This window comes from Macaca thibetana, chromosome 10 (assembly GCF_024542745.1).
Source record: "Macaca thibetana thibetana isolate TM-01 chromosome 10, ASM2454274v1, whole genome shotgun sequence".
In the NCBI taxonomy this organism is placed as follows: Eukaryota; Metazoa; Chordata; class Mammalia; order Primates; family Cercopithecidae; genus Macaca; species Macaca thibetana.
Genome location: NC_065587.1, coordinates 1,904,449 through 2,478,678, shown reverse-complemented (window position 1 = coordinate 2,478,678; position 574,230 = coordinate 1,904,449). Strand labels below are relative to the sequence as shown.

The following is a 574,230-nucleotide window of genomic DNA, read 5'->3' as shown; positions in this document are numbered from 1 at the left end:
GTACCCAGGACCCAGGAATCCCTTTTCTGGGTATATATTCGAAGGAAAAGAAACCAGCACCTTACAGAAACACCTCAGCGCCCAGGTTCATTGCAGCAACGAGAGACGGAGACAATCGAAACACCGTCTGCGGACGGCTGCGTAAAGAAAACGTGCTATAGACACGGAGGAAAAGGTTCTCAGCCTTTGAAAAGGAGACACCGACATTTGCAATAACATGGGTGAACCTGGAGCACAACGTGTTAAATGAAGTAAGCCACACACACTCTCACATACTTACACTCTCACACTCAAACACACAGTCACACACTCACACACGCTTACACACACTGTCTCACACACACTCACATATTTACACTCTCACACTCACACAAACACACAGTCACACACACGCTTACACACACACACACACTCACATAGCCACACAGTCACACACACGCTCACAGACTTTCACACACACAGACTCACACTCACACACAGTCACATGCACACATACACTCACACTCCTATACACACTCACACACAGGCTTTCACACTCACATTCACACACTCACATACACACACATCTCACATGCACAAACACACCTACACTCACATGCTCAAACACATACACACCCACACTCCCTCACACTCACACATTCACACACACACATGCTCACAGACTTTCACACACAGAGACTCACACACACACTCAGTCACACACACACATACACTCACACTCCTATACACACTCACACACAGGCTTTCACACTCACATTCACACACTCACATACACACACATTTCACATGCACATACACTCACATGCTCACACAAACACATACACACCCACACTCCCTCACACACACTCTCACACACACACTCAGATAGTCACACAGTCACACACACACTCACAGAGGCTTCCACACACACAGACTCACACACACACTCACAGTCACACACACATACACTTCTATACACACGTTCTCACACACATTCACAATCACACTCACACACAGGCTTTCACATACACTCACATTCACACACCCACATACACATACAAACACATAGTCACAGAAACACACACTCACATGCTCACACAAACATACACACCCACACTCCCTTACACACACACACTCTCATAGTCATACACACACAGCCTTTCACATACACTCACACACACTCACACTCATACACACAGTCACATATACTCACGCATATTCACACACACACATAGACTCACATGCTCACAAAACACACACTCCCACACACACCCTCACACTCACACAGACTTTCACATACACTCATACACACACTTTTGCACTCACACACTAATATGGTTTGGCTTTGTGTCCCCACGCAAATCTCATCTTTAATTGCAATCCCCACGTGCCAAGAGGGGGCTCTGGTGGGAGGTGATTGGATCATGGAGGCAGACGTCCCCCTTGGCACTGTGTGACAATAGCAAGTGAGTTCTCACGAGATCTGATGGTTTGTAAGTGTAGCATTTCCCCTGTGCGCTCTCTCTCCTGCTGCCTTGTGAAGAAGATCTTTGCTTTCCCGTTGCCTTCCGCCATGATTGTAAGTTTCCTGAGGCCTCCCCAGCCATGCAGAACTGTGAGTCAATTAAACCTCCTTTCTTTATCAATTACCCAGTCTCAGGTAGTGTCTTTACAGCAGTATAGTATACACAGTGTAGTGACAGCAAACTAATACAGACACACACACACACACACACACACACGCATGTGTACTCAAACACTGCATACTGTCTCTTATAGAAAGACTCTTTCTTTAAAGTTGAATCCCTAAAAGTAGGGAAAGAACATAGTTCATTGCAGGCAGGATGGGGGTATTGGGAAGCGTGGGTCAAAGGCGACAAGGTTGCCCTGATTTGGGACAAGGAGATCTGGAGCCCTAATGTACAGCATGAAGACTGTGGTTAATAATATTGCATTGCATAGTGGACATTTTCTAAGACAGAAGACTTTAGATGCTTTTACTACAAACAAGAGGAGCAGTGTACAATGACAGATATACTAAACTGTGACCTGTAATAATCACTCCACTCTCTACATATCCTAACAGTATATTGGGTACCTTAAATCTATGGAACCAACACATGAGGTGGCTGAGGCACAGAGGCTGGATAACTTGCCCCAGGTCACACAGCTAAATGGCAAGCCCAGGACTTGTGCTCAGACATTTTGCCTCTAGGGGCCCAGCTTTCAGTCCCCCTCCTACACCCTCTCAGAGCCTGAGGGACCTGACCACCTGTTTAATAAAGACATGAGAAACTAATAACCAGGACGAATAACTTAATCGCAGGCTGAGTTAATTCCTCTATTTGTTAAGAACACATCTCAAGCAGAATATTTTTAGGCAGTCTGGCATTACAACGTGCTAACACTGAAAATGTATTAAACTCAGCCCTACTTACCGAAAATATCCCCTGTGTCCATATTGCCTCTTTCACTTACGGGAGGGAGCTGTCAGGAACAACAGGACTCGGAGTGGTTCTTAGCAGCGGAAGCTGAGCAGGGAGACACTCCTTGGTTGAGTCTCCAGGTAAGGGGTCAGGGGTCATCTTGGCCAGCTTGTGCCTGTCAAGGTTGATGCAATTTTCTGAGCTCTGGCTTTGAGAAATAATCCTAATCCTTTAAGTACCTAGGAGGGCACTCAGGTTTTAAAAAAAAATAGGATCAACAGAGACAGAAGAAAGGATGAAAGAAAATAACAGATTCCCAATTTTTTTTTTTTTTTTGGAACAAAATGAGAAAGTGGCACATGGAAAAACTTGCAAAAGAATCGAAACTAACTTTGCTTGGTCTGTTCCATTTGCTTTCTGTACTGAAAATACAAATATCAGTAATAACAATAATAATAAATAACAAACTTAGAGTTCAAAGTCCAGGAAGAGAGAAGAGTTCAAGGAAGGAAGGAACTGAACACCTGTCCAACACCCACATCTGCCCTTGCTTAGCACCTGCTGCGTGCCCCACTGTGTCTGCTGTCACTCTGACCTTCCCCTTCATCGTGTCTCTAGGAGGTGAGAGAGAGCTGGTACTGCACTTCACAGAGAAGGAACGTGCAAGTCAGGGAGACGGAATAACTCCCCGAGGTCACACCTCCCAGTCCACGCCATGCTGGAATCCAGTCACATGCAATTCTAAGTCGGGGTCTCTCCTACTCCAGGCCACCTTCTGGGATTCATTCAATAGGACTGAGGACCAGGGAGATAATACCCAGGCTTCTGAGGGGGTCAGGCTCAGCCAGGCAGAGGACACTGTGAGGCTAGCACTCTATCAGCACAGGTCCAGGTCCTAGGTAGCTTTGAAGCATCTCCAGGGAATACGGAACCCTGAGGGAAGTGGGCAGAGGAGGGGCTGATCAGGTTTGTGTATGAGGGTGACTCTGTCCACAGTGGGGGTGTGGGGGATCAGCAAGTAAGAGGGAGGAACTCCAGGCTACAGACCAAGTTAGAACACGGGAGCGTTGTGTGCTGGAGAGAGACTGGGGAAGGCCCCTCCTAGAGGTGGGGTCACAAAGGCCATGCCACCTCTGGACTCCACCCAGGAGAGCCCCCGTGTCTGCCCTGAGGGAGGCGAGGGTCTTCCCTAGGATGAGGGGTCTCTGGACCCTTTGACTTCCTCTCTTTCAAGCACAGCACGATCATGATTGAAGAGCTTCTCCTGATCTACTGCCAACAGGGAGGAAAGGCTCCTCCTTCATCGTGGAGACGGGGCTCTGGGAGCAGGCCAGCCAGGGAACGTCTCTGTAACTGGCTGTGTCTGCCAGGGGCTCCGGGGAGCAGGCTGGCCAAGGAACATGGCTGTTAATGTGCGTGCCTGTCTGTCAAGCTCAGCTGGCAACCTGCTGGGCCACGGAGCCCTCTCCATGAGATGAATGCAGAGATGGCGTCTGGACCTTGGGGGAGCTCTGAGATCACCTATGCACTCTTTGCTTGACACACAAAAGGAACTGAGGCATCAAACGCCGCTCTTGGTTCTCCTGGAAGCCAAACTCCTCCACAAGCATGAATGCAGGACTGCACAGAGGTGCAGGGTCACCCCTTCCCTGGCTGATGGCCAATGGGTCACCATGTGAGGGGCGAGGCCACCCAGCCCCACCAGCCCACCAGCTGACCTCAGACGAAGGAGCAGGTCCAGTCAACTCCAGCCAAGCAGGGCCCTGAGCAGCCCAACAGCCAGCCGACCCGTGGTCTTGAAACAGCAGGAAACACTTGTGGGTTTAAAGCACTGACACCAACAGCAGGTGCAGTCAATCAATCAACAGCCATTCATTTGCACCAGTGATGCCCTGAGCACGAGGCCACACCTGGGACTGCAGAGAATGCCAGGACATGGAACAGAAGCCCCTGCCCACCTGCCATGCACGGCCACCACCATCTCCCTGTCACCAGGTAATCCACGCCACTTCCTTCCTCGGGACCTTGGCAGTGGCTGTGCCCGCTCCCTGGGATGCCCGTACCTGCATCCTTTGTCTGAATAACTCCTGTTTATCCTCTAGTCTCAGCCTAAAGGTCTCCTCCTCCTCCCCAGCCACTGTGACTCCAGCTGGCTCGAGGTTCTCACCCTGTGCCATCCTTCCTTGCATGGTACCACCCATGTCCAGCTTTGAACATCCAACCTAAGGCTCTGCGCTTATGGTTTCTCAGGGCTGGGCAGCCCTGGCTGCTGGCTGAGGCATCTCGGTTCTCCATGTGCCTCCCGTCCCCAGAGGCTAGAGGCATTTCCTGCCATGGTGTTCTGAGGTCTGGAGCCACAGAGAGCCACGGCGAGGCGTCTCCAGGCCCAGCCTCGGGACTCACACCATCACTTCTCCCACACTCTGTGGTCGGAGGTCACAGGCAGCCCAGAGTCGGGTGAGAAGTGGACCCTTTGTGTTGAGGGTAGTGACAAAGAAGCTGTGGCCGTGTTCATTTTTCCTAGCATTGATCCTGGCTGTAAGGCATTCCATTTTGCAGCTTTTTTGCGTGTTGTTTGCGTCCAACACTGACGTTCCAGCACCGGAAAGGCGGGACCCTGATCCTGTTCATCACATTCCCCCAGCAGTGCCTGGCACAGAATGGACTTTAGATGGGTGATTGTCAGATGAATGAATGAATGAATGAATGAATGGCTAGAAGACAAGGTCCAGCCCTGCGCTTGAGGAGCTGCTGCCTCCCCAGCAGGATTCTGCTCCGTACCACGCCACCTGAGACCTGCCTGGATGCATGCCTGTGCCCACAAAACCTGCAGCATTGCACTTGCTCCCAAGGGGCACCCCAGCCCCTTCTCAGGGAGCAGCTGTCAGCGCAGTCCCCTGGCAGATTTGCCTCCAAGAGCCACGGTCCTGCTGAGCTTGGGTACCTGTTCATGTCCCAAATGGACACCCTTGACGGTCTGGGGAGTGGGTGCAGGCTGGTGTGATGGGGAAAGAACAAGGAAGTCAGAATGTGGTAAACCCAGGTGGTAATTCATTGGACAGAGAGAGAGAAAAAAAGAACAAGAAGCAGGAAGAAGAGGAAGAGGAGTAAAGAATGGGAGATAGAGGAAGAAAGGAAGGGAGGGGAGGAAGCCTGAGTGCTCAGGGTTTGGTGGGTGAGGAGCTGAGGGAAAGCCTAGCACAAGAGGTCACGAGCACAGCCAGACCACCCTCCTCTTCCAATCGTGGCCACAGGAAGGGCTGGGGGCCAGCCGGGCCAGCTCTCTAAGTGACACATGTCACAAGCTGAGGCTTCTCCAGGCAGGGGGGCCTCCTGGAGCCACAGTATCCAGACACCAGGGGCCTCTGGACAGAAATGTGTCACTGGGACGTTTCTGTGCTGTGACTCAACCATCCCTGTCCTGGAATCTCAATTCAAGTCACTCCAACGAGTGCGCAAACGGAACTCTGGGTCCTGCAGGGTTAAGTACATTATTCACAGTTACAGGACTCAGGAATCCACGTTGCTGCCTGGCAAGGAGATGGTTATGCCAACATTCCATATTCCATAAACCCTGGGGCCGTGAACCACTGCTATTTCAGAGCATGTGGAAAATTCTCCCGTGAGATAAATGCAGTTAACTGCATTTCTGTTTTTTTAATTTGTATGGGCTTACATTGGAATATTTTGCAAAGCAATGCACAGCAGTACATGTACGAGTCTGTCTATGTAGCTTTATACGTACAGCTATTTTGGGGTCAATGCCACTTTGAGAAGACCAGCCTATCCGTGGGTCTAATGAGCCTGTGAAATCCACACAGGGCCCTGATGCAGGACATGAGGGTTCACTTCCCCCAGGGCAGGCCCTGTCGGAGCTCTGGCCCCTGTCCCATCATATGTGTCAGCTCTTCCACACTTACTGGTGTTCTCCTTTCTGCATTTTTTGGATATTAGTCAATGTTTATTCAATTTATGCTACATTTTTCATTCCCAAGGGCTCTATCGACAATGGGAAGAAGGTCTAAAGAAAACATACTTCTTCAGTATCTCATGAGCTTGATGCTCATCAATGACCTGGTCAGGACTGGGTTAGGGTGAGGGAGGCAGGAGAGCAGGTAGGGAGTGTGCTGTGCATACAGGGGCTTGTCACTCTTGCATATGAGGAAGAGTGTAGGGAAGGTCCACAGAGCAAGGGACCTAGGTTCATATCTCACTGTTGCACCATGAATGACCTCCATTCCCAAGTGGGCTCCAGGGTCCAAAATAGTTGCATGTGCTCCAGCCATCACATTTGTGCTCCCACCAGCCAGGAGACCAAGGGGAGATCAAGTACACTTCCCTGTGAGAAGTTGCATGCACAACCTCATGCATTTCTTTAGCCAAAACATTGCCAGACAGATCATATCTAGCTGTAAAAAAAGGTTGAGAAAATATTTAATTTGGGCAGCTTTGTGCCCAGTTAAAACTCAGGGATACAGGTGTTGGGGGCAGTCAGCAGTCTCTTTCACAATCATAATATGCAACGAGGCCACAAATCCAGTCAACTTTGAAGGCACTAAGTTAAGTATGTGGTTCTTTTGTGAATATATTATTTAAGATAGATTTTATTTCTTACAGCAATTGTAGGTTCACAGAAAAATTGAGCAGAAGGTTAGACAGTTCCCTTACCCTCCTCTAGCCCTCTCCCTGACAAACCCAGCTTTCCTGTTATTGCCACCTTGCAATATGGTGCATTTGTTGTTATTGATGAACTATGATTGATCCATTATTATTAACCAAAGTCCATAGTTCACCTGAGGGTTCACTCTTTCTGCTGTGTGTTCTACGGGTTTTGCCAAATGCATAATGATGTGGATCTGCTATTACCGTACTGTACAGAAGAGTTCCACTGCCCTAAAACCCCCGTGCAGCCATATTCATCCCTCCCTCCCTCGTGCCAAACCCCTGGCAACCACTGGTCTTTCCCCCTCTCCATCATTCTGCCTTTTCCAGAAAGTCCTTTGAATGTAATAATACGGTCTGTAACCTTTTCCGATTGACTTCTTTCACTTAGTGATATGCATTTAAGGTTCCTCCTGGCTGTTTCATGACCTCACAGCTCCTTTCTTTTTAGTGTTGGGTAATATTCCATTGTCTGGAGGTGTCCCAGTTTACTCATCCATTCACCTACTGAGGGGCATCCCGGTTGCTTCCGCATTTCCGCGATTGTGCACAAAGCTGCGATCGACACGCATGTGCAGGATTTTGTGTGGACAGAAGTTTTCAACTCATTTGGGTAAACACCAAGGAGCGTAATTGCTGAACCATATGGTAAGTGTATGTTTAGTTTTATAAGAAATCACCAAACTGTCTTCCAAAGCTGCTCTACCATTTTGGGTTCCCTCCAGCAACGCATGGGAGTTTCTGGTGTCCTGAACCCTCGCCAGCATTTCGTGGAGTCAGTGTTCCGGGTTTTGGCCATTCTGATAGGTGTACAGGGTGTCTCGTGTTTTAGTTTACAACTCCCTGGAGCTGTATTCTTACCTGTGTCTGTCTTCTTCTATGAAGCGTCCATTCAAGTATTTTGCCTGCTTTTTCAAAAATGTTACGTTAAGTTCTGGGATACATGCGCAGAACGTGCAGGTTTGTTACATAGGTACACATGTGCCATGGAGGTTTGCTACACCTTTCAACCCCTCGCCTAGGTTTTAAGCCCTGTATGCATTAGGTATTTGTCCTAATGCTCTCTCTCCCCTTTTTCCCTACCCCCCGACAGGCCCCGGTGTGTGATGTTCCCCTCCCTGTGTCCGTGTGTTCTCAATGTTCAACTCCCATTTATGAATGAGAACATGTGGTGTTTGGTTTTCTGTTCCTGTGGTAGTTTGCTGAGAATGATGGTTTCCAGCTTCATCCACTTTTTCACTGGGTTGCTTTCCGTAGTTAAGTTGTAAGGGTTCTTTGTATATTTGGGATACAAGTCCTTTATCAGACATGTGTTTTGCAAACATTTCTCCCAGTCAGTGGCCTGTCTTTTTGTTCTCTTAACAGTGTCTTTCACAGAGCAGCAGTTTTTAATTTTAATGAAGCCCAACTTACCTTTCTTCCCCCCGCTTCATGAACCGTGCTTTCGGCATTGTGTCTAAAACCTCCTTGCTGAATCCAAGGTCACCTACGTTTTCTCCCACGTTATCTTCTAAAAGTTTTACCATTTTCATGTTACATCTAGGTCTATGATCCATTTGGCGTTAATTTTTGTGAAAGGTGTAAGGTCAGTGTCTACATTTATATATTTTTTTGCATGTGGATGCCCTTGTGAATATTTTTGCAATCATTAAATGTTAATTACAAGGACGACAGAGGCTGGAAAATATCAGGATGTAATGTTAAGCAGAAGGCAGTAGGCAGAGCGCCATCTCTGCCACAGTTTCAGGTGAAGGGGTTTCGTCTGGGTCGGTAAAAGGAGCAATGGAGTGGAAGGAGAGAAGGGAGGCGGCTCCATGGGGGGCGGAGCATGAGGGTCTGCAGTCACCTGCAGAGCCCGGGACCCACACTTGCACCATGGGAGGGGCTGAGGGAGCCGCACCCAGGCAGCAGCTGGACTGAGGAGATGCCGGCTAAGTAGCTGATGGATGAGGAAGGCCTGGGATCCCACAGATGCCTCTGCTCAGGGGAGGGTATTAGGCCGTTCTTATGCTGCTATAAAGAAATACCTGAGGCTGGGTCATTGATGAAGAAAAGAGCTTTAATTTGGCTCACAGTGCTGCAAGCTGTGGCATGGCACCGACATCTGCTCAGGTCCTGGTGAGGCCTCAGGGAGCCTCCAGTCACGACAGAAGGTGACGAGGGAGCAGGCATCTTCTGCCCCCAGAATGGGAGCAAGACAGAGCGGGAGGAGGTGCCGCGCTCTTCAACCGCCAGATCTCTTGTGAACTCAGAGTGAGAGCTCACTCATCGCCAAGGGGATGGTCAAACCATGGAGGGGGAATCCGGGCCGGTGATCCAGTCACCTCCCACCAGGCCCCGCCTCCAACACAGGAGTCACATTTCAGCCTGAGACTTAGAGGGACAAACATCCAACCTATGTCAGGGAAAGCACTCCTCGTGTGGGCAGAACCAGCAGAACCAAAGAAACAGCTGAAAACGAAGGTACTTACAGGAGGCTGGGCCAGGGGACACAGACTCTCTCCCTAACCGAGCTCTAGCCAGGCTGCGCTGAGCCTGCTGTTTACCGGGGCTCACCCTGGGCTCCTGCCTTTGTGCTTGCAGAGTTCAAAGTCAGCAAGAACCCTAAGTCAGTTTAGCCAGAAGCCCCCAGTTTCAATGTCTGAGCACCCTCAATGCCTGACCGAATTCCTCATCCCCCACCTTCCCCTGGGTGATGTCGGTCACCCTGGCCTGCCTCTAGCCAGAATCCTGTCAGGTCAGCTTAGCCAGCGTGACCCACCCTCTTAGCCGTCTTCCATCCACCAATCCCACCTGGATCCTTGCCTCTGAATCCCCACATTTCCTTGTGTTTGAAATGGAGCCCAATCTTTCTCCCCTGTTGCAAAACTTCACTGGAGGGGTCCCCATGAGTAGAGTCTGCTTTACGGTCTGGAACAAGCATCAGAAGGATTTTATTCTTAACATGGGAAGTGGATCAGAGGGCAGAGCCCCCATGGCTCTTCTCCTCAGCCGGCAGCCCACAGTCCCACTCTCAGTTCCAGAGGCACAGGCTCCCTGCATGGGAGCAGCAGGGGCTCCAGAGTGGGCAGGGGACCCTTCGGCAGGAGGTGCACGGAGGGCATGGGTTGGCCACCCAGGGTCTGGCAATGGCCACCTGCTCCCTGCACACGATGCTGGGAGCTGCTGCACAACCTCACAGGGCATCCTCATGCTCATCACCCTATAAACGATGCCATGAGGATCTGAACCGGGGCCGGAACTGACATCTCTGGACCTCCAAGCTCAGGTGTATCTCAAATTGTACAAAGCTAGGATGGCTGAGGCCCTGGAACCCTAAGGCCCAACACTATTTATCCAGCCCAAGCTGTGGCCCCAAACTCCTACTTGAAAACCCTGGCCCTGCTGAATGTGGGTCAGACCATGTTGGGCGGGAGGACTTTGTTTCTGAGGACCCAGCTGTCCAGAGTGGCCCAGACCCAAAGCCAAAAGGATGCCTCTCCCACCTCACTCTTGGGCCCTGCCTCCTCCCCAACTCTGAAGTGTGTCGCCAGCTGAGGTCCCGCATTTCTGGACAGTCCTTTGATCCCCTTTTCCTTCCACCACGAAGCAGCCTTTGTCCCGGGGTCCCAGGACAAAGCTTCGCAGCAGCCTGGATGGTGTTCTGACTGCAATCCTTCCCCAAGGGAGCTCCTAGTCAAGGGGCCTCCTGCATGAAACCCCCAAAGCCAGTAAGAAATGGAAGCTTCCTGAACATTGCTAACCTCCTGAGTATCCAGCATCCATGAAACCCAAACGAACTTGTTAAAAATAAAAAGGTGGTGATGATCATTTGCCATGGGTTTAATCCAATTTGAGGATTTACTTAAAATAAAACCTTGCGGAATGAAAACAGAAGTCAGTAGCATGCCTCCAGGGCTAGTGGGGGAGCACATTTGCCTAGCACCTGAGTCCTTGCCAGGTGCCAGACCCCGTTCCTGACAGCTGTGCTGGGCATGCACACACAGTCCACGGAGGGCAGAGACCCGGGCTGCCCTTATCGCATATGAGATGCTATGTGGGACTGGAAATGCCCCCTGCGCTCCTGTGCGGAATGCTTGCCCTGAGTTACATGAAACTACTAAGAGGGTCTTGATCTGGGTGTCATTAGAGGAACCCGGCCCACCTTGTCTGGAACACAGAGGGGAGGCATGGTTTTGGGGAAAATCCAGAGGTGGCAACTGCATGCTCTCAGCAGAGAGCATGAGTCACCATGAGAAGGGGCCAGGGAACTTGGCTCCCAGACACACACCAAGGGCTTCAATGTGGACAGCGGCAAGGTGCTGTCCCTGACCCTCCACCCGTCGCCCACTCAACCTGGCACCCCAGGGCTGCACTGGCCCTGAGTCGTCACCAAGGCCCACCTCCCGCCTGGTCCAGGACTCCCTTGGAGATGAGGGCAGACAAGTGGATGGCACCCACTGCTCCAAGGCTCCGGGGCCTCATGAAGCAGCCGTTCCTTTTGAATGGCTCCAGCAGCTGCAGTGTTCCTCCCTGTATTCCTCAGAACCTGTTGTCCTGAAGCTCCGTCTGTTACCACTGTGTCTGTTCCCTTCAGTCAGTCACACAGAACAAATCTATTCCCTTGTCCTCGGAAAAGGGGTCAGGTCCTTGGATGTTTGAAAATAGCTTCCGTGTCCTCTCCGACCCCTCCCCTGCCACCGCCGCAACCTAAGGAGAGGAGCCGCCACTTACAAGGCACCTACTGTTTGTCGAGGGTTTTATTTAGGTCAGGACGCGGTTATTCCCATTTAGAGATGAAGAAACTGGGGTTCGGCGAGGTTAACTGCTTGCCCGGGGTCACACAGGGAACAGGAGACGCTGGATGTAAACTCAGCCCCGTCTGGCTCTGAAGGCTGCTTTCTCCCCGGCCCTGCAGAGCGCCAGCCTCTCTTCTGTAAGCTGAATGCCCCCAGCCCACACCCCAGAGAGAAAAGGCCTCCAGTGCCTCCCCTGCCATCAGCCCTTCTCTGCAAAAGAGCACCCTGAATGCCCACTCCGGCCACAGAGGTGCCCCTCCCACCCTCCGGCAGATGAGCTCCTCTCTCCTTCCTTTTCTGTATCGATTGGATGTGTACTCAGGTCAGGCAGCAGAATGCGTGGCCAGCAGTGTCCTGAAGAGACAAAGCTATCTGGGACCCCAGGGTAGGCCGTTGGGGCTGGGCAGTGACTCACGACTGCCATTAAGAAACCAAGCTCTTTTTGTCTCTGTCCTACCGTCTACAGCAGGTGTGCCTCTTGCCTTGAGTTTGCAAGATGGCTGATCCTCTTCCAGGCATGACATCCTTCAGGAAGAAGGGGAATGACACAGGCTTCCTCTGAAGGCTGCTCTGTCTTCTGACTCCACAAGGGAAGCACTGCCCAGCACATCTCCTCCTGCGTCTCAGCCAGAACTAGGCCATGTGCCCTCCAAAGACCAATCTCTCTCCAGGAACAATGAAACGCATGTAGCTGTCTTTGATCCACATTCCTCCTCCCCTGGTGGGGGTGGGCCATGTCCCACCTGGATCCCACATCCCTAACTGCAACTGAAAGACGAGAACTCCATCAGCTGGGGGCGAGGGTAGGGTGTTGTGTGCAATAGGCTGACTACTAAGGAGGTCATGGAGGGTGGCAGCTTCACCCTCCAAAGTTTAATCACCCTGAAGTGCAAATACCTGAAAATATTTTTTGGAAGTATTTTATTCTAAGAGGGATCAGAAATTTTAGCAAGAAAGATTAATGATACAATATTGGAATTCCAGGCACTATCTGCCAGTAGGTCACAGTGATAGAGAAGGAGGCAGGTGGGGAGAGGTTAACAAAAGGGAGTCCAACAAATATGGAGGGATGCACGGATGAATGGAGGGAAGGGAGGATGCGTGGTGATGGGTGGATGAGTGTGTAGAGGGGAGGATGGTGGATGGATGCATGGATGGGTGGATGGATGCATGGATTGATGGATGATGGATGGATAGATGGCTGGATGGATGAATGGAGGAATGGATGGATGAATGGAAGGATGGATGGATGATGAATGAATGGATACATGGATAATGAATGATGGATGGATGGACAGATGATGGATGGATGGATGATGAATGAACGAATAGATAGATGATGGATGATGGATAGATGATGGATGGATGAATGGGTGAATGGATGATAGATGGATGAATGATAATGGATGGAGGAATGATGGATATATGATGATGGATGGATGGATGGATTATGAATGAATGGATAGATGGATAATGAACGATGGATGGATAGATAATGGATGGATGGATGGATAATGAATGGATAGATAGATGATGGATGATGGATAGATGATGGATGGATGAATGGGTGAGTGGATGATAGATGGATGAATGATAATGGATGGAGGAATTATGGATGTATGATGATGGATGGATGGATGGATGATGAATAAATGGATAGATGGATAATGAATGATGGATGGATAGATGATGGATGGATGGATGAATGGACAAATGGATGGATGACAAATGAATAGATAGATGGATGATGGATGATGGATGGATGAATGAGTGAATGGATGATAGATGGACGAATGATAATGAATGGAGGAGTGACAGATATATCATGATGGATGGATGGATGATGAATGAATGGATAGATGGATAATGAATGATGGATGGATGGATGGATGAATGATGAATGAATGGATAAGTGGATGATGGATGAATGAGTGAATGGATGATAGATGGATGAATGATAATGGATGGAGGAATGATGGATGATTGATGATGGATGGATGGATGGATGAATGATGAATGAATGGATAGATGGATGATGGATGGATGAATGGGTGAGTGGATGACAGATGGACGAATGATAATGAATGGAGGAGTGACAGATGTATCATGATGGATGGATGGATGGATGATGAATGAATGGATAAGTGGATGATGGATGAATGAGTGAATGGATGATAGATGGACGAATGATAGTGGATGGAGGAATGATGGATGATTGATGATGGATGGATGGATGGATGATGAATGAATGGATAGATGGATGATGGATGGATGAATGGGTGAGTGGATGATAGATGGATGAATGGTAACAGATGGAGAAGTGACGGGTGTATGATAGTGGAGGTATGTAGGAATGGATGACTATGCAGGAAGGCAAACTGTTTCAGCAGACTCATTTGGAAGATGCTTTATGGTTTTTGAAGTCCTACAAAATTGGCCTTGATAACCACCCAACCAGAGTGCTTGCTGTCTTTTAAACTCTCCTGGGCCTATCTGAACTGTAAGCGAGGCACAGCTCCAAGAGGGGAACAAAAGCTGGTAAGCACTGATCTCCACTGTCATGCGGAACCAGGTGGGTGGACAGCAGTGCTCTCTGGAGTGGCCTTTTCTTCCCGCTGCACTTGCCTTTGACTGGACAGATGAGGTGTTTTCACTTATAACAGGGTTTAGTCAACACCCTCATGCCATCCTTCTTGGCAAGCACCTGACAATATGGCTCAAAGAGAACCCCTAGAAAAGCAGGTCACGTCTGAAGGATGGCACCCTGTGTGTTCTGGGAAAAAGCCACACCTGCCTGGGGGTGGGGGGCCCCAGCCTGAAGATAACCTCTTTGGGCACCCTGTGCTCCCCAGGGCAGGAGTGTCTCCACCCTAGCTTAGCATCCTTTGCTTGCATCAAAGAATCTGGCATGGATGTGGGGGATCTCCGCTCACCACAGCTGCAGGCATTTGGAAAGGTCAAGGAACAGAACAATGAGGAATGGTGAGCACAGGTGGGCTTCAAGGCCAGCACAAAGAGGTTCCAAGTTTCTTGCAGCTCTCATGCAGAGGGAACAGGCCCATTTCCTTAAAATGGGGCCAATGTGCCCATCACAAACCCCACAAAGCCAGGAGCTGTGTGAGGAGGGTGGCAGCTGGGCTGAGCCAGGCCCACCTGCCCCAGGTCGGGGGATTCAATGGGGTCAGCACAGGGGGCTCCCAGCTCTCTGTGCGCTCACAGGGAAATGAGAGCCCAGAACTCTGCTCGTTAGGAATAGGTCTATTTATGGGCCATTTGTGCTGCTGCGGCTTTCCTCTCTAATTCTCCCTCAGATCTGAGCAACGTTTCTTTGGAAAATTCCAGTGCAGCTCAGCTGTACTGAGAACAGGGGAAGGATCAGAGGCGCACGTTGTAACGGCACCTGGTACTCAGAGCACTGTGTTCTGGGGAGAGGAGGTGGGAAAGGGGGCTTCCCTTGAACGAAGTGAAACCTGATCTCCCCGGGGAAGGCAGGAGTGGGCTCTTCATTAGCCCCTTTTTCTGGGGCTCTTTAAGCTTAAACTTCATAGAGCTCAGTGGACAGTTTGCAAATGTGGCTTTGTGTTTAGCATGGGAGGCTGCATCCTAGAGGCTGATAGGAGCCACCCTAGGCCACCTCTGGTCAGAGTGCAGCCAGGTCCCCACCTTGTGTCACCTGAACAGGCTTCCTAGCCTCTGTGAGCCGCTGTCCCTGTTTGTGAAAGGAACATGCAGAGGCCCACTCTGCAGAGAGCTGGAGGGGACCAGATACCACACGGAAGGCCAGCGCCACGTGGGCGCCCACTGATGGGTGACCAGGATGTTGTCCTAATGCAAAGTAAGGAACCAGAGGCTTTGAGATGTGACACACTTTGCCCTGACTCATGTATGCACACTTGCATGCACACACACCACACACACACCTGCAACTGCTCACACACAGAGCTGGTTAGTGACAGAGCTGGAACTCACCGTCTTCTCCACCCTACCACCCCATCCCAGATTGAAGTTGTCATGAACACTCAGGATGGAAAATCCCAGAATATCAACAAAATAAGAAGAGTATAGCCTCCAACTCCAGTTCCAAGGGCAGAGCAGAAGGGAAGGCTCTGGAATCCCTGTAGGTCCAAGAAGGGGATTTGCCTCCCCAGTGCAGGGTCAGTGAGATGAGCAGGGCCACCCGTGTCCCAGCCGAGGGAAGTATGAGAGAGCACTGAGTGAAAACAGACCATTCCATCACAGGACTGGATGTGAGAAAATTCAACATTTCTGATAAAAGACAGACCAAAACATCTCAGCTCAGGATGAAGTGAGAGAAGCTACTTGTTGACGCCTTGTGTAATAATGAACCTGGCCAGTCTCTGTCCACCACACCTCTCGCCCATTCCTGCCAGGTAACCTCTACATTCTTAACATTTCTTAATGGATAGAAGTGTCTCTGTTACTCATAGTGGGTCCTTGGACAACAGCTGAGTCCATGCCAACAACTTACGGGGACCCTAGAAAAGCTGTGCCCAGGAGATGACCCCGATGGGGCTGGTCCTACCAGGAAGAGCACTCATGCAATAGCACAGGTGTGGGTGGGGGGGCGGGGATTGCTCTGAGCCATGGGATATCAGCTGGTCTCTCACCTCCAGGAAGGCGATGGGGCTGGAGGTTGAGTTCCACTTCCGGGCTGTGGATTCAGTCAGTCACGCCTGTGCAATGGAACCCCAATGAAAACTCTGGACACCGAAGATCTGGAGATCATCTCTGGTGGGCTGTTCCCTGTGGGTGGTCGCACACCCATGTGCTGGGAGGGAAACCAGCCCCTGGGGCTGATGGAAGCCTCCCAGGCCTTGTTGTAGATAGCTCTCTCTGTAGCAGGCTATTATTTGTATCCTTTGGCTCTAATAAAAGTCATTGTAAATATAGTCATTGTAAAACTTTCCTGAGTTTTGTGAATTGTTTTAGTGATTTATTGAAACTGAAGAAGTTCCTGGGGACCCTTGACTTTGTAGCCGGCTGGTCAGAAGTGACAGTGGCCTGGTGACCCTGAATTTGCAGCTGGGGTCTCCTTGAGGAGGACAGTCCCCTTACCCCGTGGAGTATGGCTGACTCAAGGTAGTTTGTGTTCAAAGTCATTGCACAAATAAACAACACAAAACAATGTTGGAATGTTAAGATTAAAGTATCACCCAAGAGCTATTGGACAAAAGCAAACTAAAAACAGACTTGACAACTTTAATTTCTAACACTGTGTATCTCAATATAAATGGAATTAAATGGAATAAAATGCCAGTGTATGTTGTTAATATCTTAATTCTACAATGAAGATAAAGTATAATCCTGCATGGGCTGACCAAGGTAACATGAAAATACAAGTCCACAACGCCTGGAAATATCTGAAGAAAATGAAAGAAACAAAATAGATGCTTAATCAATGATTTTTGGGTTTCCTGGATACCTCACAATCTTATGGGTATAGAAATAAGAGCAGTGACAAAACTTAAAATAATTGAAAAGATTCAATTACTAAATAAAATAATACTGGAAAGAAACTCTTTATCATTTCCAATAATTCAAAGAAATCTGTCTTCATCTATGCTACACAAATCTCAACAAATTTTCAAAAGCAAAACTGCACAGGACACATTCTCTCACTGAAACCTGGATTTATAATAGGAGCAAACAGATATACACACATATACACACAGTCTGTGTATCAAGGGATGGGGTACAGGGGCTGCACTGAACCTACAGGGACCAATTCTTTGTCTCTCCATGAGGAAAAAAAAGAAGAAAGAAAGAGAAGGAGGGAGGAAAAGACAAAAGAAGGAAGTCAGGCAGGAAGGAAGGAAGGAAGGAAGGAAGGAAGGGAGGGAGGAAGGGAAGGAGGGAGGAAAGGAAGGAAAGAAGGGAGGGAGGGAGAGAAAGGAAGGGAGGAACAGAGGGAGGGAGAGAGAGGAAGGGAAGAAGGAAGGAAGGAAGGAAGGAGGGAAGGAGGGAAGGAAGGAAGGGAGGGAGGGAGGAAAGGAGGGAGGGAGGGAAGGAAGGAAAGAAGGGAAGGAGGGAAGGAAAGGAAGGGAAGGACGGAGGGAGTGAGAGAGAGAGGAAGGAAGGGAGGGAGGGAGGAAGGAAGGAAGGAAAGGAGGGAGGGAAGGAAGGAAAGAAGGGAAAGAGGGAGGGAAAGGAAGGGAGGGACAGAGGGAGTGAGAGAGAGAGGAAGGAAGGAAGGCAGGCAGGGAGGGAGGGAGGGAGGGAGGAAGGAAGGAAGGAAGGAAGGAAGGAAGGAAGGAAGGAAGGAAGGAAGGAAGGAAGGAAGGAAGTGAGTCATTCTATACCTGGCATTAGCACAAACATGAATCAAGGGTTACTCAGGGGCTAGTGACTGCCCTGCCCACTCCCATCTGGACCTCACTGCTGGCCGCTCCTCCTCCACACCCCTGCCCCATCCACCCCAGAGCACTTGCTGCTCCCTGTATGCCTGTGTGCTCCCTTCACCTCTGGGCATGGCCAGCACCTTCTGCGGGGCACGCCCTGACCATGTGTCTCTGCAGAATCCTATGTCACTCAGAAGCCACATGAGACTCCGCCTCCCTGGGGCCCTTCCTCCAGCCCCCAGTGTTGAGCAGCGACCCCTGGTCGCCCAGTGCTGTCCTGGCACCCGGACTGATGCCTTTTCTGCATCTCCCTGGGCTGCACTAGCACTAGCACTCCTTGCATGCACCCCTGTCCTGCCTACAGATAGAAAGATCCCCAGGGCAGGAGCCAGCCTTCATCATACCATCAACCCACCAGGAACAAGGCCCCTGTGCATGGGGCGCTTGCAGACAGTATTTTAAATACTTTCATATTCACACACATAAGCCCATTAATTAGAAACATAAAACATAAAGGAATCAAAATGTCAATCAAGGATCTGTTTCTTAGGACATTAAAAAGTACGCCAGGCATTAAAAAGTACATTAAAAAGTACGTACATAAAAAGAGCGTACATTAAAAAGTACGCTCACACCTGTAACCCCAACACTTTGGGAGGCCGAGGCAGGTGGATCACCTGAGGTCAGGTGTTCGAGGCCAGCCTGGCCAACGTGGTAAAACCCCGTCTTTACCGAAAGTACAAAAATTATTTAGGCATGGTGGCACACACCTATAATCCCAGATACTCAGGAGGCTGAGGCAGGAGGATTGCTTGAACGCAGGAGGTGGAGGTTATAGTGAGCCAAGATCACATCACTGCATTCCAGCCTGGGAGACAAGAGTGAGGCCCTGTCTCAAAAAAAAAAAAAAAAAAAAAAAAAAAAACCAGTAACTGCACAAAGCAAACAAAACCCAAACCCCTGTCCTGCCTAAGATAAAAAGAAAAAAAGCACAAGTAAAACCAGAGTCAGGTCTAAGAAGGCGGGGATGACAACCGACACAAACATTTTGAAATATGAGAGAGAGATTGTGGACAGTGCAATGCCAATCAACCTGAAATGTCCGTGAACCTGAGATTCACCTGTGGCCGTAGGGTTGCCAACATGGACTCTAGATGAAGAAAACCGGCAGAGTCCGGCAATCATTGAAGATGTTGAGTCGCCGAAGGAAATGCTTCCAAAAAGCCCTTTGATCAGATGGCTTTAGGATTCTTGCAAACATAAAAGGGGTGGCACAGCCCGAGAATTCCTATGGGTTACAAACTTCTCTAGAACGTAGCAGGGCAAGAGTCAGCTAGTCATCATATTTTTTAATCCCTGCACAACCTTGGCCAAGGAGCCCAGCAGGGAGAGTAAGAAGAAGGCCGGGCCCAGTGGCTCACGCCTGTAATCCCAGCACTTTGGGAGGCCCAGGCAGGGGGATCATGAGGTCGGATCGAGACCATCATGGCCAACACGGTGAAACCCCATGTCTACTAAACATACAAAAAATTAGCCGGGCGTGGTGGCGGCGCCTGTAGTCCCAGCTACTTGGGAGGCTGAGGCAGGAGAATGGCGGGAACCCGGGAGGCGGAGCTTGCAGTGAGCCGAGATCCGGCCGCTGCACTCCAGCCTGGGCGACAGAGCGGAAAAAAAAAAAAAGAGTTAAAGGCCTAACACTCATCACTAATGCACCACACACAGGTGAGCGTTTAGCCAGGCCTCAGACGAGGAAGTCAGCAATGGCAGGAGTCAGGCGGGGCACCTTCCTCCCTCACAGGACTGGAGTCAGGACAGAGGTTCCCTGAGCACTGGGATATGTCCATCCTGGCATGTGGCATCAGTTAGGGTTTTTCTCTTTAATTTTTTTTTTTTTTTTAATCAAAAGGCCATTTCCTCCGCCATTTCCGATGTAGCCTGCATACACCCCCAGTCAGCCGGACTTGCCCCACCCCAGATGTGTTGGGAGCTTCTCAGACAGCACTTCCTGCAGCTGCCCTTGGCTCTAGGTGGGACGTCTGGTAGGATCTACAGAATCTGGGAACGTGGGCTCGGGATAGAACTGGGGAAACTGGTGGGGGTCTCTTCCTCTATCATCCCTTCTGTCATATGATGTTAGATTTTGGAAAGGGGTAGATTTGAGTTTCATTTTAGACTTTCAACATTACAAAAGGAGAAAAAAATGTTCCCAACCCCCCCCCCACAAAGAAAGGAGAGAGAGAAAGAAAGAAAATGTCAAATTTGCACATGTGCTGCATTCTAAATTATCCAAGCACTTGCTCTAATTAGTATTCCAAGCTAGGCAAGACCAGAAAGTCAAAATCTCCATTTAAATGAAGATTTCCCCAGTCCCCGGCTGGGGCTTCCGTCTGCACCAGGGGGTTCCTGGTGCCTCCAGGGACTTAGAATTCAAGGCCCCAGGTGACCCTGGCTGGGCCCGTCTCCCTCTGCCTCTTGGGAAGGCAGGGGTGGAAGCCTCAGGGTGGGCTTGCTCTCTTTCGCGAGCTTAGATGCTCCGGTGACAGGGGCACCAGATTGTTCTGGCCACGTGGCTGAGATCATGCCTGCGCGTTGGTAACTGTGGAATTGATTTTGAACGCAGAGAATCTGGCATTCATTGAGGATTAGTTGATTGATTGCCATTCGTGCTCAGAAAAGGTTCTCTCTTTCTAAGGACTCCGGGGCCTGTGTGTTTACTCTCCCTCTCTATAGGAACCCGGACTACGGGGAGTCCCTGAGACACACCCATCCTCCCCAGAGCTGTTGACCTGGAGCTTCTGCAGACTTTGCTGATTTTACGTTGTATTTAAGGCCATGGTGGGTGGTGCTGGGGTTTGGTCTACAGCGGCTCACAGACTGCCCAGGCACAGAGGCCGATGCAGAAGTGTGGTCAGAAGCAGCCCAAAGGAATAACTGGTTTGGTAAACATTTGAGCCCAAAGGAATAACTGGTTTGGTAAACATTTGAGCCACCCCATCTGGCCCCGGGAGGCTCGAGCTCCAGCCCCGCCCATGGAGCCACCACCGCTGCACAGTGTGGAATCCCTCCAGGAGCCACTCAAGACCTCCTCCCGGAAGAGCCTCCATATCCAGACAACGTTCTCCCCTTGCAGGGAACTCGGCAGGGAGGTGCCTGTGGGGTACCAGCTGAACGAAGGTCATCTGTTTCTGTTGTCATCTTCCTCCCCTCCGTGAGTGACAGATAAATGACAAGAGTGGCAATGACAATAGCTGCCCCCCACTGCAGGCTTCCCGTGCGGAGGCCCTGCCTGTGTGATCTCCAGTCTTTCCAGCTTCTCAGCACGTGGGCTTCAGGACCCCCATTTTCCAAGCAGAAAAGCAAAACAGCCCTGGCCTTCAGCGCAGCTGAATGAGGAACTTGTCCAAGGTCACGCAATCCAGCCCAGAAGGTGTCAGGGATCAGACCACAAATCCCTGGAATTTCTGTTACCTCCCACAACTTCCAAAGCCAGTCTTAGATATTTTCTGGAACAGGGAAAACGGTAATAAATCTCTGCAGTGTAGCCTTTCGCATTCATGTGGGTCTTGCCCGGGCTGAGCTGCGGTTTGCTGACTGATGGCCCCACGTGGGGGGACCACGCCCTGTGCTGAGCGTCTGCCCGTCACTTCATCCTCAGGCAGGGATGAGAAAGAAAACTGCTGCCTTAGGGATGCGGAAACTGACTTGCAGCAAGATTCAGTATCTTCTCCAGATGTCACCCCCAATCCTTCCTGAGCCAGCCTCCAGTCCGCCCAAGGTCTTGGCCTCTACCTGGGCTCCCAGGAGCTGTGTGTCTACACTGGAACCACGCAAGCTATATGGGGTGTCAGGTCTTAGAGCCTGAGCAGGAGCCTGGGGTTCCATCTCCTCCACGGGACGTCTCCCCTTTTAGCTACACTGAGCAATATCGGATACAGGAAGATATTAGATGTTGGGTGTACTTTTTTCTTTTCTTTTGTTAATTGGCAAGGCTCACACATCTTTCTACCACCCGACTTACCTTTCCTATATCTCTCCCCAAACTCTGTCTCATTTTACCTGCACCGGCCCTTGTCCTTTTGCCCAGGGCCCACCTCACATGTCATCACCTCTCACTCACTCGTTCATCTGCTCATTCATTCCTTCAGCCAGCATGTGTGGACCACCGCCGAGCGCCAGGCTGTTAGCTCCTGATGAAGGACACTGAGATCAAACTGAACATCAACTGCAGGGCTGCAGCGGCCCAGGCTTGAAGGCGTCCCTGCCTGGGCATGCACAATGCACTTGGGATCTAAACTCAGCTTTCTTTGGAAAAGCTGGGAGCAAAGACAGCAAGTTCACAATATTCTGACTGGCTGCTGCCTCTTTTTCCATCAGCCACTGTTATTTCCCCTGCAGGACCCTGGGCCTCAAGCCCACCTGGCCACACAAGGACCCCCGCTTCTCTTTCCGGAGAGACTGAGGGTGGGCCCAGACCAAAGCTTTTCTATGCATTATTGGAGGAGCTTTAGGCATCATCGTAAATGCTTGCTGGCCACTACGCCCACATCCGTGAACACATCACTGCTAATCATTTGTTTCCACAAGATAAGAGAGTCAATCTTTAAGTTTCTTTCCAAGGCTGGAAGCAGGGCTATTTGTGATATAAATAGGAAGTTCTGTGCCTGCAGCAGGACCGAGTTTGAACTGCTCTGATAGGAAACAAACATTCATTTGGTTAAATATGTTTTCCAGGCCCCTGGCGCCTCCACCTGAAGAAATGGCTTAAGAGACAAGTCGCTCTTTAGCTCATCTAGAAATTCTCCAAAATATGGCCATTTACTAACAAATGTAGGATTTGGGGTGCTACAGGGCCTGCAAGGGAGGGTCTCACCTAAGATGCCAGCCTTATATTTCACTGATGCAACCCTTGGCTCATTATATTTGGAGGGCTTTCGATGCATGAGAGGCCCCCCACCTGGCCCCTCTGTATTGCACCCATCCAGGCTGCTGTTGGCCATCCCGAAGTCCCAGAACGCGGGATCAGCCTCCCGGGTCCCAGGAGCTAAGTGGTGTTGAAGAGCCGCTCTCTAAAGCACTCACTGGAAATAGGAACTGGAAATGACTTGGGGTCCCTTGTGAGGGCCTCCGCATTCCAGCATTTAGCATAAAGACAGTGGCAGCAGCACAGCACACTGCACTGAGGATGTCGTGGGGCAGCTTGGCTCTCTTGCCACTTACCTGGAAAGGCCTCCTGTCCACTGTGGCTTTGGCCCTCTATGTACCTCTTAGATTCTACAGGAAGACCTCCACTGGCCTTCCAGCCCTGGAGGGCTCTGACTGCATGGAATACCAAATGGAGACAAATCTGGGAGGAAGGAAAATAAGGCTGGAATCCCACAGACTCAGAGAAGAAGGGGCCCAAGTCCCCGGGAAGTACCACGGATCCAGGACACTCTGTAAACCCGGTGTTCACCACTCCTGGCCTGCGTGTCCCATGGGCTCTGTGGCGTGATGGGAGAGGCACAGCCCACCCTTGGAGATGGAAACATTTCTCCTGCTGACGAGGAGTCTGAGAACCGGGCCGCATCTGTAATTGTAAGGAAAGGGACCTCACCACGAACTGCTGCCCCCAGGAAGAACAGAAGTGTCAGATTCTGGATAGGCATATTGTTTTTTATTTCTACACATTAATTTTAATTGTTTTGAAATAATACACTTCAGTGCCAAATGCTTTAAAAGTACTTATCAGAACTGATGTAACTGTGAATTTGGCATTGTGTGCGTCCGACCCGCTGAACAAAAGCGTCTCTCTATTTAAACATGGTTGGCATCCAGAAAGGAAGGTGTAAGAGGAGCCCTCACTCTCTCAAAGGCAGCGCCCCCTACTGAGGTGCTCTTGAGGGGCTTCCAAGGAGAGGGGAAGGGGCTTCCAGGCCTGGATGTCCCAAGCAGTAGAAGACAGCAAGAAGGAGGGCGGACTTTGGGAACGGAAAATGGGGTTCTTCTGATGCGGTCCTGTCTGCTGTAGGGCAGCTCAGCTTCTGGAAGAATCCAGTGCCAAGGCCGTAGGGGGAGTTTTGGGTTCAGAGAGGGGCCAAGCAGCCTTTGAGGGGCCACAGACTCAGGACACCACAAGCCACATTGCAGTACGTTTTATTTATGTATTTATTTATTTACTTATTTATTTATGAGCTGAGGGATGGTGTCTTGGGTGTAACTCCTGAGGCCAGGACAGCAGGGGGATGCACCTGCTCACCAATTGCTCTCTCTCGGACAGCTCCTTCTGGGAACCCAGCCGCGGGACTGGGAAGAGCTCAGGCCACAGGAAGGGGACCCGGAAGTGCTCTGGTCTGCAGTCACAGCTGGCTCTGGACTTCTTGGCCCCCAGCATCCCCTCCACCCGTCACATCCTCCCAGCAGAGGTCCCGACATCAGGAAGCAGAGGCCATGATGACCTGCCGACCTGCAGAATCCAGATGCTAATAACAGACAGCAGTGCCTGTTTCACCCCAGCATATTCGCATTGGCTTGTCACATCGAGGTAGGTAACAGGCACGCCACCCACAGATCTTCCAGGTCTCCTCTCCTGCCTCCCTTCTTCTCTGCCTTGCTCCTGGGGCTCTGGCGGGAGTCAGGAGCAGGTCAGTTACATGACGCTGAGGAGGCTCCCTCCACGCTCCCCAGCATCCAGCGTTCCTGCTGGGCCTCCCGGGTGCGCATTTGTGATCCCCCACCTGATCTCCTTCTTCCAGCCTTCCTCCTTCCAATCCCCTTCCCCACTTCAATGATCAAAGTGATATCACTGCTATCACCGTCACTTTTCTAACACTTCACAATGAAAGAAGTACTTTCAAATGTAATAATTCATTAAATAAAGCAAACTTTAGGATAGAGATTCTTGTTCAATTTTTATAGAGACACCATGGCTCAAAAAGGCAACAAGACTTGATGGAAGTCACTTAGTATTCAAAAGATATATCACAAATCTGGCCCCTGGCTCTGGGCTATTTTCTCCACACCATTGCCCAGTGCTCACTGTGTTTATTCCAGATGCTTTACCATGGCACTCAGGCACCCACAAAGCCTACCACAGAGTCGGGCCCAAATAAACCTGCATCTCTGTTTCTCTTATAGATCAGGTTCCTTCTGGGAATCAGCAAGGCCACAAACAGAAAGAGAACATGAGAACCAGGGCTGTGTTTTGCCTATGGGAAAAGCATACCATATATTCATCTTATTTCCTCTTTTGCTTTGGTGACCAGGGAGCTCAGCACAGCCCCCAATACAGCTCCATTTTAATAACCATGCAGGACTCCAGGCTTTGCTGCCTGACCTTCACTTTCCCTGTACTTTGATTGTTTATTCTCTCGATATTATATTTCCCTATCCCAGCATCGTATTTATGTGGCACATACCTTATGGATTTTTGCTTATTCTGTCTACTGATAAATTCCCAGAGCCTAGGACTATGCCAGATGCAGAGTAGGTAGCTAGTGAATGAATGCATGAATGAACACGGGAATTGTTCTTCTTGGTATTGTAAGCACCTATAAAAGCCACATCAAAATAGCTAATTTATTAAATGCATTGCTACATAGTGGAATTTAGTCATTTCAAAATGGGAAAACCTGACTCTGAATGAAGCTATTTTGGCTTCCACCTGGCCAGAATCAGGAATGTAGTTGCGTCCAGGCCCAGTGGGACCTCCTTCCTGGCCTTTTGCCCCAAACCTGGCAGCAGCAGGTCTCATGCTTAGAGCGGCCACTGGTCCCTCCCTCCAGCGCTAGCCTTGGTTTTAGCTCCTGGAAAGGGCTAGAGGGGTTGGGGGAGAGTGAAAGAAGACAAAACTGCCTTGAGGCCCTGTCCAAATAAATTTTAAAATCTGAAGTTCTGATATGCCTGAAAAGGGAAAACAACGCGATCGTTTGCAAAAGTTAGGAAGGTCTACTTTAAAACACGGGATATCATTACTAGGATTAATAATATAACTCAGAATAACATCACTATCCCGAAGAAGTAACTGTCTTATACACCAAGAAGGACTAGCCGCACAAATCTCCATGCATAACAGCAACAAAACAAATCAAATATGGAGTCAACAACTAACAAGAAATATTCAGGACAGACACCGAAGAAGAGACGTGAAGAAAGATTTGAATAAATGGAAAGAAATATCGTGTTCCCAGAGGGGAGAGCTCAACTTTTTAAAGATGTCAAACCTTACTACATGAATTGATAAAAAATTAGAATTCCAATGAAAATCTCAGTAGAACTTTACAAAATGGATCTTTGATCTGAAATATTTTTCTTGAAAAATAAAATGATAGATAACCAAGAAACGTTGTCTCATCAAATAGTTTTACATTAATAAAATAGTACGCTACTTAGAGAGAGAGATTGAAAGAGATCGATGGAATCATAGACCACATAGTCTAGAAACAGGCCCAAGAATCATCTGGAATAATTTGACATATGATAAAAATGGTATTTTGTTATCAGTTGGTGACAAATGGATTATTCTCTAAACTGTATTGAGACCACTAAAGAAGTATTTATAAAATGATGTTAGTTACCGATCTCTATAGCAAAATAAATTCCAGATAGATTTAAAATGTACAGTTTATACAAAACATAAAATATTGGAAGCTCAAAAAGTTATCATTTTAAATGACCTCAGGATGGAAAAGCAGTTTACTAGGCAAAGACCAAAGGCAGAAGTCACAAGGAGAAAATACGGATGAATTTGACGATTCATGTTTTATTAAAATATGTTCCTCAAACTCAGAAGGAAAAATGATAAAGCCACTCCATCTGGAGAAAAATGGGTAAAAAACGCCAATAAGCCAATATCAAAATAAAAATATAAGCATGCAAAAATGTTCATCCTCTTTAGCACTCAAAGAAATGCAAATTACAAAGCCCTGGGAGCCTCTTGTCAGCAAGGGGGAGGAGGGAGCCTCGCACGCGCGATTCCCGGGCTGCAGCACGGCTGGACCAGAGGCTGTGATGTTCTGGCCCCAGGAGGGGCTCATGGGTGTTTGTGGGAGCTAAGAACATAAAGTACACTGATTTCTTTATTACGGCTACGAGATATTTAAGAATGTTAGCACAGGTCTTTGAATACCTTTTGTTCCTAAGAAAAGTTACTATTTATTCCTAATTACATGGAGAGGGAAGTCTTTGAAAAGGAACCTCTACTTTACTTTTTACATGGGCATCCTTGCATTATGATGCTGTCTGATTGTATGTTATAGAATTATATGTATCAGATATTAAGGGAAAATTAAATATAATGTTTACTGGCAGGAAAGACAATCATGAAAGTTCCTACAGCTTGACGCACAGATAAGGACTGTGCTGGCATTGCCAGCCTGAGCGGCCCCTGTCTCCCCTGGGGAGGGCAGGTGCACCATGTGGCCATGGGCAAGCCGCTCAGGACATGGGGTGGCAGTGCTCTCAGGCTTTGCTGACGGCCATCCCTGGACACATTGGTCACGCCGAACTTCCCCATGTGGGAATCAGGCTAAGGGCAGCTGCCCCCACTCAGTGACACCTTCGCAAGCACACAGCGCCACCAAGGACACGTTTTGTCAAAACAAAATGGGAACTTGGATCTGATGAGTGTTTTGGAACCACCTTCCAGCTCACAGAAAATATCCAGGATAGAGGAACACATTAAATGACACTCAAAAATAGCTAATAGACAAGTGCAGCATGTGGAAAACCCTACAGGAAAAATGTCCAAGTTTCGTCAACAAGACAGTGTCTAAAACAAAGGGGAGGCCCTGGTGTCGGGGTGAGTGGGGCGTGTTGGACCTCAGTGAGGACAGTGGGGAGGCCATGGGGGGTCCTCCCGGGACCAGCTGCCTCAGTATGCCTATTGCCCTCAGTTATCAGCTGACGCAGCCTGTGGGGAACCTGTCTTCGGTGTGAATGCAGGGATAAACTTCAGAGCAGGAACATGGCCCTTGACCATGCGGCCCCCAGTAGCCGGGGACCGAAGGACACTGGCTCACAGGCTCCACAGAATGTGGCTGACAGTCCTTGAATCTGGTGATGGGAAATACAGGTTAAGTATCCTTTTTCTGAAACGCTTGGGACCAGAACGGTTTCAGAGTTCTATTTTTTCTTTTTCTTTCTTTCTTTCTTTCTTTTTTTTTTTTTTTGGATTTTGGAATATTTGCATATGCATAACGAGATATCTTTGGGATAGGATCCAGGTCTAAACACAAAACTCACTTATGTTTCATATACACCTTACTCACATAGCCTGAAGCTAATTTCATGTAATATTTTTAACAATTTTGTGCATGAAACCAAGTTTTGACTGCCTTTGACTGCAACCCATCACACGAGGTGAAATTCCACTTGTGGCGTCATGCCGGCACTCAAAACATTTTGAATTCTGGAGCATTTTGGAGTTTGGATGTTCAGACGAGAGAAATCCACCCCGTACCAGAGCAGTTTGCTCTGCTTTTCTGAATGTTTGAAAGCTTTCAGAGCAACCTGTTAATGTGCGTGTGCTCTGCTTCAGGAATTCCGCCTCCTTATGCACAGGAGGAAATCAGACCCTTGAAAAAGGTGGAAATACACCCTTCACCCCAGAATTGGCCAAAGAACAAACTCTAGAGCCTGCCGTCCTGGGTTTGCACCCTGGCTCTGCTCCTGACGAGGCGTGTGACCTTGGGCAAGAGGCGTGTGACCTTGGGCAAGTTACTTCACCATCTTGAGCTTCAGTTCCCTCATCTGCTAAGTGGGGGTGATTGCTCATGTTACAGATAATGAAAAGTCAATCAGGGGCCGGCACGATGGCTCACACCTGTAATCCCAGCACTTTGAGAGTCAATGAGCATCAGGTGCTCAGTACAGGCGCTGGCCCTCAGGAAGGGCTAGGAATGGGCAGAGGTGCAGCTGGGCAGATCCTGCTGTCTCCCACTGGAGCACCAGGCATTCACTTGTGAAGGTAACACAGGAGGCGCCACTGCCCTGGGACGATGTTCCAGGGATATTACAAAGTTTAAGGAGACGTCTCCTAACAGAACCACTTTTCTTTAAAATCTGGGCAGGCAGGAGGCCGGGTGCAGTGTCTCATGCCTGTTGTCCCAGCACTTTGGAAGGCCAAGGTGGGCAGATTGCTTGAGTCCTGAAGTTCAAGACCAGCCTGGGCGACATAGCAAGACTTCATCTCTACAAAAATAAGAAATAACAAATATGGTATTGCATACCTGAGACTGGTTAATTTATAGAGGAAAGAGATTTAACGGACTCCAAGTTCTACATGGCGGGGGAGGCTGCCAATCATTCAAGGTGAGATTTGGGTGGGGACACAGAACCAAAACCGTGTCGGGTATGCACCATTCTCTCTCTGATGGGGCAAGGGTTTTCTTTCTGTGTCCTTGCATTTCCTCACTTGTCTACCATTAGCGTCTTTTTCTCCTGTATCTAAGAAGGATCTAGGTGCCCATGAGGGTTGAGGTCTGAAGCCCTTCAATGGCCAACAGACCAGAGATCCTGCAGGTGCAGCCACGAAGAGCCTGGGCAGCGACCCTCAGTGCTGAAGGAAGCATGCAGATAAATGGCTCCCGCTGGCCTGAGTCCAGGGTGCCCACAGTAATGCTGGCGTCTTGCCCAGGGCTGGCGACCCTCCATACCCCCACCATGGGGCACCATCGTCAAGAGCACACTATCGAGGCACTTACTGCTGCTGGGGCCTCACTCGGTCCGCACCAGTCCTGAGAACACGGTCAGCAGAGGCCCCTGCGTCCTCTTCCATACGTGAGCAAAGAGGCTTCAGAGACCAGCAGTGGGGACTTCAGAGTAAGTGGCAGAGTGGAAAGATGGGCAGAGCCAACCTGCCCCCTCCCCGCAGACTGGGCAGTCCCAGAGCCCCAGAGCTGGAGCAGGAACTTGGGGCCAGTCAGGGGCTGCGTAACAGGAAGGGGCCCAGGCATGCCCTGGGGGCAGAGATCTCGTGCAGGTGAACCCCTAGGGCGAACCAGATGGCCCAGGAGGGTTTGAACTCATGGGACACACCAGAAACCCACAGGACAGTGGTAGAGCCAAGGGGTGGCCATGAAGCTGTGCTGAGGGGGTGCTTTTCAGCTGGTTTTTGGAGCAGGAGGTACCAGACAGAGGGTGGGTGGGAGCAAAGCTAGAGTGACATAGTAGGACCTGGCTTGGTGAACTTGATCAGAAAGGCTAGAGATCTGCTTCTGACCCTGTGGTCCTGTCCACATGGCAGACTAAAAGGGGAAGGGGAACCCTGTCCTGTAAGCCGCTGGCTGGCCCGGAAGCTTCCAGGCCCTGGGAAGGCCTTGACAGGCCCACCCCCTCCCAGTGGATGAGAGGAGGAGACATGAGACAGCAGCCAGGGTATGCGAGGATACCCACACGCCATGGGAAAGGGGGACCCAGAGTGTGGGAGGCACAGGGCAGGCCCTGGAGTCTGCCTAGGCACCACCAGGAGAAACTGAGCCCCCAGCTCTGGGTCGGGCCTGGGCAGGGGCTGGAGCCGCTCTTCCCTTTGCAGCCTCTGCTCTGCAGAAGCAGGTGTGGGCTGACTCCTGGGGGCCTTGTGCTGCCAGTGGGGAGGTCCTCAGGGACACGCGCCTTGGTGTGCGGGGAAACAGAACGGGACTGTCTCTGTGACATCTCAGGTGCATTGCCATGTTGGGATAATGCCCACCTGGGAGGAAAGCTGGAGGCAGCCCTGCCCCCGGGCTTACAGGCCTGCAGGAGCTGGCAGGGGAGGTCCCAGATGCCCAGGGGTATGGGAGCCTCACCTGCTCTCTGCAGGGCACAGGCTCAGATATGAAGAGAGTCGGAGTGCACACACATGTGCATGGGCTCAAGCTTGAAGGAACAGGTAAAGTAAAGGGAGTTCACTGGAAGCTTAAAAAAGAATGAATCAAGGAAATCAAGTCTCATTTCTAATCCCCGCACAACTAATAATCAGGGAAATATCGCATTTCTGTTGTTGTAGAAACAGTCATTTAACAAAATATTTCATGAGTATGAAAATCACTTGCTGTGCGTCTCAGGAATCTAATCACTGTGATTAGGCCTAATGAGCATGAGTCACCTGCGCAGAAATAAATGGGTGGCCGATTTCCGGTGAGAAGTGCCTTTGGAACCAAGTCCCTACCTCAGGCTTAGTGCCCCCGTGTTCCTCGTGCAATGCAGATGGACGGACAGGTGAAACACAGATGGACGGACAGGTGAAATGCAGATGGAGAAATGCAACTCTTTTCAAAAATGGCGTGGCCAAGAATGGAAGCAGGCTGTCTCTGACAGGCCTTGGTGACGGAAGTCTCACTGTGTAGGGGCCAGAGTTCCCTGAAGACTCTTTCGGTTTCACAAGAAAGCCTCAGAAAAGCAGCCTGATCAGGCCATCACATGTCAAAGAGAAACAATAGCTACAGATGGCAGCAACTGCCTGAGACAATCGACCCAGCAGACAACAGACCCAGGGTACAACAGACCCAGGGTACAACCAACCCAGGAGACAATCGACCCAGGGTACCACAGACCCAGGAGACAACAGACCCGAGGTACAACCAACCCAGGATACAATCAACCCAGGGTACAACAGACCCAGGGTACAACCAACCCAGGAGACAATCGACCCAGGGTACCACAGACCCAGGATGCAATAGACTTGGGGTAGAACAGACCCAGGACACAAGAGACCCAGGAGACAACCAACCCAGGAGAGAAATGACCCAGGGTACCACAGACCCAGGAGACAACAGACCCGAGGTACAGACCCAGTGTACGGTAGAACCAGGACGCAATAGACCCAAGGTACAACAGACCCAGGAGACAACTGACCCAGGGTACAACACACCCAGGGTACAACCAACCCAGGAGACAATCGACCCAGGGTACCAGAGACCCAGGAGACAACAGACTTGGGGTACAGACCCAGTGTACAGCAGAACCAGGACGCGATAGACCCAAGGTACAACAGACCCAGGAGACAACTGACCCAGGGTACAACACACCCAGGGTACAACCAACCCAGGAGACAAACGACCCAGGGTACCACAGACCCAGGAGACAACAGACCCGAGGTACAGACCCAGTGTACAGCAGAACCAGGATGCAATAGACCCAAGGTACAACAGACCCAGGAGACGACCAACCCAGGATGCAATTGATCCAGGTGCCCTTAGATTTTCCAGGACCCAAAAATACAACCATGTAACATCAAACTGTTCTCCAGCCTCAGAGAAACAAGGCAGCAACCACAAGTCCAAAAATAGACCAAAGAGCTAAAGCCATTGAATGTCAGGAATAAGAGCTTCGGGGTCCGTTTTGGGTTCAAATCCTGAAGAACATTGCGAGGTGGACAAACAAGTTATTCATAATGTTGCCTGATCTTCAACATGTGAAAGATGGAGTGAGTCGCAGCCACTGCACCAGCCTCTGATATGAGTTATTATCAGTAAAGCCACCATCGAGCCCCTGTGTGGAACGGACAAACCCCACCGGCATTCCAGGACTCTGGTTTGGAATGGTGCTGAGGCAGATGGGATGGGAAAGATGTGAAGAGCAGGGGAGCGATTTCAGCCACCTGTAGGCGCTCCACATCCCTCAACTTGCCCGTAAGGGACCGCAGGAATGATTCGTAGCTGCTGGCGCTGGCAGCCCTTGCAGTCCAACAATGGAGAAGCTGGCACGCTTGGCTGGAAAGTCAGTGGACGCCCTTCTCAGTGCCTCTTGAATGTGTTTGAAATAGGGAAGAAATAAATAGCTGTCATGTTAGATCCACTCCCATCACAGTGGAAACGATCCATTTCTTACCAGAGAAACCTAATTAGGGGGCTGATAGGCTGCACATTCTGGGCGGGTGAACATTTGCTGTAATTCTTTCCAGGAGAAGGGACAGATGCCAGTGCAGCTTTTATTAAGAGACAAAAATACCAGCATCTTCAAGGAGTCGAGACCCCTCCTGCCTGTGCAGGTGTAGTCACCAAACCCAACCCAGGTCCTATTTATGTCACCTGGGAATGTTGTGTGGCTTTCCTTGTAGGCTCAGGACTCGGGAGCAGACGTGAGCACTCACTATACAACAGTGGAAGTAGCCATCAGCCCCTCACCTTCGGGACACCATTTGATCATTGATCATTTCCTTTATTTACGATTGTTTTTGTTAATTGAAAGACTATGACTGAGCATCTACCAGGGCTCATCTCAGGATCTGAGGAATACTTAACCCTAAACTGAGCACTGCTCGGGACCTGCCTAACAAATCTTAAAAGCAAAGACCAAAAGGAATCAATAGTTTCCAACTAACTTAACTGAACCTCAAGCAAATTTAAGAATATTTATAGAAACACAAATATATCCAGAACCTTAGAAGACTAATTTCAAGCTGGATGCAGTGGCTCATGCCTGTAATCCAGGCTACATACAGTCTATGTATAACACACTTTATGACATTCTGGAAAAGGCAAAGCTATGGAGGCAGTGAGAATACTTTTTAACTGCCGAGGTTAGTGGGGATGGAGGGATGAATAGGTGGAGCACTGGGGATTTGAGGGGCAATGAAAATACTCTATATGATACTATAATGGTGGGTGCATATCCCTGTGTATTTGTCAAAACCCATAAACCGCACTACATAAAGAGTGAAACCTGAACTATGGGTTCTAGGTAATCATGATGTGTCAATGTAGCTTCATCAGTGGTAACACAGTGGAATGGATGTACCATTCCAGTGGAGGATGTTGACATTGGGGGAGGCTGTGCATGTGTGGGGGCAGGGGATATATGGCAAATCTGTTCTTTCATCTTGATTTTGCTGTGAACCTAAAACCGCTCTGAAAAAGTAAAGTCTTTTTTTAAAAGTCAACCTAGAATTCTATAGTCAACAAAAGAATCTTTCAAAAATAAAAGCAAAGTACTTTTACCAGCACTCGAAAGCTGAAAGCACTCATTACAAGCAGACCTGCAGTGGAAAAGTGTTCAAGGAATTCCTTTAAGAACAAGGAAAATGCTGCGAGATGTAAAAAATAAATCTACACAAAGAAGAACAAGCAGAAATGGTAACTGCATAAGTAAGTATTTTTAAATTCATTCTTATTGTTTAGCTGTGTTTAAAGATAATTACTTAAACAAAAGCATGTAACACAGGGGTCATAGCATGTGTAAGCAAAATGTATGACAACCATAGCATAAAGGCAGGTAGAAGAGAAATTCAAGTATACTGTTATAAGGTTTTATACTATACATGATATAGCATATCATTTGAAAATAGACTGTGGTAAGTTATTGATATGTACTATAAACCCTGAAGCAACCACTAATATAGCAATAAAAGAGTTATATATAATAAGTCAACAAAGGAGATAGTCACCAGTATCCACAAATTATCTTTAAAAGGTAGGAGAAAATTAAAAATGGAAAAAGAAAAAAATGCCAAAATTAAAAACAGCAAGAGCATAGACTCGATCTAATAATATAATCACAATAAATGTAAATGGTCTAAACACTCTCATTAAAAAATACAGATTGCCAGATCTACATAAAAATGACTCAAATATACGTGGATGGCAAGGAACATACTGTAAATATGGAGACAAAAAAATAAAGCAAAAGAAAGAGAACAAGCTATGCCATTTACTTTAATCAGCTTTGGCTGCCACAGCAAAATATTCTAGACTGAGTGGCTCAAACAACAGAGATGTGTTTTCTGACAGTTCTGGAAGTTAGAAGTCCCAGATTAAGGTCCCGGACAATTTGATTCCTAGTTAGGGTTCTCTTGCAAATTATCTCTTTCTTCTGAATCCTCACATGGCCTTTCCTCTTCATATGTGTGGAGAGAGAGCATTCTGATATCTCTTACTCTTTACAAGGATACCAGCCTTATCAGATTAAGACTCCCACCCTTATTACCTCACTTAACCTTCATTACATCCTTGTAGATCTTATTTCCAAATGCAGTCACATTGTGGGTTAGAGCTTCAACCTATAAATTTGAGGGTGGAAAAAGATATAATTAAGGCCATAAAACTACCTAATATTGGACATAAGAAAGCTATAGTGGCTATATTAATACTACACAATGTACATTTTAAAGCAAAGAAAACTACAGGAATAAATAAGGCCATGCCATGAAGATAAAGCAGTCAATCAAGAGAACATAGCAATTCTAACATTTATGCACCTACCAAGGAGGTGAAAGATCTCTACAAGGAGAACTACAGAACTGTTGAAGGAAGTCAGAGTCAGATTTCCACAAATCTAAGGAAAAACATTCCATGCTTACAAATTGGAAGAATCAATATTATTTAAATGGCCATACTGCCCAAAGCAATTTACAGGGTCAATGCTATTTTTTTCAAACTATTAACATCATTTTTTCACAGGATTATTTAAAAAATGCTAAAATTTGTATGGAACCAAAAAAGAGCCTGAATAGCCAAAGCAATCCTAAACAAAAAGAACAAAGTTTGAAGCATCACACTACCTGACTTCAAACTATACTATAAGGATACAGCAACCCAAACAGCATGGCATTGGTACAAAAACAGACACATAGACCAACTGAAAAAAAATGTAGAACTCAGAAATTAAGCCACACATGTATAATCATCTGATCTTTAACAAAGCTGACAAAAACAAGGAGAAGGGAAAGAAATCCCTGTTCGATAAATGGTGCTGGGATAACTGGTTGGCCATATACAGAAGAATGAAAGTGAGCCCCTACATTTCACCATATGCAAATATTAACTCAAAATGGATTAAGATTTAAATATAAGAGCTTCAAACTATAGAAAATCCTAGAAAACTTAGAAAATAACTTTCTTGACATCAGCCTTAGCAAAGAATTTTTGCCTAACTCCCCAAAAGCAATTGCAACAAAAACAAAAATTAAGAAGTGGGACCTAATTAAATGAAAGAGCTTCTGCACAGCAAAGAAACTATTAACAGAGTAAATGGACAACCTACAGAATGGAAAAAATTGTTTGCAAACTGTGCATCCAACAAAAGTCTAATATACAGAATCTATAAGGAACTTAAACAAGTCAATACACAAAAAACACATAACCCTGTTAAAAATGGGCAAAGGACTTGAACAGGCACTTCTCAAAAGAAGATACACAAGCAGCCAACAAACATGAAAAAAATGTTTATCATAACAAATCATCAGAGAAATGCAAATCAAAATTATAATGAGATACCATCTCTCACCAGTCAGAATGGCTATTATTAAAAAGTCAAATAATAACAGATACTAATGAAGCTGCAGAGAAAAGGGAACTCTTATACATTGTTGGTGGGAAAGTAAATTAGTTCAGCCACTGTAGAAAGCAGTTTGGAGATACCTCAAAGAAATCTCAAAGTACTTAAAACAGAGCTACCATTCAACCCAGCAATCTCATTACTGTGTATGTACCCAAAAGAAAATAAAATCATTTTACCAAAAAGATGCATGTAGTCATAGGTTCATTACAGCACTATTCACAATAGCAAAGACTTGAAATCAACCTAGATGCTCATCAACAGTGGATTGGATAAAGAAAATGTGGTACATATACACCATGGAATAATACACAGTCATAAAAAAGAACAAAATCATGTCTTTGTAGTAACATGGATGAAGCTGGAGGCTGTAATCTTAAGAGAACTAAGATTCTCTTAAGGATAATCTTAAGAGAACTAAGAGTCTCTTAAGGATAATCTTAAGAGAACTAAGATTCTCTTAAGGATAATCTTAAGAGAATTAAGATTCTCTTAAGGAGAATCTTAAGGAACAGGAACAGAAAACCATGGCTGGGTGTGGTGGGCTCATGCCTGTAATCCCAGCACTTTGGGAAGCTGAGGTGGGTGGATCACCTGAGGTCAGGAGTTCGAGACTAGCCTGGCCAACATGGTGAAACCTTGTCTCTACTAAAAATACCGAAATTAGCTGGGCATGGTGGTGCACACCTGTAATCCCAGCTACTTGGGAGGCTGAGGCAGGAGAATCACTTGAACCTGTAAGGCAGAGTTTGCAGTGAGCCAAGATTGCACCATTGCACACCACCCTGGGTGACAGAACCAGACTCTGTCTCAAAAAAAAAAAAAAAAAAAAAAAAGGAAAGAAAGAAGAAAACCAAACACTGCTTGTCCTCACTTATACTCACTTATAAGTAGGAGCTAAACACTGAGTACACATGGACATAAGTGGGAAAAATAGACATCACAGACTACTAGTGGGGAAGGGAGGGAGGGGGACATGGGTTGAAAACCACCTATTGGGCTCTATGCTTACCACCTGGGTGAATGGATCTGTACCCCCAAACCTCACTACAATATACCCATGTAACAAACCTGAACGTGTACCTCCATATCTAGAATATCTAAAGTTGAAATTATACAAAATAGATATATAATAAAATAAGCAAATTGGAAAGCGAAAGAAGAAAGATCAAAAATACAAGAAGCAAAGGCTCAAAAAACCAAAAGGAAAAATAGAAAAACAGACAGTTACAGTTGGAGATTTCAATACCATTCTCTCCATAACTGACAGAACAAATAGACAAAAAATCAGTTAAGGATGTAGATGTGAACACCACCACGAGAACAACTTGACCTGGTGGATGCTTGCAGTACCTTCTATCCAACAACAACAGAACACACGTTTCTCTCACAAGCGTTTATAAGGATAGACCATATTCTGGGCCATAAAATAGGTCTTGATAAATTGAAAAGCATTCAACTCATACAAAGTTTGTCCTGTCACCATAATAAAACTAAATTAGAAATCTACAGCCAAAAGATATCTGGAAAATTCAAACATTTGGAAACTGAGTAACACATTCCTAAATAGCCTTTAGGTCAAGAAGGAATCAAAGTGGGGAATAAGAAAGTATTTTGAATTGAATAAAAATGAAAACCCAACATACAAACATCTGTTGGGTGCCTTTAAAGCAGTCCTTGGAAAGGCATATAAAATACTAAATGCCTATATTAGAGAAGAAGAAAGGTTTGACATGAACGACCTTAGCTTCCACCTTAAGAAACTGGGAGGAGACGGGCATGGTGACTCACACCTGTAATCCTAGCACTTTTGGAGGCCGAGGTGGGTGGACCCCTTGAAGTCAAGAGTTCAAGACCAGCCTGTCCAATATGGTGAAACCCCATCTCTACTAAAAATAAAAATAAAAATAAATTAGCCCAGCAGGGGTGGTGCACGCCTGTAATCCCAGCTAGTCAGGAGGCTGAAGCAGAAGAATGGCTTGAACCCAGGAGGCAGAGGTTGCAGTGAGCCAAGATCATGTCACTGCACTCCAGCCTGGGTGACAGAGCGAGACCTGTCTCAAAAAAAAAAAAAAAAAAAAAAAAAAGCAAGGAGGGGGGAAATTAAACCCAACATACGCAGAAGGAAGTAAATAACGAGTATCACAGCCTACATCATAGAAATAGGACACAGGAAAAGTATAACAATTAGTGACACTAAAAGATAGTCTTTGAGAAGATGAATAACATCAGTAGACCTCTAGGGAGATTGATCAGGAAAAACATAGCAGCGATGCCATCAAGGAAGAAAGGCGACATCACTAGAGACTCTACAGGAAGACGCATTATCCTGGATGGCACACCGTGCTAATCCCACGCATCTACGCAGTAAAGGACAAACTGACTCCCTTGCCCAGAGGAACACGGTGTCCCAGTGGAAGCTGTGGCAGAGAGTCACAGTGCTCCTACCTGGGTCCTCTTCCTGGGCACAGAGGAAAACCAGTCTTCCTTGTAGTCAGACGTAGGTCATACACTGAGTTCTGGTCCAGGGAATGCAGATAGAAAGGATGTAAAGCACCTCAAGCCCTGATCCTTATAAGCATCCTGCACAATTCCACAGTGCCCTCTTCCCTGCTCTACCGTTAGAAACACGGGATGGAAGGAAGTGTTATGGACTGAATGTTTGTGCCTCACAAAAGTCCTGGGTTGAAACTCTAACTCCCAATGTGTCTGTATTTGAAGACGGGGCATCTGAGAAGTAAGGCTAGGGCCCCGATCTTATGGATCCTTGTAAGGAGACACCACAGGGAGCCAGTGCCCATGTCCCCTCTCTCCTCACCATGGAAGGAGGCAGAGAGAAGGCGGCATCTGCCAACCAGGAAGAGGACCCTCCCCAGGAGTTGGACTGACCGGCACCCGGATCCTGAACTTTCCAGCCCTCAGAACGGTGAGAAAATGCATTTCTGTTCTTTAAGCCACCCTGCCTATGGTATCTTGCTATGACAGCCGGGTCTGACCACTGTGGAAAGTGTTAACGATGATTCAGAGAGGAGTGCCTGTGGGGGCACCCAACTGGAAATGGACTTTAACCTGCATCAGACAGAACTGCACTGGCCTGTGGAATGAGGAGAAATCAGCCTGTTTCGGTCAAGCTCCAGAGATGTGGGGATTGTTGTTTTGGCAGCGAGAGGCATTTCCCTGACTGATGGAGAAATTGGTACTTACCTTGGGTGTTTCCGTTAAATAAAGGGGGAGGCGAGATCAGTTTCAAGGTCAGGCCGCTGTCTGGGAGGAACGTGATGTACGAGTCCATTTTCACACTGCTGGTAAAGACATACCTGCGACTGGGTAATTTATAAAGAGAAAGAGGTTTAATGGACCCACAGTTCCATGTGACTGGGGAGGCCTCACAATTATGGCAGAAGGTGAGAGGCACGTCTTCCATGGGGGCAGGTGAGAGAGAAAGAGAGCTAAGGGAAAGGGGAAACCCCTGATAAAATCATCAGATCTCGTAAGACTTACTACCACGAGAACAGCATGGGCAAACAGCCCCCATGATTCAATGATCTCCCATCAGGTCCCTCCACAACACATAGGAATCATGCCAGCTACAATTCAAGATGAAATTTGGGTGGGGACACAGCGAAACCCTATATCTGATTATCAGAAACTACAAATATGTTAACGTGAACCAAGCAGAGGACACACATCTTGGAACTTTCACCTTCTCTCCACGTTCAGTCAGTTCACGTGCCCACCGAGTCCATATTTCCAGAGAAGGAGGTCAGAAAATCATGTGAATGGTGAATGCTGACAATTTGGCAGTATGTGGCAAGAGGCTGCAAGACAGAGGTGGCCTCAGGAAAGCAATCAATGAGAAGAGAGAGATCCCTGAAGTTCTGGGATTCGCAGAGTTTGAAAGCTGGACTGCCTACATCTAGAGGTAGAATTTTCAAAACCTGAGCTACAAATATCAAGCGAAAGTCGTTTTTTCTCTACAATGTAATTAAGTCAGTCAGGGAGAGGTGAGAGTAAGTGGCATCCAGAAACAAGTATACGAGTGAGATAAAATGACTCAGGCTGAAGATAAGATGAAGGTCGAGGCTTTCTCCCTTGTCGTCCCAAATACACCGTGAGCTTCACCACAGAGTGGAGATGGATGGAGTCTGGAAGACCCGGGAGCTGCCTGGAGGAGACCCAAGGAGTCTCCATGCTCACAGCAGGCGAATCTCCTTATTCCTCAGGAGAGAAAGAAACTGTTACTGTGCTAAGCCGCTGGGGTTTGGGAATTGTTTGTTAAAGCAACCAGCAAGTGTTACTCTAGAGAAGATGGAAGCAGAGGAGGGTGAGAGGCAGAAATGGGGGCCAGGAGTAGGCGCAGGATCCATGCAACAGCGCAGGGGATCAGGCTTGGGCGGCTGAAAAAGACTCCCTGGTGAAGAGATGAGGTATAAAGGAACGTCCAGGGACCACGTGCTGCATATCAGGAACCGTGTCCCTGGCAACAGTGGATCAACACGCTGCAGGCAAGGACCTGGGGGTGGACACGGAGCCGGCTGTGATGGGTTCTAAGTGCAGGCTTGCTGGTTGGGACTGAGTAATATAATACAGCTCATTGCCTTTCCATTGTACCAAGATAGAAATGATGAGCTGGGTCCACCTTCTGTCGTCACTCGAGCAGGTATAATCTGAAACAATACATAGAATTTTTAATATCATAGATTTTATTTTAGAATACATTTTTGGAAACATCGAAAAGATAGCACAGAATGTTTCTGTACTCCCTGCAGCCGAAAGCCCCTACTGTGAGCCAGATGAGTCCTGAGGGCTCTGGGCAGCTGAGAAGGTGGACAGTGCGGGGCTGTTTACAAGAGAGCTAGAGAACAATTGCAGAGATTACCCACGTTTAGAGTCAGGAGGAGAGGAGGGGAGGGACCAAGGAGACAAGCAGAGAGGGACTCTTAAAGCAGAGCCCACAATCAGAGGTCAGAAAGCTGGAAACACTCGGGCATAAGAAATAAAGAGCCAAGGATGAATTTTAGTAGCATTCAGGTTTGTAAATGTGGGCAGGAGGAACTAGCATCAGAGGAGGAAGCAGGTACAGACACCTGTTGGGCCAGGTTAAGGGGGTGACCAGGAAAAGAGGGGAGAAGGGACATTCCGAGGGCGGTTTTCGACCTATAATTCATTCATCTTCTCGTTCATTCATTCACTTGGTGTTTATGGGAAGCACGGCTGTTTCACACACATTCCGGGGTCACCATGTTTCTTTCACTCGACAAATATGGGGGGCTTTGCATGTCAGAATGAAGAATCTTTGATCTTCGTTTAATTGATAATGGGTCAAATTAAGGTTTCCAGGTAAAGGAGTGATAGAGCAAAATAAATCGCCCAGAAAGCAAGCTCCTGGCAACAAGGAACAATCACACAGCCGCCGTTCCTATGGTGTCTGCGCATCACGCCTGGCCTCGCCGTTAGGGAGGATTTAATAAGGGCTCGATGGATCCGTGGATTATCCAAGTCTTGGCATGAAAGGGTAGATGCAGGTTGGGAGTGTGGGAAGCGTGGACCAGATAAGAGGAGCCCCTCAGGATGCTGTGAGGTAACCCAGGAGTGCAGAAGATCGGCCTGGAGCAGGTGCCATGAGGATGCAGGAGAGGGGACCGCAGCCCAGGCTGCTTCTGTGCAGGACTCTCGGATGTTTCAAGGATGTGCTCCCCAGAGACACTGAGGGGTGGAGGAGGGATGACAGGAAGAGGAGGACACCAAAAGAGGGTGCAATTTCAGGAGAAATTTCACAGAATGCAGGTTCAGCCCAAGCCTTCGAGGGATTTCTGGACCACGCCTCAGAGATGTCCTGACTCAGCTGAGGAGCTGGGAGTTCCTACCCCACCCCAGCTAAGCACACCCGGGAGAGGGGCAGGATGCCAACTCCCAGACATCTCCAGCCCTTTGCCTGGGCAGCCGATGCAGTGCCAGGGGCCAGGGCAGTTCCCCAGAGAAGGGCTGAGGGTCCACCACAGCGACGGGGAGGAAAGAGCACCCGTGTTGGAGCAGAAAGGGGCTGGACGGGATCCAGGCAGAACCTGATAGTGTCGGCAACAATATGCATGCGCGGGACTGATGGACCGTGAAGGAGAGGCGTGGAAGGCAGAGCCAGGCTCTGGAGCCTGGAGCCTGGGAAATGATATTAATGAGCAGCGGAAGATGTGGCTGGAGAAAGAGGACATTCAGGGCAAGATAACAAGTCTGACTTGGGAGAAAACCACCCACCTCTGTCCTATAAATTAGGCATAAACGAGGTATTTATGGAATGCCTACTGGCTCCTGGCACCCAGAAAAGTGATGTTTTTTTTTTTTTGAGACGGAGTCTCACTCTGTTGCTCAAGCTAGAGTGCAGTGGCACGATCTCGGTTCACTGCAACCGCCACCTCCCAGGTTCAAGTGATTCTCCTGCCTCAGCCTCCCAAGTAGCTGGAATTACAGGTGCATGCCACAATGCCTGGCTAATTTATTTATTTCTTTTTATTTTTTTTTTGTATTGTTTCTAGAGACATGCTTTGGCCATGTTGGCCAGGCTGGTCTCGAACTCCTGATCTCAGGTGATCTGCCTGCCTTGGCCTCCCAAAGTGCTGGGATTACAGGCGTGACCCACCGTGCCTGGCCCGGAAAAGCGATTTCTATCACAACCCCATTTACTGTTCATGTCAATCCTGTTAGGGGAGGATGAAAAAATGGGACTTGAGTTTACATATTTTACCTAAGTTCAGAAAAGGCAGCAAACGATGAGGCTGAGATTCTAACCCAGGCCCAAGTAATTCCAAAGCAGGAGCTCTTAAACACGATGCAGTGTGAGTATTTATAGATTTTAAAATCAGTCAGCCCATCTGGCTTCCCCTTTCTGGGCCCGTGGTCTTCTGCGGCTTCCTCTCTGGGTGCTCACTTCTTCCTGGCATGGAAGGAGGCTTGGTCTTGACGTGGGGATTGGGCACGATGGACTCCTTTTTGTCGAAAAGCCCAGTGCTGCACTGGCTCCGGCACCAGACACCGGCCACCCTTTGGCTAGTTTACGAACTGTTTTACTGTGATCAATTCCATGGCCAAGTGTCCAAAGCCAGAAAGGTTTTTGTATCATAGTTTTGAAATATGAAATCAAAGAATGGCTGGAATATAATCATCAGAGTCCATGGCTAGCCCGCTCTCTCTTTCTCAGAGTAAGGGTTTCCGCTGGGCTCTGTCCTGGGGCAATGGGAAGCTCATCACGGGGCCTCTTGCTCCCATAGCATCCTGATTTTGTGTTGCTTTTATTCTGATTTTTTATTTTCCCCAAAAAAGTGAGTGTCCCCTCTTCAGATAGAATTTCAATAGAGGGATACAGAGGAGGTATTGGAGGAAGCTGGGCAATTCTCTTCTCTGTGATCTACCTCCCTGTTTAGCACAAATAATTTTAGCTTGCTGTGAAAACTTGGTCTTCTAACTCAATAAAGAACCTGTTTTCCATATTTAAAGTATTTTTATTTTCAGGCTTCAGGAAAAAAAGCTTTCTCTTGGCTATTTGGTATTTTTCCCACATTTCTGCTTCCACAGGGGCCAGCGTCAGCCGAAGCCGGCCTCAGCGTGGCAGCATCCCACAGAGGTGTGCACAGTCACACCTGATGCTTTCATGCACACTGCAGTGTCAGAACACATACTCCTCATCCCAGAGTACTGCCGGGCCACCAGGATTCCCCATGCCCCAGCCGGCCAGGCTCTCCTAACCTCCTCCAGGCTGCCTTAGTGGAGTCCACTCCTGGCTATGGGCCTGGCATCTGACTCCTGGTGCCAGGCTCTGTGCCCCTGGGGCTCTTTGATTGCAGGCAACAGGGTGTGGCTATGTAGCATCGGCAGGAGGCACCCCAGACAGCTCGGACAGGAGGGCTGTCCGGAGAGCCAGGTGTGGAGAGAGGCAGGGGCCAGGCAGCTCAGGAGTCCGGGAAGCAGAAAGTGCCTGATGAGAAGCCTCAGCAGCCCCCACACAGGGAGAAAAAAGTGACAGCCACCACTTTGCATCGTCACACTTCTGCACCCAGGATGAAAAGGCCTGAGGCAGTGGCTGCATTTGGAGAGGGCGAAGCATGATGATACATGCTCCAGAGAAGACAGGGGAAAGAGGAACCGATGTTACCAGGAGGAGAGGGGTCACACATTGTGTGACTGAAGAGCCACCGCTGTCACCACAGAGCCAGGCTAGGTCCATCTGCCGTGGCTGTGCCCATGTGTGAGCCCATGCCCAGTGGTGGATTCAATCCTGCTGCCCAAGTATATCAGCTCTTCTCTCTCTGCTTGCCTTTCCCAGCCCCTGTGCACACACACTCACACACACACGTGCGCACACACATGCATACACATGCAGTGCGTGCACACATGCACACACATGCACACACGTGCACACACACATGCACACACACATGCACACACACGTACATGCACACATGCATACACACGCAGTTCGCACACACACGTGCACACACACGCACAGTCCTTGTCCCCCCACACATAGTTTTCTCCAACTGCAATTACTGCGTGTATGCAATTTTACACCATAAACATTTTATGTGGTTATGTACTTTGCTTCCTAATTACGATTTTGAATGCCTCATAATATTCCTTCAAATGCTGAACCGTACTTCACTAGATCAGCTCTCTGCAGAGAAGTATTTGGTCCAGGTTTTCACCGTGTGGAGAACTCTGCGTTGAAAACGCCGCTTTCTAAGGCCTTGTCCTTCACAGATGAGCTCCTTGGGGCCAATTCCTCCGGCCGGGATTACTTGGCGGATGGTAGAGCCATGTTTATGCTCTTTGATGATACTCGTAAATATTAAATCCAATAGCCATGGTGTGCCAGGGACTTTTCCAGCACTGGTTCTTCCCAGGGAATGTCAGCTCCTCAGGGCAGGGCTGGGTGTTCTGCTCCTGGCTGTGTCCCCAACCCCTAGAACAGAACGACTCTTAGGGGGGCACCGGAAAGGTTTGTTGAATGAATACCGTAATGAATAGCAGCCTGCCGTTTCCAGCTGAGGACTCAGGCTCAGAAAGGCCTGAGGGGTCGTCTGACATCACGTGACTGTAAGTGCTGCAGCCAAGCCTGGCCCCCAAACATCTGTCTTCCCTCTGGGTGCACGTCGCCCTGCTTTCTGAAGACATGGGGGGTTAGGTCAGCTCACAGCCTCCTGTACAGCCTGACTGTAAGGAGCCTCCTCTATACTCCCGACACCTGTGATGAATGCCCATGCCCAGGCAGACCAGTACTTGGGGGACATTTGGGGAAGGAGGGAGGCCCAGGCAAACGTGTGGGGACCTGAGCTCATCCATCACCAGGAAAGTCAAGGGCACGAGGAAGCCCCAGTTCCCACTGGCTGGGTCCTGCGGGCTGCAGCTCCATCCCAAGGGACCTGGAACAGGGAGAAACAGTTCAGGGTGCATTCCAGAAGGATCCACAGGGCTCAGCATACAGTACTGGGAGTGGGGAGCAGCCAGGTGTATGGACACCTCCCCTTCTCCACCGTACTCTGGCTGCTGGACGTACAGAATCCGGAAGATGCAGCCCCTGGGATGTAGTTACACCAGCCTTCCCTGGCCAGACCCCTGGCTTCCAACCTGCCCCGGTCACGGCCGTGTTCACCCTTACAGGAGACAGCAGCCAACCCCAGAGCCCTTGGTAAGCCCCAGTTGTGGCCATTTTCACCCTTACAGGAGACAGCGGCCAACCCCAGAGACCTGGGTAAAGCAAAACAAGCCAATGAAACAGACATCTGAGTTTTCAGGACATCCATGTGTCATCAGCGTGTTCTCCCCCAACTCTCAAAGGAAGTGCCGACCACAGCTAATGAGGCCAATGACTGTAATCGGAAGGTGGAGTCATGCACAAACAGTGAGGAGCAGAGGCCACCACTGCAGGGCCCGAGGGGCAGCTCCCAGGCCCAGGCAGAGCTGGCAGGGAACGAGGCCCCATCACCATCACAGCATTCAGGGGAGATTGTGCAATGGAACTTGGACTCTGACCGAGAACGGGGCAGGGAATCCACATCTCGTCCTGGGGGGCACCATTTTCAGCTGGGATTTGGGGCAGAGGCCACTTTGCCTCCTGAGCCTGAGGGGAAAGGAGCCTCCAGGGCTACTCCTGTCCCAGATGAGAAAGCAGCAGGGAGGGGAAGGGCCCCATGCACTGGTGTGGGTGGGAGCCCAGGGCAGGTGGCAAGTCTCCTCCTTCCTTTCAGCAAACTTGCCCAGCAGCAAGTAAGACACCCACCACCAGGGTGGGAGTGGGGCTCCAAGAGCCGGAAGAACCGGCCTGAAGTCACACCATAGGAAAAGGCCCTGGTCTCAGATGGAGCTTCTGCTCCTGAAGTCCCCTGCCCACCGGGTGACACTTGCTGCAATCCGGGAAGCGTGTCTTCCGTGACTCTGTGCTGAGCACGGCCACGGTGCAGGGCCTGGGTTGGGCCTGTCTGCCACGCCTGCTCACACCTCGGCCCTGCGCTGGAGCCAAGGTCCTCAGGGAGGGAGGGGAAGCCCAAGACACCCCAAGCGTGTCGCTCGATACTCAGGTCTCAGAGGCCCTCACTTTCTCAGAGACAGGAACTGGGACCCGGAGAAGTCCCAGTGCCACTCTGAGTGATGTGGCCGTGCAGAACTGGGGGGAGAGCCCCACCAGCCATTTCCTGGGCTCCTGTCCGCACCCGTCAGAGCACAGCCCCTGTTGGGATAGGAATCTCTGGGGAAAAAGCGTGAGGCCTTGGACAAATGCTCCAGAAGGCACCCCCAAAATTGTGCGAAGCCGAGCCATATCCCCGATCCTGCTGTCACGGGCAACGCCTCCCTCCTTCCTTAAATTGGCCACCTCCCCGGCAGCTGTACAACTTCTTTGTTCTCCAGTGGGAGAGCACAAGTGCATGCTCAGACATGCACGCGTGTACAGGAACACACACCTGCACCCTCGCAGCACACACACATGCACACTCATACGCACACACATGTGCACATACACTCACACGTGCACACCCACATATGCACCCACAGCTCTGCTCCTGAGCCTCCTGCCTTTCCATGTCACCAGCTCACCTTCCCCTCGGACTGAGTTCCATCACACCCACCACTCCTTGCATGCATGGAAGTCTGAGCTCCAACCCAGAGCCTCCTTCTTTCTGCCTCCTTCTTTCTGCATTAGTGGTAGGTCTTGAACAGCCATGTGAAAGCCCACTGCAGAGGCACAACCTAGTGGTCCCTTGACTTTCTTGCCTGCAGTGACCTCCTCTGCTCTACCCTTGACTGCCATGCTCAAGGTCACAGCTTAGCTTTGCCATCCATCCCCTCAGCTCCACCCCATCAATCTCCCCTATAAAAAGTGCCCCACATTGCCAATGGCCTTGCTCACTGGTTCCCAGGAAAATTCCTCGTGGGTTTCCTGGAGAGCCATGGAGCAGATGGTTAACATAGGAAACCCTCTAGCTTCCCCTGGCTGCTCTCACCCTCTCAGTAGCTGAGACTCATGCTCTGAAGGTTAGTTCCATTCTGGACTCCCCCTAACCGCCTTCACTCCTCTGTCTTTCTTCAAGACAAAGACCCGTCCTTGGGTTTTCCAGTCATCCTATTGGAGCCAGGAAGCCTGACTGAGAACATCACACAAGCACACAATCAGTTCTCATCCTGGCAACGTGTCCACCGCCCTGGGCCACACCCCCACCCCATTCACTCTGGCCTCTTGAACCTCCCGCCCACTCCTCAGCCTTGGAGTTCAGCACCTCAGCTCACCCATACGCCCAGCAGGGGCCTCGCCTCTCCTTCACAAAACAAAGAGAAGCTTCCAGACATGGCTGCTTCTGCGTGCTGGTGTTCCAGACACCGGGCTGCTATTCATACCTGCACAATTTGTTCCTCAGAGCTGTTATCCCATCTCCTAGATGCATGCCTGAATCTGACTTCCTTCAAAGCATCTTTTCAGCCATGTGCGGTGGCTCATGCCTGTAATCCCAGCACTTTGGGAGGCCAAGGTCGGTGGATCACGAGGTCAGGGGATCGAGACCATCCTGGCTAACATGGTGAAAACCCATCTCTACTAAAAATACAAAAAGATTAGCCGAATGTGGTGGTACGCACCTGTAGCCCAGCTATTCGGGAGGCTGAGACAGGAGAATCGCTTGAACCCAGGAGGCGGAGGTTGCAGTGAGCCTAGATCGTGCCACTGCACTCCAGCCTGGGCGATAAAGCAAAACTCTGTCTCAAAACAAAAACAACAACAAAAAAAACTTTTCTTCACGTTGTATTTTGGAAATGTTCATGTGTGTACAAAAGGAGAGAGAATAGTAACATGAGCCCTCACTAACCACCACCCAGATTTGTTTTGTTTTGTTTTGTTTTGTTTTGTTTTGTTTTTTGTCTCAGTCTCCCAAGTAGCTGGGATTACAGGCACCTGTCACCACGCCTGGCTAATTTTTGTATTTTTAATAGACGGGGTTTCTCCATATTGGTCAGGCTGGTCTCAAACTTCTGACCTCACGTGATCCGCCTGCCTCAGCCTCCCAAAGTGCTGAGATTACAGGCATGAGCCATCACGCCTGGCCACCATCACCCATATTTAACGGTTTTAAACACATGATCGATATTGTTTCAGCTACAGCCACACTCACTAATACTCCAAAATGGATTATTTAAAAATAAATCCTAGACACAAAGTGATTTTATCCAGAAGTACTTTGGTGTGTATACCTCTAGAAAAGAAGGACTTTTTTTAGCCCAGCATCTATGCCATCTGTTCCGAACACCTTGATCATTTCTGAAAATCATCTACAGTCCTCTCCATATTTGATAGTTCTACCCTCTCTCACGCTCGTTATTTTACAGACAGTTGGTTCACCAAACCCAAACGAGGTCCACACATTTGGTTTCTATGCCTCTTAAGTTCTTTCCATCTGCAGAGGACATCTTCTGTGTGTGTGTATGTTTTTGTTTGTTTCTTAGTTTTTGTTGAAGAAAGTTCATTTGTCCTATAGACATTCCCACACACTCAAGGTTCTGCCAAATTTTATTGCTGTGGTGTTTCTAACATGTTCCTCTGTCCCTGTATTTTCTTTTTTTGTGTGTTTTGTTTTGAGATGGAGTCTCACTCTGTTGCCCAGGCTGAAGTGCAGTAGCACGATCTCAGCTCACAACAACCTCTGCCTCACAGGTTCAAGTGATTCTCCTTCCTCAGCCTCGCTAGTAGCTAGGATTACAGGCATGAGCCACTACACCCAGCTTTTAGTAGAGACAGGGTTTCACCTTGTTGGTCAGGCTGGTCTCGAACTCCTGACCTCAGGTGATCCACCCACCTCAGTCTCCCAAAGTCCTGGGATTACAGGTGTGAGCCACCTCACTTATGTTTTCTTTAAATTAGTAGTTGGATCATGCTCGGACTCTGATTTAAATTTTGGCAAGAAGGCCTCACCAAAGAACCGTTCGTGTCCTTTTGACTGTGTCCTATTCATCAGGAAGGGTATCAGAAATTAACGAGCCGTTGGCCTGATGTGCCCAGCACACAGTTCCCTCAGCCTCTCACTGGGTCATTTTAGCAGCTGTTGTTGAAAATTGTGTAGATGTGTCATTTCATTAAAGAGAGTGGGTATGTGTGAGAGAGACAGAGAGAGGAGGGAGGAAGAGACTGGCTGGGCTCTGTCTTCCCAGCAGGGTCATGGTCTCATTTTTTGGGATGTCATCCTCCTTTGCCCACAGTGTCCAGAGCCCAATAGTGGCTCCATGAACATGCCCTGAAGAAGGAACAAAGGCATCCGATAAAGGCTCAAGGAAAACCAAACACACAATGAACCCTCTCTAGGTCACAAATAGTCACTTAAAATGCCATCTGCAGTGTTTGGCCGTTTATTTACAAGCATTCAAATTCTGCCCCTTTGACAACATCCACAGGAAGCACATTTCATCTTTGTCCAGTGAGGAGAAACAGCGGTGAATATCCTCAAGAATCCAGTGTGAGGAGTCAAAACTGGGGGCAGGGAAGGGTGGCATTCACTGCTTCTGTGTCCTGAGAAAGCACAATTCCACCATTCAAGAGGGGCTTGGGCCTGCGGCCTCTGTGGGCACCTCTTTGAAACCTCATGTGGAGATACCGTTGAGAGACCCTAGCAGGAATTGATATCGGAAATAATTTGCATGGAATTCCCTTGGGATCAGAAAATAACCTCCAAGCCGGGCGTGGTGGCTCACGCCTGTAATCCCAGCACTTTGGGAGGCTGAGGTGGGTGGATCACTTGAGGTCAGGAGTTTGAGACCAGCCTGGCCAACATGGTGAAACCCCATCTCTACTAAAAATACAAATTAGCTGGGCGTGGTGGTGCATGCCTGTAATCCCAGCTACTCAGGAGGCTGAGGCAGGAGAATCACTTGAACCCGGGAGGTGGAGGTTGCGGTGAGGCAAGATTGCACAACTGCACTCCAGCCTGGATGACAGAGTGAGAGCCAGTAATTTTTTTTTTTTTTTTTTTTTTTTTTTTTGAGATAGGTTCTTGCTCTGTCGCCCAGGCTGGAAGGAAGTGGCACCATCTAGTCTCACTGCAAGCTCTGCCTCCAGAGTTCATGCCATTCTCCTGCCTCAGCCTCCCGAGTAGCTGGGACTACAGGCACCTGCCACCATGCCCAGCTAATTTTTTGTATTTTTAGTAGAGATGGGGTTTCACTGTGTTAGCCAGGATGGTCTCGATCTCCTGACCTCGTAATCCGCCTGCCTCGGCCTCCCAAAGTGCTGGGATTACAGGCGGGAGCCACTGCGCCCAACCAAGACCCAGTATTTTAAAAGAAGGGAAGGGAAGGGAAGGGAAGGGAAGAAGGGAAGGGAAGGGAAGGGAAGGGGAGGGGAGGGGAGGGGAGGGGAGGGGAGGGGAGGGGAGGGGAGGGGAGGGGAGGGGAGGGGGGGGAGGGGAGGGGAGGGGAGGGGAGGGTCCAGATTCACTGCCCCCTGGGCTTGGTGGTAGAAAGCGGTCGAGGCCCCATGCCTGGATGGCCTGAGGAAACTCAGCCCAAGTCCTTGGGTTGGGGAACACTTTTCCCTGTGCGCCCCATCACTGTGGAGTTCAGACTCCAATTCCACTCACCAGCTCTGCCCGTGCGACCTCTGTGGCATCTAATTTAACATTTTTAGAAATCCTTAAGACTATTTCTCCTTCTAATAAATGTGTCTCCTAGCTTGAAATATATACAGTCCAGGGTTATTGGTTTTTTTTTTTTTTTTTAGCATCTCACAATTAGCAATTCTTAATGAAATTAGTTTCTTAAATTATGTCAGCAATGCCAATTCTGATACAAAGTGCAAATGTTACTTTGGTTCACATTCATTGGCCTTACCCCCTCCAAATATAAACAAATCAATAAATAAACCCACAGAATTCAATTTTTTCTGGCAAGTTTATCTCACTATAACATCCCATTGAAATGATGGGGAAATGGAACAGTTTATCCCAATGAGGTGAATATTATGGTAGGACAGAAATTGACTTTGGAGAGATCCGTAGAGGACGAAATAGATCTCCAAGTCTCAGCGTCCTCAGGCCTCGGTGTCTGTGCTTGACCGCGTTTCCATTCTTGTCATTTCCAGGACAAGCCGGGCACATGCTCTGGGGAAGCTGGTTACCCTAATGACTATTGCCATTTCAGCTCCGGAAACCTGCTCGCTTCGCCCTCCAGGGGAAAGTCGTGTTCTACAAAAACCAAGCCACCGGCTCCAGCAAGGGAAAATGGAGAAGGAGGAGCACCTCCCGCACGTCCGCCTGTGTTTCCATCACACTCCGCATACCCTCGAGACAAGGAGGGTGTCTGAACGCCGACCTGGGCTCGGTCCTCTGGGAGGGCCACGTTCACAGACTGTGTTCCAGAGCCGGTGCACCGAGGGCAGAGACACGGGGTAGGGCCCTGGGGTGGGTCTGCAGCCCACGCAGCCTGACATGGGCATAAACCAGTCTTTGGAGGGGGTCCTCCCTCTGTCCTGCCCTGGCACTGACCCTATGCAGCAGCCTTCCGCTGTGAGCTGTGACCACGGCCACTCGTTGTCCAGGCCTGAGCACTGATGTCCGGAAGGCAGCCTTCTGCTGTGAGCTGTGACCAAGGCCACTCGTTGTCCAGGCCTGGGCACTGATGTCCGGAAGGCAGCCTTCTGCTGTGAGCCGTGACCATGGCCACTCGCGGTCCAGACCTGGGCACTGATGTCCGGAAGGCAGCCTTCTGCCGTGAGCCGTGACCACGGCCACTTGCTGTCCAGACCTGGGCACTGATGTCTGGAACATCTGAGGACAGGGAGCTTCTTTTCCTCACTGACCCCACGTGGGCCATGTGCTCAGCCCTGAACACACCGGAGGGGCCGAGGGGCACGTGCACCCCTGGACAGGTGTCATCATCGGCTCCGGCTGCCACAACTAAGTATCGCAGACTGGGTGGCTTAAGTAGCAGAACTTTAATTTTCCACTGTTCTGGAGGCCAGAAGTCTGAGATCAACATGTGGCCAGAATTTGTTCCTCCTAAGGCCTCTCTCTTAGGCCTGCAGACACCATCTTCTCCCTGTGTCCTCCTTGCCACCCTTCTGTGTGTGCCTGTGTCCTCATCTCCTCTTCTGTTGAGGACACCAGTGGGATTGGATCAGGGCCCACTCATATGACCTCATTTTCCTTAATCACCTCTTTAAAGACCCTCTCTCCAAACATTCGCATCCTGGGATACTGGAGGTTAGGGCTTCCACACAGGATTGCAGGGGACAGGATACAGACTGTGACACCAGGCAGCCAACGTGTGTCCCTGGAGGGCCTGGGTGGGGGGGAATCTGCACCCAGATGCACACCCCATGGAGCAGGGGCACTTCCGCACCAGAAACTTGGCACAGGTCCAGTGGCTGGGGATGGTGTCCTGGGTGGTAAGGGCATTTACCAAGACAGTCCCAAGTAAAGAAACGCAGATCGATTCGAGGAAAAGTGTGTTGCAAGGGTACAATGGACAGTGCAGCAGAGAAGGGGGCGTCTGCAAAGAGGCAGGGGCTGTGGGGTTTGACAGAGTCGTGCTGGAGGGGCTACCTACGGAGGAAGGTCCTTGTGGCAGTGAGTTGTTTGCAGTTAATGTGCCTCAGAACAATCACTGCCTCCCCAGCTGGAGGCCCCTCCTCATTGTTGCTGACTTACCAGGACTCCACAAAATATTCGAGTGTTTTTACCAGAATAAGGGTGACTGGACTGCAGGCAGGAGAGATGACAAGGAGGACCTGGGCTTGCTATGTCTAGGTTCCCAGAACTGAGAGAAGCAGACAGAGGACAACACAGACCCCTGCGTGAAGGGAGGTGGAGGGTGCTCCTCCCCCAGCCAGGCAGAGAGCCAATGGCCCCAAAACCACATGTAGCTCCACGGGTCCCCATCAGCCACAAACAGGCAACTCCAGATGGGATCAGATCGGGACTGAGCCGGTGCCTGTTGGGAAAGCGGAGCGTCAGGAAGGACTGAGCCCAGCCTTCACCAAAATGGTGTCCTGATAGCCCTGTGGAAATAGAGCATCCGTGCATGAGACGTGAGCTTTGGGGTAGCAAGGCCCAGGTAGGTTCCCTGCTCACCACGTAACAGCTCTGTGAGTACGGGAAGGGGCTCACCTCCCAGGCTTGGAAAGTTGTGCTGCTTGTTATGAGTATTATATATTGTAGCTAAATTTCCAGTTCCAGCAATAGGGCAAAATAAATAAACTAAAACAATTCTTCTTAAAACATAATTCACCTAGAAAAGCAAGATAAAGCATAATAAACACATGCTTTTAATTGAATGGCTCAGCTCAAAAAGGAAAAAGGCAATGAAGGGAAAGATGCAGGAGTGAGCCGAAGGGAGAGGAGAGGGTGGGAAAGGTGAGTGCGTCCTCTCGGCGTGGGCACCCTTAGCTACTGTGCAGGGCACTGGGGCCTCTGGTGAACCCGGGAGGGCTCTGCCTTCATGTTGGCCAGCAGAGGAGCCCCTGTGAGATATGAGTGCTGAAGTAACAGAGAGACAGATCTCCCTGACCCAGGCCCTCCAGGGACACACATTGCCTGCCTGGTGTCACAAGCTGTGTCCTACCCTACCCCTGCAATCCCACGTCGAATCCCTAACCAACTTTCCTGGCTCACTTCACCATTTCAGAAAGTTGAATTTCTATCCTGAACCACTTCCCCCATGACACTGCGGACACTCCTGAGCCTGGGCTGGACATGCTCGTGTGCTATGACGGGAGCAAAAACTGATGCAACAGACTGAAGAGCAGTTTAGGAGCCTCAGAAAAAGATGCTGAGGCCCAGGGAAGCAGTTTCTTGGAAACAACCTAAACCCCCAGCAACAGGTGTTTGCAGAATGCGTGTTATATTTGCATGAAGTAATACCATCAATGTTTAAAATGAATCAACTACATCTACATGAGTATCTATGTACAAGCATAAAACCCAACACGTGTTGAGCAAAAATGGGCAAATTGCAAAAGGGAAGATGACATAATTCCATTTACGGTAAACCGTAAAACAATGAAAATCAATATTACATATTGTTTATTATATACACATACATTATAGAAATATAAAGTGTGAATATGTAACACAGAAGTGAATTTTAAGAGGGAGGAAAAGGAGTTATATCCGATAAACAAAAAAAGATGGTGTTTAACTAAATTGTAATTTATTTTTTATTTTTAAAAATGCTTTGAAAGAAATAGGAAAGTGTCCCTAGCAGACCTGGATGCCTGTTGTTATATTATCTTCCTACACTTGGAATATGCTACTAAACATTAACATCACACGAGCTATTCACAGCATAATCACAAATGCCAAGTGCCTGGCCCAGAAAAAGCACTGGACAAGAGTTACTTCTCATCTCTGTCATTTGATGAGCTAATCAATCACCAACTCAGCCAAATATCATGTTGCAATTTCCTCTGTTTTTAATTTTGCTCTTGTCATGAAGGAATTTCACATTGTTAATCTTATTTATCAATTTTAAGAGGTGTGAAAGGATCCATGTCATTTGACCCCAAACAAGGAATTTTGAGATGGCATCCTAAGAAATCATTCAACGGAAGAGAAAAATTATACTCACAGCGATGTTCACTGTTGCGTTGTGTGTAATAGAAAATAATTTCTCAGGGGAACACAGCTCTGTTGTTACATTTTATAATTTTATTTAAAAAACAAGCAGTAAGGAAATTAGTAGGTGAACAAGAACAGTAAAATATCCAACTCTGAAAAATCTGCATCCAGGTGACCAGGTCAGGCCAAAAGCCTGGGAATGGAAACTGGCGAAAAGGATTTGCCACAGGGTAGACTTATGAGTGTGCAATTAACGTTCCTTTTTCAAAATTGTCATACAATACTTTTTGCCTATATAATAATTTTAAAATGACGTAACAAAAGGTTTTTATCAGTTAAAAATTGTTGCTGTTAAAATATGCCAACCCTTTACAAAACTATTTTAATACACTTTTTTTTAAATTTCCAATTTACAAACATGTTGCAAAGATCATTACAGAGCATTTCCATATACCCCACACATAGTTTCCTCTGTTATTAATCTTATAGTCACATGATGTAGTTGTCACAAGAATTGATGCAATAATTACTAACCAGTGATGAGCCAATATTGCCATTCAATGACCCAATCGTGATACAATATGTTTTTTGTTGTTGTTGTTTGTTTGTTTTGTTTTGTTTGTTTTGTTTTGTTTTGTTTTGAGACTGTGTCTCACTCTGTCGCCCGGGCTGGAGTGCAGTGGTATGATCTTGGCTCACTGCAACCTCTGCCCACTGAGTTCACGTGATTCTCCTGCCTCAGCCTCCTGCGTAGCTGGGATTACAGGTGTATGCCACCTAACCTGGCTAATTTTTTGTATTTTTAGTAGAGATGAGGTTTCACCATGTTGGCCAGGCTGGTATCGAATTCCTGACCTCAGGTGATCCACCCACCTCGGCTTCCCAAAGTACTGGGATTACAGGTGAGCCACCTCTCCCAGCCGATACCATATGATTAACTAAAGTTCCTACTATATTCAGATTTCCTTATTATTTTTTTTTTTACCTAATGCTCATTTTCTATTCCAGGACACCATCCGTAGTACCTCATTACATGTACTCATCATATCTCCTTGAGCACATCTTGTCTCTGACAGTTTCTCAGATTTTCTTTCTTTTTTGACAAACTTGACAGTTGGGAGACGTACTGATCAGGTGTTTCGTAGAATGTCTTCCACTGGGGTTTGTCTGATGTTTTTCTCGTGGTTTGACGGGGGTGGTGGGTTTGGAGAGGAGGACCACAGAAGTGACATTCTTCTTGTTACCTCAGATCCAGCACATTGACATCAGTAGGCGCTATCATCATTGGTGAGGAGCTAGAAGATCATCTGGCTGGAAGAGTGTCTGTCAGGTGTCTCCACTATACAACTATTCCTTTTCCCTCCTGTCCACAGCGGACTCTTTGGCAGGAAGTCCCTATGGGAAGCCCACACTTGGGTTGAGGAGCTTTCTCTACATCTTTTTGAGAGTGGAGTTTCTACGTAAATTATGTGGAGTCATTCTGCATGAGAGATTGGTCTCTTTCACCTTACTTGTCTATTAGTTTGCCTGTGTATGTATTTGTTTAATCATGTATTTCTGCCTGTATAGACTCATGGATATTTGTTTTACACTTGGACGTCATAGAACACTCCTTTGTTTCTTTTGTTGTTCTTGTTACTCTGGCTTTGGCCATTGGGAGCTCTTTCAGTTGGTTCTTGTTTCTCTTTAACATAGTCCCATCCTTGTTGGTTTGCTATGAGCGCTTCCTTACTTTATGGCACTACAATTTGCTCCTGGCTTATCTTGTATATTTCCTGCCCCAGTCTTGGAGTCAGACATTTCTCCTGGTTCTGTTTATTAGAGAAAGGCATGAGAAACCAAATTTCAGGAATCGGGTGCAGTCATTGCTGTGAGGGTACCATTGCTTCAAGGCCTTCTCATCTGAGGAGCAAAGGGATGCGCATGTGTGTTCTGACCCGAGTATGTGCATGAGTCCATAAATATTCTCTGTGTAACCATCTGTGTCTATACCGAGCTAAATGTGGATTCTTACTGATACCACCAACTCTCATCCATTGCCATGTGGATCACTAGAGCCTCTTCTCCCTGCTTCTCTGTACACCCCCACTCCAACATTGTAAACCTTAGCACCCATTTTCTGCCACTGTTTACTTGGTTTCTCAGTTTTCGTGCACCTGTAGAGTGGTATTAGAATTGCTAACCCATACCCTTGTGGGAAGTAACTTTATCGGTCAGAGTGCAGCACTTATGTACAGTGTCTTTTACCCTTAGTCTACAGACTCCATCCATTTCCAAAGTTACTTACGTAGCTCCTTCTCTATCCATTTCCAGTTGCTTAAGACAGCTCCTTCTTTCAGTAAGCTTCTTTCGCACATTGGTAATACAGTTGAATTCTTGTTGCTGTGTTCATTCCATCCTCACACCCCTTCACACTTAAAGTTATTTTTAAAAACAGGCTGGGTACAGTGGCTCATGCCTGTAATTCCAGCACTTTGGGAGGCCAAGGTGGGTGGATAATCGGAGGTCAGGAGTTTGAGACCAGCCTGGCCGACATGGTGAAACCCCATCTCTACTAAAATACAAAAATTAGCCTTGCGTGGTGGTGCATGCCTATGATCCCAGCTACTTGGGAGGCTGAGACATGAGAATCACTTGCACCAGGAGGTGGAGCTTGCAGTGAGCCAAGATTGCACTACTGCACTGCAGTCTGGGTGACAGAGTGAGATTCTCTCTCTCTCTCTCAAAAAAAAAAATTAATAATAATAATAATAATTTTTATTCATTAATATTCATTTCTTGTTCTGTGAAGACATGTAGGTTTTGATAAAAGCATGGTGTCATGTATTTGCTATTGCAATATCATGCAGAACAGTTCACCATCCTAAAGATGTACAATACTTCACCTCTTCAGTACTTCCTCCACAGAACCTCTGACAACTCCTGATCTCTTCACCATCTGTCTAGTTGTGTCTTTTCCATTAGTCATATAATTGAAATCACGTAGTCTGTTACCACTTCAGACTGACTTCTTCAACTGAGCAATATGCATTTAAGTTTCTTTCGTGTGTTTTTTGTGGCTTGATGGCTCATTTATTTTTATTGCTGAATACTATCTCATTGTACAATGTAACAGGATTTGTTATCTATTCACCTACCAAAGGATATCTTGGTCGCTCTCAGCTTTTGACAATTATGGAGAAAGTTGCTATAAACATTAATGTGAAGTTTTTTGTTTTTTGTTTTTTTGCATGTGAACATATGTCTTGAAATCAGTTAGGTAATATCTAAGAGGATGATTGCTAGATTGTATGTTAAGACCATATTTAACTTTGTAAGAAGTAGCCAACTTGTCTTTTAAAATGACTGGATCATTTTGCATTCCTTCCAACAAAACCTGAATGTTTCTCTTTCTCCACATCCTCACCAATATTTGGTATTATCAGTGTTTCGGATTTTAGCCATTCTATTAGGTGTGTGTGGTATCTTACTATTGCTTTAATTTTTAATTATTTAATAAAAAATGTTGGTGAGCATCTTTTTATATGATTATTTGCCATCTGTATGTGTTCTTTAATGAGATAGCTATTCAGGACTTTTGCCCATTTTTTAAATTGGAAACTTAGTTGGCATTTTACAATTTGTATTTTCTCATTGTTGAGTTTTACAAGTTACTTGTATAATTTAGATACAATCTATTTATCAGATATATGATTTGCAAATGTTTTCTTCTATTTAGTAATTTCTCTTTTCATTCTTTTACAGAGCAAAAGTATTTAATTTTAATGATCCAACTTAACAATTTTTTTTTCATAAACGATGCTTTTGGTGTTTTATCTAAAAATGTATCACCAAAGTTAAGGTCAAATATATTTTCACCTATGTTTTCTTCTAAAAATTTTATAATTTGCATTTTACATTTTTGTTTATTATCCATTTGAGTCAAATTTTGTGTAAGATTTGAAATTTGTACCTGGGTTCTTTTTTTCCCCATTAAATTGCCTTCAATGCCTTTGTCAAAAATCAGTTGACTGTATTTATATGGGTCTATGCATGGACTCTATATTCTGTCCACTGATCTATATTTTTCAAATCTGCTTTATTTCTGTAGCTTTATAATAATTCTTGAAACTGGGTAATGTGATTCTGCCAACTTTTTTTTTTCTTCAATATGATTTCGACTATTTTATGTTCTTTGCATTTCTAGGTACATTTTGGAATCAAATTTGTTGATTTCTACAAAATATATTGCTAGGACTTTGACTGGAATTGTGTTGAATCTATAGATCAATTTGAAGAGTATTGATATTGTGATGTTACTGACTATTCTGATTCACAAACGCAGAACATGCCTCGATTTAGTTTTTCTTCAATTTCTTTCATTGCTGTTTGATGCTTTTCCACATACAGATCCTGGACATATTTTGTTAGATTTATACCTAAGTACTTATTTTTATTGGTGTCATTATAAATTATTTTTAAAATGTTTCTGATTCGAAATGCTCAGTACTAATATGTAACGAAGCAATTGACTTTTGTAGATTGACTTTGTTTTACTATACTCACTTACTGATTCAAATAATTTTTTTCTACAGATTCTTTGAAGTTTTCTGCATAGATATAACATCAACAAATAGTAAAAGCAGATATCGTTCTTCCTTATAATATGAATATATTTTATTTTATGTACTTGCTTTATGGGAGGACTAGGACTTCAAGTGTGATGTGGAGTAGGAGTGATGAGAGGGGACATCCGGCCTTGTTCCCAGTCTTAGAGGGAGAGAGTTCAGTCTCTCACTCTGGAATGTGATGTTAGTTGTGAGGTTTTGATAAGCTTCCCTTAATAGGTATAGGAAGCTCCCTTCTATTCCTAGTTGGATAAGAGATTTTTATAAATAAGTGTTTAATTTCTCAATGCTTTTTTGGTATGTTGATATGATCATATGGTTTTATTTTATCTGTCTGTTAATATTAAAAGTTCCATTAAGCATTCCCTTTAAAAACTGGCAGAAGACAAGGGTGCCCTCTCTCACCACTCCTATTCAACACAGTATTGAAAGTCCTGGCCAGGGCACACAGGCAAGAGAAATAAAGCATATTCAAATAGAAAGAGAGGAAGTCAAACTGTCTCTGTTTGCAGATGACGTGATCCTATATCTAGAAAACCTCGTACTCTCAGCCCAAAAGCTTCTTAAGCTGATAAACAACTTCAGCAAAGCCTCAGGATACAAATTCAATGTTCAAAAACCACCAGCACTCCTATACACCACAACAGTCAAGCCAAGAACATACTCCCATTCATAATTGCCACAAAAGAATAAAATACCCAAAAATACAGCTAACTAAGGAAATGAAAGACCTCTACAAGAACTACAAACCACTGCTCAATTAAATCACAGATGACACAAACAAATGGAAAATCATTCCAAGCTCATGGATTGGAAGAATCACTATCATTAAAATGGCCATACCGCCTAAAGCAATTTATAGATTCAATGCTATTCCTATTAAACTACCACTGATATTCTTCACAGAACTAGAAAAAATTATTTTAAAATTCATGTAGAACTAAGAAAGAGGCTGAATAGCCAAGGCAATCCTAAGCAAAAAGAACAAAACTGGAGGCATCAGACTACCCAACTTCAAACTATACTACAAGCCTACTATAACTAAAACAGCATGGTACTGGTACAAAAACAGACACATAGACCAATGGAAAAGAATAGAGAACCCAGAAATAAGACCACACACCTACAACTATCTGATCTTCAACAAACCTGACAAAAACAAGCAATGGGGAAAGGATTTCCTATTCAATAAATGCTGCTGGGGTAACTGGTGAGCCATATGCAGAAGATTAAAAATGGACCCCTTCCTTACACCATATAAAAATTAACCCTTGATGGATTAAAGACTAAAATGTAAAACCCCAAACTATAAAAGCCTTGGAAGACAACCTAGGCAATACCATTTAGAACACAGGCATGGACAAAGATTTCATGGTGAAGACACCAATAACAATCACAACAAAAGCAAAAATTGACAAATGGAATCTAATTAAATAACAGAGCTTCTGCACAGCAAAATAAACCACCATTAAACAGACAACCTACAGAATGGGATAAAAATGTTGCAAATTGTGCATCTGAGAAAATTCTACTATCCAACATCTATAAGGAACCTAAACAAATTTACAAGAAGAAAAAGACAAAGTACCCCATTAAAAAGTGAACAAAGAACATGAACAGACACTATTCAAAAAAAGACATATTAATATATGCAGCCAATAATCATATGAAAAAAAGCTCAAATCACCTATCGTTAGAGAAATGCAAATCAAAACCACAATGAGATAGCATCTCACACCAGTCATAATGGCTGTTAATAAAAAGTCATAAAACAACATACACTGGTGAGGTTGTGGAGAAAAAGGAACGCTTTTACAGTGGTCATGGGAATTTAAATTAGTTCACCCATTGTGAAAGACAGTGTGGCAATTCCTCAGAGTCCTAAAGATGGAAATACCATTCAACCCAACAATCTCATGACTGGATATATACCCAAAGGAATATAAATCATTCTATTATAAAGACACATGCACGAATATATTCATTGCAGCACTATTCACAATAGCAAACACATGCAATCAACCTAAATGCCCATCAATGATAGATGGGTTAAATAAAATGTGATATATATTCACCATGGAATACTATGCAGCCATAAAAAAGAATGAGATCATTTTATTTGCAGGGACATGGATGCAACTGGAGGTCATTATTCTTAGCAAACTAATGCAGGAATGGAAAATCAAATACCACGTGTTCTCACTTATAAGTGAGAGCTCAATGATGAGAACTCATGGACACAAAGAGGGGAACAACAGACACTGGGGACTATAGGAGGATGGAGGGTGGGAGGAGAGAGAGGATCAGGAAAAATAACTGATGGATATTAGGCTTAGTACCTAGGTGATAAAATAATCTGTACAACAAACCCCCATGACACAAGTTTACCTACGTAACAAACCTGCACATGTACCCCTGAACTTAAAATAAAAGTTAAAATAAATAAATAAATAAGAATTCCCTGGTTTGATTTATGAGTGTTAACTAGTCTTGCATTCCTGAAACAAATTCTACTTGGTCATGAGGCTTTATGTTTTCTTATATATTACTGGATTTGGTTCGCTAATGTTAAAATATTTAGATACATGTTCATGACAAATATCGGTCTGTATTTTTCTGGAAAGAAAGCTCAGGTGAGCACATCTGAGCTGTGTCTCTCTGATGTCTCCAGCTCTCCAGATTTTGCCCTGTGACCTCCATTTTCTGATGAGTCGTGAAAAGTTGTTGATTTTAGATTGTTCAGGTTTTCTCGTAAGGAGGAATGACAAGTCTTGTAGGCTAAGGACTCACTTGTCACCCCAACATGTAAAAGCAGGGAGGAAGGAAATTATTCCAAGTGGACAGGGTCACAGTCGGGAACATCTTGTTTGTGCTGTGAGATGCTAGAAATGGATACAAAGGACCTGTTACAGAGCGAGGGGTTTTGCAAAGGTGAAGGCAAGTCAAGTGGGTGCTTCGGTCTTTCTTCATTTCACAAATGTCTTAGGCACCTTCCACACTGGCATCGTGCTGGTGGCTCAGCAGTGCTTCTCAGAAGCCTAATTAGTCTGCGGTGGTTGTTTGGATGAATCTTTTGATTCAACAGTCCCTTTAGGGAAGTGGTTTTTGTTTTTGTTTTAGATAGTGTTTCACTCTTGTTGCCCAGGCTGGAGTGCAATGGTGCGATCTCGGATCACTGCAACCTCCACCTCCCGGGTTCAAGTGGTTCTCCTGCCTCAGTCTCCCGAGTAGCTAGGACTACAGGCACCCGCCACCACTCACGGCTAAATTTTTTAAATTATTTTTTATTTTTGATAGAGATGGTGTTTCACCATCTTGGCCAGGCTGCTCTCGAACTCCTGACCTCAGGTGATCCACCCACCTTGGCATCCCAAAGTGCTGGCATTACAGGTGTGAACCACCAAGCCTGGCTGTTGTTTTGTTTTGCTTTGTTTTTAACTTTACAAGCGATTCATTCTGTGTGAGTATTTTTAAAATTAATTTCTGGTTTAATGCATTAGAATGACTGTTATTTTTGTGGCCTAACATATAATCTCTATTTTGCATATGTTTCACAGCAGCTTGAAAGGATAAAACAATAATTCGTGCAATACAATATTTGATAGAGGTGCTCTAATGTAACATTTTTAGTCAAACTATTCAAATTCATTAGGTCCTTAATGTATACATTGTCTATTTGATCAAAGCCTGGGAGACACATAATCTCCTATAAATGGATTTCTGCCCACTTATATCTACATTTCTAAAAGTATTTTTAGTATATTTAGATGTTGGCATTTAGCACAAAATATTCAAGACTGATACAGCCTTGTTGAACAATATCCTTTCTTTCCAAAAAACAATGTCTCTCTTTTTTCATTAAATGATGGTTGCTTTGCATTTGGCCTTTGTTGTAAATGACTATTTCAAGCCTTCCTTTCTTTTCCTTTGCTTTTCTCCACAAGCTTATCCTGGAGTTTCCTCCTGAACCTCCAGCTGTTGTGTGGTGGATGCATTTTGTGGTCCCTCAAACCGGGGCTTCCATTCTGGCCGAGCCACTTCAGAGACTCATGGTTGGAGGAACATCGCTTCACTCTCCAAGCTTGTTTCTTTACTTATAAGATGGGGGCAACAATAGCTATACATAAGATGGAATTAAATGAGCGAATGAATTTAGGGTCCATCTGTGAACAGTTACTGACTGAGTGATTCAGTAGTGAACAGCACACACACACAGTTTTCCAGGAATTGGAAACCCTGCAAGCCGGCTGAAAGACAAGGTGCCATGGATACAAACTAAGGGGTCTCAGAAGAGCTTCCAAGAGAGAAGTCCAATCAAACAGGCTTTGAGGAAATGTACCATGCTTCACACGGTAAATCATGATCCATACATGGTAACTTTTTCTTAATCAAAATTAACATTAAATTGCCATTTTGTTTTATGTATTCTTCTTAGAAATGGGCCTAACGGTTTACCCTAATATGCTGGTCTTTGTCACAGAATAGGAGAGTTTAACTTACTAATATTGATTGTCACAAAGTAATATTTTTGTCTTTCTTCTGTCATCAAAAGACAAAGGGCATATTAAGAAAAACATGAGCAACAACTATGGCAAAGTCTTAATACCCTCCATGTTTCAGGAGCATTTACCCACCACCAGGAGACTAGTGGTATGAACGGGTAAGTCACAGACGTTCTAAACATGTGAAAAACACTCAGCCTCGCAGGGATTTTAAAATGCAAATAGGAGCAATATGAAACTTTTTTCACCTTTCAAATTGGCAATTTAGCAAGATAATATGTGATGTTGGGAAGAGTGAAGTGAAATGGCTATATTTTTCCTTGCTGGTGGAAATAGAAACTTGAATTGCCTCTCAAAAGGAATGTGGTAATCGAAGAGATGCGAGTTAAGAATTTACACTCTTTAATGCCACCATCATGCTTCCAAAAACCATCCTCGGAGTAGCTCAGAGATGCAGGCAGAGACGTTCACACAAGGCTGTTCACTGCAGCTTTCACAGATGAGCTCTCAGCCACCTGGAGGAATCTGTCTGGGAGAAACAGCCCAGCACAGCACAGCCTTCCAAGGGGATATGTAGCTAAATATTAGGGACCTCCTTCTTCCTGCCAGACACCAGTTTATAAAAAGTGTATATAGATTTGCAAGTAAAAGATTCAGAATTCTGATGGAATGTGCTCAGGAGATTGTAGATTCCTGCTTTCTACTCAAGAATGCATCCAGTAATGATCAGATACGAATCATCCCCACTGTTTCCTGAACCAGTGAACACTTACAGAGGCCCACACAGAATTGAGGGCTTCCCAGTCCCCTCCCCATCTTGGGAGAGGAGGAGTTTCTTTCTCTAAGGCCAAGAGCTGTGGGCCATGATCTTGGCTCCTGCCCCGGGTGAAATCTTCATCCTTCCTGAAAATGATCATTGATTTCTCCTTTAGGACAATCAGAGGCAGTCTCAGTCCTGCCCTCATGTGAGGCCAGCAACTTCAATTAGCATCCCTGCTACCCACCACTGCCCAGAGTAGGACACTCCTCCTTTGTGGGCAGGGGTCCCAGTCCCAGCCCATTCCATTGGGCAGGACACTGATTTCTGCCAAATGGCCCCCAACATGTTCTCTGCCCACAGCCTTTTTCCTTCACTTCCATGAGGTCCCTGAAAGAGGCACAGGACTGACCTGCAAGCAGGAAGAGCAGTGGGGCAGGCCAGAGGTTGGCACCCAGGACCCAGCACCCAGCACCCAGCCCAGGCGAGGCTCCTCCACCCTGGTCGCAGTCCTGGCCAAGGCTTTGTGTGTCACTTAGGATTCTAAATTCAAACCTCAGCTTCCAGGCGGTTATGGTGGCACATCCGTCAAGGCTGGAGATCAGAACACAACGCGCCTAGTAGATTCTTAGCTCAGATAGCTGTTTACAGACATACACATGTGGGCCTCTTTTTCTTCTTTTTTTTTTTTCATCAGTCCCAAAAAGTCACAGCCCAGACCTGCAAGAGCGGCCCCCAGTAATGTGAGACATGGCATCCAAGCGTTCTTTATGACATCGTCTAAGATCAAAATATGTAAAAATTAAAGTCTGCTCCTATGTCTTTTTATAAACCCTTTCCAAGTTATCTAAAAGAATTTATTGTTTTTCATGCTCTATATTTCAGCAGGCAAGTTCTATTTAAATGAAGAAAGAAAGCACATTCCAGATCCTTTTGTTCATCCAGAGACTTCAGGTAAAAACTGAAGCATTTAAATTATGCATCCTGGCGGCCTTCTCTCACCGTCAGCATGTGAGTTGAGATTTTTTTTTGAGAAGTGACACATGAAATTCAAAATATATCTCAAGTCACAGCATGATGGTTTACCAGGTGAGTGGAGAGGAAGACCTCCCTCCCTTCTGCCATGGGGGCTGCCTGAGGAGGGCACCGGCCGGTCCTCCAGCGGTCAGGTCCCACAGGCTGGGAGCCTTCATGTCATCCCGAGGCCAGATGCCCAGACACGTGGAGGAATTGCGTGGACAAGGAAGGCCGGTGCTGATGGGCCTTGAATGCCAGGCTAAGCCGTTTGAATTCAATTTTGTGTCTAATTAGTTGGTTTGCTGTCTCTCAGGAAACTGCAAGGACTTTCACAAAATGCAGTTTGATATACAAATTCATTTTGTTATACAAATATATATATTTGTTATACAAATAAATATAAATATATATATGTTGCATTTTTAAAATATTGTTCTTATGTCCCTTAAACCGAAAGTGTAGGTTGGGACTCAAGCCAGGGAACCTTCGCACCTCACCTGGGTTTTTCTCTTCCCACTCTTGTGTTCTCAGGGCAGCAATTACACAACTATTTGATGAACTGATTAGGTGCGAATTCCAAGCTGATAGCTCTTCATCACTTAGCATTACAAAACTGTATCAAAGCCCCATGTATAAACGTGTTTTTGCACTTTTCTTCATCTTTTTTCATACTTTCTTGCCCCAAGAAAAACTTTTTATCACCTCCCTAAGGAATTTAATAGCTGTGAATTACAAACCCAACAGCTAGCATACCTGTCTTAACATTTACTAAGGTGCCAGAGTTGATTTTTTTCCTTCTGTAAATTCTACGTCAAATGCTTACAAAGTCTCAAGCACCAGAGTCAGTACGGAGGCTTCCAGTGAGAAGCTTTGTCTTGGGAGCAGCCAGGATATAGGAGACGCTTCCATTTTCAAACTGGGTTCATTTTGTGTGTCCACGGAGGTGTGCCCCCAAACCCCTAAAACCCACAAATGCAACGATGAAGCTGCGCTCTCTTCCACCCTCCAGAAACACCATTTGACTTACAACTTTGTGTCACCACTACTTGTAGAACTGAGCAAACAGGAAACACAGCCTTATCTTCACATACGCTCACACAGTCTGTAGCGAGCACACCGTACAGAAATCCGGGATTTTATCAGGGAAAGCTGGAGACAGGGCAGTTGCTTTGTTTTCTCATCACAGACACCTCTGGATTCACAGCTCATGTCGACTTAAATTCCAGCCTCATGAAGGTGTGGACATCCGAGCCCGGCACCCATCCTCTCATTCATCAGACAAACCTCCAGTCAGCACCTCTGACAGGCTTTCAGCAGCATCTCAGAATAAATGTTGAAAACCACAACTTCCTAACAAGTAGCAAGCAGGTTGGGCTCACTGCATTAATCTATTAGCAATTAGATGATTGCCCTCTGCAGTCTGTGCTGTTGTCTGGAGTTGAATAAAGTCAAGGCACATGTGTCGACGTGGTCATTGAAGCCCAGCCTGAGAACTGCTGTTCTTTCCTGTTTCCTGTCTGCAGATACCAGTTATAGCTAATGTAAGCTAACCAACGGTACGCTAATGTAACCAACGGTACGCTAATGTAACCAACGGTACGCTGATGTAACCAACGGTACGCTAATGTAACCAACGGTACGCTAATGTAACCAACGGTACGCTAATGTAACCAACGGTACGCTAATGTAACCAACGGTACGCTAATGTAACCAACGGTACGCTAATGTAACCAACGGGTACGCTAATGTAACCAACGGGTACGCTAATGTAACCAACGGTACGCTAATGTAACCAACGGGTAAGCTAATGTAACCAACGGGTAAGCTAATGTAACCAACGGGTAAGCTAATGTAACCAACGGGTAAGCTAATGTAACCAACGGGTATGCTAATGTAACCAACGGGTAAGCTAATGTAACCAACGGGTAAGCTAATGTAACCAACGGGTATGCTAATGTAACCAACGGGTAAGCTAATGTAACCAACAGGTAAGCTAATGTAACCAACGGGTATGCTAATGTAACCAACGGGTAAGCTAATGTAACCAACGGGTATGCTAATGTAACCAACAGGTAAGCTAATGAGCACGTCACCAGCCTTGGGACACTCAGCAGGATGATAGCAGAGATGAACTCCTTGAACTAGGACCAAGCAAAGGGCAGCTCCCTTCCCGACGGCTGGGCCAGAGGCAGCTGTTGTGACTCTGGGGAAAAGTTTGAACCACACCCCTGAAGAGCCCTCCACTCAGGACTGGGAAGGGCAAGCACGAGGGGCTGAAGGGGACTCCCTGTGGCCATGGCAGTGCCCTTGGGCAGCTGAGGCCCACAGCCTCCCTGGCTTCATCGCCTGTAGCCCCTCCTGTGGCTTCTAGTGGAATCTGCAGGGGAGGGGCGCTGAGGGAGGGTGGCCCACTCCATCAAGTTAATACACACCGCAGCCGGCAAAGGGCCACATCCATCATGCAGGCACAGACACAGAGCAGAGCCCCAGGAATCAATAATCAACGAGGCCGCAGAGGCTCACTGGGGGCCGGCTCTGGCCACAGACCATCATGCGCCATCCCATTTAATTCTCAGCAGCCAGGGAAGGGCCCTTGTGACCATGCCTTTGATGGTCAGCCCCTCCAGGGGTGGGAGGTGGGAGGCTGAGCATCTGCCCAAAGCAGCTTAGCTCACCCCAGCGGCTGGAGATGGGCCTGGCCTCCTGAGGCTGAGGCCTATTCCCCGTACTCTGCTTCCTGCCTCCCCCAAAGAAGGTGTCACTGCAGGAGGCTTGCAGCCCACCTTCGAGGGCAGAGCCCGGAAGCCCATCCTCCGGGGGACTGGAGCAGGACTCACTCCGGGCACCTATCCTCCTGGGCTTCTTTCCATTGTGCCATGTTCCCAACTCACTGAGGCCGGTGGTTCCTATCTCTGAGTTTCTCAGTGACCATGTGCAAATATTGGCCATGGTGACCGGGCTTACAAAGCCAACGTGTTTAACCTGGGCTGGCAAATCCGGCGGGGGAGAGGTACAAGTGTTGTTCAGTAAAGAAGGCCAAATAAGGATGGGGGAATTTGAGCTGATTTCCAATTGTAAATAGGCATCAAATCTAGGGGCCACACAAGGGAGAGGAGCTCCAAGACTGAGGTGGTTCTAGGGTGTGGGATCTGTGGCCAGTGATGTGTTACAGAGCAAACTGGGCCAACACGTTAAGTCCCCAACATGCCCCTGGGACACTAGGTTGGGTGTATTCATAGGTGCTATTTTTTAAACATTAGTACATGATGAGTTGAACAGAGTTAAAGTGACTTTTTAGATTGCAGAATGTCTTGGAGCTCTTGCAATACTAATGTGCACAGTCATCTCTAAGAAAGGGGCATTGCATGCTCTGATTCACAAACTTATTAGGCCAGAAACCCTGCTTTCTGGTGTCTCCTGTGGGATGTTTCTGGAAGATATCGAATGAGGTCTTCTCTCTCCATTGTGAAGCGACGTGGTGTCAGGGGAGACTCCTCGTTGGACAGTCCCGAGTCAAATCCTTTATCCTCACACAACAGACGATACGATCATGAACTCTGGATCACCAGGTCCTCCTCGGGGGAAAAACCATAGTATCTGTTTGGCAAGGTTGAGGTCAGACTTGAGGATGTGCACACAGCACGTGGTGGGTCCTCCAGGGACAGCACCGTCCTCCTGGGCTCACTGAGCAAGAGATGAAATGGTACAATTATCCTTTGGAAGGCAGGGTCCCTCTCCATCCCTATATTCTGGCTAAACACTTTTAACTCAATGCCTACTTCTGCTGTTTTTATTTTAAAAGGATTGGGAGCCAGGGGAGAAGTAAATTTACCCAGCAGATACTAGGAGTCCATTAGATGAAATGTTGATTGTTTGATAAACTCCTTGAATGAAGGTGAGGGCTGCCCTCTGCACTCACCAGCAAGCTCCCTGGGGACCAGGTAACCCCCTGCACACCAGGTCCCGAGGAATCTGGGCTCCAGACCTTGGTGCTGGGGGAACGGCCTCGCCAGCAGGTATCAACACGGAGGAGCAGAGATATTTCCATGGCGCTTCAGAAGATTCTTTTTTTTTTTTTTTTTTTTTTTTGCAGGAAATAAATCTTCAGAAGCGAGAATTATAATTGAGCCGAGTTCAGGATAGCCAAGTGTAATTTTAGCAACAAAAGTAGAGGGTTCCAGAAAAAGCATCTCAGGAACAGTCAAATTAAGCTGCAGGGAGATAATTGGATGGAAGGTTTGGTTAGGCAGCGCTTTGAGTGTTGAAAGGAAAAAAGAATCTTTGGGCAGGAGGAAGTGATGTCTTCTATTGTAAGGATGGGAAGGGATACAGAAGAGGCGCATACTGAAAGTTTGAGGCCTGGAGAACTTTTATTCGAAGTTGTAACAGTCTCAGCTGAAAATTATCCATGAAAATGTGATGCACTTAAACCTGCCTAGTGACAGGGTCTGTGCCTTCAAAGTTCTCATTTTGACATAACTATTCCTGCTCCCAGCTCAGACCCCAGAACTTGCCTAAGGGACAGGACCCCCTCCTTCCCTGCTGAGCAAACTCCCTCCTCCCAACAGCCGTGCTCCAGGGCCCCGCCATTTGTCCTCAGTCACCTGGATGGCCATAGGGAGGCCTTGAACTGACCAGAATGACTCCATCCCTTCACCTCATCCCGTCATACCCAACAGAGTGCCTGACATGCAGCAAACGTTCAAGAACCTTTAATAAATAAGGGGCATCATTCTCATCATCATAATATAATAAATAATAATTTTGTATTCTCAGGTTTTTGTCCAAGGAATTCAAAGAGACATTTTATTTCTCTTTACCTAGTTCTGCTGTTCTTATTTTAAGGTGGGTGGGGTTGGAGAAAGAAGAAAATATACGTACATAAACTGTAAGTCCATTCGGTAAAATACCTACTATTTAATAAACTCCTTGGAAGCCAGCTCGCATTCTGAACCCAAGGGTTTTGGTGTTCTATCTAGAGTGATGTCAACTAAACAAATGCTTGATCCATGGTGCATTCGCTTCCTAGGGCTGCCATTAAAACTTACCACAACCTGGGTAGTTCCAGAAGCCAGAAGTCCAAAATCCAGGTGTCAGCACGTTGGTTCCATCCAGAGGCTCTCAGAGGCTGTGTTCCAGGCCTCTCTCCCAGCTTTTAGTGGTGGCCGGCACTCCATGGCACCCCTTGGCTTGTAGATGGAGAACTCTGGTCTCCCTTGCCATATCTGTGTGACCTCCTCTTCTTTCTGTGTCTTCTCCCTTCTCTTCTTCTGTCTCTCAAAAGGACACTTGTCACTGGATTCAGGGCCTGCTTGGATAATCCAGGATGACCTCAACTCAAGATCTTTAACTTCTTAGCATCAGCATGGACCCCTTTCCAAATAAGGCCATATTCACAGGAGCAGCAGGTGGACAGATTTTGGGGGTCCACCATTCAATTCAAACCCATGGCTGAATTATTCACCAGTTAAACCATGATTCAACAAGACGATAAGAAGGAGGGTCCAGGTGAGCCTCATGTCACAGCTCCACACTCATTGTTGAGATGACAGCCCTCGGGGACTGGAAAGTCTGCATTATGGCATTTTACAGAGACACAGGATTTCATTATTTCGAGCTCCCTGGAGTAGATCCAACAAGGCCCAGAGACCGCTCCTCCTGACATGTGACCTGTCGTGGTTCATGGTGTCTTTCCGTGCTGAGAGGGGGTGTCACTGCAGCTGCAGAGGAAACTCTTGTGCGTGGACCCCAGGGACATGCCACAGGATGTTATCTGCTCTGTGATTGCCCCAGTGAAGCATCACTGTTGAAAAGTTTTCAGACCTGAATGCGAAGCAAGGATTCACTTTTCTTACTCGACTGGTGTGTTTTTCCTAGCGGAGAGGAAAGACACGTTGCTGGCTGAATTTGCTTTTTCCAGTAAGAAGCTCAGTGCTGGCTGGGCATGTTGGCTCATGCCTGTAATCCCAGCACTTTGGGAGGCCGAGGCAGGTGGATCACCTGAGGTCAGGAGTTCAAGACCAGCCTGGATAACCAGGTGTCAGCACATTGGTTCCATCCAGTCTCTACTAAAAATACAAAATACAAAAATTCAAAAATTAGCAGAGTGTGGTGGCACATGCCTGTAGTCCCAACTACTCGGGAGGCTGAGGCAGGAGAAACACTTGAACCCAGAGGCGGAGGTTTCAGTGAGCCAAGATCGCGCCACCACACTCCAGCCTGGGTGACAGAGCGAGACTCCATCTCAAAAGAAAAAAAAAAAAAAAAAAAAAAAGCAGCTTAATGCTGCATATGGGGCTCCCATTAAATGCTGATCCAGGATCCAAGGCCTAAATGTTTTATTTCCCATCTTCCCATGGTCTGACCTCTAATTCTGACATTTTTCCAGATCCTAACAAATGATTATTTTGTTATACTTTTTCTTCTAAATGATTCAGATATTTTTGTGGAATGAATGAAAGGTTGGCTGGATGGACCAATGCATGATTATGTGGATAGATGGATGGGTGAAGGGGTAGGTAGATGGAAGGTGGATAGATGGTTGAGTGGCTCATGGTGGGGTAGATGGGTGGATGATGGATGTATAGATAGAAGGGTTGATATGGGTGAATGGATTAGTGGATGAGTGGGTAGGTGGGTGAATGAGTGGATAGGTAAATGGATGTAGAGATGGATAGATGGATGGGTGCATTAGTGGATGGGTGAATGGATTGGTGGGTGAGTGGGTAGGTGGGTAAGTGAGTGGATGGGTAAATGGATGTAGAGATGGATAGATGGATGGGTGCATTAGTGGATGGGTGAATGGATTGGTGGGTGAGTGGGTAGGTGGGTAAGTGAGTGGATGGGTAAATGGATGTAGAGATGGATACGTGGATGGGTGGGTTAGTGGACGGGTGAATGGACTGGTGAATGAGCGGGTAGGTGGGTGAAGGAGTGGATGGGCAAATGGATGTAGAGATGGAGAGATGGATGAGTGGGTCAGTAGATGAGTAAATGAGTGGAAGGAGGGGTGGGCGATGGAGGGGGTAAAGGGGGTAGTAAGGTAGATGGCTGGATATTTGGATGTTTGGATGTTTGGATGGTTGGATGGATGGCTAGTTTCCAGGAAGAGGATACTTCAAAACCATATGGACATCTGATTCCATTTCAACGAGTATAAATATTCAAAATAGATTATAACTGTTGGTCAAGATTTATCAAACTTTTCAACTTACCATAATTCTTTGATTTATTTTACACAGTTCAAACAGGTAATTTTATTTTCATTTTTGTTTTACTGACATTAATTTTGTGGCAATCAATTACTTTGGTTTGAATTTTACAAGCATTCAACAACAATCAATGTGGTCATACACATTTTCACCAATTATACCAATGATAAACACTGTACATTTTCTTTTTAGGTGCATTCTTTCTACACAGTTTAAAATGTCCAAGTTAAATTTTGCATATTTAAAGTTTTCAAAAATGATAAGAATACATGTTACTGTGTGAAGTTTTATTGCCTGACAGATTTATTTTGTGTTACTTCTACCAGCAATATCATCATAAAATAAATGAAATATGCCTCTCTTATTTCTTTTATTTCTTCCTTTCTTCCTTTCTTTCTTTCTTTCTCTTTCTTTCTTTCTTTCTTTCTTTCTTTCTTTCTTTCTTGTTTTTGTTTGTTTGTTTGTTTGTTTGTTGTGACAGAATCTCACTCTGTTACCCAGGCTAGAGTGCAGTGGCTCAATCTTGGCTCACTGCAAACTCTGTCTCCCGGGCTCAAACGACTCTCCTGCCTCAGCCTCCCAAGTAGCTGGGATTACAGGTGTGCACCACCACGCCTGACTAATTTTTGTAGTTTTGGTAGAGACAGGGTTTCACCATGTTGGACAGGCTGGTCTTGAACTCCTGACCTCAAATGATCCATCCGCCTTGGCCTCCCAAAATGTTGGGATTACAAGCATGAGCCACCGTGCCCAGCATGTCTCTTATTTCAAAAGAAAGTTGTGAGAAATTTATCTCTAATTTCCAGAGTTACTCTTTGGTTCAGGATCTATTTACTTTCCTGCCAGTGTTTGGGGTTTTTTTTCTTACTTGTTTGTTTGTTGTTGTGTCTGAGGGAGTTTTGGAAGACCAAGAAGGGAACAGAGGAGTTGAACAGTGGTGTTGGCACAGCAGGGTCAGGCTGGCTGGGGCAAGGGTTCCTCTGGACTGACTCCCCTGGGGCTCATCTGTGCAAAGCCCCAGGGCTGATTGTGAAGGGAGGAGTGAGGTGCTTGTTCCTTAGAGGGACAGACAGCAAATGTGGTCAGCCTAGGGGACAACAAGGTCTTTGTCACCACTACTCAGCTCTACCTTTGTAGCTCCAAAGCAGCTGTAGATAGATGGGGATGGGCTGTGTGTCAATAAAACTTTATTTATAAAATCAGGCAGAGGGCCAGACTTGGCCCACAAGTCATGCTCTGCAGACCCCTGCTCTAGAGGGTCCTCGAGGGTCACCAGTGGAGCTCGTGAAATGAGGTCACATGTCCCAGTCACTTTCTGAAGAGGAAAGAAAGGGTCGACAGAATACATGCATGCATCCACACATGTAGTGGCATGTCTGTCTTCAGGGACCAAGAGACAGAAGCGAGGACCGCCAGGAAGGCCAGCATGCTCCTGCAACCTCACTGTCTTCTGCCCCTTGCTTCTTGCAGCCTTCATGATTATTAATGCCACGTGGACAGCCCTCACAGCAGAGATGCCACCTGGGGCTGCAGCCAGGGACGGCAGAGTGCCTGGGCACTTCAGTTGGAGTGGATAATGGAGCAAGTGAAAAGAATGAAAATTTATCTTCCTCTTATTTTTCAGTCCTGTCCGGGATTAAAAAGCACTCCGGTGTGGAGCCTCTGATTCATGGCTTGGCTATTCTTTGGTGGAGTTCCCTAAATATTTTGTAGCCAGCTTTGACTTGGAAATGCAGCCTTTGAAATATCTTTACTTGACCGAGAGGCCCCCAAGTGACATTAAAATAATGATTATCACATATTTTGCATTTCTTTGAAAAGCGTATTGGAATAATACCACGCGCATCGGTCTCACCAATGAAAGTGATTTAGGAGCGAGGCTCTGATTTGGAATGGATGGCGGTGGGGCCTCCCTCCACCTCCCATAAAAGGCCTGAGAAGAAGGAGGACTTCATCTTTACCACAGGGCTCTTCTGTCTGGAGGGAGCCTTATTTCTCCTTTATGCACTTTCGGGAACTCTGCTGTTTGCTGAATTTATGAAGTAGGGAGAAGAGGCCTCGGTGTGCCTGGAGCCATGTGACCGTTGGAGCTTCCCTCTGCTGCAGGACCAGGGCGCTTGACACTGACATCCTCCATTGCCAAGAGTGTCTCCAGACGGGACGTGAAGGCGGGCGATGGCTGGGGTCTTCCCGCACAATTGCAGTCCTCCATCCGCTCACAGACGCTTGACGCTTTCTTGACCACCTGGATACGGCAGTGACACTTCCAGGCAGGCGCTGTCGGAGCAAATAAGCAGGTCCAAATCCCCGCCCAGAGCTGCTGCCCATGCTGGGGGAGACACTCAGAACACAGACAGGCAGATAACCTGTGCCGAGGGACTGGAGGACAACCTGCGCCGAGGGACTGGAGGACAACCTGCGCCGAGGGACTGGAGGACAACCTGCGCCGAGGGACTGGAGGACGGGAAGGGCTTGCTGGAGAAGGTGTACAGCAAGACGGGGCGGGACCCCGGGGCAGGAATGCAGTTGTCAGCAGGACAGCCAAAGCATCCCTAGAAGGTGGCACTTGGACCAAACCAGAAGGGAGTGAGGGGTACAGGCAGGCTGGCCACAGAGGCGAGAGAGCAAGCACCAGGGTCCTGAGGCAGGATGGGGGGTGGTGGGGGCCCTGGAGTGGTAAGGATGAGGACAGAGAAGTGGCAGGCCCGTGAGCATTGCTGAGACCCCACAGGTCCTCAGGGAGAAGCAGGGGCCAGGGAAGGGCTTGGGTCTGACGAGCACAAGACCCAGCTCTCTTGGTTCCCTAGAGAAGCCGGAGAGAAGGAGAGAATCCCAAGCAGCCCCCGTTTCACCCACACGCCCACCCCCTCCAGCTGACTGCCCCTGTCAGACTGAACTTCTTCCAGCTTCCTGACTGTTCTCTCCACCAGGGCCCATGGGCTTCCCTCCTTTCACCCAGCGACTAGCTCTTCCACAGACCAGAGGAGTCTCAAAAGGGTGAGCTTGCTGGGCATGGACATCCACAGGCTGCACGCAGCGGGGACAGGAGATCAGCTCTTCCGGGCGCCCAGGCCTCCCTATGTGCACTCTGCCAGGCCCAGCTGCTCCTCCAGGATCGAGGAGGGCAAGATCCACTCTCATGGGCTGAGGACCAAGTGGGTCCCCAGGGGGCTCTCAGGGTCACTGAGGCTTGCTCAGATCCCGTCACCATATCCCCAACACCCCAAACGTGTGCCTCGGGCCAGAGACCCACTTGGACCAGCCCAGCAGGAGAGCAGAGGACATATGGCTGACGGCCTGGTTCTGGTCCAGTGGCGGGCAGCCTGGAGTGCCCGCTGAGGAGGCAGAGATGGCCCCGCGGGTCCCGGGGAGACAGTGCCACGCCGAGGGTCCCGGGGAGACAGTGCCACGCCGAGGGTCCCGGGGAGACACTGCCACGCCGAGGGTCCCGGGGAGACACTGCCACGCCGAGGGTCCCGGGGAGACAGTGCCACGCCGAGGGTCCCGGGGAGACACTGCCACGCCGAGGGTCCCGGGGAGACAGTGCCACGCCGAGGGTCCCGGGGAGACAGTGCCACGCCGAGGGTCCCGGGGAGACACTGCCACGCCGAGGGTCCCGGGGAGACACTGCCACGCCGAGGGTCCCGGGGAGACACTGCCACGCCGAGGGTCCCGGGGAGACAGTGCCACGCCGAGGGTCCCGGGGAGACACTGCCACGCCGAGGGTCCCGGGGAGACACTGCCACGCCGAGGGTCCCGGGGAGACACTGCCACGCCGAGGGTCCCGGGGAGACACTGCCACGCCGAGGGTCCCGGGGAGATAGTGCCACGCCGAGGGTCCCGGGGAGACACTGCCACGCCGAGGGTCCCGGGGAGATAGTGCCACGCCGAGAGGGACCCAGACGGGAGGGAGACACTGGGTGTGTTTTCTTCCGCATAGGCCCCGGGCCATCAGGGGTTCAGAGAGGTCAGCTCCTGGGCCGGCTCCTGGGAAGTGCCCAGGAGGGCTGAGGATGGCCCTGATCTGAGTGTCCCCTTGGCTCACCAGGTGGCCAAAGAAGCCCTGTAGACGCTCATCCTTGGAAGCCTTACTCTAGGCTTTGTCCACCCCGAGTCGATGTCTCTGATGACCAGCAGAGTAGCCGGAATGGATTCAGAATGGCTGTTCAGGGGAGCGTGTTGGCGTGCGAGTGCCACCTCGAAGTGGGTGGGAACCTGTTCATCATTGTGTCGCAAGCTCGACCTGCAGCGGCTGGAGCAGGGAGCAGCAGCCAGAGGCCTTGGTCCATTGCAGGCGCCCAGGAAGGACCATCCCTATTTCTCTGAGATTCCCAAGTCCTTCCAGCTGCACTTCGGCTGGGTCAGAGCCACCCTTCAGATGAGTCCTCAGTGGCAGTTCACCCCCAGGAAACGTGACCTTGAGTCATGAGGATGGCGTTGGACCTGTGACCAAGCCCAGGCTGTAATAGAGAAAGCTCAGCAGAGCCTTGGACCCCGTGATGGAGAAGGCAGAGCATAGACAGGATGCCTGGCATGCTCTGTCCCCAGGAACACAGGAAGGGGGACACCTGGCTCCTCATCAGGGACCTCCGGGAAGATGGCGTATTGGACCCATTCTGGCTGCTCTGCTGGTCAGCAGACACATCAGCTCAGGGGTGGATTGATTCCGCCTTCCTTACACACTTCCTGTCCCCAAGCGCTGCCCTCTGCTGTGTATCCCACTGCATGGCAGTGAGCACACCTGGGCAGGGCCTCCCTGGCCTTCTGGTGGCCCACCTGTTCCATGTACACCCGCTGCACAGGGTCTGGCTGAGTGCTGCTGCCTGCCCCTGGGGTGGGTCTGCTAGCGGTTGTAGACACAGGGGATCTGCTCTGCAGATCGAACAATCATTCCTTCCCTGCAGTCCTCCTCAAGAACAAGAGTTGGGGGCAAGCAGGGACTCCCCCTCTGAAGCCTCAGAACTCAGCTGCTTTCATCAAACCAACTCTTGCTGCAGGCCCAGCATGAGGCCATCTGTCCATGGTGGGTCCTCTGGCTTCCAGTTCTTGGCAGGCATGCTGTCCAGCCAGAACCCTCTTAAGAAACAGGTCAGTGTGCCTGAAACCCCTCCCGTGGTGGAGGGAGATGGAGGGACTTCAGTCCCAGTCTCACATCATCCCACTGCCTACCCTGAGGCATCATGGGCAGCCACCAGCATCTCTGCATGTGGCCTGGGACCCTGTGGCCATCTCCAAAGGGTGGGGGTCACAGTGTCGTGTGCATGCCTGCACCTCAATGCTGAGCACTTTTTGGAACTCTCATAACCCTGGATGGATTGCACGTGTGACCTTCCAGGCAGTGTCCCAAAGCTCTGTGTGTGCTGAGTCCCTTAACCTTACTACAGCCCAGTAACGGAGGGACCGTGTGACACCATCTGCAAAGCAGAGCACTGAGGCACAGGGGAGTGAAGTCCCCGGCCTGACGATGAAGAGGACGAGCAAGGATGTGAGCAGAGGCTGCTGAGGTCTGGTGCGCTTGGCCACAAGCCATGCTGGAAAAGCACTTGTGCTAGATGAGTGGATGCGAGCGGCCGGCAGGGGGAGGGTGCCCACGGGTTTAGGCTCGCCTGGTGAGGAGGCCACTCTGCTCCCTGCGGGTGGGCGGGAGGAGGATTTTAGACGCTCTATCCCTGCCGTGGTAAAACACCCCTGCCTGTCCTGCCTCTCCCCGCCAGGCCTTGCAGTGACTGCTCTCTATGCCTGAGACCTGCAGAGAGCGGGTCAATAGCGCTGGGAACAAAGGCCCCTATTGATGGGCAGAATGGATTTCTGTCAATCTCCAACCAAAACAATGGCTTTGCCAGTGGGGTTTCCATGGGCAGGAGCTGTTCTCTACAGAGAGCGTGAAGGGTTTGCAAATGCCAGACCTGAGGACCTGGAGCCCGAGAGTCACAGGAAAAGCCAGGATTGTGGGGTGTCACCTTCTAAGCCAGTGGCTCTCAGAGAGGGTCCTTGGACCAGCTGTCAGCATGACCCAGGAACCTTCTAGAAATGCACATTCTCCTATACCCGGCCTGGGGCCCACCCCAACTCCCCATTCCTGAGAGGAGATCAGGGCAAATGAAGAAAGCAGAGGATGCTGAGGCCCCAAAAGTCCACCCCGAGATGCCCCTCGTGGTCTGGAGAGAGTCCGTTTCTAGACCATTCGGCATATTTGGAGGCTCAGAGAGGGGAGGACGTGTTGGTCTTGTTAAACACGGGACGGTGACCCACACCCCACGTCACAGCCTGGAGGAAGTGAGGCCGAAATCAGTGTGTCCTGGGACCGACGGCTCCCAGCACCCTGGACCTAGCGAGCCTCAAGAACACAGAGGGCCTGCAGCCCTCAGCCTGCACACACGGGCCGGGTGTGCCCCTCACCACCTCCAGGGGACCAGCACGTGCACTGGCACTGTCTGGGAACTCCGGGTGTGGAATGCGGGTGCCCTGTAGGGTGTTGAATCCCAGGCAGGCTTTCCGGCTGCATTGCTGGGAAGAGGCACCAGGAAGGCACACGTGGCCTCGGCCAGGCTGCCCTGTGAAGCAGGATGAGTGGCCTGGGGCATGGTGTGTGGCCTGTTGACCTGCCCTGTGTGGACAGAGGCAGTGGGCAGCCAGGCCTGCGGGGCCCTGTGTTCCCTGTGCCCCTGTGCCTCTCGCCTATGATTCCGCCAGCCTGCCACGCCCCCTTCCTTCTCACCCACACCTCCACCCCTTCCCTGTTCCAGAGGGAAGTAGGGCTTTGGAAGGAGCTGCTGAGGAGATGAGACGCTGCAGCTACCTGGCCCCCCTCAGCATATTCCCCAGAAAGGAGCATTGGTTGAATGGGAGAAAGGCAAATAAGAGGAACAGGCCCAAATCCGTCATGCGGGGTAATGAGTTGGATTTATAGAAAAGGAAACAATATGATTCCACGTAATGGCTGTTGACAGAGATTTGGGCTGTTTGTTTTAGGATATTAAACTGACAAACAGTGAGGGTTGCTGGGCTCCTGTCTCCAATGCGCAGGTGCCTGTCAAAAGGTGTGCGTTTCTGGGCACCAATCAGGGGCGTGGAGATTTCCAGATAAGGAGAACATGCAGAAGGGCCTAGGAGGGCCCTCTGTGACAGAGACCGGCATTTCCAACACCTACAGAGAAGCCCCGCGCCACAGATGAGCTAATTCGTGAAGGAAGTGGGGTGGAAAAGCTGCCTCCGTTGTTCCCAGAGAGAACAGGCCGCATTTTTAAAAATTTAATTAAGGCCTTAGATCAGGTTTGCTTAATTAAATTGCTGCTGTGAGTAAGCAGTGTGATAGATGAGATCCCCTCGGTGACACTCAGTCAGTGTGAGGTGAAAAAGGGCCCTCTGGCAGCTTCCTGGGTGATCCTGATGCTTTAAATTCCACGCCAGCATCTCAGATGTGAAAAATGCTCTCATTCCATGCATTGTTTTGTTTTGTTTTGTTTTTTAATCTTTGAAGAATGTTCTCTTCATGAGTGCAAGGAAAGAGGAATAAAACATCGATAATTTCCGTGATCTCAGGACGTGTCTACACAGCCATCTAGCTGTGGATCCCGGCTGTCTACACAGCCATCTAGCTGTGGATCCCGGCTGTCTACACAGCCATCTAGCTGCGCATCCTGGCTGTCTACACTGTGATGCAGGGGCACTTGTCATTTCAGAAGGTTGCTAATGAAAAGTCACAAATTTCCCAGAGACCCCACAAAGGCTAGAAAAATGGGCCGTTTGCATGAGAAATCCTCCGCCAGCGATAATAACTTAGCAGGAGAGATTCCCTACGGTGGGAAGTGATTGTTTGGATGGTAATTTGCTTAGGGAAATTAAAAGGAGGAAGAGACCCTCAAGCTGGAGTCAGTCTTGAATGAAAACCAGGAGGACTGCATCTGGTTCTTTAAGGTAGGCATGAGAGTTCTTGGGAGAAACAGGAGGGAGGCAAGAGGGCTGGAAAGAGGGAAGGACGGAGGACGAGAGAGAGCGGCAGGTGGCAAAGACCTTGCAACCCAAAGGAGCAGAGAACCTGAGAGCCTCAGGTGCAGAGGAACCTCTGCTGGGGTCTGAGCCCTCATCTCTGGGGCCCTTGGGCCATGTGACTTTGGGAAGTCGATGGGCACATTTCTGGGGAACAGGCGGAGAACAGGAGAAGCCAGTATGAGCCACCTGAGAACTGGTGGGCAGAGAGATGCCTTCCTGAGGCACAGAACTAGGAGAGTCTGGCTGGCAAGGGCCGGCCAGGGAACTGCCCAAGTCCCCCTCCTCGAGGGCTTCCGCTGCTCTTCCAGGCCGGGCCTGGCACTCGATAGTTGTATACCAAGAGACCCCCAAGGTAAACTGAGGCCTCACTGAGCAGGAAGGACTTTCCTGTTAGGGCCATTCAAACGGGGTCAGCTTTAGAATGTGTGGAAAGGCTCAGGCACAAACGCTGTGTGGGCGCCGTCTGTTAGCAGTGCTGACGGGAGACCCATAACAGAGGAAAACCAAAGGAAAGGATGATTGATGCCATTCTCTGAACCCCAAGAAGATGGGGAGCAGTCTCTGAGTGAGAACAGTGTCCTCCACCTCTCATGGCCCTAACAAACACCTGTGGAAAGGAGCCGCGTTACCTCTTAGAGACCCTCTCACCTGAAACGCCTAGGCCAGGCTGCCAGCTCCAAGGCCTCACAATCTCAGGGACACTGGGACGCTCAATGTGTGGCTTGTCCAAGTAGCAGCGGGCTATGATCCTCCTGTCTGTGGGCAAATGGGCCATTCAAGAGTTTCGGGGAAATTTGCTATTTAGATGGATTAAACACTCACTCTGGAATAATACTTACATCAGAAAATCTCAGGCCAGGCGCAGTGGCTCACTTTGGGAGGCCGAGGCAGGCAGATCACCTGAGGTCGGGGGTTCAAGACATGCCTGGCCAACGTGGAGAAACCCCATCGCTACTAAAAATACAAAATTAGCCGGGCGTGGTGGCACATGCCTGTAATCCCAGCTACTCGGGAGGCTGAGGCAGGAGAATCGCTTGAACCCGGGAGGCGGAGGTTGCAGTGAGCTGAGACCGCGCCATTGCACTCCAGCCTGGGCAGCAAGAGTGAAACTCTGTTTCAGAAAAAAAATAATAATAATAATAGAAAAGAAGAAAAGAAAATTTTTACCTACAAAGCACAAGCTGGCATTTTCCACTTCTCAATGCACCCCCAGACGCCCACCTTCCCATCTTCCCTGCTGGGCATCCCTGCCCTTCTCCCTCTCTTGTTCAGGCCCCCCCCTGCCCCGTGCACACATAACCTCTCAAGAGCTCCTAGAATCACGCGTTTGAATTTTTTGGCAGAGGATTCAAGTGCGCGGCTCCACACTTTGGCCACAAATGTCTACCCACCAAACGAACTGGTTGGTGGGACACATGGATCTGTTTGACTAGATATGGCCCCAACATCCTCAGAAACCAGAGACCAGAGCCACCTTCCGAACTGTCACAGTGAAAAAGCAGTTTGAGGGAATCCACAGCTCGGGCAGGAAACTGGTGGAGAATGAACCTGAGCGAAGGGTTTCTTCCCGGAGGGTGGGAAGGCGGCCAGGGTCCGCTGAGGCTGGAAGCGCCCTCCCCATTTCCCAGCACGCCCAGTTTCAGGGTGATTTATGGTTGTGTTATTCATAAATCTGTTCGAAGATGTAAACAGGGAGATTGTGCCTCCGTAAGATATTAATAACTTAATGAGTCCGTGCTATTTGTTTATGTAATGGATAATAGGGTCTCTGCAGGGGCCAGATATAATATTACAATCTGGTAATTCAATGACTGCTATTCAACACATACACAAATAGTGTAAGTTTGGATCCCTAATGGCATCATTACCCGGCACAGGTCTCCTCAGTGGCTGTCAGGAAACGCTTCCTCTGACAACTTCCCTGGTGAAGCGGCAACTCCCAGGGCCAGGCCAGGCCACAGGGAGCAGAGCTGGCCTTGGGCCTCCCTGCCCATCCTCCCAGGACCTCTCTCAGCCAGGACTCTTGGGCGCCCACCAGCCCTCAGTGCCACCCCAACCCTGCTGTGCTCAGCCGCCATGGGCCCTGCCGGGATCCCCACCCCACCACTCTCATCTGATCATTTCTCCCCTGCTGCCAGGCACAGGCGGACCAGCACCTGGCCCACCCCCTCTTTCTCCAAACCCCACTCATCCTCAGGCATTCCTGCCTGCTCCCTGGGTCCCACCCTTTGGCTCCACCTCCAACTGTCCCCTAGCATTCGGGCATTGGAGTGAGGAGCTCCAGTACCTGCCACTGTGACCTGGCTTGGAGGGAGGGTCATTGAATAGGTGGTTGAGTTAAGATGAGTCATTAGGGAGGGTCCGGATCAAATAGGGAGGTGTCCTATAAGAAGAGGTGATTTTGACCCAGATAAGAGGGGAGCGGGAGGGGATGTGAATACTCAGGGAGAAGGCAGCCACCTACACACCAGGGGAGAGGCCTGGGGCATGTTCTCCCTCAGAAGGAGCCAACCCCGCCCACACCTTGATCTAGAACTCTGGCCTCCAGATCCACGAGGCAGTCCCTTGCCGCTGTTTAAGCTCCCTGTGCATGCATGGTACACGGCCCTTGGCCCCCTGGTCCCCAGTGGCTCACTCTTGGCTCCCTGAGCCCCTCACCAGGGGGGTTAACGGGAGGCTGCACTCAGAGAACTCATTCTCTGTGCAGCCCCAACCATGGAGACCAGGCTGGTGTTGGAACCGGGTACGGGGCCTCCCTTGGCACTGAGACCCTGGGCCTCGATGCACCCAGCCTGGCGCTATAGGACTCAGGGCTCTCCTTGGGGTCTGGCCATTGCATAAACCAAACCGGGCGGGGTGGGTGGGGAACCAGGTGGCTGTGGTCCTGGCCCCTCCCAGGAGGAGAGACAGATGGGCTGGAGGCTCTGATGTGAGGGGTGGGAGATGGTAAGGATCCCATCAGAGCGCTCTGCAGGCTGTCATGAGAATTAAGCAGCTTCAAGCCCAAGAAGTTCTGTGCCCGTGTGCGGGGTGAGTGGGGTAGAGGGTGCCTGTCCTGCAGGGGATCAGGCAGGTTAAGTTAAAAGACTCTGAGCCTTTTCCCTTTCCCGAGGGCAGAGGGGGTGGTCAGCAGTCTGTCCCCAGCCTTCTGCCCACCCTCCAGCCCTCACCACACCCCTTTCCGCCCTCTCTGCCACTGAGGGGCCACAGCTCAGCTGTGCTCTGGACCCCGTCCCCACCAGCCTCAAGGGCTTCTCTCTGTATCCAGAAAGAAGGATGACGGCTTCCTTCAATTACATTCATCTGAAGTTAAGAAAAGAAAAATAAAGGAAGAAAAATACCCAGTCACCATTACTCAGAATGACAAGGCTGCTTTTGATCAAGCTCTGAAAACGCGAGATCCTTTATTGAGAGATTCTTTCACTGCTCAGCTGCAGCGCACAGCCTGGGAGGGGCCTTGTCACTGGGGGCTGGTGACAGCCTCCTTGAGGTGGCGTCCGCCTCCCTGGCACGGTGTGCCCTCCTGCCAGGGCACGGAGGGTTTCTCATCTTGGCACTTCTGACTTTTGGGGCTGGACCATCTGCCATTTTGGGTGTCCTGATGCTCAGATCATCCCTGCCTCCACCTACCGGATGCCAGTCACCCAGCAGCACAGCTGCCCCAAGTCCTAACACCAAAAATGTCCCCAAACCCTGGCAGGTGTCGTTTGGAGCAACATCACCCCGCTAAGGCATCCTTCCCATCCCGGGCCCCGCCCTGTCTTCCAGCCTCATATCTCTCCATGACTCCCTCCTCTGGGCTGGGTCTGACCCCTGCACATACACCCCTCTTTTCTTCTCCAGGCTCAGTTTCCCCATCTGTAAAATGAGGGTGACGCTGGCCATCTTGCAGGACTAAGGTGGAGGTGGACTGAGGGTCTGACCGCCCCATCTGGACTGTAAGGAGAGGGTGCCTTGTAGGACTCTGCCCTTCTCATTACGAGACTTTGCACAGTGGTCCTACTGGGTGCCGGATACACGGAGAGGATGGAACGCCTCCGTCCTCAGGAATCTGAAGGCCCTGAAGCAGCATCACTTACTTGGTGATGAGTGTCGTGATTGTCTCCTGATGGGCTGGGAAGGACCCAATGGCAGGAAAAGGAAGACTGGCCACTGGGGAGAACTCTGGCTACAGCAGGACGGCCTGGGCTGAGCCGAGGTTGGCTGCTGTGTCTCTGGGGATCTCCTGTTCTTCGGTGAGGTTAGGCAGTCATGGGATGGGACCAGGACTTCTGTGAGTCCCCCGTGCCCATGGCTTCTCCAGCGCCACCGTCTGAGGACCGTCCTCCTGAGCCGATCTCCTTCTGCCTCTTTCCAGGGCTCCTCCTGGCTGCCTGCCTGCCTGGTAACGTCGGGGTTCATTTTCTTTGAAGATGGCTGTTGAGTTTTCTCTCCTGTTTATTTGTGAGCTGCAGTGTGAAACAGCTACTAATTCAGATTTTTACTGTGGATAAACAAATACAGAAAATTAACAGATGTGTTTTGCAGATGCACTCGGCAAAAATAACATCCGTCGTGGTGGCAGGCATGGAGGACGGAGCCATGAGGGGGCCCTGAGCGCCCGAACCGAACATCCACAGTGGGAAACGGGCTCACCTGAGACGCCAGAGAGGGTGGCAGAGTGTGACGTGGCCAGGTTAGCCTCCTGGACCAGGAGGCAGAGCTGGAGAGGGACACAGGGCAGGAACACATGGAGCCCAGAAGGGCGGGGAGCCGGAGCCCCGGGTTGGACCAGGTGGCCATGAGTTCATCCGGAATCCAGCGTGGCAGAGACCCCAGGCTGGAGGCAGGGGGAGACTCTGCAGAGGAAGTTGGACCGGAACATGTGGATTTCAAAGTACATCGGGAGGCCAAGGGCCTGCAGAGGTTTGGACCTCAGGAATGGAATGGGGACCAGACCTCTAAAGGCAGGACAGAGGCCTCGGGGATGCCCCAGCCACGACAAGCCAGGACGGAGCCCTCGGAGACACCCCAGCCACAACAGGTCTGTATCTGCATCCCAATTCAAGATGCAAAGAAACCTCCGAGCTTCTCGTGCCTCAGGAAAGGGGGTGAGCAGGGCAGGTCCCTGGAAAGGACTGTGGAGGAGATCGCGGCAGGTGCACCCCACAGCCCTGGTGCCTTTATCAACTCCTCCTCGTATGCTGGAGCTGATGTGAGGGTGTGAGTCTATTTCTGATTCTTGAAGTTTAAAGGGCTCTGCCCAGAGCCTCTTCCCTGGGAGGCCCTGAGCAGCAGTGGCCTTATTCTGCTCTCTTCCCCCAGCTCTGGCCAGCACCGGGTAGGAGAGGGGCCCTGTGCTGGGCTCTTCTGACAGCCAGCCACAGGATGTTGGAGGGGCCAGGGCCCAGGCTTGAACAGAGTACAAACCCACGTGCTACAGGCAACCCCACAGATCCACAGGGTCCTCACAGCAAGGGCAGAGCCAGGCCACGCTGCAGACACAAGCCCGGCTATATTCATAAGTTAGGGTTCTTCTGCTCATTTATTTGGTTGTTTGCATATGGACTTTTCATTTTGCTTGTATTTATTTATTTATTTATTTATTTATTTATTTATTTATTTATTTTTGAGACTGAGTCTCGCTCTGTCATCCGGGCTGGAGTGTAGTGGTGCAATCTTGACTTACTACAACTTCCACTGCCCAGGTTCAAGTAACTCTCCGGCCTTAGCCTCTTGAGTAGCTGGGATTACAGGCACCTGCCACCACACCTGATTAATTTTTGTATTTTTAGTAGAGACAGGGTTTCACCATGTTGGCCAGGCTGGTTTCAAACTCCTGACCTCAGGTGATCCACCCATCTTGGCCTCCCAAAGCCCTGGGATTACGGGCATGAGCCACTGCTGTATTCTTACTCTATTTATAAGCATTTGCCGTAGTCTCCTAATTGTAACAAGTAAGCATGTGGGACTTTTATCTTTCTCTCTTGCTGAAATTTTTTTTAAAAAGGCTTTTACCATTAGTTTCCCTTCTCTGGGTCATGGTTTCCATAAACATCAGGTCTCTGTCTTTCCCCCAAAATATCTGAACCCCTTTACTCCCCCACACAATGTATAACACACACACACAACTATGTACATGCACACTCACAAACATACACATACATGTACTCACACACATTCCCTTACGTGTGTGCATTTGCACAGGCATAAACACACATACAACACACACTGGCACCCATGCACGCAGACATACTGTCACTTGCCCGTGCACGCAGGCATACGGTCACACACACGTGCACACTCACACGCACACACTGGTTTATCCCCTGGAGCCTAGAAGCACTGAAGAAGCCATCAATGAGTGAACGGAGGGCCCTCTTCCTCTTCCTCTTCCCTTCCTCTTCCTCTTCCTCCGAATGCAGGTCTGGGCTTGGGGAGGAAACATTCTCCACGAATTGTATTTCTCTCATGTGAAAGGAGACATAGCCTCCTGGGGATACTTTAATTTGCCTTTTCTTTCAGAAGGGACTGTCATGCAGAGGGAGCTTTCTTCTAATCTAATTTTACCCCCAAATAAAATAAGACTCAAAGCATATGAGAACTAGGGAGAAAATGGCTTGGTTCAAGCCTGATATCCAGTGCCTATGGAAAGGGAGGGGCGGAGGGGACAGCAGGGATGGGGGATCACGCGCCTCGAGGCCTCTGTGCTGGCGGCCTTGACTCTTCCTGCCCATGCAGCCAGGAATGGGAGAGTGGCCAGGAGTGGGCAGCCACGTCCCTGTTCGGGGAGGCGTCCCTTGCTGGGCAGTTCCTCAAAGCCTGCCCCGGCTCCGATGCAGAGTCCATTTATCACAAACACAGGAGTGAATTCCGGCTGCGGCAGTCATCGCCCCTGGCTCTCCTTCTGGGTCTTGAGCTGCTGTGCCAAGACCTTGCCTGGGACAGTCAGAACCCTGGGCAGGTGATGCCTGCACCTTCTTTGGGCAAAGCTACATCCAGCTCTTACCCAACCCGGGCAAAAGCAGTCGGCTGGAGCCTGGGGTTCTGGTGGGCATCACAGGGGATGGCTTCGCCAGGGTCTGCACCAGCCGGGTGGACAGACCCATGGTGGTGACAGACCCCGTGTCGTGTGGCTGGGATGTGAGGGGTGTGTGCTGCACAATTGTGATTGTGGGGAGCGTGCACAGCTCTGGATCCTCCTATTTTCCTTAACATCATCCTCTGAACATTTGCAGTTAGAAATTCTTCAAAAGGCCGGGCGCGGTGGCTCAAACCTGTAATCCCAGCACTTTGGGAGGCCGAGACGGGCGGATCACGAGGTCAGGAGATCGAGACCATCCTGGTTAACACGGTGAAACCCCGTCTCTACTAAAAATACAAAAAACTAGCCGGGCGAGGTGGCGGGTGTCTGTAGTCCCAGCTACTTGGGAGGCTGAGGCAGGAGAATGGCATAAACCCGGGAGGCGGAGCTTGCAGTGAGCTGAGATCTGGCCACTGCACTTCAGCCTGGGCGACAGAGCGAGACTCCGTCTCAAAAAAAAAAAAAAAGAAATTCTTCAAAAACACCATGCTGGTAGCTGCTTAAGGCTGTATAGAGTACAGGTGATTCTGATTAGTGCCTCTTCATTCATCTGATGAAAATTCACTGTTTTCTTCCATGGACGTATGAGGTGGCAACAGTGAGGGGAAGGTAGATAGAAGAGAAGCCCACCCTCTTTTCCGGAACATCAATCCCAGAGGGAGGAGACGGAGAAGCAAGTGGACAAATAAGTGCACAAGGTCCTCCTTTGTCTGTGACCTGTTATGAAAAGATAACACAGAATAATGAGGCAGAGATAAACTAGAGGACTTTAGGCCAACAGCCATTATCTCCTGCTAAGTATTGATGGGTTAATACTTTGTAAAACGTCTCTGAGTGCATCTCAGATTATGTCCTCAAGATAAATTCCTAGATGCGATATTACTGGCATAGAAGTATGAGTATTTTATGGGTTGTTTGTTTGTTTGTTTGTTTTGAGATGGAGTCTTGCTCTGTCACCCAGGCTGGAGTGCAGTGGTGCGATCTCAGCTCACTGCAACCTCCACCTCCTGGGTTCAAGCAATTGTCGTGCCTCAGGCTCCCGAATAGCTGGGATTACAAGCGCCCGCCACCACACCCAGCTAATTTTTTGTATTTTTAGCAGAGACGGTGTTTCACCATGTTGACCAGGCTGGTCTTGAACTCCTGACCTCAGGTGATCCGTCCACCTCGGCCTCTCAAGGTGCTGGAATTACAGGCATGAACTACCATGCCCGGCCATGTGGTTCTTAACAGACATAGTTCAGGCGACTCTCACACCTGTCCATCCTCTGGTGATCACTTCCGGGAAGACACCAGCTCGTCTGAGCATCTACTTTCCTGTTTGACACTGTCCTGTGGACTCCCCTGCACTTTGTTTTACACACATGGACCCAAACCTCCCACCGCAGTCTCTGCAACAGGAATGTGACTCCACCCTCTCTGGGGACCCTCTGTCCTCCACGGGGTCAGGCAAGCTGGAAACACGGTCAGATGTTTCTAAGCCCACATTATCGTTGTTCAAATCTCCATCCGCTGGTAACACATAAAGGAGGCAGGCACCAACTCTCCACCAAGCTTGATTCTTAATAAAACAAAACCCACCTGGTCCGGGGGAGTCGTGATGGCAGGTGAGCCACTGTGTCCCTCACCTGTGCCATGGCAGGCATAGCTAATCAGTAAGAGCACCCCAGTCCACCGTCCTGAACAATAGTAACGTTGGAAATGAGGAATCCATGCGAGAAACCTCATCAAGTAATGGGATGAAAGCAAGAAACCACATTTCTGAAATAACCAGCCTGGCAATGCCCAGCATGGGGAAGATACGCTATGGTGGAAACCACATAATGGCACGCCCTGGCAGGCAGGACACCAGGACAACCACTGGGGAAATTGTTTCAGTGGACAGACCAGCAACAACCAAGCAATTCCAGATCCAAGGACCCCAGGCCAGGCCATGGAAGAAGACAGGAGGAATGCCTGAGGCCCCACTGTCCATGACAGCAAGGGTGTCAGCAACAACGCAACGCCCATTAACTGTCACCGGCACAAGGTGGCGGTCACGCCTGCATGGCTGCATTCTGCACTGGGGCGAGGGGCACGCCATGCCACACACAACCAGGATCACAGACAAGCAGGAAACATCACAGAGAGAGGAGAAGACCTCAAGTCACAGAAGAATAGAGTCAAGGCAGTCCCACCTGAATAAAGTTTTATAGCATGAATGTGTATTGTTTATAGATAAAAATCAACATGGCGAGACTAAAGACAAACAAAGGAATGGCAAGGATTCCATTGCCAGGATGGGGGCTGCCTTTGGCGGGGATGGGAACAGAGGGGGCGGCACTCAGGATCGTAGAGATGACGCCAAGTGCTTGTCCTCAGACTGTGTGGAGGGTTGGGTGTACTCACAGCACCCTGACTCCAACAGCCTACATCTGAGTCGACACATGCTCTTTTTTATCTATGAAATGTTTATTAAAAGCAATAAAAAATAAAAATAAGGGGGAAAAGAAGCTCTATCTGGGAAGAGCTGCATCATTCTCAGAGGAGGGCATGGAAAATTGTTCCTTGGCTTTGAGAAAGAAGAGACAGGAGACGATGAACAGAAGGACATAGCCCGGGCATGGTGGCTCATGCCTGTAATCCCAGTACTGTGGGAGGCTGAGGCGGGCAGATCACCTGAGGTCAGGAGCTCGAGACCAGCCTGGCCAACATGGCAAAACCCCATAACTACTAAAAATACAAAAATTAGCTGAGCATGGTGCCACATACCTGTAATCCCAGCTACTCAGGAGGCTGAGGCAGGAGAATCACTTGATCCTGGGAGGCAGAGGTTGCAGTGAGCCAAGATTGTGCCATTGCACACCAGCCTGGGTGGCAGAGCAAGGCTCTGTCTCAGATAAAGAAAGAAGAAAGAGAAAGAAAGAAAGAAAGAAAGAAAGAAAGAAAGAAAGAAAGAAAGAAAGAAAGAAAGAAAGAAAGAAAGAAAGAGAGAGAGAGAGAGAGGGAAGGAGGGAGGGAGGGAGGGAGGGAGGGAAAGAGAGAGAAAGAGAGAAAGAAGAAAGAAAGAAAAACAAGAAGAAAGAAAGAGAAAGAAAGAAAGAGAGAGAGAAAGAAAGAAAGAAAGAAGAAGAAAGAAAGAAAGAAAGAAAGAAAGAAAGAAAGAAAGAAAGAAAGAAAGAAAGAAAGAAAGAAAGAAAGAAAGAAAGAAAGAGAGAGAAAGAAAGCGGAACATGAAAGATAAAGTTGGGGTGTGGGAGAGAGGAGATGGGGGAAGAGAGAATGTTGGAGGCCGAGTCACAAGGTGGGGGGAAGGCATCTGAGTGCTGGAAACAGCTGAGGGAGCTTTAGAAGCAGGACTGTCTCATGGCGTCAGCTACCTGCGATGCGAGGATGTGAAGTCTTCCCTTCCTCAAAGCCTCTGTCAAGCTCACCATCCTCCTTAGCTCCTGTGTGGGTGCTTCTGTGGACAGTATAGGGGGCCGACTCCCCACCTAGGTCCACCTGTGCTGGACAGAGTTGGCTTACACTGCAAAGCCGTGCTGACACCAGAAATTACCAGGACAAGAGGCTCCAGGACACGGGAATTCCTACAGGCATGAGACCAGGGTTTATGAAACACACACATTTCTCAATTAAAGTCTGGGTGATAGAATAAGATGCCCACATTGGACAGTAAATGAAGGAGACTGTAAAAGCGCACGCCTCTGTGGCGCCCCCTAAGGGTCCGGCAGTCCACATCTTGATTTTTGGTAGGAAAATCCCTTTCAGCAGCGGAGGCCCCGGCGGACGAACAGTCAGTTGTCAGCCTTGGCCGCCTCCTCTGAGGTCACATCATCGCAGAGGCGAAGCGGGTGGAGGGTCCGTGTTTTGCTTCTCCTCCTAGGCTGGACGGAGCCCCGGGTCCCAGTTCTACTTGTGAACATACCGAGCTGGTGCTGAAATCACACGTAATCCCTCTGAAATCTGAGGAGCAGAAGTGAACATTCTGCTCCTCGAAGCAATGCTTTGATTTTGAAGACCTCCCTATTCCCCTTCTCCCCACCCCGGCCCCCAGCCCATCACCAGCCGCCTCCTGGGTGCCTGCAGGTTGAGACCCTCCACACCTGACCCCTCTCCCCTCCACCCTCGGGCTGTAGCTGACCTGGTCTTCTAGAAATCCAGGCTCCTCGGACAGCCCAGGCGATTCCCACGTGACAGCTGGGATCACCCTGCACACGGATGAGCTGTGTGGTCCCAGGGAAGTTACTTGGCCAGCCCCTCTGACCAAAATGTTCCCGTGGAGACTGGGGGCTTCGGTGGGGGTCTTCCCACCACAGGAAGCCCTGGGTGCAGGTTCTCCATGGCCCGGCCCACCCTAGGCTCACAATTTCTAGTTGCTGAGAGACTTGCATGAATAAAAGAAAAAACAGCAAAACGACATCTTGTTTTTTTTTCAAGATGGAGTTTTGCTCTTTTTGCCCAGGCTGGAGTGCAATGGCCCGATCTCGGCTCACTGTGCGATTCCGCCTCCCGGGTTCAAGCGATTCTCCTGCCCCAGCCTCTCGAGTAGCTGGGATTACAGACATGTGCCACCATGCCCAGCTAATTTTTTGTGTTTTTAGTAAAGACTGGATTTCACAATGTTGGCCAGGCTGGTGTCAAACTCCTGACCTCAAGCGATCCACCCGCCTCAGCCTCCCAAAGTGCTGGGATTACAGGAGTGAGTCACCGCACCTGGCCGCAAAATGACTTCTTATGCAAAGCTGAGACGCTGTCACTTACGGGTCTTGATTATTCATAGAACTAGAAAGTTCCATCTCATACATTCTTGTGGAGAGCATCCCTCCCAACTCCTCCTCTCCTCTCCATGCCAGGTCTGGCAACAAGAGCTTGGGGTCCCTGCTGGCTTCTTGCTGCCATGGCCCCAGCAACAGAATGGTCCTCTGCAGGGAGAGGCAGCCATTCAGGGCTGTGGGTGTCAAGGGGACACCTGCACCCACGAGAGGTACGGGGCCCCCTGCAGCAGGTCTCCCTCTATCTGCATCTGCCTGAAGGTGTGTTGAGGGTCTGGCTCTGCAGGTGAGTTGTTGCACCATGGACTGGGCCAAAAGGAGACCCCGCAGGTGCAGCCAGGCACAGAGGCCCCAACCCCAGGCTTCTGCCTCTCCGTCCCCCACCCCTGCCTGCTCACTTCAGCCATGAGCCTTGTCTGTGGGCCCAAGCCCCCTGCTGTGGGATGATGGCTCCACACCTGACCTGCAGCTGCCTCCTGGCTTTGAGAGCCTCCTGGTGTCTGCACAGACTTGTCCTGCTCATGGAGGCCTTCGGGACAGGACTATGTGCTCCAGAAGTTGGAAGGACAGCAGAGGACAAGCCAGGAGATGTCCTGGGCCCCGGGTGCTTCACATTCTGGGAAACTCCATGATAATATGCAAGACCATTGTTACTAGATTCGTATGTTTGGATTGTGTCAATGCCGTATCAATACTGAGACCTCGGGAGAAAGATGGCAGGGAAGGAGAGCTAGGAGTCTGAGTCCTGAGTCCTCATCCTGAGCCCTGAGCCCTGAACCCTAATCCTCTGCCCTGTGCCCTGAGTCCTCATCCTGAGCCTTGAGCCTAATCCTGTGCCCTGTGCCCTGAGCCCTCATCCTGAGCCCTGAGCCCTAATCCTGTGCCCTGTGCCGTGAGCCCTAATCCTGAGCCTTGAGCCCTGAGCCCTGAGCCCCAGCCCTGAGCCCTGAGCCCTAAGCCCTAACCCTGAGCCTTGAGCCCTGAGCCCTGAGCCCCAGCCCTGAGCCCTGAGCCCTAAGCCCTAACCCTGAGCCATGAGCCCTGAACCCTAACCCTGAGTGCTGAGCCCTGAGCCCAAACCCTGAGCCCTGAACTGTGCACCATGAGTCTGAAGCTCCAGTTTTTTTGTGCCTGGCCCACACAGACTTGGCTGGCAAGGCCCTGGAAGGGAAATTAACTAGTTTTTACTTGTATATAATCCTTAATAGTTACATTTTCTCTCTGTTCTTAATTATCATAACAACCCCATGGTCAGATGCAATGATCACCCCGTCTTACAGGTATGTAGGGGAGGATGGACTCAGCGTGGCCCCAGGACCTGCTCTGGGCTCTGGCCTAAAAGGGGTGAGGTTCAGGCTCCCATCCTTTCTCTGTCCTACTGCTGTGCCTTGAGCTGAGCCCAGCAGGACAGCTGCAGCAGGAGCTCCCGGGGATGACGCCGTGTCCTGTTTTCGAGTGAGTCTCCAACGGGCAGGGTGGCTGTGAGCTCCCAAGATGGCTCCAGGCCGGGCTGAGGATGAGGGGAGGGGCATCGCCACTGGTGCCCACTGTACCTGGAGCCTGGGGTGGGGCTCGGCTTAGAGTGATGAGTCCTGAGTGAATGGGTGAGCAAACAGGCTCAACACACATTACAAAACTTAACTGACTGTGTCTGTATCCAACCCAACCCATAGCACCTTTTTTTTTTTTTTTTTTTGAGATGGAGTTTCATTCTTGTTTCTCAGGCTGGAGTGCAATGGCACAATCTTGGCTCACTGCAGCTTCCACCTCCTGGGTTCAATCAGTTCTCCTGCATCAGCCTCCTAAGTAGCTGGGATTACAAGCCCCTGCTACCATGCCCGGCTAATTTTTGTATTTTTAGTAGCGACAGGGTTTCGCCATGTTGGTCCAGCTGGTCTCAAACTCCTGACTTCAGGTGCTTTGTCCACCTTGGCCTCCCAAAGTGCTGGGATTACAGGCATGAGTCACTGCACCCAGCCTATATCTCGATGGAGGAACTGTTAGATTTCTGTTTCCTCAGTACCTAGAGAAACACCCTATGGGACATTAATGAAGTAGCCAAGTGACGCTTGGAGGGAGGAAAAGTAAAATAGAAGGGAAGGGAAGGGAAGGGAAGGGAAGGGAAGGGAAGGGAAGGGAAGGGAAGGGAAGGGAAGGGAAGGGAATGGAGGCAGGGAGGGAGGGAGGGAAGGAGGGAAGGAAGGAAGGAAGGAAGGAAGGAAGGAAGGAAGGAAGGAAGGAAGGAAGGAAGGAAGGAAGGAGGGAGGGAGGGAGGGAGGGAGGGAGGGAGGGAGGGAGGGAGGGAGGAAGGAAGGAAGGAAAGAAGGAAAGAAGGAAGGAAGGAAGGAAGGAAGGAAGGAAGGAAGGAAGGAAGGAAGGAAGGAAGGAAGGAAAAAAAGGAGGGAGGGAAAGAAGGGAAAGGAGGGAAAGGAGGGAAGGGAGGGAAGGAAGGTGGCGTGGGGGTTCTGTCCCTGTCCTCAAGGGGCTCCTTGTCTGGTCAAGTGGGAGGATGTCCCTGGCTCTCTTCACCCTGCCTTTTTCCCTCCCTCTGGGGACTCTGGAGGCCTCTGCATGGACCTGACCCCAGCAGCCCCTCCGGTGTAGGGAGCAGTGGCTGTTGGTAGCACAGGCCTTATTTAAACTTTTTCCATGTAAATAACCAATAGTCATAAAAAGGAAAATTGCATTTGCTTTGAGTGGGCAGAAGATACATTTAAGTCAAAATGAGGAATATTCTCCAAGCGTGGCTTCAGCTCATGAATAACAACACTATATTCCTTTTTTTTTTCCAGGCTTTCTGCTCGACAGAGCTATTTGTCCTTGCATACCAATGCAACAAATTATATTATTTAATGAAAAATGCGCCAGCCCCAGCTTCTGAGGCAAAGTCTCTCTGTGTCAGCGACATTATCATTAATGCATCGGAACCCCCGGATCAACCCAGCCTCTGTTGATGGCCGTGCCGAGAGGGACAGCTCATGGAGCCCAGCGCCCAGCAGATGCCTCCCAGATGCTCGTGTGCTCACCGATGCAGACCTGGGGCTGCTTAAGGGAAACTCCTTGTGGCAGAAGCCGCCCCAGGGCCCCAGGTGACCAGCCTGGCATTGTTCTGGTAACAGCAGAAGTGAGGCTTTGATCAAAGCTTCTCTGGGATTCCCAGGCGCCCTTCGTTTCGGGGTTCTGCAGAGTGGGGCTCTCCCACTTCTTCCCGCAGTTGTTGGCTCACTCACGCAGGCAACCCCATGTCCTCGGCCAGCTCACGGCTGCAGCGCTCACATGCGCTTACCGATCTTCCTGCTGGAGGACACACCTGGGAGGGCAGAGCCGGGTCTTGTTCAGCTGCAAAACGCAAAGACGCGGGCCCACTCCATGCAGGACACTGAGTGCCTGCCGTGCACCCTGAACTGGCCTGGAGGAGGCACTCGGGGCACAGCCAGGCCAGGAGCCACTGGTCTGACTGCCCACCTGCCCAGGGAGTCAGTCCTGCCGCAGCTGGGAGGTCAGACAGCAGCACCTCGTCTGGAGGAGCTGATGGATTAGCATCTCCAGGCAATTCCAGCCCTGTGGTCAGTGCCGTGAGAGGCCACATTCGGGCCACGTTTCCTGAGCACCTGCTCTGTGCTGGGGTGGGGTAAGAGGTAGGAGGGAGGAGGCACAAGACACAGGCAGATGGTGGCCACCCATGGAGGCTCTGCTACCCCCGGCAGCCCCAAGCCGTCCTTCCTGGGACCCTCCAGACCTGACTGAAATGCAACTGCCTCTTCCAGGGAGCCCTCCAGGACTCCCACTGGCAGCGACGTTTTCTCTACCTTCTGCTGCTCCGCAAGCGGAAACCTCCTCTGCGAGGGGCAAGTCTATGGCACATTTTAACTCCTAGTTACTTGGCAGAGTTTTACTCCCGTGAAATAGATGTGAAAACTGAGACCCGGCAAATTCAAGCCCTCCTTGAGGACGACCGCTTGCACACGGCAGAACTGGGGCAGGACTGCACATCTTCTGTCTCTGGGCAAGCTGGTGTGAGAGGTCGGTTCACAAAACTTCTCTTTTCACACCTGCATGGCTCACGGCTGGGGGTGGGGGGGTGCCCAAGATTTGGGACTTCCAGTTTTATAGCCAGGAAAGTCCTTGGAAAACCCGGATGCATTGATTTTCTCTCTTTCCTCGTTCAGAATGACTTGAGGTATGAAGAATCCAGGAGGATGGAAGTTAAATTAAAATACACACAAATAAACAAGCAAGCTACCATCAAAAGGCATGCTCGCTGCTGCTGGAGCGAGGTCCACAGGCATGCCTAGCTCTGCAGCCCCGCTGGTCCCCCAGGGCTGAGCACGAAGAAGGCCTCCTCACTCACACCAGCCCAGCGGTGCCGGTGAGGAGGGGCTGGTCAGGAGGAGTCCTCACCTGCAGGCACCAGCTCCCAATGGTGTGAGTCACACTTGCCCAGCTTCCCCTCTGCCTAGGAAGGCACCCCACTGTAGCCCTGGCAAAAAGCTAGTGTGAGGGTTCAAGAGTGGCATTGTATGTGGCCCTTCATGGAAACCAAAGTGTGGGGAGAATGTTTCTTCCCAACCTCCCCTGACTTTGTGCTACCTTTTTCTTTTCTGGTTTTTTGTTTGTTTGTTTGTTTGTTTTTGAGATGGTGTCTTGCTCTGTCACCCAGGCTGGAGTGCAGTGGAGCGATCTCGGCTCACTGCAAGCTCCGCCTCCCAGGTTCACGCCATTCTCCTGGCTCAGCCTCCTGAGTAGCTGGGACTACAGGCGCCCACCATCGTGCCCGGCTATTTTTAAATTTTTTTTAGTAGAGACGGGGTTTCACCGTGTTAGCCAGGATGGTCTCGATCTCCTGACCTCGTGATCCGCCCACCTCGGCCTCCCAAAGTCCTGGGATTACAGGCATGAGCCACCGCACCCAGCCTTCGTACGGGACATTGGCCAACAATAGTTTTAGAAGATGCAAGTGCTGCCTGTCTCCCGACTTTGATGCCTCGTGGAACACTGCAGCCTGGATAGCTCCTGTTTGAAAATAGGCAGATCTGGAGTCCTTCACTCCTTCCTGCCAAGTGTGCCCAGATCAGAGCATGCTGACTGGCGGCCAGCGGTAGGCTCTGGCTGCAGAAGTGACAGGTAGGGAGGTGAGGCCCGCCGGGAGGCTCTGCTTCTCCCAGACCCCCCGCCCCTTCCAGGGATGGAGACCTTCTGTGCCTCTGACAGCCCAATTCTGACTCCTAAAAATTTACACCGTTCATCATAAATTTCCACAACTAATGCTTTTCCCTTAAATAAGCGTTGAAATTTATGGGTGATTATGGAAATCTCTCATCACATGTGAGTCAGAACCACGAAAACGGTGAAGCAGGAATTCTAATTTTTAATGAAAGAGCTGACCCAGGCTGAGTCATTAAAGATCAGACGCTGCCGTGTCTGTTTGTCTCAGGGTGCACCCGTTCCTTCTTACCCTGGTGAGGAGTGGTCTCGATTCTGTGATTCTGCCGGCAACTGTGAGCTCTGTGCTTCTCTGTGGAGCCCACTGCTGAGCCAGCTAAGGCACCAGGAGGCGCAGAACCAGGGGCCCTGGGTCACTGTCTCAGTATCTCATGCTGTCCTACCCTATGGAGGGGCTGTAGGAGACCTTGACACACATAGGCCTGTCCCTGGAGCACAGTAGATCTTCAACCCCCTTAGCTGAGCAACGTGCCTGCGCTGCAAGCCCAGAGCACTGCCCACAACACAGGGACAAGGAGAGCCATTCTATGCTCCCAGTCATTCCTTCCTCAGCTCAGCCCTCTCTACCCTGTTCCCGCCAGCCATCGAGACAGTGAGGTCTTCATAGCCAGAGAGCTCTGCCAAGCCCCCCACAGCAGAGCTTCCATACCAGACACACAGTGGGTGCAACACACACATCGGGAAACGACATGAGGGCAGGCCTTTCTCAGCCTTGGCTGGAACCCGGGTGCCACACTCACTGTTCCAAGAATCCACTTAACCTCTCTACACCTGTATTTCCTCACCAAGAGATTGAGGTCACGAGGCCAACACGGGGTCGTTTCTGGGATTTAATGAAACAATATGGATCAAGGCCCAGCCCACCATCAGTGCTGTCATGAGTGGCTTTCCCCTGCGTGTTCCGTGCTCCTGAACATCTGCTAGCCTTGCTTTCCGATGTGAGCAGGGAGTTTCTCTACCTGAATAATCCAACCGCTGGACCACTGCACACTGACGCTGAGAAAGTCAGCGTGTTCCGTAACCTCAGTACCACTGAACAGGAACTTAGACAGATACAGGGTACTCAGGAAGTGCTGCATGACCATGTAAAGAAATGGATGGGGACAAATCCACAGATTCCGTGAATAATATGGAGCTGAATTAAGTATACAGCAAAGCCCTCATTTTACGGGGTATTGAAAGCAAATATCTACAGAGATTGGATCACTCACCCAATATGGCCGAAAGAGACTGGCAGAGCCAGTGCTGGGCTGACCAGGGGAAGTCCCACAGGACTCCCAACATCTGAGACGGCCGAAATTATACAGGAAATGCACTTTTAAAGATAATCAAATCAGGGACACTTCAGTGAAGATTCAGCTCAGGCGGCAGGCTTCTTTTCTAACCCCAAACTCCATGGTCAGCAAGTAAACACCGCGTTTATTGGCATCCTCCATTCCCAGCTCTTCTACAGACACCATACAGCCAAGACAACTGTGTTTTGCCCTACAGCCTGCCTACAGCCTGCCTTCCCATGATGTTCTCTCTGCAGCCTGATGACAGCCTTCCTTCCCATGATGTTCTGCTTTACAGCCTGACAGCAACCTCCCTTCCCATGATGTGCTGCCCAATAGCCAACAAGCCTATCTTCCCATGATGCTCTGCTCTACAATCTGACAACAGCCCTTTCTCATGATGCTCTGCTCTACAGTCTGACAACAGTCTTCCTTCCCATGACGTTCTGCCCTACAGACTAACAAGAGCCTTCCTTCCAATGATGCTCTGCCCAAGAGCTAACAACAGCCTTCTTTCTCATGATGCTCTGCCCAACAGCTGACAACAGCCTCCCTTCCCATGATTCTCTGCTCAACAGCCAACAACAGTCTGCTTCCCGTGATGCTCTTCCCTAGAACCAGTAACAGCCTACCTTCCCATGATGCTCTGCACTAGAACAAACAAGATTTTGCCCTCCCATGATACTCTTCTTTAGAACCAACAACAGTCTGCCCTGCCATGATGCTCTTCCTTAGAACCAACAGCAATCTCCCCTCCCATGATGAAGGAAGCATCCCATGATGCTCCGCTCTACAATCTGACAACAGCCCCCTTTGCTTTGCTTTATAGCCTGACAACAGTCTTCTTCCCATGATAATCTGCCCCACAACCTGACAAGAGCCTCCCTTCCCATGATGCCCTGCCCAACAGCTGACAACAGTCTGCCTTCCCATGATGCTCTTCCCCAGAACCAACAACAGTCTGCCCTCCCATGATGCTCTGCCCCACAGCCAACAACAGCCTTCCTTCCCATGATGCTCTGCCCTACAACCGACAGAAGCCTTCCTTCCCATGATGCTCTGCCCTACAGCTGACAGCTACACCTCCCTTGGCACCAGGATTTACCCCCAGTCTGACAGCAGCCTTCCTTCCCAGCATGCCTTGCCCTGGCCTGGGCAGCGTTGTCCGAACCCACATGAGGGTGGTGTCAGTGCTGCCCACGTCCCAGCTGTGAGGTCAACCAGCCACAGAAGCAGCAGCTGTGGGGACAAGCTTCTGTGCGCAGCTCTGCCATTCACCAGCTGTGTCCTTCAGAAAGCCCTGGAGCTCTCTGGGCCTCAGGTGGCCTTTCGGAGTGTAGACAAGGCCAACAGCTCTGACCTCAGATGGCCATGGCAGGCAGGGTCCGTCAGTGACTAAGGATACTTGCAGCAGAGACATGGCGGGGGCACAAACCATCTTGGGACCCTGGGAAAGAAGAGAGGGTGGGCGGATTCCACAGTCTTATGGGGTCACAATGCACAGGGCTTGCTGGGTGACTGGGTGCAGAGGGTGACAGAGGAAACAGTGAAGGAGTCCTGGGTCCTGAAGTGGCAACTGTGGGGGTCGCTGTGTTCCATCCTGTGCTGCAGACCCAGGGCCGGGCCACAGAGCTCAGGAGAGGGGTGGGAAGAGGGTGCGGGGAGGAAGACGGGCCAGGTGCTCTGCCCACACACTGAGTCTGAGAAGCCGTCCAGGAGCAGAGGGCTGGAAGGTGCTGGGACCTGGGGGGCTCGTGGCTCAGGAGGGGGCTGAGCATCCTCAGCAGAGGGAAGCCCCGGGATGGGCAGGCCGAGGAGGAGGCAGGCCTGGAAAGAGCCCTCTGCCCTACTTTGACCGTGTGGCCGGGGAAAGGACCCCAGCGTTGCAGCTGTCCTCACCAGAGCTGCAGAAACTGCTTCGGAGGCCTTCTCATGGCAGAGAGGGAAGGCAGGGAGGAGCATGGGAAGAGCAGAGAGCAGGCCTGGCTTCAGAGGCCGGGCCCAGGCTCTGCTCTGTGGGTTGCTAACTCCGCCCCCAAGAAAGCCATCCTGGTCCTCCAGCCCTGGGGACAGAGACACTCACACGGGTGGCTGTGCTGCCATCACATCTGGGTGTCTTCACACATGAACATGACCGTGGAACTCTCTCCCCAGAGGCTTTCTTTCATTTCAAAAGCTCCTCTCGCTTGAGTGCTGGTCCTGGGCTGGGTGCCGGTGCCAAGCCACGCGTGTGTTTTCTTAATGCATGCACACAAGCTCTGAGGAAAGTCTCATTGTTCCTGTCCCACGTCACAGATGAGTAGACTGGGCTGGGGAGCTCAGGTGGGAAGTGGAGAAGCTAGGGTTCAGGCTCAGGTACCCTCACTCTCCCAGTGGGCCACTCTGCCTCTTCCCGGGGCCTACTCGCCCGTGGGTGTTTAGGGGGTGCCTGTGATGTGCGGTGCCTGGAACCTGGAGCTGGGGAAGCAGAGAAGAAGTCAGATCCTTCTCAGACAGGAAAGAGACAGGACTCCGCAGGGTGGAGAGGATTTTCTGGAGGACGAGGGAGGACTCCTTTCTTCCTGGGGCTGGAGGCAGATGGGCACCCGGAAGCCTGAAATTCAAGACTGAGAAGATGCTCCCCAGTGGGGGAACTTGCCTGGGTCAGCGGCTTTCCAGGACCAGAAGTCAGTGAGTGCAAAGGAGGAAGCAAGAAATGCTGGGTGCTCTTGGGGAATCACATTCACTGCCTTCCCTGTGACCTCCAAAGCAACACCCTCCCTCTGGGTGGATGGCGCTGCCCTGAGACTCATGGGAGGGGAGAGGGCTGGGTGGGGTGATTCTTCCTAGCAGGTGGCCTGGGGAGGGTGGCGAGGCTGACCAGTGCCCCTGCCTGCTGCTGCCTGTGACGATTTGCTCAACATTGTGTGATGAAATTTCATTATCCACCACGCTTATTTTTGTCTTCTCTATCTATTCTGGGAAGCGGATTCTTAGATCACCAATTAGAAATGTCACTTGAGCTTTTGAGAAAGGGGGGGGTAATTTGCAAAGTCTATAATTGAGAATAGTAATCAAATTCGTTGACAACTTCAATGATACTAAAATGGTAATTAATTGTACATTTTTGACGGAATATATAATATTTATCTATTTTTGAACTTTTTACTGATTAGCAACAAGCTCTGGTATATTGGTTCTTTTTAAATCTGATTTCTATAGTTAGCATCATCTTTTTGTTTTCTTTTATTTTTTTCCACTGAAAGTTTCCTATGAAAGAGAGAATCCACTTAAGAATAAACTTCAGGGCTGGGCACGGTGGCTCATGCGTGTAATCCCAGCACCTTGAGAAGCTGAGGCGTGTGGATCACCTGAGGTCAGGAGTTCGAGACCAGCCTGGCCAACATGGTGAAACCCCATCTCTACTAAATGCAAAGAAAATCATCTGAGCATGGTGGCACACGCCTGTAATCCCAGCTACTTGGGAGGCTGAGGCAGGAGAATCACTTGAACCTGAGAGACAGAGGTTGCAGTGAGCCGAGATCGTGCCACTGCACTCCAGCCTGGGCAACAAGAGTGAAATTCCGTCTCAAAAAAGCAAAAACAGAAACAAAAGAATAAACTTCCGGTTCAACTCATCCCTTAGTGCCTGCTTAGCGGGAACAGTGAAAACAGGGTCTCCTGGGCCTCGGGTGGGCAGGAAGCAGGTGTGGGAGGGGAGAGAGAAGGGCCAAAGGCCCTATGCGGTGAGACACACCAGGCACAGCCCTGCAGGAAGCTGAGTAAGGTACGGGGCACTCATGGGAGCATTGACCATCCAGGCTTGCTGGTGAGCACCTGGTGTTAGCACCAGAAGGCCTGGACCCTGGACCTGTGTTCAACCTGCTCGGGCTGCTCCATGCATGTAATTTACTTAACGCAGGCCACTTCCAGAATGACAAAACCACATCTGAGATGGACTATGAGTTGGCTCGGGCGGTAATGACAAAATACCACAGCCTGGGAGGCTTTGGCAATAGGAATTTGTTCTCTCCCAGTCCTGGAGGCTGGAAGCCCAAGATGAAGGTGTCACAGGACTCCTCCCCAGGCCCCGTGCCTGGGCTTTGCAGACGGCGTGTCCTCCCTGTGTCCTCACATGGGCATCCCTCTGTGGGTATCCCTTCCCTCATCTCCTCTTCTTATGAGGCCCCCAGTCTGTGGGATTAGGGCCCACCCCAAAGATTCCACTTTAACTGAATTGTCTCTGGAAAGGCCCCGTCTCCACATGAGGTCACAGGCTGAGGTCCTGAGGGTTGGGACTTACATGTGAAATTTGGGAGAGGAAGGTCGGCTGGAACAGATGACAGGCGGATGAGCAAACTCTTCCCCCAGGACGGCGGTGGGTGTCCACAGGAGGCTGCTGAGAGACTGTTCCTGATGAAGGCCAGGTCCCCGTGGGGCATCCCAAAGGGACTGAGGCCATGGAAGACACACGCCAGGGTGCAGCTCTGGGCATGGCTGCTGGGTCTTCCTTAGCTTCCTTTATCACAGGAACAACGCTGCGAAGGATAGGAGGAAAGAGGAGGATGCCACCAGTCACCTTTGCTTGTCGGGATGCCGACAACGGCCAGGACCGAGTGGAGGAAGTGGTGGCATCGGAAGCCGAGGCTGTTCTGGGATTTGCCACTGAGGTCACACAGGAGTGGTCCTGCGGGCCCCTGCCTGTCACCCCTCCTCACAGATGGGAGCTGGGGGTGCTGCTAGTGAGCGGTAGATGCAGCAGTTAAGTCCAGCCCCCTACAGTTAATGGTTCTGCTTGGGGAAATGGACGAGATTGGGCCCACAGCACATGATTCTGATGTGGCTTCGGGGACTACGAATGAGGTGCCAATAGGGTCAGCAGTGAGCCTGCCTCCTGGTCTCCTTTATCCAGGTGCCTGGCTTCCAGCGCCCACCCGAGCACCATGGGGACTGAGGCACCAGGAGCTGCAGTCTCTGCCCCCTCCCAGGGCACCGTCTATGCTAAATCTTGTCTTCAGCATTGTAAGTTGAGAATGTGCTCTCAATCTGCATTTTAATTATATCTTCAGATCTCGTCTTTTGCTTCCCAACAAGTCAATGGCACAAATTTTCTCTTTCTACCACGCAGTCCTCAATCTGTTGTCTTCATCAGCCCATAGATTACCCACAGCAGTTGAACTCTTCCTGCAAAGACATTGACAGAGGAATTGAAACAGAACAGTGAACAAAGTTTAAGAAATTTGGAATAACAGACTTTCTGCTGGAAAAAAATAAAATCTATTTGCGCTTATTGAGATACGCCGTTGCCTCAAGTAATGAGAACAACCTGTTCACTGCACCAAGAGCTGCCTTCTGGGGGCTTGGAGAATCCTCTCCATTCTGAGGGAAGATTCCAACAGTTACCCAAACCCCAGGACACTGAGACTCATTTCAGACCTCACCCTCTCCTGGGGCTGATGAGCCCCAGAGGAAGCATGGGAGATGGTGTGTGTAGCCCCCAGACTGCACCTGAGTCCTGCATTGAGGGCCTGTGCATTGGGACGGGGCAGAGCGGGGACTGAGGAGAGATGGGCTTCCTGGGAGCCCAAGAAGCACAGAGTCCAGAGCAGGCTGGCTTTCCAGGCGCCAAAGTCAGTGAATGCAAAGGAGGAAGCAAGAAGGGCTGGGTGTTCTCGGGGAACCACATTCGCTGCTCTCCCTGTGACCTCCAAAGCAGGACCCTCCCACAGGGTGGGTGGTGCTGCCATGAGACTCATGGGAGGGGAAGGGGCTGGGTGGGGCAACTCTTCCTAGCCGGTGGCCGGAGGAGGGTAGCGAGGCCAAAGCATCAAGCGCAATGAGGACAGAAGCTTAGGTGCCTCCTCCCTGTGTTTGCAAAGCACACAGCTGAGACCAGACTAGGCACCCTGAGATTGCAGGGCCACAGCTCTGGCAGTCCCCAGAGGCGGGCTGTGTAGTGCGGTTCTCAGCATTTAAAACACAGCATGCTGTGGCTGGCTCTGTGGAGGGTGAGACACCCCATGAGTTCTCCCGGAAACAGCTAGATAAGATGTGAGAGAACAGGGACTCTGAGAGCAGATGGGGCAAAGTCCAGGGACATTTGGATCCTTCCTGGTAATGTGGCCCATCCTCATAAGCCAGAGGGAGGTGGCGAGCTGTGCCTGCCAGCAACCAGCACACGTTCCTTCTCCTGCAGCCTCAAGAGCATCTCGCTGGCCTCTGATGAGCTCCCTGGTGCCTCCCACCCCTAGGACCTGCACCCCTTTATCATGTGAAATCGGGGCACCAGCAATATTTGTCACTACTGACCAAACGCAAGATGGGCCAGGCAGAAGGGGTGATGGATCCAGGCCAGGAAGTCAGGGCCTCATCCTGTAGCCGACAGGAGCCCCTGCTAAGCCCCTGCCTCCCCATGTCTCCCACGCAGAAAATAAGGGAGCCGGTCCCTTGGCTCTGAGCAGGGTGGGCCATCCAACAGCCATTCCTGCACCGCCACATCCCTAATCACCGCGGTCAGACCTCACGCCCCCGCCACCGCGCAACACGTCCCAAATCCAATTGATAAGATGTGAAACATCGCCTCCCCCACCTTCTGCGCACAACGGGTCAAAAGTAGGTGACGTTCATTGCATTACTTGGCATAAACATGATTTTAATAATTACCATGGGCCAGAACCCGCGCCTGCTCTTGAATAATGAGCACTGAATTCTATTATAGTTCAGGATTAAATATCTTCCAGCTCAGTTCCTGCAGCAGGCTGGTGAGGCGATGTCCGTGGCCCAGAGCATGCCTCCATGGTGTATACGGCCCAAGATGAAAAATCCCTGCTGCTATTCTGAGCCCCTAATAACATATCATTTTGCAGCCATATGCAGCCGCATCTGAATTTTTCTGTATTTTGTATTTTGTAATCAAGAGGACTTGCTGGAATTTGTTATAATTTTAGGTGGTTTTCTTGTTCACTGAAGATAATAATTATTCTCTACCTGAGGACACATATTAGTCTTATGACAACATCTTCACATTGGAAATGGTTTATTTATAGTTCTTATCTGCACCATCAATATCAGGCAGCTTTAATATCTGCACATCTTGCTGAGCTGTGCCCAGCATCCCAGTCCCAGAGCAGGACAGGAGCTTGGCGACCACTCCCAGAGCCCGTCTCCCAGAACCTCTTCCTCTTGCGAAAGAGGACTGTGAGGCCCTGGGAGGTTAATTGGCTCGCCCAAGGTTACCTGAATAATTTAAGGCCCTTTGGTAACACACATTAACTCTGCATTTCAAACACCTCCCCCTGCAAGTGTATTTCACTGGTCAGTTTGCTTCACTAACCCATATGTGAGGGAGACAGAGGAAGAGAAGTGCAGGTGGTAAGTCACAGGTGACCAGACACTTGTGTTAGGAAAATCCAGAGTTCCCCACGCCCCACGGAAGCAGCCAACAGAGAATCGCCTCCGTGGTGTGGGTTTAGAAAGCTGAGTTTAGAGATTTCTCCTGAGAAATTGTGTGGAAGGATAGTTATTTGAGATGTTCATGAAGTGAGAAATGCATGGACACACACACACACACACGCACACATGAGAGAAGGGGGAACTCCCTCCCATCCGACGTTGCCTCATGATGTTGATGCTACAGTCATAAAACCTTATTTTGCAGATTACAAAGCAATTTCAATAGAATATCTCATTTGATCCCTCCAAAACAAAACCATATGTGGTAGAGAGACAGGTAGCATGATTACCATTTTTCAAGAAAACAAAAGAGAGATGGAGATCCTGGGAGTTGAGAACTCACTCCCCACACTGGCTGGGGCCTGTGGGATGTGGGCACATCTCCTGGTCTTGGCTCCATTGTTCTTCCCTTGGTGCCTTGCCCTCTACCCCAGGAGGGTTTGCAGGGTCATCCCTGTCCAGGTGTCTAAAATCCCACCATCCGGAAGCAACCTGTATCTTGTCATTTATTCGGATGTTATCAATTCTATATATAAGTCTTTTTTTTTTTTTTTGAGATGGAGTCTCACTCTGTCACCCAGGGTGAAGTGCAGTGGCGCAATCTCGGCTCACTGCAAGCTCCACCTCCCAGATTCAAGCGATTCTCCTGCCTCAGCCTCCCAAGAAGCTGGTATTACAGATACGCCCCACCACGCCTGACTAATTGTTTGTATTTTCAGCAGAGACGGAGTTTCACCATGTTGACCAGGCTGCTCTCGAACTGCTAAGTGATCTGCCCATCTCCGCCTCCCAAAGTGCTGGGATTACAGGCGTGAGCCACCGCGCCCAGTCCGTCTGCACATAAGTCTTATGCTTTGCTGATTAAATGTACCCTTAGGTATTTTAGAAAGTTAATTCGTTACGATGAATAGATTTTCTGTCCATCTCCACTTGAAATTGGATAGTTCTGAAAGAATTGTTATTATTCTGTTGTGAATTGACCTGCTGCCCCAGCGACGTCACCACAGTCACGGGACCTTCAGCCTTTTGGTTTTCTGGAGATACAACCGTATCCTGGAACAGTGAGTGAGTCTTTTCAATGTTAATTATGTATCTAGTAACATTCCAACCAGATTCCTCGTGGATATTGTGGCAGACTGGACAAAGCATCTTCAATTGCACATAGAAGATAGAATGTCCAGGAATTGCTATTTGTTTAATTAAGTATAAATAGCTCCTTCTATCAAGACAATATAGACCAAAACAGATCAATGGAGCATAACAAAATACCCAAACTTGTCTCTGCCATGGCCACTTTTATGTGTCAACTTGGCTGGGCCGGAGTAGCCAGTTACTCAGCCCAACGCACACCTGCGTGTCGCTGTGGAGGTATTTTGTAGATGTGGCTCACACCTGCTACCGATGGGCTTTAGGTAAAGGAGAAGACCCTCAATCATGTGGGTGGAACTCAGTCAATCAGCTGAAGGCCTTCAAAGGAAAAACTGAGATTTTCTGGAGAAGAAATTCTGCCTCCAAACAGCAGTGCTGAGTCTCCCTGAGTCTCCAGCCCGCCAGCCTGTCCTATGTATTTTAGACTTACTAAACCCTGTGATCGCATGAGCCAATGCCTTAAAATAAACCTCTCTTTCCACACCTCAAATTTTCTGCATTGGTTCTCTAATCGGATTAGATTTCAAAGCCCTAATGACTCCATTCCAGGGGTGAAGCGTCTGTAACACGATGTGGCGATGGAGACACAGACTATCCCACAACCGCATGCTCCTCACCAAACGCCCAGAAGAGCCAAGGTTCTGGGTGGCCACTTATTTGGTGCCTCAGAACATTTTTGTCAAACTAAAGAGCATAAGGAGATTGGTTCTCCTAGTTGTGCTCAGCAAAGTAGGAAAAAAAAGAGATGAGCTCAGGGATTAGAATTCCCAGCACAAGCACCCCATAAGTGACCTAAAACTGTCTGGGTCTACCCCGAAGGAAGCCTTTCTCTCCTGTTGCTGCAGAGCTGAGATTTCTGAAAACCAAATCTAGAGTCTCATCCTACAAGTGGCTGAATTGCAATCAAAAGTGAATCCCACCTTTTTAGGGAGGGTGTTGGTTGGTGGACAGACCTGAATGCCCTCAGGACCCCCCACCCTCTTTGTTTCCAGGCCTGTAACTAGTCCCAGAAGAAGCTGAGAGGTCAGGGACTCATGCATGGGTGTGACCTCCTGTGAGAAGGTGCGTTACGTTTTTTTCTTTTTTTCTTTTTTTTTGAGACAGAGTCTTGCTCTGTAGCCCAGGCTGGAGTGCAGTGGAGAAATCTCTGCCCCCCGGGTTCAAGTGATTCTCGTGCCTCAGCTTCCCAAGTAGCTGGGACTACAGGTGCATGTCACCACACTCAGGTAATTGTTTGTATTTTTAGTAGAGACGGGGTTTCACCATGTTGGCCAGGCTGGTCTCTAAATCCTGACCTCAGGTGATCCTCCCGCCTCAGCCTCCCAAAGTGCTGGGATTACAGGAATGAGCCACTGTGTCTGGCTGCACTACAATTTTAAAAACCCACATTTTTCCAATTTATAGGGACAGGAATCTCAGCACTATATGTGGAAATGAACATTGAATATGTTGGATAATGGTGGAAGGAAAATACATTCAGGCTGAATTTGTTGATACAGGCTCTGTAAGCAGAAATTCTCAATTCAGTGCTGTAGCTCAGAGGTAGAGGGGAGTGGGTGGAGGGAAGGGGATGGAGGGGAGGGGGTGAAGGGGAGGGTCTCTGACCATGTGTCAGGCTGGTTGCCTGAAGCCTGAACCACAGCATGTGAGCCGGAAATGCTGGGCTGGAATTCGTTTACGGTAGAAGAAGGGATTCGAAGGTCTGGAGATGCTGGAGCATGAGAGTGGATATGTCAGTAAGATCCGCTCTCACCCTGGGAGGGCTCAGAGGCCATGCCTTTGCCTGTGGCCATGATAAATGAACGCATGCAGGATCCCAGCTTTGCTGAAGTGCCCGGTCATTGTTCTCTTCTGTAGGTCAGATATTATGGTGGGAAGCGCTGCCAGGGAACTGAGATCCAAAAATGCAGTGGGGGTCATTGACCCCTGGTGTGGCAGGGCCAGGGGCCAACATTTCATAGCCAGGGAACAAGGGGCCTGGTTGTAGTGATGGACGGCAGAGTCACTGCACCAATTAGAATAGTCTGACCTACAGAGACCCATTGTATTGGCTGGTGGACTACGGTGTCCATAAAACAGAAGTAGATGGGCAGGCCAGGCATGGCTCACACCTGTAATCCCAGCACTTTGGGAGGCTGAGGTGGGCAGATCACCTGAGGTCAGGAGGTCAAGACCAGCCCGGCCAACATGACGAAACCCCATCTCTACTAAAAATACAATAATTAGCTGGGCGTGTGGCGGGCTCCTGTAATTCTAATTACTTGGGAGGCTGAGGCAGGAGAATCGCTTGAACCCAGGAGCAGAGGTGGCAGTGAGCCGAGATTGCACAATTGCACTTCAGTCTGGGCAACAAGAGTGAAATTACATCTTTAAATAAATAAATAAAAACATACATAAGAATTAGATGGACAGTTTACTAAGTTTTTACTTGACCTGTATAAGTGGAAACGTTCCATCAAGTGAACAAAAATGTAATTTGAATCACTCAGCCACAGCCCCGCCATCAATTTCCAGTCTTGAGCCAGTTTACAAACACAAAATCCCTTGAATAAAGGGGAGGCCTGTTCCACTTTAGGAAGGACCCAGCTACGCTGCCAAAAATTTAGTCAATTTTTCTCCCATCCTTCCCCAGAGGATCTGTGGCCTTTTATTGGGGTAGATGTACATTGGAGAAAAGAAACTAATCAGAGCTTTGCGGGACTGCTGGACACTAGCTCCGAACTGACATTAATTCCGGGGACCTCAGAGGTCACTGTCACCCTCCAGTCTGAGTCGGGGCTTAGGGAAGTCAGGTGGTCAATGGAGTTTTTGCTCATGTTCATCTCACGGTGGGTCCAGTGGGTCCCTGAACCCATCCTGTGGTTATTTTCCTAGTTGCAGGTGCATCGTTGGAATAGACGCCCTCAACATCTGCAGGTTCTCCATGCGGGTTCCCTGACCTGCATTGTGAGGAATGCTACTGTGGGAAAGGCTGCAATGGAAGCCACAATAACAGCCTCTACCCAGGACAATAGTAAACCAAAAGCAATACTGCAAACTTGGAAGCACTGCAGACATTGGTGCCACCATCAAGGACTTGCAGGATGCAGGGGTGAGTCCCACTGCGTCTTCATTGCATTTTATTTGGCCTGTACAAAGGACAGCTGGATCCTGAAGAATAACACTGAATTCTCAAGTCACTTAACCAAGTGGGGACTCCACCTGTGGCTGTGTCCTAGATGTGGTTTTACTGCTTGAGCTAATGGACACACCCTCCGGTCCCTGGTATGCACACCCAACTTTGTGGCTTGGTGGCTCAGATAACACCAGGTCATGATGAGCAGCTCTGGTCACGTGGTGAAGGGTTCCATTTGTGCTAAGGCCCAGCAGCAAGCCAAGAGCTGTTTCTCAAAAGGACAGCAGTGACAGGGGATGGTGGGGCTTTGCTCCCGTATCCTAAAAGATCCTGCACTATGATTTACCTCTGGGGCCTGCCAAAGGCTCCACACACAATCCCTGTCCGCCACTGACACCTCCAGCAACATTGGATCTGGTGGGTCTTTTTTTTTTTTTTGAGATGGAGTCTTGCTCTGTCCCCCAGGCTGTAGTGCAGTGGCGCGATCTCGGCTCACTGCAAGCTCTGCCTCCCGGGTTCACGCCATTCTCCTGCCTCAGCCTCCTGAGTAGCTGGGACTACAGGCGCCTGCCACCAAGCCCGGTTAATTTTTTTGTATTTTTAGTAGACACGGGGTTTCACTGTGTTCGCCAGGATGGTCTCGATCTCCTGACCTTGTGATCCACCCGCCTCGGCCTCCCAAAGTGCTGGGATTACAGGCGTGAGCCACCGCGCCCGGCCTCTGCTAGGTCTTATGGCCCAAGTGGGCCCAATGTGGCAGAGGGCCTGATGTGTAAATGTCTTACCAGTAAGTCACAAGGAATTGCTACTCCTTGCTCACTAGGTCTAATCAGCACAAAGTCATCCATGGAATGAACTAGTGTGAGCTCTTGTAAAAGTGAAAGGTGATTGACATGCTAAGAACTCAATTCTGACATGAGCTGGAGAGTTGATGGACTACTGGGGTAGGACGGTGAAGGTGCCTGGCTGGCCTTGCCAGCTGAAAGCGAACTGCCTTATAATGGGGATGGAGAAGAAGACATTTGCCAGATCAATGTCTGCATACCAGGGCTCATGAACAAAGAGCCCATGGTGCCGGGGATGGAGGCTGTGCGTTGGCTCAGAAACATAGACTCCCACTCATCAAGCCCCAGTGGCTATGGCCACCACAGACTGTCCAACCTGCCAGCAGCAGAGACCAGCACGGGGCCCCAGTGTGGCACCATTCCCTGGGGTGATCAGCCAGCTACCTGGGGGCAGGTTGATTACGTTGGACGGCTTCCGCCCTGGACGGGGCAGCATTTTGTCCTTGCTGGAACAGGCACTCTGGGCGTGAGTTTGTCTTCCCTGCATTGAATCCTGCTGCAAAAATAACCATCCCTGGGCTCACAGCTGCCTCGTCCACCATTGTGGTGTCCACACGGCATTGCCGCTCACCAAGGAACTCACGTGACACAAATGAAGTGAGGCAATTGGCTCATGCTCATGGAATTCCCTGGTTGTATCCTGCTTTCTGTAACCCTGAAGCAGCAGAGACCAGTGCAGGGCCCGATGTGGCACCATTCCTGGGGTGATCAGCCAGCTGCACCACCACCTCGGTGCCGGCATCAGCTGCTTTTGACCACTGAGAAAACCAAGACCCGGAGGGGCTGGGACACACCCTGTTTCTTGTAGGTGGGAAGAGGTAGTGCCAGGAAGGGAACCGGGGACTGGCATCCCCCAGCCTCAGTGCTCCTTCTCAAGTGGAGAGAAGCACCCTGCAGAGCTGGCAGAGCGTCGCCACCACCTGCGGGCCAGGTCGCCTTTCCCAAGGGCCAAGAGCATGTCCTGGCTCCATCCCAGAACCAGACCTGAGCCATCCTAAGAAAGCCCTGCCCCGAGCGACACCTGCTGTGGGAAGGGCCCTGCAGCAGCAAGGAGGATGTGAGGCAGATTTGGGGTGGGGGAGGACTGCGGGAGGCCAGGTGGGGGAGGGGTGTCACCTTCCCCAGGGACCCAGGGAGCGCAGTGCCCAAGACACACACAGGCACCGCCTCTGAAAGCAAGTGATAGTATGGAATGAGACCACCACTTCTCCTCCCGTCCTTCCCAATTTCTCCCCCACCTCCCCTTTTCCCTAGTTTATAAGACAGGAGAAAATGGAGAAAACAAAACGTTAGAAAGAAACAGAAGATTAAATAGCCAGAGGACCTTGGCACCACCACCCGGCCCTGGTGGTTAAAATAATAATAATATTAACCCCTGACCAAAACTACTTGTGTTATCTGTGAATTCCAGACATTGTATGAAAAAAACTGTAAAACTTTTTGTTCTGTTAGCTGATGCGTGTAGCCCCCAGTCACATTCCCCACGCTTGCTCGATCTGTCACAACCCTTTCACGTGGACCCCCTAAAGTTGTAAGCCCTTAAAAGGGCCAATAATTTCTTTTTCAAGGAGTTTGGCTTTTAAGATGCAAGTCTGCCGACGCTCCTGGCCGAATAAGCTTCTTACTTCTTTAATCCGGTGTCTGAGGAGTTTTGTCTGCTGCTCGTCCTGCTACAATAGAATGACGGAATGGCCTTTTGAAGACTAGGTCACAGCAACAGCTTGGTGGACACCCATCTTGCACAGAGCTCACCAACTCCCCATTGCAGCCCCAGGCACTCCCGAAGCCTCTGCTCTTGCTTCCTGAGCCCTGGTCACTTGGGATAAACCTGGAAGTTTCTTCAAGGGCAGTTACAAGATGGAGAAGAAAGCCCAACCCAGAGGAGAGACGGTGGAGCATCCCCTCCCCACCGAGGCCACCCTGCAGCCCCCCACAGAGGAGTACAGTGAGAAGGTCACTTTGAAGAGAGTCTGGAAGGAAGCCCTCAGGCTGCACAGGTTTTTGTTTGTTTGTTTATTTGTTTTTTGAGACAGAGTCTCGCTTTGTCACGCAGGCTGGAGTGCAATAGTGTGATCCCAGCTCATTGCAACCTCTACCTCCCTGGTTTAAGTGATTCTCCTGTCTCAGCCTCCAGAGTAGCAGGGATTACAGGCACCCACCACCATGCCCAGCTAATTTTTGTATTTTTAGTAGAGATGGGGTTTCACCACGTTGACTAGGCTGGTCTCAAACTCCCAACCTCAGGTGATCTGCCCCCTCAGCCTCCCAAAGTGCTGGCATTACAGGCATGAGCCGCTGTGCCCAACCTAGGCTTTTGACATCTGGAAACAACGAGAAGAGCTTTGAGATGTGTTCAGGACCCTCCACGGGACAGGGAAGGATGCAGGCAGAGCCCAGCATCAGCTCATTTACTCTCAGCCTTGAGAACAAATGGACCTGCTCTGCCGCCTCCACCAAGGCTGGCTTCTCCGCTCCTGGAATAAACTCGCTGGTCCATGATGGATTATCCATCTAAATATACTACAGGATTTGATTTCTTATTTAAATTTTATTGAAGATTTTTGAATCCGAATTTAGAAATGAAATTAACATGTAATTTTTTCTTCCTTTACTATCATGACCAATCTTTGGTGTTAAGCTTTTCATCTTTTTGTGTGATCTAGAATAGTTTAAATATCACAGGAATTAAAGAATAACCAGAATACAGTTCAGAAATCATTAACTCAAGGAGTCATTTTTATTAGATAATTTTTAAAATCGTCCCAAGCTCCACTGTGACCAGAGTCTTCCAGGTAAAAATAACAGAACTTAGGGAACAAAATCAAGGTCAGAAGTGGCTGCATCAAGAAGGGCTGGGAGAGAGGGTTGAGTAGACGCTAGGATGGGGAATTTTCACTTCTCATTTTATAGACATATCTATGTCATTTTGTTAAAATTATTACAGATGTGAGACAAGACTACAAAGGAGACTAATAAACACCCTCTTGCCCACCACCAAGGTTTAGCAAATCAAAAAATGATTTACTTAAAAAATTCTCATAACAACTTTTTGTTGCGCCATGGAGAACACATCTGAAAGGCCCGCCTGAGTGTTCACACACAGAGCACGTCAGATCACGAGGCAGGACCTGATCATCCCCCAAGGCGCTCTGCCTTGCCCAAAGGGAAGCTCCAATCTTCCCTGTCATGGCAGGGATGCCTCCATGTGAATGGAACCAGAGTCTCTTTTTGCTGATGGGATGTTTGTGGGATTCCTCCAGAAATGACCCTGTGCATGACCTTGTGGACCCTCCACTCCCGTTGTGTGTGATTGCATCGTGTGTTGCATCTGGCGTACGCACCCATTCCCTGGATGAGCAGGCAGCAGGCTCCAACCGGGCACTACCAAGATAATTGCTTCCAGACTATTCCAGGCAGGAAGTAGCTCTTGGTAAACACACAGACCCATTTTATTGGGTTTATACCCAGGAAGGGAACCACATGGGCATGGAATGTGCTTGGTTTTGGTTGCAGGAGGTGCTGCCCAGGGGCTTCCCAAAGGGACGGTAGCACACACTGCACTGCAGCAGGGAAGAGGTGGATCCCAGCACTTCTGGAGGCCGAGGCCGGTAGATCACCTGAGGTCGTGAGTTTGAGACCAGTCTGGCCAACAGGGTGAAACCCTGTCTCTACAAAGAATACAAAATTAGCCATGTGTGACGGCGTAATGCCTGTGATCCCAGCTACTTAGGAGGCTGAGACAGGAGAATAGCTTGAACTTGGGAGGCGGAGGCTGCAGTGAGCCGAGATCACGCCGTTGCACTCCAGCCTGGGTGAGACAGAGCAAGACTTCGTCTCAAAAAAAAAAAAGGTGGAGCTGCTGAGCCCCTCTCCCCAGGCACCTCCCAGGCTTCTGAATACACAGCGGCAGCTCAGGGAAGAGGCACAGAGTGTGAGGGCCCTCAGACGTGCCTTTTTGTGAGGAGTTTAGTCAAACATGTGGCCCCACTTTCTGTTGCATTGTCTTTCTTTTTTTTTAAGAGATGGAATCACTGTCTGTTACCCAGGCTGGAGTACAGTGGTGCAATCTCGGCTCACTGCAGGCTCCGCCTCTTATCCTCCATGTGAACCAAGCACATTCCGTGCCCATGTGGTTCCCTTTCTGAGTATAAACCCAGTAGAATGGGTTTGTGTGTTTACCAAGAGCCACTGCCTGGAATATTCCAGAAGCACTTGTCTTGGTAGTGCCCAGTTGGAGCCTGTAGCCTGCTCATCCACAGAATGGGTGCGTACACCAGACACTACACCGGGTTCAAGCGATTCTCCCGCCTCAGCCTCCCGAGTTGCCGGAGTTACAGGCGCTGGCCACTGTGTTGCCTTGTCTTTCTTCCTTACCCATCTGAAGTTCATTACACACGTTGGCTACGAGTCCTGTGTTGCAAGCGTGCCTTGTCAGTATCCCCGCCCACCGACACCTGTCCTCTCCCTCTCTTAATGGCGTCTTCTAATAAATGGAGCATCCTCATTTTAATATAACTCAATGCATCCACTTCCCCAGGCCTTGTTTACGAAACCTGCCCCCACTAAGATCACGAAGATGCTCTCCTTTGCTTTCTTCTAAAAGCATTCTGGTTTTCACATTTAGCCCTATAATCCATCTGGAATTGATTTTTATGTAAGGTAAAAGGCAGGGATCAGGCTATGTCTTTTCCCACACAGATATTCAGCAGATCCCTCCCCACTTATTGAAGAGCCCCCCCTTTTCCTCCTGGACTGTAATCCTGGCTTTCTTTCAAATAATTTTTTTTTAAATGAAACTCAAGCTTATACACAAGTTTTGCCATTAATGTCCTCATTCTATTCTGGGATCTCATCCAGAGCCCTACATCAAATTTACTTGTCACAACTCTCTGGTTCCTCTGGTCTGCAACAGTTTCTACACGTCTCCTTGTTTTTCATGACCTTGACGGTCCCAAGGAGAATGGGCTACGCATCCTGTGAACTGTCCCAGAGCCTGAGTTTGCCTGTTGTTTCTTGGAAATCACATCACAGAAGGGAAATGCCTGTCTCAGCACACTGCCCCGGAGATGTAGGATTTCCACCTGCCGTCACTGGGGTACTGACCTTCATCATGTGGTTAAGGTGGCATCTGCCAGGATTCTCCACTGAGAAGTTCCTGTGGTTCCTTGTTGAGCCTATTCTTTGGAAACCAGTCATTGAGTCTGACCCTGCCACCCTGGAGAAGAGAGGAGCTTATTAATCTCTGCCTCCTGGATAACAAGGAGTAGCTACATAGAATCAGGATTCTATAACAAAGTTTAGTGTCTCCTCCTCCATTTGTTTACTTATTCGGCCATTTATTTATATTCATGTGGACTTATGCATATTAATTTTCTACACTGGCAAGTCTTTTCAAACATTCAGTATTAAAGGTAGGGTTGTTGCTTGCTTCTGATTGATATGGAGCAAAAGGGACCAGACTCGGCCTCTCACCAGAAGCAATAAAGCCAGAGAAAATACATGAAAAAATCATTTTCCAAACACTGGACATCGGGCAGGGAAGGACGGCAGAGCCTGAGAGGAGGGAAACCAGTGCAACGATCTCTGTGATTGCTTTAGCCATTGCCAAGAGTTTCCAGCCACAGTACCCGGAGGGGGATCCCCGTGGGGCCTGGCGGACCCCTGCGTTGCATGGACGGAGCTTAGAGTCCACAGAGGCCAGGGCAGCTGGAATGAGCTGGCCAGCGTGGACAGAGTTCCTGAAAGAGGAGGGCAGCACGGGGAGTGGGCCCTAGAGCTCTCCAGGCCCCCACACCCCAGTGTTCGCTGAATGTGGATCAGTACCTGTATGTGAGGAAGCTTCATCTATGTACTGCTCTGGCTACAAAGTCAGAGGAAGAACCACCCGAAAGAATGGCAGGAAACAATGCCCCAAGCTCGCCGGGATGGGAACATCGCCCGTTCTCACCAGGCATCAGGAAGAGCTCAGAGTTCCCGGAACATTGAGTAGATCCTTCAGAACGCTCACGCATGCCTCTGAATAGGGGAAGATTGGCCCTAGACTAAATGTGGCTCTCGTTCTGCCTAATCAATGAGGAAAGCACTTCCTGAAAGGATATAAAAAATTTAATGCCAAAGAAGATAAAATTCATAACATTTTCAAGTAACTTAATTGTATATCAGAACAAAGCTCAAAAATAATGTAGGAATATAAAAAATTTAATGCCAAAGAAGATAAAATTCATAACATCTGGTATCCAATCAAAAAAAAAAAAAAAAAAAACTACTAGGTAGCCCAAAATGAAGAGTGAAAAAAAAAAAAAAAAAAAAAAAAAAATCAGCTCATGCCTGTAATCCCAGCAATTTGAGAGGCCAAGGCGGGTGGATCACGAGGTCAGGAGATGGAGACCATCCTGGCTAACACGGCGAAACCCCGTCTCTACTAAAAATACAAAAAATTAGCCGGGCGAGGTGGGGGGCGCCTGTAGTCCCAGCTACTCGGGAGGCTGAGGCAGGAGAATGGCGTGAACCCGGGAGGTGGAGGTTGCAGTAAGCGGAGATCGCACCACTCACTCCAGCCTGGGTGACAGAACGAGACTCCATCTCAAAAAAAAAAAAATCAATAAAATCAACCCATGACCAGCACGGATGTTAAAATTAACCAAAAAGGACATGAATATAGTTATTTAAATTATAACCACAAGTTCAAAACACTAGAGCAAAGATTGGTCATGTTAAGTAGACGCTTGGAGGTTATTAAAAAGCACCAAACCAAACATGAAAACTCCAATGTATGTGATGAAAATACACTGAATGAGATTAATGGAAAATTAGACATTGTGAAAGAAAATATCGGTGAACATGAAGGCATAGCAATAGAAACTATTGAAAATGAAATGTATAGAGAAAAAACTAAAACAACAGCATATTAGTGAATGATAGAAACTTTTTTTTTTCCTTGAGACGGAGTCTTGCTCTGTCTCCCAGGCTGGAGTGCAGTGGCATGATCTTGGCTAACTGCAACCTCTGCCTACCGGGTTCCAACGATTCTCTTGCCTCAGCCTCCTGAGTAGCTGGGAATACAGGTGCCGGCCACCATGCCAAGCTAATTTTTTGTATTTTTAGTAGAAATGGAGTTTCACCATGTCGGGGAGGCTGGTCTGTCTCCTACTCCTGACCTCAAGTGATCCACCCACCTCGGCCTCCCAAAGTGTTGGGATTACAGGTATGAGCCACCATGCCCAGCTGAGAACCTTTTTGGTAGCCTAATATATTTGTCCTTAGAGTCCCCAGAGAGACAGGAAAAAAAGGAAAACATATTTGAAGAAATAATGGCTGACATTTTCATGAATTTCTGGAAAATTATAAGCCCACAAACACAAGATGCTTTTGAGCCCCAAGATTAAGAAATAAGAAAATTGTTCAAAACTACTGATAAAGAGAAAATTCTAAAGCAGCAAGATAAGTTATATTACATAAGAACACAGGTAAGTACGGCAACAGATTCATCATCGGAAACCATACGAGCAAGAAGTCAGTAGAGCAGTGTCTTTAAAGTAAAACAATGTCAGCTCTCAGTTCTATATCCAGTGAAAACGTCCTTCGAAAGTGAAGACAAAATAAAGACTTTTTTAGACAGACAAATGCTGAAAGAATTCATCATGGCCAAGAAATATATCACTAAAAAAGCTACTTAACTAGTAAATGAGTTTTGCAAAGTTGCAGAATACAAGATACGTGTACAAAATCAATTGTAGTTCTACATACTATCAATGAGCAATTAGAAATTAAACTTCAAAAACACCGTTTGCAAAGACATCAAAAATATAAAATACTTATGACTCACAATATGTAGGTTAATATGCAATTTCTATCAAAGTGCCGGAAGTATTTATTATATCTGATTCTAAAGTTTATACAGGAAACTAAAGGAACCAGAATAGCAAAAAAAAAAAAAAAAAAAAAAAAAGAAAAAAGAAAAAAGAAAAGAAGAATGAAATTAGGGAAATTGCACTACCCGGTGTTAAGACTTAAAGGCTTACTCCGTAGCTGCAGTCATGAAGATAGTGCTGTTTTTTATAACCATAGATAAATACAGCTGTGGAACAGAATACAGTTCATGGACAGACTTACTCTATGGACTGATTTAATGTCAAAGGTGCAAAGGAAATGCAATGGCGAAAGGGTGGTCTCTTATTTAACCCCGTAGAATGTAAAACCTTTTTTTTTGCAGCACTAAAAATGACAGAAACAATGACAAAGCACAAACAACTGAAAGGTCAGTGTTTTTCAGTACAAACATATGACAAACAAATGGCTGTCCTTAATTTACAATAACCTTGTACAAATCAAAAGTAAAAGATGAGCAACCCAAAAGAGCCCCAGGCCAAGAACTGAAACAGGCAGTCTTCAAAAAAAGGAAGATGAATGTGGCCGGGCGCGGTGGCTCACGCCTGTAACCCCAGCACTTTGGAAAGCCAAGGCAGGTGGATCATGAGGTCAGGAGATCGAGACCATCCTGGCTAACACGGTGAAACCCCGTCTCTACTAAAAATACAAAAAATTAGCCGGGTGTGGTGGGGGGCGCCTATAGTCCCAGCTGCTTGGGAGTCTGAGGTGGGAGAATGGCTTGAACCCGGGAGGTGGAGGTTGCAGTGAGCGGAGATTGCACCACTGCACTCCAGCCTGGGTGACAGAGGGAGACTCCTTCTAAAAAAAAATAAAATATAAAATAAAATAAAATAGAAAGACATCAGATACATGAAAAGGTGTTCAGTCTTATTTATGATTTATGGAATCAATCTTATTTATGATTACTGGAATTCAAATAAGAACAGCCAAACTTTTTTTTTTAAATGTTTTTTTTTTCTCACCCAGCGGATCCCCAGTGGTTTAAAAGCTGTGGGTGGAGGAGGGACAAGTACTCCCATACCCCTGGGGGAAGTGGAAGCTCATGCTGTGTCTGCAGTGGGTGAATGGTCAGCACAGACAGCCACCAGATCAAGAAAAACTAGTTGTCATCAAAGCCCACTCACTTAGAAACAATCTAAATAAAACCCGGAAGATCAGAGCAGATTATTTTAATATTTAATTTGTGTTTTATCGTTAACAATATGTAAAATCCATGAACAAAATTTTTATTCTATATTTTGTACTATAAATTTCTTAATGTAACTCATTGTCTGAAGAATCAAATGTTGACTGTGGGTTTTCAAGCGTGATTTTTCCAAATAAATGTTACGATGATAGAAATCTTTTCCACTATTTCAGGGTAGGAACGTAGTTTTATGCAACATTAAATGGCTTCATCAGGTTCCCCAAGGGCCTCTCTTGGCTCTGATATCACCACATCTGCTTTGTGTCTGTTGGCGAATTTGTTTTTTCTCCATAGTTAACTCTTTGAAGTCCTCACCTGTCAGTGACTTTGTAGAATTCAGGCAATCCTGTAGCATCACTGTCATCGACTTCATCAAAGTTCTGACTCCTTCGAGAAACTTGAAACACCAGGTCGTATTTGACCAACATCCTTATTTTTTATTTTTATTTTTTTGAGATGGAGTCTTGCTCTGTTGCCCAGGCTGGAGTGCAGTGGCACAATCTTGACTCACTGCAACCTCTGCCTCCCGGGTGCAGGTGATTCTACTCCCTCAGCCTCCTGAGTAACTGGGATTACAGGTGCCCCCGCACCACGCTCAGCTAAGTTTTTTGTATTTTTAGTAGAGACGGGTTTTCACCATGTTGGTCAGGCTGGTCTCAAACTCCTGACCTCATGATTCACCTGTCTCAGCCTCCCACAGTGCTGGGATTACAGGTGTGAGCCACTGTGCCCGGCCCACCATCCTCACTTCTTTACGTCAGTTGCCCGCTTTTCAAACTCTGGTATTTCATCTGTCCATTTGGCTTCCAATTTCAGTTATTACAATTTTCATTTCTATTGACTTAATTAAGTTTTCTTCCAACTGAGCTCTCATTTTTAAATTAATGTATTTATTTTAATTGATAGGTGTACATATTTTAGATGTACATATTTTGGGGGTACATGGGATAATTTGATCCATTCATATAATCGAATTAGGGCAATTTGAGTATCCATCACCTTAGATATTTTCTTTTCTGTATGTGAGGAACATTTGAATCATTCTCTTCTAGCTTTTTTGAAATGTACAGTGGATTAATCCTAACCATAGTCACCCTACTGATCTATGGAACACCAGGTCTTATCACTTCCATCTAAGCATTTTTTTGTATCCATTAATCAAACTCTCTTCATCCCCTGACCCATTTCCCTTCTCAGCCTCTGGTAACTGCGAAGCTACTCTCTGTCTTTACGGGTAAGCTCTCATTTCTAAGAGTTTTTTTTTTGTTTTTTTTTTTTTTGAGATGGAGTATTGTTCTGTTGTCCAGGCTGGAGTGCAATGGCATGACCTCGGCTCACTGCAACCTCTGACTTCTAGGTTCAAGCAATTCTCCTGTCTCAGCCTCCCACAGTGCTGGGATTACAGGTGCCTGCCACCGTGCCCAACTAATTTTGTATTTTAGTAGAGATGGGGTTTCACCATGTTGGTCAGGCTGGTCTCGAATTCCTGACCTCAAATGATCTACCCACCTCGGCCTCCCAAAGTGCTAGGATTACAGGCGTGAGACACCATGCCCGGCTGCTAATAGTATCTTGTTCCCTACGCATGTTTCGTATTTCCACTTAAACACATGAAATGTGCTTATTTAGAATCCGCATATCCCCACGTCTGGAGTCGCTGTAGGACGAAGGCAGTGCTGTTTCTGTTTCCTTATGTGGTGGTATTCCGCGCTCATGTGAGTTTATGGATTTTCAATGGATCATTCTCTGGACAGATTCTGAGCCTGGGTTGTGGGTGTCTAACTACATAAAATAGTGCCTTGCCTTCAGTGAGCCCCATGAACCTGGGCCTGATAGAAAAATGCATCCACTAGAGTGTTTTTGGACCATGCAGAAAATTCAAGCCCTAACCCTTCTCTGGACTTTCAAGGTCTGAATTTTCAAAGGAATAGACCCTGCTCCCTGCCCTCTACTCAGAGCCAGAGCTGAGTAACACAAATGTGCTTGCTGTCTCTTTTGCGGGGAAGATTTTTCTCTAAATTCCCCTTTTCCTGGCCATAGCTATTTGAGTCTTCCAACTGCACACAATAATCCTTATTTATCTCCTCACCTTGGGTCTCGTGCCATTGTTAGAAACCCAATCTCCATGTGACTGTGCCTGGCAACTGCCTTGATGGGCCACCAATGTCTCCAGAGTCTGCTTTTGTGCTTTCCCGTTACGTTTTATTTCTGAAGATTGTTCTTACTATTTTAGTTTGGTAAAGACTCGCATTTAAAAGCCTATATTTTGTACTCTATCCACCATTCTGAAGTATATTGTAGCAGGATGTTTTGTCTGATATGTAACTATCAAAAGAACCCTCTTTTAAATATTGTAAATGTCACCTTTTGATATTAATTTTCAATATACCTGAATATTATTTTTAAGAATAATATAAAATAATGTTTTTCATATTGATTAACTGTATACCATTATTACATTGATTATCTACCATTTTATTAAAAAAACAACTTCTTTTTTTTCTCATTGAGGTTATACCACCGCTGCCATACATTGATTTCACATATCTTGGGTCCATCCTGGGCTGTTTCTTTCTGTCGGTTCTGTCACAGTGCACTCTGTACATTGTCTTAATTCTATAGCTTTCTAGTATATATTGATATTTGGTGGGACATGCCTCTCTTCTTCTTTGTCTTCTTCACAAATAACTCAGCTGTTTTTTGCCCTTCTCTGTTATGTGATAATAAATGTCATGCTCCATGAAAAATACTATTGGAATTCTGCATGGACTTACATTAAATTTGTAGACTAATTTAAGGAAAATTGACTTGTTCACGCTACTGAGTTTGAATCCATAAATACACCAAGCCATCCAGCCAGAGCTATAAGCACAATCTTCCTTCAGTATCCATGGGGATGGGTTCCAGGACCTCCCACAGACACCAAAATCCCCAGATGCTCACGTTCCTGGTAGAAAATGGCATAGTATTTGCATATAACCTCCACACATCCTCTGCATGCTTTAAATCATCTCTCAATTACTTATAATGCTTAATACAATGTCAATGCTATGGAAATTGTTGTTAAACTGTAGTGTTTAGGGAATCACAAGAAGAAAAAAGTCCGTGTGTGATCAGTACAGACACAACCATCCACTTTTCGAAATATTTTTGATCTGCATCCACAGATGTGGAACCCACAGATATGGAGGGCCAACTGTATGTCTTAATCCTGCTTCTAGGGGCCTGGTACATCTTTGGCATCTTATAGAATTTTGTGAGAAAGGTAAATGGAAATTTGTTTCCTGTTGTATTTCTATTTATTTTAACATTTGGAATGCTACTGACATTTTTTTAAAAGTACACATCCAGAAACTTTCTTGGTAGTTTTGTTTCTTTGATGGTCCATGTATACAATTTTATCTTCTGCAAATAAATTGTCTTATTTTTATAATTTTTTGAATCAATTTTTTCTTGCCTTATTACATTGGCTTGAGTCCAGTGAAATTCGAAGAGGAACAGTTGGAGCTGGCTCCTAAGTCTCGTTCCTGGCTTCAAAAAGAATGTTTTTAAAATGTTACCCCGAACGACGGGCTTGTTCATATCCCTGGTAGATATCCATCCTCGGGATGAGAAGCCACTCTCCACTCCTGGTTGATGAGTAGTTTCTATCCCGAATGAATCTGGGACTTTTTTCAGCATGTTTTTCTGACTTTCTTTTAATGAAAGTAGGTCTTAATAAAGTAGGGTCAGTAGTTATCGTGGAAAAATTTAAGACACTAATATGTCTCTTTAAAAATCCTCCTAAAAATCCCTCCCTCCCTCCCTGACCTTATATATCTTTGATACTGGCAATACTCTTCAGAACTCCTGGCTCATTCTCCACCATCAGCTTAAATTTCTTTTTCTTTTTCTTTTTTCTTTTCTTTTTTTTTTTTTTTTTTTGAGACCGAATCTCACTCTGTCATCCAGGCTGGAGTGCAGTGGCATGATCCCAGCTCCCTGCAACCTCCGCCTCCCAGGTTCAAGCAATTCTCCTGCCTCAGTCTCCCGAGTTGCTGGGATCACAGGCACGCACCACCATGCCTGGCTAATTTTTGTATTTTCAGTAAAGACAGCGTTTCACCATATTGTCCAGGCTGGTCACAAACTCCTGATCCACCCACCTTGCCCTCCCAAAGTGCTGGGATTATAGCCATGAACCACTGTGCCCGGCCCATGAGCTTAAATTTCTAAGTGGTGATCTCACTTTAAAACGTAGAATTTACTATCTTTGTATCTATGCTAAAACGGAAACAGGCTCATTTCAGCATCTGGCTGTAAATTTATTGTATTTTGGATGATTTCCTTTGAACTCTCTTCCAATTCACTACTTCTCACTTTGACTGCATTCAGGCAGGCTAGACTTTCACACATATACGGCTTTTTTTATAAAATGTATTTCAATGACTCCTTTTTAATTCATGTTTAAGATCTCCAATTAGCTGCTTTTCATGAAAACAAATCATTGCATTTTGTCTGTTTTTTATTACTATTTATGCACTTGTAAATATAATTTCACCTCCAATTCTCTCTTGAAACACCTTCAGCTTATTTTGAAGTCTCTGTTTGTATGTAAAGACATGAATGATTTTACCTAGAGTCAATTTATGTTCCAAGAGTTGGTTTCCTTGGTTCTTTATTTCCTATCATTATATTCATTTATGCCTATCTCAGTTTGGACCTCCAAGCCAAATTTGAGTGGGAGAAGTTTGCGGGGTGTTCCTCCCTGCGTTTCTGTGTCTCTCTTTCTTTTCTCACCTCCTCGTGCCTCTGTCTGAGGATGGTGCCTCCACTGCACCCTCCACACGATCCTGACCTGGGTCTTCCATAGGATCTGCGTGGCTTCCTGCAGGGATACTGGAGCTGTCTCAGGTCCATCCACAGTGCCAGGAGGGGCTGGACTCAGATCCCACTCATGCAGTCTCCCTGGGCCTGCGGCTCACATCTAACTGTAGACCCTGGACTTATTTATTTATTTGCTTATTTATTTGAGACGGAGTTTTGCTCTTGTTGCTCAGGCTGGAGTGCAGTGGCGCGATCTCGACTCACTGCAACCTCCGCCTCCCAGGTTCAAGCGATTCTCCTGCCTCAGCCTCCAAAGTGGCTGGGACTATAGGCGCCTGCCACCGCATCCAGCTAACTTTTCCTATATTTTTAGTAGAGACGGGATTTCACCGTGTTGGCCAAGCTGTGCCTCGAACTGCTGACCTCAGGCGATCCACCTGCCTCGGCCTCCCAAAATGTTGGGATTACAGGCGTAAGCCACCGCCCCCAGCCACTCCTGGACTTCAGAGCAAGTTTCTACTCTGATTTCATGAGGTCTCCTCACCTCTCGGCTGCAGGGCCAGAGCCTGTCCCAACCTCCATTCTGACGTTTCTGGTCACTGTCTTTGGGCAGGATTCAACCCTGTGCACCTGCGCCCAACTCTGGACTCAGGAAACCAGCTATTCCTTGTTTTTTATCTGAACCAGGCATCATTTCCAGGAGTATGGAGCAAAGGGGGTTATTACAAGGTGAATTCTCTAACCTGTCTTCATAGAAAACCCTTGCAATTGCTTTTAAGTGATAGAATTTTAAATAACAAATACTTTCATCTTTTATTAAGAAATTCTCAAACAAATCCATATCATGAAGAATACTTATTTTGTAGAATTATGTATTAAAAATAATAGAAAATGAATACGCAATATGCAAGAATAATACACGCATATGGCAAGCCCTGAAAGAACTTGAAAAATTAAGACACTTAATTTGTAAGTGTTACAGGATTCTGGGTACATTTTTCTTTTGACTTCAACTACAATCAAGAGTATATAATCGTTTGGTAGACTGAAGAAATAGAAGAATGAAGTCATAATTGTATTTAATGATTTTCTTTTTTTGCAAGAAACAGGTCAAGTCTACAAGCAGTTGGGATGCCAATTAGAAAAATCTTAGCAGTTACAATGAAAAGTGAAAAAAAAAGTAAATTAAAAACATTAATATTGGAAAGAGAAAAAATATTCCTTCTGAATCATGCAGGTGAAAGTCCAGGAATTCTCCCAGAGGCCTGGAGGAGTTCGTCCTATGCCGTGGGGCAGGCCCAGCCCTGGGTTGTGTATAGTGGCTACGGAGGACTCAGCCGTAGAACCCCGAGGGACCAGGAGCCTGGGAGTGAGGGAACCAGGGTGGGGCTGTGTAGGAGTCAGTGGGACACCACCCTGGAAGAAGAAAGACCAGGCCAAGTCACAAAGGAAGAGCAGAAACAGCAGGGGGGTCTTCGGACAGTTGAGCCAGTTAGGGGACAACGTTACCTTTTACAGTAATATTAACGTGTCTTCTGTTTCTGCCAATGACCAACAAGTCCCAGGTCACAGAAGACCGTGGAGGGCGCAGCGGGAAGGGTGAGCACTGCCTGGATTCCACTGTGTACATTTTAGATAACATTCCCCCCTGAGGCCAGAGTCACACAGCAAGCTGGCTGGGACAAGCTTCTGACTGGGGGACCTGGCCTCGCCCCCTCTGCCTCCCACAGGCTGGTGGACCTGGCCTCGCCCCCTCTGCCTCCCACAGGCTGGGGGACCTGGCCTCACCCCCTATTCTTCCCACAGGCTGGTGGACCTGGCCTCGCCCCCTCTGCCTCCCACAGGCTGGGGGACCTGGCCTCACCCCCTATTCTTCCCACAGGCTGGTGGACCTGGCCTCGCCCCCTCTGCCTCCCACAGGCTGGGGGACCTGGCCTCACCCCTGTTCCTCCCACAGGCTGGTGGACCTGGCCTCGCCCCCTCTGCCTCCCGGGGGACCCCAGGCGATGAACTCCTAGGGAATATCTAACAGGCTGCAGCCTGGCACACACCTCTGAGGCTGCCAGAGCTCCTGCTCCTCCCTCGTGTGCCACGGCCTGGGGACGGGGCCTCCTGTGTTCCAGAGTGGAGGGAAGCTGGACCCTGGCCTCCCTCCATGTGGGTTCTGATCACACATGTGCCCAGGTGCTCTCCACTCTGGGCTGGAGGCTGACAGCCGCCTACCCCTCCACACCCTCCACGGAGAGAGTCAGTGCAGCTCCTGGCTCCAGAAACTTCCACTGGGCTTCTGTGGGTTTCCCCGCTTTACTGTAAGTCAGAGTTTCAGCAGGAGGACATCCCATTTATCAATGTCCTCTTCATCCATCAATGCTCTTTGCTGATTGATGTGTTGAAAGCAATTCATGTTACTTTCTTCTATCATGGACCCCAAATCCCCAACTCTGATATCTGGCAAGGCTATTCTTTAAAATCTTCTTTTTGTCCAACCGTGAAGTGCGGGTGGCTAAGCAAAGCATGGCAAGCCAATGGGACATTTTCGCTTTACCAGGAGGCTGCTGCATCTAGGCCAGGTCCAGGGCTGCCAAGACCCCACGTGCATGCCCTTCCCGCTTCATTCCTCTGGGATGCACCACCTGACACAGGCCCAGGGCAGCCCATGGCTCAGGCCCAACACCTTCTGACCTCCTCCAAACACAGGGCAGTTCACCCGCTTCCCAAACGTCTACGGAGAACTGCAGGAGGTGCCCATGCTTTGGTGATGCATTTTCACTCTTTGCAGCCCTGGGTACAGCCTTCAGTTACGTAGATGAGAGCTCAAGTTGTACCTGGAAAAGTGAGGTGATTTGCATGAGTGTCCACAGCTCATGGTGGAAATTGTATGGCCTGACAACAAACTCCAGGTCACAGAAGATCATGGAGGGCACCGAGGGAAGGGGTGGACACTGCCTGGGAAAAGGGACAGCTGAGATGGGAGCTGGGCACGGCTGCCCCACAGGACGGCACCAGTGAGCTGTCCACGTGGGCAGCGAAACTCCCGCCTCTGCCCTGGCCACAGTCTGGAAAAGACAGATGGAGAAACCTTTCTCATCAGATAAAAGGGGCTGAGTGGATGGAATGGTGGCCCCAAAAGATGTGTGTGCATCCTGACCCCAGAATCTGTGAAGGGACCTTACTTAATGAAAAGGTCTTCGGGTTTTGTCATTAGGTTAAGGATCTCGAGATGGTGTCATCCTGGACTCTTCAGTTGGCCCCTAAATCCAATGACAGGTGTCCAGCTAAGAGACAAAAAAGGAGAAGACACAAAGAAAAGGGGAGACAGCTATGTGGCCACAGAGGCAGAGACGGGACTGAGATGCCTAGAAGCCCAGGGTCTCCTGCAGCCACTGGAAGTCGGAAGAGGCAGGGAGAAGCCTCCTGAGAGCGCAGCCCTGTGGAAACCGCACATGGATTTCTGGCTTCTGGTCTCCAGAGCTGCGAGAGGATAAATTTCTGTTGCTTTGTGGTCACCTGTTTTGCCGCCTCTCTCAGGAGGGTGGGGCTGGGTGCCGCAGGCCCCAGGCAGCCGGGAGCACCTGACCCCTCCCCCAGGCAGGATGGAGAAGGACCCGGGGTGGCCAGAGTGTGGCCCTATGCGGACCTTGCCGCTGTGGGTTGCACGAGGCTCACCCCGATAACTGACTCAGCTCTGCTGACCTGCATCCGCCACTGGCCCCAGGAGTTGGACTGGGAGGAAAGAGAGCAAATTGGCCTCGAAGGTCCTGTCGGCCGTGGAATTCTGTGACCAAAGCCCCTGGGGTTGTGGGAAAATGGTCGAGTCAGATGCCCTGAATTTCCACTGGTTTCTCCCCACTGTGCCCTGAGTGGGGACTCACGAGCATAGGGAGGTCCAGACATAGAGCTCCTGGAGTCCAGGAAGGGCATGAGCACGGGGCACGTGGGGATCCTGGTTTCCACGAGACTGTGAAGGGGGATATCTCAGAGGGTCCTTTCATCTGGCCACCTGGTGACAGCAAACGGCAGTGCTGGTCCTTTCAAGGGAGGTAGCAGTGGGCAGGTCCATGCCGCCTGGCCATGGTGGCGTGTGGGGCCACCCGCAGTGGTGACAACCGGGTTCATCCCACTCCACACACCTTGTCACCAGGCCTCTAGGTTGACAACTACAATTGCGCAGATGGCCTTCTGGGGTGTCCTGGGCTGCCTCGCCCACGGAGCCGGGTTTGGGCCCGGAAGCAGCCACAGGAAAGGGGCTTGCGAGGGACCAGATCTGCTTTGACTGTAACAAAATGTGGCAGCCATGTCGGGCAGCAGCAAAGGAGCTGAGGACGGAGACTCAGCCCTGGCTCCCGGCCCAGGCCTGCCTGCGTTTCGCTGGGTCACCTTGAACGGGCTGCACTGTCTCACTTGGCCTCAGCCCCATCTGGAGAGTGAACAGGACAGGCTCCTGGTGCACAGCCTCTGGCTCAGCCTTGCAGTTCAGCGGGCCCTGGGCAGGCTGTGGCTGCTGAATGCAGGGTTACTTGGGACTACTAAGCCAGCGGCCACAGGGAGACCTCGGGCCAGCCCTGGAGAGGCCCTGGCCTGTGTTTCTAGACAAAGTTTGCAAAATTCCTTTAAAAAAAAAAGACTTTGATTAAGAAGCTGCTCTCTGGGGGCGTCCTCCAATGCCCCACGGAGGAATTAAGGTGTTTATCCTTATTCACAAAAGAAATGGATTGTAAGCAGAAGAATTCCCTACAATTTATTCACACAACAAAAAAATAATGAGCATTAGTAAATTCCTTTTTATTATAAGAGGAAAAAAAGATGCAAATGGTGATTTAATGAAGGATTTAGCTCTCAGTGCTACTTTCCACCATCACAAAAGGGACGTTTCTTATTATTCAGAAAGCACTTGGACTGAGAAGAGAAGGTTCCATAAACAGCCATTAGCATCTTAATTACATGATAATTCAAAAGACAGCTCCCCTGAAAAAACTTCGGCCCATGAATCTCTCAGCTTCAATGTCCAAGAAGGGAGACAGATTCTCCCGAGAACGTGGCCCAGGAACTCAGGGGGTCTTCCTGGTGTGGTGCCCAGGGGTTTGTCTGGCTGATGGATGGCGGCCTGATGGGACAGTGTGCCCAGCCCTGGAGTGGTCACTCACCCCAGTGAGAAGCTGCTGAGCTGTGTGCAGGCGGGCATGTCATCACGGCTGGTCGGAGGCCAGTTCACCACCCCGAGATCTCTGAGAGGCAGTGGGAGGCTCTGGTGGTGGAGAGAGAGGCTGCCTGGTTCATCCCCTGTCCTGGACATTTTGCTATGTTCTTGAGCAAATCTGAGACCAATGACCTTGTTGTGGCTAGGATCTTTCATCACTAGTTGGAGACATCACTCAAACCCACTTCTTCATAAAGGGAAATGTCTATGCACAGTTGTAAAAAATGCCGAGGAGCAGAAAATGGGTGCATCAAGGGTCAGGACTCAGTGACGTCATCTGCAGTCACTTCCACCTTAGGCTCTGTCCTCACACAGGCTCCCTGTTCCCAGTGCTTCTGGACAGCTCTGGGCTTGGGTCCCACATGTAGCAGGGCCAGTGGCCAAACTGTGCTCCTTTTCTAGCAATTTCTGCAAAAGCACTGGAAGTGGCTCATACTGGAGCCAGTCACTGGCCGGCCCATGTGAGCCCCTATGAGCTTTGACATCAGGGATGGACTAGCGTCACCTGACACGCACGGGCAAAGGAGTGGAGGAGCAGTTCCCCAAGGGAAAGTACAGCCTGGTCAGAGGTCAGGCGCCAGAACTGGACAGCAAGAGGGCAGGCGTGCCTGAGGAACAGGCTCCTCTAGGGACACCCAGAACCCTTGCTGTGAACTTTTCTTCAAGTGAAGAAGCTCTGCACAAGAACTCACACAAGCTCCGCTCCTGGTGGTTCTGTCCCTGACTTCCTTCCACATCTCTCTAACTGTCCTCCCCTGTGCTCGGGGCCTCCAGTCAGCTGGAGCGAAGCTCCACTTATCCTTCATGGACCACTGTCTCCCCACCCCCAAAAGTGATTTCACTCCCCTCTTCATGGAGAAAAATGAGGCTTGCACCCCTAAGTTCCACATCACCCTGCAGCTCCCCATGTATGTCCCCTGGTGCTGCCCTCCCCCAGGAGAAGGCCCCCTCATACGGCACCTGCGTCTCCTGCCTGGGGACCACACCCTTCCCTCCTTCTCCTTCCAGCATCTGTGATGCCAGGTCCTTCCTGGCTCCTCCCCCAAAGCTGGATGTGTCTACACTTCCTTAATTTGCATGGAAGCCCTCTGGCTGCCTTCTCGCACCAGCAGTATAATATATATATGTATTTTTTTCTGAGACGGAGTCTTGCTGTGTCACCCAGGCTAGAGCACAGTGGTGCCATCTTGGCTCACTTGGCTCACTGCAACCTCTGCCTCCTGGGTTCAAGTGATTCTCCTGCCTCAGCCTCCCGAGTAGCTGGGATTACAGGCATGCACCACCAAGCCCAGCTAATTTTTGTATTTTTAGTAGACATGGGGTTTCACCCTGTTGGCCAGGCTGGTCTCGAACTCCTGACCTCATGATCCGCCCGCCTTGGCCTCCCAAAGTGCTGGGATTATAGGCGTGAGCCACCGGGCCAGAGCCGTTTTTTTTTTTTTTTTTTTGAGACAGAGTCTTGCTCTGTTGCCCAGGCTGGAGTGCAGTGGTGTGATCTTGGCTCACTGCAACCTCTGTCTCCCTGGGTTCAGGTGATTCTCCTGCCTCAGCCTCCCCAACAGTATAATCTTTAAGCACATTTCAAAGGTTTCTGCGTGGCTCTGGCTATCGTCTGGCTACTCTGTCATGACCCTTCAATCCATGTCCGTGCCAACCAAAAACTCCACCGGGGCTGTGCCTTGAAAAGCCAGTGTCCGTGCCTGCCCTGGCTCAGAGGAGCTCCAGGTCGGCAACTCTTCTCCTGGGTCGGTCTCCTGCTGCTCCTTCCACCTCCTTCCACCCCTGATTCCAGACCTTCTGCCTGAGCTCCGGCCTGGCCCTCCTTCAGGACTGTGAGCCCACTGGCCCCACCTATAGCTGTGTTCAGGGGTACCTACCAAAGGCCCCTAGGTCCGGCTGGACTCACCCCTGCCTGACGGTGGAAGGATGGGCGCTTCCAGGGTCAGGTCCCACTGTCTCTCCCCTCACACCCTGAGCTCCAGTCTTGCCACGCGGTTTGGACTTCCTTTCACTGGACAGGTTGCACCTCCATCTCTTTGCCTTTATGTGAGTTGCTTCCTGCATCGCATGGGCCTTCCTAGCACCCCACCTGCCCCAGGAATGCCTGCCCATCCATCTGGAACCAGCTGGCATCTCCTGCTCTGAAGTGTTCTCCGAGCTGAGCAAGCAATGGCACCTGCACTTCAGACATTCCTTGTGGAGGCACATGTCACACCTATGAGGACTGTCCCCAGCACTGGGAAGACCCTGGGGACAGAACTATGCTGACGGTCTTCTCTCATCCAGGGCTCCAGCGCAGGGGATGGTTCTGCTCCATCCTTCGGATTCGGAGCAACTGAAAGAATGACTATCTTATCTCATATTTCCCAGGGTAAAACATTTTTTATTACACGAAATGCAAAAAAGAAGTACTTTTGCTTCGAGAAATGATGGAATGAAAGTGACTGAATATTCCCTCCCACCCAAAACTACCAAAAAAATGGGCCAAATGCCTGAAACAACGGTTTGAAAGACAGTGAACATCAGGCAATGAAGAACAGTGATTCCTCAAAGACGGAGAACAAACCAGGCCGCCCCACCTGGCTTCCCGGAAAAAGGTCCCAGGCTACGGTGCCGGGAGAAGGAAACCGGAAAAAGGTCCCAGGCTACGGTGCCGGGAGAAGGAAACCGGAAAAAGGTCCCAGGCTACGGTGCCGGGAGAAGGAAACCGGAAAAAGGTCCCAGGCTACGGTGCCGGGAGAAGGAAACCGGAAAAAGGTCCCAGGCTACGGTGCAGGGAGAAGGAAACCGGAAAAAGGTCCCAGGCTACGGTGCAGGGAGAACCAAACCAGGCAAGGCCTGCTGGACTCTGTTGAGGAGAGAAAGCTGGGAGTGTAATGAGGCAAAGATGGCTAGCATTCACCCACAGCGGACTCCATAAGTGAAATCTGTCCAGAGAGAGGACTGTGGAGTCCTGCATGGGACCCTCTTAAAGTATTCGGGTGAGAACTCCTCAGTGCATGCATGTGAAAAATCACCCCAGGCCAGAGAAAGAACCAGCCAGAGGAATTAGGTGTATTAGTCCCAGTTGTTCACACAGGGCCAGGAACAATGCCTGTTCCCATTAATGAGAAGATAAGGTATCAAGGTTCATGAGGCTGTGGGTAGAGCAACTACAATGTGGGGAATAATTAGCCCTACACCCCATAATCCTGCTCCCCCCTGAAAAATCTCAAAAAGACCCCAAAAGATAAAACTGCTTCCAAGTAAATTAACTGCAACCAAGAACATAACTCAAGAATATTTACATAAATTTTAAAATATCCAGCATTCGACAAGCAAAACTCACACTGTCTGAGGTCCAATCAAAAACCACCAAGAATGAATGCTATAAAGCAGGAAATTTCAGCACCCAAGAAGATCAATCAATCAATTGAGACCAACCCAGGACTGACACAGAAAAGGCATTTTTAAAGTTATGGAAACAGTAATCCATGTGTTCACAAAGCCAACTGGAGACATGGAACATATAAAAAGACATAAATTGAAATTTTAGAAATAAAAAGTATAAGGTCTGAATTGAAAACTATACTCTTGGGATTAATGGCAGATTATAAACTGCAAAAGTAAAGGTTAATGGAGTTAAAAGATAAAGCAATATAAACTACTCAAAAGGAGAGAGGGAAATAATCTTAAAAATAAACAGTGCATTGTTAAGCTGTAAGATAACTTCAGATGATGTGTAATGGGAGTCACTAGGGTGGAAACAGAAAAAAATAGAAGAAATAATGACTGAAATATTTCCAAATTTTGATGAAAATTATGAATGCACAGATACGAGAAACTCAAAGAATCCCAAATGCAGGAAACATGAAGAAAACTACACCAAGACACATTATAATCAATTTTCTAAAATCACTAATAAAGAGAAAAATCTGTCTGTGCTTGGCTTATTGCAATTAATTTCCTCTAAGTTCACCCATATTGTTTCAAATGACAGGATTTCTTTTCTTTTTAATGTCCGGATAGTATTCCATTGTGTGTATGCCACATTTTCCTTATCCATCCATCTATTGATGGACACAAGTTAATTCCTTATCTTGGCTCTTGTGAATAACGGAGCAATGAACATGGGAGTGCAGATCTCTCTCTCTCTCTCTTTTTTTTTTTTTTTTTTTTAGACGGAGTCTTGCTCTTCTTGCCCAGGCTGGAGTGCAACAGCACTATCTCGGCTCACTGCAACCTCCACCTCCTGGGTTCAAGTGATTCTCCTGCCTCAGGCTCCTGAGTAGCTGGGATTATAAGTGCCTGACACCACGCCCAGCTAATTTTTTGTATTTTTAGTAGAGACAGGGTTTCCCCACATTGGCCAGGCTGGTCTTGAACTCCTGACCTTGTGATCTGCCCACTTCAGCCTTCCAAAGTGCTGGGATTACAGGCATGAGCCACCACGCCTGGCCAGATATCTCTTTTATATGCTGACTTAATTTCTTTGGGGTATATATCCAGTAGTAGGATTGCTATCATTACTGTCATACGGTAGTTCTATTTTGAATTTTTTTGAGGAACTTCCATGCTTTTTTCTACAGTGGCTGTATTAATTTACATTCCTGCCAACAGTGTGCAAAGGTTCCTTTTTTTTACACATCCCTATCAACACTATTATCTTTCATCTTTTTTATAATAGTCATTTCAAGAGGTGTGAGTGTATTAGTCTGTTCTCACACTCCCATATACCTGGGACTGGGTAATTTACAAAGAAAAGAGGTTTAATTGTCTCATGATTCCACAGGCTCTATGAAAGCATGGCTGGGGAGGCCTCAGGAAATTTACAATCATGGTGGAAGGTGAACAGGGAGCAAGCACGTCTTGTGTGGTCACAGCAGGAGGAAGGGGGGTTGCTACACACTTTTGAACAAGACGACCTCATGAGAACTCACTCACTAGCATGAGAACAGCAAGGGAGAAATCTGCCCCCACGATCCAATCACCTCCCACCAGGTCCCTCTTCCAACATGGGGAAATACAATTTCACGTAAGATTTAGATGGGGACACAAATCCAAACCATAGCAGTGAGATAACATCTCCATGTGATTTTAATTTGCATTTCCCTGATGATTAGTGATTCTGGGCATTTCTTCATATGTCTGTTGGCCATTTGGGTGTCTTCTTTAAAGAAATGTTGATTCAGGTCCTTTGCCCATTTCTGAATTGGGTTACTTGTTTTCTTTTTACTGAGTTGTTTGAGGTTCTTATATATTTTGTATATTAACTCCTTATAAGATGTAAGGTTGTAAACATTTTCTCCCCATTTGTCAGTTGTCTCTTCATTCTGTTGTTTCTTTTCACATGATCTTGCTTATATGTGGAATTTTAAAAAGCTGACTGCTTAGAAATAGAAATTAGAATGGGGTAGTGGAGAGTTGGGGGGCAGAGGTGTTGGAGACATGATGATCAAATGGAGCGGTGAATACCAGGGGTGATTGAGGGTTAGAAGATAGAGGGGTTGGGAAGATGATGGTCAAAGAATACAAAATTAGTTAGTAAAAAATGAACAAGTTCAAGGTATCTATCGTACAACATGGTGACTATAGTTAAGAACAATATATTGTATTCTTGAAAAATGGTAACAGTAGATTTTAAGTGTTCTCATCACAAAAATGATAACTTGGTGAGGTAATGCACGTTATTAGCTCAGTTTAGTTATTCCGCATGTATAAACATTTGAAAACATTACGTTGTACAGGATAAATATATACAATTTTCGTCATCAAAAAAATTAGGAATCAGAAAAAGAAAAGAGCACACCTTAGAAGCAGCCAGATAAAAAGGATATTACATTCTGAGGAACAAAAACAAGAAAAACAGCAGATTTCTTGTTGAAAACGATGCAAGAGAGAAGACAGTGGCACAACATTGATAAAGTACTGAAACAAATCACCTGTCAACTTAGAATTCTATGCCTAGAAAAAATATCTTTCAAGGAAGGCAAAATAAACATTTTTGAGATATTCAGAAAATGAAGGAATTAATTACAAGCAGACCTGTTTTGCAAGACATGTTAAAAGAAGTCCTTCAAGTAGAAGGAAACTAATACAGGTAGAAAAATGAATCTCCTCCAAATAATAAGAACACAAAAAAGTGGAAACTATATGGATCACTGATACTACAAGTAAAGTGACAAAATAATATGCCTTCAAAATGGCACAGTAAAGCTAGATATGAGAAGCAAACACTAGTATAATAAAGCAAAGAGTTATAGCTGATAAGTCAAAAAGAAAACACAAAAGTCAATCATAAAAATATTCAATTAATACAAAGAAGACAGCATAAGCAGGAAAAGAAAGAAAAGAACAGGTTGCATAAACATACAATATCTGGCAATGTGGTAGACTTAAATCTAAGCAAAGAAATAATCGCATTAAATGTAAATTTAATTGTCTGAATATTCCATTAAGACGTGGAGATTCTGAGACTGGATGAAGAATCAAGACTCAACTTGTTTCCTCAAAACTCACCACAAAAAAAAGGACATAAATATTTTAAATGTAAACATACGGAAAAACATATGCTATATTATTGGTGTGAATATATCAATTTCAGACTAAGTAGACTTCTTACAGTGATCAATAGGATCATTTTACAATGACAGAAAAATCTGCTTCTCAAGAGGGCACGATATCCTTAAATGATCTTGCACTTAATAACATAATTTCAAAATATTTCAAGCAAAAACTGATTAACTGCAAAAAAAGTGGACAAATCCACAATTACAGTCAAATGTGTCAAAGACCCTTTCTCAATAATTGGCAGTCACTGGGGAAATAGATGATTTGAATGACACTATCAACTGACTTGATGGAATGGTGATTTAGAAAACTTCTCACCCAACAACAGTAGTGTTTTTATTCTTCCTAAGTGCATATGATGCATTTCCCATATAGACCGTATTCTGGGCATAAAACAAGTATCAGATTATTAGTTTAAAGAATTCAAGTCACACCAAGTATGTTATTTGCCAACATAAAATTAAGCTAGAAATAAATAACAGAAAATCTCTGGAAAATAAATGTTTAAAGACTACCACACTTCTAAATAATGTATGGGTCAAAATAAATCAAAGGAAAAATAAGAAAGTATTAAACTGAATGGAAATAAAAATACAACTAAAGTAGTAATGTGAGTGGAGAGATATGATGATCTCAGAAAAGACATTTAGAAATTTTCATATCCTTTCTGAGAAAAAAAACTCTCCAAAAACTAGGCATGAAAAGGAATTTCCTCAACCCTAAAGGGCAGCTGTGCAAAATCTTCAGCTAACATCATGTTTAATGGTGGAAGACTGAAAGTTTTATTGCTAAGATAAGAAATACGACAATGATATCTCTTCCCACTATTAATACCATCATTACACTTGTAGTGCTGGCCCATGCACTGAGGCAAGAAAATGAAATGAAAATCATCCGGATTAGAAAGAAAAAAATGAAACTCTTAATTCACAGATGTTGGAATTGTTTTTGTAGAAAATTTGATGGAATCAATAAAAAATGATAGATCTAATATCCGAGTTTATCAAGGTGGTAGGATACAAGAATATAAAAATCAAATGTAGGTCTATATAATAGGAACAATCAAAAATTAGAATAAAAATTATTTAGAATAATAGCAAAAATATTATTTAAAATACAGAAAATATGATAAATATAACAAAAGATGAGAAAGACCTGTACACTGAAAACTACAAAGTACTGCTGAGATCAAATAAATAAGACCTATGTAAATGGAGAGACACAGTGTCTATGGGTCAGAAGACTCAATATTGTAAAGATGCCAATTCTGCCTCAAAATTGATGTATATATTAAATTAAATCCCAGTTTTTTTTTTTTTTTTAAACAGTAAACAGCTGGGCACAGTAACTTGCACCTGAAATCCCAGTACTTCAGGAGGCTGAGGCGAGAGGCTCCCTTGAGGCCATGAGTTCAAGACCAGCCTGGGCAACAAAGCAAGACCCCATCTCTACAAAAAATTTTAAAAATTCGCTGGGTGTGTTGTCACACACCTGTAGTACCAGCTGCCATGCCTCAAAACAAAAAACAAAAAACAAAAACAAACAAACAAACAAAAACCTAAGAAACAAACCAAAAAACCGTAGGCTTATTCATGGGAATTGACAAACGGATTCTAAAATTCATATGAAAATGCAAATGATCTAGAAGCACCAACAAACCTCTTTACACAGAAGACAATGGAGTACTAACACTAACTGATTTCAAGACTTACTATAAAGCTCTAGTAATCAAGACAGTGTGCATAAAGTCATAAAGTTAGATAAATAGATCAATGGTACAGAATAGAGAGTCCAGAAATAGACACAAACAAATATTGGCAACTGATTATTGACAAAGAGGCAGAAGCAATTCAGTGGAGAAAGAATAATATTTCAAACAAATTATGCTAAGACAATTGAAAATCTACATGCAAAAAAATTAAACTTGTGTCTACAACTCACAACATTACAAACATTTGCTCAAAATGAGTCACAGATCTAACTGTAAACCCTAAAACTATGAGACTTACAAAAGTAAATATACCTTAAAATTTTATGTCCTTGGGCTAGGCATAGATTTCTTAAATACGACACTAAAAGATACAATCCATAGAAGAAGAAGTTGACAAACTGGAATTTATCAAAATTAAAAACTTATGCTCTTTAAATGACATTGTTAGGAGAATGAAATGACAAGCCATAGACTGGGAAAAATATTTGCAAATTATACGTCTCGTAAAGACTTGCATCTAGAATATATAAAGAAATCTCAGAAGTCAAGAAAATTGAAAACTGTGAGTACTTCACTCTAGAAGATGCATATAAACACATGAAATAATTCTTAATATTATTAGTCATTAGAGAAAACCAAATTAATGCCATATGAGATACTACTTCTTACCCCTTAGGACAACTATAATCAGAAAGACCAACTATGCCAGGACGTGGCCAAAATGCAGAGCAAGTGGAGCCCTCACAATGGCCGCGGCACATGTCACATGGTGCAGTCACATTGGAAAGGAGTTTGGCAGTTAATAAAAAGTTAAATGTATGCCTATCATCTGATCCAGCCATTCAGCTCCTTGCTATTTATCCACACACAAAAAGAAAGTATGTGCTCTTACAAATACTCATGCATGAATGTTCACAGCAGCTTTATTCCTAATAGTCTAAAGAGTAAACAACCCAAATGTCCATCACAGGTAAGTACACGGACACCTGGTACATCCACGTGATGGTACGGGATCGGCAATAGAAAGGAATGAACTATTTGTGATACATGTAGTCACGTGGATGAATCTCAAAATAATTATGCTGAGTCACCCAAGTCAGAAAAAAAAAAGGAGTATATACTGGATAATTCCGTTTTTTAGAATCTCACAGAAAATACTAACCTATGTGTAATGATAGAATCCAATTTCCTGGGATGGAGGACTGACAAAGGGCCAAAGGACGCCTGCAGGTGATGGCATGGATATATTCATTATCTTGATGGTGGTGATGTTTCCACTGGTATCTGCATATGTCAAAACTTACCAAATTGTCCATTTTAAATATATGCAGTTGTATGCCCATTACACCTCCTATGATGGCTAGTTTCATGAGTCAACTTGGCTAGGCCACAGTAACAAGTTGTTTGGTCAAACACCAGTCTAGATGTTAATGTGAAGGTATTTGTTAAATGTGCTTAACATTTAAATCAGTAGGCTTTGAGTAAAGCACATGACCCGCCATAATGTGGGTGGGCCTCGTCTAATCAGTTGAAGGCCTTAAAAGCAAACAGACTGAGATCACCCACAGGAGAGTAAATTCTGCTTATAGAATCCTTCAGACTTGAGCTGCAACATCAACTCTTTCCTAGGTCTTCAGCTGTTGGCCTGCCCTGCAAATTCCAGACCTGCCAGTCCCCACAATTCCATGAGCCAGATAGTCTCTCTCTCTCCTTACATATACAGTCATGTGCTGAATGATGATGTTCAGGTCAACAATGAACCTCATATATGAGGGCGGTCCCATAAGATTACAATACTGGCTGGGCGCCGTGGCTCACACTTGTAATCCCAGCACTTTGGGAGGCCAAGGCAGGTGGATCATCTGAAGTCAGGAGTTTGAGACCAGCCTGGCCAACATGGTGAAACCCCGTCTCAACCAAAAAACACAAAAATTATCCGGGTGTGGTGGCGGGTGCCTGTAGTCCCAACTACTCAGGAGACTGAGGCAGGGAGAACTGCTTGAACCCGGGAGGTGGAGGTTGCAGTGAGCTGAGACTGCACCAACAGGTTGTACTCCAACCTGGGCCAGAGGGCGAGACTCCATCTCAAAAAAAGAAAAAAAAAGATTACAATACCATATTTTTCTGTAGCTTTTCTATGTTTAGATAGATAAATATTATTGTCTTACAATCACCTACAGTACTCAGTACACATCGTACAGGTTTGTAACCTAGAAGCAACAGCCACAACCTACCATATTGCCTAGGTGTGTAGTAGGATGCACCACATTGGTCTGGGTTAAGCACCAACATCTATGATGTTCACACGACAGAGTCGCCGAACAACACATTTCTCAGAATATATTCCCATTGTTAAGTGACGCATCACTGTACACACACACACGTGCGCACACACACACACACCCTATTGGTTCTGTTTCCCTGAAGAACCCCTAACAATATACCTCCATGAAGCTGTTTAAAATACCAAGATACAAAAGATGAGAACCTCTGGCACATCCCCACTGACAACATACTTAAACCTCCAAGAGGAAACGTGGACACGTGACACATTCGACAAAGACAACTGAAAAAAATGATTTGTAACATGATTATAACCATATTGTTATATGATGACATTCTTGTTTTATTTTTTTCTGCTTTAAATTCCTCCAAAATTAAAGGAATATATCCCACAAATGAATTGAAATAGTTCTTAAGAATCAATAATAAAAGACAAAACCACTAGGAGAAAATTTGAAAAAGAATATAAACAGTTGATCTACAAAAGACTACATACTACTAAAATGACATACATAAAAATTGTTAATCCTTATTAGAGGAATGCAAATGAAAACAACAGTAAAATTTCTTCCTACGTGCAAAATCGTCCAAGATACTAGTGCCAGTGATAATATCTGGTGCTGACGTGAACAGACTGACGTGGATCCTCTCATGCGCTGTCCACAGGGATGCAAATTAATATTAATATTTTTGGAAATTCATTTGTCAATATACAGCGAGACCTCAAAATTACATCATTATTTGGACCTAACAATTCTAACTCTGTAATTTTTTTCTGTAAATAACCATAAATATACAAAGTGATTTCAGTAAAAGCGTGTTCATTTCTGAAGTGTTTTCCAAACACCAGAAATCGTCTGAATGTCCAAAAACCAAGGTTGATTGAATAAATGGCAGTATTTATGTGTTACAGAATTTCAGGCTGCCGGAAAACACAATGTTCTGGAAGAATATATAATTCCGCGAAATAATATTCACTATGTACTAAGAAAACTGTTTATGAAATATTTACAGGATGAACGTGTATGTGAAAAAGTGAAAAAGTTGTGAAAGATATTAACAAAATGCTAAATGTGGTGAACTCAGTGTGGCAGAATGGAGGAACATTCTATATTCCTTTGGTTTGTCTCTCCATTTTGTATTTTTTTAGTGAACGTGATTTGGTGATGAGAGGCCGTGGGCACAGTCCTCAGAGCAGGTTCTCTGAAGTAGACTACCTGGGTCCCAACCTCAGCTCCCAGGGCTGCCTAAAAATCCCAGGACAACTGCCTGCATGCCTCCTTACCCCAGGTTCATGTCCTTAAATCCAGGTATCGACTGCCTCCTAGGGCTGTTATGAAGATTAAGTGCGTGAGTATATGGGGGAACTTGGACTAGTGCCTGGCCCTTAGTATGGGATGTAGCAATACTACTTATTGTCATTATTAGACTGGATCAATAAAATGGATAATTATCGTTAAATCATGCATTCACATCATTTACCAACTTTCTGCAAAGCACTGTTTTCAGGGCTGAGAATTCAGCAGTGAGGTGGCCTCTGTCCTCACGGGGCACACAGTTTGTGCCTGCTGCGCCTTGCCCCTCCTCTTTGTGCATCTTTTGGCCTTTTGCACTTCTCTTTCCTGCGTGCTGCGGCTCTTCTCTTGGCCTGGAAGCTGCTGAGGAAGTGCCTGAGCTCCCTAGTGTTCAAGTCTTTTCACAGCAGCTGTCAGGGGCCATCTTAAGGGCCATCCCTGCTACTTCCCTGATCTGCCTGCCTTCTCCCCTCCCCTCCCCTTCCTCCTTCCCTCCCTGCCTCTGTCCCTCCCTCCTTCTCTTCCTTCTCCCTCCCTCCCTCCCTCCCTCCCTTCCTTCCTTCCTTCCAGACTAGACTGCAATTATGCAATCAGAGCTCACTGCAGTCTCGAACTCATAGGCTCAAGCGATCCTCCCATCTCAACCTCCGAATCCCTCCCCTCCCCTCCCCTCCTCTCCTCTCCCTTCCCCTCCCTCCCTCCCTCCCTCCCTCCCTCCCTCCCTTCCTTCCTTCCTGACAGGGTCTCCTCTATCACCTACATACACCAGAGTACAGTTACACAATCAGAGCTCACTGCAGCCTCGAACTCATGGGCTGAAGCCATCCTCCCACCTCAACCTCCTGAGTAACTGTGACTACAGGTGTGCACCACCATGCTGCCTAACTTTTTGATTTTTTGTAGAGATGGGGGTCTTGCTATGTTGCCCAGGCTGGTCTTGAACTCCTGGCCTCAAGCTACCCTCTCATCTTGGCCTGCCAAAGTGCTAGAATTATAGGCATGAACCACCGCACCCAGTCATTCCCCGGTTCTCCAGCCAGAAGCCTGGGGAGTCACCTAGGACATCTCTGCCATGCCCACCACTCAGGACTCCCCATAGCCTGTCAGTTCTACTTCCTGGATAGCTGCCAAGCCCCCCACATCCCTGCCTTGACAGCTGCTCCTGAGAATCCAGACACCCCGGCTCTCACCTGGATCTCCCCAGCCACTGCCAAGCTGGCTTAACTCTTTCTGCCAACCTGGGTCCTTCCCAGCTGTCAGAGTAACCTCCTGGTAAAATGCACGTGGGATATGTGTGGAAGGTGAAAGCCTGCGACTGTTTTCAGAGGGAGGCACGGATCCCCGGGAGAACAGGCACGGTAGCCCGCTACAGCCCCCACCTTTTGTGGCCTGCCGTTCAGAGACCTGTGTGCTTCCTTTAGGAGATAGCGCTGGCCTTGCATAAAATACATTTTTCTTCCACTGTATCAGTGGGGACATCCTGACATCTCACCCCATGAAAACATCCAGCTGCAAATTCAGGATCTCAGGGAGCCCTTGGTCAGCTGGGCACCTGCAACCTAATGGCAAATAGAAAACACCCTTATGGCAGAGGAGTGGAGAGAGAACAACCCACCCCCCGCCGACCACAGCAGAACGCAGCCAGCAGTGGGCTCACATGCCCAGCAGGACAGCGAGGCCGCCGCCTGACTGCAATACATGCCCGGGTCTGCACCCTGGTCAGCCGCCCCTCCTCTCTGGGTGACACCCCTTTCTATTGCCCTCCTCAGCCAACCTGGGTGCCCCGTCATACAGGACACCCCTTCCATGGGTCAGGCCTCTGAGGCAGTCCCAGCACTGGTGGCTTGATGTGGGGTGAGAGCCGAGGACTCCCTCAAGGGTTACACAATTGCCATCCCCTGTGCTTTTGGGTAGGAGTTAAGGTGATGGTGTGATTATTTAATAGACTTACTTAGGTTTCGAAATTTAAACTCCTGTCAGTTCTGGCTAGTAATCAAACCCAGTCCATCAACAACAACAGAAAAATCGTCAATCCGTAGCGTGTGTTGGGATCCAGAGTGGAGCTTTCTGTTCCCTAGCAACAGAATTCAGGCTGCGCTCACCCCCCATCCTCAATTTCCATCTTGGTCTCTCTCTCCAGGCCTCTGGGAACAAGGCCGGGATGGGGCTCGACCAGGCACCTGCCCTTGCCTTCGGACTGCCTGGGGGTGGTGTCTTTGTAATCATCTCAAGGTTGCTGTCCCAGGGAGACCCCATCTCTTCAATCTGATCTCAGACCCCACACCTTCCCCCCACCTCCCCACTCCTTGGGTCCCTCTACTTGTAACCTGGAGTGGAGAATTCACCTTTTCTAGCATCACCGTTTTCAGACTCTCCACCATTCTGGGCTCCAAGTCATAAGCACCAAGGGCTCCCCTTCCATTCCCTTTTTCTGGAAATATTCAGTATGCAATGAAACAGGCACTGCTCTCCCATAGCTCAAGGTTCCCCGCCATAGGCCTAATGTTGTGGCCACAAAAACCTCAGTGTCTGAGTTCCTGGATACAGCAGGCTGGGTACCACACTGCCACCCTTCTCCTCTGCCTGGGAGCCCTCCCCAGCCACCCCATTGTCACCACGGCCCCTGTCCTTTGGCAGGAAGGCTCCAATGTACCCTCCCAAAGTCAAGGTAGACTGCATCTCTCTTTAAACCATATTTTTTAAACAAAGAAAATTACTTTAAACCAAATTATTGGGTGGGCAACCAGCATTTCAAAAATGAATTAGGATGAAATAGAAAACATCAGAGTATTGTTGGGGTAAATATTGCTCCGGAAACTTTCACTCCAAGCATGTGTGTGCATGTGTGTTCAAGCATGTGTGCATGTCTGTGCATGTGTGTGCACTGTGTGTGTGCATGTGTGTTCACGTGCGTGTGTGTGTTCGTGTAAGTGCACATGTGCATATATGTGTACACGTGTGTGTGTGTGTTTGTCCTAAGGATGGGACCAAAAGGGCCTGGAAATCAGCCTCCTGGAAGCCTTCCCTGGCACACACCTTGCTGCACTCTAGAGCATGATTTTAGGGCAAATGCTCCTTCCTTCTGCTCCGAGGATGCTCTCCTCTCCCTCCCACTGTGACACTTGCCACATTGCACTGGAATTGTTTGTTTCCTTGTCTGTTTCTCAAACTGACTGCCACTTTCCGGGGGACAGAAAATCTAGGTCTTGGTGGCTTCACCAGTCCCAGTGCCTGGCACAAGTAGGTGCACAATAAAGAGGTTGAATGAAGGAATGTCTGGCACAGGAGTTCAGGATGGACAGGATGAACTGGAATCTGTAACATTTTAAAAGCCACATCCTTTTTAGGAGGAAAAAAGGCTTCAATGAAAGGAATGAAATTGTCGAGGTGGAGACCTGGGCATCGATGGTGGCTCCACGGAATCCCATTGAGGGAGACCCTCCCTGCCAGGGTGCCAGGCCTACCCAGCACATCCAGAGGCAAGGGGTGTGTCCCTCATGGCCACCCCAAAGTTGTCAGGAGCCCCAACTTCTGCAGAATCACCTCCCTGCCAGGAAAGAGAGCAAGGAGAAGCTGCAGGTGAGAGGATACTAAACAGCAAAGTCGGTGTTTTAATTAAACAGGACTGAAAATTGATGGGAGAAAACAAGCCTGGACACAATCATATTAACGCAAGAATCTCGTCAGAGCCCCTGGCAAGGACGCTTCAGTGCACATCAACCACTGGGGTGTGAGTGAGAGGACTTGCAGTGAGAGCCTGCCTTTCTTTGCTCAGTTTCTCCTAAAGTGTTTGTGTGTGTGGATGAGAAAGTGTGTGTGTGTGTGTGTGTGAGAGAGAGAGATTCAAGGAAAATACATGTGTGTGCGTGTGGTGCAGTGTGTGCGTGGGGCGTGAATGCTTACATGCATGAGTTGTGTGTGAGTGTAGGGCTGGGGACAGTCCACATCCCTTCACCTCCCTGGACCAGGCCTCAAGATGAAGGCATGATGCTGCTTCTCCCTGGTCGCTCCATCTGACTCGTAGGCCCTCTACTGGCTCCTCAGAAAAGGGTCTCCAGCTCCAAAAGAACCTCCTGGGGTGCTCCAGCCCCCGGCCCTATGCAGGATGGAGAAGATCTTGTGAGTTCCAGAGGAGGGGTTCTACCAGCCGTGTGCACGAACCTGCAGGAGGGGAGAGCTTGGGGGCACTGCTGTGGCAGGTACTGGCAGGGGCCAGAGCCTCTCCAGGCAGCAGGGCCATCTGGGCATCCCGAACTGGGGAGCCTATCTCCTGGGCTGTAGAGGGAGGTGCAGATGGGACATGACAAGGAGGGTTGGAGATGGGGAAAGTGTCCTTGTGTCCTTACAGGGCTCACTTTTCCCATCCTTAGCTTGTTGTAGGAGTGAACCTGTTTTGCAGATGATGATCATTGACTACGCAAGTAAAATAGATTGCAATCATTGTCATCCTGCTCAGAAAACCCACCTCGATAGGACCAGTCCCGGGACTGGGAGCCCAGAGACGCCACCGACAGCTGGTCCTGCAGGGACTCCAGGGAGATGAACCAGGAGGGCAAGCACGGGGCAGTGGCAGAGGTGCCCGAGTAGAGTGATCCTGGGGCAGAGGACGGAGGGAACTTGCGTGCCTGTGCCTGGCAGTGCCGCCCTGGGTGGAGGAGGAGCCCTCATGGGCGCTGGGCCTCCGATGAAGGGTGACTCTGTTGGGGTCTGAGGCTGTGCTCCTAGTGCACTCAGGGACCCCACTGCACAAGCCCGATTTGGGGTGACAGGGCACACCTAGGGAACAGGCCCAGACCACCCTCTCCTTGGAATAAACTCCGGATCCAAGTCCCAGAACCCACCTTAGGAGGCGTCTGCCGCCCCCGTCCCCTCCCCAGCCTTCCAGGCCCTGGCTGCAGTGGATGGGAACGCGGAAGGCCCGAGTGCAGGAACTTCACCTGGCCCGGCCGTCCTCCCCGCTGGGGGCCCAGGCTGCGGGCGCGCCAGGCCGTCTCTGTCGCCATCCAGAGGAGCGGCTTGGGCGCGGCGTACCCTCTGCCAGTCCCGGGTCGGCGGCGGGAGCACCCCGCGGCGGCGGGCGCGCGCCTGTCTCGCGGATGCCGGGGCGCGCGTAGCCGGGGCGCGCAGTGACGCCCAGAGCGGGGCCGGCGTCCCCCTGGCGGGCCGGCGCGGGGTCGGCGGGCGCGGGCGCGAGCGCAGGCGGCGCGGGCGCGGCGCGGGGCGCGGTGGGCCGGGGCCCGGGCGCGGCGGCGGCGGCGGCGGCGGAGGATGGCGCGCGCGGGGCCCGCACGTGGAGGCCGGCGCGGGGGGGCGCGGGCAGGGCCGGCTGCTGAGACGCGCTGCTGCCCCCCGCGCGGGCGCCGCGGCTTCAATGGCGCCATCGCCCAGGACCGGCAGCCGGCAAGATGCGACCGCCCTGCCCAGCATGTCCTCAACTTTCTGGGCGTTCATGATCCTGGCCAGTCTGCTCATCGCCTACTGCAGTGAGTACCGCGCGGCCCCGGCCCTGGCACGGCCCTCTGGGCCCCGGACCCCCTCCTCCGGCCCCTCAGGCGCCCCGCGGGCCTCCGGGAGTCGGCGCGGAGTTACGAGCGCGGGGCGCACGGTCCCCCGAGTCCCGGCCGGTCCAACGCTGCGCTGGGCGGGCAAGAGGGTCCACCCGGGTTCCGGGCGCTCGGGCACTTCGGGGTCGGACGCCCCGGCCCGAGCCTCCCTTCCCTGACTCCCCGGCAGGGCCCCGGCTCCAGGCCCCGGGTGGCGCGGCCCGTCCCTGCCCGGCGGTCGGAGCCCAGCCAGCGGCTTCCCGGCGGAGATGCGCGCTCAGGAGGCAGCTGCAGGTCGTGGAGGGCGGGCGGCGCTGCCGGGGTATCTGCGGAGCGCCCTCCCCGTGCCTCAGCCCGGGACAAGGGGGGACGCAGCGGCCGAGCCCGGAGAGAAGCTCTTCGGGCAGGAGCCCAGCTTGGGCTCAGAGGAGCGGCTGGAGCTTCCGCCTTCCCGGGAAACGGGCTCGTCAGGCGCCTTCTGGAAAGAGAAGCGAAGTGAGGGGTGGGATGGCCGGAGGGGGCTCGCCGCGGCCGCGGACGTTTCTCGGGTCGTGTCTGGGGCCCGAGCTGGTGACCGGCGGGGCCGGCGCGGGCGCGGGCGCGGGCTGGGGTGGTGCGGGCCGGTGGGCGCCCGGGTGTGAGCTGGGGGCTGGGGTGGGGGGTGACCGCCGCGGGTTCCCGGTTGCCTGGGGTGAAGGGGGGGGTGGCTTGTGCCCCTGCCGAGGCTCCAGGCGGGTGGAAGGAGGGGTGGTTGGAGTCCCGTGTGCAGACTCCAGCCTCGGCGCTGGGGAGGGTGCTCAGCATCCCGGGGCACGTTCGCGGCTGGTGGGGTAAGTGGGGGCTGCTCAGCGTCCCGGGCACAGGCTCTGGCCCCGGATGGCGCGGGCTGGTCGGCTTCAGCTCCGGGAGCTCAGGCTTCTCGTCTTCAGCAGGAGAAAAGGACGGGTGCTGGGGAGTACCTGTCATGGAGAATTGCCATGGGCGCGGGAGGTGATGGAAAAATATGGATTCTTTACCAAAAAAAAAAAAAAAAAGACCAGCACCAAACCTCCCTCCACAGACACCACGTCCTCCAGAGCCCCGGGCCTCCAAGCTCCCAGTCTGATCCGATCCTTCCGCTGTCGCCAAAATGAGAGCACAGTGGCCAGGGAGACCCAGGCAGCCGCGGGATCGGTCTCCGGAGTCCTGGGACAGCCCAGCTCGCCAGGATCGCGAGGGAAACCCGGGGCCCAGGGCAGGAATTGTCCTACTTGCTTCAGCGCGGTTATGCATTTCCCTAGAATTGCTGTGGCACCGAGCGGGGAGGGGTCGCCAAGCCTGGGGGTCTCAACCGGAGCTGCCCAGGCAGGCGAGGCCACCCTGGGTGCGCCGGAGCCCCTGGGAACTCACTGGCTGGCCGGCTGCAGGGAGGACAGGGAGGAGGGTCTGGGGGTTTGAGCGACATTTGTGCCTGTCCCCGAGTTTTCCGCGGCCGTCACGGTGCCTGCAGGGGTATGTGGGGGGATTCCCTAGGAGACCCCCAAGCAAGGCTTCCTAGGAGATGTAGAAAGGGTTAATGGCAGGTAAACTCTGCGCTGAAGAGGAGGCATTTGAATGCACTTCCTGGTGGCATCTCCAGAGAGGGAGAAGGGGCTCATTCAGCAGTGTTTGGAGAGGGGCTATAGTGCCCTGAGCCCACTACAGGTTGCCCATCCCTGGCTGGCTGCTAGAACCCAGGACAACACCTCACCCCCAACTCCCAGCAGCTCAGCAGGTGTGGAAAAGAATAACTGCTAATTGTTGCTAAGTACTTGACACCAGGGCCCTGTGGCTTCAACACTGCACTTCCCCAGCCCGTGAGGAGCGAGGTACACACGGTCTCAATACAGGCAGCGTCAGCCCTCTCCCACCCTGCGCTGCATCCTCAATCCTAAGGTGTCAGCACGTTGTTCATCCGGATGGCTCACACCTTCCTGAGACTGTCCTCTGCTCTGCCGAGTCGAGTCCTGGTGTCCTGGCGCAGACATCTGAGCCTGCTGCTTAGACACGCTGAGGAGGGGAGATCTGGTTTCCACACTCATCCCTCCTCCTTAGGAGGCCTCCTCAGCGTTCTGGAAACAGCCCTTAGCCAGGACAAGGACAGTTGGTAAGAAGGTATTACCAGAATAGCAGAAATAATTAATAACAGAAGCTTGGGTGAAGCACGTTGTTATGGCTGTTTCCATCTCCGTGTAATGGAATAATTGACAATAAGAGACACACCCCATTACACCAGAAATGTACTTGGAGAAATTAAAACATTTCACTAAAATACAAAATAGACATCATAATAATTGATAGCTTGGAAATGCAGTCCTAGAGAAAAAGAAAAATTCCCCCCCCCTTTTGTTTAGAACCGATAAAGCAAATTAAATGCAAATTAAACAGTTCCTATGATTTTCATTCTTTCTTCCAATATATCTGGGATGAAGAAGAATAGTTTGTATTCTTGTTTGTAAATTGTTTTTGTCATCAGGAAGGATTTTTATTTCTCAATATGTCTTTGTGTTATGAAGCAGATATATTTGTATCATATTAATTAGGGAAACTGATAAGTATCATACAGGGTTCAATTATCCTGCCTATTAAATCTGTGTGTTTCTCTGCAGCACACAAGGTGCTGGCTTCCTGGCGCAGCTAAGAGGAAACTGGATTCTTTCTTGGCCTGGTTTTCTGTTGGGGGGATTCTACTGTTCTTGGCCCAGGGAGAGTCCGGCCCTTCTTTCTTTCCCATGTGCTGGGATCCATATATAAGGAGATGGGCTCCACCGTCTGGCTGGAGAAAGACCTGCAGTCCACCAATTAGGCTAGTTGCTATAGTGACACAGCCTTGTCATTTTCTCCTCCTGGGGAAGAATTGCCAGGAGACGCAAACAGGGGAAGGGGCCCCCGATGGCTCACTTTAAAATGCATGCTCAGTGGTCTGAGACCATCACGGTGACAGCAGGCTTGGTTTCTTCCGCGGCCGGTGCTGCCCATGAGGGTTGGACGGTGGGTGATGAGTTGACTTGCGTGATGATGAGCTTTGACGGGGAAAGTTGAAGCTCTTCTCCTTTTGGTCTGAGGAAACCCCTCTGGGTGTGGCTTACAAAGAGCCGATATAGGTTGTTTTCCCCTTAGCGTATTTGGGGTAGAGAAGTCTGTGTGCCTAGATGTGCTTCTTGCCTAGACGTGGAATGGGACCTCTTCACCCAACTAGACCTGGTTGAGGGTGTTCTGTGCCCGCCACCGAAGATGTGATCTTTCCACGCTGGCATCTAGGATAGAACAGCAGCAAGGGAGAGAAGTGAATGATGACCTGAGGTAACTCCCTATGACACCTAAGCACTGACTCGGTCCTTGTGTGCAGTGTTGAAATCACAGCTGAAGGACACTCTGCACTAGCCTAGATTCCCTGTCACCTATTCAGCACGAGCAGGTGGATGGTGGGGACCCAAACTGTATTTCAGCATAGCAGGGAGAGTGAGGAAGAGAGACAGACTCACTATGTGCTGGACATGGAAATTTCCAAATAAATGCCGTCAACACTGAGCTGTACCTTCCCGTTAAATCTCATGTCCTCAGCTACAACTATGAGAAGAAATTACAAACAACTTTGGAACTGTTTTGAATCCATTAGAATCCTAACTGAGCGTAGGCACTCTGGTGTTGCATTTCCTTTATAAATACAATTTATTGTATATTTAGGAGCGATTAGAATATGTCACTTTCCTGCTGTTCAAATTTTGTTCTGGATTCTCGAAGAGGTAAAATGGAAAACACTGGAGGCTTAATGAAGTGGTGCCGTTCAGAAGTTTATTTCTCATCTTTTTTGAAAAAATTCTCACTGTGTTTTTATTTGATGGATTTGGAGCAAAAGAAGATGGGCTGTTTGTTTCTTTCAGCTCCATAAATATAAAGTATCAGTCTCTGGGATTTCTTTTAGCTGACATCCAGGCCCTAGGCTTAGTGAGGAAGAGGCAGGCTTACCCCCTCACAGGATTTTCCCATGCAGGGACCCCTGAGCGGCTCTAGACAGTACCCTGGAGAGCAGCATTGACTCCCGGGGATCCTGGCGGTGCCCCACGGTCCCCTCCCACCCTCCACCCCTGCTCTTTCACTGAGATAGGACCAGAAGGGGGGTCTACACTCTTCCACTGTCCACACAGATGTCACGCTCCCGCCTGCGCCCGTTCTGCTGGACCTCCCTGAGGCCAGAGGACACTCGGACCCAAGAAGGGGGCTCCACCTGATGAGCCTCTTCCACACCAGCCTCCCCAGCTAAGTTCTGCCCCAGAGTTCTGAGCTCAGGATCTGCCACTCGACATGCTCGGAATGAAATATGTAGATCAACTTTTGTGGCATGAAGCATTTTCAGGTGACTTTTATGGGCGTAATTATGGGAAAATGTTATGATAATGTGGCACTAGAAAAGGGAAGAAAAGCAAAACATTAAAATCCCCATTTCTTTATATAGCCTCGCATCTGCGCCGATTTAGAAGGGCTCATTTTTGCATTAAAACGTGGCGCTCTGGAGTTAATGACCTCTACAGATTGCCACCTGTCACCCAGAGCACTGTCAGCGATGGTCCAGCCCCAGCGTTCAGGGCAGAGATGGACAAGGAGGGCCAGAATCTTTTCAGGTGGCCAGAGTGAGCACCGGGGTGTGGAAAGCCCTATAGACTGATGACTGTTTGTTGGGGGAACTGTCCTTGAGGCTGTCTCAGGCGCCTGTGCAGGTTCAAGTGCAGGGGGGTGTAGCCTCTGGTGTGCCCTTTCTTAAATGCTGCCTTGCACATAGTCCTGGGGCTTCTCCATTGACAAGGGCCCCCTGATCTGCCCCCAGTGTCGATGGTTTCTGTGGAGGCCCTGGGTGGGCCTGGAGGCCTGGACAGCCCCACTGGAGCCCAGGAACAGCAGCTCCAGCCATCTCGCTCCTCCCTTCTGGACTTCTCCGCCCTGGAATGTGCTAAGACTCACGGTAGCAGCACAAGCTGCCTTGGTGCTGGGCTTTCCAGAAACGGGCCTGGCAGCTGGTAGCAGATCTGGGCGACTATTCTCGTCTCTCCTTCACCCTAGCGAATGTGGTAGAGGGCTCCCTGAGGCTTTGTAGCGTTTACTTATTTATTAAAATGGTTGGCAGGAATCGGGTATGGAATTACTTTGATCTCCAACTAGGCGAGCAGGACTCCTCTGGAATCCCCTGGTCCTCCTGGCTCCAGGGAGGCTGAGTTCCAGCTTTGAATGCCAGCGGCATCCTGCAGGACAGTGGGTCTGGGCCCAGTAGGGTGGCAGCCCCACAGTGAGTCTCCCTGGAAGAGGCATCCCTGTCCTTTGGCATGTCACCTACCACGGGGTGAACCTCCGCTTTGGAGGGGCCTGGCTCTGCAGGTCTCCTTCCAGCACTGCTTGAAGAAGGTAGGAGTGGTGGAACTGGCTGCAGGCTTGCGGGTGAAGCTGGAGACGTGGCTTCCAGGGTATTCATTTAATTAGTCTTGGGCGAGCTCCAGCCATGCGCCAAGCCCCGGGGACAGAGATGGTCACTCTTCTGGAGCTGGCATTCCAGAGGGGGGAGGACAGTCAGTTGACACAGAGGCCGAAGATGATGGGGGAGCAGCCTGGGCTAGGCCCCTGTGTTCTGGTGGGTTCTTCATGCTACCCTTCTGTGTCCCAACCCAGCTGCCACCTCAGAATGTCAGGGACCGCCCAGAGGTGTTGAGAGGCAGCCCAAGGTCTAGCTCTGGATCTGGTTTCCATCTGGGGAACCTCCTCCGTCCTTGTTCTCCCTTCCCTGGGCTCCCCGTGCCCCTGACCCTGCACCCAACTGGCTTCTCCATTCCTTGTCCCAAAGACATCTTGCCTGACCTCTCTCTGTCTGGGCCGCTGTCACTTGAGACCTTACACCTGCTCTCCCTCCTGAATGTAGCAGCATCATCCTCAGCGGCTTCTCCACCTCCAGGCCCCTGCCCTGCACCATAGCTTCCCTTGCAAGGACCCGGCTGCCTTCGACCCTCCTCCCCAGCTCTCACCCTCTCCCCTGGCTCACCACACTCAGGGCACCCAAAGCTGAGCCCCGCTGCCCAGGTGGGAGTCTCTGTCCCTCTGTCCAGCCCTGGAGTCCAATCCTGAGAGCAGCCTCTAGCCTACAGAGCCTTCTAGAAGCTTCCCAGGAAGTTGGCATGTGCTCATTCCTCTCCCACATACTCCGGGTCGGACATAGGTGTTCTGGTGCTTCTGCCGCCCGTGAAGGCCCGTCTTACTCCCTAAATGCTGTGGATGCAGGAAGGCGTGGTGAGCTAGGCCAGAAAGTGCCCACCTCATGTCTTAGAGGATCCCCTGCTCCCTGCGGCATCCCCTGGGCACGCGTCCCCATCCCCTCTCCAGTGCTGTGCATGTGTGTTTTGGTGGCTGCTGTTGGGGTCATTTTCTGCCTCGTCTTGGGCTCTGAGTTTGGGGCATGGCTGATGGCCTCGGGAGACTGACTGTGGGCTCTCTGGGCAGACGCTTCTTGGTCACAGCACCTGCTGGTCAGTGGGCTGTACGGTGAGGCAGCCACAGGGAACCTCCCAGCTTTCAGTGTGCTGAAGCTCCAGAAGGTCACGTGGACGTAGGAACCTGTCTATACAATAATGTCAACCCCGCAGGCAGAGGTGCCAGGGGAGTCGGGGATGCCTGGTCAGCTGTGGGGGACGGACGAGGGCACACTTGTGGTAGGTGATGTCTTCTGACATCACCCACCCCACCCAGAACTGGGCACAGAGGGGTCTGGCTCCACCCCTGCTGGAACTGCCTGCTTGTTTGGGGCGCTGTGTGGTCCTGGTTTGCAGGTGCACCGCAGGGAGGGTCGTGAAGGGCAGGTGGGGTGGTCCAGCCATCAGGGACCCTGGTTTCCTGGGGGTTAACAAGGCGTAGGCTGTGCCACCTGAAGGCACATGTGAGAATCTGTCTCACCCACAGCATCTTCATGCTTGGTTCAGGATCTCTGAATGAATATAGGAAAGAAAATACAGAGAAAGCAAGATCGCTAACACAGTAACAGGCTGCTGTGCTTGCATTTCATCCTTCAGAAACAGGCTTGGTACCCCCTCACCTCCCAGCCACCAGAGGAGGAGCGGCTGGACTGGAGGCCTCCTCCTTAGGGGGAGCGATGGGGCCGGTCCCACACAGGGACTGCAGGCCCGCCTGACTCCGGGTCTGGGCTTCCTCCCGGTGCCAGCTGCACTTCCCACGGGCTTGGGGGTCCCCAGCAGTGGCCCATCCATGGAAATCAGCCCTGCCAGGGACCGAGGCCCCTTTCCGCCCCCGCCTGCTGTGTTCCAGGCCGCGCCATTCTACCTTCAGGCATGCTCTGCTGCCTCGCTGCTGGTTTCTGGGCCAGCCCCTTGCCCGTTTCTACACTTGTAGACCATCTCTAGAAAAGATGGCATTTCCGCCTCAGCACAGTCAACATGCTTGAAAGATGAGACTGGAGTGTCCAGTGGCCAGGGGTCATCCGTCTGGGCCTAGGCCTGGGGGCGGGGCTGAGGGTAGGGGCGGGGCTGAAGGCAGGGGCCTGGCTGGAGGCCTGGAGGTGGGGCCGAAGAGAGGGGTGGGGCCCACCTGGAGGCGGGGCTGTGGGTAGGAGGGGCTGCAAGCCTAGGGGAGGGGCTGCAAGCCTAGGGGTGGGGCTGCAAGCCTGGGGGCGGGGCTGCAAGCCTGGGGGCGGGGCTGCAAGCCTGGGGGCGGGGCTGCAAGCCTGGGGGCGGGGCTGAAGGGGCAGAGGCTGGAGGGCTGCTGTCCTCTGGCAAACTAAGTCTCCTGGATTCCAAGCATATCTTTGGTTCTAACAGTTTGATTAATAATAATAATAATATGTGGAATACCTGGGAAGAGCTCAGAATTGGTAGGTATACTTAGTAGGACTTTTCTCGTTGCCAGAGTGGAAAACTCGTATCCTCTTTTTGGCCTCTTTTTCTGGACTCCTACAGTGACAGCTCCCCAATCCTTGCTCTCCTTAAAGTTGCACTTGTTCCAATTTTCCCCTAGTTCAGGGTTTCTCAGGGCAGCACTAGGGTCATTTGGGGCTGGGCCATGCTCTGTGGCAGGGGTCTGCCTGTACATGGAGGGGCTTTGAGGGTGCCCTGGCCACCCGCATTCGATGCCACTCCCAGTTGTGACGACCAGAGGTGTCTCTGGACCTTGCTGCCTGTCCCCCGGGATGCTCTAGCACGTCTGTACCTTGTCTGTGGCCCCAGCAAACGCACTTGCGCTGGTATTTCCTGGGGTGAACTCAATACCAGCAGGGTGGCGATCTTACAGTTTCTGGGTTTCTCCAGTTCTGCAGCTGGACGGGCCAGCGTGGGGGTCTGAGGAAGTTCAGCCCAAGTCCCCGTCCCGTGCGGGTCCCTTGCCTCCCGTGACTGTTTCTCTCTGCAGAGACAGCTCCTGCAGGCTCAGTGCAGCCCCTCCCAGACCGGCGGAGCTGCTGGAAAGGCTGTCTGCTGGGAGGGAGGTGTCTCTGCACGTTTCCACACACTTCTGTTTCCAGAGCTTGGAACCACCGCAGGGTTCACGAGTTGCTTGCAATCTCCTCTCTGTCTTAATTTCTCCGCATTTCACATGTAACCGTGCTGCCGATGGTGATGAAGCCATTTAGAGGCAATCAAACCCTCCCGCACCGACGGCAGCGCCCATCAGCCCTTCCCCTCATCTTCCTGCTTGTTTCATTACGCTCGCCTTTCCAGGAGGTGGCTGGGTCCCCAAGTGTGAATTTGGAGATTTCTGTGGTGTCTAGAGCCCTCATTTCCTAAATGGATTTCTCCCCCAGGAAGTTCTGCTCTGCTGGTGGGACCCTTGGTTGCCTAGAGCTTGCTTTGTGTCCGTCTCTGTGCCTCCCCCAGCCTAGCACCGATGTGCCCTTCTGTTCCAGCCAGCTCCCCTGACCCTGCTCCCTGGTTCCCGGTCCCTGACTGAGCTCAGGCTCCATAGGGCCCTCCGCAGGGAGGTGGCTCTGGGGTCAGCTGGCCTGTGCTGGTAGAGCACTCAGCTCCACTCTGCACTGGATGCTGCCTCCTGACAGGCAGGCTATTCTTGTCCTGTGGGCAGCCTCCTGCCTGGGGCGACCTCCGCCACCCCCAGCCTTTGTTGCTGAGTCAGGATTTTCTGTTTCCAAGGCCCTCTTCCTCCCCTCTTTTTAGGGCAATGTGGACCTTCCCTCCCAGGTCCCCGTGTCATGCATGTGGTGGGTGGGGGCATGGAGTGTGCTTCTGTTATGTGGTGCAAATGTGCATTCTGGTGTGTTAGACAGCACTCCCCACACACACACACACACAACCACAAGTCTGCCTGCAGCTCCACATCTGGTCAGCTGGAACCGCACCTCCCTTTGTATCCTCAGACTCTTTGTGTCTTAAACCAAAGCCACCTTCTGTTCCCTTCAAACTCAGCAATTCCCGGAGACCCCTTTGCTTGGTAAGATGAGGGGAGGTTAAGCCTTTTCCTTTTTGGGCCTCAGTTTTCCTGAAATCAGTGGTGCTCATTGTCTTCCAGACCCTCAGTTTTAGGATGACAATACCAGAGGTGACGCAGCAGGGTTGCACAGTTCTGTATCGGCGATCCCAGCCTGGGACTCCAAGGCCCCACAGTGCAGACGGCAGGCTCGCCTGGGCCCTGACCCCACTCCCCTGTCCCTGACCAACACCAGCTTAAAGTGATGCTTGTTTGCTTTTTGCTTCAGCTTCGTGGGCTGAGGGACCGATGGGATTTTGCTTGTAGTTCACACAATGAAGTTGAAACATTGCTCGACAAACACCTCTAGTGTGTTTTCAAACAGGGGACGGGTCACTTGGGCCACTGTGGTGCAAAGTGGGCTTGCACAGACTGGTGACCAGGTGTCCCTGAGCACACAGTGCGTGCTGGCCTCCTTGGGGTGAGCAGCCCCGATGCTGCTGAGGAGGGAGGGGGTGTGGAAGGCGCCAGGCCCGCAGGCGAGCTGTGCTGTCCGCCTCTTCTCGGCTGAGCTGGAGAGTAAACCCTGTGAAACACGCATACTTAGCAGGCCTGACTCGCGCTTCCCGTGACGACGTGGCTAATTGGGAAGTGAGTCACCAGTATCTAGCTCGTAGTAGCACTGGGGGACTGGCTGACATCGCACTGTGTCCCAGAACCCAGCCTGCCACCGCCGCCTCGGGCTCCTGGATGCACAGACAGGGCTGGGGGACTCAGGAGGTAGGGATGGGCCTGGCCCTGCTCAGGTAGGGACTGGTACTTGGTACATGTGCCGTTTGCCATGGAAGGAGCTAATGGGAGGAGCTGGGGCATGCTTGAGGTCCTGTCAGGGGCACGTCTTTGAAGGTCAGCCTCAAGGTCATCTCCCACTGACTGCCCAAGGCCCCTTCCATGGGCATGGCCACTGTATCACTGTCACCTCCAAACTGGCCAGCCAGGCCTTCCCAGGGCATCTGGCCCTGCCTCCCTTGTCACCCCCACCCTTCCTCCGCCACCAGACATTCTGAGCCACTGCCTCTCTTGGGCTGTGAGTGGCTTTGCCTCCACCCTGGTGAGCCCCCCCCTCCCCGCTGCCACAATACTGGCTCATGCTCCAAATCTGTGAGGAGCTGTGGCCTGAATGCAGGGATTGATTGGGGTGGGGCCTACTCTCCCAGGCACCGGGCGCCTTGGGTCAGCCCCCGAGGCCTTCAGTGTGCCCAGGTCTGGCTCCCCCACTTGCTCTGAGCAAACCCAAGGCCCGTTTGCCGTTTAGTTTTGGGGGCATTTTCCTGTCCTTGCGTCTGGGCAGAGACGGGCTCCAGCGCCTGGGTGGTGTGCTGCAAAGGCTCGCAGCATGAACTCACGTGACTGCCTCTGCTTCCCTCCTGGACGCCTTCCTGGTCCTGGCTCATCTCTCCAGGGGAAGGGGCAGTCGGGGTTGCCTGGGGAGAGGTAGTTGGGGGTGCCCGGGTAGAAGTAGCTGGGGGTGCCCAGGGAGAGGTGGAGGAGGGATGAGGACACAGGTGGGAAGGGCTTGGAAGGCTGAGTTCTGCTGACCTCTCAGGCCTCATGGGCCCCAGGGAATCTGATGGAATGCAGTAATGGGAACTGGGATGGAGATACAGCCCAGGAGGGTACCAGCATCTCCTTTCCTGTCCGCTGGAGGCCCCAAGGGTGTGGCAGAGTGAGGGCTGAGCCAGGCCGGTGAGTGTGGCTGCCCTTCTCAGCCCCTCTCTGTGCCCCGGAGGGTGCCTCTGTCCCCACTACACCCAGAGCTGCAGCCCAGCACCCAGGCTTACTGATGTCCCCAGCATGGTTTTCTGAAACAATGGGCAGAATGGAGGAGTTGCAGAGACGGGGTGTGTGTTCACTTCAGGGCACCCCATCCATTCCGCCCCATGCTGCCTGCCTGGTCTTCTGGTTTTGAACTTAAAGCTGGAGGGGCTGGCGATGCTGTCTGTGTGGGTTCTCCCAATGTCATTGCTGCCAGCCTGCGGCCCACCTGCTGTCTCTACCAGGATGGTTTTCACCTGATGTTTTAGAAAATAGATACCAGTTTTATGACAATGAACATCTCAGAATTTACTTATTTCTTTTTAAAAATCCACTGGATAACAAGAAGACTGAGGAGTCTCCCTGTCCTGGTTGACCTGCAAACAAATCGGCTTGGAGCTTTGTTGAGGCCAGTGGTCTGAGATTAACATACAATGGGATTGGACTGGGAGAGAACCTAGTTTGTTGTCATTTCAGTGTCTTGTGTGTATTTGGTTTTATTAAATGTTGAGGCGCTTGTTCTAAAGCATGCCTGGGGCCCAATGCCTTGGTGTTGCATTTCTGGGGGACCTGAGCCTTCCGGGAATGCTTTTGTGTTAGGCTTTTGCAGCAGTTACAGTGCTAATGGCTCCAAAACTTCTAACGTTTTGGACTGCTGCTCGGACTCGGGAGTGGCCTCTCTTTGGAATTTCTTTTTTCTTTTTTTTGAGATGGAGTCCGGCTCTGTCTCCCAGCCTGGAGTGCAGTGGCGTGATCTCGGCTCACTGCAACCTCTGCCTCCCAGGTTCCAGTGATTCTCCTGCCTCAGCCTCCTGAGTAGCTGAGACTACAGGCATGCGCCACCATACCTGGCTAATTTTTGTATTTTTAGTGGAGACGGGGTTTTGCTACGTTGGCCAGGCTGATTTCAAACTCTTGACCTCAGGTAATCCGCCTGCCTCGGCCTCCCAAAATGCTGGGATTACAGGCGTGAGCCACCATGCCTGGCCAAGAGTGGCCTCTATTTCGAAAAGACACTTTTGCTTTGCTTTCAAACGGCTTCTCTTCTGTAGCACTCCATTCCCTGATAGCACATCCCAGAATGTAGCTGAATACCACCCGTGGGTCGTATAGGATTCATGTTCACTCCCTGGTGCTAATTTACGCTTCTTGGCTCCTGCCCTGCAGAAGTGGAAGGATGTGGGTCCCAGAGCCATGCGGGACCTTCCCGTGCTCTTCTGTGCAGTCATCCGTGAGTCTTGTTGGCTCATTTTTGGGGTTCTGTAGCTGTGTCGGGAGGCAGCGGGAGGCTCCTCTGTGCTGCCTGTTTGAGGAGGGCTGTCCCACCACCAAGGCTCTGCCACGTGTGCGAGCTGGAGAAGGCAAGGGCTTCCAGAGAGAAGAGTTCTAGCTGCCCCTGGGAAGGACCTCGGGAGCACGGGTGGGGTGTGTGCATTTGCTGAACATGTGAGTTGTGAAAACTCTGTCTGGTGCCAGGTGCATGGGAAGCCACTGACTTGTGGGCCCCTGAGGGCAGATACATTTGTCCTGGTGTCCCTCTTGCTTTACCCCAAGCATATTGTGGACAGCCCTTGCCAGAGCAGATGTGGACTCATGAACTTGGAAAGGTTTCAGAACCCACAGCCTAGAGACGGGGGCTCCCCACATGGAGGAAACAGCAAAACATGTCACCAAAAGTGCCAGCGACAGTGGAAGCCGGTAGCCAAGGGCTTCCCAGTCTGTCTCGGCGCTTTCTGCTGTTTCCAGCCGTGGGCTGCCATCCAGGTACAAACAGAATCTTCAAAAAGACTATGCTTTAGTCAAAATTAGTGTTTCATTGATGAAAATAGATGTGCATTTGCTGAAGGTGGTCATGTTTTGATCTACTTTTGCTTCCATCATTTTCAGGTTCTCAGATGAAAAAGAAAGTGTTTTTGAACACGGGAGAAACTCTAAAAGCCCCAAGTGCCACTGTCCCCATGGTGATGTTAGATGATGCTCACACCCCCATCAGTTCCTCAGATGTCAGGTGGCTTTTGTCTGTCTCACTCTGGGAAGGAGCCCATCCTTCCCACCACGCACCAGCACCACGGGACCCCGAGTGTGGGGTGCCGAGCGAGCTCAGGATGGTCACCCAGGGCCACACACACACTCTCAGGCGGGCTCCATAAGCCAGGCTGGAACCCTGCTCTCTGTATCATGCCTAACCCGGGTTCAACCCCGGAACCCAACACCCAGTTGCTCACTCTTCATTTTTGGTATCAGCGATGGAGTGGGCACTTCTGAGAGACAACAGAGTGAGATTTGGCTCCACTGAGCTTTGGGGGGTGCGGTTGGACTAGAGGCCATCCAGGGGACACCCCCTCGGCCGGCAGAGTGGGCTGGGCCACTTTATCTTATGGCTCAGAGATAACCCAGGGTGGAGTCCTGGGGTTTGTTCTCCAGCACCGTATCTTAGGTTCATGTGCTTTCATGACATGGGGATCATTCTGTTTAGCAAACGTCCGTTCTTAATCCAGCCGCGGTCAGGGAGCCCTCCCCGTGGAGGGGCTGCCCTGCAGTAGAAAGACTTCTGGGGGCTGGGCAGAGGGGCCGCTGGTCTTGGAGAGGGAGTCCTCTGCTCTGGGTGGCTCACACCGTCCTCTGAAGGAGTCCAGTGACATTCTTTTTCTCCTGGGCAGTTGGGCTGCTGAGGGCGTGAGTCTGGGCACCTTGCTGGGTGACGTTTCCCACATGCTGGTCAGACTGGCTCAGCTTTATTGTTTGTGGGGAGGGACACAGAGCTTCACAGACTCCTGGGGGTGTGCGGAGGCCTGGAGAGGGGGCTTCCTATCTGGGGCTAACCTGACCCACTGCCGGCTTCGGCAGGACGTGGAAGGCACAAGGTGGTGCTTGGCAGAAAGTGAGTTGAGGTTGTTCCGGAGCTTATCAAAGCAAGTGGCTTTTCCCTGGGACGGCTCCCCGAATCCCAGACACCCTTGCAGGCGATTGTGTTAGGATCCTTGCCAGCCAGCAGCTGCCAGGGCAGGGTGGGGCAGAGGGGCTGCACGGGGCAGCTTTGTGGGGGCTCAGGGGCCTGTCACACACCCCACCCTGCCCTGAGCCTCCTCTGACCTCTGGGGTGTGGCTCTCCCGGCTCAGGGCCACTGTGGATGGGCACTGCTCCCTGCCTGCAGGCCACGCTGGAGCCCGGGACACTGTCTGGGTGAAGCGGGTCATTGTCTCCAGGCATTCGGGCACCCATCTCTCAGGAGGGACCTGCTGAATGGCCCTGTCTACCTGCCGCTTGCTGCGGGGCCTCCTGGGAGACACTTTGGGGACTTTCTCAGGTCAGAGGAGAAGCTTGTCTTAGTCCTATCTGCTCTTCACATGAAACTCTCATGACTCCATCTCCAGACAAGTCACAACTGCCATCATGGAGGGGTCACCCTGCATGGCCCCATGCTGGCTTAGCTGTTGGCCTTTGGTTTTGAACCGGTTGTGTCTGGAGTGCCCTGATGCTCAGGGGTCCATCATTTAAACAAAAGTCCATGGCCACTGCTGGGTGCAGGTAGGTGTCTTCACCTCAGAGGCAGGCTTCGTGAGCCCCGTTTTACAGAAGAAGATACAGAGGGTCTCAGAGGACCACAGTGGCTCCCTCTTACCTGAGTGTGCCAGGCCTGGGATTTGAACCTGTGGTCTCCTCTGCTCTGAATCTTGCCATTAAAAGGCCTATGCCCCAGCGGGGCTGTGGAGCTGCATGGCCAGTGGGGCACTGCCGCCAGCCTACTGCTTTGTCCACCTGTGGACAAAGGTTGTTGGGCAGTGGGGAGAACCATTGCCCAGCCTCTAGAGCTGCCCGCGTGCAGGGAGGGGTTGTTGGGTGTCGGGAAATGACTGGCTATGTGGTGGCCACACTATTGAGCTCCACATCACATGTGTGATGATCAAATCAGAGTACTCAGCATACCGATTGCCTCAACATTGATCATTTCTCTGTGTTGGGAACATTCAAAATCCTCTCTTCCAGGTTTCTTAACATCTGCAGTAAATTACTCCTAGCTGTGGTCGCCCTACTGTGTATAGAGTACCCCAATTCTCCTGTTTAGCTGTAACTTGGTGTCCACTAGCCAGCCTCTCCCTAGCCTCCTCCTCCCCTCCGCAGCCTCTCTACTTCATTCTCCTCTCTGCTTCTACGAGCTCAGTATTTTTTAGCTCTTACATATGAATGAGAACAGGAGGTATTGATCCTTCTGTGCCTAACTTGTTTCACTTAACACAATGCCCTCCAGGGTCGTACCTGTAGCTGCGAATGACAGGATCTCATCCTTCTTTATGGCTGAATACTATTCCAGGGTGTGTGGTGCACCCTTTCTCTATCCAGGCACCTGCTGATGGACACTTAGGCTGATTCTGCGTCTTGGCTCTTGTGAGTAGTCCTGCGGTAAACATGAGGCTGAGGCTGTCCTCATGTGCCGCTTTCCTTTCCTTTGGATAAATACCCAGTAGTGGGCTTGCTAGATGAGGGGGTAGGTGCTATTTTTAGATTTTTGAGACATCTCTGTACTGTTGTCCACAATGGCTCCACTGATTTACGTTCCCACCAACAGTGTATCCGGCTTCCCTCTTTCCCTTTTCTCTGAATCCTTGCCAGCATTTGTTTGTGCGCTTCCCTTTTGTCTTATTGATAATCATTATTCTAATGGGGTGAGTTGGTATCTCATTGTGGTTTCGATTTGCATCTCTCTGGTGATTAGTGATGTGGAGCCTTTTAACATCCATTTGGGGAAACGACACCCTCTTCAATAAATGGTGCCAGAAAACCGGATGTCCACATGCAAAACAATGAGACTGGAGGCGGGCTCGCGCGGCTCACACCTGTAATCCCAGCACTTTGGGAGGCCGAGGCGGGCAGATCACGAGGTCAGGAGATGGAGACCATCCTGGCTAACACGGTGAAACCTTGTCTCTACTAAAAATACAAAAAATTAGCCGTGCATGGTGGTGGGAGCCTGTAGTCCCAGCTACTCGGGAGGCTGAGGCAGGAGAATGGCGTGAACCCGGAGGCGGAGCTTGTAGTGAGCCGAGATCGCGCCACTGCACTCCAGCCTGGGCGACAGAGCGAGACCCTGTCTCAAGAAAACAGAAAAAGAAAAAAGAAAAAAAGAAAGACTGAAACTAGAGCCCTGTCTCTCACATTATAAAGAAAGCACTCAGAATGGATTAAAGACATAAATGGAATACCCGAAACTATGAAACTGCCAGCCGAGAACACGCCTGAAACGCTTCGGGACATGGGTCTGCACAAATGTTTTGTAGGGAAGACTCTTCAAAAGCACAGTCAACAAAAACAATAACAGCCAATTGGGATTGCACCAAACTCAAGAGCTTCTGCACAGCAAAGAGAACAGTCAGCATGGTGAAGAAGACGCCTGTGGAACAGGCGAGAATATTCGCAGGTTCTTCCTCCGAGGGACTAATATCCAGAGTATATTCACACAGGGAACTCAACTCAACAGCACAAAAAACCCCAGATAATCTCATTAAAAGTAGACAAAAGATATGAATAGATATTTCTCAAAAGAAGACATCCAGATGTTCACCGTGGCTCTTTTGTTGAGGTTCACTGTTCGTCGTTTTGGAAAACAGACTGGTTATTAGTGATTACAGCTGCGAGAAGGAAATGTGAGCACAAACCTTCATTCTGTGGTAATAAACTTCAGATCTGAGAGAAAAGAACAGGATGATGCTCACTGAACTGCTTGTGGGGCAATGCTGTATTCTGGGGTGGGGGAACCTGGCTGTGTCGTTGAGCAGAGAGCAGCCCCTGAGAAGTGTGGTTTGAAGGCCTCCTCCTCCACGACACTCCCCTGGCTTCCCTCCCCCATGCTCCCTGTGCTCTGAGCTCCCTGGCTTCAGGAGCAACATCAAGGAAGAGGTGGATTTGGACGTGTGTGGACCCTGAGGCCTGCGTTCCTGCTGTTTCCTGACCTTGCCCGGGCGGGCAGCCATGGCCATTGCAGGCATTTGATACCCTTCCTTCCGACACTCAAAAGCACCTGAGGACTTAAAGAAAAGGGTTTTCGTTGTTTGCAAAAGTCCATCTTTGGAGGATTTCTCACCCCTTCCTTGACATGAGGGAGGGAGGGGCTAGGCACCCCATGTGCCTGTCCCACATGGACATTGCTATCGTCTGTTATGGGGACATGCTCGCCTGGTGACTCCAAGCAGTTTTAGGGTCAACCAGGGCATTGCATGACCCGGAGCTGGTCTCTGCTGGGAAGTGGGGAGACTCAGGAAGCAGGGACAGCCCTGGAGCAGGCCGCTGGGGGTCCCAGACCCCAATGACTCCCCTGTTGTTTCTGCTTCATGCGTGGACAGGAGAGAGAAGCCCAGGCCCCGGTCACCGCCTGCCAGCAGAGAAGCCAACCAGCCTGGACTCCCACAGGAAAAGCCACCTTCACGGGGCTGACCTCTTTTGTCTCCTGCTCCTTGGCAAACTGGGTCAGGTGGCTGACGCTTCCCAGAGCTTCCTCCTCCTCCTCCTCCTCCTCCTCGCTGTCTCCTGGGGCTGTGCGTCTGCAGGGAGAGGCATGATGTGGCTCCCAGGGGGAGGGGAGGCTGCTTATAAGGACAGGAGCACATTCCTGTTGTTCGAAAATGTCCTTCAGTCAGCGCCACACGGCAGGTCTGCAGAAAGCCATTTCTCAATTTCCATTGCACAAGAGGCACTTGCCCAGGCCAAGACAAAACCCTGCGCTTTCTCCAACAGACAGAGGCGTCTGCTGTGCGAAGCCCCTTTCGTTCTGCCAGGCCCGCCCCTAAGCTCCTAGAAAGGCATTCTCCATTCTCACGGTTGTCACCCGGCCTGGCACGGACAGGCCCTGACACAGGCCCATCTCTCCAGGTATCGGAAATGAAGCATCACCTGCGGAACCTTAATAGATGGTGCTGACGGTTTCTTCCTGCGCTGGGAGAGCCACGGGGCAACTGCTGGAAGGGAGCCCGTTTGTGCCTGGTGCATCCCCTGAAGCTGAGGCTGATATCTGGTCTTGAGCTGTCAGGTGGGCTCTTGGACTTGGCTACAGATGAGGAACAGGGCTTGATGTGGGGAGAGGTGCACTCACTCTTCGCCGTTGCTAGGCTGAGGCTGGTGACCAAGGTTGGAGCCCTGGGGCACGGAGCTGCAGGGAGGGCCACCAGGAGCTGATGGCCACGGTTCAGGCGGGGATTTGGGGAAAGTGGCAAGGGGCTCCCGCCACCCCGATTCTGTGTGTGCCTGGCCCGGTGGACCAGGCTGCAAGGTGACTGAGCCCCTGCAGGGGCCTGGTGGGAGGAGGTGGAGGAGGCGCCCTGCTAACAGTGTGGCCGGCCCCTTTGCTGCCTCTCACTGCACGGCCACACTGCAGAAAGGAAAGGATCCTCTTCTCCTCCACTCAAGGAGAGGTGGAATTTTAAAGACAATAACTGGCCGGGAGCAGTGGCTCATACCTGTAATCCCAGCTCTTTGGGAGGCCACAGCGGGCGGATCACTTGAGGTCAGGAGTTCGAGACCAGCCTGGCCAACATGGTGAAACCCCGTCTCTACTAAAAATATAAAAAATTAGCCGGGTGCAGTGGTGGGCACCTGTCATCCCAGCTTCTCGGGAGGCTGAGGCAAGAGAATGGCTTGAACCTGGGAGGTGGAGGTTGCAGTGAGCTGAGATCACACCACTGGCTGAGACTGCACCACTGCACTCCAGCCTGGGTGATAGAGCGAGACTTTGCTCAAAAAAAGAGAGAGACTAACTGGTAAACAAGAGGAAAGTAACAACATTTGAAATAAGGATGGTACCAAACCTAGACTGGTTTGTGGTGGGGGGAGTGTGCTGTACACGTGTGATCACTCTGACACAGCCACTCTCAGTGCGTTTCTTCCCGGGCACAGGCCTGTTTATGTGCGGAGGGTTTCCTGGAGGAAGGAAAGGGTTGGGGACACTGTTACCTCAGAGGTGTCAACCCGCCCTGCACCATCTACAGGAAGTCCCCCACTCAGCATCGGTGATGAGAGCTAGAAACTGCAGCTCTCAGCAAAATGACAGACAGCAGATCCTGGAGTAACATGGCTTCCTTCAACCGTGTTTTCTTGTAACATTGAAGCGTTTTGTTACAGGCCGTTTTGCTTCAAGCCTCCGTTCCCAAGGCCCTCGGGTCCACAGGAAGGGAGGGCTACCGCATGTGCAGAGCTGCGTGCAGCTCCTTCCCCTCACTCAGAGGCCTTCTGTCACAGGCGGCCCTAAGAGCCCCCCATAGAAGGACAAACTGGCAATTACTGGGTGCCACCCCGTGCCGGCTTCTAACTGCAGTGTGGCTGGACCCATTTCAAGCTCCAGGACCCGGAGGTTTCCCAAGACCGAGGTCAGCCCAGTGCTCTGAGAGGGACATGGTTAAGAGAAGCTGAGCGCCTGGGCAGGCCTGTGTGGCCCCGGAGCCCACGTCTACCCTGTGGCTCTGACAGGGCCCTGGCCTTGGGCAGTCGGCAGGAGGAGGAGCCGTGCCTTGCTCTGCGCCAAGCAGGGAGTCCCAGTGTGGGCCACTTTGGTCTCCTCGGTGACTCACAGACTACCTCATCTGTCTGTCCACTCCCACAGTGCTGGTCCCCAGGGCTGAAGTCGGCAGCCCTGTCTGGGCGCTGTGGGGGCCAAGAAGAGGTGCTTGGCCTGGTGTCCTCAGCTTGGATGAGGGCTCTCAGCTACCCAGCGAGGCAGGAGGGAAGGGGGATGACCAGTCCTCAGAAGATCCTTCCTCCTGCCCTTCCCTTCCTTTCACTTCCTTCTGAGATCTCAGCCTCTGCAGGTCTCTCGGGGGTGCAGACTCCCCATCTTGGGGCCAAGCACTTCGAGGCTGTGAGAAAGAAGCTCAGTGCCTGGATGGAGGGCAAGGCTAGAGTCGGGGCCCTTGGCTGCACCCCAGGCCCGGCCACGGAGTTGCTGCTGCCTATACGAGCAGGCTCGGGATGAAATGAATGCAATGCTTCTCGGAAATTCCAGATTAGAAAATTTCCATCTCAGTTAGTGTCAAATCAGTTTTGAGAGGTGGGGGGAGGGGGCAGTAGGCATTGGAAGATTAAATGGCACCTCCTTGGCATCTCACGTTGGTGAGAAGGCCAATCGATTATTTTTATATTACAATCCCCAGGCATTGTCAAATGGATTAATAAATTCATTGAAAACCCGTTCCTTCTTCATAGATTTAATTTTGGTAGCCAGGGAATAACTCCGCCGTGAATTTTCAGTCTCAGCTCTCTCTGTCTGACAGCCAGCATGGGGTTAATTGAGGTGGCCGCGGCTCCTGGCCCTCCAGAACTTCGGCCGCATCTCCGAGGACATGGTCTTTGGTGTCCTGAGGAAACCGGGAACCGCCCTGCAGACCCTGCCCAGGTAGCTTATAATCCGGGCAGCGTGGAGAGCCTGGGGTTCAGCCCCCAACTCATGCCAGCCAGGCGACTCGTCCCTGTGGATACCCACCGCCCTAGACTACAGGGAACTCTGAAAATTGAGCACAAAACATGGCTCTGAGCTTCCTGGCAGAGAAGGCAAAAAGGGAAAAATCCACTGGTCATGTGACCTTCCTGTTCTACTCATGTCTGGCAGCATCTCGGAATGTTGAAGTGGTTCTAATGGGGCTGTCACTCTGGGCTGACACTGGGGTGGCGCTTGCACAGATCATCTCTAATCTCCAAACCGTGCAGGGTAAGCAGTGTCATCTCCATTTTGGGGGTGAAAACACAGAGGTCCAAAGTTGGACACGACACAGGCCTCCCAGCCAGCAAGTGGCTGAACCTCATTTAGGGCTTGGGCAGGCAGCGTCCCCTCAGCGGTGGGGAAGAACCTCAGTTAGGAATTATTCCCTGGAAAGGAGCAGAGACTCGGACAAGCAGGTGCAGAGCTGCGAATGCTGGAGCCCAGGGCTTGGGCAGGCAGCGTCCCCTCAGCGGTGGGCTTCTACATGCAGGCGGGTCACCCTGATCGCAGCTCTCTGTCCGTTGTCCTGTCTGACCCAGACCCCTGCAGGGGACCCTTCTCCTGCGCCACCTTAACTCCGCCCCTCTCCTTCAGTGCCTTGACCTCAGACCACAGGGACCTCAACTCCTCCATCCGCCTCGGCCTCCTTTCCCCTCCTCCAGTTCCTCTCCTGCCTTCCCACCTGCTCATCTGTTCTCCCTTGGGTCCTTCTTTCCTTAGGGACCTCTCTTTTCACGGTGACCCCTGACCTCCTAGTTGCCCAATTCCAAGGGCACCCCTGAGGCCTCATTGCACCCGGCCCTGCTGCATCCAATGCCCAGTGCAAGCAGGAGGCCCCTGGCTCCAGGTGGGACAGGGAGTGTGGAGGGCACACAGAGGAAGGGGCGGTGCAGGGACTTGGGAACAGTGGGCAAGGCCACTGAAGCCACAACTCAGAACAGGAGCTGGCATTGGCCAGGGGATGGGAATGTCTGTGAGCTCCTCCTCTCCAAGCCCACTGCTGGCTCCCCCAGGGGTCTGCAACAGTCTTCGTGGGCAGGTGTCCTTCCTCCAGGTGGGCTGAACTCAGACACCCCACCCTACCCAGGGAAAGGCAATCCAGGCAGCCAACCCTCCCCGCCCCAGCCTCACTCCCTGTGCCCTGGGCAGCCACCCTCCCCACCCCAGCCTCACTCCCTGTGCCCTGGGCAGCCCCTCTCCCCGCCCCAGCCTCACTCCCTGTGCCCCACCTTCACCGCCACTCAGCACCCGCTGGCCTTGACCTCACCCAGCGGCAGGTTGAGGAGAAACAGACTTGGTGGAATAGGGTCTCGGCGCAGCTTTCCGATTGGCCCGGCAACGCACTTGCCATTAACTTTATGGCACTACCCAAGGACTAATTAAACCAGATGGCGGCGAAACCCGCGTGGAGGCGCCGAGACATTTTTACATTTAAGTTGATCAAAATTAGGTGGAACGGCATATGCTCGCGGAGATTAGGAATTTTTTAACTACATATTAACGGCTTTTCTTAATACTCTTCCTGGTGATCTCAGCACAATCCACCCCCTTTGTGCCATTTAATTCCCGCGATTCCCATTCTCCTGTCACCGAGACCTCGGGGCCGCGTGGTTTTGGTGTAATTTAAGTGAGTGGAATATTCAGCGCAGACATCATCACCATCGTCTGTGACATTCGCTGCTGAACGAAATGGGGGCCCGCCCCCAACTCTCGGCGGGAGGCTTTTCCCTGTTGGAGTCTGGGAATGCCTTGGAGAAGGCCGTACCCACAGCATGGTGAGCGCAGCTCTGAACGTTGCAGGGTGAAGCCAGTCTGCACAGGACGTCTCTGCTGGCCTCTGCTTCACGTCCCATTGTGTCTGGACTCGGGGCATGTGGCTCAGGACAGGGGTGGCCCTTCGTGGAATCCCCCAAATTTAGATGGAGGAGAAGCCACTGCCACGGAGGGAAATCCCTTCCAGGAGGTTGGTGGCCGCAGCCCCCAGCCAGGCCAGTGCTGACCCACCTCCGGGACACTGCGTGCGGCCCTCACAGTTGTGAGGCAGTGCATGGTGGGGAGGGGCCGTAAGGCCTCTGGGGTGCACCACCCCGTCCAGGTCCTGCTCTCAGATGGGTCTGGCTGCCTTACAGGTTTTCAAACATCTTATGTATTTATTTTTCACTTAGTTAAAATTCACATGACAAAATTAACTCTGTTAAAGATTGCATTCTGTTGGCGTTTAGTGTGGCCCCCATGCTCTACAACCCCACTGTAGCCGAGTTCTCGTTTCCATCACCCCACAAAAAATCCCGTGCCTATGAATCCCTCCCTCCCTCTGCAGCAATTCCCCCAGCCCCGGAAGCTCCTGCTCTCCCAGACCTTCAGAAGCAAAGGCTGCGGACGCCTCTCCAGACTGGGCACTCAGATGTCCCCCTGAGGTCCTCTCTCTCCTGACCCCGGCAGGGAAGCCAAAGCAACCACTACAGGGCTCAGCTGGCACAGGCTCCAGGCTCAGCCAGCGCCGGCAGGTGCTCGGCACGTCCCATCCTCCCCAGGTCCCAGGCCCCGGGTCCCTGACTCCAGAGAGTGGTGGCCACTGGGACGGCTGCCACATGCAAGTTGGGAAGCAGCCCTGACCGCCCCCCACCTCCTCCTGGGATGCGCCCCTGCCCTGCCTCTGCTGTCCTTCCTCAGCTGCCTGAGGGCTGACTGGTGTGAACTCAGGCTCCTAGAGGGTATCCCAGGAGCAAACTGTGACCTGGCCCTGGGCCCTGGAGCCCATGCTGCTGTCCGCCGAGGACACTGGGCTGCTCTGTCCCACACACAGGCATCCGGGTTCTGATGGCCTGCCGGGCCCTAGGCCACCATAGGCCTTGAATTGCATCCTGGTGGGAGTTAACCCCTCGCGTGGGGCATGCACAGACCCGGGCCTAGGCTGGGGCACCGGGATCCCCACGTCCAGCAGCCGCGGTGAGGCCGGCCCGCCTGCTTCCCAGGGCCACCTCTACCACGCCGCCTCCTCCCTCTCCCCGCCCGCTCTGTTGGTCGCTCCTCCCCCGCCCTCTCTGGGCAGGCACGGCCGGGGTGGGGGTGAGGTTCTGGCAAAGCCCCCTCTGTTTTCCAGCCCAGTGGTGCTCACATGTGACGGTGCAGGGGCAGCCTCGTGAAAAGCCCCTTTGTGTCTCCTCCCTAATTAAGAAATAGCAGCAGGCTCGGGGGCCCAGGCCCCACGTCCTCGCTGAACGCCGGCCGCGGTCACAGGCGGCTGGACGGGCAGGCCCGGCAGAGGACTTCAAGGAAGAATCCCCCAGGCCCAGCAGGCAGCCCTGCTGCTTCCCTGGGGCTCCGCTCACATTGTCAGGCCACCCGGTAGGTCTGGGAGGCCTTCTCCGCCCTCGGGTCCCAGGAGCTGAGACGGTACCCGCAGGAGCCCATGTGGGATCTGGGTGTCTGTACCTGGGATTTCAGACCTGATTCTCCCTCCTGTACTGTGGGGCCTCCCTGAGACTCAGCCCTCCCTCTCTGTGAAATGGGGAGAATAAGGTCCCCTGCCCCCCAGAATCCAGGTGCAGATTGCTAGAAGTCCTTCCAGGCCTGGACAAAGAGGTGCCCGTCTGGACAAAGAGGTGCCCGTCCTCCCTAAACCAAGGCAGGGGGAGGTCTGAGAGGGTGTCCTGAGTCCACCTCCCCCTGCCCCACCTGGGATGTCCGTCCATGTCTCTCCTCCGCATAGCTGCCCATGTCCTCAGGAAAATGAGGGCTCTTATCTCTTTTCCAGAGCCCCAGATACTGAGGCAAAGGCTCAGAAAGAACCCATAGTTTTCACAGCGTTACTGTCACTGAGCGAGCCTTAACCTCCAGCCTGAGAGGTCAACTCAGAGCAGGGGTGCGCAGCAGGGAGGGCTGACCAAGGGGAACCCTGAGAGACCCCTGACGAGAACGGGGAGCCTGCAGAGGGAACTGATCCCCTAAGGTCACAGTCACGCCCAGCGAGGCTCCAGCCCAGCTTTCTGGAGTGCTGTGCCTAGGGTCACCCTGGGGCAGGCAAGTGGTGTCACCTCTTCTCCTGAAGACACTTTACACCCATGTGGAAGAGGAGAACGGTACTTTTCACTCATCTGGAGGAGGGACAGAGACAAGAGCCACTCCTTCCCCCTTTCTCCCCGGGGTGACCATGCGGCCGGCGGTCCCCCAGCTCACCTGTCCGTCTAGAGCTGTTGGCCACCCTGGAAGGAGAGCTCAAGTCTGCAGTGTGGCCGGGAGGACGCCCGGGGTCTCCACTCACCGGCGTGGACCTAGCACAATCAACAGCCTTCAGTGGCTGACCCCAGGTGGAGAGCTATAGGGTAGTTTAAATTTGAAAATTAACATGGAATCAAAAGAGACAGAGTAATTTTTCATTCTGCTTGAAAGGTTATTTGCTTTCTCAACCGATGCTTAGTGTACTGATACATGATGTCAAAAGGTAAATGATTTTAAACCAGATTCAATTTAAATTTCATTACATATTTGTAGGAGATAGAAGCTCCAAGAATCCCGCGTCTTCCCTTTGAGAACCTTTCACTTTGGATAACTCTGGCGCCTGATGCCCAGATCTGTTTATCGTACGGTCACGTAGTCACAGACCACGCTTCTCAGGCTCAGAATCAGAGCGTCCGTGAAACAGTCTGTGGTCTCCAGGGCAGCCCCTCAGGCGTCTCGCTGCCACTGACCCTGGGTCTTCTCTGTCATCCCAGACAGTACACAGGTCCTTTTATGTGAAGGGGGGACACCCTCTGTGAATGCAGGCTCGGGGTGTGGGTCTCCTGTGGCTGGAGGCCAGGAGAGAGAGATGGGTGGTGGGAGGTGGGGACAGGCGGGAGGCCTGGAGTGGGACCAGAAGCAGCTCAGCTGAAGCTAGGGGTGGTGGTGGGCAAATCACGTTCTTCTTGGAGCCCTGGGCTCCTCACGGACAACTCGAGTGTTCTGAGCAGCTGAGCCCTTCAGGGCCTCTCTGCAGGAGGGAGGTGAGCAGAGCAGGTCCCGTGCCTCTTGCCCATCCCAGTCGTGGCTGCACCTTGGACCAGTCACCCAACCTCTCTGTGCCATGGAAACAGGGTAATGGCAGGGCCACTGTGCTGAGTGGGAAAGTGTCCCTTCAACATTCATGTCCCCTGGAACCTCGGAATGTGACTTTATTTGGAAATTGGGTTGTTGCAGATGGAATTAGTTAAGATGTGGTCACACTAGAGTTGGATGGGCCCTGAATCCAATACCCAGTGTCCTTAGAAGATGCAGAGAGACACAGACCCAGAGGAAACGCCCTGTGGAAACAGAGGTGGAGATGGGGGTGACGGGCCTGCTAGCCAAGGACTCGCGGGGTGGCCAGCCACGCTGGAAGCTGGAGGCCACGTGTTCCCCTAGAGCTCCCGGAAGGAACTGGCCCTGCCAAGACTTTGTGGACTTCCGGCCCCCACAACTGTGTGAAGATAATTGCCACCGTGTGAGATGCCGGGTGTGTGGGATTTTGTTACGCAGACACAGGCCGCTAACACCACCCTCGGGGCAGGTGTGAGGGTCCCAGGATGGAGCCCGGCCCAGGCGACACTGGGAATGTGTTGGCCGCATCTATCCTTCTGTCCATTCTGCCGTGCACAGGCTCACCCTGAAGGCCCGGGGCCCAAGGCTGTTCCAACACCCACCACTTACCCTTCTGGCTGGTGAAGTGGCCAACTGCCATCTGATTCTGCAGGTGGGGCACCCTATTGGAGAAAGCATTTCTGGGGTGGCCCCTGCACCCAGCAGTGCCCTCGTCAAGGAAGGAGAGCCAGAAAGCCTGCCGTCAGGGACTTCAGATTAATTTGGTGGTGTTCCTAGACTGATGTGAGGGATCTGGAGAGAGACCAGGTGTGGAGGGGCTTTGGGGTAGAGCTGGGGGTGGCCTTACTTGGCCTATTGGGCAGGAAGAGGGGACATGGAGCGCTCAGACCAGTGCAGAGGGGCAGAGAGAGCCCGGTGGGCCCAGGGGAATGGGCAGCCTTCCCTGATGTTGCCAGAAACGGCTTTCACGTCCTCTGGTCTGGTTTAGGGGCCCCTAAACAAGGGGCTCTGGAAGGTCAGGGAAAGTCCACTGTCTTGCAGACCCTGGGCTTCGGCACATCCCTCAGGCCAGGGCCGGAGGGTCCCAGTGTGGGATGACAGGCCGTGATGCAGGCAGGTGAGGACCTGTCCCCACCGTAAGCAGCCAACCCCTGGAAGAGCCCAGGTGACTGAGTTCGGCCTGTGTTCAAAAAATGTCTCTTTGTAGGGGATGTGCGCGTGGGAGGTTGGAATTTTCTTTGGAAATTAATCGCCTGTTGAATTCTTCCCACCATGGCAGTAACCATGCAGGATCCGGGGCATGTGGGGAGGGCTGCGCATGGGCTTCCTCTGGCCCGTTTAGTCAGTTATTACCCTACCGTCGCTCCTCTGGCTTTATTGACCCAGCAGGACGTTGCTCTTAAAGGCACATCTGGGCACTTTTGAAAAATAATGTCAGTGCATTCCAGGAACCCCTCTTCCCGATTTGGGTTTGTTTTATTTTGCAACATCAAACAGTGAGGAATGGAAGGTTCCAGATCACAGCCCAGGGACCCCTGGGGTTAAGTTTGCAGACGCTCTCTTGCCAGGCAGCGAGCTTGCTTCCTGTCTGACTTTTGCTCGCCTTTGCCTCCACCTCGCGCTCCCATTTTCTCTCCTTTCTGCATTGCTAATGATATTGTTTGTTCTCGGTGCCACACAAAAAAAGCACAAGATAATCACCCGGGCATTAGTCATCATTAAGCTGGTGATAAAAACAAAAAAAAAATTATAAAGTGCTGTTTCCAGGATGGGTGTCGTGCCTGCGATGAACGGTGTTATTGCAAATGTGGGTTTCAGGGATCCATCCCAGCCAGGCATATGGGAGACGGAGGATGCGTGGCCACAGATAGACCCGATCCATTAGGCGTAAAAGGTAAATACGGCGAGAAGGTTCCACTGCCACCTGGAACTGCCCCGGTCTTCGTTGGATTTGTCATTAAAGCATCGTGCTCACTTCTGGGTGCTGTCGGGGTTCCTTAGCAGGGGCTCTCTGCTCTCACCCGGTGTCTGTCAACTTGAAGTTGGCATCGGGGCCAGGATGAGCCTCGTGTGGAGGGAGGTAGAGCTGTAGCTCCTGCTCAGACCAAACTCGGGGGGGGGCTTAGACTACAGGGAGGACAGAGGCTGAGCCGTGTCCACCCTCCAGATGGGGAGGGCATTGTTATTGCCCCTGTGGCCATACTCCTTCGGATCCGTATTCTAAGAATACTTGTCTGCAAGTAACGGAACACGTGACCAGCATTGTTGGCTTAAACAGCGAGGACATTTTTTGTTTTTGTTTGTTCCCACGTAGAAGCTGGAGGTCGGCAGCCCAAGGCTGACGGTTGTTATCCAAGACTGGAACCTCCCCCCGCCCCTCCCTCTGTCCCCCGCGTCTACCTGTGGTCTCGGTGGCAGAGCCTGTGGCAGTTCTGGGCCTTGTATCTGCAGGCAGGAAGGGCAGCAGCTACCTTGTAGGCTCTGAACAGGTGTGAGGCTCCCGGAATTCTGTCTGTGCCTGCAGGCTGGGGGGGATGCAGACCCCCCAGGGCCGGAGGTGGCCGCCTCCCATCCACTGGCGCCGGCAGCCCCAGGACTTGGCTCTGTCCTTAGCGTCTCCTTCCATCAGTGGCCGGTGGGCTCCCTGGGGCAGTGGTTGTGACTCTACACTTGTGTCCTCCGCTTCCGGAAACTGAGGCTGCCTGGGGTGGGCGCGGGGCCAGGAAAGGTTAGGCCCCCACCCATGAGAGGCAACCTGAAGCCCTCCCCAGGCACAGGGCCTGAGTCCTCTCATCCACCCCGGGGATGGCAGAGACTGCCTGGACATCATCTGGGTGGGCCTGCCTGGGGTTTTGTGGCCACTCGTGGAGGGTCACCTGGGCCTATGGGTGGAAGTTTAGGGGCCAACTGTAAGTCTGCCCAAGGAGCCCACATGCCCCAGGCTGGCCTGTCCCTCGGTGACTCTGGCTGGGACCCACATGGCCCCAGGCTGGCCTGTCCCTTGGTGACTCTGGCTGGGAGGCCTCCCTGCAGGGCCCTTCATCTCTAATATATCGTGGGTCTGCTGTCCACCATTTCCCTGTCCTGGGTGACTAGAGGGCGGGGCTGCTGACCACAGGGCAAGACACTTCCAATGGGAGGCCAGGAATAGCCTGAAGGGGCTGCGGCCGCTAGAGCCCCCCATGGAGGGGCTGAATCGGTTCCTTCCCAGCAGGAGACCCAGAGCCCATAGATCATGGTGGAGGATGGCCAGGCTGGATGGGGGCAGCCAGGGAGCCGCTGGTACCAGTGTCAAGGCTTCCAGCTTATGGGTCTCCATCCCCTCCCTTGCCGCTCGTGCCATAGAACCCTGCTGCGCTCTGCACGGAGCCTCTGCTGGAGGTGGCCTTGGCTCTGCAGGCACTTCGCGGTGCTTGGCTCCTGTGCTCACTGGCTTTGCTGCGGGACAGGGCTGCTGGGCCAGTGGGCAGGGCTGCACCAGGGCCAGTTTCACTTGCACATCATCCAGGGGACCCCACAGGGTAGGATGAAACCAGCCCAAGTCAGCAAACTCCCCTGGGCCCTCCTGTGTGGCCAGCTCCCGGCATTCCGCTGAGATATGGGGGTGAATCACTTACTTCCTGGCTCTTGGCTACTTGAGAAGGAAGGAGGCTTTGGATGGAAAACGTTGGGCCTCCTCTGCTCCTGGGACCCCTGAAGGCTGCCCCTAGCCCCTGACTCTCTGCCTTCACCCACATGGGGCTTGGTGCCGCATCCCAGGTGCCCCTCCTAGGCCTAGGCTCAGGCCTGCTTGGGCCAGGTCAGCCGCCTGGACTGACCCTAGCCCCTCTGTGCCCACCTTGGGCCAGGGATGCACAAAGGAGGCATCCCGGGGGCCCGGGAAGGAGCCACTCCCAGTAACCCCTATTCCTGGGCAGCCCAGACTTACTACCAAGAGGCTTTAGTGGGAAGCACGATCCCAACAGCTGAAAATAGGCCAGGCAGACGCAAGGCTAGTTTGGGTGTGAACGCAGGGTCCTCCCTGCAGAGAGACTGGTGAGAAGTGTGCCGGGGCTCAGGCGGCTTGCACTGGCCTTTGAAGGCACTGCAGACTGCCCATGCGAGGTGCCCACAGCTGCCACTGCACGTGGTCCCAGCCTGCCCTGCGGCCGGGCCGGCCTGTGATGCCTGTTCAGAGGGCGGAAGCAGGGCGGGAAGATAGATAGCACGATGCTGCCTTCCCCCATTTTTTATTGCCACTGATCTTATTTTAGTCCATTATGGCTGCTTTTTCGGGATTTTCTCTCCTTCCCCCCGTCTGGCCAGATTTCCTTTGTGCGACTGGCAGCCCACCGCTTCCGATGCTGACCTTAGGGCCTTCATCTCCATGGGCCTGAGGATTCTGTCTCAAAAGCCTGCATGGCTTTGACAGCCTGGGGGCTGGTGGGAGACTCTGCTGGGCTGTGCCTTTGGCATTTGGAGTGGAGAGGAAGCTCCTCCTCCAGGCGTGGGCTTATGTGAGCTCCGTGCAGACCTCAGAGATGGAGACACTCTGCCCTTCATTCCCCAAGGCCACTCTGAGGAGCCCAGCAGCACCTTGGCCTGGACACTTGGTCAGGGACACTCTGCTGGACACTTGGCAGTTGAAACAAGACCTTAGTGGCATCCAAGAAGTTCTGGAACATTCTCAGCCTAAGATATAGAAGAGACATCAGCCCTACCCTCCTCCCAAAACAGATGGGATGGCTTGAAGTCGGAGCCTCCATCCACAGCCCACCCTGCCTCCTGGCCCCTGTGGGGGCATGGTGATGTGCACGGCTCATTCCCACCTTACTCTCCCCACCTGTGGACGAGGAGTCCTGAGGTCGCCCCTGCAGATGTGTGGAGATGTGTGTGGCTCATTCCCTCCTTATTCTCCCCACCTGTGGACCAGGCATCCTGAGGTCGCCCCTGCAGAGGCGTGTGGTGATGTGCGCGGCTCATTCCCTCTTTATTCTCCCCACCTATGTACGAGGTGTCCTGAGGTCTCCACTCCCGCCACCCTGACCTCCCAGATCGTTGTCAGGCTGGACAAGGGCACCAGGTGCCCCTCAGTGCAGATTTGGAGAATCCGTACCGGGCACCAGCCTTGGCAGGTTTCAGGGGTCTCTGCACTCACCCTTTCCTGGGTGGTCTCGGTCACTGCCAGGGGAGCCAGTGGCCTCACCTTACCAATGGAGAAACTAAGGGGTGCATGTCCATGGCCCTGCCCAGGAGCTCCCAGCATGAAGGGGCTGTCCAGGGCTGGGACCCCGGTCTGCTCTCCTCTCTTTGTCCACCCTGCTGCCCTCCTCCATCTGTGTGTGGTGCCCTGAGCTGGGACTGTGCCATCTGTGCCTTTGGGGAGGTCTCCTGCACCCTGTCCAGGAGCCGAGGGAGCTTTCTACCTGTGGGATCCCTCACTGTGTACCCTTGGCTGGCTCCAAAATCCTTCTCGGGGAGCACAGTGGGAGCAGGTGCCCCAGCCAAGCCTTCCAGGAGCTGTCGCCCCAGACACATCTGTATACTGGCCACCTGGAGCCCTCAGAGTCCCTGGTCCACAAAGGAGAGGCGGGCCGGCTTCTGTGTGCCACCTTGCTCACTTCCGGTTAACTTTGCGTGTCGGCCTCATGAGGCTGACCACAAAGGGCAGCCGCTGCCCCCAGAGCTCCTGCGGGTGCACCCTTGTTGGTCCCTCCTTCCCGGTCCTCACAAGAAGAGACAATGTCCCTGAGTGCATTTGCATGTCGATCACGCTGCCATTATGTATCTCGGAGTTTTCCTCATGAGAAGAATGAGATAATCATGTTGTATATACTGAATAGACTTAGAAAGATTGCAAGACGGCACTTTCATTGGAAGAGGGGAATTAGTTTAAAAATATGCTGTCAAAATATGTTGTTCTAAATGCTGAGTTGATGGTTCTTTTGTTTTGCTTTGTTTCTTGAATGTGTCATTAGAAAAAATTAACAATGACATCAACTGTGAGATGGGACTGCAGTTCCTCTGAAAGGGGGAGGGTATCCAGTTGTCCTTGGGATTTGCTTTAAGTGATTCCTTTCCCTTAAAATGTTGTATCTCATTATGAGGCCCACCATAAATTTAATTTTCCCATTTATTGAAAGTCAGATGTGTGCATTTGAAGAACTCAGATGTAAGGGACTTTGTTGTAACAGTCCCGCCCAGTGCCTCTGTGGGCCCTTGCTGGCCTCCCCTGGGCCAACTGACCAGGCCATGTGGTTCACCCTCTGAAGGCTGTGGCTCTGGGGTGATGCCAGATGATGCCCGTGGCACCCCCTCTGGCTGGCCGTCACTTCTTCCTCTGTAAATGTCAAGGTGCACGTAGAACCCAACTGCACCCCGGCCTAGGGGATCTCTGAGACCTGCACCTGCCCAGTTCTTACAGTGCGGCTGCTATTCCTGTGTTTCTGAATGGATGAGCAGCCATGGTGTTGCCTGGCACCTGCTTATGGGGCAGGGCAAGGCCAGGGCAGCAGGGGTGAGGGGCAACGGGACCGTGGACAGTGAAGTGGACTCCTGAGCTGTTGCAGCTGCCCAGAGACAGCTGGCCACTCTCCGTGCACGGCCTCCAGACGGGAACGTTCAGGAAGGACATGTGTGCACAGTCCTTGGGGCAGAGAGTCAGGCCAGGTACTGACTTTCAGCTTCCTTGCAGCTCTTGTGAGGCAGCCTGGAAGGGAGGTGAGGTCCCACCGCAGGGCCTGTCGGAAGCCCTGTGGGAAGCCGCATCCCACCCAGGCTGGAAGTGGCAGGAGGATCCAGGGCTCTGCTGGCCCCTGCCCCAGCTGAGACCCTTCCTGGGTCAGCCTCTGTCGTGTGGTTGAGGGGAGCAGCTGTGGGTCCGGTGATGGTGGCCAGGAGGTCAGAGGGAGGTGCCTGAGATGCACTGGGTGTTTCACGGGTGGGTGGAGCCTGGCACAAGGCTTCAGGCCCTGTTACATTCGGGCAGCCCTAACAGGTCCAATCCTGCCTTCCCAGGCACGCTCTTCTTCAGGCACTTCTGAGATGCACTTTTACTACTTTTTCTCCTCTCTGGAATCGGGAATGTCACGTTACCCTTGGGGCGGGGCACCAGATGGGCAGATGAAAGTGGCATAGGCAGAGCTGACTTGGCCGCCTGGGCCCCCCGGTGCCTCCCTTCTCCTCCTCCAGCGGCCCCCCGATGTCTCTGATGGTGATGATGACGTTGGTTCTCAGGTAAGGACACTGAAGTTCAGAGGCCCCGGAAACCCATGAATTAGGAGCCTGGTGTGGTCCTGGTACCTGACAAGCTTCGAGTGGCATGAGATGAGAGTGGGCTTGGGGGTTACTGCGGAGTTGCATCGAGGACCCCAGCAGGGCCTTGGGGCATGAGTCGGTGCCACCTGGGTGCATCATGTCTCCAGGAAACAGGTCTGCTCTGAGGGTCCGTTCCCCAGTGCCCGTGCATAGCCATGGCCATAGTGAGGAGGCACCCCTGGAAGGGTGGCCCCTGCAGCCCAGCACCTCTGCACCCTGCACTGGCTGCCTCCAGCCACTGCGCCCAGCCCCGCCCTGTGCGCACCCTCCTCACCACACTCCTTCACGGGGCCCATCAAGGGTAGTCTTCACCCCCTAGGAGCCTAGAGCTTGAGCCCAGGAGTCTGAGCCTGTGCACCTGCCCCACTTGTGATGTGGCCTCGGGGACTGTGGCTTGTCAGGTGCTTAGGTAGTTTGCATAGTTTGTGAGTCCACAAAGACAGGGTGTGAGTGTGATTGCAAGTCAGGTCTGTGGAAAGAACCAGGAACACCCTGAAAGCAGAGTGGCCCCAAGTGTGCACTCAGGGCCGGTGGGCCACTCGGCAGCTGTGTGCTTGCACCAGGAGCACTGGGAGAGAAGCTGGGGGTCTGTGGAACCCCTGACCTGGCTTGGCTTTCCTTGAGGCCCAGAGGCCCTGCTCTGGGAGACACAGTCCCATTGTGACCTGGAGAAGGAGGGGGTAGATTTCAGGTGAAAGCCCAGCCTGGAGAAAGGCTCAGGCAGGTGGGGCACAGGGTAGCTGCCTGATAGGGGCTTGCCCTGGAAGGCACTAGAACCCTCTGAAGGGCCCTAGCAGGGCAGTGACTGCTTAAACCACCTTCACATTTGAGAGCTTGCTCTGACTCTGCATGCCTAGGACCTGGGTAGAGGCAGAGAAATCCAGGTGGAGGCTGTTGAGGGTGTCCAGGCAGGAGATGGGGGTGTCAGGCAGGAGATGGGGGTGTCAGGCAGGAGACGGGGGTGTCAGGCAGGAGACGGGGGTGTCCAGGCAGGAGATGGGGGTGTCAGGCAGGAGACGGGGTGTCAGGCAGGAGACGGGGGTGTCAGGCAGGAGACGGGGGTGTCCAGGCAGGAGACGGGGTGTCAGGCAGGAGACGGGGGTGTCAGGCAGGAGATGGGGGTGTCAGGCAGGAGACGGGGGTGTCCAGGCAGGAGACGGGGTGTCAGGCAGGAGACCGGGTGTCAGGCAGGAGACGGGGGTATCCAGGCAGGAGACGGGGGTGTCCAGGCAGGAGAAGGGGTGTCAGGCAGGAGACGGGGTGTCAGGCAGGAGACGGGGATGTCCAGGCAGGAGACGAGGGTGTCCAGGCAGAAGTCCAGGGCTCTCCGACCAGGCCGAACTGTGGCAGAATCAGGATTTTCCATAGAGACAGGATGACGGGTTGGGTGTGTGGACGGGGAGAGTGTGTGGTCAGGCCCCCTCAGACCGCCGTCCTCCCATGGGTGTGCTGTGGGAGCGGTTGTAGCCCTTGAGTCACAGTGAGCCTAGAAGGCACATGTGGAGGAAAACTCTGGAAGAAAGAGCTTCCAGGTGGGAGTTGGGGCATATGGGACCTCCCTTCTCCCTTCACGGGGCGTTGGACACCCCCTGAGGACTGAGCTCGTGGCTGCAGAGGCTGTGGGCCCTCTGGACACTCCCTGAGGACTGAGCTCGTGGCTGCAGGGGCCGTGGGCCCTCTGCTTTGTGGGGCTGGGCCGAGTAGGGTGAGGGAAGCCCTGGCGTCTGCAGACCCTCCTGTGCTGATGACCTGTACCACCTGCTCTGTCTCCATGGTGACTCGAAGAGGAGGCGGCTGGGGCTGCATCACCTCCATTTTTGCATGCATGAGAAACTGAGTGTAAGTCTCCTCTGCTCCCTTCCTGTGACATCCGAGCATGGTCGTCTGACAAATGGGGTATCGGGAGTCTTGGTGCTGCCTGTTCCTGAAATGTCTTCCTGAGAAAACACAGAGTGAAGGAATGTCCGGAGGGCACAGGGGCCGTCACCTGCCAGAGCCCAAGGAGGGAATGCACCGGGGTGCTGTCCTGGGGCCGGCATTCAACTGAAAGGATTGGCTTCAAGTCTTGGCTGACCACTGGAGACTCTGGCCAGGGACCTTGGGATGGTTCAGGGGAACCTGCTGTAGGTTTACAGAGAGAGAAACTGAGGCCCAGGGTGGCAACCAGGGTGAATAGGGCTCCTCCCATCTCCTCCCCTGCTAGAGGGTGGGCAAGAAACCAGTGGCTCCCCTGGCTCCCTCCCCTCCCATCCCTCCTGCTTGGTGACCCTCCTCCAATGGGCTCCCGTCTTTCCTGTCCAACCGTCCATGTCACATGGGACCTGCTGTCTTTGGGCCAGGGGTCATGGCCACCTGGTCCACACCTGACCACCAGGCCCACCCCTTCAGGGGCACAGTGGCAGAGGGAGTTCCCAAGAAATGAGGTTTGGGGCAGGAGAGGTGACCCCAGTGCGTGTGGCTATGGGGATCGACAAAGCAGGGGAGCAATGTCCCTTGGGTTCCAGATGAAAGTGGCTGAGATGTCACAGTGACATGAAAGACTGAGCTTCCATTGTACAAGGACCGCCCCGTGCAAAGCGGTGCCCCTGCCTGCCCTGCCCCCAGCCTTGTTAGGGGACTGGCCACACTCACAGACATGCCATCCGGGAAGAGCTGGCCGTGGGTGTGTAGGCAGCCTCAGGGAATCAGTCAGAGGGTGGCTTGAGTAGCCGGGAGCCGCCACACTGCCTGCCGACGTGGCTGGGCCTGTTTCAGATCCAGGAAGTGGGGGTCTGCGTGGGGGACCTTCTGCTTTTGTGAGGAGCTGAGCGGCCCCTGGCCAACACTTTCAGCCTTTCATGGAGCTCAGACGTGTAGCTGCAGGAGCTGAGCCCCAGCCCCGGGCTTGTCCTGCCCTGGCTCTGCCTCCTGGGAGCCTGTCCTGGGCAGGGGGTGGGGCTGTGATGAAGACTGGGCAGGTGAAAGGCCTGGGGCACCGGCCTGCCTGTCCCCTCCTGGAGCGGACAGTGAGACGGGCTTCTTTCTTGCAGACAATGGGAATCTTGCAGCCTCTGCAGGCAGCTCCTGACACCCGCCCCGGTGCCCTGTGGCCTGGGATCTGGTGAACTTTGAGGTCCCTGAGGCCGCAGTGGGTCTTCCCTGCAGGTGCAGTTGACATGTGGGTTACTGACTTGGTTTGGCATTGGCGTCAGGTCGGGGTAGCTGGCCTTCACCCCTCAGCTTACCAGCCTTGTGCAGGGGACTCTAGCCGGGACCCTCCCTTTCTCACCAGCAGGCAAAATGCCTTTAGACCCCCAGCGTGCCCCAGTGCTGAGCTGTCAGTCTCGCGCCAGAGACCACATGCCTCTTGGGAATAGGAAGCAGTTTGTACAGAGAGGTTGTCTGGGACTGCCCCCAGGACTCTGCACTCTCTAATCCTGGGAGGCGAGGCTGGGAGGTTGATCCTGGAGGAAGACACAGCAGGTGCCTCCCCGCCCCTCAAATCCCCTGGAAGGACTGATGGGCGTGGCAGGGCAGGAGAGGGTGGACGTCCCACAGTCAGGGACACCACGGACAGGACTTCATGCCCAGCACATGCCGGCACAGCTGGCGACACTTCTGGATCTGATTCTGCAGCTGAGCTCCCATTTCCTGTCTGCACAGCTGGTCACTGTGCAGCCAGAGGAAGGTGGGTGGCTCCCTTCTGAGCCCTGTCCTGGGCACCCTGCCTCCCTCCTGACGAGGAACCCCCTGGTGCTTTCTGTTCTCTGATGAAGAGGAGGGATCTCCTTGCCTTTTCTTCTCCTCAGAACCATCATAAGCTGGGCTTCCAGGGGTTTTTCTCAGAGATTATGCAAATGTGGCCCTTGCCTCCGGGCTGCACGGCCGGTACTCTTTAGGAGATTACGGAGGCCATACGTCTAATCTTCAGCATATTTACCTTTTATTTACTCCGCACCTTTTCAGGCTGTGGCCAGCCCTGACAGCTCTGATCTTTCCGGCGAAGAGTACATGTTGGAAATACGTATTACACGTTCTCAAGAGACCATTTCCCTCCTGCTCAATCCTAAGGCTGTTTGTGTACCCAGCAAGGATTTATTGTGTCTTCAGGATAGTCTCTTTGTGTATTTTGGTTTTAAAATATTGGGATCAGTGAACGATTATGCACTGTCGCTGGTGGGGTTAGTGCGGCAGGTGGGATGGGAGACCCCAGGCTGCAGGCACTGAACTCACGTCCAGCATCTGCCCTACTGCAGGCAAAGGGTGTGGCCCACCCAGTCGCTGGGGGCCTCTAATGCAGCCGCCGTCTCACACATGGCTTCCAGGTCACCAAGAAAGGGGAAGAAGAAGAGGATGGCACAGGAGGTCAGGCCTGGAAGGAGCTGGGCCACTTCTGCATGAAATCTTTCAGCAAGGAATGGCGCCCCTGCCCCAGCTCCCATCGGAAGACGGGCTGGGAGCATCTGAGGAATGAGTCCTAGGATTTGGAGGACACAGGACACACACTGTCTTTGCAACAGGGAGATCATATCTTCTCCATGTCCAGGATGAGAAAGTTGAGGCCAAGAGACATCCAGACACTTGCCAAGGTCCCACCACCGCCCATGGGTGGCAGAGCTTTAAGTGAGCCCAGGGTGCTGAGTTCCAAGGCTGTTTCCCTAAATGCTGCCAGGGGACGGGGGTTTGCTGACAGGTGGGTGCAGAGGTGCCCCTGTGCAGCGTCCGCCTTGGGAGCAGAGGCCCTGGGAGCAGTCCCTGGGAGGCCTATGCCCGCTGCCGCCCATCCCGATGGGGAGGCTGAGGTCTGAGGAGGTGGCCCTGAGGAAGGGTGAGGGGACCGGGGGTGATTAGGGCACAAGGAGCAAAGAACGGAAGTCTCATCGATGCCCTGGTCTCCCGTTAGGTGTGAGGGGGAGGAGTGCAGCCGTCAAACCCTTGGCTCTCACCTGGGACCCCAGAATTGTGGTGTCCAAGCCCTGTGTCTGCAGAAGGCGACCCCAGCACAGCTGGCACGGAGGTGGCAGGGCTGGCACAGGGTGAGGACTCCAGGGCAGGCCCCCGTGGGGCTCTCTCAGCACGAGGGCTTCAGCGTCTTGGTCTCCAGGCTGCACGTCTGAGGTCCAGCTGGGGCCTTGCCCATCAAAGATGTCGGCAGGATGTATTTTGGTTATTTGAGTCAAAGCTGGATCCCACCACATTCTGAAACGCCAGGAAGGGGTCGCACCCCAAGCAGTGAGGCCCTCAGGAGATGACTGTAGAAGGATCTGGAAGGGTCTGGGAGAAGGACACCCCAGGGACCCTTTCCCAACTCGAGGCCACCCTCTGGGCATCTTGGTCCCTGGCCAGAATGAAATTTCATATTGAGCTGTTGCCCAGAGAAGGACATTTTTGCATTTCCCCAAACCTTTTTTTTCCTTTTCCAACCTGTCCTTTCTTGCTGCACAGAGAAGTCAGTGTCCAGAAATACAAGAAAATGGGGAGGCAGCAGCCATGTGGCTGGATGACAGCTGTTGTCACCATGTTTGGTGGAAGGGATGAGGCTGGCATGTTGTGGAGAGCATGGGCCATGGTTTGTGGGGTCAGAGTGGGTCAGCACCCCAAAGTTAGCAAGCATCCCTCAGCACCTGCATTTCCTGGAGCTGGGCTGATGACGTAGAGAAGGAGCTCTCCTTTCAGAAGAGCTCGCAGGGTCTCCTTTCATTGCTACCCTCACAGCAGGGGCAAGAATGCAGGTGAGGCAGGGCCAGGCAGGTGAGGGGGGACAGGCAGGTGAGGGGGACAGACAGGTGAGGTGGGTCAAGCAGAGGCCTCTCACCCTGGAATCCCAGCCCAGCAACCCTTACTTGGGAACGTTCTGCTCTGCGCACAGGCAGACAGGTGAAATGAATAAGTCAGTTGAGGTGGGTTAGGCAGGTGAAATGAGTCAGTCAGGTGAGGTGGGTTAGGCAGGTGACATATGTAAGTCAGGTGAGGTGGGTCAGGCAGGTGAAATGAGTAAGTCAGGTGCGGTGGGTCAGGCAGGTGAAATATGTAAGTCAGGTGAGGTGGGTCAGGCAGGTGAAATGATTAAGTCATGTGAGGTGGGTCAGGCAGGTGAAATGAGTAAGTCAGATGCGGTGGGTCAGGCAGCTGAAATGAGTAATCAGGTGCGGTGGGTTAGGCAGGTGAAATGAGTAATCAGGTGAGGTGGGTCAGGCAGGTGAAATGAATAAGTCAGGTGAGGTGGGTCAGGCAGGTTAGGGCTGATAGGCCAGTGAGGGGCAGGCGGGTGAAGTAGGGCAGGCGGGTGAGGTGGGTCAAGCAGGAGAGATGGCACAGGCAGGTGAGGTGGGGCCGGGCCTTCCTCCGGGGGTCCGCAGAGGGCTCCCATGGGGGTAACCCTGCATGGCCAGCTCTAGGACAGAGGAGTGTGGAGGCAGAGAGGAGGGGCCGTGTCAGCTGAGCAGCAGGTCCAGGACAGCCTGGGTGGGTGGGCAGGGCAGGCTGGAGGGCAGGACCTGAGGAAGGCTGCAGTGGAGCCCACAGGGCCCTGGAAAGTGCCTGTGCCCAGAGCCAAGCAGCTCCTCCTCCAGCTTCACTTCCGGGAATGTCTCTTCCTCCAGCTTCACTTCCGGAATGTCTCCTCCAGGTGATTGATGGGGCCGCCTTGCGGGGGTGTGGGGAGGTTGAAGAAGAGGCTGTGCCCCCTCCACTGTCCTTTACCCTGGGAACAGGGGCAGGGGGAGGCCCGGCTCTAGCGGGCACTGAGAGCGGACCGGCACTGAGAAAGCGGGCTCTGCTGCACGTCCGGGACACGGGGTTGGGAGCCGCAGAAGCAGCTGCTCAGAGACTGGAGGTTTGGCCTTGGAGGGATGGAGGTCAGTGCCCATCGTTTGTCTGGAGGGTCCTGGAGGCTGAGCAGTAGCCTCGGCATAGACGTCTTAGCTCCTCTGTCCTCTCCTTCCTAGTTCTGCTGGTCACTCGTGGGTCCCCGGCCAGCTCTGTCACCCCAGCCAGCGAACAGGGAACATTCGGGAATATCACCTCTCCCCAACCTTGAGCAGCCCCTCTTCAAGGCTGGGCCCTGGGGCCTCTCACCCTGGGATCCCAGCCCAGCAGCCCTTACCTGGGAACGTTCTGCTCTGGGCACAGGTGCCTTTCCAGGGGAGGTGGAACCTTTATACAGGTTTTTAAGCAAATGATCACCCACCACTGTAGTATGTGCGTGTGACTCTTAAAAGTGTGTCTTTTCATCCACACACACAGTCCCACTCCCACACACTGTGACCTGCCCATAAGTGTGCATGTGAGATGCACATTTATAAATAATACCTGCACAGTAGTGCGACAAGAGAGGATGGGATGGTTTAGGAGAAATGTCTGACTTCAGTATCACATGGGTGTGTATATGTCACAGATGAGCATTGGACACAGCCTGGGTGGGTGGGCAGGGCAGGCTGGAGGGCAGGACCTGAGGAAGGCTGCAGTGGAGCCCACAGGGCCCTGGAAAGTGCCTGTGCCCAGAGCCAAGCAGCTCCTCCTCCAGCTTCACTTCTGGGAATGTCTCTTCCTCCAGCTTCACTTCCGGAATGTCTCCTCCAGGTGCTTGATGGGGCTGCCCTGCGGGGGTGTGGGGAGGTTGAAGGAGAGGCCATGCCCCCTCCACTGTCCTTTACCCTGGGAACAGGGGCAGGGGGAGGCCCGGCTCTAGCGGGCACTGAGAGCGGACCTGCACTGAGAGAGCAGGTCCACTTTCTATATGCATATGTTGTAGGTGTGAGCATGCTGCACACACAATGTACACACACATTCACACAGGCACATGTATGAGCACTCATGCCTTCGTGTGCACACAAGCTGTGTGAGTATATGCATATTTGTAGGTGTGAGCACGCTGCACACACATCACACACACGGTCACACGCACACACGGTCACTCCAGCACATGTAATGAGCACTCACGCATACATGTGCATCTCTGCAGGTGTGAGCACACTGCACACACATCACACACACGGTCACACACAAGCACACACGGTCACACCAGCACATGTAATGAGCACTCATGCATACATGTGCATCTCTGTAGGTGTGAGCACACTGCACACACATCACACACACGGTCACACACAAGCACACACGGTCACACCAGCACATGTAATGAGCACTCATGCATACATGTGCATCTCTGTAGGTGTGAGCACACTGCACACACATCACACACACAGTCACACGCACACACGGTCACTCCAGCACATGTAATGAGCACTCACACATACATGTGCATCTCTGTAGGTGTGAGCACACTGCACACACATCACACACATGGTCACACACAAGCACACACGGTCACACCAGCACATGTAATGAGCACTCATGCATACATGTGCATCTCTGTAGGTGTGAGCACACTGCACACACATCACACACACGGTCACACGCACACACGGTCACATCAGCACATGTAATGAGCACTCACGCATACATGTGCATCTCTGTAGGTGTGAGCACACTGCACACACATCACACACACGGTCACACACAAGCACACACGGTCACTCCAGCACATGTAATGAGCACTCATGCATACATGTGCATCTCTGTAGGTGTGAGCACACTGCACACACATCACACACACGATCACACCAGCATATGACCATTCATGCATGGCTGCACACAGACTGCAGGTATGTGCATATACGTAGGTGTGAGCACACTGCACACACATCACACACACACATTTGCACACACACGTATGGGCACTCATGCATGGCTGCACAGGGGCACACACAGACACACCCGCCACAGGAGTGCCGTGTTGTCGAACCCCTGCCACAGGACTGTGCCACCACTTTGTGCCCCACACACCGAGTTCCCCCATGGGTTGGTTTTCGTCTCCTGAAACTAACTTGGCAGAGGCAAGTGTCCATATGTAGGTGTGGGTTTCTGTCTTCATGCGTCCCCCACGCCCCGACACACACACACGTTTCAATTAATTAGCAGGGACTTGGAAACCTACCGTCCCCGGCTCAAGGCAAATGCCAGCAGTCCTGGGTTTTTGTGGTGCAACATAGAGGGAGAATTGTCTATCAGAGGGCTTTCCTCTCGGCAAGCCAGGAAACAAGTGGATGTCCTTTGTCCGCCAACAAGTTATATGTCCATAAAAGACGAGCCCGGAGAGGCAGGCCGTCCTTTCAGCCCTGACAGCGCGTCAGCACCGGGAGCCGGCGCGGGTGGGTAATGAGCGCGCACCGCCCGTCGAGGGACATATGGCTCAGGCGTGCGCCCCGGCTGACGCGTTGTCAGGAATTCATGGCAGGGCTTGTTTTGCCAAACATTTCACTATGGAGGAACAAGGACTCCAACCTGGTTATCAAAATTTGACATTTCGAAACCGCCTGAAGAATTTTTAACTATTGGGTTTCCATGTCAACAGCATGTCTGTCTTCATCTGCGGCCAAGGCTTCCGGCTCCCTGTGCCCTGCGCTGCGGGGAGGACAGAGTGCCTTTGTTTGCAGCCGCCCATGGGCACAGGCGGCTCGCACACACACGCACACTGCGGTGGCTTTCCGTGCTCCACGACGGTTTACGCCGGGGAAAGGAGGAGCTTCACATCTGTGTGTGGAGGAGTGGCTGGGAGCTGCCCCGCAGACCCGAGACAGCCCCCAGACGTGCTGGCGCTGGCTGGGCAATGGCAGCGGGGCCTGGCTGGGCTGGCGCTGTCTGAGCTCTGTCGCCTGCAGAGGGGCAGGACCTGGGACGGGGGCTCCCTCTGGACGTGGCTGGACGGGGTACCTCTCCTGCAGGAGCTCTTAGTAATGGCTGTAGTCAGGAAGAATGCTACCCCAAACAAAAACCCCCTCGGCCTCCCGGTCTGGCAGGAATCGGGGAGGTCCCGCTGACTTGAGCCAGATGGCTTGGTGCTGGCAGAGGCCCCGATGGAACGGATTGTTCTGTGGCTCTCGTTCCTCTGCCTTTGAGACACCCGGGGTGGGGGTGGGGTAGGGCGGGGGAGGCTGGTGCTGCCACCACATGGCCCGGCTCCCTGGGGACCTGAGGACATGAGGTTCCCGCTCTGTTCTTGGTGCATTTCCAGGCGAGATCATCGTCTTCTGGGAGAGACGGGGTCTGGCCATGGCAGCTCAGGGTGGCATTCCCCACTCCTCCATCCACTCTAGACCAGGGATGCCAGGGACAAAACCCCAGGGCAGGACATGTCTGTGTGCCAGGAGGCATGTGGGCAGAGGATGGGGCTTGGTTTCAAATCCGGGCCCTGCCACTTACTGACCAAGCATGTGGCCCTGGCCAGCCTGGCCTCTGAACCCCAGCCTGCAGGTCCCACAGTTGGACGAGGCTCCTGGGAGGACCCAGAAGCTGGCAGCAAAGGTGTCAAACCAAATGCCATGGCCTCCTTCTTGTTTCAGGAGGAAGTCCAGCCCAGCAGGCACTGCAGTCAGGGTCCTGCAGCCCTCCCTGGGGCCCTGGAAGCCCCTTTCTGCTCCCCTGTCAGAGCGCCCAGCAGCCTAGAAGGCCCCACAGTGTCCCCAGACTAAGCCAGACTCCTGCCCGAGTGAAGATAGCAGGAGAGGCCTTGAGCAGACCCCATACACCTGGTTTCCTGAGGACCCTCTGGCTGAGGGTGGGGATCGGGCTGAGGGTGCAGGGCCAGGGCGAGGGGGTGGCAGGGGCACGATGCCCTCCATGCCCCCCTGGGCCATTTGGCGTGGGGGTGCCGTGGATCGATGCAGTGCACGGACCTCTCTGTCACCAGCGCGTGGTCAGCTCCATGCCCCTTCCTGAAGGTGGATACAGGAGTGGATGCTCCGGGTTCTAGGCCGAGTGGCCTGCTTTTATATCGCCAGGAAGCTAAGCTAGGCTTTAATCATCTTAAAGGGTTATAACAAAAAAGAAAAATATGTGAAACCACCCAGATGCCCCGGGGCTGCTAAGCCGAAAATATGGACTGCCTGGTCCTTTACCGAAAGTCGCTGCCAGCTCCTGGCTTAGGGACGGGGATGGGAGCTGGGACCGAGCTGGTGGAGGAGGAGGACAGTTCTGGGCAAGGGGCTGAGCCCTGTCCTCAGGCTGGTTGTGAGCCAGGCCATGGGGCACCCCATCTCCAGGCCAGTTTTCTGGCTGTGGCTGATTAGAGGTAGCTGGGTATTGGTTGGCGAGCTTTCCCTCCCTTGAGCCCTTTGGGATACAGTACCGTCCATGTGGAACTTTGGAGGGCAGAGTGAGGACCGGGAATCAGAGCCAGTCAGCTCTCCCTGCACGGGTGCTGCCTGACAAGCAGCCCAGCCTCTGTGGCCCACAGCAGGGAGCATGGGTGTGCCTGCCCACGGGTCTGCCATGCTCGCTGCTCTGGGCCGCGGTGGGCTCAGGTCTCTTCCCCGCGTCTCCGTGCATTCTTGACTAGCTACTTCCCGGCACCGTCTTGCCGTGGTAAATCACAGGACACCAGACTCAACCTCCGGAGCTCACTGAGGGCTCCTGCCTGGGTCAGACCCACAAAATCCCATTGGCCAAGGGAGTCCCATGGTCAGTCCTAGGGTCAGCGGTGCAGGGAGCTTGTCTCCTTCCAGCCCGGGGGTGTGGAATTAAGTCCCCAGGGCCCACAGAGCAGGCAGGAAAATCGTGCCATGTTTATATCTGCTTTTTACATGCCGCTTTCCAATGTGTGTTTTACAAAGTATGCAACAGACTTACATTTTGAGACATGAATATGTATTTGTGTGGGGGGCATACGTACTCGTTTTTGTAAACCAATGGGATGTGAGTTCATGGGGGGTGGGAACCTGACGGGTAGGCACTGGCTGCGTCTTGCAGCTCCGAGCTGCCGGCCGAATCGGGCGGAGAGAAGTATCCTGGGGCTTTCTGCTGACCCGCCGAGTAATTGCCATTTTCAGACCTTGCTTTCTTGGTAAATAATGACATTTCTTCGTCTCAATGAGGATGCTGGCTGTATGGAAATGAAGACAGGACGGGCCCAGCCAGGGCCCTGGAGAGGTGGCCAGAAAGACCCTGCTGGGCTCCTAAATTGGTTTATTTGCCAGATAATCGGAGGCAAAGCAGACACCCTAACAGGACACGAGCTCCTCCAGGCTGTGCGTGGCCGGGCCGTGATTGCTCTGAAGTGGTTGTTACTGTTTCCCAGGGAGGAAAAGCTGTGTGGTTTCTCTCTTGGCACCTGTTCTGAAACAAAGAATTATTGTGTTGACTTTTCTAGAAGACGGAGTTACATTTAGGGCGGTGTAGTTTGTCACTGCAACTTTTCTCTTCCCACTTTCTGTATTTTTTTAAGAAGCTGGGAGCCCCTCAGGTGGAAATCAGGAAGGACGAGGAAGGTGTGCTGTGCTGAGCTGCAGCCAGGTCGGTGCCACCCGACAGGGCCTGCCCACAGGAGCGGAGCCTGTGAGCAAGTGAAGAAATGTCCAGCAATGTCCCTGGAGTTCCAGGGCCCATCAGAGAATTTCAGGAGGGGGCTTAATAGCGGCAGGAAGGCCACAGGGCTCAGCTGACCAGGGAAGGCCACCCCCAGGAGGTGATCCATTGGCTGAGAACTGGGTAACAAGAAGCCAGATGGGAAACTTCAGAGTCCCCGAACCTGCCACCAGTGCTGAAGGGAGCGGGACTGCAGGCAGAAGGTGGGAGGGGATGGGGCCTTGCCAGAGAGAGGAGTGTGGTTCGATTCCAGCACTGGAGAGAAAACCAGGGTCGGGCAGAGCCCTTGTCCCATGGATTGGGGGGTTGGGAGTGGAACTGGGGGCCTGGGAAGGGTTCGGAGTAGCCAGGTAAAAGCCGGCAGGCCTTGGCTGCGGGAAAAGGAGGTGCCCAGCATGGCCTGTGTCCTCTTTGACCCTGCCCTGTCGTGTTAGTTCTGTGATCCCCTTGGAATTGAGTCCTAGGAAACTGCAGCATCTGAGAGGCTACAGTGACAGTTCACCCCAAACCACTGTGAACAACAGAGGGTCTCTGGGCAAGGGGAGAGGCAAGGGGAGGGGCATGGAGAGCCGGCAGGAACTGGGCTGGGATGAGCCCTGCAGCTCCCTCCTTCTCTCGGGCTGGCCCCCTACCCCCCAGTGAACCTGTCGGCCACCAGGGCTGTGCCTTCTTGGGTCTAACCTTGTGCACGAGAGGTTAGACCCATGTAGGTCACAAAGGTGTGTTTGAATTAGTTTCCCACTGCAGCACCTGTGCAGGTGGGAAACAGAAGGGACCCATGGGCTGAAGCCTGCTCCCCAGGACCAGGGTGGTGGGGGAGGTGGATCACCTGTGTGGAAGCCTGGAAAACCTCCGGAGGGGTGGGGGAGGCAGATGCTGCCTGGACCCCCAGAGAGTCCCTTTGCGAGGCCACTCGTGCCCAGAACTGACACCCGCCATGGGAAAGATGACCAGTTACCTAACCTCTCCGCTGCACCCCCTGGTCCCCCGAGGTCTAATGGGGCACATAAGCCTTTGACTTCTAGGGTGTCTTCTGCCCCCGCAAAATCAACCCAGTCCCACCTCGAGGTGAGAAATGCTGAGCACAGATTTGCACAGGAGTTTGCCTTTTTTTTTTTTTTTTTTTTTTTGCCTCAAGTGCATCTTTTGTTTTTCATGAATCCAAGCCTTGCTTCCTTTTCTTCTTGTTCTTTCTCAAGTTACTGTACTAAAATAATCTCATAATTTGCCAATTATTTCTTCTTTACAAAATGATGTTATTCAGAATTTAGTCACTAATGTACTGTGAAACTTGGCCTCAATTTTAGCTTCAGATGTTTAGAGGAAGATTTTTGTGGCACTGTGTAATGGGTTTGTTTTTGTGTTTGCCTGTAAGACAATTTTTCATTGACAGTAAAAAGAAAATACAAAGAGCAGCCATTTATTAGAAGTTGGCCAGGTAACACGGGTCCTGGTAGCACCTCTCTGTGGACGTGAGGCTCCAGACCTGGGCCAAACCCTGCAGAGGGGCTCACCAAAGGAAAAAGGGGATCCTGGGCTGAGGAACCTGAGGGACACTGGGTGGGAGAGGCAGGGCTGGGAGTAAAGCAAGCCCCGGGAAGTCCGACGCTGAACTGCAGTGCTTCTCAAGACTTTGTGTCTCCTGGGTGTGTGCACTGGACCCAGAGACACCAGGACCCTGTCCCCACAGGATGTTTATACAGGGCCTTGGAAATCCCACAAGCCTGTACCATTTGGGGCATTTGTGCAAGGACCTGGAGACCCCAGGACCCTATACTCCCTGGGACCTTTGTGCAGGAACCCAGAGATTCCAAGGACCCTGTCCCCCGTGGGGTGTTTGTGCAGGGACTTGGAGACTCCAGAACCCTGTACGCTTTGGAGCATCGTGCAGGGGCTTGGAGACCCTCCCCATTCCCATGCCGTCTGGAGGGCCCGTAAGACCCAGACTTTCGCTGAAGGGCTTTGTTTCATTCTTTGTGGAGTCTGCCTCTCTCAGGCAAGACAACTCACAGTTCAGCCTCGGCCCTGCTGCTGTCTTCCTTGTCCCAGGTGTGAGGAGCCCCAGGCACGTTCCCCAGCCCACCTGTATGCCACACAGGGCAACAGGTGCCACCCCTCTGTGTCGGTGTTGTGAGGGTGGAGGGCGGCCAGGGTGGGGGCCCCCATGCAGACCTGCAGTGAGGACTCAGTGCACCTGGCCACAGACACGCAGAACCCTCGCCTTGGCTCTGGGCTCAAGTCCTTCTTCAAGGTGGGACTTTGCCCCAAGCCAGGGATCTGCTGGGAGGCCTTGACCTCAGGGGTGGCAAGGTCTGCAGCCCTGCCAGGCTCTGGGTCTTGAGTGCCACTACCTGTGCCCTGGGAAGGCCCCAGCAGTGCTGTCTTCCAGCTGGGGGAAGCCGGCTCTGGGCACCCCCGGGGTGTGTTGGGGGCCACAGGCACCCCAGGGGATCATGTGGGTGCTGAGTGGGAGGAGCTCTAGTACGCCGAGTACAGGGCCTGGGAGGCCAGTGTGCAGGGCCCGGCATCAGTCCGCTGCTGTGGCTCCTGTCACCAGAGTATCCAGATTGGAGGGGCTAGGGGTGTGTGTGTGTGTGGTGTGTGTGTGGGGGGGCGGGGTATGTGTGTGATGTGTTTGAGTGGTATATGTGTGGTGTGTGTGATGTGTATATGTGTGTGCAGTGTGTGTGTGATGTGTGTGGTATGTGTGCATGTGTGGTGTGTGTGTGGTGTGTGTGCATGTGTGTGGTGTGTATGTGTGTGTGGTATGTGTGTGATGTGTTTGTGTGGTGTATGTGTGGTGTGTGCATGTGTGTGGTGTGTGTGTGGTATATGTGTGATGTGTTTGTGTGGTGTATGTGTGGTGTGTGTGATGTGTGTTATTTGTGTGTGTGTGGTGTGTATAGTGTGTGTATATGTGTACTGGTGTACTGTCTGGGGTGTATGATGTGTGGTGTGTGTTGTGCGTGGAGTACAGTGTGTGTGTATGGTGTGTAGTGTGGTGTGTGTGTGCGGGTGTGTGGTGTGTATATGTGTGTGTGGTGTGTGTGTGATGTGTGTGGTGTGTGTGCATGTGTGTGGTGTGTGCAGGTGTGTGGTGTGTATGTGTGTGTGGTATGTGTGTGATGTGTTTGTGTGGTGTATGTGTGGTGTGTGTGATGTGTGTATTTGTGTGTGTGTGGTGTGTATAGTGTGTGTATATGTGTACTGGTGTACTGTCTGGGGTGTATGATGTGTGATGTGTGTTGTGTGTGGAGTACAGTGTGTGTGTATGGTGTGTAGTGTGTGTGTGTGCGGGTGTGTGGTGTGTATATGTGTGTGCGGTGTGTGTGTGGTGTGTGTGTGATGTGTGTGGTGTGTGTGCATGTGTGTGGTGTGTGCAGGTGTGTGGTGTGTGCAGGTGTGTGGTGTGTATGTGTGTGTGGTATGTGTGTGATGTGTTTGGTGTATGTGTGGTGTGTGTGATGTGTGTATTTGTGTGTGTGTGGTGTGTATAGTGTGTGTATATGTGTACTGGCGTACTGTCTGGGGTGTATGATGTGTGTTGTGTGTTGTGTGTGGAGTACAGTATGTGTGTGTATGTGGTGTGTGTGTGGTGTGTGTGTACAGGTGTGTGGTGTGTATGTGTGTGTGATGTGTTTGTGTGGTGTATGTGTGGTGTGTGTGATGTGTGTATTTGTGTGTGTGTGGTGTGTATAGTGTGTGTATATGTGTACTGGCGTACTGTCTGGGGTGTATGATGTGTGGTGTGTGTTGTGTGTGGAGTACACTATGTGTGTGTATGTGGGGTGTGTGTGGTGTGTGTGTACGGGTGTGTGGTGTGTATGTGTGTGTGGTGTGTGATGTGTTTGTGTGGTGTATGTGTGGTGTGTGTGATGTGTGTATTTGTGTGTGTGTGTGGTGTGTATAGTGTGTGTATATGTGTACTGGCGTACTGTCTGGGGTGTATGATGTGTGGTGTGTGTTGTGTGTGGAGTACAGTGTGTGTGTATGGTGTGTAGTGTGTGTGCGGGTGTGTGGTGTGTATATGTGTGTGCGGTGTGTGTGTGGTGTGTGTGTGATGTGTGTGGTGTGTGTGCATGTGTGGTGTGTGTGTGGTGTGTGTGCATGTGTGTGGTGTGTGCAGGTGTGTGGTGTGTATGTGTGTGGTATGTGTGTGATGTGTTTGTGTGGTGTATGTGTGGTGTGTGTGATGTGTGTATTTGTGTGTGTGTGGTGTGTATAGTGTGTGTATATGTGTACTGGCGTACTGTCTGGGGTGTATGATGTGTGTTGTGTGTTGTGTGTGGAGTACAGTATGTGTGTGTATGTGGGGTGTGTGTGGTGTGTGTGTACGGGTGTGTGGTGTGTGTGTGTGTGGTGTGTGATGTGTTTGTGTGGTGTGTGATGTGTTTGTGTGATGTGTGTGTGTGTGGTGTGTATAGTGTGTGTATATGTGTACTGGCGTACTGTCTGGGGTGTATGATGTGTGGTGTGTGTTGTGTGTGGTGTGTAGTGTGTGATGTGTATGGTGTGTAGTGTGTGCTGTGTATGCATATTGTGTGATGTGTCCATGACCACTCTACACAGCGGGGGGCCGACCTGGCAGTGGGTGACTTGCTGAGGGGCACGAAGAGGGGAGAGTGGTCTGGGGTCTGTGTCCTCCACGCGCTCCCCTGGTGCCTTCGTCTCTGAACATCTCCTGGGGAGTCGGGTCGTTTGGTCTCCTCCAGCGCTGCTGAGAATGAGGATCTTCGAGGCATCAGCCCTTATGACCAATCAGCCAGGCCGCTCCCCTCCCCAGGGCAGAGATGGGGCCCGAGTCATTTTTTTTGCAATAACATTTGTGGAACTGAAAGACAAAATCCTTCATAAAAGAATCATAAAGTGCAATCACGGCAATGAAGCCGGCTCGAGTGGAGGGGAGGTGACCTTTCCGGCCACTCTCTGGAGGAAATGTCACCCAGGAAGAACAGGAGGTGGGGGCCTTGCCTCCAAGGAGAGCCTCCCTGCTGGTCTGGGCTTGGCGGGATGGGGGCAGCCTCCTATGGGGGCACCCTGGCTGCTGCTTATGGGACCCTCCCCCCGTGACAGAGCAGGACGCCCCGGGCCCGCCGCTGACCACAGTCTGGAGAGGAGATACTTTCCTTGCTCCAGTGGAGATGGCTGGACCTCACTGGAGGCCACTCCGCCTCTGGCCTGCTGTGTTCTCGCCTTCCTGGGGGACTGTGTCCCTGCTCGGGCAGAGCCCCCGCCTCCAGGCCTGCTCCAGGCTGAGGATCTCTGGGGCCCGTGGCATTCCGTTAGGCTCTGGACAGGCTGTGTGTCTGCGCCAGCAGGCAACTTCCCTGCAGGCGGCGCATCTGGGCTGCCAAGATTCCCCTTCGTTTGAGCCTCATTCTCCACCTGGAGAGGCATGGGGGGCTCCAGAAAACCTCAGCAAATGAGGGCTTTCCGGGCTGGAGTTGGTCTCCGATAAGCCGAGGGGCTCCCGGGACCTGGGGGGCTCCAGGCGGCCCACACCATGGATGCCTGTCCTTGGTCATGTGTCAGCACCGTGGGCACCTGGGTGCTCGGCAGGACCAGCAGGCTGGGCTGCAGAGACTGCCGGCTCCCAAGTGCTCCGCTGGCCACAGCTGTCAGCCAGGGCGTGTCGTGGTGTCTGGGGTGTGCACCCTGGGGTGGCGTCTTCTCTTCAGGTCCCGTGGTTTACATACCATTTCCATGACCCTGACTTCACAGAGCTCCACCCAGCTCTGATGCCCACCACCCTGGCAGAGCGGGGTCTGGGCCCTCTGCAGAGCTGTGGACTTAGGGAGCATCCTCCCCCCGTATTATCTGCCCCATCTACAGGAGGAGGCCGCACAAGGCGAGCCAGTGCCACCAGCCCGGGGCAGTTCAGGCTATGTCCCCACTCCATGGCCAGTCCTGGGTTTGCCAGGGACTCCATCAGCCCGTCCCTCGAGGTGACATCTGACAAGGCAGCAGTTTGTTGAAATATGCAGACCTCTGCACCACATGCTAATCTGGGCTTTGTTCAAATGAGCTGCAGCACCAGGAGGGTGCAAGGGCGCTAACCGCATCAGCACCATGCCAGCTTCCTCCCGGGGCACAGAGCGGCACAGCTGGCTAGGTGCTTTGCGTTTCCACCCACCACCTTAAGGCCCGATGTGCACTACGCACTCACTCTGGATTTGCTGCGTCCCTACGTGCCTGCGGAGGAGGGTGTGTGTGGGTCTCAGTCCCCACTCCGGGCCACGGGGACGCTGACTTGGAGGAATTGTTGAGTTCTGGCTGTTACCATGATCTAGGCGAGGCCTGCAAACGAGGTGTGGTCTGGGGTCCCACACTGCCTGTGAGGTGAGAGAGCCCTGGGAGGAATCCTGAAGTAAGCCAGACTCGGGGCTGAAATCTGCACCTTGTCTCACCTCCTGCCGCCAGGCCCTAAGGGTGTGAGGGAGGGATGCTGAGCGCACCTGCTTTTCGGTGGACGGCAGCTGCCTCTCCTTTGCTGCATGGTGGGAGCAGTCCAGCCAGCCCCCAGTGGCTCAGTCAATAGGCAGAAGGACTCTCATGGAAACCGTGACTTCCGCCATCTCCAGATGGATTCCTGGACCATGAGGTTCACAGCGAGCCTTCAGGTTTGGAGAAAGTGGACCGTATTTGTGGGAGACAGCGTTCTCCCTCCCTCTTGCTCTGCCGTCCCTTCGATCTTTCCGCCGCTCACTGAAGTCTGCCATCCAGACCATGCCATGCTGCCACTCGGCCTAAGGCCCCTGGTCTCCGAATTCCTTGGCACAGTGTTCCTGGTGCCCCTGCCTCAGTGGGGGCTGGATGTGCCCCGGGCCACAGCACTCATAGGGCACTGTTGTGATTGCAAGTATTTGGCTGTTCTCTCACCTGAGTGAGACGCCCATGAGGGCAGCAACCCTATGTCTTGTATCTCCTAATGCCTAGTGGATAGCCCAGCACACAGTAGGTGCTTAATGAATGTTTCTGGGTTATGCAGTGATTACTTTGAACCCAGCTGCTGCTCACAATCTCTTTGGAATTAGGTTGGGTGTTATTGAACATCCTGTGTTGGCACTGGGAGAGGTGGAGGCTTCTGGGGCTGCCTCTGCCTTCAGGACCTTAGCTATTCCTGGGAAGACAGGGCCGACACCCAGAAATAATGCAGGACCAGTACCAGGTGGGCTCTCAGGTGTGGAGACGGCTGGGCAGGTACCTTGGGCACAGGAGAGAGGAGGGGAAATTGTTGCGGTTACCCTGTGCCCCACAGAGGTTGCCGCCTGGGCACCTGAGAGACCCCAGGACACCGTCCCCATGGCCCGTCCCAGTTAGAGGCTCTTTGTCAACAGATGCCCCTGGAGTCTGGCAGGGCAGATTAATACGTGAATGAGTGGGTGAAGGTGTGAGTGCTGCTTGCTGTAATTTGGCTGGGTTCTGCCACCCTGGGGAAGGGGAGTGCCGGGATCTGTGAGCCTCAAGCAGGTCCCACCCAACGGAGCTGCTCCTGAGGCTCTGGGTGGCCAGGCCCGTCACTGGGTGAGAGGAGAGCCGGGGCATGCTCAGTTTTGGGGCTGGCCCTCCCACCCCATCATGGGCACAGCCTGGGCGGGCAGCCTGGAGGAGCAGGTGGGCTCCCTGAGTCGGGCGGAGGGCTCCCCTTCAGCCTGGAAGAAGCATGCCTCCCCATGGGGACTGCGCCTGCACATGGCCAGCGGGCAGGGTCCACTCCTTGGTCAGCACTTCACTGCAAGTGCATTCCCAGCAGCTGAGGCTCCCATCCCGGCGTGCGCTGACAGCATTGTCAGTCCTCATTTTGTGCCTGCCTGTCCCAGGGCAAGGTCGCCTGAGTCCACTGCAAAGGCCTTGATTAATTCAGCAGACACACTGAGCTGAGCACTGGATGGCCCTTGGAGGTCCCTCAGTGACCATCAGACACTGCCCTATCCTCTTGGAGCTTGTGGGGGAGAGAATCCCATTGAGAAGAGCTCCCTTCTCAAACAGGGTGTGTGGACGTCCCTGTTTTTCTCACCTTGCTGGGCAGCCCATGGCTGTGGGACAAGAGATATGGATGATGTGGACTGCTGAGCAAGTGACGTGTATCCAGCAAGCTTTGGGGAAATCCGGAGAGTGGGAGGGTGTGGCCCGGCAAGTCTTCCTCCTACTTCCCATCTCTGAGGGTCCGCAGGATGGGGGGCTCACCTCCATCCCTCCAGGTGCCCAGCACTCATGGTCCACACTCAGACGACCCTCTGCAGTTCTGGAAAGGCTCACTAGGCCGTGCGCTGTTTCGGGAGCACTGAGTCCCGAAGTCACCGGCTCTGGTCACTTTGAGGAGGCCCCACCCTCTCGTGCGGGGAGGACGATAGCGGATGGCCACAAGCTGTTACTACCAACTGCCTTGACTCCGTTCAGCAAGGATTGAAAATAGCCAGTTGGCCAGACTCAATCTTTGTCTTGTTTTAAAAGAGTTTGTTTTTCCAGACTCTGTCCAAGTCTGTTTTAATCCACCCAAAGAGGAGCTAAGTTTGATAAATAAAAGAAGATTAAAAATGGTAGAGAAAAATGTGTTTTCCCCCCAGCTCCCAAGAGAGTACTGCCAAAATTGAAGTGTAGAAACAAAAATAGAAATGATCAAAACGTCTGATGGTATCTATATTTTCAAATGAAAAGGCAGAGGGAGTCTTTCAGCCGAACCACTTACGGGAAGATCCGGCGGGCCTGGGAGCTCACCTCGGCTCTTCTGCGCCTGGTGGGAGTCAGGACCGGAAACTCCTCTCCCTGTGCTGGTGGGCCTCATGCCGTGGATTGAGGGGGTTCCTGAGTTGTTCACGGGGCTGGGAGAGTTGCTTTGGAACAATCAGGGGAGCCCTTGGGACTTCAGGGGTCCCTTGGGATCCAGCCTTTCCCCAGGTGTTTCCATTCCTTTGTAGGAGGGGAAGTGGGGACACCTTTGTTTGTGATGCCACGTCAGCCCAAGCCTGGAGCCCCCACACTGGGTAAGAGATGGGGGAAGACGGGCACCAGACATGGTTGCTGGGTCAGAGCTGGAGCGGTCGGGAGACTCTTCACTGTGCAATAGTGACAGTAATGGGGAGAGCCGCTCATATTCAGGGGTGCTGCATTATGTCCTGGCCCTTGGTTTGCCACTTTAGGGACATTATCTGATTTCATGGCAACCTCATAAGCCAGTGACTCTTAGAGTGGGGTCCCAGTGGTCCTGGCACAGCCTTGGGGGCGTGTTAGGAATGCCCATCTCTGGCCCCACTCAGACCTGTGGAGTCTGAGACTTGGATGGGCCTCAGCGTCTCCGTCTCTCTCCGGAGGACTCTGAGTGTGATGACTGCTGCTGCATTTCACACGTGGAGAAGGTTGGAAATGTCACTGTTAACTAACGAGCCCAGCAGCCCATGGCTAGCCAGTGACAGCACCGGAGTGGAAATAGGGCGGTCTTCACTGAGAACCTGCTCTGAGCCCCGGCCCTGCCCTCCAGCCCAGCCCCCGCCCCGGCCCTGCCCTCCAGCCCAGCCCCCGCCCCCCAGCCCAGGCCCCGCCCTCCAGCCCCGCCCCCGGCCCCGCCCCCCAGCCCCCGCCCCGCCCTCCAGCCCAGGCCCTGCCCTGTTGTGCAACGTGTTCTTTCTGCCTGCATCTTCGGAGGTCCCGGGAGTGGGGAAGGTGACCCTGGGCCCCACCCCAGTGAACATGGCAGCTAGTGCTGCAGGCGCACAGGCCCATCTTCAGGTGCGGGAGGCCTGGGGGTGCCTGATGGGGATCCGACCCTGTGGGGCTTTGTCCAGTGTCTCTGTGGCCAACTGCACACACGTGGGTGTTGACACCCAGTGCGATTGCTCTTTCTCTTAAGTGAGCGTAGTGAGGAAGATGGCTGGAAATGCCGTGTGCGGCTGCAGTTCCGAAGCCGCTGGCCTCTCTGGGCCATTGTCTCTCTGCCCTCCTGCTCCCTCGCCCTGCCAACCATGGAGATGACCTGTCCTGCCATGCCCTTTAGCATGAGCTTGGGTTTCCAGCCAGTCTATATTTTGTGAGATTGGGTGCCTGTCTGTGGAACAAACCAGAAACTCAGGGCTCGCAGTGGTGTTCGAGACCCTGGGTCAGCAGTGGTGGCTTTGACCGTGGTCTGTGGGTCGGCTACAGTGGGGTCAGACTGGACCCTAGGCTCCGGGCTCCGGGGCAGGGGAGTGGACTAGGGGGAGCTTTGCTGCTCTCGGCAGGCTGGGCTCCAGGTGGTGGGTTGGGTTCAGGGCTGCACTTCACAGGGACAGGCCCAGCCTCAGAACCGCATCACTGCCATCCCCTCCAGGTCACGAAAATCCCACTGGCTCAAGCAGACCACATGGCCAAGCCCAGCATCAGTGCAGGTGAGGGCGTGCGTGAGAGTTTTCCCAACAGTTGCCTAACAGCCAAAGTCTTTTATCTCCTGACCCCTTCAATCCAGTTCCCTGTACTACCTGGCATACAGCAGGTGCTTATTAAATGCTTGGCCCGCTGCTGGACTAAAGTCATTTGGTTTCACTGAACTCATCGTCTTTCTGGGAATGATATTACAAGAAGCTTTCACACCCACGCTGGAAGAACCTTTTGGCCAAAGAGAAGTTCTTTAATAGTGATCAAATTGATCGAAAGAAGAGTTTTCCCACATGAAATGTGAATTCATTGGCATGAAATGACAGTTTCATCATAAATTGTCTCCTGAGTAGAAATAGGAAGAGTAAACATGTACCACATCTTTCTCAAATGGAATGAGCCTAGCTTCCAGCCAAAGGCAGGATTCATGATCCCATTTCTCTGCTTTGATTCTCTTTAGAAATACAGTCACCAAAAATTAATTGCCAAGTAGTCTGCAGTGTGTGGACACCGAGGGCTTTCAGCCCAGGCCTGATATTGATACCTGCTCATCAGCACATTTGAATTACGTGGACTGTCAATAAATGCCTGGAACATTGTGAGCTTCGGGGACATGAAGTCCATTTACCACCAGGCAGCTGGCAGCCAGCACCAGATCCGTGCTCTTCTGAACTTTGGTGTAGCAAATGATTCTGCATGCCTTCCAGAAAGTGGCCCTAATTTGAATTTAAATCGTATTCATGGTATTGGCTTGGTGGCGTTTGGAGGAGGGGACACCATGGCAGTAACAAGCAGGATGCAGGGACTCAGCAGAAGCAGGCGCAGGTACCTCCCAGGGGCCCACCCGTTCCTGTCAAACCGCGGTGGTCCTGCCTGTCCTGCTTTTGGAGATGACTGCCCCAGATGGTGGGGCAGGGCCAGGGCCAGGCTTTGGGCTCTGGGACCAGGCAGAGCCGGGTTGGGCTTCATCTTCCACACCAACTGCTGTGTGGCCTGGAGTGGTGGTCAGAGCTGTGGCACCTGTGCACATTGAGTACAAGCATGGGCCCCTGCCCAGGTCTGAGGACTACGTTCGGAGATGGATGAAAAGGCCAAGTCCCCTGCTAGCAGTGCCAGACGCCCTCGGGAACTGGACCTGTGGTCCTGGGCATTCATTGCCAGCTTGCTCTGCACCAGGCGAGGTCTGAATGATTTCCTTGCAGTGCCGCAGTCATCCCTGAGGCCACCCGGCCAGGTACCATCACATCCCTCTCTTTCTCAAAGAGAAACCGAGTCACAGGGTATTTCAGTAACTGAGAACATTAAGTGACCTGGATGTGGCAAAGCTGGCTTGTACCAGAAGCTGGGAACTTTGGGGCATGCTGGGCGTGGGTGTAGCAGCCTCTCTGTGTCCACCCGAGGTGGCCCTGCCCTGTTTCCACACACAGCCTGCCTAGAGCTAGAGAAGGCTCCAGGCGTTGAGTGCTCAGCTCCAGAGCTGGGCAGATGGCACACCTGACCAGGATAAGGTGTAGGTCTGGGACAACGGGGTCAGTGCAGTGCAGGCCACAGGTGAGGGCAGATGCAGATAGGAGCGCCATGAGAGGGCAATGAGAGGGTAAGGGCTTCCAGGCTGGCATGTGGGCCTGTCGTGCACTTTTCCCACAGACTGGTCAGAGGTGCTCAGCAGGACCCTGGATGCCTCCCTGGGAGTAACTAAGAGGTCATGTCTGGATAGAACCAGATGTGAGGGCTTTAACCCCCATAGAGCCAGGTGCCCCTGGGAAATGCCAGCATTGTGTGAAGGAGTGTCTTGTACCAAAGCAGATATCCCCTGCCCCCCACCCTCATCCCGCAGTTCCTAGCAGTTTCCATTGCCTTCCAAACTTGATGCCACTGGATCCTCCCAAGGTCCCTTTGCAGGTTGGAACCTGTGGCTCAGAGGTGAGGCAGTTTGCCTGGAACCACACAGTGGCTGGGTGTGGAGTCCGGACAAGGTGCATCCTGATCCAGGGCCCCCTACTCTGATCCATGAGTGTCTGGGCTCCAAAAAGCTTTCTCTGACCTTCTTGTTCTTGGGAAAGAGTGGTGCCTCCAGGATTCAGGCCTGAGTTGTGCCTGGGACCATGTGGGTCCCTTTCATTCCTGTGTTACCTGGGGGTGAGGCAGAGGTTCCTGGTCCTGCTTTGGGCATCATAAGATGGGCTGTTGTGGTGTCCCCTCCCCGCCAGGGCTGCTCTGAGGGCGCCCCTGGGGAGCATCATGCAAAGTCCTCCGTGCCCCTCTGGGGCACAGGGTGGGGTCTCTCCCTGTGGTGTCTCAGGGAGCAGGAGGCAGGCACAGTATGAATGTGGCCTCTGACAGCACAGCCATGCTGAAGACCCCTCAGTCCGGCCTCCTGGGGCCGCTGGGCCTGGAGCACCCTGGAAGGCAGAGAGCCCCCCAGGTCAGTGCTTCTGAACTCGGAGGAAAACACCAGCGAAGGGCTGGGCAGCTCAGCTCTGACCCAGACACCTGGCACGGCCTTGGCAGGTACTGGCCCCGTCTCAGCAGACCCATATCCTCTCCTCTCACCTCCTGGGCAAGGACACCACCAATGAAAGGCTTGTAGGAACTGGATGAGCTGCATGAGCCCCCGGGATGGGACCAGGTGATGGCGGCTCGCTGGTCTTCCAGGCACACACGAAGGGGCCGAGCCCATCAAGAATTCCGCTCCAGAACTCCTTGATATTTGGCTTAAAGTTCAGCTCTAAATATAGACCCGTTGGGGTCTGTCGCAAATGTTTTCTTGAGGGGTCTGTGATGATGTGCGTGGGGTCCTAAGGGGGGCAGGGTTCTGGCCCCCACCCTTCTCGTGGTCTGCGGCGCTGATGGAAGCAGGTGCAGGAGGGGAGACGGGGGGCCAAGGAGACTCTCTGGCAAGTGCTGCCTTCTCTCCCCTCCCTAAAGACCCTTCTCCAGGAGAGCTGCGCCTCTGCCCCGCCCGCTCCCCTGGCTGACCCAGGACCCACCTGCCGTCCTGAGCGTTCCCGTGGCAAGTGTGGGTGTGGCCGCTGCTGGTAACGGAGGAGTGAGATCAAATGAGTAGCCTCTGAGCCCCTGGTGGGAGTTGGGAGCCCTGTGGAAAACTGACTGAGAGCGCGGGCTCCTACGGGAAGGCAGTGCTGGCCTCACGCCCCGCGGTGGCCGTCCTGCTCTGACTGTCCTCCCGGCAGGAAGCATCCTCCAGTGTTCCCTCTGCTGTGTCCTGTCACTGCGGCTGTGTGGCTGCAGCCTGTGCACTGTGAGCCTTCCTTGGGTGGGTTCCTGGGGACCACCAGAGAGCCCCTCCCAAGGAGTCGCCAGTCACAGCAGACCCCACCTAGCTCTTCTGCCATGGAGAAGGATCCACACCTGCCTGCCTTGGGCGAGCTGCCTTTGCTTGCTGGTGTCCTGGTGCCTGGCTGTTGCTACCCAGGAGCCGGGCTCTGGGCAGGGAGGAGAGCTTCCTGGAGGCAGCGGCAGAAGTCTGTTGATCTGAAGCCCTCAGGAAACCTTCTTAGGGGGTCTTGTTTAGGAAACAAATCCCTCTGCTGATGTAGCTGCTGGCTGACTGTCAGCGCTGCCCACTGTGGAAAGCCCTTATGAGCGTGTACATCCTCTCTCGGGGTCCTGCAGGCCACGCGGTGGGAGCCTGCTCTCCCTGGGTCAGGACACGGAGACTTCACAGCCCAGCAGACCCCACGCCCATGCCCAGCTCTGCCTAAATGGATCGATTATCTGGAAACCCCGTCGAGGGGCTCAGAATTGCGGGCAGGGTGGGAGACCCCTTCCGGAGGGGTCCCTGGAGATTAGCTTGGCTTACTTGATTCATTGATTTTGTCAAGGGTCCGTTTATCACACTGACAACTGGAAAAACCTTAAATAAATATTTATCATCCTCCGAGGGGCCCGGCCAGGCTCCCAGGGAAGAGGAGGGGCAGCTGGGATTGCACCTACATGGGGCTTCCAGGGCTCACCCCGAGGGACGAGGCCCAGAGCCAGCCCTGGGCGCTGAGCCCCTGGTTTCCCACTGTTGTGATGCCCCTGCCTGCATTCCCTGCAGAATACCCTGGAGACTCAGGCCTGGGGCTGATCTGAGTGGGGGCTGGTTCCCATCCACCAGGTCACAGGCAGCGGAGTACCCCGGAGACTCGGGCCTGGGGCTGATCTGAGCGGGGGCTGGTTCCCTTCCACCAGGTCACAGGCAGCAGACTACCCCGGAGACTCAGGCCTGGGGCTGATCTGAGCGGGGGCTGGTTCCCACCCACCAGGTCACAGGCAGCGGAGTACCCCGGAGACTCAGGCCTGGGGCTGATCTGAGCGGGGGCTGGTTCCCATCCACCAGGTCACAGGCAGCGGAGTACCCCGGAGACTCAGGCCTGGGGCTGATCTGAGCGGGGGCTGGTTCCCATCCACCAGGTCACAGGCAGCAGAGTACCCCGGAGACTCGGGCCTGGGGCTGATCTGAGTGGGGGCTGGTTCCCACCCACCAGGTCACAGGCAGCAGACTACCCCGCAGACTCAGGTCTGGGGCTGATCTGAGAGGGGTCTCGTTCCCATCCACAGGCAGAGGTTGGTCTGCCTACTGCTCATTCATTCGTTCATTCGTGTGTCTTTCACCCCAAGAGCCCCCCCCTCGTCTCCCACCGCCATGCCCCACACGGGCTCAGCTCCGGCCCTGCTGTTGCCTTCCTCTGGAAGCTTCCTCTCTAGACATCCTCCTGACTTGTGTGATCCCGGCTTCCCTCAGATGCCCAAATGCCACCTCCTCAGGGGAGCCCTCCTGGACCACCTTGACTCCACAGGCCCCCCGCTCTGTGCCTCTCCTGCCTGGCTCACTCTGCCCCCATACCCTGGCTTTGTGCTATGGACAGTGGTTCCTGTGCCCTCCGTGTGCCCCTGCAGACACAGGTCGGTCTCAGCTCTGTTCCCAGCTGCATTCCCAGTACCCTGACGAAGGACAGACTGCCCGGAGGCACCCGAGCCAGAGGGAATAGGATGGAGGGAGGGAAGCAGGATGCAGGCTTCCCTGGTCGCACGCACTGGACACCCAGGAGGAGGCTGCGGTCATGGGGAGATCTGTGCCAGGGACAGGGTGGTGGGAGAGGGTGAGGAGGCATCCCAGGGATGAGTCCTGGGGCAGGGCTGGGAGGGGACAGATCACCAGGCACCACTGTCCTTAACTCTGTCCCCCACCCGGGACCCAGACGCATTCTGGAAGGTTCCTACAGTGTCTCTGAGCGTACCTCCATGCTTGCCGTGGTGCAGGCCCGTCTGCCACCCAGGGCTCTCTGTCCAGGCCGGTGGTGCCCTCCCTGTCTGCCTGACTTGGGGCGCAGCCCTGACATGCCCAGGCCCTCCTCCGTTCAGCCTGTGGCCTCTTTTTGCAGGGAGGGCTTGTCAACGCCCCTGCAATCCAACCGAGAACTTGACGATGGAGGATGTTTAATGCTCAGTAAGTGATCACCGTCCACCTGCCCAGCTCTTGGCCTCCATCCTGGCCAAGCGTGGACATGCATTTGTCCAGGTCGCTGAATGGGAGCATCAAAGAGGGTACGGAAATTCCCCCAAAGGGACAAATGAGGTACAAACCACAGGCTCCCTTTTCATCTTGCTCCTGCTCCCAGAACCCAGGTCCTCGGGCGGCCGCTCAGAAGAGCTCAGCGCCCACCCGGGCTCAGGGAAGAGATCAGGCTGTGGAGAGCCTTTGAAGGGTTGGGAGGAAGAGGCCAGAGACTTTCTGAAAGGGCTCCCGGCAAAAGCATCCCCAGGGAAATGCTCCCCGGTGTCTGGACTGCCGGCTTTGAAGGTGCAGAAGTTTGACGGGCTAGTTTAGTCCATCATTTTTTTTTTCCATTAATAAAAATTAGGATAGGAAAGAACTTATCATAATCCAACATTGACAATGAAGCTTTCCCATTTACTCCTCTTTCTGTAAGGGTTTTTTAGCAATCAAAATGATTTATGATTAATACAGTGCATATTAAAACTTTTAACCTGGTACCTTCATAAAGTAAAAAATGTTCCCAACATATTACATTTTTAATCACATGAGTTAATTACTCTTTAGGGAGGCTTTGGAGATTCTGGAAAGGAGGGTATTACAGATTTCAAAGAATGAGACTGAAACTGTCATTTTAATGAGAATGCAAATGAGATTGCTGAGGTTCAGTGAAGGTCACAGCGGCTTCATCAAGTTATTACAGCCATTTATTGCCAGTAACAAATGAATATTAAAAGCTATTGTTTTAACAGATTAGACCTCCAAATTATTATTATTTCAAAATTTCCCGGGTGTCTGGAATATAATTTAAAAATTATGAAACACTAAGATTCTCTGCAGACCTACAGTCCTCTCATGAGCCTGATGGTTTTTATAGAGACGTGGGTCTGTCTGTCGCCAAGTGTCAGAGCTTACAGGAGTATCTGCAGAGACAGTGGGATGCTCGTGGTCAGGTGCTTGCTCTCCCCATAGTGGTCCTGAGAGGGGGTCCCACAAGCCTCTCCAAGCTGTGTTCTCAGGGTCTCTGGGCAGGGCCTCAGGGTGGCAAGGTAGCCCCTCCACCCGGGGATCTGAGATCTCTGATGGTAGAGGTAAGAGAAGGCTGTTCCAGCGGCTATCATGGCAGCAGGAGGTCAGATGACTCCCACTACAGGGCCACCCAGTCCCGGACACCTGTCCCTGCCCCACCCACTGCTGTGTCTTAGCAACCAGCCCAGGGCCTGGCACAAGGGGCTCCGTGGATGCCGAGTGAAGGGAGGGGGGATGGATGAAGGAATGAAGGAATGAAAGGATACTGGCCGGTGGCATGGGGCTGGCGGTGGGCTCAGGGCTCTTTCTAAGCAGCATGGCCAGCTTCCCAGGCGCCTGGACATTCTCCTCCCTCATCCCTTTCCCTCTCAGAGCAATCCCTCGTCTCGCCAGCAGAGCAAGTGGAGCTCAGCCCTGGTGTTCAGACTGTGTCCTGAAAGGGGTTTCTGGGGAGGGCGGCTGCTCCCCGATGGAGGACACGAGCTCCCAGCTTATTCCTGTGGCTTTTCCTGCCTCTCACTCTCACAACATAGATGTTCAAGCTTGTCTGTGTTTTCAGAAGTGCGGATCTTTATGGGAAAAGGGAGAGAGGGAGACAAGGCAAAAACAACAAAAAACTCCCCAAACCCACTAAACACTGGGAAGCTCCTGGAAGCGGCCTGGGGTGCACCCCCCATGCCATGGGCACCCCGTGGTCTGTGGCGTCCTGCAGCCAGGTGACCCTGACATCAGCAAGGCCCAGGGAAGAGGCGACCTTGTCCAAGCCCCTGAGACAGGAGCCCAGGAAGCTGGCCCAGGAGACTGACCCGAGGGCATCAGGCAAGATGAGGGTGTGGGGATGGGGGCGCTGTGGACGCTGGCCGGAGGCTGCTGAGCCATCTCTCGAGGAATAGCTGCTTCAAGCCCACAGACCTGGGAGGGGATGTGCCTGGCCTGGGGTGGTGCTTGTGAGGAGTGGAGGCCCTGCCGCCTGCTCCCCTGCCGCAGCCAGGGCCCTCTTCTTGCCCTTGCTCCTTCCCTGGGAGTGTCATCTCCTGTGGGCAGAGTCCTTTGTGACCCTGGGATCCAGGGACCAGGCTAAGACCCTAAACACTGAACCCATTCCTGGAGGGGGAGAGTAGGGATTGGTGGTCTCACCAAGCTCCTGGACCACGGATGGGAGGTAATGTCACCAGAGACCAATGGCACAGAGCGTGTCACAGGCAGAGGAGAAGAATTTGTCCTGGGGAGGCTCCCAGGGGACTGTGAGAAGAGGTGGGTCCCTCAGAGCAAGTGCTCACCGGCCCTGCATCCCCAGACCCCGTGTGGCCAGCCCCTCCATCAGAGCAGTCCCTCTGGGGTTTGCCAAGCTCCAGGGACCCAGTGAGGTTGTGGCTGCATCTCGGTCCTGCGCACCACAGGGAGAAGTAATTAAATGTTGTAGATGCAGAGGCTCCCGAAATTACATGATTTAGGAGCTGCAACTTACACGCATACGCACGCGTGCTAAGCTGCAGATAATTAATAGATTTATTTAAATCAGCCTCTGCCATCTGTATTCATCTGGAAGAGATGCTTCTTGGCAGGCCCATGTTGGAAGACCTTTGATTTGTGAAAGGAAAGTGGGGTGTGTCCCGAAGAGGCGCTGGGGCAGCAGGGGATTCGGGTCCCCGGGGGCCTCTGGTCTGCAAGGCACTCACCGCACAGGTGTGATGGGGCAGTGACTGCAGCAGACAAGGCCAGGTGGTTCCTGCAGTCAGACCCGAGTGGGAGTGAGGCAGACAGGGATGTGGAGTCCCCTCGAGGCTGTTCTCAGAGACACCTCCCTAGGCAGGGTCCCACCCGATCACAGCCTTGCTCAGGGCCCAACCTCCACAGCCCCAGAGGCCCCATGCTCACTTCCCTTGTGGGCACTGCCCGGCTCCGGGGATGCGGACCCGGGCACCCTGCTGTCCACAGTGGCATCCTCATGCACTCACTGGGGCACAGACCCGCCTGCTTGGTCCTGGGAGGAGAAGCAGATGGCACTCATGAGTGTCAACCCTCCCAAAGGAGAAGAGGGCTGCAGCCGGACCTGGCGTGGTCACCAGGGGCACCCACCACTGGGAGGCTCACAGGGAGCGGGCAGAGTGCCCAGGTCTGGGGTTCAGGGCCAGCAGCAGTAACGGCATCAGAGCTGTGCTAGGGTCTGAATTGTGTCTCCCCAAAATCCGTATGTTGACGTCCTAACCCCAGCTCCTCAGAATGTGGCCATACTTGGAGACAGAGGCTTTAAAGAGGTAACTGAGGTTAAATGGGGTCAGAAGGGCGGGGCCCTGATCCAGTATAACTGGTGTCCTTATAGGGAGAGATGAGGACATGGACAGGCACAGACGGGCCACCCTGTGAGGACACAGAGAGAAGACAGCATCCACAGGCTGAGGAGGGCGGCTCCGGAAGGACGCAGCTCTACCCACACCCTGACGCTGGATTCCCAGCCTTCAGGGCTGTGAGGAGGACATGAGTTTCTGCCCTGAGCGATGCTGAGGACAGGGCTGACGGGAATGCACCTGTGGCGTTCTGTTCTGGCCGCCCTAGGACACCAATCCCAGGTGGTGGAGAGATCAGAGGTGAGCACGGCGGCTCCTTACAGGAGACTGAGTGGGAGCCTGGTCTCGCCCAGGCGTTTTAGGCTCTCCACTGAAACCTGGCAGCTCAGGCTCCCTGAAGATGCCAGGCCACGGGCCGCCGAGCACCACAGCCACTGGTAGGCAGGGGGGCACCTCCAGACTCTCGGCAGAGGTCCAGCCCCCACAGCACCCCTTCCTGACCTGCCCTTAGCAGGCAGTGATGGGCGATCATTGTTCAGGGAGGGCTCTGGCCATGCCTAAAGCTCCCTCCCCGAGATCAGCTCCCCTAGAATCCACTGGAAGGAAGTGTCCCCTGCAGATGGGTCCCAGAACCCCTGTCCCTTGAGGTCACAGTGAGGACACAGCTGGAGGAGATGTCTAGGCCAGGGCAGGTGTGACCTTTCCCACGAGACAAGTAGGTGGAGACAGAATGGAGCCACGGAGCCCGCTCAGGCGGAGGCCCCAGACCGAGGAGGGTGTGGTCTGTTTCCCTCCCCTGTTTCCTTTAGATTCTGCACCTCACCAAGATCAGCACACCCTCCAGGGAACGGGGAAGGTGATGGGGACTCCCAGATGGATAGCGAGCCGGGCCTGTGCCAATTCATTCTTATTCAGTGCCACCGTCGCCACATCCCAATCTAGTCATTATTGCGTCTTCGCTCTCCGTGGCTGCATTATAACTGGAGCTTATGTTCAATTTGCTGGGAGCCAGCAAATCATCGTCTGCTTTTCCTCAGCACACACTAATTTGCTGTTGGCCCTAGGTGTTTCTTAAAGTCTAGCATTTTACACATAGACAAATTAAACCTCGTTTTTGAATGTGTCCCTCCCTGGAACTGACATAATGCTCTTTAATGTCTGTTGCACCTCTTGGGGGCTTGGAGCTCATAATATCTGCATTTTCGAGCAGCAGGTTCCTTGCAGGGACATGTCCTCAAAGCCAATAATGAAGTGATTAAGGAGAGTTGGGCTCCTGTGGGTGTTTGCCATGGTCTCTCTCCCGCCGCCCGTGTGAGCGTGGCCTCAGGAGCGGTGGTCTGGGGAGAGGTCTCTGTTGCTGTGGAATATTCATTTGGCGAACCAGGAACACCTCCGTGGTATCTTCCAGGTGTGGCCACTGGGAGACTCGAATGTGGAGACGTGGTCCAGGGGCTGTAGACCAGGGGGGTCCAGTCAGGTTCAAGGGCCAGGATAGGGAGGGGCGTGACACGAGTGTGTGCCACCAAGGGCTGGTGGTTCACCAGGTCAGGAGGACACCCTGGGTGCCCACGTGTGCCAGGTGCCTGGGCGAAGGGCGGGCCCGCCTCCTGGGCTTCACTCGTCTCCACCAGCTGCCAGGGAGAGAGAACAGGTGCACAGTGGGAAATTCACAATGAGCAGGTGCCAGGCCTGAACTGTGTCCCCCACATTCAAATGGACTAGCCCCAGGGTGATGGCATTTGGAGGTGACAAGGTCAAAAAGGGGCCCTTATACTGGGGTCGGGCCCTTAGGAAAGAGGCAAGAGGGAGGCGCCCCCTTCCCTCTCACTGCTACCCAAGGGACACAGTGCCGAGGGGCCCAAGGAGGGAGCCCACACCAGGAACAGGAACCCAATTGGGCTGCCCTCGACCTTGTTGTTGAGGTCAACAAGGCCCACAGGCACCCGGGCCATGGCGTTTTGTGTTGGCAGCCGGGGCTGACCCCAGCGGTGGATGCTCTGCTAGGCCACTGGGCTGCGGTGGACGCTCCTGCTGGGCCACTGGGCTGCCCCGCAGCAGATCTCGGGGCCCATGGTGGCTGGGGCTGCATGGGAAGCGGGCCCCATGGTGGAGGGATGGCTCTGACTCTGGCCCCTCAGCCATCACTGCTCTGTGCTCTTTCTCGTCTGAGGGTGGCCTTGCTCTTGGGAGCAGGCACCGAGGTCCCAGGTAGAGCCCCTCCGTGAGATGAGCCGGGTCACCTGACAACCCACACTGCCGGGTCCCCTGCCCCACAACCCCTCCTCTGACCCTGGCCGTCCTGGAGCTCTGCTCTGAGAGGCGACATGGCTGATGGAGGAAGGTGGGCCTCTTCCCCCCGGTCTCCACATCCCCACGGCTTCTCCCTGTCACTGCAGCTGTCACCGAGAGGGCTTTTCTGGGGCAGTCAAGCCTTGCAAGTGGGAGAACCAGGGAGACCTAGAGGGGATGTGGGGTTTGGCTGAGCCTTGAGGAGGAGGAAGGAAGCCAGGAAGGGGCATGTGGGATGAGGGCACAGCCTGAGCCAGGTAGGAGGGGCGGGGCCTGCCTTTGGGGAGCAGAGGGGCCAAACCCAGAAGCGGAGGGTGGCGGGGATGGAGGAAGGGATGCAGATGCAGCGCCACAGGCCTGGGTCATCATCCTCATTACAACCATCGCCAGAGATGCGGTCGCCATACGCTGAATCTTTACGGGGCAGTGGTGGACACGTTTCTATCTCAGCCTCGCAGAGGAGGACCTGAGGCCGGAATGCAGGGGTCCAGACCTGTGGGTGTGTGGGTCTGGGCAGGAGTGACCGCCAAGGGTCTTCTTTCTATGCACAGGCTGGCCATCCTCCATCAGGCAGCTGCCCTGGCCACCGATGCCTTCACAGTGTGGGATTTGGGGATCTCCATGTGCTGTCCCATGGGAAAGCCACGTCCTTGTAGGGGAGGAGCATCGCTGCTCTCAGCAGGGGGCCGTTTCTCTCATGGGAGCCTGTCAGTTTCTGGGCGGGGGTGTGACATGGCTTAGGCATCTCTCCCTGTGATGCGCCCAGGCCGGTGCCATCAGGCTCCTGGCATTGGTGTGGCCCCGGCATTAGTACGGCCCCAGCAGGCCTCTCAGTGTTTCCATTCACTGGAGACCACATGTGGGATGCCAGGAGCCCCGAGGGTGCAGATAGATCATCAGGGCCTGGGGCCAGCCTAGGCAAGGGCTGTGCCAGCAGGTGCCCCCAATGTGAACCAACGTGAGGTGCTTTCATGCTGCAGAAGGTGCCCGGGTCCTGAGACCCACGCTGGGCCATGAAAACTAGTTGTCTTTATTGTTTTTATTTCTTTATTTATTTGTTTAATTTTGAGATGGAGTTTCGCTCTTGTTGCCCAGGCTGGAGTGCACTGATGTGATCTTGGCTCATTGCAACCTCTGCCTCTTGGGTTCAAGCAATTGTCCTCCCTCAGTCTCCCAAATAGCTGGGATTTACAGGTGCTTGACACCATGCCTGGCTAATTTTTTGCATTTTTAGTGGAGACAGAGTTTTACCATGTTAGCCAGGCCGGTGTTGAATTCCTGACCTCAGGTAATCCATCCCTCTCAGCCTCCCACAGTGCTGGGATTACAGGCGTGAGCCACCGCACCTGGCCTCACAGTTGTCTTGAAAGTGGCTTTTGTTTGGCTCCTGTGTCTGAGCAGTTCTCATCCTGTGCTGTCCTCTGGACCTGGGAATGGAGGGGTTCCCTGTGTAGGTGACACTGGGGTTTGTCTGGGTCTGGCTGTGGCAGGCTCTGCTCTTCAAGCTGGGAGCGTTGTGGGTGGGGACTGTGGATGGGAGGTGCTGCATCCCGCCCTGGGAAGGTGTGTGTGATCATGAGGACAGAATGTGCCACACAGGCCTTGGGGCCCAGGGAGCAGCTGGGCTGATGGCTGATGACATCCCACATGTCGGACCCACTCTGCTCTGTGGCTCTGGGACGCTTTGCTGGTACCTCTATCACCAGCCCAAGGAAAGTCCTTTCTGCTTCAAGGACAGAAGCCAGAGCCTCTCCCTTCCCCAGGGATAGCCGAGTGCCCTCGTCACAACGTTTCTGGAGCCCCTTTGCAGGTCTGTGAATTCCTCAGGCTGCGCCGTAGGTGACGAGGCTGTTCCAGGTGTGCTGGGGCTGCTGGCCTCTGGGGAGGAAGGCACATGGTGTCCTCAGCAGGGCCTGTGTTTCCAGCCTCGTTTCGTGGATGAAAAATCACCCACAGGTTTGGAGCCCGATCTCTCTGTGGAGGCCACACCACTCCACGGTTTGAAACATTTGCCGCCCCGTTTGTATCCGCTCCTCACGGTGGCTCTGGGTCGGCGGGGCTGGAATGCTTGGCTTTGTGATTGGCAACGCCTCAAGCCTTGGACACCCCGCTCCCCCCCCCGCCCCCTGCTGGAGAATGGCGATGCCCGCAGTGGGTCATGAGCCACTGGCACAAACAATGCTCCCCCCAGGTGTCTAAAAATCAGTCAACCATTTCTGGTGCTGGGAACGGACGTTGAGTCACTGACCTGGGCTTTGACCTTATTTAGAAGTTTGTGTTCCCGAGGCTCAGCATGGCTGTGTGGGGGCCAGTCCGGGGCCACGCACGTTCCGCACGGTGATGCGGGATCAGAGTCCTTTCCGTCCTGGGACTGGGACTGTGGGCGATGGCTCGGCTCATGGCCGCTGGGCACCCTGCCCTGCCTCAGGCTCCCTGAGTGCTCTCTGCCTCAGGCTCCTTTTCTTAGGGATTCGTCGTAGGAACAAACTGGTAGGCGGTGGTGTGGACTAGGTCCTGGTGCAGGGTAAGCACTGATTTGCAGCCGTCTCTGCTGCCTTCCTTATCCTAAGCTGCCTCATTTACCCAGAGCCTTTCTAGAAAATGGGAAGGGGGCACAGGAAGGTAACTGAACAACAGTGTGGACCTCACAAGGCCTGTGACTCAGGGGCAGCCCTGTATCAGCACCAAGCCCAGACCTCCCCACCAGGGAGGGAGGGCAGGAATTTAGTTCCTGTGGGGACCCCCGGGGCCCTGTCACAGCCTCCAAGGCCCTTGAGACTCCACTGACACTGCCAGGAAAAGCTGCCTTCCACCCTCCTAAGCCATCATTGACTGGCATATGGGACAGCCAAGCGCCCACGCCCAGTCTCTGGTTAATGGTGGGGTCAGGGCGGGTCAGGCCTGGGCCCCTGACACCGTTTCTCATGACAATTCCACCCCCACAGTGAGAGAGGGGGCACTTGCGAACTTTGAAAAACTCACCCAAACCACACGGGGCCCCCACTTGACAGTTCTGAGCCCTCTTTCCTCTCACAGCCCTGGGATGCCCGTCTGTGCGGGTGATGGTACCAGTGGCCCTGGCGGAGCTGCAGGCTGGTGCCTTGGCATCTCCCACACCAGTGCTGGGCTGGACCGAGCCGCCTGCTTGCTCCTCTATAGCCGCAAGTGACCTTCAAGAGCCTCGGCCCTTGACCTTCCACCATTTCTCTGACATTTAGCAAACAGTGCCGGCCGCCCCTCCTCGGGTACTCGGCCAGGTCTTTGCATGGCCCCCAAGAGCCCTGCGGACAAGTGGCCCCCCCATCCCCTCCAAGAGTCCTGCGGACAAGGGGCCTCATCCTGGGGGTTCCTCCTGTGTATTTCTCCAGTGGGGACCACAATGGGCACTTATGTGGGGACAAAGGGGTGGTTTCTCCCAGCTTCCAGTGGTCTGTCTGGCCTCACTCACCGGCAGTGTGGAGCTGGCCCCTGAACTCCTCTGGGCCCAGGTGGGGCTGGTGTTGGCCGCATATATGAGTATCTGGAGGTGGGTGGCGTGTGGGGCTCCTCTTGTCTCTATACGGGAAGAGGGGCCTGGCTGCCAGAGGGGATCTACGCCTGCCATCCGAGCAGGGGCTCTTGGTGCTGCTGTGGAGGCATGGGTCCTGGAGCTCAGCGCTGCTGGGCCCTCCACCTCTCGGACTCCTCTGCACCCCGACAGACGGGGACGTGGCCTCCTCCCTCGGAGCAGCAATGCTCACAGTGCCCGTTCTGCTACCAGTGAGCCGAGCAGGATAACGGGATCTTGGGCTCCCGGGAGGACACCAGCTTCTTGACAAAGGTCAAGACCCCGAGGACCCACGCCAGGTGGCAGTGTCGACTCCACCCTACTGTAAGTGAAGGCCACTCCCTCACTGGCCTGCCTGACCCGGCCCTCCTCCAGGTCCTACCAGGCTCCTCACTGGGCCCAGGGCTTCCTGGAGCCGGGCATCCTTGTCCTTCCTGAAACCGACGACGCTGTGGAAGGAGCAGCTGTTCTCCGTACAAAGAGTGCATTGTACAGCAAGGGGTTCCTCAGCGTGGGGTCCCCAAAAAGCAGACCCTAAGCCGAGGCCTGGCGTGTACATGGTGTGTGCAGGAAGTGAGGATGTGGCAAAGGCGGGGAGTGCAGTCCACAAAGGCGGCCCATCCCCTGGCCACGCTGTGGGCAGCTGGACACATGACCACTGTGGAAACGGAGGAAGACGACCAGTGAGAATGAGCAAAGGCCGTTACTCGGCGCCCACGGCAGGAGGACAGCAGGAGGCTCGTGGTGGAACAGGGACGCTCCACGTTGCCCGGATGGGAGGCCTAGGCCTGGGCAAGCCAGAGCAGCTCCCTAAGGAGGTATCAGGGCACGTTGGGTTTTCTCTGGTTGGTCCTGAGTTGGGACGAAGGGACAGAAAATGAGGGAAGCTGGTGGTTACTGACCGAGAGCTGACCTTCTGGGCCTGATGACTGCAGGGGCCGTGGGTTGGCTTCCGGGCTTGCAGCTGCGGGACAGTGAGCTGGAATTCTGCTGTCACATGTGGTCTGGTCATTGTCCTTCTGGGTGGCCAGTCAGCCCACTGGGGGCTCTGAGAAAGGTGCACACCACGGGCTGGGGCTCAGGGTCTTCTCCCGAGAGTGAGGGGCTGGAGCATCCGTGGGCCCAGCTCTGCAGGCCTTAGCTCAGGGCCACTCCACATGGAGTCACTGGCCCCAGGGACTGCAGCCTCCTTCTCTATTGGGCAGAGTGGGCTCCAGCCGTTGGAGAAAGCTTCCAGGCCTGGCACATGTGTACTGGCCCTTGGGAGCCACTGAGGGAATGTCCTGGGGGTTCCATCAACTTTTCTAGCGAGACTCAGTTCACCATAACCAGCATGGAAGCAGGACGGCTGCACCATAGTGGGTGCCTTCGGTGCCACACACAGCCTAAGACATCCCCCCAGTGGCCCTGCAAAGAAGATGAGGGGCAGAAGCTGTGGCTGGGAGAGTTGTAAGCTGGCATCTCCATCCATGAGGGGTTAGAGGGGAATGAAAATGCACGGCCACACACCTGCTGTCTTTGCTCTGCACTCTGCCTTCTCGTGGCCATAGTAAGATGGTGGCTGGGGAGCCTCTTGGCCGTGGTGGGGCTAAGAGGAGCTTCCCTGGAGGAGACTGGACATGGTCACGGCAGGCGGGAGCAGACTCCCTGCCCATGTGAGGGCATGTGGGCTCTGGCTTGGGGCAGGCCTAGGGAACAGGCAAGACCCCACTGTCACAGCCAAGTGCTGGGTGGGATGTGAGCCCTGAGAAGGCACAGTAGGCGGGGCACTCAGGCGCTGGCTGCAAGGGATGGGAAGTGGCCCTCCTAGCTGTGGGTAGAGGAGTGGGAACATAGATGTCCCAGATCCAGGCCCTCTGGCTTGATGGACAGCAAAGTCGTAGAAGTGGCTGTGGGATGATGCTCCTGTTTTAGTTTCACAAATGCGTGATGCTCTGTTCCCAGCAATGTGTAAATAAATATTCAGTGCACCAGGTCCACCAATACCTAACTCTCTTCAACTCTGCTTAGCTCAACCTGCCTGGCTGGTGCCAGCCTTGGGCAGGATCTGAGGTTTTCCCCCATCAATTGAAGGCTTTTAGGCATCCACAGATAAACTGTTATTCTCAGGTCTTAGATTCTGAACGTCCACCTACCACGTGAGAGCACTGCCTCACTCTGGCACTGCTGAGAGGATTTCCAGGGCCTTGCACCCACCCCAGCCCTGTGCTCAGCCCTCAGGAGCACACATGCTGGCTTCAGCCATGGATCTTGTCCCCCTTGTGGGACTAGAATTGCCTTGGAGCAGTGGCTTGAGATGGCAGGTCTGGGTTTTATTCTCTCCTGATTGTTCCTTGCCTACACCAAAACCAGGGATGGGTGGATGGATGGATGAACTGATGGGTAGACAAATGGATGGATGGATGGATGGATGGATGGATGGATGGATGGATGATTGATAGATAGATAGATAGATAGATAGATGAATGATAGGTAGATGAGTAGATGGATGATAGATGATGAATAGATGTGCAGCTGGATGGATGGATGGATGGATGGATGGATGGATGGATGGATGGACAAACAGATGTATGATGGATGGATTGTGGCTAGATGGATGATGGATAGATGATGAGTTGATGATAGATGGATGGATGGATGATGGATGAATGATAGGTGAATATGGATAGATGATGGATGGATGGATGAATGGACAAACGGATGTATGATGGATGGATTGTGGCTAGATGGATGATGGATAGATGATGGGTTGATGATAGAGAGATGGATGGATGGATGATGGATGAATGATAGGTGGATATGGATAGATAGATGATGGATGGATGGATGATGAATGGATGATAGGTGGATGAAGAATGGATGGTGATGGGTGGATGGATGGTGGATGGATGGATGGGTGGATGGTAGGTGGATGGATGATGGATGATGAATGGTAGATGGGTGATGAATGATTGATTGATGGAGGAATGGATGGTGGATGGGTGAATGACAGATGGATGGATGACGTACAGATGGACAAATGGGTGAGTGGAAAGATGAAGGGGCCTATGAGGATGTTTGGCCTCTTCAGGGAGGTAGCAGGCGCCTCCCAGGTACACCGAGCTTTAGCCTACCCTCTCCTTGTGCTGCCATAGGCAGGTTGCTGAGCTGCCTGAGCCTTAGTTTCCTCAGCAATACATTGGTGGTGGGGGAGGAGTGGAATCTTTGCTTCAGAAGGTTGTGAGAAGTAAACGGGGTGAGGTGTGTAAAGGGTGTGGCCCATAGAGGAGCCAGCCCTTGATCATGCTGTCCTGCTTTTGCCTCTGTCCTCCTCAGAAGCATTTTTCAAAGGCCTGGGACCATGTAGCCCACGTGGTTCTGCAGCTTGCTGTAGTTTGCTTGCCACTGTGGCTTCATGATTTACGCCTGGGGATGTCAGTGGGCTGGGTGTGTCCTTTCTCCTTTGCTCCGCAGACGGCTGCCTGTGGACTGGCCGCACCGGATCCCCTTTCCCTGCCAAAGGGCACTTGTGTTGTTTGCAGGTTTCGCTGATCCACTTGTGGAGGGGCCTTTCTCCACACGGGCAGGTGCTGCTTTGGGGTATTTTCTGAAGAACAGAACTTCCAGATTTCGGGTGGGAGCATCTTGAATTTGCTTTCATTTTCCTTAGGATGGTTGAACAGGAAATGATTGTTTTTAAACAAAAACACACACAAAAAATGTGTTTGCTTCCTTGAGGGGCAGGCTGAGCCCTCACCTGGGGAGAGCATCCCCCTGCGTGCTGCCCGCCTGGCCTCCGGAAGGCTGCTGGGAGGGCCCTCGTGCGTGCCCATCTGTTTCCGAGGACCGGGGGTAGCAGGCGCCCTCCCCAGGCTGAGTGCTTTCCTCCCAGCCTTATTAGGAAATGCTTTAAAAGGACAATCCCCACTTTGAGTGAATGGGATCTATTAAGCCCAGCGAAAGTGTGAGTTAATGTGTGCAGAGAAAAGATAAGAATTTCAAAAAGGAGAGCAGGGTGATCGTGGGTGCGGGTCTAGAGATAAGAGCCCCTGCGGTTGCTGCGGGCGGGGATTGGCGGGCATGGCTGGCAGGGCTGGCCAGGGTGGGCAGGTGGCCTGAGGGGAGGGGGGACAGGCCTGCTCCTCCAAAGGTCCCCTCCCAGCTCCCTCCTCCTATCTGCATTCACTCGGAACTCACCAGCTGGTCACACATCCTCCAAACTCCCCCGGGTGAGCTTGGGAATGAAGAGCAGCTTTGCTGTCTGGGTGCCCCGGGCTGTGGCAGGGGTGGCTGGGGCTGTGGGAACAGGTGTAACACCGCAGTCTGCAGGGTGGCCTGGGGAATGAGTTCTCGCAGGATGATGGTCAAGCAGGGCATCCCTGGCTGAGGCTCAGCCCATACAAGGCCCTGCTGGGCAGGCCTGGGAATGGGCAGAGGTTTGGCTACAATGGAGTGGCCTGCAGTCCTAGAGCTGGGAGGTGAGACCAGTGAAGATCGTGGATCCACCGTGGGCAGCGTCTGTGCCAGCTGGGGAGCTTCAGTCCCATCTAGGGGACAGTGAGAAGTTCACGGCCTCTATTTTCTGGGTATGCCAGAGGAGGTCACAAAAGAAATGAAAGTAAAACAGCCAAACCCTGGGCTAGCAGGAAGTCTGTCTTCACCCTTGTGACTGAGCCCACAGGACCTGCCTGGACTCGGCCTCAGCCATCCAGAGGCCCAGCTGGTAGCAAGAGAACGCAGCACCTTCGTCCTGCCCTGGCCTGCACCTCCATCTTCTCTCTTTTCCTCCGGATACTGGTGGCCTTTCCTCTTCTGGTTTTCTCTCTCTTCTATCACCTGCTCTGCTCACGTCTCGTCTGCTCCAGAGACAGGATGTGCAACTCAGCCTGGGTATGAAGCATGGAGGAGAGGTCAGAGCCAGCCCTGCCAGGGCATCTACCCTTGGTGCAGAATCAAATCTTGAGCTCAGATGAAGATTCTCTTCTGGGAGTGACTCCAGACAAGGGCTGGCTGGGACATCTCTCTGAAATCTCACAACAGTGTGTCCCAGAGATCTCCTTGGGGACAAGATACGGCCTCTTCCACGGATGCAGAAGGAAAAGGAGGAAAGAAAACGTTGTTTGAGGCCAACCATGTGTGGTGTTCTCTGCCCGCACTTGCTGTAATCCTTGCAGTGGGCGTCAGTGAGGACTCGGGGCACGGGGAGACTAATGACTGGCCAGCGGTCTGGTCACACCGGTGGCTGGACCTGTGACCAGTGGTCCTTCCCCGACAAAGCCCGTTGCTTTTTGCCCCATGCTGCCCCTGACTGCCAGCCCAGGCTCCCCCTGAAGCCCCATTGCCCTTCTTTAGATCTCCTTCCAGTGTCCAGCAGTAGTGAGCACAGCCTGCAGGGCCGGGTGGGGGACAAGGGCAGAGCATCCTCTTGTGCTCACAGCCAGGGCCATCAGGCACCATCCATTCTGAACCCCCAGCCAGCTCTGAAGGAGGGACAGGGCTGGGCTGTGAGCAGACTGGGGCCTGGGGGCCTGAGTCACAGGAGTCCTCACTGGCTGCTCCTACACTGCCACCTCCCCTCTCTGGTGCCTGGTTTTGACCTCTGTGGGATGCGGACAGCTGCCTGGGGTGTGCCAAGCACTGCAGGTGGCTGCAGTTACTCAGAAGAGGGCAACCTTTGAGGACAATGGATGCGGGGCCACAGGCCACGGATACTCCGACTTCAGCTCCAGAGGAGTGTGGGGTGGGTACAGTCATGGAAGCTTGTGGAAACTGCAAAACCTGGCCCGGCCTTGACATTTGAAATGACCCTTTGCTTCTCACCATGCGCTTGGCATCGATTCAATAAACCGTGTACTTGGGGTGTCTCTGGGGGTCTGGGCACCTTTCTGTTTTGTGAACTCTGGGATGGCTGGTCTGATAGTGGACTTGAAGGCTGCCAAGGACATGGGAACTGCGGCTACTACAATCAAGGCCCATGGGTGTGTAGCATTCCTGTGAGCACCGTGGTCCCTCCTCCCCAGAGCAACCTCAGCGCTCCCGACCTTGGTCGTGCACATGGCGCCCATGGAAGCCGCTCTGCATTGCCACGGGCCCGGTCTGCCGGCATTGCATTGCTGATCCTGGCTGACACGGGGGCTGCGCTCGTCAAGTGGCCATGGAAGTGCATGCTGACCCGACCCACGTGTATCCCCAGGAGCGGCCTCCCGCAGGCCTTGCTTGGGTCCCGGGTGCTGGTGAGGCCTGTGGCTGCTTTCCAGGCCTGACCTCAGCATGTGGCTGGTGTGCCCTCTCGCTGTCTTCCAGGACCAGAAAGAGGCAGGAACTATGGCCTGCCATGCTCTAGTCCCTCTGGGGACTTCTTCGGGCCCTCAGGGGCCATGCTGGATTTACCCCAATGTCCTGGCTGCCGGTGTCCCTGCACACATAGCCACAGTGCCAGAGGCCTCCCTGAGGCTGTGCTCTTCCTGGCCGACATGCTCACATGGAGATCACCCCTCTTTCTGGCTCAGCCTCACTCCTCTGCCCCCCACACTGCCCTGGCAGGGCCCTACTGCGTTGCATCTGCCCCGCCTTCCTGTCCATACTGGATGGATTCTGCCCGTTGATCAAGGCCAACATCACAACCTCCTCCCTGCCTCGTGGCCTGCGATTGTTAGGGGCGTGTGTATGACCATGCCTACTGAAAACACAGCTGAGGCTGCCTTTATCTTTGCCTGTATGTGTATATACCACTTCCTCCTTTTCCTCAAACAGGGCAAAGCATTACATTATATGAATGTAACACAATTGATCTACATTGTTTTTATGAGACTAGGGTATCTCAAATTGCAGAACATACATGACGCATATGGTAAAAAACAAATTGCAATGACAAAGGAAAGTTCCAAATGAAAAGCAGGATTATGCCTCCTCCGTCCTGGCATCCAGGCCTTTCCCCAGGGACAAAATGGTTAACAGCTGCTTTCTTAACTAGCCTGGCCCTGATCACTATACGTTTTTATTTTCAACATGCATGATGTCAGCAGCGCACACTCAAACTGTGACTTCTTAATTCATCACCTCTGGTCAGGACCTCCTCACTTTCCATTTTGAACAGGAAAAAAACAGAGGACTTACTTTCTCCATTAAAACACTGCCTTCCATTTTTCATTCCTCTATTACGTAGTTAATGGTCAGATTTGAGAATTTACATTTAGGTTTCTACGATTAATTTGTGTACATGTTGATTTTAAAACTTGAATGGAATTAAAGGACATTTATAATTCTATCCCATACATGTTTATAGCAGAAGGAAGATTTCTGACTAGAACCATGAAGAAAGAGATACTATTGTAAAGATTTTACCAGTTGGAGATTCTTTCAAGTACCAAGGCCTAAAGTATCTTTATACCTATTCTTCACAGTTCATTCTACTTCTAGAGAGTCAAATGTGCTACATTTTCCTTTATCCCATATCTTCAGGTACAGTCCCTTGATTCCTTTCTCTGGTGGAGTATAACCTAGATCAGCTTTTCCTATAAGGGATGGGAGTAGTAAACTGAACTTCTGAATTGCCTCAAATGGTATGTATGCTTTGTTAGCTGTTTAGCTGGGTATAAAATTCTAGGTCTTCTATCTTTTCCCATCAGAATCTGAAGTCAGTGCTCCACTGTCTTCAAGAAGCCAGGGTTTCTAAAGCAAAATTGAGTATCAGCTCATTTCTTTCCTCATAGAACATTTTTTTGTTGTTGTTATTGTTGTTGTTTTTTCTTCTTTGGTTTTTTTTTTTTTTTTTTTTGAGACAAAGTCTCGTTCTGTTGCCAGGCTGGAGTGCAGTGGCACAATCTCGGCTCACTGCAACCTCTGCCTCCTGGGTTCAAGAGATTCTCCTGCCTCAGCATCTGGAGTACCTGGGATTACAGGCACCCACAACCACGTCCAGGTAATTTTTGTCTTTTTAGTAGAGACAGGGTTTCACCATGTTGGCCAGGATGGTCACAATCTCCTGACCTCGTGATCTGTCTGCCTTGGCCTCCCAAAGTGCTGGGATTACAGGCCATGAGCCACTGTGCCTAGCCTGTTTTTTTTGTTTTGTTTTGTTTTGTTTTTTTTGCTTTTTTAAAAACAATTATGCAAGGTTTTCTTGCATTTGTCGGCTCTAGGTGTCTGTCCATTAGATCTAATCAGAATATGATAAGTCTCTACAATCTGAAGATGTGTAGTTATTTATTTGACTATTTCCTCCTCTTTGTTGCCTTTTATTCTCCTTTAGAACTTCTAATAAATGAAAGTTGGATGCCTAGGATATACCTTCTAGGTCTCAAATTTTCCATAATTTTTCACCTTTCTGTGTGCTCTCCACTCTTGTAAACATATTTGACTTTCCTTTCCACAGCCCAGTCTTCATTCATTCCCATTTTACCATTCAGTGTATACCCTAGATCTTAAAATGAGCCAGTCACATTAACTTCAAACAGTTTTTTTCTTGCTTTTTGCCTTTTTTTCCCCCAGGAGTCTGGTTTTCTCTTATTGCTACTATGTTCTTTCAAATTTTTTGAGAATGATGCTATTTAGAATAATCACAATTACGGTTATGATTATTTTCCCTGAATTATTTCTGTCCCCTAAGGTTCACGTGTAGAGTATGCATAGCTGAGCCTGCCTTCTCTTTCATGCCTCTAGCTTTCTGCAAACACCTAGTGATGTCTGCCTGCTAGGTCCTGTCTGTATAGGAATAAGTTTGAGGTGTGTGTAGTGACTGGTCAGTGTGAATCACCTCTGCCCTGTGTAGCCCAACAGGCTTCTTACTTGACCACGAGAGTTTACTGTATTCCCTTGGAACTGGCAAGGTGCGTGGACAGGTGGGCCACCTTGGAGGTGGGCATGCAGCCGATGGGCAAATAGAATCCCCACATTTGCTGGTGCTGGCAGGCTTGACCCTGGGGACAGGTGCTTTTGTGCATTTCACTCTTGGGAGGAATTGTGCTACCTTTGGACCTGCTGACCCTGCTTCTCATGAATGACCAGTCTTTAACTCTGCTCTGCCCTGGTTTTTTCTTGGACCCTGAGTTTTTCACTCCAGAAGCAGGTTCCCGGCTTTCTTGTGTGCCATAGGCCTGTTTGGAAGTCTGGTGAAGCCTGTGCTACCCATCTCAGGACAAACTAAAAATACCTGATGAAGAAGTTCAATTATATCCACATGCAGTTAGCAAATGGTAAAAAGCCTATTTTGATATAGTAATGTGTTTTCTTTAGGAAAACATTACATACAAAGTCTAGTAGTGGGATGACCATAATTTGAAGTAATGGTGAAAATAAGCAATAGATTGAGATATCTGCAAGAGCTGTAATGTGATATGAAAATACCTGTGATTTTTGTTGGTGACAAAGTCATAGTTATGGCTAAAGTATTGTGTTTACTGCCTACATGCCTAATTGAAGGCAGTGTTGAATTTCAGTTAGAGATACGTTAAAGAAAATGCTCTCCATCCAAAGTCCCACACCTCAGGCACTGTGGGGACTGTCCCCAGTCAGAAGGCAATCCCTCTGTGGACAGCTTTCCTCTGGCTCTGGTCTGAGCTACACTAGCCTTAAAGCAGCAGTTTGCAGGGGCTTGGGGCAACACACACCCACCTGGCACTGTGGAAGTGCAGCTCTTTGGCCAAGTGCCCTCCTGCCTGGACACCTGGCCATGCCCCTGGTTCGTTCCACCTTCTCGGGAGGATGTGGGCATCCTTCTGTTGGTTCCCATCACAGTTTCTTCTCCTATTCAGAGACTGGACCCAGGACCCCCTCACCCTTTCTGGCTTGCTTAGTGTTTTGATTCCCAACGCAGTAATGGTTTCAGTATTTGTAAAGGGTCTTTCCTGCCATGTCAATAAGACCCTTGGTGTCTCCTCCTGAGATGTGTGTTAGTTTTATCTGGCTCAGGTGTTCACACTGCCATCTGGAGCTGACTTGCCAATGGCACCCAGGGCCTTTTTGGTCTGCACTGTTAACTCACTCTTCGGAAGCCCTGCACGAGGTTCTTGAGTTTGCAGCTGTGATTGCTTTTAAATGTGTAAGCAATGCCACATGCGTTTACTAGGAGGAAGCCTTGGTGCCCCCAGAAGTGTGATGGTGGTCCCCCAACGTTAGGCATAGAGGTCCTCCTGTCCTTCCTGTTGAAAGTGAGTTGGTGGGCCATGCCTCTATTGATAAACTTTCTCCCCCCCCCCCTTTGTCCTCGTTACTTCTCTTTACAGAAGGATCTTCCAAATGTAGTTCTTAAAGATTCCCCCGGTGAATGTAGCATACCTTTCTATTTTCAGAATTTCAAATAATATGCACCTGATTGGGCTCACAGTGCGTGTCAAGGGCAGGCTCTCTCTCTTGATTGAGGTCCCTTTGGGGGCCAGGGGTGAGCACATGTGATACGCACGCAGAAGCCCCCCGAGCCCTCTGACTGGGGAGCCCTGTGCCAGGTGAGGGATGAAGGCCAACGACCTTGGTGGAGGTCAGGCTCTGCCAGCCAGGCAGGGTGGGTTCCTGAGGAACTGCTGCCTTAGAGCTTTTCTAGAGAATGTCTAGGGGTGGAGAGCAGGAAAGAGTGGGGTGCTTATAGGAAATGGGGTTTTGAAGCGGATTGCATGAGCAGAGAGAATGGCTAGTCCCTCCCAGGGCAGATCCAGAGCTGCTTAGTTGCTTGGCTGGTGTGAGGCTGGGGCCACTCCTTTAGGTGAGAGGAGTCGGATGGGGCATTCTTGTCTCTCCTGGATGTTTTCGGGGGCAGGTGGAGGGTGATGAGCCAGAGGTGAAGAACTGCTTCGTGGATGGGCTCTCCCCTGGCCAGGTGCTGGGCACCACAGAGCCACGTCAGGCAGACAGCATGAAGCTTGGGGGCTGGTCCTGACTCTGCCCTTGACTTTCTGGTTGATGTGAGACCAGTCGCCATGCCTCTATAAGCCTCAGTTTCCCTAGATGCATACTGATGGGCTTGATCTATCTGACCTCCAAGAGCCCTTCAGAACCAGGCCTCTTTCCCTTCCTGCTACATCAATACTGGTGCAAGGAGGAGACAGCCTTCATGTGAACCACATGCACCGCAGGCACCAGCACTGCCCCCACCCCGCACAGGCCAGGACAGAGGTTCAGGGTCCTAGGAAGCTTAAGCCCTGATTCTTGCCCGCTGCTCTTTCCTGGGCATTTGAAATTGAATTTCAAATTCAATTCGGGCAAAACTACCTTGAGGCCGACCACACTGGTCTTGGTGCTGGGCTCTGGTCCGACCCCCTGACGAGGACACCCGTGCCCCCTGCTCTGCCTTGCGGGGTTGGGGAGCAAAAGCGGCCCAAAACAAAGACCCCTTCTTCCTAGAGGCGGAAAGGGAGGCAGTGCAGGGAGGCGTCCGTTTGTTTCCCCTGGAACGGAACGGAACGAGGGCATTAACTGTGCGCCCATGCTCTTGGGTGCAGGGCAGCTGGCTGAAGGGCGGCACACAGTAGAGGCAGGTGTGTGTGCGTGCGTGTGTGTGTGTGTGTGTGTGTGTGTGTGTGTGTGTGTGTGTGTGTGTGCAGGGCAGCTGATTGGAGGGCGGCACACAGTAGGGCCAGGTGGGTGGGTGGGTGGGTGGGTGTGTGTGTGTGTGTGTTTCCAGGCAGATGTGCCATTTTCAGAAGCCGCGGGACCAGCCTCCTCCGAGCCCTCCCAGCCGCTGGTCGGGCCCGGCTGGGGCGGTACCTGGGCCCGGGTTTCCCTGTCTCTCCCGGGGCCTTGGGTGCCAGGGAGGCTGGGCGCAACTCGAGGCCCCACGTCCTTTCTCCCGCGCCAGCAGGGCCGGCTCTGCAGTGAGGCCCCTGCGCACCTAGGTGGAGCCCGACCCGCAGTTTTCGGCTGGGCCGGCCCCACCTGACCCGCCGGCGCGCCAGGCGGGGGCGCTGCAGGGCGGGGTCCCCGGGGTCCCTCGCGGCCCAGTGCGCATCGGCGGCTCCGCGGCCGGGAGGAGCGCAGACGGCGGCGGGCGCGGGCCAGAGTCCGAGGCTGCGCGGGCCCGGCCACCTGGGCTGGCAGCGACTGCGCCGCGCTCCCCCTCCCGCCGCCTCCCCCGAGGAGCCGGCGCCGAGCCGAGCGGGCGGGCGCGCGCGTCCAGGCCGGAGCAGCAGCGTCCCGCGGGCGGCGAGGCGCGCAGCGTCGCCGGCCCCACCTGTAGGCGCGGCAGCCACCGGCACCGGCACGGGCAGCGGCGGCCCAGCGCGGGCAGCCCAGGGGCGCGGCGGGCCCGGACCTCGTCCCGGCCGCGGCGGCGGAGGCGCGGGCTGCTGGGAGCGCGGAGGCCGGCACCGTCCGGGGGGGACCGGCCCGCCAGCCCCGGGCCGCGCAAGTTCGATCGCCGCGGGCTCGGCCGGGCCGCGCGGGCCCCGGCGGCGGCGATGGTGCGGCAGCCCCGCGCCCGGCGCGCAGCCCCGGCCCCGAGCCTGGCCCGCCGCGGCGGCGGTGGCGGCGGCGGCGCGGCGGCCCCCTGAGCCCCGGGCCGGAGCGAGCGCGGGCGGCGGAGGCGGCGGCGGCGGCGGCGGCGGAGGAGGAGGAAGAAGAGGAGGAGAGGAGGAAGAAGGCGACACCGAGCAGCGGGCGGTGGGGGGGCGACAGGCGGAGGAGGGGGCCGGGGCCGCGCCGGACCCCCCCCCGCGCCGCCCGGCCGTTGCGCAATCCGCGGCCCGCCGTCCGGGCCCTGCTGGCGGTGCGGCTCCGGGGGCGGCGGCGGGGCTGATTCATGGGGCCGCGGCGGCCGCCCCCCCGCGCCCGGGCCCCCGGCGCCCCGCAGCCAGCGATGGTGGCCGAGTGGTCGGAGCGGCGGCCGCCGCGGCCGGAGACTTTCTGCTAACCTCCCCGCCCCCGCCCGCCCCCTCCCCCCCCCCCCCCTCCCCCCCGCCCGCTCCCCTCCCCCCTGCCCAAAAAGACACAAATCGCCTCCCGGAGTGGCGCCTCCAGTCGCGGCGGAGCGCGGCGTTGGCGGCGGATGGAGGGCGCGAGCGGGCGGCCGCGGAGGCTGCACCCGGCGGGGCGCTGATGCGGCGCCTGGACCTCAGCTGCGCGACTTCGGGGGCGTCGGCCGAGTTGGGACTCCGCGATGCAGCTCCTGAAGGCTCTCTGGGCACTGGCAGGGGCCGCGCTCTGCTGCTTCCTCGTCCTGGTGATCCACGCGCAGTTCCTCAAAGAAGGTAATTGTCCCTGGGCGCTCGGACCGGTCCCCCGGCGCAGTCCTCCGCGCTCTGCCAGGCTCGCGGCGGCCCCGGCGCCCGACCCGGCTTCCAGCATGTTCCGCTGCCGCCGCGCTCGGCCGAGGCTCGTGGAGCGCCACTGCGGGCCCGGAGCGGCCGGCGGCGCGACCCTGACAGGAGTCCGGCCCCCCGCGGATCTCGCCGACCCGCGCCCATCGGGGCTGACCGGCAAGGCGCGGGATCCGGGCGCGCTGCGTCCTCGGTTCCTCTGGCGCCGACCCGGATCCCCGACCCAAGCCGAGGCTGCCGTTCCCATCCCCTGCCCCACACCGCTCGGTGGCAGCGGCGCCCGCCCGCACGTCGCGGGCCCTCGGTAGATGGCACCAGCGCTCCACGTTGGCCGGCCGGGCTGGGGCGGGAGCGGAGCTGGGACCCGCCAGGGTGGACACCGGACTGCGACCCGCGGGCGTCGGGGAAACCGGCCTGCGCACCCGTTTCCCAGGGCCCAAGCCGCCTTCCAGCGACCCATAGGCTCGGGAAGCAGGGGCTTGGTCACCCGGGTGCGCAGGTCCCCGCACCAAGTTCTGCCCCTGCCCTCTTGGTCTCTGCTAGACTGCGGGGCAGTCTGGGACTATTGAGGCGCCCAGGGTAACTGTTGGACCCTGGTAGCTAGAGAGGCCCTTTGGACTGGGAAGCATCTTACTGGGGGTTTGGGGGCAGGGCCACACCTCCTCTGATGGGAGGTCTGTCGGCTCCAGGCACCCCAGATGCACTCCTGGAAACTTCCTGGTTTCGGGGCCAGACTCCCTTTGCAGGGCTCCTGGTGCACAGCGGGATCAGCCTGACCTGTCATAGCAGACTGGGGGCAACTAAGTCATTGGCCTCCCCCGGGGCACCCCTGCTCATGGGTACTGGGCCACAGGCTGAGCCAGCTCCGCCTGGTGCTCCCCTTGGTCCGCTGGGAAGGCTGAGCACCGGAGGGCGCCTGTGTGGCTGGTAACGCGCTGGGTTCTCATTAGCTCTGGGCTCCTGCAAAGGAAGGGCTTGCAACATTCAGCTGCTTCCCTGACTAATTAATAAGCTCCTGGAAGCTTGGGGAAGTAGGTAGGTGCAGGAGCCTGACCCCAGACCCTGTGACCTCCACGGGCCTGGTGTCCGCTTCCCTCCCTTGCTTTTGGATGTGGGCACCAAGTACAGAGGAGGACCAGGTCTGAAGGGAGAGTAGGCTACCCCAGGACTCTGCTGCGGGCCTTGGCCTGCCAGCCCGGGCTTGCGGGGACCCTTCCCGAGGTGGGAGGCCCAACTTCTTCCTGCTGCCTTACTGACCCACTTCAGGAGTGGGTGGTTCTGGCCTAGGGCAGTGGCCCTTGGGGCCAGGGAGGCCATTGTTCCTGCTGAGGAGTCGTTGGGTCCAGGCAAGCCCGCGAGGGGTGTCCTCCGCTGGTGTCCCCTGCCAGGACAATGGGAGCCACCCCAGGTGCGTTCCAGGCACCTGGTGAAGGGGTCCCTGCTCTGCGGGGCCTGTTTGTGTTCCTGCTGCAAGTTCTCTGCCTCTCTGGCTGATCTTGAAGTCTCTGGGGGATTGGCTTGCAGAAAGGGGGTGCATGTGAAAATTTCAGTGTTTCTCTAAGTGCCCAGCTGTGTCCTGATACTCTGTGACGAAGCAAAGTTCCACGGACTTTTAAGCTGTGAGTTAGTAACAGGGGGGAGCTCCTGGCCATGTGGCTGGCCTGTGACGAGGGCTTCCTTTCTGCCTCGTCCTTCAGCACTGACCCAGTGCAGGTGCCTCCCAGGTCTCTCCTCTCCCCCTGAGGCTCCAGGTCTAAAGAACTCTGTGTTTTGGCTAAGAAGAAAGAGTTTCTGCCTCTCAGATGGGAAGGTCCAGGTGTGGAGCAGACCCAGGATTAAATACTGGTGGTGTTCGCTGAGTGGAGTACTTTTTGTGGATTTAGCCATTCACAGAGACCTCTGTGTTTACCTTGAAGCAGACACTCGTGTGTCGGTGTTGTGGAAGACGGCGCAGTCATAGATGCAGATGGGGTCAGCTGTACGCTGAGGGTACCGGTGCCTTTGGAAGAGCGATTGCAGGGTCCGAGTGTTTGTGCAGCCCTCCAGGCCTCCTGAAGTCCTGTCTCCCTGTCCCGAAGCGGTGGCCTTCGCCACCCTGGGTTGAGCCCTGCCTCCTGTCTGTCTGGAAGGTCAGGACTTGGGCAGCCTCCCTGTCCTTGCTGAGATGCCTTTTTGGCCCCTTGGCGTCAGGAGCCCCAGGGGAGGCCTGGGGAACCAGCAGTGAGAGGCGCTGGGAGGGGGGTGGCGCACTCTGGTTCCTGGCTGATAGGCTCGGCCTGGGGCCACTCTCCTCCCAGCAGCCGCTGTCCAGCAGGAGGGAGGGAGCAATGAAGGCGGGTGGACAATTGTGACTTGTTGTCTGGGCCCGAGTGGGAAAGAGCTGTTTAAATTGCCATTTCCATGAATCTGTTTTTTTCAGGGGTGAAGAATGGGGGACCCAGGGAGCCGTTTTTCCACACTTCTCCTTTTGTGTGGAGATAGAGGCCACCCCGTGGCTAATCCGTCCCCCTCTGGCCACTTTGTCTTCCAGTGTTTGCGGAGATGAATAGGGCTGTGAACCGAGAGAGAGGCAAATTGTGGTCCATAATTGCAGCCTCGATACGTCCGAGCTTTGTGAGAACAGGTCCTGCCCACCGCACCAGGCCTGGCTGGGCAGCCACAGGCCCGGGAAGAAAGCAGGGCTGCAGTGTGGGGTCTGGCACTGGGGCCTGGGTAGCTGCTCATCTTGCCCTGTCGTCCTTAGGACATGCTGACTCTCCTCTGGGAGGGGAGAGCCATCCTTTCCTCAGGCATGTGCATGTGCTGTGTCTGCATGGAGTGTAGCTAACGTGGGGGACGAGGGCGGGAGTCCCAGGATGCTGATGGAAGAGCCGGACACTTCCTTAGGGCGCAGACGACATGTGTCACGGAGACGTGAGAGGGAAGCCAGTGCTTTATCTCCATCATCATGTTTGGCCTCCACATACGGAGTTAAGGAAACAGCGAGAAGTATAAAAATATTTTCCACCTCCCTCTTCCAAAGACTTTACAATATTTTTCTGGAAGTCTTGAGTCACTTGGACTCCAGCACTCCAGCACAGATGAGCAGGCTTTGGTGTGGATGCTTAATGTAAACAGAAGAATAGGAAAATACTTCAAAGAGGAAGGAGTGCAGCGAGCCTGGGCCACCCGGGGCAGGCCACAGCGCAGAGAGGTGTCTGGGCTTTGGGACCCAAAGGGACATGAGAAAGCCGGGAAATCGTTCAGCCTGATCCTTTCTGAATGGGAGGGAGAACCCAGTGCCTCTTTGCCTTAAATGTGGATTTGAGGTTCAACTCTATCTCGGTAAATCCTTTTGGTGGCAGGGGAGTGCATGCGATGGCTTGAACGTGCTGTTCAAAAGCCTCTTTTGCAGGTTAATATTGAGAACTTTGCGTCCAGCGGCCCCGACACAGCGTACCTGGGCCTGGATTCCAGACGCGCTTTCGAAACCACTGTGGCGTGCCTGTCTTTGAGCAGCTGCTGGGAGGGCAGACTGTTGATCGAGTCAATGGGATTCAACTTCCATTGATTGAGTTAGCCGGCTCTTTCGGAAATGAGGCGTGCTCCTGCAAACCCGTGTGGCCCGTAACAAGGGGCGTGCTCAACTCCGTGGAGGCAATTGACGGTGTATTAATTGTTGTGGCTCTGTGCAGTCATCATTAATTGATGTCGTCTTTGCGAGATTAGCGGCCAATGCAGAGGGTTCATCTGTCTGTTAGATGGACCAGTTTATTTTTTAAGAAATGGATAGAGAACTTCTTAGGAGACACAGCACAGTTCCCGGCCCTAAGACTCCATCAAAAATATGTGCTGAATGCATACAGCCATTCTGTCCCGGAGGCGTAGAGCCAGGGCTGTGGGTGGGCCATGATGGGTTGGGCGAGGGCTTGGTAGATGCCCTTGAGGTTTTCCAGAGCAGCAAGGCCGTTCTTGGTGAGGGCTCGAGGCTGCACCGGGCTCCATTCTGAGTGTCTAACGGTGGTGGAGGAACTCATTGCACGCGGTGTGTGTGGAAGGAGGAGGGAGTTGGGCAGCTCTCTTCTCAGTGCTCACGGCCAGCTGTGCCCACACACCTGCACCCAGTCTTGTTGTGGGGCGGCCCCGGCCCCCAGGCTCTGAGCTTGGAGCTGGCTGCTCATTTCTCCTGAGTCTCAGACTGTGTGTGGAGGGGTGCTGGGCTTTGTCTAGGGGCCCCGGGGGGCTTCCCTAGCCCACTTCCTGGGTGCATTGTTTTTATGGCCCTGATGAGGTGTGCAGGCAGACAGGGTGCAGGGGCATTGCGGTGCCGGCCCCACCTGGAAGGTGTCCCTCAGCCTACCTCTCCCTGACCCTCCAGTAGACGCTGTTTGCAAGGCCAGGTAGTTGTGAATGGCTGCTGGGAGGGGTGGAAATGAAAAGGTGTTAAAAATAACCAACTCCTTTATCATCATTTACTATCATTTCTTGTGTGACACAGAATCTAAATAAAACCCACACTCACCGTAATGGGATTCTCATCTGCTGTGCCTCTGACAACTGTAAAAGTTAGAATATGAAAGGACTGGAAATGGATGTGACTTCCAGACACAAGCTGGCTCATCGCAGCCTTGCTGGGCGCAGGACTCCCAGCCTCCCAGGCCTCCCAGCAAGGGCTGAGCCAGTGCCTGCTGAGGGCCAGGCTGGCAGTGGATGGGGCCAGCTGGGGGTCACTCCCGCTGCACACTCGGGAGGATTGGATTGGGGCTGATCTTGCTGCCGGCCTCTGTGGAAACTCATCAGTCTCCCATGTTGCTGCCATGCTGGGCATGGTGCAAGAAAGCCGTGCAGAGAATGGTTTTAGTCCTCACTCGGTGGTCTGGAGGTTGGTAGTTTTTGCCCGTCTCTGGGCGTGCAGCACTGTAGGAAGGGGGGCACTGGTGAGGCCATGTCCCTGCCTGGTGGAGTGCTGGCTGCAGACACAGCCCAAGAGCCCCTGGGCCTGGAGAAGGCGGGGTTGGGGGACAACCTTCTTGGAAGGATTCACTGCTGACATTTTCATATGTGTGCATATGTGTGTGTGTACATGTGCCTGCTTACGCGTAACTAAGTGCTCATAGGTGTTCATATTGTTGTGTGTGATCTTCTTAAACGTATAAACTACAGAATCATGCATTCTAAACCTCATTTAAAATACAGCCCCTTGGTTAGGGAGCAAGGCGTGCAGGCAGTAGTGTTCTTGGAGAGGGGAGGGAGGCAGCCCTCACCTTATTTACACAGAAACAGATCGATCTGTGGCTGCACTGTGATCTGAGCAGACAGGAAACGCAGAGCGAAGCACGCAGCTGTGGGTCTGCATGGAACATGTGACTGTTCGCTCACACAAGCACCCAGTGAGTGAACGGGGCTCCTTTGGCACCAACCATAGGACCCCATAGCCTTTGTACTGTGGGAGCCCTGACCTGGCTGTCGGGGCAGGCGGACCTTTTCTTTTCCTCCTCTTACCTGGACTCTGTGTGTGAGCCCACCTCTCCCAGAGACACGCACTGCGGTGCCCCCCAACAGAGACACACCACACACTGCATGCTGCACACACACACACCACAGAATACACCACACATACCACACACCCCACATGCTGCACACACTACATACCATACGCTGCACACCGCACACATACCACACACAAAATACAGCACAGGCCACACACAAAATACAGCACATGCCACACACAAAATACACCACACACAAAATACACCACACATACCACACACCTCACATGCTGCACACACTACATACCATACGCTGCACACCGCACACATACCACACACAAAATACAGCACAGGCCACACACAAAATACAGCACATGCCACACACAAAATACACCACACACACAGTACACACCCCACACACACCACACAAAATACACCACACATACCACACACCCCACATGCTGCACACACTATATACCATACGCTGCACACCACACATATACCACACACAAAATACACTACACACAAAATACAGCACATGCCACACACAAAATACACCACACACCCCACACAAAATACACCACACCCCACACACAAAATACACAACACACCACATGCCACACACATACCACACACACAGTGCACATCAAGCACAAAATATACACATACCACACACCACATACAAAATACACCACACACCTCATACCATGCTCACACACCACACACTAAATATGCACACATCACACACCCCCACACACCACACACAAAATATACTACACAGCACATGCCACACACACACCACACACACAATGCACACCCCACACACACCACACAAAATACACCACACTCCACACGCACACATAACACACACAAAATACACCACACACACTGCGTGCCACACACAGACACCACACACTAAATATATGCACACCACACCCCCCACACGCCACACACAAAATACACCACATACGACACACACATTACACACCACATACAAAATACACCACACACACACCACACACAAAATATACACATACCACACATACCACACACCAAATACACCACATACAGCACACACCACACACACTACACACTACACACAAAATATAACACAGACACCCCACACACACATCACACACAAAATATACACACACCACACACACACACACACCATACATACCACACACAAAATATGCCACACACACCACACACACAGTGCACAGAACACACACACTTGCCACAGAAAATATACCATGCAAACACACCATACATGCACACAACACATAACACACCACAAACAAAATACGCTACACATACACACACCACACACAAAATACACCACACACACACCATGTCATACACACACCACATGCCACGCACCATGCACCACACAAAATGAACCTCACACACCACACACAAAATACACCACACACACCACATATACGCACCCTCCACACACAACACAACACGCAAAATACACCACATACACCACACACACTAGACACCACACACCACTCACAAAATATATCACACACACCACACACATAGTGCACACACACCACACACAAAATACACCACACATACATCACATGCATGCACCCCCCCACACAAAACATTACACATATTACACACACACCACACATAATATACCCCCCACACACACACACCACACACACAAAATACACCACATACACCACACACATTGGACACCACACATAACACTCACAAAATACATCACACAGATATCACACACACCACACACCACACACACTCCACACACCACACACCACACACACTCCACACACCACACATAGTACATGCCACACACACACAGTGCACACCACATACATAGATACCCAAAATAAACCATACAAACACACCACACACATGCACACACCACACCACACATAAAATACACATACATGCCACACACCACACACCACACACAAAATACACCACATGTACACACACACACCACACAAAATATATACATACCACACACAAAATACACCACACACACCACACATCACACACACCCCACATGTGATGCACCACACACCACACAAAATACACCTCAAACATACCACACCACAGACATACACCACTCACAAAATACATCATACACCACACACACACAGCACAAATCATACACACATATCCACCACACACATCACACAAAATGCACTACACACACCACTCGCACCACATACACGCACCCTCCACACACCAAACACACCACACATCACATACACCACATGCCACACCACACATACAGCATACACACGTATACAACACACAAAATACACCATATATACACCACTCACAAAATACATCTCACACACATGCACCACACACCACACACATAATACACCACACAGATATCACACACACCACACACAAAATATACCACACACAGCACACCACACACAAAATACATCACACAGCACATACACACACCCCCCACACAACACACAACACAACACATGCCACACACCACATATCACACAAAATACACTACACACACACACCACATGCAAAATACATCACATACACCACACACACTAGGTACCATACACACCACTCACAAAAACATCACACACACACCATACGCCACATACCATACCACACAAAATACACCACACAGATACCACATACAAAGTACACCACACACACTAGACACCACACACGACACACTATACACACATACCATCTGCCACACACCACGCACACACAGAACATGCCACACACACCACAAACATACCACATGTACAACATACACACACAGAATACACCACACACAACACACACACATAAAATACACCACATACACATACCAAGTACGCACACCACACACACACACGATACACACCACACTCAAAATACACCACCCACACACCACATACACACACCCCATAAACAACACATCACATGCCACACAAAATACACCACACACACAACATATAAAATACACCACATACACCACACACGCTAGATACCACACACACACCACTCACAAAAAACACACACTGCACACACCACACACACAGCACACACCACACACACAAAATACACCACACACTAGACACCACACATACACTATGCACTGTGCGCACACAACACATGCCACACACCACACACACAAAATATGACACAAACAGCAAACATACCACATACACAACATACACACACACAGAATATACCACACACAATACACACACACAAAATACACCACATACACATACCAAACACGCATACCCCACCCACACACACACAAAACACTACCCTGTGAACGCCACACACACACACAAAGTATACAAACACGCCCCCGCACAAACACATGCCAAGACATACACACACACAAACATACCCCACACACACCACATACATGTCATACACGCACATACACAGCCACACATCACAAACATGTTACACCTGTCACACATGTTACACTGCACACATACAATACCCCAAACACTGCAGTCTGCAGCTCATGCCGTGGCCCGGCCTGGCATATTCTCGAGGAGGGGAGAGGAGGGTGCACCCCAGCTTCGGCCTCTGCCCCTGCAGCCTTGTCTCTGTCTTCACCCAGACCGTGACCCTGGCCCTCGCCGGCTGGGCCTCTGCAGAGGCTTCCTGAGGAGGAAGGCACTGCCCTGCCCTTCACAGTGGGGGCCAGTGTGGCCCAGTGAGGTCTAGGGAGGGTGCAGGTCCCAGAGGACAGCAGGACAGGTGCAGCTGCGCGGCTCACTCTTCTCTCTATGACCCCAGGCAGGGGCAGCGTGGGTGTTGTCTGGGCATTGCACACCCACCTCCCACTGCAGGCTGCGACGCCCCTCTTGCCGGCCTTGTGCTCATCCCAAGGGTCACACCTGCCTATGCAAATGACCTTTGGGACAGGGAAGTCCACTGGCAGCTTGATACCAGGCTAGTGGCTGGGATTCTGGGACCCTCGCTCTCCTCTTTGCAGAAAGGGAATGATAAAAGGAGTAGAAGCTGGGGGACTTCCATGGGGGGCCCCGACAGATGGCCCCAGTGACGACCTTGTTCAAAACCCAGGAGCGGCCCCTGCCAAGTGCTGAGCGTGTCTGTGGAGCAGATGAGGCCACAGGCACTGGCCACAGGACCACGCTGTCTGGAGAGGAATTCGCACACATTTGCAGGGGTGCAGTGCTGTTGTTCTCGGGATTTTGCCTGGCTTCTCTGGATCCCAGGGTCCTGGGCAGGTGGCTTGGGCCCTGGTGGGTGGAGTCTTTGAAGTGCAATCTGGAGTCTTCATGCACAGCTAGGCCACCTGGACAGTGCCCATTGTGGTCTCTAGAGAGTTCCTCGAGGATGCGGCCCCTTTCTCCAGACACTGTTGCAGGGGGCAGGGAGGGAGGCCTGCCCTGCATCCCCTGGATGGCAGGACGGGTTCGGCTGGGCTGTAGTGTGCAGGGCAGCCAAAATGCACCCTCCAGGTAATCAGGGACCACCCCATATGGGGACTCTGGTGAGACCTGGGCCTCCACCTGGCCCCCTGTCCAGGGTGCACGAGCCAGGCCTGTGTTGTCAGCTGTGTCTGTTTGTCTGTGGTTTCCCTGTGGCTTCATGGCTGCGTGCAGGTCTCTCTTCATGACTTGGGTGTAGTCCTTAGGGTGTGGAGGCCACCATCAGCCGAGAGTGTTCTGTGGGTGGGTGGCTCTCCTTCCTCCCAAATTTGGGGTGACCTTCTGTGTGGAGCCCCGTGATGGTTTCCCATGCACCCGGGGGCTCTGGGACGCCGTGGGCACGAGTTCTGAAGGGGTCTGCACACCTAGGTTCATCTCACAGACCTTGGGATTGGCAGAGGGTCCTGGACTGCAGGGACTCGCCCTTCCTTGCAGCTCCTGTGCTTTGGTGGTGAAGGAAGGGCTGTGTCCTCAGCCACACTGGGAGCTGCTGCCCTCGCGTGGAACAGGAGCAGCTGTTTGTGGGCAGGTCAGCCGTGGGCTGCAGGGAGGCCAGGCGTGGGCTGCAGGGAGGTCAGGCGTGGGCTGCAGGGGGGTCAGGGGTGGGCTGCAGGGGGGTCAGGGGTGGGCTGCAGGGGGGTCAGGGGTGGGCTGCAGGGGGGTCAGGGGTGGGCTGCAGGCGGGTCAGGGGTGGGCTGCAGGCGGGTCAGGGGTGGGCTGCAGGGGGGTCAGGTGTGGGCTGCACGGGGGTCAGGGGTGGGCTGCAGGCGGGTCAGGGGTGGGCTGCAGGGGGGTCAGGGGTGGGCTGCAGGGAGGCATTTAGGGAAGTCACGGCTCCAGGCACCAAGGAGGCAGTGGCTGCTGGCCCTGCCGTTTGCTGCGTTTCTGTGGACTTCTAGCCCAGGGGGGTCCCAGGATAGCTGGTGTCACCTGCAGTGGCTGAGGGGCACCTGGTCCTCTGGCTGATGGGGCTGCTTGTGGGGTAGGCCAGGCCCTGGCTCCCTGGCCCTCAGGGCAGGGTGTGGCTCCCCCAGCTCCCCTGCCCTCACACACACCCTTCCAGCCACCTGTGTCAGCATGCTCCAGACACAACCTTCTGCCCTTGACTTTTCTTCTTCTCCTTTTGTGTTTTAAAAATCAAATCCGCGCCTCAGAAGGTCTCTGGAGCTTGGAGGACCCACGCAGAGGCTGCCTTCTGCCTGCCCTCAGGGGCTGCTGAACTTCTCCCGCCCAGGCCGAACCTTCCGTCTCAGCTCCCGCACTTTCCCAGCCAGGCCGGCTCCTCGTTCCTGCCCATTTTACTCCAGAAGGGAAGCGGGCAGGCCCGGGTTCTCCTGCAGGAGCCAGGAGCCTCCTTGGCCAAGCTCCATCTGTGCATAATGGGTGCGCCAGTGGGTTGGGGGGTCGGTCCAGGGGAGAACTGGATGTTCACCAGGGGTCAGCATTGGCATTGAAGTGAACAGAAAGGTCATCTCGGCAGATAGGTGGCAAGGTGGTGAGCCCCTGGGGCTGAGCACAGGGGCCTCTGGTGAGAGGGGCCTGGCCGTGACCTCACTGACTGCTCTTCGCTGTCACCTCCTTTGCTCCTCAGGCCACCTGCGCAGAGGGTGTGATCCTTGCATGACTTTGCCATTGGGGAAATGCAAGGGCGGGAAGTGCGGTCTTGGCGGCAGCCCCAGAACCAGGTGCCCTCTCTCCCGACCTTGCTCCCTGGATGGGGCAGCGCCGCCCGTCCTGAAAAGCTCTGCTGAGGCGTTGGGGGAAGGAAGGGATTGCTGGCAAGAGGAGGGATCCTTCAGAGGGTCTCAGGCAGGGTGGGTGCTACCCTCCAAGTTTACAGTGCTCCCTTCACCCTATCCCCTGCGTTGGACTCGAAGTGGGTCCCCCATGGATCGAGGCTGGTGGCTGCTGGATGTCGGGGCTGGTTTCTGTGGGTTGTGACAATGGTCTCTTGCTGTGACAGTGGGGACCTGTGGGGGTGGGAGCATGATTCGGTGCCACCTCCCTGCCTCTGTGGCCTCCCAACTGGGGCAGGGCAGGGCCCGGGGGTTCTAGAAGGCCCTGGGTTCAGGTGAGTCGGTGCCCTGGGGGACGCTCCTGGCAGAAGACTCAGGAATCCGTGGGAAGACCGGTCCCCAAGACCATTCCAGCTGGACGGCGTGGAGGCAGCCTGGCTCCCACGTGATCTTCCCGGGGTCTATTCAGAAGAGGTCATGGAGCCTTTACAATACACACTCTTCAAAGCCAGCCTCTGCCTCGGAGAAGGCGGATTTTATTAGCCAGTTACCTTTCTTCTCCTCCGATTACAGAGGCAGCCAAGCAGGCCTCTGATTCGCTTCACCGGTTGAAGAACACAGACCTTGCTTATAAATAACTCTGCACTTTGCAGAACCGGAAAATCCATCTTCAGACCCTCCTGTCCCCAGGGAATGCCTGCACAGTGACAGCTCCCTGCTCCTCCCGCCAGCTGCCTTGGGGACAACCTTGATAGACACGCCGGCCTCAGTTTGGCATGCACGTATTGAGTACCTGCTGTATGCCCGACATGAGCTGCTTGCTGGCGGAAGGTGACCAGGGGGTGGCTGGCTGGGGGTTGGTGGGTCTCATGGGATCATTTATGTGAAAAGGCAGAGTAAGGACTTGAGTCGGTGCACCTGTGAGAAATGTACACCTGTGGGGTCGGTTGGAGGTCCCCAAAGACAGAGCCACCTGGAAACCCAGCGTGCCCTCTCATTTGGAAAAGGGGCCTTTGCAGATGTAGTTAAAGTCAGGATCTCAAGATGATGGGACCTTGAATTAGGACACACTCAAAGTCCAAAGACAAGTCCTTACAAGGGAAGAGAAGAGAAAAGAAGCAAACAGACAGGAGAGGGGGCCTCGTGAAGACGCAGCAGGGGCTGGAGTGATGCGGCCACACACTGAGGAGCACTCGCAGCCACCAGGAGCTGGAAGAGGCGGGAACGATCTTCCCTGAACTTTGGGAGGAAGCGCAGGCCCGGAACACCTTGATTTCCAACTTCTGTCCTTCAGAACTGTGAGAGCAGAAACTCCTGTCTCTAAGCCACGGGTTTGCGGTGATGTGTGACGCAGCCAGAGGAACCGGATAGAGCAGGCAGAAGCCGAAGATCTTGTCACAAGGGATTGCAGCCCACATGTGCATGCATGTGTGTGTGTGTGTGTGTGAGTGTGTGAGTGTGTGAGTGCGCATGCGTGGGGGTCTCCAGGCAGCATGGCTGGCAGATGGGGCCTGGGTCTGATTCGGGTCCACCTCATCTCAAAGAGGGCCCAGAGGGGACAGATGCTTTGTCAGCATGAAGGGGAAGATCTAGATGCCCGTCCTGGAGGTGGAATGCCATGGAGGCGAGGGCTCTTGAGTTGGGGGTTAAGGAAGAAGCTGGTTTTCCTGAGGAGATCGGGGTTAGGGTGGCCAGCCCAGAAATTCTTAACGCTCCTCCTCACATAAATTCAGCATTTGCCAGAGCGAGGGCACGCACCGCTGTTGGCCTGCAAGATGGTTTTATGCGGATGCGGACGGGCATTTGTTATTTTAATAGCTGTGTATCTGCTTTTATGGCTACCTTCTATTTATGGCAAAGATGCTGGTTTTCCATTCACAGGGTGATGGAAGGTTTCTTTTCAGTAGTGAGGTGATACCTGGGTATGGTGCAACCCTGGGGGGTTCACAGGGTGGCCCAAGCCCGGGAGACACTGTTTTGGCTTCTCGAGCATCTCCTAAACACCCGGTGTAGAGAAGGAGCTGAGCCTGGGCCGAGCTCCACTCCAGGGGCTGCCACACACGGACTCAGGACCGTGACTCCGAGAGCCCACTGGCTGGTATACCTTTGAAAGTGACATTTTCATTTTTTTAATCCAAAAGAAAATTGTGAAAAAGATCAACGTTTATGCCCAGACTCCTCCAAGCCATTTCCTGTTCCAATTGGAATCAGTTGTGACCAGCTTCACAGTTACCTGGCATGTTATTAAAAATGGGTCTGATGTTTAGTCTTTTTTTTTTTTTTTTTTTTTTTTTTTTTTTTTTTTGAGACGGAGTCTCGCTCTGTCGCCCAGGCTGGAGTGCAGTGGCCGGATCTCAGCTCACTGCAAGCTCCGCCTCCCGGGTTTACGCCATTCTCCTGCCTCAGCCTCCCGAGTAGCTGGGACTACAGGCGCCCGCCGCCTCGCCCGGCTAGTTTTTTTGTATTTTTAGTAGAGACGGGGTTTCACCATGTTAGCCAGGATGGTCTCGATCTCCTGACCTTGTGATCCGCCCGTCTCGGCCTCCCAAAGTGCTGGGATTACAGGCTTGAGCCACCGCGCCCGGCCTAGTCTTTTTATTCATGACTTTTTTTGTTTTGTTTTGAGATGGAATTTCACTCTGTCACCCAGGCTAGAGTGCAATGGTGCGATCTCGGCTCACTGAAACTTCCGCCTCCCAGGTTCAAGCGATTCTCCTGCCTCAGCTTCCCGAGTAGCTGGGATTACAGGCGCCCACCACCACTCCCAGCTAATTTTTGTATTTTTAGTAGAGACAGGGTTTCGCCACGTTGGCCAGGTTGGTCTCAAACTCCTGACCTCAGGTGATCCGTCCGCCTCAGCCTCCCAAAGTCATGATTTGTTCTTAATGCCCTAATTTATCTTAGTTGAAACACACATTTTTGTTTTCTCTTAAGTTAGTGGCTTGGCCTTGAGAGCAACCTGAAGAGTTCTGTGTATTAAGTTGGTTTCGTCTTGTCTCTGGGATGGGCTGTGAGTCAGGAAGAGGAGAAGGTTCCCGTTTCCTTAGTGAATCTTCTAGAACGGACCGTGGTTCCCCTTGGGTGGAAACTGCCCTCAGAGCCGCAGGCAGGAGTGGGTGTTCCCGTCACAGCCACTCTCTGGGTCCTGCCCACTCTCCTCCCATTCCTGTGTGTCTGATCCCCAGGGCTTGCGATGCCTTAGTTGCCCCCAGCCATGGCCTCGCCCCGGAGGGAGGGCACAGACGGAGGCAGCCGGGAGTTTCTGGGAGTTTCCGAGGCCTCGTGTTGACAGAGGCATCTCGTTGCTGCAGGGAGTGGGCGCTGACCGGGGGGTGCCCCTCAGGGCTCCAGACAACAGGAGAGAGCCCGCTCCAGGGCAGTGGGGCCACAGGGGGAGGGAGTGGCCCGGAGCAGCTGGAGGGTGAATGCTGGAGCCTGGGCCTGACCCGGAGCTGGCCTGAGGGAGGGGCCAGGGCCAGCTGAGCACTGAACTGATGTGGGCAGCACGTTCCCCAGGTGTGGCAGAAGGAGGAGGCACCGGGCTTGCGGAAGCCCACGTAGCTTGGGTCCAGCCCCTCCCAACCTCCCCCGCGGAGTCTCCCTCTCAGGGAAGCCAGCATCCTGGGCGCCTGGGCCAGGCGTCTCTCTCCCCAGGCAGGTGCCTGGGATGCAGTGCCCCAGCCTCACGGCCCCGAGTGCCCTTCAGCCACTGAAGTGTGGTGGGTGGTGGTGATGCCCACGGCCCCGGGGCACCTCCCCTCCTTAGCAGGCCTTGCCTGGATTGCAGGAGGCAGGAGGTCCCCGGCAGGTCCCAAGGCTGGTGGGGCCTCCTCAGTAGGCTCTGTGGGGCCAGCCTTGGTCGGGCGCCACCCTGAGGCCTGGGCCTGAGCCAGTGGTGGAGTTGCTGTTGTGGTCAGTGACCCAACCATGGTGCTGACCGCTGTGCCCATGCTGTGCCCAGGGCACTGTGCCAGCCTCCTTTCTATGGGCCACTGGTCTGTCCCCGACGCTGTACGGTGGCCTGGAGTGAGGGTGGCAGAGCCTGCGGCCTCTCAGGGTTGAGCCTTTGCTGTCCCCTTGCTGGTGTGTGACGTGGTGGCTGTGTTCCCCATGCCCTGTCTCCTGCCCTGTACGCGGGATCATAATAAGAGGACCTTGGAGGCTGTGGTGCAGGTGAAGTGAGAACCACTACAGGCAGGGGCTTGGGACCCTGCGCTTAGCTTTCTGCTGTTCTTGCCTCATGCCCAGCCCCAGGTCCAGGTCTCTTCCCCCTCCTGCACCTCACAGAGTCCTCAGGGCGACTCTGGCGTGACTGATCGCCATGGACTCTCATGCTCCCGTCGGCTGCCGGCCATCTCTGCATCCTGCCTTTGAGCAGCTGCACAGCCCAGCCTCCGACGTGGGCTGAAGAACCACGAAATGGGTGCTCCGGGCACTGTTGTTTCTCTTTTCATCTCTGGGCGTACTCCTCTGTGCTCTCTGTGTCTGGCTGGTTTCTGCTCCTTCCTGAGCCCAAGGCCAGCCCAGGACCCCACCTATGTCACCAGCGGCCCAGCGTATAAAGCAGAGTCTTGGAGCTGGTAGCCGAGGTAGAGGAGGGCTGCAGAGGCTGAGATGCAGCTGGTTGGGCCTGGCCCCTCCATTTTGCAGATGGGGAAATGGAGGCACGGGGCAGGGGAGAGACTGGCCCAAGGCCACATGGGTCTCAAATTAGTGATGGTGACCGATGTGAAGGGACATGTCTTTTCAGGCAGGGCAACTGCTGTGGGCCTGGCACCAGGTAGAGGTTCTGAGCTGGCTGTCCGGGCTGGGTGAGGTCTCAGGGCAGAGGAATGCTGGATGTGGCTGGGGTCAGGGCTTAGGGCCTGCTGGGTTGAGGATGACTAGGGCCAAGTTGAGAGAAACATCCCATTGGCCCAGCACCCCAGGTGTCCGTGTTGGTACCAGTTGCTCAAAATTGCAGCTTCATTTTACAGCCCCTGTTGGGTGCCTTCCCACCGCGCCCTTGGGTGCAGTGAACTCTGGGAGCCACCGCAGCCCAGGGAGTCCCCAAGCAAGGCCAGCTGGGGCCATCCCTTAGTATGGCCTCCCCAGGCCTCCACTTCCCAATCTGTGAAATGGGACAGTAAGAACTCCCACTGAGCTCCCCCTGAGGCCAAGTCCTGTTGCCGTCCTGCCCCGCTGTGGTCCCCAGTGCAACTGTGAGCATCCCAAGGTAGTGAAGGGGTCCTTATAGCACACAGAGTGCATGGCGCTGCAGCCCAAGGGGACCCCATTAGTGTCGGTGTCGGCCCTCATTTTCGTTGTTTTTCCTGTTATTTTCTCTATCTTCTGAAGTCCTTCTGTAAGGAATTGTGGTTTCCTGGGAGACCCATTGTGATAAATGCCAGAAAACAAAAGCCTTTTGCCAGGGCGCTGAGGCCTGTGGATACTCCCAGTCCCTGGTCATGCTCCTGTGCCCACAGAGTGGCCCTGTATTTGCTCTTCCTCTGGGATGCACAGGGGTGGTGAGAGGAGGCAGGCGGCTGCTCTTGGCCAGTGGAACTGCCCGGCGTTGGGGTGCAGCCGAGACCCAGCGAGGCTTGGGGACTGCAGACCGTCCGGCAGATCCTGGCAGGCTTCGGCTGTCTGACCCACTCGGATGGGCGAGGAGAGAAATAGGGGACCAGCGGGACGTTCTGGGGTGCATGCATGCAGGGAAGCTGTTACTGTATTCTGAGCACCCGCTGCACGTGTTGACAAGCTCTGGGGCACACACACGAGTGTGCACAGGCGGCCTTTGAGGGCTGCACCCATGGGGATTAGAAGATGGGAGTGGAATAGGGAGGGCTGGGCCCCACCCCCTCAGAGACATAGCCTGAAAACAAGGGCAGTGCAGGACTCCAGCACCTCGCACAGCCCTCAGGGCGGCTCTGGCGTGACTGGTCACCATGGACTCTCGTGCTCCCGTCAGCTGCCGGCCATGTCTGCATCCTGCCTTTGAGCAGCTGCACAGCCCTCACCTGTGGGTGTCCAGAGCCTTCTGCAGTGGCCCCCGCATTTCTGTTGTCTGCCAGGAGCACTGTCTGTATTTTTAAGAGGCAGACGGATAGCAGTATGGACAGACGGATGGGTGGAAGGACAGGCGCCCTGCCAGGATGTGTCACTCAGCCCTGGATGCAAGTTTGCAGCTGGAGCTGAGTTTGCCTCCTGGACACATTTTTTTTTTTTTTTTTTTGTGCTCAGAGCAGCCCTTGGGACTCTCCCGTGTCCCCAGCACACCTTCAGCTGAGCAGGGTGCCTGCACCCCTGAAGGACTTTGCAGACCAGCTCTCCCTGTCCACACTGGGTACACAGAGCCCCACCCAGGGTGGTTCTAGAAAGGAGTGCTGCCTTGAGCCCGTGGCCGGGTGGCGGTGGTAAGCCTGAGTCTGGCTTTGGAATTAGGCCCCTGAGTGTGGCCCTGCTGTGCTCGTAGCCCTGAGTTTGCCACCTGCATGCCCCAGTTGGGGCCTGCCAGTGGCAAAGCAGTTCCCTTTCCACCTGCTCAGGGGCTGTGCAGTCATGGGGCCTGGGAGGAGGCACCTCCACCACCCCTGGTCAGCTCCAACCTCCAACTTCAGGGAGACACTGGTTCCCCAAATTGTTGCCCCTTCCGTGTTCCCCTCTGCCCTGAGCCTCAGTGGGGATGTGGTTGTGCTCAAGGGCTCCAGCGGGCGTTAGCGGGAGTGGTTGCAGCTGACAGAGCAGAGACCGTCCTTGTCCTGTGGACGAGGCTGGGGAAGTGGACGTGTGTTAGATCCGCAAGTGCCGCCGGTAGCTATGAGGAGCTCCCCGGTCAGGAGAGCCCAGGTCTCCTCTCTGGATTGAAGCCACTGGGGCTGTGTGGGGGCCACCAAGACAGCCCGCATCCGTTCCATGGACAAGCCACAGTAAGGGAGATGTCACACATCTTCAGACGTGCTGCCACAAGTGATGTAGCGGGCAGCCTGCCCATCAGGCTGCAGGGGACAAGGGTGCCTCTGGGGACCGGTTCCCAGCAGCCCTGGAGGTCCTCTTGCACTGTTTAATTAGTGTCTGCACGGGGTCGCGCTCACATCAAGGTGCTCTAATCCTTTAAGAACTGAGATTGTCTCCAACTACAGCTGAGTTACAAGCTGCATAGATTAAAACTTCTCATACATGGTATCTTGTAGCCTTATTAAGTGGCAAGATTATGCAAAAAAAAATCTCTAAGTATGATAATGCACCTTTCGCCGTGGTTTGTAACAGGACATTTGTTATCTCTCATTCTGCTCTAATTAAGCTCCATTCCGGAGGAATTAGTGGTATTACTGTTTAAATCTTAAATTTTGTGTTAAGAAAGCGTGTTCCAAAGCTTTTGAAATGCATCTTGAAAGCAGTGCCTGAATTAACAGGTTTAACAAGGAGTGAACGTAGGAATTTCAAAGCTCGGCTAATCTGTGGAAATTATGGTAGCTGTGCCAGATTTATTTTTCATTTAATTAAAACAAAAAGTTGTTTTGCCGAAAGTTATCCGGGTAAAGTTGTTTCAGAGAAGGCAAGAAGCAGTGTTGAAGAGATGCGGCCTTCTGGGGCCCAGGGCTGAGCGTTGGTTTCTGTTGACCACGCTGTGCCTCCACGGCCTGTGTGTCTGGGTCTGGGCTCCGGGCCCCGGGCTCTGGGCCCCGGGCTCTGGGATGGCGTCAGGGGTAAGGGACAACAGCCGCCTCCTGCCGTGGCCCTCGCTGATTAATGCTCCTCAGTGCAGCACATTCTCAACATTGTGTCAAGGGGCAAGGCTGAGAGCGTGGTTTTATTACTGTTTTTGAAAATCACAGGCTTTATGTTTTAGGGCAGTTGTAGGGTTATAGAGAAATTGAGCAGATGGTACCGTTTCCATTTAGCCTCTCCTGCCCCTCCCATCGTCCCCACAGGGTCCTGTGATAACAGCTGGCATGAGGGAGGCGCGTGAGTGACAAGTGAGGAGTGACATTGACACACTGTTATTAACCGAGGCCCATGGTTCACACCAGGGCTCACTCTTGGCCTGGTGCATTCTGTGGGTTTGGACCCACATATCGTGATGTGCGTCCGCCAAGATTGTAGCATACAGGGGGGCGCCGCTGCTCTAGGGCTCCTCTCTGCGGGATGCCATCATTTTCATTTCATTTTGTTTTGTTTTCGAGATAGGGTCTCCTTCTGTCACCCAGGCTGGAGTGCAGTGCTGCGATATCAGCTCACTGCAGCCTTCACCTCCCAGCTCCGGTGATCCTCTCGCCCCAGCCTCCTGAGTAGCTGGGATCACAGGTGTGCACCACCACGCCCGACTAGTTTTTGTATTTTTGTAGAGGTGAAGGTCTCGCTGTGGTGCCCCAGCTGGTCTCGAACTCCTGGGCTCAGGCGATCCTCCCGCCTTGGCCTCCCAAAATGCTGGAATTCCAGGTGTGAGCCACCGCACCCGGCCAATTTTTAAAAGAACACCAGAAAGTACCATTCATGTAAATTTCTTTACCTTGTGAACCACCATTGATGGTCCCAGAGGGCAGATGGTCGGTGCCTTCCCTGAGCATGTCCCCAGAGTGTCCCCAGGAAACCTGCCACCTCTTTCACCACTCCACCGTGGCCGCCATCACCTGGGCCTCAGTTTCCCTGCTGTTCCCCTCTCCTCCTGCTGGCTCACATGCAGAGTGTCCCAGGAGCCACCTACAGCCCCTTTCACCACTCCACCATGGCCCCCATCACCTGGGCCTCAGTTTCCCTGCCGTTCCCTTCTGGCTGACTCACTTGTGAGGGGAAACCCACCACATGTGGTCATATCTGCACCCCAGCTTCTGGTTCTTGGCTGAGTCTGACTTCATCATGCCCTTCATTGTCATCCTTTCAGAAAACTCTCACGGACGCCTCTCAGCCGACTGGCTCCAGACACATGTGGTAGGCACAGGCTGAGCTGCTGCTGTCTAGGAGTGGAGACCTGGTGAGGCTGGAAATGCCCCAGAAGGGGGGCTTCAGAGATGGAGAAGGGACAGCCGGTTGGACCAGCGCATGGGCCGATTACGATGACTTGATCATGACGCTGATGGCGTGAACACAGGAGTCCCGGCCCTCCGTGGCGGGGGGAGTGTGCCTGTCAGGCGTGAACACAGGAGTCCCGGCCCTCCGTGGCGGGGGGAGTGTATCTGTCAGGGTTCTTTAGAGAACAGAACCAGTGGGAATTCGAGAGAGTGAGAGGGAGCAATGTTTCCCTTTTTAAAAATAAGCTTCTGCAGTTTCGCAGGCTGTCAGTTTGAAATCTGCAGGGAAGAGGGCAGGCTGGAGATGCAGCGAGAGGTGTAGCTGGAGTCATGAGGCCTCCGCTGGCGAATTCTTTTCTTGCTTGAGGAAGGTGCATTTTTGTCCGTTGAGGCCTTCACCGGCTTGGATAACGACCCACCCACAGTATGGGGGCCATCTGCTTCATCCTGAGTCACCGATTCAGGCATTACTCTCATCCAAAAAACTCCTTCGCAGAAACATCCAGAATCATTTGACCAAACCTGTGGGCACTGTGGGTCTGTCAGGGGCACACATGTTACCCATCACTTCGCGGTTATTTCAGGGGGGCAGTGGTGAGGGGCTGGCACTGTGATCATGCTTGGTGTTTACGGCGTGGGGCGGAGGGAGACCACACGGGAAGGGACGTCTCCTCCTGGTGCCACCTCCTGGGAGACTGGCCATTTCATGGGTCCAGCAGTGGCCGCATCTCAGGCGAGTGTGTGAGTTGACCTCATGTAGGCTGCCATGGTGTCACCGGCTGACCTGGTTTCACTCACACTTCTGACGCCAAATGTGTCGGTTTTTCACACCAACTTTCCTGACACCAGCTGAATATCTGGCCATTTAATTAAATTGTCCTCTAATTTAATTCAGTTCCCAGACTACTGCCCAGAGGTAGCTGAGACCTCACCGAGGAAGGGCTGAGTCCCACAAGACTGCTCCCCCTTCAGACACCAAATCCAAGCGCCACACGGTCACCTGTATTTCTGACTGATTGGATATAAGTCGGAGTTTGCACCACCTGCTCCTGGCATTCCATCGTTTGCTAGGATGGCCCACAATCCTCAGGAAGCCCTTTGCTTGCCATTCCCTGCTTGTTATAAAGGGTATGACTGGGGCTGTGCCAGCTGGCAGAGGTGCATAGGGCCAGGGGAGGGGTGTGGGTGCTGAGCCCCCATGTCCTCCCTGGGCGAGCCTCCCTCCCAGCACCCTTCTGTGTTTGCTGAGCTGAAAGCTTGCTACCTCCGCCCCCCTCCCCGCCGCCTATCTTTCAGGAGTTTGATGTTTCCTTGGGTACATATGATTGACACGTCCTTGGCCATTGGTGATTAACAGTCTCCAACCCCTTTCTGGAGTTGGGGATGATAAGACAGAAAGTCCCAATGCACTCAGCCTACCTTGGTCTTCCTGGCCACCAGCCCCCATCCTGAAACTCCCTAGGGCCCTGGCCTTCGGTCCACTCCTCAACATGCGGAAGACGCTTCCCACTCCGGAGATGGCGAGGGCTTGAGGAGCTGGGACAGAGACTGAGCGTGTTTGTGACTGCGTCGCATCTCTTGGGCCATCGGGTGCCATGGGCAGGTTGGACGTCACAGGCCCACAGGGCGCTGGTTGTGGGCAGGTAGGCTTGAGGCTCGTCAGCAGCCACTGAACAGACTTAGCGTGGCACACAGAGAGCGTGACTGCAGGGCAGAGCCCGGCATCCCTCACAAGCCAGGGAGTGGACGGGGCCTGATGTGACAGCCCTGGAGCCCGTGCATGCCAGGAGCACAATGCGTTTGCAGGAGTCTCCTCCACTTCACAGGCCCTGCCTTCAGGAGGGTTTGGGAGCTGCCATGGCCGGCCAGCCACATAGAGACGTGTCGGCTGCCCCTCGTTCTGCTGGAGCAGGCTTGCTCGACCCCGGCACTGCTGACGTTTGGGGCAGGTCATTCTTCCGTGTGGGGCGCCCTGTGCTATGCGGGGGTTTGAGCAGCATCCTGGGCCTCTACCTCCAGTTGAGATGGCCACAGAGGCCTCCAGACTGAGCATCTCTGCTTGAGGGGAGCTGTCATGGCCTAGAACACAGGCTGGGGGCTGCTGGTCCAGCAGGAGCCTTCCTACCTCGATTCCCTCTTGGCCTGCGGTGAGTGTTTGCAGCTCTCCCCTGTCTGTCTCCTGACTTTCCCTGGGCTGGGCTGGGCTGGTCTTGTTTTGTCACCCTGTTTCTGCCAGACCGTGAGATTCCAGTGAAAATAAAACAGCGGTGGATAGAGGGGCTGAGTGTGGCCCCCCGAGGCCCTGGGACGTCTTTTACCATTGCGCTGTCACAGCTGGCGTCTCCCCTGGTCAGTTACTACTATGCAACATCCCCAAATAACAGTGCAGGGGGCACATAAGTGAGGATGTGGTGAAGGGAAATGGAGGAGTGGACGAGGAGGGTGCCCAGGGGAGGACGGCGCCCAGCCCTGCCGAGATGGTGCCTGCCATGGGCAGTAAGGAGGTCTGCATGAGGGACGCAGGGACACAGGAGGTCAGGGCAGGATCCTGCCTCCTACGTGCACAGGTCCAGTGGGGATCAGAGCGGAGGCCTCGCGCCAGCTCTGGGAGATGAAAGGGCCCGAGGCAGCCCTTGCAGCCACATGGGCCTTGTCATGGTTAGGCCTTTTCACTCTGTGTTCCAAACTGTGCAGTGTATACGTATGGGCATAGATGTGTGCACGTGCACACGCTTAGGGCTTTGCGTGTGTCTGTATGTGTGACTTCATGTGTGTGCATCTTCATTGGTGACACGTGTGTGCAATAATTCCTCCTCCCATTTCATTTTCTCTGGTTTGGGTTACATTCACCCAACTATGATGTTGAAAATATTACACGGAAAATCCCAGAAATAAGCAATTCATGAGTTTTAAGTTGTGTGCCCTTCTGAGTAGAGTGGTGGCGGCTCCCGTGGTCCCACTTTGTCCCACTCGGGGCATGAATTGTCCCTTTGTGCATCAGACCCAAGCCATAGCCACTGCGTGCCCACTGGTCACTTCGTAGCCAGGGCGGTTATCGGATTGACCGTCCCGGCGAGGCTCGCAGGGCTTGTGTTCAAGGTCAGGAGAGCCTGATGCTCGATCCTGGTGCTCATGTCATTCCCCCGGCTCCTTTTCCTCACATGGCCATGGGGCCATCTTGGTCATCCAGAAGAAGGAAATACGTAGTCAGGTATTTACAGAGAGACCCACGTTCACATGGCTTTAATTACAGCCTGTTATGAGAATTGTCCTGTTTGATTACTAGTTATTGCTGTTAATTTACACACTTTGTCATAGGTTTGTATGTAGAGGACAAAAACGTGGTGTGTGTAGGACTCGGTACTACCCCTAGTTCCAGCATCCACTGGGGGTCTTGAATGTATCCTCTGCAGAGAAGGAGGCTCCTCTCTCTCTTCATATATCCTTGTATGTGACATGTGTGTGCTATATATATCCTTATATCTTTTTTTTTTTTTTTTGAGATGGAGTTTTCACTCTTATTGCCCAGGCTGGAGTGCAGTGGCACAATCTTGGCTCACTGCAACCTCCCCCTCCCAGACTCAAGCGATTCTCCTGCTTCAGCCTCCAGAGTACCTGGGACTACAGGTGCACCACCATGCCCGGCTAATTTTTGTATTTTTAGTAGAGACAGGGTTTCACCGTGTTGGCCAGGCTGGTCTCAAACTCCTGACCTCAAGCGATCCACCCACCTTGGCCTCCCGAAGTGCTGGGATTACAGGCCAGAGCCACCACACCAGGGTCCCTGGGTGACGGCTGTGTAGCCTTCTCCAAGTCACTGAGGCATTGTGAGAGTGGGCACCCGTGGGGTGGCCCCGAGGACCTCACTGGCGCTGTGGATGGAACACGCCCAGCAGGCATCCGTGGAGGGGGGTCCATCAGGGTTTGTGCCCTGAGTACTTTTCACCTCCTTGTAGTTTGTATTCTTGGCCCATTTTGCGGGGAATGTTTGTGTCCTGGCTGTGTGACTCCCCGCGTTCTGCGGCCTGGGCCCTGTGTCTTTCTGGTAACAGAGATATCCTGTCCTGGACCGTTGTGGCCTGCGGTGTAGACAGGCTTGGCTTGCCGCACATGTCTGTTGGACTCTGGCTGTGGCCGTTTCTCAGGGGACTGTGTGGCCCTGCAGTATCCGATGCCCGCCAGAGTCCGGTGACGACCTGGTGAAGGAATGAGCCAGTGGGCGACAAGAGAGATGGTTTGGCCAGATGCTTGAGCTTCACAGATGGAACCTGGACCCTGAGAAATTACTGGTGTCACATGGGGCCATTGAGATGTGCGGGGCTGGAGGAGCCTCTGCCAGTCTATGAGGCTGATGCCCCTGAGGCCGAGAGGCCCAGACAGGGACCACCCATCCCCTGCTCTACCAATGCCTCCTGGACGTGTTTCATCCACTGCCCCAGTGAGGTCCTCAGGGCCACCCCACCAGTCCCCATTCTGACAATGGCTGCCTGACTTGAAGAAAGCTACACAGCCATCACCCAGGGACCCTGGAGCCCACGCCAGGCCCCCCACATCCAGGGCCTGCTGGCTGTTGTGCTTGTGGACAGGGTGGCCCTGGAAAAGTGGGTGCCCGTGCATTCCTCTGGGCCCTCTCCTCCTGGCTCCATCTCCTGTGTGCACTGCCTGTCCTCAGTTCCGGTGAGGGGAGAGCTGGAGTGCCGGAGGCTGCTCTGCCCACATGGCATGGCTGGGCCCACCCACTCAGTGGTGAGTCATGGACAGATGAGATGCCCACCTGAGGGAGGCGGCCACAGCAGCACCACGCTGGGCAGCAGGCACGTGTGGCAGGGGGTGATCGCCCTGGGGACAGTGGTGCCAGGTGTCTGACAGTCTCATTGTGCCCCCGCCTGCTGGTGGAACATTAAGGCAGGGCTTCCCTTTCTGCCTCTGCCCCAGGAGGAGCCGCTACAGGGCCCAGGGGATGGCTCAGAGGTGCCAGGGTATCTTCTGGACCTGGCCTGCCTGTCCCCAGGGGCATGGTCTCCTGCAAGGCACTGCCCTGGCCCTGCACTGAGAAGAAGGACAGGCACACAGATCTCCCCCAGCCAGCACGCAGAGGTGCAGCTGCCTCTCCCTTTTGCTGGAGGTTTTACATTCTGGGGAGGAGGTTTTGCTTCCTCAAATGTAGCTTTTATCATAACACAGGCACCGCTGCCGCCTGCGGTCCTCTCTGGCCGGGCCAACTTGACTGACAAGCAGCAGGTGGAGCCTCAAGGGGCTGGCGGAGTGGAGGACCCTGGCTTCCAACTCGTGTGTCTCAGGGAGTGCCCAGAGGGGAAAGCGAATGGGGGGCAGTGGTCAGAGCGCCCTGTCCTGGAGGCATATTCCCCATTGCTCACTCTTCTCATTATTTTGGGTACCTGTGGACCCTGATGACACCCATCCGGGGGGTTAGTTTTGACAATCCAGGTATCCCCGTGGACAGCACTGGACTGCGCGTGTCTCATTCACACCCTGCGACAGGCGTGCAAGCTGCCATGGATGAATTCTCCCTGTGTTATAAATGAAGGAATTGCAGCTCAGACAGGGGCATCGGCGTGCCCAGCCGCACAGCACAGGCAGCCGCTGGACCCCTCTTGGCCACAGTACAGGCAACCTTGGACTGAGTGTTTGCGTCTCAGGCACCGCGTTTCTTGTTTTAGGACAACACTCTGACCCTGTATGTGCGCCTTGAGGACCTTCGGTGCCTCTGGAGTCATTTGTGACATGGGCATGTCACCACTCAGACGTGTCCTCTGCATTTTGCTGCAGATTCCATGGTGTTTTCTCATGGTGTTCCAGACTGGTTCTGGGTTTGAGCTGCTGTGGTGGGTGGGGACAGCAGGAGATGGTTCCTGCCCAGCAGGGCCCTTGTGGGAAGACCTGGGCTGGCACCCACTTGATTTGCCCAGGCCACTCTGGTGCTGCAGGGAGTGCTCAAGCTTGGGAGTCTACACTCGTGGGCTCTGGCTCTGATCCCTCCACTCACTGGCCTGGGGCCAGGTCCTCTTGCTTTGTTTTTCAAATTTCTCTCATGGAAGGTGAGCACATCTGGGAGGTGTGCGAGCCCCCAGCTAGTTTGTGGTGCCCTTCTGATGTAGCTGCAGCCCATAGATTTTTTTCCCTCCTTCCACTCTTACAATGTCCTCCAAGGAAGAGGACTTTGAGGAGGATCGAGGGGCCCAGGGCAGGCTGGGTGCATTTTCCTTTTAGGTTCTGGGGAGGAGGAGATGGATATTACAGTAGTAATGGTGGTGTGGGAGATGATACTGTGAATATGATGAGGGTAATGAGGATATAGGTGGTGATGGCAATGAGGAGATCTTGGCGGTGTTGATGTTAATGACGGTGATTATGGAGATCATGGTGTTGCTGCCAGTGATGGTGATGATGCTGCTGATGATGATAAGGAAGAGGTGGAGGACTGAATGACGATGGTGATATGGTGATGGTGATGATGGTGGCAATGATGGTGATGATGATGGCAATGATGGTGATGATGATGGTAATGGTGGTGATGGTGATAATGTGGTGGTGATGGTGTTGATGGTGATGGTGATCATGGTGGTAATGATGATGATGATGGTGGCAGAGATGGTGATGATAGTGGTGGCAGTGATGGTAATGATGGTGGTGGTGGCAGTGATGGCGATGGTGATGGTAATAATGGTGATGATGGTGAAGATGATAGTGATGGTAATGATGGTGATGGTGATGATAATAGTGATGGTAATGATGGTGGTGGTGATGATGATGGTGATGGTGATGGTAATGATGGTGATGGTGATGATGATAGTGATGGTAATGATGGCAGTGGTGATGATGGTGATGGTGATGATGATGGTGATGGTAATGATGGTGGTGATGGTTATGGTGATGGTGGCGGTGGCAGTGATGGCGATGGTGATGGTAATAATGGTAGTGATGGTGATGATGGTGGTGATGGTAATGATGGTGGTGGTAGTGATAATGATGGTGATGGTAATGATGGTGGTGATGGTTGTGATGGTGGCAGTGGCGGTGGTGGCAATAGTGATGATAATGTGGTGATGGTGATGATGATAGTGATGGTAATGGTGGTGATGATGATGGTGATGATGGTGCTGGTAATGATGGTGGTGATAGTTATGGTGATGGTGGTGGTAGTGATGGCGATGGTGATGGTAATAATGGTGGTGATGGTAATAATGGTGGTGATGGCAGTGATGGTGATGGTGATGATGAGGGTGATGGTGATGATGATGTTGGTGACAGTGGTGATAATGGTGGTGATGGTGATGATAATGACGGTGGTGATGGTAATGATGGTGGTGATGGTGATGGTATTGAGGTGATCATGGTGGTAATGGTGATGATGGTGATGGTGATGACGTTGGTAGCAGTGATGGTGACGGTGATGGTGATGATGATGGTGGTGACAGTGATGGCAATGGTGATGGTAATGGCAATGATGGTTGTGGTGGTGATAGGGCCTACTTTTTTATGTCTTATGTCCACCATCTTATTTAATTCTAACAACCCAACTAGGATGCAGGCAGGCATTTTACATGTGAGATATCTGAGGTTTTGAGAGGTTAAGAAACTTGCCCAAGGCCCAAAATTTGTACCTGGGAGGCCTCTAAATTTGAACTTCAACTTGAGCCTGATTGATTCTAAAATTGAGGCCTTGCCCCCTCACCCTGTGACGTATACTGAAAATGATTAGCATTCACTTAGAGGGCTGTAGGGTCCTTGTATCTTGTCATAGCCATCCCAAGTCCCCACCCACAGTTGGGGTGCCTGGTGCTAATCCTGGGGCATAAGCGTCCATGAGGGTAGGTTCCAGGAAGCCCAGAGTCCCTCGTGGGTTCACAGCCCCTGCGGTGGACAGGGAAGGGCCTGCCCCTTGGGGTGGATCCCCAACTCTGTGTGCTGGGTGGCTGGAGGAGGCAGCAGTGGGAGATGACTCAGCCTGGTGAGCCTGATGAGTCAGCACAAGGTCTGACCTTGGGAGGCTTCGGAGCCGGGCACCTGTCCTGCCGTGTGACTGCTGGTGCACCTGCCCCAAGAGCCCCGTGAGAGTCAGCAGCAGGGCTCCGCTCTCCTCCACCTCCTGGAGGTCATTGAGTCCCTGTACCAAACCCTGGGACCCCAAAATCCCACCTCCAGGAATTTGTCCTGGGGCACAAGGAGAGAGAGACGGAGCCCTCAAGGCCTGCTCCCTCTGGAGAATCATGGTGGCGAACCGTCGGAGACAGCGTGCACTCCAGGTTGCAGACTGAGCGGATCTCAGCCCCAAGGGATACTCCCTTCCACAAGCAGAGAAAATTCGTGATATTTTGAGAACTGAAAAAAAGTAGGTTTAAGCAGCAGGCAGGATGATCGCAGTGTAGCTGTAGGTATTTGTCTGGATAGAGATGTGCGTGTTTCTCTGAAGACATCCGGAAAGCTGAAATACTGAAATAAGGATTTGGGGAAATGAGGATTTGGAGTGGCTGCTAGAGTGGTGGGATTATCTGTGGAACTTACTTTCTTCTCTGATTGTCTTCTTTTTATACAAAGGCCGTGTTTACTTTCATATGCAAAAGCCTGTTATTGAAAAGCGGTTTTGCTGCTGCTCTCTTTGCTGTGGAACTGGCGTCTGGGATTCAGCCTGGATTAGCGATCGCTGCTTACAAGTGCTGTGTGTTTCCCCTGCCTGGCTCCTTACCTGGAGGCCTGGGTGCAGAGGGAAGGAGACATGCTCTTGGCATGAGGAAAGGGGCCTGGGGTGCTCTGATGATTTAGTGCTGCCGGACGCTGGGGCTCCGAGCCAGGCCCTTGCCTGTGACGGCCAGTGCCGGGCCTGCTTCACATGACAGTACACGCTGACTTGCTTCTGTCCAGGTTTCGCTTCCACTCTGTGCCCAGGGCAAACAGTAACCCACATCCTGCATCACTTTTGCTGATGCAGTCACCACGTGTCCTCAGGGGTCTTAGGGGCAGATCCAGGCCAGGCTCTTGGGATGTCTGAGGAGGAAGCTGTGTCCCTACACAGTGGGACCTCACCTAGGCCTGCAGGCAGGGCCCGGTTCCATTAGCCTCGGAGGCAGTGCATGGGCCTGCGACCAGCCTGGGGCAAGTCTGTCTTGGGTTCTGATTAGGGCCGGCCCACCCATCCCTAGTACCTCAGCCTGGTGCAGGTCTGTTCCAGGTTCTGATTAGGGCTGGCCCACCCATCCTGTGTACCTCAGCCTGGAGCAGGTCTGTGCTGGGTTCTGATTAGGGCTGGCCCACCCATCCCAGGTACCTCAGCTTGCAGCAAGTCTGTCCTGGGTTCTGATTAGGACTGGCCCACCCATCCCTGGTGTCTGTGAGATTCTCAGAGTCAAGTGCAAAATGGGGGTCAGGGAGGCAGGGGTGCCAGAAGGGTCTGCAGCAGGCAGACCCAATGGAGAGTGGTCCAGTTCATTTAAACAACAACAACAAAAAACCATCAAAACCAAAATTTTCCATCTTTTGCTTGGTCTAAGTCCTCCCGTTTTCTGACCCCCCCGGGGGTCCTGAGGAGTGAGGGAGCTATGACTTGTGGGGAGGGTGGGGTCATTTCCTTTTGGAGAAATTCTGCTCCTCCTTGGGTGGTAGGAGGTCCCGGGCCCACCCCTCTCCAGGCCTGGGGAACGTGGAAGGAATTCTCACACCACGGCAGCCCAGGGCTTGGGGCTGGACAGACAGAGCGAGGCAGTGAGCCAGACCCTCCCACGTCCCTGGGCTGCCAGACCCCTGCTTCTCGGGGGTCTTGGTCTCTTTTCAAGACCCACCACTGATGCTGATTTTGTTTATCCTCTAAAGTCAGTAGATGTCTATGATGTGTTTAGGAAATACAGAAACAGCTCAGGAGACCCTGTCATCCAAGAATCCTCCTGTTTTCTCACTATCCAGCACAGTAGCCATCAGCCATATTCACGATACCTCCTTCCAGTCCTTTTTTCTCTGAACATTTATGCTGCTGAAGTGTGCACTGAAATACAGTTTTACATCTGGGTTTTCTCACTCATGAACACATGATACTGTTATTTATTTTTTTCCCGGGAGCCTCTCTTCCAAAGTTGACTCATCCATCCTCCACTTGGGGCCAAGTGGATGTGTCCATTTAGGAAGTCATCTTACTATTTTTTTTTCCCGGGAGCCTCTCTTCCAAAGTTGACTCATCCATCCTCCACTTGGGGCCAAGTGGATTAGTGTCCCTGTAGGAAATCATCTTAGTGGCAGCTACGTCTACTTTTCCCCCAGACATGCTGCAGTTTTCCCGGCATTGTATACGGTTCCTGAGTTGGTCACATCCTGCTGACCATGATGGTGGAAGCATTTTAGAGAATCCTCTTGGCGCCAATCCTGGTGAGGAAGGGCTGTTTTATTTTTTTTTTTTTTTTTTTTTTTTTTTTTTTTTTTTTTTTTTTTTTTTTTTTGAGACGGAGTCTCGCTCTGTCGCCCGGGCTGGAGTGCAGTGGCCGGATCTCAGCTCACTGCAAGCTCCGCCTCCCGGGTTTACGCCATTCTCCTGCCTCAGCCTCCCAAATAGCTGGGACTACAGGCGCCCGCCACCTCGCCCGGCTAGTTTTTTTTTTTTTTGTATTTTTTTTAGTAGAGACGGGGTTTCACCGTGTTAGCCAGGGTGGTCTCGATCTCCTGACCTCGTGATCCGCCCGCCTCGGCCTCCCAGAGTGCTGGGATTACAGGCTTGAGCCACCGCGCCCGGCCAGGAAGGGCTGTTTTAACCTGTGTGTGCCAGGTGTTGGTTGGGGGCGGTGGAGCCATGGTTACTTGAGGAATTGCAGAGTGCCGTGGAGGGGCTCCGGAAGCCCGCTGGCCTTTGTCTGCTGGAAGCCACAGCTGCAGGCCTTCGTTCCAGCAGAGGGCAAGCACCTGGTGCATGGAGTTCTGTGCCCCATGGCAAAGCTTTCTCTGGTAACACCCCAGGTTTGCAGGCCTCGTGCCGTAGCGGAATAGGCCCGTGCTTTGCTGTCTGCAGTATCTGATGGACCATCAGCTGGACATCGGACATTCCTGAGGAGTGGTGTGGGCAGGCACTTATTCTTACAAGTCAAGTGGGTTTGGTTCATTTGAATGGGTTGGGGGAGCGTTGGGAGGCCCCTCGGCTGCGTTAGCCAGGGCACATTCCGTCCTTGTGGAGCGACGGCCCTGGCAGAGGAGAGCAGTGCTGTCGGGATGGACATGCATAAACAGGTGGGTGGCGGTGGGTTCTAAGGAGAAACCTCTACTTGGGTGTGAAATGCACGTCTCCCAGCTCAGCAGGGTCCTGGGTGAGGCCTGAAGAGATTGTGTTTTCAGAAATTGAAGACACATTGGGCAACATCCAGATGCCAAGGGAGGAGCCAAGTTTCCGAGTTAAGAGACCTTTGTGGATGCTCGGCCAGGCAGCTGCCTAGTCTGAGACCTGTGGCATCACTGGGCATGCGTCGTCCGTGGTGTGAGACCTGTGGTGTGAGGCCATGCGTCGTCCGTGTATGAGACCTGTGACATCACTGGGCATGCATCGTCCGTGGTGTGAGCCCTGTGACATCACTGGGCATGCGTCGTCCGTGGTGTGAGGCCATGCGTCGTCCGTGTATGAGACCTGTGACATCACTGGGCATGCATCGTCCGTGGTGTGAGCCCTGTGACATCACTGGGCATGCATCGTCCGTGGTGTGAGCCCTGTGACATCACTGGGCATGCGTCGTCCGTGGTGTGAGACCTGTGGTGTGAGGCCATGCGTCGTCCGTGGTGTGAGACCTGTGGTGTGAGGCCATGCGTTGTCCGTGGTGTGAGACCTGTGGTGTGAGGCCATGCGTTGTCCGTGGTATGAGACCTGTAGTGTGAGGCCATGCGTTGTCCGTGGTGTGAGGCCATGCATCGTCCGTGTATGAGACCTGTGGCATCACTGGCCGTGGATCATATGTGGTGGGACAGGGCGCTGGGACCAGGAGGAGCAGGGTGGGGCCTTGGACCTCGCCTCTGCCCACTTCTGCTCATGCACAGCTCCTGAACCCAGGACGGGGCCGCCCCTCTTTCTCCTGCACAAGAACCACCGGGATTCTGAAGCCCACAGACCCGAGGGTGATGTATGAGTTCCCCGAGGCCGCTGTGACCAAGGGCCACAGGCCAGGCGGCCTCTACACGACTGACGTGGAGCCGCCCGTGCTTCTGGAGGCCGGGGGTCTGGCGTCAGGGTCCCGCAGGTCTGCTTCCTTCTGAGGGTCCCGGGACAGAAGCCTCTCCCGGCTGCTCTCCGGCCGCCCATGGCCCAGGCGCCCCTTGGCTTCTGCCTGCCTCCCGCCAGCCTCTGCCTCCACCACACACAGCCGTCCTCCCTCTGTGTCCTAACCTCCTCTTGTAGTGAGGTCACCAGTCATATGGGATTGAGGCCCACCCTAATGACCCTCGCCTAACTTGATTACATCTGCAAAGACCCTGTTTCCAAAGAAGGTGACAGTCACAGGTCTCAGGGGTTAGAACCTCAGCATGGTTTTAGGGGGACAAAATCGAACCCATCACAGCACGCAGTGGAGGGGGCTGTTTGACTTTGGATGGAGCCCCAAGAGACCCTGAGGTTGGCTCAGCAGGGTCTGTCCAGCGGTGGGGCAGAGAGGCCTTCCCGTGGCCCCCGAGAAGGACCTGTCTCCACTGCTGCAGGCACGTTCCTGAGGGTACCGGAGGACGGGCTGCAGGCTACGTCTCAGCGGTGTGGCACAGTAATGGGTTCAGTCTTGCCTGTTTCTCATGATTCTTTGTGTTTATGGAGCTGGCTGTTCAGCCCCACCCTTGCTAAGATTCACTGGCTGTGAAGTCACGAGGTCCTCGCCTCGCGCCCTGGCCGGCATATAAAGAGATCACAATGAAAGGTACACCGAGGAAGCGCCCTCAGGCACCCGGTGAACTGCAGACTGTCATGCTGGCTCCCGGGGTGCTCAGGGGCCACAGAAGGCCCATCCCCGCATGGAGGAGCAGAGGGGCGGGCTCGCAGGCAGTTCAGGACCACCGGAGGTCTTCGGGCCATATTGAGCTGTCGGCATTGGGCCATGTGATTTCCGGGGCCGGGGCTGGGTCCTGTGCTGTGTGTTGACTCCACCTTGCAGAGAATCTCCATTAGCAAAAGGGCTTCATGAGGATGGGGATGAAGGGGCAGTGAGTGCAGCCGAGCTGCCCCTGCTGCAGCCCCTGCCCTCCGCCTGCTTCCCCCTCCCACTCCAGTACATTACTGACTGGCTGGATGACTCTTAGTATTGTTTTTTTTTTTTTTTTTGAGATGGAGTCTTGCTCTGTTGCCCAGCTGGAGTGCAGCAGTGCAGTCTCGGTTCACTGCAACCTCTACCTCCCGGGTTGAAGTGATTCTCCTGCCTCAGCCTCCCGGGTAGCTGGGACTACAGATGTGAATCACCACGCCCGGCTAATTTTTTGTATTTTCAGTAGAGACGGGGTTTCACCATGTTGGCCAGACTGGTCCTGCACTTCTGACCTCAAGTGATCCGCCCGCCTTGGCCTCCCAAAGTGCTGGGATTACAGGCATGAGCCACCGCACCTGGCCTATTTTTGATAGCTTTGAAAATGCAGCTAGCAGCAGACCCCAAAACACAGCCTGTCTGCTCCCTTCCTTCACCTGCTCCCTTCTGCTGAGATGCTGTCCTGTGGTGCCTTTCGTACACCCAGATTATTCATTTTATTATTTATTAGAATTCACTTACTCAGTTTTTATTACCTGTGGCATGTCAGCCTGGATGGGGCAGCAGACACAGCCACCCCTGGAAATCTTTCTTCTAAACTGGGAACTTGACCTTTGGGATATGTGGTGGGAGATGCCTGGTGAGGGCCATCGGGGGCTCGGCTGTGTGGATTCTATGGCCAGGGCTCGTGAGAGTCTGTGTTTAACCCCCGTGTCCTGCCACTTTGTGTCCCCTGAGACCTTCAGAGATGTCACCCCTTTGGTGTTCTGATTGTGTCCATGTGGGCTGGACTTTCTTGCCTTTCCTGGTAGAATTTTCTGGAAACCACCCACCCACCCCTCTTCCTTCCACCCCCTTCCTCCTCCCACCCTTTTCTGACTCACTCCTCAGTAAAGCGTCTGCAACACCTCCCTTCCCTGCGCAGATGCTGTTCCAGGCCTCCGGATGGGCAGAGGCAGTGCCTGGGGCGTGAACCTGAACTCCAGATGTGTGGCCCTGAGGGCTGCTGAGGGTCAGGAGGCAGGGGCCCACCTCTGGCTGCCAGGGAGCTGAGTGTTGGCAGCTCTGCTGGAATCCTGGGTCCCCATTTACTGCTGTATGCCTCTCCGAGTCTCAGTGTCCCCACCTGTAAAATAATGAAGGGATGCCTCTGCACAGGCTGGGTCTCAGATCCGGAGCGAGGCTGGAAGCAGCACAGAGCGCCGTGCCTGTGGCTGGGGCAGAATTCCAGGGTGCGTCTACGTAGGTGCGGGAACCCTGTGCTTCCTACGGAGAGGACTTCCTCCCCTGGGCGGCTCATCCCCTGGCCGCCCACTGGGCCTCGTGCTTTTCCGTTTGTAATCCTTATAGAAACAAACTCCTCGGCCGCCAGTGTGGGCGACTCCAGTGCACACCCCCGCAGCACAGGGCGGCTCCCTTCCATGTTCAGGTGTAATCAAGGCGAGCCTGTGAGATCGCGGCAGGCCACACATGTCTCACAGCCTGTGTGCATCTTGGGAGACGGCAAAGGGGTTAAATGGCCCATGGTCCCCCCCGTGACACTGACGTTTTGAGCGTGTGTCAGGGTGTCCCTATAGCACGCTCACCTGTTGCCTTCCCTGGGGCCCCGTCCCTGGGCACAGGTGGCCTCGTCTTTCCTGGCCCCTCCAGTTCTTCCAACCAGTGGGCTCTTCCGACCCCCAGCAGCGCTCGCCTAATGGGAGGTGCTCCTGCCCCAGGTGTCTGCCGTTCCCCGAGTGTCTGCCGCTCCCCGGGTGCCTTTCTCTGAGCTCCTCCTCTGTTTGCATCCCTGCCTCTGAGAAGCCCTCCTGAGCAACCCTGCTACCTTACTATGGGGGTCTCTCCTGATGTGCCCAGGGCCTGCTAATGTGTCTCCATGTGTCCCTCTTCTGTGCATAGCAGGGTCCCTCGAGAGGGGGTTTCTGACAGCAGGAGAGCCACGGCCACCTGGTCATGGTGCGGAGTAGCAGGTGGCCGGGCAGGAGGTCACAGTGAGCCAGTGACCTGGTCAACCTCCAGCCTGGCTTGTCTGAGATTTGAATGTGAGCGTGACACAGACCCAGGGGGTGGGGCTCCTCCTCTGGCATCCCAGCAGGGCGTTTGCCTCCTTTTGCTCACTGGCACTCAGGGACCACCAGCTCGGGGATCCGTGGTGCAGCCCGGCCACTTCAAGATGGTTCCCATGCTCAGGAATGTGCCAACATTAATGCTGGAAGATTCTCCCGTTGCCCTCACTGAGCTCTAGGGAGCACTCCCGGCTGTTCTGAGTCACGCAGTGTTCCTCCTTCCTCCCTGGAGTCCTCGCTTCAACGCAGGTCCCTTCACTGACGATCTGAGCACCTGAGTTTGGTCCCTTTCATCTCTGCTGAGCCGCGTCCCTAGCATAGGACCCTGTGATGCTGTTTTACCTCCCTGATGCTGATGCCCGCCTCTGTTCATGTGTGCGGAGCCTGCACTGAGCCTCTGTCATCCAGCCCACTGCAGATGCCCATGCAGGCCCTGCCATCTCGGCCTCCCAGCCTCTCCGGTGTCCATCTCCCTGGCCCTGTGTTTGTCCCTCTGACATTCTTCTTTCCTCTTTCTCTCATCTCCTGAACTTGGGGTCATCTGGACTCAAGACGGACTCCTGGCCCTGTGGTTCGGCCGGGCACTCATCCCGCCTTCCCAGCCTCCTCCACAAATTGGAAATGAAGGATTTCTGTCTCTACCAAGTGCTAGTTCTGGGGCAGGGTTGAGGTCCAGTCCACAGTCTGACCCTGGCCCCACCTGCTCTGGCCTTTCCCCGACTGCCCTTGTGGCTGTGCCCCAGTGTGGGGCTCCCTGCCTGTACCTGACACAAGGCCATGCTGACATCCTTCCTGCCTGCCCTTCGTGACTCTGTCGCAATAGAATGTGGCCCCCTCGAGCTCCTGGTGGGTCCTGAACAATAAGAGGATGTATCCCAGCTGCACAGAGTTTCCAGGCCCCCGCGGCTGAAGAGGCTCCTGGGTCCAGTCTAGAGATTGGCCGGTGGTCCTCGGTCTACTTCCCACCACTCCCGGTTTGTGGCCCCTGCGAGATGGGATTCTCTGGAAGGACAAAGCCGCTCGTGAGCATGTGAGAGTGGTCAGACGCCCTGGTTTATTTCTACCCCACACTTGGGAAGTGGTCCTGACCTCCCGGCTGATGGGTGTTATCTCAGGACAGCTGGTGTGCTTAGCTACATCGCCCCTGTCTGCTGGTGGGCCCCCGTCTGGGGCCCCCGGGTGCCCTCTCCTGCAGAGCCTGCTCAGAGCTGGGACCCGGACCATCCCTCACCCCAACTCTTCATTGTGAAAATTGTCATACATACAAAACCGTGAAGGGAATCACACTGCAGACACCCATCTGCCCCCCACAACTGTTTATGCCGTGTGTGGGTTCCACAGCTGCTTAAAAAATTGCTCAATGTGCTTCATTCCTGGATATCTTGATACACAGACATTTACCGATTCACAGATGCCCTGATGCATTCTTAGACATGCTTATGCTTGGGAGACCCACATGTCCTGGTTTGCACGACACTTCCTGGTTTCAAAACTGAAAATCCCACCTTATACCAACCCCCTGAGTCCTGGGCAAGGCAGGAGAACCCCGAGCAGGACAAGTGCCCTCCCCCAGGGCTCCTTGCCTCGTGGTCAAAGGGACGCAGAGGCCAGACACACTCTGCGCCTAGTGTGTCCACAGAGTCGTGGGGGAAACATGCTGTAGGAGACCTTTGTGAAAGCCCCTCTGAGATTCCATGCATGCTGGGGCGTCTGTGGAAACCCTGCTCCTGTCGCAAGTACTGCCAGAGTGCTGTGCATCCAGTTGACTGAGCGCTTCATTTGTGCCTTCTGTGCTGCACACGTCCAGCACTTGTGTGTGAGACAGATGTGGGGGCCGGGGTAGGCACCGGGGGTGGTACTGGAGCTGGTCAGCTGGAGCCGGCCCTGGAGAGAATGCTGGGCATTGGGTCAGCAGAACGGGCCTGGCCTCCCAGTCACCGGGGTCAGAAGCCAGTGGCTGCTTGGGGAGAAGTCAGGCTCTATAAGAACCCAGCCTACCTGGGCGATTCATCCTTTTTCTTTACAATTTCAACCTTCTAGTTTATTCAAACAACCACAACCAGATTCTAGGGAGTTGAAGACTCGCTTACAAAGCCTCCATGTTTCCCAGGACGCCCCTTCAGGAGCCACCATCCCCGTCCCTCCAGAACCCAGGGTACCTGGAGGAGGGTGGACAGGTGCACGTCTCTCTGTGAGAGCTGCATTGGGGAAGACGGGAACAGCGATTAGAGTTCTTAATGGGCACGAATCTGCAGACTCTGCCTTCATGCCAGCAGAACTGATGAAAACCACTCGTGTCTGCCCATGGTGGCAGCCAGCAGCTCGGTCCGGCGAGCTCGTCCCCCAGCAAAGGGAAACTGATGGCTTGAGGCTAGAGCCAGTGTTTCTTCAGGTCCTGGGCAGTGGGGAGGTTGTGGCAGCAGGCGTGGCCGAGGACGCTGTGTCCGTGTTCCTCGCGGACGGGCTTCGCTGAGCTGCGGGGCCACGCTCGCCTTCCCGGGGGGCTCCCTGTGCCTGACTTTCAAGGCTGTCTTTTCCCTTTGTGGTTTTCACCCTGCGTGGTCATAAATAAGTCCCTTTCTGTTTACAAGGTGATCCTCCTGCGGTTTATGAGGACATCCCCCACAGCTCCTTCTGGCCCCCGTTCCACATGCAGGGCACTTTCTAGACTGTTCCTGGGGTTCATAGTGCTGGCCCCCACCCCCACCCCACCCCTCTCCAGGAGGGGCCCTGCGACAAGAAAGGCAGTGCCTCTTCCACTGGGGTCTTGGGGGAGGGCGAGGTCATCGCGGGGGACCACGGAGGTACAGCTGCTGTCCACACAGACCTCCCTCCCAGCCAGCCCTCTCTGCCTTGCACATCCCTCCTGGGGCTATCAGCAGGCCTTGGGGGCCCCCCTGCAGCGGCCTGAGGGTTTCCAATCCTCACCCTGGCTTTGCCCTTCTGTTCTAGTTTGTGCAGCGATGGTCAGGTCTGTTTCTACACGGGTGGAGGCTGTGAAGAGCGGAACTGGGGCTTCTAGGATACAGCCAGGCACATCCACCCTGGTTCTGCGGGGTGCAGGGCTCATCCTTTCCTTTGAGAAACGCCGGCCTGGTGCGCTGATTCTCTGGGACGCTGGAGCTGGGCCTGGTGCTGGGGATCACTCCGAGAGAGCTCACCAGCCCTGGGGCTGCTCAGGAGTGAGGTAGGCTCGCAGCAGGGAGTGTCCTATCTTCGGGAGCAGTGAGTCAGAGCTCGGGACAGGGCTGCAGGCTTGGAATGGGAAGGTGGAATACATTCATGTAGTGTGGCCAATACTGCCGTAACACCGCTGCGCGGATTTTCTAACATTCGAGCATTATTTTCTTTTTTTTTTTTTTTTTTTTTTGAGACAGGGTCTTGCTCTGTTGCCCAGGCTGGAGTGCGGTGGCACGATCTCGGCTCACTGCAGGCTCTGCCTCCCGGGTTCACGCCATTCTCCTGCCTCAGCCTCCCGAGTAGCTGGGACTATGGCGCCCACCACCTCGCCCGGCTAGTTTTTTGTATTTTTTTAGTAGAGACGGGGTTTCACCCTGTTAGCCAGGATAGTCTCGATCTCCTGACCTCATGATCCGCCCGTCTCGGCCTCCCAAAGTGCTGGGATTACAGGCTTGAGCCACCGCGCCCGGCAGAGAATTTTCTGGTTGAGTCCTGGTGAGTCTGACAGTCCAGGTGATCCGTGTCTTCTGCAGTGGCCCCAAGGGTTCTGCTGGATTGAGGGCATGTCATGAGGCCTGGGACCATCTCTAATGCCTCGCCCGTCCGTGCACTCGGGATGCTCCCGGAGTCCGGCCGCTTGGACAGGGTCCCAGAGGTCGTCCTCCTGCCTGCGAGTCAGAGCACGGGGCAGGAAGGTGAGATTTTGCCTGTGCATGGAAAGCAGAGCATGGCATCGCTGAGGCCAGGCGGGCAGCACTTTGTCCTACCAGATGGGCCACTGAAGCCCAAAACTTCTTCCTGCCTATCCCACCCTCCGTCTAGGGCTGCAGATGGCAGCGAGATCGGGGGCACAGGGAACAGGGAGTTGCCCAGCTCTGAAGGCTGCGTGGCTCTGGGCTCGGCAGACACCCATCTGCTTGCAGGTCCACGGGGACCCAGGGGTTCAGTGGGCACGGCTGGAATGGGAGCTTCTTGTCCGAGAGAGATCTTCTGTGGATGTCCAGTCTCCTTAGTGGACCGGTGGACATCTGGATCTGGGCTTCATCCACAGTGAGTTCATTGTTGGATGGGAAACAAAACCAGGACTGGGCTGGGAGCGTGGATGCCTGTGGTCACTCGGGGGATGCCTTGTGCGGACGCAGTGTGTAGTTGACTGAACAATGCACTCCCCCAAAAGATGTCCAGGTTCTAATCCCCGGAACCTGCGGACGTGTCATTTCGCCTGGCAAGAGGGTCTTGCAGATGTGATTAAGGTTCTTGAGATGGTGACATGACTGCGGGTTATCCAGGTGGGCCTCACAGGCAATCACAGGGGCCCTGGGAAGGGGGGGCAAGAGGGCATGAGGACAAAGCAGAGGCAAGGTGTTGTGAGGCAGGGAGCCCGGGGATGTGGTGGCCTCTGGGATCTGGAAAAGCCAAGGGAACAGATTCTCCCCAAAGACCTTGGAAGAAATCAGTGACACCTTGACTTTAGCCAGCAAAGCTGGGCTCAGACTTCTGACCGTCAGAGCGGCAAGCGGATGAATGGGTGCTGTTTCGGGGCCCTGGTTTGTTACTGCAGCCGTGTGGAGCTCCTGGCAGCCTGAAGGCGCTCCCGTCCCTGCCTCAGTGGCCCCAGAAGTGCCTCTCGCAGAACCTCGGCACTGCTGTCCTCACTGTTGTCACCTCTCAGGCCGAGTGGCCCATGAGGGAAACTTGGGATGCAGCAGGAGAGAGAATGGCTGAGTCTGTCTCCGCATCTGTCTCCTGGGAAAAGCTGCCGCCCTGTGCCTGAGGCTGGGGCTGGATGTTCTGGAGCCTGGCTTGGTGCACCCCTGGTGAGATGTCTGCGGTAACATGACCACATGCCTGCTGGGCTGTGTGTTCTGAGGAGACGGACCTGTGCCGTGGGGTTGAGTGCCCTCTGTACCACCCCCTGCCTGGAGGTGCCCCCTGCGGTGCATATGGGTCCAGCCTGTCCTCACGTGGTGTGCGGGGCGGGGCCCTGCTTGTCTTCACGTGGTGCGCAGGGGCGGGGCCCTGTTTGTCCTCACGTGGTGCGCGGGGTGCCCTCACGTGGTGCGCCGGGGCGGGGCCCAGACTGTCCATCACGTGGTACGCCTGCGCCAGGGTGGTGCCCAGCCCATCCTCACGTGGTGCGCCGGGGCGGGGCCCTGTTTGTCCTCACGCGCCGGGGCGGGGCCCAGCCCATCCTCACGTGGTGCTCACGTGGTGCGCCGGGGCGGGGCCCTGTTTGTCCTCACGTGGTGCGCCGGGGCGGGGCCGGCCTGTCCTCACGGGGCCCTGTGGTGCGCCGGGGCGGGGGCCCTGTTTGTCCTCACGTGGTGCGCCGGGGCGGGGTCCGGCCCGTCCTCACACGGTGCGCGCTGGGGCGGGGCCCGGCCTGTCCTCACGTGGTGCGCCGGGGCGGGGCCCTGTTTGTCCTCACGTGGTGCGGCAGGGTGGGGCCCAGCCCATCCTCACGTGGTGCGCCGGGGCGGGGCCCTGTTTGTCCTCACGTGGTGCGCCGGGGCGGGGCCCTGTTTGTCCTCACGTGGTGCGCCGGGGCGGGGCCCGGCCTGTCCTCACGTGGTGCGCCGGGGCGGGGCCCGGCCTGTCCTCACGTGGTGCGCCGGGGCGGGGCCCGGCCTGTCCTCACGTGGTGCGCCGGGGCGGGGCCCTGTTTGTCCTCACGTGGTGCGCCGGGGCGGGGCCCGGCCCGTCCTCACGTGGTGCGCCGGGGCGGGGCCCGGCCTGTCCTCACGTGGTGCGCCGGGGCGGGGCCCTGTTTGTCCTCACGTGGTGCGCCGGGGCGGGGCCCTGTTTGTCCTCACGTGGTGCGCCGGGGCGGGGCCGGCCCGTCCTCACGTGGTGCGCCGGGGCGGGGTCCGGCCCGTCCTCACGTGGTGCGCCGGGGCGGGGCCCTGTTTGTCCTCACGTGTCCGGCCCGTGCGCCGGGGCGCCGGGGCGGGGCCCGGCCTGTCCTCACGTGGTGCGCCGGGGCGGGGCCCTGTTTGTCCTCACGTGGTGCGCCGGGGCGGGGCCCTGTTTGTCCTCACGTGGTGCGCCGGGGCGGGGCCCTGTTTGTCCTCACGTGGTGCGCCGGAGTGGCTCCCAGCCCGTCCTCACTTGCTGCCTCACGCGCCGGGGCGGGGCCCAGCCTTTCCTCACGTGGTGCGCCGGGGCGGGGCCCTGTTTGTCCTCACGTGGTGCGCCGGGGCGGGGCCCTGTTTGTCCTCACGTGGTGCGCCGGAGTGGCTCCCAGCCCGTCCTCACGTGCTGCGCCAGGCTGGCTCCCAGCCTGTCCTCACGTGGTGCCCCGGGGCGGGACCCAGCCTTTCCTCACGTGGTGCGCCGGGGCGGGGACCTGCTGTGAGAACTCTGTTCGTAGTAACCTCAGTTGTTCCTCCTAGGAGCCCTGCCACATGGGTGTGGATTTTATGGCCATTTTTTACCTACGGAAATTCAGGCCACTGGTAAGTAGCAGAGCTGGGATTTGAAACCAATGAGTGTGTCGCCAGGCTCTGTGTGGACACAGAGGGCTTAACAGCAGGAAGCACTGGGGTTTCCGATTTCAGAGAGGTTGTTGTTGCATTCTTTCAGGATTGTGGATGCAGCCGAGCCTGGCCAAGCCATGGATACCGGCGGGTGGGAGTTGGGGCTTTGGAAGCCTCTACAGATGCCCCAGTCCCCCACAGGCTTGGTGGTGGCACAGAGCTGCTGTCTCAGACTCTCCTGCCTCCCCAGGACCGAACTGCGCCGTGATGGGCCAGGACCCTGTGCGCTGATGCTCGCTTCTGCAGAGCCTTCATATTTACCTTTGCGGGACAGATTGAATTAAAAAAGGCCATGCGTGCAGTTTTGAAACAAGAGACCTCGTAAATACTTTATTGGAGCAGGCTCAGGATTTACTTGCTCATAAAGTTGTTGGGGATGGCTTCGGCTGGTGTTGGGTAATGGATTGGCGCTGCTTCGTGTTCATCATCTGTAATCAGGTGGCCTTGTCCGCACCCGCAGCTCTGCCTGGGAGGTCCTGGAGGCAGCGTAGGCAGCGCCTGCTTGCTCCTCTGCTGGGCGGGCAGTGCAGCCTCTCAGGGACCCTGTAGCCACTGGGAGCAGGCAGGTGGCTTTCGTGGCCCATCTGGATTGAGGATGGCTGTGCTCGGGGGTGCCTCTGAGGCTCTCCTTGTTTCATGAGGCTGCCTCACATCCATTCTTGTCTCCCCTCGCCTCCTGACACCCTGGGTTCCCCATGGGCTCCCTCCCCTGCACAGATTTTCATCTAGCCCCTGGGAAGGTAGAGTCCTGGGTTCTAGAAGATCTTGGAGACCCAGAGCAGAGTGAATGTCGGGGGTTATCAGAAGCAGGGACTGCCTAAGACCCATTGCTGAGGGAAGGAGGAGTGATGAATGAGATGCATAAACACATCAGCTGTTCGACTTTCCACTTTCATGATCTGTTTCTAGCCTCCGTGTCCTGATGTTTAAAATACACCAGCTAAAATATCTGGTGGTCTTTCCTTCCTTTTGTGAGTGCAGCCACGGCATGCCACATCTCTGCCCACGGTCAGTGGCCAGGCTGTACAGAGCCTGGCCTTCTTGCGTTTGTCTCTAGAGGGTGCCATCAGGGACAGATCTGTCTGTGCAGGAAGGAGCCCGAACCCCAGACTGTTGGACCTCACACTGGGAGAGGGCATGGGTGAAGGCACATGGACCTGTGATTGATTGATTGATTTATAGGCAGAGTCTCACGCTGTCACCAGGCTGGAGGGCAGTGACTCGATCTCGACTCACTGCAACCTCCCAGGTTCAAGTGATTCTCCTGCCTCAGATTCCCGAGTAGCTGGGACTACAGGCGCCCGCCACCACACCCAGCTAATTTTTGTATTTTTAGTAGAGACAGGGTCTCATGTTGGCCAGGCTAGTCTCGATCTCTTGATCTCATAATCTGCCCGCCCTGGCCTCCCAAAGTGCTGGGCTTTCAGAGGTGGGAGTGCAGGGCCAGAGGATGGCAGAGACAGGGGCTGGCCCCGGGACCCCGAACTGTTGGTGTCAGGACCGGACTCAGGGCCTCAGCCTGGCAGCACGGGCCTCATGCTGCCTGACGGGCAGAGCCCTTTGCCCCACCCGAAAGCCCTGCAGTCAGCCTAGAGGCTGGAGCGACGGGCTGGGGTGGGAAGCGCTGTTCTCGTTGCTCTGGCCTCTGGCTCAGAGCCCCTGAGAGCAGCTTCTGCTCCCCGAGCTTCCTGCGCTCCCCAAAAGCGGTACATCCAGTGCTGAGTCCGGCGGGCCTCGGGGCTTCGGCCCTCCTTCCTGGCCATGACATGCGGGTTGGAGATTCACCGGTGTCTTAGTGAAATGCCAGTGGCTAAATTCAACAGGAAAGAGGAAAAGAAAGCATGAGCCTGAGTCTGGGGTGGAGGATGGCGGCGTGAGGGAATGGCGCGGGACCCTGCTTCTCCCACCGTCCCCAGTCCACACCCTTCAGGGGTGGAGGCAGGCTGGGGGGCTCTTTCCTCACCTCCCTCTTCTCTCACTCCTCGTGCCCACTGCCCCCTTGGTGTCCTCTCTGGTGACCCCCAGCCGCCCCTCTCTGCAGGGCCTGCAGCGTCTCCAGGTCCCTGACCCTTGGGTGGCATCTCCCGCCTCTTCCTCAGGGCCCTGCAAATCTCTCCTCTCATTTCACCAGGAGCTCCTTTCCTTCCCATATTTGTGTAAATGAATTCACATAGTTTGACTTAATTGTCTCAAAATGGCCCAATTTGGAGTTGGACTTTTCTGATGCTCATAAAATTCAGGAGGCGGTTTTTAATCAGTTAGTTCTGCTACGGCTGCCTCCTCTGAGAAGGGAACAGTTTCTTGTTCTTCTATTTTTGTTTTTTAATGTTGTTGCTGAGGACAGTTTAATTTGATCTCTGAATCATCCATGTATCCATCCATCCACCCACCCCCCTACCCGTCCTATCCACCCACCCACCATCCACCATCCATCCACCACCCCCACACCCATCCTATCCACCCACCCCATCCCCCATCCTTTCCACTCACCCACCATCCCCCAGCCTATCCACCCACCCATCATCTCCCATTCACCCACCCTCCATCCACTATCCATCTACCCACCATCCACTCACAATCCCCCAATCCACCTCCTCACCCACCCATTCTGTACATCCACCCAACCATCCTATCCGTCCACCCACCCACCCACACTATTCATCCACCCATCTAGCCACCCATCCACCCACCCCACCTATCCTATTCATCCACCTACCCACCCTATCTTTCCACCCACCCACCCTATCCTTCCATGCACCCACTCTATCCATCTACACACCCACCCACCTATCCTATTCATCCATCCACCCACACTATCCATCCACTCACCCACCCACACTGTCTGTCCGTCCACCCACCCACCCCACCTATCCTATTCATCCATCCACCCACCCTATCTTTCCACCCACCCTATCTATCCTTCCATCCACCCACACTATCCATCCACCCACCCATCCATCCACCCACCCACCTATCTGATTCATCCGTTCACCCACCCTATTTTTCCACCTACCCACCCTATTTTTCCACCTACCCACCCTATCTATCCTTCCATCCACCCACACTATCCATCCACCCACCCACCTATCCTATTCATCTATCTACCCACCCACCCTATCTATCCACCCATCCACACTATCCACCCACCCACCCATCCTATCCACCCACCCCCCACCCACACTATCCCCCCACGCACACTATGCCCCCACCCCCCATCCACACTATCCACCTCGCCACCCACCCAATACACCCACCCACCAATTCTATCCATCTACCCATCCATTCTGTCTGTCCACCTACCCACTCCCACCCATCCATCCATTTATCCATCCTTCCATTCTCGCACCCACCCATCCATCATCCATCCCTCCTTCCATCGTTTCATCCACACATCCATCCATCCTTGAGTTGGGTGCTCCATCCATGCCAGCAGGCATCAGCGGATATGCCCGGGGCAGCATGGCATAGGAACCCCCACACCCATTATGTAGGTGCTCACGGGCAGTTCTGCTCACTCTGGCCGGGGTAGGGGCTGTTGGGCTCATGCTTTGTGAGGGCTTCTCAGAGGGTGTCGGTTGTAGCAGGAGTGGGTAGAAGGGAGACTGGCGTCCCAGGGTGAAAACGGGGAAGAGTAGCTCCACTAAGTCCGGCTGTGGCCGCAGAGTGGCCCAGTCTGCAGCATCAGGAGAGCCCAAGCCCATGGCCTCAGGGCCTTGCACTTTATGAAGGGAGCAAGGCAGGGTGTGACAGTAGCTTTGTCCTGAGACTTTGCAAACATACACGTGATGGGCCTCTGGAGGTGGGGAGTGGTGGCCGAGGCCCTGTGATGCTGAGAGCCCACGAGGTCTCGGTGTCACTGGCAATGGGGAGAGGCCTCGGCCCAGAGCAGGGCTGCTTCTGTAGGCCTCTGAGGCTGGCACAGTTTGCGCCTCTGGAGGTGGCTGGACCCCTGCCTGTGTTTCTGTTTTCTCTTCCTAGATGAGGAGTTTGGGCTCTTGCTGGCTAGTGAGGCTGAGTGGGGATGGTGTCCGAAGCCAGGGCCCAGGTATTTCTTGAAGCATCCGTTCCAGAACGAGTTCTCACAGCAGCAGAATCCCGACAACATGCCTTCCCTTCTCCTGCACCGAGTGGGAGAAGCTGAAATCACCCTAGAGCCCAGGAGTGCATGAGAACCCAGGGGTACCAGGGGCCAACCTTGATACCATGTGGCATTCAGGATCAGAAGCTCCCAGAGTCCCACTGATTGTTCTGTCCCCACAATACTTATGGAGCCATGTTTCAGTGACCCAGAGGGGAGGGATACCTAGGACAGGGAGTGACTGTTTCACATGGTGGGCAGGCCCTGGGCACCTCGGCGGGCCTGGCCGGGCACCTGCCCATGTTGCAGGAAAGAATCTGCAGCAGACTCTTGTTAGAAAACGGCAAGGAAGGCTCCACTGGAGACTCTTGCAGTGGGGAGAGATTGCACTCAGCTGCCTTACGGCGGGGGACTGGGGATTTCTGGAGTGAAGAGTGGAGAGAAACCACTCAGGAGCTGGGCTTGGTGTCAGGAGGAGGAAGAGGAGTTGGAGCAGACATGGAGGGGATCTCAGCTGGCCGAGGGTGAGGCTCTGCCCAGAAGAGGGCTGGGAGGAGCCTGACCAGAGTCACACCTGGAGGGAGTCCTTGTCACTTGCATGGTACAACGCTGTGGATATTTGGAGAAGGGCGCAGCTGTAGGAGGATTCCCGGAGGAGGTGGTGTCAATGCGGGACAGCCCACGCTGCAGCCTCAGTTGTGTGGCCGTCTCTGCCAGCAGACCGGCCCCGTGCCCTGACTCGGTGTGTTGGCTGCCTCTTTGGAGTCCTGTCGACAGGTGTGAACAGGGCCCCCGTGGGGCTCGGCTGTGTGGACAGGGTCCCCTTCCCACCTGGGACTGCCCGTGACAGCCAAGCATGCTACTGGTGGGCGGGGACCCCATGCTCACTTCCTTGGCCTGTGGACACTTCGCTCCATTCACCGCGTGGTTTTCCTCCCCGGAAGGTCGTAACTCCAGACGGCCCTCTCCGTCTCTCTGTAATTCCCCAGAAGAAGGCGAGCTTGGCCCTGCAGCAATGTGTTCTGTGGGCTGCAGGGGGTGGCGGGGGTGAGCCCGAACTGCTGCTGTCGCCTTTGACCTTGCAGGATGCCCTGACGGCGGTGGGTTGGAAGAGCACGGTTTCACCAGCAGGTGCAGCCTGTTGCATGGCCCTGCGTGGTGACCTGTGGGATGGGACATAGCCCATGAGCACAGCCTGTTGTGTGGCCCTGTGCGGTGACCTGTAGGACGGGACGTAGCCCGTGCTGTGTTCGTGACTGGTATCTGTATCACCTTTTGAGCAGGTGTCTTGGCCAGGTTCCTGGCGTGGGTTGGTGGAGGAAGGGGGTGGCTCATCGCTGAGTGCCAGGCTGATGCGAACTTCCCGGGGCTCAGCATCTTTCTTGGAACACCTGCAGACAGGTGTACGGGAGGAAGAGCCAGCAGGCCCAGCACACCCCATTTAATCGCATCAGAGCGTGGCATGGCGGCCCGAGGCCTCTGCTGGGCTCCTCACCGTGCACGTCAGAAAGCCTAGTGCCCTTCGTATTTCCTACAGATATTTGAACAGACCTTGGTCAATTTTCTTGGGAAAAATTTTAGATTTATAGAAAACTTGAAGACAGTTCAGAACGTTCCCATATACTGTGCACCTGCTTTTCACCTAATAATTACTAATAGGACATTTTAACATTCATATACATGTTTGTTACAATTAAAGAACTGGCATGGACTTGTCATCTTCAGCTACAGTTTGTGTGGGATCCAGAATTCCTTAGTTTTGTCCTTTTTCTGTCTGAGATCCCATCCAGGATCCCACGTGATATTGTTAGTTGTCACGTCTCCTAGGACCCCTCTTGGCTCTGACCATTGCTCAGACTATCTGTATTTTTGACGACCCTGACAGTTTTGAGGAGTGAAGTCGGGTATTTTACTAAATGACCCTCTTTTGGAATCTGACGCTTTTCCCATGATTAGACCCGGGCTGTGGGTGTTTGGGAGGAAGATGCCAAAGTGAAGTGCCCCTGTTGTCACATCCTATCAGGGGCATCCGCTGTCAGCAGTGTCAGGTGCCTGGCCCTGAGCACCTGCCTGGGGTCGCGTGGGTCAGGTTCCTGCCCCGCGAGGTCGCCCTTTCTCCCATAGGCTGTTCCTTGGAAGGCCGTCTCTAGGCACAGCGCTCACTTACAGAGGGCGACGGACAGGCCGCCTCCTCGAGCGGGGCACATCCACTCTTCTTGGATTCTTCAGCACTGGGGACGTGCGTTTTCTCCCCATTTCATAATCGATTCAGTCACCCTCACTTTTGATATCGGTGTGGACTGATAGATGCGTTTGTCCTTTAGGCTGTGATCCAGGGCTGCTTTATTTACCGGGTTGCCAGGTGCATTAGCTCTGGCCATGGGCGCTCCCCCCGGCACTGGTGGGCTCCGTTGGCACAGTTCATCAGTGACTGCGTGTTTCAAGCATTTCTTCACTTTCTGGCACCACCAGCGACTCCTGGTTCATCTTGTCTAGCTCCTGCCCTAGTCTCAGAAACAGCCATTTCCCTTGGGCGTGTGGTTTCTTTCATCACAGAGTAGTATTAGAAACCTAGGTCTTGGCCGCGTGCGGTGGCTCACGCCTGTAATCGCAGCACTTTGGGAGGCAGAGGTGGGCGGATCACCTGAGGTCTGGAGTTCAAGACCAGCCTGGCCAACTTGGCAAAAACCCTGTCTCTACTAAAAATAAAAAATAAATAAATAAATAAAAAATAGTCGGTGGTGGTGGCAGGCACCTGTAATCCCAGCCACTCGAGAGGCTGAGGCAGGAGAATTGCTTGAACCCAGGAGGCAGAGGTTGTAGTGAGTCAAATTTGCATCACTGCACTCCAGCCTGGGAAACAGTGAGACCCTGTCTCAAAAAAACAGAACAAACAAACAAACAACAAAAAACAAAGAGAAAAAAAAAAGACCTTGGTCTTGGCATCCAGCATCCTTGTTGCTAATGGAGTGTCATTCGTTGTTTCCGAGCCTTCATGACTGACAGAGGGAGGAGACGCATGAATGTGTAGGATCCACCCATCTATTCACAGCCCTGAATACGCCCCTGTAACCACCGTATCCACGTCGAGGTTAAAGCGGAGTTCACGCGGGCGTCTCCAACTCTGATCACCACGCTGTGGATTATTCTAGCCCCTTCCCCTTGCCTGTCGGTTAATTCACACTGCAACAGTGAGAAACTGGCCGCCACCGGCCACTGGCCATGCATTCACTGTTCAGTTCAAGTGTCCGTGTCCGTGTATAGCACTGTGGCAATCCTGAGTCTGTATACTACAGGAAACACCTTTATCAACTGATGCACAGTGAGCTTACGATCAGGTCCTTTTGCTTTTACTCTTACAGATCTCACCCCTTTCCAGAATCGTGCGGACGAGCTCCTTTTCTCCCCAGCTCCCTCAGAGAGGTTGTTTTTCACACATTTACAACACAGATGCTCCCAGCGCCAGATAAAGTCCTGCCTGGAATGCCCAACCTAGTAAATGATCTTTTAAATGGGCATAGATTGAAGTTCACTCTTTAGCAGAATCGTGGGGGTTTTGGCAAATGCATGACGCTGTGTGTTCCCCATCACAGCATCCTACAGAATAGTTTCTCTGCCCTAAAAATATCCTGGGTCCAACTATTCATTCCTTTCTGTTTCCCCCCAGAATCCCTGACAACCACTGCTCCTTTGACTCTCTCCGCAGTGTTATCTTTTCCAGAGAGTCACGGAGTTGGATCCATAGTGCGTGCAGCCTTTTCAGGCTGTCTTCTTGCACTCGGCAGTAAGCGTTTAAGGTTTCTGCGTGTCTCTTGTGGCTTGGCAGCATCTCGTTGTTCAGATTCCACTGTATGAACCTGACCACCTTCTGTTTATCCCTATTCACCTATTGAAAAATTTCGTGATTGCTTCCAGTTTGGGGTGATTTGAATAAGGCAGCTATAGACATTCCCACGCAGCTTTCTGTGTGGGCAGAAGTTTTCAGATCGATTGGCGAAGTACCCAGGAGTGTGATTTTGGGATCGTATAGTAAGAGTACTTTCTGCCTCGTAAGACGCTGCCAAGCTGCCTTCCAAAGTGGCTGCGTTATCTCGGACCCCCGCCGGCTGTGAACGAGCATTCCTGGTGTGCCACAGCCTCGCCAGCATTAGATATTTTTTTGGTTTTTGGAATGGAGCCATTCTAGGAGGTGTGTGGCGGTTACCTCCTTAGTTCAATTTGAAGTTTCCTGATGGCAGAGGATGTTGAGCACCTTTTCATATGCATATTTGCCTTTTTTTTTGGTGAAATGTTCATTCTCATCCTTTGCCCATGTTGTAATTGGGTCATCTGCGCTCGTATTGTCCAGCTTAAAGGTTTTTGTGTGTGCACTCCAGATAATTCTTCATCACGTATGTGGTTTGCAAATAGCATCTCTCTGTCTGCGGTTTGTCTTTTCATCCTCTTCACAGTGTCTTTGCAGAGCAGATGTTTGTCATGTTAGTAAAATCTAATCTATCGAATGGTTTTCTTTCATACAGTATGCATTTGATGCTTATCTAAAAGCTCATCCCCCAATTCAAGGTTCCATAGATTTTTCTCCTGTGTTTACTTCTAGAAGTTTTATATTACTGGGTTTCGTCTTTAGGTCTCAGGTCCATTTTGAATTGGTTTTTGTGAAAGTGTGAGGTTGGTGTTTAGATACCGTTTTTTTTCCTTTTTGCCTGTGGAACTTGCAGCTGCTCCAGCCCTGTGCTGAGACCTGCTGTCCTCCGTGGGATTGCCAGTCCTGTGGCTTTGTGGGGGCTCCGTGGACATTGGAAGGATGGCCGCGGGGCCCCTTCCTTCACTGTGGCAGCAGCAACCCCTCTGGTGATCCTGCAGGTTCTTCTGTTTCCTGTCATCTGCCAGGATACACACCAAGGCCAGAAGACATGATTTCCACTCGGCTTGGCATTGGCACCACGTGTGTGTATCTAAAGAAGGTTAAGCAGAAGAAACCTGATAATAGTTGAATTTTTCTGGAAGTTCAGTCTTTTCTGAACCATCCTGGACCTCCCAAGTTGGCTCCTCCCAAGACAGGAACGTCTGCAGTAAGAGTCTGGGTACAGTGAAGGAGGTGTTGTCTCCATCTCTGTTCCCGGAGCTAGCACGTGCCCAGCAGCTGCAGGTCTGGGGGTGGCAGGGGAGGCAGCCCCACAGGCGCCGAGGATGGAGAAATGCGTCAGTACCCAGAGGCCGCCGCATGCAGGCTGGGCCAGTGCCAGGGTTCGCGACGGCGCACGCAGAGTGCCTGTGATGCTGCTGGTGGTTTTTGTGAATTGTGACACAGCCCTGCCCCCCAGGTAGTTCCATCCTGCTGTGCTTGGAGAGCAGGCAGCTGCAGAGAGGCCGAGCAGCTTTCTTAACGGGGGCGAGTAGCAGGATGGAAGCTGCAGCCTTTGTCGTGGGAGACTCCATCCTGTTGGACCCAGCAGCCTCCTTTCTTGGCTCATCCAAAATGAGGCACTAACACCCTGAGTGCAGCTGAGGCAGGACCCTCCGTGTCTGTCCCTGACCCACGCCTGGGCTGGTGTGGAGGCTGCAGGGAGTAAGGGCCTCAGGGCCATGGCCAGGACGAGGGGGAGGGAGGCACAGGCCTGGCCTGGGCACCGAGGCTGTCCATGGAGCCCGTGTTAGGCCGACCTCAGCGACACATGCCAGCAAGGACGGGGGGGTTGCATATTCTCCAGATGCTCCCAGGTGACCCAGCAGGCAGGTGTGTGCACTCAGCTTACTCCCACAATCCAGGCAGGGAAACGGAGGCTCGGTGCCGGGGAACCCTGCCTGGAGTGCCATCCTGGTCAGGCTGGGACCTGCTGTCTCTGCAAGCCAGGCTGGGGTGGGTATAGGACGTGACTCTGCTGGCTCTGAGGTCTGGCCTGAGGCTCTGGTGGGTCCTTGGAGTTGAGGTGGACTTGGGAGGTGACGCAGCTGGCAGGAGGGCGGTTGCGGGGCATTTGGCAGCACAGGCTACCACGTTCCACCTCTTCACAGGCCCAGGCCAGGCTCGTAGGGACAGGGGGAGGCTGGCTGCTGCCCCACAGGACCCAGCTTGTTGGGGTTTCAGAGGAGCCCCCGCCTTGGCACACTCTCCATGCCAGCCCCAGCCCCTCCTGCTTCCTGATCATCGCCCCCTTTGCCTCTGGAGTGTGGCCTTCTGCCCTCCCCTGCTGGGGTCCCGTAGGTTCCAGGCCCAGAAGATCTCTCCTGCTCAGATCATGACACCGATCGCAGCTTCCTCTGCAGGTGCCCAGGTGCCCTGTGCCTGGCTTTTCTCCCAGGCGGGATGCCAGATCTGCTAAGGAGGGCACAGAAGGGCTTGCTCTCTGTGCAGCCACAGGGGCCTTCGCCACCCCCTCCAGGAGAGGCGATGCTTGGACCTGGTGAGCTCCCAGATGTGCTGTTGAGCTGGAGGAGCTTGGAGAAGCAGAGCTGCGGTGCCCTGTGTCCCCCCTGGAGCCAGAGACAGGGCATGGCTGTCTCCGGGAGGATTTTAGGCCCCTTGGTGGGGTGTTTCTCCTTAAGACAAATAGCCACTGCTGCACACAGCTCTGTGGCCACCCACAGTTATGGGAAGGATCAGACACGTCGGCGTGTTCGCCAGTCCTTACATGTGCCAGCCTCCCGCAAGGTAGAAGGCGTCAGGTTAATTAGGAGGCGGCACCTGGGGCTGTGGGTGGGGTCTGGGCGCGCAGGCGCACGGCGTGACCGAGAAGTGCAGAGCCCGGCGCCATTTCTCTGAGGCCTGAGTCAAGTGGCGAGGAGAGGAGCTGCGAGGGCCACAGCACACTCGGCGGCTGCCGGGCGGAGAGGAAGCCCTGGGCCCTCTGCAGGCCCTGCCGGTGGCCTCCTGAAGGAAGGGACCCACCAGACCCGTGCTCTGGGGTCCCAGCGGCTCCCCTCGAGGTAGGCTGCACTTCAGCAACGCTCGCTTGAGGGCCGGGCCTGCTGAGGTTCTGTGCTTCAGCCCCATGTAGGCCCTCCCACCCTCAGGGCCTGGCCCTGGGCAGACTCTCCCCTGCTTGCTCAGCTCACACACCCTCTCCCAGGCCTCCCATCCTCCAGCTAAGGAAGGAGGGACAGAGCTGGAACAACCCAGTTGTCCCTCCTCGTCCTGGCCTTGGCACCCCGGGGCCTCGGGAATGGGACACTGTAGAGCACAGCTGAGCCCATAGCTCTGCCTCCAGGCAGCCCTCCGGATGCCCTGCAGCTCACAGCTCCCTGGGCCCCAACCCCTGCTGCTGCTGGTTTTGCTAAGTCCACCTCATTCCTGTGTTCCTCGTGCCTAGAAACGGTCTGAAAGACACGTGCATCCTCTTAAGACTGGGGTGGGAACATGTGGTAAACGCTGGGGAGTCACAGGTGTGGGCCACGCTGCATGGTCTCAACTAGGAACGGTTTTGCCCCTTGGGACATTTGATGATGTCTGGGGACAGCTGTGCTTGTTCCAATGTGGGATGCATGGGACAGTCCCCAGTGCAGAGACCCAACTCTATGTCCACATCGCCACCGCAGGAAACCCTGGGATTCTTGGGACGGTCCCTAGCACAGATTCCCAGCCCTGAGTCCCAGCCCTGACGTCCACATCGCCCCCGCAGGAATCCCTGGATCACGGCGCCCCGGATGGGAGAGGGCAGACGACACCCGGCAACGCTGAGTGTCCTCCCGGCAGAGGTGTGCATGCGCCTGGGAAATTGGAGCTGAGCTGGGGTCATGTCCTCTAAAACCTCTTGGGCTCCAGTGTTGGCCAGGGATCGCTGGGTCACCCTGCAAGCTGCATAGAGAGCCAGCTCAGAGAAGCCAGTCCCGGCCTGGCAGGAACTGACCCGACTGGGGTGGGGGACGAGCAGGTGCAGTGGGAGGCTGCAAATTCCAGATTCTCTAAATAGGGGGCTCTGCTTGCAGAACGGGGGCGGGGGATGAGCAGGTGGAGTGGGAGGCTGCAAATTCCAGATTCTCTAAATAGGGGGCTCTGCGTGCAGAACTGTGCTGGGCGTCTCTAGTTGGAGGAGAGCTCGCTGAATAACATGTCCCCTGTTTGCCCCAAATTACTCCCTGGCCCTGGCACTGACCAGCACAGGATGCCTTGTGGGTGGGGTGGGGAAATTCCGAGAGGGGCAGGCGCCCAGGGCTGGTGACAGGCACAGAGAAGGGGCTGCTTTGCTCCACTGCTGCCTCGGCCCTGGCCTTGGGGAGCGCGTGGCCTTTATTTATTGCCTTTGTTGAGTGGGTCAGCGGCATGTGATGACCAGGTGGGGGCTGTTGTGTCCACAACTTTCCAGCCCTGCTCGGGCCCAGGTTAGGTGGCCTTGCCTCCTTACTACACAGGTGTGTGGGATAATTGGTGGGGCGCCAGGTGGACCCAGTGAGGCGCTAATAATGGGCCTCTCTGTGCAGTGAGTGCCGCTTCCAGAACAATGACAGCGTCCACATCTTCACCGCCCTCCATCAGGGGCTGCCTAGAAGCCACACAGGTTGCAGAGCTGGCTAGCGGGGTCCTGAATCACTGGGGTGATGAACCCCAGGCTCCAGGTGCTGGGGAAGGAAGCTGAGCACTTGGCTGTGGGGCTTCTTTTGTTTCTACCTGAAACCAGCCAGCCAGACCCCCGAGGACAAAGCAAAGTGAGCCCAAATCTGCCCCCTATACCCAGATACTCAGTGCCTCAGGGGCACCTGCGTGGGGGGAGCCCGGCGTGCGTGCTGGCTCTGGGATGTGAGGCCCAGGGTCACTGAGGGCAGGGGAACTTGGCGCGTCCTGCAGCCAGGGGCCGGTGCTCTGGGATGCAGTGTGGAGTCCCTCGTCTCCTGCAGGAACATTGCAGAGGGGGTCTGGCTCCCCACTCTGCCCTTTCTGAGGACGGAGCTCCTGGGCCAGGAGGACGCAGGTCTGCAGCTCCTTTGGCTCACCTACTCCAGAGGGTCAGGGGACCGGGGCTGGGATGACTCGCCCTCTGCTGGGAGAGGCAGGCGGCCCTCGGCTGCTCTGGCGTCCCAGCCCCTCTGCCAGGCCAGGGTGAAGTGGGCAACTTCAGGCTCCCCTGGCAGGAACTGCAGCCCACCCAGGTGTGCAGTCCCTGGTGGGCAGCCCCACCCAGCCACATACCTTCCAGGAGGGTCATGCTGGACACGCGCCTGCCCAGCCTCTCCAGCAGGGACTGACGTGGACAGGTCTCTGGTGGGAGGGGTTCCTCTGGTGTCCCAGTGCCCCAGCACCAGTGCGGCCCACGCAGGACTCTGAGTGGGTTGCGTGGATCTTCCCTGCCGGGCGGCAGCATCCTCACGCCTGCTGCGAGTGTCTCCAGCCATGCAGTGTGAGGGAGCGCTCTTGGACCAGAGCTCCTGCTGCCTCATTATCCAGATGCACAGCCCCGGCCTCACACCGGCCTCCCGAGCCCCGTGTTAACTGCAGAACAAATTAGCCAGACTCAGGCGCTGGGAGCAGGTTAATTAGTTGCTTTTGCCGAACCACAGCCTTGCGGCTGGATCTCAGGTTGAGAGGACTTAGGGGGAAATCTGACACCCTCCAGGTTTCCTGACATTCGCTAGACATCCCAGAACGTAAAGCATCTGCGTGGCAGTGTGGGAAGGACAGCAGGGGGCCTGGGGGGCAGCTGGGATGTGGTCTGGTTTAAATGCAGCTTCTCAGTTCCTGGTCGTGAACGGGTGATGGGACCCCTGAACCCCAGCCCCTGTAAAATGCAGACACGCCTGCCCACCTCCCAGGCAGTACGGGTTGCAGGGCTCCGGCCGGACACACGGCTCGGTGCAGGGAAATCCTGTGTTCCTTCATCACATTGTCCCTGAGTGTCGCGTGAGAACAAGGAATCCACCTTCTCCAGGGCCTAGGCTGGATATTGTCTTCCTAAACGCCGTCTCCCACCTGGGAGTCGGGAGTGGCTGGGGTGCAGGTCTTTCCTGTGGGCCCAGGGAGCCCCCCACATGTGCAGCTTCCTGGCCACCGTCCTCAACCCTTACCACCACGGGCCCTGCCTGCCTCCCACCTGCCGTGGGCCTGCCTGGTGTGGGTTGAGGCTTTTCTGACCAGAGGCAGACGGGTGTTAATCCCATGGGGTAATTTTATACAGTGAGAAACCCAGTCCGGAGGCAGACGGGTGTTAATCCCATGGGGTAATTTTATACAATGAGAAACCCAGTCCGGAGGCAGACGGGTGTTAATCCCATGGGGTAATTTTTTTATACAGTGAGAAACCCAGTCCAGAGGCAGACGGGTGTTAATCCCATGGGGTAATTTTATACAGTGAGAAACCCAGTCCAGAGGCAGACAGGTGTTAATCCCACAGGGCAGTTTTACAGAATGGGAAACCCAGGCCACTGCCCTTGCTTTGCCCTGACCCCTTTGGTGCCAAGTTTTGGGGTGGGGTCCAGAGTTACACCCTGAGGTCCACCCTGAAGTCCACTGCGCTGCTGCCTGGCCAGGCTGGGGCCCGGATCTCTGAGCTTGGTGCCTGCTCCCCTTGCGGGGATACTAGGGTGAAACAAGACACACAGAACGTGCCGGGCCCTGGAGAGGCTGCGAGCACCCCGGGGGTTGAAGGGTCCCCTTGGGGAAGCCCCCCGTGGAGACTGTTTTCTGTGTTGGGCATTGAAGGGCCCTGGCCCTGGGAGTTTTTTTCAGTCATGGATGCCTTGGGACCTGGCTGCGAGGGCCCTGACCCCTCCTGGTGAGGGGCAGCAGAGGCTGGCGGCCTCCTCGTCATCCCTGCAGAGAGAATTGAAGGCTCCAGGGCGGTGTCTCTGCAGCCTCAGGCAGAGGCTGGGCTGGAGTGAGGTCACTGCTTGGCCTGCAGAGTTGGTGGCAGGCATAGACTACAGCACTAGAGACCCCCATGGGCCTGCAGCATCCTCAGTTCCACTAGACGGCTGCAGGCGTGCACTTCCTGGGGCTGGGAATGGCGCTCACAGCCATCCTCAGTCCTGGTCCCTGGTGCAGGGCAGGAGTTTGGCAAGGATGAGTGAGGGTGGGGCCGGGCCCCATGGAGGCGATTCCCAGGGGCTCCCAGGAGCCCGGAGAGCCGGGCTGCCCCCACTGGGCAGCAAGGAGGAGGCTGGGTCGCCTGGAGGACTCCAGAACCAACCTGAACCCCACGACCTTTGCGGGGAATGAACCAGTGAAGGGATGAGGAGGGCACGAATGTTACCGGCCCACCATGGCAGGGAGAATGTTACAGCCTGGCTGTGGCCTGTGTCGTCTGCCCACCATGGCAGGAAGAGTGTTACAGCCTGGCTGTGGCCTGGGAGGCTGGGCAGGTGGTGGTTGCACAGACATTCCTGAATGCTGGAGAGACGGGGCCCATGCTCCTGCCCCAGGGGCGTGGTGGTAGGCCCGGGTGTGTTTGTGGAATGTTCTTGAAACAATACAGCTTATTTTCAGGGGTCTCATCACCGGTGTGCAGGGCCCCTTCTCTCTGCCCCACCTCCCTCTCTCTCGAGCTCCCTGCTTTGCTCTGTGTCTCTCTTCTCTCTTTTTTTTTTTCTCTCTCTCTCTCTCCCCCTGCTTTGCTCTGTCTCTCTTCTCTCCTCTCTCTTTTCTCTCTCTCTCTCCCCCCATGCTTTGCTCTATGTCTCTCTTTTCCCTCTCTCTGCATCTTTCTTGGTGCAGATTCCTCCTGAACAGAGCCAAAAAGGGAGGCTTCTCTAGGGAGCGATTGGTGGGGGTGGCTGGGGGTGTTAGTGGGTCCTGGTGTTTCTGTTGTCGTGACCATGTGAGTCCATTTGTTTAAATGACTTGTGGAAAGTTACATACTAAGTCATTTTTAAAGTGAAGATGAGGATATGGGAGGAAGCCAGAACGTGGAAACGGTGGAATACTGAGAAATTGAATGTTCATTCACAGTGCTGATTTGATTTCTCAGGGGTATCTGTGCCACTGTGTTTATTTCTCACAATCGTGGGTGAGAAGCGGCCCCCTAGGACCTGAGCGAGGCCCTCACGCTTTCCAGGGGGCAGCTTGTCACTCAGAGGGCCTGGGGGTGCAGGGCGTGTTGACGGTGGCACTGCCCCCACTGCCCTCAGCTGCCCGGTGCACCGACTCAGCAGGTGGGAAGTCATGGCCAGAGGAGAGTCTCCCTTTCCTTGACATTCACTCATTCACTCATTTATTCACTCACTTATTCAATCATTAACTCATTCACTCATCACACATTCACTCATTCATTAACTCATTCACTCACTCAATCACTCATTTATTCACTCCTTCACTCCTTTACTCATTCACTCACTCCCTCATTCATTAACTCATTCACTCATTCACTGACTCATTTAGTCACTCATTCACTCATTTATTCACTCCTTCACTCTTACTCATTCACTCATTATTCACCCCTTCACTCTTTTACTCATTACTCCTTCACTCCTTTACTCCTTCACTCCTTTACTCATTCATTAATTCATTCATTCACTCATTCACTATTCACACATTCATTCATTCACTGATTCACTCAGTCACTGATTCGCCCACTCAGTCACTGATTCACCCACTCACCCACTCATTGACACATTCAGTCATAATTTACTCAGTCATTCACTCACTCACTCACTGAGTCACTCACTTGGTCACTCATTCATTCATTCATTCACCCATTCACCCTCTCGTTCATCTACTCTCACTCATTCACCCTCTCATTCATTCACTCCCATTCATTCATTCAGTCACTCAGCCACTCCCTCAGCCACTCCCTCATTCACTCTCTCATGCACTCACACGATCCTTCATGTGCCGTTTGCCAGTCATTCATGAAGTGCAGTCCGTACTGGGCTGGGGGACAGGAAGGAGCAGACCCACGGGGCATCTGGGAGGAGCTTGCTGCACTTTTTGGTTTATGTCCACATCAAAGAGGAAAAGCAAGTCTGGCCCAAAGCAGGGTCCCAGGGAGCCATTTTCCTGAGGTAAGAGGGATCCGCTACCCTGGTCAGGGAGGTGCACGGGCAGTGTCCCCTACTCCACCATCCTGTCTGGGCTGCTCTGGGCCTGGGGCCTGGGGCGTGGGGACGGAGAACACAGAGCATGGCCGGCCTTGTTCCTGGTGTGGCCTGATGCATGTGAACAGAGCTCCATCCACCTAGCACCAGCCAGAGCTAGAGAGCAGGGCCAGCCCCCGGTGTGACCTGATGCATGCCAACAGAGTCTATCAACCTAGCACCGGCTGGGGCCAGAGAGCAGGGCCAGCCTGTCTCAAGCCAGCTGGGACTGGGCCTGAGAGGTTGACGTGTGCTCGGGCAGCCCGGTGGGCAGGCGTAGCTGGTGGAGGGCACAGCCTCGAGAAGCAGGGACCAGGGTCCTGAGGGCAGGTAGCCCCTGAGGCTGGTTAGGGCCTGGGAGGAGCTGGGGCTTCCCAGCCTTCTTCAGGGCAACCACAGGCTGACCTCCAGCCGCTCTGCCTTCCTGGCTGCCTCTAGCAACCATCTCCCAGTCCCTACCCAGGGGGCCCAGAACCTTGCAGAAGCAGCTCGTCGTCCGTGAGGGCATCCGTCTTCCCCGGCATCACTGCGCGGCGCATTTCAGTGGCTCTTGAGCAGTCCCTGCGTTTCTGTCTTGAACCCTCCATCCCAGCTAAGGGGGGCAGAGTCCCACCAGCACTCACCCTTTCCTGGGCATCGCACCCATGCTCTCTCCTGGCCTGGTTCCTTCTGTGTCTGCAGGGCACATTCCCAGGCCTCTCCAGGTGCAGCCTGGGAACCCGAGAGAGAAGGAAGGGGCTTCTGCCGGTGGCGCTGGGAGTTTTTGATTCAGTGCCCCGAGGAGCCAACGCAGGGAGCTGAACGGCAGATGCTCTGGCTTGGGTCCTGCGGGGCTGAGCAGCCCCGGCCATTGTTGTAATCATAGCCACTGTTGCCTTTTTATTTGTATTATCGTCTTCTCCACCTGTTTCTGTCAGATTTCACAGGCGGCTCTTGGCACACCTGGCCCAGGCAGAGCTTGGGAAGAGCTGCAGGTCCCAGGCACCTCCCTCGTCCCTCCCAGCCACCCACGCACTTCCTGTGGTCCCTGCTCACATTTGCAAGTCCAGAGGCAGTGGCCAGACCGGCCAGGCCACAGGCAGGTGCTCCCGGCAGTGGTGGGAGCCGGCTGAAGATTCCAGAAGGGCCATGGGAGGGGCTGGCCAGTGGGGACACAGGGAGGCGTTGCCGTCAGATGGCCAGGTCACTTCAGTTGATGTTTTCCTGAGATCGTTGACTTTGCTAGCAACGCCAGCATTATATTTCACAACTATGTGAGTGAGGGCAGCCTGGGCCAGCCGCTGGCTGTTCCGTGGGGGAACCAGGCTTCCATGATCTCCCGCACACGTGTAATTGCTTCTGTTGAAGTCAGACTGTGGCGGAGGAGTTGATTTTGGGATTTAGTAACAAACTCGATTTCACTGTAACCTAAATATTGAGACTGTGATACTCCATCGGATCCTAAAGAGCGCATTTTCTGTGTTTTTAATCCTCATGCTAAGTGTCTAGACGATCCGGGATAAGACTAAACATGAGTCACTTAATTTACGAGTTGGAGCAGAGCTACCTGTGTGGATGGCTGTGACGTGGAGGTGAGGGCTTCTGTTGTGGGGAGAGGAGAGGCTCCCTGGAAATCGCTGTTCCGGCCTCAATGGTGCCCCCACTCGTGGCAGGGCCCTGCTGCCTCCGAACCCCAGGAGCCCCAGGGCTGCTGCCATGGAGCCTGGAGACGGCTGGGCCTGAGGCCTGCAGCTTGGGGTAGAGCTAGTATGGGTGTGGACTGGTACCCTGGCTGAGCAGGAGTCTGGCATCCTCTTCCAGGAGTGACAGGATGAGGCAGCTGTGCCCAAGGAGGACAGCCTCGGTGTAGGGCAGCGTGTAATCCAGCTGGATGGGACAGGCGCAGGGCCCTGGGAGGCTGAGGCCAGGGCTCTGGACCCTCCTGGCCCCTGCCCCACGGTGTGGGCAGAAGGGGCCAAGTGAGCAAAGCCGGGGTTGCCAGATGATGTTCCTGGCCAGCTGCAGGGGCCCTGGCTGGGGGCTTCTGGGAGAGTGGAAGGGGAGGTGTCTGCAGGGGAGCAGCCTTTCCGAGTCCCTGGCTCTGCCCCCACACCTGCTTTGTCAGGGCACAGACACCTGTATGGTGGACAAGGCACGCAGGCCTCCGAACAGGGCCGTGGCTCCTGGGGCGTGCCTGTGTGTGAAGATCTGTGTGTGCGTGTACCTCACTAAATGAGTGTGGCATAGGAGTGCATGTGTGCCTGTGGGGAGTGTGAACTCATGGTGGCGTGTGCACACGTGTGCGTGTGCATATGTGCAGTGCCCGTGCAGCCCAGGCGGCCTGTGACAGGAAGCCTGGCGGGGCTGGTCTCCGCCCCAGAGCTCTGATGTCTCAGCTCAAGAGCGGTTCCTGCTGACCCCTGCTCGCCTGTCTGCCTTTCTTACCTTGTCTCTTGGCCTCAGTCCACGCCGACTGGCTAGTTTCACCCACAATAAAAGCAGTAATAATAGTAACCTCCCAATTGATGTGCGGAGCCAGCGTTATGGGCAGCAAAGTGCCTTCGCAAACCCTGTGGTACGAGGCAGCCTTGCCAGCCTGAGCTCTGCCGTTATCCCTGCTGGTCTCGCATCTGTAATGAAATCCCGCACCCTCGCTCAGGGGTGTGGTGTATGTGTTTCAGATGTGTGCATGTGTGTGTGCGTGTCGGGCATGTGGTGTGTCTGTGACGAGGCAGAGTAGAACTCACAGCCTCGTGTCCAGCCCAAGCCATCGACGTCCCCAACGCCTTCCCAGCCACCCCCACCCACCCAGCACAGCCGAGCAGTTTCCCACGCCAGCGGAAACTCTCCCTGAGGCGTTTCTCCTTCCGGTTTATGAAGAAGTCTCCTTGTGTAACACCTTGAAAACAGAGCCAAGCACAGATTTGGGACCTGGGATCCTGAGGTTGTCCTGCCCAGGGGTCACTGCAGAGGGAGTCTTGTCCTGCTAAACTGACAAGACAGTTACTGAGGACATGATGCAAGGGGCACCCAGGGTGTTAGAAATTGCCCGCCTCAAGATTCTCAGTGGCCAAGAGCACTCACCTGCGGGTATGGGGCACTCAGTGAGCATACAGGCGTGTCTTGTCTGTCACCACGCCCTGGCAGTGCCAGTCCAGCTGCTGGCATTATTTACACCTTCTTCTTTGAGAGCTACTCCTACAAAGCGAATGACTGGTCACAGGGTACACGTGTCTTAGACCCCTGACACTACGACCTGGGCCACCACACACAGGCAGCACCCCCTGACCCTAAGCCCTGGGTCACCGCACACAGACCCTAAGCCCTGGGTCACCGCAAGCCCTAAGGGTCACCACACACAGGCAGCAAGCCCCAGGCGACACCCCTCCCCTGACGCCCTAACACAGCCCTGGGTCACCGCACACAGGCAACACCCCTCCCCCCTGGGACACCGCACACAGGCAGCACCCCTCCCCTGACGCTAAGCCCTGGGACACCGCACACAGGCAGCACCCCCCCTGACGCTAAGCCCTGGGTCACCGCACACAGGCGACACCCCGACACTAAGCCCTGGGTCACCGCACACAGGCACAGAGGCAGCACCCCAACACTAAGCCCAGCTCTTCTGGCCTCATTTCCTCCCAGGTCCCAGCTCAGAGATGGCGCCCATGCAGGTGGGCAAGACAGGCTGAGGACACCACGTTGCCCCACCCATCACTTGGACACAGGCTGGTCTGTGAGCGCTCCCTACGGGAACTCTGGATGGCCCTATGGCGCCTCCTTTTCTCCCTGTTGGGGACCTGCCCCTGGGCCCCACCTTCCCAGTGGCACTGTGGGTCACCTCAGGCCGTCCCCTGCCCTCAGGCCTGCCGGGCCCCTCAGCTGCACCTTGCTTTTGGCCTGACCAAGCACAGAGCTGACATTTGTGGTGGGTAAATACCACCCTTTTGGTCTGTGCCTGTCAAAGTCATTTTGGATCTTCATCCTGTCATCCGTCACATCAGACATCCTCCCAGATCTGTGTCACAGCCTGGCAGGATCACATGGTTTGTCTGTCTGCGCCCCACGGGTGGCAGGAGCTGCTCCAGAGGGACCAGGCTGAGCTCCAGACACCCTGAGGGCCTGTTTCCCGCCAGGGAGGCCCCAGCCTGGCCCCTGAGTGACTCCCTTTGTCACACCTCCTGGAGCCTGGACCTGGTCAGTGACCCCCTGAAGCTACTCCCAGGTGCCCCCACTGTCCCACCAGCCCCCACCCAGCACCTGGAAGGAGGGGGCACTGCCTGTCTCCTAGACATTCTCCCTGGACCTTCCAGTGACCTGCCCAGCCTGGGTGGTCCCTTGCTTTGAGGACTCTGCAGGGATTTGAGGGGCTTCTGTCATGGCCACCAGTCTGGTCTTCCCTGGGTCCAGCCATCTCCCCTGTCATAACTTGACTCACTCATAAAAACAGAGTGACTGGACTGGGTCCTGTACCCACCTCTACTCAGTCCACAGCGTCCTTCTCGCCGTTGCCTGCCGGGGTCCCGGAGAGCCGGTGGTCCCAGGGTCTGGGCAGGGCTCTGGGAGTTTGCTGCACAGATACTTTCTTCAGTGCCCTGCCCCTCATCCGCAGGTCCCAGATCGTGACCCCCAGGCCTGTGGCTTCAGCGCTGTGAGCTGTTTCTGTAAAGTTTGTAGGAACCGAGGTGATGCTGGTGCTAGCCTGGGTGGGTTGCACAGGGCTTGCTGCAGTCCCTGAACCCAGTCCAGCCCGTGCCCTGCTGTGCCAGTGCAGCAAATGGGGCCGGCGCCAGGCTTTTCGGCTCTGCAGGCCTCAGGCTCCCAGAGGCCACCAGACCACTCCTCAGTTCCTGCCCTGGGACAGTGGAGGCTCGGCCTAGCCCCCAGCAGGGCTCCCAGACAGGTCTACCATGCAGCTCTGCTGGAGGGTGGAGGGTCCCACGCTGTGTGGGAGCTCAGAGCTGGCGTCTGAGTGGGCATGGGGGCGTGCCAGCACCCACCACCCTCTGCATGCTGACGAGGGACGTGAATGGGCCCACAGCCTGCAGAAGCTCCTCCAGCCTGCGTGCCTAGCACAGACGTAGCCTGGGCTCCCTTGGCAACCAAGGCTGGCTTATCTCAGCTGTCAAGTGGGGTATGCTTCTACGGTGGGGCTTTCCTTGGGTCGTGGTCTCCCTTTTTGGCTCAGACACAGCCAGCTGGGTGGGCAGGACAGGACAGGGCAGGGCTGGGCTGTGGGTGATGAGAGGCATTTACCCCGGGGCAGTTTCTTCCAGAGACGGCGGGGGCTCCTAAGTATGCAGGCTCTCCCAGCCATGTGGCTCACAGACAGTGCCCGGCTCACACCTGGCTCTGCCTCTCAGGGGTCTTCTCTGTATGGCACAGAGCTAGGCTGCCTCCCTAATTCAAAGGCCAGGGGACAAGCTGAGAAGTGAGTGGTCTGTCCAGGCTCCCCAGTTGGGGGGGTGTTGGTGGGGGTCTGCCCTGTGGGATATCTTCTGCCTGAAGCTGAGACCGTGGTGGCACTGTGGCCCCCCTGCCGGGGCAGTGGGAACAGTGACCTGTGGTCTCTGGTGGTTCCCTGCTACCTTAGAATTCCAGGTGGCCACATTCTTTCCTCAGAAGGGGGTCTCTGTGAAATGATGCATGACAAACACCACTTATGGAAAGGAGGTTTCCTGTGATCGACCCGTATGCACCCTGACAGAAGGTCAGGTCTGGGGATGTGTTCCGGGAGGGGCTGGTCCTGGGGCTGGAGGGGTGGATTCTTTCTTTTTTAAAATCTCTCTCTCCGACTTCTGATTTTTGCCACACGATGATGTCACTGCCTTTCTAAGAAAACTCCCCCAAAGGCAGCTTTGTTCTTTTCCATTCTGACGGTGGCTGCCCCTCCCACCCGCACGCCCTCCCCTCGCACACGCGTGTGCACATGGCCTCGCTCCCTGGGAGCCCTCGGCAGGCCCCTGGTCCAGGCCAGCCCAGCGGAAAGGCCACCAGTGGGGGCCTGCAAGGTCCCGCATCCTCTCAGCAGAGACCACTCCCCAAGCACTCTGCCTGGGCTTTGTGGGAGTTGGTGCTGGAGAAGGAATTGTGATTACTTGCTTTATTTTTGAATGTTTTTCCTTCCGGTCTTAAAAGCAATGCAAACTCTTTATTTAAAAACAAAAAGATGAGAGAAGAGAAAGAAACACCATCCCCTATCTCCGAGAAAAGGCTGGCACCGTGGGTGGACCAGCAGCACACTGAGGGGGCAGCCTGGTGGAGGGGCCTGTGCTTTGCTGAGGGCACTAAGCCCTGTGGGGGGGGCCTTGCCACTATCCCAGCCCTGCCAGATCCCCAGGGGACCCCAGAACTTCCCAAATGACCTCTTTCTAGAAGCTGGGCAGGTGCAAAGGGGTGGCCTGGGAACCCGGGTCTATCCTGCACCTCCAGACATCAGGACGCCTCCAGGCTCTCACACCCCACAGGCAGTCCTGGTGTGGCCTCCCCAGCTCCTGACTCCGGGTGGGTCCATCCTCCCTTCTGAACCCCTGTTTCTGAGAATGAGGTGGTTTTGGAGCTCGTGAGCAGAAGAGCAGTCAGCACTGGATGGCAGCCGAGCATCACCTGGCACTCGGAGCCAGACCCCTGAGTACCCTGTCGCTGCAGCCTGGAGACCAGGCTGGCCAGGACCCCTCCCCAAAGGCCTCGCAGTGGGCAGAGATTGGGGTGTGTGTGGGCGTACATACCATGTGAGTGACTCTGTGGTCTGTGTGTGTGGAGTATGTGGTGTGTGGCCTGCGTGGTCTTTCTGTGTGGTATACGCTGACCCACGTGTGTGGATTGTGTGGTCTGTGTGTGTGGTGTATATGGGCACATGTGTGGTCAGTGTGTGGTATGTACATTCACACGTGTGTGGGTGTGTTTGGTCTGTGTGTGCACGTGTGTGGTGTGTGTACATGTACATGTGTGTGTGAGTCCCGTGTGGTATGAGGGGAACAGCTGTGGGAGAGCCAGGGAGCTCCACTCTGGAGCTCCAGCCACCCTGGCTCTTGGCTGCCCTGGCCCTGTCAGTAGTCCCAGAAGGAGGTTTTTGGGGTCACTCAGGTGTTGGGCTGGGAGTTCTCATTTGGAGAATGGGACCCTGGGGTTGGGGTGAGTCCTGGGCCAGCCCCTGGCCTGGCAGAAGCCATCCCTGCCCTTGCATCTACTGCAGGCTCCAGGCATCCACCTGCTGGGGCTGAGCTGAGGGCCACGACAGCCCAGAAGGGCTCAGAGGCACCACGGCCCGGCTGCCACGTGGATCTCAGATGCTGGCCTCCAGCACCATGGGAGAAGAACGTGTGCTGTTGAGGCTGCCCAGTGCACAGCTCGCCGTGGCGCTCTGTTACGCAGGAAGCTCCTGCACAGCCCTGACGCCTCCTCTAGGAAGCCTCCCAGTGGCCGCAGGGCAGGGATGTAGGGGGGGCTTTGTTTCAGGGCTCAGTACCATCTTGTCCACATAATTTGGTTGGAATTGTGTACCTGAGGACTGAGAGTTTGGTTGGCCGTGGCTGGTTTGGGGGCCGCCTGGGTGAGGGTGAACTGGGATTGGAAACCCTCCAGTGCACCTTGGTGTGGCCCTGCCCAGTGTGTGGCACCTGTGCCCCTTACAGAGGAGGAGGGCAGCTAGGAGGGACAGCGGCTTGCCCGGGGCGCTGGCCATGCCAATACCCTGGCCGGTCAGGTAGCGCCTGAGGGGTGGGCTGTGTGGTTGGTGACTTAGTCAGTGACCAGGCTCAGCAGCAGGGCGAGCAGGCTGTCTCAGGCTCAGCGGTACCCCCACCACTGCTGTGGCCGTCTCCCCATGGCACCAGCTACTGTGCGTGGATGATTCCAGAGAACTGCCTCATGCTGGGCCCTGCCCCAAGGAGGCAGGTGGCCCTGGGGTGGCCTGGACACCGTGAGTCTCTGCTGGGGCTGATGTTGGAAGGGTCTGGGGTCAAGGCGGCGGCAACACAGCCTGGAATAGTGGAGTGGCCCAGAGCCAACCTGCAGAGCTTAACACAGCAGCCGGGGACCATACTCCGATCATAGCGACTTCTGCATAAATCACCACGTAAGGACGTGTGCTCGGGACCCGCCCAGATGCGTGCTACTCCGCAGCATGGCTTTGACGCAGTCACCGCTGTTATCCGGAGAGAAGCAGCACCTCATCCTCCCGGATGCTCTTTCCCACGGTATTTACTCATCCACTCCTTCACTTGTTCATTTGGTATCTCCCTTTTCTGGGAGAAGTGTGTAATTTTGTGTGCATTTTGCCCTCCCCACAGCCTTCGGGGAGGTGGCCCCGACAGGGCAACGAGGGTTTTGCTCATCGTGGGAGGGGCTTGGTGGTGGGGTTGGTTCACAGTCCCAGGGGAGGCCCCTGCTGCCCCAGCATCCTTCCTGTGAACTCATGCCACGTGCACCCCGCAGCCATGCACCGGCCATGGCTCAGCAGGCCCCTATGCACTGGGCTCTGCAGCCAGGCCTGGGCCACCTTGGACAGCTCCATGCCCTGCACCGTGGGCAGAAGGGGCTGAGGCAGGCCGGTCTGGTGCCCACTGGAGTTGTCCCCTGTGCTTCCTGGTCACAATCAGACATGGGCACTCCCCAGGTTTGAGGACAGCCTGAGCCGTGTTGGGTGTTGGGGTGAGAGAGCTGGACGACCCCTCCAAGTTCCTCCAAGCCACACCCTACTAGTACATGTGACGTCAGCTCTGGCCAGGGTGCTGGGCTGGAGGACCCAGAGGTGACAATTGACAAGGCAGGTGCCGGAGGAGGGGGCGTCTAAGGTTATTGTAGGAGAAAGAGTGGGATGGATAAGGAGGGGCACCCAGGCTGGAGAAACAGCTGCTGGGAAGCGCCCAGGCATTGCCTGCAGGTTCCTCTCTGCAAGGCTGGAATGGCCACCCTTCGTCCCTCATGCACCCACCACGGCTTTCCTCGGAGTCACCTCCCTGCCATCCTGTTGTTCTGAGCCCCCCAGGCAGCCCCCAGACTCTCTGCTGATCTCCACAGGCTGGGAGCCCTGAGTCCGGGCATCTGTAATGCTGCCGCCATCTCCCCCAGGTGGAAGGAGCCGCTGGGGAGGAAACCACACTGTTTTCTCACTGCCGGGGCCGCTGGGGAGGAAACCACACTGTGTTCTCACTGCCGGGGCCGCTGGGGAGGAAACCACGCTGCTGGGGAGGAAACCACACTGTGTTCTCACTGCCGGGGCCGCTGGGGAGGAAACCACGCTGTGTTCTCACTGCCGGGGCCGCTGGGGAGGAAACCACGCTGTGTTCTCACTGCCGGGGCCGCTGGGGAGGAAACCACGCTGTGTTCTCACTGCCGGGGCCGCTGGGGAGGAAACCACACTGTTCTCACTGCTGGGGCCCCAGGGTGCTGCACAGGGGAGGGCTTGCAGCAGGCGCTCGTTACCTGCTCGGAGGAAGGAGTGAGGCAGCCGGTGAGTGGACATCCAGGTGGTTCCAGGGAGCAGGTGTCCACGTGGAGCTGGATGGCAGGGGACCTGTCACTCACCATTCAGGGTGGATTTGGGCAGCACTGGCTGAGGGACAGGCTCCATCCTGCCCTGGGGGTGCTGGGTTTTCATCTTTACCTGGAGCGCGGGCACTGTCTTTATCTGTCAGTGTTAACATCTGGCCGTGATTGGCGGTGGCCGTGCCGCGTTTTACCAGCAGAGTGGCGTCTTAGATTCCATGGGTTGATTTGCAGGTAGAACTTCCTGGTGTTTCACCTTCCCGCTCCTGAGACGCCCGGGCTGCCGGCCCCTTGCAGAGACAGCCTTCTCCTTGGAATTTAGGGGATGTGGAGGGGGCAGCGAGGAAAGCCAGGGAAATTATTTATGCTGGCACCTTTGGAAGAAATGTGCCCCTTCTCTGTACCACAGGTGATCTCAGACCCTGACTCTGCCCCCAGGGTCCTTCCCGCCTACCTCCTGCCCCGTGGGGTGTCTGTAATGTGGGGAGCAGAGGTGGTATGACGAGAGATCAGGGATGCAGGGTACCCCTGTGGGAGCCTGTCCACGACACCCATGGGTGATGGGTGTCTGCACAGCACATCCATGAAGCTTGGGTGTACCTGTGTCTGCATGGGCACGTGCACCCCTGGGGAGCATATCCTCATGTGCTGCTAGTGAGCCTGGGCCCCCTGGCCTTAGTGTGCTCATACCTGGGTGGCACCCATGTAAACCTGCATGCCTGTGGCTCACTCCAGGGGTGTGGTGTGTGCACATCTGTGCCTTGTGTGCGGCCATGTGTGCCTGTGTGCATATATGTACATGCACATATGTGTGTGGGGGCGTGCACGGCACTGTGGGAGGGCAGAGGAAACCCTGAACGCTTTGGCATTGATACACACAGTGGTGCCTGCCTGCTCATGCCTCTGTACCCAGGCGGGGATGGCAGTTCCTCCCTGGCAGCGTGGCTGGTTCCACACAGCCTTTGACAAGCCTGAGAGGGGGTCTGACCTGTTTTCCGGCTCCAAAATGCCATGCCCTGGGTCCAGTGTGCTGGCGCTTGGGGATGGAGACCAAGCACTGTGCCTCGTAGAGCCCGGCTTCCCTCCAGCAGCGCCTGATTGTGTGCAGGAGAGCCAGCTCCCTCCTCATGATCCGAGCCTTTCATTTCCGCGCGTGACAAAGATGGGGCTGCGTTTAATTTCCTGTCTGCCAAGGCAGTGCTGCCTGAACGCCAGGCTGTGCACAGGGTGGAGGTCGCCGACTTGACCCAGCTCTGGCTTCCATCGAGCGCTCCTTGCTGGCAGCCTTCGAGGTGCTTTCGGACGCTCCCTCTGAGTGAAGCGGTCTCCCTGCCCTGTGGCCTGGCCGCCGGGGGCCCCTTGGTGGGTGGGCTCTGGCTATGGGTGTCTGTAACGTGTGGCCACTCATTTGCTTCTGCTCCTCTCTGCAGGTCAGCTGGCCGCCGGCACCTGTGAGATTGTGACCCTGGACCGGGACAGCAGCCAGCCTCGGAGGACGATCGCCCGGCAGACCGCCCGCTGTGCGTGTAGAAAGGGGCAGATCGCCGGCACCACGAGAGCCCGGCCCGCCTGTGTGGACGGTAAGCACCTGCAGCCCTGGGACCCCTCCGGGCGCTGAGCGCGGCATCCCCGAGGGTGCCTCTTCCCTGATGCGGCCCCTTCCCTGAAGGTCCCCCTAGGCCTTGGTGTATCCTCAGGTCAGGCCCCTAGCCATTGGCACAGCTGCTCCCGTGGATGTGTGAGCTTGTGGCTTGGGGACTGGCTGGGGCGCAGTCTCCAGTTCCTGGGGGTGGTCAGGGAGATGCCGGCACCCTGCCTTACTTGCCTGTGTGTGGGGGTCTCTTGCCCGAGGCTGTGGTTCTTTGGTGTTGCCTCTGGGAGAGGAAAAGGACAGCAGAGGGGCCGTCTGCAGGACGGCGAGGTCCCCTGGGTGCTGTTCCGTCGTCTACGTGTGGTCTGGCCGAGGCTGCCAGCGGGACCTGGCTCCTTGTCTCTGGGTCTGACCAGTTCAAGACACTCTCGTGCCTAGGCTCGGGAGGCCACAGCTCCGGCCCCCATGGGCTCTGAGCACGTGCAGAGGAGCGCCTGCTGTCAGCTGGTGGTGATCCCCGGCCCCTAGATGTCAAGCTGCTGACAAGCTGCGCTGTGGCTCAGCCTTGCTGGAAAGGGCACTTGGAAAGGGCACCTGCTATGAGGTGGCACAGGGTGGGAGGGGCTGTCCTGGCGCCTGGTGGGAGCCTGTCCGCTGGTAGGGAACTCTGCTGTACATATGCTGTTGCTGACTGTAGGGGGAGTGTGGGCTTGACCAAGGTCATTGGTGACTAGCCAGGCTCAGGGGTCAGCGTGAGACCTGGGAACCCCACAGCCGGGACCTCCCCAAGGCCCAGTGTGTCCTGGGAAGGCGTCTGGTGTCAACACCAGCCAAAGGTCAGGGGTGGGCGCGTAGGGCCGGCATTAAATCCAGGCTGCCCGCCCCCCTTGTGACCAGAGTGGGTGGGGAGACCCCTCCCTGGGGCAGATATGGGCACTGCTATGGGCCTAGCCGGCAGCAGCCGTGTGCCAGTCCAGGCAGCCATGGGGTGAAGGAGCCCACGCGGGGTATTGGATGCCTTGGTTCCAGGCACAGCAGCTTGACCACAGCCCAGGAGAGAGTGCAGGGAGGGAGGGTCCCCTGTGGGTGAGATGCGGAGTCCCCTAGGCGGGGGGCCTGAGGCCACTCCTTGAGGTGGAGAGAAACCAGCATCCCTGAGTGGCAGGCGTAGACTTGAGCTGCTGTGGGGTTGCCCTCGTGCTGCGGCCTGGTGGGGGCAGAGGCCCTGCAAAGCCAGGAGAAGGTAGGGGCAGGGGCTGAGCAGGAGAAGATAGGGGCAGGGGCTGGGCAGGTGGAGTAAGGCCGAGGATATATAGGGGTGTCACTGGCTGGTGGCCCCTCCAGGCCTTGGTGGACTTCAGGGCAGCTATATCCGTGGCATCCTGCACTGAACATGGGTGCAGGCATCTTAGGCCGGGTGCAGCGCTCACTGGCCTTCCAGGGACGTGGTGCAGGGACCTGTGGAGATGGGTCCCAGACTCAGCTGGCCCACCCCATGGAGGGCAGACCCCTGCCAGGCTTCCCAGGGCTGGATTTGGAGTCCAGGTTTTCTGACTCTGGTCAAGGGTCCTTTTCTCCCCTGCTGCCCCTGCGGGGGCTCCAGATACCCAACTTCAGATCCCACCGACTCTGCCCAGGAGCCCGACGTGGGCAGCCTTGCCCTTGTGCTGTGCTGTGATCTGGAACACGGGGTCAGGGATAGAGCCTGCTGCTTTGTAGGTGCTGGTGAAGGTCCATGGAGAAGGGATGGGGCGCACAGAGATAGGGCCGAGGTATCCTGAGCACCCCACGGGGGGAGGCGGCTGCACTAGGAATAAGAACGCCCGTGTAAGCCGGACGCAGTGGCTCATGCCTGTAATCCCAGTACTGTGGGAGGCTGAGGCAGGTGGATCACGAGGTCAGGAGTTCAAGACCAGCCTGGTCAAGATGGTGAAACCCCATCTCTACTAAAAATACAAAATTAGCTGGGCGTGGTGGCGATCACCTGTAATCCCAGCTACTTGGGAGGCTGAGGCGGAGAATTGCTTGAACTCAGGAGGCGGAGGTTGCAGTGAGCCGAGATCGCACCACTGCACTCCAGCCTGGGCGACAGAGCGAGTCTCAAAAAAAAAAAAAAAAAAAAAAAAAAAAACTCCCAGTATGACCAGGAGAAAGGTGTTCTAATAGGACAAGCCCTTGATCCCCTAAAGCCGGATAGACCCCTCTTGGGGTTCTCAGCAGAGTCAGGGCATGGTCAGGAGGATGAGGGCTGACGGAGTCACTGAGCTTCCTCCGGGTGTCTCACTGATGAACGTGTCCTAAGACTGTGCAGGAATAGGCCAGGCAGTGAGTCTGCCCCAGGGCCCACTACCTGGACCCCTGACCCCTGTGGCCTTTACAGGAAGGGAGGGAGGGGAGGGGGCTGCAGGCTCTTGGCTGAAGGGAGTGCGCTCTGCCCAGGTTTCAGCCTGTGCACCTCTCCTCCCCGCAGATGCCCTGTGCACCTGGGAGTTGTGTGCACTGCTCAGGTGGGGTACCCGGGAAGAACTCATGGGCCAGGTGGCCTTCCGGCTGAGCCACCTGTCTTCCCTAGACCCTGCAGCCGTGTGCCACCGGCCCTCCTGCCACCAGCCCTGAGGGTTTCTGGGAAGCTCTTTGGCACTTGGGAGGGGGATTGTGGGGCGAGAGGCTGAGCTTGCTGGAGTGGGCTGGAGGAGAGGGGAGCCATCAGAGGCTTCTGGTGCATTTTGAGGACCTGGGGCGGGAGGAGCGGGCCCTGGAGCCTTGTTTTTGTCCTTATTAAAAACATCTATCAATTTGCATCTGTGGAAGGCATGTGATTAAACACCAGGTACGCAGGGCCTCAGGGCCGCTCTGTGGCTCTCAGGCCTCGGTTCTACAGAGCTGGATCCCGGGGCAAGCTGGGGCAGAGATGTGGCGGCCTTCTTTCCAGGGAAAGGGACTGGTTCTCCCACAGCCACTGCCCTCCTGGCTGTCTGTATCTGGAACCACTGGAACACATGGTGGCCAGGGCGCCTTCTCGGGATCACTGATGCTTCCCAAGACTGGGAAGGAGAGAGGTGCTCTGCACTGCCAAGGAGTTCACAGCCAGGCCGTCCTTTCTTCTCATGACTTCCGCCCGCCCGTGGGGAGAGTTGGGGTCAGAATTGATTACTAATTGAATCTGGGTCTGCTCATCTGAAACCGCATTCACTTCCCTCTCACCAGGAGCCTCCTGTGCCTCAGGAGCCGGGTCCCAGAGACCCAAATTAAAACCGTACCATTTTCAAGGGGGGCCAAACAAATTAGTTAGCTTGCTTCTTTTTGCACAGTGGGCATTTTCCAGGCTGCCATCTAATTTAATTTTTGCTTTTCTATTTTCTTGCTCTGTGTGCATAATAAGTTTCCTCACTTGTGAATTGTGTTTGCTAAAGAGAAAACTTGTGCTGTGTTGGGCCGGGTTGGAATTGAATGTGAGTAGGGTTGAAATTGGGGAGGCACCTGCTCCCCCTACCGTGTTCCGTGACCAGAGGCGCCCGGAATGCCGGAGGAAGCCTGACTGTGCTCACTTGTTCATTCGTTGGCTGCTTAATTATTCATACATTTGCTCACTCACTCATCTGTTGAAAGAAGGTGTATACCCATGGCAGCAGGGGAGGTGAACGGGGGCTTCAACTCAAAACACCCAATACAGAGAGCCATGCAGTGCTGCAGGTGCGGGAATTCAGACTGTGGCCCCAGAGTGTCATCATTTCTTCCTGCCGGGACCTCAGCAAGGATGCATCCATGAGGGGGCATTTGAATAGGGTATTGAGGGATGAAGAGGAGCTCACTAGAAATGCTTCTCTTTATGAAAAGAGGGGGCCAATGGTTAGAGAGGAATTATAGCCTCCAGCCTCCCCGGCCTTGTCTCTGAGCTAAAGCATTTCTGGGTGAACCATGTCCCTGCCTGTACGGGGCAGGGCTGTGAGTCTGTGCACCTGCATTTGAGATCCAACTTATGGAACCATCAGTGAAAGATTCAAACACAAACCAACCACGCACTGCGGTGCTTTCCATCCTTACACACAATATCAGCACTGCAGTGCTTTCCATCCTTACACACAGTATCAGCACTGTGGCGCTTTCCATCCTTAAACATAAATATCAGCCACCGAGCCTCCCCTCCCCCAGGGCTGCCCTCTGAGGCAGGCACCCGGGTGGGTGATGCCCTGGTGGGCTGGGCAGGCCCTGCTTCTGCTCCTTTCTAGCTGTTTATGCAGCTGCACCAGGTTCCTTTTTCCATCATCACACCCGTGCTGGGTCCCGCAGCCACCACAGCACTGCACTGAGGACTGAGACCCTGTCCCCGAGTCCAGCGCTCACCCAGCCCTTGCCAGGCGTGCAGCAGGTGGCTGTACCTGGCCAGCCCTCCTCACTGAAGCAAGGTCTTCCTGTATGAATAGAGGTGCTGTCTCCTGCAAGTCAAGTTCTCCTGAAACTCCTTTCCCAGGAAATCAAAGACTGCAGCCCAGTGGTGGGGGCAGCAGAGGGTGGTGGTTTGTGGGTGGGACTGCCCCAGAGCCGAGCCAGAGGGGTGAAGGGTGGGAGCCTCAAGTCTCGGGCCTGGGTGGGGGCAGTTTTCCCTGGGAGCTTTTGAGGGAGTGGTAAGGTGCAGTCATGGCACTGCGCAGACTCAATGTCAGGGCCGCAGTGGCCACTGGGAGGTGCGGGACATCCCGGGCTGACCAATAGGTCTGGGGAGGCTGTGCCCAGGAAGGGGCAGGGTTGGAAGGCCTGGAAGTGGGGGCTGAGCGGAGCCTTGTATTCTCCAGACGTGAGGCCTTGCAAGCCACCTGGGTCCTGGGCTGGGAAAAGAGACAGAAACAGGCAGGTGGGCACCGCTGGGTTCTGGGCAGAGGTGTGGTGGCCGGAGTCTTTGCTTCTCCGTGTTGGGAGTTTGAGGCAGGTGTGGGACAGTAGAGGCCCTGCCCACTCTCAGGCCGCGTGGGTGGGTGGCAGTAGACGCGCAGCCATAGTCAGGTGCACGCTGAGGCTGTGGTGTTTGGCATCTGTGCTTCACATGTGGTTTAGAGTCCAGGTGTGAAGAAGAAGGGGCACCGCGAGGGGGATCTGTGGTCAGTGTCACCTTCCACTCCACGTCCACAGCCCTGTCCTCATCCTCCACGTCCTCCAGCAGCAGGTCGGTGCGGGAGGGTGGAGGGTGCCCCGGCCACCTACAGGAGTCTGGAGATGGTCCCTGTCTTTGCTGTGGGGATGGATACCACACTGATGGCAGGGCCACGGGACCCTGGGCTGTGGGCCCCGGCAGTGACTGCAGGAGCCAGGATGGCAGGGAAGCCCCTTCTTCTCTTGCCTTTCCCCCATTGTTGACCGTCATCACGCCTCGTAACTCATGATGCTCTAGAAACATGGGGTTTAATTACAGGAGTGCAGGAGGGAAAAGCCTTTCAGTTCCGAGAGGCCGGGCACAACGCATTGTCTCCACCTTGAGGCACTGGCGGGGCCCCCAGGGCCAGCTGAAAGCATGTTGTGGCGGGGACTGGGGTGAGGGACATGTTCCACCAGGAGAGACGTGAATCACCTGCTCTATCGTACACAAGACGCTGGGATTGCGCCAAGGTTCCTAAGATGCGGTGTCTGTGGCCGAGTCAGCCTGCCCCTACCAGTCGGTGCTCAGCCTGGCCAGGGGTCAGCCCCAGGGTGGCAGCTGTAGAGGCTGTGGCTGGCCCTGCCTGCCCCGTTCATCCCCTCGGCAAGTGGTGGTTGGGATAAGGAGGGCCCTGGTTCCCCACAGTTGTTCACACAACATGGGATCATCCGTTTGACCATGGAGCTCACGGGACGCTGCCTGCTGGCAGTTGGCTGTCCATGGGCAGCCCTTCCTGCACTGAGCCCTGACCACCCTCGGCAGCCTGGCACCCCGCTCGGGCCGCCCAGCGCCATCCAGGAGGGGGTCTGGGCCCTCGCCAAATCACCGAGGCCCTGATCTGAGGAAGGATAATGAAGCTGTTTTTCAGAGGGGCCCAGACCCCCACATGGAGCACCCGGCTTTGCTCTGGGCGGTTTATTGGGCACCCGCTCCCCTAACAACCTTACTGAAAAAAGGACTCATGGTCCAGGTCCCTTCCAGTACGTGATGGAGACCAGCTGGAACCTGCCTGCCTCAGGATGTGCCCTCACCACTGCTTAGGGGCATGGGCGTGTCGGCTTCCCTTTGGGGGCTCAGGGAGAGCCCAGCATTTCTGGAGGTTTCCTGAGGCCACAGGCAACTGGGTCTGCAGCCGCGTCCTCACCCAGGTTTTGGGTCCTGGTCACCCTGGACCCCTCGTGGCTTGGGGTCCGTGCTTTGCAGCACAGAAGCTGTGGGTGCCGGTGTGGCCCTCTGCTTGGCAGGCACTGCCAGCCACTGCATGACGTGACCGTGGTGGGGCTGTCAGGACACATACATCTCCGCGCAGACTGCTGCCACCCGCGGCCTTTTTGTTATGGAACCACTGCTGGGAGAAGGTGGTGTGTTATAAACGCTTGGCAAGCGGAGAGGCGCCTGGGGGCTGTTGGCGACACTTCCTTCCCCAGCACACCCCTCCGTTCCATTCTGCCTGGATCCAGATGGGATTGGAGATGCCCTGGGATGCGGGCACCACGCCCCTCAGTTCTGAGCACGATTGGTTTGTGAGGAGGATGGTGGGAAGAGACCCTGCCCCCGGTTCCCTAGAACGTGGATGTGAATTGCTTCAGTCCAGAGGATGCAGCCGCATCAGGCCCAGCAGATGGGCAGGGTAGGGCAGGTGTGTCTGCTGCTGGAGCCACAACTCACAGTGCCTTGGCCATCCCAGGCCCCGGCCGGGGCCACTCTCGTAGAGTTCTTTCAGGGAGGAGCTGACTGTCCGGCCCAGCCCATGGCTGTGGTCTGAGGGTACAGCGGCAACTATGCTAAAGGCCAGACAGTTGGCTTCATCAGAGTCCAGTTTTGCCAGAAGGGAGTGAGCTAGTCCTTCTCCAGCAAGTTCCCCGGCAGTTCCTTCCAGATCTTGGTGCGTTTAATTGTTGGAGAACCGCACAGCAGCTGCATGGCTCTCTGACGCCTCTGTAGAGAGATGAGGTGGGTGGAGCCAGGGTCTCCTGCTGCTCAGAACATGAACTCCCTTGAGTGTCCCCCACTGTGAAGCACCCCAACTCCCAGCTCCAGGGAGCACAGCTCGGGGTGAAGGAGAGGAGACCCCAGCATTCACGGGCACTACGCGAGTGTCACCAGATGGCAGACAGGGTTGGTAGATGAATTGCTGATTTTTGAGGTGCTGTGGGGACTCTCAGGGTTGGAGCACACCGGGAGGTGGCTGAGCAAACACAGGTGCCCGAGCCTCTCCGTGTCCAGTCACGTCAGGGTGTGCAACTCTGGAGGGAAGAGGGCGGTCTCCTTGCTCTGCTCCCTCCCTTTCACAAGGGAGGCTCTTTCCCAGGGCTGTGGACACAGGGCCCCTGCACTGCCAACCAGGGAACCAAGGGGAGGAGGAGACCAGGCACCCTGGGCTGGGCCTGACTGTGGGCAGACCACTGCCCTCCCCTGGGGCTGGGCGCTGGTGTCCTGGCCCCCTCGAGCTCTTGAAGTCTGCCCGTGGAAGGCCCACTGCATGTGGGCTGCATCGTCCATGGGCCTACAGGATTTGGAAGGAGCACGCCTGCTCCACTCATGCCCCTGCCCTGAACCCACCGTCACTCCTTCCCCTGAGGATGGGGACAGCCCGTGTCTGCTCCACGAGGCCCCCACTCCATGTGATTCGGGGACAGAGAGATGCAGGGTCCTGGGCAGTGGGACCCCAGGCTGTGCTGCTCAAGCACATCCCATCCCTCATCCCTGCTGGGTCCCTCTGCCAAGTACAGGCCTCCCGGCACTGACTTTCCCATCCTGATCACTCCCAACAAACTTGGGTGGGGTTTTAATTTTTTTTCGAATTCTGTCATTTTTGAGCCCAATGACTCAAATGACTAATAACTGTCTGGCATGGAGGAAAAGGAAGGGGAGGGCTGGGAGGAGCTCCTGTGTGAATTTGACCTTGATCCAGCACCCACTCCGCAGTCTCCCAGGCAGAAGGCCCCTGATGGGAGCTGGGACAGATACGGGGAGAGCAGGGGCAAACAAGAAGGGAGCATCTCTTTATCCCCACAGCCGTTTCAGGAGCACTGAGGGCTGGGAGGAAGGGCCATGGTGGGGCAGCCTAGGCCTGTGGGGTCTGTGGGCCCAGCACTGAGTCAGGCACAATGTGGTGGATCTGGTAGTAGCTGGATGCAGCAGTGTGGCAATCCAGGAGGGCTTCCTGGAGGAACTGGGCACTGTGTTTACAGGGGAGGCCACACCCATCTGTCATTGTGTACTGGGCATGGTTGTCACCCAGGACGCCCCAGGGTCCTTCAGCAGCAGGCATGAGTGGGGGTCCACTCCACATCCAGCCCTGCCCAGACCCCCCCCCCAGGTCAGACTGCTCCTGGAGCAAACCGTGTCTGAAGGGGCTGGCAGGATGCAGAGTGGACAGCAGCCCTCACTCTTCTGCGGGAAAAGCTTTCGTGTGCTTCCGTCGTTAGAAAAGTGAACGTAAGTACTTGGATATTTCTGTCTTGGTCCATTTTGTGATGATGAGACTGGGTAATTTGTAAAGAAAAGAGATTTATTTTACACCGTTCCGGGGGCTGTGAAGTCCAAAATCAAGGCACCAGCGTGTTCAGTTGTGTGGTGAGGGCTGCATTCCCCAGAGAGGCAGAACGCCGTGTCCTCACGTGGTGGAAGGTGAAAGGGCGGAAGGGGGCCAAGCTCCCGCAGTCAGGTCCTTTTACAGCATTATCTCTCCAGGACGGTGGAGCCTTCATGACCTGAACATCAGTCACAGTGCCCATCTCCCAGCACTGCTGCGTTGGGAGTTAAGTTTCCAACACGTGAACTTAGGGAACACTTTTAGACCACAGCGACTTAGAAATATGTGTATGTTCTTAACACAGCTGTGGCCTCAAGCAGGTCCCCTGAGCTCTCTGAGCTGTGGGCAGAGAAGCAGAGGAGGAACAGTGTGGCTGAAGGCACAGTCCTGCCTGGCTTCCTGAAGCAAAACGCTGTTTCTTTCTTTTTTTTTTTTTTTTCCTGAGATCGAGTCTCGCTCTGTTACCCAGGCTGGAGTGCAGTGGTGTGATCTCAGCTCACTGCAAGCTCTGCCTCCCCGGTTCAAGCAGTTCTCTGCCTCAGCCTCCCCAGTAGCTGGGATTACAGGTACTCACCACCACGCCCGGCTAATTTTTTTTATTTTATTTTAATAAGAGACGGGGTTTCATCATGTTGGCCAGGCTGGTCTTGAACTCCTGACCTCCTGATCCACCCGCCTCGGTCTCCCAAAGTGCTGGAATTACAGACGTGAGCCACTGCGCGCGGCCGACTCTGATTTTTTGTCAGGGTGTTACTTGCTCTCTGGAGTCTGCTAGAACCACCCTTGTGGTATACTGGAACTGGCTTGCACCAGATGGTGAGAACCATGGGTTAAATTTTCAGGAAATCTGTGAGTTAACTTATAATAATCCCATTATTAAAAACGAAATTATATAAACTGACCTGTAGATAAATTATACTGAAGAACACACTAAGAAAAGAAGAGTAAATGATACCTAAATCAAGTGGAAGAAAGACAGTAATAAAGATTAAAATGGGAATAGATGAAGTAAAAATAGAAAAATAATGAAAATCATCTAAACCAAAAGTTTTTTTTTTTGAGATGGAGCCTCACGCTGCTGCCCAGGCTAGAGTGCAGTGGTGTGATCTCAGCTGTCTGCAACCTCTGCCTCCCAGGTTCAAGCAATTCTCCTGCATCAGCCTCCCAAGTAGCTGGGATTACAGGCTTGCACTGCCACGTCCAGCTATTTGTTTTTCGTTTTTCTATTTTTAGTAGAGATGGGGTTTCACTGTGTTGGCAAGTCTGGTCTCAAACTCATAGCCTCAAGTGATCTGCCTGCCTTGGCGTCCCAAAGTTCTGGGATTACAGGTGTGAGCCACTGCCCACCCATCAGGTTAGTTCTTTCAAAGATAAATGAAATTGGCAAATCTCTAGCTAGGCTGATATGAGGGAGTGGAGAGGGATAGAGAAGAAGGAAAGTGAAGGAAGGCTTAAATTACCAGATCATAAATAAACGGGGACATTAGTGCCCACCATATGGAAATAAAAAGGTTAAAGGAATACTATGAACAATTGTATGCCAACAGCTTAAATAGTTTAAATGAAATGAGTGCATTCCTAGAAAGACATAAACTTCCAGAACTAACTCTAGAGGAAACAAAAAGTTTGAATAGACCTATGTTAAGTAAAAACAAGGAACGAGTAATCAAAACTTCCCGACAAGAAAAGCCCAGGACCAGGCTTCATTGGTGAATGGGTCCAAACATTTAAAGAAAAATTAACACCGTATCTTCTCAAGCTCTTCCAAAACATCAAAGAGTAGGGACCACTTTTTTTTTTGGGGACAGAGTCTCGCTCTGTTGCCCAGGCCGGAGTGCAGTGGCGCGATCTCGGCTCACTGCAACCTCCGCCTCCCAGGTTCATGCCATTCTCCCGCCTCAGCCTCCAGAGTAGCTGGGACTACAGGCGCCGCCACCGCACTCGGCTAATTTTTTGTATGTTTAGTAGAGACGGGGTTTCACCCTGTTAACCAGGATGGTCTCGATCTCCTGGTCTCGTGATCCGCCCGCCTCGGCCTCCCAAAGTGCTGGGATTACAGGCGTGAGCCACCGCGCCCGGCCGGGGGCCACTTCTTAACTCACTCTGTGAGGTTGGTATTGCCCTAATACCAAAGTATCAGACATCACAAGAAAACTACAGATCTGTGGATACAGACGTAGATGTCACTGTGGGTGGGTCTCCGTGTGGCCCCACAGTACCCCTCATCCCTGAGGCATGTGTGTCTCCTGCAGCACCACCATGATGGGGACGGTGCCATCCATGCCTGCATCTCTGCACAGAGCCTGTGGCCTATGTAAAGGCGCTCTGTGAATGTTTGTCAGTGGGTCTTGATACCTCCAAATGCCTGGTTGGAGCAGGTTTTCAGGGAGACCCGATGGTGAACAAAGCCAGAGAACCAGCAGGCCTGAGCAAGGGGCAGAGAGGGAAGGATAGGGGATGCTGCTGCTCATGAATCTGAGTGATGCCTTCCAGGTTCTTGATAGTGTTTGAAGTGTCCACTACACCCTGCTAATAATGCTGCTTCCCTCATCTTACACATGTTAATCAGCATCTGAGAATAATCAGCGTCTGCAAGAAGAAATATCTTTGAAAAATCTTTGAGGAAATCCTCTCCAGGAAGCCAAGAGCTGAGGGGGCCCAGCATGTGGTGCTGGCGCGGGCCCTGATTGCGGCCATTAGCAGGGATACTTGTGACATTTCAGGGAAGGGTACATGGGGTCTGCCTGATGCCAGAGGCGCTTGAGCTGCTCCCGCCCGCTTCCACCTCTGAAACTCAGCCCCGCAAACACTCCCGAGGGCAGGGCGGTGGGAGGCAGCAAGGTCCCATGACTGCTGCGTTCCTGTTATGGCCCATCTGGGGATTCTGGGGCTCTTCTGAGGCTGACAGAGGCAGGTCCCGTGTCCTGAGCCTGCGGCATTGCTTGTCCATGGCAGATGCTGGATGGATGTGCACAGCCCATGGGCACTCAGTTCCACAACTCCCTGCCTCTCTGGGTGGAGTTTAAATATGGATGATTTTTCAGCATCCTGAAAGCCACGCTGAGTCTTGGGTGAGTGACGGAGCACTGTGACAGTTGATACGGCCGGCAGGTTCAGGGCTGGCCTGTCCCAGCTCCTTCCAGAAGGGTTAGATGGATCACCCCATTCATTGTACAAACACCCATCCAGGGAAGTACTGCTGTGACCTCCTGTTAAAAGCAGGGAAACTGAGCCCCGCAAAGGGTGGAGCTGGCCCCAAGCCCACAGCTGGAAAGTGGGGGCAGTGCTGCATAGAAAGTCTCTGTTCTCTCCTGGAAATGCCCCTGCTGGCCCAGACCTAGGGCGTCGACGTGCAGAGAGAGAAAGGACCAGGCCTGTGGCCGCCTCTTGGGCTCCTGGGCAGTCATGGAATAAGGGTTCAAACGGACAGTGCCCTGTGCTGAGGGATGTGGAGGGAGCAGTGACAAGAGCCTAGAGGAAGGAACCACAGCCTCAGACTGCGGCGTCCAAAGAGGGCTTCCTAGAGGAGGTGAGGCCTGTGCCTGTCATTGTCAGGAGCAGGTGCGATTACAGGGCAGCACACCCAGGGACCTTGCCAGTCTCTGAACAGCAGACTCCTCGGCAAGTCTCTGAGAACCCTGCTGAGGGCACAGCGCCTTCTGGACCCCGTGGTGGAGGATCCAGTATTCTTCCTGGCCTGTTGGCTGCAGATGGGGGACACGGGCAGAGACCCTGCCTCTGAGCCCTCGTCCACCCACAAAGGGACGCAGAATCATAGCCACAGCCTTGTTTGCTGGCTGGGCTTTGAGCAAGTGGAGAATTTTGCTCCAGCCACCATGGTCTGGCCGTGGAGCCAGGAGGTCTATGGGGACCATCCTATGGAGGGAGGGAGACATTCATAGCCCAGCCCACCGTCCACAGGCCAGCCATGAGGCTGAGTCCAAGACAGGAGGCAGGGAGGCGGGACCTCATGGTCACGTTCTCCTCAGGGGAGAGGGGCTCAGGCACCACCACAGCAGCTGGGCTGGATGGCGGGTGTGGGCGGAGGAGGCTCCAAGTCAGGGAGCCCTTCCGGGAGGAGGTGGCAGCCAAGCTGGGGATGGAGCGTTCTTTGCCCACGTGCTGCTTTTCTCCCCATCGTCACCCACTTGTTCTTCACGCCCTGTCCTGGTTCGATGAGGGACCCAGCTGCTGTCCTCTCTGAGGTGGCTGCAGGGCCCGGTGCTGGGGAGGCCTCCGTCCCTGGCCTTTGTGATGGGGTTTGGCTGTGCACAGGCACCCAGGACCAGCAGCCCCGCGGCCGGCGCCCTCCACCTTCCTTAGCTCAGGCCCTGCTTTGATGAACATACAGTCCTCATGCTGTCTTTGATCTGATTTGAGGTTTCAAACTGAATTAAATAACATGATGAAAAACAAATCAAAGCCAGGGAAATTTTGGAGGAAACAATTTTATTTTGATCTTGGAGGTGCTTTGATCATGTGATATGGCGGGTGAGTAGGGCTGCCTCCCCGTTCCTCCCCTGCTCCGGGTGTGGGGCAGGGATGGCTCTGGGCCGTGTTCGGGGCCCATCTGGATGCCAAGTCATCTTCAGGCTCCCAGACTCCAGTTCAGCTTTCTAGGGGATTGGGCATTCTCTCAAGGGCTGTCCCCCCAAAAAAACCCAGGCTCCCATATTGCAAGTCCTCTAAACTCATTGTTTTCGGACACACTGTGCCCTCCCTGTCCCATCTCCCAGTGCCCGGCAAGGACGTCGCTGTTTCCTGACGGGGTTGGAAGCGGCTCGGACTCTTTGGAGCAGAAGTGGGGCTTGATCACCTCTTGGGTATGCTCGTGGTGTGAACATTTTTCTTTATTTCTTTTTTTATGGAGCTATGTTGCCATCGAGAGGTCCAGACCCTTCTAGAAATCTTGGACAGGTTGTAAGGAATGAACTTAAAAACTCTTTACACCGAATTTTCCCCTAGAGACAATTCTTTCCAGCCAATAAAAGGCCCAGCAGCCCCCTTAGCCGCAGAATGCTGTGGCGTTAGAGCTGATGGTCGTGTTTTCAGGAGAACAGCCGCATGTCCCAGGTGAATTCATCTTAGCACCTCGTGGAGGCAGATGGCCGGAGCTGCAGAGCGTGTGCTGGGGTCACCCCGCTGGGCCCTGCCCTGGCTCCGCACCTTACCAGCTGTGCAACCACACAGCGCTCGGCCCTCTCCCGGGCCGGGGTCTCTCTTCTGTCAGCGGAAGTGAGGAGGCCGCCCACCTTCCGGGTGGGTTTTGGGGGTCAGGAGGTGAAGGGAGCAGATACTGTCAGAGCTCCTGGCCCTGGGAGCACCCTGACCCGTGCATACAGCTGCTCTTACGGTTTCGGAAACCCAAGGCCAGCTGCTGGAATCTCAGCGTGGGGGGTGGGGGGCGTGTCTCCTCGGGGCAAATCTGACGCAGGAGCAGGTACGGTGAATACAGTCAGAGCTCATTCATTCCAGCTCTACTGCCGTGGAGCCCAGGACAGTGTGGGCTCTCCAGGCCGTAGGTGACCTTTGTGGGAAGAAAGATTTACTGAGGAAACCATGAGAGCAGGTACGGGGCGTGTGTCCAAATCGTCTGGGCCTCTGCACAGTCCACACCGCGACGGGGGTTGCTGGCGTACTGCTGGCCCTATGGTCAGGGTCTGCGGCCACCAGGCACAGTGTCCCACCAGAGCGTGGAGAGGGATATTCCCCATGCCCCACCCTCGGCCCTGAGCCTCCTCGGGCACCTCTTGCCTGCTGGAACCTTGCCCCAGCCCTCTCTCCTAGTGCCCTTCCCAAATTTACAGAAGAAGGCCAGGCTGAATGGCGTGCAGGCCTCGAACCCCGGCCGCGGAAGTCACCCCATGAGGTGAAACTGGGCGCTCTTTCGTCCTGACCATGCGTGGCCAGCCGGTGCCCCGAGGGTTCATCTGTGTCCTTCTAAAGGCACCTCATGGCGTGTTTCCGGTCAGTAGTCAGACATTCCGCTCATCTCCCTGGATTCAGAGCCTGCTGGACACTGATCGGTGTCCAGGCCTGGTCCCGCCCTGCGGGGCAGTGCAGCGGGGAACCGAGAGGGGCAGTGTGTGGCAGTGGGTGCCAGATTTGGAGGAGCCGCCAGGGACTCGTTCCCCCACCCTCCTGGACAGCGTCCTCCTCCCTGCACATCCTTCTGGGTAATGCTCTGGGAGCCTCCTGGCTCTGGAGACACAGTGGGATGGAAAAGGCCAATAAAAGACAAATACACAAGTCTGCAGAAATGAACCAGGGGTCCTGGGAGCCTGCAGAGACGTCCGCAGGGGAGATGGTGCCTGGGGGCTCATTGGGGTGCCCACTTTGGGAAGCTGGTGTTGTGGCTGATACCCGCAAATCCAGGCCTTGTGAATACCTGGAAGCCAGCTCCAGGTGGATGTGGGGCTGGGGCTTGGCCTGGGTGGTGAGGATGTGCCTGGTGCCTGGGGGGACAGCGGGAGGAGCTCGCAAGAACGTGGTGGGAGCACAAGGCTTAGAGGTTGGCATGGTGCAGGCAGTCAGGGCTGGTCCCTGGGCAGGGGCTCTGCAGGTCAGAGGACTGGCAGATTCAAATCTGCCGGGAGCCTTGGGGGTGCCAGGAAGGTGACGGACCACTCCGATGGCCTACAAAAATCTCTCCGCTGCTCTCTGGACTGGAAGTTCAGGGCAGCAAGAGGAGTCTGCAGAGGTCAGGCTGGGCAGAAAGTGGCAGTGACTGTGGCCGTGTGGGGAAGTGGGTGATGGGGGTGATTCAGGGGTCCGGGCAGCGGGGCTCCAGTAGAGCTGTGAGACCGTGTGGAGGGCAGAGCTGAACCCAGGCCTGGGTGTATGTGCAGCGATGCTTTGTGTCCACCCCAGGAGGCCCCAGGCACACGTGGAGCATCCGTTCTGCCCCCCAGCTGGTGCAAGCCCACCCGAGCAGGTGTCCAGCAGGCATGGAGTGAGAGACACAGGCTGGGAGCAGGTCAGACTGGCAAGCCTGCGTGGGTGTGGGAGTGTTGAGGTCACCAGGGGAACTGAGGCAGCAGCTGAGGACACAGGACCCTAGGTGATGGCCACGCACTGGCCCACAGAGGGACCATCCTGACCTGCCCACTGTCGCAGCTGCAATGGTGGCCTCTCCCGATCCTTGCCCTCCCCATGAGGCTGCCTGTGGAAGGAAGCAGACCTCCCACGCAGGGAGCCCGAGAGGTGAATAAAGGTCTCCTTTAATTATTCAGACCGCCCAGCAGATCTGGCAGCTCATGCCTCCCACAGGAGCAGAGCCTGACTGATGGGAGCGGGAGCTGCGGGAGGGACGTGGGGACGCTTGGGACGCTCCAGGACGCAGGGCGGCTGGATGAGCAGGGTGCTGGGCCCCTGTGTGTGCCTTAGCTGCAGTTTGGTTTGGCTTTAACTTTTTGTCATTTTTAAGTGTCTGGCTCATTTTAGAGCCAGGTGACTTAACAAAGGTTTCATTTATCATTGGGAAGGGAAGGATATTTCTATTCTGAGTTATAGACGTGTCAACAGGGTGCGGCTTCTGAAGGTCAAGCCAGACCCTGCAGTTGGGGGCACTAGAGTGGGCTGAGGGGCCACACTGGGGTTAAGTGGCCTGCATCTTTGTCGGTCCTGTGCCTCTCTGCCCGTCACCTTGGATCAGTCACCTTCCCATTGGTGATGAGGGGAGATGCAACTGTAGACAAAGGGCAAAGTGCAGCAGTCTGCACACAATAACTTAGGGCCTTTGCAAGCTTGATTTTACCCAGCCAACTCGATCTCTATCACCACCTGGTGGCAGCAAACCAAAATTGCAGGCATACTTGTTCGGAGGTAAACACATAGCATTACTTCCTGTGGTTTCAGTTACCCATGATCAAAGGTAGTCCAAAAATATTAAATAGAAATTTCCAGAAACAAGTAATTTGTAAGTTTTAAATTGCATGTCATTCTGAGTAGCGTGACAAAAATTTTGCACCATTCCACTTTATCCCATCTGGTCTGAGAACCCTCCCTTTTCCCAGCATATCCACGCTGTCCAAGTCACCTGCCTGTTAGTTACTAAGTAGCCGTCTTGGTTATCAGACTGTCGTGGCATCATAATACTTGTGTTCAAGGTACCCTTATTTTACTTAATAATGACCCTAAAGTGCAAGAGCAGTGGTGATGCTGGCAATTCAGATATGCCAGAAAGAAGCGGTGAAGTGCTTCCTTTAAGTGAAAAGATGAGAATCCTCAACTTCATAAGGAAAGAAAAAAAAATCATATGCTGAGGTTGCTAAGATCTACAGTAAAAACAAATCTTCTATCCATGAAGGAAAAAGACACTCATGCTGGCTTTGCTGTTGCACCTCAGACTGCAAAAGTTATGGCCATGGTGCATAAAAAGTGCTTAGTTAAGATGGAAGAGGCATTCAGTTTGTGGATGGAATACACGAACAGAAATGGGTTTTGATTGATGGCAGCTGGGTTTGGTACTCTCTGCCGTTCCAGTCAGCCACTGGGGATCTGGGGGCATATCACTTGTGAATAATGGGGGGCTGCATCTCCTTTGAATGTTGCCTCTGATGCCCGAATGATGTGAGGAAAGTCCCCCAGACCTTGACTCAGTAAATGATCTTCCCTATCATCAGGCCGTCTTTGATGACCCTTATGAAACTATGGCTATACAATTCTGTTGGTTTACAAAATATGCTGTGTAGACGTATTCTGAAGAGATTATTTGATCTTACATTGGACTTAGAAGTCCAAAATAGGTGACTATTCTTTTTTAAAATGTAACTAAAAAAAAATATTTCATTGACACATCTATACAAATTGGAAATTGTAAGTGCAAACCTTGAGGCCTCTGGCCTGGCCCAATCTCACCCCCCTCATTTGCTCACCAGAGCCCTATAACTTCTGTCACTGCGGGTTTGCCTGTTTCAGAACCTCCCATCAACGGAAGCAGGGAGTAGGCATCATTTTTGGACTTGGATCCTTTCCCTCATTATGTCTGTGAGAGCCGCCCAGGCTGTCATGTGTGGTGACAATCTGATACTCTCATTGCCGTGTAAAATGTCCCTGTACCGCCATCTATCTGTCTGTGCCAAGGACAGTAGACATGCAGGCGCTTTTGAATTTTGAGTCATTCTGCGTGACGCTGCTGTGAACATACTCGGTGCACATCTCCAGGTGGCTGTGTCCACTGACTTATCTCCAGCATTTGCTTTGGAGTGGCAGGGCTGTGACCTAGCCACGGTAGGTGCTGCAGAGCATTTCTCAAAGCGACTGCACCGTGTCACGTGCCATCAGCAGTCCGTGCATGTTCTGTGTGTGCCGTGGTCCTGCCAGCGCCGGCAATGGTCAGTGTGTTTAATTTCAGCCATTCTGCTGAGCCTCTGGTGTTTCGTGGACTTGGTTTTTAATGCTGCGTCAAGATTCTGGGCGTGACTCTACAGCCGTCCGGAGTGGCCCAATAGCTGCTTTTTGTGAAGTGTTCATTTGCGTCTTCCACTCATGTTTATTGAGTTGCTGGTCCTTTTGTTAAATAATTCGCAGGAGCCCTTCCTGTGTGCTCCATTCAAGCCTGTGTTTATTCTGTGGCTGGTTTTTCATTTGCTTAATGGTACATCTTGATGAGCAGAAATTCTTAATTTTAGCTAAGTCGAATTGATTCATCTTTTCCCTTACAGGGCGTGTGTTTTGTGTTCTGTGTGGGAAACGTGATCTTACCCCAAAGCCGTGAGACGTTCTCTTGCGTTCTTGCGCTAGCTTCCTGGCCTTACATCACACAGTTAGGTCTACCAGCCATTTCTGATTAATGTTCCATGTGGTATCAGATGGATCTCGAGGCTCATTTTTTTTCTCTGCACATGGATACCCGACAGATCCAACATCATTTATTGAAAAGTTCTAGCCTTTCAGTCCTAATGGTTTTATGTAAAGTTCTGAAACACTTTAGAGACAGAATGGAAGACTGGGCCTCATCCCTGATTTTATTATATCTAATTAGCTAATCATCTTTTATGTCTCATCAGCTGAAAGCCAGAGCTGAGATCACACACAGATTCCTATCTGGCGGCAGGCGCCCTCCCGAGAACGCTAACGAACCAGGGCCCTCTCTGTTTTCCTTTTCCCTGGGCCGCTTGTGTGAGCATCTCAGGGTGGGATCTGCAGTGGGGATGTGATAGCTGCTCCCCAACTGCCCCCATCGCCCCCACTCTGCATCCAGCCTAGCCCTGGCCGCCTACCCCTCCCACGGGAACAAGGGGCCTGGCCTGGCTCCAGGAGGGTGGGGACTCGGAGAGGTCCCCGGCCTGGTGGTCTTTCTAATGGCCTGACTGGCAGCAGAGGAGCCTGGTGTGGTGCGCAGCATTGCAGAGGCCACTGTGTGCCCTGGGTCACCAGAGGGGAGCGGAGCTGTGACCGCTGCTAGCTGACCCTGCAGATGTTTGGGGGGTTCAAATATGACCGCAGCCAGGAAGAGCTCTGGGGCCACGTCTTCCCCTCTCTGCGCTCAGAGGGGAAATGCCAGCTATTACCCCAGCCGAGAAATGGGCCATGAGGCTTGTTCTGCAGTGTCTGATGGCCATGGGTGTGTTTTGTCTGTTACTTCTTCAGTTCATACACTTCATTGTTTCTTAGAGAAGGTTTAGGTTTACAGAAAGAGCAGGAAGCAGAGGGTGTCCACAGCTCCCTCCCACCACGGGGCACCATTACTGGACTCTCATTGGCGAGGTCCACTGGTTACAATTGACCAGCCAGTACTGAGACCCGTGACCAGCCAGTACTGAGGCCCGTGACCAGCCAGTACTGAGACCCGTGACCAGCCGGTACTGAGGCCCGTGACCAGCCGGTACTGAGGCCCGTGACCAGGCGATGCCGAGGCCCGTGACCAGCCGGTACCGAGACCCGTGACCAGCCGGTACCGAGGCCCGTGACCAGCCGGTACCGAGGCCCGTGACCAGGCGATACCGAGGCCCGTGACCAGCCGGTACCGAGGCCCGTGACCAGCCGGTACCGAGGCCCGTGACCAGGCGGTACTGAGGCCCGTGACGAGGCGGTACTGAGGCCCGTGACCAGCCGGTACTGAGGCCCGTGACCAGCCGGTACTGAGGCCCGTGACCAGGCGGTACTGAGGCCCGTGACCAGCCGGTACTGAGGCCCGTGACGAGGCGGTACTGAGACCCGTGACCAGCCGGTACTGAGGCCCGTGACCAGCCGGTACTGAGGCCCGTGACCAGCCGGTACTGAGGCCCGTGACCAGGCGATACTGAGGCCCGTGACCAGCCAGTACTGAGGCCCATGACCAGGTGATACTGAGACCCGTGACCAGCCAGTACTGAGGCCCGTGACCAGCCAGTACTGAGGCCCATGACCAGGTGATACTGAGACCCGTGACCAGCCAGTACTGAGGCCCGTGACCAGGTGATACTGAGACCCGTGACCAGCCAGTACTGAGGCCCGTGACCAGCCGGTACTGAGGCCCGTGATCGGGTGATACTGAGACCCGTGACCAGCCAATACTGAGACCCGTGACCAGCCGGTACTGAGGCCCGTGACCAGGTGATACTGAGACCCGTGACCAGCCAGTACTGAGGCCCGTGACCAGCCGGTACTGAGGCCCATGATCAGGCGATACTGAGACCCGTGACCAGCCAGTACTGAGACCCGTGACCAGCCAGTACTGAGACCCGTGACCAGCCGGTACTGAGGCCCGTGACCAGCCGGTACTGAGGCCCGTGACCAGCCAGTACTGAGGCCCGTGACCAGGTGATACTGAGACCTGTGACCAGCCAGTACTGAGGCCCGTGACCAGCCAGTACTGAGGCCCATGATCAGGTGATAGTGAGACCTGTGACCAGGCAGTACTGAGGCCCGTGACCAGCCGATGCTGAGGCCCGTGACCAGGCAGTACTGAGGCCCGTGACCAGGCAGTACTGAGGTCCGTGACCAGCCGGTACTGAGGCCCGTGACCAGCCGGTACTGAGGCCCGTGATCAGCCGGTACTGAGGCCCGTGACCAGCCGGTACTGAGGCCCGTGACCAGGTGATACTGAGACCTGTGACCAGCCAGTACTGAGGCCCGTGACCAGGCGATACTGAGGCCCGTGACCAGCTAGTACTGAGGCCCGTGACCAGGCGATACTGAGACCCGTGACCAGCCAGTACTGAGGCCCGTGACCAGCCGGTACTGAGGCCCGTGACCAGCCAGTACTGAGGCCCATGACCAGGCAATACCGAGGCCAGTGACCAGGCAGTACTGAGGCCCATGATCAGCCAATACTGAGACCCATGACCAGGCAATACTGAAGCCAATGACCAGGCAATACTGAGACCTGTGACCAGGCGATACTGACGCCCGTGACCAGCCAGCGTCCACAGTGTGCACTGCCTTTCCCTCTTGGTGTGGCACACGTCACGGGCTTTGGCAAATGCACAGTGCCAGGAATCCCCATGACAGCGTCACACTGGCTAGTTCCACTGCCCTGAAACCCCTTGTTGGATTGGGTTTCACATGCCCCAGATCGTGGGGACAGTGACGTTAGCAGGCCTCCCTCCTGCCTCCTGGGAGACACAGGCACTGCACGTCTGCTGTGGGGGCTGTGGGGAGCATTCCATTCGGAGCCCAGGAGGTGGAGGCTGGCTGACTGTCTCAACCTCCCTCACCCCAATGGTGCTGAGTGGTTGGAGGGATGGGGAGGGACCCGGGGAGTAGGCGTCCAGAGAGTCACCCAGGCACCATAGCTGCATAGGTGATTTCCAGAGAAATGTCACTCGGCCCTGTCTGGGGAAGCCCAAATAAGGACAGCCTGGGACTGAGGGGGAGGAGGGCAAGTCAGGTGAGATCCCTACTTGGAGAGGTAGCATCCGTGGCCGTCACCCCTCCCAGCATGCAGCAGGCCCGTTTCTGCCTGGAGCTTTTGCAGGGGCAGCACAGGGCAGCAGGGACGAGGTCTGTCCATCCGAGCGGCCTGCAGGAGAAGCCTGGAGCCTTCTCGTCCTCCCCAGCCAGCCCCGCACTGCATCTGAGAACCGCACGCTCCTGGTTTGGGTACCACCTAACGGTGTGATGATTTACCTGTCTGATCCCTTTCACCCAGGAGAACAGAGCATATTTCAGGGCAGGAGTCAGGAGGCCGACCAAGAGGAAGGGAGGAAAGATTGGAAAACTTCTAATAAAATTCCGTTTCCTGAAATAGCCATAACTGTGATCCTGATACATTTGCAGTCTTATTGGTTCTGACATGGGTATCGCATGTTAGTGAACATCTTCCACGTGAGTGCCCCTCCCGCCTTCCGTGCCGCACTCCCCTGTTGATATTTATTTATCTCGCGGGCTTCGCTGGTATCTTGAGGCTCCTTGAGACTCCGCGCTGCATTATAACCCTGCCTGGTTAATTCAATTTCTCTTATATTCTGACTCCCCTGACAAAAGCAGTCGGCTTCTGGCCACCAGGGCCACAGAGTTTCTGTCATGAGCACGGGTCTTCACTGGGAGCTGTAATCCCCCAGCACTTAGGGCTGTGTCTTCACTGGGAACTAATCCCCCAGCACTCAGGGCCACGTCTTCACTGGGAGCTGTAATCCCCCAGCACTCAGGGCCGAGTCTTCACTGGGAGCTGTAATCCCCCAGCACTCAGAGCCGCGTCTTCACTGGGAGCTATAATCTCCCAGCACTCAGAGCTGTGGGCCGTGATCTTGCGAGGACACCGCCTTCCTGGCACCGGGATTAACTTTCCTCCTGGTGGTCGTGGAGGCTGCGGGGAGCCGGCGTTGTGGGGTGGTTGCGGGGCAGGGGGGCACTCAGCGTCAGCACTGGTGGATTAATGGAGATGAAAGGGCAGGACCAAGCTGTCTGAATGGGCATCGCCATGGTCCCAGTGCTGACGACCTCCCCAGATTCGTGTGTTGAAATCCTCACCCTCAAGGTGATGGTATTTGGGAGGTGAGTAGCCGGTGAGAGGGGAGCCCTCAGGAATGGGATTAGTGTCCTTAGAAGAGAGACCCTCCCCACTTCCCCCATGTGAGGACACAACCGGGAGGCACCGTCTGTGAACCGGGAAGTCCACGCCAGACACCGAATCTGCAGATGCCTCGATCTCAGACTTTCCCGTCTCTGGAAATGGGAGAGATGAACTCGTTGTGTCCAAGTGCCCCAGCCTGTGGTCTGTTGTCTTGGTAGTCCGCGTAGACTGAGGCAGGCGTTGCTTCATTTCCAAACTCTGAAAAAGGAGAAGGTGGCTGCAGGTCCCAGCCCGTGAGCTTCTCCTGCAGTGAAACCCAGAAACCTATCAGGCAAAAGGAGCTCCTGGCCCCAGGGTAGCCCCTTTCAAGCCCAGCCTGCTGCGTCCATGCAGTCCGTGAGGACCCACTTCTAGAAGGGCAAGTGCCCATGTCTTCCTCAGTAGGGCTGCATCCCAGGCAGATTCACTGGCCTCACCATGGTGAGTGACTGACCCTGAAGTGCCCCACGTGACCAGGGAGCACCCTGCCTTTGAGTTTCCAAAATTAGATGCAGCAGGGTCCTTGGAATAATGACGAGAGAATGCCTTCTCCATCTGTCCCAGGTGTGAGTTAGTGGCATAGCCTTTCCTCCCCGAGCCAGGGGGTCTTCAGGGACCGAGTCAGGCTCCTGGGGACAGAGGTGCCGTGGGAGGAGCCCCTGTGTCAGTAAGGCACCAGGTCCACCTGCTTCCCAGCCCCGTGTTGCCCACTCGCCTGCAGGAACGAAGCTTAGCTCAGAGACTGTAAGTGCTTCGTGGCCCTCGCATAAGTAGGGCTATTGCAAAGCCGAGATTGTGATTCCACGTCTCACGAGCCCCCAGGCAGCGCTGCCTCCCGCCTGACCTGGCTTCTCCATTCAGTTAGCTGGAAATTGAAAAACAAACAAACAAACAAACTCAGACCTCTCCAGGTCCCCAGTCCTGGCTGTTACTGCCTCTCAACTCCCAAGCAGCTTGTCTCAGCCGTCCAAGCCTGCAAATCCCTCCTGCGGAAAGGTGAAGGATGATGTCCCAGAGCCAGATGTTCAGCCCTGGCCTCGTGTTAGGTGCCTACACCCTTTCAGAGGGCGGCTTTCCTGGCTGTGCGTGTGCTCAGGGGCTGGCCCACCCTGCCCCTCATCCTGTAATCGGCTGCTAATGGCCCTGTGCGCCTTGGGGGTTGGCCCTCCTTAATGGTGGCTTTTATGGTAAATAATTGCAGTATTGGTTACCATTCCTTTATCTAGGGCACATTTCCTCTGAAGAAGTCATTATGAATTGGCTTACAGGGTTTGGAACGCTCTTTTTAATGAAGGCTCTTGCTGGACCAAGGCTCAGAGGACAGAATGCTTAAGCAGGCGCTGGAAGGCCAGGCCTGGTGGGCACTGGGTAAACACACCCACACCAGCCTTTTAGTGGCTAAGCCTGTGGCAGGCTGTCAGCTCAGACTCAGGAGAGCTGCCGTTTGGGCTCAGCCCCACTCCCAGCCCCGCATTGAGGCTCTGGAGAGTGAAGATGGGGGGAATCCGTCGGCGGAGGTGAGGGAAGCAGGTGCAGTAGCCGCATGGCCTGGGCAGAGTCGAACCCAAGGTCGAAGCTCCTTGCAGCAGAGACAGGATTTAGGAGCGGCTGGTTAATGACCCGGCAATTTTGCCGTCTCATCAGGATGTAGGAAAATGCTGGGTGGAGGCATTTTGTCACCGCCTGAAGGCAAGAAAGCACCTCCTAAGTTGTGTGAGGGCGATTTTACATGATGGAGACCGTCAGGAGCCGCGGCTTCTTCAAGTCAGCTTTATGGGCCTCTGGTGACTCTCTGTACGATAAATAAGGCAGGGAAACGCCGTTCCCAAAGCCTGGGACAGTTGGTGCTAACTTATCTGTTTGAATGAAAATCTTAAACCTTGTTAAGTCAAACTGCCATTGCTCATTACCCATAAATTAGGAGGCCAGAGGGAAGCATCACCCACTGGAATTGATTAGAAAAATGTAGCTAGAGGATCTTTTATATCCCAGGGACACACCAAGCTGGAAGGAATAGACTGTGCCATTTGCTGATGCTCTTAAATCATGCCTTGTACATTCAGGTTGCACAGACGTGCAGGAAACCTGTGCCCTCCGTGTCCTTAGCTTCCGGCTGAGTTCTCACCCTGCTAAGCTTCCCCAGGAGCTCGAGCCATTTGGGGAAATAGCCAGGAGGACCGGGATAAGCAGGTCCTGAGCCGTGAGTCCTCCTCGGTGTCCAGGGAGCACTGAACGGAGCCAACTAGCCCCTGACCTGGAATCCCCACCAGCCCTTTCACCTGTCTCCTGGCTCAGGGCATTTCTGACGCCTGGGGTGCTCTCTTGAGAATCATAGAAATTCTCAGCCGAAAGTGGCGCTGGCTTGCTGAGGTATCCAGCCTGGGGTGCATTCCACTCTCTTTGGAAAAGTCACAGGGCTCCCTGCTTTCTTCATCAGTGCTCATCCCAACCAAGCCATCCAGAGTGGTGACTCCTTCAAAGGCCAGTGTTCTGGGAGCGTGACTGTTGGGATGGCACAGTGTCTGGAGAGGAACCTGCCATCCCGGTCAACGAACCTGAGTTTCAACCAAACATGAACAGACCGATTTGTCAGAGAATCCCCTGGCCTCCCGAAGCCTGATGAGACCTTCAGGGCACCTCCAGTCCTGGACACACACGCAAACGGTGGCCCGTCTCTGAAAACAGCTCCCTTCTGTTGCTGTCCCTGCTACATGTCCCTGGAGAGTCCCTCAACTGTGACTCGGAAATCAGCTCCCTGATGTGTGACCAGGCCCAAGATTGCAGGCAAAGAGAGAAGGTGCCTCCTTCCAAGACCCAAACAGGATCTGATGAGCGGGGAGTAAGCCCGGGGTGTGAAACTACTTACTTGGGGTCCAGATCTTGAGTCTTGCACATAGTAGCTGTGTGTCTTTGAAGCAACCCCTGAACCTCTCCAAGTCTCAGTTTTCTGGTTTGTAAAGGGTGTTTGTAACACCTGCCTCAGGGATCAGAGATGATTTCTGTAAGCTATTGAGATTATTTCACTGTATTTATCAAGCTCAGCTGATACTGAGAGATTTTCATCTCTTAAGTTTCCTTCTCTGGACGCTGAGTGTCAACAGCCCTCGTTCTTGGCTTGGTTTTTGGACTCCCGATTATTAAGCCTTAGCTGATGGACTCTGGGGAAGTTGGTTTGTGGGAAATCATCATACTTCTGCTGCCTGCATCTGTGTGCAATACAACAGTCCGCTTCAGTTATCTTCACAACTAGCATCCAAAATTAATGTTTATGGTAGAGAATTTGGACAGTAGAGAAAAAATGTAGCCTAAAGAAGAAAATGGAAATAATTCTTTTATTTCCCTAAGGAAACTTCTATTAGCTTTTTTGAATGTATCAATTTTCCTTACATTTATCAGGGGATAAAAAGAAATGGGTGAGATTGAAGAAGTTGCTGCATGTCAGATAAGCATTTCCTCAAAGCATGATTTGTTGTGTGTGATACCGTGGCTGGGTATGGAATTACAGCACAAACAGATTTTCTTTTGGAGCTTTGAAGACATCGCTTCCTTGCCTTCTCGCAGCCTACATGATGGCTGTGTGATATCTCACTCCTTTGCTGATCACCCCTCAGGAACCCATGCACCCTCCTTTTGACCTTTTCATTCAGGTGCATCATTGGATGACATCTAGGTGTGTTGACACCTCTGGGCGCATGGGAAGTTCAGGTTTAGCTCAGGGAATTTTACCTATCTGTGATTGTTTCTTTTCCTCCATTGTCTTTATTTCCCTTGGGACTCTGATCAGAGCAGTTATTCTCTGTTGGGAATAGAACCTCAACACCCAGGCACGTGCTGGTGGTTTTCATCACTATAAAGACCAGGGTCCTGACGGCAGTTGGTGCTCAGAGCCCTGGACGCGGAGTCCTGGGTATGTCCAGGGCAGTGCAGAACAGACAAAAACCCTGACCCCAAGGCTGATGGCATCTAGTGAGAGCCCGTTCTGCCCCAGCTCTTCACCCGCCTCACATCTGGACTCCTCTTCACACTCCTCACATCTGGACTCTGTGGGGTGTTGCAGGAATTGTCCTTGGCCCTTCCCCCTGCTTGGGCCCCGCGGTACAGATGCAGGTCCCGGTTTCATCTTCTCTCATTTCTTGGGACTTTGCCCCCAACTGCAGGTGCCCTTCTAGCAGTTAGTTACAACAAGACTGTATGTCACGTTGGTGCCTCCGGCATTGCCTGTCCCCACCTGCCCCAGCCAGAACTCGAGTCTCCCCAAGGCGGGGCTTTTGTTCTGCTGGCGGTTCGTTTCTCATACCCATCCACATGTGTCCGTGGTTTGACTGTGTGGACTGTTGTGTTCACACATCCCAGGATCTGCCCTTCCTGCCTTTGGAACGAGCTTTATCTGAGTGACCTTTCAGGTATGTCCCTCCTCAGCCTTCAAGTTACAGTTCGCACAATGGTGATCTCGGTGTTATTGATTGAATCACATCATTTGCAAACCGTGCTTTTGTTTGGGTGTCGACATTGGGGCTGATCCATGTTAGTGCAGTTAGATGCTGCATCTAGGCCCTAATGACTGCCTGCCCTAGAACGACACATCACAAAGGCAGGGGCAGTGGGAGGTCCACACCCGCCGCAGAAGGAGCCCGCAGTCAGCATGCTGTGGGGAGAGGGGCCTCCTTACCTTGCCCATTGGGTCTGCAGTGTGATGGGAGATTTGCAGCATTAGCAGTACCTATAAGAACAAGCCTGGCCCTATGCACAGAGTTTTATTGGGACATTGTCAGACCATTCTTTCGGCGTTTCTGTGGCTGTTTTGTGTTACAGTGACAGAGACAAGAGGCTGAGATGGAGACTGCATAGCCACAGAGGCCAAACGATTTGCTTTCTGGCCAATTTTTTTTTCTTTTTTTTGAGACGGAGTCTTGCTTTGTCGCCCAGGCTGGAGTGCAGTGATGTGATCTTGGCTCACTGCACCCTCCACCTCCCGGGTTCAAGAGATTCTCCTGCCTTAGCCTCCCAAGTAGCTGGGATTACAGGTGCCCATCACCAAGCCTGGTTTATTTTTGTATTTTTAGTAGAGATGGGGTTTCACCATGTTGGCCAGGCTGGTCTCAAACTCCTGACTTCAGGTGGTACCCCGACCTCGGTCTCCCAAGCTCTGTGGCCTTTTAAGAAAAAGTTTGCCAGTGACTTGCAATCAGAGTTCATTTTGTTCACATAAAGATCAACGTGGTATTCCCAAGTGGCAGAGATGCAGGACTCAGGAGGCTCCCTGTGGCGGGGCTCCCGTCGGAAACTCTGGGCCTCAGAGGTTGCAGCAGGAGACAGAGCGGGGGATGCAGAGCAGCCTTCAGGGACCAGCCTGGAAAGGGCATCTCTGCTGCCCTTGACAAAGCGGCCCGGCCCATCCACCTACTTATGGGATCCTGGGAGGCATATTCCTGTTATCAGGGCAGCCAAAGGGGAAATGGGCTGGAGAAGCTTTGCCCAGACAAGCGGATACCCGCTAGCTGGGCATCTCATCAGGGCAGTCCTGGTGGCCGTTTTCAACACCAAGCTTGGGGGAGACCCAGGAGGCATGTGCCGAGGTTGCTCTGACACCACTGGGTGCAGAAGCCTGGCTTCCCTCTGCAGTCTCCAAGCATCTGTCCTGGCCCTTCCTTCGCAGCTGCCGGGCAGCCCTGCCTGCTGACTGAGGCCTGAGGCCTCCTGCTCTCTTGGTCTTCAAGACCCGCCCTGTCCTCCCAGTCTCCAGGTCAGCATCGTACCACTGCACACAGGAGCGCAGCCCTAAAGCCTGAAGGCCCTGGAGGCGGCTCCTCCCAGAACCACTGCCCCGTGCATCACAGCGCACCCTGACGCCCGGGCACAGGTGCCACATTTGCCCTCATCCAGGAGCAGGGAGTTGGCACCCACCACTGGCAAGCGGGTTCTGCCTCTAGAAGGCTGCTGAGGCAGCTGGCAGTGGGGCAGGCAGGTGGCCTTGGCTGGATCATTTGAGGCTTGGAATAAGACACAGAGCACAGGCTGATCTCAGCCCCCAGAGGGCTCACAGGCTGCCTCTCTGGGCCACAGCAGCCAGCCTCAATGGTCCAGCCATGTCCCCGGCCTGCCCAGTGAAAGGAACCAGAGTGTTCTGGGGAGAGCAGAGAGCCTGGACAGCGTCCACCTCATGGCTTTGGCCTGTCCCTCCCACCTGGGCTCCAGGTTCCATCTGGGATTTGGGAGTGGCCATAGGCCACAGGTGGGAGGATGCCTTCTGGGTCTGGGCCAGCTGAGCCTTTGAGGGAGGGTGGACATTGTCCGGGGAGAAAGGGGCCAGCAGACATGCCTCTTTGGGGGTGGGGGAGGCAAGTGAAGGAGGAATTGGAGGGAGGCTTCATCCTTGCTTTGGCTTTCCTGTGGCTCCCTCTCAGAGGTGCAGGGGGAACAGCCGTCACCACTGTGGGTGATTCTCCCTGGTATGCTTGGTGGTCGTTCAGGAGTCTACACGGCTCCCGCTCTCCAAGCTTGTGTGATGTCCGGTTCTTCTGTCCCGGCCATGCGTGCAAATGGTCCCCACGAGGAAGGACACAGGACTGCAACCCAGTTCTGCAGGCCGAGGTGGCTGGAGCCACCCTCTGCCCAGCCTTTACTAGCCAGTGTGGGCTCTGTGGCCGGGGAGCAGGTATGCGCTGCTCATGGCTTGGACTCTGGTACAGCAAGCCCTGCTCAAGTCCTGGTTTCTCCACTCCCAAGCCATTGACCTTGAGGAGGTCAACTGATTTCTCTAAGGTCAGTTTCTTCGTCTGAAAGTGGGATGCCCCTTGGACTAGCCTCCCTGGACATTCATTGCAAGTGTGAAGTGATTAGAGGGTTCCCAGGAGGGCCTGGTTAGGTGAGGGTCACCTTCTTGAGCTGTCGTTACCACCGGGCTCCCAGGGGCAGCCCTGGCTAGGGCTCTGCCCTGCAGAAGACTCTTCTCTCTCGTGGGGGACGCCCCTGCCTGACATTCGGCTGGAAGTCACTTCTGACCACCCCAGAGCCACCCACATCAGTGGCCATAAATCTGTATTAAGACAAATTTGTCTTGGACATTCTCTCCTGCACACTGGACAGAAAGCTGTTTCCGGCACAGGCCAGCTGCTGTAAATACAGCTGCCTTCCAAGTGCCCGTCAGGATACTGATGGGCTGAAACAATTTTATTTTCCTGCTGTCGGGGCAGGATCTGCTCGTGGCTCCCCCATAGGCCTGGGGAGCAGGACCCCGCCCGCCTGCTGTGCTCCCGACACCTGCGGTCATCACGCCTTGGCTCGGACGTTGGCTTCAGATGCGCGGTTCTGGGGATGGGGACGCCGGGGTCCATGGAGGCAGCTCAGGGTGGCCGGGCACGTGGTTGCAGAAGGGACATGTATCCAGACTGTAGTGACCTTCCTGTGTTCTTGAGGGACTGCTCCCCGCCAAGTCTTCATCTCCAGCAAGACTGACCAGAGGGGCCAGGCCTTCTCTAGGCACAATCGACTGGCCAGGCAGAGACCCAGGAGCAACGTGGGACAGCCTAGACCTGGCCTTCTGCCTGCCCCCTCCCTCCTGGGCGCACCTGCCTGGGTTTGCTGTCCAGGCTGCATCTTCTTCTCCCCGAGGCCTCACACCCCTGAGCGCCAAGGCCCAGAGGGAGCAGCTCCCGGTTGGAAGTTTGAGGAGGAACTTGAGGGAGAAACTGAAGAAAAAGTGAGTCTCCCTCACAAGAAGGGTCAGGTCAGGTGGGCATGACGTCCCCCTCCTGGATGACAGGCCACGCAAGCTCAGCTACAGGCAGCTGTCCCGGCCCTGGGGAAGAACAGAGGCGTCCTGCAGTGGCCCTGCCATGTTGCTCCGCCACTCTGGAGGTTCAAACTGGAGGCAGCCCTGCCTGACCTGGCATCCTCATCCCCAGGCCCCCCTTGACCCCTAGAGCTCACTCCCCAGGGCTCCCCATTCGTATGCCCAAAACCTTCCACTCTCCCAGGCCCCCGGGCCTCCCTGTCCCTGCCCTGGTTGTTGTCTGATGTCAGGTGCTCCCTGACTCTGACCCTTGCCGTTTGAGTTTCCTGGTTCTCCTGACCGCCTCCCTCAAACCTCTTTCCTTTTTTTTTTTTTTTTTTTTTTTTTAAACCTCTTTCCCAAATTCTCTTTTCTGGGGCGGCTGCTCTGGGCCCCATGTTCTCCCTGCTCGGGGCTTCGGAGGCTTCTCTTTCCTGTTCCCTTAAGCTGGGCCCCCAGGGAGGGGCTGTCTCCCACCTCCTTCATCCCGGTCCCCACCCCTCCCCGGCTCCCTGCAGCTGATGTTCTGGGGATCCTGCTGTGCCCCGGGCTGCACACCTGGACAGTGGTGCAGGGAACCAGCCGAGCCACCCTCGGGGAACTGACCCTACGCAGGGCAGAGACACAGGCCTCAAATCCATCGGTGTGTCTCGGGGCCCTGTGCAGAGGAACCAGGAAGAGGTCGGGCACCAGGCGAGAACACTGAGGCCTGTGGTCCAGGGAAGGGCTTCAGACGGGTCCCTGGAGGGACATGGGCTCTGGATGTGAGCCTGGAGAGCTGGAGCAGGAAGAGGTGGGGGAGCCACGCGTGTGACCTAAGCGGGGCTGTGGCAGGCGGGCCGGGGCTGCGGGGGGTGCGGCCTCTGTCCCACACGTGGAAAAGTGTCCCCAGTCCACCCACAGGACGAAGCCCTGCGCTCAGGGAAGGATGCTGGAGAGAGACGTCCTGAGAAAACACATGATGGAAACTGTTCTAAAAAGAAAACGGGAAAACAAGGTTAAAAAACAAAAAAGCTGGTGTGTACATTTGTGTATTTCAAAGACCTCAGAGCATAAGCCCAGAAGAATGACAGAAGAAACTTCTCACATGTTGGAAGCCTGTCTCTGAGTTCCAGCGCCAGGGGACCGTCCTGGCTCCCCGTCCATCCCTCTCCCGGCTCCCCGTCCGTCCCTCTCCCCGCTCCCCGTCCGTCCCTCTCCCGGCTCCCCGTCCGTCCCTCTCCCCGCTCCCCGTCCGTCCCTCTCCCGGCTCCCCGTCCGTCCTTCTCCTGGTGTAGCTGAAGATGTGTCATTCCATGAAGTGCCGCCCTCACCGTGTGGACTGGCCCTGCCCAAGCGCTCTCAGGGGTCTGCACAGGCCAAGCAGCTTAGCCCACTGGTGACCAAGTCCACCCCCAGCTCTGTCCCTTCCTTTACAATGGCCTTGGGCGGACCCCCTGAACCTCAGTTTCCCCACCTGTAAATGCAGGCTGATAACATCACCCCCAGGAGTCACAGAGGCCTCATGAGGCTGCAGCGGGCCCAATTCAGCTGGTACCCGCCCCCGGCGTCACTGCGGCTGCTGCAGCCCCGGTGGCTGTGGGTGGGTGGCCGTGGTCCTCTGACCCTGTGTGCAGAGAGGATATCATGCCTGAGGCTGGAACTCGCTCACCCCAGACCCCAGGCCCTGGCTCCAGCCCGTTCTCTTTTCTGGAAGCAGAGTTATAAATAACTTCCAATTTGCGGCTCTGTGGGTCTGGCAGGAGCGTGTGCGTCCCGCGACCCAGGTTGCTGCCAGCTTTTGCTGGGCTCTCAGAACAAAAGATGGAAGATCTCGAGGAGGCTTTAGTGCACAGCCTCCTGCTGCACCCGCCATGCAGGTGCCTGCCCAGTCCCTGCCGCCTGGGCCCTGTGGCATTTAGTCTCCATTCAAGTCCAGGTAACCCCATAGCAGGAGAGGAGGGTGAGGGGACTGAGAGATGATGGGGGCAGCACACTGAGAGGGGCCACCGAGAAAGGGAAGTGGGCACCTACAAACACAGAGGATGGGGAGGCAGGAGGAGCTGAGGGGCCCCAGCACGGCTGCTGCCCCTGGACAGGGCAGCCTCTCAAAATTTGCCCGTCATGACTGGGCGCTGAGAGCCGGTGTGCCGGGCCCCTCGTACACGCCAGGCCTCTACAGCAGAGGAGAACTGAGGATGTGGTCCTCACTGCGGGAGGTCCCGGTCCAGTGAAAGAGGATCCAGATGTCCTGGCTCTTCCTGCTGCAGCCGCCTTGGGAGCACCGTGCTGCGGACACCTGCACCCGAGCCTGCTTCTCCCCTGCCCTGCCACCATCCAGTGCTGGGCCGGGAGCACCAGGCTGCGTCAGCTCTCGTCTTAGGCAGCCCGGGTGGCAAGAACTGTGGAGCATGGAGAAAAGGGCCTGTCAAGCCAAGGTTGTTGTGGAATCACTGGAGACTCGCGGCCTCCCAGGGCCTGTGGCTGTGGCTCCCCAAGGCCGTCCTCAGCTTCCCATGGATCCCATTCATGGAGCGCAGTGGGCGTTTGACGACAAAGCACAACTTCTGTACCCCTGTAGACGTTTTCAGAGGATCCAGAACTCTGTCCTCCTGCCCCAGGTTGTGACCAGCGGCCTGGGATCCCCAGACCAGTGGCTGGCAGGAACCCTGGCCCTGCCACTCTCCGGCCTCGGGAATGACCTGACCTTGGAACCCAGGGCTTCTCCCGGTGTCCCCTAGAGATGTGAGGATGAGCGGATGAAATGGCAGATGGCACCCGGCTAAGACCCCCGCACCCAAGGGGCTGCGGATGAAGGGGTTGGGGCGGAAGGGGGGCAGGCAGCTTTGGGAACAGCCGCATTTCCACCCAGAGCCCCCCGAAGTTGCTAGTGATGATATATATCGTCGTGGGCTTCCGTTTTCTGGTGACCCCACGTCCCACAGGACCAGGCTGAGGCTGAAAAGAGGCCTGGACGGCCTGACCAGCGGTTGGTCAGCTGACCCACAAGTTGGTGAAAGCAGAAAACCATGATGGCATTTGCATGTCTCAAGCATTTCATTACCCAGAAGTGCAGTCATTATCACTGTATTGAGGTGTGTCTGGATGAGGCCTTTGCTTTGGGGATGGTCTGTGGCTTGGTGCTTTCATCGGGTTTGTTTGTTTGTTTGTTTGTTTGTTTGTTTCTAAAGCCAGGCTCCTAGTGATATTTGATGATATCAAGGTGGTGGGTGTTTCATTACAGTGTGACGGGAAGGCTTGATGAGCATGGAGTCCCCCAGCAGTTTTTGACTTTTGATTTCCATCTCTCCCCCTGTCTTGGCCACACCTAAATTCACAGCAGATTGTTTTTTAGAAATGTACCCTATTGCATCTTCCGGTAATATTCATCTAGCGTTCATAGAAACAGCTCCTTGCCTTGTTTCCACACTTACCTTCCATTGACTTACGTAATTCTGCTTTAGTGATACAGTCCCAGCGACAATAGCAGCTACAGGGGCACAGCCAGGTTTTGGAACGGATGCAGCTCTCTTGGTAAACACACACACACACACACACACACACACACACACTCGGGGTGCAATGGTGCAGGAGTGACCTCGGGAAGGCCCAGATGTTCCTCCCACATAACAAAGACTTTCTTCAAAGGTGTTACACAGACAGACGAGAGTGCTGGTTGATAGTTTAACGCAATAAGCTGATTAGCTGGGGGCCGGCGGTGGGAGAGTGCCAGGTACAGCACTTGCCGGGCACCGTGTTCTTTAATCAGCATCACGACCCAGCGCTCCATTGCCACTCAGCTCACTTGTGTTGCTTTTAGAAGGTGTACTTTGCACCCTCCTCTCCAGATGAGGCCAAGAGGCTCACTTGGCCAAAGTGAATTTACCCGAAGGGATGGGCTGAGGCCAGAGCCAGGTCATTGGGCCACAGACCGTGCACTCGCTGCTTCCTCCACGGCTCAGGAACAGCCTCCCGCTGTCAGGACTGCCTAGGAGGCTGGGCCAGCACCTTCATTCAGTTCCACGCTTTGTATCACAGAACTGTTTTGAGAAAATTGCAAACTTTCAAACTTGTCATCAGTGAAACGGTTTGACTCTGTGTTCCCACCCAGATCTCATGTGGAAGTGTCATCCCCACGTGTCGAGGGAGAGAGCTGGTGGGAGGTGATTGGATCATGGGGGCGGTTTTCCCCATGCTGTTCTCGTGACAGTGAGTGAGTTCCCAGGAGATCTGATGGTTTAAAAGGGTAGCCCCTGCCCCATTGCCGGCTCTCTCTCCTGCCTCCATGTGAGACGTGCCTGCTTCCCCTTTGCCTTCTGCCATGATTGTCAGTTTCCTCTGTGGCCTCCCCAGCCATGTGGAACTGTGAGTCAGTCAAACCTTTTTTTCTTTATAAATTACCCAGTCTCAGGTAGTTATTTATAGCAGTTTGAAAACTAACCGGTACAATCGGTTTTATAATTTTCCCAAGGCCCCAAGGCTCCTTACCATGGAGTGAGTTGTTACCCAAATTCCAGGCAATGGTATTTTCTTGGGAGTGGAGGGAGCTTTTGGAAGCAGAGGTGCATGGGGATGGCTTGGCTCTGCCCTCCCTCAGCCCTTCCTGTCTCCTGTGGGAGCAGGGGATTTGCTCCCGGGATGGTGATCTTTGGAGGCTTCATGGGATGGAGGGAGGGCACTGTTGAGAGGGACTTGGAAGTAGGCAGAATTGAGTCCAGGAGGAGAGGAGGCAGCCGTGAAGCATGAGTGGCCTTCCCAGGGAAGGGCAAGGGAGGGACTCTCAGAACTCCCAGCAGCTGTCCCGTAGAGCCTCCATGTCTCATGGTGTGACCTAACCGTGGCCTAGAAGTGCAGTGACCCTTCCCGTTCGGAAGGCTGGACACCCGGGACTCAGATGGGAACAAGGTTGATGCTGCCTCCAGAGCAGGCCAGCCACAACTCAGAGCCACCACGTGCACCGTGTCACCCCGGGAAGCACCTTGGCCCCATTCTCCAGGCCTCCCAACCCTCCTGCCCGCTTCCTGTCTTTGAGGTTGTCAGCTGGGACAGGCGAGTGCCCAAGGCACTAAACAAAGACTGAGGCTGCGTCTGGGCAAAATCCTCCAAGAGCGACTGAGACCTCCAATTCCATGGAAACACAAAGGTTTCCATGTTTCCTGGTGACCCCAGGCCCCGACCTGCTCACACACACTGCCCGGCACTTACCTCTCGGGGTGTGGCTCCCAAAGGAGCTTCCCAGAGCTTCTCTGCTGATAGGCTGTGTTGGCCCAAGAAGCCAGACTCTGTAAAATATGGAAGGAGGTTTATTCTGAGCTGGTGACCATGGCCTGGGGGATGGTCTCAGGAAGACCACATGTGCCTGAGGTGGTTGGGTTATAGTTAGTTGGTTTTATACATTTTAGGGAGACAGAAGTGACAGGTAGAGGCATAAGTCAGTGCACTTAAGATGTACATTGGTTTGGCCTGGGAAGGGGGAGATCTCCAAGGTGGGGGCTTCCAGGTCACAGGTGAATTCAGAGATTTCCTGATTGGTAATTGGTTGAAAGAGTTAAGCTTTGTCTGAAGACTTCAGAAGTTGGTAACAAGGAATGCCGGAGTTAAGATGGGAGGTTGTGGAAGCCACAGTTCTTGTTATGTAGATGAAGCCTCTAAGTAGCAGGTTTCAGAGACAATGAATGTTTCTCTTAGGACCTTAAAAGGTGTCAGACTCTTAGTGAAATCTCTCTTGGATCCAGGAAAGACCTAGAAAAAGGAGATGCAAATTTTTCCCACAAGAGTCGGCTTTACAGAGCCATTTCAAAATATGTCAGAGAAATGTTCTTTGGGGTAAAATATTTTGATTTCCTTTAGAGCCTGCTATGTGTCATGTGATGCTGCACCAGAGTCAGGTTGGAATTTGGTATCTTATTGCCACAAGTAATCCATGTTGTCAGTCTTATGATCTCTCTTTTAATGATACAGCTGGTCAGTTGGGCCTAAACTCTAAAAGGGAGAGGGGCGTATTGAGGGGTGTCTGATCTCCCTTCCCATCATGGTTGGGAATTCAGTTTGTCAGGTTTCTCTGGGCTCTCCTTGACCTATGGGGGTGTCTGTTCAGTTGGCTGGGTGACTTAGGGCTTCCTTTTTGGTTTACAGCTCTCTGCCAGTTAGAAAACACCCCATTCAGAGTCCTCTGCACCTACACCCATCACTGGCTGCATCCATCACCACTAGCCAACCTCCCTTGTGATTCCAGAAGCTCAGAGGAGGGCAGGGCCTGGAAATGCAGATGCCTTGCCCTGAGGACACACAGGCCCCATGTGCACCCCAGGAGTTGGAAGGGGTGCTGAGTGGGGTCAGCACAGGTGGCCAAGGTCACTCCCACTTCTTTCAAAGCTCCCTCCAGGAGGCAGGAGGAGGGGGTCCCTGAGCCGTGTGCAGCAGGCAAGATGGCGCCTGAGGCCACCAGGGATCTCTGCCCAGGAGGGGAAAGGAGACAAGCCTAGGTTTCACTGTGCCTTTGTCTACTAGGGCTCTATAATGGGTACGTAGACTAGGGGATTACAAACCACAGAAATTTATTTCTCACAGCTCTGGAGGCTGGAAATCCACGATCGGGGTGCCAGTAGGGTTGGGTTCTGGTGAGCATTCTCTTTTGGTTTGCAGACAACTGTCTTCTGGCTGTGTCCTCACATACTGGAAAGGATGAGGGGCCTCTCTCAGGTCCTTTTATAAGGGCACTAATTTCATTCACGAGGGCTCCACTCTCATGGCCTAATCACTGCCCAAAGGCCCCACTTCCTAATACCATCACTTGGGGGTTAGATCTCAACATCATAATTGCGGGGGGCACAGACGTTCAAACCATAGTACGTGATGCTCAGGTGTTTGGATGTTTGGTTGAGTGGATGGGAGAAAGAATGGATGGATGGCTGGACAGGTGGATGGATGGATGGTGGGTAGATGAATGGATAGATTGATAGAAAGTGGATAGGTTGATGGAAGCTTGGATGGATGGATTTCTAATCGATTTTTGAATAGATAGATGGGTAGTGGATGGATGGATGGATGGATGGATGGATGGATGGATGGATGGATGGACGGACGGATGGATGGATGGACTGATAGATGGATGGATAGATAGTGATGATGGATTGATGGTTGAATGGATAGATGGATGGAGGGATGGGTCAATGGATTGGTGGAGGGTGGATGATGAATGAATGGATTGATGGATGGGAGGATAGATGATGGATGGTTGAATGGTGGACAAGTGGATGGATGGATGGATTGATGGATGGATGATGGATGGATAGATGGATGGATGGATCGATGATGGATGGATGAATGGATTGATTGATGAATGGATGGATGGATAGATGGTGATGATGGAGGGATGTTTGAATGGATAGATGGATAGATAGGTGGATGGATGGATGGTTTGGTGGAGGGTGGGTGATGGATGAGTGGATTGATGGATGGGAGGATGGGTGGGTGGCGGATGGTGGATGGTGATTGAGTGGATAGATAGATGGATAGGTTGATGGGTGGGTGGATGAATGGATGGTGGACAGGTAGATGGATGGATTAGTGGGTGATGGATGGATGGCGGATGGTACATGGATGGTAATGGATGTTTGAATGGGTAGATAAGTGAGTGGGTGGATAGATGGATGGATTGGTGGCGGGGATCGGGGGACGTCTGTGGATGGATGGATGGGGGATGGCTAAATATTTCCTGAGCCTAGCTGTGAAGCCTCGTGTGAGCCTTGATGGGTCCAGGTCCTAGTGAGGGTACTGGGTTCCCTGAGAAGGCAGTCGGAGTTCTCAGCCTCCATGTTCATTTTTCTATGGCCAGCACCTCCCCTCAAGGCAGTGACAGTCCACTTGTAAACAGGACCATCCCTGGGAACTTGCCCCTCCTCACTCCCAGTGATGGACCCACAGCCAACAGCACCCAGCTCCATACACGCTCTGCTGGCCTCGGGTCACCTCCTAAGTGAAGGAGTGCCCCATCTCTGAGGGGGGAACATGTAGCTGCCCCCACATACCACGACCCACTTTCCCTGGGCTGCCCCAGGCTCCCTGAGTGCCGCTCCACCAGCACTTAGCCCCTGGGGCCTCCTAGAACCAGACAGGAGACACTTTCCTTTTTGTGCATTAAAATTAAAAACTGCGGCTGCCTCTCCTGTCTTCTCTGTTAAATAGCTTCTGTCAATTCGTAGGAATTTGCCTGAGGAACATGATTAGAGTGCTTTTTTTTTCTTCCACTTACATGTCTTAGTCTTAATGAAATAATGAAACAGGTAGCTCATTACAGTTGGGCTTTTTTATTTGTTTTTTTGTGTGTTTTGGGTTTTTTTTTTTTTCCCCTCTCTCTCATCTAATTTGATGACCCAGACTTGGAGTGTTTTGCATGGTGTGGTCTGCTGCACTCATCATAAAGGGAGGCGTTTCCATTCTTGACCGTGGTGGGGACAGTTCCCGGAGCTAATGAATCACTCTAATCAGAGAGCCATCTTGAAAATTAATACATTCTACTGTAACTATTTAAAGAAAAAATAATTATCAAGACTGTTCCCACTAAATTATGCTGTCTAGAAGTTGTAGAAAGAAAATTTTATCTAATTTTAAGATGTAATCTGGGTTTTGCAGATTTTTCTTTTCTTGAGTGATTAACAGATCAGCATTGAATAGCAAGGACTGGAACATGCTGCCCTTTTCTCAGTGTTTTCCTGGAACCTTGTCTTGTGTCAGCCTCATGCACCTCAAGGCCTTGGCCCTGTCTTGGCCCCTGCCCCGTGAGGGCCAGGTCTTCAGGCCTCTTAGCTCCCCATGGCTGCTCTGGGGACGGTGGCTCTCCCTGCCCAGCTCCTCCTTGGGTCCATTTCTAAGTAAGCTCCTTTCTTAGCTGAGAAGACAGTCTTGACTTCCCAGTTTCTGAGAGACAGTGCATCCTGATTTAACAGAAAAAGAGGGCCGGGCACAGTGACTTACACCTGTAATCTCAGCACACTGGGAGGCCAAGGCGGGCGGATCACCTGAGGTCAGGCGTTCGAGACTAGGCTGACCAACATAGTGAAACCCCGTGTCTACGAAAAATACAAAAAATTAGCCAGGCATGGTAGTGCATGCCTGTAATCCTACCTACTCGGGAGGCTGAGGCAGGAGAATCACTTGAACCTGGCAGGCGGAGGTTGCAGTGAGCCAGAATTGCACCACTGCCCTCCAGCCTGGGTGACAGAGCAAGACTCTGTCTCAAAAAAAAAAAGAGAAAACCTTTGTTGATGTGCCGCAGCTTAACTGCTAAGCACAACATGAAATGGCCCATGTGTGTCCTCGGTGTGGGTCCCCCCAGCCTCTGCACCTGCCTCCCAGGAGGACCCAGTACTCACGGAAGTCTTCAGCTGCAAATGTGCTGGATGGCTAGAGCGGTTAGGGAGGCGCGGTTTTCAAAACTGTGTGGAAACCTTCCTCTGCCTCTGCACACCATATGCAGGGGGGAATGTGGAGCAGGTGGACACTGACAGGTCACCAGGTCTGACCCCCACCCTGGAGATGGGGTGCCTCTCACCCACCTGCAAACCCCACCTCTTGGGTCCACATCTGGAGATCCCCCGTCTGCCTGGCCTGCTTGTCTTCAGGGTCTGAGTTCGGGGAAGGATTTAGTGATTCCCTGACTTGGGACCCACGTTCACCCCAGAAAAGGCCAGCCTGCACCCTCAGACCCAGGACCAGAAGCACAGGGCCGGGTTCCAATGCCTGAGGAACCTGTGGAGACTTGAGAGCAAGTCCCCCGGGTGGAGACAAAGCGGTGACATGAGATGTTGCTCAGTCTCCTGGCCCTGCTGCTTCACCGAGTCTGAACCGATATCATTCACTGGCTCTCGATGTGGGGTCCTGGGTCACCCGTGTAGCCCCTCGGGTGGACAGACTGACTTTTCCCCACCCACTCACCCCAGCTCCCTGGGCCAGCCCAGCTGTGCTCTCATGGGACTGAGGCCCAGACTGTACAGGAAAGAGTGGGTTGATGGGCTGGTGTCATTGGCGTCACAGATGACGGGGGCCACAGCCTTGGGCCTTCCTTGTGCTGCCCTCTTTCCTGTCCCCGGTTGATGTAAGTGTCTCCGAGCCTGGCTGGGTGCTTCCCTCAGTTACTAGCAAGGTCCTTGCTGCCCCCAGGAGGCGGTCCCTCCGGGATGAGGGATACAGCAAGGGCGTGCTCCCTGCATGCCGCCCTGCCTTGCAGACTCTTCGCTGGTGGCCTGGCTCCCATCACAGTGTCCTCACAGCACTGGGGGAGGTGGGCTTGGCTGGCGGGCTGGGCTAGGGTCAGTGGATGTGGAGCTGTCCACCCTCCCCTGTGGCATCAGCTGGAGGCCAGGTGCCCGGGCTCCCCCCACCCCTCCTGCACAGTCAGACGCTCATAACTGCATTTGTCCTCAGCCTGCCTGGCAGGGGGACGAGGCTCCCAGCGGGGCTCCTGGATGTGGCCCTTCTCTCACCCTAACAGGACGGAGAGGGTCCGTGCTCGAGAGCACATAGGCTGTTTGGGACTTCAATGAGCTGGGTCAACTGGGGTCCACTCAGACCCTCAACCCCACCTGCCCCAGACCTCTGATCAGTAGAATTGAAAGGCATCTGAAATCAGAGCTGTACATCCCGGTCTAGGGGCTTGATGGGCCGGTGCCATGAGAGAAGTGGCGCAGGCTGCCCACCCTCAGACCCCTGCACACCCACACCGAGGCTGGGGAGGAAGGAGACTGTGCCAGTCACCCAGACCTCGGGTGAGATCTGCAGACCTCAGCTCTGCAGACACTGTGGCTTTGCCCATTTCTCAGCACTCTGCATTTATGACCTTTCTGGCCAGATGTAGCAGGTGCTTTCCTGTCCCTTCCTATCCTCCCTCCATCCTTCCCTCTTTTCCTCACTCCTTTCCTCCATCCTTCCCTCCTTAACTCCCTCCCTCCTTTCCTCAGGAACTTTGAGGGGCCCCTGAGTGCCCTGCCCAGGGACAGGAGGTGAAGGTCTGGGGTTTCAGATGCCAGCACTTCCCCTTTGGCCTGCAGGGCATCTCCGGAGTGAATGGGTGGCAGCCACCTGGGCTCCCATTGGAGGGTGGAGCTCCCCCCAACTGCAGAGCTAGGTCCCGGAGAGGGGAAACCCTGAAGGGTCCCTGCAGGTGTCCAGGCAGCTGATGGCCAGGGTCTGACACCCCTTCACCCTCAAAGCCATCACCTTCATACCACTTTTGCCACCGTTGCTGCCTTCAAAATCTCGCAGCCAGGAAATGAGGGTGGAATGAAGGTTGCCCCTGCACAGCCCCCTCTTGAGTCCAAACCCTGTGCTACATGAGATGCAGGTTGTGTGTGCACAGGGCTGGCCTGCGTCACCCCAGCTTCTTACCAGCACTGCATAGCCACGCAAAGGCCCTAGGATAGGAAGAGGGAGCTCCCATCTTAGGGAGATCAAAGGCCTCACCTCACCCTCCTTTTTAAAATTTTTTTAAATTTTATTTTTCCATAAGTTATTGGGGCACAGGTGGTATTTGGTTACATGAGTAAGTTCTTTAGTGGTGATTTGTGAGTTGCTGGTGCACCCATCACCTGAGCAGTGTACACTCCACTATGTATGTTGATTTTTATCCCTCGCCCCCTCCCACTCTTCCCCGCAAAGCCCCAAAGTCCATTGTATCATTCTTATGCCTTTGCATCCTCATAGCTTAGCTCTCACATATCAGTGAGAACATGCAATGTTTGGTTTTCCATTCCTGAGTTACTTCACTTAGAATAATAATCTCCAGTTTCATCCAGGTTATTGCAAATGCTGTTAATTCATTCCTTTTTATGGCTGTGTAGTATTCTGTCATATATATATCACAGTTTCTTGATCCGCTTGTTGATTGATGGGCATTTGGGCTGGTTCCACGATTTTGCAATTGTGAATTGTGCTGCTACACCTGTGTGTGTATCTTTTTCAAATAATGACTTCTTTTCCTCTGGGTAGATACCCAGTAGTGGGATTGCTGGATCAGATGGTAACCCTCCTTTTGTAAATTAATCTCAGCTTTGCCCTTACTTGCTAGACCACGTTGGACAAGTCACGTAACTTTTCCAAACCTCAGTATTCCTGTCTACCCAAGGCGGCGAGGGCCAGCTCCCTGAAGCGGGGCTATGAGCAGTTTAATGGGGTCATAAATGCACCTTGCCTATAAATTGCAAGGGCACCAGAGTGTCCGTTCCTTCCCTTCCCTTTATCCTCCTCATTGGACCTCACTTTACCTTTTTCTCCAGATGGTGACGTTTCTAGGTGAGAAGCCTGGAAGCTAGGCGTGGCCTTTGAACAGAGCGAATTCAGACTCTCTGAGGCCCTAAAGCTTGTGGGGTCAGTCCTGGCTCTCAGCACTTCCTGCTTCACACAGTTAGGAAGACTTGGGAGCAATCACCCTGGCTGAGAAACCCTGCAGTGGCTTTGTGGGGGTCTCTCCAGTTCTGGGGCTGAGACAGCAGCAGCCTGCGCTGAGCAGCTGGGAACCGGGTCCCTGGCACTGGTTCTGCATGACCCGAGGCTCCTGCCCGCACTTAGCTTACCCTTGCTTGAGAGCCGGCCTGGTCCTAACAACTTCCATCCATGTCGGTGTGCAGGAGACACCGGGGTGGTCTTCTAGTCCCAAATGCCATCTGTCCCTGCGGGGGCACAGAGGCCTGGGTGTGGGGCATGGGGCTCAGGAGGTGGCCACCTAAAGTCGGACCCTGTCTCTGCCCTCACTGGCTGGCTGCGTCATTTTGAGAAGTCCTCGTTATTTCTGTAGCCTTCTGCCTGGTCATCAGAAACAGGGTGATGCCACCTGTGTCCTCAGGGCTGCAGAGAGGGTCCGCCGAGCTGAGAGACCAAGGGAGGTGGCCTGGGCCTGCCGTGGTGGTGGGAGGTCTGGCCAGGCTCAGGGCAGAATGCCTGGGGTACGGGAGAGGCATAGAGCCTCCGGAATTGAGACTCCAGGATGGGAGGTGTGGATGCCCACGTTCTCAGGGATGGAGGACTTCTGAGTATGTGGCCAGTCTCTTAGAAGTTGGGTTTGGTGACAATTGGGAATGCGTCGCTGGTCCCTTTGCGGGCCGGTCATTCCTCATTGTGTGTCAAGTGCCCCCTCTGTTCCGGGATCCAAGCAGGTGTTTGCCCTGCATCCCACCCCAGCATCTGCCCGGCGCACTAGGTGCCCAGGTTGAATGTGCCCACGGTCGACTCAAGGGGCTGCCTCCCCCACGTGCAGCCAGCCTTAGAGCCTTGCCTTGGGGTCTGGGCACTGAGTGGGCAGCTCCCATCCCATGGGCACAGCAGTGGCCAGGAGGAGGACCAGAACATCACTGCCTCGCCCCACCCCCCTTCCAGGGTCAGGCTGAGGCTCCTGTCCCCGCTGCAGGGATGTGGGCTCACTGTCCAGCATCAATCATTTGGGACACATGAGGCCAGGGCGGGAGCTTCGGGACCCTCATATAGCAGCCTTGTGTGGTAAGGATCGGGCCAGAGTGCCTTCTGCAGGGTCCACTGGGGAAGGAGAGTGGGTGCTGGATTCAGAAGCCAGTGAGGACCAGGGACGGGGTGGCAGGTTCCAGCCTGGAACCCAGTCTCCTGCCTCACAGCCCCACTCACGACTTCAATCTTGCTCTAGAGCATGACCTCACAACCCTCATACGAGTGTTTGGTCTACTAGCCTGACAGCCCCAGAATGGGCTAGGGTAGGAAGAGGGGCCTCTGGTGGAGGAGCAAAGTGAGCTGAGCGGGAGGAGAGAGCCGTCGTCCCCACAGGCTGCAGAAGACACGGGGCAGCTCAGCTCAGCTCAGCATAGGCAGAAGGTCTGGAGTGAAGGCCCCCACTATGTGTGGCCCTTCCCATAGCAGCATATTTACTGCAGGGCTTGGGGAAAGCCCCTGAGATGGGGCTCTGCCTCCTGCACTTGCACAGGTATTTGTGTCCAAGGAGGCCAAACAGAATCCTCTGCTCACAGGAGAAAACCAGGGGTGGGCTTTGTGCAGCCACAGCCGTGAGTCTTCCTGGTTAAGAGCTGTCCTCTAAAGTGGCTGAAAGTTGTTAATGAATGCAGGCTCCTGTGCCTGCATTCTTGGGAATGGATTTGAAATTATGCTCAGGTCTTCTACTTGCTTGATGGCACATGTGATGTGTGGCCTCTTCCTGCTTTGTCCACAAGGGATGCCCGGCAGGGGAAGATTCCCTCCAAGTCTAGGTTCTCCTTGGACCCTATGCTGTGCCAGCAGGAGAGTGTGTGGCTGGGTGAACAGCTGCTTTGCCTGGGAGAAGATGGGAACTGAGCTCAGGGTAGACAATGGTAGGCCCTGAGTCCTTGGCCAGGAGCCCAGAGGAGCACTCCCTGGGCCCAGGAAAGCCAAGACTCCTTATTGGAACCCCAATGGTAGCATGCTAGGTCCCCTGCTGCTTGGGTTAGATGAGAAACCAGGGACAAAAGAGCTTCCCTGAAGGGATGGGGAAGGTGGCGTGCCAGGCACATGTTCTGTGGGCACAGGGATGGAAGTTCTGAGCTGTAATTCACTGGGGAGGATCCAAGAAGAGAGGAACCTGGACTGGAATGAAAATGAAGACAAGCCACCAGGGCCCTGTTAGGGCTTGGTTCATTATCCCTCTCTGAACCCCAGCATCATCCTCATACCTGAAATGAGCAAAGGATGAGAGCCTTCACCTGGAATTGCCATAGGAATGAGGGCCGCCATGTGTATGGCACAGGAAGGAGTCACTCCAGGTAGCTGCTGAAGATGGAGATGGTGATGATGATGGTGACCAGTGGTGATGGTGATGATGATAATGATGATGATGATGGTGGTGATCGCTGTCATGGTGTGATTAGGGTGATGGTGATGATGACAAGGATGAGGAAAATGAGGATGAGGGTGGGGGTAGTGATAATTATGATGATGGTGATGTTGGTGATGATGATGATATTGATGCTGGTGATGACAATGATAATCGTGGTGGTGATGATGGTGGTGGTGGTAGTATGATGGTGATAATGATTGTGATGTTGAGGATGGTGGTGGTGGTGATGGTGGTGAAGACAGTATGGTAGTGTTGGTGATGATGGTAATGGTGATGATAGTGGTAATGGTAATTGTGATAATGTGATGGTGATGATTATTGATAATGTTGGTGATGGTGATGATCATGGTTGTGTTTATGGTAATGTGATGATGGTAATCACAGTGATAATGAAAATGATGATGGTGATGATGATAATGAGATGGTAGTGGTGGTGATGTTGGTGATGGTGAGGATACTGGTGGTGGTTATGATGATGGTGATGGTAATAATTATGATGATGGTGATAATATGATGATGGTAGTGGTGGTGATGATATATGATGGTGAGGATGATGATGGTGATGATGGCCATGTTGATGTGATGGTGAAGATGGTGAGCATGATGGTGTGATGATGATGGTGAGGATAATGGTGATGGTGGTGGTTAGGATGATGTCGTGATGATGGTGGTGATGATAGTGATGGTGGTGGTTATGATGATATGATGGTGATGATGGTGGTGGTGATGGTGATAGTGATGGTGGTGGTAATAATGGTGATGATAATGATGATGGTAGTGATGATGATAGTGATGATAGTGATGATGGTGATGGTGAGATGGCGATGATAATGGTGGTGGTTATGATGATGTGATGGTGATGATGGTGGTGATGGTGATGGTGGTGGTGATGATAGTGATGGTGGTTATGATGATATGGTGATGGTGGTAGTGATGATGATGATAGTGATGGTAGTGATGGTGGTGATGATGATAGTGACAATGATGGTGATGATAATGATGGTGCTGATGATGATGGTGATGATATTGGTGGTGGTTATAATGATGTGATGGTGATGGTGGTGGTGATGATGGTGATGGTGGTGATGATGGTGAGATGGTGATGATCTGGTGGTGGTTATGATGATGTGATGGTGATGGTGGGTGATGATGGTGATGGTAGTGATGATGGTGATGATGGTGAGATGGTGATGCTATGGTGGTTATGATGATGTGATGGTGATGATGGTGGTGATGGTGATAGTGGTGGTGGTGGTGATGATGGTGGTGATGATAGTGATAGTGGTGGTTATGATGATGTGATGGTGATGATGATGATAGTGATGGTAGTGATGATGGTGGTGATGATGGTGACAATAATGATGGTGATGATAATGGTGGTGGTTATAATGATGTGATGGTGATGTTGATGGTGATGGTGGTGGTGGTGGTGATGGTGATGATGACGATGGTAATGGTAGTGAAGGTGATGATGGGGAGAGCTGACTGAGCTGAGCTGGATGAGAGGAAGCTGAAGCACAGGGTTCTACCCATGATGGGAAGGATGCCAGTGCTGCACAGGGAGGTGACCTGAGTGGGGCACATTCTGCAGGTGTTGTCTTGAGCAGAGGCTCCTGCCTATTCATAGGAGCATCCCAGGAACTGAGCAAGGATGAGTATGTAGATTGAGGGTGCCTGGCCTGGGAGGGGTGTGTGTGACCGGAAGCTTGAGTGGGTCTCCAGATGATGCTGAGGTTTATAATGAGCATGGGACACCTGGGAACAAGGTGGGTCTCCCAAGCAATCACCAGGAACCAGCTGGGCAGTGCTGGACCCCTGGTTCTACCCCAGGAATGGGAAGGGTAGAGGCGAGGAGGTCTCTTGGGAGGAAGATGTGCCAGTAGGTAGGGCCTGGTAACTAATGGAGATTTCTCACACCGGAGGATGCTGGATCTGTCCTGAGCACAGCAGGGTGACTGTGGGGTGCGGCAGCTCCTGTGGAGGGAGCGACTCTGGACCTGGAGACAGGAGTGCCAGGCAGGCGGGCAGCGGGAAGACTTTTCAGCCCAGCCTCCTGGGGCCCTGGGGGCCTTAGGAACGCTCTCCCAAGAGGGAGCGTCAGGGCTGAGCAGCCTCCAGGCTTAGCGCAGTGCCCTGTGAGACCTTCTCTCCTGCTCCGCCTTGGCCCTGCCTGGGTTACAGGAGACAGAGGCAGGGGACCTGGCCCCTCCGGAGGCCCAGCTACAGGCCAGAAGACAATGGTGCTCAGTCGGGTGCTGTGCTTTGGTTACCTGGGACCGGCATGTAATTACTGCATGAGGCTGCAGTGACCCAGGAGGTTCCCTTACCTCTGAGGGACTAAGATAGCCAGAGTTTGCTAGAATCCCCCAAGCCCAACAGGGAGCTGCTTTTACCACTGAACAGGCAGGATCAAGGGACAGAGGGAGACAAAGTTACATTTTTTAGAAACCCCACACCGTGTGCTCCTCCAAACGCCTACATCCGGACTCCCGTGTCTCAGGGCTGGGATCCAGCAGTGGAACCCCAGAGGAGCTGATGTCTGCCTTGGCTGGAATCAGAGGGAGGTCTTGCGAGCTTTCCTGGCCCTACAGCAGGTGCCTCCTGGGCTCCCTTCCGCAGCCTCGGGGTGTAGCCCATCTGGGCTCTACAGGCCCCGTGCATGGCCAGGGCTGTGGCCTACCTGCGAGATACCCTTCCAGCCTAGCCCTGCGACAGGCTCAGGCACCAACTGTGCCTCCTGCTCTGCTGACCAGCCCAGTGCTGCCTGGTAACTGGGACCAGAGCCGTGTTCCTCAGACCTAAGTAATGTGGCAATGCCCTTTTCTTTTTTTTTTTTTTTTTTGCGACCAAGGCTCACTCTGTCCCCCAGGCTGGAGTGCAGTGGCATGATCTCGGCTTACTGCAACCTCTGCTTCCCAGATTCAAGTGATTCCCCTGTCTCGGCCTCCTGAGCAGCTGGGATGCACCACCATGCCCAGCTAATTTTTGTATTTTTAGTAGAGGCAAGATTTCACCATGTTGGCCAGACTGGTCTCGAACTTCTGAACTCAAGTTGCCTTGGCCTCCCGAAGTGCTGGGATTACAGGTGTGAGCCACTGCACACTGCTGACAATGCCTTTTTTTTTTTTTTTTTTTTTTTTTTTTTTTTTTTTTTTTTGATGGAGTCTCGTTCTATCGCCCAGGCTGGAGTGCAGTGGTGCAATCTGGGCTCACTGCAAGCTCTGCCTCCTGGATTCACGCCATTCTCCTGCCCCAGCCTCCTGAGTGGCTGGGACTACAGGCTCCCGCCACCACACCCGGCAAATTTTTTTTTTTTGTATTTTTAGTAGAGATGGAGTTTCCCTGTGTTAGCCAGGATGGTCTCGATCTCCTGACCTCGTGATCCACCCGCCTGGGCCTCCCAAAGTGCTGGGATTACAGGTGTGAGCCACCGTGCCCGGCCGACAGTGCCTTTTAAGGGAAAGATCCACCCTCCTGTTGACCTCGGTTGTTCTGATTACAATGTTGCAGGACAATGAACACACACGGAGCCCTCACCAGGTGGTAAAACTGTAATAAAGCAAATGAACTGAGGCCCATTTACAAAGTCAACACAAACAAAACGGCAAAACCAATAAAAGTTAAAGTTGCAGCATGGGTTTTGCAGGGCAGATGCTTCTCGGTGACAGGGCACTGGCAGCAAGCCCCAGGGTGGAGAGATCTACCTGCTGGCCCGCCCGCCATGTGTATACATTTCCCCGCGATCCGTTCAGTGAGCTCTGCTCTCACATACTGAAGGATGTGTCGCATGAAGGCGTCTTAATAATCGCGTGGCTCTGTTTGTTGTCATCACACCTTGCGTTTAGCCCAGAGCTGTCCTGGGAGGCACTTTTATGAGCGGGTTCCTGATAACTCGCCTAAGATGTCTGACCTTCGGGTGAAGACAAGCTTTGCCTTGCAGCGTGAGTAAGTGGGGCTTTAAATGGGAATAATCCAATTATTGCAGCGACTGCGAACAGAAGAAATGTTCACTGCATATTTACTGCTGCACTTACTCCTAATGAACTGCTCTGAGACGGGGAGAGGGAAGGCGGGAAGCACGCAGAGTGTGGCCCTGGGTGCAGCACCCACAGCCCCGGAGAGCAGCTCGCCTGCACCAGTGACACAGCGAGCTCGTGCCTCTTCTTCCTGTTGGCATTTACACGGGGTATTGGGAGTGGCTGGGCCTTTGGTGGATGTGAATGTCTGCATGAACGTGCACATGGGTACATGCACACACCGTACACACACACCCCCCACCTCACACACGTGGGCCCCCTGGACGGTGTTTGGAAATAAGTGTCCCTCCGGATCACGCAGAACGTACCTGCACTCTGACATTGCCATTGAAAACACAGCCTGTGAAGAAAAGGTGGGTGGCCAGAATGCTTAGGCCACTGAGCGCTGTCCCCAGGAGGCGATGGCCCAAGGCTGTATCCCCCAGGCAAGCATGCTTCTGATTGGCCACAGAAGACTTGGAAGGCACCACGTGTCTCCCTGTGGTTTACAGTCCTGATGTCATAAAAGACAGCCAGGGCTAAGGCTAAATGTTCTCCCAGCCTCCATGGTTGTGTTAAGTCTGAGAAAAGATAGACCCAGGGCCTCCCAGTGCTGGTCAGAGGTGCCTCCACACTGACCATCTGCAGGAGGCACCGGTGGGCTCTCCCTCGGGGCCCCAGGAGAGCAGCTCCAGCCCTTACATCTCACAGCTGGGCAGCCACCGAGGGCTGCTCAGGGGCATGTGCTGTGCTGCTGAGGTGGGTGGGTGAGGGCCATGGGAGGTCTCTTGTGTGGTCACGCCCAGCTCGAGCCCCCCATCCAAGGTGGATCCAAGGAGCAGGGGTCACTACTCTTCACTATTCCCAAGCATGGGTGACCTCGCTGTGCCTCCTGCCCAAAGAAAGGCCTGTGAGTGCCCCTGCCAGGCCGCTGCACCCTCTAGAAACAGGAACGGGTGACAGGGCAAGAAAGGAGAGCCCAGAGGCCCCTCCCCTGTGGGCGTCTTGGCCTGCACAAAAGAGGGCGTATTCTCCCCAGAAAAATGGACATTTGTAAGCTGCTTCAGTTTTTTTTTTTTTTTTTAACAAGGCAGAATACAAAATCACTTTACAACAAACAGTCGTCCCCTCCTGCGGACTGTGTCCCTGTGTCACAGGTTTCTTTTGTTGAAGGCTCTTAGAAGTTTCCCACCAAATACAGTGTGGCCCTCAGATCCCCCCGCCCCGGGCTGTGTCTGCAGCAGCCCCTGTCTCGTCAGGACGCTGGGATCTGTGTCTGCAGCAACCCCTGTCTCACTGGGGTCCCGGGGTCTGTGTCTGCAGCAGCCCCTGTCTCACTGGGGTCCTGGGGTCTGTGTCTGCCACAGCCCCTCTCTCATCGGGGCCCCGGGGTCACAGTAGCACTGACTGAGGTCCAGAGAGGCTGTCGAGGCGGGAGAGGAAGGCCTGGCTCCCAGAAAGCGGACGGTGCTCGGCAGGAACAGATGTGTCCTTCTCCACTTCTCTGAGCGGGTTTCTCCCTGTCCAAGATTCTCCTTTCCTCTCCCCCAGCCCCTGCCGGCCTGCTCTGCCCTGGGAGCTCTAGTCACACCCGGGTACGCCGTCCCTGGCGACATGAGGCTCTCACAGCCCAGTGTCTGTGGATAGGCCGACGCCCACCCCACCCGCTAGCTTCCAGCTCCTTTCCTTGCACGCCTGCCCTGGAACTGGAAGGTGACCTCTGCTGTCCCCAGCCCCCTCCTGTGTTCCTAGGGGCAGCTGTCTGGGGCACGAGTTACTCGTTCTGGGACATTGACTGATTCAATGAAAGGACGGTCTCGGGAACCAGCAGCCCTTTGACCAAAGCCAGCACAGTCGTAAGGAGACTGGGGTCTGGGGGTGCCCCTTGGGTAGGAAAGGAGGGGAGCGGGAATGGGCCTGGGTTTCTCCTCCCTCGGGAAGGCGGGTATTGGGTGGGGGGTGCCGCTGTGACCTGCTTCTTGGTACATGCGAGTGTACATGTGGGTGTGCATGTTTGCCTGTGGGCACCTGTGTGCACGCACTCCAGGGGCGGAGTCGTCCGTCTGCAGGCTGGATGAGAGCTTGTCTGGCAGCTCTGAGATCATCTCAGGTTCTCAGGACACGCAGTAGCAAGACCCGTCCCACTTCAGCAGTTCAGATGTTCGATCCCGTATAGCAAACGAGTTCAGATGTCTGATCCCGTATGGCAAACAAATTCAAATGTCTGATCCCACATAACAGACACACCCTGCTGGATTTTGACCGTACAGCTCCTCCCATGCCGTCTGCCCAGCTCTACTTCAGGCTGAGAACCCCACTTAGTTGTCTGCTTCTTGTCCCCCAAGTTCAGGCTGGTGAGGAGGGGATGGGCAGAGCCCTCTGGCTGTGACTAGAGGCACTGCCAGCTGTGGGAGGCCCGCAGCCCTTCATCCCGAGGGCCTGGTACGATGGATGTGTATGTGCCCCACATCGGTGGGTGCCCCAGGCGGCACACGGCTCGAGTGGGTGTCTCAGGACTGGCTGCTTCCGTCCAGTAGAGGACATGGGGGCAGAGAGTAGAGGCCCCTGTCTGCAGAGATGACCTTTGCAGCCGGGCCTCGAGGGGCCTTCCACCCTCCCTCCGCCCTGCACCCGCGTCCTCCAGCTGTGTCTAGAGCTGTAGGTGCAGGCGTGATGAGAGGAAGCTGGGTGGCAGCTCTCGGGGGGGTTCTTCTCTGGGGCACTGGGGTGTGTCCCCACACTGAGGACATGGCACACCGTGCCCTGCACTGGTCCACCCAGGTGCTGTGGGCCGCCCGCCTGGGACCCTGCTCGCCCGCTGGGGTTCGGCACGACCCTTGCCTGCCTTTCCTGGGGTGCACTTTCCTCCCAGGCCTTTGTGTAGACGGGTTCTTTGAAGTCCGCTTTGACTTGGCCCCTGTCACCCAGACAGCCACGCTGTTCTGACTTCAACTCCGTTCAAGGGTCGCCCAACCGTTTTTGGCAAGTTGGACTTTCAGCAAACTGATTGGGAGCCTGAACAAGGCTGTGCTGAGGACCTGTGGCCAGCCAGGCCCCACCCACATCTCAGCCCTTTCCTCCCCATGCTGTTTGCAGGGTCACCAGGCCTGCTCCTCTCTGAGACTTCAAGGAGAGCCCAGCTCCTGCCCTGCCCTGGCTCCCTCCCTCCCCTGAAACCTAGTCCCAGCCTGCACTGGGCAGCGTCCTCTGCACTCTGCCCTCCTGGAGCTCGAGGTTTCTATCCTGCCACTGGCAAGGGTCTGGGTGCAGCAGCTGCATCATCCCAGGGAGTGGGGGACCGTGGAGCGGAAGCCGGCCTCTGTCTGGGGAGGCAGCTTGAATGTGCACACAGAGGGGACCTGGAGTGGTAGAAGGAGCCAAGCCCCCCATAGACCTGGAGACTCATTGCCAGGGAGCCAGGTGGCCCCAGGGACGATACGCATGTGTAGTTAGTGAGTCTGCAAGAGGGCACACAGTGGACTTGTGTGTATGTGCGTGTGTAGACATGTGGCTGTGTGTGGTGTGTATATGTGTGTGCCTGTGTCTACATGTGTGAATGGCGTATGTGTGTGTGATGGAGAGCATGGTGTGGCATGGAAGATGGGGCTGAGTGGTACCTTGGAGAAGTGTTTCCAGCTGGAGAAAGAGCACTGCTGGCCCAGGGCCTGGCTGGGCTGGGTCTCGGGGGCTGTGGGGTCCTACAGAGGCTCGAGATCGGTGAGACTCTAGATCCAGTCTGGACAAACCCCCTCTGATTTGCACTCCTATGCCCCCTTTCCATCTTAGGCAGGGGCTCCCTGGCTCGCTTCTCCAGCCACGTCCTAGGCACCTGCTCCTACCGGCCCAGGGACAGGCACTGCGGACATAAACATGCATGAGACCCTGTGCCCTTTACCCAGCGTGCCCTTTACCTGTTGTGTGCTCAGGACCCCCCAGGTTAGCCCATGTGGATGGGCGATGACGTCTGTTTGCCCAGAGCCCAGGTTTCAGTCACCATCACTCATACTATCTCAGAAGCTCTGTCAACCCCAGGGACGCCCCTTCCCCTCCCTGAGAGCTATTGCAACATTGGGACCAGAGGAGAGGCCTCCTCACCCGTGCCCGGGTGAAAGGGAGTTGTGAAATGTGTGCTTGAAAGGACCCTTTGTCCCCAGGACATGGTGGCCCGGCACTGTGCCTCTGGCCGCCTCCAGCAGGAAGTGGGCTGGGGTGGGTGAGCCCAGCTCCTGCCGGCAAACAAAAGGTGTTGTGTGCTCAGGGCCGGCCCGCTGGTGCCCTCGGGAGGGCCAGGCCCAGGGATGGGGCAGGCCTGCTGCCTGCTTGTCCCTTTGTTCTGCAAATGCTGAGAGCAGGCAAGCCCACAAAGTGACCTGCATGCATCTACATGCGTGTTTACATGAGAGTGCACATGTGGGTGCATGTGAGGATACATATCTCTGTGTGTGCTTGCACATATGTGTGCATGTGTGTGCTGCACCTGTAGATATGTGTTTGCAAACATGCATTTACATGGGCATGTGTGTGCCTGTGTGTGTGCCTGCATGCCTCTGCCTGTGTGGTGTGTGGTGTATACATGTGGGTGATGTGTACGTGTGTCTGGGGGGTACATATGTGTGTGGTGTATACATGTGGGTAATGTGTACGTGTGTCGGGGGGTACATATGTGTGTGGTGTGTGGTGTATACATGTGGGTGATGTGTACGTGTGTCTGGGGGGGTACATATGTGTGTGGTGTATACATGTGGGTGATGTGTATGTGTGTCTGGGGGTACATATGTGTGTGGTGTATACATGTGGGTGATGTGTACGTGTGTCTGGGGAGTACATATGTGTGTGGTGTGTGGCCAGGCGTCGCAGCTACAGCATAGGTGAGGCTGGAGCCCCCTTCACCATCCTAAGGCCCCAGGGGCCCTGCCCTCCTTCCTTCTTCTCTTTCTGACCCTGAGTGGCACTGTGCATGTTATCACATCATGGCTGGCAGGGATGAGGGTCCTCTCCGTAGAGGGACAGTGGGCTGGGGCCTGTCACTGGAGCACGCGTGTGTCCCGGATACTGAAGGCTGACACATGGCCCCAGATCCCTCCCCTGTCCTCAGCCTCACAGTCCCAGTGAGCTCCGGTGGTTCTATCCTAGCCTGACCGAGAGGGCCCCAGCAACATAGCCTGTGGGTGCTGGCCAGCCACGCCCTGTGCCAGGTGGGGTGCTTCTGCCTGTGCTGTCTCCACCCTCAGCGTCCTTCTCCTGGGACTTCCCAGCCCAGAGCACGAGCTTCAGGGTGGGTACAAGGTCCCAGCTGAGCTTGGCAGTGAAGGATTTGAGCCCAGGCTCCTGTCCACCCTCTCACAGCCTGCCCTGCAGGCAGGTCAGGACCTGCCCTCAGATGCCACCCACACTGCCCTGGTTTTCTGGTCTGTGCCGGCCCCACTCCTGATGGCCCAGGTCCTGCCTTGTGCTGCAGAGAGGGCCAAACCTGGCCCTGGCAGATGCGGAAACATCTTCCTGTTGCAGTTGAAGGGCTCACTTCACCTGAGACAGCCCAGTCTGGCTGTTAGGGCAGAACAGGACAGGCACTGGGAACCCCAGGGGGTTTCTGAGGTGCCATTCAGCTCAGGATGAGAGCAGGAGCCACACCGCACTGAAGGCCACCCTGGGCGCTGTGGTGTGGGATGGATGGGAGCACACATGGGGATTTCTTTTAAGCCACACCGCAGCCTCTTCCTTTCAGGTCCTTCAGTGTTGGTACCAGATAAACACACCCCCAACACACACACGCACACACACACGCACACACATGCACACACACATGCATGCACACACACACGCGCACACACACACATGCACACACACACATGCACACACACACGCGCACACACACATGCACACACGCACACACATGTACACACACGCACACACACACATGCACACACACACACACGCACACACACACGCACACACATGCACACACACATGCATGCACACACACACGCACACGCGCGCGCACACACACAGACACGCACACACACATACACACACACACACAATGCTTACTGTAATTTGTCCAGCTCTTTTCCCAGGCATTGCAAGGGGATTTCTGCTATTGGGGCGTCTGTGTTTCATCCTGTAGCTTCCTCGTGGGTTTAAGGTTCGTGTTCATGAGTGTCTGAGATTTTTCTACCATATTTACTGTCACCCAAAACGATGCATCCAGGATGGGAGACGCCGCTGCTGGCAGCTTTCTGCAGGAATAAGGAACAGACAAGAAAAGAGGCCCTGGGAAGACACATGGCAGATTCCAGACCTCCCAGACCTGCCTCCCCTGCGATGACCCCAGGGCCCGCACCCCCGTGGGTTGAGGAGTGAGCTGTCCCTCAGGACCCTGTCCTCTGCTGCCCACTGCTCCTACAGGGACAGCCACTGCCTGCGGGCCAGAGGCATAATTGGCTGGCCCTGTGCAAAATGAAATGCAGGGCCCTTATTAAAAATTATTCAGAATTTCAAGACATGGGAACTGCAGAGCGTTGTCCAAGCAGTGGCTCTCCTGCACCTGCGGCCATGTGCAGCCGTCTGTTTGCATAGCCATGAAGCCAGCCGGCCGCGTGTCGGGAGGACCGTGTGTTAGCACACATGCGTGCACACATGTGCGCACACATGTGCATTTGCAGAACTGTTTAGATAGTAGTCATTTCCCTCCTGTGGTAAGGAATCTCCGAAACTTTTTCAAGTTTTCAAGTAAACAAGTATCCTGGGGAACTACAGTTCTGGTTTATGCAAATTGAGAGTCCTGTGCTTTATTTAAAAAAAGGAAAAGAGGTGACGTGGAAAAGAAAACCCAAGAGAGAGGAGGAAATCAAGGGTTCTGGAGTGTCGTGAGAGGGACCGGGGCTTCAGACAGGAGGTTGGGGCTGGGGGCCATGGGGGCCAGTCTTGCCCTGGGCCTGGGTGTCTGTGCAGCCTGGGCCTGGTGTGGGTGACAGAGAATCCTTCCCTGCTCTGCAAGGCTGGCAGCTGAGGCAGCCCAGACACTGGATTCTCTGCATCCTGGGGCCACTGGACCCATCAAACACTGAGCCCCAGGAAGCAGGGACCCAAAAGGAAAGCAGGAAGGGGCTTCATAGGTGAATTGCCCGCATCCAACAAGATGAGTTCCAAGCCTCTGCTCAGAACAGTGAGGAGCCCGAGGAACTGTGAGTGGGCGAGGAAGGGGCGGAGAAGGCCAACCCTGGCCCTCCCAGCACTGGCACGAAGCGAGTCACGTGCAGTCCAACCACCTTGCAAGTAGCGTGGGGTGCGTGGCGTTCACCAGCGAGTGCAGTGGGAATATGTGACAGCTTCATCCATTCTCCTAGAGCCTTGGACCCAAACTTTCAAACTTCTTTTTCTTGTAAGATGCAAAGTTCTCCCTGATCTCCAGCCATGGGGTTAAGGTTGGTGTAGAATCCTGTGTATATAAAGGTACATGTTTATAACTTAACCTTGAACCAAAATACTGCCTGGCAGGTGTTTGGTGTCTGATCTGCATGCCTACGTTTTTCAGCGGGATAGCAACCCCTGTTTGTAGGTCCCGTTTATATAAAAGTAATTACGTGTGCATTAGGAAGGACCTATTTTTCCCCAGTTTGAGAAATGACTAATCGTTCTTTTGAGATTCCTGCAGCGAAGGTTATGTTAATACAATATCAGCTTTTACTCTGCCGTGAAGTCCTTGTTTCTCAGGCTTTCTGGTAGAGAGTAATCTCCAGTCTGCCTAACCCTACAGCCACAAAATGGGGTGGCTTTCGAGGGAAGAGAGAAAATGCAATTCTCTGTGGCATGGAAGGAGTTGATGTGGGCTTCAGAGTCCTTGTGCTGGTGGGGGGCCAGTGCCCCCATCCGCCGGGCCCTCCCCTGCCCCCTGCCCTGTCCAGGGGTCATGACAAGACTTATCCTTTCCTCTTGGAGCCTTGTCATGGCTGGTCACATCCTTTCACCTTGGAGCCTTGACATGGCTGCTGCTGGGCCAGCCCCAGGGGTCCGCCGGGCGTCTGCAGATGGGGGCCAGGGGCTGCTGTAAAATCCTCCAGTCAAGGATGGCGCATCGACTCCCTACCTCCTGCGTGGCCTCACACTGACTCCAAGTCTGGACCCCCTTGGTTCCCACCCTGTGCACAGGCCTGCCCTCGCTACATCTGAGGACAGCCTGACTGGGAACCCCTCCTCCTGCCTTTCCCTGCTCTCTAGTGGATTCCAGATGAGAGAGAGTGAGGCAGCCATGCTGCAGGAGGGGCCACGGCTCTGCTCCACGGACGTGTCTCCAGCTCCCTCGGTCACTGCTTACTGCTCCACGACTGGCCGATGGCAGAGCAGGACTGGGGGAGCAAGCACTAAACCGGGAGACCAGGAAGCTGGTGAAGCCCCTGGGCCCGGTGTCCCTGCCTGAGGGTCCCCGGGTGGAGCCGTACCGGGCATTGCCTGAGGGCCCTCCCAGCCAGTGTCAGGACCCAGGTCCCCTCGGCAACACCGTCGCGATCCGTGACAGCAGCACGCTGACTGCCTCCCTCTTTTCTCCCGCAGCAAGAATTATCAAGACCAAGCAGTGGTGTGACATGCTTCCGTGTCTGGAGGGGGAAGGCTGCGACTTGCTAATCAACCGGTCAGGCTGGACGTGCACGCAGCCCGGCGGGAGGATAAAGACCACTACGGTACGTGGCCCTTGGCTTTCTCGTGTGTGTGCTGGGGAGGGGGCATGTGCGGGCCTCCGAGGCCACCCTGGCTCCGAGGGGACGGGTGGCAGCTGCTCACCTTGTCCTCGTGCAGAGAAGCCAGGACCCCACCTCCCTCTCTGGGGCTGAATTCCTGGCCATCTGTCCTGGGGCGGAGGGTTCATGAGTACATGGGGGCTGAGAGCTGGATAAAGAACCACCTGCAAGGCTGGTCAGCCCACAAGTCAGATCACAGACCAGGCCCCGAAATCCGTTGGTTAGAGCCATCTTGTTTCCGGGACTGATGTGCCCGTGACTCCCGGTTGGAGGAGGCGTCCGCCCCTCCTGAGGATGAACTTCTGATAACTCCCCCAGGGAACAGGGAGCTTCTGCAGAGACGGAGCCGGGTGCGGGTTCCGTCCAGGTGTGCTCCTTCCGTCCCTGGGCCTGGCCTAGTGGCTGCTCACACCAGAGACCCAGAGGGCCCTTCAGCTCCTCTTTGTCCCACTGAGTGGGGCATGCAGCGCGCCCCGCCCTCCTGAAGCCACAGCTGACCTGGGTCTCTAGAGCTGCTCTTCCCAAGGGCAGAAGCTTGGGGAGCGCGGGGTGGCCCTGGGCCTTTTCCGAAGGCAGCTCCTCCAGGCACGCCACGGATTCTGAGGCACTTTCCCCTGCAGAGGGGCAGAGGAGGCGGGCAGAGGAGGGGAGCCCACGTGCATGGGGCTTGGGCCATTCACGTGTGGGGTGGCCTCGACTTCTCACTGGCGAGTGGTACCCCCTTATCCTGGCTCCTCCTGCTTTGAGGTTGGCATTGGAAGCTGAGGACATGAGTGGGTGAGGGTTTCCCTAACATGGATCTGGGCTCCGTGCTCTGAGAATGTTCAGTCAGGGAGATCTGTGGCTGGGCAGAAGGATCCGGAAAGCCCCTGGCATCCGAGCCCCCTCCAAGGATTGCACGGAGAGAGGGGGCTGCAGCCCCTCACACTGGGCTGCAGGGAAATCCTTCCTCTTGCTGCCTGAGCGGCTTCCAAGCGAGGGCTCGGCTGGGCTGTTCCGGCACTCGGTCCAAGAGGCCGATTTGGTGGAGTTGCTCCAAGGAGAACCACGGATCCCTGGGGTTCTAACACAATTCGGGGCTGTCAGGGTCGTCTTCTGGGAGTCGCACAGCTTTCTGCTGCAGCCAGGATGTCAGTGAGATGGGGAAGGCAGCACGCCAATCCCCCCATGGGTTTCTCAGGGGCCTCTTGTATTTGTGGAAGTTCATGCAGACTCAGCCTCGCTGGCGGCCCAGGACCCCCTGGGAGTGCCTGCCTGGAATGTGGGCCTGCAGGAGGAGTGTGAGGCCGGGCACCGGTGCCACCCTGAGGCATGCGGACAGGACAGGAGATGAGGGGCGTGGGTTGGTCTAAGCTGAGGTCCTGGGCTTGCCTGGTCAGGGTTTGTTTATCTGGCATTCAGTGCAGAAGCAGATGATTCCGTCCTGCACCCGTGAAATGCACAGTGCTCTACCATTTCCTACTGCTACCTGCCCGCAGAGGAGGCCTAGGCCCTCCTCTGTCCCTGCTCGTTGGGGTTCCCAGGCTTGCACTACCTCCCCGAATCTCCAGCAACACAAACAGCAGGTGCATTCCATCTGCCTGTGGACCCCGGTCAGGCGCAGCCTTTCACATCCTTCATAGAAGCTTCAACATAAGCAGCCACCTCGCCCCGAATTTTGGAGGGATGGGTGTGAGAGCCACTCTGGGTCCCAGCTGCCAGTGACCCATCACTTCTCAGTCACCCTTTGATGAGCCCCTCCTCCTTGTGATTCGAGGCCCATGAGGCACCCAGGCCAAGCGTTCAGGCCGCACCCCTTCAGGAACGAACTCGGATGTACCTCTGTGAGTTGACTGCTCAGTTCACCGGGGTGGGAAGTCAGGAGTCCACAGACGCCATGAGAGCTGGCGGTGGATAAAGGTGTCGTCACTTCGACACGGGCAGCCCTGCTGAGCCAGTGACAGGGCTGGAACCGGCCCAGCCCTTCCAGAGGCATCGAGGTGCTTGGCAGGAAGAGGATTGGGTCCTTACTTGGAGGCTGTTGGCATCGTCACATTTTGGTTTTTGGTAATTTATTGTGGTGAAATTCACATAACATAAAGTCCATTTTAAAGCGAGCAGCTCAGTGTCGTTGGACACACAGTGCTGTGCCACCACCCCTCTACCTGCTTCAGAGCATTTACATCCCCCTGGAGGGATGCCCTTCGCCCACCGGGCAGCATTGGAGTCTTCAGATCTGCATGAAGGCTTCTCCTGGTGCAGCTCTGCAGCCACTTCTGCCCAGGGTCACCGTGGCAGACCTTCTGGCCCCGATAAGGGCAATGCTAATTAAAGTGATCAGTGAAGCCCCCCGCACGCAGGGCGCACGCTGGTAAGTGAGGGACACAGATGTGGCCTGTCCCCAGCTTGTCAGACTGCCCGGAGAACGCCTTGTCAGACAGCTTCATGGTATCTTCTTTTCTTCACTGTTGGCCCAAACCCTGGACCCAGCCCTCCCTGCCTCCTGCATTCACCCAGAATGCATGTCTTCTCCTCTCTCCTCCTCCCGTTTAGTTCTTCAGTGCCTGAGTCATTCTCATGAAGTCTCATCAGGGACCCCTTCACCTACCCCAGAACCAGACGAGGGCCGCCCAACCAGCCTCCCGCGTCCGTCCAGGTCTGCCTGGCCAGCACAGCCTCTGTATGTGCAGAGATGGGGAACCGAGGTGTTCTCTGCATCAGCTCAGTCCAAGCCCACAGGGCCCACCATGGGAGACAGTGAGCCCCCCTTGTTCTGGGGCATTTGAGACAGAGGCTGACCAGGCACCCGGGATATTCCAGAGGGGTTCGAGCCTTCCTGGCTTGGGGAACAGTAGCTGCACCCGTCCAGTGCTTGGTGTGCTCAGAGAGCCTGGCGGAGATGGCTGCGGACTCTCCTTCCCTTGGGCCTCGCAGGCCTGGGAGCTCAGTTTCACACGCTTGAATACTGCGGCTGGGCGAGCTGGAGTGACCGCTGGTGGCCAGGGGGACAGAATTCCAGGGAGGTGGGATCGATGCTGCCTGGTCTGCTCAACACAAACGCCAGACCTGGCTCGGCGTGAGACCCCACGTGGCTTTCAGCTCAGGAGACTCAGATACTCTGATCTTCCCATCGTTAGGACACTTTGCAGGGGACCCCCCAAGCCTCTGCTGGTGGAAGCTGGGAGGGCATCTGCAGGGACCAGGGACATGGGCAGGTGGGAGTCTGACTGTAGCAGGACACTCCATCATCCAGCGTGGGAAGGACAGGTGCCCCCTCCCGGGCTGGTCACTCGCAGGGAGCCTGATTCTTCTGGAGAGTGAGGTCTCATAGGTGGAGGGGATGGCTCTGCTTTCCTGGGGGAGAGTGTGTGTCGGGGGCTTGAGGACCTGTCTCTCAGCCTTTGCCTCACGTTGCCATGGCGGGGGCACCTTGTGTACATGGCCACGGGTGCCTGGGCTGGTGGATCTCAGTGAGTGACCGTGTGCTCACTCCAGGGGACCGGGGTGGGCCCTGTCGTCTTCCCAGGTATCTCAGGAAAAGTCTGGGAACAACAGGAGAGCCGGCTCCTAATAGAATCGCTGGCCTGTGGTGACCTGTGTTCAAAGCTTTCTGAAAAGGTTAGTTGGGCTCTTGAACCAAACACCATAGAATTGGGAGCTACAATCCCAGTTGTGCGATTGCATCTGAGTTCTCTCATGGATGGTAAATTAGCACTACAGGAGATTTCACCCTTTACCATAAACTGGTTTTCTGAGAGATGATGGTGTTCTCATAACTTGGCTTTTAGAGACCCAGTGGATACTGAGTTGCTGCTAATTCCATCCTAATGGCCGCGTTCTCAGATGAGAGCCCGCCTCCAGCCCAGCCCTGATGCAGGCAGCCACCCGCTCCCAGCCTGCCCAGCTACGCTCCAGCATCGTGCCGAGCCCCGTCACTCCCCAACCCCTTCCGTGCCGAGCCCCCGTCACTCCCCAACCCCTTCCTGTGTGGCCGTTGCTGTTTACTTGTCTGTGTGGGCCCACCAGAGTGTGGGTCGCCTAGCACCGGTGCTGGGCCTAAGGGTGCTGCTGCCCCGTGCCCTGGCAATGCCTGCGCCTCTGTGTGTGACACATGGATTCAGGATTCATGGATTAACCGAGTGTGGACCCCAGGCACATGCTGATGCTTCTGTTTCCAGGATCATTGCTTTTTTTGAGATGGAGTTTCGCTCCTGTCACCCAGGTTGGAGTGCAAGGGCACAATCTTGGCTCACTGCAACCTCCACGTCCTGAGTTCAAGTGATTCTCCTGCCTCAGCCTCCAGAGTAGCTGGAATTATAGACGCCCACCACCACACCCAGCTAATGTGTGTATTTTTAGTACAAACGGGGTTTCACCATGTTGGCCAGGCTGGTCTCGAACTCCTGATCTCAGGTGATCCATCCGCTTCGGCCTCCCAAAGTGCTGGGATTACAGGCGTGAGCCACTACGCCGGCCCGAGATCACTGCTTTTGAAAGTGCAGGTCGTCACCCCGTTAGTGGGTTGTGAAATTAATTTAATAGGTCATGACCAGCATTTAAAAGGAGGAAGGAATAGAATGAAAATGTGAGAGGGCATCTGTGTCAGGAGGGCGAGCGCCCAGTGACAAGGCCCGTGCCCGCGCACACACGGTCACATGGGAGAAGCCTTTCTCCTAGGTTGCTATGAAAGGCTGGAAATCCACATCCTGTGGGGACTCGAGAGAAACTGACCGCTGCAGTGCTTTTCCAGGCACTGCCTCTCAGCCGGCTCTGCCCTGTGGACGTCCACTTGCCCCAGGCGAGGGGACCCTGGGTGGGTGTTGCAGGTTCTCCTGAGGCGTGAGCAGCGCCCCTTCTTGGCTCCCCATTCTGGCTCCTGCTCCCTGGGGACAGGCCCAGAGCTGCTGTCCGCCCTCCTTCCCATTCCCCTGCTCTGCTCTGGCTTCCTCTGTCCTCGAGCTGGGGTCGGGCTCGCAGAGCTGGAGGAGGAGGGACAAGAAGGGTTCGTGGGGCCGAGGGGAGCAGACCGGGCCACGAGCAGGTCTTCTCTCCACAGATATTCCGTGGCTGGGGCTGCGGACCGCGCAAGTGACTGGCTTTTGGAAATATTCTCATCAGTGTTTGCTCAGTCACATTTTTGGAATGTTTATGTATCGCAAGATACTTGTCAGTGAGCTGTGCCATCTCCTAAATCGGAATCAGCCAGCTAGATGGAAATCCTGTTTGCACATTCACTATTGAGCACCACCTTCTAATTCTGTGCTGCATGAAATCACAGTTGTGGGGGTGAAAAAAATTCAGTGGGGTTTCTGTATGGTTCTGTTTGGGAACTTGTATTTCATGGAAACTCTTACGCTAAAAGCCCGTTTCCCCAACATGAGAGATTCGGAGGATGTGCAGACAGCAGCTGCCGCTGATCTCGTGGGGGCTTGGATGTCTAAATTCCACCCTGGCCAGGCATCCCAGGAGTGTGGTGTAGTCGGGCCATCCCAGGGCCTCCGTTGGACACAGACAGGAGGACACTGAGGTCTCCTTGGGGCCTGGCGGCCCGGCCAGCAGCCTGCCTGTATGCCGTCTCTTCTCTCATCTGGCCGTAAACTGCTGCTGACTTGGGCTGGGCGGCTTGTGCTGTCAGCCTGTCGGCGAGTTCTGGAGGTTAGTCTCGGCGAGTTCTGGAGGTTAGTCTCACCACCGATCGATGATTCAGGTCACCTACACGCCCCTCTGGAAACGGCTCTGTTCTCGTGGTTGGAGAGCTCTCCTGTTAGCATCTCCAGCAGTGCTAAGCATTGTCTATGGCGGCCTTGTTTGGGATTTAGGAGTCAGCTTGCTACGGGGAGGAGCCTTCTGGCTGGACGGCCCCTGTCCCAGTGGATGGCTTGCCTTGTCTAGGCCACCGAGGCCCTTGCCCCTGAGCTTCCTGCAAGCTCGGAGCCTGAAGGAGGGGCGCATCCCAGGAAAGGCACCTGTGCGGAAGCAAGCTCAAACCGTGAGGTGTCTTCATTCTCGGATTCTGGGAGCCTAGTGTGTGTCAAACGTGGCCCCACTCACAGATCCGTGCGAAGAACAGGCTAGGACCCCTGCCTCCGAGCACCTCCAGTGTGAAGAGGGAGGTGTCAACACTGGGATCTCGGCCCAGCCCTCCCGTGTCTGTACCAATCCGCCAGGCGGCTGGGGCACAGGAGTGTGTTCCCGTGCCAGGCCCTTGCCCAGGGTGGCCCTGCAGAAGGACAGAGTGTCCATGGCCTGCACATCGAGCCCTGGTTCTGGGAGGAGCCATCCACAGGAAACAGCAGACGCTTTTGCACCAGGGTCCCCGTTAAAGAGGACGAGATGCTCACACTTCCTTCATGGAACCCCCTGTAAGATGACAGGTACACGAAAGGGGGAAAATGGCCTCCTGCTTGGAGTGCAAACTCAGCAAGACAGGTCTGGAAGGATGGGAGCGGGTGGACGGAGCTGACAAGGAGAGCTGAGCCCCAAGGAGCAGTGTGCGGGCTCTGCCTCCACTCTGACGCAGGGCAGTGCTGGCGGCCTCCTCCCAGCGCTGTGGAGATGGGCCCAGTTGAAAGGCTGCGTAAGAGACTCCTGGTCCTCCCCACCCACACACCTGGGCCTCAGCTGCCTGTGGAACCCAGAGAAGACTAGACTCACAGAGGCTCATGCTGGAGAGGGAGAGACCTGAGCGGCTCTGGACCCTACAGTGGAAACACAGCCAAACGGGGCAGGAACTTCTGGAAACCAGGAGATTAGGTGAAAATAGACGTTCTGAGATGAGATCCCCACTCAGCTCCCTGAGGGCTCAGTCAAGAAACGGGAGGCTTCTTTCTGGATACACTTCCTGCGTGTGCCCTGAGGCCGCCATAACCAGTGACCACGTTCTGAGTGGCTGGAAATGGCAGAAACATATTATCTCATGGTCCTGAAGGCCAGAAGGTCCAAGATTGAGTGGTCAGGGCCCTGCTATCTTGGGAGGCTCTCGGGGAGGCCCCTCTCTTGCCTCTCACAGCCTCTGGTGACCCCAGGTGTTCCTTGGCTCATGGCCACAGCACTCCATTCTCTGTGTCCGTCTTCATGGGGCCTGCTCCGTTTGCCAAATTTCCTTCTCCCTTCTCTTATAAACACTCCACCATTGGCTTTAGAGTCCATTCTAAATCTAGGATGATTTCATCTAAAGATTTTTCGCTAATATCTGGAAAGAACCTATTTCCAAATCAAATCAGATCCTGAGGTTCCCCAGCAGACATGAACTTCGGGGGCCCCCCATTCCATCCACTGAACTCACCAAGCCCAGATCAGAACCCATGGGTGCCATGAGTCGGGGGCCAGAGGGCGCCCCTGTGAAGCCCACCTCCCACCAGCCGGCTGTTTATCGTTGTGCTCCTAAACATGGTGGAAAGCAAAGGTCACTCTTTGGGAGAGAAACAAAACCAGAGGAAGCCAAAGGAAGAGGAGCGAGGAACATAGAGGCCACAGGAGTCATCGAGGCAGCAGAGGAAAGGCCAGCACACCAGCTAAACCACAACTCAGCCTCAGAGACAGCGGACATGCATCCAGACACAGGAGGGGGCGGGGAGGCAAGGAGGCTGGTGGGAGCAGGGAGGTGAGGAGTCCGGGGCCTCTGTCTTCCTCCTCATGAGTGCTCTGCTTCCCCTCCCTGGCTCAGCCTTAGGGATGTGCTTGACCAGTGGAAGGGTGTGGTTGTGACCCCATGCACAGACTGGAACACTGGCTCTGACCCCTGAGCCCTGCAGGTGTCACTACCCCAAGCCTGTCCTGCTGGAGAGAAGAGGGGAGCCCGGGACTGGGTGAGGAGTGGGGCCTGCTGGCCAGGCCCAGGCACCTCATGAGACAGAGGTGAGCCTGGCCAGAAAGCCTGCCCCAGCCACAGATGTCACCACTGAGTTTGGACAGTGAGTCTGGATGCTATTGGTGGCCTGGCAGTAGACAAGTGGGATGGGGAGCTCATTAAAGGAGCATCAAGAAGCCTGGAGATTTTACATTTAAGTCTTTAATCCATCTTGGGTTAATTATTGTATAAGGTGCAAGGAAGGGGTCCAGTTTCAGTTTTCTGCATATGGCTAGCCAGTTTTCCCAGCACCATTTATAAAACAGGGAATCCTTTCCCCATTGCTTGTTTTGTCAGGTTTGTCGAAGATCAGATGATTGTAGATGTGTAATGTTATTTCTGAGGCCTCTGTTCTGTTTCATTGACCTATATATCTGTTTTGGTACCAGTACCATGCTGTTTTGGTTACTTTAGCTTTGTAGTATAGTTTGAAGTCAGGTAACGTGATGCCTCCAGCTTTGTTCTTTTTGCTTAGAATCCACACATATGTATATTGCAGCACTATTTACAATAGCAAAGACTTGAAACCAACCCAAATGCCCATCAATGATAGACTGGATAAAGAAAATGTGGCACATACACATCATGGAATACTATGCAGCCATAAAAAAGAATGAGTTCATGCCCTTTTCAGGGACATGGATGAAGCTGGAAACCATCATCCTCAGCAGACTAACACAGGAACAGAAAACCAAACAGCGCATGTTCTCACTCATAAGTGGGAGTTGAACAGTGAGAACACATGGACACAGGAAGGGGAACATCACACACCGGGGCCTGTTGGAAGGTGCGGGGCAAGGGGATGGAGAGCATTAGGACAAATACCTAATGCATGTGGGGCTTAAAACCTAGATGATGGGTTGATAGGTGCAGCAAACCTCCATGGCATATGTGTACCTGTGTAACAAACCTGGACGTTCTGCACATGTGTCCCAGAACTTAAATATTTTAAAAAGAGCCTGGAGAGCGCTTTGGGGAATTGTACACGTATGCACATGTATACATGGCACAGATGTGTGCATACATGTACATGCAGTATGCCTATAGATACTGTGTGCCTGTGTGTGTGTAACAGCAGAATGTGTTACAAATCCAGTAGAATGTTGGGGATGTAAAACTGGCCATCTCTCAGAAAGCAGAGAGTAGAATTTTCTAAAAGAAATGGGAACTAGGAAAGGAAAACAATAGAGAATCAGAAGATTGATTCAGGAGTTCTGAACGATACAACCACCTGAAATAGAGGAAAATGAAGAAGAAATTATCAAAGAAATGCTTTCGAAAAACCTCTCCAGAAATGAGATGCCGGTTTCCTCTGTGAGAGTCCTCACTAAGACCAGAAAATGAATGAATACAGTCGCATCCTAAAGCATGCCAGCATGAAATTTCAGGCCACGGGAGATGAAAAACATCCCCAAAACTCAGAGGGAAAAACTAGGTCATGGACAAAGACATCCATAGCAGAGTGTCGCTGGATTCTCAGCAGATCGCCGAAGCCGGGAAACGGTGGTGCCAGGTCTTGCAGAGCGCAGGCTGTGACTCCTGACCTGGAACTCCGTCACCGCTGGAATGGGCCGTCAAGGGTGCAGGGAGAACAGGCTCCAGCCCTGGACATCCCAGAAGGAGCCCTGCACGCACCTGTACTTGTGAAGATGAGGGGAAGGGGTCAGGAGACAAGGGGGGTCTCCCAGGGAGAGGGCAATGAAGAAGCACCCAGTGATGTCCGTAGCAGGAGTTCGCAAATGAATTCCAAATATGCAGACATTCAGGGAGGGAAAAATGTGAGGATTTTTCTAGGAAAACAAGCACAAATGCCCTGAGGATCCAGCGTGGGAATGTTGGAGAGCTGTGGCTGAGCCAGCACTGCCTCAGCCGGACCCATTGCCCACGTATTCATCAGGCCCCGTTCTCTGTCGGGCACTGCAGGTGCCAGTGGAGAGCTCCAGTGCTTCTCAGGGACCACACAGCAGGCATGGCCTCAGCCCTCCAGGAGCCACACGGCAGGATCATCATCTGGCATGGTTTCTGAGGAGGGTGATGGCCCCGATGAATTGATCAGGGCACAGTCAAGGGAAGAGGGTCCCCTCAGGTCCTCTGGGCCAGCACCCCAGAAAGCCTGGCTTAGGCGTTGAGAGGGACCAGGGTGTCACCAGGAGCAAGACCCCAGGCTGGGCAGGGCCAGTCGGCAGGGCCCGGGAGCCTTCTGTCCTGTGTGTGGTGGGGGAGGACTTCATCTGGGAGTGAGACAGAGCTGCCTTCGTGAGCCCCGGTGGGCTGTGGAGCCCGTGGCCTTGCGTGGCCAGGGCAGGGCTGCTGCGGACAGCAGCCTGTGGGCTGAGCAGAAGCAGAGGGTCCGGGAGGGTCTGCAGTGCCCCCTCCCAACGCAGGCAGGTGAGAACCGAGGTGGTAATCAGGGTGCACCCTGGTATCCCCACCCGACCTGTCCCTTGGATTACCACGGCCACTTCCTGGTCCCCTGCACAGCAGACACTGAGCCCCGCTGTGGCCGCCATTAGTCAGCAAAGGCCGGGGCTGCTGGAGGAAGAAGGGGACCCTGTAGCGGAACACTGAGCCTCAGTGGGGACAGTGGGGAGGCCCCCAAGCAGGAAGGCAGTGGCTGTGGTTGTGGAGGGAACTCAAGAGGTGTCTTGGGGGAAGATTCACTGTTAACCAGGCAGCTGACCGCACGCAAGCAGGGAGAGAGGACGTGGGCCTGGCAGACCTGTGTGGGTGCCATCCTCCCGTACGACCTGTCTGCCCTGCCCTACCCCGACCAGGAGCCTGTGGTTCATCTCCTCCCCAGAGCACAGCCAAGCCAGGGCCTTGGGGACCCCTCCCCACACAGGGACACTGGTCCCAGCCAGGCTTCCCCCTGGCCCCGTGAGGTCAACCAGGAATTCAGGCAGCCTCTTGGGATTCTGGCAGCTTCTTCAGTGACTCAGAGTTCTACCCCCGCCCCCCACCTTCCAGAACCCCTTGTGAGCCGCCTCCCTCCCTGCTGCTGGGAGCATTCATAGCCCCCATCCTGCACCAGGCTTGCCCTGCAGAGACGGGGTGCAGCCTGTCACTTCCTCCCTTGATGTGACAAGGTGTCCCCTGCCCCCAGCTCACTGTCACCATGGCTGAGGGCCCACCCTGCCCTCCACCGTCTGTCTGTCCCCATGTCCCCCCAGCTGGCATGTTCTGAGCACTCCTCTTTACCCGGCCAGGTCAGCCCGGCCTTGAGGACCGGGGAGCACAGCTCTGTTCTCAACGTGGAGGAAACGCAGTTTTAATCCATTTTATGGGCCCAACTTTTTCTTTTGAATCCCATGTGGGGAGGTGTGCAGACGCCCCTCTCGCCAGGGGCCCTGGCCTGCACACACCTGCGGGGGCTCTGCTTCCCCAGGTTGGCCCACCTCCCCCGTCCTTCTGGAACTGATGCCAGGTGGACGCAGAGCCGGGAGGGCTGCAGAGAACTGCCCCTCAGGTGAGGTGGCATATCCTGTCCCCCTTGGAGCCCTCCAGCCAGCAGCTGAGCCCTGGCCGCCTGGGCTCTGAGTCTGTCTGGAGTGTGATCAGATGGCATGCATGGAGCCTGGCTCAGGGAACCGGAGGAGAGGGAGGCTGAGCTAAGGAAGAGATGGCGGCAATGGCCAGGGGAGAGGAAAACTGGCCAGAAGGATCGCGAAGGAACAGGAGAGAGGATATTCCCTCCCCTCTCACCAGCCCAAGAGAGCAGGGTGGTGGGGGGCCGAGGTGGCCTGAGGACCCCCCCACCTGTCTGCTCTCCCAAGGACAAAGAAGGCTGAGGCTTAAACAGGCCTCAGAGATTGAGTGGGGGTGGATACTTAGCCAGAAGTGGCCCAGGACCCGCACCTAACTAATCGTTGTTCTGCACAAAGAATGAAAAATACTAAGTCATTACTCTGATCCCTGTCTGCAATCCATTTTGCGTTCTTTTGAATCACCGCTATTCATCACCACAATAATAGCTGGACATTTTAATAGATTCTGTGTGTAAACAAAAACGTGTATGGCCGGCACCACATCAGCTAGTATTGTAAGCAGTGACACTCTTCATTTTCTCAGCAGAAATGAGCCCAGAAACTAAAAAAAAAAAGGTTTGACCAAACCCACATTATTTCTGTCTGCACTTTGGGCCAATTTCGTAATGGGAGATATGACACGCTGGGCGCCATTTACAGTAACTGGTCCTGCATTAGGTTCAATCTTCCTTAAAGCAGTTGTTCTTTGAATCATTTTAAATACATAAATGGCAAATGGCTGAAATGTGAGGATGCTTGCCTGGTGCAGAGGGGTGGACGGGGTCTGTCGTGGAAACCCGGTGGGTGTGGCGGGGCTGGGGATTTCCTGGTGCCCCCTGCTGCTCAGCAAGTTACGTTAGGTTGGGTCCGGGTGAGGATCAGGCTTAGGGGCTTTTCTGAGTGACATGTTCAGTGCCTCCCTCTCCTTTCCCCGGCCCTTGCTTCCCTGTCGTCTCCCCACCACTCTTATCCCTCTGACACTATTTTGGTGCCAAGTCAGAGACTGGAATGCAGAGATGAGACACGTGATCCAACATCTCAGGGATGCCCCTCGAGAATCGCTGGAGGGGTCACTTTTTGGTGCCAAATGGGCCTGCTTCGTTGGCCTGTAAGTCTGGCACATCATTGGGAACTGGGATGGGAAGGGCTTGCTGAGTAAATGGCAGACAGCACTCTGTTTACGTGACGAGGACTGCGGCAAGGTGCTCGCATCCCACCGTGCGTAGCCAGGAGACAGAGGGGTCCTTCCGGCTGGAGACCATCCTCCGGCTACACAGGTGCGGGGAGCCTGGTCTCCAAGACATGGGGGGACACCCTGTCTTGCTGCTAGCAGGGCAGCTTCCCAGAAGTTCTCGTTACGTTCACAATGTAAATGCAATGCCTTGTCCCCCACCATGCTGGCACCTGGGCACAGAGCCGCCACAGGGTTCCCTGTGCTCGAGATATATTTCTGAGCAGCGCCTTCCAGGGCCTGGCTGTGGTTTAGAGGAACTCTGCTCACACTGCAGACCATGGAATGTCCTGGAAGGGCTCCACGTCCTGCCTGGGCCCCTGGGGGCCCTCTCTGGGTGGACCCCAGAATAGGCACTTCCGGTTCCTGCCTCAGGCCCCCTCATGCACAGTGAAGTCGCACCCACGTGAAGACCCCAGATGAGGAACCCGAGTGGCCCCTCTCCCGAGGGCGGTAGGGCCACCGTCCCCCGCTGGGCCAGGCTCCCTGACAGCCCTACTGCGTGGTTGCCCAGGCAGGAAGATGGATGTGAGCTCCATCTCGATGGGTGAGGCTTTGGGATGCTGGACTTTCAAATGGCCCTGGAATCTACACAATCCTAGGGGAAGGATAGGGTCCCGCCTTAGACACTGGCGTCTTCCCTATAGAGGAGCCCGTGAGGAACAACTTCCGGCTATTCTAGAGTCACTTGGGCCATTGCCTCCGTGCCACCGTTTCAGCCCGTCCACTGCCTTTGTGCCACCCACTGCCTTCGTCCCGCCCACTGCGTGTGATCTCATGTCCCCACCAGAGCACTGCCTCCGTGCAGCCGTTTCAGCCCGTCCACTGCCTCTGTGCCGCCGTTTCAAGCCCGTCCACTGCATATGATCTCAGATCCTCACCAGAGCCATTGTAACTGGTGCCACTGTCTGATTCCAGGTCTTATGAACTGATTAGCAGAAGGTGCTGGCTAAGTGCTGGAAAACATGTTTTTCTCCTATTGGTTTATAATCCTTATAATCTTACAGATGACATCACTTTGAGATTAATTTTCTTGTAACGGACAAAGGTGAACTTACTCCTTCCTGACTGTACTGTGGAAAGTAAGATCAGGGTGGGGCGCGGTGGCTCACGCCTGTAATCCCAGCACTTTGGGAGGCTGAGCAGGTAGATCACTTGAGGTCAGGGGTTCGAGACCAGCCTGGCCAACATGGAGAAACCTCGTCTCTACTAAAAATACAAAAATGCTCCAAGCATGGTGGCACGCACCTGTGATCCTAGCTACTTGGGAGGCTGAGGCAGGAAAATTGCTTGATCGCTTGAACCCAGGAGACGGAGGTTGCGGTGAGCTGAAATCACACCACTGCACTCCAGCCCAGGCGACAAAGCAAACTCTCTTTCAAAAAAAATGTAATAAACATATGTGTGCATATGTCTTTATAGTAGAATGATTTATAATCCTTTGGGTACATACCCAGTCATGGGATTGCAGGGGTCAAATGGTATTTCTAGTTCTAGATCCTTGAGGAATCGCCACACTGTCTTCCACAATGGTTGAACTAATTTAAACTCTCACCAACAGTGTAAAAGCGTTCCTATTTCTCCACATCCTGGCCAGCATCTGTTGTTTCCTGACTTTTTAATGATCGCAATTCTAACTGGCGTGAGGTGGTATCTCATTGTTTACTGTGGCACTGTTCACAATAGCAAAGACTTTGAACCAACCCAAATGTCTATCAGTGATAGACTGAATAAAGAAAATACGGCACATATATACCACAGAATACTATGCAGTCATCATAATAGGATGAGTTCGTGTCCTTTGCAGGGACATGGATGAAACTGGAAACCATCATTCTCAGCAAACTAACACAAGAACAGAAAACCAAACACCGCATGTTCTCACTCATAAGTGGGAGTTGAACAATGAGAACACAAGGACACAGGGAGGGGAGCATTACACACCAGGATGTGTCGTGGGATGGGGGGCTAGGAGAGGGATAGCATTAGGAGAAGTACCTAATGTAGGTGACGGGTTGATGGGTGCAGCAAACCACCATGGCACGTGTATACCTATGTAACAAAATGGCACGTTCTGCACATGTACCCCAGAACTTAAAGTATATAAAAACAAAAATTTAAAAAAGGAAGTAAGATCAACATGCAAGGTGGGAAATCAGCTGGGTACACGCCACAGGGGCAGTCATGGCCGGGGTTCCATCCTAACAGTGAGGTGCTGCCTCCAATTAGCTGGGGTGCACACCGCAGGGGCAGTCATGGCCGGCGTTCCATCCTAACAGTGAGGTGCTGCCTCCAATCAGCTGGGGTGCATGCCGCAGGGGCAGTCATAGCTGGACCTCCCATCCTAATGGTGAGGTGCTATCTCTAGCCCCAAGGCCCCCCTCTACCTGTGCTCAGCCTGTCCCCTGAGCCCCAAGTTCCAGTCATGCTGGACCGGTCCCTTTGTCACAGCACCTGTGTGTGCCGTCTTCTTGGCTGCTGTGTCCAGATGTGCCTCATTCTCAGCCCAGCTCTTCGGACCCAGATAGCAGCACACAGGAGACCCGGACTCTGCCAGCCACCCCCTCCCAAATGACTTCTGCATGCTGCCGTGGGAATGAAATACGACGTGTGGCATGGGCGTTTGTTAAAGATCAGTCTTTAAAAATGAAATAGAAGGATTTGCGTCTGCATCCAAATTACTTTAAATGTCAGCTCCCTGTTAAACCCAAGATGTGGTGGGTGGCACGGGTCCTTGGATGACACCTCTACCCCATCGCGTTCATCAACGCCGGCATCCTCATCACTGCGGCTCTGTCACTGGGTCCCTTCGCACGTCGCCTCTTCCTGAGCTGGAATAGAAATGTCAGCCTCCACAGGTGTTGGGCATGATCGAGCCACACTGCGCCTCCGGGACTGACAAGCCCCTTCCGGGGATGCGGCCGTGGTACCAATAGGACTTTGTGGGGTCAGATCCCACCGTCCTCCCCCTGCCTGGAAGGGTGACTGCACTTCTGCATGCTAGAGTGGGAGACCTTGTGGACGTCAGTTTATCTTTAGAGCTTCAGTTTCCTTATCTGTAGAAGGGGGTAAGGATGCCCCCAGGGTTGACCCTTCAGGTTCATGGGATGGTAAGAAAGGAAAATGATGGATGAGAAAGGTTTCTAAGGCCCTGCTGTGCTCCTGGCCCTCTTGCTTGCTTCTGCCCTACCTAAGGCACAGACAAGTTCTCTGTGTAGGAAAAGAATTCTTGTTTTCCACATGTAGCATCTTCCAGAGTGTTCTGGAATGTCCACATGCCCAGTTAGAATCCAACATTAGAATGAAGTCAGACTCTCAGCCTCTTCTTTGGGAAACCCCTGCCCATCTGGTCACTGGTGCTGTGCAGCAGGAGAGACTCGGGTGCTGGTTGCATTGCTGCAGCAGGAGAGACTCGGGTGCTGGTTGCATTGCTGCAGCAGGAGAGACTCGGTTGCTGGTTGCACTGCTGCAGCAGGAGAGACTCGGGGTGCTGGTTGCACTGCTGCAGCAGGAGAGACTCGGGGTGCTGGTTGCATTGCTGCAGCAGAAGAGACCTGGGGTGCTGGTCACACTGCTGCAGCAGGAGTGACCCGGGTGTTGGTTGCGTTGCTGCATCTCTCAAAAGCTTCGTTTTGTTGTTGGTTGGATCTGGCCCTGTGTAGTCATGGCCATGTGGCTTCAGGTTCTCATAGGACACAGGGACATGTGACTGATGAGATTTCAAGAGAGGAGAACCGGATGAGTGGGGGATTGCAGCTTCCCTCCTCCCCACGCCCGGGACCCTCCACTCACAGAGAGAACGAGCTTCTCCAGCGTTTGGAGGAGAGAGAAGATGGGCTTCCCTGCAAGTCCATAGAAGCCTTGGTGGCTTTCTGGATTAATGCAGCCATACACTCACTCCTTGCACAGCCTCTGTCCAGTTTTACATATGCTTTGGAAATAAGAAAAACTGTCAATAACACCATGACCTAAAGAAAGAAACAAGTAAGTGCTGAGCTCTGGGAAAAGCCCCCTGGGCTCACAGGAGTGGAAGACCGTACCTTATCCTCTGAGCCCCAGCTATGACAGTGACCTCCTGTAATGCAGACAAAGCCCTGGGCCTCCTTCTCAGGCCTGGGCCTAACCATAGGACCTAGAAACTGGTGATCAGAGGGTTCGTAGGCAGGAAGAGATGGAACCCTACCCACCCATGGGGTGTCCCTTGCTCAGTCCTGCAGACACTCAGCTCCCAGCCTGCAGCACGGCAGGGAGGAGAGGCAGTGGGTGGAGGTGAGTTTCAGAGAAGAGGCACAGAGATGGCAGAAGAGCCTCTTAGCTAGGGCAGCAGCAAGCAAGAGGGCCAGGAGCGCACTAGGACCTGTGTTCTTCCATTCAGCTCTCATTTCCAAAGGAGCAGAAAACTCTGCAGCTTAGACAGAAGTCTGACCTCCCAAAAGGGAGCAGAGCCCAGCCCTGAGGAGCCGCCTCCAGCTGGCCAGAAGCCTGCCGGGCGTCCTGTGAAGATCAGGGCCTGCTGCACATCACCCAGACCTTTCAGGCCATCCTGGAGTGGGCAGGCCTTCCCACACCTGGAGGAACCAGAGCAAGACTGAAGACTAGCTCCCCGCCATGCCCCATGGCTAATTCTAGACCAGGATTGATTGACCTCTGCCTGTTCAAAAGGGCATTTTTTTTTTTAAGCCTCAAAGTCAAAACTCAAGCATGAGCCTGTAAAAAAAAAAAAAAAAAAAATACTAATAAGCACTATCTGTGGAAAGCAATCCTGTCCTAAAGATTTAAGGTCAGAGGTAGCTCTGAAAATAGATCTCTGCAGTAAACAGATGAGACTTTTATAGAAAGTGTCTGCTTGCTGGTGTCACAGAGATGGACTGCATAGCTGTGACCCAGGAACCAGGAACCCAAAGGTGAGGAGGGACCTAGAATGAAGGCAGATGTCCAAGTGTTTGCTGAATGAAATAGAAGATGGATACAGGGACACCAAAGATGTAAACATAGAGTTTCGTTGTGTATTGGGAGCTGCAATAACATAAATATAACTGCAGAAAATCAAAACAGTGATAAGGGGACTAATCTTAAAACCGAGAGATAATTCACCAAACAGAGCAAGAGAAGATGGTAGATCTGGAGGACAGAGGATGAATATCCAACCCAAGAGTCATGTACGCTCCTGAGGGGGAACCTCAATGGCACCAACAGAAGGGAGAATCGCATCAGAGTGAAAAACATAGTGTCGGAAAGAAAGTTACCTGAGCTGGAGGAAACCGCCAATGAAAAACCAAACAAAAGCACCCTGGACCTAGCCATTTTATGGTGATATTTTTGAATTTCAAGAACAAAGGAAACCCTTGTGATAACCATCCAGGGGATATTAAGAAAATAAAAAGACAAGAGACCAAGAATCCCCACAAACACACACTCAAGCTGTCCTCTGAACTCAGTGAGACATAGAACCAGGAGACAAGAGGGAGAATTATGTAAAGAATTTGATTGAAAAATCGTTTTACTTATGAATTTGTTCTCATTTCTATTTGTTTTGTTGATTTTGGACAAAGTAAATAAATAAGACAGCTTTAGATTTGCGAGGATTTAGAAAGCTTTCCAGTTATGCTGAACCCCCTACTGACCCCAGTGGGGATGGCACCGGGTTCAAGAGGTGGAAGAAGAGACCCAGAGCCAGCAAATGAGACATGGGGGGTTGAAGGGGGGCACTTACATACGGGGGAGAGAGGCTAGTGGCGCTGGGATGGACAGGTGGACTGCCTTACGTACAGAAACAATCCAGTCGTGGCAGTCTGGACAGTACAATCACTGGTCCAGTGGTGGTGGGTTGGATGGAATAACTGCATGGCCCAGTGGCGGCAGGCTGGGCAGGAAAACCACAACCACATGCAAAAAGCTTGCAGTTTGTATAGCATTTTCAAATAGCATCTTCCCTAAGCAGGCTCCACCTGGCAATCTTCATTCAACCCCAAATCCGGAGCCTCAATCCCCTGTGTAGGCCATGTTCCTTAGAACGGATATTCCATAGGATGGGTTGGGGGCTCAGATGTTCCCCATAGACAAAGAATGAATCTCTGGGTTGGCCACTCCTGGATTCCCTAGCTCAAAGCACACATTCAGGTGTGTCTGCCATACAGGGTCATTCTCAGGGTATGCTTAAATTATTGCTGTCAGGTACATTTATCATACCACCCACACACCTTTCCTGAAAAATTGAGGAAAAGATGCACTCAAGTCAATCAGGAAAGAGAGAAACATCAGGAGCTGAACATTGAAAAGGTCACATAGAAGATGATTAATGGTGACCACTGATATCAGTTGAATACATGGGGCTGGATATAAATAATTGCTGTAACTATGGTTATAAAATTGAACATAAGATTCACAGCACTATTATTTAATATACTCTATATTATGAAAAATAATTGGTGCATGAAAGTAACCTGGACTGTAACCTCTAATTAAACTAACAGAGATCTATTTTCAGAGCTACCTCTGCCCTTAAATCTTTAGGACAGGATTGCTTTCCATAGATAGTGCTTATTATTATTTTTTTACAGGCTGTGGGAAGCAGGCAGTGGCAGGCTGGAGTCACTCATGGGATAGAAGGAGCCATGATGATTTCAGTCGTTAGAGAAATGATGTAGTCATTAAGAGTGAGTTTGCTTAACATAAAGGCTATCACAAATATACACAAAAATATAATTTCAACTAAACCACTGAGAGTAAAAAGCAAGTGACACTTGTGCATGTGTGTAAAGATGAGACCAATCATGAAGGGAACATAACCAGAAATCAACTTGGATCATAATATTCGGATAGAATTTCATTATCAGTGAAGACAACAAATGTAAATGGATTAGTCTCCTCTATTAAAAAGCAAAGACTATCAAATCAAGTGTTGAAAATAGCCAAATATGTGTTGCCTTCTAAGGGCACTCCTACCAAAAAAAAATAAGGTTAAAAGCAAAAAATAAGTAAATAAAGATAAATCAGGCAAATGCAGTTGAAAGGAAATTGAGAGGTAAAACATTAAATTGGAACAATATTGTCATATATTGATATATTATTGACACGTTTATGTCTTACAGTTCAGACTGTAATGAAAGTGTCACATTTAGAAATCATTATGCATTGATTAGCATACATAAGAATAGATGATGTAAACACAATTACAAATTATATGATCAGAAACACAATTTTTAGCTGAGATTTAACTTTCCAATCTATATTAAGGTCAAGAAAACACCACCAATAACAACAATAAAAAGAAACAGTGCCTAGATCTTTTGAATACTACAGTTAACTAAAACTGAATTTGAGCCCCACATATCTAAATTACAGTATACAAACAAGGCTGCTTGCAATTTTCAATGATTTTTGAAATCTCTACAAAAAGAGCCATAAACCAAGTCATGAGTTAAATCACACTAGGAGAAGAAATGCACTGGCCCTCTTTTCCAGTGAGAACACACTGTATTTAAAATTGAGACTTACACCAAAAAATAAAAGCCTTATTAACCAGGACTTTCTTATAATTTGTTGATTGAAAGTTGTAATGAAAGAAGAAGCCACACTCACAAAAGGTCATGTGCAGTGTCTGAAGTCCATCTGCTGATGTCCAGTGCCGGATGGAGCAACTGCCAGCCGTTTAACTTGGAGCAAACTTCCCTTTCTATGCCTCAGTGTCTACATTTATAATATGGACAAAATACCACTTCCTAGGGCTCTTGTAAGCATTGGATGAATTCGTATGTTAAAATGATTTAAGCAGGACCAGCACTACTGAACAATATCATAATATGCATTTGAGTTATTGATATCCCATTTAGAATGTCATAGCAATAACACAAGGTATTTTTACAGATCCAGTGAAAGAGCTATTCATCAGTGTATGTATGTCTTTAAATGCCTTTATCTTCAAATCAGAAAGAGTGAACACAAAGAACTTAAGCGGGAGAAAAAAATCACCCCTCCTCTCAAAGAGGAGAAAACAGCTGGTAAAGCTGAAAAGAAATATTAATGAATTTTTAAAAGAAAGGCATAGAGTGTATCATTGCACCTTCAACAAACCTATAAAAATGTGATTTTACTTCTTTCCATAAATTATTTTATATCAGAAAATAGATCTGAAAGGAGGAATCAGATTACTAGGCTGAGACAGGCTGAAAGCTACACCTGTTGCACCAGTCAGCCAAGTTGAAGAGCAAAGGAAACATTATTCACAAGTGTATGCATAACTAGTGTATCGATCAGTAAGTCTGGAAATTTTGATTAAATATATATTTTTTCTAGGGGAAAAACTACCAAAGGTAACAAAGGAATGGATAAATGTTAATATTCTTCAGTAAAATTTTCAGACAGAAATACTTTAATAGGCACACTGCTTCAAATATTTAGTGTTCAGGTTTCTTTTCCCAAATACTGGAAAATATGGAAAATCATCTAGTTTATTTTAGAAACTAAAATATTTTATATTTATTTATAAACATATAATATTTTATATGTATAAATAATATATTTATTCGTAAATGTATGTTGTAATATATAATTTATAAATATATAAGTCATATAAATATAAATATAAATTCGTGTAAAATATAAATTCATAAATATAAATCTGTATAACATATAAATTCATAGCTATAAATCTGAAAGGAAGAATCAGATTACTAGGCTAAGACAGGCTGAACGCTAGGCCTCTTACACCAGTCAGCCAAGTTGTAGAGCAAAGGAAAAATTAAATTATTCACAAGTGTATGTGTAGCTAGTGTATTGATTACTAAATCTGGAAATTTTTGTTTATATAATTTTTAATTATATAAAATATAAATATAAATTTATGTTTATATTTAAGTTTATATATTTTAAAATGTAAATATAAATTTAAATATAAAATATACAAATATACATTTAGGAACTGAAATATAGAAAGTGTCCCAAAAGATTAAAAAGTGCTAATAATCACTTCCTTCCACAAAGATTTTGAGCCTGTGATGTGGGCCAGGCACCGTGTCAGGCACACGATTCCTCCAACAAGCAGCCTCGAGGCTGCGTACACCTACCCGGCATTGTCCCGGGGGCAGCAGCCGCATCTGGGGATCCGTGTCCCTGGAATGCACGTCCTCTGGTGTCAGTACTGCGTGGCACACACATTGCTCACACCTACATAAAATAACAGCACACTGAATTCTGAGTCCTTTAAAAGAAAAAAAGAGGCCGGGCGCAGTGACTCAACGCCTGTAATCCCAGCACTTTGGGAGGCCCACGTGGGCAAATCACGAGGTCAGGAGATCGAGACCATCCTGGCCAACATGGTGAAACCTCATCTCTACTAAAATACAAAAAAATTAGCTGGACATGGTTGGCATGTGCCTGTAGTCCCAGCTACTTTCAGGAGGCTGAGGTAGGGGAATCGCTTGAACCCAGGAGGTAGAGGTTGCGGTGAGCCGAGATCGCACCACTGCACTCTGGCCTGGGCGACGGAGCGAGACTGTAAAAAAAAAAGAAAAAGGAAAAGGCCATGTGCAACGCAGTGGAACTTATGTGAGCAACGAAAGTGCGTTTTGCTACAGGCCCACCTTGTTTTATTGTGCTCTGCTTCATTGCACCTTGCAAATATTGCCGTTCTCACAAACTGAAGGTGTGTGGCAGCCCTGCCTTGAACCAATCTGACAACACCCTATTTCCAATAGCATACGTTCACTTTGTGTCTCTGTGTCACATTTGGGTAATTTTCCCCATATTTCAATCTTTATTACTGTATCTGTTACGGTGATCTGTGATCATTGAGGATTGTTGTTACTATTGCAGTTGTTTTGGGGCACCACAAACCACGCCCGTGTAAGATGGCACACTTAATGGATGGATGCATTCTGACTGCTCCACTGACCCGCCAGTCCCGTCTCTCCTCTCCATGGGTCTCTCTGTTCTCTGAATCAACAATATTGAAATTAGGCTAATTAATAACCCTACAGCGGCCTCTAAGTGTTCAAGTGAAAGGAAGGGGCGTCCATCTGTCACCTTGAATCGAAAGCTAGACATGATCAAGCTTTGTGAGGAGGGCGTGACGAGAGCTGAGACAGGCTGAACGCTAGGCCTCTTGCACCGGTCAGCCAAGTTGTAGAGCAAAGGAAAAATTGTTGAAGATAATTACAAGTACTACTCCAGTGAATATATGAATGATAAGAAAGAGATGGAAAGTTTTAATGGTCTGGAGACAAGATCCAACTAGCCACAACATTCTCTTAAGCCAAAGCCTAATCCAGACCAAGCCCCAAGTCTCTCGAATTCTGTGAAGGGCTCAGAGAAGGGAGGAGGCTGCAGAAGAAAAGTTGGAGCCAACAGACGTTGATTCATGAGGGTTAAGGAAAGAAGCTGTCTCCACTACATAAAAGTGCAAGATGAAGCAGCAAGTTCTGATGGAGAAGCTGCAGTAAGTTCCCAGAAGATCTAGCTAGCACCATTGATGAAGGTGGCTCCATTAGACAGTAGATTTTCAATGTAGATGAAATAGCTTTCTATTGCAGAAAGACACCAACTGTGAGATTTCCCACTTGAGAGAAGTCAGTGCCTGGTTTCGAAGCCCCAGAGGACAGGCTGATTCTCTTGTTAGAGGCTAATGCAACTGGTGACTTGAAGTTGAAGCTGGAGCTCATTTTCCATTCTGCAAACCCCGGGTCCTTGAAGAATTAAGCAAACCTACTCCGCCTGTCCCCCATACAACATACAACACGGCCTGGATGGCAGCACATCTGTGTATGGCATGGTTGACTCAATCTTTTAAGCCCACTGATGAGACCTACTGCTCAGAACAAAAGATTCCTTTCAAGATATGGCTGCTCATTGACGATGCTCTTGGTCACCCAAGATCTTGGATGGAGATATTCAGGGAGATGAATGCTGTGTTCACGCTGCTAACACAACATCCATTCCACAGCCCATGGATCAAGGAGTAATTTTGACATTAAAGTCTTGTTCGTTAAGAAATATATTAGATAAGGCTGTAGCTCTCTTAGATCGTGATTCCTCTGATGGACCTGGGCAAAGTCAATTGCAAACCTTGTGGAGAGGATTCACCATTCTAGACGTCATTAAGAGCATTTGTGATTCATGGGAGGAGGTCAAAATCATCAGAATTGAATGCGAGTTTGGAAGAAGTTGATTCCAATTCTCATGCATGCATGCATGGCTTTGAGAGAGTTCAAGATTTCAGTGACGGAAATCACTGCAGATGTGGTGGAAGTAGGAAGAGAACTCGATTTGGAAGTGGAGTCTGAAGAGGGGACTGGACTGCTGCAATCTCAGGATAGAATTTGAACAGATGGAGAAGTACTTCTTGGGGATAAGCAAAGAAAGTTTTTTTTTTTCTTTTTTTTTTTGAGACGGAGTCTTGCTCTGTTGCCCAGGCTGGAGTGCAGTGGCGCAATCTTGGTTCACTGCAAGCTCCACCTCCCGGGTTCATGCCATTCTCCTGCCTCAGCCTCCCAAGTAGCTGGGACTACAGGCACCCGCCACCATGCCAGGCTAATTTTTTGTGTTTTTAGTAGAGATGGGGTTTCACCGTGTTAGCCAGGATGGTCTTAATCTCCTGACCTTGTGATCCGCCTGCCTGGACCTCCCAAAGTGCTGGGATTACAGGTGTGAGCCACCGCACCCGGCCAGAAAGTGGTTTTTTGATGTGGAATCTGCCCCTGGTGAAGATGCTTGTGAACATTGTGGAAATGATGACATAGAATTTCGAATATTTCATAAGCCTAGTTGATAGTACAGTGGCAGGGTATGAGAGAATTGACTCCAATTTTGAAAGAAGTTCTTCTCTGGTTAAAATGCTCTCAAACAGCATCGCATGCTATGGAGAACTCTCATGAAAGGAGAGTCAATCGATGCAGCAACTTTAATGTCTTACTTTGAGAAATTGTCACATCCTCCTCAACCTTCAGCATCCACTGCCCTAATCAGTCAGCAGCCATCAGCATTGCGGCAAGACCCTCCTCCAGCAAAGAGATGACGACTCCCTGAAGGCTCAGATGATCATTAGCATTTTTAGCACTAACTTATTTTTAAGGTATGTACTTTTTTTAGACATGATGTTTTTGCACACTTAGTAGACTGCAGTATAGTATAAACATAGCTTTTATACGCACTGGGAAACCAAAAATTTGTGTGACTCACTTGATCGCGATATTTGCTTTATTGCGGTGGTCTGGAACTGAACCCACCATATCTCTGAGGTATGCCTGTATTTCAAAATCAGGTAGAATGACAAACTATATCACCAGATTGAATCTTTTAATAAGTCTTCTAATTCAATAGATGCTGGAAAAGTCACTAGGGGGACACAGTCTTACTCATTAAAAAACAAATCAAATGAGTAAAAGCACCAAAAGCCACAGACTTCCAGTCAGCCTGGAGGGTAGGGCAGGCCCACCCAGTGCCCAGCATCCATCTGAAACCCAAGCCAGCGTGTGCTTCGGCCGGGCCCCAGCTGTAACCCCTCCAGGGAGCCTCCAGCTCTGAGATTTTGGGACACAGAACCCAGTTGCCCTATGTCTCTTCAAATGGAACCTTCAGAGGAGTCCTGCATGATGACTTTTTAGACGTTCCGGCGAATGCAGTCACATCTGTGTGTGATATGAGAAAATACGATCCTTGTTACTTGCCGGCGAGGTAAGCAGGTGCTTTAGAAACTCTAGAGATTGGCTGAAATGTCTTGGAAACTAATAAGATTTCAGTAAACTGGCCCGCGTATGAGTCTAGAAAGTTGTATCTGCTTGTATCCAGTGTTAAAGTTTCCACAGACCCAGTCTGTGGTGGAGATTTGTGTTCAGCAAACTCCAGCCTTCAGGCCAATCAGGCCCATCCGTTTGTTCATTCACACATTGTCTGCAGATGGGTGGGAGCCACAGCAGCAGAATTCAGCAGTGAGAAGAGAACCTATGGCCCAGAGCTGCAAATGCATAGACTGTCTGACTCTGCAGCACAAGTTTGCCAGCCTCCGGACCAGACTTAATCAAAGCTCTTCAGCGCCACTTGCCAAGAGCTGGAATCGGCCACCGCCTGCCCAGTGTTGGTCAGGATGGGAAACTGGTGAATCTGCTGGTCACCTTTAGGAGAAATCCGCTTTGCATATGCAAAAAAGGGAGCTACTATACACAAAAACCAGTTGCTGCTGACTGTCCAAGCACACGTGTTTCAAACGATAATGATTTAATTCCAATAAATTCATGAAATAAATGAGAGGGGAGGACTATTGATCACAGCAGAAAACAGAAAGTAACTTGAAAGAACATGAGTAAGAAATGGTTGGCACCTGGGTGAAGTGCAAAGCCTTCCCATGAGAAATGAGAAAAGTCTGGAACAAATGAAAGATGCCGTAGACGCTGACATGAGGAGGGGAGGCCGAGATGTCGTGAGGCCGTCTGTTCTTTCAAAAGTTAATGTTTATATTTAGTAAGATTTGAATCCAGTTTCCCATGGGTTTTCAGAATTTCACAAGATGATTTTATGCTATATCCCAGAGTGTAATTCAGTCTCGGGCGTCTAAGAACACTTTGTAACGGAAGACTCACCTGGGTGTCCTCGTCCTGCTGGTGTAGACACGTGTGTGAACAGCAGGAGAGGAGCTGTCTGGGCTCTGGGCAGTGTGTCAGCGGCTCTGGGCTTTGGGGGCCGCCTGCCTGGCCCAAGCCTGGGTCCCACCACTGACCCGCCTCCGGAGTTAACACAAGGACCATGTGTGGCAAAGTCCCAGCACATAATTAAATGCTAAAATGTTAGTTCTTCTGACTGCTGTTTTCTGATCCACAGAAGAGACTAAGTGAACAGCCCAGCCCTGAAATGAACCCAGGTGTCCCTGAGAGGTGACTATGGATGCGGTGAGCGTCTCAAATCAGTGAGGATGGGACAGGGTCCCCAGCAGCAACTGCTGGGAAAATCAGCTTTGGATTTGGGGAAAAACCCAAGTTGGACTCTTACCTCACACCATGTTCAAAACTAAACGCCCCCAGGATTGCAGAGTAAACGATAACAGGGAAACTCTGAGATGACCAGGAGGAAGTGGAGAGGAGTATTGATCTGCGTGTGGCGTGAGGAAGAACGCTGCAATTGTAAACTCAATCGGAGAAATCCGTGATGACAGCAAACGCTTGACCCTGTGCACCTAGGCACTCAGGTAGATTAACTCATTCATTCTGACATCTGCCCATGGGCTGCAGACTGTTCTCATCCTGTTTTACAGATGAGAAAATGGAGGCACGGAGGTGCTAAGTAACGTCCTGAAGGCCACCCACGAACCGCAGAGCTGGGATCCCACCCAGGAGCCGGGAGCTGGAGCCCCTGATCTCCTCTAGCCACCTGACTGACCTCAGAACCCCAAACATAGGACAGTCCAGTCACATGCATGACGCTCGGAGGCGGATCACAGCGTGGGGAGAAGAAGGCAGGCAGATCACAGCGTGGGGAGAAGGAGGTGGATCACAGCTGGCGAGCGTGTCTCATAACCTTGTGATAGACGCACAGTCCACAGGAAGATGGGCAAAGTCCGCAAATAGAGAATTCCCAAAATACGAAATTGAAGCAGCCAGAAAAAATGGCAGAGATAGTCACTGTCAAGAAGTGACTAACCAAAACACGCACACGGAGGCCTCTCGGGCGACCAAAACACGCACACGGAGGCCGCTCGGGCGACCAAATCACGCACACGGGGGCCGCTCGGGCGACCAAAACACGCACACGGAGGCCGCTCGGGCGACCAAAACACGCACGCAGAGGCCGCTCAGGTTCATTCATGGTTTGATTTTTATCTGACTTCCTTTTGAGCTGACTGAAAGGATGCTAATAGGAATGAAGATCCGCCGGTCTGTCTGGAAAGCAGAAAGCAGTCAGACACTCTCTGTTGAGAGAATCTGAAATCTGTATTCAAGCTGCTTTGGAAGACAGTTTGGCAGTGGCTGAAAATGATGGAGTTACCAAGGGACCCAGCAGTCGTACTCCTAGAGTCCATCCCCCCAGGAGAAATGAGAGCACGTCCACACACAAACCTGTACACGCCTATTCTTGGCAGCACCGTTCCCAGCAGCCAGAAAGCGGAAAGCGCCCAGGTGTCCGTCAGCAGACTCGCGGAAATACACCTTCATACACAGCCGTGACTGGAACACGATTCAGCCTTACAAAGGAGTGGCGTTCCTGATGAACCGACAACACGGATGAACCTCGGAAACATGACGCTGAGTGAGGGAAGCCAGTCACAAGTCTGCCCTGTCGGAGCCCAGTGACGTGAAACGCCCGGAACGGGCCAGGTCACGTCGGCTGAAAGCAGGCCCGTGGCTGCCAGGGCCCGGGAGGGAGACGGGGAGCAGCTGCTGACGGGAACGGCGTTTCTTCCGGGCAGATGAAGGTGTCCTAAAGTTGGCTATCGTGATGGTTGCCCAGCTCTGGCATATGCTGAAAACCACTGAATTGATACTTTAAGCGGCGAATTGTATTGTGTGTGAATCATATCTCAGTAAAACTGCAGCACGCAGGTACCCGGCATAGCCTGGTGTTTGAGGCAGAAGGGCTCTGACCAGTCTCTCTCCCCTGGACCCCTGGGGCTCTGCTCTGGCAGCACAGCAGCCACAGGTGGGGGCTGCCCTGGCAAGACCACCACGCCCGTCTCCTGACCTCTGTTGATGTGAGGACTCTGCCCCGTGTCCAGACACCTGGCCACACAGGCCTGTCCCACCCCAAGTGGGCCATTTGTCCTGAACTTGGACAGAGGGCGAAGACCGTGAGACAGGGAGCCTGAGAACGTGGCCGGGCTTTGACCTTGAGATTCAGAAGCTACTTGGCCCTCACAGCTCGGAGGGCAGCGCCTGGCCTTAGGGACCCTGAGCTGCCCTAGTGGGAGGCGTTTCTGAAGCTGCCGCTGAGCCTGCCCTGCTGTCCCTGGTCCCCTCAATGCCGTCCGCCCACGAACTCACAACGGAATGAGGCTGTGGAGCTGCAGTCGCCGAGACACTGTGGTCGCCCCTGACGCCAGCCAGGATCTTCTCCTGGGGCTGGGAGAGGGCACCGCACACTGTGCTGGGTGAGCCTGGGCACAGGGGTGAGCTGGCTGCACTATGGCTTGGGACGAAAGGGAAAGGCTGGAAGTGGCAGAGCATGTCCTTCACATGCCTGAGAGGCGGGCGATTCCCGGGGCTGGTGTGGCCTCAGGGATGGAGATGCCAGCCCTGCTCCCTGGCGCTGGATGTGACTGTGGCTCCAGGTGTGAGCACCGGCCCCCGGGCCTCCGCAGGGCAGATGGGCAGCCTTGCGGCCAGGGAGGGCGGCTTCCACTTCCCCTCTCTGTGGCCAGCACAGGGGGCTGCAGCCTCTGAGGTTAGAGCTGAGGTTGAGCTGGACCCGGCGTGAGATGCCGAGTGATGAGTGAGGGCTGCGGTCACTGTGCAGCCCTGCTGTGCCTCCTGTGGTCACCTGCGTGGGGGCCTTCATTGGGGAATGCTGTGGTGGGGGGGCTCCGGCCTCCCTCGGACATGAGGGAGATCCTGGGCCCTCTCATTTAAAATTCAGCAAGGCCGAGTCCAGCAACCAGCCTTCGGAGTGGACGGAATGGGTGACCCGCTGCAGTGCGCCTGGGATGGGCGGGGCTGGTGCCTCCACCCTGGCTGCTGGGGCCAAGTGTGAAATTTCCTTCTTGAGCCTGCAGAACTGGGAACACCACTTAGAGCCCAGCACGGGGACGGCCGTATTGTCACTGCGGGGAAGGAAGGAGGTGCCCGTGATGTCTACATTATTTTTTAAATTGAGGTATACCTCTCAGCAGTGAAACACAAACATCTTAAATGTACCACTGCATGGATTGTGACGTCATCAAACCTGTGGGCGGCCCCCAGGTCAGACACGGAATGTGCCCTGCAGCCCAGCGGGCGTCCCAGTTAGCACGGCTCCCGGGGTAGCCACTCCTGGGCCTCCGGGCACACAGCAAGGGAAGGTCAAAGGCCGCGCCTGTGCTCCTGAGCCTCATCTCACTGCCTCTGGCCTCCCCTGGCTCCTGGCACAGAGTCCCCCAGCTCAGTCCCTCCAGGACCCTCTGCTCACACCAGTGAGGGGTGATTGCACCACAGCCTCCCCCATGAGACCGTCTGCGTCAGTCATCGGGTTATTAAGTGAGAGAGGCCATGATGTGCACAGTCCTAAACGGGTTATTTTAATTTAAGACGTATAAAAGCCGACATTGCCCAGGCAGGGTGTGTTAGTTTCCAGGATGCATAACCACGCGGCCGCTGGGTTGGCTGTCAGGAGCTCCATGTTTTTCGCCACTGGTGGCTCTACCTTCAGTGCCGAGGGTTGATCGGCCATCGCAGGCAGCCTGACATGGCACCTTGACCTTGCCGCTGCTCAGAATTCAGTGCCAAAATGGGACTCTGCCTTGATGACACAAATTCATTGTCACCAGCTCCTCCTTTTACCACTGGGTTATAAACCAAGCCACCCTTCGTGTGAGTATCACACCTGGATCCTGGTATTCATGATTCAGAACGATGCTTTGCTCCCTTCTCCAAAAAGGAAAAATCACGGCCTATCTACAAAAGCAGCAGCTCCATAGAAATAGCAAACGGCAGCCCACCACTACCCCAGCACTGCTGAGAACCCTCCCCCGCACCAGGGCCCAGTTTCTGGAAGCTTCTAGGAACTTCTCAAAGACCCAAAGATAGCGATGAGGCAAAGAGAGGAAAAATACCATCAGAAAGACAGAAATATAATTTTCCCATATTTAAATTAAAGATTTTTTTTTTCCCCCAGAGAAGTAAGCTAGACTATTTAACCAACCGAGAAATATGTGTTCTTACAGCTTGGCAGCTTGCAGAAAATGTTGAGACTGCAGCCTGCTTCTGTCAAAGCTAAGCAAAAGAGTACACGGTTTTCTTTCCAGGGCCCTGGCACTGCCCACCCTGCCTCCTTCCCCAGCTCTCCGCCTCATGGCACAGAAGGGCTGCGTAGTGAATGCCTGTGCACACTAATCCCAGCCTTGGTTAGGGCGGTCTGCTGCCTTCAGCCCGAGGACACGTGCCTGCAGGTGCTGTGTCCTCTGGGGTGGGCAAGTGGCCAGCACTGTAATTGCTGAGACAGGGTTAGACATCTGTAGCAGCCCAGATGTGTCCAGAGGTGATAACTGATCTTCAAGCTCACTATTCAGGTCAGTAATGACCAATAAAGGATGAAATGTTGAGCAGATCTGGGGAGGAGCATGTGATGGCTCCATCTGCCTCTCTGTGTTTGCCGTGGGCTTGCTTTCATTACCTGCAGACTGGGTCTCCTGGTGCCATCCTTCCCTCTCAGAGCTGACAGTAGCTCCCGTGCATTTGCCATACACAGCTCCCTTTATTCCCTGGCGCGAGGCACGATGACTCCATGATCTATGGCAGCAATCTGGCCGTCAGCGCGCTGAGTCAGCAGAAGCTCTGGGGGCCCTGCCTCCTCGACTGTCCGGGACTGCAGGTCTGCTTTTTAGTGGGAGTCTGGTCAGTGCCCGGATGTGCTGACTCCTTAGAACCCACCAAGTGCCCGTCTTCCTGGACACTGCTGCCCACGCCCACCCCAGCTGGTTTGTTCTTAATTAGCACAGGGAGGAGCTCCCGCTGCAGGCCCCTCTCCTCCAACCCTGGAGAGGATGAATGGATGCTTTCCCTAACCGGACCAAACAGTGGCTTCGCTAAGTAGGAGCCCCAAGGAGAAGCCCACCTCCCCCGCCACCGCTGCGTGTGGCCTCCCTGGCTGGAAGGACGGCAGGGCAGGAGGTGGCTGCAGGAGCGGGGGCCCTGGGGCAGAGGAGCTGGTCCCAGAGCCAGCCTTTCTGCATTGGCTGCGTGGCTTTGGGGACTCACGGAGCCTTCAGACTCGGGCCCCTCCCTGTGTGTCTGCAGATAAGACACAGCAATATCCTTCACTGTCTGGTTATGAGGAATAGTAACCATTTCCCACTGCTTAGTGAGCACAAGGGGATCTGCTTACTAAGGGGGCGGGGATGGAGCTGTGCCCCTGGCCTCGGTTGGTGGATCTGCCTGGTGCTGCCTCCTTCCTAACGTGGTGGCATGTGGCAGCGCCATGGCTTCAGAACCCTCTCAGTGAAGGTCCAGCACCGTCACTGGCCCATGCTCTCAGCCAGGGACAGACCCCAGAGACCGCGGGTGGGCTCAGCGTGTCCTGTGTCCACCCCTGGATGGAGATTCGCACATGAGATCTCAGCCCTGGTGTTGGGGGCTGTTCACAGAGAAGAGGTGGCTGCGATGTGGCCTTGTGGGGTCTGTAGACGCCATGCTGAGGACGTGTCCCCCAGCAGGCCTCACAACAGGCCAGCAGGACTGTTCTCAGTGGAGCTCAGTGACCTCCCGCCCTCACCCCTGAGGGTAGGAACTGGAGCCCCTCAGAAAGCAGCTCTTATGGACTGAACTGCATCCCCCAAATCTATACGTGTAAGTGCTGCCCCCCAGTCTTAACATATTTGGAGATGGGGCCTTAAAGGAGAGAAGCTTAAGTGGGGTCCTTGGGGTCCAGGGCCCTGATTCAAGAGGACCCTGTTTTTCTTAAAAAGAGGAGGTGAGGACACAAAAAGAGGAGGTGAGGACACAAAAAGAGGAGGTGAGGACACAAAAAGAGGAGGTGAGGACACAAAAAGAGGAGGTGAGGACACAGACACACACAGGGCTGAGCCTGTGCGGACTCACAGAGATGCCATCTGCACACCGAGAAGGACCTCAGAAGCCAGCCCTGCCACACCTGTGGAACCCAAAGGTCCAGCCTCGTGGGCTGCAGACAGCGAATGCCCTTTGTTCAAGCTGTCCAGTCTCGGGTACTCGGTTACGGCAGCCCTGGCAGTAACACAGCAGCCTTCTGGATGAACACCTCTGGAAGCTGGTGAGGAAGGTCACTGTGGCTTTTCTTCTTTGTTCTGAGTTGTAATCTGCAATGGAAAAGGTGCCCTGCATTCTCTCTTATGCTGAACTATTTGTTGTTAAGAACCCCATGGATGGGGGTAAACACTGTTCCTATCCCATGTTACAGACGGGGAAACGGACTCCCAGAGGCTCCAGCTGGGAGGCTGTGGGAGGTCGAGGCACCCGCCAGGCTCTGGAGGCGTCTGGCTGCACCGACTGTCCTGCCCCACCCCACAGGCCCCCTCATCCTTCACCAGGCGCAGGTGCACGGGGCCCCTGCCGGGTTTGGGAAAAGAACTTGACCCCCACACGGATGGTCCTGGTGTGGAGAAACCTGTTTCACAGTGGAAGACACGGACAGCAGAGTCAAGCACAGTTTTAATCGGAGCCCAGCTTAACCCAGGGACATGGAGGGGACAGGGAAGGCCCCAGCCAGAGCAGGTGGAGCAGGAGACGGGTGGAGTGAGTGGTGGAGCTGGTGGCGCGGTGGAGCGGGCGTCGTAGTGGACCGGGTGGCGCGGCGGACCAGGCGACGTGGTGGACCGGGCGGTGTGATGGACCGGGTCACGTGGTGGACCGGGTGGCGCGGCGGACCAGGCGACGTGGTGGACCGGGCGGCATGATGGACCGGGTCACGTGGTGGACCAGGTGGCGTGGCAGACCAGGCGACGTGGTAGGCTGGGTGACGTGGTGGACCGGGCGGCGTGATGGACCGGGTCACGTGGTGGACCAGGTGGCGTGGCAGACCAGGCGACGTGGTAGGCTGGGTGACGTGGTGGACCGGGCGGCATGATGGACCGGGTCACGTGGTGGACCAGGTGGCGTGGCAGACCAGGCGACGTGGTAGGCTGGGTGACGTGGTGGACCGGGTGGTGTGGTGGAGCCGGCAGCACAGTGGAGCAGGCATTACGGTGGACTGGGCAGTGTGGTGGGTTAGAAGAGAGATGGCCTGGGATGCTCAGCAGGGCCGAGTCCCCGGCCGGGAGCTCAGGTGCGGTGATGCCCAAGGGCCTGACGGTGTGAGGAGGGCCCTCTGCTGCTTCCGCGCAGCCCACACGCGGGGCCCCGGCAGTGCGGAGATGTTGGAGCGGTGCTGCCTGGTCCCACCCTCAGCCCAGCCCTGGGATGCAGGCTCAGCAGCCCCCGGGTTCCAGTCAATGTCCCCAGGACTCACTCGGGTCAGGCACAGTGTCCAGGCTGTGTGAGTCTCCGGGAGCCGCTGGAACAAAATGCCACACACCCGGTGGCTTCAAACCACAGAAACCTGTTCTCGTGGTTCTGGGTCCAGACACCTGCGGTCACGGTGTCTGCTGGGCCGTGCTCCCTCGGGAGGCTGCAGTGGAGGGTCCTCCTGCCTGTTGCAGCTGCTGTGGCCGCATGGCTCCGGTCTCTGTCGCTGTCTGTATGGGGCCTGCTGCTCTGTGTGTCTGCCCTGAGTCCAGATTTCCTTCTCCCTATAAGGGAGTGGCACCCACCCTAATCTGATATGACACCATTCTAACTCTATCACATCTGCTAGAACCTGCTGCCGAGTAAGACCCCATGCACAGGTGTGGGCTCAGGATCTTCATGTCTGTTACTCCAATACAACAGTCTTCACTCCTGAGCTCATGGAGGAGGCGGAGGGCTGCCAGGGGCGTCCTCGTTCCGGCGTACCACGGCCGGGAGCGGACTGCAGGGGAGTTGGCCCCGCTGTGGGCAGCCGAGGCGCTGACGTCTCTGATGTCCTATCTGCCAGCCCAGCTGTGTTGGGGGAGCTCCTCTACCCTGAGGGAAAGAACCTGCCTCCATTCATCTTTGCCGCCCTCCTGAGTCAGGAGCCTTGTTTATGGCAGATGGATAAATGTCTGACGGATGAACAAATGATCTGTCTGCACATTCCTCAGCCGACGCCCCCACCTTACCCCACCTGCCATACAGCGGCCGAGTGTTGCTCTGTGGCCTGGGACACTGTGTCTGGCTTGAGTGATCGCACCAGTCTTGATGAGTTTAGGGGATTTTACTTGTGAGTTTTTCTGCGTAATTTTATTCCCAGGGCTGGGTTTGCCATCGGGGATGCTCTGAGTCGCGCCTGCCAAGGCTGTTCTGCCGAGATGGAGTCATCCCTGAACCCTGCGCCCGCGCAGCCCAGCGGTACGGGGGCGGCCTCCATCCCAGACAGCCCAGCGGTCCGGGGGCGGCCTCCATCCCATCCATCCCAGACAGCCCAGCGGTCCGGGGGCGGCCTCCATCCCAGACACAGCCCAGCGGTCCGGGGGCGGCCTCCATCCCGGACAGCCCAGCGGTCCGGGGGCGGCCTCCATCCCAGACAGCCCAGCGGTCCGGGGGCGGCCTCCATCCCATCCATCCCATACAGCCCAGCGGTCCGGGGGCGGCCTCCATCCCATCCATCCCAGACAGCCCAGCGGTCCGGGGGCGGCCTCCATCCCATCCATCCCATACAGCCCAGCGGTCCGGGGGCGGCCTCCATCCATCCATCCATCCCATACAGCCCAGCGGTCCGGGGGCGGCCTCCATCCCATCCATCCCAGACAGCCCAGCGGTCCGGGGGCGGCCTCCATCCCATCCATCCCATACAGCCCAGCGGTCCGGGGGCGGCCTCCATCCCAGACAGCCCAGCGGTCCGGGGGCGGCCTCCATCCCATCCATCCCAGACAGCCCAGCGGTCCGGGGGCGGCCTCCATCCCAGACAGCCCAGCGGTCCGGGGGCGGCCTCCATCCCAGACAGCCCAGCGGTCCGGGGGCGGCCTCCATCCCAGACACAGCCCAGCGGTCCGGGGGCGGCCTCCATCCCAGACACAGCCCAGCGGTCCGGGGGCGGCCTCCATCCCAGACACAGCCCAGCGGTCCGGGGGCGGCCTCCATCCCAGACAGCCCAGCGGTCCGGGGGCGGCCTCCATCCCAGACAGCCCAGCGGTCCGGGGGCGGCCTCCATCCCATCCATCCCATACAGCCCAGCGGTCCGGGGGCGGCCTCCATCCCAGACACAGCCCAGCGGTCCGGGGGCGGCCTCCATCCCAGACAGCCCAGCGGTCCGGGGGCGGCCTCCATCCCATCCATCCCATACAGCCCAGCGGTACGGGGGCGGCCTCCATCCCAGACACAGCCCAGCGGTCCGGGGGCGGCCTCCATCCCGGACAGCCCAGCGGTACGGGGGTGGCCTTGTTCCCAGAACGCGCATCTTCAGCCATGAGGAAGGGGCTGGTCCTGAGGACAATGGTGGCTCCATGACGGCCCTTGGTCCCTGACACTTCTTGGTGGGGTCAAGGAGACTGAGGGGAGCTCCGGGCCCTGTGTGTTGAGCGTTGCTCTACAGGGACTCAGGCCCCAAGGTGGGGGCCACAGACTGTGGTTCTCTGGTGACCCCAGATGAAGGCCACCCTTGGGTAGCTTCACTTCCTGAAAAGAAGATGTTTTTGGAGTCTTGTGAGATGAAGCCTGGTGTGGTGCGGCCAGGAGGGAAGGCCTGGAGGCATCGATAGCTGGTGGCCTTCCCCAGGCCATGACCTGTGTGGTTCGCGGGGTCAGAGCCGGGTTCCAGTCAAGTTGTAGAGCCCACACTGATTCCCTCAGCCCCACAGCCTTGGGGAAGTGGGCTTTGCAGGGCACTAGGCACAGCGTCCTCGTTAGCAGTGCTAAACCTGCGTGCTCTTCCGGCGATGCGGTCCTAACTCGGGCGGTTTCGTACATTTCCGGCGACATGGTCCTAACTCGGGCAGTTTCGTACATTTCTGGTGACGCTGTCCTAACTCGGGCAGTTTCGTACATTTCTGGTGACGCTGTCCTAACTCGGGCGGTTTCGTACATTTCCGGCGACGCGGTCCTAACTTGGGTGGTTTCGTACATTTCCAGGGCACCTTTACCAACATCTTTTCCTCTGTGTTTCCGCAGCCTTGGGAGGCAGGGGCGGGTTCCTTTTGTTTTGTTTTGTTTTTTTGTTTTGAGATGGAATGTTGGCTCTTGTTGCCCAGGCTGGAGTGCAGTGGTGCGATCTCGGCTCACTGCAGCCTCCGCCTCCTGGGTTCAAGCGATTCTCCTGCCTCAGCCTCCCAAGTAGCTGGGATTACAGGCAGCTGCCACCATGCCCAGCTAATTTTGTGTATTTTTAGTAGAGACGGGGTTTCGCCATGTTGGGCAGGCTGATCTCGAACTCCTGACCTCAGGTGATCCCCCCGCCTTGGCCTCCCAAAGTGCTGGGATTACAGGCGTGAGGCACTGCGCCTGGCAGGGGTGGGTTCTGTCTCGTCCCTGGGACCATCAGCCTGTGAGGGTGTCTCAACAGCGCTGACCCCTGACCCCTGGACCCGAGTCTGCTACCCAGTCCTGGCTCTTTGGTGGAGCCAGCTCATTGCACAGGGCAAGGCTTTGTCGTCGGCAGCTGGCCTGTCCAGGGTTCACCCTGAGCGTGGGCACACACGGCTTTGTCGTCGGCAGCTGGCCTGTCCAGGGTTCACCCTGAGCATGGGCACACACGGCTTTGTTGTCGGCAGCTGGCCTGTCTAGGGTTCACCCTGAGCGTGGGCACACACGGCTTTGTCGTCGGCAGCTGGCCTGTCCAGGGTTCACCCTGAGCGTGGGCACACACGGCTTTGTCGTCGGCAGCTGGCCTGTCCAGGGTTCACCCTGAGCATGGGCACACACGGCTTTGTTGTCGGCAGCTGGCCTGTCCAGGGTTCACCCTGAGCACACATGTGACATAGTCTTCAGTGGCTTGACCCAGTATTTTGACGTTGCAGAACTGGCCTGAGGTCCTAGAATTCGCTCCGTCTTCAGTCTCAGCTGATGACTGTTCATCTGGGGCAGCCGCGGTGCCTCTTGTCAGACGCCCTTCTGTCCACCGGGTCCACCTGGGCGCTTGGAGGGGCCCTGGGAGGTGTCAACACTGGCCCAAATATTTCATATAAACGGTAGCTCTTCTGGCCCTGGGTCCACAGGCCAGGGCTTGGTGTCAGGCACCTCTCCTGGCAGCATCACAGGAAGGAGGGTCCAGAGAGGCACCGTTTCACTACACACGCACTGGAGGAGGGTGGGCGGTGAGCTGAGCTCCTGCGTGAGAGCGGAGGCTGCCACCGGTGAAGCCCGCAGGGGCATGCTGTCCCGGGGAGAGAGGTGTGTGAGCTGCACACACAGGATGCAGCCTCCAGGAGACAGTGTGCGATGGTGCGATGGGCTGGGGTCCTTGTGTCCCTCACTGGGGCACATTCAGCGTCCACGCAAGGAAAGGACGTGTGTCCCCAGGATCCGCCTGGGCTGTTTAGCTTGGTCACCTCTGGCCCCTGTCCTCGTGGTTTCTGGCTGGCACTAGACCTGGCCCTTCTCAGTGATGCCTTTCTGCCCTGGGTGAAGTCACCCAAGGCATTCTGGGCTTTCAGGCTGGGCTCCACCCCGTGCCATTCAGGAAGCACCCCAATCATCAGGCAGGCACAGACACCCCAGTCGCCTGTCACTCTCATTTTCCACATAAGAGACATTGACATCAGCTGGACATGGTGGCACGTGCCTGTGGTCCCAGCTGCTCAGGAGGCTGAGGTGAGAGGATGACTTGAGCCCAGGAGTTCAAGGCTGCAGTGAGCTGTGATTGCACCACTGCCCTCCAGCCTGGGTGACAGGGCCACACCCTGTCTTGTTAAAGAAAAGAGAGAAACACTGACATGATGCTGGCTGTATTAGATCTCTTCAAGCCATAGCACTAACTCATGAAGTGGGTATGTGTTTACACATGGAGAAACTGAGGCACAGAGAGGGGACATTCAGAAAGTGGATGTTCAGATAGTAATTGCTGCTGCAGCGTTCGGGCCCAGGAGGTGTGGCCGCCCTGGGAAGGGAGATTCCAGCTTGACCTCCTCCCAGGTGGCAGCCTAGTCCAGCCTTGTTACAGGACAGAAGCCCGAGGGGCCTCATCACCTGTCATCAGAGTGGAGTGGGATGGCAGCCTGCTCCCTTGGCAGAGGGTGAGCCTGCTCTCCGCACCCCTGGGCCCTAGTGCCCGCCAAGCTCCCCATCCCACCCCGGCAGCCGTCCTCATGCAGCTCACCAGCCTGACGGGTACTGGAGCCCCATGTCCTCAGGAGGCTGGTGGCCAGCACCCCCCTTCCATTAGACCCCTCGCCTGTACCCTACAGAATGGGCTTGATGCCCTGGAGCCCGGGAAGCAGTGGTTCACCGACTAGGAGGGCAGAGGGCAGGGGAGTGGACACCATAAGCCAACAGGACTGGAGGCCACCATGGTGTCACCAGCCGTGCCTGGCCCTGCCCTGCCCTGATGCACTTTGCTGCTCAGCCTAAGAACTAAAGGGCCCTGGGACTCGAGAAGGTTCCCTGTGAAGATGGCCCCCTGCAGCTCAGGAGGCCTCTGCTGGGGTTGCTAGAATGAATGCACTGTAGTCCGAGTCCCCGATGTTCTGCGTGGTGATTTGAACAGCAGCAACCAACCACAGCCACTCCAGCCCTTCTTGTGGACCTGGCCTTGGGGCGCAGGAAGGGTTGGGGCCTTGGTTGTGACCTGGCTCTGCACCTTCAGGGAGCAGCCCCAGGAGAGAAGCCAAAGGCTTCCTGGACATGGGTGGGATGCAGTGTGTATTTCTTCCCTGAGTCCACTTGGGTTTTTCCCAAGGTAGTGTCCCTCGTCCCAGGTGTCTGGAGGTGGCACCACGGTCATCACTCTGTCTTGCGGCTCTCTTCTCTCCTGCTGTTTACTGGAAACTTTTGCATAGGCTCCATTCAAGACGGCGTGTTCAGGCCGGGCCCAGTGGCTTACACCTGAAATCCCAGCACTTTGGGAGGCCGAGGTGAGCGGATCACCTGAGGTCAGGAGTTTGAGACCAGCCTGACCAATATGGTGAAACCCTGTTTCTACTAAAAATATAAAAATTAGCTTGGCATGTTGGTGTGTGCCTGTAGTCCCAGCTACTCAGGAGGCTGAGGCAGAAGAATCGCTTGAACCCGGGAGGCAGAGGTTGAGGTGAGCCGAGATCGCGCCACTGCACTTCGGCCTGGGTGGCAGAGCAAGACTCTGTCTAAAAAAATTAAAAGAATAGCATGTTCCTCCGTACAGCAGGCTCCTCCTGACCTTAACATCAGATGGAAACTTCTAGTGAGGAAGAGAAAGGATCATTTACCTGGATGAATGGGGCTGGGAGGTTTGGTTTTGTTGTTTGTGTCTGAGCACGGGGTCAACTTCTTATGTAAGCTGAACACGCGCTCCACAGGCTCAGGACCATGCCCTCTCGTCACTCCTGATGGAAAGGCTTGTGTGGGCCAAGCATCAGGTGCCTGCAGGTGCAGCGGGCAGCTCGGGACCACACCGTTCATGTCGGTTTGTTGGGCGTCCACAGCCCAGTGTGATGGCAAGCTCGCTCTGGGGCCAATTCTGAGCCCTCTGGGGACTGGGTTCTGGAACAATGGCTACAGGCTGGAGGATGCAGACCTTGGCCTTGGGCTGTGGATGACTGGGCGCCCGCAGACCCAGCAGAGGGGAGCTCAGAACCAGCTTCCTTTCCAGGCCCCAGGGGTGCAGTGAGGAGGAGCGCCAGCTGCGACCCAGGCCACAAGTGTCCACAGGCAGAGAGGGCTGGCTGGGCCTGGCCGCAGGATGGCCACGCTGGCAGCTCCAGGAAGCCAGGAGGGGAGGCCTCTGAGGCTCCCTGTCTCAAAGGTGTGAGTGTGAGGTTGCTCTGTCCCCAGGGCAGGTCCCTTCACCCCTGAGCCTCAGGTCCTGTTGAGTGCGGGTTCTAATTCCCACAGGCCCGTTGGGTAGACAAGGCTGTGACAAGGTGATGGCAAGGTCGTTCCCAGAGCAGTGACTGGCACCCAGGAGCTCAGGAACCGCAGCTGGTCAGGGTGCTGGAGATGACCCCTGGCCCTGACGGAACCTGGGATTTGGGGAGGCCCCGCAGCTGCGAGACCCTCATCATCACCGCCTCTGGCTGAGTAAGGAATTTAGCGCAAGGCAGATGAGGCCTAACCCAGGTGGGCAGGTGCCTGGAGGTGCCCGCGCGGGAGACAGCATCAGGGTGGGCTCGGAAATTTCAGTAGGGCCGGGGTCCCATGATGAGTTTTCTGGCCACGGTCCGTTCAAGGGCAGATTCTCAGGGCTGCCTGGGGCCCAGGGAAAGGGGGAGTGTCGGGGGGAAGCTGAGCCCCAGGGCCTCTGCCTCCCATTGAAGAGAATCCTCCAGGGGCCAGATGGGGCAGGGGAACGTCGACATGGGGACCATGTGAGGATGGAGGCAGAGATGAGGACGATGCGTCTCCCGGGCAAGGAGCACTGAGGATTGCTGGGAGCACCAGAAAGCCCCAGGGGGCCTGGAGTGGACCCTCCCTCAGATCTTCCAGCAGGAACTGGCCCTGTCCACACCTTGAATCTGGGCAAGAACTAACTGCTGTGTCAGATTCCCGTCCCCCAGTGTGTGGTCCTTTGATTGGGCAGCCACAGGAACGGCATAGACCTGTAGAGGCCCAGCGTGGATGGCCAGGGGAGGGTGGCTCCATGGTGGGGGTGCGGCCAGGTCCCCCAGCCTGCAGCGGCTGTTCTGGGTGAGCTCTGTAGTCTGTGGCCTCAGAGGCACAGGAAGCTGGGAGGGGTTTGAATTGGATACAGGGAATACGGAGCCATGGATGGTTCTTGAGCTGGGGAGTGGCAAAGTGATATGGCCGCTTAGAGGAAAGAAGCCAGCAAGTAGGGGTGGGAAGGGCTCTGCTCGAGGCCAGCAACCCCTCCAGGTCATGCACAGACGGCGCCCCACCCTCCCAAGACACAAGGAAGGGTGGGTGATTTGGGGGCGCTGTCTGGTGGCCTGGATGTCCCCCACAGCACTGAGGATGAGCTCTTAGTTTCAGGCCCTCCAGGAGGCCGGCTGGCGGGAGCCAGGGAGCGAAGAGGAGCCTGTGTTCCCTGTGGCCTTGGGCAGCGTCTGCAGGAGGCTCACCGTCTCTCTCTCTTTGCTCCTCAGGTCTCCTGACAAACACAGCCCCTGAGGGGCCCCGGGAGTGGCCTTGGCTCCCCTGGAGAGCCCACGCCTCAGCCACAGTTCTCTGCCCGCCTCGGACTTCGCCCATTCTCTGCCGCCCACCCACTCCGTTTCCCTGTGGTCCGTGAAGGACGGCCTCAGGCCTCGGCATCCTGAGCTTCGGTCTGTCCGGCCGACCTGAGGAGGCCGGACTGGACACACAGGCGGGGGGCGGCCCCGGGCATCAGCAATACGCAGTCTGTGGGAGCCCGGCCGACCCAGCCCCCGCCGACCGTGGCGTTGGCCCTGCTGTCCTCGGAGGATGAGGAGGAGGAGGCTCCGGCAGCCACCGCAGGCTGCAGCCCAGCCCGCCTGAGACACGACGCCCGCCCCAGGGGACTGTCAGGCGTAGAAGTGGCGTCCTCCCGTGCCCCAGACTGTCCGAATTGCTTTTATTTTCTTATACTTTCAGTATACTCCATAGACCAAAGAGCAAAATCTATCTGAACGTGGACGCACCCTCACTGTCAGGATCCCTGGGGTCGCTTGTGGGGACGGGAGGGCATGGTGGCAGAGACACGCTGGTGGCCCTGGCGGAGCGGAGAGGGCGGTCGTGGTGGAGGCCTCCACCCCAGGAGCACCCCGGCACACCCTAGGAGGATGGGCTTTGGCTGCGCGGAGGCCGTGGCACACTTGCGGGAGGCAGCCGGGGCGCGGCCAGCAATGGCCCCCACGCAGACGCCGAGAGCCCCCGGGAACACAGGCCGCTCGATTCCTCTGTACTTAGATCGACTTTACCGTACTAAAATCACTTTCTGTTTTAACCAGTTAAACATGCCTCTTCTACAGCTCCATTTTTGATAGTTGGATAATCCAGTATATTTGCCAAGAGCATGTTGAGTCTCCCGTGACTGCTGCCTCGTCGATACTCCATTTAGCTCCAGAAAGCAAAGAAAACTCGAGTAACACTTGTTTGAAAGAGATCATTAAATGTATTTTGCAAAGCCTAAAGTTATATATTTAACAGTTTTTATATGTTGTATATTTGTAGAAAATCCTATTTAACAATTAACGTGGCAGTCCCGGCCGTCCTGAGAGTCGGGCTGAGCCCCGTGTGTTTCTGAAGACTCTGGGGGTTGGACATGGTGGGGAGGTGGCGCCCCTCAGACCCTGGGGTGCCAGGCGTGGAAGGCGGGACTCTGGGAGAAGCGTGTGGAGGACTGTGGCGTCGGTGTCCCAGAGGCATCGGTCGTGCCCGGGGAGGCCGGGTTCCCTTCGCTGCGGGCCAGGTTTGGTGGCTCGATTCCCCCTTTGGTCTCTGTGTTGGTCAACACTGAGTGTACAATATTTTGAACATGCTTCTTCCAATGGGTTTTGTTTCCCGTTTCCTGCCCCTTTTCGCCACTCACGGACCTTGAGGCCAGTTGGCGGCCCTTCTCCCCACGTCTGTGTCCCCGCGTTCTGAGAAGTCCTCCGTCTTCGTGTCAGTAGGTCCAGAAAGCCGCGCTGGGCAGAGGCACAGGCGGGGCCAGCAGGGCCGAGGAATAAGGGACAGTTCTGTTTTTTCTCTCCTGGCCGTCGTACGCCAGCCTCCTTCATTTTCCTGAGTTCCCGCTGAAGTATACTACCTACAAGTCCAATTAACATGAGTATTATGCTAGTTCTATCCTACTAAAAAAATATAAAAAGTAACTATATAGAAGCTGTTCCAGCAACCATAGACTAAAGATACAAAAGAAAATCCATTTATTTAAGACCTGTTCCAGTATCCATGAGGACTTAATTTACCTTTCAGTCACCACAAATTTCTAGGCATTAGTATCCTGGACTAAAAGAAGGGGCTGAGGTTGGGTTTGTCATCACAGAGCGGGTGGGCCTGGAAAGGGCCCTTCCCGAGCTGCCCCGGCTCCGGCGGCCCGGGCCGCAGCCAGCGTCCTCACGGCCTCCCCCCTCGCCTGGTTCTTTTGAAAGCAAGTGTAGACACCTTCGAGGGCAGAGATCGGGAGATTTAAGATGTTACAGCATATTTTTTTTCTTGTTTTACAGTATTCAATTTTGTGTTGATTCAGCTAAATTATGAAAAATAAAGAAAAACTCCTTTGATAAGCATGGCTTTTGTTCCCTGGGCATGGTGTCCTGGGAGAGGGGCTGTGGCTGGTGTGGCTGGTGGGGATGACAGGCGGGGGCCAGCACAGGGACCCCCAGGGTCAGAGCAGACAGTGCCTGTGGCCCTCATGGCATAGCCGGCACCGCCTGTGAATCCCTGGGTTCTTCTGCACCCGCAAGGATGGCCTCTGCAGCCCAGCCCCAGACCAGTGGGCAGTGCCTGGCCACAGCCCTCTGGGGTGTGTCATCCCTGCCTGAATATCGCTGCCCCACACAGACACTGTGCCCTGAGTCCCTCCATGGGTCTGACGTGCGGCCGCCTGAGTGCGGCAGGCATCGGCTCTCTTTCATTCCTCCCCTGGCCAGTGCGGAAGCCCAGGCTGTCATTAGGGAGGCTGGCCCCAGGTTCTCGTGAGCTGGCCCCACACAGGTGCCAGACACAGAACTCCCCAAGGGGACCCAGTCTGAAGCACCCCCTTTGCAGAGACGTCCCCTCAGATCCCCAAAGAGCAGTGCTGGAGCCCAGAGCCTCCTTGCTGCCCACACCTGAGGCCACCTCGGTGGGCCACTGGCTACTCCCCAGCTGCTATTCACAGGGAACCTCGGCCCGGACGGCTGGGCCAGGGGTCTGCGCCACGGGCTGCCTGGCTGTCTGCGCTTCCTTCCTAGGAGACGTCACTGGTCTTTGGAGCCGTCAAGGTGGACAGACAAAGCCTCAACTTTTCCTGCAAGGGGCCGGGCTTGTTCTGGGAGGGAGGGCAGGAGGCAGAGCTACAGTGGCTGCAGGAGCCCCGGGCCAACCTCTTCCCCATCGGCAGCCCCGGTGCCTGGGCTGGAGAGTCTTCGGTTCCCTCCCACAGAGGTGAGGCACCACCTGGAGTGTGGCTCTGGGACTCTGTGGTCAGCACAGTCAGACAGGATGGGGCAGCCTGACCAGGAGAGGTGCCACCAGCCCGTTCCTGTATCACAGTGAGAGCTGGGAGGAGAGGCGTCAGTGTGCTGGGAAGAAAGCAGCCCCCGCCATCAATCCCTGAGGAGCAGCCCCACACACACAGGCTGAGCACAGGGGCCTGAACCTGGGCCTGTCCTGCTGTGAGCCCCGTGCAGGCTCCTGGGGGTGCGTCTCCCAGGAAGCTCCCTGCTGCCTAGGTCAGGAGGCACCGGGACTCCCAGCACTGGCTGCACAAGCTGCCTCTGCTCCCTGGTCACTGAGGGAAGGTGGTCATGCCTCGCCTAACTCAGGCTGCTGGGAGCAGTGCCTGCCCCGTCCGAGGGGAGAACAGGCTCCGTCCCCAAGGTGAGGGGTCCGGGGGAAGCCCTTTGCAGGTGTGGATGCCCACAGATGGGCTCTGGGGGTGGTCGCAGCCTCCTCTGTGCCCGAGAGCCGCCCTCCCAGGGCCCCGGGCCAGTTGAGCCACCAGCAGAGTCTGCAAATGAGACACTCAGAGATAGTCCTCGGCCTCCCGGGACCCTCTGCCCAGGGCCCCCACTGGCCACCCTGTGCAGCCCCAGCAGGACAACAAGAGCAGGCAGAGGCCACACCTCAAGGGCACGACCTTGGTTAGGGGCAGCCCTGGCCACTGTTGTCTAAGGGGCAGGGCTAGGGGTCTCCATCCTTTCTGTCCCGGGCAGTGGAGCAGTGTCACGAAGGCCTGGCTGGAAGCCACACTGCGCGGTGTTCCTCATGATGGCCCGAGGCTGGCCATGCTTCCTCTCCGAGCCTCAGTTTCCCCATTGATAGAATAAAGAGAACCTTGCCAAGCTCACAGGGTGTCAGGAGGTGGAAGGTGACCAGCACTCGAGGCAAAGGTGCTCATGGTCCTGACTGAAGCCTTGCACTTCCTCCCCAGGCCCCGTGTCACCCTTGAGGGGTGACCCTGGGCGCTGGTGCTCGCCCACCACTCCCGCCTCCCAGCTCCCTGTTCAGTGCTGGCCTTCGGAGATGCTGTCTGGACCAAGCTCGGTCTCTCCCTCTAGTGAGGTCTGTGACCGGGACCCATCGCTTCTCTGAGCCTCGGCTGCTTGATCACGAAGTGGGGACCCCATAAGCCTCTGCCCTCCTGAGCCTCTGGGGCCAGGGTAGGCGCCTCCTATGTGGGTCCTCCTGCTGCCCTCCCTGTCTCAGACGTGAGCTGCCCCTCCAGACTGGCCAGTTCAGACTGTGGATGGGGTCCACGTCCCAGGGGCATGGATCCACATGGGGACCTGTGTGGATAAGAACAAGGCGGGAGGCAGCAGGCTGGTGTGGGTGGCAGTGGCCCAGCAGCATCGGGAAGCAGGCAGAAGGGCCCTGTTGGAGTGCGAGTGTGTGTGTGTGAATGTGTATGTGTTTGTGTGGTGTGTGTGTGTGGTGTGTGTGCATGTGTGGTGTGTGTGTATTGTGCACGTGCAGTGTGTGTGCATATGGGTGTGTATATGTGTACGACTGCGTGTGTGTGTGCATGTGTGTGCATGTGTGTGTGCATGTGTGTGCATATATGTGTGTGCATGTGTACACATGTGTGTGCATGTGTGTGCGCGTGTGTGCATATGTGTGCTTCTTTTCACCAGCACCCTCATGTACTGAGCACTTTCTGAGTCAAGGGTCCAGGGAGGAGCCTTGCAGGATTCCTGAGTTCAGAGGTCCCTCAGGAATGGGGAGTGGTCCCCAAGGTCAAGCAGCCCCCAAGGTTGTGCCCAGAGTGTCTGTCAGAGGGCAGCTGAAACAGGCTATTCTGGGACTTTTGGAGCCCACCCAGTGCCCCCCCGTCCTGCACCGCCCCCATCCCACCTCGGGTTCTGCACTGCCCGAGTTCCCCCAGCCCGGGTCCTGCACTGCCCGAGTTTTCCCCCAGGGTCCTGTCCTGCCCGAGTTCCCCCAGCCCGGGTCCTGCACTGCCCGAGTTTTCCCCCAGGGTCCTGTCCTGCCCATGTTCCCCCGACCCAGGGTCCTGCACCGCCTGCGTTCACCGCTGGGTCCTGCACTGCACTGCCTGCATCCCCCTGTCAGGTCCTCCTGCACTGCTCATGTCTGCCCCCCCGCCCAGGTCCTGCATTGCCCGCGTACCCCGTCGGGGCCTCCTTCACTGCCTGAGTTCCCCCTAAGGGTCCTGCACTGCCTGCGTCCTCCCCTGCCTAGTGTTTTAGATGCCACAGTGACCTGTAGCCTTGACATCCAGAGCATGACCGCTCTGCTGTTCTGATCCCGAGCTGACCGTCAGCTTGAGAAGTCAGCGCCCCCATAGAATTTAAGGAACTGAAATCTCAGAAACCCTGGTGGTCCCGTCAGCAGGCAGAGGTGGGGCCTGCTCTTGCTCCTGGGTAGGGAGTCACCAGGCAGAAACTGGGCTGAGGCCCCCAGCAGCCCCCAGCCCCAGCCTAGACTCTCCCCTGGGAGCCTGAGAGAGCCTCATGGGCCACTGCCCTACTGCCTTAGATGGCCCAGGTGGGCCTGTCCCCGGAGAAGCCACACTGGGCCGGAGGAGGGTCCAGGGGAGGTGGGCCATGTGTCCACCTTGTTGGGATGAGGAATGGGGCTGGGTGGGCACCAGGCTGATCAGTGGGGAGCCAGGATCTCGGGACAGCAGGGACAGCAAGGACAGCAGCCTTCCCTACACCCCAGGTGCCAGTGCCCTCATTCGAGCATCTGTCCCAGCCGCCGTCTCCACCAGCATCTGTCCCAACCGCCCAGGGCTGCCTCCCTGTCTCCCAGCTCCTAGGAGGCTGCCTGCCCCAGGGAGACAGGAGACATGGATGTGGGGGTGTGGCCAGGCCTGGCACCTCCCGCACACCCTGTGTCTGGCCCTCTGCAGGTGCTGCCTGTATTGGCCTCTCCAGGTTCTCGGCGGGCTCTGGGTGAGGTGGACACTCAGAGCCCTGGGGCTGCTTCCAAAAGTCTAGGTCCTTTGGAGTCTTAGCCACCCCAGGCCTCAGATGCAGCCTATGACCACGCGGCACTTCATCCCCGCTCCGGCAGGTCCCTAGTTCGAGGGGGTCTCCCCTTCCACAGCACTGCTCTGCTCAGCCCTCACACCGGGGGACCTCTCAGTTCCCGGGGACAGTCCTCTGCTCCTTCCGCCCGCTGGCCTGTCTTGCGCTGTGGCCCCGTGTGCCTTCTCTATGGGGCTGTTGGCTTCCTTAGAGGACATCCTGCATCTTAAATATCTTATTTCTTCCCTCTGCACCCAGACTCATAGAATTACTCTGAAATAATAGCCACATTTACTTTCTCCTTTTACAAATGTCACCTCATTTGTTCCTCCCGCCAACACTGCAGGGAGGGGATTAGTGTCTTTCTTGGGTAGGCGGTGAGGTGGCCAGGCCAGCACCAGATGGGTCAGCTTGGGATACAGACCCTCTTCCTCCGTGGACACTCGCTCGGAGGGCTTCCTTCTGGGGTAAAGGAAGCGGGAACCTGGCTCCTGCAGGCCAGCGCCACCCAGTCCCGTCTCGAAGGGGGAAGACAAAGGCTGAGGAAGGAGCATGTGATCCCGCCCATGGAAGGGTGCTGAGGGAAAGGCCATTCTGACACGTGTGAAATCGGCAAGGAGGACCTCATCAGCACCGCTGCCACGGGGCCAGGACTGAGGACGTGGCGTGAGATGGGCTCAGCTCCAATCCACCAGCCACGGCGGGAGCTCTGCTTCACAGAGTGGGGCTACGTGGATGGGAAATGACTAAGCAGAGACACAGGGACCCGGAGACACAGGGATCTGGAGACGCAGGGATCCGGAGACGCAGGGGCCCGGAGACACAGGGATCTGGGGGACCCGGAGACGCAGGGACCCGGAGACGCAGGGGCCTGGAGACGCAGGGATCTGGAGACGCAGGGACCCGGAGACCAAGGGGCCTGGAGATGCAGGAATCTGGAGACACAGTGAGCAGCCTGGAGGCTTAGTGGGCTGGCGAGATTCTCGAGGAAAGCAGACAGAGGACAGACATGGAAGGTGGGAGAGGAGGAACCTGCCCTGCAGCTACAAGGGTAGGCTCCTCTCTACACTGACCCAGCAGAAGTTTTGCTAACGCTGGACTCGGCAAGGATGAGCAGAAGCCCCAGGTCGAGGCCTTGTGGAGATGAAGGCTCAGAGGGACCCAGCCAAAGCTTGGCCAGAAGGAAAGTCTTGGTCCTGAGCCTCCCGACCAAACCACTGCACTGCAGGCAGTGACCTCTCCCAGGATAGCAGCAATGGGCTCAGCCCCGCAGCAACAGAAGAGGAGAAAGAAACTCCCAGGGAGGAGGCACACCTCTCACTTTGTGAGGAAACTGGAAAGCTTTGATACAGGCTTGGCTGGGTGTGGTCATAGCGGGGCTTGGAGGATTCTTTGGAGCGAGGCAAGGAGGAGAAAGAAGGAGGAGGCATAGAGGGTGGGAAGGAGGAGGAGGCGGAAGAAGGGGGAGGAGGAGGGGAGAAGATGGGGAGGAGGAGAGGAGGATGAAGGAGAAGGGGAGGAGGGGGAAGAGGAGGGGAGGACAAGGGAGGAAGGGAGAGAAGAAGGAGGAGGGTAGGAGGGAGGAGGAGAAGGAGGGGAGGAGAGGGAAGAGGATGTGAGGAGAGGGAGGAGGAGGAGAGGGGGAGGGGGGAGGAGAGGAGGAGGGAAGAGGGAAGCAGGGAGAGGAGGAGGAGGGGATTTTGGGGAGGAGAGGAGGAGAGGGAGGAGGGGGGAGGAAGAGGGAAGCAGGGGGAGGAGGAGGAGGGGATTTTCGGGAGGAGAGGAGGAGAGGGAGGAGGGGGGAGAGAAGAGGGAAGCAGGGGGAGGAAGAAGTGAGGATGGAGGAGAAGAGGAGGAGGAGAGGGAGGAGGAGGAGAGGAAGGAGGAGGAGAGGAGGACTGCTGAAAGCTGCTTCCAATACCACAAACCTGCTTCATCTGCCCATAAATGTCTGAGTACCCCTTTCTGGGAGACAGAAAGTGCCATCCTAGGGGTTTGCCAGGGGCCGACCTTGGGGCTGGCCCAGCAGTCACTGGAGCCTGTTGTAGACGCACAGACCCCAGCCTTTGGCTCCAGAGCCGGCCTTGCATCACGACCATGCCTCGTTCCATCACTCCCCGTGTCCGTGGACGTCAGACTCTAGAAGAGAGAACAGTTGTGAGTCGGCTTTGTGGCTGTCGGTGGGCACTGGCCAGGGTTGGTGGAGGACAGGATGGGCAGGTTCCCTGGGACCGGGGTCTCTAGGGGAGTAGATGGCCCGAGGTCAGCCAGTCGCCCGGGTCTGTGTGCGGGGTATGCAGTGGCTGTAAAAGGGGCTCTGTTGACTTCAGGACCCTGACCCCAGCCCCGCTGGGCAAGTCTTGGCCTCTATTGCTGTACCCTCTGCGGGCCTTTCTTCCTTTGAAGCACTGAGGCATTGGTCACAAGCTTCCTCACACCACTCGACACTTGTCCACCTTACTGGGCATAAATTATGATGCTGGAGTGGCAGCTCACCCTGCACACAGCAGCACCCAGGACGGTACCCAGACCTCCTGTTTCAACTGGCAGCTCTGGCCATGGCTGCCTGTCATCCCCAGTGGGTATCTCCCATTTCATTTTTACGTGTTGTTGGAACAAAATTATGCCATCATCAAGGGACGCACAATGGAAGAAAATGCCCACAGCTTCCACACCCTGGCATGGCACACACGTGTATGTTTGTGTGCTTGTAACTGGAACTAGCCTTTCCGCCTGCTCCTTCTCCTGGCCACGCCCCCTCTTGTTGCCTGTCAGTCACCTGTGCAGCCTGGAGGTCTGAGTCATGTTCCATCCATGGATGGAGCCATCCATCATATCCCCGTATTGGGAGGATGGTGGTTTACAGTCATCAAGACCCTGCGCTCTCATCCCAGCCCTGTTGGCCTGGACCTTGGCCTTGAGACTTGATCAGTGCAGGGTTAGCAGCAGTGATTTCAAGGGCCTCCGAGCAGAAGTTTTTACAGCCATCAGTTCCTACTGCTGTCTTGTATTTTTTCTTTGCCCATTGCCACCAAACAGGCATGTCCTACACGGGGGCCGCTTGGCCAAAGCCAGAGCATGGGTGGCAGGGCCCGGCTGGCCACCTGCCACAGACGGAAATGAGGGCAGGAGCAGACCATTTTTGCTGAAACCTCTAGGATTTGGGGGTCACCACCTGCCACAGCATAACTTATCCTAATCCGGTTGTGGCAGACCATAGCCTGGAATTGCCTGCTAAGGACATGTTGGAGGTAGAATTTTGAGTTCTTGTTTGCTTTCCTGTCCTGTTGAGCTTTTTGGAAATCCTGTCTACACCTGCATTCTCACTCTTTGTGGCCACCAGCATCTCTGTCCACAGGCCACTGCAGCAGCATCACTAGGGCCCAGGGTCCAGCTCCCAGGAGAATCTTAGGTGTGGGTTCCCTTGGCTGCTCCAGGGCCCAGGCCCTGTGGACACTGCCTCCCTTCCCTCCAGGACACAGGCGGGACACACCATGGGTGGGTTGAGACCCACATATGAAAGGAGCAACTCGGAGTGTGTGGGCATCTCTCAAAGATGCCTGGAGATGGCCCAAGGTGATCTGGCAGAAATGAGAGGACCATTCATGTCACCTCCTGGGCTCTGTTCAATCATTTCCTGGCTCTACAAAGCCAAGGCTAACCTGCCTGAAATGAGAGAAATTCAGAGAGAAGTCCTGTCTCCTACCTCTGGAGAGACAGGCCCAAACCAGATCAAGGGCCATGTGGCAAATGAGAAGAGTGCACAGCTCTGCGAGGGTCACAGTGAACACAGACCCTGGAGGGCCCCGGGCCAAGGGCCCACCTTCTGAGGAAGGTGTGTGGTATAGATGGGTCTGTGTGAGTCATCCTGTGTTCTGTCCATTCCAAGCCTAGAAATCTGATGTACAGCAGGAGGAACAACCGAGTTAATAACATTATTCTGCATACTGAAAATGTGCTGAGACAGTCGATTTTAGGTCCTCTTGCCACACACACACACAGGTGTGCAGGAAGTGTGACTGTGGAGGTGATGAGTATGTTAATTCCTATGTAGTAAGCATTTCTCTGTGTTTCTGTATATCAAAACAAACATCATATTGTACAACTTAAATATACACAATAAAAATAAATTTAAAAAAAAAATGCAAAGGAGCCTTTAAGAACGAGAACAAGGGGGAGCTCCCAGAGAGCAAGAGAGCCGGGAAATGCAACCCCAGCAGAGCAGGAGGAGGACTCAGGCCCAACACCGGACCCAGTGAATATCAGCTTCCTGTACAGCCATCTTCCCTCGAACGTCTCGGATTAATTCCCTCCTACTTCCTCTCTCTCTTCAAATGCTCCCTGGACGTTACAACCCTCCCTATCACATGGTCTAAATTCAACCCGATTTCTTGGTGTAAATTCCATTTGTGGCTTTTCAGGGAATGGCTCTTGCTCCAGCCTCTTGAATGTTGATGCCATGAGGATTCTCTTCTCCTTCCTTGTCTCTCTCCGTCCAGCTTCAGAGAGGCCTTATGTCCTCGAGTCCTCCTTCTTCACCAGGAGATAAAGGCCTTGCGAGAAGGCACCACAGCGCCTTTGTCTTGCCGGAGCCTGGCGTTGATTTGTTAAGGGGAAGCTCCAGTGTTTATTGGAATAAACTTTCAACAGGCAAGGACTTAGGCGTGGTGGCTTTGTGCATGATGGGCGGGGTGCTGGGTTTTCAGGAAGATTCCATTTGAAGAGCCGTAGGACAACTGGGTTCTGTGTCCCAAAATCTCAGAGCTGAGGCTCCCCGGAGGGGTGGCAGCAGCCCACTGACAGGGCTCTGGGTGAAGGAGGGTCAGCTGTGTGGGCAGCACGATGAGCTCCTCTGCAATCAGATGGTCTCCTGCCTGCCCAGTGTGTGGGATCCGGGAGGTTCCATGGGTGCATGTACCGTGGGGCAGACTGGCATGAGTGATGGAGCCGTATGGCATGGGGGCACCACCCTGGACCCTTGCAGACAATGAGCCAGGCATGTGAGGAGACAAGGTGGGACCACAGACCAGAAGGTGAGGGCCTAATTGTGGAGGAGTGTTTGGAGATGTGAGTGTCTGGTGCCAAGTGTTCCGCGGCAGATTGTCCTTGTGACAGCCACTTTGGCTCACACCTCCCTGTGTCGTCCCACACCGCCTGTGAGCTTGCATGGCTTCCTCGGTCCAATCAAACAATAGCAAATGTGATACAGGCAGACATTTTTACAGTCCTGGCTCATTAGCGTGTCCTCCTGCTGGATGGCCCTCGGGGCCCTGCCACCCAGTGAACCAGCCAGGGTGAGGCTGCATGAGGAAGGAACCCAGGAAGGGGCCAGCCACCCCCGCTCTCCCAGCGGGGCTGTCAAAAACCAGCCGGTTCCCGGCCCACCCACCAGTAGACGGCCATCAGGGAGCTCCCCAGGATCAACCAAAGAAACTCCCAGTCAAGCTCAGCCCCGATTGCAGACTCAGGGAACAAACGCTGAGCACAGGATGTTTCCAGATGACTGATGGGCACTGAGAGCCAGACAGCAGCAGAGCAGTTGGAAAGTTCCGGGTAGAAAAAAATCAACCTTTTCCGAGTTAAAACTGCACATCTGCAAAGATACACTTTTAACATGAGGGTAAAATAAATATACTGGCAGAAAAATGAAAATGGAGAGAAAAAGATTCCCAAAAGGGTCTTACTCAAGGAAATACTGAAAAACGAGACAGAAAAAGCAATATATCCTAGGTGGACTCTCGGAGGTTCAGGAAGGAATGAGCAGGGGAAGGTGAGGACGATGGGGCAGGAGATTCCACTCATGGGTAACGGCAGTGACGTCCCAACACGATGATCCAAAGCCGCCATTTGGAAGCACTGGAACTTGAACAAGGGCAGGAAGAAACTGCGAAGTGATTTCGGAAGGGATGCAGCCGCGCTGGGGAAGGACTGCCGGTTGTGGCTTCTGGCTGCACGCAGCTCCTAAAACCCCACCTGTAGTGACAGGAAAACCACTGGCTCTGCAGCTTCAGGGGGCAGACGACACAGAGCAGCTGGAAGTGCACGGAGAAGATCTGTAAGCAAGAAAGCACAGATGGGCTGAGACCTCAAGTCGGAGTCAAACTTTGCCCAGATCCCTGGCTGACTCCGCAAGCGAACGAGCTTGGGGGACCTGGAGGAATGAGGCGGAAATTAGACAGAAAAGGCTTCTGAAGATATTCAGAAGGATTCTGTGCCCTTGGCAGAGTTCACTCCCCAGCCTACATGGTCCCTGTGACTAAAAGAGGAAGTCGTTCTGCCTTAAAGAAGGAAGAAACTGAGGATGCCAGAGCAACTAAGAATTAAGGGGTAGTTTCAGCAGCAGGACACCTAGAGAGGGGGTGAGCCCCCAAATCTGTACACTGCCCGGATACATAGCTGATCACTAAACCACACAGCTGTAGGATTAATACGTAGGACCAAGATGAAAAATAAACACAGTCACACCCTCCCTCTCTCTCACAAAACAGCAACAAGGAAGCCAAACCGAGGCCACCTGCAGCATTTTTTAGGGAAGACAGCTTTGAAAGCAGGAGGATTAGCTGCCTATGGTAACAAAGAAACAACGCTTAGAAGAATAAAAGACATTTCAGAGCATCTACGAAACATTACTTCCATTGGCAAGCCTCCCTCCAACGTGTACTAGACATGCAGAGAAATAATCAAATGTGGTCTGTACTCAGAAGAAAAAAATCAGGCATGGAAACCAACTCTGCGAAAGCTTTTATGCTGGATTTTGCAAAGACGTCAAAGGAGCTAATATAAATATGTATAAATCATTAAAGAAACGTGTGGTATTAATGTGTTAATAGGTAGAACATTTCAACAGAGAAATGAAAACTAGTTTTTAAAAATTGAAGTTCTGAGGTGAAAAATACAGTATCAGAAAATAAACTGAAAAATGTACCAGATGGATTCAATTAGCAGATCAGAAACAGCAGAAGAAAGAATCAGTGAACCTGAAGATAGATCCATAGAAATTGTCCAATCTGAGGAACAGATAGAAACTGATTGAGAAAAAATGTAAAAGCTTCGGCGACCTTTGGAACAACATCAGGGAGTCCAACATGGGTGAAATCAAAGCCCCAGAAAGAGAAAAGAGAAAATACAGTAGACAGTTTTAAAAAATTGAGGTAATAAGGCCAACACTTCCCAAACCGGCGAGAATATTTACAGAACTCTTCAGACCAACAAACCAAAGTAGGATAACCGTAAGAAACCACAACTAGATAATATGATAGTCAAATCTCTGAAAGACAAAGTGAGGACAGGAGAAATTCTTGAAAGCAGCAAGAGAAAAATGGCCCATTTCGTAGAGAGGAACAATGATATGATTAATGGCTGACTTTTCATCCAAAACAGCGGAGGCCAGAGATGTTGAGGAGACATGAAAGTGTGGAGGAAGGGAAATATCCATCATCCAAAGATTCTATATCTAGAAAAACTATTCTTCAAAGATGAAGGTGAAATAAAGACAAAATAAAAGTGAGAAAAAATTATTAATAGGATTTTACTGCAAGAAATGCTCAAGTATGATATAAAGATAGATACATGTGTACATAATCTTATAATTTCTATAGAATACACATGGCTATTTAAAACAAAAATTATAACACTGTATTGTAGGGTTTAAAATGGACAGAGGTTTAATATATCTCTGTATAACAGTGTGTGGCCCAAAGCATAGATGGTACAATAGAACATAGTCCTTTGAAAGTGTCCTACTTTGTTCAGAAATCATTTAATATTAATTAACTTTAAGGTGGTTGTGATGACGTGATATAATCCATAGCAGAACCACTAGAAAATACTGCAAAGAAATTTTACCTAAAAATGGAATTGAATGATACGCTTAAAACATTTCATGGCCACAAGCAAAGTAATAAAAGGAATAATATAGGAAGGAAAATGAGAAAATGGAAAAGAAATAGCAAAGTGGCACTTAAATCTAAACATATCAATAGTTAAATTAGAAATAACTCTACCAAAAATACAAAAAATTAGCTGGGCGTGGTGGCGGGTGCCTGTAGTCCCAGCTACTTGGGAGGCTGAGGCAGGAGAATAGCATGAACCTGGGAGGTGGAGCTTGCAGTGAGCTGAGATCGCACCACTGCACTCCAGCCTGGGCGACAGCGTGAGACTCCATCTCAATAAATAAACAAATAAATAAATAGATAAACACTCCAATAAAAACTCAAGAAATGATCAATGGGCTAAAATAAAAAGAACAAAATATGTGCTTTAAACACAAAAACTTTACTACAGATAAATTCAACACATAAGTTGAAAGTAAAAGGATAGCCAGGCACGGTGGCTCACACCTGTAATCCCAGCACTTTGGGAAGCTGAGGCAGGCCAGTCACCTAAGGTTGGGAGTTCGAGACCAGCCTGACCAATATGGAGAAACCCCGTCTCTACTAAAAATACAAAATTAGCCAGTTGTGGTGGCACATGCCTGTAATCCCAGCTACTCAGGAGGCTGAGGCAGGAGAATCGCTTGAACCCCAGAGGTGGAGGTTGCAGTGAACCAAGATGTTGCCATTGCACTCCATCCTGGGCAACAAGAGCGAAACTCCGTTTCAAAAAAAGAAAGTAAAAGAATAGAAAAGACATGTCATGAAAGCAGTAAGCATAAGAAATCTGGAGTGGATTTGTTGATATTAGATGCAATATACTTTTAGACAAGGAATATTAGTATAGACAAAAGGAACATTTAACTATAATAAAGCGTCAAGATAGCAGGAAAAAAACCATAAATGCATATGTGCCTGATAATAAAGGTCCAAAATACATGAAGCAAAAGCTGACAGAACTGAGGGGAAAAATCGACAATTTAACCATGATAAATGGAGATTTTATTTCTTCTCTGTTAGTAATCAATAGGACAAACAGGAAATCGTTAAGTATGTAGAAGACTTGGACAACATCAGTCAATATCTAATCAACACTCACAGAAACAGCAAATAGAGCACCCCTAGGAATGGGACAGCTGAATCATGTGTGGTTATGCTTATATTTTTTAAAATTGCCAAACTGTATTCCAAAGTGGTTGTAATAGATCTGATCAGTGTTCATTAACTGTAGCCATTGTAATAGATGTAAGGTGTGAACTCTACACAAGATCCTTCCAAGACATACTGAAGATGAACCAAAATAGAGCAAATATTAGACAATCAAGCAAATCTTTAAAAAATTTCAAAGACTGAAAATCAAATAGTATATGTTCTCTGATCACAAGAGAATTAAATTAGCAATCAATAAGAATATCTGAAAAATTCCCAAATTTGGAAATACCCAACTTGGTCAGAATAACCAAACCATGGGTTAAGAAAAAAAAAAAGGGAAATTTAAATTTTATATATTGAATTGAAAACATTTAAATATTTTTATTTGAATGATAACAAAGGGACAATTTATGAAAATCTCTGCAATGCTGCTAATGAAGTGCTTAAAGAAAATGTATAGCTTTAGAAGCTTCTATCGGAAAGGAGGAAAAAGTCTAGAATGGAATGGAAGCTTCCACCTTAAGGAGCTAGAAGAAGAGCAGAATGAACCCAAATAACAAAGAGCAGACACCAATGAGATAGAAAATAAATAAGTAATAGAGAAAATCAATGAAACCAAAAGCTCACTAAAAAAAAAAATCTAAAAATTGGCTTTTTAGGGGTATGGTTAACATGTAATTAACTGCACACATTTAAAATGTACAACATGGTAAGTCTGATATATATACACCCTTGAAACCATCACCACTATCTTGATTTGCTTGAGCTGTAACAAAATACTAGACTGGATGATTTAAACAACAGGAATTCATTTCTCATAGTTCGGGAGGCTGGGAAGTCCAAGATCAAGGTGCTGGCCAACTTGGTTCCTGATGAGGGCGCTCTTGCTGGCTCACAGACGGCAGCCTCCTTGCTGTGTGCTCACATGGCCGTCCTTCCTTGATGTGTGCACACCGCATGAGAGCAAGCTCTCTAGTATCTCTTTTTATAAAGGCACTAATCCCATCAAACCAGGGCCCCACCCTCACAACCTCTTCTAACCCTAGTAACCTCCCAAAACCCCATCTCCAAACACAATCACATTGGGGGTTTGGGCTTCTACATATGAATTGTGGGGGCACATAAACATTTCATCCATAATAGCGGTAATCAATATAATGAACATATCTACCACTCCTCAACATATCCTCCTAACCCTCCTCACCCCACACCTGTCTCTTTTCTATTTCATTGATCTATGTTCTTACCTTTATTATTTTCTTCTTTCTGTAATACTGTGGGTTTACTCTACCCTTTTCCTAGCTCACTAAGGTGAAAACTTTTGTGTTTCATTTTATACTTTTCATATTTTGTAAAACTCAACTTTCTAATCTGGAGATACATATAATATATAAATTATATATAATATATAAGAATATATACTATATAATTGTTATATAGTATATATTATAATATATAATTAATATATTATAATATATATAATTGCATATATTTACATAGCTATTAAATATAATGATATATAGTTCCAGATGAAAGTTGAGTTTTATTTAAAAAAAGAATAAATAGAATAATAAATAAATAGAAAGAGCACTCCAATAAAAACTCAGGAATTGACCAATATCAATCAACATCAAACAATATTATTTGAGGCCCTGGTGTGTGTGTATACGTACATGCAAATAATATTGTTTCATTTTAATGTTTCTTTTTGTTTTACTCTTCACTAGTGGAAATCTCCCAGAACTCCTTTCCTCCATCGCAGGCCAGAGTTCCAGCTGATTGCTGTGCACCTTTCCTTGACTGTGGTCCACACTCAGCAAAGCCACCAACAAGGAGAAACTCACTCCCTGGTCAATTGCTTCTCTAGGTTTTGGTTCCACTCCACAGTCTGCCTTCTTTTGGGTACTCATTAGTTTACTTAGGTTGTTGGGTTTTGCACTCCGTCCATTGTTTGTAGTTATTATAAGCAATAGGACCGTTCTGTGGAGGCTCACACTGCCGTACCAGAAGAGTAAACCCACAAAGTTTTGATATGTAGTGTCTATATTGTAAATCAGTTATGGATCCTTTTACATTTTAATTGTTTTAATTATTTTGACCCCAGGAGTTATTTAGTCATGGTGTTTCAATTTCTAAATATATGGGTGATTTTTAACTTGTCTTTTTGTTTTAAAATCTTGATTGCATGGCGGTCAGAGATCGTGTTCTGCACACACACACAGACACACAAAGAGATGCTCTTCAACTTAACATGGAGTTATGTCTCAATAAACCCATTAAAAATCGAAAATATTGTAAGTCAAAAATACATTTAATAGTACATACACCTAATTTACTGAACATTGTAGCTTAGCCTAGCCTACCTTAAATATGGTCAGAATACTTACATTAGCCTACAGTTGTGCTAACTCATCTAAAAGAATGTCCATTTTTGTAATAAAGTATTGTATGTCTTATATACTTTATTAAATGCTATACTGAAAGTGAAAATGGAATAGCTTTTGCACCATCGTAAAGTCAACAAAATCATTAGATGGAAGCATGGTAAGTCAGGGAGGGTCTGTATTTAGACATACACAGAGACTCTCTTTATGGCCGCATGCACCATTGATTTTTGTATTTTTTTATGTGTATACTTGGAAAAAATATTCTTTATCTATTGGTTGCCTAACTCTAATTATGTCCCTGTAAGTTACCCTTGCAGGTTTTCCTCTGCTTGGCCTATACATAGAATGTGTTGAAATATCCCACTAGAATATTATTGTTTACATCTAGTTTATGGATTAGAGTATAGATATTGGATTACTTTTTCCCTGTCAGTCTATTAATTTCTTTCTGTATATGTTTGGAGGCTATTTTACTAAGAATAGGCATGGTAAATGTTGCTATATCTTATTGTTAAATTAAAATATTTGTATCTATGTCACAACCCTCTTCATGAAAAAGAATATTTTTGTCTTAAGGTTTATGGAATGTTATTAAGCTAGTCATCCCAGGTTTCTCTTGGTAAGCATTTTTCTGAAAGGTCATTTTTCCATCCTTCGACTTTTAGTCTTTGCAGGTCTGTAAGTTTGAGGAATGACTCTTCCAATTAGCACATACTGAACATATACATTTTAATTTCAGTTTGTCTAGTTCCATAAAAAGTCGTGTAAGAATTTTGATGAGATTTGCATTGAATTTATGAATTAAAGTGGGACAACTGACATTTTAAAGATATTGAACATAATAGATCTCTGCCTTCATTTATGCCTTCACATAAATGAACATAATAGATCTTTGCCTTTATTTAGGTCTTCTCACTGTCCTTCAGCAACACTTTATTATTTTCTCTTTAACAGACTTTTGTACCTTAAGTTTGTGTTTCTTTTGTTTTTACACACAGAGACTTTGGGAAACTTTTAATAATTTGAGTATTATTGGCTGTTGATGCAATGAAACTGGCAATAATGTCATTTTTTTCCTTTTTATACCTTTTATTTATTTCTCTTGTTTTACTCTACTGGATTCAAGTACCTTCTTGGCTTGTTCCAGATTTTAGAGGCTGAGTGTCTAGAGGTTGTGTCCTGGAGTATTGTGTTTGCTGTGAATTTTTGTAGATAACCTATATCAAGTTTTAAAAGTTCTTTCCCATTTATAGCTTTCTCAGAGCTTTTATTAAAAATTGAGTTAAATTTTTGAAATGTCCTTTTTTGTATCTATTTTAATAATTGTATGATTTTTATGTAGTGAATTATGGCATATGGTGTTAATGTATTCTTTTACTCCTAACAAAATCCAGTTTGGTCATGAGTGATTTTTTTAGTGGGTTACCACATTTGAATTGTTAATATTTTGAATGATTTTTAAAAATCTATCTCATAAATTATATCGACCTATAATTTTCCCTTTTTATACTGTCCTTCCCTGGCTTGGAATCAAAATTCAACTCACCTCATAAAATGAGTTCTTTCGTTTTTTATTGTCTGGAAAATTCTTTATGAAATTGGAATGATCTGTTCATCAACTGGCTGGTAGAAGTCACCCATAAAACCACCCGTGCCTCTTTTTAAAATCGAACGTGTACTATGGGTAGGCTTTAAAATACAGAGTCAGTTTCCTCAGTGTTATAGGTCTATTTATGCTTGCTATTTCTTTTTGGGTCATCTTTCGAAGTTGTAATTTTTCCAAGAATGTTTTCAGGTTAACTAAGTCTTCACATTTATCAGTCTTCACATGTTTATTTGTAAAGTTCTCTTATGTTTGATGTCTTTTCTATGAAATTTATCACGCATTCAGATTGTATATGAATGGTTTAAACAATAGCAAAAATGAAACACTCCTCCAACACCTGTATTAAGAATCAGATCCTGACAAGACTTTCTAAGTCCCCATGTCCTCAGACCACCCATCTCATAATTTTCTGTCCCCAGAGTTGCCGTTGTTCTGAATTTGTACAAGTATGTTCTTATATTTCTTTGTGCATCCACAAACATTATATTATTTAGTTTAAAATGTGAGTATTAAGGACCAAACTAGCTTCCCAAGGAAAGAGTCGTGTTACAGGTGTTTAGATGAAGGCACTGGAGGAAGGCAAGTTAAGAGAGCTGGTAGGCCAAAGCACAGTCTCAGCCTCTTGGAGAGTTTACCGGAGCCTCCTGTGGAAGTCCATGGAACCTGAAGACCTCTGCAGCTGGCTGGGGAGGGGTCAGGGGTGGAGATGAGGGCCGTGTCCTGACTCAGGGCTGCATGTCCCAGAGGAACACAGGCAGGGAAACACCGTCTCTGGCTTGCTGGGTCCTCCAGCTCTCAGGATTGGATCAAAGCAGAACAAGAGTGTAGGGTGGGACACAGGCCCTCTGCTGGCCCGAAATTCAGGTCATGGAGAGAAGAGTGGAGAACTCACTGGCACACGGCCAAGGGAAGCCATAGCAAAGAGTCCATGGCACAATGGCGATGAGGTTGGGGTTCACCTGAAGGTGCTGTTTCTGGGGGTACGCGCCCATCTGGGCAGGTGAACTCCTGCGTGTGGTGAATAGCTGTCCCTGTCCCTACCAACATCTCTCACTGTCCTGCATCAGGCCAGGTGTCCCCTGGGTCCTGGAGCAGCCTCCCCACAGGTTGCTCTTCACTCAGTGGGGCACTTCCTCTGGAGCTTTGGAAAGAGTTCAAAGGAGGCAAGCATTTGGGATCCCACCCATCCAAAGTGGGTTGCATGTTCCTCAAATACATACTGATGGGTCTGGCTGGGTGAAGGATTTGCGTTTGGAAGCCACCTTCCTTCCAGCTTTTGAACATGGTGCTCCATTGGGTTACTGACTCCCGTGTTGCTATTGAGAAGCTCTAAGTCTTTTTGATTCCCAGTCCCTTTATCCAACTCTTGTCTATATGCAAGACTGTAGAATAGAGTCTGTGTTCTGGTTTGAAATTTCACCACAATGAATCTTGGTGTGGGTCTACTTTCATTCATGTGCTAGATTCTTTTTTTTTTTTTTTAAAGCAGGGTCTCACTGTATTGCCCAGGCTGGAGTGCAGTGGTGCGATCCTAGGTCACTGCAGCCTTGACCTGGGCTAGTCAAGTGATCCTCCCACCTCAGCCTCTTGAGTAGCTGATGTACCACCATGTCTGACTAATCTTTTTTAATTTTTTGTAGAGACAGGATCTCAATATGTCTCTTAGGCTGGTCACAAACTCCTGGGCTCAAGTGGTCTGGCCACCTTGACCTACCAACCTGCTGGGATTACAGGTATGAGCCAGTGTGTGGGACCTCATGCTGGATTCTTATTGAGCGCTCTCTCTCTCTCTCTCTTTTTTTTCTTTTTCTTTTCTTTTTTTTTTTTTTTTTTTTTTTAAGATGGAGTCTCATTCTGTCACCTAGGCTAGAGTGCAATGGCAGGATCATGGCTCACGGCAACCTCCGCCTCCTGGGTTCAAGTGATTCTCCTGCCTCAGCCTCCTGAGTAGCTGGGACTACAGGCATGCGCCACCACACCTGGCTAATTTTTGTATTTTTAGTAGTGACATGGTTTCACCACGTTGGCCAGGCTGGTCTCGAACTCCTGACCTCAGATGATCCACCTGCCTCGCCCTCCCAAAGTGCTGGGATTACAAGCCTGTGCTACTGTGCCAAGCCCTTACTGAGGCTTCTTGATCTATCATCTCATGTCCTTTCTTAGCCTTCTCCCCTGTAACTTTTCTTATTTGGATGTTGGGCCTTCTAAACTGATGTAATTTCATTTGTTAGTTTTTCATCTTTTTCTCTTTATCTCCGCTAACCTTTAGTAAGATTGTGAAATAGCCTCAGCTTTATCTTCCAGACTTCCTATAGAATTTTCGTTGGGGCTGCCATGTTTTTAATTTCCAACAGCTATTTTGCTACTGTTCTCTCATTGTTCCTCGTGTGTAGATAGCTTCTTGTTCTCCTTTATTATTGCAATATTTTTCTTATTTCTCTGGAGTATTAGATACCTTTCTGGAAAGTTTCTTCACTCTGTCAAGTCCCTGTTTTCTCCCAGTAAGTCTACTTTGATTCTGAGCTGTGGCCTCCATATTCATGTTGCAGGCCTTCCTTACGCTTGACCATCCTGGCTGGTTGAGAGCAGTGATCCCCAAAGCTGTTTGGAAGCTCTTCGTCTGTGGGCAAAATGCATTGACTTTTGATTTTACTGCCAGGTGGTTTGCAGGAGCCCAGCTTGTCAGTTTTTCTTTTATAGCTTTCTTTTCTTTTTTTGGAGATGGAGCATCGCTCTGTTGCCCAGTCTGGAGTGCAGTTCGGATCACTGCAAACCTCTGCCTCCTGGGTGAAAGCAATTCTCCTGCCTCAGGCTCCTGCGTAACTGGGACTACAGGCACATGCCACCACGCCCGGCTAATTTTTTTTTTTTTGTATTTTAGTAGAGACGGGGTTTCACCATGTTGCCCAGGCTGGTCTCGAACTCTTGAGCTCAGTCAGTCTGCCCACCTTGGCCTCCCAAAGTGCTGGGATTACAGGTGTGAGCCACTGTGCCCGGCATTTTTTTAGAGCTTTCATCTGCAGCTTTGTCCGATTATCTAAATACAAGCATCATACAGCTCACGCTACTGTGCATTCTTTAAACCAAAGTTAATTTTCAAGTTTGTTTTAAATGTTTTAACGTAGAGGATGTTTAGTTGAAATTTCTATTAGATGATTGTAGATTGACATGCGGTTGTAGGAAATTATACAGAGAGAGCCCATGTACCCTCCCCCACATCCCCAGTACAAACGCTGTGTAAAACTCTAATACAGTAGCACAGCCCAGCCCAGTGACAGAAGCCGCTGAACTGATTAAGTTTTCCTCAGTTTTACCTGTGCTCATTTGTGTGTGCACGTGTGTGTGTGTGCGCACAGTGAGTTCTATACCATTTTATCCTCTTTGTAGGTTCGTGTACCCACCACCAGAGTCAAAATACCAAACAATTCCAACCCCACAGAGATCCCATCGATGACCGTCCTCTGTCATAGCTACTCCCCTCCCACTCCTCCTCCCCTTCAACCTGGGCAACCACGATTATTCTCTTCTCCATTTCTAAAACTCTGTCATTTACAAAATTGTATGTAAGTAGAATCATCCACTATGTAACCTTTAGAGATTGACTTTCTGTGCATCACACAATTTCCTGGAGATTCACCCAGTCTGTCGCCTGTATTAACAGCACGTTTCTTTATATTGCTAAGTGGCGTTCCATGGTATGGACGTACCACAGTCTGTTTAACCATTTCATTAATAACTGTGTGTGTTGCTAACTTATCTGTGTGTCATTAGCTTACAATGTAGTTATGTTCATAAAATATATTCTGTTTAATGGTAATACTTTATTTGGAACTATGTCGAGATATGACTTATGTTCTAATACAGGTAAATTTTCATGAGTGTTCCATGTATACATAGAATATCGTGCAATTTTGAGGTACAGAATTCTATAGTCTATATTTTCATCTGATCTATTTGTTAATTGTGTTGTTTCCATCTTTTTTATGCTTATAAATAGTTTTGCTGTCTTGATTTACTAAGAAAGCTCTATGAAAATCTTCCAGTATGGGGATGGATGTATCTACTTCTCCTTGCAGTTCTATTAACTTTGGCATTACAAAGTTTGAAACTATACCATGTGCATGCAAAATGTTCTTCTTATGGATTTGTCTTTTTTATTGTAAAATAGCCTTCCTCACCCCTAGAACGTTCATTCTGCTTTGAATATAGCTACACCAAGGCAGCTTTGGTTTTCATTTGCTTCCAAGGCTCTGTCCTCTTTACTTTCAATGTTTTTTTGTTATATTTTAGGTATGTTACATACTTAGTATATGACCATTTTTTAAAAAAAGAAATCTTTGTACTTGCTATAACTGGTTATATTTGAATATTATCTATGTATATACAGCTTTATGATATTTTTTTCTGCCTTATCTGAGTTTCTTTGCTTTCTCCCCCTCCTTTCTTGCTTTTTATCAAAAGCATGTTTTCTCTGTCTCTGTCTTCCTCTCTCTCTCTTTCTCTCCCTGTCTGAGTGAATTTAATGTGGGAAGAGCCAGCACTTAGGCCAAATGACTACTGGGACAGAGGGGTTACCGGAAGCGGGAAAATAAAAGTGATGGATAAAGCAGCCACCTTGAGAGGGGCAGCGACCTTCTGTCAGTGGACACAGCAGCTCCAGGGACATTACAGGAGTGAACCTGGGGAGGGAAATCCCTCACCTCACTCTCTTCCATCTCTTTGATCTCTCGTTGGGTCTCCCCCTTGGCCAAATCTTGCTACAAACCAGGGGGCTGGAGGGCCTGGGATCAGCATGCACTGTGCAGTACTGCTGGCTCCATCATGATCCTCACATACGTTACTGGCCATCTTTATGTTCTTATACAATACAATCATCCATCTTTTATGTGACTTGTGCGCTTTACACCACAACTGCTGACCTCCTGTACTAAGAATGATGATGAAATCTGCTTATTCAGCCTCCAGCTTGCCTTTCTCATCCACCCACTGCTTAGTTATGTAATTCTTTCTACATTGCTAGGGCTTAGAATAGTTATTACTCCATAACCATCATTTCCACAGTCTTAACCTTAGTATTAACTTACAAATCTTCATATAAACCTCATGACCAATTTATTTCCCATAGACTCTTTCTTAAGCTCTTAGCTGGGTGGCTTTTGTCTGTTAGCAATGTCTTCAAGAAAGTTTATGGGACTTCTTGCATATACATATATATATATATAAATTAATCTCTTTATACTGAAATAATAGTTTAGCAAGGTATAAAATTATTGAATGACTTTTTTTCATTGAAGTCTTTATGGATACTACTTCACACACTTCTGATATCGGAGGTTTCCTATGGAAAAGTCATTTGACAGCTTTAGAGGTGTGAATTCCCTCAGTATTATTTCTGTATCTTTCAAGACCAGTCATTTCATTTCCTCTTCTTCAGGGCTAACAGTTATATATATATTTTGGAAATCTTCCTTGTCTTTTATTGCTATTGTATTTTTCTTATATTTGGAAACTAAAATTATTTCATTTGCTCAAGATTTTTAAGCCTTTTTTTTCCCCTGGGTATGGCTGTTCCAGCCTTATGATGCTTCAAATACAGCCTTCTCTGTGATGGCGTTCTTGATCTTTGTCATTTCCTCCCAAGGTCTGGCAAATTATTTTTACCCTTTTCTTCTGTTATAGTATTGCCCCCATGAGCTCTTGTGTCTCTGCTTTTAAGGCTTTGATTTCCTGACTTTATAACTTAAAAAAAAAAAAAAAACCCATCATCTTCAAGTCCATGTGATACCATTTTTTCCTTCATAAGATTTTTCAGTCCTCTCCCTGGCCAAATTTTTCTGTAGTATATTTTTAGTTTCCTCCTCTACATTATTCCTGTTTTTTCTTGTTATTTTTACTTGTGTTTGAATGAGCAGAGCTATTTTCAGGCCAGGTATCTGTAGAAAGACAGTGTGGAGAAGGGGCCCAAAGTGTGTACTTGTCCACACGTCTTCTCTCTGGCCCCCAGTTCAGCGCTGAGCAATACAGAGTGTGTGTCTGTGTCTGTGCTGACAGACATGTTGTATTCCATATGAGACTGGTCTGGTCTTAGCTTCCATACGTTGTATCAGCAGTTCAAAGCTGCTTCCTGCCCACACTACTCCTTTTTTCCATCACACGTGGGACCCACTGTCTCCTGCAAAGATGGCAGGTCATGCATTCTTCGTTCCCTCCCAGCTTCATGGCCCTTCGCGGTGTCACTGGTTTTCGGGAGTCCCCTGTAGCCTGTGCCCACACCTCTTCCTGTTGTTTTACACATACAGCTGTGGGTTCCGGCCCCCAGAGTGAGCCAGCTGCTTTGGAAACCAAGTGAGTTTGGCTGATTCTCTTGAGGCCTGTGGAAGTGACCCCGGCTTCTCTGCCCCATCTAATCATGACCCCTTAGCATTTTGATTTTACAAGTATATTAAAGTCCAGAGTAAGAAATGGCCCTCGCTGCAGGCGGCTGCTGTTTCCGACGTTTCATTCTCCTGGTTTTCACTGGCATCAGGAGAGGACAGACAGCACGTCGTCATGGTGGTTCACAGCGCGGCACATTTCTGACAAGCTCTTCTGTGTCTCAGGGAGGAGAAGCTACCTGAGCAGGGTCTCACAGAGCTCGGGATTAGGGAGCTGAGAACCCAGAGCTGCCCTTCCCATGCCTGTTATGGGTACCAAGGATGTAGCACTCATTACACAGACCCAAACAAGGCCTTTCCTGAAGTTACCGTGTAAACTATGTTAGATGCAAAAGGCACCATGGGAAAAGTGAAACAGGCAAGGAGGGGTGTCAGGGTGGAGTGCTGGGTTTGGGGGTGCTGGGTCGAGGGTTCTGTTTCTAGTGGGAGGCCAGGGAAGGCCACACAGGTTATGAGTGTTCAAACAAAGACCTGGAGGAGGCGAGGAAGAGTCCTGAGTGCAGCTGGGGAAGGAGGTGGCTGCAGCTGCAGAGGCCTCAGCAGGGGGCCTTCTTCATGCTCCAGGCACAGGAGGAGAGGGAAGTGGAGGGATGCGCGGCCCTAGGGAGGAGTGGCAGGAGGTAAGGTCAGAGAGCGATGGGAGTGGAGACTCTGGAGGGTTCAGGCCCTGAGGGACTCTGCTGTTCCTCCAGGAGCAGGGCCACTGCAGGGCCTGAGCAGAGAAGGACATGCTGCCACCCAGAAGATGCGGCTCCCCTGGCTGCTGCGGGGTCATCGGCCATTGGGGAGGCAAGGGCAGAGGTAGGGAGGCAGGGGGAGCTGGGACCAGCACGGTGGCAGGGGGTGGGGCTAACACGTACGTGTCAAATGTCCTGGAAGCCTATTCCCTGAGACCAGACCTTGCCAGGGACACCAGCCCACCAGGGACGCAAAGCCCATGAAAGACAGATAAAGGGAGCCGCTCCCTGAGCCGGGAAGCTACACACGGGAGATTAATCCATCCATTTCTGCGGTGAGGTGCCCACTTCTCACGCGTGGGTAACTGATGTAGAATCATTAAATGGACCATTTGCCTTTATTTTCCTGTAACCTTGGACCTTGCAAAACTCTGAGCAACTTACTTGAAATTTAACCGAATATCAGCAGAGAGTCTGACTCGACAGTTGCCGCTGACCCCGCGAGTCCGGGCTGGCCCATTCAGTCCTTGCTGTCGAGTTCTGCAAGACCCACAGCCAGGACCATTGTACCCACCACCTTCCCTTCTCGCTTCTAACACAACAGAGGAGATCCCATCCTGCCTGCCTGGCCGGGCTGGCGTGCACAGCGTGGCTGGACTCGTTGCTCATTTCCCTTAAACCCCATGACACCCTTCCAAGCAGGCCCCACTCAGATCCCTGTGTTTGAGAGGAGAAACAGGTTTCAAGAGATGCCCTGATCCTCACGGGGCCCGGCAGCGGCGGGGAGCAGCGGCGGATCTGCCGCCAGGCTGCCCGACTGCAGGGCCTGGGTCTTTACACCCACAGAGCCTTCACATAGCGGGTGCAGCCCGCACCGTCTCCCGAGGGAACAGGGGCTGGCAGCAAAACTCCGCATTGGCCTGAACGACCAAGTAGCCACCAGGACCCGCTGGGATTTGAGAAGCAAAAGAAAGAAGAAAATATGAAAAAATCAACCTTTTTGAGCCAAAGCAGAATCAGTTTACTGAGGGTTAGGCTGAGCTCGAAGGAGATGCAGTGCAGGTTTGCGGGCCGGCCCAGACTCCCGAAACAAAGCACCATAGCCCAGACCGGCAGCAAACACAACAGACGTTGGTTCTTGCAGGCTCTACAGGCTGGAAGTTCCAGATCAAGGTGTGGCCCGGGCTGGTTCCTCCTGAGGCCTCTCCTCGGGTTTAAGGTGGCGTCTTCTCCCTGAGTCCTCTCTTGGGCGTCACTCTGTGCCTGTCTGCGTCCTCCTGTCTTCTTTTTTTTTTTTTTTTTTTTGAGACGGAGTCTCGCTCTGTCTCCCAGGCTGGAGTGCAGTGGCCGGATCTCAGCTCACTGCAAGCTCCGCCTCCCGGGTTCCCACCATTCTCCTGCCTCAGCCTCCCGAGTAGCTGGGACTACAGGCGCCTGCCACCTCGCCAGGCTAGTTTTTTGTATTTTTTTTAGTAGAGACGGGGTTTCACCGTGTTAGCCAGGATGGTCTCGAGCTCCTGACCTCATGATCCGCCCGTCTTGGCCTCCCGAAGTGCTGGGATTACAGGCTTGAGCCACCGCGCCCGGCCCCCTGTCTTCTACAATGACTCTTTTTCCGGAGTCCTGTTGGATTAGGGCCCGCCCGTATAACTTCCTTTTAACTTCATCATTTCTGTAGAGGCCTTCTCTCCGAATACAGCCTCCTTCTGAGGCATTGGGGGTTAGGGCTTCCACACGTGGACTTTGGGGGTGCAGTCCAGCCCCGACAGTGGGTTTGTGAAAGGAGGACCACAGTCACCAACACTGCTGCCCTGGAGGTGACGGGACCCAGGGGCACGGGCTCTCCACTGAGTCCTGAGCGGAAACCGGGTCCCAGCCTTCAGCTGGTTTCGGACACATGGACCTGGCTGGGACAGCATGGCTTGAGCAGCTTAATTCACTGGATGGCTTCTGTCCTAGGCTGGCTCTGGGTCCCTGAGATGAGAGGGCAGAGTTCTCTCTTAACAGGCTGGCCTCGTGCAGGCAGAAATCACATACACTGGGGGTTGGGACAGAGCAAGGCACACAGTTCTGGAACCCAGGGTGGTGGCTCCGCCCTGCGCCACTGCGCTGGGGAAAAGTGCCTGCCTTGGACCCTATGAAGACAGTGGAGCCCCGTGTACAGGCCTCTGTCCGTTCGCCCTTTGTCGTGGCTTTAATATTTTTCCAAAATGAAAGTGGTTTTGTTTTGATGACAACAGCAATCATAGCAAGCCTGAACCCAGGACTGAACTCACAGCAGGCCCGGCTGAGCCCCGTAATGGAAGCGGCTCACTGAATCCCCCGTGAGGACCCCAGGCCCAGAGTCCCCTGGGAACGGGACAGTGGCTGTGGCTGCCGGGCCAAGCTTTCCAACATGAGACCACGCTGCTGTCTCTCTCCCACTAGCTTACGCCATTCCAAAATAATGTAATTATTTAAACAATACATGTTCGAATGTGTAAGCGTTCTGTAAAGTGCAGAGGGGAAAACTGAGTTAAGCCCGATGCAGCTCCATTGGGAACTGGTCTGACCTTTTCCAGGGAGGAGGGGGCTGTGCTCACGGTGCGGGTGGGACCCCCCGTAACCTGGGGTGCACCCCAGCAGCTCACCCCCATCCTGTGGGACCCACAGCACAGCGGTCTCAGCAACACGTCTCATTACAGCCCCCAGTGGGAGCAAGCCAAAGGCACCTCAGCAGCAAAACGAATCAACGGACTGTGGTAAGTTCAGTGACAGGAATGAAGGAATCCCAGATCTAGGAAAAGCAGGATGAATCCCTAAACCTGCGATGCTGCGTGGAGGAAGGCAGGCAGCAGAAAGGGAAGTGAAATATGCCTCCCTTTTTATAAAGTTCACAGAGACTAACCTGTGCTTTGCTTTTCAGGGATGTAGACATGGCAGTGAAACGAAAAAGAAAAACAAGGAATGTATGGCCAGAAAATGACAGAGACTGGTTATCTCTAGAAACAGGAAGGGGCCATGCTTGGGGAGGGGGAGGAGAGATGCATGATGGGGATGGGGGCATCCTCACCCCCAAATCGCACCCTCCTGAACCCACACAGCAGCCTGAGGATGTCTTCAGGGCTGCTCTGAGCTCTGGGGTCCCCGGGGACTGGGGGTTAGGACCCAGCCCCACCTGCTCACTGTGGGCCCCAGGGTTGGGTGAGCCCCGGAACCTCCTGTCTGTGAAGTGGCGCTGCAGTGCTGCGTCACTCATGGGTTTGCTCTGGAGGCTAAAGGGATTCTCCTCGTTCAGGGCTGGGTGCATAGCAGGACGACTGTTACCTGTAATGGCCATCGAGTGTGAGTTGAATTCCGTCCCCCGAAAGATACGTCCACGTCCCGACCCCCGGTACCTGTGAATGGGACCTTCTTTGGAAATAGAGTATTTGCAGATGTGATCAAGTTAACATTGCAATCATTCTGGATTAGGTTGGTTCCTAAATCCAATGGCTGATGTCCTTACACGAAGAGGAAAATTTGGAAAAACAGCCTCGTAGAAGGAGGCTTGACGACGGAGACAGAGATCGGAGTGGCGCAGCCACGCGCCAGGAAAGGCCTGCAGCCACCAGGAGCTGCGAGAGGAAGAAAGATCCTGCCCAGAACCTTCAGCAAGAGGAAGGCCTGCCCATCGCCAGACACAGGATCTCTGGTGTCAGGTCCCCTGGTTTGTGGGAACTTGTTACAGTGATTGTTGGAGATTAATACATTGTCTTTCTGTACTTGCTTCTTATGGGCAAAAACCTTAGTTGGCTTATTTCTGCTGGAAGCTTCAGCATCTAGAATTTTCTAGGCACATAGTAGTCATTCCACTAACACTTGTATGAATGGGGAGTTCTATGCAGAGGGTTCTGGACCCTGCTCTCTTCATGAACCCTGTATTACTAAGCCTTTGTTCCATGTCGATAAATAGCAATGTGCCCTGTTCTTTAGGATATGGCAGAGGAGGAGGCCCTCCAAGAACGGCATGCCCTCCTCTTGCTCACACTGGTGGGCCCCTTTCTTGTTGTGATGACTGATGCCGTGATGAGTACACTAGCGTGTCACCCTTGCCATCTCACTTAATCATTTCTTTATGATAAACGCGTGGCAGCAGCATTGTTAGGTGAAGGGATGTAAAAAGTCTCCACATTTTAGCATGTGCTGCAGGTTGCTAAATCCCCCTCCAGGAAAGCGGAAGCTTTTGACAAGCCCACCAGCTGGAGGGGAGAGTGCCCAACTTTTCCCACACTGGTACCCAAACCAGGGATTATGTTCTTTTTAATCTTTGCCAATTTGCTAAACAGAGAAAGGTATCAACCTCTTTGTTGCTTTAATTTGCATGTCTTTGATTACTATTGAGTTTGAACATCTTTTCATATGTTTATTGGCCATTTATGTAAATACAGTCTTAACAGTTATGCAGCCATTTAAAATGCCAGGCACTGAGAACAGAGGGCAGGGGTGAGAGGAAGAGAGAGGCTCCAGCCCAGGGCTGTGGCCAGGCAGCCCCTGCAGGATGCCTCCGGCCCCTGGGTTCCCCACTTCCTCTGTGCTCTCAGACAGGCCTCCCTCTGGGGTACACAGTCCTCAGGATGCAGGACAGTGGCTTGGCAAGATCTCGGCTCCAGGAAATTTGCATTTCAAAAGGGAACTCTGCTCCAGACCAGAGAATTAAAGACTGCAACCTGAACAGCTCGGCCTTTACAGCCAAGCCAACCATCAACAAATACGGAGGCCAACAGCTTGGTCAACTCTGGAATATGCCTGCACCCACTCTCTTCCACTAGAGGGCACACTTCTGGGGTGGAAGCGCGGAGACTCTGCCCAACCCTGGACTTCCCTCCCGGGCAGGACACATTTCGCACATTTGACAAGGGGATGGACCCATAAGTGAAACCCCCAAGGTGCCTATGGCCTGTCACCTCCTGCCCCACTCTTGGAGGCTGCAGGGCTGCGGGTACTGGCCAGCTCCCGGCCAGCAGGACCGAGCCTTCCAGGTGTCCACCTCTGGACATGCCCCACTGCTCCAGGCCACCTTTTGCCCTCCCCAAAGCTTCCCTCACCCCAAACCATCTCCAAGGTCAACTCCAGAAAAATCTAGCCCATCTGAGTTTAATGTGCTACTCTGTTTCTTCATTTCTCATTTTACAGGCTAAATCATTCTACTTTATCCGTTTTATTTTCTGATTAGTCACACAGAGCTCATTAAATGGAAGATAGAGCTTTTCATAAAATATGTAGAGGAATCTTGGATTATTAATTTCAAAATTAAAAAAATAATCCCGGCAATGAAATGCACTGTCTGTTCATAAAACTCGTCAAGTGTCCAAGGATGGAAGGTTTGCAACAGAGGGGACCCAGAGGACAGGTCTCTCTGGAACTGACGGTGACTGGCCTGCTGAGCCCTTGGGCCGTTCCAGAGCTGGGGCGTGGCTGGCTTGTGGACCTTGCTCTAGATAAGGGAACTTGAAGCTCCAGGTACAAGTCAGATCCTACTAGCTCCATTGAGATATTTCCAGGGACATCGGTCATGAGCAGCTCACAACACCCTGGTTAAACCAATATCCAGCTTCAGACCAAAGTGCAGGCGTAGCGGGTGGTTTTCAAAATTCGCTGTGCTGGAGAATCAACAGGAAGTCTGATAAAACACCAAGCCCAGGGCCCTGACCCCGGTACCTCCCATTCCCTGAGCCTGCAGGGGCCTGGAACTCTGCATCTGCAAGGGGCCTGGAAGTCTGATAAAACACCAAGCCCAGGGCCCTGACCCCGGTACCTCCCATTCCCTGAGCCTGCAGGGGCCTGGAACTCTGCATCTGCAAGGGGCCTCCAGGCCGTGACCATGCGGGTGGCCCGTCTGTGGCCTGGATTTTTGGAAAAGATGGGGTGGGGAATGTAAATGATTAATATAATTTTTGATGTTGTGAAAATATCTAGAAAACGCAAATAATCAAGCAGATAACAGCCAGGAAGGGACAGCGGGCCAGGGCCTGTGTCCCAGTCAACCCATGGCACCGTCTCCCTGGCCTCCTTTGGGGCGTGGAGTGGCTCCACCACAGACCACAGATCAGAAAAGAGCCCGGGGCTGTGTGGGATGTCCCAAGGTGCTAACTGTGACTTGCTTAAGAGACAGGATTTCCTGATTTTTGGAACTTTTTATCTTCACACCATGAAGAATTTAAGGGTAGTTCACTCGTGGATCAGGAAACAGGATGTGTGTGCACAAGAGGCAGACAGACAGAGAGAGGGGGGACATGTGGAGTGCACTGGAACCACCAGAACCCCCAGGAAGGCGGCACCAGAGTTATTGGCATTATTTGTGCAACTCTTCTTCATGCTTCAAATTGTTTCAAAATAAGAATGAGCTGAGCAAATCAACTCGGCAGAGCACGTTTTGTGCTGGGAAGACATGGGACGTGGGGTGGCCACACAGTTTAGCTTCCAGGTCCCTCCCAGTACAGGGCTGATGGTCCCCTTGACCCCCAGAACTCCTCTCCCTCTGACTGGGAACTTCCCCCTGGGTGGTCTGCAGAAGGACCCTTCTCAGCTGACATCTGCAGCCCCCTCCTGCTCTCTGCAGCCTGCTATGGACTGAATTACGTGCCCCAAATTCATAGGTTGAAGCCCTAGCCCCTGGTGTGACTGTATTTGGAGATGGGGCCTGTGAGGAGGTGATTAGGGTTAAATGAGGTTGTAGGAGAGAGGACCTGACCCCACAGGACTGGCGGCCTCATGAGAAGAGGCCCCGGAGGGCTCCCTCTCTGCTGCATGAGGACACCGTGAGAAGGTGGTTGTCTGCCCCCAGGAAGAGCCCTCCCCAGGCACCAGCCCTGCCAACACCTTACTCTCGGACTCCCAGCCTCCAGGGCTGTGTGGACCTCAGGGCTGCTGTGTCGGCCTCGTGGGCTGTGGGTTCCGTTAAAGCTGAATGTGGCCGAGCTAATGGCGATGGTGCCTGTGAGCCCCCCCGGGATTTAGTCCTGGGTCCCTTTCCCTTCTCACTCTGCTCCCCAATTCTCACCCTGGAGCATGGACAGCAGGAGCATGAAGGGCCTTTGCGGGCTGCAGTGGTTTGAAGGAGTCCCCGCAAAAGCCTGAGTTGGACACCCGACCCCAGTGCGGCCATCCTGTGAGGTGGGGCTTTTGTGACCTAATACATTTCTGTTTATTAAAAATTGGCTGGGCATGGAGGCTCACACCTGGAATCCCAGCAGTTTGGCCGAGGCGGGTGGATCATCTGAGGTCAGGAGTTTGAGACCAGCCTGGCCAACATGGCGAAACCCCGTCTCTACTAAAAATACAAAAATTAGCCCGGCGTGGTGGTGGACACCTGTAATCTCAGCTACTCCGGAGGCTGAGGCAGGAGAGCAGAGGGTGCGCCACTGCACTCCAGCCTCAGCAACAGAGCGAGACTCTGCCTCAAAAAAGAGAAATAAAATAAATAAATAAATAAATAAATAAATAAATAAAAAGTACCCAGTCTGTGGCATTTTGTCGTAGCAGTACAAACGGATGGGCCAGGGATCCCCTGAAAGTGTAAACAAAATGGGGGTGTCACGGCGTGGAGCTGACGGCGTTTGCCACATTCTTCAGGCCCCTTCGCCACACACCTGAGGGCCAGCCTCTCAGGGACGTCACTCTCCTGCTGCAAACATCACAGACCCAAGGGAGCCTCAACTCAGTTCCAAGGAATTCCAAACAGCTCCCCGCTTACCCTACCCTCGCCCGGCCATCTGCGATCCCATGTCCCAGGTTGGGTGCTGGAGCCACCGTGAGCCTTTTCGGAGCTTATCGGCACCCAGCGTATGCCCCCCCTGAGATGCTCCTGAGAGACGGGCCTCAGCCCAGCCTTCTTTCCTCTCTCCTGTCTGCTGAGGGATCCCTGCGTCTGGGTCACCATGTGACATCCACTCAGCGTCTGTCCTATCCTCACAGAGCCACCCTCTGGGGGGACACAGTTATAGTGAAGGCTGGTCTGCAGGGAGGGCAGGGCTGCCTAGCAGATGGGGGAGGCCTCTGGAAGGAAGCCCCTCCCAGACGAAGGCTCAAAAACAGCAGCCCACTGGCAAAGAGGGGACAGTGAGCCAGGCGGGGGCTGGGGGTGCAGGAGCCGCCACTTGTGAGGCAGGCTGAGGCCCCAGAGGTCTGGCTGGTTGACGGCAAGGTCCCAGGAGGGAGGAGGGGCTCGCTGACCACAGGTCCTAAGCCCTGTCCCTGAAGCGGCACCTGCTCCTGCCTCACTACGGACAAGGGATTTGAGTTTCCTCCAAACAGACTCACAGCCTCGGGGCTGGCAAGGTCCTTTCCACCTGTGGTTTTTCTGGCTGCTCACTCAGCAAGGCTCACATGCAAGGGCAGGTGGCCTGGGTAGTCATGGGGTTTCAGTTGTTCTGGGCACCACTGAGTGAGACCAGGGCCCCTGTGGGTTTCCAGCTCCCATGCTCCCCCAGCCCTGGCTCCTTTGGTGTCCACCCTGTGGCGGGCTGTCCCTGAACATGCCCCATCTCCCTTTATCTGACGCTCCTGGAGGGCAGGGCTGAGCCTGCATCCTCTGGGCCCGGGTTCCCAGGTCCGGCTTGGGGTTCTGTGTGTGCCGGAGATTCAGAGGGGCATATATTTATTTGACATGCTGATTTCAACTCCTTTGGATACACACTAAAACTAAGATTGCTGGATCATACAGTAGTTCTATTTTTAGGTTTTTGAGGAAGCCCCATACAGTCGTCCATAATAGCTGTGCTAATTTACATTCCCACCAACTGTGCCCAGTTAGTACAGTTTCGTAAAGGGCCCCCTTTACTGCATTGCCTCACCAACACTTAGCATCCTTCATCCTTTTGATAATAGTGTCATTCTGACAGGTGTGAGTGGATATCTCATTGTGATTGTAAGTTACTTTTCCTTCATGATTAGTGATATTGAGCATTTTTTCATATATGTGTTGGCCATTGGTATGTTGGCTTTTAATAAATATCTATCAGATCCTATGCCAGTTTTTAAAATTGGTTCATTTATTTTCTTGCTTGAGCCCCCTATATATTTTGAGTATTAACCCTGTATTTAGATGTATGGCTTGCAAATATTTTCTCCCTATCCACAGGTTGTCTTTTGACTGTTAATTGTTTCTGTGGTTGTGCAGAAGCCTTATAGTTTGATATAATCCCATTTGTCTATTTTTTTTTGTGTTATTTTGTTTTGTTTTGGCAGCATTATTTACAATAGACAAGTTATAGCGTCAACCTAACAGTTTCTCAATGAATGAATGGATTAAAAAACGTTTTTTATATATGTATATATACACACACATATACTACATATATACACATATACACACATTATATATACGCATATATATTATATATACACATATATATACACACATACACATATATACACACATATAACATATATACACGCATATATTATACATACACACACATATATACACATATATATAGACACGCACACATATATATTTTATATATATACACACAGACACATAAAATAGAATACTATTAAGCCTTAAAAGAGAAAAGTGTTCTGTATTTTGTGACAACATGGACTGATCTGGAAGACATTATGCTAAATGAAAAAAGCCAAGCACAGAAGGACAAATACCACATTTTCTCATTTATTATTATTATTATTATTATATTATTTTTGAGACGGAGTCTCGCTGTGTCCCCTAGGCTGGAGTGGCGCAATCTCAGCTCACCGCAAGCTCCGCCTCCCGGGTTCCCGCCGTTCTCCTGCCTCAGCCTCCCAAGTAGCTGGGACTACAGGCACCCGCCACCACACCCGGCTAGTTTTTTGTATTTTTAGTAGAGACGAGGTTTCACCGTGTTAGCCAGGATGGTCTCGATCTCCTGACCTCGTGATCCGCCCGCTTCAGCCTCGCAAAGTGCTGGGATTACAGGCATGAGCCACCGCGCCCGGCCACATTTTCTCACTTATAAGTGGAATGGAAAACAATCCATTCACTTAAAAGTGCATTAAAAAGTGGCCTTTATAGGCCACTTTACAAAATAAAATAGGCAATAATCACATACATATTTTTGCAAGCATAAACACTCAGTAAACTAAGGACAGCCAGATGGGCATAACAGTCATGAGGAGATGAGCTGGTCAGGCACAGTGGCTCACGCCTGTCATCCCAGCACTTTGGGAGGCTGAGGAGGGTGGATCACAAAGTCAGAAGTTTGAGACCAGCTTGGCCAACATGTCAAAACCCGTCTCTACTAAAAATACACAAATTAGCTGGGTGTGGCGGTGGGTGCCTGTAATCCCAGCTACTCGGGAAGCTGAGGCAGGAGAATCGCTTGAACCCAGGAGGTGGAGGCTGCAGTGAGCTGAGATTGTGCCACTGCACTCCAGCCTGGGTGACAAGAGAAAAACTCCATCTCAAAAGAAAAGAAAAGAAAAACACTGAAAGAAAGAAAAGATGAGCTGTGTCTGTGATGAAACAGGACAGGTGGCTCACACCCGTCGTCCAGCCACTCAGGAAACTGAGGCAGGAGGATCCATTGAGCTATGAGTGCACCACTGCACTCCAGCCTGAGTGACCGAGTGAAACCTCATCTTAAAAAAAAAAAAGGAGAGAAAAGAAACTGGTGAAAAAGGGAAATGTATAAACATGTAGCAGAATGGCTGGTGACTGTTAGCGCCCAGCTCACTGGCTGCGGTCATCTAAGATACTGCAATGAACAACCTAAGGATTTTGAGAAGTTCTGTCAGAAACTGTGATGGGGTCACCATGATGGTTACCAAAGAACCGAGATCCCGGGAAATTCCATTTTTCGTACGTGTAGATGTACAAAAAGGTCATCTCTCCGTTTACTGAGGAAGTTTCCATGTTTGTACATACATGGGCAATACGTATACAAAATGTAATATTGTGATTGTGTGCTCTTGTAGAGTCAAATTTGCAAAAAACAAACAAACAAAAACGAACAAAAAACAAACATAAAACGAATTGGAACTCTAAAGTCTCAGCACAATTTACACCTCCAGTATTGGAAATGATGCAGAAATGATAAAATTCATAGCACAGAAAATTGTACCAAAAAAAAAAAAAAAACCACTTAAAATAGTAAAAACAAGCAAGTTAAAATAAAACTAACAAGAAAATCTGATATATGAAAACGTGTATTACAGGGATGGATTACAGGCAATTGCACAAAGGTGGACGTAAGAGATGGTCCTTGTTCACAACCATTAACTATATTTTGGAGTCTTGCATCATAATGAAAAGCTGCTTTTTTCTCTCTCTCTCAGGATATGACTCTCTCTGTCAAGAGAATTCACATTCATTTTTTTTTTTTCCAAGACAGAGTCTCATTCTGTCCCCCAGGCTGGAATGCAGTGACTGGATCTCGTCTCACTGCAACCTCCATCTCTTGGGTTCAAGCAATTCTCCTGCCTCAGCCTCCTGAGTAGCTGGGACTACAGGTGCCACCACCACACCTGACTAATTTTTGTATTTTTAGTAGAGACGGGGTTTCCCCATATTTGGCCAGGCTGGTCTTGAACTCCTGAGCTCAAGCGATCCACCTGCCTTGGCCTCCCGCAGTGTTGAGATCACAGGTATGAGCCACCGTGCCCGGCCTACGTTAATTTTCTAAATGGTGTCTCTGCTCCTCTTTTGAAATTGTTCTGTGACCTGATAAACAATGACATGAGTGTTCCCTACTAAATTTTCCCAACTTTCGTTGAGGGATTTTGATCTTTTGGGATTTCAACATTCAGGATTTTGGAGTTTGGGATTGCATCTTTTGGGATTATGATCCAAATCTCTTATAACAAATATGCAGTGTCATATGCCCCCCATGACAGCATCACGCAGAAGAGTTTCACTGCTCTGAGAGTCCTTGTTGTCTCATCGTCCAGCCCTCCTCCCTCCCCTCCAATCTCTGGTGACCGATGGTCTTTTTACTATCTCTCTAGTTTTGCCTTTTCTCACATACTTGAAAATATTGGTATCACAGAGTGTGAGCAGCCTTTTTTGGACTGACTTTTTTCACATGAAAAATATGCACTCAAGGTGCAAGCATTGGTGATTTCCTTCCTCTCTCTGCATAGCTTGGTAGCTCATCTCTGTCTCCAATTATGTTCCATTGTATAACAGCACTGCCATTTGTTTATCTAGTTACCTTTTGAATGACATTTTGGTTGCTTTCAGTTTTTGGAGATTACGGATGAGACGGCTATAAATATTTGCATGTAGGTTTTTGTGTAGACATAAGTATTCAAATCAGTTGGATAAATATGTAGGAGTGTGATTGGTGGATCATATGGTGAGGCTATATTTAACTTCCTAAGAAACTGTCAGGCTCGCTTCTTGAATGGCCGTGCCATTTTGCGTGTGCTCCAGCAACGGACCAGAGGTCGCCGGGCTCTGCCTTCTTGCCTGCGTTGGCTGTTGTCAGAGTTTCGGCTGTTCACCATTCTAACAGGTGTGCAGTGGGATCACATTGCTGTTTAAATTGGCAATATCTTAATGATGAATGATCTTGAGGATTCCTCTGTGTGCTTATTTGCCCTCTGTATATATTCTTCCATGAGACCTCTCTTCAGTTCTTTGGCCCACTTTTTAACTGGGTTGTTCCCTTGTTGCTGAGTTTGAAGAATTCTTCATGTATTTTGGTACGAGCTCTTTACCAGAGACGTGTTTTGCAGATGTTTCCTCCCAGCGTGTGGCTTGTCTTCGGCATCCTCACAGCTCGGTTCTCAGAGCAGAGGTTTCATCTGAATAAAGTCTGAGGCTTGTTTGCCTTCAAGGTCTGTGTTTTCAGTGTTGTATTTAAAAACTCATCACCAAGCACAAAGCCATCTTGATTTCCTCCTGTTTCTTTCTAGAAGCTTTGCGATGTTTTTCATTTTACCTGTAGGTCAGATTTTTGAGAGGTATCGTAAGCAAGAGGTGGACCCTGTGAAGAGTGGAGTGAGGTAGGTTTGAGGAGCTTTTGGGGCCTCTGTTTATTTTGTGTGAAAATATTTAACCCAAGAGTAACACAGTCAATGGAATGACCCATTCCTAGGCCTCGATAATAGGTCCTGGCCGGATGAATTTTGGGGAGGAAACACAGCCATGGAACGGTCAAATGGGAGTGACCATTTCCGGCCGCCCATGGCTGCTCTCCCTCCTTCCCAGATGGCACTTCCCATGTAGGTCAGCACTGTCCTGATCTCAAACGCCTCGTTTAGTTCTGCCTCCTCCTAAACGTTGTTTACGTGCAATTATAAAGCAGCTTCTCTTTCATGTCTGGCTCCTTCTGTTCAATCCTGTGTGAAGTTCATCCGCGTGTGTGCAGCTCTAGTCCTGTTCCTCACAAGGTCACATTTCATGGCATACTGAAGTTTTCATTCATTCTGTTGAAATTGTGTCGATATCAGTGCTGCTATGCATGGTCCTGGATGAATTCTTTTGTCAACACTTCCCGCATTTCTTTTGCATCTGTTTCTAGGAGTTGAATTGCCGGGCCGCATGCTCTGCACAAAACTTAGGTGGACAGGGCATTTCCTAGGGCTGTAGTAATGAATCACCTGATGGGTTAAAACAACAGACATCGATTCTCTCAGTTTTGGAAGGCCAGGTGTCCAGCAGGGCCAAGCACCCTCTGAAGCCTCTGGGGTGGGAGCACTCCTTGCCTCTTCCAACTTCTGGAAGCCTCCAACATTCCTTGGCTGGTGGGAGCATCGCTTTGCCTCTGCCTCTGGTCATCTCCCCTCTGTGTATTCTGTGTCTTCACACAGTGCCCTCCATGTGTGTCTGCGTCTGTGTCTCCGAGTGTCCCCTCCCATTCTTATAATGCTGTCGTACTCGCTTTGAGCCTCCAGTGATCCTGTACACACCCAGTGCCCGTGTAAATAGAATCATTTAACATTTTCATTATTTATCATTGTTTTTTGCTGGTAGATAGTAATAGTATTCATATTGAACATAGATTTACTTAATAGTTCCTCTAGTTTATCTACAGATTATTTTTCATATTCCACATATATAATAATGTTTATAGTGCAAAACTAAAATGTTACTTATTCTCTCTAATCATATATGTAAAATATACATGTATACCCACACATGGGGGACAGCCTGCCCTGGCTGGGGAGCTCCAGGGCAACATTGAACAGCATGCAGAGAGGGGGTGGCCTTGTCTCTCTGAAGAGACATATTGATGTATTTCTCTTCAAATGTATTCTTTCCTCTAGTTTTTTATTTGTCCATTCTCATATTTTTTTTCTCATGTTTGGCTTCTTTTTGATTAATTAATAATTGTATTTCCTATTTCTCTCCCCTCAGTCTCAATTTTACATCTTTAAGTATTCTTTCAGTTACCCCAGAGATTAAAAGATTACCTTTGCTACATTTTGTGTCTACATTTATTTCTTTTACCACTTACCAAGTTAGTACAAGGATTTTAAAACACTTCCTCGATATTTACTCTCTTCTTTCACCCTTTCTGATAGTCCTGTTAAATTTACCAAAAACTTAACCCAGCTACACATTACTATTATTTTGGGGAAAAAAATGATGTTTATTTAGATAGACTCATATATTCTCACTTCTCTGTGCAGCGTTCCTCCCGTATCACCATGTGTCTAGCAACACCTGGACACCTTCTTATAGGACGCCTCTGCTTGCAATGAATCCATCTTCTCAGTTTTTCTTTATAAAAAAAATTTTTTTTCACTTTATTACAGATATTTTACTATGGAGTTCCAAGTTGGCAATTATTTTTCTCTCAGCATTCTAAAGACACCGTTCTACTGCCTTACATCTTTTTATCTTGGTTTTTTGTTTCCTTTTAAAGTAAGCCCTGTTTCACTGTTGATTCCTTAAATATAGTGTGTGTGTGTGTGTGTGTATGTGTATGTGGTGTGTGCTTTTTACATTTCTACCTGCTTTTAGAATTTTTTTGCTTTGTCTTTTCAGTCCTTGTGGGTGCCTTTTCACATCTGTTTTGCTTGGAATCTGCAGAGATTTTTGAATCTATAACTTGATTCCAAAGTTTCCACACTTCTAATAAAATGAACTGGCCTTTATTTTTTTCCAAGACTGCTTCTCTGCCACTGTCATTCTCTGCCCTCATATGGGTGCATTTACACATATGTAGATTTTTCACCATCACCCCACATATCTCTTCCATTCTTTTCTGCCTTTCTATCCTTTTACCTGCCCATGCGTTAATCTTGATACATTCTACTGTCTTATGTCCCATTTCAATAATTCTCTCTTCTGCTCTACGTGATCTGCTGCTAAACCCATAGAGTGAATTTTTAATTTTAATTATTTTACTTCAACATTTTGGAGTTTCCGTTGGATAATTTTGGTTCATTTCCAGTTCTCTCATAAAGTTTTCATTTTCGGCGATTTTCTGGTCTGTATTATTTGTAGTTATTTTATCTGAGATACCGAATGACTCCAAACTCTGAACCGCTCCTACATCCGTTTTTGTTTTGCTCTTAGTTTCTGCTCACTTGGTTCAGTCTCCAAGAATGCCCGGTAATTATTTTGTTGAGCATCGAACATGTTGCATGAGGGACTACAGAGGCTTCCCTGAGACCCTCTTCCTGGGAAAGGATGGAATCCACGTCTACGCAGCACGGGAGTCAGTTAGGAGCAGACGCCTTGGCGGCAACTGCAGGACTGACCCATTTCTTCCCTATGCCCAGTCTTGGGGCTCAGCCTCACCAGAGCTCTGCTAGCAGCCTGGCTTGTTTGCGGGGCCCCCTCTGTAAGGTGCAGGAACTCTAGTCTTCTTTTCCTTAGCCTTGCAGGGCAGCTGAAACCGCTGTTCAACTTCCCGCCTCCTTCACTGTTGACTCCGTTTGCTTTCTTAGCCTTGAATCCAGGTGCATCTGAGTTCGAGATCAGGACCCTTGAGGGGATGCTGTGTGTGGAATGCCAGGCCTACTTCCTCCAGTTCTCACTTCGCTGGGATTTTTATTTTATTTGTATTTATTTATTTTTCAACATTTAGATTCAGGGGCTACATGTGCAGGTTTATTATCTGGGTATATTGTGTGATGCTGAGGTTAGGGATGAATGATCCTGTCACACAATTACTGAGCACAGTATGCAACAGTTAGCTTTTCAACCCCTGCCCCTTCCTCCTCCTACCAAAAAGCAACATGCACCTGCACCTGCATGTTCACTGCAGCACTATTCGCTGAGATTTTTAAACCCCCAACCCTGGCATCCTGATGGCCCTGAGTGCCAACTTTCTCTTCCCAGCCCAGGGAGACTCTGGCAAGGCCCTGGGCTTCACTCTGTCATCGTTCTGCCCTTGTGGGTGGGACGGAGGCTGCCCCAAGGAGAAAAAGCAGTGGCCAGTTGCAGGGGGAGGGGGGCTGCCCCCACAAGCTGTGCCCATTTCTGGGGAGGCTCTGGGGAGGCTGTTAACTTCTCAGATCCTGGCTGCCTGGGCTGCTCTCCGATGTCTTCAAGCAGGGTTTGTTTTCTTGTTGAAATTTCATCACGCTATGGCAGTTGTTCTTGGCAGGAGGGTGAGTCTGACATAAGCTGCCTCAACATAGACACAGACGTGTGAGCTCGGGTTTCTGAATTGTGTGTCTCTTGTTCATGGTGTCCCCAGTTCCTAGAACAGTGCCTGCAAATAGCAGGAATTCTGCAAATACGTCTTTAGGAACAAGTCTCTGGATGGAAGAATTTGAGGCCAAGTGATACCACGACCAGGCCGGGAGCTGAAACGCCGGAAGAGGATGCCTGCTTTGTGAGCAGACGCTGATTTTTTTTCCTCCCACCTGTGGGGTATGAGCGACGATGAGACACCAGGTGGAGATGCCCAGCAAGTAATTAAAAACTTTTCTCAGGAGCTCGGGAGGGAGCTCTGGGCTGTCCTTAGTTGAGTAGGGGTTGGAAAAGCCTGTGCCAGAAATATGCCCCTAATTATGTGGAATCCAGAGTCCCTCTGTCCCGGTGTGCCTGGCCAATGGAGTGTGAACGTCCATCTGCCTTCTCTTAATGCCTGGAGAGGGCCATGCCAGAGACACAGGGTGGACGTTGCGTGGGAGTGACTCAAGCTGATTCATCCTGCTGGGGAGGGAGCTGGAGTGGAGCCTCCTGGGAGATCTGGACCCTGAAACTAAGGCCATGTGAATTCACTCACTGCACTGAGGGCTAAGCGGAGGCCACCATCTTTTCAGCAAAATGACACTGTAGGGCTATTGCCTTGTTCATTTGTTGCAAAGTCTCCCCCAGAAACTTATCCTCACGGAAACATATTTGGATAGAGAAACGCGTTCCCCAGAATGATGCAACCGCACCTGAGAGAGCCTCAACAGGCGACAAGCCTGCAGCAGACAGGGTGAAGCTCCCCCATCCCACCGGGGCCTTCTCTTCTCTTGGTTGTAACTGTCAGGAGCCACCTGGATCTCTGAATGGTGCCTCACAGCCCCACGGCCTCAGAATCACCTGGGCTCTTACAAAGAAATACAAATAACCTGGTCTGCATTCCAGGCGCAGGGGATCAGGGCCTCGGAGTTGGAGCAGGGACGGGAGTGGCCTGGGCATCTATAGGATGAGAGCTTTGTAGGAGACAGGTGTGCTTGGGTCAATTGGCTGATAGAGTTTGCATGCCTCAGGAATTATACGTTACATCAAGGTATCTTATTTATCTATTTTTATTGTCTATTTTATTTATCTATTTACCTATTTAATTATCTATTTTAATTGTTGCTCTTTCCCTCCCTCCCTTTTCCTTTCCTTTTCCTTTTCTTTTCCTTGCTTACTTTCCTGGAGTCTCGCTCTGTCACCCAGGCTGGAGTTCTGTGGCACGATCGGCTTACAGCAAACTCCTCCTTGCAGGTTCAAGCGATTCTCCTGCTTCAGCCCCCCGAGTAGCTGGGACTACAGGCGCCGCCACCACGCCTGGCTAATTTTTGTATTTTTAGTAGAGACGGGGTTGTACCATGTTGGCCATGCTGGTCTTGAACCCCTGCCCTCAGGTGATCCATCCGTCTCAGCCTCCCAAAGTGCTGGGATGACAGGCATGAGCCACTGCACCTGGCCTAATGGTTGCTCTTTCTTTCATGTTGGCCTGGGTTCCGGAGCCCTGGCACTGTGGAGCTGCTGGCTCCAGGACACTCCGAACAGTGAGCCAAGAGGCTGCCTAGCAGGCACGGGCGGTTGTGTGTTCTGGACTCACCTACGTGGTGTGCTGAGGCCTCGCAGTAGGAATTCGGAGAGCTTCATGGGGAACGGATGCTTCGCACTTCCAGTGGGTGGGTTCGTTCAAGGACAGCACTCTCACACAGCCACGTGCTCCTCCCAGGGTGAGACACACGTGGGCACTTCTCTGTTATCTGGAGAGAAATTTGGTCCATCAGTGTCTATTAAAAAATACCACAAGCTGGAGAGTTTCAACAACAGGAACTGATTATCTTGCAGTTCCAGGCTCTGAGATCAAGGTGTTGGCAGGGCTGGGTCCTCCTGCAGCGGTGAGGGGGAGATCTGTCCCTGGCCTCTCTTTAGATTTTGGGGTTTGCTGGTGATCTCTGAGGCTCCTTGCCTATAGAAGCCTCACCCCCATCTCGGTCTCCGTCTTCGTGTGGCCTTTCCCGTATGTGTACGTCTGTCTGTGCCCGAAAGTCCCCTTTGTGTGAGGACACCACTCACTGAATCAGCGCCCACCCTCCTCTGGGATCTTAACCAGTTACGTGTGCAGCTGCTCTGCTTCCAAATAAAGATCACATTCTTACCTCGTGGGCGCCTTTTCACATTTGTTCTGCTTGGAGTCTGCAGAGATTCTTGAATCTATAACTGATTCCAAAGTTTGCACACTTCCAAAAACATTAAGTGGCCTTTATTTTTGTTTCAATATTGCTTCTGTGCCACTGTCGTGGTTCCGGATGTGGTCCCTATTCTGAGGTTCTAGGAGCTGGGAGTTCAACGTGATTTTTGGGAGAGGATGCAGCTCAACCCACCACATTTGGAATCAGAGCGAGACCCCCAGCAGGAGTCACCTAGTCCCAGGAGGCACGAGAGGGACCCTCTTTGCTTCTGTGGGGCCCCGGGGATGAAGAGGAGGCCCCAAAGGCTGCGCGACCTGGAGTACCTAACTCTGGGGGTTCATCCTGTGGGAGGCGGGTCTGACGTCGCACAAGCTGCCTAACGCTGGGGTTCATCCCGTGGGGGGCGGGTCTGACGTCATGCAAGGGAGGACCGTGCATTCTCCAGGCAGGGTCTCGAGTCCATCTGTGCGGGGTCTGCCTGGGCTCTGGGGGAGAGGACCGGGGGAATTAGGGAGCCAACAACAGGATCTCTGGCAGGGCCTGATGGAGATGCACGGAGCTCACCTTGCTCGGGCCAGATGAGGAGGGAGAGGACGACTCCGTCTCCACTATCCGGAGAAGGGAAGACACGTGTGCTGGGAGGAACACTGAGCCGGCCTCCCGTGCTCACAGGTGGAAGCCAATGCCTGGAATATTAGGAGCAGGTGTGCTGACCTCGCGACCACAGAGAGCACTTACTCTGCTTTTGTTGCCTCAGACCCACCCCGGGAAGCCGGGCAGATGTTGATCTTTCTCTTCGGGAAAACAGTGATGTATTAAAGAGATGTGGATGGCAAGTGATTAACCCTGGTCAAGCCACTCCAGGACGCCGCCTTTCTGCAGGGGACATGCGTGTGCACGCAGGAGGTACTGTCAGTCCTGGGGGCCCTGCTGTCTGTCCGCTGGCCCCTGGGCCTGAGTTCATGCCTCTAGCAGGCAGGAAGTGCCCTGTGGACGGGAATGGAGGGGCGTCTGCCAAACAGAGCACTGCCCAGGCCAGGGGGTAGAAGTCCTCTAGCCCTAGTGTGAGCTGCCACATCCCAGCCTTCGCTGCTCCCGCGCGCCACACCACAGTGCACCCTGAAGACTAACTCCAGGGCTCCCCTCACGAACCAGCGGTGGCCACAGCGTTTTCTTTGAACTCCTGGTGAAATGTCGGTGAGCAGGACCCAGGACGGGGCTCTTGGCTGGTGAATTTCTCTTTGAAGGAAGCATTCTGTAGGGTTCTGGGACTCACCCAGCCGACCGAGTGTGATTCTGTGGCCCTGGGAGCCACTGCTGGGCACAATGTGCAGATTAAACACCAGGCACGGCCAATCACGGGGGCTGCATCATCACTCAGAGATGACTCAGGGTTCACTTCCAAAAAAACGCTCGTCATGGCTCTCACGATCACGCTGGAAGCCAGAGCTTTCCTGGGTCCTGCCGGGGGAGGCAGATTAACCCCGCTCTCTGCTGAAGGCAGAAACCATGGAGCCTTCATGGGAAAGCCTGCACCACCCGGGCAGCCTGAGACCTGGATGGGACACTTGGAAGCTCCCAAGAAAAGCCAGCAGCCCTGGGGGCTGGTCATTGTTCACCTCCACAGTCCCTGGTGCCTCCGCCCACAGCCTCAAATCCCTGTCCCCAGGCCACCATCCACCCAGGGCTGCCCTGCCACCTTCCCTGCAGGGAAGATCCTGGGCTGGCCAGATTCCTTGCCTGAGCTTTGCATTGGAACAAGAAAGGGCTGGTGTGCTGTGGAGCTGTGCTGAGAGCCACGGAGACCCTGTGGCACCCCCGTGACCGTGCTGGAACCCCCACCCAGACTCCCTCCTGTGAGGTCTGTCCCGACTCCTGGGAGCCTCCGCCTGGATTCCCTCTCCTTTCAGATAAATAAATCTTGGGTTCCCCCAAATCACTAAGCTAAAGGGAAAAGTCACACTGGGAGCTGCTCAGGGCAAACCTGCCTCCCATTCTATGTAAAGTGACCGTCTGCTCAGAGATAAACGCCTATCTGATTGCTTCCTGTGGAGAGGCTATGCAGACTCAAAAGACTGCAACCGATTGTCTCTCACTTCCCTGTGACCTAGAACCCCCTCCCCACCTCAGTTGTCCCTCCTTCGCCTCAAGTTGTTCTCCCTTTCCCGGGAACCGATGTTCCTCTTGAATATGCTGATTGACGGCTCATGTCTCCCTGCATAAAACCAAACTGTGCTGCGAGCACCTTGCGCACCAGGACCTCGTGAGTCTGTGTCGCGGGTGCACGCCCTCAACCTTGGCAAAATAAACTTTCTACATTAACTGAGACCCATCTCAGATTTTCAGGGTTCACACTCCCCAACTCTAATCCTGCATTACACACACATAGAGACACACACAACATAATTCCACGTGTCGCACTCACAAACCACACAGACCGGCACACATCACACATGCCAAGCACACACCATACACAAACCACAAACCAGTCATCACACACCACTCCATACACAACTTGTCACACCCCACACACCCCACACAGTCGCCACTCATACCACACCACACACACACACACACACACTCTCTCTCTCTCTCTCTCGCTCTCTCTCTCTCTCTCCATAATGGTTCATGTTGAAGCAGAGGCCTCCTCCAGAGCACAGAGCTGGGCTCGGCCCTCCATGTCAGGCCCCACTGCAAAAAAAAAGGTGTTAAGGGAGGTCCATCTCTAGGGTGGACACCTGGGCTTGCGGCCTTGGCTGTCACTGGGCTGCTCTGGGCCTCAGTTTACCCTCTAGTTGAAGGTGGGCTCTGGGGGATTTGTGGTTTCATCAGCAGAGCCCTTGATTGTCCCTTCCTCCCCCATCGGGCAGTCACTGCGTGCTCCCTCTGTGCCCACATGTGTCACGTTTCAAGGAAGCCTCCACAATCACGATGATTACCTGAGCTCCTCTCATTCCCACCGCAGCCTTGCAGGGGAGGAGGATGGAGGAGCACAGTGCCAGGTCTGCCTGACTTGCCCGTCCGTGGCCGCGCCACCCTGCCCCAGGCCGGGGCCCTCTGTGGGGCTTCAGGACTGCAGGTGCCTGTGGGGGAGCAAGGCTGCAGGCTCCCGTCAGCCACTCGAGCTCAGCGGTCACGGTCCCCTCACCTCACGCTCTACTCCTGGGCAGGGCCTGTGTTCTCCTGGCCGGAGACAGGAAGCTGGTGCAGTGTGCCACTGCCTGGGGAGACGCCCTCCCTCCCTGAGCCTGCAGCCACCCCCTCAGCTCACTGGTCCTCATCAATCATTCTGCATTTGCTCCCTGAGACATTCATGTTGAGGGGAAGTGAATGTAATGGCACTTTAAGGAGAAGTCCCATTGAAGGGAGCCGTGGGATCATGGATAAGGGAGAGGCGGCTTGGGGACCGGCCAGCCCCTGACGGTCTGGGCTGCCTGGGATGCAGCGGGACTTCCACCCATCACTGCTTCCAGCCTCACGGGGATGGAGATTGCAGAGACTCCCTTTATCACAGGCATGGACATGTGTGGGTGGCGGGGCGGGGGTTGGGGGGGGACACAGCTTCCTCCGTCCCTTTATCCTGGCTGCTTGTGGTCAAGAGGTAGGCAGCCGAGTCCCCGGCTCCCTCCAAGCATCCAAAGGCTGGTGGAGGAGTTCTCTGAGCAGGGGCTGAGTGTGGGGCCCAGGCTGTGCATCAGGGCTTTCTTTCTGTGGATCAGGGATGCAGAAAGCACCTTGAAGCTGCTGAGGTGCTGCCCGAGAAGGGACAAGTGGGGTCTTGGGAGCAGAGGGTCCCCTTTAAACAAATCCTGCAGGGTCTCAGGTGTGCAGCCCCAGGAGAGCCCCGCTGTTCAGGGCCAGGGGCCTCAGGCAGGAGGCTCTTTGAGGAAGGCACCTGGGAAGGTGGTGGAGGGAGGTGATTCTGCACCCTTGAGGCAGTCCTGGGGGAGCGGGTCCTGATCAGCACACTGGCCACTGGCCGGGACATGTCCAGGCACAGGCCAGGTCTGAACTGAGACCTGAGTGCTGGGCTCCACAGCTCTGAGGCCAGCCTGGGACACCCTGGCCAAGCCTGACCGTGTGGGAGGGCGCGTCCTGCTCCTTGGACGCAAGGCACACGGGGACAAGCTGGAGACCCTGAGTCCTCCTTGCAGAGCTGTCTGTGCTCCTGTGTTTGCGTTTCTTTTCCTCTTGATGCCTCTTTTCTGCCTTGCTAGAGCTTCCCCACGGAAGGCTGGGCTGTCCCCAGGGATGGGACGCCACAGACAGCAGGAGGCCTCCTCCACGGTGTAGGTGCAGGGCTGTGGACCATAGCACAGGCCCTTCCTTCTCCTGGTCACCCGCCCTGCTGGCCCAGCTCTCCTGAGTGAGATCACCTCTGCCGCCACCGTGTTACCCCAGCACCGCCCAAACCTCTTGCTCTCTCCAAGCGCACCAGCCCTGCTTTGTCTCACCTGTCCCAGGTAGAACTGCCGCACAGGTGACTCCTTGCTCCTCCCAGGGCCCCGGGGACTGTGTCCAATGCTGGGGCTCAGGAAATTCCTGAGGCTGCATTCCCCAGCCTCACCTGCAGTGTCCAGCAGGCTCTGGCCCGGAGTGGCTCACAGCGCCATGAGGACGACACAGCCCCCCTGTCAGCCAGCACCTCAGCAGCACAAGAGCCGGGCACGATGATCTCGGCACGATACAGGCCGGGGCCTCCTGTGCCCTTTGGGAGCATCTGGAGGACCCAAGGAGGTTGGGCGGCTTTTCCAAAGCTGCTCAGACACGGAGCCACGCAGAGGGACTGTGGCCACATCCTCAGGGCCTGTCACCTTCCCAGGACAGGGCCGGCCCCTGCTCCCTCACAGCCACCTGTCTGGTCACCAGGGTGACGGTCCCCCCCTTTGGCCCAGGCTGACGATTGTCCTGGAGGACCACGGGCTGGGGCAGCCGAGCACAGGCTCAGCTCTGGGACATGGCAGATATCCCCTCCCCAGTGACAGGAAAGCATGATTGCCACTCAGACCACATTTTTCCTAGACAAATAGATCCTCAAAACACTCGGGCACCTTCAGGAAGGCTGTCGTCTACAGCGAGTGGGGGGTCTGCACAGCCTCGTCCCATCCGCCTTGACCAGCCTGCAAAGTAACCCCCAGACAATCAGGGCCTGGCTGGCTCTCATCCGGGCCGGAACAGGCCCATTCAGCCGGGCAGGTGAACAATGCCAGCCCCCGTGACAAATGGGCTCATTAAGGAGATGGATGGCCGCGGCCCACCGTGCTGGCCTGCTTCCTGGGCAGGGCGGGCAGGCTGGCGTCTTCTCCTGGGTGAAGGCCAAGTACATGCAGCTCTCTAGCCAGTGGATGTGGGGAGAAGGGGTCTCTGGGCCTCCTGGACCGCGTTGCTGGCCTCTCAGGGAGGGGCAGCCTGTGTCCCAGGCCTGTGGGTGCCCAGCCCCCATGAGGGCAGTGATGGCCAGCGGCACCTGGACGCTCAGGACAGCCTTGCTCAAGGCAGGTTAGCAAGGAGAAAATGGGGGCTCAGACACAAGGGGAGGGGCCTAGGGTCACGTAGCAGCCAGCGTTTCTGGGCTGGAAACGTTCACGAGCAGAGTTGGGTGACAAGAGTGAGCAACAGAGCAAACTCCAGCTTGGCGACAGAGAGAGTCTCCGTCTCAAAAACAACCAACCAACCAAACGAAAAAATAGCAGCATATCTTCCAAAACAGAGAGAGGACCTGAAACCTACACACTCGTGGAAACAGTAAATACTCAGGCACCGCAGACCCTCGACACCCTGACTCCATCATGACACGGTCCAGACACGCAGCAAGAGGTCACAAGCACCCCAGAAATATGGACAAATACAACACATCAGCCGTTTTAAACATTACAACAAAAACGTTTAAATCTGCCATTTTATGTTAAGTTAGAAAAAAAATGCAGTGGCTTTAAGCCTCAGCCCTCGCCGCTGTCCGTGGAGTCACACTCTTGGTTGGTATCTGCAAGGCTGGTCTCCCTTACCAACCAGCCCGGCGCCCCCCAGGGCAGCCACCACATTGGTCATCCTGGCGTCCTGGGCTCCCCTCAGTGGGTGAACCCACTCAGCTGCCTGGTGAACAAAGGGACACATGGTATATTCTGAAATAATTTAAAGAGTGTAGTTGGGTTGGTTTTAACTCAAAACACCCCATTCTCCGTGATGTGCTTAGTTCATTTTGCATCCCTGTATCTAAACGACTCCGGTACCCCATACTTAGAGATGCCTACTATGCATTCACAAAAAAGTGGATGCATGAGCCCCTCAACGACCTAAAAGAGGAGGGGTGGGAGAGAGCCCAGGAGGGCATCTGGGAGACAGGACCCCGAGAGCCCCTTCCCAGAGGAAGGACTGATTGAGGACGCTGGTCTGGGGAGTTCACGACCCACAGAAAGCCCTTTGTTCTCAGCCCTCAGCTCTGGGACCTGTCCCGAGCTCTGGGCCCTGCCTGGCTGGAGCGGCAGGATACCGGGTAGGAAAGAGGCAGGCCCCAGCTTGAATGCCGGCTCGCTGAACTGACTGAAGCTCATTTCCCTGTCCACACAGTGAGGAGAGAGCCTGGACTTCTTGGGAGGGGCCCCTCACAGCCTCAGCTGGTGGGACCCTGCCTTGGGGCACGGTGGTCCTGGTCAGTTATCCTCTGTCAGACCCGGGCTCTTGGTGTCTGGATTTCTTGCTTTTCTGCAGAGGAACTTTTCTGCTCCAGACCCATAATTCTTTCCTCCACTCCAGCTGGGACACGCTGGGGCCCATCAGGACCCCCGAGAGCCACCTCGGGCTGCAGGCTCTGCACCCCGAGAGTCAAGCCTGTCTTGTCCTCGTCTCCCAATGCCGGATTTAGGCCTGCTGGGCCCCCCTTCGGAGCCCACCGCAAAACCGTGTCATCAGACATCCTTCTAAATGGAGGATAAGCAGGGATTTGACTCCTCAGGTGTGTTAATAAAGAGTGGTTTCCGTGGAGGCCGCTCGGAAAACATTAAAAGATTATCTGCTCCTCGAGTTGCCCATTAACATCCATCAGGACTCCCGGCTGCAGCCCTGAGCCAGGAAACAACGGCGCTTGTGGAATCCGAAGTGGAAAAATAAAGGGCTCTGATGCACCAGATTGTCTGGAGAGTGCCTCAGTGGCCGCCAAGAACAGGGCCCGCAAGGCCTTGAAGCCAGACACACACACCCCTGCGCTGTGCCGGCGTATCCTCACAGGTCACTGTCACATAGCCCGGTGTGCCTGGGGGTCTGCCTGGCCGCCTGTCCTTCAGCCCACGCTCGGACTAGCATAGAAGAGCCTCTGGTTTCCGCCTGGAGCAGAGGGACGGGTCAAGGGACCGCGTTCACGCTGGAGGACAAGCCCTGGTATACCTTTCCAGGACCCTCTTTCAGAGATAGACTCGGAGGTGGGTTTAGATGTTTGGGTCGAATCCAGGGGCCTCGGAGGGCTGGGGTGAAGCTGGCCCCTGCACACAGGGGTGAGTTAGGTGAGGGACCACGGAGTGTGGGGAAGATCTGTGGGGGTCACAGACACAAGGTGTGTGCATGAGCAGGTGTGTGCATGAGCAGGTGTGTGCATGAGCCTGCCACTGGGAAGGGCTGCCTATGGCTGTGGCTTCTGTCCTTAGCAAAATGAGGAAGCAGACCCAGACTCATCTCACAAATTCAGTCCCCGGCTGCTGACCAGGCACCAACTGTGCTACAGAGCTGCTCTGCCTGCTCTGTGCAGGGAGGAATGTTCTAGGAGCCGGCGCCGTACTCCTGGGGACGAGGTACAGGCTATCAGGAGGATCCAGGCAGTGTCACAAGACCAGAACAGTGGGGGTTTTAGACTCGGCCACACAGACGTGGCTTCTGTGACTCCAGCTGGGGTCTCAGCAGCATGGTAGGTCCAATGGGGGTTCGTCCTCCTAAGAGCAGAGGAAAAGCAGGAGGTTGGCTGTAGCAGAACATTCTAGAATCTAGAGGACCGATGGAGGAAGCAGGCCTTCAGTTTTGTTCCTCTGGCTCTGGGGGTGGTTTGTCAAAGACTCCAGTGGGAACGCCTTGGCCATTGCTCAGTGAAGCTGCGGAAACCTTGGAGATGGCTGGGCGTTGGCCTAGACCTGCCAGGAGGCACCAACTGGGCTCGGGCCTCCCAGAGGTTCAGAGAACAGCGAGAGTCTCTGGTCTGGGCAGACAGCTTGGTCCATGAACCCTGCCTTTTCCCTCTCTCCTCTGGGAATTCCTTGTTCATACACTCAGAGAGTGGGGAGAGGGAGGGGGGCTGGGGACAGGAGAGAAGAGGTTGCTGAACCTCTGCTTCAAACAGGGTGAGAGTGCACATGTGTCTCGCCCAGTGGCCTCTCCCCGACACGTGGGCCAGGGAGACGTGGGATGGCAGGCCTTCCATCCTCTTCCAGGTCCAGCGGGGTGGGAAAGCCCCAGTTGGGAAGCCCAGGAGGAGAACCCACATCCGTGGGGAGGCAGGGCCCCTCCACCAGCCTTGCCGGCCTCCTTAGCCAGAACCCCAGTGTGTTCTCCTCAGCTAGTCTCGGGCCAGGGCTTCTCTGGAGCCATCTGGGACTGCTTTCATCTGTCATTGCTCTTGGCTTTGTTGTTTTCCTCTGAATGATGAAGGTTGGATCATCGTTCCTACATCTCCATTTCCCCCACTGTGCAATCACCCGGCCAACTGTGCCCTGGTCTCCCTCTGGGCAGAGTGAGCTTCTCTGCCTCTTGCCATTGGACTTGGGCCTGTGACTGACTTGGGACAATGAGATGATAGGAAGTGTGATGTGAGCAGACGTGGAGGTGTTTGTGTGGCTGGGCTGGGCTTTCCGAGGTCCTGCCCTCAGCATCAGGAGAACATACCTGGGTGGCTATTGCTGCTCCTGCTGGTGCCCCAGAACAAGGCAGGCAGGATAGGGTCACCCCCACTGACCTGCAGATCAGATCTGCAACCTGAAGCACACCCACCCTAGGTGACTTTCAGATGCTTGAATAACAAAAATGTTTTTGTTGCTATAAGCGATTGCAATTTTTGGTTGTCTGTTACACAGCAAAAGCTGACAGAGTTTTCTCGCCTCTAAAGTTCTTTTATATTATTAACTGATTTTTACTGGCGGTTGATTTGTTAGAACAACGTGGTGATTTATCGTGTCCGATGCCTCCCATTCCAGCATTGGCTGGTGACTTGCTTGTGGTGATGTTTTGCATGTTCTTCTGTTCCCTGTAGGTAGACCTAGAAGTACACTGATGTTCGAGTTTATTGTATCCTGGGATACACAATGTCTCATCCCACATTTAATAATACTAAGACACTTTGCTCTTCAACCATTTGGTCACTCTGAAATCGAGATTTTGCAGAAAGGGCAGCAAAGTTATTTGGATTGTTTCATTTATCAATTTTTAGAAGCAATGAGTCGATACCCTGGCAACCTCCAAAATAACCATGGGCTTTGCTAGTTTTAAGTAACGTCATTAACTCCAGGGTTTTACATATTTGATGTATGTCAATCCATGGCAGTCACTATTCTGTTGATGTCCAAATTATGTTGTGTCAGGTTGGCAGGTTGGTAGAAACCCTTAAGTTGACTCCTGTGTCTTTTTTTTTTTTTTTTAGACAGAATCTCACTCTGTCTCCCAGGCTGGAGTGCAGTGGTGTGATCTTAGCTCACCGCAACCTCCGCCTCCCAGGTTCAAGTGATTCTCCTACCCCAGCCTCCCGAGTAGCTAGGATTACAGGTGCACACAACCATGCCCGGCTAATTTTGTATTTTTAGTAGAGGCGGATTTTCACCATGTTGGTCTGGATGGTCTCGAACTCCCGACCTCAGGTGATCCACCCAACTCAGTCTTCCAAAGTGCTGGGATTACAGGCATGAGCCACCATGCCTGGCCCGACTCCTGCATCTTTTGATGCCATCTCATTAAGCTTTAATAGCTGCCTTGCTTTCTGACCTTCCACTGTCCATTTTCCCCTAGAGTTAGCCATTCCTCTATGGAGTCCTGTTCCTTTCAGAAGGAAGTGGTGTTTAGAGAGAAGTGTCTGGGCATCAGGACGCCTGTCGATGCTGGACATTCCTAAGGTAAGACCATCATGCTGAGACTTCCAATTTAAATGCATGGTTATATCTGCCTCTTTTCACTACTTAGGTTGAATATATTTGCTTGTTTCTACAACACACATATAATAGTTAAAAATCCCAGTACCCATTGCACTACTCAGCACACCGACACTAAAGGTGGTTCATGGTTGCTCCACCTGGTATCCGTTGCGGTTTCCATTAGGAATGTGTGGTCAAAACCTTGTGTTTTTGAATTTATGTGAAACTGGTCTAATTTATGTGGGTGTGCCACCTACTTGTCATACAGTTAGACTCATTTTTCTTTTCTAGCTTGCTTCCAAATGATTGGTGACATTTTCCTCTTTTGCTTTAATATTGTCTGTTATTATATAGAACATTTATCTGGTTCTGTAGTCAAAAAAAGAATGAGGGACAGTCAGAGTTCCCCCTTCCATTCTGTTCTCTTCTACCCTGACGCCTTCCTTTCTCTTATTAGGGAACTCCTTTACAATTAGCTTTTACTTTATTATTGCATTGCTTCTTTTTGAAAATATAAGCACATGTGTACGTAGATTTGTATTATCTTTTTAGGTTCACAATAATTAACATTTTGTGAATACTGTTCTGAGCCTTGCTTTACTAATTTAAAAATATATTTAATATATTGTAGGCCGGGGTGGTGGCTCATGCCTGTAATCCCAGCACTTTAGAACGCTGAGGTGGGCAGATCACTTAAACCCAGGAGTTTGAAACTAGCCTGGGTAACATGGCAAGACCTCTTCTCTACAGAAAAATACAAAATTTAGCTGGGCATGGTGGTGTGCACCTGGGGTCCCAGCTACTCTAGAGGCTGAGGCAGGAGGGTAGCTTAAGCCTGGGAGGTTGAGGCTGCAGTGAGCCAAGATCATGCCACTGCACTCCAGCATGGGTGAGAAGATGAGACCCTGTCTTAAAATATAAATATTAAAATTTATATATAAATATATACATACAAAATATATATATGTGTATATATATATATCACTCTGTACTAAAATATTAATAGTTTCCTCATTTCCACGCTTTCTTTTGCCACAGTGCACAGTGGTGAGTGCTAGCAAATATTTAGAACTGGCTCTCTGGAAAAATGTGATTAGATTTTTATCTATCATCTATCTATCTATATCTATCTATCTATTATCTATCTATCTATCCATCTCTATTTATCTATGTATCTAATCTATGTATCTATCTATGTGTGTATGTATCTATCTACCTGTGTAGCTACCTATCTTGCTTTCTAGCTATCTTATGATATAAAGGATGGTAAGCATTGTTTACAAACTATAATGAAATGTGCAATAGTGGTCTTTATTGTTAATTCTCATAGAATATTTCTGTTGATTTTGGCCAAACTCTAGAACCTGTAGCCCACATATGGTTGCAATTTAACCCTGAGTTGACAAAATCAGTCTATGGATCAATGTTTGTTATTACCCAACACAGCAAAGAAACCATTTCTGTCCCTGGCACATGAGCGTGGTTCTGATAGGGATAGGGGTTGATGTTTCCATTTGCCTCAATGGGTACCATGAAAGTGTAACAGTGAGATGTGTGGCACGTCTTCACCTGCTCCTGGAAATGAATATCTTGCTCTCAGGGGCTGGAAGGAGCCTGCCGCATGTACCAGTGCACCTGCCCTACTCCATTATGTGTGTTCTCATCTCTTCCTCCACTCCCTGCTGTTGGAGAGTCAGTGCCCCACACTGAGTTTTGCTGTGAAAACTGGTAACACGATGAACCAGTGCACGCACACGCCACTTCATGTGTTGACAGGTGCATCTTTGGAATAGATCCTTAAAGGCGGGCATGCTGACCTGCTACTTTTCTATATTCTATGATTTTTTTTTGTCATAGTTTCCACTCATTCTTTTGTGTTTTCTAAACATGCAATCATAACACCTGCAAACTGAGATAGCTTATCTCTCTTTTTGGTTATTAATCCTTGAATCGAATTCTCTTGTCTAACTGCGTTGGCTGTTACTTCCACTAGAATGTTAAGCACTAGTGGGAAGAGTGGCCATCATAGTCTTGTTTGTGCATTTAGTGGAAATGCTTATGTCATTTCTCCATTAAGTAAATGCTGGCTTTTGAATTAAAGTATATAACGTTTATCAGGTTAAAAAATCCATCAATTATTATTTTACTAAATATTATTTTGTATATGGAATGAGTGTTGAATTTTGTTAAATGACCTTTTACCTTTTGTAAATATGACTGGATGATTTTTTTCATCTAGACCAATTAATATGATAAATGTATTATATTAATGTTTTTCTTAATATTGAATTATCCCTGCATTCCTGGAATAAGTCCCAATTGTCACGTTATATTTAATTTTTAATGTGATTAGGATTTTGTTTACAAATTATCTACTCTATTATTTGAAAATTTCTAAATATCGTATTTGACATTTTGCATTAGTGTTCGTAAGTGATACTAATCTGTATTTTTGTTGTGCTTGAAAAAGATTCAGATGAATGCCTTTCTTGCTTCACAAATAGGATTTGGAAATTGTCCCCCTTTATCTATGCTTCTAAATATTCAAAATATCAATAAGATTTTAGATATTTGCTAAAATTCCCTTGTGAAATCACTTTGGCTTTTTTTTTTTTTTTTTTTTTTTTTTTTTTTTTTTGGCTTGTTTCAAGGAAAATAACTATAGTTTCACTTCTGGTAGAAAATTGGTCTTTTTAGATTTCCTACTGTGACTTGAGCCATTTTTCAGTAAACTTTTTTTTCTTGGAAGTTGTCAATTTCAATTAGGTCTTCAATTTATTTGTAACAATTTTTAAATTAAAAATTCTTTCATTTTGACAGCTATTTCCTCCTTGTCATTTCCTCCTTTGTACATTTGTGCTTTTTCTTTTAAAAAAATGAAGTTGGTTATTGGGATCCAGTTGCCATTTCCCAGGACAAAGGACAGAGGCACCGGTTGAATGAACGGCATGGCCCAAGTTTTTCAACCGTTTAACTGTAAGGAAAAGAACGGAGTGGAGGGAAACTGTAGAGTAAAAGTAATGGGAAAGGCATCCTGTTTAAACATGACCAAAACAAGAGGCTCAGGGATTTGTCTTTTCCAAAGGCACCTGCTTGATTAATGTAGTCATAACGCAGAGATTTTCTGCATTATGTCATTCTTGTCTTTTTTTTTTTTTTTTTTTTTCTCATTGTGAATTATTTCCTTCTATTTCTTTCCAGGTACTATATGGATATTTTTTCCCATTTTTAAATTGAGCATTTATTTTGTTCATTTTAATGAAAATATTATGAATTTTTCAAAGCTCAGCTACAGATGCATTTCATAGATCTGGGATTCATTTTTTTTAATTATTGTAATTTGCCAGAGTCAGGCATACCTTGTTTTATTACACTTTGCTTTATTGCACTTTGCAGAAATGGCATTTTCTGCAAATTGAAGGTCTGTGGCAACCCTGCGTTGAGAAAGTCTATTGCCGCCATTTTTCCAACAGCGTGTGCTCACTTTGTGTCTCCGTGTCACATGTGGATAATTTTCACAGTGTTTCAATTTCTTTCATTGTTATTGTATCTGTTATGGTGATCTGTGATCTTTGATGTTACCATTGTGATTGTTTTGGGGACACCACAGACTGCACCCATATCTGATGGCAAACTTAATAGACAAATGTGTGTGTTCTGATTGCTTCACTGACTGTCCATTCCCCATCTCTCTCCCTCTCCTCCGGCCTTCCTATTCCCTGAGACACAACAGCATTGAAATCAGGCCAGTTAATAACTCTACAGTGTCCTCTAAGTGTTCAAGTGAAGAGAATAGCCACAAGTCTCTTGATTTAAATCAGAAGCTAGAAGTGATGGGGCTTGGTCGGGAAGGCAGGTCCAATGCCAAGGTGGGCAGAAAGCGAGGCTCTTGTGCCAAACGGTCAGCCACGGTGTGAGTGAAAAGGAAAAGTTCTTGAAGGTAATGAAAAGTGCTACTCCGGCGAACACACGAATGGCAAGAAAGCAAACAGGTTTGTTGCTGATATGGAGAAAGTTTGAGTGGTCTGGACAGAAGATCAAACCAGCCACAACATTCCCTTGAGCCAAAGCCTAATCCAGAGGAAGACCCTAATTCTCTTCAGTTCTGGGAAGGGTGAGAGAAGAGAGGAAGCTGCAGAAGAAAAGTTGGAAGTGAGCAGAGCTTTGTTCATGAGGTTGAAGGAAAGAAGTCGTCTCCATAAAAGTGCAAGGAGAAGCAGCAAGTGCTGATGGAGAAGCTGCAGCAAGTTCTCCCAGAGATCCAGTGGAGACCATTGATGCAGGCGGCTACTCTAAACAGATTTTCAATGAAGATAAAACAACCTTCTACTGGAAGAAGATGCCATCTAGGACTTCCATAGCTAGAGAGGAGAAGTCAATTCCTGGCTTCAAGGACAGGCTGACTCTCCTGTGAGGGGTTCATGCAGCTCCTGACTTTAAGTGCAAACCAACACTTCTTGATCATTCAGAAAATCCTAGGGCCCTTAAGGATTATGCAAAATCTATTCTGCCCATGACTCTGTAAGTGGGACAGCAAAGCACGGATGACAGCCCACCTGTGTATGGCATGGTCTACTGAAGATTTAAGCCCACTGTCGAGACCTACTGCTCAGAAAAAAGATTCCTTTCACTATATCACTGCTCATTGATAAGGTGCCTCGTCACCCAAGAGCTGTGATGGAGAATGTTCAAGGGAATGAATATTGTTTTCATGCTGCTAACACAACATCCATTCTGCAGCCCATGGATCAAGGAGTAATTTCAATGTTAATGTCTTATTCTTTAAGAAATACATTTTATAAGGCTATAGCTGCCATAGATTGTGATTCCTATGATGGACCTGGGCAAAGTCAATTGCAAACCTTGTGGAGAGGATTCACCATTCTAAACGTCATAAGGAGCATTTGTGATTCATGAGAGGAGGTCAAAATATCAACATTGATAGGAGTTTAGAAGAAGTTGATTCCAGCCCTCAGGAATGGCTTTGAGGAGCTGAAGGTTTCAGTGGAGGGAGTCAACTGCAGATGTGGGGGAAACAGCAAGAGAACTAGAATTAGAGGTGGCACCTCTGTGGCTAAATTGCTGCAATGTCTTGATAAAGCTTGAATGAATGAGGGGTAGCTTCTTAGGGATGATCAAAGAAAGTCGTTTATTGAGAGGGAAACTTCTCGTGGTGAAAACAATGTGAACATTGTTGAAAACACAGCAAAGGTTTTGGAATATTCTTTATACTTTGTTGATAAAGCAGCAGCAGGGTTTGAGTGGATTGAGTCCAATTTTGAAAGAAGCCCTGTGAGTAAAATGTTATCAAACAGAATTGCATGCTGCAGAAACATCTTGTATGGAAGGAAGACTCCATTGATGGGGCAGACTTCACCGTTGTGTCATTTTACAAAATTGCCACAGCCACCCCAACCTCCAGCAACCACCACCCTGATCAGTCATCAGCCACCAACATCCAAGCAAGGCCCTCCACCAACAAAAAGATTATGGCTTGCTGAAGGCTTGGAGGATTGTTACTATTTTTTAGCACTAAAGTATCTTAAAATAAGGTATGCGCATTACATTTTTAGACGTAATGCTATTTCATACTTAATAGACTACAATATAGTGTAAACCTAACTTATTTATGCACTAGGAAACTAAAATATGTGTGTAACTCACCTTATTGTGATATTCACTTTATTGCAGTGGCCTGGAGCTGAACCCACAATATCTCTGAGGTGTACCTGCATTCTATCATTTTGTTTTAAATTTCCTCTTTGATTCATGGTGATACCATGTTCAGAATACTAATTGCTTTTATTTTGGCCTAATAATGTGGTCGGTGTTTATAGATACATCATGTGCACTTAAAAAAGTAGTTCACAGTTTAAAATTCAGAATCTGTAGGTGGCATCTACGTGTTGTTCAGGACTAACTGTAACCTGATGTTTTGTCCATTTGGTCTATTTTTTCCACCCTTAGGTGTATTTTACTGTTTTTAGCAGTGTCTGTCAAAATTTTGTATTTTGTATTCATCAGAATTTGTTATATTTTGTAGTTTCTCTTTATCAAATTTTGTTACTGAATGCGCCAAAATAAAAAAAAAAATTATTCAGTTGGCACTTGAACAACATGGGTTTGAACTGCATGAGTCACTTTTACATGAATTTTCTTCTGCCTCCGCCAACCCTGAGAGAGCAAGACCAGCCCCTCCTCCTCCATCTCTTCCTCCTCTTCCTCCCCCTCAGCCCACTCAACATGAAGGCCACGAGGAAGGAAAGCTTTACGATGATCCACTTCCACTTTATGAATAGTAAACACATTTTCTCTGCCTTATGATTTTCTTAATAACCTTTTCTTTTCTCTAGCTTGCTTTGTTTTAAGAATATGGCATATAATACAGACAACATAAAAAATATGTGTTAATTGATTTTTGTATTTTATCCATAAGGCTTCCAGTCAACAGTAGGCTACTAGTAGTAGTGAAGTTTTTGGGGAGCCAAAATTGAAATGCAGATCTTTAACTGCACAGGAGGCAGCATCCCCTAACCCCATGCTGTTCAAGGATCAATTCTACTTTTGTTGTGAATTCTGTCTCCGTCCTGTTGAATGCTTTGGTCTGAACCCTTCTTGCCAGAGATCAATCACATGGACCTGCTTCCTTTCTAATTGTGCTTTCTTAGCATTTTTTTTGCTCATGTTGTTATTTTTATCCTTGTGAACCTCTGTCTCACACAGATCTCATGCATGTATCATAGAGGCAGGTCTTTTTTGCTCACATAGCTTTGAGTGGGGGAGTTAAGCCTTTGTACATGCACTGATACAGCCTATATGTCTGGCCTCAGCACGCTCATGTGTGGCTTATGATTTCTTAAAATTCTTGGCTTTTTTGGCTGTATCTGGTGTTTGGGAATATTTGTGTGTTTGTTCTGATACAGTTATCCTTGCATTTTTTTTTTTAATCTCTGCTCTTCTCATGCATGGCTGCTCTGCATTCGTTTCCATAATGAGCAGTTGTGAAATGAGCCAGCAACCTCTTCTCCCTTCCCACCCTTTTCTTCAGCATTTAAACAAAGTCACATCTTGCTGCTCTCAGTCAAGATCTAGGAGGCAATCAGAGAGTTCTCCCACCTTCCACATATCCTGGTTTTCCTGCAAATTAGTTGTAATTGTGTTTTCTCAGCGTATGACAACCCCACACTGCTGTGTGTGCTCAGCCCCGGTCTTATGCTGAGGTTTCTGCCATAACCTCTGGGTTTACCTGCAGGCCCTTCTGGAGCTGGTTCCCAGGAAGGACCCATAGGGGATGTGGGGCTTGAGTTCTTACTTGTTCATAACTGTCTGTGGTCTATACCTGAAGGTCAGTTAGGTAGGATACAAAACCCTTGACTTGGCTGGGCGCGGTGGGTCATGCCTGTAACCTCAGCACATTGGGAGGCCGAGTCAGGTAGATCGCTTGAGGTCAGGTGTTCAAGACCAGCCTGGCCAACATGGTGAAACCCCATCTCTACTAAAAGTACAAATATTAGCCAGGCGTGGTGGTGCGTGCCTGTAATCCCAGCTACTTGGGAGACTGAGGCACGAGAATAACTTGAACCCGGGAGGCAGAGGTTGCAGTGAGCCGAGATTGCACCATTGCACTCCAGCCTGGGTGACTGAGCAAGATTCCGTCTCAAAAAAACAAAAACAAAAAACATAAACCAAAAACAAACTTGACTTGCATTTTGCTTCTTGAGTTTCTTAAACGTTTCCCCATTGTTTTCCGGTACAAAGTGTTGCTGTTGAGAAATCGAATGACAATCTCATTACTTTTCTCTTGCACGCACAGTGGCTGTGTGTCCCTATTTGCCCAAAACAGTCCCGGTCTATGGCTGTTGTCCATGCAGTAGAGCTCACACAAACATCGCTTCCTTTTAGCTCAGAAATTCCCGATTGGCTGAGAAATTCTAACGTCACCCTACTGATTTCCTCACATTGTCCAGCAGACGCCTTCTCTATCTTCAAAGCCCAGTGTTTTATTAGAATATTGTTCAGTGTTGACCATTCTGGGTGCTTTAGGGTCCTGGGTACAAGAATGCACTCCCTGGACACATCTTCCTCGACGATGGCTTTCAGGACGTGGCGAGCCTGGCGTCTTTTCCATCGTCTTCCTCTCCACTTTTGGGCGTTTCTGTTCACCTGTATCGGGATCTTCTTGGCTTCTATCCCATAACTGTGATTTTTTTCTATCATCTTTACTTTGAGATTCTCCCCTGCCCCCCATTTCTCCTTTCTACCTCTCACTGATTTGACTGTGATCTCTTGGTGTCTGTTCACTCTGTGTATGTATTGTTTCAATTCTCGTTTCTAAAATGTGCCTTTTTCTTTCAAAAAAATTGTTCCGCACCCTTTCAGTCTTTTGACTTCCCCTCCTTGTTTAGCCAGCGTATTTCCGAGCTTTTCTATTTTAATTTCTTGTGTTCTTGCATGCATCTGGCATTCCCCTAATTTTGCTCAGTTCATCTATTGCTTCGAAGAGTCGGGCTGCATCTGCTCAGAGGCCGTATTTTCCAGCGCATGATCTTAACTAGCTCGTTATTCAGTTCCTGTTTACTTTTTATTTTCACAAAGGTGTCTTTGTGTGGAATTTTTCACAGCCCTTTTCTCTCGCTTACTTTTGAATAAGATTGATGCTCCTGTATTTTAGAGGGTGTCCGTGTGCAAGGGGAGGGCCGTGGGCCAAGGTGTTTTCCTTACCCTCACCACCCAAGGATTCTTCCTCTGTTGTCATCAAAAGTGTTGAAGCCACAGCCTCTTGCTACAGCCACCTCTCTGACACCGAGGGCCACTGGCCAGCGCCTGGCCCCAGACCTGAGCCACACCCTCTTTTCCCACCGTATCCCACCCTTCACAATTTGGAATCTACGCCAGAAGGTTTTGCAAGGTGGGGCCTGTCCTTCTGAAGGGTGACTCTGTTGGGGATTTTCTGCATCCCTGAAGGCCTTGGCTGCCCCAGAACCCCCTCGTCTTCCCATGGTCCCCCACAGTCTTTTGTGGCCACCTCAGAACGGGGCCCCAGAGACCTCTCTGGGTGTCATGACTCTTCTTGAGGAGACACCTGCTCGGAATGTGAAGCTCTGGCTTGGGGGAGCCTCGGATCGGGTTCCTGTGTCGGGGGCTCTTAGCGGAGGTGGGCGCTCTCATCCCTCCATCCCGAGGCGTGCTCATGTGGCCCCGCTGCAATCTCTGTTCCCAGATGAGCAGGGCTGCTGGGGAAAGCAGCGTTCCTAGTGATGCTGTTTGGGGCCTCCGTCAGCACCTGTCCTGGTTTTATCCCAGTTTTTCTTTTTTTTTCCCCCGAGATAGAGTCTCACTCTGTCACCCAGGCTGGAGTGCAGGGGCATGATCTTGGCTCACTGCAACCTCCACCTCCCGGGTTCAAGCGATTCTCCTGCCTCAGCGTCCTAACTAGCTGGGAATGCAGGTTCCTGCCACGACACCCAGCTAATTTGTCCCCGCCGTTTGTTTGCGTCCTCAGGTAATTTGGGAGATTAATAAACAACACGGCCTCGGTGATCTCGCCTGAGCCGAGCTGTTGTTACTTTCACGGTTGTTGTTGTGATTGCTGCACTCTGCCCGTGTTTCTAGGGGCCTACAGGGGAGAATCGTCAGGTTATTCCATTTTGTCACATTCATGAAAATGGAAGTTCTTGTCTTTGTCTGTCGCCGGCTGCCTTTCTGTAATATGTCAGGAATTCGTCTCTTTGTGTTACTGAGGAAGCAGCTTAAGCCAGTGGCTGAGCGTGCGGATACTCAGTCATTCCGCCTGCGTCCATCTCTGTGCTGCCGCTCGTTAGCCGTGCAGCACGGGGCAGGGTAAGTAAACTCCCCGAGACTCCACGGCCCCCTCCACAACCTTGGGCTGATCCTGGCGCATTTTCCGTAGCAGGATTGTGAGGATTTGATAATTCCCCCAGTAGTGGACCGTGTCAGGCACGCTGCAAGTGTTCAGCAAATAGCAATTTATCACGGGGTCCACCAGCTTTCTAAACTTTAATTCTAATTGCACGAGGCACACCTTTTTGAGACTTTGCGGTGATGTGTGCTTTCCTTCGATCTCAGTACGTTTTCACTAGCTGTGTTGATCAGCATCTGCATAGTTGCAAGTGGGAGACACCTGTTCGGTGTCACGCTTCGCCAACGGGCCCTGCACGTGCACGTGTGTCCTGGTTCAGGTGGAAGCCGCCGTCCGCTTACAGAGGGAGGGTGGGCTCCGGCGGGTGAGTGGGTGGGAAAGGAGAGGCCTGGAGGTTAACTGCCAGGTGTGGCGGCGCTGTGGGCTGCCTGCACCGTGGTGGGGGGTTTCAACCCCTCTCTCAGTACCACACCTGCAGCCCGGCTCCATGACATGGCTGAGCCGCCCGTGGGTTGGGGACCCCAGGGATAACTGAGATGTGGGAGGAGCACAGAAGGTGCAGGGGGGCGCTGGCTTGTCTGCAGAGCCATTGCCCATCCCAACACCAGCCCTGAGCCTCTGCACCCCCAGACGTGTTCACTCAGACCCGCTCGCCCACCAAGACCCATCTCCATGCTCAGGTCATCCTGGTTCTCCCTGACAGTGCCCTCCTGGGAGTTCCTCGGGACTGAGCATTGATCTCTGTAGTTCTGGCTACGAGGTGTTGGCAACAGTGACAATGGACATGGGTCTTAGGGCCACATGGGTCTGTGTTCCCATCCTGGCTCCACCACCTGCAGGGCTGGCCATGTGCCCTTGATGGTCACCTCTTTCCGAGTCGATATTTCCTCCTCTGTAAACGGAGTTGACACCACCTGGCGAAGGTCTGTGAGGATTCGGTGAGAGGATGGAAGCCACATGCCCAGTGAGCGATGGGCCAGGTGGGACCAGCAAGCCCCAGTGCTCCCTGCCCTTGGCCCCTAGGGTCTCTGTGTTTCCCTGGGAGATGCGGCTTCTGTGAGGAGAAGGGGATGTGGGGCTTGGCTCTCTTCGGCCGCTCCACAAGCCTGGCTTCGCTGGTGCTTCGACCATGGTGGGTGTTGAGCTGTAAGAACTTGTTAGAGACATGTAGGGCTGAGAGCTCAGTCCTTGGTGGGAGGAGTCCGGTCCCGGGACAGAGCCCTCTGCATTCAGGGGTCCGAGCTGTCGGGTCTGTGGACTCTGAGGCCCCAGCCCTGGCTTCTCCCTGCTGTGGGGGAGGGGCTGCTCTAAGAGCCCCTGGAGGGCGGGCGGTCACCTTCCTCCCCTGGCCAGCCCCAGCCGGCAGCTCTGCCACTGGACCTCAGCCTCGCTCTAGGACACCCCAAACCTTTCTCAAACCAATCATCTCATGTTGATGGACGAAATTAGTCTCTGAATTCTAATGAGACTGTGCACTCGGGAGACAGACAGCTCATCTGAACATTAAATGAGAAAAATTGCCACTTTGGTTGGTTCCTTTAGAAACTCATTTGCATTCTGTCAGCTTTCATTATGAAAGGGAACTGCAGATATGGTGGGATGTGGGCGGGGGGGTCCCTCTGGCCTGGCCTGGGGCTGGTGCCGTGTGTGGCAGGGAGGCCGGGCCCTCCCAGCTCCCTCGGGGGCTTCTGCTGCTGGTCCCACGGAGGCACTGGGGCTACCCTCCTCACCTGCACATTGCCCCACCCCATCCTCCTGGGGCGGGGGTGAGATATACCTTCTCTTCTCCCTTCCTCACTGTCCTGGAGCTAAATCCAGAAGCCGAGCGTCTTCCCTGCTTCAACTTCCCTGCGCAGGGGTCTGAGCAGGCGCAAAGCCCCCAGTATGGGCATGGGCACGGGCACGGGCAGGTGGGCGCCCTCCTGCGCTGTTTTCTTTGGCTGGGTGAAAAATCACCCTCAAACTTTGTGGCTTAAGACAACAGTGATCCTTCCTCACCACCCTGCATTCTGACTGGGCTGTTTTTCTGCTGAGCTGGCCTTCTGAGCCTCACCCACAGGACTCACCCACAGGAATCCACCCAAGGGACCCACCCATGGGACCCACCCAGGGGAGCCACCAAGACTCATCCACGGGACCCACGCACGGGACCCACCCAGGGGACCCACCCGCAGGATTCACCCACCAGACTCACCCACAGGCCCACCCACCGGACTCACCCACAGGCCCACCCAGGGGACTCACCATCCATGAAGACCCACCCTTGAGGAATGGGAAGGGTGGGACATGGGTGGCCACCATCTTCAAAGACCGAGTGGCAGTCCACATGAGGCCACAAGGAGCCAGAGCCCTTCTGACCTGTCAAAGTGGCCGGTGAGATGTCTCCCCTTCACCCAAGACCCCAAAGACTCCTTCCATTGCAGGAGCAGCTTCGGGTCCAGCTGTGGCTTCTCCTGGCCTGGAGACTGCAACACCAGCCATGCGGTGAGGATGGGAGGACGGCCCTGTGACGGGTGTTCCAGCCAGGACAGGAGGACCCGGAAGGGGCTGGGCAGAGCAGTGCTGACATCCAGCCAGGCACACGCACTGCCCCCAGACTCAAGGCCGAGAAATAGCTCCTGACCCACGCCCAGTGCTCTCCTCTTGGGACTGTTCCTTAATCCTTAATCGAAATCTGGCCCACTGCTTGCATTGTAAATAAAGTATTATTGGAACACGACAATGCTAATTCATTTAGGGTTGCTTTTGTGCCCCAGTGGCAATGTCTATAGCTCCAGAGACCCCAGGACTGGCAAGGCCTGGGCAATTTGTTTTCTGGGCCTTCAGAGAAAGCCTGCCCATCCCTGCTGTCCTCCCTGGCTGTCCTCAGCTGGAGGCTCTGCCCTCTGGGCTCTGGGCACCACCCATGGAGACGTCTCCCTTTCTCAGAAGTGGCCTGCGTGTCTGGTGGCGTTGCCTCCTCAGCTGTGCCCTGCCCTCAAGTGCTCAGAGGCCTCTTGGCTGCTCCTCACTCTGAACTCTCTTCCCTCTAGTCCAAGTTAGTGACACTTGCTCTGAAACAATTCTCTTCAAATGTGAGTGTTCTAAAAAGTGACTCTCATAGGGTTCACCCCATGGGCTCAAAGCCACATCCTCCTTTCCTCCCGAGGCAGAGCCCTCCCTGCTGTGAACAGGTCACGCTGCTTCAGGAAAAGTCACCGTTCTTAGGATGCACCCTTTTCTCTCCTAGCTCAGAGGCTCTAACTCAGGGCTGTCCAATCTTTGGGCTTCCCTGGGCCACATTGGAAGAAGAATTGTCTTGAGCCACACATAAAATACACACGAATGCTAGCAATAGCAAAAAAAAAAAAAAAAAAAATCGTAAAAAAACTCATACTTTTTAAAGGAAGTTTACAAATTTGTGTCGGGCTGCATTCAAAGGCATCCCGGGCCACATGCAGCCTGCGGACCGGGTGGGTTGGACAAGCTGTAACTCTGTATGTTTAACAAGAAGCCTTAGAGGCTTGTAAAGACAGCCAACCACATGCAACATCTGGAAAGCCTCGAAGTTCTCGGGCTCTGTGGCTTCCAGCAGCCTTTGAGGGGCTACGCATGGACTTTGTGTCTGGATTTTTGGAAGGTTGCAGCGTGCTGAAGTCCTGTGTTTCCCAACGCTGGACTGGAAGGCCCATGAGCTGGTCACGGCTTCAACCCAGGGTGGCATGAAGGTCTTTGGGGGTTTGGCCCAACTCCAGCACAAAGCTGTTCAAGGCCCAGGCCAAGACGAGGCGCTCTCTGCAAAGAAGGGCGGGCTCTCAGTTCCTTGCAGACAGGCAGGTGCACACCAGTCCAAGGCAGGGGAGACCTGTGGAAAACAGAGCCTCCTTGGTGCCAAGCAGGTGCTCTTCAGGCCTGAGCTGAGCCAGCCAGGTCTTGAGACAGAAGTATCCACATCAGGTGTGTGAGCGCCAAGGCCCGTGAGTTTCAAGTTCTTTCACTTAACGTCCAAATCACTGTTTGCTCCCAGTGACCTCTGCCTTAGAATCTCACATCAGAGGCATAACACAGGCAGATCATTAAGTCAGTCACCAAAGCTAACAGCTGACATTTGCACTAATTGTAATTAAAAATTAGCATAGAAATGTGCTTTTAGGAGATTAAAATTATTGGTAGGTCCTGACCTGTATGCATCACCCTAAGTGATGGGCGACAAACGGACGTCACATTAAATAAAGTACATCTAATGGGCTTTTGAGGGAGAAAAGATGCAAATTCATTGATTTTCCTTTCTCCTTGATTTACAAATACGCCTTCTGCATAGATAAACACCACGCATTAGGACTGTTGGCATGTCCCGCTCTTTTCGGAGCTTCTGGAGGCTGCGTCTTCATCAATTCCGTACAGGTCCATGACCTCTAATAACAGCTTTGTACTGTAAGCACTTTCTATACTCTGGAAATTGCATTACATATTAGAAATATTATCTCCATGCAGCAAACTATCCGTTAATGATTAGTTGAGTGGTAAAACGCATGTCAGGGAGAGGATGCAGATTTCATGGAGCAATCACAGTCTGGCGTTTGTTTGCATTCGGAGCGGTATTTACATCGCGGGCACGGGATCCGGGGAGCTGCTGGCACGGACAAAGTGAGAGGAAGGTGGAGGTGTCACCGGGGCCCCTGGCAGCCACGATTGCAGGGTTTCTCGCCTCCTTCCTCCCAGGGTTCTGAGGTGGGGCAGGGGCTCGGGGCCTGAGGTCTCCCTGGAGAGCTGGAGGGCAGTGGCCGGCTCCCGTTTGCTGCTACAATGATGAGCTGTGCCCTGTGTGGCCCCATGCCAGCCCTCTGTGGGGGCTCAGTTCAGTCATTCAACAATCAGGCAGGCAGCGCCTCTGACAGGCTCCGGAGAGAAGGGAGAGGCAGGGTGTAGACTCTCACAGCACCTGGAGGTGAGGGGGAGGCTGGAACCAGCAAGGGAGGGACAAATAAAGGCCAGAACGAAGCCTCATGCTATAAGAAACACAAAGCAGATGGGAATCGGGCACAGCTGGGCAGCCGGCCTAATTGCTGCAATCATGGAAGGCCTCTCTGAGGAGGTGATGGTTGAGAAAAGTCCAGAAGGAAACGGTGGAGTGAGTCACGCGGGGCGGGTGGGAGGAGAGAATCGAGGAGTCAGGCGGGGTGGGTGGGAGGAGAGAATGGAGGAGTCACGTGGGGTGGGTGGGAGGAGAGAATGGAGGAGTCACGCGGGGTGGGTGGGAGGAGAGAATGGAGGAGTCATGCGGGGTGGGTGGGAGTATAGACTCGAGTGAGTCACGTGGGGTGGGTGGGAGGAGAGAATCGAGGGGTCACGTGGGGTGGGTGGGGAGAGAGAGAAAATGGAGGAGTCACGTGGGGGGAGGAGAGAATGGGGAGTGGGGGTGGGTGGGAGGAGAGAATCGAGCGAGTCACGTGGGGTGGGTGGGAGGAGAGAATCGAGGAGTCACGTGGGGTGGGTGGGAGGAGAGAATGGAGGAGTCACGTGGGGTGGGTGGGAGGAGAGAAAATGGAGGAGTCACGTGGGGGGTGGGTGGGAGGAGAGAGAAAAGGAGTGGAGGAGTCACGTGGGGTGGGTGGGAGGAGAGAATCGAGGAGTCACGTGTGGGGTGGGTGGGAGGAGAGAAAATGGAGGAGTCATGTGGGGGTGGGGTGGGAGGAGAGAAAATGGAGGAGGACGTGGGGTGGGTGGGAGGAAGAAATGGAGTCACGTGGGGTGGGTGGGAGGAGAGAAAAAATGGAGGAGTCACGTGGGGTGGGTGGGAGGAGAGAATCGAGCGAGTCACGTGGGGTGGGTGGGAGGAGAGAATCGAGGAGTCACGCGGGGTGGGTGGGAGGAGAGAATCCTGAACAGAAAAGACTTCAGGCTCTGGGGGGCTTGCTGTGTTTGGAGGAGTGTGAGCAGCCCAGCCCGGCTGGAGGGGAGTGGGCGGGAGGAGGGTCCCAGGACTGCACTAAGCGGATGCTGGGCCTCTGTCTTGGTGAGGTGAAGGCGTTGGAGAGTCCTGAATGGGGGAGGTCATGCTCTGCCCCAGGTTTCCTCTTGGTTTCTGTGCAGAAAATCCAGAGACTGATACAGAAAATGGGCAGGAGACAGCAGCCTGGAGGAGAGCACTTTGAGAAGCGCTGGATTCCGGGCATATCTCGAAGGTTGGCCAAGTGGGCAGCTTTTCCGTAGGCTGGCGACGGGTCGCAGGAGAGAGGGAACTCCGTGGTGACGCCACCCTGGGTCCGGCTGCCGGGCATGCAACGACGCCTGACGTGAGGTGGGAAACTGGCCGGGGCAGCCGCCGGCGGGAAGATCACGAGCAGGTGAGTTGAGATCCAGCTGCCTTAAGTGTCCAGGTGGAGCCCATGGAGTTGAGTCCTCCAGCCTCTCCCTGCTCTGGTGGTCTCTGGGCCGTCGATTTTGCTTGTGGATTCCAGGGCCTCCCTCACAATTTATCAGAGATGTTTCCACCTGATTGGGCTGTGCAACCTCAGGTCTGAAGAGCTCAGCTCCCACCAGGCTGAGGCCGGAGTCCTGTGGCCTAGAGGCCTGTCCCTGCCGTGCCCTTGCTGTCCCTCCCGGCTCTCTGTGTCTTCCCCGTCTCCTCTGCTTGCTCCTTCCCCCAGGGGACACCAGGCTCCGCCGTCAGGGCTCTCCTCTCCACGCTCTGGCGCTGATGACCCCATACTCCTGCCTCAAGACCTGACCTTCCCAGAAGTCCCAGGAGCCTCCCACCAACAGCCCGTCCTATCCTTCCCTTCTCCCCATCACAAGCCTCCTTCCATGCTGGGGTCCTGACTCACTGTCCTAGGCCCCTTGTCTCCCGGCCCTTGCAGAAGGTGCTCCCTGTCCCCATACCCTGTGGAGTGTGTGCTCTCCAGGACAAGGGCAGCTGCTCCTCCCAGAAGGCCGCCTGGCTCCTGAGCGACCAACCAGGGCCTGGGTCTGGCTGTAGCACGACTGTCCCGTTGACCAGGTGCCCCTGCAGGCAGCAGCTCTGCCCACCTGGCTTCCCAGCACCTGGCACAACCAGTGTTCAGCGAGCTTTTGTTGCGGGAAGGACAGAGTCTGGGCTGTGGAAATGCAGGATCTGCCCTCAGGCTGACCCATGTCCTGAGATGGGAGGTTGGACCGGGAAGCTGGGTCCCGGGCTGGCTGGGACACCTTTTCTTCAGCTACTAAAGAGGAACCATGGCCAGGTGCAGGGGCTCACGCCTATAATCCCAGCACTTTGAGAGGCCGAGGCGGGCAGATTGCTTGAGCTCAGGAGTTCAAGACCAGCCTGGGCAACACAGTGAAACCCTGTCTGTACTAAAATACAAAAAATTAGCCGGGCATGGTGGCGCCCGCCTGTAGTCCCAACTACTCGGTAGGCTGCAGCAGGAGAATTGCTTGAATCTGGGAGGCAGAGGTTGCAGTGAGCTGGGATCACGCCACTGCACTCCAGCCTGGGCGATAGAGCGAGACTGTCTCACAAAAAAAAGAAAAGGAGACCCTGCTCTAGGACCACCTAGACCCCTTGAACTCAAAATTCTGTGTGCTTAGGAGTCTGTGAGCGAATCACGGCATAGCTCATAATTATTTTAAAGCTGACCACCAGTGCAATCCCTGGGTTTCCGGCTTCTCAGCCTGCACCTGCGGTTTCTACCCAGTGAGAACCAGGCTGGCTCTGAGCCTAAACTCCCGGTGATTAATGGATAAACAATCCTATTCCCTTGAATTGGGCCTTGAAGTCCAAGAAAGGGATGGGGATGGGGTCGCCAGAGAAAGGTTTGCGCAGGCAGTTTTATTAACCCCTTGATGACCTCAGAAATTTCTTCTGAATGGCTGCCCCGGTGAGCCCACAGGCCATGGAAACTGATGGTGTTTATGGAGACGGTGGAGGCAGGGGATCCTGAGAAGGAACAAAGGGTCTCCAGCCCGTTCACCTTCGCCGTGGTGATTTCACCCGTTCTTTTTTGGTGGTTAGAAGAACATTGACTGTTGTTTTTCGGAGTCTGAATGAATTATTTACTGCGGAGTGAAAAACTGCCCTCTGAGTGCCTCTGAGAACACGGAGGAATTAGAAGGTAGATTTGTTTTCCTTAATAGCTGTCTTTGTTTTTCCTGGAGGTGTTCTGGGAGAGCCAGATCTTGGCACTGTGCAGCTTCAGGCGGAGGGGGTGCGTGTGGGGTTTGCCTTCTCCTTCACCGGCTCTCTGCTCCATCGAAAGCCCCCGCCCAGGGGAGGTGGTTTAACCTGTGGGGCCTTGGTCAGCCCGAGGGATTGTCTGACCCTGCACTGCCCTCGGGCCTCCCTTCCGGGGACCTCAGCCCTCATCCCATCAGCCCACCTCCTGTCAAGGGCTGTCACCGCCGGTCTTGGCTGCTTTCCTCTTCCCTCTGGACCTGCCAGCAGACATCAGAGTTGGGAGGAGGCCCCTGGCAGGCGGGGTGGCGGCTCCTTCTGTCCCTTGCAGCCTCTCCCTGCCCCTGCACTGGCTGTGGCCATGGCCCTGACACTCAGACACCCCTAGGACTGGGGGCCCTGCCCTGGGGAGAGCACTGGGGACTCAGCTCCAAAACGGAATGGGTCTCACCAGCTGTGTTCAGCCAAGGGGAGTGCCTCATGGGAGGTACGAGGTGAGCTATTGGCTGGAGTCTCAGCCAAGGGGAGTGCCTCATGGGAGGTACGAGGTGAGCTATTGGCTGGAGTCTCAGCCAAGGGGAGTGCCTCATGGGAGGTACGAGGTGAGCTATTGGCTGGAGTCTCAGCCAAGGGGAGTGCCTCATGGGAGGTTCGAGGTGAGCTATCGGCTGGAGTCCCAGCCCCATCGCATCCCAGCCTCCATGGAGTGAGGATCCCCAGGACACAGGTGGCCTGGATAAGGTGCCTGACACCCCACTGGGCACACAGAGGGGAAGGAATGAGAGCTTCAGGAGTTGAGGACAGAATCCTGGGGTCAGGGGGCATTGCCAGGGGATGATGTCATCATTTTGAATGAAAGGCCCTGGAGGGAAGTGGTCCCCACTGGAACCCACCTGGAAACCTAACGCGCTTCTCTGTGGGTGATTGCAGCTCCGATCATGGGCCCCCTGAGCCTCTGGATGTACCCGATCTTGTATTCCGGAAGGGTCAGGATGCCCATGTCCCAGCCAGTCCTCTGGGATCCATACCAGACTCCAGGCAGGTTTCCTTATACACGCGCCTCATCCCCAGGCCCCTCGCCCCTCGCCCCTCAGAGCATGGCGCCGTCCTTCTGAAATGCACCCTGCTTGTCTTCAGCTGGGCTCTGTAGGGGTGCACTGTGGGGGTGTATGAAAGCACCAGGTTACTTTGGTGGAACTGAAGAGTGGCCCAGCCCCAGGCGCCCGGTGGGGAGGCAGGTGTGGGGATGTGGCCCACTCTGGGCTCCTGTGGTGTCTGTGATGGTACCCATGTGGGGTGATGGGGCCTCATGCCACACTGTTATCAGGACTCACGCTGGAGGCATGAGGGAGGTCAGAGTTGGGATGTCAGGGATGAAGGTCACTCAGTCCTTCATTTTTGCTTTAAAAGTCACCACTGCACTTGCCAATCTCAGTGACTCATTCATCAAATTATGAAACCCTGGCTTTATGCTGGGTACTGAGTTGGGTGCTAAAAATACAGACATGGATGAAATACAGTCTCACACACTGGGGATGTGAACTCTAGCGTCTCGTCCGGTAGACGGACCAGAAACAAGCTGTTGAAGACCACGGGGCAAATGTTTGAACTGGGAAGCAATGATCGGCATCGTGGAAAGACTCATTGCTGCTGGACGCAGAACATGTTTTGTTTATTCACGCTCTTGGCTTCTCAGTTCTTTGCTGTCATCATGGCATCCAGCAGGTGCTCGGCAGGTGTGTCTCCTCCGGACGAGAGAACTCCAGGTGGGTGATTCGCTACCCCGTGCCCACACCCTCGTGCCCACACCCTCCTCTCTGGGGACTATCCTGGTAATGGAGCCTCTGCTGGGAGGAAGCGTGGACTCCGAGGGGTCCTGGGGAGCTTCCATTTATAGCAATGGGATTAGATAGACTATCCATCAAAAAACATAGAAAAGATAAAGACATTAAGTATTTTAAAAATGGGCAGCTAACCTCCAAATGAAGTAAAAGAAATCCCTACGAACCAAAAACGAAGAGGAACCTGGAAGCAGAGGTGCTGGGCTTCCATGGGAGCTGGGATGGCTTGAGAGCTGCCTGCCAACCTCAGGCACCAAGGGGCCTGGTTTTCAAAGACTTCAATGAAACAGGAGGAAAGGGTTAGTGTATGGCAGACACCATGGGGTAGGGGATTAGTGCGTAGCATGGTGGGGTAGGTAGGGGGTTAGTGTGTGGCATGGTTGAGGTAGGGGGTTAATGCATGGCATGGTTGGGGTAGGGGGTTAATGCGTGGCATCGTTGGGGTAGGGGGCTAAGGTGTGGCATGGTTGGGGTAGGGGTTAATGCATGGCATGGTTGGGGTAGGGGGCTAAGGTGTGGCATGGCTGAGGTAGGGGGTTAATGCGTGACATCGTTGGGGTAGGGGGCTAAGGTGTGGCATGGCTGAGGTAGGGGGTTAATGCGTGACATCGTTGGGGTAGGGGGCTAAGGTGTGGCATGGCTGAGGTGGGGGTTAATGCATGGCATAGTTGGGGTAGGGGGTTAATGCGTGGCATCGTTGGGGTGGGTGCTAAGGTGTGGCATGGTTGGGGTAGGGGGCTAAGGTGTGGCATGGCTGAGGTAAGGGGTTAACGCATGGCATGGCTGGGGTAGGGGGTTAATGCGTGGCATGGTTGGGGTAGGGGGCTAAGGTGTGGCATGGTTGGGGTAGGGGGCTAAGGTGTGGCATCGTTGGGGTAGGGGGCTAAGGTGTGGCATCGTTGGGGTAGGGGGCTGAGGTGTGGCATGGCTGAGGTAGGGGGTTAATGCGTGGCATGGTTGGGGTAGGGGGCTAAGGTGTGGCATCGTTGGGGTAGGGGGCTAAGGTGTGGCATGGTTGGGGTAGGGGGCTAAGGTGTGGCATGGCTGGGGTAGGGGATTAATGTGTGGCATCGTTGGGGTAGGGGGTTAATGCGTGGCATGGTTGGGGGGTAGGGGGCTAAGGTGTGGCATGGGGGTAGGGGGCTAAGGTGTGGCATGGCTGGGGTAGGGGGTTAATGCGTGGCATGGTTGGGGTAGGGGGCTAAGGTGTGGCATGGCTGGGGTAGGGGGTTAATGCGTGACATGGTTGGGGTAGGGGGCTAAGGTGTGGCATGGCTGGGGTAGGGGGTTAATGCGTGGCATGGGGGGTAGGGGGCTAAGGTGTGGCATCGTTGGGGTAGGGGGCTGGGTGGCATAGGGGGGGGTTAATGCGTGGCATGGTTGGGGTAGGGGGCTAAGGTGTGGCATCGTTGGGGTAGGGGGCTAAGGTGTGGCATGGTTGGGGTAGGGGGCTAAGGTGTGGCATGGTGGGGTAGGGGGCTTAATGTGTGGCATCGTTGGGGTAGGGGGATAATGCGTGGCATGGTTGGGGTAGGGGGCTAATGTGTGGCATCGTTGGGGTAGGGGGCTAAGGTGTGGCATCGTTGGGGTAGGGGGCTGAGGTGTGGCATGGCTGAGGTAGGGGGTTAATGCGTGGCATGGTTGGGGTAGGGGGCTAAGGTGTGGCATCGTTGGGGTAGGGGGCTAAGGTGTGGCATGGTTGGGGTAAGGGGCTAAGGTGTGGCATGGCTGGGGTAGGGGATTAATGTGTGGCATCGTTGGGGTAGGGGGTTAATGCGTGGCATGGTTGGGGTAGGGGGCTAATGTGTGGCATCGTTGGGGTAGGGGGCTAAGGTGTGGCATGGTTGGGGTAGGGGGTTAATGCGTGGCATCGTTGGGGTAGGGGGCTAAGGTGTGGCATGGCTGGGGTAGGGGGCTAAGGTGTGGCATGGTTGGGGTAGGGGGCTAAGGTGTGGCATGGTTGGGGTAGGGGGCTAAGGTGTGGCATGGTTGGGGTAGGGGGCTAAGGTGTGGCACGGCTGGGGTAGGGGGTTAATGCGTGGCATGGTTGGGGTAGGGGGCTAAGGTGTGGCATGGTTGGGGTAGGGGGCTAAGGTGTGGCATCGTTGGGGTAGGTACCCCTTTGTGCAGACTCCTGCATAAATAAATAAGAAGGTGTCTTGTCAGGGGCCCCCACCCCTGGGAGTGTGTGAGTGTCGAGGCCATGGCCAAAGCCAGTGCAAGGGCCAGGAGAGGCTTCAAAGGACAGAGGGAGCTGTCACCTCCGCTTGCCCAGGGGCCTGTTCCCAACTCTGAGGTCTGCAGGCAGGTCCCGAGGGAAGAGGAAAGAAGCCAAGATGGGTGATGGGCTGATGGGAGGAGGGTTGAGGTCCTGGGAAGGGAGGCCTGAGGGCAGTGCAGCGTCAGACAACACTCCGGGCTGAGCAAGGTGGTCAAGTTAAGCCACCTCCTGGGGGCCATCCCGATGGAGGAGAAGACAAACCCCACACCCACCTTGCCTTAAGCTGCATGGAGCTGAGATCCGTCTCTCCCAGGACACCTCCAGGTGCCCCTCAAAGGGGCATTGCCTGAGTGAGAGGCTCGAAGGGAAAAACATCACCCAAGGACAGAGGGAAATGATGGCCACGGGCATGTACTATCATCCTCTGGGTTTTAAATGCACACTACCTGCAGATTTTGTGAAATCAAAATGACAAGGAATTAGGTTAAAGTGCATCAGATTCTTAATGCTCTGGGCCATCCCACTGAAAAGAGCCCCCAGCAGGACACAGCCTCATCCCAGGGCCTGCGGATTCTTACAGCCCAGTCCCCACTCAACATGAGCCCACAGTCTCAAATCACAAAACTCACAAGGACACATGCCTTCCTGAGCACCCGGAGGAAGAACAGACAGCAGAAGCTGACCACCAAGATGCTGGACACATGAAGTGCGAAAGGCTGAATATAAAATGTTTTCAATATTTAGTAAAATAAAAGAGGATTTAGAAACATAACCACATATCAGTAAAACATTAAAAAAAATCCTACAAGAATGTCTGAAAAATAAAGACATGACACCTTAAGAAGTGGAAAAATAATCATACTATTTTTTTTCTTTTTGGAACAGAATCTTACTGTCACCCAGGCTGGAGTGTGGTGGCCCAACCGTGGCTCACTACAGCCTCTGCCTCTGGCTCAAACAATCCTCCCACCTCAGCTTCCCAATTAGCTGACACTACAGGTGCACACCACTACCCCTGTCTAAGTTTTTGTATTTATTTGTAGAGAGGATGTCTTGCTATGTTGTCCAGGCTTGTCTCAAGCTCCTGGGCTCAAGTGATTCTCCTGCCTCAGCCTCCCAAAGTGCTGAGATTACAGGCTCAAGTCACCTTGCCTGGCCCTATTTATTTCTAAAGAGAGAATTGTCAAAAATGGAAGCTAGAGCTGAGTAAATTTCCTGGTAGAAGCAGGAGAAAACATGAACAAATTCAACAGTGCACCATAGTTCAATTTTAGTTCCAGAACAAGAGATGCGAGAAGATTAGGCACAGGCAATGGCCATGAGGTAAGCGCTGGAAATGTTCTTAAATTGGTGGAAGATGTGAATCCTCATATTCAGAAAGTGTTATAAATACCAGAGCATAAGAGCTCCATACTGAGATACATCATAGAAAATCAATCTGAAGGACACCAAAGTCAAACAAAAGAACTTTAAAAGTAGCCAGAGAAAAAAGACATGTTGTCTGCAAAGGAAGGCCAAGTATTTTGATGACAGAATCCTTAGCAGAAGAATAGACAACAGAACCACAGCTCCAAAGGGCTGAAGAAAGAAATTGGTCAACTCATGTTTTTATAGCTAGTAGCTAGTAATCAAAATATAAGGAAAAATACAAATATCTTCAGACAAAAGCAGCTCATTTATTAAAATTTTCTGGTAAGTGATTTTCTAAAGCAGAGATTAACAAACTTTTCTTATAAAAAACAGGTAGTAAACACCTTTAGGCTTTGCAGGCCACATACAGTCTTTGTCACCAATTACTTCCTGTTGTTGATACACCCTTTTAAAAAAGAAAAATCTGAACAACAAAGATGTAAAATTCATTTTTTGCCCAGAGACCATAAAAAAATAATGCTGTAGGCTGGGCGCAGTGGCTCATGCCTGTAATCCCAGCACTTTGGGAGTCTGAGGCAGGTGGATCACTTGAGGTCAGGAGTTCAAGATCAGCCTGGCCAACATGTTGAAACCCTTTCTCTACTCTCTATGAAAAGTATAAAACTAGCTGGGCGTGGTGGCAGGTGCCTATAGTCCCAGCTACTCAGGAGACTGAGACAGGAGAGTAGCTTGAACCCGGGAGGTGGAGGTTGCAGTGAGCTGAGATTGCACCACTGTATTCCTGCCTTGGTGACAGAGCAATGCTCCATCTAAAAAAAAAAAAAAAAATTGGATTTGGCCCATGGGCTGAAGTTTTTTGACCTCTGTCAGAAACAGTGGTCTTCAAACAAACAAAAAAAATGCAAAATAGTGTTGATTTGCAGGAAGAAAGAGAATAGCCAATGACTGGGTAACAACTACTTTTGCAAATTCAGGTGGGTTTGTATTCAACAAAACTCAGTGTCACAAAAATTATTAAAATCTGAAATGTTAGCAACAATTTATATGTAGTAATTTAATCATAAATCAATTTTAATTTTTAAATCATAGTCATCTAAAAGGATATAATAATGATTCAATAATAAAATCATATTTTTGATCCCTAATGTGTTTTTTTGGCATGATATGGCCATGGACTGTCATGTGACAAAACACCTGAGCACTTTGTGGTTTCAGACACCGACAGTCATTTTGTGATTTTCCGTGGGTGACAGGGCTCAGCTGTGCGGTTGTTGCACAGGTTGTGACTCATGGGGTGAGGCTGATGTCACCTTGGAGGCTTCCTCATCACACAACTGATCACTGGGGCTGTCAGCCACACCCCTCCCTGTGGCTTTCTCTGTGACCTGGGCATCTGCACAGCGAAGTCACTGTATTCTAATACCAAGTGCCTCAAAAACAAATGACCTCTGCAAAAACATACATTACAGTTACTTTGTGTGGGATTTTTTTGATTTTGCTTTTTCAATTTTATTTAAAATTTTATAAATTTAATTGGAGTAAAATACAGCCTAAGATTTACCATGTTAGCCATTATGTAAAAGTGTCTAGTTTGGTAGTGTTTGGTATATTCACACTGTTGTGCAATGAATCATTAGGAATTCTTCAGTTTCCCAAACAGAAACTCTGTTCCCATTAAATCCCCAACCCCCAGGGCTCTAACACCCGCCATTCACCATTCCACTTTCTGTTTCTATGAATTTGACTCCTCCACAGACCTCATGTAAGTGGAGTCATGCAATATTTGTCCTTCTGTGCCCAGCTTATATTCTTTAGCATAATGTCTCTGTTCAATCTGTGTTTAGCATGACATCCATGTTCAGCATGTGTCAGAATTTCCTTCCTCTTGAGGGCTGAATGATATTCCGTCCTATGTACAGACTATATTTTGCTTATCCGTTCATCTGCCCAGGGACAGTTGGGTGGTTTCCATGTTTTAGTCATTGTGAATAATGTGCTCTGAACATGGTTGTGTAAGTATCTCTTCAAGGCCCTGCTTTTAATCCTCTGCAGGATATACACAAAACTGGAATCCCCAGATCATAGGGTAATTGCATGTTCATTTTGTTGAGGAACGTGCCATGCTGTTTTCCACACAGTCTTTCACACTCTCACCAGCAATGCACAAGACTTTTAATTTCTCCACATTCTCACTAATACTTTTTCTTTCTGTTTATCTTTTTTTTTTATTAAGGAATGAGCATCAAAGGGGGTTGTGGGGTGTTTGGGCCGATTATCAGGGTCCTACCGTGGGCAGACAGGACGTCTGTAATCACGGCTGTGAGTGGCAGGTTGATCCCGAGTTGGATCAGATCAGAGCCCGGCTCAGCAATGTGTGCTCCATGGGTTTTAGGCAGCCGGCCTCTTTCCTCTCAGCTCTCTTGGGGTCCTCACATCCTCCTTATCCCATGGGTGGGTGGCTCTGGCATCCCTGTGGCCCGCCACTCACAGCCTCGGTCTACGGACGTCCTGTCTGTCCACGGTAGGGTCCCGATAATCTGCGCAAACACCACCACGCCCCACAACCCGCTTTGCTGCTAATTCCTTAATAAAAGAGCGCGTTTATGAAAGTTGACAGCATCGGGGAGAGTTTTAAACGCTGCACATTAGGCCTTTCATGGGGAACAGCTAACGACAGGCAGGCTCAGCGCAACAGAGATTTCATCTAATATCAGTTTCGGGAAAGACAATTGCAGGGTTATTTCTGCAGATTAAATTAACTGTATTTGGAGGTCACCTCCTGTGGCTAGATTGAGAGAGACAGATACGCAATAGCAAATGCTATCAATGAGATACTAATTCCACTCCACAAACAAAGATATTGTGCCCCACCCTCGAATACTTTCAAAGAGAAAGTTTTTCTTTATCAACCCTGTCCCCCAATCTTCGTGTGGATATTGAAGGACAAAACGTACTGGCCAATTATCAGGACTGTGCACATTCATTTAAAGCACTTCTCATTGGGTTTATTTGAAACGTGTGGAGGGAGCTGAATTGCTCTGCCCCTGCCCATTTTCTGGCTGGGTGCTCAGGCGAGGGCAGCAGCAAGCGGTGACAGGGGGCAAAAGCCTTGGCGGAGGGGAGGGGGCCTCCCATCAGGTTCAGGGGACGGGGAAGCTGTGGTGCTCCTTGCTGAGGCCACCAGCTCCCAAAGCTGGCCGTGCTTCCAAATCCCAGGGAAGCTTTGAGTGGGGCCAGCATGAGCTTCTAGAAGGCCAGGGCTTGAACCTGCTCCTCTCTACCACCTCCCGGGATTCTGGGTTTTATTATTTTATTTTTTCTCTCTTCATTTCCTTTTTGCGGTGAAGCAGACTGAAATGGTTTTTGGAGTGAACAAGTGAAGGGTCGGGGCCATGCCCAGTCTCCCCGTGAACCTGGAGTGGCACTGGAAGGAAGCACTCAGCGAGGCCCCCACCCGGCCACACGTTAGAGCTCCCAGAGCCTGTTCCTGCATGGTCCTGGGGGAAGGGACCTGCGTTACCCCCTGGCACATGTGAACGACCCAGGGAGGTCGGTGACAGGAACGTGATGTCGGGTCCAGCGGGAGGCCCTCCGCAGTTACTGGGGAAACCCATGAGCTGAAGGTCCTCCCCACCCCTCTGACCCCTCTGCCTGTTCACACCACGTCCCCTGGTTCAGTGGCCTTGCCTCTCCCTGCCCCCTCCGCTTGGCCACAACTCCTCCTAGGCTCTCGCAGGCCCCTCTCCACTGACTGCCCTTGTCCTCGCGTTTTCCTGGGACAGCCCGTCTGCGCCCTGGGCCCCCCTCCTCTCCTGGTCCCTGAGCTCACCTGCTGCCCCCCACACACCCCATGTGTTTAACCCTTTACGCCATGTGGCATCAAGGCTCCAACTCACCTCCCCTGGGACAGACGCGCCCCCTGTCCCCACCCCCTTACAGCAATTCTCAGAGCATGGCCCTTGAGGTGGAGCCAAGTGGCCCCCAGAAAAGATCTTCCCACGACCTAACTGGAAACCTAGAAGTGTGAACTGGTTTGGACAAAGGGTCTTTGCAGATGTAAGTCAGGAGGTCGGGATGAGATCAGCCTGGATGAGCCCTGTGAGCCTTGAATCTAAGACCATGTGTCCTCATCGGAGCACAGTGGGGCCCAGTCACACAGGAGAGGGCCAAGTAACGATGGGAGCAGGGAGAGAGGTGGTTCCACAAGCCAAGGACGCTGGAGGCCACCGAGAGCCGAGAGAGGCAGGAAGGACCGTCCCCTAGCACCCTTGGGGTGAACAGGCTCGTGGACACCATGGTTTCGGAATCCGGCCTCCATGTCGGAGATGAATTGCTGAGGTTTCAGACACCCAGTTTGTGGTGCTGTGTGATGGTGACCTAGGAAACACACAGGGCCAGGCTAAAATGCGGGCCCCTGCACCCTTCTCACCACATGCAAGGCCCAGGAATCAGCATTTTACCAAAGTCCCCACGCGGGCCCTCTGCACACTCCCCCTTCCCGCCTTGGCCGCTCTTTGCCTTCTAACCCCCTCACCCCCTGGGAGGGTCAGTGCCTTCCCGGAGGCCTGGGGACCTGCCACTCAGGCAGCAGGACCTTTCTTGCCAGAGCCTCTTCTGCATAGCTCCCCAGAGGCCTTGTCTGGGGCCTGCTGTCTACTCCAGGAGTTCGGCAGGCCCCACGGCCACACTGTCTGCTAGGCTGAGTTACAGCTCCACGTGGCTGGTGCTGCCCTGCAGGACCGACTCCCACCTCAGCAATGCTGAACCCTGAGGTGGGTGTGGGGATCAGATCCCACAGGTGGCAGAGGAGAAACGGCACCCTGGGTTTTGTTTGTTTCAAATGTGCATTGTTTTCCCTTCTCCTTTCTCCACTCTTTCCTTCTCCTCCCTCTCCTCTTCCTCCTCACCCCTCTTTCTTTTTCTCCTCCTCCTCCTCCTCTCCCTCTCCTCCTCTCCCTCTCCTCCTCTCCCTCTCCTCCTCTCCCTCTCCTCCTCTTTCCCCTCTTCTTTCTTCTCCCCCACCCTCTCCTCCTCCTCTTCCCTCTTCTCCTCCTCTTCCTTCTCCTTCGCCCTCTCCTCTTCCTCCCTCTTCTCCTCCTTCCCCTCCTCCTTTTCTTCCCCCTCCTCCTCTTCCTCCCCACTCAGTGCCTGCCTTAGTGGTCCTGCTGTCTCCCACGAGGCTCATTCTGGAAGCATCTCCCGGGAGGCTGCTTGTGCCTCAGCTGTGAGCAGTGCGTAATCAGCCCATCCCAGGGCAGGCAGTGCTGACACGGCTGTGAGATGGAGCTCATTTAGGGCAATTTTAAGTGGAGACCAATGACTTTGGGGAAGCTTCAATTTAGTGGATAGCAGCATAAAAAACAAATATTAGGAGAAAAACTGGGCACGGAAGGGGCCTTGGGCCGTGAGTCAGGAACAAGGCCCCAGGTGGTCAGGCTGGGAGCCTAGCTCTCAGGTGCTCTGGACCCCGCCCAGGTGGAGGGCATCCCTGGGTCTGCAGCTCACAGCTCCCCTTCCACGCCCACCCCCATCTCCTCCCCAGCGCTTTCCTCTCCAGGTGGGCGTCTAATCCCAGCGACTGCAGCTGGGGCGGGTGGGGGCTCTGCAGAGTGCTGGGTGGGGTCTTCAGGGATGCAGAATGGATGCCTATCCTGGATCCAAGCTGCTCACTGGGCCGCATTAGCAAGGACCCCATCTCTCTCTCGAAGTCCTGAGGACACCTGGTGGCTCTTGCCAAAAGTTCCACCCAGCGCCCGTGTACTCAGCCCCCAGTCTGGGGGTGTGGAGCTGGGGCTCCTGAGACTTCCATTTCTGAAACGTTTTTCCCAGCGAGTCCTCTTCCCTGCAGATGCCTCATCCCAGGGATGGCGCCCCGGAGAGCCGTGGGTGCAGCTCGATCCTGTCCTCGGCCACGTGGTGTTGATGGGATGGCTCACTCAGGCCAGCCCGTCCTGCTGCCCATGCTAGGAATTTGGGCTTAAAACGGGCTGCAAGTTGTGGTCTGTGTGGGGCTGATGTGTCTCCACAAACTCAAGATCTCCAGGCAGCCTCAGCCAGACTGAGGGTCTGAGGACCACAGAGGATTGTTGGTCAAAGCGGCTGCGTGTAACCAGATGCTACAGAAAGAACTAAGCTAAGGAAGGAATCGTCCAGCCGGCAAGCAGGGGCGGTGAGAACAGAGAGTCCCGCAGTTAGGACACTGGCAGGGTTTCAAGGGGGAATTGCCAGGACAAGGTTAGTGGATCCTGGTTAGAGCTCGGCCCTGCCGAGGAGCCCGCCTAGGGTCAGACCCACAGGAGCCTGATTGGCAGTTGCTGTGAATTAACTCATCTCAGAGCAAAAATGCATCCAGACGTGGCAGCCAGGGTATCATCTGGTGTGGACACAGTGGCCCAGGAAGGGAGGCAGACTGGGGATGTGGATCTCTCGTGGAAACCACCTAATTCGAGCAAAAGGTCTGCGGTTAAATCTGGGGGAAAGGGAGGTGGTCACAGAGGCAACAGATACAGTCAGTGTCTCTGTCTAGACAGTCTCTCTTTCTCTCTCCCCCCACTCCCCCCTCCCCCTCCCTCCCTCCCTCTCTCCCTCCCCCTCCCTCCCTCCCTCTCTCCCTCCCTCTCTCTCTCCCCCCTCCCCCTCCCCCCTCCCTCTCTCCTCTCTCTCCTTTCTCTCCTTTCTCTCCTCTCTCCCTTCTCTCCCTTCCTCTCTCCCCTCTCTCCCCTCTCTCCCCTCTCTCCCTTCCTCTCTCCTCCTCTCTCCCCTCTCTCCCCTCTCTCCCTTCCTCTCTCTCTCCTGTCTCTCCTCTCTCTTCCCTCCTAGCTCGTGTTTCTGTATCCCTGAGCCTGCTGCCATTGCCAGTTGCTATCAGAACATCTGCAAAGCTGAGTCCGTCCTCCCCAAAGGCCACATCTGCACCAGGGTAAGCACGGCCTGGAGAGGAAACTTACTCACACGCAGCTCCGGGGAGGAGGCATCAACTGCTTCCTCTACCTTTAAGGAGGGCAATTTCTCAAGCTCTATAAAAAGCCTTTAAATGGGTAAGATGTGACCTAGAAATTTCATTTCTAGGATTTTGTCCTAAAAAATATATAAAGATATATGCAAAGAATTAGCTATAAATATGTCCATCTCTGCCTTGTTTGAAATAGTAAAAACTTGCAAGCGAACAACATTTCTAACATTTGACCATCCTTTACATATATTAAGGGGCTATCTATAACATAAATCCACTGTAGTCATTGAGGGTCATTTTTGCAATAATGGATACAAGATTGTCGATTAAAAAGGATAATTTCATCAACGTGATGGTGACAGGAAAGTCACATTTAGAATGGGGAGAGAGACTGGGTGCAGTGGCTCATGCCTGTAATCCCAGCACTCTGGGAGGCTGAGGCAGGTGGATCACGAGGTCAGGAGTTCAAGACCATCCTGGTTAACACGGTGAAACCCTGTCTGTACTAAAAAATACAAAAAATTAGCCAGGTGTGGTGGCTGGCACCTGTATTCCCAGCTACTCAGGAGGCTGAGGCAGAAGAATGACGTGAGCCTGGGAGGCGGAGCTTGCAGTGAGCCAAGATCGCGCCACTGCACTCCACCCTGGGTGACAGAGCAAGAGACTCTGTCTCAAAAAAAAAAAAAAAAAAAAAAAAGGTGTGTGTGTGTGTGTGTGTATATATATATACGTAAATATATATATAAATTAGCCGGACGTGGTGGCGGGTGCCTATAGTCCCAACTACTCAGGAGACTGAGGCAGGACAATCGCTTGAACCTGGGAGGTGGATGTTGGAGTGAGCCAAGATCACACCACTGCACTCCAGCCTGGGCGACAGAGCGATACCACCTCTCAAAGAAAAAATTAAACATTAAAAATCAGAATGGAGAGAGATGGCGCATTTGCAGGAGAGCCATGTGGTGGAGTATTAGGCAGCCACAAAGAGGAACGAAGCCTGACACAGCTGTGATGTGGATGGACCTCAAGACAGGGTGCGGAGGGGAAGAGGCCAGTACCAAAGGTAGCAAACTGTGTGGCCCCATTTATACGAAAGATCCAGAACAGATCGATCCACAGACAGGCACGGATCAGCGGCTGACTGTGCATGGGGTTTGGTGCTGGGGTTTCCTTTCGGAGTGATGGAAATATTTCAGAAATACAGATAGCAACCAAGTGCATGTGCTGCCAGCTGCTAAACACTGCACATTAACGTGGTTTATGTTAGGTTTGCCTGCAGCACCTGTGATCTGTCTCCTGCTGGACGCTGAGACCCCCCAGTGTCGCCTCTGGACGCTGAGACCCCCCGGTGTCGCCTCTGGGAGCTGTGTGGGACCCTGCACACTAGATGGAGGTTTGCCTGACTGTTAGTTGACTTGCACATGGTCAGGCCCCCATTCAGCGCCAGGCCAGCACCGCCGTCCTTCCGGCTCCCTCCAGGACTTGCTGGGCGGGCTCTCCCTTAGTTCTCCCACCCGCATTGATCAAAGCCCTTAGGAGACAGTCGGCCTCTTGCCAGCCCGTCCCCTGCCCAGCACAGCATGTTCTCGAGGTTGGAGAAGGCTGCAGGTGCCACGCCCAGGCATCCCAAAGGAGACTCCAGGCTTTGCAGGCTCCTCCAGACTGCCTGTTGTCCTGATCGCTCCCTGCAGCCTCTGCTGCCTGCCAGCATGGGGGGACCTGCTTCTCAAGCCCGACCCCATTCATCGTCAGCCACGTACTGGGTGCCCGTGACGGTCTGACGCTGACGCCTGATTCTGCTTTCTGCCACGTGGCATTCGCGGCCGTCGCCACAGCCATCAGGTCTGTGGAGCCACGCGCAGGTGCGCATTCCTGGGAGTGGGTACCAAACCTCAGATGGGAGAGCAGAGGCTGCAGGGCAGGTAACGTGCTCCCCTCTGTGACCTGGGCAGGCGCCTGCACACCCGTCCTACCTGCGGGCACTGAGCACTCACCCAGACCTGTGGCTGTGCCCTCCACGTTTGTCATCCAGGCCCAGCTCCCCCTGCCTGCCCAGTCTCAAACCGGAGCCCTAGCCCGGTCCCAGATCGTGGGGTGCTGCCCTGGGGTCCCCCATCAACACAGGATAACACCACCAGCGCCAAGCACCCCTGAGCAATCTGCCCTGAGCAACTTGCCCTATCACTGTTTCAGTGACTCAGAGCCCCGTTCTAGATGCCCAGGCACCTGCCAGCTTCATTGCTGGAGTGAAACTGGGGGTGACGGGGCTGCCATAAAAGATGACAGTGGGACCACGTTGAGGTCACCTCGTGTTTCTTCTTCAGGTCTCCATGACTGAACTCACTGGGCTGCCCTAGGACCACTGCAGTCAGGACCATCCTCTGCAGAGTGTGGGGGTAGGAGGTGCCTCTGCTGTGATGTCGGGCAGCAGGTGGGGAGGGCGGGGGAAGGCGGTGTGTTGTCGGAGTCTCCTGCTGGGTTGGGGGTCGGTAACTCCTGGGTTTTGGGGAGGAAATCCTGTTTCTGGAGGAAAATGGCAGCTCCTCGGGGGAAGCTTGTCTGAACTTTGGGGCAGCCTGGGACACACGTGTGCATGCACATATGTACATACATGTGCACACAGGCACACACCGGCACGCACATGTCCCCACACGTGTGGACACACATGCACACGTGTGTCTTCAACACGCACATGCGTGCACACGTCATATCGCACATGCACACCTGTCCTCACACACATGCACACACGTCCTCTCACACATGCACACACGTGCCCTCACACACGCCCCCAAGTATCCACACACATGCACACACGTGTCATCACACACATGCACATGCACGTGGCCTCACACGCACACTCACACGTGTCCTCACACACATGCACACATATGTGTCCTCACACACGCACACACGTCTCCTCACACACGCACACACGTGTTCTCTCACGTACACTCACATGTGCCCTCACATACATGCACACACAAGTGTCCTCACACACATGCACACATGTGTCCTCACATGCACACATGTACCCACACACAGGTTATGAGATGGGGCTGTCCCCAGGGCTGTGCCCCGTCTTGGCCATCCTATCCCGCCGTGTCCTGGTCACACTCCCAGCAAGGACTTACCTGACTCAGCTGTTTCTGGACTTCCTACTTGTGCCTCCGTCCTGTGTGCCATCACGTTACTCCAGGAACACAGCTGATTACTCACCGATTACTAATACCTGCTAGAGCTAGCCACTCCTTCCTTCTGCTCATTTTTCTTGAGTATTTTTGCTTTTATTTTTCCGTATGAAGTTAAAGTCCCTTGACTAATCCCAGGGAAAGCAACACATTAGTATTTTGATTGCAATTGCATTCAATTTGCAAATTAACTTAGAAGAATAGACGTCATTGTCATACCAAGTTTTCCTGACCATGTGAATTTCCATTTTTGTTTTTTTCATGAATGTTGTGAAGTTGTTCTCACGCAGGTCTCGCCCATTTCTTGTTAAATTTATTCATAGGTATTTTATCTCTTTTGTTGCTGTCGTAAACGGGGCTTTGCCTTCCATTGTGTCTTCTAACTGGTTGTTGTGCATTATCGCATTTTGTCTTGTAGCCTGCGTTCCTCTGCCTGTGCCTCATTCAGGCTTCAAGATTGGATTCCTTTAAAAGGCAAAGACTGTAGCTCCTTTCTCTTCAAATCCTCCTAGTGTCTGGCTGAAAGTCTTGCCCCTTAGGAGGGAAAAATGGCTTTTGGAAGTGGATTAGGAAATGAGAGCATGGATGTCGGACAACGGGCTCGGATCTGCAGGTCCTCAGTTTCATAATCCGTCAGCTAAGGTTGTGGCACCTGTGCCCACAGCACATATGCTGCTCGCAGATTCGGATACACGTGTGGGTGTGCGCTGTGTGGACGGCGGTGGGGTCCATGTACCTCAGGCGGTGCTGCCCTGGAAAGCTCAGGACTGGCACAGACTGTCACCACGAGCTGAGACCCAAGTATAGAGTAGTTCCCAGTGTGGTCAAAGTCAGCATCCACCAGACTAGAGCACCCTGGGGTGACGGCAAGTTCTCAAAGTCAATGCCAAGCCCATGTGCACTTTCTGCCTCTGGAGACAGAGTCTGAGAGGTGGGAGGGGGGCCTTGCCAGACCCCTGCCTGGGTCCCTGGCTAACTGTGAGGGTTTTGCTTTGGGGAGGGGCTGAGACTGACACACCTCTGAGCTGGGAGAAGGAGGTGGGAGTGAGAAAAGGGAAGCAGGGAGTCAGAAGGAGCCACAGAACATCCCTGATGCAGCCCTGTCCTGGGATGCTGGCAGCGCAGGCACTGGGCTCTTGCAGGCTCCTGCGTCCCCAGGCCTGAGCCCTCGGGGCAGCAGCTGGCAGGGGTCATCTTTGTGCAGGGCAGGGGGGCACCTTCGTGCAGGGACAGGAATGTGTGCCACGGAGCCACCTGGGGCCTCACATTGAGGACGCACAGCCTCTACTGAGGGCAGAGGCCCAGCCCATAGGCCTGCACCCCACAGCACCTCCACGCACCCCACAGCACCCGACGCACCCCACAGCACCTCCACGCACCCCACAGCACCTCCATGCACCCCACAGCACCTCCACGCACCCCACAGCACCCGACGCACCCCACAGCACCTCCACGCACCCCACAGCACCTCCACGCACCCCACAGCACCTCCACGCACCCCACAGCACCCGACACACCCCACAGCACCTTGACGCACCCCACAGCACCTCGACGCACCCCACCTCCAGGTGAGCCGGGCATGTCACAGACAGGACACACTTGTCAGCGGGTTTGAGTAAAAATGACATTCCTGAGGAGAATATTTTTAACAGATTATTCATTTGCTGAAAACCAGCAGCTGATAAATATTGAATTGCACTTCCTCACAAACACACCAATTATCTCCCCAAAAGCAGGAATTAGTGCTGCATAGCGGTGCATTAATAAATGTCATTCAGCTAATTGAATTTCTTGATTGACTAAAATATTCCCTGTTCTGAAATTCATTCAGACAACAGGGAGGTTTCCATGGCGACAGCTCTTCCCCGGGGGCGAGGTGGGGAGCAGTCGCCCTCCCTCCTGCTGGGAGAACCCCGAGAGGTTCCAGGGTTCCCCTCTGGTGAGCAGGGTGAGGGCAGGGCAGCCCCGCTGGTGGAGACTTCATCGGGGTGGACGTTAGCACCGGGGAGCCTGGGCCCCATGGAAACCTGGCCTCACTGTTCTCAGTCCACTGCTTCCAGCCTCTTCTCCTTAGGGACATGGGGTAGCCTTCCCCGCCCAGTCTCCCTGTCCCATTGCCCAGTTTGGAGACCTCCAGGGCTTCCATGTGCTAGGAGGAGGAGCTCCCACCCTGGGCTTCCATGCCCCTGGCCCTACTGTCCTGCGGCCTGGGTTCCCTGACCCGCCCTTGTTGTTGGAAAGTCCCGCTCGCTCTTCATGCTCGGGGCCTCCAACTCGCCAAGGGCTAAGGGGGGCTGCTGAGGCAGGAGTCATTTCCTTCCCCAGCGCCCAGCGCCAAGGAATCTCCCTCCCTCCAGCTTCTCTCTTCCTTTCCTCCTTCCCCTCTCCCTCCCTCAGTCCTCCTTCTGTCCACAAGCATTTTGGGACGTCAACGCCTTTCACATTTTATTTTGCTTTATTATTTTATATTTTATTATTTTATTTTATTCAGCCTGCTGGTCGCAGAGGAGGAGTGGAGGGGTCAGCTGGGAGCCTTCTAGTTTCCCTGGAGCGAGGGCCTGAAGGACGCAGGTCACCATCTCAGTGTGTGTAAAGTCGGGGGCACACCTCTGCCCAGGGGTCTCTGGGGGTGATGAGGAGGGGCCATGCCTGTTTCTGTCCCTGGTGCTCAATCCAAGAGCTCTGTCTCTGAGGATGGAGCATCACATCAACCCCTGGTTAAAGCAGCCCAGAGGCTGGGACCTCGGCCCCCCAGGCTGGTGCCTCTGCCTTAGCTCAGCCCTCAACAGGCCACAGCCACTCCCCAAGGCCGGCACTCCCTAGTCAGGGACACTTGCCCACTCGTGAGGCCACCACCCACCTCCTGTCCATAAGACAGGCACATTGTTCCAAGGCAGGCGGGCCTCGGGGTCTGTGTGGATCAGGCCTGATAGAAACGTCTATGCCAAAATGTGTATGACTGTAATCTCTGGTGCTGGTGATTTCAATTTTGTTTTCTTAATTTACATTATCTCATTTTTTTCCATTAGATGTTCTCTATTGAATTGCAACCTTGACATGAATATTAAAATAATTTTTAAAATAAACCTGGCTGTTGAAATGAGGCAGCAAAAGCACGCTGAACCAGCAGGCAGTGAGCACGGGTAGGTGCGGCTTCCGAGTAGACGTTCAGGGCCCTGATGATCCCATGTCCAGGGAGGTGACCTTCAGGAGGGTGAAGGAAGCCAGCTTTGCAGGGCATGTCACTACATTGCTACACTCAGCTGGGCTCATTATACCGCACCTGCAGCACCTCCAGGTCTGGGCTGTGGGGAGCTGGTGCAGAAGCCAGGCATTAGGTTGGCCTGAAGGGTGGGAGGAAGGTGGTGGCCCATGGTCACGGGTCCAGGCCACAGGGGGCATGTGGTCTGGATGCTGCTGCTGGACTCTCTCTGGCACCAGTTTGACTGGCATTGGAGACTTGTATGGAGTGTTTGAGATGCCAGGGCCAGCCAGGCTCAGTGGCTCACACCTGTAATCCCAGCACTTTGGGAGGCTGAGACAGGCAGATCACGAGGTCAGGAGACCGAGAGCATCCTGGCTAACATGGTGAAGCCCCATCTCTACTAAAAATATAAAAAAAAATGAGCCAGGCATGGTGGCGGGCATCTGTAGACCCAGTTATTCAGGAGGCTGAGGCAGGAGAATTGCTTGAACTCGGGAGGCAGAGGTTGTGGTGAGCTGAGATCATGCCACTGTACTCCAGCCTGGGCAACAAGAGTGAAACTCTATCTCAAAAAAAAAAAAAAAAAAAAAAAAAAAAAAAGGAAATACCTGAGAGTGAGTAATTTATAAGGAAAAGAGGTTTAATTGGCTCTCGGTTCTGCAGGCTGTACAGGAAGCATGGCGGCATCTGATTCTAGGGCCATCAGCAGTTCAGAGAGGTGACATTACTTTCAGACTGGCCCAAAGCTGGTAAGTAGCAGAGACTGGCTGAGGGAAGAAGAGCCAGATGTCTACCCTTGATTCCAAGTCCTGCCCACACTGGCCTCACATCCAGCTCCCTGGGTCCTCAGGGAATTCAGCCCCCAGAGGCCCTGCCCACCAGATGCAGCCGAAGCAAAGGGCAGCCCCACCCATGTGGCTCCTCACTGGGCTGCTGGTCATGTAGGACTCTCTGTATAGTTTAGGGTAGAGCTGGCCTCATGGAATGATTTAGGAAGTATCCCCTCTGCTCTCATCCTCTGAAAGAGATTGTAGAGAATCGATATCATTTCTTTCTTAAATGTTTGGTGGAATTCACCAGTGAACCCTTGAAGATAACTAATTAATGATTTAATTTCTTTGCTAGATATAGGCCTATTCAGATTGTCTATTTTTTCTTGTGCAGGTTTTGGCAGAATTGTGTTTTTCAAGGAATTGGTTTATTTCAATTAGGTTATCAAATTTGTGGGCATAGAGCTGCTCGTAGTATTTCTTTATTGTCCTTTTAATGTCCGTGGGGTTTGTAGTGACGTTCCATCTTGCATTTCTGATGTTAGTAATTTCTGTCCTCTCTCTTTTTTCATAACTAGCCAGGTTAGAAGTTTATCAGTTTCGTCAATGTTTTCAAAGAGCCAGCTTTTGGTTTTATCAATTGTCTCTATTGATTTCTTTTTTCAATTTCATTGATTTCTGCTCCAATTTTTATTATTTATTCTCTTCTGCTTACTCGGAATTTAAGTTGCTCTTCTTTTTCCTAAGGGGGAAAGTTAGATGGTAGATTCTAGATCTTTCTTTTCTAGCATGGGCATTCAATGCTATAAATTTACCTCTAAGCACTGCTTTTCCTGCATCCCATAAATTTTGTTAAGTTGTGTTTTCATTTTTGTTTAATGGAAATATTTTTACATTTCTTTTGAGATTTCTTCTTTGACCTATGTGTTATTTAGAAGTGTGTTGTTTAATTTCTAGATATTTAAGGATTTCCAGCCTTTGTTTGTTATTGATTCTTAGCTTAATTCCAATGTGATCTGAGAGCAGGCATTGTATAATTACTATTCTTTTAAATTTGTTAAGATGTGTTTTGTGGCCCAGAATATGGTCTATCTTGTTTGACTTTTCATGTGAGTCTGAGAAGAATGTGACTTCTATTATTATTGGATGGAGTATTCTACAGATGTCAGTTATAGCCTATTGACAAAGGGTGTTGAGTTCGACCTGGCTTTACTGATTCCCTTCCTGCTGGATCTGCTTATTTCTGATAGGGGGATATTGAAGCCCCCAAATGTAACAGTGGATCCGTCTCTCTCTCCCTGGAGTTCTACAGTTTTTGCCTGACAGAATTGGATGCTCTGTTGCTGGGTGCATCCATGCTATAGTTTGTTATGTCTTCCTTGGTTACTGGCTTGTTATGTCTTCCTCAGTCATTGACTTGTTATGTCTTCCTGGGTCATTGATTTGTTATGTCTTCCTGAGTCATTGACGCTTTATCACTAAGTCATGGTCCTTGCCCTCCTTGATCATGTTTCAGATGATGGTCCTCTGCAGTCTGTCTGAGATAATGTCACCTGTGCCTGATTTCTTTTGATTAGTGCTAGCGTGATACATCTTCACCTCTCTACTTGTCACCTATGTGTGCCTTTATTTTTATTTTTTTAAATTTTTTGAGATGGAGTCTCACATTGTCACCCAGGCTGGAGTCAATGGCATGATCTTGGCTCACTGTGACCTCCACCTCCCAGGTTCAAGAGCCTCCACCTCCCTAGTAACTGGGACTACAGGCACATACCACCACATCTGGCTAACTTTTTTTTTTTTTTTTTTTTTTTACTTTTAGTAGAGACTGACTTTTGCCATGTTGGCCAAGCTGGTCTTGAACTCCTGACTGCAAGTGATCCACTTGCCTTGGCCTCCCAAAGTTCTGGGATTACAGGTGTGAGCCACCACGCCCGGCCTGTGTGCCTTTATTTTTAAGGTGGGTTCTTGTAGACGACATGAGCAGCAGCCCCCCGTTTTGCTTCCACAGTTTCAGGTATTGATGGTTTCAGCTCTCTGAGGCCAACCATGGTCCAAAAATATTAAATGGAACATTTCAGAAATAAAAACTCATAAATTGAAATGGTGTGCCATTCTGCATAGTGCAATGGGATTTTGTACCATCCCATTCTGTCCTGCCCAGGATATGACTTACTCCTCTGTCCAGGGTTTCCAGTCTGCACACTACTCACCCACTAGTCCCTGAGTAGCCATCTCAGCTATCAGATACAAAAACAAACAAACAACAACAACAACAAAACCACGTAACATAAGGTAAGTCCTCCCTTATAGTAAAATAGAAATTTGTAAAGTCTATGACAATCCTACAAATGCATGACAGCAAAGATTGTGATAGGAAGCGCTTAGCGAGCTGCTTTATCTGTGATGGTTTGTGAGCCACCATGCAGCTCATAAACCTATCAGGTGATAGGTTCTTGGAAACTGTGACTTTAACCCAAACAAAGCAGAACAAAACCAATTTTACAACTTGATTTTTAACAAGAGTTAAGTTCCAGTGGTGTATTTCTGGTCACAAACACTTCATCAAACTTCTAAATGAAGACCCAGAATACTTCTAGTATTAAACATTGAAATAAATTTAAGCTATACATACATTTAAGAAAGATTAATGAAAACAAGCAGGATGACTATCTAATTGTTGGTGAGTTGGTGAGTGGCGGTGGTCGTGTGCTGGTGGGTTAAACCAAAGAACAAATGTTTGCAAAGGGAAGATTGTAAGAGGCACTTCCTGTCCCCACACAGCTCACAAACCAGCAGAGACACGGCGGCTCGCCGACTGTTTTCCCTCCACGTCCTTTACTGCCACGCGTTTGTATAATTATCGTAGACTTTACAAATTTTTATTTTACAATAATTTGTATTCATTCATTCATTCATTTTCCAGCATGCTTATTCCAGGTGAGAGCACAGGAAGGAACCAGCCCTGAACAGCTCGACCTTCTCACCAGGTGACCCCCACACACCCTCACTCACTCACACCAGACCCATGTAGATGCACCAACTCACTGAGCGTGCACATCTGTGGGAGGTGGGAGAAAGCCGGAGCACCTGGAAAAAACCCTCGCAGACAAGAGGAGAACATGCGAGTTCCACACACACAGAGGAGATGACAGGGAATCAATGTTCTTTTTCTCATCAACATTATAACAAGACAGCATTGGACAAAAAGATGTTGTTTGAGGATCTGCTGTGCATGACATGCTGGAAAAGGCATAACTACGGGGTTAGTACAGAAATCAATAGTTGCTAAGGGCTGGTGGGGAGGGAGGGATGAAGAGGGGTCGCACGGAAGGTCTGGGGGCCCCAGATGAGGCTGCAGTGCTGGATTCAGTCCACGCACCTTGTCAGAGCCCACATCACTGTGACAGCAAGCCCTGCTGTGACACTCAGGCATAGAGTGAGCCCTACTGTGAACCAGGGGCGTTGGGCCATAATGATGCGTAGATGTTTGCTCATCAGTTCCACCAAATACACCTTCTCATGGGATGAGTCGATAATGGGGGAGCCTATGCATTTGTGGGGCCAGGGGGCGCTGGAATATCTCTGTACCTTTGCTCAATTTTGCTGTTCTGAACCTAAAACTGTTCTAAAAGATAGACTTGCCCAGGCATGGTGGCTCATGCCTGTTAATCCCAGCACTTTGGGAGGCTGAGACGGGCCGATCACCTGAGATCAGGAGTTCGAGACCGGCCTGGCCAACACAGTGAAACCCCGTCTCTACTAAAAATACAAAAATTAGCCGGGCATGGTGGTGGGTGCCTGTAATCTCAGCTACTCGGGAGGCTGAGGCAGGAGAATTGCTGGAACCCGGGAGACGGAGGTTGCAGTGAGTTGAGATCCTGCCATTGCACTCAGCCTGGGCAAAACAGCAAGACTCCATCTAAAAAAAACAAAAAACAAAAAACAAAAAAACACAAACAAGATAGACTTAAAATAAACAGACAAACGCACCAGGGCTGACCCCTGGGAGCTGACCAGCTAATCCGGTCCATGAGCCTCTCATGAACTCACAGGGACTGGCGGCAGCGTGGAAGGCCTCCATATACTGACCTGCCCGTGGATGCCGCTGCTCACCGCCATCTCTGGGAGGCGGCAGGTCCCTCGCAGAAGCGGGCCTGTGGAGGCATTTCTGTATCTATTTTTTTTTTTCCAGGGAATTGTGTGTTCAGGCTGACATTAGCAGGCTGTGGCGTATGCACTGATTCCATTGGTGGCAGAGCTGAGTGACCGGCGGGCTCCGCTCCCTTCCAGAAATGCACGCCCATGGCAGAGCTGCTGGCCTCCCTTAGTCCCTAGGAAGTGCTGGCTGTGAAACCTGAGCCTCCAGGCTGTCCAGTACTGGGCTGAGCAGCTGTCCCCACGAGACAGGTTGACGAGTCTGGATTTTGTGCCCAGAGCAACAGTGCAATGAGGTGACATGGAGTTGCTTTCAGTGAGAATGTGTCCATGACCTCAGAGTGGTTTTGATGATGCTTGCATCTAAAGGTCCTGAGAAGTGTGCAGAGAGAGGGAGCTGGGAGGGCAGATGGGCGTGTGCGAGAGGAGTGGGGATAGGAGAGTGGAGAGTGCTCAGTGGGGTGGGGGCGGAGAGAAAGGGAGACGGAGAGAGAGGGAGAAAGTGGGGAGAGAAGAAGAAAGGGTGGAGAGAAAGAGAAAGGGTAAAGAGAGAGACAGGGATAGAAGGAGATAGGGATGGAGAAAGCAGTTAGAGAGGGAGAAAGGGCAAAGGGAAATGGATAGAGGGAGAGAGGGAGAGAGAGGGAGAGAGCCAGAGGAAAAGAGGTGGGGACAGAAAGGGAGAAAGGGGAGAGAAGAAGATAAGAGAGAGAAAGGGAGAAAGGAAGAGAATGGGGAGGGAGAGAGAGGATAGAGAGGAGGAAACAGTGGCCCTGGGGTGAACCTGGGGAGGGACACTGTCTCCTGGTCAGTAGTAGGAGCAGCTGTGGGTGGCAGTGTCATTACTGGGACAGGGAAGATGGAAGAACGGAAAATCGGAGGTGGGAGATGAGAGGAGCCGTAGCCACAGCGACAGCACCTTCCGAGCAGACAGTCCTGCCAGCTGCCTGGGCTCTGGGTAGGGTGTGGGCTCCACAGGCACCTCTGGGAGTCAGGGGAGTGAGTGGTGCTTAAAACCACAGGGAAGCTCAAAGCCACTTAGGGAGTCGTGGGCAGGGAAAGCAGCCTCAGAGACCCCAACTATGTGCAAAGGAGGGAGGTGAGGAGGAGCTGCAGAGACTCACCGGGGGCACCCGAGGAGCCAGGGGGCAGGGGCCATCACAGGCACCGTAGAACCTCCCCTGTCCAGGGAGAGCCACACAGGAGCTGTCCCCACAGGGGTTCCTCATCTGCTTCCAGAGCCCCACCATGGGCAGAGGGGCACATGAGAGGCCCACCTGGGAGGGGAGGCCCACCTGGGAGGGAAGGGCCAGGAGGGTCCCAGAGCCCCCTTGGGGTCTCTGCATCCATCCTGTTCTTTCTCCTCTTTAGATGGGAAAAGGAGGAGAGAGGGTGTTTCTGGGCTCTGTGCACCAGGTGACAGCTTGGTTGCTTTTCCTGCTTTCTCTCTAGTAACCCTCCAAGCCTCCCAAGATAGCACCGCCGGGAATCCCCAGCTGCAGACAGAGGGCTGGCAGCTCCCTGGGCTTAGGAGATCTTCGCACATCCCTTCTCTCCCAGGGTTCCCACCTTGCAGACAGGAGGAGGTGGCTGAGGCCCAGCCAGCGCCCCCCACAGCCTCGCAGCAGATGGCTAAAGAGGAAGCCTGGCTCAGCTACGCCTTGGGCCCACCAAGAAGGGACCACGCTCAATGGTAGAATGACACATGGGTGCTCTAACGGATTCTAGTTTTGTGAAGATGAACAAGCTCTAAGCAGGAGGACTTACGGGAGGTCAGCGGCTGGTGGCCCCGGCAGAGCTATCATGGACCTGTTCCATGAAGAAAGAGACACAGATCTCTCTGTGGAAAGGTGCAGGCTCTGCTGCAGGAGGAAAATGGCAACAAGAAGCCCAGCAGGTGAGTTGATGGGACTCTGTGCAGCCATCTCGCGTGGCCACCATGAAGTATGGACCAGCCCAGGGGAGGGTTTAGTTGATGGGACTCTGTGTAGCCCTCATGTGTGGCCACTGTGAAGTATGGACCAGCCTAGGGGAGGGTTTCAGGTCCGGAAATCTTAGTTGAGAGCATCACTGCTCCAGAAATGACCACAGACAGTGTCATTCTGAACTCACCGAGGTATCTGTGGACCCCCGGCCCCATAGACGTGCTGGAAAATGGGTTCTGGAGCCCAGGTGGACACCGTTTTCATCTCAGATCTTTGGTCCTCAGCACCTGTCCACTCCGACGTAGACGTATCAGCTCCCTGCATCTTACTGAGACACAGGAGCCAGAAGGGCCCTGAGGTTTTCATCACAGTGCTCGCCCCAAGTGCCTCCCAGCTTTGTGTGAGATGTGGCTTCAGGAGGTGGGAAATGGAACAGACACGCTGCAGAGTCTGACGGGGCGCTGAGCTCCTTCACTGCTCTGCGGAGACAGGCTCGGGCCTCATCTGTTACTGGCCAAGGGAAGCAAGGAACCAGGGGAGGTGTGAGGCGTGCACCAGAGGCACCCCTTGAGTTAGGGACGAAAGCCTGGCAGAGCCTGGAGCTATGGCATGTTTAATCTTGGTGCATGGGTGTCCGCAGGAGCAGAGGGCCCCTCCCAGAGTCAGATCTGTGGTCTGTCCCGGGCGTCCTCCTGGGCATCCTGGAGACTCACAACTCCCGGCCATGGCTGTGGTCTTCTCCCTCTGTCCTTGGGTCCCCCTGCAGTTGCAGACTGGATTAACCTTGAGGATGGACAGTGGTGGCCTGGCTGCTGATTGACAGCCAGGACAGAGCAAATATTGACTCCTCACCTCAGGAAAGGGGCCGACGTTCCTTCCGCAGGCACACGCTGACCTTGCTTCTGTGGGAATCGATAGAAACCTCTCGAGTCAATAAATCTTAATGTTCCTTTCAACAGAAATCCATGCACCTCACTGTTGTTACTTGCCTGGAATGCCGGGCGGGAGCAGGCCCGGGGTCTGCGCCAGTGATCAGAGGGTGGTTTAGCCTCAAAGCTTCATCAGACCCTCCTGACTGAGACGACTAAAGACCCCTCCCCTCGGAGGGTGCTGACAGCACCCCCCAACTGTTCACAGCCCACTGGGCCCATCCCTAAACCACCTCCTGCCTACAGGAACAGCATGGGGAGAGAACAATGGAAAAGCCACGTGCTGTCACCTGCCTGGGACAGAATCCCTCTTGTCTGCCAGGCAGGTGACTTGACCCATCCTTTGAGGGAACTTTGAGGAGTAAGACAAACCCTCACTGTGGAAGGCCAGAGGGTCCCCTGTCCTCCCTGGAATGATCCCCCAGCTCCATCTGCAGAGCCTCCCCTAGCACAGCCCAGAAGCTGAGAACCAGAGCCCCCAGGATACAGCGGGAGGGATACAGGCCACTCGGGGGGTTCTGGGACTCGGAACAGCCTGTCTGGAATTCGAGCATCGCTAAGAAGGAAGTTGAGGAGCCCTGGAGTTCCTGGAGTGTGGGTCTGTGGTCCTTAAACACATCCCTTATATTTAAAAATAGCCCTTCCTCTCCCAGCAGCTCTAGATCCTGCTGGCCAGCCGCGTTGTCAGATGAGTTCACTGAAAGCAGAGGTCGTCTTCCCAGCCATGTACCTCTGAAGCCCAAGGAGTTTCCATGACTTTAACCAGAGACTTGTGCAGCCAGAACTCCTCTAGCGCTGACACAGTTGGGTTTCGTGTCTCAACCAAATCTCATCTTGAATTATAATCTCCGTAATCTCCATGTGTCAAGGGAGAGACCAGGTAGAGGGAACTGAATGGTGGGGGTGGTTTCCCCATGCTGTTCTCCTGACAGTGAGTGAGTCCTCATGAGATCTGATGGTTTTATAAGGGGCTCTTCCCCCTTCACTTAGCACTTCTCCTTCCTACTGCCTTGTGAAGAAGGTGCCTTGCTTCCCCTTCACCTTCCACCATGACTGTAAGTTTCATGAGGCCTCCCCAGAGCTCTGAGTCAATTAAACCTCTTTCCTTTATAAATTATTCAGTCTGGGCAGTTCTTTATAGTTGTATGAAAAGGGACTAACACAAATGCCAAAGGGAGGTGAGGCTCATGGGTTTGGGTCTCATCAAGCCCTCATGTTCCCACCACTGCTGTGTGAACATGGAGGAGTTTGTCTTCCAGCTTAAGCTGGGCCTATGGGGATGGTCATGGGGCCCACATAACCCAGGACCTGGATCCGCTCTGAAAGAAAGGGAACAAGCTGTTAAGAATGACCCTGTCCAACTGTTAACTAGCCAGCACAGACATATGACACAGCCCACTATCGAGGAACGTGGACAGCTTCCCACTGGGACCATATCCCAGTCACCCCACTGTGCTGGCCTCTCCTCCCCTGATAGCACACGGCCCCTCTGGACAACAAGAAGATAGAGGTGGCTTAAGCCTGGCCAGCTGGACCCCTTCCCAGAGAGTGAGGCTCCCTGGCCTCTCCCTGGCCAGAGATTGGAAAGCATGAATATGGTCTCATGGAGAAAAGCAGGTGCAGTGGAGAAAAATAAATCCCTGAACAGAGACACAGAAATGAGAGTGCATGGAGGGAGGGACACGGAGGCCGAGCTGAGCTGGCAGGGCTGTGTGGGCTGACAGTCCCCTTTTTGCTCTAACAGAATCATGGACTGTCTTGAGTCTCCCTCACTACCAAAGTTGGGGTGGGATTTCGCCACTTGGGGGTGGGGAGGGTGGTGGAGAGCAGGAGCCTGGGGTTGCCCTCTGCAATGGCAGGTTCAGCCACAGCACCTGCAGGAGCAGAGGCAAGAGAAGCTTGAGGTGAGGAGCCACCGAGGAACAGAAGGGATCAGGGAGTACTTGGCACATCCCCCTATCACTTCCAAGAACTGGTTCTGCTGCCCTGGTCACAAGGAGCACCTCTCGCCACAGCAAAGGTTGGAAGAGCCATCTCAGAACCAAACATGTTTGTGCGTACCTTTGAGCCTGTGTGCATGTTAGGTTTTTAAATTGTGCCTTTCCACCAACATTCCTTAATCTGGGAGCTGAGGATGAATATGCATCAGGTGAAGAGGAAGGGAAATGCATTTGAGAGGGAGGAACCACCAAGAACCCAGGGACCACCAGCAATGGCAGCAAAGGGGGAACAGCAGGAGGTGAGATGAGTGAGAAAGGAAGCATCAGCTCATTCAAAGCTTTGAGGCTTTGCATGGAAGGTGACCTTGGTTAGTTGTGAGTCGGAGCCTGAGAAGTGGTCTGTGGTGGAGTGAAATGAGAAGCAGGTCTTCATGAAAGATCACTCTGGTGAGCGAGAAACTTGGGGATCAAGTGTGGAAGGGGGAACAATGTGGGAATGGACTTGGCTGGAGCAAAGGCCCCATATTCTGCTCCCTACAAGATCCTCCAGGGAGAAAGATGCCATAGTTCTCTGCTGGTTCAAGGAGAACCAGCTATCCATCCATCCATCTATTCATCCATCTACACATCCATTCATCCATCCATCCATCCATCATCCATCCATCCATCCATCTATTAATCCATCTACACATCCATCCACTTATCCACCCATCCACCCACACACTCATCCACCCATCCATCCATCATCCATCCACCTACCCACCCATCCATCTGTCCACCCACTCATCCTCCACTCAGCTATCCATCCATCCATGCATCCACACATCATCCATCCACCCTTTGCCTATCCATTCATCCATATATCCATTATTCATTTACCCATCCATCCATCGTCCACCCACCTATCCACCCATCCATCCATCCACCCACTCATCCATCCACTCAGCTATCCATCCACCTATGCATCCACCCATTCACCCATCCATTCATCCATCTATCCATTATTCATCCACCTATCCATCCATTATCTACCCACCCAACAACCCACCAATCCACCTATCCATTCATCCATTGACCCATCCATCCATCTCCTCATCTATCCATCTACCCACTCATCCATCCATTCATCCATCCATCCATCCATCCATCTATCTATCCATCCATCATTCATCTACTCACCCATCCAAGCATCCACTTATCCACTCATTTCTTCCTTCCTTCCTCATCTTTGTTCAATGTCACATTCTGGAACAGGTGTTTCAGAGGCTATAGATGCTGCAGGTATCAAGGAAGAAAGGGTCTTGCCCTCTGGGACTTTCGTTCTGTTGGAGAAGCAAAAAAATAAATAAGCAAATTAAAAAACAACAACAGCAGCAACACTTCCCTGTGTGGTGGTTGTCTGAAGCTGAAAAGGGAGTGGCCTGAGCCTATTGGCTGGAGGGCCTGGCAGGGTCCACTGTGGGCTGAGGGTGTGAGATGCCACGAGAGGTAGTGGGCAGGGACCCAGCCTCACAGACATGGGTGCGAGCCACCCCACTCACACATCTCACGACGAGAGCAGGGTTTCCATGGGATTGGGAGTCTGTCCGCTTTATTTGTAAGAGAAGTCAGGCATTCCCCTTCCTCTTCTGTGGCTGGAGTCAGCAGGGACAGTCCATGGGGACCTGGGTCATGGGCTGGCACTGCCTGGAAAAGCTTGAGTAGATGGGGGCTTCCTGGCCTATGGTAGATGGGTAGGGGGGGCGGTCCTGCAGATGGGTGGGGGGGTCCTACAGACAGATAATAGCTGATCCCAGAAGAGCAAGGCAGCCGTCCAACCAAGGGCTCACAGGGGGCCACCCTGGACCAGGCCTCAGTTACTGTGCTCTGGATCCCTCTCTCCTCGATATATCAGCCAGGGGGCCTTTGTGGGGCCTTTGTGAGCCCCTCGGTGTCCTGACACAGTGCTGAGATTAATGCCATTAACTGGTAACGGGGAGAAGAACAGGGCCTGGACTTCACTGCAGAGCGCCCTGTGCCCTAGCGTGTGTGTCTATGTGCATGGAGTGCACGCATATATTACAAGACACTGCCACAGCCCCACCCTGTGTTACCTGTCCATCTGGTACCCAGGCAAGAGACCTGAGTGACCCCACAGCTTCCTCCTCATCTGCTGCCCAGGTGGGAAGAGGCCCGCTCCAGCTGGGGCCCTGAGAAGGACATGGCTCTTCCAGTCTAGCAGAGCAGAACCTCCCCTCTGTGGAGCCCTGCTTGCAGCAGCCAGCCAGTGGCCTCGTGCAGCAGGGACAGCTCGGCCTTGCACACCATGCCTGTGGGAGTGCACACTCACGGGCGCTCGCTGTTCAAGTGGGAAATTCAGGCTGGAGGGTGGCACAGGTGGCCCAGCAGGAGCCCTGGTAGGGAGCGGGAGCCCACCCTGCTCTAGTCTTGACAGGAGCTGGCATTTGTCTGGGGGGCTCAGGTTGGAGAGATGGCCTCAGGCCCTGGTCGGGGCTGCCTGTCCCCCGAGTGCATGAGGAAGATTTTAATATTGGCTGGGACACAAGTGAAGGCCCCAGTGATTAGGACGCCATCCATCTCAATATAACAACCATTATATCAGCAATTACCATCATCGTAAGTTCAGGATTTATGGAGTTTGTAATGATTATTTTTGTAATGTTAAGTTAGAGGAATTTTTGGCAATAGATCAATTTGAAAGAAATTGAAATACAGTTTTTAAGTGAGGAGCTCAGCAGAATTAAACAACAAAGTGTGTGCGAGCGTTCGTGCAGGCGTTTGTGTGAGTGTGTGTGCCTGGGCGTGTCCCTCGTCCTGCACCTGACCAAGAACTGACTCCGTGAAAGTGGACGCAGGGACTTAGAGCAGGGCTGGCATGTGATTTGACTCCCAGACTCCGGGAAATAATTGACTGCCATCAGATTGAGGTTCAGACGTTGGGTCCTAAAAATGTCCCCAAGGACTGTGGGGTCCTGGGACTGTCCAGCAGGAAATTATGAGCACAGGACAGAACTCTGCTTCTAGGGCTATGGCTGCCTCTAGACCAGGAGCCTCTACAGGAGGGACAGTGAGAAGGTCCTGTGAATGTGCTTTCCAAGGTGGCCTCGGGCCTGCCGTGCGAGTGCGTCTGAGAACAGCAGTGACTGAGCACTCCGTCCTTCCTCCCTCTTCCTACAGTGGCAAGTTTTCCTCTCTCCTCCCTCTGGCAAGGTTTTCCATGCCCACGCTGCCTTCTGCCTCTGCTGCCTGGCCTTTGACACCCAGTGGCCACATTGGGCTGTCCTCCTCTCTAGCTGTGCCTTCTCTCCTGTGGGCTCATCCTCTGTTCCGCCACAGGTGATAGGGCTGCTTAAGGACAAGGTGCCCTCTTTCTTTATGCCACCCCCACATCCTATCTGTGTGGTGCCATTTGTACCTGCAGCCTCAGGTGTGGGCCCCGTGCAGACAGCTCCTACCTTCTCACCCCAGTTCCTACCCAGCCCTGAGCTCCACGCTCTATCTCCGTCCATCCACCTGTCACAGCACCTGGCTCTGGCTCCACCTCACCCAGCTCAGACCCTCTGCTCACTCTGGGAACTGCACCACCACCATCCTGCAGATGATGTCAGAAACCCCAGGCCATCCATGGCCCTTCCCAAATCCTTCCCCTCTCCAAAGTCGGTCTAGCACCAAGGTTGGCCAATTCCATACCCGGGGCTGTCTTTCTGAAGACTGAGTCACCTACCACCAGCACCTTGCTCTGTCCACTCCAACCCCTAGGTCCACATCCAGCAGGACTCTGAGGAAGCCCGTCCTGAACCACAAAAGCTTTCACATCCCCTCTTTGTTCACACAGCCTTCAGCTTTTAAAGTCACCTTGTCACAGAAGCCTTTTCTGGTGTCTCAGATGAGGTCAGGTAGGGGTCATGGAGGTCATAGCTAGGGGTCAAATCCCCAGGTAGCAATCCTCATAGAACTGAGCTTCTCTCCTGAACAGAGCATGCTGCAGTTGCAATTTCACACTTGTTCCTGTGTATTTGAATAATTCTAGTCTATCCCACCATAGTGTAAACTCTGTGGGTTTGGAAATTATGTAAGTTTTCAAACATTGCTGTTTTCTCATTGCTTAGCATACAGCCTGCCCATAAGTGTCTCTCCATCCATCTGTCCCTCCCACCCTCCATCATTCATCCATCTGTCCTTCCTACCCTCCATAATCCATTCATCCATCCATCTGTCCCTCCCACCCTCCATCATCTATCCATCCATCCATCCATCCATCCCTCCCACCTTTCATCATCCATCTATCCATCTACTTGTCTCTCCCAGCATCCATTAATCCATCCATCCATCCATCCATCCATCCATCCATCCATCCATCCATCCAATGCCCCTCCCACCCTCCATAATCCATCCCTCCATCCCTCCCACCCTCCATCATCCATCCATCCATCCCTTCTACCCTCCATCCATCCACCTGTCCCTCCCACCCTCCATCATCCATCCATCCATCCATCCATCCATCCATCCAATGTCCCTCCCACCCTCCATAATCCATCCATCCACCTCTCCTACCCTCCATCCATCCACCTGTCCCTCCCACCCTCCATCTATTCATCTATCCATCCATCCACCCATCCATATACTCACCTGTTGTCCCCTCCCTCCCTCATCCATCCATGCATTCACCTCTCCTTGCAAAAATTATTGAGTGCTACATGCCCTGTATGGTATTTCTCATAGATAACTGGGTCGATACTCCCAACAAACTTATGGGGAAGTAGTGACTCTTGTTATTAAACCATGTTATAGGAAAAAAACAAAACAAAACAAAACCCTGAGGCTTATGAAAGGTAAGAACTTGACCAACAAGTGAACATCAGAGCCCCAAGTCTGGGTGAGTCAGCTCCATGCCCACATCTCTACCCATGAAGCCCTCTCTGAATGCAGGCACCTGCACTGGTGTCTCAGCATATCCTGAAGCCTGTCCTGACAAGAGGTTGTACAGAGGACTCTCTGCAGATGAGAATCCCCATCCTGGCTCTTATCTTAGACCCAGTGGAGAAGCCTGGCTATACAGTGGCATCACTGTCATATCAGAAATGCACGGGCATCATAATCCACCTGGTATTATCTGGGTGACTTTCTGTGCCTTAGCTGGTATCTCTGAGCCCTGCTTGCTTGTGGTTGGAATGGGGGCTGGAAGTGTGTACATCCCATGCAAGGAGGGCCTGGGAGACAGCCTATGAATGGTGGCTCTAGTGTTCTCTTTGTCTCCTGAAGATCATAGCGTCAGGTGTGGTGTTTGGGGTGAGCCACCATCCCCTCCATCCTTCGGGGAGTTTAGTGGAATGGGAGTAGATGGATAAACTGGGTCGGGGGGTGGGTAATCAAACCTGCCCAGGCAAGGAAGTGGGTGGAGGAGAGACGGTGCAAACTCCGTGCATGGAAAACATGTGATGGTGTTGGGGAAGGGGCAGGACACGTTGGTAGACTTGGGTAGCATGAGGACAGGATTCTGTACTCTCTTCTCACCTACCTTGCCGGGTATTTAAATACTGTTGTCTCATGTATTCCTCCCAAGCGTTCTGCCTGGAAGGTGCTCTGCAGAGGAGTAAATTGACCAAGGATTCAGCCAGTGATTACTGCAGTCGGAATCCTGAACCCCAGGCTCTCCACCCTCTGGGAAGTCTTTCCACCACATCACATTGCACCGCACAGCGGGGTGAATACAGTTCCTGGCAGCGAAAATGGGAAAATTTAAATATATTGGCATGGAAGTGCCAGGCACTTACGACTCAATTTTAGGGTTGAAGTGGGAGAAGTGGTTATTGCTGATTTAAAGGACCTGGATGTGTGGCTAAAGAATTTGAGCTTCAGCTTGAAGGCAAGGGGGGACCAGTGACAGGACAGTAAGGGGGACCAGGGACAGGACGGGGAGGGGGGACCAGGGACGGGACAGGGAGGGGGACCAGGGACAGGATGGGGAGTGGGGACCAGGGACGGGACGGGGAGGGGGGACCAGGGACGGGACAGGGAGGGGGACCAGGGACAGGATGGGGAGTGGGGACCAGGGACGGGACGGGGAGGGGGGACCAGGGACGGGACAGGGAGGGGGACCAGGGACCGGACGGTGAGGGGAACCAGGGACGGGACGGGGAGGGGGGACCAGGAACGGGACAGGGAGGGGGACCAGGGACGGGACGGGGAGGGGGACCAGGGACGGGACAGGGAGGGGGACCAGGGACGGGACAGTGAAGGGGACCAGGGACGGGACAGGGAGGGGGACCAGGGACGGGACAGGGAGGGGGACCAGGGAGTGTCTTAGTGGTGGGACAGCGAGCAAAGCTTCTCTGGGGAAGGCGCTTGGATGACGGGACGGAGAGGGGCGGCTGGAGGGAGACGCAGCAGCATTCTGCACCTTCACCCCACTCAGTTCTCACAAAGATTTAGGGGTGGATATGAGAGGACCCAGGGATCGTGGGAAAGAGCAAAAATGAAACAGGGAAGTGCTGGGTATAATTTAAATATATGTGTATTTTTTAGTGTATGAAAAAATCTAGCAACTCCACAAGAAAAAAGAGGGCACACAGTGTCATCACATGGACTCTGAACATCATTGCTTCTCCTGAAAAGAAACACATTCAGGTTCCCCAAGTGCTTTTCCATCTTGCTCCACCCAGTGGAAAGGGTTCCAGGAAAAGAAGGAGCGTCAGTATATCCCAAGACTTCCCCACATGTGGAGAGACGTGACATGGAAGTGAATGGTCAACCAGAGGAAAAGTTAAGACAAAACATTATTATGAAGAAAAACCCTCGTCCACCACTGTAGGATTCCAGCAGAGGAAGAAGGAACATTGAGGACCCACCCTGTGCCAAGCTTCCAGGCTGAATTAAAGGAAAGCCAGGGCCAGGCATAGTGGCTCACGCCTGTAATCCCAGCACTTTGGGAGGCAGAGACAGGTGGATCATTTGAGATCAGGAGTTCAAGACCATTCTGGCCAACATGGTGAAACCCTGTCTCTCCAAAAAATACAAAACTTAGCCAGGCATGGTGGCGTGAGCCTGTAATCCCAGCTACTCGGAAGGCTGAGGCAGGAGAATTGCTTGAGTATGGGAGGCAGAGGTTGCAGTGAGCCCGGATCACGCCACTGCACTCTAGCCTGGGTGACAGAGTGAGACCCTGTCTCAAATAATAATAATAATAAATAAAAATAAAGGAAGGTCTGGTTAAAAAGACAGAATAAATGGTGATTAGGTGGAGGAGTCAGACCTGAATAGGTCACTTAGAAATCTCTTAGCAGGAGTTAGCGACTAAGTCCCTTACAGAAGCATCTATGACCACAGAGGCCACTTCTCCATGTGCCACTGATTTACTGATGTTGAACAAAAGGAACATCAGGAGCCACAAACCCACAGGAAATCCCTGCCCTGCAACAGCCCAGAGGGCAGAGACAATGGGTACTGGATGACGGAGAGCCCAGGAAAGCCATTCCAGCCTGCATCGGAGCCAACAGGATGGCCAGAGAGTCCAGCGCTGTCAGGAAGATCACATGGAGAGAGACAGGGTCCCGCGGTGGAGCCAACACTGGCACAGAAGGAATGGAGGAGAAAAAGAAGGGAAAGGACAGCGGCAAAAAAGAAAGAAAAATAAGTGAACATTAAAGAACAAACTGGAAGAAAACATCCTCTATAACGAAAGTCAGGGAGTTAGTCAGAGGCTTAATTAGAACAGTAAAGTGATGAACAAAGGTTTGGTAAAAACGCCAGCGGTGTCCATTGTGTGCACTTACTAACACACACGTAAATGTAGAATGAAGATGAAACAACCTGGGCAACGATAGGCCTTAAAAAACAGTACAAATAAAAATAATAGAACTAACACAATCCGAAAGAAGCCCGGACATGTGAGAGGAAGGGAAAACTGGCTGGGTTCTTCCTCTTTCACAGCAAATTCAGTGAATAGAGAGCAACTAAAATGTGAACACACGGCTGGGTGCAGTGGCTCACTCCTGTAATGCCAGCACGTTGGGAGGCCGAGGTGGGTAGATCATGTGAGGTCAGGAGTTCGAGACCAGCCTGGCCACCATGGTGAAACTCCGTCTCTACTAAGAATACAAAAATTAGGCAGGTATGGTGGCGAGTGCCTGTAGTCCCAGCTACTCGGGAGGCTGAGGCAAGAGAATCGCTTGAACCTGGGAGGCAGAGGTTGCAGTGAGCAGAGACTGCACCACTGTACTCCAGCTTGGGCAACAGAGTGAGACTGTCTCAAAATAAATTAAAATATAAAATAAAATAAAATAAAATAAAATAAAATAAAATAAAATAAGAACACACGTGCATTCGCGCTCACTCACACACCCTCATTATCAAACCTCTCAATGTTTCTATTTTTTTCCCTTAAAAAGATCTTTAGAAATGAACTTTCCCATGGTAAAGAAATGAAGATCGATCATTCCCTTTGTTTTACTTCATTTTTCATATTAAACACAATTTAAAATAAATCATCTGGCTGGGCGCGGTGGCTCAAGCCTGTAATCCCAGCACTTTGGGAGGCCGAGACGGGCGGATCACGACGTCAGGAGATCGAGACCATCCTGGCTAACACGGTGAAACCCCGTCTCTACTAAAAAATACAAAAAACTAGCCGGGCGAAGTGGCGGGTGCCTGTAGTCCCAGCTACTTGGGAGGCTGAGGCAGGAGAATGGCGTGAACCCGGGAGGCGGAGCTTGCAGTGAGCTGAGATCTGGCCACTGCACTCCAGCCTGGGCGACAGAGCATGACTCCGTCTCAAAAATAAATAAATAAATAAATAAATAAATAAATAAATAAATCATCTAATTAGAAGCATGAGTAGAAGGACTTCCCAGCCTCCCTGCTCTTCCTCCCGCTGACCTCCCGCTCGGCTGCCGGAGGCTGTCTGGAGTTGTTTCCTCGTATGAAGGCAAGTTCCTATTGGGCGATGAGATTGGGGTGATAATGTTGCTTTCTATATTAAAAAACATTTTCCTAATGCACATGTGTAATTTTCACAAAAAAATAAAATAATTGAAATTACTAAAGAGAACAAGCAGACGGATTCTCACAGTGGCATGGGCATGGATACCCCTCTTGACCTTGTTCTAAGACACATGGGGGCTGCTGGGTGGAGCACAGGTCCAGACAGCAGGCTGAGGTGGAGCCTCCTGGCAATCAGCTTCTGGAAGGAGGGAATGGTGTGCAGGCCAGCACCGCCTCCTCTCCATGGACCACTCAAGGCTGAGGCCCCAGAGCGGGTGCCTGTGCTATTCCTGACTATTCCTGAAGAGATCCGCACCTGCGGGGCCCGCATGTTTCCCTGCACAGAGGAGAGCAGGGACTTTGGTGACTCTGGACGCAGCTGGGGACACTCTGGGCTCGGCTGAGCAGGGACTTTGGTGACCCTGGACGCAGCTGGGGACACTCTGGGCTCGGCTGAGCAGGGACTTTGGTGACCCTGGACGCAGCTGGGGACACTCTGGGCTCGGCTGAGCAGGGACTTTGGTGACCCTGGACGCGGCTGGGGACACTCTGGGCTCGGCTGAGCAGGGACTTTGGTGACCCTGGACGCGGCTGGGGACACTCTGGGCTCGGCTGAGCAGGGACTTTGGTGACCCTGGACGCGGCTGGGGACACTCTGGGCTCGGCTGAGCAGGGACTTTGGTGACCCTGGACGCAGCTGGGGACACTCTGGGCTCGGCTGAGTGCTGTGCGAGAGGCCAGTCTTGGTCATGGTAGAATCTGGGGCACATGATGCTGGGGATTAAGGCAAAGACACCACGTCCAGCCTGGCCACACTGTGGTTTCCATGTAAGTTCATGATAGGCAGGCCTGACTCTGATGGGCCAGCAGCTGCCCCCATGCCCCGGCCCCCACACCAGTCATCCGACGTGACTTGGATGTCATCCAAGGTCTGAAAAGGAAGCATCTGAGCCACTATTCCAGCTTTGGAATCATGAACTCAGCTCTTCCTGAAAGTATCGTGTGTGTGCGCGCGTGCGCGCGCGCACGCATGCACCCATGCGCCCATATACGTGTGCATGTGTGTGTGCGTGTGTGCATGTGTGTTTAGTGCTTGAGGCGTGTGTGTCTGTGGCTTATTGAAACTATGAGTTTTACTGAATCAGTAGAGCTGATCATTCTTTCAGTGCACACCTGGTCCCACCTCGGTCATGCCTCCCTCTGACATCTATCAATCAATCAATTTACCAGTCAATGCTAGAATAAAGTCAATTATCAAAGCTGGCAGTGTGGCCGGCTGCTTTCTTGAAAGTGACAGTCAGTCGGGGAGCATGTCTTGCTAATTCCAGCCTGAATCTGCCTTCTTCCCTCTTGGGACAGGTGCCTGCGTCTGCACCCCTTTCCTCTGCCAGTGTGGAGATCACAGGCTTCCCTCCCTGCATGCACGGGCCAGACCCCTCCCCACCTGGGCATGGCTTGTATCGGGGCAGGAAGGTAACCAGGAGCATCACGGATGCGAAGCGGTAACTATTTTAGCACATCCAAGGGAGGGAGCTGCTTCCTGCTTTACACCCAGGTCCAACAACATGAAGACAGGAATCTCAAGAAAAACAAAGTTATACATCACAAATCAAGATCATAAAACAAAATCAATATTGAAATAATGGCAGTAAATGGGTGCTTTTGATGTGGTCTGTGTTGTAAGACACAGGGAGAAAATGCCTCCGCAAAACTCTAATAAATCACTTTGTTTAATCACTAGGATATAAATGGAATTTAAAGTGTCATCTGAGAGTCATCCTTTAAAATAACACATTAGCTTTTCATCTATGACAGTTTGGGGGAAAAGATGCCATTATTTAGAACTTGTTTACTTAATTTATTTTAAATTAATAGTTTTTTCATGTTCTAGCTTCAAAAATTTCCTTAAAGCGGCCGGGCGCGGTGGCTCAAGCCTGTAATCCCAGCACTTTGGGAGGCCGAGATGGGTGGATCACGACGTCAGGAGATTGAGACCATCCTGGCTAACACGGTGAAACCCCGTCTCTACTAAAAAATACAAAAAACTAGCCGGGCGAGGTGGCGGGCGCCTGTAGTCCCAGCTACTCGGGAGGCTGAGGCAGGAGAATGGCGGGAACCCGGGAGGCGGAGCTTGCAGTGAGCTGAGATCCGGCCACTGCACTGCAGCCTGGGCGACAGAGCGAGACTCCGTCTCAAAAAAAAAAAAAAAAAAAAAAAAATTTCCTTAAAGCATTCATATACTTTATTTCCTTTTCCATAATTTCAGAGAAGAGTGTGTGTCTTTTATTTCCTTGTCGTGGACACAGAGAGCTCCTGCGGGCGTTTGCAAAAGGTCCCTTGGTGTCATTCTGCTTCTTGACCCTTTGTCACTTGTGGAATCACAGCTGATGCCTAGGCTCACAGGTCTCCAGGAAATCACTGGTGTCGGAGAAAAGTGTTCTCTGATTGGTATAGTACACTTTTTTTTTACTGTTAAAATTTGTTTTTTATTATACTTTATGTTCTAGGGTACATGTACACAACTTGCAGGTTTGTTATATACGTATACATGTGCCATGTTGGTGTGCTGCACCCATTAACTCATCATGTACATTAGGTATATCTCCTAATGCTATCCCTCTGCCTTCCCCCCACCCCATGACAGGCCTCGGTGTGTGATGTTCCCCTTCCTGTGTCCAAGTGATCTCATTGTTCAATTCCCACCTATGAGTGAGAACATGCGGTGTTTGGTTTTCTGTCCTTGTGATGGTTTGCTGAGAATGATGGTTTCCAGCTTCATCCATGTCTCTACAAAGGACATGAACTCATCCTTTTTTATGGCTGCATAGTATTCCATGGTGTATATGTGCCACATTTTCTTAATCCAGTTTGTCACTGATGGACATTTGGGTTGATTCCAAGTCTTTGCTATTGTGAATAGTGCTGCAATAAACATACGTGTGCATGTGTCTTTATAGCAGCATGATTTATAATCCTTTGGGTATATACCCAGTAGTGGGATGGCTGGGTCACATAGTATTTCTAGTTCTAGATCCTTGAGGAATCACCACACTGTCTTCCACAATGGCTGAACTAGTTTACAGTCCCACCAACAGTGTAAAAGTGTTCCTATTTCTCCACACCCTCTCCAGCACCTGTTGTTTCCTGACTTTTTAATGATCGCCATTCTAACTGGTGTGAGATGGTATCTCATTGTGGTTTTGATTTGCATTTCTCTGATGGCCAGTGATGATGAGCATTTTTTCATGTGTCTGTTGGCTGCATAAATGTCTTCTTTTGAGAAGTGTCTGTTCCACTTGCTGTGGTTCACAGTTCAGCCCAAGCTCTAGCTGCTGTTGCTTAAGCAAATGTGTGCTATCTTCGTGGAGGTGGCGGTGGAGAAGGGAACTATTAGCTCTCAGCGACAACACCCAGGGCCACAATTACGCTGGCACGTCCTTCACTCTGGGACCTGCCTGGGCCTGAGGCCGTGTGGGCCTTGCTGGTTGGGTCCTCCCAGCCCTACGAGGGGCAGGTTGCAGATCCCGTTTTACAGACCGGGAAGTGGGGTCACCAGACAAGGACCGCACACTGTCCCACCACAAGGAATTGTTGGATCCCAGTCCCAAACCCAGTGGGTGTGACTTCAGAACTGGTGCTCTGAGGAGCTTCTCAGTCACCCAACAGTGTGCGCTCCCTCGGCGGGGATGGATGTGGAAACTCACTCCTGAAATGGACAACTATTGCCGTTTTCCATGGAGCTGCCGGAAAGATCACTGCAGAGCGAAGGTCACCAGAGCACGACTCAGCTGTAAACTCTCACTGCAATGAAGCTAAACCTAGACGACAGATCTGGCATGGCCCGGCCTCTGCTGCTTCCCAGCCTGGAGGACTCCAGCCATGCCTGGGGGACATTTCTGGGCTGGAGCACAGACGAGCCAGTGCACGGACCTCCAGTTCTCAGTCCTGCCGTAACACCTGGGAGGAACGTGTGAGTTGTTGATGAGCCGCGATCAGAGCAGCCTACATGCAAGCCCTCGTGTTGGGGGCACTGGCCCAGAGGCCGCCCTAGCCATGCTGGAGGAGTTCGCATGAATGGGAAATCTACCTTTCTTGCAAAGTCCACCGATATGCCACTAAGAATTCGGAGTGATAAGCTTAGCCTAAAGCTGCCTCCTCACATAAGTGCAGCCTAAATGGTGTGAACCCGGGAGGCAGAGCTTGCAGTGAGCCGAGATCGTGCCATTGCACTCCAGCCTGGGTGACAGAGTGAGACTCTGTCTCAAAAATAAATAAATAAATAAAAAGTCTCTGTACACAGTGAACTGTACTGAGCTGGATGTGTAAATAGTCTGTAACCTGCTCCTGTGCCAATCGCCGAGTTTTGTCCGAAGGTGACCCACTCCCTGCTCAAACCCTGTTCAAGTAAGGCGGACCCTAAGCTGGAGCCAACACGGCTGCTTCTGGACCTCGCTCCGTCTTCCGTAAGTCACCCTCCGTTTTCTGTTCACAAATCTTGTTTGGTCCCACAGCAGCACTGGAGTCTCTCTGAACCTCTTCTGGTTCGGGAGGCCGCCTGATTCCCGAACCATTCTTTGCTCAATTAAACTCTGTTAGATTTAATTTGTGAAAAGTTTTTCTTTTAACGAGAGTTAACTTCCTCCTCCGTGGCCTCGCCTGTCCTTGCTGATGGGGAAACGGGTTCCGAGAGAGGTGCCTGAGTGTTGTCAGGAAACTTCCAGACATGGCAGAGCTGTGATGATGAGGAGACCCTGTCTCGGGCTGGGGACGTGGGACCCAGGCGTGCAGGCAGAAGAGCTGGAGAAACTGAGGGCTGCAACGGCGTAGCAGGAAGCACAAGCACTGTGATCGAGGGCTCAACCCTGCAGTCCGTTCCCTGCCCACCGTGGGGCCCAGAGCTGTAAGCTTAGATGCTGGTGTCATGACGTTAAAGCACACGGCTTCCGAGTCCCCATCTGGAGGACAGCTGCCCTGGCACGCTGCCCAGCTGGCTCTGACATCGGTCTGAGGACAGACTCTCACTGACCCTGCCCTTGAGCGGGACAAGCCCGTGACTCGCTTCCAGCCAATGGAATGTGGCCCCATGCAGCATAGTACAGAATCTTCCAGGCCTCCATCCTGGCACCCCCGCTGCCTGAAGCACCTTCCCCGAGGAAGAAGCCACTGGTTTGCAGCAGACGAGGCCAAACAAGGGGCCGGGGCCTGGGAATGGTGGGTGGGCTGTGCTGAAAATCATCGGAATCAATTCAAGTTAAACTTTAATTGCATTTTGTTCCACTGACATCAGAACTGGATCTCCTCGGGAGTTGTGGAAGGGATTAAATATTTAGAAACATTAATTTTCTTCAACTAATACCACATTCTGCCCACTGCGCGATACACATTGGGGGCAGGATTCAAATTAAACCGATCCCTGCTCCCGGGGAAGCCACATGTGAGGAGGAGACGATGTGAATGAAGCTGCCTGGAACGTAACAGGGCCGTCTGCCGGGGAAGACAGGACCAGCTCCACCCTGGATCATTAAAGGTCTCCGTGAGATGGGTCTTGAGGGTTGAGTAGGAGCTTAAACAACAATTTGAGGGGATGAGTGTTTCTGGGAAGCGGGAATGACCTGTGTGACCCTGAGGGCGTGCAAAGGACAGAGTGTGCTGGAGAAGGGAAGGACTGCCTTGTCCTTTGTTCTGCCTGGCGGAGCAGGGCCTCCAGGGTGCAGACCCCACCACCCGCATGCACCAGGGGTGACTGCCAGCTCTGTGCCGACGGCCTCCAAAGCGGTTGCTCCTGGGCTGAGTTTCCCTGAAATTAGAAGCAGACGCCTGTGCACGCGTATTATCAGCTTTCCAACGTTGAAGGAAACAGCTCTTTTGCGATAGCTGGATTCATCATGATACAGATTTTCCCTGTGACCTCTTTATTACTTTTAAGCACCACCTTGCATTAATTAAAAAAAAAAAAGAAAGCATCTCCAGCTTCTACTCCCTGCAGGCTGGCTGACTCAGATTTCTTTCACTCTTCCTCCTATACAAACAGGCAAGGGAATGAACGTCCCCTGCCACAGTTTCCAAGCGTATTAAACTATGGTCGCCCCTGCAGAACTCCTAATGTTCTTGTTTAATGTGTCAAAAAAGCAAATGGAATTTCATTTTGCTTTGGCACCAGTGGAGAAGAATAATCGTGCCCTCATCAGGAGGGCTGGAAGCAGTGTCCATTTGCAAGTCCTGCAGATGGGCGGCCAGGGAGGCTCTGCCTGAGGCTAAAACGCCCTCAGAATCCTCTGGCAGTTCCTGGCCTGGAGGCCCTGGTGTTAATTAGCTCTACAGCTGCAGGGAGAAAGCCTGGAAGATGGCTTCAGGCCCGCAGCGTCCCAGGAACGGTCAGACGCCGTCTCCAAAGTGATCCTTCCTGGAAGGTTTAGAGCCAATCAACCCCTAAGCAGGGCCCGTGCCTGGCGACTCCCGGGTCCAGGGATGGCTGGCATATTCCTGGCACCGTCCATGGGTGGGAGCAAGGGCACCATTTGGTTTTTGCCTGGAAATTGGACCTTGGCTGTCTTTGTTCCAAACCAAATGTGGCTGAGGAGCGCTCAAATAGTTGCAGGAAACACCTTTCAAATTCAGTGTGCTAGGTTCAGCAAGTAAAAATACAGGATTAGTTACATTTGAATTATAGATAAGCCATTTACTTTTAGTCTAAGTATGTCCTATGCAATATCTGGGCTAAACTTATACCAAAATTTATGTGTTGTGACCTGAAATTCAAATGCGACTTAGGGTACTGAAATTTACCTGGCAATCTACCTCCAGTGTGCTGAGGTTACAAAGGGGTCTCTCTGGGTGGTGGAGCTGCCTGGCGTCCTGACTGTAGGGTGGGTATAGGCCTGCGGGCGTGCAGTGCACAGGCCCACAAAAGGTCGATGGCAGTCCCAGGTGATCAGGACCAGATGAGACTGTGGGGCCGAAGGGAGGCTGTCACACCTTCGGGGCATGGGGAGGGAGCTCTCAGAATTGGGAGGTGGCTTGGATACGGTTGGGGAGTTGGTTGTCCTGGAAAGCCGGTGGGTTGGGACATTATTTCCCAGGTTAGGAGGGAGCGGGGAAGCGAACGGGCTTTGCCAAGACGTTCCTTTGTCTAATTATTTGCACTGGCACAGCGTTTGGGCCCCATAGCACTCAGTGTATCTGTGTGGAAGTACCTGGCTTGACTGCCCTGTGTCCACCTTCCACCCTGGCCCCCAGGGCTCCGGACTGACAGTCAGACCTGACCGCTTTACCTTCATGCTCAAAAGCCTGTGCTGCCTGCTCCTAATAAACTTGAAACTGGCTTGTCTTCTGAGCTGGGGCTTTGGTGGCCGTGATGATTTGGCCTCCTGACAGTGGCTGCTCCAGCATCATTTTTTCTTTCCTTTTCAGAGAGCCATGATCTTACTTAGGAGGGCCACACACTTATCTAGAAGAGGTCATCTCCAGGCCTACTCTGCAGCTCGATAAGTCCAGACCACTAGGTTCGGGCCAAGGCGAGGTCAGCAGAAGTGTAGCGGTTTTCTGGGAGGGCCCCTTCTTCCGGGATAGCACACGTGATGGTTGGCGCACACGCAGTCATTTTGGACCCCGAGGCAAATTCAGTAAGGATCCAAGTGCAGCTAAGAGAAGGGGCCTGAGCCCTGGAGGATTCCACTCCCCCTCTCTCTGCCCTGCCCACTCACCCATTTGTGCAGGAGAGAGAAATGATCTTTCACATTGGATAGGCCATTGCTCCTTCTTTGTTTTCTTTCCTAACTTTTCATTCTCCTCTTTTACTATTTCTTGCCTGTTACTCCTTGAAAACATGCTGCATCACCTTGCTTTGGTCCTTCCCCTGCCTCCTGCCACGAAGCCTTCTCTTTTTATTTTCTCCACCTTACAAGGGTCTGCTCGGTCCCCACCCTCACCTCTCGGGTCATCCTCCCAGGTAGATTCCACAGCTCGTTCCATCCTGCTTCCTCCAGGCAGCCTTGGTGTGGCCTGTGTGCCCCTGGGGTGGGTGCCTGTCCTCCTCCTCCGCTGCAGCTAAGCTCCCGGGGAACATGAACTGCGTCTCCTGCCTGATTTCTCCACGATTCTTGATCCCTCCAAAACACAGCGTTTCCCGGACTCTCTTGCTGTCAAATGCACTTCCGCTCTATGAACTGCTCATCTCATGGGCCTGAGGCTCCACGGAGGGCAGATGGTTTAACTTGTCATGGAAATCAAGGTTGTGCTGTGAGGGCACACCCGGCTGTTGCTGAGGATGCAAAAGAGAACCGAACACACCCTGGGTCCCCCTGTGGGGGGCGGGGGAGAAAGGTCGGGGCCAAGGGTTGTGCCAGGGGCTGGGACTCTAGGCTGAGGCCACTGAGGCAGGCCCTGAAGGTCGGCTCCTCCTCGCCTGAGCCTGAGGCCACTGAGGCAGGCCCTGAAGGTCGGCTCCTCCTCGCCTCAGCAGCTGAGGCCACTGAGGAAGGCCGTGAAGGTCGGCTCCTCCTCGCCTGAGCCTGAGACTGGCCTTGAAGGTCTACTTCTCCTCTCCTCAGCAGCTGAGGCCACTGAGGCAGGCCCTGAAGGTCGGCTCCTCCTCGCCTGAGCCTGAGGCCACAGAGGCAGGCCCTGAAGGTTGACTCCTCCTCGCCTGAGCCTGAGGCCACTGAGGCAGGCCCTGAAGGTTGGCTCCTCCTCGCCTGAGCCTGAGGCCACTGAGGCAGGCCCTGAAGGTCGGCTCCTCCTCGCCTGAGCCTGAGGCCACAGAGGAAGGCCCTGAAGGTTGACTCCTCCTCTCCTTAGCAGCTGAGGCCACTGAGGCAGGCCCTGAAGGTCGGCTCCTCGCCTGAGCAGCTGAGGCCACTGACGCAGGCCCTGAAGGTCATCTCCTCCTCGCCTCAGCAGCTGAGGCCACTGAGGCAGGCCCTGAAGGTCGGCTCCTCCTCGCCTCAGCAGCTGAGGCCACTGAGGCAGGCCCTGAAGGTCGGCTCCTCCTCACCTGAGCCTGAGGCCACTGAGGCAGGCCCTGAAGGTTGGCTCCTCCTCACCTGAGCCTGAGGCCACTGAGGCAGGCCCTGAAGGTCGGCTCCTCCTCTCCTCAGCAGATGAGACCACTGAGGCAGGCCCTGAAGGTCGGCTCCTCCTCACCTGAGCCTGAGGCCACTGAGGCAGGCCCTGAAGGTCGGCTCCTCCTCTCCTCAGCAGATGAGACCACTGAGGCAGGCCCTGAAGGTCGGCTCCTCCTCACCTGAGCCTGAGGCCACTGAGGCAGGCCCTGAAGGTCGGCTCAGCTGAGGCCACTGAGGCAGGCCCTGAAGGTCGGCTCCTCCTCACCTGAGCCTGAGGCCACTGAGGCAGGCCCTGAAGGTCGGCTCCTCCTCGCCTCAGCCGCTGAGGCCACTGAGGCAGGCCCTGGTCCCTCCTCGCCCCAGCCACTGAGGCAGGCCCTGAAGGTCGGCTCCTCCTCACCTCAGCCTGAGGGCACTGAGGCAGGCCCTGAAGGTCGGCTCCTCCTCACCTGAGCCTGAGAGGCCACTGAGGCAGGCCCTGAGAGTCGGCTCCTCCTCACCTGAACCTGAGGCCACTGAGGCAGGCCCTCAAGGTCGGCTCCTCCTCTCCTCATCAGCTGAGGCCACTGAGGCAGGCCCTGAAGGTCGGTCCCTCCTCGCCTCAGCAGCCGGAGCCACCAAGTGGCACATTTCCCTTCAGGGGAAATTTGCCAATGTGTTTTGAATGACCGTCCAAACTGTGCGCCCAGAAGCCAGCGGACATAATGAAAATGCTCTTTTGTTGGAAGCCATTTTTCCATGCAGGTATGTGTATAAAATGTGTACTTGAGACGGAAAAACAGATGGCTTAACTATCTCTAATCTCGTAGAGGGGTCACCTGTTACCAGGCCATTCGTCATTTCAGCCAGAATTTCCATCATAGCGGCGTGCCCCGGAATCAGGGGGCCATGCCACCTCCACATCACCCGTGTGTCTGGGCGATCTTCCTCCAGCAGCGGCGGGAGCACACGCCCTGTGCCGGGGGCTTCCTGCTGGTGTGGATTAAACAGCTCTCAAGGGTCCATGCACTGGTGGTGTTTTGTCAAGATGTGGCTTTTATTTTTAAAGACGCAGTCTCACCCTGGGTTCTCAGCGTGAGGGGGCGAGCTGGTGCCCTCCCGTGGTCGAGCCAGTCTGCAGCCCCCAGCTATCTCTCCAGGGACCTGAGATCCCTCTGGGGGTGTCTTATTCTGAGCAGGGCTCAAGCTTCTCCGTGGCAGCACATCCTCTGGCTCTGCAGCTGAGAGCAGCGCTCCCGGGAAGCACGAGGTGCTCAGAAGGGAGGGCCGGGCTGAATGCTGGAGTTTGAGGAGCGATGGAAGCGGTGAGCAGATGTCTGCCCCGCTGTTCATTTTCTTACTTGGCACACATTTACCGGAACTCTAAGAGGTGGCCATCCCCCTGCCCTCCCCCAGCTGGGCATCCACCCCAACACCCCAGGAAGCAGCTCTGGTCTGGTTCCCTGTTGGGTCTCTACACACTCCCCACCAGCCTCCCCGCTGTCAGTCCTGTTCCTCTTGGGCTCCTGTGAGGCCAAGTCCTCCTGTCCCCCACCCACCACCCTGCTGCCCCTCCCAGCTGCTTCCCTGGATGCTACTGGGAAGGCTCGAGTTCACCTTCCTCTGCCTCTCTGGCCCCACGTGGCCTCCCCGCCCCTGGCTGTGCACATGCACCTGCTCACTGGGGGCCTCAGGCTCTTCCTGGTCTGGAGAGCCCTGGAGGTCCCCACAGCAGAAACATAACACAGAACAAAGGCTCCAAAGCCACAGCTTCAGCCTCTGCAGAGCTCAGGGCCTGATAAAGTCCAGGAGGCTAGGCTGGTCCAGCCCCTCCCTGGCTCCCTGAGAAGCGGCTGTGGGGCTTCTGTGGTCTCGTCCCTGGCTTTGCCCAGGTCCACCTTGTTCGTTTCACTGAGGAACACGGCTGTCGTGTAAGGCACTGGGGAAATTAACATAAGCCTCCAGGCATCCAAGACAGTGTGTGCCACCGAGGCCACGGGGTACAAGTCAGGCCCCTGTCTCTTCTTCCTCCCCATGGCAGGGACACCCGGAGCTCAGTCCTAGGGGCTCGGAGCTCTGGAGCCTGATGCTCCATCCCCATCCCCCCATCGCTTCCTCCCTCCTTCCTCCCCATGGCGGGGACACCCAGAGCTCAGTCCTAGGGGCTCGGAGCTTTGGAGCCTGATGTTCCATCCCCATCCCCCCCTCGCTTCCTCCCTCCTTCCTCCCCATGGTGGGGACACCCGGAGCTCAGTCCTAGGTGCTCGGAGCTCTGGAGCCTGATGCTCCATCCCCATCCCCCCATCGCTTCCTCCCTCCTTCCTCCCCATGGCGGGGACACCCAGAGCTCAGTCCTAGGGGCTCGGAGCTTTGGAGCCTGATGTTCCATCCCCATCCCCCCCTCGCTTCCTCCCTCCTTCCTCCCCATGGTGGGGACACCCGGAGCTCAGTCCTAGGTGCTCGGAGCTCTGGAGCCTGATGCTCCATCCCCATCCCCCCATCGCTTCCTCCCTCCTTCCTCCCCATGGCGGGGATGCTCAGAGCTCAGCCCTGGGTGCTCTGAGATCTGGAACCTGATGCTGCATCCCCATCCCCTGCATCGCTTCCTCCTCCAGCAATGCAGGGTAAACATTTCCCGAGCCCCTTCACTCATGGAGCCCTCTCCCCGCAAAGGGCTCACATCCAGAGCAGGGCAAATGCCAGGTTCATCCAGCAGGGAGCCTCAGTGGGGGAAGGGAAACACCAGGTGGGCAGTGGGCAGAGCAGCCTCCAGGCCAGTGAATTTAGCATGTGCTTCCTACCCAAATATACACATGATAAATAATTTACTTATTTCTTGTTTGTCTTGCTTGTCTTCTGCTAGAGTATTAGCTCCATGAAGGCAGGGATTCCCTCCCTCCCTCCCGCCTTCCCTCCTTCCTTCCTTTCCACTATTACATTCCAAGCATCTTGTACAGTATCTGGCATATGGTGTGTTTTCAAGACTTAAGCAAATGAATGAATCAACACAGGTGTTGGCCAGTTGCCAAAGGCTGCTTCTTCTCTCTCACCTGAATCAGGCATCCCACTACCAGGGCACAGGACCTGCTTCCAAATGTGTGCCTTTTCTGTGAGATTCCCAGACTCAAGCTCAGGAACCTCTGGGTGTCGTGCAAAGTGGGGCTCCTGCAGCAGGGGCTGACAGCTGGGACACCTTCCCTGGGGCGGCTGCTGGCCGTCCTGTCTGATGGGCCAGATGTCTCCACCAGCTTGGATTCAGAAATCCCCGACTCCAAAATGAACCTTTAAGTGAGGTGCAACTTTCAGAATGAGCAAGGGTCGAACCCCAGCAGCTGCCTCTTCCTGGGGACCACGGCCCGGTGGCTGAGGAGCGGCAAGTGCCGTCCCTGAGACTCTGTCATGCCTGAGGCTGACCTTGCTCCCATGGACTGCGTGGGAATCATCACTGCTGCCACATGTCACAGAAATTTTCCTGTGAAATGCAGATTGCATTAATTTCCCCATTCCCTAATCCAGAACACTGAATTTTGTACTAATCATGCCAGCGGAATCTCATATGAAAACCACAGAGAAATCACTGGGTCCTTCCCTCCCCAGGGACTGTCTCAGCTTTGGAAATATCACAGGCACAGAGAGAGGGGCTGTTCCCCAAACAGATCATTATCACAGCTACATAGTGAAGGGAGTGCTTTTTCTTTTAAAATCATTTTATTGAGACATGATATCAATATAATGAATGCAGCTCTTTTCAGTATAGTGTAATGAGTATTGACTATTTTACACCCATGCAACCACCGAACTCCAATTTGTTATTTTTGAAAATTATTCTCATCATTCCAGATCCTTTGCATTGTCCTATAAATGTTAGAATCAACTTACATATTTCTATTTAGAAAAAACAGTCCTGCTGGGAATTTTATTGGGATAGCATTGATTGCGTGAGTCGTGTCGGACAGAACTGTTGTGCTAACAATATTGTTTCTTCTACTTCAAGAATATTCTCTATCATTTCATTTATTTAGAGCTTTCGTTTCTTATTTTTCTTAGTAATATTTTGTGGTTCTAAGTATACAGATCTCACACTATTTCAAAAAATTATCCGTAAGTATTTCATGCTTTTTTCATGCTACTGTAAATGTTTATAATTAAATTTTCCATTGGTTCATTGTTAGTATTTAGAAATACAGTTACCTTTGTGGTCTTGCTGAGCTCATCAGTGTAACTGTTTTTCAGATTCCATAGGATTTTTTGTTCATGTCACCTTCAGATAAAAATGTTATTCCTTCTTCAATCTGCATGTTCAGATTCGTTTCTGTCAATGAATAATGAATATTGTGATGCCTATGTCAAATTTATTGACTTTCTTCTATATTCTGTTAATATAGGGTGTTATATTGATCAATTTTCTAAATCCACTTGACATTCCTGAGAATGAATATACACACACACACATACACAGATACACACACACATAGGTATATATGTATATGCACAGGTATGTGTCTATGTCTTTGTATACATATGCATCCATATTCAATTTGCTAATAATTTATAAACATTTGCATCTATATTCATTATATTTTTAAAAGTTAACATTGTATGAGTTTCCTCTCGTCATAATCGTAGTGATGCTGGACACATAGAATAAGATGGAAGGTTTTTCTTTTCTGTTTTATGAAAGAGCTCACTTGGGACTGGCTCTGTTTCTCCCTGAGTGTTTGACAGAATCCATTACCAAATGCATCCAGGTCTGGAGTTTTCTTTGAGGAGAGACTATAAATTATGCATTTAATGTCTATTCAGATTTTGTATTCCTTTTTTCAATATTGATAATTTGTGCCTTTCAAGGATGATTTTCATTTTGTCTATGTTGTCTAATCTATTGCATAAATTTACTCATGTTTCTTTTCATCCTTCTAATTTATATTGTACCTGTAATGAGTCCCTTCCTTCATTCATGATATTGGTATTTATGTCTTATCTTGTTTCTCTCATTTTCTCTCTTTTATGGCTTTTTAAATTTTTATTTATTTTTTTTAGAGGCAGGGTCTCACTCTGTCACCCAGGCTGGAGAGCAGTGGCCACCATGGCTTACTGTAGCCTTGAACCTTGGGCTGAAGCCATCTTCTCACCTCAGCCTCCCGAGTAGCTGAGGCCACAGGCAGGCACCACGTCCCTCCTGAACAAACTGAAAGCAACCCTTCTCAGATCTATCAGAGTTTAGGTCACAAGGCAGACACTGCCTCCACAGCTGCAGAGAAATGCATGTGCGTCCAGAGAATCACGCCTTACCAGGAACAGAAGCCCAGGAGCAGAGGCTGGCAGCCAGAGCCAGGACGGGTAGAAGCACTGCAGAGGTTCAGTGTGGACAGGCCTGAATGGCAAACACTCAGGAGGGGACCTCAGTCTTAGGAGGCCCCATGCTGTCCGGACCTCACAGTGAATATCAGAGAAAACTCCCCTCTGCTTCCAGCAGGGGCGGGAAAAGCTCTGGAGCTCTGCCCTTAATAGGGGCTGCTCTCAAGAGAAAAAGTGTTACCAGATCTTAACCCCCTGGGGTTTTATCAGAGCCTAATGACCCAGGAATGAGACACACCCAACTCCAGGCCCCTCTGGCTTTCCTGTCTTGTCTAAGGGAGAGGAAATCAAAACAAAGCTGAGCAGCACTTGTGAAGGTCACAGCCCAGAGGACACAGGCTCCCTAAAAGCAGAGACTAATCAGGGACCAGAGGACACCCTCCCACACCTCAGCACCTTATTTAAGAAGGGGAGACCCAGGGACAGTAGGGAAGACCAAAGCAAGAGCCTCAGAGGAGCTTTGAACCTCCAACACCTATGGCCAATTCCCAGCCAGAGAAACTTCAAACTGACAAGAAAGGCTTCTTTATCTCAATTTCTTTTACCCACTACAATATGCTTACCTCTCAGCAATAAATGTAGAGCTGGGCGCAGTGGCTCATACCTGTAATCCCAGCACTTTGGGAGGCCCAGGCAGGTGGATCACCTGAGGTCAGAAGTTCGAGACCAGCCTGATCAACATGGTGAAACCCCGTCTCTACTAAAAATACAAAACATTAGCCAGGCATGGTGGTTCAGGCTTGTAATCCCAGCTACTTGTGAGGCTGAAGCAGGATAATCACTTGAACCTGGGAGGCAGAGGTTGCAGTGAGCCAAGATAGCACCACTGCACTCCAGCCTGAGTGACAGAGCGAGACTCCATCTCAAAGAAAAAAAAAATGTTGCAAGGCATATTACAAAACAAAAATATAATTTGAATAGAAAGAGCCAGCATGAACACCAGACTCAGATATGGCAGAAATTTTGGAATTATCAAACCAGAAGTAAAAAATAATTACTTTATTAAGGGAAATAATGAAAAAAGTGGACAACATGCAAGAACAGATGAATAATGTCAGCAGAGAAATGGAAATTCTAAGAAAGAGTCTGGAGGAAAGGCTGGAAATAAAAAAGACTGTAACCAAAAGGAAGAATGCCTTCGATGGGCTTATCTGTAGACTGGATGAAGCTGAGAAAAAGTCAGTGGGCTTGGAGACGTCAATGGAAACTTCCAAAACTGATGAAAAAAGAAAAGAACCAGAATATCCAAGAGCTCTGAGACAATTAGAAAAGGGGTAACATACTCATCATGGGAAAAGTAAAGGACAATCTAAAGAGACAAGAACACAGTACATATTTGAAGGGATCACAGCTCATAATTTTCCAAAATTAATGATAGACACCAAACCACAGATCCAGGAAATTCAGAGAGCATCAAACAGGATAAACACCAAAAAATTGACACCTAGGCATAGCATGTTCAAACTTCAGAGAATCAAAAACAAAGGGACAATATTGAAAGAACAAGCTTTTGGTTCTATTAATCTTTTCCATTGTTTGAGGTTTTTCAATTTTATTGATTTCTGTTCTCATCTTTAATATGCCCTACCTTTTAATTTTAAGTTTCATTTGCTGGATTTTTCTTTTCTTGTTGTGTCATATTAGATCATTGATTTCAAAACACTTTTCATTTTTCACATGAACGTATAAAACTACAAATTTTTTCTATGCTTAACTAAAGTCCACTAAATTTTCATTCAGTTTATAATGTTTTATAATGTTTCATGTGATTTCCTCTTTGACCCATGGGGTATTTAGAAGAGTAATTTAAAAATTCAAAATATTTAGCGATTTTCCAGATAGGCTTTACTACTTGGTTTGCAATTTAATTCTATTTTAGTCAGAGAACATGCTATCTATGCTTTTAGTCCTTTTAAATGTACTGGAACTTAATACATATTAATTTCCTGTCTGGTTCAGATTTTACAACAGTGTCATTTTCCAAATCTACAATCTGTCTTTAATTTGGGTTAGAGCATTTTTCACTTTCTCTGTCTCTCCTCTCCTCCCCTTCCCCCTTCCTCTCTCCCTCTCCCTCTATGGTAGAATATAATGCGTTTTAATACATGCACAGAATCCTATAACCACCGTCCCAGAAGTAGAGAGTCCTTACACCCCGCGCAGAGCTCCCCCATGCTGCCCTCTGTATTGAAACCCCACCACATCCCAACCTCTAGTAACCATTGAGCTTTTCTCCACCAATATAAGTTTGATTCTCAAGAATGTCAACTTTTGAGAGGCTTAGTTTTCCCTTAGCGTAATGCCTTGGAGATGCATCCAAGTGGTGTGCATCCATAGTTGATTTCCCTTTGTGACTAAATGAATCCCACCGTATGGATGCCTATTACTCCATGCATTCTACCGTTGTCGGACAGGTGCGGTATTTCCAGTTAATGAACAGAATAGATAGAGCTGCTACAAACATCCATATGCGGTTTTGGGTGTAAACACAGGTTTTCATTTCTTTGGGGTAAATACCTATAAATAAAATTCCTGTCATCTAGTAAGTGTATGTTTAACTTCAGTAAAAACAGCCAATTTTAGAGTGTCTGTATACTTCTGCATGTCCACTAGTCATGACACATGAGATGTTCAGCTGCTCACTTTTCTCACTAGCACACAGTGTTGTGTGTATATGTATATATTCTCCATTCTAGCAGGTGTGCAGTGATCTCTCCTTGTGGATTCCTTAATGCCTAACGATGTTGAGCACCCTTTCATGTACTTCGTTGGTAATTTATTTGGTGAAGTGTCTACTCCAATTATCTTCCCATCTTTTAAATGAAACAGTTTTTTTTGTTTGTTTGTTTTTTTGTTTTTTTTTTTATGGATGAATCATGAGAATTTTACATATTGTGCATATTTCATCAGGTATATGATTTGTAAATATTTTCTAGCATTCAATAACATTAACGGGTTCTTTCTCAGTATAAAGCAAACTTAAAGTTTTAATTTATCTTTGTTTAAACGGAATGTGCTTATGGTTTTATATGTCAGTATCTTTTCCCTAATCAAGGGCCATACATTTTCTTCCTATATTTATTCTAAAATATTTACAGCCTGGCTGGGCGTGGTGGCTTAAGCCTGTAATCCCAGCACTTTGGGAGGACGAGGTGGGAGGATCACTTAAGGTCAGGAGTTCAAGACCTGCCTGGCCAACATGGTGAAACCCCATCTCTACTAAAAACACAAAAATTAGCTGTGTGTGGTGGCAGGTGCTACTTGGAAGGCTGAGGCAGGAGAATCACTTGAACCCGGAGGCAGAGGTTTCAGCGAGCCAAGATCATGCCACTGTACTCTAGCCTGGGTAACAGTAAGACTCCATCTCAAATAAACAAACAAACAAAATATTTACAGCCTTACATTTTGAGGTATTACAGCTATGAGTCATTTTGAGGTAATTTTTATATAAGGTGTGAGGTTTAGGTTGAGTTGCATTATTTTTTTAGCATATGGATGTTCAATTTAATGAAAATACTATCTTTTCTCTGTTGAATTGCCTTTGTAACTTGTCAAAAATCATTTGGCCGTATCTGTGTGCCTTATTTTGAACTCTTTGTTGTCTTTTATTGACTTATGCGTCTTTCCCTTTACCCATGTCACACTATCTTGACTACTATAGCTTTACAGTCCGTTTTTTGAGACGGAGTCTTGCTCTGTCACCCAGGCTGGAGGGCAGTGGCATGATCTCTGCTCACTGTAAGCTCCGCCTCCTGGGTTCCAGCCATTCTCCTGCCTCAGCCTCCCAAGCAGCTGGGACTACAGTCATTCTTAAAATTAGGAGGTGTAAGTTCTCCCACTTTGTTTTCTTTCTCGAAATTGTTTTAATTAATTTGGCCCCTTAGACTTTCCATATACATTTTAGAATCCCCTTGTCTGTATCTACAGAAATTTCTGCTAGGATTTTGACAGAAATTATCTAATTAAAGCCCTTCTGAAAGATATGAGGAGGTAACATTTTCAAACATTTCCTGGTTTTAAGCTTGTCATTTTCAGTTTTGTTTTTTTTTTTAAGTATTTTACCTAGATTTTCCAATTCATTAATACTGAGCTGTCTGAGGAAACATTGTTTTGTCTCGTCTGTGTCTGGCTTTTATCACTTTCAGTCTTAAGAATTTTATTGCCATTGTCTCTCTTTCTTTCCTCCCTTAGTCTTGACTTAAGTTTACTATTTTGCAAGCATTTTCAGACAGTCATCTCTTTTTTTTTCACTAATTATCCTGAATTTTACTGCTTAGAAAACTTACAAGACCTTGTTTTTTTCTGGTAAATATATTTCGAACTCATAAATTCCTCATAGTGCTTTACTACATCTCACCAACGAATATAATATGTTCATTTTCACTCTACTCTAAGGTATTCATAATTTACATGATTTTATTTTTCCCAAGGCATATTGAGTTATCTGTTACTTAAGTTCCTATGAGATTTTAAACAATACTCTTCAATGAATAGCTCCTGATTTTATTATACATTGGCCAGCAAGATCATCGGTATGATGTTGATTCTTTGGAACTGGGGAAATGCTTCTCTAACTTTGCTCATGGTTAATTTCTGAGCACATGCTGTTCCCAGTGTGTTTACACAGAATGTGCCTTTTCCGACTGTTGGCGTGAGATTGTCTGTCTTCTGTCTTCTACTGGGAGCTATTTAATTAGGTTATCTAAATTTGCTGACTTTTTTCTACTTGTTCTGTCCATTACTTGTAGCGATGTGTTAAAATCTTCGGCAGTATTGCCAGCGTATCTTCCTACCCTGCAGGTGGGTCGCTGGCGGTTGATGTATCTTGAGGCTGCTCCTACGTGCTCATGGTCATTACGCCTCCTCCATCACCTGCTCCCTTGACCAATACCTAACTGGCTTCTGTATCTTTCCAGTTTTGCCCTTGAACTCCAATGTGTTTTACATAATGGTTCATCTTGGCTCTCATTTATATACACACACACACACACACACACACACACACATATACATATATACACACATATATGTGTGTGTGATACACCAGCAAAATACATATGTGTGTATATATGTGTATATATGTGTATATATACATGTGTGATACACCAGCAAATATATATGTGTGTATATATGTATATATGTGTATATATATGTGTGATACACCAACAAAAATATATGTGTATATGTGTATATATGTATATGTATACACACACGTGTGTATGTATACACACATGCATGTATATATACACGTGTGTGTATATGTATACACACATGCATGTATATATACACGTGTGTATATATGTATACACATATATATTTTTGCTGGTGTATCATTTTTATCACTCTATTTGTACTTTTTCACATTGGAAAACATTTCAAACATTGAGAAGTTACAACAGTACAAAGCATACCCCCATGCCATGTGCCGGATCCGCCATGGCTGCAAAGTTATCCTGCCCGTTTTATCTCTGTTGTAAACACAGTGGTCGTTGCTGATGCCCCATTGGAAGGTAACTTTCAGAATTGTGACTTCCTGCGGCAAATGCAACATCCATACCTTCTAAGAACATTCACATACCTCGAGTCTCTTAGCAGACTTCATCACTGACATGATCCTACACGTGTGGAGTCCGTGCCCACATTTCACTCCCTCTTCAAATCATGTCCTTGTTAGCAACTATGGTTGTTATTAGTCAACAGCTCAGGATTCGTGCAAGATCACGCATTGCATGTAGTTGTCACGTGTTCATCTCCCTTATTCTGGAAAAATTTCTCATCCTGTTTTCACAACGTTGACATTTTTGAGGATCACAGCCCGACTGTTTTGTAGAACGTTCCTTCACTCGTATTTCTGGAATGTTTGCTCGTGCTTCTCTTTCTGGCAGGAAAACCAGTGAAGTGAAGCTGAGTCCTCCTGGTGGACGATTTGAGGGCTGCCCCGCCGCTGGTGCTGCGAGCGCGATGGCGTGGTCTGACCATGCTGACCACGCTGACCATGCTGACCAGGAGGCCTTCTCCACGGTGGATTCTCCCCCTTCTCCCTTGGAATCAGGAGATCACCTGTGGGGCCGTCCTTTGGGCTGTGCCCTCCTCTTTTGCACCAGAGCTCCGGCCAGGGAATTGGGCCTGAATCCGTCCTGTCCTGCTGGCCGTGGGTGGTGATACTCCTCCGACTCCCGGACCGCACCTGCCTGGATCTGCTGGGAAAGGCCCAGAGCCCCGCTCCTGCTCGTCAGCTCGTCCTGCGTCCACCCTCGCCTGCTTTTGGGGCGAGCATGGCCTCCTGGGGCGCCTGTGGCTCCGTGCCTCCTTCCCACCAGGCTGCGTGTCTCATGTGCCGCTGCCCAGGCCCAGCTCCTCCTCCAGCCTCACACACCACACAACCCACATGTAGACACACACACCACACAACCCACGCATGACCCATATGCACCACACACATGCACACATACCCACATCACACACCACCACATACACAACACACAATCCATGTGCAAACACACACACCACACATGCAGCACACACACCGCACGCACTACACACCACACACACACACCACACACTCAGGACACACACCGCACACACACACACACCACACACGCAGGACACACACCGCACGCACTACACACCACACACACATACACACACCACACACAAATACACACACCACACACGCAGGACACACACCGCACACACACACACACACCACACACGCAGGACACACACCGCACACACTACACACCACACACAAATACACACACCACACATGCAGGACACACACCACACAAACACACACACCACACATGCAGGACACACACCACACACACTACACACACACACACACCCCACACACAAGACACACCAAACACATGCACACATACCTGCATCACACACCACCATATACACAACACACACCACACAACCAATGTGAAAACATACACACCACGCACAGGACACACACCACACACCCTACACACCACACTCAAACACACACCATGCACACAGGACATGCACCACACAACCCACGTGCAGACAAACTCCACACACCACACATGTAGGACACACACCACACAACCCATGCACGCACACCACATGCACACACCCTAAACCATACAACACACCATACACACACCACACACGGACATACACCACACACATACACACAACACATACACACTTACGCATACCCCAAACCACTCACTACCACACACACACGATACGCACCACACAACCCATGTGCAAACACAAACACATACACCACACACCACATACACACAAACACATTACACACACATACGCAACCTACACATATACACATATCACACACACAGCACACACCACACACATCACACACGTACACAAACCCCAAACCACACACCACTGCATAGACACCACACACACCCCATACCACAAACACAGGATACACAGCACACACATAACACACAGGTACACATCACACACACCACACCCTGTACTAACATCCTGCACCGCAGACCCAGCCTGGGGGAGGCAGGACAGTGGCCCATCATGTCCCAGGGAAGCTGAGCCAGCTGTGTCCTCAGCCCTTCCTGGGGCTGACCTGGCAGCCCTCAGCTCTGCCCTGCACCCGGGTTCCCCTCCTTAGTGGGAGGCAGCAGGACTGGAAATACCCCACTGTTTATTTTCCCACACACAGCTGGGAGAGCACCCAGCATCCGCGGCTCTGTTCGGCCTGAGCGCCTGGCCCACCCCCAGCCCAGTGGGGGCAGCCCTGCCCCTCGTCCATCCCTCCTGAGCAGGCTGGGGTCCAGGGGCCATGCCCAAGGAGAAGGGGCCCTGGGCCTGCCGTCCCCACTCCTGCCCCGGCCAAGGCTGTCCCTGAGGGACAGTCAGGCAGGAGGAGGTGCTGCCAAGACCCACTGCCCAGCATCAGCCCTGGGACGCTTAGAGTTGCCTTCCTTGGCTCAAACGTTTCATTTGGAACTCGGTCTTTAATTATGTCAGATTAAAGGTGTACGCTTTGGGATTTATGGAGTCATTAGGGATGTTGTAGAAACCACACTCGGAGCTAAGCCCACACTGGCGTTCTCCGCATGGATATTTATGTACAAATAGCTGAGGGCTTCGTTAAACAGCTCAGCTTGGAAATTTAACGGGTGGTCTTCTGTGCTGCTGGCCCTCCGCTGGTGGTGGGAGACAGGAGCCCAATGCTTGCCTGTCCCCAGGCCTCCCAACTTGGCCGGTGTCCACCATGGGGTCTCTCTGTGCTTGGACCTGTGTTCATCCTTCCATGCCTTCAGGGATTCCCAGCATCCTGGATCCCAGGGATTGGGTGAGACTCACCTGCTGCTTCAAGGATGCTTCAAGAACAAGTCCCAGGGCCTGGGAAGGAAGGGAGTGGGGCATCCAGGAAGGAGAGGAAGTGGCCCTTCTTATTCCATGTCACCCACATCACTGGGGGACATCAGTTCCCATGAACGTGAGTACGCTGAGCTCCTAGCAGGGCATCTGTGCTCACAGCTCAGCCCCTGGGCCAGGGCTGGTCTAAGCCCATCCATGCATCCAGCCACCCACATATGTACTCATCTATCCATCATCTATCCACCATCTAACCACCCACCTACTTACCAACCAATTCATCCATCCACCCACTCATCCACCATCCATCCATTATCCATCCATCCATCCCCCATCCATCCATCCATCCATCCATCCACACACCATCTATCTATTCACTAATCCATTCATCCACCATCCTTCCCTCCATTTATCCACTCACCCACCCATTCCTCCATTCATGATCCATCTACCTACCCATTTCTCCACTATCCATCCATCCATCCATCCAAGCATCTATCTAAAATTTCATTATCCCCTCTGCCAACTCACCACTTGCTTTTTAAATACTTCCTGAGCTGAGGAGACGCTTGCCTCTCTGGGTATCCTCCGTGCTCGACAGAGAAACACGCTCTGTGTGCAGAGCCTTTGCTTCCATCTTTCAGGCATGAATTCTAATGAAGATGTGAGTCTCCAGTGTCTCTGATATGACCTTGCCAGACCTCTAGTTAGGATGGTGGTTCTCAGCAGTGGCTGTTCATGAAGCTAATTGGAAGTCACTGGAAGAATGCTGGAACCCAGGTCCCTATGTGACATTTGGATTTCATTGGTTTGGCGCGTGGCCTCGACATTAGAGTTTCTTGAATCCCTCAGGTGATTATCTTGTAGAGTCAGGGCAGAAGCCCTTACTGGATCAGGTAGGACATCCTGATTGCAGCTGTGGAAACAAAGGCAGCAAGGCTTGGCTCCTGCCTCCTGAATCCCAGAATCCGGGGGGTGACACTTACAGCACTCAAAAGCTTTCACTTCTTATTCCCAGGCTGCCTGGATTTAAGGTCTATGTTTGTGTTTGAGAGACGTGTCACTGTTTGCTGGGTGAATGTGAGATGGGCGTATTTTCTCGCTGCAGGTGCCCTGCTTAGCTCCCTGGGGTGTGTTGTCTGTGATACAATTAAAGGTATCGTCAATGCCGCAGAAAAGATGAGCGTCCGCCCCACGGGAGCCGGAAAGCTCATCCTGCCACTGTAGTCAGGAGAACCACAACTCCTGGGCCGGGGCTGCGGCCCGGGAAGGTGACCGGAGTCTGCTGCCAAATTGCCAGCCCAGAGGCCTCATTTCCATGCCGTAATCCCATAAGCAAATAGTGTGATTGTATGAGTTGAGGGTAATTTTTCACACTTCACAGTAGCTGCTCAGTTTGCCTCTCGATTCTGCTGACTCTACTAGGAATTTGTACAATAAAATAATGGAAAAACTACAATAACCAGTGAAGCCAAACCAAGAATCTCATTCTATCAAACTCTCAGAGCAGAGAGGGCCCACAGGCCGCGGTCAACCCTCTCCCCTCCGGTGCCCCCGTCTGCAGCTTTCCTCCCTCATTCAGGCCTGGCAGGGCAACAGCTCAGCTCGCTCTGTGGGCGTCTAGGGTGCTGTGTTGGGTTTACCTTGCCTTCCTCCTATTTTACCTGGTTTCGCCGGATTTTCATGCCACACACGTTTCTGAGCCACAAAGCCAGGTCCCTGCATGGGGCAGACTCCTGATGTAGAACAGAGGTGGAGGCCTGGAAGAGACATGTCCTAGATGCAGGACAAGGTCCTCTGTCCCTGTGGCCAGCAACGCTCCCTGGGGGGCATGGCCAACTGGGGGCTTGGGAGTAGGAGAGAAGGCATGGTGGTCTTTGTAGGCTTCTCTCGGGCAAGGGGCGACTTGAGCTGGCAGGAGAGAGAAAAGGGTGAGTCTACTTCTTGCAAACTGAAGGCTGGGGATAGCTCTGCTTGTCCACACTGACACCTGTTAGCCACAGTTGGGCTGCTGGCCCCAGAAGACCTGTCCACGTCCTAACCCCCGAAACCTGTGAGTTTGGATTCATTTGGAGAAAGGGCTTTTGCAGATGTGATTAAGTTAAGGATTTCAAGATGAGAAGGTCACCCTGATATATCTGGGTGGGTCCCCAAGTCCAATACCAGGTGTCCTCTTCAGGGAATGGAGAGGGATTCGGGACTCGGACACATGGAGGGGACAGAGCCTGGGATTAGAGCCGTGAGGCTGCAGGAACGTGGCAGCCACCAGAGGCTGGAAGGAGCCTAGAGCCTCAGGAGTCAGCACAAAGGCTGGAAGGAGCCTAGAGCCGCAGGAGGCAGCACAGGCCTGAAGACACTTTGAGTTTGGATTTCTGGCCCCAGACTGTGAGAGGATACACACAACTTGCTTTACGCCCCTGAGCTCGTGGTGGCTCCTTCCGGCAGCCCCCGGGCCTCGCACACGGGCTGTCTCTAGCAGGCCCCGAGTCCCATCTCACCCTTTTGCAGGCCCTGTGAGCTCCGCTCCAGGCTGTTCCCAGGCCCCAGAGCTAAGCAATGGAGACTTAGAACTGTCCAAGCCGAGCCACACGCTCAGGAAGTGAGTCGGGATTGCCTTTCTATAGAATTTTACTCATCAAGCCGGTAGGCTGGGTGGGGGCTGTTTTTGTGGACGGGGGTCTGAGAGATTTGCCCGGTGTCGCAGACCATCTCCAGGCTCTCTCCTTACCTTCAGTCAGCAGGGTGGACAAGCAGGGGCTCCTTAGGCCACAGGGGCTACAAGGTGGCCGTGGGCAGGCAGAGCGTGAGAGGGACCCGCGAGAGGAGGAGGAGGCCCCGGGGCCCGCGAGAGGAGGAGGCGGCCCTGGGACCTGCCAGAGGAGGAGGAGGCCCTGGGGCTCCAGCCTGGGGCAGCAGCTGTGGAGGAGGGAGGCAGGGAGGGAAGCTGGAGGTGGGGCAGCATTTCCCCTCTGCTGTCTCTTACGGTCGGGGGTGTCTTGGCCTCCTGATGGGATGGCGGGTCACTGGCAGACAGGAGAGGGGTACAGGCTGTGGGCCAGCCATGTTCACATTCAAGTTCTTCACCAGGGCAGAACCAGATGGAGAGACAAAGGGCTGCTGACAGAGCGGGGGCTTCAGTGAGCTTTTTACACGTGTCCGACATTTACCCACTGGGTACTAGGAACAACCACTAACCTAGTAACAAACGTAGACTTTTTCACTTTTTGTTCAAAGTTGGGAATTTTAAAAAAATGTCCACAGCCAAGCGTGCCGCCCTGCCCACCGCTCCGCTCCCCTGTGATGTCACCCTATTTCCACGGCCCCCAGTGTGGGTATCATCAACCCGCCTCGGATGGAGATGTCTGTGAGCCTCTGCGGAAACGCGCTCGTATTCAAATGCTGTTTCTTCTTGTCTAGTTTTCCTATCATCAAGTCATCTCTCACTTTGGTGTAAATTAACTATCCTCCTTCAGTTTTCTTTTCTGGTTTTCTAGATCAAGCAGCGTCATAGGAGACACATTAATGGTTTTATATTGAAGTAAAGGAGAAAGGTCACTTTCTCCCAGTAGAATCATGAGGCCCTGCAAAGCTCCCCAAATACCCATGTTTTCCCCACACTCCCCAGTTTCCAGGGAGGGGCACGTGGCTCATTTTCCTGAGTGAAAGGTAAGCGAACGGGTGCGGGGCCCAAGCTCACTGTGCTCTGGTGCCTCACTCCCTCCTTCTCCCATCCCTGAGCTGGGCTGGAAGTTAAGGGCTGAGATGGGGGAGCTGCAAAGGGAAGAGGCTGGGTTCCCCCATCACCACCCAGAGGAACACATGTCAGAGAGGCAGCTGGCTGTCCTTGGGGCTGGAGGGTTGGTGGTGCCAGTCCTGTTTCTGGGGATCTCTGAGGAAGAAGAGCAGTGGAACAAGTGGTTTTGGATTTCCACCTCTGGGTGCTGTCCACATCACACCTGTTGTAAAAGGTCAGAGTGGAAGCCTGGGGCAATTCCCAGCTTGTCTCCGATCACTCACTGCTCTTATGATGTAGGGCACCATTTAACCCAGGGTAACAAAACCTCCGTTTATCCGTCCAAAGGGAGGGAGTGCTGGGCTGGTAGGGTGACTCTGCTACCTCATTAAATGGCTTCAAACTCTGAGCCCAGGATAGCTGCTCTGGCTCCTGCCATCACATCTGCATCCCAGCTAGCTGAAAGGAAGAACGGGCCAAAGGGAGTGCATGCCCATTGCTTTGCAGAACATTTCCCAGAAATGGTGCCTATCCCTTGTGCCTAGGTCCCATGGGACTGACCTAGTCACACAGCCACACCATGCTGCAAGAAAGTCCAGAAAAGCCTGCCTCTATCTGGGCAGAGCCATGTGCTCAGTTACAGTTGAGGGTATCTCAAAGTTTGAGTGACTGGAGGTTGGCAGACAGCTGGCAGCCAAGCTGGGGCTTCTCCTCCTGGTGGGTCTGAGGCCAGCTGGCATGAGGTCTGGTCAGGCAGGAGAAGGCGGGAGGTGAGGCTGAAGACTTGGAATTTACTGCAAAGAGGTGTTTCCAGAGTTCACTGGCCTGTGGTTTTCTCAACATGGGCACTGCTTCCTGCAGCACAGCAGGTAACCCGGGGAGGAACTGGAGCCCAGCGCAGCTCGGTCACTTTCCTGTCATCCGTGTCACACTTGTCACAGATAAAGTCTGCAGGTTTCAAAGTGTGTGGTTCCCCTCCCTGTATCCCAGGAGAGCTACACGCTGGGGGTGGAGGTCTGCAGCGAACCTCCCGCCACTCAGACACTGGTTGCGAGTGTTCTGACCATAGCTCGGACAAGCAGGGGTCACTCGGAACTCGTTTTGCTCGATGGTGTTGGATAATTCCTCTTCCCTTTTTTCCCAACTGTTCAATGGTATGCTTTGTTTTGGACAGAAGTGGACTCCCTCCCCAGCAGAGAGCGGGAGGCAGGCATTGTGATCCCTGTGCATTGAAGAAGCTGGCATTCTAAAGATGCCCCGTGTGACGTGGCCTAATATTCTGGAGCCAGACAGACTTCTGGGGGGGATGGTGTCTCCGTTTCCCCAACCCCAGGGGCCCAGCTGGGAGGACACAGCAGGCAGGGGTGCCCCTTGCTATCTTTCCACAAGACCTGCACTCAGTCCCCACATCGACGGGCGCTGCCCACCCAGACTGCGCCTACTACTGTGCCCAGCACCCAGAACCAGCGCCCACGATGGGAAGCCAGGACTTTGGACAAGTGGGAAACTGGAGCCCAAGGGCAGGGTGCTCAGGAGAGACCCATCCAGACAGCAATACTCAAGGCCAAGTGAGACCCACGACGTGAAGCCAGGGAGAAAGCAGTCCCTGCCGCGTCCAGACCCGCGTCCCGTCTGCCTGTCTTGGGCCTGTCCGGGGGGCAGCCAGGAAGGGTCTGCACACGTGGGCTGAGGGTGCTGACCACAGAGGGATGAGGGCACTGACCACAAACAGGGACAAGGAAACTGACCACACACAGGACGAGGACACTGAGCATGTACACAGGATCAGGTATCATAGGAGGGAGTGAAGAACTCCCAGCAAAATCCAGGAAAGAGCGCTGCAGAGACCCAGGTGTGGACAGAGAACCGCAGAGAGACCTGGGTGTGGACAGAGAGACCCAGGTGTGGACAGAGGGACCCGGGTGTGGACAGAGAGACCCGGGTGTGGACAGAGAACAGCAGAGACACCCGGGTGTAGACAGAGAGACCTGGGTGTGGACAGAGAGACCCGGGTGCACTGCAGACGCACGGACCAGGCACGCGGTTCCTGTCAGCGGCCATTCTGGGGGTGGTGCCCCCTCTCCGAAATCAGCGGCACACCAGCTCCCTGTGCTCCGTGTGACAAGCTGCCGGGGACAAAGGTAGCACCCAGGCTTTTCTTCCTCATTCTAAACCCCACTGAAGCCGCAATCTCCAGGGATCATAGCAGCTTGTTAACAAATCCTGTTTGTGTTGCATTTGCTGACAAAGAGACTCCCCTGGGACCACAGCAGCAGGCACAGCGTTCCTGTGACAGAAATCGATGCCACAGATCGGGGGGGGGGTGGAGCCACCGGCTCCCCAGGCTGAGTCCCCTACCGGTCACGCGGCCACACTCCTTCCTCCCTCCAAGAAGATCCCAGGGAGGGCAATCCCGCCTGGATGGGTCCCTCACTCCCTATCAGGTGGCCCCAGCTGCTGGGCATTGGGAGGTGGCCACATGGAGACATGGACATGAAGGCTGGGCGAGTGTGGGAACCAAGTGACCTGGCTGCTGGACGCCCACCCACCCTCTGAGCTGCACCCAGACCGCACCCTCTGTGCTCTGGACCCCAGGAAGCAGTCAGCATGGGGGGGTCCCACTCACAGGCCCCGGTGCCTTCCACCTCGGCAGCTGCCACGTGCACCCTCAGGCTTCAGACTCCTGGCCGTGGGGCGGTGGTGCGGACCCCAGACTGTGTGTGCAGATGCACTGGCCCTCCTGTGCTGGGCCGCAGGGAAGCCGGTTCCATCTGCAGAGTCTGCAGGTAACGGGGTCCCAGGCCAGGCGCTCCCCTTGACCCCCTGTGGGTTTGTTCCTGCCACCCACTCTGTCCCTTCCTGGGTGCTCCCCACCCCCAGATCTCCTGCAATATGGACGTCAGGGTCCTCGGAGAAAACAGTTCCGTGCTGGGGCCGCTTTGACTCCCAAGGACCCCGTGTCCGATGGCAACTTGTAACCCCATCCCTGTAATGAGAATGAAAATGAATTCAATTTGTATCATTTCCTATTAACGTTACTGTCCTCGGCCTGAGATGGAAATTGTGAGATGGTATTTTCTACTGGAGGCATGTGGTTTTTTTCCAGGCAGTATTAGAATTTTAATCCTTCATGTTCTGAAAAGCATTCGAATCCATTAGCCTTCTGCAGCGCACCGTCTCCACTCGCGATGAAGCCTGTTCCTTCGGAGGGGCTCCCGTTGGAGGGCAGCAAAGGGCCTCACAGTGGTGGGGGTCTCGGCTCTCAGAGCAGCACCAGGTGGGCCAGACAGGACCCAGACAGCGTCAATGCCTGCACCTCCAGGAGCTAGACGTCATCTGTGAATGTGGGCCAAGCTCTCAGACACAGGGATCATTGGATGAGAAGCCACCTGGGTGCCTAGGGACCCTCCAGGGTCTCTCCCACTCTGCTTGGCTGTGGGTCCAGGGTCCACCGTGGCACACGGCTCCAGAGGCTGCACAGCCGCGTGCTGCCCCGAAGCTGGGCTCCTCTGGTTGGGGCTCTCCGGATCTGGGACATGAATTTTTCTCCCAAGTCCCTGCCACTGCCTGGGGACATCCACCCTCCACCTGTGCCGAATCATCAACACTCCCACGCACAGCCCGGCCGCCTTCCTGTCCTGTGGCCCCGCCCCACGCACGGCCCGGCCGCCTTCCTGTCCTGTGGCCCCGCCCCACGCACGGCCCGGCCGCCTTCCTGTCCTGTGGCCCCGCCCCACGCACGGCCCGGCCGCCTTCCTGTCCTGTGGCCCCGCCCCACGCACGGCCTGGCCGCCTTCCTGTCCTGTGGCCCCGCCTACAGCCGCCTCGTGAAAGGGGCACTCACAGTGTTGAGCGCCCACAGAGTGGCTCCCTGGGGCAGAGTCTCGCCTCAATGCCTCCCGAAGGAACCCTGTAGCAGCAGCAGGACCACCCTCCGTGCTTGACAAATGAGGCGCCTGGGGCTTGGAGAAGCTGGGTAGGCTTCTTGGAGGCTTGGAGACCCTGGGTGGGCACCCGCTCCTGGCCACTGTCTGTGGGCTCCTGGGTTAGTGGGGGCACCTGTGCTGGGATTTTACTTCCTGGGAAACGTTCCCATCTTGATACGTGGAGATGCTGCAGTGTGGCACTTGGGGACACGGACGGTAACTCTGCACTGGAAGCTTGAATCTTGTTCTCTGTTCCATGCTTGTGTCTCTGTGGGTGACTGACTTTATCTTCCTGTGCCTCGTTTCCCTAACTGTAAAAGAAAAATAATTTTCTCTCTACCATACAGGGTTATCAGGGTGACCAGCATTAAATCATCCAGCGGTGGCTCCTGGCATGAGTGAGTGGTGAGGAGGCTGTGGCTGCAGCCTTGAACCTCAGGATAACCTTGTGTTCCTCGTACGCTAAGGGGAAACTGAGGCACGTGCCCCACCTGCTCACAGTCACGGGGCAGAGGCCAATGGACCGACGGTGCCTCTCAGGCCCCGGGTCCGCACTGGCTCCTGTCTGCTGCCTTGCTGTGGGCATGAGGAACGGACATGCTTCCAGAGCAGGGTCTGCCCTAGGGGTCTCCTCCAGGCCAGGTGCCCTTCCCAGGAGTGGCGGCTCCATCTGTCCAGTGCCGTCCACCTGGACACGCACCGCATCCTGGCCACCTGAGCGATTGTTATTCTGCACACAGAACACCCAGAGGCCTTCGGGAATGGAGCCGTATTAATAACTGTGCACAAGCACCCACCGGGTATGGAAATTCACAGTGAAGTTAATGATGTCATTAATATTGTGCCCGGCTCCGCAGCCGCCTAAGTGGGCCACCCGTTCCTCGGTGGCCATTTTTCAAGCTGCAATCTCGTGGTGTTCCTAGAAGAGCCGAGTGCCCGGCCGCTAACTAGTCCTCCACAGATGCCTTTACGCCGATAATGATCTTTCCTGATGAAGTCGCCCCTGCTTCCCGGAAAAGCGCCCCTCCAGGCTGGCATGAAGCAAGCGTCCGGTTAATTAACTGCCTCGTAGGAAGACGTGTTCCTCTGTGAGTTCTCTCTGCTGGCCCTGCTGAGCCCTGTCCGTGTCATCGAGAGAACCACTCGGCTGCCGCCCGCACGGGGGAGGGCACTGGCCCCAGACCAGAGGGGCATCGCCTGCCCTAGAGGACAGCACACGTGCCACCTGTTTTCCTAATTTAGTGGCATAAGTCGAATACTTGCTACCATACAAGCTGAAGGTGTCTGCTGCGGCGAACCCACATCACACAAAGTGTGACCCTGAAGCAAACCAGTGGGGATGTTTACTTTTCTGGGTTAAACTGGGCCTGTATTCGAGGCCGCTTTCCACTAAGTAGCAGCCGTGGGCCTTGGAGGAGGCTCTGCTTTCTCCGATGCGGTTTCCGTGAGTGTCTGTGGGGCTATTGATACCCCCGTCACAGGCCACACAGACCCCGTCGGCACCCATGCTACACACCAGGTAGACGCAGTGGGCTGGTCGTCTCTACTCACAGGCTCCATTTCAAAAGCCAAAAGCAGAACAAACAAACAAAAGACCGACACAGCCTCCGTGAATTATTTAGTAATGATTAACGTCAATTTTCTCTATCTGGGAGATGTACCTGGCTCCGAGCCGCCCCCTCTGCAGAGTCCAACAAACCTGGTGCAGCGGCCCTGAGCTGACACATCTCCACGGAAAACACCCAGCCCTGAGCGGACAGAATTCCATGGAAAACACCCAGCACTGAGCTGATGGAATTCCACCCAAAACACCCAGCGCTGGAGCCCGAGTCCCCTGCTCCTGGCCAAAGCTTCAGTTTCCAGAGGCTCTTGTAAGCTGTGAGAGGAGACAGTGGAGACCCACGGCCTACTTTCCTGGGCTCCCCAGGATCCCCAATATCCAGGTAAAAAAACCACTGATCCAGGTCTCCTTTCCCTCAGGAAGAAGGAGACCCCGGAGGACACCCCTGACCCATTATCCCAGGTGGGGATTCAGTCCCCATCTTAACCCCGAGGCCTCATGTCTTTATGGACAAACCTCACGGCCAATCACACTTTCTCCCCCATCCAGAATCCCCCGGGACACACGTATCCACAGGCTACTCACAGCGGCCTAGATGTGGGTCCCTGTGGTATCCTTGGATCCTTGGTGGGCACTGCCCCGGTGCCTTGGGTTGGGGGTGACACGGCTCAGGGCTGCAGGCCAGGCCCTGGAAGCAGGGAGGAGGCTTGGTGCGAGCATTTAGGAGTGCTGTTATCTCACGGGCTCGGCAGACTTTTGGAGGATGAGAGGCTGTCCCACCGTTGGGGGGGGGGAAGGCACTTCGTGGGTGGTCCTTTTCAGTGCGTGGCTCTCCGTGTGGCGCCACTCTGCAGACCCTCCAGAAAGCACCTGCCCAGCGGGAGGCTCCGCAGAACGTGCCTCTGCTGTGAGGAGGCCAGAAACTCCCAACACCGCGGTAGGGACGTCGTTGAATTGAACCTTTCTAGATGAGGCTGGTCCCTCAGCAAAGAGATCCCCCTTCAGAACGATAGGTTTCGTTTTCTCATTTGGAAGCCTGAGATCAGAGGACGTGTGACAGAATAATTCCTGTGATGGAAAGCAGTGTCTTCCTGTCTGAGTGTGGGTCTGCTGGCACAGACGGGGCCCCAGGACCAAGGTTTCTGAAAAGTGAAGGCGGCCGGACGATACGGGCAGTGGCCACGGTGTGCGGACACTGTGTTGCGTGTTTTCAAGACGCTGTGAAGTCCAGTGCGAGAGAGGCCTTGAGCCACGGTGCCGGCAATGGGCGTGGACCCAGGGTGCACCCAGGCAGCAGGCCTGACCCACAGCTCCGTGTCACACCTGGAGGTGCTGTGAAGGGGCCAGAGGAGCCTGCCTGTGGCCCAAGCCTCTGTGGATGGAGTGTGGAATGCACGGGAGGAAGAGGCTTAGCTCCTGTTTGGGCTTGGTGGGCAGAGGTGCCCTGGGACTGCCAGGTGGAGGTCTCAGGGTTGGCGGAGAACGTTGCTGGGGAGTGCCAGGCTGTGTGGACAGGAACATTGCTGCGGAGTGGCAGGCTGTGTGGACAGGAACATTGCTGCGGAGTGGCAGGCTGTGTGGACGCCAAGCAGGAAGGATGAGAGCAAGGGCTGGAAAGAAAGAAGGTGGAACTGGCTCAAGCAGCAGGAGGCTGAGAGCTCCAGGTGCCTCAGAGAGCTCTAGCGGGGAGGCGGAGGCCAGAGAGTGTCCTGGAAGCCAGAGGACAGGGTACTTCCAGCAGGGAGACGGAGGCTGGGGGTGTCTTGGAAGAGAGAGGAGAAGGAGTCTCCAGCAGGGAGGCAGAGGTTGGGGGCATCCTGGAAACAAGGGAGGGAACAAGGTGTTTCCAGCAAGGACTGGCAGGCGGGGTGGGTTCGTCCTGGAAGGGAGAGGAGAAGGTGTTTCCATCAGGAGGCGGAGGCTGGGGAGTGTCCTGGAAATGAAGGGATAAAGTGTTTTCTGCAGGTGGTCACCACGGACACCATCAGGGAACTCAGACGCTGGCCATGTGCGTCTGCAGGTCCGGTTGCAGCTGGGAGGGGCAAGGGACAGGTGGGAGCCTCAGAATGGGAGGCCCGTTCCTGAGAGAGGAAAGCCAGGATGATGGAAGCTGGAGCCACAGAGCACCTGCTGCACCCACTTGGTGGACTTTTGCCAGAGCTGCTTGGATCCATTTTACTTCCAAGTCAACCCTAGGCTTGACCATGGCCAGCACTGCTTTCACCCCCAGGGCATGGAACGTCCCTCCCAGTGCCCAGCCCTGCATCCAGTCAGTGCCCAGCCCTGTTCAGGAGCCCTGAGCCCACGACTGGCAGGTGGTGACCTGAGCTCTCTAGAATCTTGGGAGCTGTGGGGGCACCGTGGGACTTTTACAAAAGATACTTTCCAATTAACCAGTAATCGGGAAGTGCTGGTTCCCACCCTGTTCCTGTGTGGTCTTTGTGGTCTTTGTATTCCACGTTTGTTTCTGTTTGGACTGCGTTTTCCCACTGGCTTCAGAGGTCATGAATTCCTTGAGATCTTTGCAATCTACCATGTTTCTACAAGGACACTGACACTGCTCTACAGCAGCCCCCTGCTGCCTCATTGCGGAAACCTGCTTGCCTCTAAACTTCGAGCATCAGCATGAGGGAGCCCAGCTGGGGCGCAGAGCAGTGGGCCTTCCGTAGTTCAGGTCGTGCCTGCCATGTGTTGACAGACCCAAATAACCAGGAGAGGAAAACAACCCACGTGTGCACACACAGCCTCACACACACACACACACATGTACATACACAGGTGAGCACACAGACAGCAGCACACAGTGAATGCACACACACACAGACGCTCCGAAAAGCATGAGCACGCAATACACACACATGCATGGGCACACATGACTACAGGCACACACTTGCGTGCATGCACACACATGAACACATGGGCACACACACATACATGCATAGCTGAATGTGCTCAAACGTGAGAACACAGTGAATCCACACACACAGGCACACACTTGCATGCAAGCATGAACACACGTGCACACATGGGGATACACACAGGTGCACACATATACATACATATGTGAATGTATGCAAACATGAACACAGTGCACACACATGGACACTCAGAAATGTGTGAACACATAAGGGAACATAAGCACACACATGCATGGGCACATGTGACCATAGATGCACACACAGGAGCACACATGCCCGTAATATGCACACATGTGAACACACACATGCATGGTGAGTGTGCACAAATGAGCACACAGTGAATGCACACACACTCAAAAATGTGTGAACACGTAAGAGCACATGTACATGCAGTGCATGGGCAACACATGACCCCAGGGTGCACACTTGCCCACATGCATGCATGTGCACAAATACACGGGCAGACATACACACTTGCATACACATGGACACATGAGCGTGCATTTGCAAAGACTCAAACACATGCATGCACTCAAGTGCACACACACAAACACACTAAAAGTATGTTCCCACGTGGAAGCCAGGACACACGTGCACCTGGTCTCCTGAGCTTATGTCCACCGTTACTTTTCCCCAGAAACTACGGGGAGCAGACTTGGAGCTTAGAAGAACTCTGTGAGCTCCAGGGATAGTGGCTCCATCTCTGAGTCCCCGAGTCAGGGGGATGTCCCCAGGGCTCAGGCAGGGCCCTGACACTGGAGAAGGGATGGGGGGACTTGGGGGCCCAGGGGAGGAGGTCCCCTCTCTTCCACCCTCCAGTGGCTCCTGTCCAGAGACTGAGGCCCTTGTCGCTTGGGTGTGACCCTCGTGTCCAGTGGCACCGGTGCCTGCACCTGCCACTTCACCATCTGTGCCCTGAGCTGGGTGGCAGCTCCACCCTTCCTGAAACTGTTTTGCTGCAATGAAAGCTTGATGTTGAGGAAGCTGCTCAGATCCCTGTTGAGAAAGACACACAGCCCTTCGAGTATTTTACCCAATGAATCATTATAATGTTTCCAGTGGGTCCGGAAGATGCAAAGCATCGTTGAATCCATTGTATTTATGGAAATGGAGGAGGAGACGGCATGAGAGCTGCTTTTGGAAAGGGGTAGGCAGACAAGGAGATTCCCTGAGTCCCTGCAGTGGGCTCTGTGCAGGTGTCAGGCTTCAAACCATGGCGTAGTCACTAACTGCCGGAGGCTGGTGGTTTCAGCCACACCAAGGCCTGAGAAGCCAGCAGCTGGCTGGGAGCAGTGTCTTGCAGAGCAGGTTTCCTGGATGGTGCCGTGCAGGGCAGGGAGTCATTCTGGGTGGGCCGTCCCGGGTGGGAGTCGTCCTGCGTGGGGAGTTCTGGGCAGGCAGGCCCTCCTGGCAACTTCACTCTGGAACTAGCCTGGGCATCTCTGCCTGCTCTGGCCTCCTGTGCTCACCCTGACCTGAGCCCCAGGGACAGGGCCTGTCGCAGCCCGAGGCTCCAGGGAATGTGCTGCAGCCCGGCCTTGGGTGCTCCTTTCCTGTCATCCCAGGGACAGCAACAAGGGAACTGGTGTCAAGTTGGATGCCACTGCCCCTCTGCTCTCAGGTGGCGGTCAGTCCGTGGGTAGGTTCTAGGCTCTGAGCTGGTTTCCACTAGAGGTCCCCAGCATCTGGCCTGGGGCTCTGCCTCCTCGTCCAGGGCTCCCAAAGCCACTCCAGGCTTTGTTCTGCTCTGATCCGAGTCAGCCACTGGGAAATTCAGCCATTGACGTTGAGGCTGCTGGGGGCTTCCTTGTCACCAGAGTCCCCTGTCCCCTCCCTAGCTCTGCGTGGGGATTTCAGAGGGAGCCTCTCCCTCCCGCTCTTTCCTCCTGTCTCCTCCTTTATCCTCCTCCCACCTCTGTCGCCCTGTCCTGTCTTCTTTCCCTCTTCTTCTTCTTCTTTGTTTTTTTTTTTTGTAAAGTTTCCCCACCTGCAGTGTCACCCAGCCCCTCCCTCCCTCCCTCCCTCCCTCCCTCTCTCCCTCCTTCCCTCTGGCTGGTCCTGCCCAGCCCCTCAGGGGCTCCTCCTCCTGGGGACCAGCATAATTCAGTCCTTTGTGAGCACTCACTTCTACAGGCTTCGACCCCCCACTGTATCCGTGCATTTTACCTGCACTTTATTTTTATTTATTACATCTTCAGAGAAGGTGTTTCCCTCCACTTGCCCGTGTTTCAGGCCCAGCCCTGGCTTGCTGTTGACAGTTTGGAAGTCCCGGCATTTCTCCGCCTCTCAGGGAAGATTTGGGGGTGCGCCTGATGTCACTGTGGCTGGGGGTGTCTGGGGGCCGGACACAGTCAGCACCCTCTGGCCTTGCGGTGCACTCAGGATGTGCCTGAGTGGGGGTGTCTGGGGGCCAGACACAGTCAGCACCCTCTGGCCTTGCGGTGCACTCAGGATGTGCCTGAGTGGGGGTGTCTGGGGGCCGGACACAGTCAGCACCCTCTGGCCTTGCGGTGTCCTCAGGATGTGCCTGAGTGGGGGTGTCTGGGGGCCGGACACAGTCAGCACCCTCTGGCCTTGCGGTGTCCTCAGGATGTGCCTGAGGGAGGGCTCTGGAGAGAACAGGGGCCTCCTGGGGTTCTGGTGCCCTCTGTATCTGGATCCCAAGGGCCAGCCTTTAACATGGGGTTGGCACCGTTGTCCCTGGGGTGACACAGGGGTGTCATAGGGATGTCGTGGGCATGTGCGTAGGGACCTGCCTGTCTGGTGGCGTGGGTAGCAGCCGGGCCTCCGCTCCCAAGACCCGAAGAGGGGACAGATGATGCCACCACTGAGGCCACAGACTGAGACCAGCCCTGAGGCCCATCCATGGTCACGATCAGCATCTAAGTCCCTGGGCCTGGCAGGAGAGAAGTCGCCTCAGGAATGTCAGACACCAGAGCTTCATGTCTCTGGCCACACGACGGCCCGGCTACTGGACGGAGCCTGTCACACAGCCCGCAGTACTGAGTAAGGGCTCCGTGCCCATAGGACGAGGTGGTGGACAGGCAGGCAGCCGGGACTGGGGACGTGGCCCTTCTCTCTCTGCATGGGGCTTCTCCTGGGCCTGCCTGCATCTTGCTCACCTGCAGGCTCGGCAGCATCAGGACAGCGAAGTGCCTCGCCATGTGGGCCGTTTCCCCTGCTCTGTCATCTTTAAATAGACAGGGGAGCTGCTGCTTTGCAAACCTGTCAATACTCGGTGTCCCGCGGATCTCTGCAAGCCCATGGGGTGCTCCAATGTGGAAGAACCTTTCATACATAGTCAGGGGCTGTCCTTAAAGGAACCTCTTTTGCGATTTTCACAGACACAATCATGGACCTGAGGACAGGTGCACAGGGGCCAATCTCGAGGGCTCAGTGAGGGCAAAGTGAGCTCCTTTCATTATTATTTCCGGCTACATAGTCAGCAGGAGAGAACTTCCGGCTCTTTTGCACAGAAGGGTGTGTCTCAGCCAGCCCTGCTGCTACATCTCCACTGACTGAGGGACTTGTAGATGAGACATTCACCTCACAGTTCAGGAGGCTGGAAGTCCAGGGTAAGGCAGGAGGAGAGTGGACGTCTGGTGAGGCCCTACTTCTGGTTCACAGGTGACACCTTCTCACTGCATCCTCAGGGGACAGAAGGGGCAGGAGAGTTCTCAGGGTCCCTTTTACAAGGGCACTGCTGCAGACTGAATATTTTGTTCTCTCAGCCTCCTGGTGCTTGAGTCAGTTCCGCCTTCTTTCTTTCCAGCCCTTGCTCTCATCCTTCCTGCTTGCCGTCCACACAGCCTGCCACTCCGCAGCAATGTTCCTGTCCACACAGCCTGGCACTCCCCAGCAATGTTCCCCGCCAACCCTGAGACCTCCACCTGGCAGTCCCAGGGCACCTCCACCCGCCAAGCCCAAACAGGAGCTGAGCCTCTTCCTCCCGTGCATTCCACACTCCATCCACAGAGGCTTGGGCCACAGGCAGGCTCCTCTGGCCCCTTCACAGCACCTCCAGGTGTGACACGGAGCTGTGGGTCAGGCCTGCTGCCTGGGTGCACCCTGGGTCCACGCCCATTGCCGGCACCGTGGCTCAAGGCCTCTCTCGCACTGGACTTCACAGCGTCTTGAAAACACGCAACACAGTGTCCGCACACCGTGGCCACTGCCCGTATCGTCCGGCCGCCTTCACTTTTCAGAAACCCCGGTCCTGGGGGCCCCGTCTGTGCCAGCAGACCCACACTCAGACAGGAAGACACTGCTTTCCATCACAGGAATTATTCTGTCACACGTCCTCTGATCTCAGGCTTCCAAATGAGAAAACGAAACCTATCGTTCTGAAGGGGGATCTCTTTGCTGAGGGACCAGCCTCATCTAGAAAGGTTCAATTCAACGACGTCCCTACCGCGGTGTTGGGAGTTTCTGGCCTCCTCACAGCAGAGGCACGTTCTGCGGAGCCTCCCGCTGGGCAGGTGCTTTCTGGAGGGTTTGCAGAGTGGCGCCACACGGAGAGCCACGCACTGAAAAGGACCACCCACGAAGTGCCTTCCCCCCGCCCACGGTGGGACAGCCTCTCATCCTCCAAAAGTCTGCCGAGCATGTGAGTTAACAGCACTCCTAAATGCTCGCACCAAGCCTCCTCCCTGCTTCCAGGGCCTGGCCTGCAGCCCTGAGCCGTGTCACCCCCAAATTTCTGTGTTGAAATCCTAACCTCCAGTATAAATGGGATTAGTGCCCTCAGGAAAGAGACTCCAGAAAGAACTGTCGCTCATTTTCACAAATGCAACAACCAAAGGAAAAATCAACTGTGTGCAACCGAAAGGGGACCTTCACCAGAACCCAGGTGCTGGTTGTGATGGTCACTTTTGTGTGTCAACCTGGCTTAGCCACAGGATGCCAAGTCGGCTGGTAAAATATTATTTCTGGGTGTATCTGTGAGGCTGTTTCTGGAAGCAATTAGCAGTTGAATCCATAGACTGGGTGAAGACCCACCCTCCCCAGAGTGGGCAGGCGCCTCCAGTGCACCGAGGGCCCCAGTAGAACACAAAGGTAGACGCAGGGGACCCTCCTCTCTCTCCTCTGCTCAGCGTTGGCGCTCCTGGTCCTCAGACCTTGCACTGGAACTACCCACAGCTTTCCTGATTCTCCAGCTTGTGGAGGCTAGACTGTCCTTAACTGTGTGAGCTAATTCCGTATGATACATCTCCTACACTTCTGGATACACGCCCCACTGGCCCTGGTTCTCTGAAGAACCCTGATGCGCTGGCACCCTGATCTTGGGCTTCCAAGGCTCCAGAACTGTGAGAAATAAATGTTTATCACTGAAGTTCCCCAGCCCGGGATATTTTGTTATAATCGCCTGAACCGACCAAGGCAGGCATGAATCCCATGCATGGGGGACACACCCTCACGACCTGTCACCTCCCAAAGGCCCAGCTCCCTATTCCATGCCCTCAGTGGGTAGGGTTTCCACATGTGAATTTGGGGGACACTCAGTCCACAACAGACCCAGCTCCCTATTCCATGCCCTCGGTGGGTAGGGTTTCCACATGTGAAGTTGGGGGACACTCAGTCCATAACAGGAGCAGAGAGGCAGCCTCCTCAGGTCTGGACACCAGTACCCTGGGTGCAACCAAGGGACCCTGGGAGAAGACATTACCTTGTGTTCACCGTTTTTAATATGTTTTGCTTTTATAATATAAAGTCAGTATAGAAAATACTGTACATGTTTAAGTCTATGGAACAGTTTATGAATACATTGTACTGCTAGAAATGCAGGTCACATTCTGTTACTAATGAACAAGATGATTCTGGTAACCTCCTGCCGTTGGCCATCGGAGGCCGGGGCTGCATCCATCCCTGCGCGTCATGAAACCTTCCACTGCGTTTTCGCCGTTCTCTGATCTGGGCGTTTCAGCCTATAAAAGTGTCTCTTCTCCCAGACAAGAGTGAAGATGGTGAAGGATGTTTTAGTTCGTTTTCCTCTCTCTGCTCTCTGTGGCCTCACTGCCATCACGATGGAAAACTTGTAAATGAATCATAAGTGAATACCACCCACCCGGTGAGACAAAGCCCCTCCCGTGGCCCCGCACACCCCCTCTAGCTTCAGGTTCTCTGGCCCCACTCACAGCAGTGCTCCAAGCCCCACTGTCTTCACTGTCTTTGTTTTCTTTCCTTACATTCCGTGTTTTAAATAATTTTGATTTGGGACAATTTAGTGGGAAAAGCTGCACACAGAGTCCCCACATCCCTCTCACCCTCTCAGTTCCCCTGATGTGGGCACCTCCCATGGTGTGGCACAGGAGAAACCCACCCTGGTATATGCCCGCCACACAGTCACTCCAGCTGTTATTTGGATTTCACCCTTTCCTCCGCAAATGTCCTTTTTCTATCCCAGACCCCGGGCCCAGGCACCACCACACTGTCCCCCTCGCAGCCTCCTCCTGGCAGCTTGAGGAGGACTGGTCAGGCATCCTGTACAATGCGCCTTCATTGGGGTTTGTCTGGGGTTTTCCTTACAATTATACTGATTGGGAGCGCATTTGGGAAGCATGACTCCAGGGGGTAAAGCTACAAAGTTTACAATTACACTGGGGGTGTGGGTTTGGGGAGGAAGACCCCAGAGGTAAAGCTCCAAAGGGGCATTGTCACTCTGTCATCCAGGGTGCTTGATGGCCACTTGGCATCCCAGGTGCCGCTCACCTTCCTACTTGGTGAAGGTGTGTCTCCCAGGGCTCTCCACTGTGAAGTTACCATGTTCGCTTCTCCTCACTCCATTCCTTGGAACTGAGTCAATACATTCAGGCCTTTTGGCAGTAGGGGTGGGAAAGATGGTGCTGATGAGATGTGGACACACAGAGGGGCATCCTTGGTCTCCTGTGGAAAATAGCAGCCAACAGTCACCCTGTAGCAGGATGAGCCGCAGACAAAACTCAGATACTGGGTTAAAGAAGGAAGAGGCTTTATTTGGCCAGGAGCGTCAGCAGACTTGCATCTTAAAAGCCGAGCTCCCAAAAAAGAAATTCTTGGCCCTTTTAAGGGCTTACAACTCTAAGGGGTCCATGTGAAAGGGTCATGATAGATTGAGCAAGCGTGGGGAACGTGCCTGGGGGCTACATGCATCAGCTAACAGAACAAAAAGTTTTGCAATGCTTCCTTATACAATGTCTGGAATTTACAGATAGTATAAGTAGTTTAGGTCAGGGGTTGATATTATTATTCTTACTATTTTTTAACTACGAGGGCTGGGTGGTGGTGTCAGGCCATCTGGCTATTTATCTTACTTCTGTTTCTTTCTAACTTTTTGCTTTCTCCCTTTCCTCCTGTCATAAACTAGACAAGAGAGGGCAAGAGGATGGCAGGAGAAGTGGTGGTCTCCTTCCTTAACCCGGTATCCACCCCAGGTTTCTTCCTAGTCTTTTTTCTTCTTCTTCTTCTTTATTTTCTGTATGACTCTTACCTGATATCACATCCCTGGGCAGAGAGCATTTCTTCAGAGAGAAGTGCTGACAACAATCTTTCTAAGAAATCCTTCAGCGGTCAGGATTGCCTGGTCTGTTTGCACAGCACAGAAAAGTCTGGAATAACGGAAGGTGGACAGAAAGAAATGTTTCCAGTTATTTGTTTTACCCATGTAGAGTGGATACACACAAGAGACTGTGAGTGGTTGCAGGCATTGCCTCTGGTCTTAGTCCATTTTGTGCTGCTACAACAGAGTGTCTGAGACTGAGTCATTTATGAACAGAGATTTATTTCTTATCATTCTGGAGGCTGGGAAGTCTAAGGTTGAGGGATTGCATCTGGTGAGGGCCTTAGTGCTGCACCATATCATGGTGACAGGCGGGAAAATGAGCAAGAGAAACACAGGGAGGGGGACAAACTCATCCTTTTGACAGGAACTCACTCCTGCCATAATTAACCCACTCCTGCCATAACTAACACACTCCTGCCGTAACTAACCCACTCCTGCCATAACTAACCCACTCCTTCCGTAACTAACCCACTCCTGCCATAACTAACACACTCTTGCCATAACTAACCCACTCCTGCCGTAACTAACCCACTCCTGCCATAACTAACCCACTCCTGCCGTAACTAACCCACAGCTGCCATAGCTAACCCACTCCTGCCATAGCTAACCCACTCCTGCCATAACTAATACACTCTTGCCATAACTAACCCACTCCTGCCATAACTAACCCACTCCTGCCATAGCTAACCCACTCCTGCCATTACTAACCCACTCCTGCCATGACTAACCCACTCTTGCCATAACTAACCCACTCTTGCCATAACTAATCCACTCCTGCCATGACTAACCCACTCCTGCCATGACTAACCCACTCCTGCCATAACTAACACACTCCTGCCATAACTAACACACTCTTGCCATAACTAACCCACTCCTGCCATAACTAATCCACTCTTGCCATAAGTAACCCACTCCTGCCGTAACTAACACACTCCTGCCATAGCTAACACACTCCTGCCATAGCTAACCCACTCCTGCCATAACTAACGCACTCCCGCCATAACTAACCCACTCCTGCCATAACTAACCCACTCCTGAGATAACAGCATTCATCCATTTGTGAAGCCAGAGCTCTCATGGCCGAACCACCTCTTAAAGCTCTCACCTCTCAATGCCATTGCCTTTGGAATTAAGTTTCCAACATGTGGAAGTTGGGGGACACATTCACATCTTATTACCCCCCTCTCCCCACATCGTCCTAAAGAACAGCCCAACAGCTTGACCTACCCAAGGGATTTCCCCTCCACAGCTAGTCACAGGGGTTTGGGCACTGCCCCCACCAGTGGTGACTCAGTTTCCCTCCATTTCTACCACCTTCCATCCTGAGACCTTGGCATTCACCCCAGCTCTCCACAGCAGGACACAGAAATCCACTGTTGCCTTGTATACTCCAGCCAGGAAGTGACACGGGTCACTGCTCCTCATGGCCATCAGTGGGATCAGTTAAAAGGCTCCCCTGACTCCAGAAGGCTGGGAATGTGTGGGACAGGGAGGTGGCCATGGGCCCTGTGTGTGCCATACCCTCCCTCCCGCATTGTTCACGCGAAGGGGGCACTGGCTCCACAGGGGGAGGGGGGCCTGTGGGGCCCCTTGATCTCCCCCTCTGTGGACACCTGGATCACTTTACACATGGCAGGAAGAGGACCAGGCTGGCATTTGGAGCCTCGTGCTCTCCAGGCCCTGCTGTTAACAATTGGCAGCCCTGAGTGTGCTCCCGCTTTGGGTGCATCAATGTCATGCTGCAGACAGAGGTAATATCTCAGCATCACAAACATCTTGAGAGGTCGCCTTGCAATGCCAGGCAAGGGATGGTTTGGAAAGTCATGGGGCCACACACACTGGAGCCTTCCTCATAAAGTAGAGAAGGGTGACCTGATGCTGGTGGCAATGACATCAACATGGTTTCACCTGACTCTGGGGCTGCATGGAACAGACGGAACCAGTGCCCCTGGGCTACCAACCAGAGTTGTGACCCCGATCCTCTGGCTGATGCCAGTGCCGGAGCCTGAGCTGGAGGGAATATCGGCCCCTCCCCCTGGGCTACCAACCAGAGTTGTGACTAGGATCCTCCAGCTGGTGCCGGTGCAGGAGCCTGAGCTGGAGGGAATATGGGCTCCTCCCTGTGCAGACTCCAGCCCCGGTGTTGCTGACAGGTGGCCGCTCGGCCTGTTTAACATTTCCAGGGTTGGATCACTCCTCCTTCCTGGTAGCCTGTCCTGCTGCCGAGCGGCTTGGCTGTGAAATTCTTCCTTTTGTAGAGCAGAATCAGCTTCCCTGTAATTTCTGCTCTCAGCTCCGACCTTTGTAGCTGCACAGAATCAATTTGATTCTTTCTTCAGGATTGCCCTTAGGATATTTGAAAAGAAGAATTCTTGTGTGTCCTGAAATCTACTGTTCTCCAAGATGAGCACCCGAAGTGCCTTAGACCCTTCTCTGTGGGAGGTGGGCTTTTAATGCTTCCAGTCCTGGCCGTCTCCTCCTCTGGGCCAGCGCCGCTGTTCCGGCTGTTCCTCCTTTCCCCGGAGGCCCCTGGATTGCGACATTCCCAGGGCTTGTGCAGTGTCTTCCCAGGTCCATGCAGGGCTTTGCCTGGTTGTTCATGTTGGGTGTATTCCTGGCATCTTGGTCTCTCTCAAAAGCACACGCTGGAGGAGGAGAGAGGCTGGGGGTTTGCTGTGGGGCCCCAGCTTTCCTGCATTAGCAAAGATGTCAAACGCTTCCCAGACCTTAGTGCTCACCATCATCCTCATCACCAGCTGGGCACCATGAGTCTTCAACTGAAAATTGCTGCTCTGAACTCTGGGCCGTCCTACAATGGGACGCTGGAATTCCACGCCTCTGTCCTTGAGATGTGGTCTAAATGGGGTGGGGTCGACAGGAAGGGCTCAGCTTCATCCCAGAACTTCCCAAGTTCTCACAGAGCATCACCCATGTCCTCACGCCCTCCTCTAGGTGGGCAGGACACTTGCCCGGTAGCTGAGCCATGCCTGCTTCTCCCACTCTTCTTCATCCTGGTGCTCTCTGGGATTCCAAGCCAGGCAGGTTAAGTTGGTGCCCACCTCAAGTCACTCAAGTTGGTCACCCCTGCATGTCCTTCTGAGTGCCCCATGCCCTATTCCCCTCTGCATGAACATCTCACCAAGTGTCAGAGATTCACCCCATGTGGGATTTATCCTTGGCTTCCTTTGCAATTTTAACCATTTGTTTATGGTTCAAGACCTATGCAACAGTAGGTCAACAGCAGAAGACATGAATATTGTTCCTGATGCTGAATGTCTAAGCGTCCTTGGCATTTTTTTGGCTTCTGTTCTTTTTTCCACTGGTCTCTAAGGGATCCAACTTTATCTCTGCAATTTCTGTCTCTTGAATCCTTGCCTTTGGTGGGGGCATGTTTTCCGCAAGCCTGTTCTCCGAGGCCTCTGCAAGCTACACAGTACTCCTCTGTGGGAGCTGTTACTGTCATTTTTAATCTAAGCCATTGCCTAATAAATCCAGTCTTCTTGGCTGGTTCCATTTTGGCTTCCAGCTCCTCACTTTCCATTCTTCTTTCCTCCCTGATTCGGGGCTCACTGTCCTTTCATCCTTTAAGACTCGAGTCCTCCCACTAAATGCAGATGCACCCATGGTCCCCTGTGGGGACCCTTCCATGACTTCCCTTGTGGCCTGGTCAATTCTCGCCTTCTCCACCAGATATGCCAGGTCTCTCCTGCTCCAACAGCCTTCCCTCTACTGTCCCTGCTGTGATTTCAGACCTCCCGGCTGGGATGCCATCTCCCAACCGCACGCCCCCGCCGCACTGCCCACATGCACTTTCCCTGCTTTCTCTCCCGCCCCAACTTTGTGGACGCTGCTCCCTCTACAGAGGCCACCCTTCCCTCCACACCCTCAACTCCTCTGCCAGGTATCTCCAGCTTCTGCGCCAACATTCAGCTAAGAAAAATGCCCCCACTACTCTCCTCAAATTTGTGCTGGATGTTCCTTCCCTGGGCACCGTTGGAGCCTGTACAGCTCCCGATTCATCTCTGTCACCATCAGCTGTGCTTGTGGATGTTGTTGGCTTCTGTGAGGACTCCTGGGGTCAGGGAATCTGCCTGGCTCTGCCTCCCACTGCAGCCTCATCCCCTGGTTTCCTTTCCTGTGGTTCTGATGGCTGCTGGCCCCGGGGCCATGATTATCACTGAACAAATGAAGAGAGACCTGGAGATGCTCATGCATGTCCACCCCAAAAGCCTGGTGCACGGGCGACATTCCAGACAGAAAACCAAAGAAGTGCTGGAACATTTGAATCTCTTCTTCTCTTTAGAGACCTTGATTGAAAATGGCAGTAAATAAGAAGCTGGAAACAAAAATAGAGCCAGCAAAGAGATCTGATGTATTAGACACGGGCTTAGATTAAACATCACAGTAACAGCCCCTTGAAGAGGAACACGGGGTAGCTTCCAGAGACCACGGACAAGGGGCTTGCAGGAAATGTAGAGAGTTACACCAAAATTTCAGAGACAAAGCTGGACACCTTAGAGATCAGTAGAGAAAAGAGCAGAAGATAAAAAATGCGAAGGACGCGTAGACACGCAGCATCAGGAACAAGATTTATGTCTCTTTTGTTGAGCTAGTATTGTGTGGGCGCTGAATAATAAACAGATTATTAAAAGTATAAAGCAAATAATTAAATTATAACTCCATATGATTATAAATTATAATTAAATATAATTATAAATTATAATTGAGATTGTAATTTATAATTAAAATTATAATTGAGATTATAATTTACAATTATAATTGTAAAGCCAAACAGGGATAAATCCTACCTTGGGTATGGGTAGGACTCTGTTGAGCTGACACGTGGTGAGACTCCCGTGTCAAGGGAGCACAGCAGGGTTAAAGCCGCGCCTGGCAGCAGGTGGCCAGAATGGTCAAGGCGAGAAATGCCAGGGAGCCCACACCTGGGCTTTAGTGGTGTGGAGAGAAGAGGGGGACAGGGGACCTGAAGGTTTATTCCAGAGGCAGAAGCGGGGGCTGGCTTGAGGACTGAGGGTGTGGAGGAGCCGGGCTCAGGGAAGGCAGCTGGGGCTGTGGCTTGTGCACTGCAGGTGGGAGCCAGGCCCCTGTGTGGTCCATAAAATTCCCTCCAAGGAGGTGAGGATGGCGCCCTGGGGGAGGTGTGGGGATTCAAGTGTTCACGTTACTCACAGGCCCTGGAGAGGGAGCACAGGGAGCCACCCACAGGGCCCACGGGAAGCCTCAGGAGAGAGTGAGGACCAGGGGCACATGCCCTTATCAGGGACCCAGGCTGTGATGGATGCGCTACTGCGTTCCAGCATCACTAGGTCCCGGTCAGAGTGGGGGAAGGAGGGACACCTGTGTAGGGTGCCGGCCTTGGGACATCCGTGCACCTGGGGCCTGGTGGGGCACTCATGGCCTGTTCCTGGGGATGTTGAGGCTCCAGGAAAACAGGAAGTGCTAAGAATCTGCCACACGGCTTCTTTCTGCAGAGAGCCCAGGAGAAGAGAATGAGGCTGCAGGCTTGGATGAGTTCACGCAGGCATATGCTGGGCAGACTCCAGCCAGAGAGACTCCCATGAGGAGACCCAGGAGGCAGCGACGTTAACACCAAGGTGGGTGGGTGGCAGATGTGGCTGTTCTCCGATTCCAGGGTCCTCTTAGGCTTCCTGGGCCTGCTGTGGTTGGTTGGGGCCAGAAGACGAGTTTTGCTCTGGCCGCCCTAAGAAGCTGCAGGTTCCCCTTCCGGGCCCAGCACCTGCCCGTCCAAGCAAGATGGTGAAGACCCCAGTGTCCTCTGGGGTAGGACTCAACGCGAGGGGCTGCTCCTCCGTCTGGCCTTGAGTGAGCAGCCGTGGACAGCAGCGTGAGCACAAAGTAAACCTTTGTTGCAGGGAGCCAGAGAGCGTGGAGCTTGGGTATCCCTGCTTTGCCCTGGCTGTGTGGAGAGAAGCAGAAGGTGCAGCTGCCAAGGAGGCCAGCGGGACCCAGCACCACGGCAGGAGGGTGCCCTGAGGTCACTGGACTCCACAGCGGGGCTGCCAGCTTCTATGCTGACAGCTGCCCTTGTAGCCGGGTGGCAGAGGAGCCTGGAATGCAGAGGATGGAGAATGAGAGGAAGGTGGATAAGTGAGGCAGGACACACAGCAAGTTCTGCGTGGGGACTCCTCTGCGGACAGCCTGGGAAAGGCAGGGTCACTGCAGGGAGGGCAGTGATGCCTGGACAGGGTGCCACACCCCTGAGTCCTTCTCCCATTTATTCTGCCAGCTCTGACTGTGGTCACTGTCATGCCGGTCAGGGTGAAGTGACCACCTGGAGAGCTGGCCTTTGCTTTGGGAGCTGCTGTCCTGAACGACTGACCTGAGGTCGGCTGTGTCTGCCTGGTGTTGGTGCTGACGCTGCAAGGCAGATAATTCCAAAAGTCTCAGTGGCTTCCAACAGCTTGTCTTCAGTTTCCACCCTCGCGTCTCTGGGTTGGTCGACGTCTTGGTTCATCCAGCCTCTGCTAAAACAAACTTCCATGTCTGGGAACTTATCCACAACAGGTGTTCACTCCTGCCCGAGATGGATTCACTGGCTGATTCAGTGTCTGGTGAGGGTCAGCTCCCGGTTCACAGAAGGTGCCTTCTCCTGGTGTCCTCATGCAGTGGAGGGAGAGAGCGGAACTCTCTGGGGCCTCTTTCATAAGGGCACTAATCCCATTCCTGAGGGCCCCACCCCACTGACCTCATCTCCCAAAGGCTCCACCTCCTAACACCACCACATTGGGGTGCAAACTTCAATTTATCCATTTGAAGGGAAACAAAAGCAGACAAAGCCGCTGGGTCGTCTGAGCTCCACGGCAGTAGCCGGGCTTGGATTCAGGTTAACTACGGCATCCCCTGCCTTTTCTCTGCAGTGATTTACCCCTCGAACACCCAGGCTCATTGCCAGTGGACCAGGCCCCTGTGTGCAGGGCAGTGGACTCAAGGGATGACCAAAGACCCTGTGGAGGAGGAGGAGGTCAGGAGGACACAGCGGCCCTGGGCAGCTCAGCAAGGCCATGGCAGCAGGCATCTGCTCCGACAGCAGCAGACTCTACTGAAAGGTTGGGAAGGCGGCCTTGGGTTCCTCTCCCTAGAAGGATCAGACCATCCCTTGGGTCGTGTGGCCGCCCAGAGATCTCATGGAGACACACTCAGCTCCTCCCTTCCTCCAGCCCCCGAACATCACTCCAGCGACACCCGCCTGGGATCTCTTGAGGTCAAGACCCGAGCTTGGTGCAGGAGAGATTTCTGGCGATGGGCAGCTGAGACGTGGACATGGCAACTGGGTGTTTTCGTTGAACTTCACTCACTTTAATCACTGCTCTTCCACCCTCTGTGGAAGTTGCTCAGGGGCTCCAAGCGGCAGCTTCCGCGGTGGCTGACGTCTCAGAACCTCGTGACCGTCACACTTGACAATTGTCCCACCCGGTCTCCATGGACCTAGAGGAGTAAAGGAGTCAAGGCCACAGGGGTCTGGGAAGAGTGCTGGCTGTGCGGGGACCTGCATCCCCAGCCAGGCTGTGTCTCTGTGGGCTTGCCCTTTCCTTCCGGAGCTCTCCCGCTTTGTCCCCGTGAGTTCTCAGCCCTGTGACTGTGGGATACAGCAGCAGAGCCAGAGTCCCCCTCAGAATCTCCTGTGCCCCAGACGTTGATGGGTGAAGCGTGACAGACGCTCAGTGCAGCTGTGGCTCTGTCCTGACTCCCCCAGTCAAGAGGGGAAAGCGTTGACTGGGCCTGTGTTCTTGTTAAATGTTGGGCTGAGGAACTGCGAGCCACAGTGAGGAAATCCATATACATCTGAGTTCTTGCTCCTGCACCCGACCACCTGGATAATGGCAAAACGCTTCCTAAGCAATCATCAATCCTGTGAGTGCAGGCTTACCTGAGCCTGCATTCATTCATCCACTAATTGCTTCTCCGGGACGGGGCTCTCAGGCAGGCCTGGGCTGCCGCTGTGCCTTGCAATTAACATTTTGTTATCTGAAACTCTGCCAAGCACAAAGCTCTGGGAATGCCAAGTGTGGGAGCTCTGAGATGCAAACCCTCATCTACTTCACCATGGGCCCAGTATGTGGAGGGGCCCTGCTCCAGGTCAGCCTGGCAACTGTCAGGCAAGGAATGTGCCGAGTTCACACGTGTCCCTGAAGAGGAGGGCGATTCATCTCTCCAGTCCCTGAGCTGGAGTGTCCCTGGTGGTGGGTGGAGGTGCAATCTCAGGGCAGCGAGGGTCTCACCTCCCTCCTGGACACCTGCCTGTCAGGACCCCGGAGGGAGATGCCTGCAGCCTGGCTGGGTACTGACTCCTAGATGGAATCTCGTGCTTCCCAGAACTGCAGGGTTCTGTCCAGCCTGGACCCGTGTCCTTTTTACACCTTCTGGAGTGGGGCTCTGGCTTCTGCCCTGGGGATCCTGTTGCCACCACTTGAGCTCCAGAGATGGTGGTCCTCCTGTGCCGCTGTGGCCATCCCTCTGCGGGGTGCACACCCTCACAGCTGCCTTGGGAGCCTCCTGCGTGAGAGCATGTGGCATCTCTGCGAAGGGCCACAGCTGTCCTGTGATGCAGCGGGGGGGCAGCCAGGGAGAGGAAGGGGATTCGGGGCTCTGTGCCACATCCTGAGACCCTGACAGCAGGGCTGGCATGGAGACTCTCATCTGAGCAATGGGGACCTGAGGCTCTGAGAGCCAGAGTCGTTCATTCAAGGTCACAGGACTGAAGGAGCTGGCCAGGTCCTACTGAACAGACTCGGCCTCCTTAACCTCCAGACCATGGCAGGGGATGAAGCTGTGTCCCCTGTACTGAGACAGAAACTGAGGCTCAGAGAGGGATCCTTGGGGTCCCAGGGGATGAGGCTCAGAGGCAACCCTGGGGCTCCACGGGGGCTCCTTCCGTCCTCTGGGGAGGTGGCGTTTCTGAAGCAGCCAGGCTCTGAGTGGGGTGCCTGCCCTCCCCAGCAGCCCCTGCAAAGCAGGTCTGTGCTCCCCTGCTCTCCCCTGGGCACCTGAGCAGCTTTTGAGATGGAGCTCAGAGCCACCCGTGCTGTGTGCAGCTTCTCGTGGGACCGGCGTGGGGGCACTCGCGTTTGACACGCCGCGCGAGGAGAGGAAACATGACGAGAAACCGCCGGTGTTTGCCTCGCTCACTCTGTAGAGGCCACAGACGGCTGCCCTGGAGACAGCGTCAAAGCTGCCATGGGAAGGATGGAGGGCGCAGGCTGCAGACCTTTCTCCCACTTCACAGGTTATAAAACCCAGGCTCGCGTTTACGAGGAGGGGTTCTGGCCGCATGGAAAGACGTCTTGGATATTGATGACAGAAAAACCAAATTCCGCTGAAGTATTTAAAGAGGTTTATTCTGAGCCAGTGTGAGTGACCACAGCCCAGCGCAGTCTCTGGAGGTCCTGAGAAAGTGCGCCCAGGGAGTCTGGGGTGCAGTTTGGTTTTATGAATTCTGGGGGGACAGGAACTTCAGGTAAAACAATACATCAGTACATGGAAAGTATATATTGGTTCAGGCTGAAAAGGTGGGATGTCTTGAAGTGGGGGTTCCAAGCCACAGGTGGGTTTTGACAATTTATGGTGGGAGTTAGCTATTGTTAGGGTCAGTAGAATGGAATGCTTGAGTTAAGGGGTCTGCTGACCGCCTAGTGACACCGTACCACAGTCAGGTCAGACAGTAAGCCACATCACACTGGGTTAATGAAAAACCCATTTAATGAGATTTTGTGGTTTGTAGAATGTGACTCCCCAGGCACCTTAGATATGAATTTGGGCAAAAGAAAAAAAAAAAAAAAAGGTTGCAGTCCAGTCTTCAAATATGCAGCTCCTGAGCTGCTGACCTGGGCAACCTCCCCATCTCCCGAATGGCTTCTTCCTCCACACCAGGGTGCTGGGCAGGGACACATGTGGCATCTCACGAGGACAACAGGTGCAGCTTCTGAGTGGAGGCAGAGCCAGGCCCCGGCAGGACCGTAGACATCCAGCTAGGCCAGGTGATTATTGTTACTGCTGTTGACAAAAGAGACTCCCTCCTCACCCAGACTTTGGTCCAGCTCTTCCACGCCCTCTCCTCTGCCAGGCCTTGACCTTGGCCTGCCCAGCCCAGTTTTAGCAAAGAATCCTGCGAAGTCACTTTGTCAAGAACCCCTAACCTGGGATATCTGATCACCTTGGCCTGCCTTCAGCAAGAACCCTGCTGGGCCAGTATAATGGTTAATATCAGGTGTCGACTTGGCTGGATTGAGGGACGCCGAGATGGCTGGTAAACTATTGCTTCTGAGTGTGTCTGTGAGGGTGTGGGCAGAGGAGACTGACATTTGGGTCGGTGGACTGGGAAAGGAGGACCCATCCTCAATGTGGGTGGGCACCACCCACTCGGCTGCCAGCGTGGCCAGGACAAAGCAGGTGGAGGACGGTGGGACGACCTTGCTTGGTGGGTCTCCTGGTTTCCTTCTCTCCTGTGCTGGATGCGTCCTTCTCTCTTCCGTGCTCGATGCTCCCTTTTCTCTCCCGTGCTTGAGGCTTCCTTCTCTACCCTGTGCTCGATGCTTCCTCCAGCTCCTCCTACCGCTGGACATCAGGATCCAGATTCTTCAGTGTTTGGACCCTGGTCTTGCACCAGTGGCTTCCCTGGGATCTCTGAGGCCTTTGTCCAGCAGAATGAAGGTGGGACTGTCAGCTTCCTGGTTTTCAGGCTTCTGGACTCAGACTGAACCACGGCCAGGTTCTTTCTTCCTCAGTTTGTAGACGGCCTACTGTGGGGCTTCCCATATAACCCTGTCAGCCACTTCTCCCCAAGAAACTCCCTTTCACGTAGACACGGATCCTGTTGGTTCTGTCCCTCTGGAGGTCCCTGACTAATATGGCCAGGTTAGCAGGAGTCCCCCAACCTTGGCGTCTACCCCAATTCCTCTCAGTCATCTCCATCTGCCAGCTCTGCCCCTGGCTGTAAACCCCCAGCTGTCTTCACTGGAATCGGGCTGAGCCGGTCTCTCTCCCTAGTGTCCGTGTTGGTGCCACGGTGGTGCTGAACAGCCTTCCCCGCCGTCTTTAACAAGCATCCTGCGCACTGCTTTACTTTGATATCATTTCCCCATCTGGGTCTGGCCAGGGCATCTGGCCGGTAGCCAGGAGAGGTGGGTGATGAGGGTGAATCCAGGCAGTGCCAGGCCCTGCCTACACAGCCCTACTCTGCCCCTTGAGAAGGTGCTCCCGGCCAGGAGAGACCGCAGGGTGGACACCGTCCCCACCCTGTTCAGGTGTCCCTCCCACTCCTGGTCCCAGTCATCCACACAAACCTGATGCTGACTTGTGTCCCCTCCCTCAGGGTCCCCCAAGAAAGAGTGTCCCATGGTGTCCACGCCTGTGAGGACCACGGCCAAGCATCCTGATGTGAGCCTGGGAGAAGCATCACTCTTATTTCTTTTGGATGACGAAAGGCATTGCTTGTACCTTTTCCCCTGCCGTGGTCTTTCCCCAAACAGTGGTCTTCTGGCCCGCCTGCTTCTGGCCTCCCAGGCGGGTCTGCAACAGGCAGGACCAGACACCGGTGGGCTTCTGTGGCTGGAACCAGCCTCCTCTCTCCGAGGCAGCCACTGGTAGACGATCAGGGTCCTGGGCCCAGTATCTCTTTCCCATCGCCCCATTAAGGTGTTCTAAAGACAATCACGCCTCCTCCGCTGACCCTGAGGCCCTGCAGAACAAGCAAAGAGCTGTCCCCAGAGCCGCTGCCCATCCCTGAGATTGGCAATTTCCATAGGTGACGGGGAAGCTGATGGGGACAATGATGCCAAAGAAAATAGAAAATAGCATTTCTGGGGAGTCATCCCCCTGCAGGGAAAGGGCCCACGCTTCTCCCATCCCTTACGGCTGGCCTGACGCGCCCTCCCAACTCCCGTTGACTTCTGGCTGATAGGAATATATTGCCATTAAGAGTAACGGCACGACCCAGCTGAGCTAGGGTGGTCCTGCCGGCTCCTCCGATTCGCAGGAAATAAAGTTGGGAGAATGACGCAGAAGTTCACATGGAAATGAAATCAAACCCAGCACCACGTAGCTCTCTTTCTTAATCCCGTCCCCGGCGCTGTTTCAATATTACATTTTTTTTCTTGGGTTCTGGAAAATGAAACATCTTCTGCCCATTATGCTCTGAAATCAAGCACATTTGGGGGCAGCAGGCTGTGGGGATGAGAATAGGCATGGAAGCTGTGCGGCGTTGTTTCCCCAGCCTTCCCCACAAGGCCAGTGCCCCTAATTTTCAGTGCAGGAGGAAGCAGAGCCTATCTTCACATTTACTTTCCTTCTGAAAGTGCCTTTGTGTCAATGCTCTGATTGCAGGGCCTCTGATGTGTGAGGACACTGGGTTCGGAGGCGGCCCTGGGCCTGGGGGGACATGAGCACATAAAGCCACCCGTGGGATGCTGACTGTGTGGGAGGTGCTCGCATGAACATAGGTTATCGGTAAACCTCACAGGAGGCTTAGACATCATCTATGCTTCCAGGAGCTCCAGGTGACTGAGGTCAGAGTGTGGGAGTTTGCAACATGGATAATGACTTCAGCCAATTTCTCAGGATAAATCCTCTGTTTTCTCTCCATTTACCTCTTTATCTACCTCTCCATACCTCTATCTCTGTCGCTGTCCCTCTTTATCCTTATCCCTGTCCCTTTCCCTAGCTCCATCACTGTCTCCCTCCCATCACTATCCTTACCTCCATCTCTATCCCTATCCCTATTCCTATTGCTGTCCCTGTCTGTCTAATGCCCACTGTCCTGGCCTGGGTGATGGTGCAGGTGGTACCCACCATGGTGAAAGTAGCTAGACCCAAGCCAAGAGGTGTAGGCAGAGTCACTGCTCTGTTCTTAAGGGTTGGCAGGAATCGACTTTTAGCATTAATGCATAGTTTTTGAGTTAGTTGTATTAGTTATGTAACCGAGGGCTTGTTTCACATCGTGACAAGCACAGTTCTTTTTTTATTTTTTTATTTTTTATTTTTTTTGAGACGGAGTCTCGTTCTGTCGCCCAGGCTGGAGTGCAGTGGCCGGATCTCAGCTCACTGCAAGCTCCGCCTCCCGGGTTCCCGCCATTCTCCTGCCTCAGCCTCCCGAGTAGCTGGGACTACAGGCGCCTGCCACCACGCCCGGCTAGTTTTTTGTATTTTTTTAGTAGAGACGGGGTTTCACCGTGTTAGCCAGGATGGTCTCAATCTCCTGACCTCGTGATCCACCCGTCTCGGCCTCCTAATGTGCTGGGATTACAGGCTTGAGCCACCGCGCCTGGCCAACAAGCACAGTTCTTAAAAGTCTGGTCCAATGAGTTTTGACACAACTGAACCTCAGCACACGTCACAACCAAGATCAAGAAGATGTCACCTCCTGAAGGCTTCCTTGTGCCACCTCCCGAGGTGCCCATCGCCCTGCTGCCCATCTCCGTTGACTGGCCTCGCCTGTCCCGAAACTTTACAGAAATGGAACAGCACGGTGTGTGCTTGATTTCAGGAACTTCTTTTACTCAGTATAATGCTTCTGAGATGTGTCTGTGTTGTCATGTCTGAGTGGCTGTTTTTTTATTGCTGAGTGATACTCCAGTGGATGAAGAGACCACCGTTTGTTTATAAAACAAAGTCACCTGTTGAGTATTTAAATTGTTTCCAGTTTGAGACTCTTATGAAGAAGCTGCTGTGAAAATTTTTATGCCAATGTTTCTGTGAACCTGCTTTCATTTTATCCAAATACATACCTAGGTGCAGGGTCCAGCCCCACCGGGGCTTAGCGGGTGTTCTCCCCGTGTGCGGAGATGAGAGATGGTAATAAATAAAGACACAAGACAAAGAGATAAAGAGAAAACAGCTGGGCCGGGGGGACCACTACCATGAAGAAGCGGAGACTGGTAGTGGCCCCGAGCGGCTGGGCTCGCTGATATTTATTGCATACAACACAAGCGGGCAGGGTAAGGAGGGTGCATCTTCTAAGTGATTGAAAAGATGAAGCAAGTCACGTGATTACAGGATAGGGGGGCCCTTCCTTTTTAGGTAGCCGAGGTAGAGAGGGAAGGCACCATATGTAGTGTTTTCTTCTCTGCACTTATAAGAAAGATCAAAGACTTTAAGACTTTCACTATTCCTTCTACCTCTATCTGCTACGCACTTCAAAGAGGAGCCAGGAGTACGGGAGGAGCATGAAAGTGGACAAGGAGCGTGACCGTTGAAGCACAGCACCACAGGGAGGGGTTTTGGCCTCCGGATGACTGTGGGCAGGCCTGGATGATATCCAGCCTTCCACAAGAAGCTGGTGGAGCAGAGTGTTCCCCGACTCCTCCAAGGAAAGGAGACTCCCTTTCACGGTCTGCTAAGTAACAGGTGCCTTCCCAGACACTGGCGTTACTGCTTGACCAAGGAGCCCTCAAGCGGCCATTATGCGGCGTGACAGAGGGCTCACCTCTTGCCTTCTAGGTCACTTCTCACAATGTCCCTTCAGCACCTGACCCTACACCCACCCGTTATTCCTAGGTTATATTAGTAATGCAACAAAGAGTAATATTAAAAGCTAATGATGAATAATGTTTATAATAATGATTGATAATTGTTCATGATCATCTCTATATCTAATTTGTATTATGACTGTTCTTATTCTAACTATTTTCTATATTATACTGAAACAGTTTGTGCCTTCAGTCTCTTGCCTCAGCACCTGGGTAATCCTCTGCCCACACCTAGGAGAAGAATTTGAGAATCATGAAGTAGAGATGTGTGTTACATTTTGAGAAACAACAAAACATCTTCCAAAGTGATTATGCCAGGAACCATGCAGGGGTGCCTGTTCCAGCTCCTCGGTAATTTTGCCCACGCTGCACGTTGCCATTCTTTTCAATTTCAACCATCCTAGTGGGAATGGCCTGGTTCGTGTATGTTCCCCCATGATTAATGATGCCAGCAATTTGGCATGTGCTTTTTGGCTATTTGTGTATTTTCTTTTGTGAAGGGTTTCTATACATTTTTGTCAATTTGTTTGAACTGTTTTCTTCTTCTTCTTCTGGAATCGTAGGAGCTACTTTTTCATATCTATTTTGGATCTGCGTTCTTTGTCAGCTATGTGCCCTGTGAATATTTTCTTCCCCTGTGTCTTGCTTTTTCATTTTCTTAGAGGTGCCTTTTGTTGAGCAGATGCTTTAATTATGATAAAGACCAATTTTATCAGTTTTCTGTGGTTAGGCTTTCCGCATCTCATCTAAGAAACATATGCCTATCTCAAGATTATGAATTATTCTTCTATGTTCTCTTCTAGACGTTTAATGGTTTTGCTGCTTATGTGTAAGTCTGTGATGAATCTTGAATCACTTTTTGTGTATAGTGTGAGGCAGGCATAAGATATTTCTCATGATAACTCACCTGCTCCTGCACCGTCTCCCTTCCCCACTGAATTTCACCAGGATCTTTGTTTTGCGTCTATTGACCAAGATGGTATGTACCCATTTCTGCGCTTCTTATTCTGCCTATTGGCTTTTCTTTCTGCACACTAACACCGCAGTGCCTCAATTCCTGGTGATTTATGGTAAGCCTGGACTCAGGTACTGAAGTCCTGCAACTCCTGTCTTTCTTTGAAAGTTTGTTTGGCTGTTTTGAGTCATTTCCTTTTTTATATGAATCTGCTTGTAAATTCCTCCAAAGAGATTCTGCTTGGACTTCTGTTGAGATTGATTTTAAGCTATAAATCTATTTGGGGGGAACTAACATCTTAAAAACGTCAAGTCTTCCAATATGAACATGATGTATTTTCCTTTTATTTGTGTACATTGCATCTGGCTTTTCTCGTTGTTGTTGTTTGTTTGTTTGTTTGTTTTTGAGGTGGAGTCTCGCTCTGTTGCCCAGGCTGGAGTGCAGTGGCACAATCTCGGCTCACTGCAAGCTCCACCTCCCAGTTCACACCATTCTCTTGCCTCAATCTCCTGAGTAGCTGGGACTACAGGCGCCTGCCACCACACCTGGCTAATGTTTTGTAGTTTTAGTAGAGATGGGGTTTCACCGTGTTAGCCAGGATGGTTTCAATCTCCTGACCTCGTGATCCGCCCGCCTTGGCCTCCCAAAGTGCTGGGATTATAGGCATGAGCCACTGCACCCAGCCACATCTGGCTTTTTAAAAAGTACCAGTTTTATTAGCTAGGGTTCTCCAGTGGAAACAATTATATATACATATATTCCTTTATCCACAGAAAGGAATTGGCTCACACAATTCCAAGTCTGGGAAGTCCCGGCATCTGCCGTCTGCAGGCTGGATACCCAGGAAAGCTGGTTCTGTAGCTTCAAGACCTGGGAACCAGGAGCCTCAGTGTCCAAGGGGAGGAGAAAGAGGATGCCCTGGCTCACACAGGCAGACAGAGCAAACGCAACCTTCCCCCACTGCTGTGTTCTCTTCAGGCTGACAGTGACTCCTGGAGTGGGAGGCTGGGTCACTGCAGGGAAGGATTCCAGTGCACTCCCAAAAATGTGTGGCTTGGTTGATGCTCTCTGTGATGGTTAATTTTATGTCAACTTGACTGGGCTAAGAGTTGCCCAGGCAGCTGGTAAAATGTGATTTCTGGGTGTGTCTGGGAGGGCGTTTCTGGAAGACATTGGCACTTGAATCAGTGAACTGTGCAATGTGGTTGGACCTCATCCAATCCATTGAAGGCTTGAGGAGAATGGAAAGGTGGAGGGAGGGAGTTTGCCCTTTCTCTGCATAAGCTGGGCCTTTCATCTCTTGCCCTGGGACTTCAGTGCCCCTGGGTGTCAGGCCTCTGGGCTTGGAGTGGAATGATACCTTCAGTTTTCCTGGGCCTCCAGCTTGCACACAGCAGATTGTGGGCTATACCAGCCCTCATAATGGTGTGAGCAAATCTCTCATAATAAATCTTTTTCTATATATCTAAAAATAGACCTTGTTTGTTCTGTTTCTCTGGAGAAACATGACTAATACAGATTCGGGTACCAAGAGTGGTTTTAGAGGGTCAGAACGCTGAGGATGGATTTTCTGAAATGGTCTGGGGTTTCTGGAATGGGCTGTCTAATCTGATCAGATGTCAAGACACCGCTGACTACTGATGCAGCAACAAAGAGAACACTGACAGAGCGTGGCATGAACCATTTATAGAGACGTGAAAAGCATCTGCTGCAGATGCTTACAGAAGTAAGGAGCCAAGGGACTCTGTGCATGATACTTTCAAACACTTGTGGAAAACTAAGATATATAGTCACACTGGCTGGTAGCTCCTAATATTGCTGGCCAACGTCCCTGGTGCGTGAAGCTGGGAAGCCCACTCAGTCCTTGTTCTGTCTGTGTAAGCAGTTGGGGGCCAGGCAAAGTGGACTAAAGCCTAACCTGAATTGGGAAACAGATTCCAAGCTCCTCAGACACCTGTGTCCCAGACTAGAGCCAGTTACAGACCCAGCACTCCTGAAGGAGTGGGAGGCTGGGTCACTGCAAGGAGGGATTCCAGTGCACTCCCCAAAATGTGTGTATTTGCACTAGAAGTGGTGGACTGAGTGAAACAGGTGCAGGTGGCCCTCCCCAGGATGGGTGGGTCTGTTAGTCAGGGTTTCCCAGAGAAAGAGAATGCTGTGGATAGGCTTTGTGTCCCCACCCACACTTCATCTTTAACTGTAATCCCCATTATTCCCCGTGTCAAGGGAGAGACCAGGCGGAGGTGATTGGATCGTGGGGGCGGTCTCCCCCATGCTGTTCTCATGATAGCGAGTGCGTCCTCATGAGATCTGATGGTTTTATAAAGGGCTCTTCCCCCTCTTTGCTTGGAACTTCTCCTTCCTGCTGCCTTGTGAAGAAGGTACCTTGTTTCCCCTTCACCATTCGCCATGATTGTAAGTTTCCTGAGGCCTCCTCAGCCATGTGAAACTGTGAGCCAATTAAACTTCTTTTCTTTATAAAGTACCCCATCTTGGGCAGTTCTTTATATCAGTATGAAAATGGACTAATACCGAGGACCAATGGGATATATATATATATATATAAAATTGTACTGGAAGTTCAAGTTCAGCCTGCTCCCTGGCCACTTTGAACTCCTTGTGTGTATTAGTCCATTCTCACGCTGCTGTAAAGAACTGCTTGAGACTGGATAAATTATAATGGAAAGAGGTTTAATTGATGCACAGTCCCACGTGGCTGGGGAGGCCTCAGGAAACTTACAGTCATGGCAGAAGCAGAAGCAAACACGTCCTTCTTCACAAGGTGCAGGAAGAATAATAAGAGCCAAGTGCATGGGGAAGCCCCTTACAAAACCATCAGATCTCATGAGAACTATCTCACTGTCATGAGAACAGGATGGGGGAAACCGTCCCCAGGATTCAATCACCTCCCACCAGGTCCCTCTCAGGACACATGGGGATAATGGGAACTATAATTCAAGATGAGATTTGGGTGGGGACACAGTCAAACCATATCATAATGTCTCTGAGTCAATAGGCTAAGAAGGGAACTTCTATCCTGACTGGGGTGATCTATCCAGACTACCAAAGGGAAATATATATATATATATATATATATATATATATATATATATATATATATATATATAT

General features: G+C 52.8%; 1 protein-coding gene and 3 long non-coding RNA genes across 9 annotated transcripts; all 4 read left to right on the top strand.

The window, feature by feature from the left end:
- The first annotated feature begins 148,601 nt into the window (after nucleotides 1-148,601).
- On the top strand, nucleotides 148,602-457,734 carry TAFA5 (TAFA chemokine like family member 5). 4 transcript variants are annotated; one of them, XM_050746540.1, is made up of 4 exons: nucleotides 148,602-148,845; nucleotides 303,167-303,316; nucleotides 361,118-361,245; nucleotides 402,756-404,858. In XM_050746540.1, exons 1-4 carry the CDS (start codon nucleotides 148,734-148,736, stop codon nucleotides 402,762-402,764), a joined length of 399 nt encoding a protein of 132 aa, XP_050602497.1. In that variant the 5' UTR covers nucleotides 148,602-148,733; the 3' UTR covers nucleotides 402,765-404,858. The 4 variants fall into 4 exon arrangements, with proteins under 4 accessions (XP_050602497.1, XP_050602498.1, XP_050602496.1 ...); XM_050746541.1 differs by lacking the exon at nucleotides 402,756-404,858 and adding an exon at nucleotides 457,623-457,734 and having other exon boundaries at nucleotides 148,671-148,845; XM_050746539.1 differs by lacking the exon at nucleotides 402,756-404,858 and adding an exon at nucleotides 432,348-434,679 and having other exon boundaries at nucleotides 148,671-148,845.
- LOC126929863 (uncharacterized) lies at nucleotides 366,285-378,979 on the top strand. The gene is made up of 2 exons (XR_007717306.1): nucleotides 366,285-367,072; nucleotides 367,125-378,979. It is a non-coding gene; the product is annotated as an uncharacterized LOC126929863 (long non-coding RNA).
- Nucleotides 457,735-487,965: 30,231 nt separating the features above from the next.
- On the top strand, nucleotides 487,966-490,040 carry LOC126929860 (uncharacterized). Its single transcript, XR_007717304.1, has 3 exons — nucleotides 487,966-488,107; nucleotides 489,408-489,533; nucleotides 489,832-490,040. It is a non-coding gene; the product is annotated as an uncharacterized LOC126929860 (long non-coding RNA).
- Nucleotides 490,041-499,491: 9,451 nt separating this feature from the next.
- On the top strand, nucleotides 499,492-503,420 carry LOC126929859 (uncharacterized). Of its 3 annotated transcripts, none has more exons than XR_007717303.1 (3): nucleotides 499,492-499,757; nucleotides 500,914-501,358; nucleotides 502,562-503,420. It is a non-coding gene; the product is annotated as an uncharacterized LOC126929859 (long non-coding RNA). The 3 variants fall into 3 exon arrangements; XR_007717301.1 differs by having other exon boundaries at nucleotides 502,972-503,415; XR_007717302.1 differs by having other exon boundaries at nucleotides 502,969-503,415.
- Nucleotides 503,421-574,230: the final 70,810 nt, after the last annotated feature.

Coding starts and splice junctions, on each gene's coding strand:
- TAFA5 (XM_050746539.1), top strand. CDS start 148,734: ATGGCGCCATCGCCCAGGACCGGCAGCCGGCAAGATGCGACCGCCCTG. Junction 148,846..303,166: donor TCTGCTCATCGCCTACTGCA/GTGAGTACCGCG, acceptor TCCTCTCTGCAG/GTCAGCTGGCCGCCGGCACC. Junction 303,317..361,117: donor CCGGCCCGCCTGTGTGGACG/GTAAGCACCTGC, acceptor TTTCTCCCGCAG/CAAGAATTATCAAGACCAAG.